This window comes from Ctenopharyngodon idella, chromosome 20, assembly GCF_019924925.1.
Source record: "Ctenopharyngodon idella isolate HZGC_01 chromosome 20, HZGC01, whole genome shotgun sequence".
Classification (NCBI taxonomy): Eukaryota; Metazoa; Chordata; class Actinopteri; order Cypriniformes; family Xenocyprididae; genus Ctenopharyngodon; species Ctenopharyngodon idella.
In genome coordinates, this window is record NC_067239.1 from 30,056,789 (window position 1) to 30,633,504 (window position 576,716).

Here is a 576,716-nt window from a genome sequence, read left to right on the forward strand (position 1 = left end):
GTATAGATTTTATGATTTTACCTTTGTTCTGTACCCAGATTTTCAATCTTAAACTATGAAAGTCTATCATAAAAATAAAAATTATTAAATCTAAACAACAAACTAATTTTGAAAATTATTTATATAAATTAGTGTACTTGGTTACCAGACAATTTTAGTCTTGTTAATGCTAATTTATTTAAAATATTTAAAATGTCATTTTAACCACAGAATGAACAGTGACTTTATACAGGTAAGAAGCAAAATTTGCAGATTTCTCAGGTGATGCATGTGCTGTTGGACGTTGTTAGAGGACAAATTAAATAAACTGGAAAGAGTGTGAAAGGTGTGTTTAAAGAAAGATTAATTTAAACGCACACTCCCACGCACACAGTGCCAAAAGTTGAAGAAACACCCAAGATGATTCTCTCAAGATGATTACTAGAAGAATTAGCCTAAAGAACAAAGAAAATGAAGCATAACAGGGGAAGCAAATCCCCCTTTCTGTGGTGCAACCTAAAAACAACACACATCTAACTCGTAAAAATTGTTTTACGACTGTCCTAAGAGAAACCCCTTCCCACAGTACACCTGCACACAGCTGTGTCTGTGCATCAGGAAATCCAGCCGATTAAAGTCAAATGATGAACATAAATGCTGGATAATGACACATCGGAGAGTCTTGTGTAACATGAATAATCACTGTGGAATGGAGAGAGAATTACTCAGCATTCCCTGCAGCACCAGTGCTTGTTTGAATAGAATTTATCGACAATCACTAGTAAAAATCAAGCCAGTGTTTTGGTGGGCACATGCGTCTAATTACAGCTGAGTGAAATCATCCCCGTGACCCCACTGATTTCTGACAGATGGCCATTCTCATGCCAAACTCAGAATAATTCTTCGGGGACGATCATGGAAAGTCTATTATACCGTAGATCACTTGTTAAGTGCTGTTTGAGTTGGCCAGGATGACAACGGTCAGATCTATGTGATTCCGATGGGCAAACACTCAGTGCTTGATGTCACTTTAAAGTGCTGTATTCGACATCAAAAAGACTGTAATTAGGAAAGCGAGGCAATTAAGGATTAAACTAGATATAACAAATATTTAAGGTGGTTGCTAGAACATTGCTCTGTGGTTCCTAGCTAACAGGGAATGATCTCAGAACTTTTGCTAATGTTCTGGCAAGGTTCTATCAAAGTTATGAACAAACGTTCTTCCAGTAACATTAGTAAAATGTTCATTCAAAGTTATCTGGTCTAATGCTCTCAAAACATTAGCACAAAAATGTACACACCATACATGGAGAGTTTTTATCTGAAACATTTTAGTTGGACATTCTTCTAAAAAAATTTTAATGTTCAGAGAACATTCATAAGTAACTTTCCTGTAATGTTTGCAGAATGATAAAATGGAATGTTTCCTTAGCGTTTGCATAACCAAGAAACAGCATTTTCAGAGAACATTCAGAAAACATTCAGAAATAACGTTTCTATAACGTTAGCAAAGCATTCTTCGACGAACATATTTTTGTTAGTTGGGTTAACGCCTAAGTGCCTAAAAGTCTAAGTGCTTATAAAAAACAATTTTTGGTATCAATCACACTTGGTGCAGTGCCAAAGTTTGATTTAACTCTAAGTATGATTAAAGGTAATAGAAACGCTTACCTTAAGGCTGACCCACACTAAAATCTCTCGCGGTCAAACGTGGCTTTAAAGTAAACAAACATGGCGGACGACGGACAAGAAGCAACGGCGATAATAGCGTCTGGACTGCTATTTACAGAAAATTTGCGGGGGAAAAGAGAAGAAGGTTTGGATGAAGTCGCGGAGACGGTGTGAACATGGACTTTACATGTTATAGCGCGAGCTGGAGGTGAGTCTTCCGTCAGCTCGCTTTCTGATTGGGTATCGTTTTGTTCAACGTGAAAATATACAGAGCGCGTGCATGTTTGTCTTCGGGGTTCCCCCCACACAACAGGATTTCTGAACGGAAATATTCGACATGTTGGTTATTTACAATGTGAGACCGGTGCGGACCCAACGTTCTTAAGAGCAGATTCAATCACTCGTGTCTTAAAGGGTCAGTTCACCCAACCTCTCAGATTTCATAAAAAAATATCTTAATTTGTGTTTCGAGGATGAAGGAAGGTCTTATGGGTTTGGAACGACATAATTAAAGTGTGAGTAATTAAAGACAGAATTTTCATTTTTTGGGTGAACTAACCCTTTAACACACCTCACACCACAGGAAAATCTGATAAGATAATAACCATCTAGATAATCGAGACTTTATCTTGGGTTGTCAGAAGGAGAGAATTGGGCCGAAAATCGTCCCGATTGTCTTGTAGTGTGTGGTTGCCTTTAGTAAGCACGACTTGCACTAATAACACAGACTTGCATAAGACTCCATAAACTTACATAATTTTCATGGCAGCTGAATCAGTCAAACTGCAAGATGTCAAGCATATATCTCCACATAACAAGAGTAAACACATGCATAAAAACATTACGCTGTGACATTTAGGGAAAGTGACATGCAACTGAAAACTTTCTTTCAAGACATTGTTTGCCAGTGTCATATCAAATCCGACAGACACATGGGCTTTATTATGAGTCAGTCGGAGCGAGCCAGTTGTTTATTCACATTTGGGAGACAACATCTCATCCCAATCATATTTCACAGTAAATGGACAGACATATTGTCCAACATCAGTGCAAAAGGATTTTAATGTGTGATTAGGAGTTTTAAAAATCCTTGGTTGTGTTTCAAACAAATGGCAGAATTTATGGGCCCTAACAAGTTAAACATATTTAACACGGTTAAAAAGATGCACTTCAGGCAGATTTTAATGGCTCAAATGAAGTTCAGACCATCATTAGTACATTTTCAGGGAAAGCTTCAGTTTATATTAAACCCCGGCTATTAGAATATATTAAAGCTAAACTCATAATGTCTGCTAATTCAATAAGCGCCTCAGCAAATTATGCTACTAATTACATTGAATAACTAGGTTTAATGTGTTTAAATGTGAGTGGTGTAAAAAGAAGTTGGCCTGACAACTTTCCCAGCATTTGCTAATCTAAATCTGATGAAGTAAAACTAAACCTCCCCTCAATAAAAGTTACACACTGAAATTTAACACCTGGGTTTAAAGAGGACCTATTATGCTTTTTTCATGTTTATCTTTCTTTCGTGTGTAATGTTGCTGTTTGGGCATGAAAAAAATACATAAATAAGAAAAAGAAGAAGAAGAAATCACAAATAGTTATCCTCTATATCAGTGTCACGGTTTCTGAACTCCCTGAAACGCCTCCATTTAAAAAAATAATATGTTTTTTGAACATTCAAGCATTAAACCTATTCTAACAGAGCCCAAAAACAAAATCAAAACTTTGTAAAAGCGTATAATATGGCCTTTTTAAGGTTTGAACAAATTTATGTGCGTGATCACAAATATGTGACCTCAACGAGATGCCGCTGAGGTCAGATGACAACAAAAATAATTTAATTGAAGTTAATTTATCATCTTCCATATGCTTGCATTTTTTGTAAATGGCTTTGAAACGTCCCAGATGTTCTGACACATGGCAGAGAAGGTCTTCCGCAGGTCTACTAAATGAAGAGTCCATAATAGGATAGACAGGAAATGAGCCTCAAGTGATTTTATTTGTACTGGAGGACCCAGACCACCCTGCTCCGCCAACCACCTTCAGCTGCTCCAGTGTTGGTTCTTACAGCACAAAACCACTATTAACTCCATCAAACCACCAGATTCAATATTGAAACTGTCAGTTAGCACAGAGAATAATTTTGACTCAAGTGGACATTGTGATCTTCATACTGAAGACTGGAGTAATGATGCTGAAAATTCAGCTTTGATCACAGGAATAAATTACATTTTACTATGTATTTACATAGAAAACTTATTTTAAATTGTAATAATATTTCACAATATTTACTGTATTTTTGATCAGTATAGCCTTGGTGAGAATAAGTAAGCTTTCAAAAACATTAAAAAATCTTACTGACCCCAAACTTTTCAATAGTATAAATAATGACTTTCAGCTTTAAAATCATCACAAATCAGCATTTGCAACCCATACTTCCGTAATGTGTATTTTTAAATGAAATGAGGATATTTAATGTTAAGTTTAGCCTCCATGAAAACATGAAAAATTACGAAGACAAACATTTTTATCCTTTACAATAACACGCACTGATGAGTCACTCACAATAAGACCAGAATTGTGTATGTAGAAAGCAAATAGGGTCCGTTTTGATTTTAAACATGAATTTAAATAAATTTCATGATTCATCTATAACTAAATCATGAAAATTATGAAACGCACTCCATCTGACAATAATTCAGACTGTATAGTTCCTCCAGCATTTTAGAATCATTTCTCTTATGTGTTTATTTTTGTCTAACAGTATGTTAAATGTGAGCGAACCCTCCTGCTACTGAAGTCAAGATATACATTTTTTTCCTCAACACATTTCAAGGAAAATATTTTGTCAATTTCATAACGTCTACACAATATTTTGATTACCATGCCATGGTGAACACTTTGTAAACACAATTTAACAAAGTCTGTTTAAACAATGTTAGACACATTTGATGAGATCAGCGTTTGTTTTACATTTCAGTGCTATTTTTATGCAGATGTGGCTTTTGTAATGTTATAATTATAACATACAGGGGTTGGACAATGAAACTGAAACACCTGGTTTTAGAACACAGTCATTTATTAGGATGGTGTAAGTCCTCTTTTTGTGGCCAATACAGCATCAATTCATCTTGGGAATGACAGATACAAGTCATTCACAGTGGCCAGAGGGATTTTGAGCCGTTCCTCTTCCAGAACAGTATCCAGGTCACTATGTGATGCTGCTGGAGGAAAACGTTTTCTGACTTGCTCCTCCAAAATACCCCAAAGTGGCTCAAAATGAGTCCATAATGTTCTACAGAACAGATTTTCTAATGTTTGAGAATGCGTTTTACGTAAGCAATAAGGTACGAGAGGCTGTGCTGTATCGTGAATAAGTCATGGCTGAAGGGCGTTGTTAGGCACGACACGAAGCGGAGTGCCTGCAACCCCTTCAGCCGTGACTTATTCACGATACAGCACTAGCCTTGAGTACCTTATTGCTTTTATAAAACGGTTACCACACAATACAAATATTAAAGCCAAAAATATGTATCAATGCAACTTTCATGAAGCAAACTTTCAGTAAAAGCCTTCCTCCTGCCGGAAAAAATGGTCCCTGACCGTGAACAGCAACAGAAGTTACATTATTACGCCATTAGATGGCGGCAAAGACTGTCTTTATGAGTGTGTCAGTCAGTAGCGAAGACTTTTATATTGAAAAGACTGAATTGTTGTGAACACGGAACAAGACGCAACTGAAAAATGCTTTGACTAGCGCTGTCAGTCACGGGAAAACCCCTTAACTGTTAAAAGGACAAGATATTGCAGCGGACATTTAAACAGATTTTTTATTATGAACATAGGACTGACCTGAAGGAAAATGCTAAATCTGAATGCAGGTAATAAACTCACTCACTCAATCTCTTTCTCACAATACTCTTCTACATGATACAGTAAGCTTCAATGAACAATATCAATTGAGAACATAGAGTTTACGTTGCTAAGAGTGGTTGCTAAGGGTGTTGTGTAGTGATACACAGAACCGTTGGGTGAAGCGGTCGTAGCCGTGTTTTTATCGTGAATAAAACACAGCTATTGACCAATCAGAATCAAGGACAGGAACTGACTGTTTTATAAACTGGAATTATAAGTTCACACAGAAACAAAGCAGCTTCAACTACAAGACAGAATCTATGATTATTCACATTGCAAAATGGACTGAGACCCAAACTTTCAGACTTCTTTTATGTATAGCAGTTTAATCGAATATTACATTAATTACTCTACTGTTCACGAGTTTAGGGTTAATGTTTTCCAGTATCTTATGTTCATCAAGGCTGTTTTCAAAAACATATATTGTGCTACTTTTCTTTGAAATGGAGACAAAAGACACTTTAACCTTTTCCAATAAAACTGATAATGTCAACAGCCTTTCAGTGCAGTTCTATAATAGGTCTAATAGATCTCTATAACAGAATAGATCTCCAATCACCCTAAAAAGCCTTTGGTGTTTTTTCCTACTGCTTACATTGAGTATCTGTTGGCTCTGAGAATGATCTCATATGATGTCATGGTTGCGCTATATAACCAAAAGGAAAGTCTCTATGACCGTATTTAAACTACTGTCCACCAGCTCTCATTGAGGCCTGAGTCCAAGCATTTCATTCATCTTTGGTCTTGTTCTCATGTGTCAGTAAAGGATATCAGGATATTAATTTCGTCAGACAAGCACGTACTGAAACTAATTGGAGCGGTTGGACCCCCTTCTGCTGTGCAAGCGGCCCGGGCTGCCAGATTCCTCCTGCTTTCTTTCCATGAAGTCATGTTTGGCCGTCGCATCAATATGAGTTTCTGCTCGGCTAAGAAGTAGAAGAGCATTGGGTTTTTTTCTCGTCGTACCCCTCTGGGCTTTGGAAGCAGCCGTCAGCGAGTGTTGAAAGCTCCCTGCAGGAGACTTAAGCTTTCTCAGAGCTCTTTCTTCAGTTCTGTGATGTTCCAGGGAGTAAGTGAACAATGTGCTCACATTAAACCCTCAAATGAATCGTAAGTCTGCAGGCCGTGATGGGCCTAGTTTTCCGGAGGGAAATGTTTATAATCTAATCATGCCATTGGCGGTTTGTTTACCGTTTGTTGCCACTGTGTTAAAGGAATCGTTCAGCCAAAAATGACAATTCTGTGTTCATTTACTCACTTCGTTCCAAACCTGGTGATCAGTCAAGCTCCATACAGGACATTAACTTTATAAAGCCTACTGTATCATAATAGACACATTTCTAAGGCCTCTAAATTATCAACATAAAAAACCTGTCGCACACAATCTACTACATGCCGTCTGTCATCTGATTGATATCATTCAATCAGATATCTGATTGAGTTCATACAGTTTTTTAGCAAGTAAAAGGCCTTTTAGTATAATTGTACAAACGTCCACCTCCAGGTTGTGCTTTACGTGCTGCGAAATCTTTACTTATTTTTATATAGTAAAGGTAAGAATAGCTTTTTAATTTTTAGTAATATTTAAAGATGGACACTGAAGCAACAGTAGGTTTACTTGATTATCCATACATCATTTTATAGAAAATCACGAGTATCAAATATGATCCATCAGGCTTTGTTCATCTCTCAATCATCATTGCATTGCATTATATGTTTTGCCCCCCACAATAAAAATGACTTTAATAATTTGTTTTCTGCCTATTTCATATGTCTGGCTTTACAGGGTTGAAGCACGATGAAGGCTTTTATAAGTCTTCTGAAGCCATATGATTGGTTCATTTGGTGCATAAACACATGCAAAGTTTGAATAACAAGAAGATTTGAATGAGCTACGGTGGAGGTGCTTCAGAAGACTTTGCATGTAGTGCATATGAAATACTGTTATTGTGACGCTTTTAAACGTTTTGGAGCTTGACAGTCATTGGTCACAGTTTACTTTCATTATATCGAAAAGAAGAGTTCAGAGTCTACTAAACATCTCCTTTTAATTCCACAGATAAAAAAAGAGACAATCATGGGTTTTATTTTCATTTTTGGGTGAACTGCAATAAGCGATTTCTGAGAAATGCTGTTGATATTTGAAATAACCAAAACAAACACGCCCCTACCCAAAAGAATCACACCCCTATCTTGATAGCTCCGCCCCCAAATTCACTAACACTCAATGCAACACAGGCACCTCCCCGCCTAATGAGTTTATATGCCCCTTAGTGCTGATTGGCTACAAGTGTGTTTTGGTGTTTCTCAGAATTTGTTTAATGCACCTTTAATTGCTGCTTAAGAATTTAATAATGACCTCGCAAATTTAGGAAAAGAGAAACATTGACTTTGTTAATTGCAATATACTGTTAGACCTCAATGTTTGAAGCTGACATTGAATGTTTGATCTTCAAAGTTGCTTTATCATTTTAATAAAAAATGTGTGGAACATCTCTTTGTTAAACTCCTTTATTTTTGAGTCAGATTTGTTTCTTCAATTTTAATGTGCTGTTTTTCTTCTCATAAATGTGTACCTTATTATGAAGCACTTTTAAAGGGATAAGGCGTCCAAATATTAAAATCCTGTCATCATTTACTCATCCACATGTTGTTCCAAACTTCTGTGAAACACAAAAGCATTGACAAGGAGTTGTCAGGGGTTCATCAAATCACAAAACACACCATAAAAGCAGTGCTTTCTAAATTGTTGTTTCCTTAGTGGACATTTTGTTATCTAAAGGTGGCAAAAAAGGTCCATTGCCTATTGTCAATTAGCATAGAGATATGAAATAATGCTCATGCAGAACAGAACTCACTTTCAGTTTTGTTGATCAATGCAGTGAATTCGTGCGACCAACTTAAAATACGAGTGAAATCGAACATTCGGACATTTATAGTGTAATTTAAGTGTCTAAATACCTTCAAAGACTATAGATATAGAAAGACGGTACACTCCTATTAGTTATGAATGGGAGACACTGCAACGCACAATATGGCGGAATACGTCCTGGCTAGTAAAAGTCATTGCGTCACTGCTACCGTTAGAAGCTCCGGTTCCCTGAGACTCGCGCATACTGCCGCACATGCGCATTGGCTTGTCTAGCCTGAAAAATAAGCTTTTTTAACGCTATCTGAGCATGTGAAACAACATTTATGGGACGGTTCATGTCAGATTTTGTTGCTGATTTGAAATATGTAATTTAATTGTGAGCTCGTCAAGCAGTTTTTTTTAGAATTCCCCCATTTAAATAGATAGGACTTGGTCTTGGATGCCCGAAATAATAGCTGCCCGGAGGCGTTGCAAATATGGCCGCCGAGTGAACAGACTTTCCTTGAAAGGGACTTTGATACTTTTCAGATCCGCTGAGCATCATGGTATGTGTGTGTAGGTTGAAATCACGTCAGCGCTCTTATAGTTTGAGGTCATTTTACACTGCAAATCTTCACCAACCCCTGACTCTAACTGATAATGTGTTTTATATTTTGACACCATCAGAGGTCACGATGCATTCTTCTCAATGGCATGTCTGGACGGACTTCAAACGCTTTTGAGCGTTACACTGTCGTACTGTCAGATCCGTCATACCTTTCATATTAAATTCCAGACTGGCGCTGCTGGAAACTGCTCAGTTATGAGACTCTCCTCTAAATCAGTGAAGTTATCTGGATCGTGGACACATCTATGTGTCTGAACAACATTAAATGTGGGCTATTATGCAACTATTTTGGCTATAAATCAATAAAGCCCCTAATAGAAGCTTCCAGTCCATCTTGAAGTGGTTCCTTATGGGAGAACGAGCCTTTGTACACATGCTTTTAATATTTGTCATGTGAAATTTAGTTCCCAGATTACAATGACTGCAAAGATCAAATCTGCTCCCAATATGAAGCAGATGAATGTGCGTTTAATTTGATCAAAATACTTGAAAGCAACAAAATGAATCAATGCGCACTATGAGAGGAAACAAGCTGTATTGGTCATAAGAAATAAATGCAATAATTTTCAGTGCTTGCAAGACAGCAACTGTGTTGTCATTTTTTGTTCTTTTTCTCCACCAATTTCTGCAATTAATTCAGTCCAATATGCAGTAGGCTACAACATACCCGTGGATTCAGCTGATTCATTCTTATCAATGGCAGATGGAGGGAGTGTTTGAAAACCATTAAATAAATCTTTTTTTTTTTCAATTCTGTCTTTGTCATTGCTTCTGTTCCTCTTTTGTAAGTTGCTTTGGATAAAAGCATAAATGCACATTTAAATATCATAAGTTAATGTAAAATTACTAACAAGTTGGAACATGTATTTACAAGCTTGATGAATTGAACAATCAAACAACAGCTTCAGAATTCACGTTTGCGCCATGACTGGTCATTTATAGGTAATTTATTTTCTCAAGCAAAATGTTAAAGTCTCAAGTTAACCACAGACCATAAATGTACTCATAAATAGCAAACCACTAGTCTAATTTCTGAGGGAACTCATGGAAAATTTGCCTTCCTGATTGGCCTACAAATTGACGTCATGTGCGATTACCGTGATTGGCCTAAAATAGTAAAATCAGACAATTATGTGAAATGTCTGACTATCAAAACACTATCCTTTTGCTGCCTTGCAAGCACTTACAGTGTATATTCTATGACAAACAATTTTCCTTCACGTTTTGAAGCATTTCCTGTTGAAACAGGAACAAATCAAAGCTAATAACCTTTAGTTTATGTCACTTTTGTAAAATGCATAAAAGCAATGAAGACACTTTAGATTCATTTGTGGAGGATTTCTTGCCAGCACCTTCACAGAAATGTTTCCAACTTTTACTATATGGGTCATTCTACAGAATTGGTTCAAAGTCACAAATTTTTGTATGTATGCAAATTGTATAATATCCAAGGTACACATTTCTAGTAATTGTGCAGTTAATTTTCATATTGTATTTTCAGAAAGTTGTGGAATTTTTTTCCTCTCCCCAAATTGGTCACTACTGAAACACAATAATAAATAATTTAATAAGAAGGGTTACATTGACCTATTAAGTTTTTATTTGCAACTACCTTGTAAATATATTATTTGCTATTTTATTAAAAAGTTTTCACAGGTAAATCAATAACAGTTACAATTTTAACAATTTTTCAAGTATAATTTATGAGATTTTTTCTTTGTAAAAGTCATAAAGTTTATCATACTGATTTCAAAGTTAAGAATTCATTAGTTTGAATATACATTGAACCAAACACTATAATGACATTTTAGTTGATAATTCAATATACTTTATTTTTGTCAAAACATCCCATGTTTCGGTCGTGACTGCACATTTTCGGTAGTGACAGTAATGTTTTGGTAGCGACCACATCATATTACAGAATTTTAACTCGCATACTAAAACACTAATGATTTCCATGATAAAACATACTAAAATTTTAAAGATTTGCATAACTATACTAAAATTTTGTTTATTTCCGGCTAAATAAACAATTATATGTTCCCTTTTGTCACTACCTAAACAATGATGTCACTACCGAAACAGTCACAACCAAAACATGTGGTGAAGTTTCGGTTATGACAATTTTAGATACTTTTCAGCCTAGCTCAAAGATGCTAATCAGCACATGGTTAGCTAGCACAGTTCTGAACAGTTGAACACACACACAAACTACATTTTATCAAATAACCCCCAAAAAACAATGATGTAATTTTGGTTGTGACTGTTTCGGTAGTGACAATTTTAGATACTTTTGAGCCCAAAGATGCTAATCAGCACATGGTTAGCTAGCACTGTTCTGAACAGTTGAACACACACAAAAACTAAATTTTATGGAATAACAGCCAAAAAAGTTTGCTTAATTGCAGAAAAAAGGTGTTTGGGTAGTGACGTTCCTTAAAGTTACACACAGATTTTCAGACTTTTGAACACATTTCACCTCAAAATGCCTTGTCTACTCACCATGTAGCTTTGAGAGAGGGACACCGGAATATTTCCTGATCAAAAATGTAGAAGTGTGGTTAAAATCAGTCTCGGCCAATGGACTAAAACATACACTGTTTCGGTAGTGACATGACATAGACGTGACAGTGACATAGTTTCATGATTTACAAAGAAAATATAAAATAAATATTTTTTTGAACGTATTAAGTTGAAATTTAGGGGTTAGGGTTCGGGACAGCCACCTCCCATTTGAAAGTACCCAATAAATTATGATTTTATGTAGGCCTATATTAAGCTTACTGATATTTCAAATATTAATGTGGGATTCAATAGATAATAGAAGGATCTTAGTTAACATATAAGATTTGAATACTTAAATGCTTTTTAAATGTGTTTTTTTGTTGTAGAATGGCCATATACAAGAATTTAAAAGCTGTCGTTTTGATTTCATAAGCCCTTTAATGGGGGTGCCTTTTGCCCCAGAAAAACCTTTATCAAATGACACTAGCAATAAAAAAGAGGGTACACACCATATTTTCAGTAGTTTTATTGAAAAATGCCTCCTCTGTTTCAGAAATAAATAAGAAAATAAGGCTGTGGAATTCACAATCTGCAGTTGCAAACATGAAGCAGCAATACTATATCTATAGTCTTGCGCGCAAATGCCAAAACTGCATTTGATATTGATAAAACAACAATTACAACAACTATATTCTGGATTAAAAAAGAAAAAAACAAACTACAAATGAAAATTAAAAAAAAACAAAAAAAAAACATAATATACAGCACAGACATGCAATTCCACCTTTGGTAAAATCAGCTGTGAGGTTAAATCAAACATTCATCCAATATGATCAATATCTGATTTATAATATTGTGATGGAGGGCATGTTTTACTGCAGATGTTAACAAAAAAAAAAAAAAAAAGACAATCTCTCAGGTGAATGAAGACAGAAATGGATAACTAATGTGTATTCATATGAGACATAAATGATGATTGGTGAATATGCAGATGGCTGGAAGATGTTAATGTTAATAAATTATCAAACATCTTTCACCTGCACGCTGCGATGTGTGACACTTCAATGATTCCAATCGGACACATTCAATGCAATTTTACAAGCGATGGAGTACAAGTGGAACAGAAAAAAGCTTTGAGGTTACATTAGGAGATTCATGCGTCTGATCTGCTGAATTCACACAGGGTTCGAAAGGTTAAATTATCTGTACAGGCCGTTGGAACGTCAACAAACAAATAACATGAGCCAATGAACTTCCCCTCCTTTTACCACGCTTTCCTTTCAGATCCCGTCTCTGGCAATGACCTCTTGCGTCGTTGGTTTGGTGAAATCTCAAAGTCTTCTTCTGGGATTGGGACTATGCTCTCGGCCTCAGGTGGAAACTGTTCTGCTTGGAGATACGGCAGTGGCCAATTGAGTCACTCAAGCAAAAAACGATTGTTACCTTCCTCAGTGTGGCTAAAGCAAGTGCAAAGGGTTAGAAACTGCTTGTTGGGGAGCTGTATATAAATCAGTGCTTTATATATGTACTTCACACACAGTGGGGTCCAGAAGTCAGAAACCTCAAATGAAAATGCAGCATAATTTCATAATCACTTGATCTTGTTCTCCAGCATGACTGATAAGGTAATAAATGATCAACCTCAATAACTAGTTTGAAATCTTCTTCATTTTACATCACAAAAATTGTTCCTGTAGCTCACATCAAGGTCACGGGTTCGATTCCCAGGCAATACAAATGCTGGCAACATAAATAACTTGAATATAATCTAAGCAGCCTTGGATAAAGGTGTCTGCCAAATACATAAAACTTGAGGAAGAATCAAATAAAACCATGAGCTTCACAATCTTCAAACTTTGTTTTTTTCTAGATTTAAATGGAAAAAAAAAAAAAAAGTTTTCAATGAGGTCTCAGGAGCTGTTTACACGACACTGTTTACAACTAAAAATGGAAAACTTTCTATGTGTTTTGGCCGTTCATTTACACGACAACGGCGCTTTGGGGGCCTGAAAGTGCAAACTTTTGAAAACAGGGTTCAAAGTGCAAGTTTTTTGAAAACGATATCGTTATCGGCCTCGTGTAAACTACAAAAGCGTGAATGTGTGAAAATGACGACGTCATTCGCATGCGTATTACATCTATTGCATGTTCTTTACGAGGTAAGATCGCCAACTACTGGCCTGGCATGCATAATACAACCTTTTTAGTCATTTTTGCTGATCGGTTTGAGTTGTCACCTCTACGTGAAAAACCAAAACTTTTCCATTTTTAGTACATCGTTGTCGTGTAAAAATACCCTCAGACTTTTGGACACCACTGTTTGTCTGTGTGTGTCAGTATGTATATACACACACACTCATATATAGACACTGTAAAATAATCAATACTAATGGTTGCTGATATGGGCAAGTTGGCCTGCTAAGCAAAAATATCAACATGAAAACTTAAATCAAGAATTCAACCCCACGCCCTTTCAGATATTCATCTAAACCCTTACTTACAGCCAATTGAAAGAGAAATGATCTTGCCAAAACAGAAACTAACGTTTAGGAAATGAAACTGGCAAGAAAACTGTGTACATACTAAGAGAGAAAAGAAACCTCAAGGGTCGGATGAACAAAAAGAAACGTGCTTCAAACTGGCCCTGAGCAAAAGTCTGTGAGATCACTTAAGGCACGCAGTAAAATAAGAGGCACTGGTGTCGGCATTCAGCAAGCAGTTGAATTCAAGCTCACTACGAGGGTTAAAACTATTGTGTTTTAGTGGACTGGGATTCAGTTACTAGGCATGATTAGTTTATTTACAGATAAACAAAAAACTCTTGGAGTTAACATGCTAAATGACTGTTGATTTGGCTACAGATCCACCTGGTTAGTATTTGTTGTGGTTGCTGGTGTGTTTTTGCGTGTTTTGGTCATGCGTCTCCAGCCGACTGCAGCTTGTTTTCGGTTGTTTTGGCTGCCATCACTGATGCCCGTGGCTGTGAGTTGTTGTTAGTACCCATCCGCAGATCGTAATCTCTGTTTGTTGCTTTTATTTGTTTGTTTGTCAATAGTGTTCGTTTAATCATCTCCGTGGTGGTTATCCGCACAGAGCCCAATAACATGTGATTTTCTCAGGATTTCAAAGTGTAAGCAGCACAGGTGGTTTAGAAAGTTTATGAACCTGGAACAGGCCAAAGAGGGTGTTAGAATTCTTCGCCAGACAAACCACAAACTGAAAATCAGCTTCTGATACTGTGATACTAAGAGTGGGTGAAGATCCCGAGCACATTTCATCCCAAAATCGAAAGAACGGAGAAAAAGAAATGATATTTTACATAAAGAAAATGAAGCCTATTTTTAGGGCAATTAAAGGAAATTTCTTTTGTGTTGAAAGACTATGCTACTATGCCATACAACGTGAACGCTTTTAAGCTTCAAAAAGGACAAAAAAAGATATGACCTCTGCGCTTTATTCCAAATCTTCTAAAGTCATATGAGAGCTTTGTGGGAAAAAAAAAAAAACTAGTGATTAGTTTAGTTTTCAAGTTCAACTCACAGATTCAATCAGTTTGTAAGAACTGACTTGAGAAGATTCTCAGTGAATAACAACTTAAATTTCGGTCTGTTTCTCACACAAAGGTAGCACAAGGCTTTTGAAGACTTCTTATTTTTTGCTTTACCAAAGTGAGAATAATTTTTTTTTTTGCACTACACTACCATTAAACTGATTAAAAGTAACAGTAAAGACTTTTATATTGTTACAAAAATTTCTGAAGGATCATGTGACACTGAAGACTGGAGTAATGATGCTGAAAATTCAGCTTTGTAATTTAAAATAAATTACATTTTAAAATACATTCAAATAGAAAACAGCTATTTTAAATTGTAAATTTAATTTGTAATATTTCACAATTTTACTGTTTTTACTGTATTTTGTTAACAAATAAATGCAGTCTCGGTGAGCAGAAGAGACTCAACAACTTTAGAATGTGTTTATGTCAAAATGAAGTCACAATGCAAAAAAAACCCCTAAAGGTCCTAAAAAAAAGCTTCGTTTTCTTTATCCAAAATTTTTCCAAAAATTTCTTCTTTTAATTTTGGGGTGAAATAGGACTTTGACATATGCTTTTGACAGGTTTAGTAAGATTCACCCATGATAATCTGCATTATTCTGCTGAGCATCATCTACTGCTCAGTTCATGCACTGCGTTACACTACACATGCCATTAATGTTATTTCTACTGTCATGCAACAGGCACAGCTAAAATGAGAGGGACGTACCTCTGTAACCCTGTCCGTTATATGGCATACCGACACACTGAGAGGAGTCACAGTAGCCAGGTGGGCCGGGAGGACCACGTACACCGGCGACACCGTTGCGACCAGGCGGACCGCGAGCGCCCGGAGAGCCGCTCGGACCAGGAGGGCCGGTTCTGGACTCACCTTGTAGGCCTAAAGAAATAAGAAAAAACATGAGTATAACTTTACTTGAAGTCTTTATGTATAATGCATTATAACGATATTCATAATGTATATAGCAATGCATAAAAGTTAAAATACATTACAATATATGATATACAATATAAGGTGTAACAATGAATAAATAAGTACTATAATGTATTATAACTGTGGTTACAATTATTTATTATATCATAGAATGCACTATAAGGTGCATAACAATACATAATTAATGCATTAAAAATGCATTTTATATAAAGGCATCAAGCAAAGTGTTACCAAACGACCTTTAAATGTGACATAGAGTTTCTGTGATGAAAAAGTCTGGAAGAGTTATGCCTGCTCATTTTTTTGTGTGTTACATAATATAACACACAACACATCCAACTGCTCTGTGCCTAAAAATAAAAGTGGTGGACTTGAGATAAAATATAGCATAATCTCTTTCTAAGAAAAAGGAAAAAGGAAGAAAACAGGCCAGTAAATCACAGTTTTCCCTGATATTTTCATGACTGTGAGCTAAGCTAGGTAAACGTGTTTCAGCGTATAAATGTGCGCATGAAACATACCAGGTGGTCCAGGGGGTCCTCTCTGTCCTCTCTCTCCAACGCCTGGACTTCCTCTGTCTCCTTTCTCTCCAGCTGGTCCTAATGTAAATGCACACAAACACAGAAATATAAGCCCATACGTGTATATCTGCATCGCAACTTACATGCTGCAGACACACAGGCCTGACTTAACACCCAAGTCGTGGATGCTGAAATGCAGAGCATTTTGAATCAGGTACATACACTCTTAAAAATAAAGTTTCCAAAAGGTTTGTTTTTTGCAGCGATGCCATAGAAGGACCATTTTCAGATCCCAAAGAACCTTTCAGTGAACAGTTCTTAAAATAACCCTTTTTTTAAGGGGCTTTCACACCAGGTAGTTAAAGGATCTCAGTTATAGGAATTTTCCACTAGGGCCATTTTCCTGGTTGCATTCGCACCACCAGTAGGAACTCTGAAGTGATGTAAGCCGACTAACAGTGACGTCATTTAAGCGCGGCTTTCAACAACGTTAACAACTGAAGGATGGAGGACTCCATGATCAGAGTGGTGTGTTTGTTGTGTGTTTTGGGTTTCGTGATAATGGAGATGGAATGTAGACGTATAAGTTATCCGATTGAAAGAGCAAAAAAGGAGGTCTAAGAGACTAAGGGCCAGATTTAATAAACAGGGCAAATTAGCATGAGAGCGCAATTCCAAAAAAGCGCAGATGACAGTGGAAAGTTCTGCGCGTGATCTACTGATAACGTGCAAATTAATGAATAGACGTAGCCAGATCATTTCCATAATGACCAATGCAATCTACCAAGAGCAGCGCAAATTAGACATGTTTTTTTGGGTGGTAAATAATGGCGCAAATACCAGTAAATTGACTAGCGCAAACCTTAGTAAATCACCTTGCATGGTTCATTTAAATACTCTCCTCCCATAAATTTTGCATCTAAAAGAGAAACTCCTACAAATGCATATGCAATAAGGTCAGCCGCAAAAACAACCCTGTCCACCCTAACCCCTTTTTTTAGCACTAATTTTTCACTGCATGTCTTTAGTAAAAGTTTTTAACGCCAAAATTGGGTTTGCGGTGGTGCAAGCTGTTAGTAATCTCCTATTACAACTTCCAGTGCTACACAGGCTGAGAAAAGCTACAGCTAAATGCCTTTAAAATTTAAAATTTAAAATCAGCTTTCTGTATGTTTATGTCTTATAGCTGTTTTACGTGTTTGTGGAGTTAGTTTGTGGAGTAAGTACATGTAAACTGTGTGTTAACACAGCTTTTTAAAAATGGATGCCAGTGTTTTGTATGGCATGCGTTCGGCTAATCAACGTACATTTACGTCACTGGTAGATCCTATTGAGCTGAGTTAGACCCCACTCTGAAGTAGAAGCTAATTTAGTTCCTGCAAAAGGTGTTCCTATAACTAAAATCTTTCCCAGTTCCTGCGGTGCGAACACGGCAAAGAGCGGGTACTTCCGCCAATAGTTATAGAAACTATGAAACGTTCCTCCCTTTAGTGTGCAGAACATTTTAATAATCCAAAGAACCATTTTCCACTATTAAGATGGAATGGAAAAGTTCCATGGATTTTTCCTGTAAAGAACCTTTATTTTTAAGAGTGTATAAGGTTTCCTATTTATTTAGACAGTAAACCGCATGGAAGCTCACTAGGCATCAATTATTTGTTTTAGCATTTCTACATATACTGTACAGTGAAGGGCAGAAGTCCAAACTAACCACAGTTCTTGAGGCTAATTAAAATCGCATGGCTGTATTTGGCACAGTTTTTTTGTTTTTGTTTTGATTTTGGTTGTTGTTTTAGGTACCTCGCTCTCCCTGCCGACCAGGCAACCCTGGACTACCAGGAAGGCCATTCCTGCCCATTCGACCGGGCTCTCCACGCGGTCCCTCGGGTCCGGGAGGTCCAGGAGGGCCGGATGGGCCTGGACTGTTGCTGTGATAGTTGTTGGGGATCTGGTTCAGCATTTCGTTGAATCGACCCATTTGTCCTGTAAAATGTGAAACAGTGGATTATAATGCAACCCATGGTATAATCTGCATACGCATATCATGGCTTACAACATCTTTTAGCCATGAGTGCACAACTGTTCAAAAAATTTGGGGTCAGAACAATTTCTGAAGGATCATGTGACACTGAAGATTGGAGTAATGATGCTGAAATTCAGCTCTGCATCACAGGAATAAATTACATTTTAAAATATATTATTTTAAATCGTAATATTATTTTAAATTGTAATTTAAAATCGTTATTTAAAATCGTAATAATATTTCACTATGTTACTGTATTTTTGAAAAAATGCATCCTTGGTGAGATATGCATCGGAATGCATTACCGTTCACGAGCTGTTCGCAGACTTGTCTGGCAATGGAGCGCATCATGCTCTGAGATGCGATATCTCCCTAGGAGGATGAATATGAGATGTTAACGTCTCCTCCACTCAAACTCTTATGAAATGATGAAAGCAGATATTAAAATCATCACTCACTCTCTCTCCTTTGTCTCCTTTAACCCCAGAAGGTCCCTGTATGAATGAAAATCATATTTATCTTTAAATAGACTCTGACGCATCCAAACATGAGCTAAAATTACTCACTGACTCCTCATTTATGCCCCAAACCGCACTGTGCATTTTAGTGAGTAAATATTTATTGAACTGCAAACAATGTGGATCGTGTTAGACTATTTACTTTTTTAACTTGCAATTTTTGAATTTCCTTTGCGAAAGAAAAGCCAATAATAGTCTCAATGTGTTCAGTTAAAACTCATAGAAAGGTGCCACTCATGTTTTGTAAGACTAAACAATTAAACTATTAAAAGAAACGTGTTGGCCAGAGTTTGCTCTTTTATAGATTAGGAGATGTAATAGAGTTCTGAGTATCAAGTATCAACTTTGTCTCAGATGTTTCTCAAAAAATTCCTTAAGAGAAGCAATAATAGACAAAAAATAGACCTAAATGTGTCGAGTTGTCATACAGTAAGAGTATAGAGCTATAAAATTATTGTAAAGCAGCTCAGATTATTTGAAATGTTTGAGTTCATATTGAGATCTCTGATTTTAGATTGCAGACTATCCTGGGAAATATAAACACAGTTTGAGAAATTGTTGAGATTTCTTCCGAAAGTCTAGAAGAAACATGTGTGAAGTTACTGGGGTCTTTTTCTCAGAAGAAAAATCAGCAGGAGACTTTGGCAGAAGTCTCTTTTCACTCTTGAACAATAGCAATATTTAAGAGGTGTGGTTTTTCTTTCCTCCTGCCATGTGCATTTTGACTAATTTAGCAAGTTAGTGGCAGTGACACTGTTGTGCTGTTGTATGTCCATGAAAACCAGAAGGCTTCATACCGGAACACCTGTATCTCCATTCTTTCCAGGCTTTCCAGTAGGTCCTGGCATTCCAGGGGCTCCTGGGGGTCCCTGAACAAAAGAATAACAGCTCTGGTCTTCAGCAAAACAGATGTCTGCAATACAGTCTAACATCTGAGCAAAAGAAAACAAATTTAACAACACTCCCTCCCCTCAAAAAAATCAAGACATACCATTGGTCCTTGTGGGCCTGTGGATCCCGCCGGCCCCTCCTTCCCTGGAGGTCCCTGCATTGATAACATACATGCACAAATCTGCATTAGACTGATAACACACATGCATGTTCAAATCCAAATGAATCATGTTAATGGGTGAAACATCTGTGTTGTATTTCACCCCAAAATGAAAATAAAGAATATGAAGCCCTTTTTAAGGATTATTGAGATCTTTTGCATTGTGACATTGTTTTCATAACAATTAAGCATTATCGTCATTCATTAAGCATCAATTATTACTGTAATGCAGTAATAAAAATGATCCTACACTGCTATTTGTTTTTCAGTAAAACATTACATATATAGCACATTTAAAACAACAAAGTTGACCAAAGTGCTTCACAGTATAATAATAAAATAAAATAATAGCAGCATAAATTAAAGGCAGTAAAGCTATACACATTTAATGTATGCAACTGTACTTTACAACTGTATAAAATGTAAATTAAATATATGTGCTGTACATTGAACAGTCTTTACTCACCCTTATTCCAGCCGGTCCAATAGGCCCGATGGCACCAGCCGGTCCCGGTGGACCCTAAAAGAAAGAATGGAAGAAAAACAAAAGCTAAAACTAACAGACTCAGAGCCAGAGCCTCACACCAGTTTCACATTAGCACAGGTCGCTTACCTCCGACCAAACAAATGAAACTACTTTACACAAACAATTTCCCTCAACACACAAGATGATATCCTTCCATTTCGTTCTTGCTAGCTTTCTTTCTGTCTTTCTTTCTCTTTGTCAATCCTGCTTCTCCTTTGATGTCTTGGCATTAGATTTACAGGGTACTTAATATATTCCAGATCCGTTTTACTGGCCGTTATAAACCCCGGCTGCATTCTCTGCAAGTCATTAAATGCATGCTGTTATAGCAACTCCTTCAACATGGTCACCTGCATGGCTCGGCCTACTCTTCATTAAGAGGGATCAGATATCACAGTGAAGAACATTGAGAAAACCTTCTGCCTTTTTGTGTCCCTCTTAATTTGTTCATTAACTCAAATAAACTTCTCGTCTGCTTTTAAACAGGATCAGCCTAACGCTACCAATTCCTCGTTTTTCAGTCTCAGGAACCAGTTGTGCTGATTTGTCTCATAATCACCTTTGTGCTATTCTAGACTTTCCTTAGATGAATGTCCATAGTGTTCTTTTTCATAATGGGAAAAATTACAAAAATCACTATAAAAGTAGTCCATTAAGTCTTCTGAAGTCATATGAGGAACAGACTGAAGTCGTTATTCACAGAAAATCCACCCTTCCTTTTGCAGCTATCAAGTATCATTTGAATAGTGATTTATTCAGTCAGTTATCATTTGCCTTCAGATTTAAATAAAAGTCATATGGACTATTATGATGCTTTATGGTGTCTTTTTTGACTCAAAAGCATGAAGGAGAGCACTATGAACATTCAGCAAAACATCTTCTTTGGTGTTGCATGGAAGAAATAAAGTCATCCAATTTTGAAATGACATGAGAGTGAGTAAAGGATGCCATGGATGGATGGATGGATAGTTAGATAGTCTACAAAAACATTTTTTTTTGCTTTTCACAGAATGAAAATCAATCACACGATCCCCTTCACTAGCTCCACACATGCTCTAGCTCTAAACAGTTCAACAAAAGAAACAGGAGAGTTTAATGGAGAACCACAAAGTGGCACAGATTAGGACTCGTCTAAATTACAACCCCAACCCACATTTTATTTTGTGGCGTGATCTACAACTATTGTTCAGCGCTGCCTCCCAGCCATCCCCCCTCCTAAGTTATGATCTAACGTTTGCCACATGGAGCCCATCCAGAGAGGTAGCGCAGACTGTAGAGAGCGAATAATCCTCCGATTTCCTCCCTAAAACTCGGGCAGAGCAACACTTACTTTCTGTCCAGGTAAGCCAGCATCGCCTGGATCCCCCTTTGGACCTGGACGACCCTGTGTGGGAAAAAATAAAGGGAAAAAGACCTTTCAAAAAAGCACCCAAAATTTTGGTAAAAAGCTTCAGTGAGTTCCAAACAAAAATTAAACACATAAATCAGATCAGAGAACAAGGCTGAGAGACAAAGAGTGATTTGAGAGATTGTGTCTCTAAAAACAAGATGGAAAACTAGATTTCTAGACTTTGTGGTTGTTAAGTCCAGGTCTCGAGATATGGATTTAGTCTCTTCTTCAATGCAAAGGCAGAATGGGCCAAAAACGATAATGTTAACTAAAATATTTTAATAATTGTTCTAATTATACAAGACTAGGAAAGTCCACACTACAACTAGAACAATAACAACACAGAATAACAATATTGTTGGAAACACTTTCAAAATAATTTTTTTTCTAGCTGATGAACAATAAAAACACTGACAGCCAATCAGAATCCACCCGAGTTTAAAGAGCTCGAGCGTTTAAAGCAACAGATGACAAAACTGCTATAATAAACAGAACATTATCATGCATTGGTGTGGATGCTAATATAGTTATATTTATAGTTATTGTTCTTGGTGTGAATGGGCCTTAAGTCTGTGGGATTTGTACTGTTTTGCTGTAAAGATGCAGTCACATTAGCAAAACTTTGCGGGCAAAGTAGATCCAAAAGTGTAATGATGCATGAAGCACCTTTTACTCAGAGGTCACTTCCAAACCAAGCAACAATCCGTGAAATCCGTGTGGCGATATTTTTTTTTGCCTCACGTGTCCCTCTTGATCGCATAGATTCCCAGTGATATAACTGCATTTTGCCAGCAGAATTTTGTCACACAAATGTTAAAGGGGACCTATTATGCCCCTTTCACAAGAATGTGTCTGCGAAGTTTCAACTCAAAATACCCCACAGATCATTTATTATAGCTTGTCAAATGTGCCCTTATTTGGGTGTGAGCAAAAACACGCCGTTTTTGTGTGTGTCCCTTTAAATGCAAATGAGCTGCTACTCCTGGCCCCCTTTCCAGAAGAGGGCGGAGCTTTAACAGCTCGTGCTTCAACAACAACAAAACTGGAGAATCTCACACAGCCAAAATGTCAGAAATTGTCAGTAACGGTGTTCAGCCTTATATGTTCGAATCGTAGCCTTTGTGATTTGATATCGTGCAGCCCTAAACCACACTCCTCTCCTCCAGCCACATAATTTGAGGAATCATTCACATAGAGCGAGTTACACACTGACATTTTATACTTATGGTTATTGGTTTGTTTCAAATCCTTAACTCAAAGTATGAGCAATAGTAATTGTAATGCTTGCAAACAGCACTAAAACGCAGCAGCTGAAACTGAGAGGGGAGTAAATCCAGTGAGATTTGTGTGCTAGCAGCAGGATCAGGCGGTTTCAAGCGCTCTGATGAGCGTAAAGCCCCCAGACACACAGGAATGCTGAATCCAGAGCTCACTGCCATAATTATGCCTCCGCCACAACTATAATAAATAGCCTGAACAATCCCTGTTTGGTGTGCGGAACGATTTACAGCCTGCTACTGACATCTGACTGTGTGAGGAGACAATCGACAAATGATGAAAATTGAGATGGACTTACAGCCTCGCCCGGCATGGAGAGCCCACTAGGGCCCTGTGGTCCTGGAGGGCCCATCGGACCAGGCAAACCCATGTCTCCACGTGGGCCGATCGGACCCTGCAGGAACAAACAGAATCAGGATTTCAAAGTTCCATCCTGTAGATAAACTTGATGAATAAGCTATAATGTACAGGTTAAGACAGAACAGAGAAGGAAAATCAGACTTACAACTTGACCGGTTTCTCCTCTCTCCCCTCGTGGTCCTTTGCTTCCTGGAGCACCCTGGGAAAAGAGAAATTACAGAGAGAACAGTGCCATCAATCAAATCAATAATAATGTAAACATGTTAACTATGAATTCAAATTTTGATTACCATTTTTAAAAGCAAGTGATGCAAACCAAACCATATTATGCAACAATATTATGAACTAAAAAAGTTGTATTTCAGTTGACTTACCACTGGCCCCTGAGGCCCCTGGGGTCCCGTGCTGTCTGAAGAGCATGTGCAGGCGTTGGGAAGAGCTGGACACTTGGATTCATCTCTCTGAAGAGAACAAAAACCATAAGAAAAAATGGCAACCACCTACAAACTATTTGCTAATTTTGCATGTGGATTGTGTTGATGTCTAACTCATGGACATTTAGATGTTGTGAAAAGCATTGTATAGGTACAATAAATGAACATATGGTTAGTGACATGACCAGACTGATAACCAAAGGGTTATAGGTTCAACCTCTTGAAGGGCAAATGACCTTACTACAACAACTACTCTATCTGTGTCCTTCAAACTAAATGATGTGGGAGTTGCTCGCCACAGTTTTGAAAAAACTTGCTTAATTAAAATAGAGTTTATCATCATGCAAAAAACAAAACAATAAGCATGAGCATTTGTATCAGGTTGTTATGCTGACACACTAAATATTATAGTAGAAGATGAGAAAATAATGAAATTACAAGAGAAAAAATGTCAGAGAGTTCGACAGTCGACGTCGACACAAAGAAAATTCAAATGAATGTACCATAACAACACCGTTTTACCATAATGTTGGGAATTTGGCAAAAAAAGAGGTTTGCATGTCACAGGCAGTTCAGTAAGTTTGACAAAATAGTGGAATACAAAATATTATTGGCTGTTTGAGCTGTTAGTCATTTATCTGTCATAAGGTCAATTGTCATTGTAGCTTTAAACAAGTCACTTACTGTAACCCAACAGCCAGATTGTCTATATTTTACGTAAATAAATTTTACGATAATACCACATACGATTAAAACCTCCTGTGTTTTGACTGTCAGAAATACCATAAGGAAATTCAAAGTATTTAATAATTTGCTTATGGAAGACTAAAAATATAATAAAGAGTTTGGACACAGCTGGTCTCATGGTTTGCATTACAGACACACATTCGCAACCCTGTACCGAAGGCACTTGAGTTCAACCATTTCACAGTTTAAAACTAAAAACCACAAATGAATGGCAGTGAAATATCTCTTTTAAAACCCTTCTGCTGTTGACAAATCAAATAACAAGGAAGAGTGCTCAAAGAGAGATCAAAGAAAGGAAATGCTGTAACAACAGCGAGCGGTTTAGCTGAGCACGTTAAATTTCATGTCATCGGGGACACATCAGAAACATGAAGCTAAAAAAGACGTAGGAGATGTGAGTGACAGTCATTTGCTTTTAATTCAACATGACTTTAAAGCAAGAGCAGTCTGGGGTTAAAAGCCTTGCTTAAGGCCACAATGATCAAAGGCATGGTGTGGGATGTAAACAGTGTGGTTCATGGGTCATCCGTACCTGAAATTTAACCCAGCATTTGGGCTTTTCACCTTTGTGTAACCCTAGGTAAGGTTGCACCAACCGTTTCTTACTTAAATACGCTACAAAAAACACACTACAGGCTTAGTATCAACATTGTAAAAAGGATTTTTCAAAGTTGTAAATAAGACAAAGATTATTGGAGCATGTTTTAAGAAAATACTATTTCAGTCTTTCTACTTCAAAATCTCAAGCTTAATTCAATGTTTTACTATTTTTTTGTAATTATTTGTGAAATTTACTAGCAATTTCTGAGTGAAAATTGTTTCAAAGCCATTTTTCAGTGTACTAGCTAGTTTGTACCTAACTCTGTATGTTATTCGGTTGCACAATTTTTTCTTAAGGCAGAACATACCGTAGGTAGTAAGTCGCAAGCTTTCCATAAAGTAATGCGTAGTCGCATAATACAACATTTCCCCTCAGTGATCCAATAGCAGCCTTCAAATACGTGAGCACAAGTTGTTTTGAAATGCTGTGAATTTTAGTTCATTCTTGATTTTAATTTCTTTTGCCTCACATAACAGTAAAAATACAATTTGTAAATAACATTTAGAAACTCTATTTGAAATTAATAATGATCAATAAATAAATAATGATACAAAAGAAACATAAGAAATAAAAATTATTTATTATGATTGATTTTATCGACATGCACAATATGGACTGATGCACACAGAGACTTGCTGTTTAGGTTGGTTTCGTGTTGAAGAGCTGCTAAAAAAGCAATTGATTCACATAATATTCTCTCTTTTAAAATGTAAACAAGTGTGAATGTAAACATCATAATGTATGTTCAAAGCAGAGGTCTTCGACCCTGCTCCTGGAGACTCACTGCCCTGCAAAGTTTCTATCCAACCTGCTTTATCTTGTGATTTTCAAGCGATCCTGAAGAGTTTGGTTAGCTGGTTTAGGTGTGTTTGATTAAACTCTGCAGGACAGTGGTTCTCCAGGAGCAGGGTCAAAGACCTAAAGTACTAAAGTACTCTAAAGGATTGAAATCTGTCAGGTAAAACAAGAGTTTACTGATGCGATTCAGTGTATCTACTATTTTATTCCAACCATTACTCTTGGTCGAAGGCTTCCATATTTAAATATACATTTTAAATCATTTTAATTGTGCAACGAAAAAATATTTAGTAGTGTGTAAATTAGTGCCCATTTAGGTCAAAACTAGGCCAAGTTGTAACTTACGCACAGCTGGTGCAACTGGCCCCTGATCTCTAGAGGCTTTCTTAAAGTCTTCACTTACCATTGAAGGAAGGTCACAACATCTGTCCCTGCTGGTCCAGCCGAGACTGCACACAATGTCAAACATCTGGAGCTGAAACTGCTCAACCAGAGAGAAAATGGATGTTACACGTGTCTTTGATAAAAGCTTGCATTTTCAAATATGGGGCTCAGGCGCCCTATTAAGAGGATCCAGGCTGGAAAGAGCGAGAGAGTGTTGAGCTCTCGGTCAACGCGTGATAACAAAAGTTGTGTTTTTGTACATAAGGTGCAACTCACCGTTGCTGATTCTCCTCTTGATCCAATAGATTTGGACATTTTGCCGAGCACCTGAAATCCATCCGTCGATGTGTTTCCTGCTGGTTTAATCTCCTTCTCAGCCACTTCCTGGCAGTCCACGTTCAGCTTGACACTCTTGGAAGACACCAGGATGTGGAGCTGGAATAAAAGAAGATTGTTAGATGTTCAAGCTTATAACTGACTCAGGGGTCAGAACTTGTGTTCATCTTCAGCAGTGTGAATCATTAAATAAGTCTCCTTTGGCAGTTTTCTATTGTTGTTTTTAACTTCAAGAGCTCCAGGCCTTAATTAGGGATTTCTGGGAGTCTCTCCGTTCAAAGGGAGTGTTCTGGCCAGAGGCACATATAAAAACCAGCAAGTTCCTTCTCCACCAAATTCATCCTGACACGCTCAAGGCGATGATAACAGAGAGTCCATTGTAAAATACTTTTACAGAGAAACTTGGAAAAGATTAACAGCAGCTAACAAGAGTGTAAACAAATACATCACCACATATTAACGCTTAAATACATCGACAGTGGGACTGTCAAATCATCCAGCAGATTTCCCATCTGATCTGAAGCGGCCTCCTCTTCTCCGGATTGACAAACATTTGAGGGGCAAATTCACTAAATAGTTGCACCTCTTCAATACGATTACATACAGTACATAAACTAGCATATAAAAAGTAACTGCCATACTTTTCAGCCTCCAATCTATGCAAATAAGCCAAGTCAAGTCACCTTTATTTATATAGCGCTTTTTACAATGTAGATTGTGTCAAAGCAGCTTTACATTGATAACTGGTACATTGTTTGGCTGCACAGCAGCTCTTAAAGAATAGTGTCAATGCAGGCAGATCAAAGCACTGTTGAATATCAAATGTCAAGTCAAGAATCATAAATAAGGCTCATTATGAGACTATTCAAAAACATTTAAAAATCTTACCAGCCCAAAACTTTTGAATGGTAGTGTACTTTTACTCCTCTTGATCTTCCCCAAATTTGGGGAACTTCAGAACACAATGGTCACAGTTATTTAAAGCTTTCTGCTATACAAAACAAATCTAACAAATCTGAGAATGAGGGTACCAAATAGGTTGCACAAAATGGTTAAATGTACTCATACACTTTGAATTACTCTGCCTAGAATCATGGTTCTGGAATCATTTGATTAGTCAGTCATGCTAATTGTGTTTCTCAGGCTGCATGTGATGTGTTTGGCTCTGTAATGGCTGCTTGGCACTATATTTCCTAGTGAATTGCCTCCTTAGAGTTTTTCAGATCTCTGATCCACATAATCAACGTACACGGATATTCCCTGTTCACCACAGCGCATGATGAAGTTGTTCCTCCATATGCCATGGACCGTCGGGCTGCCAAGTCTTAAAAAAAAGCTGAACGCTGCAGTGTAATCACATTTCTCTACCGCAAGCTAATGGAAGAGTTCAGAACAGGACTTATGCTATGGATCGGGAATGGATTGGAAATTTGTGGTTAGCAGACTGAGGAGATGCGATTCTGATCCGACCACATAGGATTGGTCAGTATTAGTAAACATGCTGCAGGCCTGAGATACACTGATGTTTACCTCACTATTGGGCTAAACAAAGTGAAAGAGACATGATATTCATTAGAACGATGAAGGGATTGTTATGGAGCCAGACCACCATTTTTCTGTGAGGGCCTAAACCAGTTTTCTTTCGAGTCTCTTCACAAACTGCCTATCAAACCTAGTCAATATCAAAACAAGCATGACATCATTAGTCTTCTTAAATGTGGTACATATTATCTAAAGCTGTTCCTGTGGCACATGATTACTTTCTGTTTAGCCTGGAGGTCTCTTCTTCTGTTCTCAATGATTATATTCCATATGGAATAACATCATACAGCTTACTGCATAATACACTGTATAAACTGTAATAATATAACTACTTTAAAAACGATAGCATGTGAAACAGAACGCATTATGCAATGATTAACATTTCAAACATTTGTGTTTTGCATACTATTTTAGGGTTTATTTTTTGATGGCAAGGACCATCTAAAATATAGCGGTATATATTTATTAAGAAAAATAATATGTAAGAAAAATATTTAATGTTATAAAGACAACAAAATGAAATAACTGATTCTAAAATTAAATAATTTTATTCTATCATTTTATTACATTTGTTAAAATATTATTGTTAAAAATCATCTTAAAAATATTAAAATATTATCTTAAAAATATGTAATTATTTAATTTTTTAACAGATTTTTTATTTTTAAAATTAGTGCTGGCAATAGAATAAAGTATTCACAATTAATCTCACAATAATTGTTTCTGAAATTAAATAATTATCTTTTATGCTACCATTTTATTGATTGTTACATTTTATGCTACCATTTTATTTCACATAATTTGTTAAAATATTATTTTTTAAAGTAATATCTTTACTTACAATTTTTTTTTTTTCACAAATCTATGCAGATTTTTTTCTTATTTTTGAAAACTAGTGCTATCAATCGAATAAAGCAATCACAATTAATCTCACAATTCTGTCCAGTCTGTAGAAAGCAGAATGAAAATTAATAATATTAAACATATTTCATTAATATTATGTTAAATTTGTAAGGATATCCAGATATTCCATATATATAAAAAATTCATATACTGAGCCCAGAATAGACCTTTTGTAGCCCCGCCCCTTTTCAGCGCTGCGCTAGTTGTCTTTTGACTTCCGGTAAGTATTTCAACAGCGATCTTATGTATTTATGAATGAACTGCTCGTTTTAAAATCTTCCCGGTGTACTGACATTTGTTAAGACATCTGCTTTAGACATTACAGTGCTCATGATCACTTTCATTAACCCTACAATAAGTAAATCCACTTCACCAGCTAATTATTTCTCAACAGCAATGCCATAGAAATAAACAGAGCTACCGCAAAAATGGAAGTTCAAAGACAATATTATAAAGATGGCGGCACGCACGTTTCTCTGGCGCATAAGGTCTATACATACTGCAAAACAATAAGAGTGGGACGGCATTCTAAACCTGATACTTTGCGCAATCCCTGCTGTTTATGATCTGCTGCACTGTTATTCCGTTTAAAGTATTGTTGGAACTGATTACAATCATTTGATTTTGCTCATTTTAATTTGATCACTGGCAGCTGTCCTCAAATGTCCTCTTTAATGGCCACCTGTGGCCATGCAGAGGGAAGCAGGGTCTTTTAAACAGATGACTTCTCCATTTCAACTGAATCTGCCACACATTTGGACAGATCTTTCAAAACAGGGCTGTCCTCCATTTTCGGCCAAATCCACAGAGGATATCTGAAGAAACCCTGATGCATCTCTGCTGGCCATACTCACTTTCTCTCGACTGCTTGAGAGCTTTCTGCACGCTCATGGTCATTCAGAGTTTAGTGTTAAAAGATTTTCAGAAATGATTCATTTAGTCACCCTCATGCCGTCCAAATGACTTTCTTCAGTGAAACACAAAAGGGCATTTTGAATAATGTTCACACTGCTGTTGTTCACGCAACAAAAGCATACAGTGACCATAGGTTGTTCAGGTCCAAAAAAGACCACTGAAGAAAGAAAGTCACACAGGTTTGAGTAAATGATGACAGGATTTCATTTTGGGGTGAACTATTATTTTATGAGCAACATAAACTTGCTGTTAAAAAAATCCCATTACTTGCACCACATACGGAGCCAAAAAAGAAAAAAGCTTCATAGAGTCAAATCCTTCGCTGAAGCTAGACAATCTAAATCATGTTTGTTTATCTAGACCAAAAAGCCATCTGCATGAGTAAATGATGTGCCAGAACCATCCAGCTCTTAAAAAACACATTTCATTTCTGAAATTCATGAATTTTTTCCTTACAAACAGGAGAGATCTGAAGCATGAACGATTCGTCAAGCACAAAGGCTTGACGCTTATGCCACTCCATTTGCTTTCATTAGAAACTGTAATATGATGAAGCAGCGCAGGGTTTGCACCCTCTTTGCTTTTTTTAAGACAGGCCTATGCAAAGAAATTTAATGGAAAAATGTTTTACATATCAAATAATCATATGGTGATGACTATTTTGGCCAATCCAGTAAACTAAACACTTTACAAATGAAAAGCACTTCATCTCTTTAGGATTTGGACCATGATGGACTCAAACCAAAAGATCTATTCACAACAAATGAATCAGTCTGGCATCAGTACAAAAACAAATTCACATTGAATAACACTTGAGTTAAAAACCTTACAACAGTAAAACTAAATATTATAAAAACAGTTGATATAAACACCATGTGACCCTCAACTGATTTCTATATTAATACACCAATTTTGAATATTGCTTGGCATACTAGAGTAAACTATAGCTTTGCTACTAAACCCCTAATAAATTCTTTATCTTGACTTATTTGGGACACATCCCGCTCTGTATTTTCACAATGCTTCATGTCACTCTCACATGCAAATATTGTAAAGCGGTCCCACCTACAGCTAGCCACACAAATACACAGTATCTACCATATCCAGCCTTCGGATGAGATGTTTAACCGAGGTCATGACTCTCTGTGGTCATTAAAAATCCCAGAATGTCTTTCGAACAGAGTAGGGGTGTAACCCCGGCATCCTGGCCAAATTTGCCCATTGGCCTCTGCCTCCTAATCATCCCCATATGCTGATTGGCTTCATCACTCTGTCTCCTCTCCACCAATAAGCTGGTGTGTGATGGGCATTCTGGTGTAATATGGCTGCCGTCGCATCATCCAGGTGGATGCTGCACATTGATGGTGGTTGAGGAGATTCCCCCTTCCATATGTAAAGTGCTTTGAGTACCCAGAAAAGCGCTATATAAATGTAAGGAATTATTATTATTATTATTTTATGCCATTATACAGTGTCATACCATCCAGTCTCACTTTAAAATGACCGGTGATGTGTCTCCTGAGGGTATATACTGATGTTCACACAGGCCAAAACCACAATAAACAAGCCACCGCACCTCTCATTCAAATCACAAGAATTTCCCCCCTGGTCAACTTTGACAGGGAACCTGACGGACCGTCAGGATCGAGGCCAGTCAGAGATACTGACTGAAGATAAGGACAAACGTATAAATCAGCTCAAAGCAATTCACCTGCTCCATGCTTGGCATCTGCTGGCTCTCTGATGTAATTGGTTTTTGAGCAGCGATTCAACATTTTCCTGTTTGTCTGCCACAGAAACACTTTTTTCTGGTTTCACCAAATACACTTACACTTCTGAGACACATCTTGGCATCTTAATTAAACCACAGTTGACGTGATAAATGGCCATTTACACAATGTGCGCAGGCGTGCAATTGTGCATGTCTAGTGATGTAACCGAGTTCAAAATATAGGCAAATGAGCTGTAATGTGATGTGGAACACATACAACAGAACTTATGCAAATACATGATGAATAAAAACTATCATAGCAGTCAATTCGCACATGAAAACAATTATATTTCAGATGGATGCAGAAAACAAGTGGCTGAAGTAGCTGTGCATCAAACAGAGAAATGGTGCAACTAAAGGCGCCACAACATGATGCTGCAAACACTGAATGTGTCTTGTATTTCTACACTTCTGTTACGATTAGCTAACCTCTGAACATTGTGAAACTTTTTCAGCTTGCCGCATCAAACTTAAATTTCAACGTAAGCATTTTGTGGTCTTCCTTTTAGCAAAATTCTCGCCAAGAACTTTCATGCACAGTACAAAACTTGTTCATTTCAGATTCTCAGTGAATGAGTTTGCTGACAGTAAGCCCTCTTTGTCCTACATTTCTATTCCACAGTTGTAGACCATTGTCTTCTTGAAAGAAATAGATCCCTTGATCTATCTCTGTGAACATCTGTGCATGTTTTGCTGCATTCAGACATAATGGACATTTGTTTTGAGTCCGTTTTTGCTGAAGACCTCACACAGCTTGGCTCTGTATATGCGGACATTTATGGTGGAGAATGCGGGCACATGTCTCCATCAACTTCTGCCATCAATATGCCTAAAGCACAGTAATAAGCAAGCGATTTACCTTGTGGAAGCTTCCATGGAAGATCCTCTTGATTTGATCATTTTTAAACGTGACTCGTTGGATCTCTCCTGTTGTATCCTTATTATAAAACGACACAGTTTGGGCGGATGCTGAGCAAATAGAAATAGAAAGGCAGAGACAAATATTAATTGAGTTAAATATCCCACAAGTCACCACAAACTAGAACAAACAAACATCCTCTGCAGTAAACGTATGATAGGACTAAAGGAGATGTTGTGGACCAGGCCTAATCAGATTACTGGGACAGGGAGAAAGAAGCCTCGAGGAGCATTTTATTACATTTTCAAAGCTAAATGTAGATCTCAGATATGTTATCAGCTTTGTTTCTCAGATGTTTCTTCTTAAATTCTTCAGCAGAAATAAAAGGAGAAACAAAGTAAAGGTCTAGGAAATGAATGTGGACAGTGTACAGGACTCAAAAATAAGGATGGGGAGATTTTATGCTCTGCATTCTTAAACATGTGGTTTCATGTTTAAGAATCAACTTTGTTAATATGATTTTGGTGATTTAAACTTGCGAGATAGATAGATATGAGAAACAGAAGACTTTATTTGCTCTCCATTTAATCTCAACAAAATACTGATATATTAAAGAGATCTCATTTGTGATTTTTATTTCCCATCTGTTGTCTATAAAGACATTGATTCTGATATGAACAGGTGTGAACATAAAGGAGGGAAACAGCACTTACGGTCGATGGTGACACCAGTTTCTGGTTTGTAATTCTTGTCTGACACCTGCCAGATATCGAAGGCCTCGTTCGGTGAGTCCGGCAACAGTCGGAACATCAGAATGATGGTGTATGTGGAAGGCAGGCCATCAGGATGAATATATCTGTAAATAAATTAAAAAAAAGCTGACAAAATCAGCCAGAGCGAGGAGGAGGATCTCTGTTCTTTCTGCAGACATCAGCGCTGGCAAGTCAGACTAGATTTATTTGATCCCATGTTTTATCAGAACTTTTCTATGGTAAAATAATTAAGGAAGTGTGTGGGAGAACCGTGGCTTTGGATGTTTTTGGATAGTGGGCTCTACCTGGGCAAGCAGCAGCATATTAACAAAAGCCAAAAAAGCTCTCACTTTTGCCTTACAGCCCTCTAATGACTCTCCCTTTTACCAAACTACTTTCACAGTGATGTCTGCACACAAGCACACTGTCAGAGTGTCATCTTATGAACAACTGATTTTAAATTACAATCATTATTGTAATCAATAAGAGCATTCCTCTGCAATAACAAACATGGCATTACATACCATGAAGCATAACTGCAGTTATCTGAAGAAATGGAGCAATATCTCAAAAAAAAAAAAAAATGTTTGGGGTCTGTATGATTTTTTTTTTTTGAGAAAAAAATCACTTATTCTGACCAATGCTGCATTTATTTGAGCAAAAATAAGTGTTTTCTATTTGAATATATTTTAAAATATAATGTTTTCCTGAGATGCAAAGCTGAACTTTCAGCATCATTACTCCAGTCTTCAAGTGTCACATGATCCTTCAAAAATCATTCAAAAAACATTTATGATTATTATCAATGTTGAAAACAGTTGTGGAACAACAATTATGGAACAGCTGAATACAGTTTTTGTGGAAATTATGATTTCCTGGAAAGTTCAAAAGAACAGCATTTATTTGAAATAGAATTTTTTGATGTGTCCTTGCTGAGTAAAAGTGTTAATTTCTTCTTTTGTTTTAGCAGTCAAAAAACTAAAACCTTACAGACCCTAAACTTAATGAACAGTAGTGTACTGAGTAAGACTGTCAAGAAATAGTTTAATTGACTTTCTAAGGAACACAAAAGGAGATGTTTATGCTGCTCTTCAAGCTGCAAAAAGTACTGTAAAATATCAGAAAAGTGGTCCATACGACTTGTATATTACAGTTCATGTCTTCTAAAGCCATTCAGTTGTTATTCACTAAAAATCTTGCTCTTTGGTCTGATTCATGAACATTCAAATATGGCGTGTCAAGACGTGTCACACCAGGTTTGACCTCAACTTCTTGCATGTCTTTTAACAGATCACAACATGTGACAGTGTCTGGTTACTGTCTGCTTTCACTGTATGGAAAGAGCTAAACTTCCCCTTTTGTGTTCCACACAAGAAATAAAGTCTGAAAGAAATTGTACTGTTCCTTTAAATTCACCATGCAGAGTCATGCATGATGAGTAACAGAATTGTAAACAAAATCAGCATTCAAAAGTGTTTGGGCTCACGATGAGGGCTGGTTCAGGAAAGCATTCTTGTGGAGCCTGTAGGCAGTGTAGCTGTTGAAGGAACCGGGCTCCATAGAGACACCCTTCGTGCTAGCATACATCTTCTCAGTCAGATTGAAAGCTTCCAGCATTCTGAATCCTGGGAAATCACATAATTCATGTTAGTGGCCTACAAACATAAACACATGTATATATACACTATCATTCAAACGTTTGGGGTCATGATGGTTTTCTTTTTTTTAAAGAAATGGATACTTTATCCAGCAAGGACACATTAAATTGATCAAAAGTGACAGTAAAGACATTTAGAATGTTACAAAAAAATTATATTTCAAATGCTGCTCTTTTGAACTTTCTATTCATCAAAGAATGCTAAAAAATGTATCACGGTTTCCACAAAAATATAAAGCAGCACAACTGTTTTCAATATTGATAATCAGAAATGTTTCTTGAGCAGCAAATCAGTATATTAGAAAGATTTCTGAATGTGACACTGAAGACTGGAGTAATGATGCTGAAAATTCAGCTTTGATCACAGGAATAAATTACAATTTAAAATTGTAATAATATTTCAAATTATTACAGATTTATTGTATTTTTGATCATATAAATGCAGCCTTAGTAAGCATAAGAACAAACATTACCATGAAAAAAATCCAACCCCAGACTTTTGAACAATGATGTACACTGCATATGACACACGCCTACCTGGTGATGTGAATCCATTTACATAGATCAATGGACAGGCTGTGGAAGCAAGATGTAAGCACATTAATTTAAGTTTTGAACAGATCAACTGTACAATTCTCAAAGATCTCTTAAAAGTATCATTTGTAAAGTACCACAAAACATCAACTCACAGGATGTTGCAGTTTCACAGATGAATGTGACCAGGTTGTCCTGAATGGTGGAGAAGGCATCAAAGTCGTCCACCACAAAGACGTGACGCTCGCTTGGTTTGCTGGCGATGTTCTGAAGCTCAACGAAGTCCACGTCAGCAACTCCAATAACAAACACGCTGTAACCTGATATGGCACAATCTACATTAGCATATTTATCTTAAAGTGACCATATTCTATACTTTAAGTGTATCAAAATAGACATAATTAGGTTGTAGTTTCCTACTACACCTCCAATGATTGTCAAAGCTCTGCATACTGATGTAGTTCACACTGTCATTCATCAGGTTTTTGAATTCTGAATAGGTGCTGATGTTTAAATATGGGTGGTCATATGGTAATGAGCTCATGCTTATGTCATAACCTTTACTGGCAGTGACTCATACCAGCATGCTGTAGCTTGGCAGCATTTTTCTTCACTTCATCCTGAGAACGTCCATCTGTCACGGCCACCACTACCTTCGGTACGTTTCTCCTCATTCCATTGTCAAGAGTGAAGACCTTCTCATATACATGCTTCAGAGCCACACCTGGTGGGTTAAAGGTGAGGAAACAACATCAACAAAACTCATCCCTCATAAGTTTAACATCTAAATCTGTCTATACTGCTAATTCTTCACATTAAGCTTGGCCAAAATTTATTCAACATCAAGAAAAATTAAAAAATCTATCTGTCAAGAAATGTTTGGGTCATATATCACCACAAAATTAGTAATTCTGAATGTATTTATAAATAAATTATCTTCTGTGTCAACAACATTTAAAGTTGTGTATTTAGAGCAGCTGTAAATGTTTAGGTGTGTTGTAGTGATACCTGTCTTTGTGTTTCCTCCCCTGTAACGGATGAGTTTCAGTGCAGAGAGCACGGTGCCTTTATCGTTATACGCGTTGAGCCGGAACTCAGTCTTTGCATCATCACTGTACTGCACAAATGAAACCTTTTGACACAAAAATATTGAGATACAATTAAACACGGTAACAATGATTTAGTGATGCAATATATCTGTCTCAAAGATGATTGGTTAAACTAAATTTTTACATTTCCCAAAGTCACAAAAATGTCGCAACATGTTATAGGTGATTACCAGAGTATTGCAATTTGGTTGCTGGGTTGTTCTAGGTGGTCGCTAGGGTTTTACCTGCATTCCCGATGGGCCGATAACATCAAAGGCGCCAACTACGCTGAAGACAAACTGGATCACTTTGTTGAAACTCTCATCTCCGATACTCCAGGAGCCATCGATGAGGAAAACCACGTCTGCTTTTGCTCCTTTGCATACTGAGAACACAAAAACAACTCTATGAACTGCATGCAAGAACAGCTCATTTCTAATTAAACTTTTACATAAGAGTGCAGAATGGGTAATGAAATCTCGCTAACAAACACAATCACTGAAAAAACAATTTAATGAACCTCCATGTTGTTATTACTGTCATAATTGGCCACATTTTCTTGTGAAAGTATGCAAGAATGACGTACTTATGAAATCCAGAAGGTCTAAAGAGGAACAAATTGATAACACTTTACAATAAGGTTTTGTTTTGTTTCTTAACATTAGTCCAGCAGGACTCTATATCAGTGTCACTGTTTCTGAACTACATTGGAACGAACAATCACAATATTCCTCATTTAAATAATTCCCACCCAAGGCATATGCAAAATAAAGGGATGGGGCCTGGTTGATTTAGTTAGTAGTGTGTTGAAACTGGTGATTATGGTAAGGGGCGGGACATTTCCCAAATACGCTCGAAGCACTTGACTAATCACCACACACTGGTCCAGTCGACCAATCAGAGCACAATGTGCTTTTCAGAAGGAGGGGCTTCACAGAGACAGGAACTAAACAGGGGTGCATTTCCCAAAGCGAACTATGGTCGCAAGTTCTGTCGTTATCAATAGAGTTCAATGGGACTTACAACCGTAGTTGACTAATGATGCTTTCGGGAAACGCACCCCTGAGCGTTACTGACAGACTGGGAGGAGCTGCAACAATGTCAAATATGGGAAAAATAATGTGTTTTTTGAAAAATCAAGCATGAAAACCTATTCTAGTAGAGCCGAAAAACAAAATCAAGACTTAAAATAGACTTAAAAGACTGAAATTAGAATTGTTCATGTTAGTTCACAGTGCATTAACTTAAGTTATTTTAGAAATGTTTAAGCAAATGTCGAAATTAAGATTAACTCAGATTAATAAATGCTGTAGAAGTATTGTTCATTGTTGGTTTGTGTAATTGATGGTGTCATTTTCAATTTAAATGTATAATCCTCAATGAATTACTCCATGCCTCTCCATACTTAAAGCCAGCTGACTCCTCTGGAGTAGAAAACATTGTGAATTTAAGCATTAGGCAACTTGTAGACTTCTTGCGTGACGAATAAAAACGTTTTGAGCACGATCCAGCATGAATTTAGGATCCAAATTTTTTATGAATTGAAGATAAAAAGAAAGAATCCGTATTTTATTAGCAGAAGGATTTTCTCCAAGGTTTTAAAACTGATATTAATTTGATCCAAACTCATTGCAAAGAAGGAGATCTAGAACATGTTTGCAATGCTTGTATCCATAAAAGCTCTGGGCACTCTATTCCACCATTCCAAACCGCAATCTATTTACTAACAAGATTTTGAAGAAAACGTGAGTTGTCAACTGAAAATCTGCTGCCAAGAAAACCATGAAAACTGGCATGATTTGAGGTATTTAACTACAATATGAGTTTCTAAAGCAGTGGCTGAAGGCACTTACCTGCCCAGCCGGGTGGAATAGTGGGTGGTGGTGGAGGAGTGGGTGGTTTTGTTGGCACCGGTGTTGGTTTAACAACTAGATGAATCAAAAGAAGTCAGAAGACATTGTAGGATCATTGTTTACATTCAGCAAGAGGACGAATTCTGCTTTTTTCTGGATAAACTCACGGGTGCGTTCTCTGGTACTGACTCCGGGCCCTTCTAGATTGGGTGTCTGGACAAACACTGTGGCGCTGTACAGGGAGTCCGGGCTCAAACCTTCGAAACAGTACTGACTCTGGCCTGCAGTGATGGTGATCTCCTGCTGACCTTTAGCTGCCGCTGCAAACAGATTAATCAATTAGTATCCAAGCATACTTCCGTATTTATATATATTTTAAGTTCTTTCAAAGAATACCAATAGATTACTATGGTACAGTCCAAAAACATGGTATTTTCTTGGTAGCATGGTAATACCATGGTACTCTGGGTACTTTTTTATTGTTGTTGCAAAATAAAGAGCCAGTTTTTGTAAAATTGTTAAAATTATCTTTCATGAGCTCCTTTAGAGCTGTAATCTGTAAAAGTCAATGGTCGAGATGCACACTAAACATTACAATAAAAGTGAACACAGAAGAGGATAAAAAAACCGATAAAGCTTTTTCCAAATAACTAATCTGGAATTATGAAGTCACAGTTAAAAAGCAGGGTGCTTCGATGTAGTTTCCACAACAGGAATAATAATAATTAAACTAGTTATATATAAGCCTAAAATTAAAAAGTTTGGGGTCGGTAAGATTTTTTAATGTTTTTGAAAGAAGTCTCTTCTGCCCATCAAGGCTGCATTTATTTGACAAAAATAAAACAGTAATATTATGAAATATTATTACAATTTAATATAACTGTTTTCTATTTGAATATATTTTAAAATGTAATTTATTTCTGTGATCAAAACTGAATTTTCAGCATCATTACTCCAGTCTTCAGTGTCACATAATCCTCCAGAAATCATTCTAATATACTGATTTAGTGCTTAAGAAACATTTCTTATTATTATCAATGTAAAAAAAAATCATCTTGCTGATCCCAAACTTTTGAATGGTAGTGTATGTATAATGAAACACAGTGAATGTTGGAAACGTGGCCACATGCCTAAATATGTTGCCTAGATGGGCAGCTCACTATAGGTTTTGGAACAGATCAATGTTGGCAAGGTAGAAGGAAGTGAGAGTTCAACTTAAGCGTGACTCACGGTCCAGAGGATTAAGCTTGATTCTGTAAGATGTGGCGGCACGGTGAGGAGTCCATTTAACGCAGAACCTGTCATAGCCAACGTCGTATGTCTCAAGGTTGGTCACATTGAGGTACACTGAAAGGACAAGATGGAGGTGTTGCACTCAAATTGAGAATCTTGCTGACATTAAAAAACAGTGGCATAAAACTAAACCTGCTAAACAAACTTACATGTTGTCCCTTGTCCCGTGAGAGGTTTGCTAATACCGCCATCATATTGGGCGTACACCTGAACGTCGTACGTTGTGCCAGGAAGCAGGTTATGTAGGGTATAGCTGGTGACATCACCAACAAACACCTCCAAAGACTCGTCTTTATCTAAAGGAAGAATGGTAACAAAACATTTAACAATAAAACTGTTCTGATGAATTTCAAACAGAAAGAAAACAGGGTCAATTAGGATTTTATGAGGACTTTGAGTTAAAAAAAAAAAAATTAAACATGTAGTGAACACACACTACTGCGGTATTTGGTACCTGTTGGTTGATAGACTAGTTTGTAACCCAAGACTGGAGCTGGAGCCGGATCCCAGGACACACGGAAACGCGTGTACCACTCGTCTGAGACACGTAGGTTCTGAGGTTCCAGCAGGCCAACTGAACATAGTAAGATCCATGGTTAAAAACTACTGCTAAATATCACAGAAATAGAGTTTACATGCTCCTAAAACAAGAAATTCACAGGTTTACAGTGATGTTTTAGTTGTGCTGTGTTACTGTTAGCTGAAGGATGTACTGGATTCTAGCCCATGCTAACTGGCAGATTACATGTTAGTTTATGCCAACACAAACAACAGTATTTCAAACTCTCCACCATGCCCTACCAGCAATTGCTCACTCAAATTCTCCTTAAACCCTTAAAAATATCCTCAAATGGCAGATGACGAGGTTGAGATTGTACTACTTGTACTTGCTACTATCCAGGGTTATTATTGTAATAACTAAAACTAACTGTAACTATAACTGTAACTGTAACTATAACTAAAATTATTTAAAACATTTTTTAAATAAAGCTAAAATAAATTATAAATATTAGATGAAAAACTTGACTAAACAAAAAAGAGAAAAAAGTTAAAAATAAAATGAAAAACTGAATTAAATTGAACCTAAATGGTAATTAAAAAACTAAAACAAAAAAAAATACAAAAGCACAAAAAAATGATTAAAAATTAAACTAAACTTAAAATGAAAAAGCTAATTCAACATATAAATACACTGAACAAAATTATAAACGCAACACTTTTGTTTTTGCCCCCATTTTTTATGAGCTGAACTCAAAGATCTAAGACTTTTTCTATGTACACAAAAGGCCTATTTCTCTCAAATATTGTTCACAAATCTGTCTAAATCTGTGTTAGTGAGCACTTCTCCTTTGCCGAGATAATCCATCCACCTCACAGGTGTGGCATATCAAGATGCTGATTAGACAGCATGATTATTGCACAGGTGTGCCTTAGGCTGGCCACAATAAAAGGCAACTCTAAAATGTGCAGTTTTACTGTATTGGGGGGGTCCAAAACAAAACCAGTCTGTATCTGGTGTGACCACCATTTGCCTAACGCAGTGCAACACATCTCCTTTGCTTAGAGTTGATCAGGTTGTTGATTGTGGCCTGTGGAATGTTGGTCCACTCCTCTTCAATGGCTGTGCGAAGTTGCTGGATATTAGCAGGAACTGGAACACGCTGTCGTACACGCCGATCCAGAGCATCCCAAACATGCTCAATGGGTGACATGTCCGTTGAGTATGCTGGCCATGCAAGAACTGGGATGTTTTCAGCTTCCAGGAATTGTGTACAGATCCTTGCAACATGGGGCCGTGCATTATCATGCTGCAACATGAGGTGATGGTCGTGAATGAATGGCACAACAATGGGCCTCAGGATCTCGTCACGGTATCTCTGTGCATTCAAAATGCCATCAATAAAATGCACCTGTGTTTTTATGTCCATAACATACGCCTGAGTTCACTCATAACATACGACTTTGAGTTCAGCTCATGAAAAATGGGGGCAAAAACAAAAGTGTTGCGTTTATAATTTTGTTCAGTGTAATACTACAATTCCACTGCTACTAACTGTAGCTTGCCAAACCACAAGTTACTTTTTCAGCAGTTTTAATTTTTTAATGTCATGCTATTAAAAATGCATTAAAGAAGTAATGTTGCAACTCTTAGTTACTCCTAAACACAAGTTTTCTTTGTATAGTGATCTAAGCAGTGTATGTTTTGCAAGGGCAGTTACTTTGACTCACGTGTTTTTCCATTTCCGTTCAGGGATCCGCCAGGTCCCTCGGGATAAACTGCTGTAACGGTGATGTTGTATGGGGTGTCAGGAAGCAGATTTTGAAGGATAGCATTATTTCTGTTGCCAGGAACAACAGTCTGCAGAGAAAACCATCAGCTATATGATGTTTGGTTGAATAACCACAACCAAGAATAATTTGAGAAATCAAACATTTTGTTTCACTATTGAATCATACACAGTATGATAAAAAGCACTCATCAAGAAAATAAATAGGATTAATTTCAATTTTATGTTCACTTCATGTCATAGAACTCAATGCAAAAGGACTGTAGTGCAGATGGAAAGAGTCCTAAAATCAAAAGTATTGACAGAGTGAATAACTAAATATATAAAGTTGTAGCAATAATCACTGGACTTCAACTCACAAATTCTGTGATTGGATCTCCTGTCAATGGAGCGTACGCAATCTTATATTGTTGCACGGGACCCTCAGCGTGATCCCAGCCGATGCTGATCGTGCTTGTGGTGGTTTCAAAGACCCTCATGTTCCTGGGTCCAGCTCGTGGTACTGCAATAGACGTTTACAAAGCTAAGTTGTTTTGACTTGCCAGGGAGTTGCTATGTGGTGTGCTAGGGTGTTCTGGGTGGTTGCTAGGTGGTTTAATATCACGATAAAACAGAAGTAGCGACAGATCTTTTCTTCTGTTTTGTGACGTACATCCAAGTGGAATGGATGGAATGGAAAAAGAAAGAATGTAGGGCTTAGACATGGTTCTATACATCGGTTGTTGATTGGCTGTTGAAAAGTGGGAGTGGGAATTTATGCAGATGAAAACAAGCTTGCAGGGGAGGGTTTAAGCAGACTAAATTAATCTACTAAAAGATCTGCATACGTCACCAGAGAGAAGTCTGTCATTTTCACTGTCAAGGTCCAGTTATGACATTTTGATTAAACAGTAAGAGGTAAAAACATAAAAAAAGATTTTCAGTTCTTCAGAAAAGAGTTCACAATAAGATCTATAACATGCATTTAGAAAATAGATTAATTTTCATTTCATGATGACTTTAACTGCACCAAAATATATTTCCATCAAATATGTATTTTTATGTCATCGTTAGCATCTCTGTTTTAGTGTATAAAGCAAAGTTTTTAAAACTTAGCTCACATGTTTTTCCTTTTCCGTCAATTCCCGGGCCTTCTCCATCAGCATATACCGCCATCACGTTCACAGAGTATGGAGTATCCGGGATGAGCTGATCCAGGAAAGCATTGTTGACGTTGCCAGGAATGAGAACCTGAGGAGAAGACCATTACTTAGATAACACAGAGACTAGTATATTCACAAAACTGTATGACAATCCAGTGCAGACACTGCGAATCTGGCAAAGTGAATATACATAATGACATCACCGTCAAATCCCTGTTTAGACTAGTGTAGCTAGATAACATTTCCAAACAGATATGTAATGCAAACAGATGTGCTCATGGGGTTAAATGCTACATAAATACTGTCAGATCAGTGTAATTGACCTCAGGGGACAGATGGAGCTGAAGAGAGACTGGATTGGGGAGACAGGGAAACCCCGTCGGCTACCTGTCACCACCCCGCAGGATTATCACCCCATCTGTTCATTTGTTTCTCATTTGTAGGCTTCACATCACTGATGGCAGCTGCATATTTTCCATACGCCAATGCTCATGACAGAATCAGTTCTGTCTCAAACTGATGGGTTTGACAAATATGGGTCAGCATTCAGGATATGAAAATGTTTTTTTGTGTCCCAACTTGTGTTTAGCGATGCGGAAGGGGGTCTTGTGAGACTCCTAAAGAACTTCTTTCAATGAAAAACGACGCCTAAAAGCAAAAGGGTAGGTGCTAAACATCCTGAGTTGGGGAGTAACTTTAATGAACTAATTTAAAATACTGTGACAATAGCAAAAACAAAGACCAATTTCCAGATCTTCAGTAATGAGCTACTATGTACATTAAGTAGTAATGGATCTAGGAATAGAAAAATGCTAAATTGCAGAGCAAGATGACACAATAAACTCCTTACCCTAAAATATTCCTCCATCTCTCTTTTTCTGAAGTAGCATTAGAAAGTCTAAATAATTTCAGTGAATCTGTTCAGACGGTTTGTTGTAGCAATGAACTTGTTCAAATAAATAGATTTGCAGATTCATGAGTCATCCCCAGTAGGGTTCACAAAAGCCATTTTACTTGCTGTAGTTTAACAAATATTTAGTTCAAGACTGCTGTTAATCATTATGTTTTCAATTCATTGTCTTTGTTTTGGGTTTATTAGCTGCATTTTGTGTAAATTTACGTGTTTGAGTTTATTGAGGTCCTCATTGTTTTTTAATTATATAATCTGATAATTATCTGAAATGTCTTTTACACTTTCAATGTAGTTTTTAGTAGCAAACTACTTTAAAAAAAAGAGTAGCTTGACGGCAGATTAACTATCAATTGGTTGCATTCTGATTGGATGAGCTATGTCCAAGACTGTTGTAAAGTGCCGAAAAATGAAAACCCTTAAATATATATTTCACATACATTGCTCCTGTAGCTCAAGTGGCAGAGTATAATACTAGCAACGTCACTGGTTTGGTTTCCATGAAATGCACATATATTTAATGTACAGTACATTAAATGTATAACTTAAGTTTTGCATAAAAGTGTCCCCTAAATGAACATGAGTTAATGCTGTGCATGCGTGTTTGTGCGTCACTCACAGACTCACGAGACCGGACCCCACTCAGCGGGGTGTAGACGACCCTGTACTGCTGCACCTGGCCCGAGGCGGGTTCCCAGCGCACATTCAGAGTGTTGGGAGATGGGTTGTAGACCAGGATATTCCGGGGTGGGACTCTTGGAACTGTGAACCAGGGAGAGAGTGTGTTGAAAGAGAAACCACAAAACAGCAGAGTGAGAACAAGGAATTTACAGAACAGCAGAGGAAGTCGAACAGCTCACAGAGACATTTAAACAGGAGGAAGCTCAGTAAAGTTCAGGAATGAATGCTGAGCGAGGCATTCGACAGTGGCGCAGACGGGTTTTATGGTGAGAAAGTGCCAAAAAGGAAAGGCAGGTGGTGGGGGGCATTTAGGGTTGATGCTAAAACAGCTTAGCACGCTTTTTAAACCAAAGCAGATGTGAAAATTCCTACAGAAATCAGTAAAAAGCTATCCGACATGAGTTCAAAGGATCCAATTTCTTTTAGCGCTACTTGTTGTTATGTATACAAAACCTCAAGTGCCCTAATCCTGTAGTTTTTGCTCAGTGTATAAAATTTAGCATTTAGACCAACATGCATAAATTGTGTTGATGCTTCACAATGAGTGGTGAACTATACAAAATCCAATTGCTCTAGTGTTTTTGGTCACACTTTAGATTAGGGTCCAATTCTCACTATTAACTAACTATTAACTACGACTTTTGCCTCAATAAACTAAAAATTACTGCTTATTAATGGTTAGTAAGGTAGTTGTTAAGTTTAGGTATTGGTTAGGATTAAGGGATGTAGAATATTGTCATGCAGAATAAGGCATTAAGATGTGCTTTATAAGTACCAATAAACAGCCAATATCCTAGTAATATGCATGCTAATAAGCAACTAGTTAATAGTGAGAATTGGACCCTAAACTAAAGTGTTACCATGTTTTTTAGTGGTTGCAAAAAATTGCTAACACGTGTCTACACCAGACGCGAGTGGCGCAACGGGACAAAGGCAAATAGAACCCATTATAATCACTGATGCCGTCTATACTGAATGCAAATCACCAACAGTAAACTGATGCCCAGTTCTATTTCTGATGTACTCCAAGCGCTTGCGCTTCTTCTGAAATGAGGGACAAATGAATTTGCAACTGTTGCTTTGTCGCGTCCAGTGTGTAACATTGGTGATCATTTGGATCAGTTGTGTACCTCATGATTTTTAAGCAATAGTAATAGTAGTAGTACAACTTACGTGTCTTTCCTTTCTCAGACTGCCGGAGACCCTCTCCCTCTGGAAAAACAGGAACCACAGTCACAGTATAGACCGTGTCTGACAGAAGGTTCCTCAGGACGGTGTTGGTGGTGCCTCCAGAAACTTGCTCCTTTTGATGTATGAAATTTAAGAAGAAAGTTACAGAAGATCAGTAGCATGTCCAGAAAGACAATAGAGGTTCTTCCGTAGAGCATCTTTTACCATGTCCTCTGCACCACCAGATGCTGGAACGTAGAAGATTCGATACTGCCGGACGTTACCCTCAGCGGGCTCCCAGCGCACCTTCAACGAGCTGGTTGTGGGATCAGTAACCTGCAGGTTTTTCACTCCACCCAGAGGCTCTGGGAATTGTGAGAATTGAAATTAAGTATGCTGCATGCTAACGGAGTACAATCCAAACTTGACATTGCAGGTACACACTTGTTTTCCCATTCTCAGACTGTTTCTTTCCTTCGGCATCTGGATATACTGGTATTACGGTGACCCTGTACTCCGTGTCTGGCTGCAGGTTTCTCAGAATAGTATTGGTGGATAATCCTGACACTTGGGTCTGTAGAGTACATCAGTACAGGCACACACTAGTTAACAACCAACTAACCAAACTGACAAACATGAGACAAATCCGGATTTAGGTGATTACCATGCTTGAAGCACCGCCGGCAACAGGCACGTAGATGACATTATACTGACGAACATCTCCATCTGCTGGGTCCCATCGCACTCTCAAAGAGTTCACAGTTGGGTCTGTCACCTGGAGGTTCTTCACATTTCCCAAAGGTTCTACGTTAATAAAACAGACATGGTGAACCCTCACGAGACAATAAACAGGGATCATCATAGAGGCAGATGAGTTCTCCATCCCAAAATAGCAAGTTACAAACATCTGGACTTACTTGTCTTTCCATTTTCTGACTGACGCTTTCCTTCCACGTCATTTTCATACATAGGCAACAATGTGACCTTGTACACTGTGTTAGGATTGAGATTACGCAGTACGGTGCTTGTCGTGCCACCGGAAACTAGTTCCTGATCACAAAACACAAGAGATTTGGTCTCATAATGTGGAAAGTTGTTTATATAAACCATTAGAAGTTAGTTAATCACATCGTACCATCTTCTCAGAGTCTCCAGGCTGTGGGACATAGAAAACCTTGTAATTTCGAGGGTTTCCCTCAGCATGCTCCCATCGCACATTTAGGGTGCTGCTGGTGGGATCAGTAACTTGAAGGTTGCGAACTCCACCCAGTGGTTCTGAAAAGCAGGGATACATGAACTTTAATACCTCAGTCATTGTTAAGTAAACAACTGCCAGGCATTTCAATTTGGTCGCCAAGATTATCCAAAGATGCACAACGCTATATCTTCAACATGAACTCACTTGTTCTTCCATTCTCTGAAAGAGGCTTGCCCTCCATCTCATGATATACTGGCACCAGAGTCACTGTGTAGGTTGTGTCAGGCTGCAAGTTCTTCAGAACAGTTGAGGTGGTGGTTCCAGAGACTTGATCCTACCCAAGCAAAATAAAAGGAATTGAAAAATAAAATACTGTCCAAGTTAGCAAGACCTGTTAGCAGATCTTGAATGGATACATCAGCATTGATTGTGGGGCTTAATAATGCTTTAGAGCTGTCATTTGTATAACAAGCAATCATTTAGAGAGATTTACATTTACAGAATACATTGTTTATATAATAAGCTCCATTTACAAGTTTACAAGGAGATTTTTTTTTTTACATTTCAATGTTCATGGTAAGAGTGTATCAGTGTGAAGCTACAGAGTTAAATTATCCTTTGCTATTTCTGGAACATCAATGGAAATCATTCTCACCACTTCTTGATCTTGGCTACCGGCAGGAACGTAAATGACAATGTATTCCCGCACATTGCCTTCTGCCGGCTCCCAGCGTACGTTCAAGGTGCTGATAGTTGGATCTGTTACCTGCAGGTTCCTCACACTGCCCAAAGGTTCTAAGGAGACAACAACGGAGTTAAAATTGACATTGTTTGCATGCATTTTTTTTTTTTACATTATGCGTTAAAAATTCTACAGATATTCATATATGATTTCTTAGCGTGACTGATGTCATTTTGGAGTCACTTACTAGTCTTTTCCTTCGCTAAGAGTTGAGGTCCATCTCCTTCAGCATACACTGGCAAAACAGTCACTGTGTACATTGTGTTTGGCAGGAGTTTACTTAACACTAATGTTGTGGTGCTCTCAGACACTTGTTCCTGAAAGAATATAGAAACTAGAGCTCAGTACACTATATCTTTTTCAAAACCATGCCAACTAAGGAACCTTAGGTTTGTTTTAATGAAAATTGGTTGCACAAGATCTACCCATCTAAACAGATAAAGAAAATTAAACTAAAAACTAAAAGAAAACTCTCTCTTTGTAGCTTGCCAAACAAATCAGTTTCACAGTTTATTCCAGCTTCATCTAAACATTGGTGCTCCCAGTTGTAAACTTTCCCAGCAGGTTTTTGAGCATAATGAGAATTCAATTAGAGTTTCATTCCACTACTCTCTCATCTTTGTTCCTCAAGGGAAGACCATGTCTTTATACGTCTGTCTGCAAGCCATGTCATTAGATTTTAGAGAGATTTCCACTTGTGACATCAACACTGTAAAAATGAACTTGGAAATATTAGGTTATTCCTACCATGAGCTCAGTTCCTCCGTTGGTGGGCACGTATAACACTTTGTAGCCCTGCACATTCCCATCGGCAGCTTCCCATGTGGCAGTGAGTGTTGTGAAGGTGGGATCAATGAGACGGAGATTTTGAACACCTCCAAGAGGTACTAGAGTGACAAAGACAATAATTTGTCAAATATGCTTTGAAACAGCACTGTGTCAAAAGCTCATGAGCTGCCTTACTGTTGGCTGCCTATGTAGGCAGCATCCTAACCTCATAAGTGACTGATTTGAAACTCTCTACATAGGCAGCAACTTCACATGCCAAACAAATAGTGCTCCATACAGGAGATTCTACTGATTCGTAGAGTTTTACATAGTACACACAAATATGAGGTTAAAAATAGACATTGACATTTTAATTGTACTGAACTATTTATATTGATACTTTGAATTTTTTTTATTTACAGAAATTTATCCAAACAGGTCATGTAGTCAGCTCATTAAGTTTTGTAACAGAGATATCATGTTTGTACATAGATAAATAAGCTACAAAGTTGATACACACATGTCCTTCCATTCTCAGACTGGCGTCTGCCCTCTGTGGCGGGATACACTGGAACCACGGATACAGTGTATGGAGTATCAGGCTGCAGGTTTCGTAGAACTATGGTTGTTTGAGCTCCAGGTACTTGTTCCTATTTAAAATAAGGGAAAAATGAACTTCAGTAAACTTCTAAAACACATTTGTAATGAACAATTTTAAGTGGTAGTGTTTGTAGAAGGAAGATTTTTTGAGAGATCCCAACCATCGCCTCAGTTCCTCCAGCTGCAGGAACGAAGAAGATCTTGTACTGGCGCACGGCCCCGTCTGCGGGGTCCCATTTGACGTTCAGAGAGGTCATGGTTGGGTCGGTAACCCTCAGGTTTTTCACACCACCCAAAGCCCCTGCAAAGAAGATTTCCATTTTACTGTTTTGGCATCAGGAATATAAAGCATAATCCAGATTGCAGTTCCAAACTGCATTTTCTGTCATGTTCTCAAAGCACAGAATGGTGCAATATCCATGTTTGCTCCCAAAAATAAAGGCTCTTCAATGGCTATTTGCAGCACATTGAGTTTAACAAAGAACTACTTCTTATCAAGAACCTTTGTTGGCTGTATAGTTGCACACAAGTTCATAATACTCTCTACGGGCAAAAGAATTGGATGGGAATATCCGAGGGAGCCGTTTAGTCACCTATTTTTCATTCTTAATCAGTGAAAGCAAGATACTGATAGTAAGACACATTTGTTTCAAAGAGAAACTCACTTGTTTTTCCATTCTCAGACATTCTTTGGCCATCTCCCTCTGCATAAACCGGAATTAAGGTCACAGTGTAAAGTGTATCCGACTGAAGGCCTCTCAGAACTGTGGTGGTAGTGGTTCCTGATACCTGCTCCTGTTTGCATGGTAGATATAAAGTCTCTTTAAGTCAAAAAAACATTGCAAATCACTTTCACTTGAAATCTGCAAATCAATATTTATGCTTAATCTGAACATCAAATTGTAGTTTATTCTTTAGTCATTTCTAGAAGTCCTACCAGTCCTACCATGCTTTCGGCACCACCAGCTGCAGGTGCGTAGACAACTTTATACTCCTTCACTTTTCCTTCCGCTGGCTCCCAGCGAACGTTCAGCGTGGTCATGGTGGGGTTCAAAACCTGCAGGTTTCTCACTCCTCCTAAGGCTTCTACAGGAACACCACACATAGCGTTACATAATACAATATAATTTTCATTGCATAACATTTCAAATAATCTCTATATCTGACAAAACTCCAGATGTGAGTGAAAACCAAGATGTTTTATGGAATGCATCCTCCCTAAATGAGTTTATCATTGTTTTCGTTTCACGAATGGAGTCATAAAATACTTCAGGACATTGAAAGGACTCTCTTGGAGCCACTTACTTGTTTTTCCTTGGCCGGAAATATCTTTACTTTCTCCAGTGCGATAGACGGCAGCCACAGTGATGGAATAAGGGGTGTCAGGGGACAGCTTCTGAAGAATGACACTGTTCTTTTTTCCACCAACTTGAACCTGATTGAATAAGATGTCAATAGTAAGACTTGATTCGGTGTTCAATGAGAAGGGCTCCTTCTCCAAAAATATTTTGAATATGGTGCAACACAAAAGAAACGGCATTCACAACCCATTTTGCTTTTGTAATGTCAAGTATTTCCTAGTAAAAAGGATATTTAATGAGAAAAATATCCTAAAAAGTACCCTAAATAAATGCCTAAATAGCTAGTTAATTACATTACACACACACACACACACACACACACACACACTCAAAACTCTTTTTCTTCTCTTCATTTCTCCCCTACTCTACCTTGCTTCCTAATGTAGTTATCTAATAAACCTGGCATTATTTGACAAACTGATTTTGTTCCTCTTTTGTAAGTTGCTTTGGATAAAAGCATTTATTAAATGCATAAATGTAATATGTAAGTACATTAACCAGCAGCTCACACAGACAATGTGTCTGTGTGAGCTGCTAAAGATATAACATTTTGATTATTTTAAAGACAAAAATTTTGTTTCACTGTGGAATAAAATGCAAGGAAATATTATGCACTAAACATGAATAAATCACATGGTTTTAAGGTTTTTTCACCAGTTGTTGTTGTGACCAGTAAGCATCATCCTACATTAATAAACAAACTGGTAAAAGCACCATTGCTCAGTTTAAATATTGTTAGCCAAAGAGTCACCAAACAAACAAAAAATGTTCGCTGGATTGTTCATCTCAAGTGCCTTGACATTAACCATATAACAGTAATTGTTTTGTATCTTGATGGTAACTGAGGGCCACATAACAGACATGTTGTGATAGTTTGCATCAGATCAGTCTGTTGGTAATGACTTCCTGTCATGAAGTTCCCGTTTGGCTTTCAGAGGGCAGCTTGCTATAATGATTAATACAAGGGCCTTGAACTTCACAAAACAGATTCGGCCACTCATCATCATAAGTGAAAGATGGCCCATGCCCTGCTTCACAAAATCTCAGTGGAGGGTGAATGGGGACAGCCGAACTTACAGACAGCAGTTTTCCACCCGCAACGGGCTGGTAGGTGATTTTGTAGTTCTGGACGGGGCCTGGTGCGTGGTCCCATCTCACGGTTAGAGTTGTAGTGGTGGCGTTGAAGACCTGGAGGTTTTGTGGTGGTCCAGTGGGCACTGGGAGCAGACAGAAAGGTCAATCAGCAAAATCTGTCTTTTGGAACAGTAGCTAAAACTATTAGGGATGGGAATCATGAGAAATTTGATAATTCTGGTTCTGATTGCACTCATTCTTTTATTGTTTTTGAGTAAGCACCCTCGAAAACTATTCCAAATTGTAAAATTAAAAAAAAAAAAAAAATATGGCAACATATTCTCATGTTTCTTGTACTTTAAAGCACATTATTTATTGCACAAAAAAACTACAAATATTAATTTTTAACTAAGCATATCATAAGAAGAATCAGTCAGCCAACCTAGTCACTCAACAACCTCTCTGACAAATTCAGAGAATCATTAAATTGATTTGTGAGTCTTTTTGACTGTTTCATTAAAACAAATCAATTCATTCATGAATGGAACCAAAGATCATAAAAATCCTACAATTCAATTATTTTTCTTTTGTTAAATAGGGAACATTATTCTGAATTTGTTATTGATTCCCAACCCTACTCGTTATGCTGGTCACATGAGCATCATGAATCAATCCTGAATGATGGATGGAGGTGCATGGGTGTTTGGGACTGAGAAATTATCATTTGCAACAAAAACAATGCAGTCGGGCAAGTTGTGCATGCGCGTTTATGACTGATGACAGATGACGATGATGAAAAAATGATGATGATGAATGATGATGGACAAATGATGGTGGATGAGTTTCTGATGAAACACAAAAATGCACATGCAATTCTTCCTTTTCGAAAAGGTTCATCATCCTCATTAGCATTTACATTCACAATTATATTTCCTCTTATTCGAAACAACATACCGGGTGTAATGACCTTTGACACTAGAAAAAGATAAACAACACATTATTTTATTATAACGTCAACAGCTGTTAATGTGTTGGCTCTGAGTCTTGAGACATGGGACAAATGGGACATGGGTAAAATATGGTTATTTTGTACAACAGTCTAAATTCAAGTGAGGTTTGTTAATGTTTATAATATGTACACTACTGTTCAAATGTTTGGAGTCTATAAGACTTTTAAAATATTTTTAAAAACAAGTCTCTTCTGCTCACCAAGGCTGTTTTTATTTGATCAAAATACAGTAAAAAAGGAATGTTATTATATTATTACAATTTAAAATTATTGGTTTCTATTGTAATTTATTTTAAAATGTAATTTATTCCTGTGATTCAAATATGAATTTTCAGCATCATTACTCTAATTTTCAGTGTCACATGATCCTTCAGAAATCATTCTAATATGCCAGTTTGGTGCTGCTTAATATTTTTGTGAAGACAGTGATACTTTTTTAGGATTATCTGATGAAAAGAAAGTTCAAAAGAACAGCATTTATTTGAAACAGAAATATTTTGTAATGTTATAAATGTCTTTAATATCCTTGCTTTTTAAAAGTATTAATTTCTTTGGAAAAAAAAAAGAAAAAGAATCTTACTGACCCCAAACTTTTGAATGGTAGTGTTTATGCATTATTATTGCATCATATGCATTATTGCATCATATGCATTATTGCATATGCATATGATGGTGTCATAAGGGGGGCGTCTCTTAGGGGGGAAAAGGGGTACAGTGTATAGGGGGTCCAGTGGCATTGTTGGGCCCAGAGCGTGCCCCCTCCCCCCACCCTCAAAACATACATTTAAGACAAATAAAGCAGGAGGTTGTACACAAGTGAACAGACTAATTTAGTCAGTTTTGTTGCCTGTTTTTGTCCCAGTACACAAGAGTCAGTGTTCTACACGTGTGGTTGTGTGATAGTCTCACATGTGCGTTGGCTCCCCATCAAATCCTCACTCTCCGACTCATCGGGGTAGATGGCTGTGACAGTGACGTCATACATTGTGTCTGGGTCTAAGTCTGTCAGAACTTGGCTTGTCTCTTCACGACTCAGGATCTCCTACAAAAGAGCAATTCCAGTGAGCATCACATATTATTTCAGAGAGAGTTCATTAAATTTGTAATAAAGATTACATTTTTATGTTGCCTTAGATTAATGGTACACTCTTTGTGTACAATCCCTTTGGGATTGATGGTTGCATGAAGAACCTTTAACACCCATGGAACCTTTTCATTCCACAAAAGGTTCTTTAGATTATTAAAATGTTCTTCATACTGAGAAAAATGGATATTTTGAATAAATATAAAGCTTGATACAAATAACAAGCTGGTAAACGTACATATTTGAAGTTGTTCTCGCCCTTCTTGGTCCAACCAATGCGGTACAGAGCGACGTCTGGTGCTCCATGCTCCCATGTGGCCCTGAATGAAGTCTGGCCCACCTCAGAAAACCTCAAGTTCTTGGGTGCAGGAACCACATCTGTATGTCAACAGACAAAGCATGTGACATATAGAAACTGGTGTGAACACTGGGACTGTGAACCATCAGATCTGACAAGTCCCATCATGCTGAGTTGGAGCAAGAGAACGTGTTCCTGTGTAAAGGTAAGCGGGTTGTGTGTCAGCAAGAAAACAACAGACTTGCAGATCTGGGACTGATGAAGGATACCACCCTTGGGACTGATAAAATAAAGCCATGAACACATACACGTGGCTTGGGTAAGGGTGGCGTCACACATGGCAGTCATTATCCAGACAGGGAGCTTGAAAGACCTACTGAAATTTCAGGTCTTGTAGCCAGTAAGTCACATAGTTCAACACCAATGTAACAAATGAAAACCGACAGCCGTGAAGTAATTGCTGTTGCCAAACCAACATCATCAGTCAATCGAGTCACCTTGGAGAATCAGTGAGGATTATAAGCTCACCAGTTATTGCACTGCCAATCATCTTATTTCCTGGACCCTCGTCGTAGGTGGGAGTGACAGCAACATCATACTCCGTCTGAGAGCGGAGGCTGGTGAGAACCAGGGTGGTGATGTCACCGTTGACCTCAACCTGTCAAACACCAACGTCAGCGTTAACATTAACACACATCAAGGGAAAAGGAATAACAGATGCTTTTGACAGACTGACTCGCCTCGGCTCCATTCGTTACACATGGACAGAAATCTGCGTTGGTGTAACAGAGTGAAAACTTGGGTGTTTTTTTGATCAGAACAGTAAAAAACTACACCAAACTAGATTTTCTGAGGATAACGCTTGCCTGTGCAAAACACCAACTGCTCAAAATCCTGGTGCGCCACTCAAATTTTTCCCATTAAATTACCTTTTACAGTATTTGTCCAGAATCATTGTTAATGAACTCAGTGACTTCACTCTAGGCTTTTGTTAGGTGCTTAACCATGGCGTGGCAGCTCTCACCTGGTGTGAAACTGGCTTAATAGTACCGGAAAAAAAGAAACAAATCATACCATATTTTTAGTATTTATAATACCTTATTTCGATTCACAAAAAAATAGTGCATTGGTACTTCTTCCTCCTCAGTTAACACAAAATCAATTTAAGATCAGCAGATTTGGTCCCTTAAATTTTTTAGGGTGAAATTACTAAGGGTTACTAAGGATTTTGTTGCAACATATAACAGAAGTTAAGGGAACACTTAAGCAATTAAGGGGATATACTTAAAGATGACCTTAAGGGTAAGTTCACCCAAAAATGAAAATTATCACATAATTTACTCATCCTCAAGCCACAAATATTCTGGCTCTTCCAAGCTATTTTTCTTTTTGTAAGAAAAATATCCATATTTATAACTTTATAGACTATAATCACTAGCTTCCAGTAACGTTCGTCCGTGCGTTCATGAATTCTGGCATATGATGAGGGAATAGCGCAAGCTTAGCTGAGAGTAAACACCTAACTAACATTTAAGTTTTTTCTACCCAAGTTTCACCAAGGTTATCCTTAACCTTCTAATGTATTGTTTTCTTAATCTAAGGGATTTGATGCAAACAGGTTTCGGGATATGGCCCAGATCCGTCCCTCCTTTTGTTGTACACCAGGCAAAAATCATAAGTCATTTTGATAACTAACAACACACCTTTCCTAAACCAGGCACATGATTTGATGAATCATTCTCAAAGTATGACGTAAATAGCAAGTATGATAAATAGCAACAGTGATGTTTGGCCTTGTATGGATCCAAAGATGGATCCAGAGTTCGGCTAAGTGAATCAGGTCATCTTGACCTCATTCCAAAGTACGTCCAAGAAGAGATAAACAAGACAGTCTGCATCCTATCAACAAGTTTGCTTGGACATGACCTTTCGGACCTCCTCAAATAGTTCCACTGGTTCATCTCAGTAGATCTTCAAAGATAAAAGAAACCTTTTGGTAAAAACAGCAGTACTCTGGAAATATCCATAAAAAGCATCAATGCAGAGAGACAGGAGAGCAAGAGGGGAGCCAATTCCCAGAGGTGGTGTCCTCAGCGTAAACCCCTAGATTTTGTCCTACCATCTGATCAGGATCAGAGTGTGAGTACCTCAGTGACATTAATATTTTTACAATACAGGAAGTCCTAGCTAATGAACTCTTCTACAGAAGACCCGCTCTACAATAAACACCAAAAAGTTTCTCCACTGCTCGAGTCTTCATCTATCTCACATTCCCTGCATAGCTCAGGCCTATTTCCCAACTTAAGACTATTCATCATAGAACAAGACAGTTCATTAAACTGCAATTAAAATCTCTTATTTCAAGCTGTAAGCTTCAACTGTTACAAATGATTAAGGATAGGAAATGTAACTACAATTACAATTCCATTAATTAGTTTAGTCCTACCTTCCATTAACTGAAATCAAACATCATTCTTTTTCAGAACTGGCTTCTTTTTATTTTTTTATTGGAACTGGTTCTAAAAATTTTGATTTTGATCACCTCTTTCAGCTCTCCGTCCTCTCGCTTGTAGGTGATGATGTACTTTTTGACGTTTCCAGGAGCTGCATCCCAAGTTAGACGCATGGAGCTGTGAGTCACTTCTGTGATTCTCAACTCACCCGCTGGAGGCAGAGGCACTAGAAGACCGAGAGAGAGAAAGAGAGAGAGAGAGAGAGAGATTTAATTTGATATTTATAAGAACTTAATTTTAAATTTATAAGAACAATACATATTGACAATAAAAGATTGAAACCATCTGAAAAGAGACGTACGAGTGACTCCTCTGTCGATCAGGGGTTCGCTGGTGTCCACTCCATGTAGAGCGAACAGGGAGATAGAGTACGCTGTGTTTGGAACCAGCTGCAATAACTGGACATCATTCACATCTGCACCAACTCGCATCTGCAGGAGGGAGGGATGAAAAGAGGATGGACATTAGCGAAGCAACGGCCCAGTGAGACAAGACTTGTTATGAGGAACACCTGGCATAAACACACTCCCGGTTAAGGTATGTCACCTCCAGACTAAATCAGATCAGCCAGGTCTCCTGGGATGATGGTTGTGACTTTTCCAAAAAAAACACAGTGCATCTGCAGATATTTGGGTGCTATTATGCACATGACTTCAGGGAGGAAATAGATCTAGAACAGACAGCATTATCTACTTTTTTGCCAAAAGCTTGTCTTTTGGACGAGTCTGCATTTTGTAGACCCCCTAGAGAATGATTTTATTACTCAGAGGCCACTCTTTCATTGCTCGGGAGACTAAAACTTTCGGCTAAGCCTAATTTAATGATCAACTTTGTCTCAGATGTCTCCTAAAATTCCTGAGGTAAAATAAATAAAAGTTGACATACAATAAGAGTAAAGAGCTATAAAATGAATGTGGATAGCAGATTAGATCATTTGACCTCAAAGGAATTTAATGAGAAATGTTTAAGTCAAAAATGATATCTGTAATTTTTGATTGCAGACTTCTGTATCTTTGTAACTTTGAGATTATTGGAGTCTTTTTCCGATTGATAAAATCCTAATTGAATAATATCCTGTTTGTTTTTAACTAAAATGAAAACTAAAACTATTGAAACTTGTAAAATAAAATAAAATAAAATAAATAAAATAAAATAAAACTAGAAATGCTGCCTTGGCAACCAACTGAAATAAAACAAGTTTAAGTACTGAAGTTACTAAAACTGAAATAAAAATAAATTCAAGCTAAATAGAAATATTTAAAAAACTAATAAAAATAACAAAAGCACATAACAATATTACTGAAATGTACATTAAAATTAAAATTAAAACTGAAAATCTAAAAATAAAAGCTAATCCAAAATATTAATAAATACTATAATTGTATATAAATAATAGTAAAATAACACTTTGTGTCCGAATATGAAAATGGTTTAGCATTGATCTCATTTGTGATTTATCTTTCCTATAGGCCTGAATAGCAGTGTAAAACAGTTGCTCCCTGCTTTGACCATTTGGCTATACTAAAGGGGCCGCTGGCAAGAGGTGGGTTTACTCTGACTTGAGGTCTAATAAAGCAGAGGTGGAAATTTTGAGAGATCGTCTGGAGGGTGTTCTGGAAGGCGTCAGTGAGACAGGCGCTCACCTCCATCTTTCCAGAGGGCACGCTGGCGTTGATGGTGTTGTAGTTCAGCAAGTACCCACTGGCCCCGTCAACTAGCTCCCATCTGACCCGCATGGATGTCTGGGCCTCGTCATACACGGTCATGCTGGTAACAGCAGGTAGGGGCACTGTGAAAAAAGGTTTAAATGATCTAAAATGTCTTTCAGGCACATTCAAAACAGCTTTATAAGAATGAAAAAACAATAAAAAGTTGTGATTTCTCATCAACGTACATGTTTTGGTCACATTAAATGACCATAAAGCTAAAGCCACAATGACCACGACAGATTATTGCATCCAAGTGGCTCATGACAAAACGATAAGCCTCTCTTTACGATGGGATAAGGTCTTGTAATGTTGATCATAAACATTATAGTGAGAAATGTAAAAAAAGACTTAAGCAAACTATAAAGCAAGAATAGCCAATTAAGATGTTCTGTTTACTTTAAATCTGTAAAAAATGATTCAAGTTTACTTTGTCCGTCCATAAGACCAAAACTAAGCTGTTGACAAGGGGCCACTTCACAGATTTTACAGCTGCTTCTTATTTGCGATGTGGAAACCAGCATTAAAATTGTATGTTATATAGGAGCTGCAGTATTTCTTTGAGGTTTCGTACTGGCTCTGCTCCAAACAATACTGAGCTGCCTACCTAGACACATTTTCAGGCATCATTAGTGCGCTCCCAACACATTGGCTGTTCCTTAACTTAAATGATATTTTGTTTAATCCAGATTCTTGCATATATTTTTGTGAATTAGTTCACTTCAGAGTTAAATTTTTCTGATAATTTCCTCACCCCCATGTCATCCAAGATGTTTATGTCTTTCTTTCTTCAGTCAAAAAGAAATTAAGGTTTTTTCTCCATATAGTGGACAGTTATCAGCGGGTTGAAGGTCCAAATTGCCGTTTCAATGCAGCTTCAAAGGGCTCTACATGATCTCAGACGAGGAGTAAGGGTCTAGCTAGCGAAACGATCAGTCATTTTCTAAAAAAAAAAAAAAATATATATATATATATATATATATATATAGTTTTTAACCACAAATGCTTGTCTTGCACTAGCTCTACGATGCTCCACATGTGACCTTTCCAACGTGATTACGTAATGCGTGGTGCATCATAGAGCAGTGTAAGACAAGCATTTGTGTTTAAAAAGTCCACTATATGGAGAAAAATCCTGGAATGTTTTCCTCAAAAACCTTAATTTCTTTTCAACTGAAGAAAGAAAGACATAAACATCTTGGAAGAAATGGGGGTGAGTAAATTATCAGGAAATTTTAATTCTGAAGTGAACAAATCCTTTAAGGTACTGGGGCAAGCCCAGCCATTCAAATGTTGGTGGAAAATGCGAGAAATATACTTCAGATTTACTTCAGAAAATGTGAGTGGTGTTTGCTCATGCAAAGCATGAGGCTAGGATGTTTCAAGTGTTTGCTAGGGAATTGTTAGGTGGTTTCTAGGATATTCTGGGTGGTTGCTCACATTTTTGGTTAGAAAGTAGCTGCCTTATGTAGACAATGTTGTGAAAATACCACTGGAAACAGCTGCTTCCAGTGGTTGAAGTAAAGATATGGTTTATTTAGTGAGTTTTATCAGACAATGAACAGTAGGAAAACTAGTGTGATAAACATAAACAGCAGGAGAGGTTTTTATCTGCTCAACTTACATGTGGTTTCGGTTCCTTTCAAAGGCTCACTGCTCTCCTCACCAATCACTCCATAGACTCTGACAACATACTCGGTCATGGGGGTCAAGTTGACCAGGACAACTGTGTTTTCTTCACCATCAACGAACATCTGAAAAACATCATCAGGGAGAGGTGATTGTCTGCTGAGAGGGGTATTACACAAGATAGAGGGGTGAAACGGGGAGGCATGTGGACATCTGAAATCATCTCTCTTAAGTTGCAGGTTCTTAGAGGTCGGAATTTAGCACGCGGACACGCAGGACATGTTGTGAGATTTATGGGATCTAGTTCAGCCCATACTGGTACAAGATACTTTTAAGTCATATAGATCATCCCAAATGTACACAGCGTAAGCTATACAGTAAAATAAAATATGACATGATGAATAGCTTTGAATGAATGTTATATGAGAGCTGTTCTATTTTATTGAAGTCATTAAAGTTACACAAGTGGTATGTAGAGATATAGAAATTAAATGTCAAATGTTGCTCTTCATCAAACTTGACTTTTATAGCAACCATGCAAAGGGCACAATAATAAATAAATAAATTCTGTTCCACAAGTTAAAGAGCTGTCTACCTAGACAGAATCATAGATATACTCCCAATGCAAAAGATGTTCAAAAACTTAAGTTGGAAAATTACACTACCTTCTAAGACACACTGTTTTGGCAAATTTTGAAGAGAACATTGTGAAAAGGAAACCATCCCAACAAGATTAGAATAGAACAGATTGAAATGCAGATACCTTAATATTTTTATTCAATACTGAAAACTATAGTTTAAACCTCAATCAAATTTTGAAAATTTATTTAAATATTTGTGTTATAGTATTGCGACATTAACTTAGCAACATGCTAATGTCAAACTCTACCAGAATCAACCGTGAGTGTTGCTGCCTATTTAGAGTGTGTTTTTGAAGTTCATTGATGGTTAGGATGTTGCATTATAAGGCAGCTCCCTACGTAGGCAGCAGGCTCAAAAAGGCAGCTCACTAGGTTTTGGAACAGAGCTACAGTATAAAGTTTTGCAGAAGATGCAAGAGAACGCAGGCTAATAAATGAAAGTTTAAAGTCTGTGAAGTATCTACCATGCATGCATTTGTCCATTTGAACAAAAGCTGTATATATGTGTTTTTAATGCTCACCATTTCAGTGTTTCCTCCAGCGGCAGGGACGTACTCGATACGAAACTTCTCCACTGGCTCGTCAGGTGGGATCCAGGTAGCACGGAAGGAGTAGTGTGTGACCTCAGAAGTCACCAGGTCAGTGGGTGTCCCTGGGCCACTGTCTGGTTCATGGAAAGCAATTGAAAAATGTAAGCGGTGGTGTCAAACAGCTCTCAAATAGGTTTACACTTAGACTGTAAATCTTCCTCAGGCCTATTAGCTTCTTGCAAAAGGTTAAATGGGTTATATATCACAAGTTTCATGGTTCTGTAAATCACTGCTATCCCCCAAGGAGGATCGGAGTGCAACCTACACTTTTCCCTCACAGTCTTTTCAGCAAGATTACTAGTAAAAAAAAAAAACAAAGAGCCGTCTGGGAAAACAAGAGCGCAAATCAAAAATGGATGGCACAAGTTCAAGCAGTTTAGCTGAGCCAAACTTTGGAAGCTTTGGGAGTTCTTGTTTTTTTATTTCTAGTTTGCAGAACAGATTCGTTTAGATTCACCGACTGTTTTCAGTCAAAACATACACTAGTCAATTCCGTGACTGTACCTGGGCCTTTAACACTATTACAGAGGTTGACAGTGAGGTCGTCCACAATGTCCAACAGGAAGGAGAAGTCATTGACATTGTACATGTGAATTTCATCAGGGTCGGAGGCAATGGCCCGCAGCTCATTTTCATCTGCATTCTTCACACCTAGGAGCCAAGAGGAGATTGATTATTATTGAATCATTATTAAAAGATCTCAATTACTTTAGCTGGGTCATAGAGACGTAGATCAAGCTGTAGTCTTGCCAAATAAAAAGTTGTGAGATGTTTGGACACAGGAGAGCTCTGGGTTGAATATCTCTTACTGGCATGCAAACTATTTATTCAATTGTGACTGAATAGGCAGTACATCAACAATGTCAAGAAGAGAACTTACCGACGGCATAGAGCTCAATGCCAGAGTCACGCAGTTTCTGAGAATTCACTATAATCTCGTCCTGAGATTTGCCATCAGTAACAAGGACACCAATCTTGCGAGAATCGGGTCTCATACCCACATTTGGTTTGAAGTTGTTCTGGAGGATGTAGTTCAAGGCCATACCTTTGGAAACACATTAAGTTACAAGTTGGTTTCGTATGTTGGCATCAACAGTCACTATATTTTACTAGTTCTATTGCATTTCTCTATGAGAAATGTCTGTTGTGGATTTATGCATTTCTTATATGTCTATATTCTATGTTGCAAAACACTTCTGAAACTGATTTAAAGGTGAAGTGTGTCATTTTGGCATTAAAATATTTCTATCCCAGTTTAACTATAAGCAAGCCATTTGTAGGTGTACACAGTCAGTAACATTGTTTGTTTGCACATTTCGAAATGTCAACATTCTGCCTCAGCCAAGCAAAAATGTATTTGAAAATCGGACAAAAAAGGCAAAGGTACAAGACTGTGCACTCAACAGCTGGGAGCTTCAATTCCATGAAGCATAGTGAATGACATATTTAAATTAAAAATGACAGACAAATACAAAATTTTGGATTTAAAGATGTTGATGTGCATACAGAAGGAACATATTTTACATTTATTGCAAACTATGCATATGTAACCCTCCTGTTCGAACCGTCCGCTCTAAGCGGGACTCAAACCCGGGTCCATCGGCATGGGAGTCGGGTGCTCTAACTAGGAGGCTAAAGACCGCAGTCTCTAGCGTCAGTAGGTCTGTCTTTAAATGTTTATTATAAGTTATCTTTGAAAATTAATTCCCCTATTGAGAAAATTAATGGGATTTTTACTTGCTGAAATGGGAAGCAGACTTTGCCATCAGTAACAAGGACACCAATCTTGCGAGAATCGAGTCTCATACCCACATTTGCAATTGCCACTAGAGGTGCATAAATGACACACAACACCTTTAAATGTTGTTTTTAGGAATTTAGATGAACAAATAAGAGTTCATCTTCAAGACTGTAAATGACAAAGCACGTATGTAATGGCTCAGTACCCGTCATTGTATTTCCGCCTTTGTAGGGTAAGTTGGCCACAGCCTCCAGCAGTGAATCACGGGTGGCATGGGCATTCAAATGCCACTCAGTTTTGGGATCCCCGCTGTACTGAGCCAAACCTGTGAGAGAAGCACTATGAGCATTATGAATGCAAGTGTAAAGGTTCCTGTTAATAACTCAATAAGAAGCCCAGCATAAAGCCCACATCTGGAGTCCAGATGCATGAATATACCTTCAACATATCTAAAAACATGAAGTAAACAGAGGCAGGGGAGACTTGCCGATTTGAACCCTGTCAGGGCCGATGTCAAAGACGCCCACCATGCGACCAATAAAAGCCCGGATGGTTTTGAAGTTCAAACGGCCAATACTCCAGGATCCATCAACCAGCAGGACGATATCAGCCTTGGCTGTGGTTTTACACTGAGCATCTGTGAGTAAAACACACCAGAGTCATACAGCAAGAAACGCCAAGAGGAGCTTAGATGTGATTGAATAATCGCCGATGGCAGACAGAGTTCAACAGGAGAGTGATGAGAAATGGGGAAGAGACGTGTGTACACATGCTCACAGCAAATAAAAGGGCACATTTACATCGCAATAACTTCAAAACATCACACTTTTAGATAAGACTTTTATTTCTCTGTAATTTCTTGGAGCTACAGACTCTTTCCATTCAATTTCTACTTTTCTCCTTTGAATCTTCAGTCTTGCGTTGTATCCAAATCCCCTTTTGGCTATCGGCCCTGGAGGCCATTTTCCTGGAATTGTCATTGCTTCTGTTCTACAGAGAAAAGAAGTAGCCCTTTGTGATGCATGAAATACGAGCTTCATCTCTTTTGCGCATTCCACCTCTGTAGAACGTGTAGAGATCCAGATATCTATTAAGGGTGAGAAGAGCCTCAAAACTGAGGCTAGAGCACTGGTGATCTCACTGGACACCATCACACATGGTCTGCAAGTGAAAAATATCTTGTGAAATTGATTTATATACACACACATGCTCATAAAATAAAGATATATAAAAATCAGTGAGGTGGAACCGGTTTCTTGCTGGAAAATCAAAATAGCTGGTTTTACATGGTTTCTAGATGGTCCAGGATCGTCACTGGCAATCATTAGATGGTCTATATTGTACTTGGAGTTTTAACCTGTAAACCACCTGGTTAGAGCAGGCAGTCCTAGGTTTATTACCGGATACTACTAGAACTAAAAGTATAGCTATATTAACAAAAGAATAAAATAAAATAAAAAACAGTGGCTAAAAAATAACTGATATAAAATGTAATAAAAATGTAATAAGTGAGCAAAACTAAACTACATAAAATATATTGAAATGAAAAGTAAATTTAAATATATAATTAAAAACTGACTAAAAATGTTAAAAAAAACAGCATGACCACCATAAGCTGGTATGATCTGTATACCACTGTTAGTTTAGTCTGACATAACGCTGACAGACAGCGATGAAGAGCAAAGAAACAACACTTTCCTAAACGTGTTCTATTCTGTGGCTTTCTCTCTCTCCTCAACGAAATAGTGCCTAACTGAAAACAGAGCATTTTTTCCATGAACTCATGTCACAGTGCTAAAAAATGGGAGACAGGCGCACATACGTACAAATCCTCGTACACGTCACAGAGGGCTGGCTTCATGCTGTAATTTGTTTTGCCAAATAAGATGAAAAGTACTGATTATAACATGTTGTTTGTGATGAAGGCTGATTATGTGAAAGGATGAAATTATTCCGTGAATTTTATGAAATCAGTAGCCTAAAACAAAGACTAAACAGATATTAGGCTATTATAACACCACCCAATATTCTGTACGACCTAGATGAGGTCGGCTGAAAAGGAAAGTGATTTCAGAAACATTTTGAAATTTTACATTTTGATGAAATATTCTAAAGATTTTTGCAATGTTTACATTTCTGATTAATCATGTAATAATGTAACAGGTAAAAAAAAACATAAAAAGGGTTAATTTTGATTATACGTCAACTTTTAGAACCTGGAGTCATCCTACTTGACCAGACCACTGGTTTGGGCTAGTTTGCAGTGATACATGTGGAAAACTGTGCCCTCATGTGACCTTCACTGTGGTCGTTTCACAACTAAACTCCAGCAGCAAACTCCCATCATCCTCTCTGCATCTGCTGCTTAACTTCTCACTGCTGCACAACTTAACCTCTGGAAAGTCTTTCACGTTATGACTACACTCAAGTCTTTAAACTGCCTGCCAATAGCTGCCAGAATCAAACTCAAGACTGTTGCTGGCGAAGTGTGCTGCCAAAGGCTTTGAGCCCACAACTTTAAACCATACGCTTGATCTCGCCATGCAAACAGTGTCCATTTGTACACTTTTGTTCATCAGAACAAGCCCATTCATTCCTTTTAAATCTAACATTGAAAGACACTTCTTAAAGTTTCACCTTCTCTAGAAGTTACATGTTAACATTTGGTGGCATGTCATCATAGTTTTTATTTTTTTACCCACTTTTGTATCATTCTGTTAAGAATTATTTACCAATAATTTGTACATTAGAAAGGGAAGGTGAATTGTGAGATACAGTATTCTTATAATATGAAAATAATAATATGAATACATTTATAATAATAATATTATAATATTCCATTATTTATTTTATTATTATTTATTTTATTATTCATATTTTTCATTATTACGTATTGGTTTTATATTATTATTAATATAATATTTTATTAATATATTATTAGCATTATTTTATTATTCTTAATATTACTAAGTTATATTTTTAATTGTTACATATTTGCATTTTATATTTATCATCTTTATATTATTTAGAATATCTGTACTGTACTAATAAATCTAGAGTCATTGCTCTAATGGCTCGTCTTGATTCATATGATGCTGTATTGCAATCATTCTTTCAGGGGTTCTTTGTAGTTCTTGATGCCTCACTTTAGCACTTCAACAGAAAGTGCATGCTAAGAACGTACAATAATCATGACGTCTTAGAATGATGTGCTGAGATTATACCGGATAAGTCAATAGGTGTTTCATTGCTAGGTGCATCAGAAAGAGTGGTCTTCTCCTCCCCGGCCAGCGGCATACTTTCACCTCCATCAAACATGCCAAAAACAGCCACAGAGTATTTAGTTCCAGCTCTGTGAAAGGAGAACAAAACTGAAACCATTTGTGCCATCTTAAAACAAGAAGTATGTTTAGCATCATTACGTAGAGAAAAGCATCTAAAGTTGATGCTAAACATTACCTGAGTTCCTCTAGAACAACTGTGTTGTCGTATGGTCCAACAAGAAGTTCTCCTAGATCAATATCATTTCCGCTGGGATGGAAGGTGACTTTGTACCCTCGTACATTACCGGGAGCATGGTCCCAGGACACACGGAAACTGGTTTTGGTGGGTTCAGAGGTCTGTAGGTTTCTTGGGGCTTTAAATGGTGACACTGCAGGATGAAGAGAAGGTGGTTGATATCAGCAGATGCTAACACAATCCAGCTACAAAATACTGCAAAAACACTATGGGCATAATTTTCTTTGCAAACATTCTGCCTGTATTTCATACAGACAAATTATATGCAACTACATTTTTTTCTAAGTAAATAGTATGTGACTTGAATAGTGTTGTTGTTTTTTTTTAACACATTGCTATGCAGTTGCTAGGGTGATTGCTTACTTGACAAAGCTAAAAGTCTGAATGTTGTGATATTCTGGTCTCTTGATATGGTCCCTCTTTCAATGTAAGTCTTTGTGGGGTTTTTTTGTCTTCTTTATCATTCATGAGGTGAAAATCTTGTTTGATCACAATGTAGAACAATTTGAAGAATTATTAATGATGCAAAAATTATATGGAATGAGTTATGCGTGAAGATTAACACCAATAAGTTTAGGGCTTTGTTCCAATCCATAACCCTACACTGCAAGAAAAAAAGTTCTTCCTCAGTGTTTTTGCCTTGTTTTCTAGTACAAATATGTAAACATTCTTAAATCAACATACATTTACATGAGAAGCAAAATGATATAAAGTCTTGTTTTATAAAAAAACATCTCTCAAATTGAAGTGAACTTTTACTCAAAACAAGAAAAAAAAAATCTACCAATGGGGTCAGAAAAAAAGGTCTTGTTTTCCCTGACCCCATTGGCAGACATTTTTTGTTGTTTTAAACTTAAGCTTCAGTCATTTTGCTTCTCAAGTAAATGTATCTTGATTTAAGAATCTTTAGATACTTGTACTGGAAAACTGTACTGTACTGAGGAAGAACATCATTTTTTCCAGTATAAGTGGTGGTGTGTGCCTCTGTCTGTACAGATCTGTGACTCATGGGCTTTGAATTATTGGCCAACGTACGTGTGGTTCCTACTCCTTGCCTTGCTTTTCCTTCTCCTCGTTTGTAAATGGGATGCACGGTGATGAGGTAGGTGGTCAGGGGCTGCAGTTTTCTCAGCATAGTGGTGGTGACGTTGGCTGGGATCTTCATTGTCATCTCTTTACCGCCGGCCTGAGGGACATACGTGAGCCTGTAGCTGACCACAGGGCCTGGAGCAGCATTCCATGTCACACGCATGGTTCGTTCAGTTTCATCAAACACCACTAAAGCCTTGCCAGATGCAGATGCTACAAAACAGACAAGAACATTTGACTGAAATTCTACTAGACTTTCCTCAATGACCTGAATAAATCAAAAATTGACATATGAAATGAAAACAGACAAGGAGAGATGGTTAGAGGTGAACGTGAAACCACAAGTGAGGCAGAAGGAAGCAAAAGTTTTCCAATATTTTTTCAATCCCCACACTGGTGTTAAGTTTCCACGAGTTTGTACGATTTGAGTTGGGTAGAGAAAACGCATCCACGCTTAAGCCAGCATCCCGGTCGACATACGGCTCGTATTATGAGCTGCTCTGCACACATGCAACCCTTTAAATCTGCTCTTTCCCGCAGTGGCGATGTTCACTGCACCCGTGCTGCGATCAGCTCAGTTTTTCCACCCGGGGGCAAGTGACTACTGCACAGAAATTCAAAACTCACTGTACTCGCCAAGATTTGGTGCCAAACGCAAAACCACAACTTGAAGAAGTCACGCTAACTTTCAATAATTTTTCGACTAGCTAAGATTCAAAGGTTTCTTTCCTTTTCCATTCCATTCCTTCGATCAAACTAAGTACCACAGACTGCAGTAAAAGGCTGTCGATTGATGCACTTTAAATAGCAGAGCCCGAGGCACAGGCGTGCATGTCCTGTCAGGTCAGGTATTGCCTTAAGAACCATCTTTCTTTCCTAGAAGATGTTTCCTAGATTTAAAGATAACCACAACCCTATTCTAACCAAGCCAAACCTAACTTCCAGCTTCCTTCAATGAGTCAGTCATCCCAAATTGTTTAACTGGGTTCAATTAACATCTTCCAAAAACAGTTTTACAGCAATTTGCAAACCTTTTTAAGTAACTATGATACCATTAACAACCTTGAGACAAAGGGGACAATTTATAATTAGAGCTATTATTATTATTATTATTATTATTAACTCTACTTATACAAAAAGACAGAAATACATTAAATAAGCAAAAAAAAAAAAAAAAATTGAGAATAATAATAATAATTTTATTTTACACTACAAGTTACAATACTAATATATCATAAATTCTTCACTTTCAAATAATAAACAACAGAAAACTGCTGGTAAACATTTAAGTTTGTGTTTCATCAACAACAACTCATAAATGTTTTCTTGTTACAAATCTGGTAAAATGCTAAAAACTTGATGCTTGTCGAGCCTCACACTGAAACATGCAGCGCATTCAGCTAAAGTGCAGCATTTTGCAATAATAATCATTTTTATGATTTAATTAATAATGAATAGCTTTCACCAACCCACACACTCCTGCAGTTTCCTCCCAAAACCCTGATTTAGAGAATATGGGATTACTACAATAATTAAAATAACAATTAAAACGTACCATCAGTGGTCTCTTCTCCTACAAGTGGTTCTCCTTCCCCGCTGCCATACGACGCGAACACAGACACCTGGTAGCGTGTTTCAGGGGTGAGGTTCTCCAACAGTGTGCTGGTCACATCCCCAGGCACCAGCTTCTCCCCAGACTCCTCAGAGTACAGAGACCTCCAGCGAACACGATATTGCCTCACCCTTCCTGGAGCGGGCGTCCACGACGCCATGAAGCTGGTGTCGGTCACATCACTGGTTATCAAGTCTCTCGGTGAGCCCAATTCTGCAGGCAAAACAAAAAACTGACTTTAATATACAAAAATTCTGAGAAATGTTAGAAAGTGGGTGCTGTGGTGTAGTGGATAAAGCTCACGACCAAAGTGGAAGTTTGCTGGTTTGAGCAATGCAAGAAATGGTGGATTGTCACTGTAATAATTGTACAGTTGCTTTGGATAGAATGACTACTTGCTCACAGAAAAAAGATTTATATTAAGCAAGAACAAGATTTCATTCCAAGCTGTATTTTAGCAGAATCACCCTGGGCCATAATCTGTGATATATTTCCAGAAGCAGACGGGCCATTTCTCATGATGTCTCTGGTGTCACTGGTGCAGGTGTGTCATGACTGCAATGAGCACTAATTCATTCAGATGAAACTAAACTTAACAGCTAGTAATAAAGTCTAAAGTCAACACACACTCACACAGACACTCACACACACCTTGCAAAACCAACCACAAAAAGCATTTTGTCATCGTAGCTAAACTTCATGGAAACTACACTTAGGACAGTCTCTTCTAAGTGACCTCCTTCAAATATTTTACATCACATGTAATGAAATTCTTTTACTTAAATGATTGAATGACTGTCTCAGGAAGACTGATGTACCATCAGATATACAGTATGATCTCCAGGCATTCTCAGCGACGTAAAGATGGACTGAAGATAAAGCTTGTTTCAGAATAAAGGACTGTTGAATATTTTAAATCTCTTTTTATGCACTGTTATTTTGGTATCATTGAAATAGTATTTCCTACTTTTTTTTATTTTAAAGTTTTAGTAATGTTGTTGTGTTTTGAAATTTGTATTAATTATTGTTTGTTTTATTATTATTTTAGTTTTAGTTATAATATATACATATACATATATCTGATATATATATATATATATATATATACTGTGTGTGTGTGTGTATATATATATATATATATATTTCAGTTAACATTTATTTTATTTAAAGTAACACTTTTATTGTTTTTTGTTTTGGAGCAACACATGAAAAATATACACTGTTTTAAATCACTGCAAGATACTTAGAGACTATGGAGAAGAAGCAGACATGTGAACACTTGCCAACTTATTTTTTTCCAAAACAAGGCAAATCCCCACAAAACCACCATAAAGTGCTCTCCTCAGATGTCTGATACCTTCTTAAATCCCTAGTCATTCTTCATCCCTCTATCCTTGTATTTTCACCCCCTCCTGTTCTGTCTCATCCTTGCCTGACACGATTATAAGTCTCCACAATTTTCACAAATTGGAAACAGTGCATCTTGTTGAACAATGTGACTTCTAACATATTTCCTCAACATGTGACTTTCATATGAGTTTCTCTGCAGCCCAACAGCAGGATTTTATTGGACTCTGCCTTTAAAAGAGCCTTGAAATTCAAATGATCTTTTATATCCATTTAAAGATGCAATTCCATTCAAAAAGCCAATCCAGCATCCCATGCTTCTCCAAAATCCAAAGCTGAGACAGGCCATACACATGCAGTAAATTTTCTGCAGTGTTTTTGAAGTTTAACCTCGTGTCAATCACCGGGAAAGCGCAGGTGCTGAAAGAGCTTTCGGTTGTCCCCTTCATCTGTGCTTTACGTACATCTCCGGGTTCATGGGCCGGACAGCAAGACCAGCTTGAACGCATTACACGCTTCTAACAGATGGCAAACAGGAAGAACAATTCTCCTCTGAGGATACCCATGTGCTGCAGTACAAAGGCACCTTTTGGCCTGCTGATTAAGTCTTTATTTTAAATTAATATCCATGTGTAACAGTATAATATCCTACTATGTAATCAGTCTCACTTCAATTGGCCAGGTGCTACTCTAATGAGAATATAATACAAATAAATCCTTTTGGAAATGATCGAAAGTGCAAGGCAGGTAATGCGTTCCACATGCGTGAACTTTTGCATTTGATAACTTGTGTCTCTTGATTCTCCTTTGTATATATGCATATGGGAACTTTTTTGTTTAATTTTTCAATCTTCTGTGAGATGATGAAACAAAACAGCTGATTTTAGTTTCACGGTTTTCACCAGAAACGTCACAGACTGACACTTTCAGAACAACGGATTTAACAGATCCAAAACCATCACTTTGTGCACAGCTTCAATTATTATGAAGAAAAAAAATCGTTTTAAACATTTACGTTGCGATAATTGAAATGTCACACTGTGGAACTACAATGGGTTACAAATCCCTTTACATGCCGACTTTAAAATATAACAATTCTTTAGTTCAGTGTAGCTCAAAAACTACAACAAAAATAACATCATTTAAGTAAGAAATAAGCGAACTATTATAGCGTCATGTAGCATTTCCCTTTTTTTACAGAAAGTCTCAAGGTCTTCTCAGTGATTTGCTGAAAATTATATTTTTTGTGGTAATTGAACCTGTTGAAGACAAGTCAATGATTAGCTAAGACAGTGTGAATTGCCTCAAAATGTACGTAGCATCTGGAATTGTATATCTTCTCTACTCTACAAATGGACACGCTAGGTCATTAACTGGACCAGAGCCTACGGTCAATACACACCTGCATCAGACTGGGGACAGAACGGAAATCTTTCATGCTCTTCCTTAATGCATATCCTTTTGAGGTCGCAAACGAAGGAACAGAGATGTCTGGGTGACTGCTCTGCTCCTTTGTTCCAAAGAGGGACGGAGCTGCATAGTTCCTGCATTATGTAATTTTCTGCAATTGAGAACTTCATCTAGCCCAGCTCCCGCTGACCAAGTCTCAATGGATGGATGGAGGAACTGAAATCACCATCTCACAATGTTCAATGTCAGTCCACAATCAAGCCATAATGCTACGCTCCTCACAGATCAGATTTTGAGAACAGGGACTTCTGCATGCTAGACAAAGCAATCCATGGTCCACATCTCATGATTTAACCCTGAATTAACCCCATACCACACTGCACCATGATGCACCAGGCCAAATCTCTGGCCTACCAAATGCAAACCCTCAATACACACCCTCAATCTCACTTTAAGAAACATTCACCAAAAAAGTCTGACATCATTTACTTCTTGTTCTTCCAAACCCATATATCTTGTGTAACCACTTGTGTAAAATATTCCATGTCTTCAGAAGCTCATCTTTTTCAGTCACAAGACTTTTTTATTTATGACCTTCAGCTGAGCAAAGTAATGGCGGTATATGACACAATTTTTGATCATTTTATTTGATCTATACCAGGTCCACATGACTGAAACAGATGAAGCTTATAGCATATATAATATAGCTTTAGAATAATATAAAGCATGAGTCATTTGAAACTTTAATCATCTTTTGGTCACAATATGTTTCCAGTGCATGGAAAAAAATACTCTTGACATCAGTACTTCTTTTATGCTCCATGATGACAGAATTTTAATTTTTGGGTGGTTTTCTATCACTCAAAGCTTATTCTTTCTGGGCTCTAATCTTTGGCCTTCAAATCTAACACTGCAGGTTCAGTGACATAAGATTACCGGAATTCTGTGATTTAAGATCTTGGGCAAGCTTTGCTTCTGGTAATTTCATTAGAGGATACTGTAGCTTAAGATTTGGTCTTCTGAAACCCCAGAAGACCTGTGAGCTGTTTATCTGGGCTGAAGGAAAGAAAGAACATTATAATCGCTTGACTCTGTTCAACCTATTTGTTTATCCTTTCTGACAGGAGCTGAGGATGTTAAAAATGCCCCTAGTCCTTCCAAGGCTGTACTTTCTCAACTGATAAAAAAATAAATAAAAATTACCTTAAATTTTGTGCTGCAATCCCCTCACAGGGAGTTCAATGGGGGCCTTTTGCATTTACACAAAACAGTACAATTTCACATTTAAGTGGGGTTTTTTTTTTTCTTGGGGAGAAATGGGATATATCCTTTGGTACTCAGAAGCCTTAGTGCTAATTCCTTTATCCAAAAAAGCACGCAGGAGCAACCTACAGTAGGATTAAAGTAATAGTAGCTGATAATTTGCTGGTTTGATCCCACCAAATCATTTACAAATGATTGACAATGAAATTAACTACTTTTACTTTGCTTTTTTATATTATTTTTGGACCTCAGTAGTCCCAGTTTTCTGTAATATATTTTCTTATGTGTTTCAGTAAAGAAAGAAAAAAAAATATACAGGTTTTTAATGATATATTTAATTTTTTTTGGTGAACTATACCTTTAAAGATCCTGGCTCTCTCCTTTTGTTGGGATTGAACCAGCAACCTTCCAGTTACCAGCCCTGAGCTTTAACCACTACATCACACCACCCCCAACATGGGTTTAAGGCAATGTGTCCTTAAGATAATGTTGCACAGATTCTGTATGTCATAGATGAATGTCATCTAAGTGCATGCCCATACCTTCCAGTGTGGTTCCAGTTCCCTGGAGTGGCTCTTCTAATCCTGAGGAGTAGCGTGCCCTCACAGCAAGCTGGTACTCTGTGCCCGGCTGGAGATTCTTCAGCGTGGTCGCTGTGGCGTCCCCCCTAACAGTCACTTCCTTCATCTCACCACCTTCTGTGGGCTGGTAGAACACGCGGTACTGAATGACTCTTCCTGGTGCCGCGGCCCAGGACAGCTGCATGGATGACACCGTCTCTTGAAAAACACGCAGGTCTCTCGGCAAGCCACGTTCTATCAGATGTAAGAAGAGAAAGCAGTTAGAAACATAGTAGTGTTTTCAATCGTTTTATCATCCACCAGGTGAAAGAAATCACTCGGTAACAGCACACCTCTGCCCAACAAGTTTTGAGGAATCACCTCTTTAGCAAGCAGCAAAAAAACTAATCTGTTGAATGGAACAACGCAGAGATTAAAATATAGTTTAACACAGGAGTTGAAAGTCATGACCTGGGATTTGTCCTCCGCAGATAATAACTGTGGACAGACTGCAGCTGCATCGCTGTAGGCAGCCATTAAGACGCAGCTGGCTCATGCTTGGACACTAAATACTCTCAGCCTTGATAAAGAACCCAGAGGTTTTGCCTAACCAAACAGAAATTTTTCGCCAACTGAACGAAAGAAATTCTGGGAAATGTCTCATAGAGTTTTTGTCAAAATCAACTTTGATTTTCCATTCACTTAAGGTGTTTGGCTGCTCAAGCAATCTCTGTAAAACTTTACACCAGTTTTCTGAAATACCAGAGATTCACACCCTCAAGCGATTTGTTCTATAAATGTATAATTGTGTCTATAAATGCTTGGGAAACAACCAATGAAAATGCTAGAATGAGTGGGCACACGTCTTAAATTAAAGCACAGTTGATTTTGACTAATAATCAATGAACAACTTTCAATGACCCGATGAATGTAAAAACTTTCTGGTGTAGGTCATATACATACAGAAAAAATGTCTAAATTGGCAATTTCTCACTTAATATTCCAGCAAAAATAATTCTGACTCATAATCCATATGGTATCATGCCTTCAAAAGATCAATCTCATTGGCTGAACATAGTAATTAGGAGGGGAAGTCTTTAAATTGTTCCAATCACCTTCTTTGGTTGTTCCATCAATCTGCATCTGAGGTCCAACACCTGATGGGTATTCGGCTGCCACAGAGACACGGTATTTCGTAGCTGATTGAAGTGGCTGCAGAACTATGGTGGTCTCAGGGCCAACTGTTGCAGTTTCTTTTAACGTTATATCCCCTCGAGGTGGACCATAGTATGTGAGTTTATACCGCACTACTGGACCAGGAGCCTCCCCCCATGAGACACGGAAACTATTTGTGGTCTCCTCGGACACCCTCAGGTTGTTCACGGATCCTTGTTCTGCATAAATTGGAACATATACAGTAGGTCACAAAAAGGGTCACTGTTGCGATTCTTAAAGGAACACTTTACCCTAAAATCCATCAGGTACAATGGCCAAGATATTCTTTAAAAAACCTTTGTGTTGCACGAAAGAACAACAATCCTTTAAAAGTTCCAAAAGAAATGTCAATAGTATTTAGCTAACAGTCACTAACCTTCTAGTGTGGTCTCAAAGTCTGATAGAGGAAAGCTTTCTCCCTTCTCGTATTGGGCGTAAACCTTGACCTCATACTTTGTGACTGGAGTAAGGTGATGTAAGACAGCCGTAGTGGTGTCTCCCGGCACAGAAACGGAGATGTAGCCCACTTCTGTGTCAGCATCAGGCTTGTATTGCACCAGATAGGACTGCACATCCACGGCATCTGTTACCCAAGAAGCTCGGAAACTCCTGGAGGTCACCTCTGAGAAGGTCAGAGACCTGGGTGCAATCAGACCTAGAAGGGAGAGCAGAATTGAAGTATAAGATACTTCTTTCTTTGGTTTCCCAATAGAATTTTGTTCACATCCCAGTTTAATGTTTAACAGAAAAATTACAGGCTCAGGCAGTGTTTGTTACCTAATAGATTTTAAGTTGGTCTGTTTCCGACACCCAGCTATTGTATGACTTTAGAAGACTTGAAATACAGCACACAATTACTATTCGTTTGGTGCTTGTTTGTTTGTTTATTCTTGGAGCTTGACAGCTTCTGTTTATTATTTTTATTGTTTGAATTGAGCAGCTTGGACATTCTGCTAAATTAGTTCTTTTGTGATCCACAAAAAAAAGAAAGAAAGACAGAAACAACATAAGTGTGAGTAAATGATGACAGAATTTTCATTTTGTAGTCAACTAACCCTTTAAACTCTTGTACAAATTGGTACAAAACCAGAGTTTTGAGAAACATATGGTTCTATGAACGTCCAGACCCATAGCCCAACCAATTTAACAGCAGTTAGTGGTAAAATCGAACGATACTCACTTCTCTTCTTGATGTTCAGAAGCTCTTGCTCAATTCTCAGACAGATGGACTGGGTTAGCTCGTCAGAAATCCTCTGGAAAGCATCAAAGTCCTCTACGGTGTACACGTGGGTCTCCACTGGAGGATTAGCAATCGCCTCCAGCTCCGAGCGGACAGCATCTTTCACGCCCACTGCGAAAATCTCTACATCCGAGTTCCTAAGCTTAGCTGCCGGGTCTTTGAAAGCATCCGAGGACTTCCCATCGGTGATCAGAATCGTAACACGAGGTACATTTGCACGAGCGCCTCTGGTTGGAACAAAAATCCTCTCTCTCACATACGTCATAGCTTTGCCGGTGTTCGTGGAGCCACCACGGTAGGGGAACGTTCTCACGGCTTTGACCACTGCGCTCAGATCGTGGTGGGTGTTCAGGTAGAATTCAGTGTGTGGGTCTCTGCTGTACTGGACCAAGCTGATTTGAACTTTCTCCGCACCAATGTCAAAGGTGTTGACCAGAACTTCCAAGAAAGCTCGAACTTTAGCGAAGTTCGCAAGACCGATACTGTAGGAACCGTCGACCAGGAGAACAACGTCGGCTTGTACATCCACACCAAGAGAACATTCTAGAAGTAAACAGAGCTTGCGGGTCAAACAACTATTTAATCAATGGATTACAGTGGATATTTAAAGAGTGTGGACCTTTCCTCACCTAAGGATAATTTTAAAGGCTGGGTTTTCTCCATTGCCATAACTGCCTCGCTAGGCGTCAGACCTTTGAGTGCAAACAGGCTGATTTCGTACTCAGTATCAGGGGACAAGTCTCTCACATTCACAGAGGTCTGAGTCGGCCCAACGTACAGCTCCTGACGTTTGCTGCCAGCCAACATGGGAACCATCTGCACCTTGTATCCAGTCACTTCCCCTATAGATGCATCCCACGTCACCCGCATTGACTTGGATGCAACCTCTGTGACTTGCAAGTTTGACGCTGGTTCAACGACTGCAAATAAACAAAAAGAAGAAAAATGGGGTCATGTTTAATGCTTGGGGTTGTGTTTAATAAACCTGCTAAAGCAGATTTACAATTGTTATTGTTTGTTTACCTTCCTCGCCGCTAGCCAGCGAGCTGAGCTGGTCATCCACACTGTTGCACACCTGCGTGATGAGTGATTTCTCCACAGCTTTGATCATGTCGAAGTTTGGCACCGTGTACACGTGTGTTCTGTAGGGCGTTGAAGACATTTGTTTCAACTCTTCCTCATCTGCTTCTTTGATCCCTGAATAAAAATAATAAATAATAGCATTATTTTACAAAATTCCATTCAAGGATTTCTTCTGTGCGGATAGATTTCTTGAAAGCTGTCCAGTTCTGTGCAAATGAAGAAGAAATCCAGACAGCAGTGATGAATGACCACATACCCAAAGTGAAGATTTCAACTCCAGCATTCTTCAACCTCTTGGCGTAACCTTCAACAGGGTCCTGAGATTTCCCATCCGTGATAACTACGGCTACTCTGGGGAATCCCTTACGAGCACCGGCGGTCTCTGTGAACATGTTTTTCAGCAGGTAGTCCAGGGCTTCGCCTGCACAAAAACAATCACTGAGACTTAAAATTCACATTGTAGCTTTGTTGTTCAGCAGTAATATTATCTGTAGGATTCAGTATGAATACACAAGTTCAAATTTGGTACCTGTCATGGTGTTCCCGCCCTTGTATGGCAGATTGTTAATGGCTCTGAGCAGCTCGGCCCGTTTGAAGTACTGGTTAAGGTTAAACTCAGTTCTGGTGTCTGTGCTGTACTGAACCACGCCCACTCTAGTCTTGTCCTCTCCAAGGTCAAACGCGCCTGCCATGGCTGCTATGAAGCTGCGGATGAATTTAAAATTTTCCCGCCCGACACTCCAAGAACCGTCCACCAGGAAGACAAGATCAGCAATGGCACTTACTGAGCATTCTGGGAAAAAGAGTGAGAGGTCAATGAGTCAGAAGCTAACAAACTCTGCCCTAGACATGTTTGACTTTAGAAAAGGGGATGAATTTTTCAAAAGGATGCAAAGCTTCTAAAATATAAACCATTCAAGAGTTTGGGCAGACACATTTGGCACATAACTCAAAATTCTGACCTATTTTTCCATTTCAGAAAAAGACCATATCTTTTTGTATTATAACACCATGTGATTTCATTTGGATGGTCTGTTTCTATCCCACATATTTTTTTAAACATTAGATAGACATTGCTACAATATAAACCCTTTTACATGTATAACTTTCGAGATGTACAAATGTTTATGAATCCTTAGAAGTTCAAAGAATATTGAATTAATAGAATGTATATGTTGATATTTATTTTATTTATAATAAATGAGATTAAGCATGTTTAACACCATTGAATGTATTTATAGGTAACACTCATTCTTACTTGACAGTTTAATTCTCCATTGTGGCATATTTTTCACATTTCTTTCTTGTTTACATACTTTTTGAGCTTTGATGATAATTTCAACATCTTTACTTCATTTCTATATAAAATTGCCATTAAAAAAAAGATAACGATAAATGAGAGTAATGAACCTGGTCACCTGCAACAGCAACTTCACAAAAATGATGACAATTCCAGAGGTTTCGATAGATTTGTACATCTCAAATGTAAAAATGTAAACAGGTTTATGTGTTAATTGATACTGTATGCTTCAGTGTCTATGAAAATATATAAAAATGTACATGTACAAATACGAAGGGGATCCCCTTTATAACAGCACAACATTTACCTATTATGCAATACACACCAGTTACAACTCATTCCTCATTGACACAAGGGTTGAGTATGTCTCTATACAAAACGTTATTAGGCGAGTCATTACTAGTCCTTCTGTCTCTCTCCTCAAAATTCTTCATCTTTCAATCATATTTTCCCTCAATCACAATTTGTGGAATTTGCTGCCCTTGAACAGATTGTGTCGGCTACATCTTTATTGAGATGTTGGCAAACCCTTATGGCAGACGGGACAGGACAGAATGTTGTTGACATTGCTTGCCTTCCTTTATTACCGTAATTAGAATCACTATTTTCCACTTGCGCCTGCAGAAGGGAAGCACTGGAGCACTGAAACTGGGTTTTGTTAGTGAGTCGTCTGCAGAAGGCATGCTAACTAACCGTTGCGGTATTTGGGTGGGGAGGGGGTGTTTGGATTTTCCACTTCAGCTTAATGTAGGAAAGGAAAAGTAAAGCTGTTCACCTTCATCTGGAGGATGAGGCCACAGCGCTCTTGTAAAGAGGGGAGCTGTAATGCTTTCCACTTTCTGCACTGCAAGAGGTTCAAGTTTTTATTTCAAACTAGGCGAAAGGGGCCACTTATGAACTCTCACCCAAAAGCCATGCTGGAAACGTTGGCTCAAATTGATCATGTCTGGAAAAGTTAATGCTGACTAACAAGCTAAATTGTTATCGGGAAACATAAATTCGGAAAGAAAGAGAGGCATTCGCACATTTGCGTACTGGCTAGTATGGAAACTCCCAATAAAATGCTGCGACCACAAAAGCAATGGAAAGAGCCTGGAGGTGTGTACTTACTGACTGCATCTGAGACCTGGGGCTTCCTGGTACCTACTTCAAAACCACTTGATTGGACTAAAACAGAAAACAATAAATCAATAAATATTTAATGTATTCCTTCCATTAAAAGGGTTCCCATACCCTTTGGCCAATGAATTTCCACGCTTTCTCCACAAAAAGCCATCTCTAGTCAATTAAATATCTTATAGCTGAGCATAACTACAAATTTGAAGGTTTTTTTTTTTCAAATGAACTTGGAAATAAACAGAAAGTTTAAGAAATTGTCATGAATTTCCATTTTCACGAACTTTTCCAAATTCCCTGAGACTTCCAGGCCTTCCATGACTATGGGAACCCTGTGTTAATGACATATTTAAGGAATAAGATGCCCTACCACTTACTTGTAATCTGTCCAGAGATTGGTATACTCTCCTCAGATCCAGAATATGAAGTTATCGTAACAACATAATCCACATCGGGGGTCAAATCTCTGATGGAGGTTTTGGTTGAGGATGGAGGAAGTGAGAATTCCTTAACAGGCTCTTCTACAGAGAGAAGGGAACATTTGCATTTACAATGTTTAAACGTCATATCATGATATACATTCTACATGAAGATAACATCTAGCCAACCTTCATTTTTAAGTAGATAAATCTAGTCTAGACACACAAGACCTGGATTAGGGAAACATTAATGACTTCCCAAGACAAGCGATGAATAACAGTCCATGTTTAAATCATTTTTGAAGGGCACGCCAGAACGCATTTCCCGAGAGTTGCCTGTGGCAGTGAGTTTAAAGGTTACTTGTCGTTTACCAGATGCTTTCTTATCTCAAGCAACATAAAGTACACTTACTATGGTTCCCCTCGAGTAACCTTAGGTTAAGTGCTTTGCTCATGGGCTAAATGGCAGTATATCATGAGACAACCCTTGCAGGTCTGAACAACCCTTAGTGTTAGCCAACATGAATTTGCTTTCATACTACACATTTTCTGGTATGGAGTGCCAACTTTTTCAGAACCCAATCAATTGGCAATTGACAAAAATTAGTTTTGTCACTTATTTTTCCTTGTTGAATATCAATTTCCAGTCTGAAACACGTCACTGAATTAAAACCTGTAGCAAATGTTTCATGTTGCTGTTATAATTCCAACACATGTGGTGCTTTCACCATTTCACCAACCTGCACCCGATGTCACTTGTACTCTGAAGCCCTCAATCCTTGACAGCGGTTGCTTCCATATCATTTGCACTGTGTTTTCATTTAAAATCTTAAACTTCAAGTCTGATGGAGGCATTACTGTGGAAAGAGGAGGTGAATCAAGTTATTTCCAAGAAACCATTCCAAAAGCTGTATTTATGAGAAGAGCACACAGGTTTATGGACGAAATCCCAACAGCGAAGTTCATTGTTGGGGAAGGACTCAAGGCAACATGAAACAAACGTGGACGACGGCCATTTTGGGTCAAAATGACATCTGTTTGAGCTGTCTGACCGTAGGGCCATTGACTACTCAAGCATAGACACGTAAAGCGCGTTCCACAGAGACCTCGACAAAACATTACATGGGGCCATAACTTGTGACGTGCATGCAGTCAATGCAGTCAACCCAACACAGCCAGACGCACTGTGTTGAACTGTTTCAATAGTTGACGTCACAGATAGACAAGAAGTGTTGATTGTACAATGGACTTGAAGGAAGTTGACAATAATGGATAACATTTTGTGCAACTGCATTAATGTGGACACTTTCCATTGCAAACCGCTTAAAAGGATGCACAACGACAACCTTTAATGAGAAAATACAGGATAGTGACAAACAAAACAAAACGAGGTTACATAACATTGCACCAGTCTAGATGAACTAGAAGACTCATGCACTTGTACATGAAAAGTTGTCTGCTACAACTTGTGGGACTAAAAGGGCTTCATGTACAAGACGCACATGTAGAGGACTTTGAAATATTTTAAAGTGATATTCTTATGGTATTGTGTGTTGCATTGTGTTTGAAAGGTGGAACACAGAGGTCATGTGTGCATGTCAGAATATCACAATAAAATATTTTGTGAAGCTGCAGCTCTGGTCAAATTTTGACCAGGGCTTAAGCTTGACCGGGAACAGGTTCACCAAAATCAAGATTTACCAACCTGGCTGACCAGATGTCACAATCGGTTCCATGTCTGACTCCAAACGGATCCAACACACATCCAAAATCAACCACACCGATTCATCACCCATTCTAGATTTTCCTTTCTTTTTTGGGTCCATCCAACTCTAACCAGTTTTGGTGCAACCAAACTTCGAAGATCATTTAACAACATTTATTTTGCTGAGCAGCTAATCGTAACAATGTCAAATAAGAAAATGATAATGTTGTTTAAGATATTTGTTTGCCCGTCATATTTTATATCAGTGGAACATGTTTAAACAAAGACTTTTCTTATTTTTTTCATACTATAGCATTGAGGTAACACAATTACTTCTTGCCCTCTCTTTCCTAAGAAAAAAAAAATTAAGCTCATATTTTTTCTTTTTGTTCCCTAAGAGTGTGGAAAGTGGAGAAGGGAAACTTGGCCTCCACGTGAATTTTTTTCTTTTCTTTTTTTTTTTTCTTTGTACAATAAAAGCTGTAAAATGTTCCACTATACTTTCCACTGAATGTTGGCAATGTGCGCTTTAACACCCTGTCGTTTATTTAATGATTTGATAAGGTTAAGTCACAGTTTTACTGCCTCTAAGACTGTTCAAACCTACCAAGAGCTCAGTTACTGAAAGATATACAGTGAATGCTAAAATAAATGAAAAAGTGTTTTACTAGAGGAAAAAGTTGAACATGAATCTGTCTGGCTGAGATGTCTGGTATCCTGCAAATGATCATGGGTCTTAAGTTGAATATGGAAAATATTTAAAACCAAGTCATATTCAATACTAAATGTTTGCTGGATTTGGCTTTACATGTTCTATCCTATAATTTGCAATTGAAAGATATTACAGTGGATACTCCTGAAGAATCAAAAACACTAATGAAATATCCTGTGCTGTCATGCATTTCCATTTCCACTAGCATGAACGCCACAGATTGTTTAAAATAAATCTTAAAGGACAGGTCAGAAGGATAAAAGGATAAAAGTCCACATAATAACACATAGAAATGCACATCTAACACATTAATGAAAACTATTTTCTTCTCTATTTTTGTTAATTTTTATGGAGATATGACAATGAAATGAAAATTGAAAAATAAAGAACGGAGACAAACGTTATAATCCAGTTAATGTTTATACATTTTAGAAATAATAGACTATGATCTAAACTGTTGGAATAAAGTATTTTTAATTTAACAGGGTGAATAGGGACAGATTTGTTGGCTTTTTTACCTTGAGCTCTCACTGATGTCAGTACTGCGAGTGTTAAGAGAGCGGCCGCTGCCAAACGCCTGACCGTCATCTTCACCCCAATATCAGCAGAACATCAATCAATCTGAAAAATCAACCATATTACACACACACACACTGCTCATAAATCAATCCAAAAAAATAAAATTAAAAAAACGCACTCCAACACAGCTCACTGCAAGAGATCTCATTCAAATCTGATTTTAATTATTTTTTCATTCAAAATTCCAGCTGTTTCTCTGGTCAACATAGGAAAAAAGTTCTTTCCATTGTTAATACTCCCAAAAAATTGGGAAAATATTTATAAAACAAAGTCACTAATTAAAATAACCCACTGTGGGTCTTGGAAAAACATTCGCTACGGCAGTTTAACTGTAAAATGATTATAAACTGCATATGCTGTATGTCATTGCAAACTTCACTGTTTCATCTGTTTAACGTCGGAAACTGTGAGTTCATAGACTATATGCAATTGTCTGGAAATTTGCCTGATTTAGGATCCTACACATGAGGGGTGGAAAAACTTTTCTGCGGGGTTCCTGCGCCCCCTGTTGTGCCTGGACAAATTCAGACTTTACGTCCATATATTTATGCTGAGAGCAACTCGCTGCTCTTCCTCTAACTTTGGCAATGTGCTTGATGTCTGTGTTACATATATATTGCATGTTACTCTAAATAATTTCCAAGGCAAGAATAAGCAGCTCACAAAATATCTGCACAGTGAGTACAAGCTGTTCATTAATATCACTCAGCAGTCAGTATTTGCTCTGACATTTCAAGACAAGCAGTGTCCTGCAGTGTGACATGATTACTCAATCTAAAACTATTTTAAACAACATTTTTCCCAGTCGTTTTATACATTAAACACGACCTCATATTAATTAAGACTACATTTGCACGTTTGAAAAGGCATTCATCACATGGCAGGAACATCTGAAATCATCTAAGGCAAAAGAATATTTCAATTAATAAAAAAAAACTCAGGAACATGCAACTTTTAACTTAAAAATTAAGCAATTTTTAATAAATAAATAAGATAATAGGTGAATGGACATGCAAAGTGTGAGTGAAAACGTAGCATACAGGCACTTGATCTTGGGTTTGGTGTTGTAATAGTGTAAGAATTTAAGCAAAGTTGAATGAAAAAGCAAACATAAGGTCTTAAAAACCTCTTGTGAAAACATGTGGGATGCTTTTTGAACATTTGTAGAGCCAAACAGGTTTGAACCTCACACTAAATCTTTTAATTACATTTATTTAAGCTCTCCACCACACTTTACCTGTATTCTTTAAGCACATAACATAAGGTCTTGTGAGTATTACAAGTGATCTAGATTCCTCAACGAAGGAAAGTAAGTACCATCCCATTCAACTTTAAATGAGCACAGTAACAGGGTGGTGGAAAAAATGAAATCACCATACAAACGTCTATGGAAAAAGTGATCAGAGCAGCTGAAAATGGGTCAGTGTGCACACATTCATCATTTCACGTGACATTTATCTAATACGTCTCAAATTCAGTAACACCTATATGTTTAAATATGTTTATCAAGAAAAAGAACTTACCAAACTCCCCAAAGTTTCCAAAATCTATCAATACATCACAAAAACTGGTAAATGAAAATGGAAATTTCGCCCGGATACAAAGGGATTTAAAGCTCTCTTCAGAAAAGCAAGAGATTCTCCGTGATGCTGTAGTGATGGAGATGACAATGAAGAGGAGGGTCTGATCACCCACAGCTCATGAAGGCTGATTTCAAATGCACAGGATCTCAGACTAGAATGTGCTTCTTAACAGGAGGCAGATACCGAACCCGGAGCGCTGACGTCACGCCTGTGTGATGGATGTGTTGGGATGCGCTTTTGGAAAGTCGCGCGCATTTTCGGCATTCCTACAGCATGTCACCCATCAATGTTTTGGGAATGACTATTCAGAATGAGAAAATTAGGACTATTTACAATTCAGGTCTTTGTGAGAGCATAAATTATGAATCAACTTAATCGCAAAGTATTCGGAGCGCAATCTGAGGAGATTCGTCTCGCGCCACGCCAAAAATGATTTTACGGTGCTCCCAGCACATTTTGACCCAACCGTAAAACATCACGAAAAAAATTTTTTTTACATACAATTTCGTTTATATTTATGTAAATATAAAATATCGTGATCAATAATGACAATACCGATACTGTTTTCGATGTATCGTCCAACGGTCCTAACGGAAAGCGCTCGAGCGGTTGCTATGGTAACATCTTCACGTGAACGTCACTACTTTTCGCTAGTTGTACAAGATTCTGACTTGCAATCACACTTTTGTAGTTTCACATTCATAAAAAAAAAAACAGGATTTTTTTTCTCGGTTATATTAACACTGTTGGAAAAATCAAGCTTGTAAGCTAGTAGTTGTGTTTTGGAAAATGTTTTAGCTAGTTTAGACCCGTTAAAAACCAGCCAAAAACACAGATACCAAGATTTAATGTCAAAACTCAGATATCAAGACACAGAAAAACTGTAAAATAGGTTACACAATAACATAAAAGGTCCAGATTGATTTTGCTTGTTGTAACAGCGTGTTTTCTGGACACATACCATATACCTGTACTTATGACAGTTGAATTTGAGCCTATAGATCAGTTTTACAACTACGCATTTCCATTTATTTGAATATGTAGCCCCCTCGTGGTCAAATCGGGTAACACACTGAGGGGATGGAGATGTCCAACACATCTTACGAATCAAAACTACATTGTTGATCTCATTATTAAGCCATAAAAGAACAGTTTTCTGTTACACATCTTATGAATAAACATTTAGACATTTAGAAACACATGGGTGCCAACTGGGAATCAGGGTAAAGTTTGATTTGTGATCATTAAGTCTATTATTAGTTGTTTCAGCTGAGTTCAGGACTGTTTTTAATTTGATCATAATCTCATTATTCTCATTGTTAGAGAGAAATGAATAATAAAACTATTGATCAAGGGAAAGCTTGAACTTCTAATGCTCCTTATAGATCGCTTGCAGAATTAATGATCTGTGCTTTATAGTTTTATAATTAGCATGCAATTATTTGTGCATGACTGTTATGCCTGTTTCAATCTCTGCAATGAGCTGAGAGAATTTGTATGGGACACAAAGAGCATTGTTCGTAATGCATGTGATAAATTTCCATACAAACTCGACTGTATAGACCACCAATGCTGAGGCATGCTATATTGAGCTCAAATGATCAATCGTTCCTGTAAATTTGAACTTCCAGAGGGGAAAACATTTCTTTGATGTATACACACGCATTTGGAAACTATTTTATATGCCTTGAAAACACATTGTTTTGAAGTACAAAAAGGAAGTGCACATTACTGTTTGTTTCCTGGGAACTGATGAAGACATCCAAGAAACAGACATTGTGAGTCACAAACACCCTTCATCAGTTAACTTCAGACATTACGTACACTTTAAGAAGGGAAAACAGTTCAGTTGTTTGTTTTATTCATCACATTCTTTATGAGAAGAATATTATCACATACACCTCAAAAGGAGAAGGTATGAAATCAGAAGACAAACAAATTAAACCTCATCAATTGCTGGAATTAAAGATGAATCACATGAAAACCATCTTAGAAAGATCTAAAGTAGGTAACATTACACCCCAAAATCAAAAGAAATTCAATTACATTTTGCATAAAGAAAATCAATGTGTGCAATGCAAAAGTCTTAAAATAGTACTTTTCTTTATGCAAAATGTTTTATTTTAATTTTGGGGCGTTTATATTGTCATTGAGTGAAGTAAAACAATCAGGATTTGTCTGTTTATGACAGGTACAGTTTGTTTTATTCAAATCACTTTGGTCCCTTTTACCTTCCAAATGAAAGAATAAATATATTGTGTGAAACGCTCATAACGTCACATTTCAACAGAAATGAGGGCAGGATCTGCCATCAGTCCTTCTTCTGAGGCACAGCTGCCTTTACTAGTTCATATATGACGCATGCAGTTCCTGAAAAGAGACACAAGAATGATTAGATTAGTGATTAGAGTTTACTATGATTATTAACTCGTATACAAATTCATGCTTGCTAAGACATGTCAAGCATTATGGCTTGTACGAATTTGAATTTGCCACAGCTATATGTAGACATTGGGAGTGGGAGCTTTCAAATTTGGGCTAGTAAACAACCACCCAGAATCCACACGTCATGTGTTAAGACCTTGCAATTCCCACACACTTAATAACATACCCATCAGTGTGAGACCCATAGTTGCACGGTAAAGAACAGCATCACTGACTCCTCCCTTCAGATGAACTGGCATCCCATTAGCCTCCTAAACAAGAAACAAAATCAACATTTTTATAAGCACATATAAAACATGATAAAACAAACATGTGAACAACCAAAGCCTAAAGTTCTGAGTGCTGTAAAGTGAACACAGCCTATAGGTAAAAAGTATCACAACATATCTTATTTGGTTGAATTCAATTATATATATATATATATATATATATATATATATATATATATATATATAAAATTTTAATGAGAGATCATACAAAATGCATGATATTTTTTATTTAGAACTGTCCTAATTAAGATATTTTACATTGAAAAATGTTTATATATAGTCCACAAGACAAAAAAATAGCTGAATTTATTAAAATAACCCAGTTCATAAGTATGTGAACCCTTAATTCTTAATACTGTGTGTGGTTACCTAATTATCTACCTATGTTGTGTGATGGTTGTTCATGAGTCTCTTGTTTGTCCTGAGCAGTTAAACTGAGCTCTGTTCTTCAGAAAAATCCTCCAGGTTCTCCAGATTCTTCAGTTTTCAAACATTTTTTGCATATTTGAACCCTTTCCAGCAGTGACTGAATGACTTTGAGATCCATCTTTTCACACTGAGGACAACTGAGGGACTCAAACACAACTATTAAAAAAGGTTCAAACATTCACTGATGCTCCAGAAGGAAACACGATGCATTAAGATCTGGGTGGTAAAAACTTTTGAACAGGATGAGGATATCCAAATTTTTCTTATTGTGTTTAAATATAATTTTTTTTCATTTAGTACTGCCCTTCGGAAGCAACAGAAGATACTTAAATGTTTCCCGGAAGACAAATTAAATACAATTTACCTTGATCTTCAAATTCCAAATGTTTCCACCCCCCATCTATTAATGCATTATGTTTCCTTCTGAAGCATCAGTGAATGTTTGAACCTTTTTTAATAGTTGTGTTTGAGTCCCTCAGTTGTCCTCAGTGTGAAAAGATGGATCTCAAAATCATTCAGTCACTGCTGGAAAGGGTTCAAATATGCAAAAAGATGCTGGAAAACTGAATAATCTGGAGAACCTGGAGGATATATATATATATATATATATATATATATTATATATATACACAGTTGTGGTCAGAATTTTTGGCACCCTTGGTAAATATGATCATAGATGACTGTAAAAATAAATCTGCATTGTTTATCCTTTTGATCTTTAATTAATAAAATTAGCAAAAATCTAACCTTTTTTCTAACCTTGTTTTTCTCCAAAACACGTTGGCCACAATTATTGGCACCCTTTTATTCAATACTTTTTGCAACCTCCTTTTGCCAAGATAACAGCTCTGAGTTTTCACCTATGCCTGATGAGTTTGGAGAACACCTGACAAGAGATCAGAGACCATTCCTTCATACAGAATCTCTCCAGATCCTTTAGATTCCCAGCTCCATGTTGGTGTTTCTTCTCTTCAGTTCACTCCACTCATTTTCTTTAAGGTTCAGGTCAGGGGACTGGGATGGTCATGGCAGAAGCTTCATTTTGTGCTCAGTGACACATTTTTGTGTTGGTTTTGATGTGTGTTTTGGATTATTGTCCTGATGGAAGATCCAACCACGACCCATTATTGGATTTCTAGCAGAAGCAGTTAGGTTTTTTCTTTTTTTTTAATCTGTTGGTATTTGATAGAATCCATGAAAGCATGTATCTGAACAAGATGTCCAGGACCTCCAGCAGAAAAATAGGCCCACAACATTAAAGATCCAGCAGTATATTTAACCGTGTGCACCAAACCCATCTGGTGGGTGTGCTGCCAAAAAGCTCTTTTTTTAGTTTCATCTGACCATAGAAGACGGTCCCATTTGAAGTTCCAGTCTTGTCTGACAAATGAATATTCTGGAGATTGTTTCTGGATGAGAGTAGAGGATTTTTCTTGAAACCCTCCTGAACAACTTGTGGGGATGTAGGTGCGGTTTGATAAATTTTTTTTAGGCTTTCTGAGACTCAAGGCTCAACGAATCTCTGCAATTCTCCAGCTGTGATCCTTGGAGAGTCTTTGATCACTCAAACTCTCCTCCTCACCGCGCATTAGAACAATTTAGACACACGTCCTCTTCCAGGCAGATTTGTAAGATCTTTAGTTGATTGGAACTTCTTAATAATTGCCCTGATGGTTGAAATGGGGATTTTCAATGCTTTAGCTATTTTCTTACAGCCACTTTCTATTTTGTGAAGCTCAACAATCTTTTGCTGCACATCAGAACTATATTCTTTAGTTTTACTCATTGTGATGAATGATTAAGGGAATTTGGCCTTTGTGTTTCCTTATGTTTATACTCCTGTGGAACAGGAAGTCATGGCTGGACAATTTCATGTTCATGATCACCCTGGTGTGCTAAAAAAAAATGTAAATATGAATGGGAATATACTTCAGAGATATTTTACTCATAAAAAATTCTAGGGGTGCCAATAATTGTGGCCAACGTGTTTTAGAGAAAAACATTTCATAATGTGATTTTCCCCCACTTTCAATTCTTTTCCTTCAATGAAAGGTTAGATTTATATAGATTGATATATATATATATAAAGAGAGAGAGAGAGAGAAGCTGTCATGGTTAGAAAAAGTGACAAGCATACCTGAAACAGTTTCTGCTTCTCTGGCACCTTATTTGGCAGCTGCCTGCGGACGGTACTGGAGATGTGCCGTCTGGAAACCTGCTGAAGAGTCTCATGGAGATTAAAAAAAATAAAAAATAATAATAATATATTTTATATATATATATATATATATATATATATATATATACACCCACTACCGTTCAAAAGTTTGGAATCGGTAAGATTATTTATGTTTTTAAAAGAAGTCTCTTCTGCTCACCAAGGCTGCATTTACTTAATTAAAAATACAGTAAAAACAGTAATATTGTGAAATATTGTTACAATTTAAAATAACTGTTTTCTATTTGAATATATTTTACAAAGTAATTTATTCCTGTGATGGCAAAGCTGAATTTTCAGCATCATTAATCCAGTCTTCAGTGTCACATGATCCTTCAGAAATCATTCTAATATTCCAATTTGCTGCTCAAGAAACATTTATTACTATTATCAATGTTGAAAATAGTTGTGTACTTTTTTTCAGGATTCCTTGATGAATAGAAAGTTCAAAAGAACAGCATTTATAACATTATACACTACCGTTCAAAAGTTTGGGGTCAGTAAGAATTTTTATTTTTTTTAAAAGAAATTAAAGAAATTAATACTTTTATTCAGCAAGGATGCATTAAATCGATCAAAAGTGACAGTAAAGACAATTATGTTACAAAAGATTATATTTCAAATAAATGCTGTTCTTTTGAACTTTCTATTCATTAAAGAATCCTGAAAAAAATACTGTACACAATAAATGTTTCTTGAGCAGCAAATCAGCATATTAGAATGATTTCTGAAGGATCATGTGACACTGAAGGCTGGAGTAATGATGCTGAAAATTCAGCTTTGATCACAGGAATAAATTACTTTCTAAAATATATTCAAACGCGCGCGCACACACACACACACACAGACAGAGCAGTGGGCAGCCGTTTTTTGCTGCGGTGCCCGGGAAGTGTTTTTCTCTTACGAACACTTTGCATTTTTGGAGCTCTCAGAAATAAATCACAAAAGTATTTGGACACTTAAAAATGCATTCATTAAATCGCCAGTCCTGAGTGACTCAGAACAGTTTTCCTTACTCTTGGCCAATGACTTTTAATCAGCTGGCGTTTTTGCGGATGTATGAAGTCAGCTGTGACAAGTTCATAAATGAATGACATTCAGATAGTTTTTAAGAGTGACCACAAACACTAGTCCAAAGTCCAAATATTGTTTTAATAAACACAGACACCATCTAAACAATTAGTTATAATCTGTTATTTGGCTTATTTGAATTATAAAACATGATCATCAAAAATCATATTTTCACTGAGTGTGTATACGTGCAGAACGTCAAACTGCTCATGACTCCCGCGTTTCACATCTCCTGCCTCAAACTCCTACATAAACAACCGTAACCTTTGACGTAAAAAACAAAGCTAACGCATGATGAATGACTTATAAACTACCATACATTATTAATCTTAAACTGAAACAGAATATTTTTAATAATTACCAGAATGTGGCGAAACATTTTCAGCGTGAATGACTGAAGTCACGAGACTGACTGAGAGAGAGAGAAACTGAAGCGTGGCAAGAGGAAGAGGAAAGTCTCCACCTGCTGTTCAGGAGAGCAACTGCTCCGATTATTTTATCCGCGTCAGATACAAACAAACACAAGTCACACTCCCAGAAATGTTTCCTCATTATGACACACGATGGAAAAATAAAAATCATTAAGGGGAAGGGAAATTAGCAGCTAGTTATTAGCAGCGCGTCATCGTAGCTTCGAGGGACAGTGAACACAACACATCAATTTTGCATAGCCTATCAGACAAACAGAGACAGATAGATATTCTTAAAAGTCAGTAGTTTGTGATGCATATTTATTCAGTGGCTCATAAAGTCATTTGCTTCATACATGTGTTTACTGGGTGAATTTCTCATTTTTTATATATGCAGGTGCCGACAGTGAGCTCACACAGAGGTCATATGCTGTAAATGAAATTAAACACTGCTGATTATAAGGATTTTGTGGGTCACAGATCTGTGCAGCGAGTACCTTTATTCTTAGACTTAAGTAAACCTTTTCCCCAAATTACCATCTCTCAGACATGCTCATTCTTTTAACACATCGATGCCACTATTAATAGCAGACAATTATTGACCAATGATCAATAAACTGCTCCCATTTAACAAGTCATTTTTTAAAGCAAGCAATAGCCTATATTATTTAATATTAGACCGGTGTTTAAAGTCAACATGGACTTGCTTACACAGCCCAATTTACTTCCATAACGCAACGCATTTTCAAGTGAAACTGAAAAAAACAACAAAAAAAACAATTAAATGAAAAGATTATGAAAACATTTTTTTCTTTAGAATAACAAGCACTGATTAATCATTTGAGATAAGACCAGGAACATGGGATCAATTTTGATTTCTCATTGACTTGTTCAGTGCTTTTCCTTGTCTTACTGAAGCAATTAAAGGGTTAGTTCACCCAAAAATGAAAATTCTGTCATTTATTACTCACCCTCATGTCATTCCAAACCCGTAAGACCTTCGTTCATCTTTAGAGCACAAATTACAATATTTTTGATGACTCGTCCATAGACAGGAATATAATCAACACACTCAAAGTCCAGAAAGGTACTAAAGACATCGTTAAAACAGTCGACGTGACTGCAGTGGTTCAACCTTAATGTTATGAAGTGACGAGAATACTTTTTGTGCGCAAAAACAAAACAAAAATAACGACTTTATTCAACAATCTCTTTTTGAATCATTATCCCTACGCAGGTGACGCAGTAAGCACAGTGAAGGCTTCCGTGTTTACGTCCAAATGCTGGCTCGGTATTGGCCAAAGCTGATCAAATTGAGCAGCACGATGCATGCATGTGATGTTGACGCAGGAGCCGGCCAATAATGAGATAGCGTTCTGACGTAGAACCTGGAAGCACTGGACTTAATCAACGTAGGAGACTGACACAGAAGAGAAGAGATTGTTGAATAAAGTTGTTATTTTTGTTTTGTTTTTGCGTACAAAATGTATTCTTGTCACTTCATAAAATTAAGGTTGAACCACTGCAGTCACGTCGACGGTTTTAACAATGTCTTTAGTACCTTTCTGGACCTTGAAAGTGTTGATTGCTGTCTATCGGGGATAAAAAAAAAACCTCGCGAATTTCATCAAAAATATCTTAATTTGTGTTCTGAAGATGAACGAAGGTCTTACAGGAGTGGAACGACATGAAGGTGAGTAATTAATGACAGAATTTTCATTTTTGGGGGAACTAACCCTAAGGCCCATTTACAGCTGCAACTTTTCATGTCCTGTACCACTTAACTTCTCAAAAGCACGACCTTTTTACTCTAACGTTCTTTACTTGCATCCAGGTTTCAGCAGTCTGTCATCTGCCTGTCTTGAACCATTGGTATAGTCTGTGTTTGCAAGCATATATGCTGTCACTCTACAGATTCTTGTGCTGGGTTTGACAGATTTGCCCCTGGTTTTATTGGTGCGTTTGGATGCAGGGCAGGTGTAGAGACCCTTCTGTCAGGCATATTATGGAAAGCATCCGAAACCGCCTCAGCGCGGCTCTCGATTCACATGGAGCACAAGATTCTCTGTGGATGAAAACAGGGAAAGTGAGCTTACTGTGACAACACTGCAATCATCTGAAACCCACGACTTACAGCATGGAAATAATCAGTTTCACGTTCGTGTTAAGCACTTTTGAGCAGCCAAGTTCATGGATGGTGAAAATATCAGAGCAATTTTACGATCGTTTTCTGGGAATCGTAGCGCGCCATTGAATCCAACGAGGTTTATCTCATGAGTGATGTCATCAGCGAGCTGCCAAAGCCTGTTATTACGCATGGATGGATTAGAACATGAACACTGTCAGATTGTCTGCAATAGGCTGTGGTGAAAATGGAATTAATTGATTTAAAAAGCCCTCGATAGTGACACACAAAACAGCAAACACGAAAGCATGTTTGCTTTAAAGGAACAGTTCATCTAAAAATAAAAAGTTTGTCATCATTGAGGCTACTCACCCTCATGTTGTTCCAAACCCATTTGACTTTCATTCTTCTGTTGCTAATATCGTCTAAACGAATTGAAAGCACATTTGAATGAGATTTGAGAGCTTTTTTGGAGCTTGACAGCACCAGGCCTCATATGAAAACGATCATTCTGGGCCTTCTGTAGGAAAGAAAGTCACACAACATGAGGGTGAGTAAATGATGACATCATTTCATTTTCAGGGTTTCTTTAATGCCAAACAGATAAATTAAGAGTCTTAAATTTGTTTTTATGTCTTTATCTGTGTAACTGAGTTTGTATCCGGCAGAAGGACACGATCAGGATGTTAAACGGGACTCCAGACCTCCAGCTGTTGTTTCTTATTTCTCATAACATGTCCTCTGGCTCCCAGATGGCCTGGATAAAACACTAAACTCTGATCGCACTGTAATATCACCAGAAGAAAACCATATAGAGATTTCTTATGATGCTAAAAGAAATGACCATTTTTTTCATTAAAGTGAAAGGCACTAGATTTAGTAACTTTCCCCCCTTGTCAAACCAAGTAACAATTGTGTGTCAAAATTTGATTATAGGAATATTTTGGGTTCAATACAAGTTAAAAACTTGTAAAATAATGTTGTTTAATGAAAAAAAGAAATTTAGACTCCTCCATCCGTTTGTATAAAGAAGCAAAAATTATGTTTACAGTAATGGACATTTGCGAAAGCTTGCACTTATATTCATATTAATTGTTCTTTACGAAAATGTGTGTTATTGATCAAAAATTGATTCAGAATGTGTTACTGAATTGCAAGGAAACAAACGACGTTGATATAATTTTAGGAATAATATCAAATTCCTTCACTTCCTTCAACTGTTCACTGTTGTTCTCCAAAACAGGTCAATCATGAGTATGAATTTATCCACTGAACATGCTTTACTAATATCAATATGGTTTAAAATGTTATTCACACATTATGGAGGTTTCCTGACCTTGATCCAATATCTCTGACAAAAAATATATAAAGTATGATAAAAATAAATAATATTTCCCCCCATCTTCTCCCTAGCATTTCCTATCAAATATCAATATATAAATAAATCAATAAAAATGGCTAAAAAGAGCAAAATATAAAATAAAAAAGAATGTTTCTGAAGACAGAAAAAAATATTTATTTAGTGGAATCACAAAATTCATTCAGTGACATTTATTACATTACAATCCCCTGGAAACCTCCACAAGCCATTTTACAAAATAAAACATTAGTGAAATGGTAAATGGAAAAATAAATATTAAAAGAAAAGAAAAAACAAGGTGAAGTGTTAGTCAAAATGTGCTTTAGCACAAAAAACACATGCAGAGATCTGTCACTTTTCCATTTGTGTGATATCCAACCATAGATGTCTGTACATAAAGGCTGATATGACATACAATATTTACAATATTACAATGTTTCTTAATCCAGAAATGGAGGCCCCAGTGCTAATGATTGCTTTGTTTTACATCGCAACATGTTTGTTCAGATTTCATACAGTTCTGTAGTGCTTAGATTAATTTCCAGTGCCACATTAACATGAGCCACTCTCAGCTCTTTCCCCCTCCGGCTGCTGAGCTGCAAACTGCAGATTTCCTCAGTTCAATTTTCATAGACTGGCATTCAGAGCGTGACGTCGTGGATAGGCCTAAGACCGCTTTCCCTGTTTTCATACCTTTTGACATGGGGATTCGTGTTGCTGTGGAGCGAGATGACTGCACATCCGTTCCATGCTGAAAAAAAAGCAAAGGGAAATATGAGATCACATTTTAGAGACTTTTTTCGTTTTTTATTAACCATGTGTTTGTCATAATTTAAAAAGTGCATTTTTATTTTTATTTATGCATGTTAACTTTCTGTTTCTAAAAATTCAACCTGTTTGTAAAGGGGTCTTAAACTGTCATTTATTTATTTTAAAAAGCTGAAATTAATATTAATTAAATAAAAATAAAATAAGTATATCATTGAAATAAAATAAAATAAAATAAAAACAGGGTGGTCATTCACAATAGTAGAAATATATCCTGGACTATCATTAAGTCTTATTCATTTTTTTTCTTTTTTTTCAATTATTATTATTTTTTTTATCTAATATTTACAAACTATTTAATATTTGTACATTTAAAATGCAATATTTTATTATGCTAACAAGCAGGGGTGTAATGAGATCTTGTGCCACGAGATCTTGCGATATTAAAATGTGACAAGATTTCTCATTGAGTGAAAAGCTGTCTCGTGTTAAGGTGAAATTACCATAGAATATGCCACCGCTACATTTACATTACATTACACCGCCTCCACTGTCGTTTTGCTTTTTTTTTATAGACATAAAAAACATTTAATTTAGTTGGATAACGGTCACTTCAATTGTAAACTAATGTAAACTTCTGCTCTGCTCATCCAGCACGAGCTGCAGAGTCGCACACAGTGCATGATTCACAGTTCATTAATCACGTGACGAGAGTAAGGCGAGATGACTGACAAGACCATGGCGGAGGATTTGTTGCGCAACAGAGCCTAAGCGTCTGATAAATGTCTTATCTTGTAGAATGCGTGCTCAGCAGCGCCGCTCCTTATACACGGTCATGAATTTTGGCATTGAGGATTTCTTAAAAATACTGTGCAAAAATCTTGTCTCGTCTTGTTCTCGTGAACCCAATCCCGTGTCTCGTCTCGTCTCGTCTCATGAGTGTCTCGTCACACCCCTACTAACAACTTTTCATTACAATTGGTGCTTGATTTAGTAGATTTTCCTAGGCAAGGATAGGAAGGTTAGCCTAGTTCTGGTCACACAGTATTCAGTTTTATTACAGGTTAAACATGAGGGGATAGGTCAGTTGGTGTCACTATTTAAAGGATTTTCTTGACAAGCTTTTTTTTTGGTGACAAACATGTCAGTACATTCCAGTGTTGGTTAGCAATAATGGATGAGGAGAACGGTTTTGATTTATCTATACCTTGATAGAGAGCTATCTAGGGAGCAGACACCCCCTGATATCATTTTGAAACATTTCAGAAGCAACTGAAATATAGAAGATTGAATATGATCATTTTGTTTTTAGAGACACAAAATCACAGAGTATTAATTGTTAAATGACTATTCTTGTCATTTGTTGACATATATGCACACTCACTTTTCGTTCCGCATCATCTAAAAATCCAAACAGAGGGACAATGTAATAAATCTGGTACTCACCACAGATTGAGTAGACCTGGTTGGGGCCGAGGTGATAGGGGTTATTGTGATGCTGCTTGTCACCTTGCCTTGGATCATGTTCCCGACATTAGCGGACGTCTGTCTGGGAGAGCGCAGAACCGTCCCTGTTGACATCTCCTTGCTCTCTGAACTCACACCATTAGGCCAAACCATCACTGTGCCGCTTCTGTCATCCTGAGGTTTTTTGAACCCAGGTGACCCGAGGTGGATATGGATCTTGTTGTCCTCCGTGGTTATAATATTGGAGTTGTATTTCCGGATGGGTGTTGGAACTGCCTGCTTTTCAGGGGTCAACTTGAACACGGCTCTGCCCATGGTCATCTCATGGGGTTCTGGGGAGATGGATGCTTGAGAGACTGGAGTTGCGCTAACGGTTATGATGGACAGAGGAGAAATAGGATGCTCCGAGAAGGAGCCTTTACCTTTCTCTGGAGACTTAGCTCTGGAGATGGCTGTTATAGTGACTGGAGACTTTGTTCTTTCAGGTGTCCCTTCGTTGACCTTGGACTTGGGCAACATAGAAGTAGGAACGATTGTTATGCGTGGTTTCTGGAGCCCAAGAGTCGGGATGATTGTGGTACTTGAGAAGAAGTCCTCAGCACGTGGACTGGTGATCTCCAACGTTGCAGTGCTGCTCTGATGGTCAGGAGTCACCTTAATATGGAGGGGCTGACCGGATTTCCGAGGAATGGTTAGCTCTGGTGACGACCGTGATGTAATTCCATTGACCTGCTGGGTTGATGGAATATCCTGAGTGATAGTAACGGCTTCTTTCTTCTTCATCCAAGGGTTCCAAGACTTCCTTATTCCCAACTCTGCAGCTGCTGGTGGGTAACGGTCCAACACAGTCGGTTTCTTGAGACCTTTCTGCCTCAGATTACTCATGATGTGATTTTCCTCTTGAACAGACTTTTGTATGAACACAGCTGGAGTCTCATCTTCAATGTGTTCATTCAAGTCTGCGTCAGTCTGCACTGCAGTAGAAGCAAGAGGAACGTCCACAATCCTCCTTCCGTTCATGCTGGGTCTAAGGGCACGGCTGTAACGCTTAGTTGCTTCCAACTCTTTGGTTAGTTTGAGAACTTCTTGACTCATGTTTTTCTTTTTATCCTCCTCTTCAATGAACCTCTGCTGGAGAACTGTGTAGTCTACCTGAAGCTGAGATAGCTGATCCTCCTTGTTCATGAGCTCATGAATCTTCTCCTTTAGAGCTTGGACATCGGCCTGAAGATCTCTTGTTTTGGCCTCCTCTATTTTGCAGCGTAGTCTTAGCTCAGCTTCTTGGCTTACCAACTCTCCTTTTTCTATGGCTTTGTTCTTGGTGATCTGCGTCTTCATTTCCTCCAGGAGCTGGAAAAGAGCATTGGCTTTGTCTTGTTCGGTTCTGAACTTCTTCTCAAGCATGTCATACTCATCCTCTGTCTTCAACAAATCGCCTTCCACAACCTCAAGCTGTTTAAGACGGTTCCTGAGTCTCTCAATCTCCATCGTGAGCTCCTTAACCTTGTTGTCTTCATCAGGATATCCAACTTTGTCAACAATAGCTCTTTTTCTTGTAGATTCCCACTCAGCTTTCTCTTGCTCATCCATTTTACTTTGCATCTGACACACCCTTACGCTGAGATCCTTTCGCTTCTCTTCTTCACTTGCCAGTTCAGACTTCAGATTGTCTTTTTCCTTGGTAAGAGCGGACACTTTCATCTCCATCTCAGACTTCAGTTTAAGAAGCTTCTTACTTTCCTCTATCAGCTTTTCCGTGACCTCCATGACTTTGCATTGCTCAGCTTTAAACAGTTTGTTCATTTCTTCACTTTTCAGCTCTTCCTGTTTGATTCGTTCTGCCATGTTCTTCCTCTCATCCATTAGGATCACTGTGAATGACTTTAGTTTGGTCAAGTCGTCCTTTAAACCCATCTCAGCCTTTTCCAGCCTGGATTCTGAGCACTCAAGTTCTTTGATATGGTTTTTAACGGTTTCTAGCTCACACGCCAAGCTCTTTGTCAAAGTTCTTTCTTTCTCCAGGTTGGTGTGAAGCTGAGCACATTCAGATTTGCTCACATTGAAAGCCCCCTCCAGTTTCTCCAGGTCCACCATCCTCTTCTGCAGTTTTTCAACCTCTAGTTTCAGCTCACGACTATGATTCTCTTCATCCTGAAGCCTCCTCTTTAGCTCCTTGCACTGTGCTTCCGTTTTTGTGATCTCCTCATCCTTTCCTTCCATTTCCAGAACTCTCTTCCGAAGGTTCTCCAGCTCGGCCATTAGGCTTGAATTCCCACACTCCCCTCTGCTTATTTTGTCCCGCAGGTCCTGAAGGTCCTCCTCGGACTTCTGCAGTGTACGATTGGTCTCCTCCAACTCCTCAATCCTGCGTGACAGGCTGGCCAGCTTCAGACGCAGCTGTCGACTTTCAGACTCCTGTTTGGCCAGCTTGGCGGTCATCTCCTCATGTTCCAGTGAAAATTTGGAGGTCTTATGTTCTAGGTCCAGCTCTAGCCTCTGAATCCTCTGGCTGTCTTCTTTAGCTTTGCTGTTGATGATCTCCAAATGCTGCTCTTTTTCATGTAGCTTCTTGCTGAAATCCTGGACCTTCTGTTTTTGCTGGTCAATCTGTTCAATGTGAAGCTGCCTTTCATCCACCAGCATCAGGGCAAATGATTTCAACTTAACAAGCTCCTCCTGAACTTTCTCAAGACGTTTGCTGTGATCCTTGTCCTTACGAGCCTGGTATGCCTTCTCTTGCTCCAATAGTCTCTTGAGTCTGGTGGAAACAAAAAGAAATAGATTAATTTATTAATTCTCATTTAAAATATAGGTCAAATTTATAGTCACTTTCATATTCCCTCTTATCCCACAAAGAGAGAGTCACACAATTGAAAATTGAAAATACTATAAAATAATTAAATATTTTAAGGTGCATATTTTAAATAACATTACTGAGGAATATTAATATGTATTATAATAAATATACATATACAAAAAGTTTAAATGTATAGAATTTTCATATATAACATTTCTAGTTTAGTATTATGATATATTACGTATATTTAGTTTAGATATTATGACATTACCTTTTCACAGTATAACACTAGCTACGTGATGAATAACTGTGGCATAAGAGCTGTACAGTTGTGAAGGAAAATAACAGGAGTAGAAGACAAGCATGTTGTAAGAACAAGGAACAGTGTCTGAATGCTTCAGTGATTGTCTCTGACAGTAGTTATTGAACACTTCATGCTTCCATGATCACAGGATCCTCACGGGCAGCTTGGCACGTCAACGGGAAAATGTTCCTACCTGGCAAAAAGTCTACTAGGACATCACAACAGTGGAATTTGTGCCAACAAGGGCACTTGATGAAAAGTCTATGATGCTGGTGAATGTTTACACTGATCTAGCTCAGCGGGAGTCTCCCTGTTGAGAGGAGCATGTCCTTTGCGAAATAAGTTTGAAGCATATTTCCTTCATAATTCCATGATCTCATTTCCTCATTGACAAATTTACAGCAGTTAGACACTATAACATATCCGAACAACAGACCCATGAATGAATACTGTCAGCCTATTTGCATACACATCAAACTGTTTTCATACTCACCATCTAGCTGAGGAGTCCAGGTGGGTCCATGCCTAACATGTTTTGAAGTGCACAGCTTTACTCTGCTGAAAGCATCATTAAACGGTTCTCCGAATTAGCCATCACATTCCAACCATGTCATAAGCGCAGTGAAAGGTGAATGTTGTGTGAAACGGCATTGCCCCACTTGCTGGTGATATCATCTCTCTAACATAGAACTGTTCTGCCCTTGTTTGGGCAAAGGAGGCGGAGTCATCTGAGAGCTTTTCATGCACTCTTTTCTCAGCTTTCTTCTATTATTCTTTTTCCCAGAGACTGAAGTCAGGATATTGTTTTAGGAAACAGTCAATTAGAGTCGTGGTCAATGTACTAAACCCCTTGTATCATTTCAAGGGTTCCCTTTCCATTTCATATAAACTATAAAATGACCCAATTACTTCTTTTCTCACATGCAACCAAGTGTTCCCATGGGAACAGACAACAATGCAAGGGAAAAGTTTTGTTTTGTAAGAGAACAATGTCGCACTCTCTTGGTTCAGATGAAGCCCTGTCACTCAGAAATGCCATGATAAATAAATAAATAAATAATACAATACCAGTCAACAGTTTGGAATAATTAAGATTTTTTGCTAAGTTTTTGAAAGAAACTCTTCTCTTCTGCTCACACCAAGGCTTTATGTAATCAAAAATACAGTAAAAATATTGTAAAACATATTATATCAATTTTAACTAACTTTTCTATTTGAATATATTTAAAAATTTTACTGATGATTTCTGAAGGATCATGTGACATTGAAGATTGGAGTAATGATGCTGAAAATTCAGCTTTGATCACTGGAATAAATTACATTTTGTATTCAAATAGAAAACAGTTCTTTTAAAATGTAATAATATTTCACAATATTACTGTTTTTACTGTATTTTTGATCAAATAAATGCAGCCTAGGTCAGACTTTTTTCAAAAATACAAAAAAAAAAAATAATTATTTCAAAAACTTTTGACCACTAGTGTAAATAAATAAAAAGTAAAAATGATAAGATCACTGCTCAGCAAATAATATTTGGGGAAAAAACGGTTGAATCAAGTTCATTATTGCAGGAAGTTTACTGATATAGCTGGCATTTCTCTGATATTGGCAGAGGTTAAAGATGACAGCTGGGAAATTCTTCAGAAACCATCAGATCCACTGTAACATGTGCAGCGAGAGACTTATAAATCATAAATCATGTGAATGGTGATAGAATGACATCATCATCTGGTGTCTAGTATAAATGTGCTTGCGATTTAAATTACAGCCTGAATATCAAGAGCACATGAAACTTCCAGATGTAGTTTTAATTGGTGATGTTTGCTAATGCAGCTAAAGTCTGAAACTTTGATGTGTAACTCCAGACATAAATGATGTGCTATTACTTTTTAAGTGATCAGACTTATAATTTTTGTCTGGCGAATGATAAAACAGGTGAAAAAATTTCCTAAGGACCTAAGGCCATATTTACAGACACGAATATCAGAGTCTTGAGGTGGGCCTATATAAAGAAATATGAAACAGTTCAGTTTTGATTTCATGTTGACTTCATGAAAACAACAAACTTGTTGATGGTAAAATCATTGGTATCGGTCTTGCACTGACCTATATGCCAATCAAAGAACAAAACTAATTGTCCTCTTCAGATTACAGTCTTTTTTTTTTGAATGTGGGACTTCAAGAGGAAAAACAGCAAGTGTAAATGTCATGTGAAAGAGAGAGAGGTAATTTGAGGAGAAAGGGCATTGCGGATGCTTCTAGAAGCTCAACACACAGCAGTTTTATATTCCTGGCGGGATTCCCCGCCATCGCCCTGCGTTCAGTCCCAGGTGGCGTGGTGCTGGAGTGACCTCACCTGCTATGAATCTCTGAAATGAGAGAATTATGGAGGAATGTGCAAACACACGGGCTGGAGATGAGCGTGATAAGTGGAGGGAAGGAGTGAGACTGAACGGTGCCAATGCAATAAACTAGAGCAAAGAAATAATGTTTTTATAGACTTTTGTAGACTTTTTTTTTTTTTTTCCCCAATGGTGCATGACACAAATGAGTTCTATTTTAAAAAGCAGTACAATTAATAAATGAAAAACAAAAGATTAGGAAATTATAGATATGTTTGTCTTTTATACAGTACCTTAGAGTCCAAAACAAATTTTAATTTGGGGACTATGGAGCATATTTTATTTTAATTCAGTTCAAAACATGTGATGAGTTTCATTAAGAAATTTTGATCAAAATCTCACATGCTACTCAAGTTCAGGGTGGTAAACAGGAAGTCAGGGGACCGTGACTGTGGTCGACCACTATAGGGGTCTTATCAGAATATGAACGATCTCATTGTCTCTGTCTGAAATTGTTTGGATTTTGCAGTTATGAGTCACCTGATTTTCCATTGATAAATAAATTGTTTAATACATTTCTATGTGGTGATTTTTTTTTTTTTTTTGCTCACCAAGGCTGCATTTATTTGATCAAATACAGTAAAATGTGAAATATTATTACAATTTAAAATAACTGTTTTCTATGTGAATATAGTGTAAAATGTAATTTATTCCTGTGATCAAAGCTGAATTTTCAGCATCATTACTCCAGTCTTCAGCGTCACATGATCCTTCAGAAATCATTCTAATATGATGATTTGCTGCAAACATTTCTGATTATTATCAATGTTGAAAATAGCTTAATATTTTTGCGATACATTTTTTCAAGATTCTTTGATGAACAGCATTTACTTGCAATAGAAATCTTTTATAAGATTATAAATGTTTTCACTGTCACTTTTGATCAATTTAATGCATCCTTACTGAATAATTTCTTTCAAATAAAAAATATTTGCTGACCCCGTGACCCCAAACTTTTGAACAGAAGTGTAGTTCAACATACCAGAGCTGTTCTTAATATTTACTGGGTGCAATTATATTATTTGGTGAAATAATTTTTTTTGTGTGTGTACCTGTAAGGTCACTGTGATTTTGCCAAGTCCTGGATCAACATATTTTGTTGATCCTGGAACAACATTCCTGTCTGAAAATTTAGTCTTAACCCCATCCATACCCCTAAACCTAACCCTACCCATAACTCATCCACAAAATCAGAGGGAAATAATAGGTGAATAACAATGATGTAGAAGCACCTAACTCTGGTTGTAAGCCCAAACTTGACATAAACTGTAAACTTGTCCCTTAAATCTGACTTGTTGATTGGAATGTTGTTCCAGGATCAACAAAGATGTTGACACCCTTAATCAGTATCTTTGTTCACCATGAAACAGTCATTTTACTTTTGAAAAGTGACATGTTTCAGGATAGAGTGGGATAATCAATGCGAAAAAAAAAATTATGTGGAAAAACACTTGATTGCATCCACCAGAAACTGACTAAGTGGTGAAAAAAAGTTGTTGTCATTCCCCAAATACCACCATGATGCATAAACTTTGAAATTTAAATAATATATCATTATATATATATATATTTTTTATAATATATTATTTTTCCCCACATTACTCATGAGAATTTTGAGAGGATATGTACTTAATTTCTTCATAATATACTAATTTCTTTAGGAAGCTGCTCTAATCCCTTCAATATGTGCTTCCTGCCACTGACCTGTGGAGCTCCCCATGTTGTCATTTATGTTCATTTGAGTCCATATATAGCTCAGATGCTCCTGGTCTAATGACTGGAGCTCTGCAGGGCCACATTTTCAGAAGGACACCACACTAACGACAGGCCTTTTTGATGCCGTCACCCCTTAATTTGCTGCTATAAGGCCATTTGTGTGATTTAGGACAGTGTGGTCAGCAATACAATCGTGTGCAATTCATAGCTTTGATGCCACGTGTTTGTAGTTGCTTTCAAATGAGGCTACGGTGACAAGTTTTTGCCTACATTATGATCTGCAGACTATGAAGTTTTTAATCTTGTTACTATGTCATTTAAGTTATCATTTTTTCCACTTCATGAGCACATTTTACTGTTGACGAATATCTCTGATTCATTCCTACAGGATGTTGTGTAAAGCTCATCTCCTCACCTCTCTCTCTCCTGCTCCAGCAAGTTTGTGAAATCGTCACTTTTGTTCATGAAGTCGATGTGTTTGCGCTTTTCACTGTCCAGTTCTGTGACGGTGCGCCGGTGGCACTTCTCTGCTAACAGCAGCTGCTCTAACATTCGTCTGTATGTATCCCGGTGCTTCTCCTCCAAACGGTCCAGCTATAAAAACAACGATTATTATCATCATGAATTGCTTGCACTTGCACAACAACATGTTATAATCTGCACTGCTTTTCACATTTACATTTTATGCATTTAGCAGACTCTTTTATTCAAAGCGACGTGCATTGCGTTCAAGGTTCTTTTGATAAAATTGCAAAGTCAGGCTTGAATGGTTTTGAGATGAATAAGGCAGTGTTCCTCACCTCTATCATAGGTATCTCATAAACATCGTCTCTGATCATGTTGCTGCTGGTCATCAGACTGTCTCTCTGCAGAGCTTGAAGAGGTTTGACTGGAACCGCAGATCCGTAATGAGCCTCCAGAACCTCGGGCCGTGTTCTCTCAGACTGCAGCATGAGGATAATGTCTTCACGGGCCTAAAAGGATAGAATCATTGCATTACTGTGGTACCATGGTACTTTGATATGTACCGTGGTACTGGATGTTTATCTTGTTCCCATGATACTCCAAACAAAAAATACTTTGATACAAAGAAAAAGGAAAAAAAAAAAAAAAAGTATATTAATTTAGGATCCTAGGACACTTTTTAAAATAGCCTACTTTTTTAGAATAATCCTAGAAAGATGATGCAAAAACTTTAAAAAACTTCCCAAATCATTTCTCATTTGCTGAATCAATTGTTTAAAAACATGATAAAAAAGGAACTGGTTAAAATAAAAATAAAAATTTGATAAATTTAAATTAATTTTTTTTTAAATGATTTTTTAAGAAAACAAAAGTTTTTCATTTGTGAGTGCAAACGGTTACATTCTCACTGTTAACCAGAAGAGGGAGCTGTATGCTTTCACAAAACCAGAACACTAAGACAACCACATGACAATTGCTGTGTGCACTATATACTAGAGTTTGAATACTGTGTGCAGTATGCACATTTTCTGAATATCCAAATTCAAAAGTTTGGTTTTTTTAAAATGTTTTTAAAAGTCTTTTACACTCACCCAGGTTGCATTTATTTGATCAAAAATACAATAAAAACAGTTATTTTGTGAAATATTATTAACATTTAAAATGACTGTTTTCTATTTGAAAATACTAATGTAATTTATTCCTGTGATCAAAGCTGAATTTTCAGCATCATTACTCCAGTCTTCAGTGTCACATGATCCTTCAGAAATCATTCTAATATGCTGATTTGCTGCTCAAGAAACATTTCTGATTATTATCAATGTGAAAACAGTTGTGCTGCTTCATATTTTTGTGAAAACCATGATACCATTTTTTCAGGATTCTTTTTTTATTGTTATTAATGTCTTTACTGTCACTTTTGATCAATTTAATGCATCATTACAGAATAAAAATATTAATTTCTTAAAAAAAAAAAAAAAAAAAATCTGACCCCAAACTTTTGAAAGGTAGTGTACTCCAAAAAAATTGCCAAAAAGAGCAGTACACAACCAGAGCATACTGTATTTACCCTGGTACGCTGACAGAACATTACCATAGTACTTATACAGTAGTTTCTGTCAAAATACTATAGTTTATTTACTGTTAGTGCTTTTAAACCATAATATATTCATATAGAATCTCCTTCAAACTGTGTAAAAAGCTTCAGAATCTATTTAATTCCTTTGTGAATGACAGTGATGCAAGTACACTGTAAAAATGATTTTACAAAATCATAAATTAAAGATTATTGGAGTATGTTTTACAAGAAAATATTTCAGCCTTTCTACTTCAAAATTTCACATTTAACTCAATGTGTTACTTGCTGTTCTTTGTAATTATTTGTGAACTTTACTAGCATTTTTTTTTTTTCAGTGAGGTCACCGCACTTTTACTGTAATAACAAATAACAGTATTTTGGCAGAAACTTACTATGGTAAACATACAACGCATGACATCACGCAGTCACATTTCACCTGAACTTCTCCCTCCATGACCCCCAGCAGATGGACGAGATCTTCTTTGGAGAGGTCCATCAGTCCGGCTCTCCTCAGCTGCATCTCACGAGACTTCTGAGGCTTCTTCAAAGTCCCACAAACAACAGCCTTCTCTTCACTGCTCTCTTTTTCCTCCTGAGCTTTGGTTTTCTTTCTCATCAGCTCCTGTTTGCTTCCCTCTTTCTCAATGTTGTGTATTCTAGCGAGCGGCTTCAGTGGTCTGTTCTCTGGCCCCTCCATATCGCTGGTCCTGGACCTCATCTTCACCTGCATGTGCAAACATAGATGGACATCAGCCACAGACACACCTGAGACAATATCACACTGTTGCAACAATAAAACAGCTAATATCTTTCAGTATCTGATGCTCCAGGTTTTTTGGAACCATTCAAAATGTATATAATGGAATTTACATGGTATACTTACAATGGTATATGTCAAAAAAATGCAATTGCCAAGTTTTAGGGTATTTTTTGGCAAGACACTACAGGCAAAACCATTGTTTTTTTAATGCACTTGACAATTCTGAGATTTTGGTCTATTTGGCTTTTTATAACGTGTTGATTCAGACTACTGGAAAGAAACATCAAAATACACTTTTAAGCGTTTCTTTTATTGCATTTTATCTATTTGCATCTGTAGATTTCAATTATATTACATATCTTTAAAGGCAGTGAGTTTGAGTCAGAAATCTCCACTTTAGCAGCTTTACATACAACTTTACGGTTTTATTCCTGTCTATATTCTTAAAGGTTTTTTACAGACAGGTTTGTTATATATCATTTAGATGACTTCATACAACATTTTATTACTAAAACATGGTGAATTTTTTTCTTTCTGGCTGTTGACATTATTTGCTGGGTTTTGAGCGATTAAAAGACATCCAAAATCCCCTCTATAAAAACCTTTAACTCTAATATATCATATTTTGAACCTGGCTTTATCCAATGTTCAGATTTCTGTTCTGGATGAGTGCATATTTAATTAGATAATGCCTTATGTTATGTAAACATAACATTATAGAAAACTTGTAATACAAAAAATAAATAAATAAATGTTTGCTGCATAACAGGTATTAAGGTTTTATGCAGCAAATGTTTTAAGTGGAATCTTTTCTACACGAGACTCTCATATCAAATGTCTGCAGTCTCAAGCTCTGAGCCAACTCTTAATTTTTTAATATGTAGTTTGCCCTTGTAGCAAATCTGCAACAGCCTCATTTCTCATGTTCCCACGTGAAGATTTAAGAGGGGGATTTCCCTGAGAGAGAGGGAGAGAGAGAGAGAGAGAGAGAGAGAGAGAGAGAGAGAGAGAGAGAGAGAGAGAGAGAGAGAGAGAGAGAGAGAGAGAGAGAGAGAGAGAGAGAGAGAGAGAGAGAGAGAGAGAGAGAGAGATGTAATGATCGCTGAGCTCAACTATGACATCAGGATTTTTGATAAACTGTGTACGCGCTGCCTCCCGTATGATCTCACACCCAACCTATCTGGCCTGGCTCTCGCTCAGATCCAGCACTGCCCTCATAGTGTCTCAAATCACACACATCAGTCAGGATCCATGTTCCCATCAGAACTGCATCTGGATAAAAAGGCTGTGGAACCTCAGAAGATCACAGCATTTAATGAAGCTTATTATTAGAACAAGATGTTCACTTTGTTGAATTCTGCAACAGGTCATAAGGGACACACATATGAGCATTTGAGCAACATTATGAGAACTAATCTAATCGGAATGAAGCTTTTTCAAACTACATGTTCATGTAGCCGTTTCATCCAAAGATACTTATAAACAAGATAATGACATTTTATAACCAAATTCAGAATTATTCGGACTGTATATACATATACATATATATATATATATATATATATATATATATATATATACATACATACACACACACATACATATTTGATATTTTATAGACCGATTATAAACAAGTTATATATATATATACACATACACATATACACACATATATATATATATATATATATATATATATATATACACAAGTTATATATAAAAAAATATATATATAAAAATATATACAATATACTGTCTGAGGATGTGAAAAAAAGAATTGTTGCTCTACATTAAGATGGCGTAGGCTATAAGAAGATTGCCAAGACCCTGAAACTGAGCTGCAGCACGGTGGCCAAGACCATACAGCAGTTTAACAGGACAGGTTCCACTCAGAACAGACCTCGCCATGGTCGACCAAAGAAGTTGAGTGCACGTGCTCAGCGTCATATCCAGAGGTTGTGTTTGGGAAATAGACGTACGAGTGCTGCCAGCATTGCTGCAGAGGTTGAAGGGGTGGGGGGTCAGCCTGTCAGTGCTCAGACCATACGCCGCACACTGCATCAAATTGGTCTGCATGGCTGTCGTCCCAGAAGGAAGCCTCTTCTAAAGATGATGCACAAGAAAGCCCGCAAACAGTTTGCTGAAGACAAGCAGACTAAGGAACCATGTCCTGTGGTCTGATGAGACAAAGATAAAATTATTTGGTTCAGATGGTGTCAAGCGTGTGTGGCGGCAACCAGGTAAGGAGTACAAAGACAAGTGTGTCTTGCCTACAGTCAAGTGTCATGGTCTGGGGCTGCATGAGTGCTGCCGGCACTGGGGAGCTACAGTTCATTGAGGGAACCATGAATGCCAACATGTACTGTGACATACTGAAGCAGAGCATGATCCCCTCCCTTCAGAGACTGGGCCGCAGGGCAGTATTCCAACATGATAACGACCCCAAACACACCTCCAAGACGACCACTGCCTTGCTAAAGAAGCTGAGGGTACCTAAACCCTATTGAGCATCTGTGGGGCATCCTCAAATTGAAGGTGGAGGTCAAGGTCTCTAACATCCACCAGCTCCGTGATGTCGTCATGGAGGAGTGGAAGAGGACTCCAGTGGCAACCTGTGAAGCTCTGGTGAACTCCATGCCCAAGAGGGTTAAGGCAGTGCTGGAAAATAATGGTGACCACACAAAATATTGACACTTTGGGCCCAATTTGGACATTTTCACTTAGGGGTGTACTCACTTTTGTGGCCAGCGGTTTAGACATTAATGGCTGTGCCTTGAGTTATTTTGAGGGGACAGCGAATTTACACCGTTATACAAGCTGTACACTCACTACTTTACATTGTAGCAAAGTGTCATTTCTTCAGTGTTGTCACATGAAAAGATATAATAAAATATTTACAAAAATGTGAGGGGTGTACTCACTTCTGTGAGATACTGTATATATATGAAATGTTACTAGAAATAAATTTGTAATTCTGTATGTATAAAATGCTTTATATATATATATATATATATATATATATATATATACATATTATTATTATTTTTAATTTTATTTATTATATTAATGTATATTAAATTATATTACTATATTATTTATTAATGAAATATTGTTTGATGTTTTATTAATTTTTTATTTTATAATTACTTATAACTCATAAATATTTATTATATGTAGTATTAAAACTATTAATATTATACATAATATTTTGTAGGATGACGGGATGATAGATAGATATATGAAACAAAAAAATTTATGAAAACAGACGGACAGATAGATAGATAGACAGACTGACAGATGGACGGACGGACGGACAGACTGACCGACCTAAAATCTATGAAAACATCAATATTGAATAATAGAAACACTAATAAATGAATATGTTAATCTCAGGTTCTTGTAAGTTTGAAGAGAATATGATGAAACCAGCAAGTAACCAAAGACGGGAAAATCCTGGCAGATGAATTGTTGCAGTAAGTATTTATGTTATTAATAGCAGCGTGTTGCGCAGTCGTGGCCATGGGAGTGTTTTCATTTTGATGGTGACTCGATCACTGTCCAAAATAGCAATAACAACACTTGTATACACACACAAACAATCATCATGTCCTCTGTGAAGAAACAAAAACAGAAGCTGTTGACAGACTGATACTGTCTCAAACTGCAATTTAGATGAGAGTTCAATCTATTGCAGTTCTTCACAAACCTCAAAGTTCCAACTCGAGAGGGACGGGTGTATTTTTAACTTTGATTATGCCTGAGAGTTTTGGGGTGACCTTAGCTCTGTTATTATTGGAGACGGAGGCAGCTGGGAGATATAAAAGAGAGTTTGTCTTATATTTACACTGAGAATATGCACCTCGCTCCTGAAGAGCTCCCCGGGCGCTCCACACAGCTGCTCCTTGCTGAAATTGAGCGGTATTTATAGAGTCACACTTGTGTACAGGAGACACCAGAAAGACAGACTTCATCCACCAATCAGATCAAGGATGTTTAACTTCTCAGCTATCGGTTTTGTTATATGCATGTCCCCTGGGAAATTTAAATGCCCGAATGCCGTGAATGAAGGCAGGTTACTCGCAGCTCCAGTGATAATTAATTCCTCAGATTCTCAGGGTATTTTCAGCAGAGGTGGACAAGCATCGGTGGCACTTCGTTTATATTTAGTAATGGATACTGCTGGAGCTCGATGCACACGGACACACACACTCAAACACTGGCACATTCCTTGTTGGCATAACAGTACGGCTAATCTGGGATCACAAAAACTGATTCATGCCAAACAAGCATATGATATGCATTTTTCATGAATTCAAAAGCAAAAAAATGTATAAAAAATATATACATAACACTATATAAAATATAAAAGTATATACAAGCTTATTCTCTCTCTCTCTCATATATATATATATATATATATATATATATATATATAAAATAAGCTTTTATTTTTAATATTTTAGTCTTTGTTTTAATTTTAGTTAATGATTCAGTATGCACTTTTTATTAGTTTTTTTAATATTTAAAAATAGTTTAATTTATTTTTATTTCAGTTTTAGTTTTATTTTTGTTAGTAGTTTCAATTATTATTAAATTAATGTATATTATAATATTTATTAATGAAATATTGTTCGATATTTTATTACATTTTTATTTTATAATTATATATAATTTATAAACATTTATTATAAGTAACATTAAAATTATTAATATTATATTTTTAATTTTATTAATATAATATTTTGTAGGATGATGGGATGGATAGGTCTATTGAAAAAATTAAAAATCTATGGAAACATCAAAGATTTATATATATATATATATATATATATATATATATATATATATATATATATATAATCTGTCTATATATATATATAATCTGTCTATATATATATATATATATATATATATATATATATATATATATATATAAAATCTGTCTATATATATATATATATATATATATATATAATCTGTCTATATATATATATATATATAATCTGTCTATATATATATATATATATATATAGACACACACACACACACACACACACACCATACTCTTAACTAAAATTAAACTAAAAATATTAAAAATAAAAGCTTATTCAAATCCTTTTTATAAATAAATATATATAATGAATAAGCTTTTATTTTTAATATTTTTAGTTTTCGTTTTAATTTTAGTTATTTTTTTAGTATGTGCTTTTTATTAGTTTTTTTTTTTTTTTTAAATATTTATAAATAGTTTTAATTTATTATAGTTTTATTTTATTTCTGTTAGTTTTAATATTTTAACAAACTAGATGCTAGCAACATTTCTAATTTTCATTTAGTGCAAATTTTTCATCTAATACTTATATTTCATTTTATTTCAGTTATCAAAAATATCTGTAATAGCCTTAGATAACTATAACAACACTGGCATGCACTAGTGTTACTGCCATTGAAATACACAGGAATGCTAATAGATAGTTTTCTCCAGGTATTACAGATCTTCATGGTTTCATCCACTATAACCTCAACTAGATAATAAGGGTAAAACAACATAAAGGCAGGTGGTAACACTTGTCTAAATATTTTCTCACACATCTTCCACCACACAGAGAGACATACCTGAAAACGCACAGACAGTTCATGAGGAAAACGTCAGAGTTTGTTTCAAGGCTGGAGGATTGTGACTAAATAAGGGCAGAGAAACTCTCACATTGACGCATTTGTCTGGCACAAACTGAAGCTCTGCATTTGTGTTGATCATATGATTGCCAAAATTAAGCTCATCATATGGTCATTATTTTAGCACATCAGGCACACAGAACTATTTGTATCTGCTCTCTCTGAGATGATAGAGAAATAGGTATATGTGTACGTTACTAATATGAAGGATTTATTTGCTTTATTTTCAGAAAATGTCAAAGATAATCCCTGGAAAGTTATTAACCCATATGAAAGAACAAAATGTAAGACATCTTATTTTTAATTATCTTTCTGACTCGCTTTGTCCTGAAGAAAAAAGTAAACTCTAGATGTGTCTCCTCTAGAGATTAAAAGAGATCTCCGCAATGTTTCAAAGTGATCTGACCTGCTATTCACATTCATTTTGCAGCCTTAAACTGCTATTGAGTCTTTTTTGACTTGCTTTTCACTTAAAATATACCCAAACAAATCCTTAAAGCAAGATACATGTCCGTTAAGATCTGATTTCAGAGAATGCACCTTAAATACGCCAGATTTTTTAATACTTAAAACAAGTGGAAAAATCTTCTAAGTGCAGTAAAACAAAACAAACTTATATTAAAGATACATTCTCTGAAAACAAGTCTTAATATTGTATGTAACGTAAATATATAATAAGATTTTTAGATATTTTAACTGAAAAATTAGACTAAAATACTAATTAAAGTCAACATGAAACTGAAGTTGCGATAGTATTTTCTTCCCTATTGTGACGTATATCCGAGTAAAATGGCTTCTCAAGCAAGAACAAATGTAGGGCGGGGCTTGATTTTGTCCATGGGGAATTGAATTGGATGGTTGTGGTTTGCTATTGGTGGATCTCATGTGAGTGACAGGTTGTCCCGCCTTCGCACCAGTAAACACATCATCAGAGAAGAGATTTTTAAATAATTTAACGGGAAAATTATACTAAAATACTTGTTAAGAGTAGGATTTTTACTTGCTGTATGTCAAATTTTCATCCATTTTTATTGCTCCTATAGGGCATTTTAGGGGAAATGTCTGAGACACATTTCATACTGAAATGAGCATAGCACTAATGCAGTTTCACCAAAAACAAAGCATTCTCCTCTGTAACATAATGTGAAATCTTGCATACGAATTCAGTCATTCTCTCATCAGAAATACAACACAGCCTACAACATTTTCAGTGCATCGGGCAAAACACTTCCTGTCACGGCACAAGCTCGACCATCTGCCATTTCCTACTGTACCATCCTGTAGCGTGAGCCTCTAAAAATACCTATATCACAAGAGCGCACCAGATATTTGTGCCTGAATGCAAAGTCAAAATCAAATAAAAATGAACCCTATTTATTGCCTTCTGTTGAAGGTCTACAACCTTAATTTAATAAATGTGACCTGATGTCACCCAACATGAAGGACAGAGTGTGCGACAGAAATAAATCGAGAGAGGACACAGGGAGGTTGTAGAGTACATATAAAAATAGGAATCATAAACTAGCCAAGTTTAAAATGGCACATGATGAAAATGTGGAGTCGCGTTATAGGTGAGAGTTCAAGTGGACTCTCATACTGTACTTCACACGATGGTCACGCAGTACTACTGTACTGAAATTTGCCTCTTTCCTCATCTGTATCACCTCTGTGCCTCTCTAATTTACATTTTTCAGTCCTAAATACCATGTAAGATGTAAAATACAGTCAGTCAGTCATCATTGCAAAACAAACACAGATAGGATGAACAAAACTCCTGCAAACTGTAATTCCATATTTATTGTAATGGGGTAGTGGTATTTTGCAAAGCTGTAACTGATTAAGAATTATGATAGATAGAACGAATGAACGATGATAGACAGAACAATGGATGGATGGATGGATCATATATCCATACATACATACATACATACATACATACATACATACATACTGTAGAACGAATGAACGATGGATGGATGGATGGATGGATGGAATGAATGATGGATGGATGGATGAATGGATAGATGGATGGATGGAACGAATGAACGATGAATGGATGGATCATATATACATACATACATAGAAAGAATCAATGATTGATGGATGGATGGATGGATGGATGAATGGGTCATATATCCATACATACATAGAACGAATAAACAATGGATGGATGAATAGAATGAATGAATGATGGATGGATGGATGGATGAATGGATAGATGGATGGAACGAATGAACGATGGATGGATGGATGGATGAATCATATATCCATAAATACATAGAACGAATGAACAACGGATAGATGGATGGATGGATGGATGGATGGATGGATGGATGGAATGAACGATGGATGGATGGACGGATGGATGGATAGGTGATAGAATGAATGAATGATGGATGATGGATGGATGGATGGAACGAATGAACGATGGATGGATCATATATACATACATGGATCATATCCATACATACATAGAACGAATGAACGATGGATAGATGGATGGATGGAACGAATGAATGATGGATGGATGGATGGATGGATGGATGGATGGATGGATGGATAGAATGAACGAACAATGGATGGATGGATGGAATGAATGAATGATGGATGGAAGGATGGATACGAATGAACGATGGATGGATAGATGGATACGAATGAACGATGGATGGATGGATGAATGGATAGATGAATGGAGCGAATGAACGATGGATGGATGGATGGATGGATGGATACGAATGAACGATGGATGGATGGATGGAGCGAATGAACGATGGATGGATGGATGGATAGATGAATGGAGCGAATGAACGATGGATGGATGGATGGATGGATGAATGGATGGAACGAATGAACGATGGATGGAATGAATGAATGGATAGATGGATGGAGCAAATGAACGATGGATGGATGGATGGATGGATGAATGGATGGAACGAATGAACGATGGATGGATGAATGGAATGAATGAATGAATGAATGAATGAATGATGGATGGATGGATGGATGGATAGATGGATGGAACGAATGAACGATGGATGGATGGATGAATCATATATCCATAAATACATAGAACGAATGAACAACGGATAGATGGATGGATGGATGGATGGATGGATGGATGGAATGAACGATGGATGGATGGACGGATGGATGGATAGGTGATAGAATGAATGAATGATGGATGGATGGATGGAACGAATGAACGATGGATGGATCATATATCCATACATGGATCATATCCATACATACATAGAACGAATGAACAATGGATTGATGGATGGATGGAACGAATGAATGATGGATGGATGGATGGATGGATGGATGGATACGAATGAACGATGGATGGATGGATGGATGGATACGAATGAACGATGGATGGATGGAATGAATGAATGATGGATGGAAGGATGGATACGAATGAACGATGGATGGATAGATGAATGGAGCGAATGAACGATGGATGGATGGAGCGAATGAACGATGGATGGATGGAGCGAATGAACGATGGATGGATGGATGGATACGAATGAACGATTAATGGATGGATGAATGGATAGATGAATGGAGCGAATGAACGATGGATGGATGGATGGATGAAACGAATGAACGATGGATGGATGAATGGAATGAATGAATGATGGATGGATGGATGGATGGATGGATGAATGGATAGATGGATGGATGGAACGAATGAACGATGAATGGATGGATCATATATACATACATACATAGAAAGAATCAATGATTGATGGATGGATGGATGGGTCATACATACATAGAACGAATAAACAATGGATGGATGAATAGAATGAATGAATGATGGATGGATGGATGAATGGATAGATGGATGGAACGAATGAACAATGGATGGATGGATGAATCATATATCCATAAATACATAGAACGAATGAACAATGGATAGATGGATGGATGGATGGAGGAATGAATGAACGATGGATGATGGACGGATGGATGGATAGGTGATAGAATGAATGAATGATGGATGATGGATGGATGGATGGAACGAATGAACGATGGATGGATCATATATCCATACATGGATCATATCCATACATACATAGAACGAATGAACAATGGATAGATGGATGGATGGAACGAATGAATGATGGATGGATGGATGGATGGATGGATAGAATGAATGAACAATGGATGGATGGATGGAATGAATGAATGATGGATGGATGGATGGATACGAATGAACGATGGATGGATGGATGAATGGATAGATGAATGGAACAAATAAACAATGAATGGATGGATGGATCATATATCCATACATACATAGAACGAATGAACAATGGATAGATAGATGGATGGATGGATGGAACGAATGAATGATGGATGGATAGAATGAATGAACAATGGATGGATGGATGGATGGATGGAATGAATGAATGATGGATGGATACGAATGAATGATGGATGGATGGATGGATAGATGATAGAATGAATGAACAAATAAACAGTGGATGGATGGATGGATGATAGAACGAATGAATGATGGATGGATACATACACAGAACGAATGAAAAATGGATGAATGGATGGATCATACATAGATAGATAGAAGAATGAACGTTAGATAGAATGATGTAATGATAGATATAGAACGTTAGAATGACAGATAGATAGATACACAGACAGACAAACAGACCTTGTCAAGTCAACATAATAATAATAAAAAAATTTTCAGAAACAAACGGCAGTTAGAATGACCCATGGTATGACCCAAAGGCTGCAGCAGCGATGCACCGACAAGCCTTTTCTCAGAAATAGCTCTGCTATCTGGAACATTCTTTCCATTGAACAAACGGCTCCTTCAAAATCACCTCCTTCAGAAAGACATCTGCTGACCCAGAATGAGAAACACTCGTTGTGTAATGACTTCAGCGTAAGCTTCATACACGCTTTGGGAGTAATTTATATCACAGCGCTCGCTTTTGTCCTGCCTGCCCGTGATCGAAGAGTTTGTGTTACTGATAAGCATGTTTTCTTATGGCCGTATGGTTCTGCTCCGATCATCGGTCACAGTGGACGAATGAACAGATGAACAGATGCCTTTCTGATGGGAGGAAGATGATGTCATTTCCCACGTACAGTAAAACAGAGGACGGAGGAAATTAGCTAAAGCGATTAAACTCTTGTATCGCAGCATGAGTAATTTTAATCACACTAACACCATTTATAACGATTCTATTGCTCTTTTCGCTGGAAAAATAATAAATAATTGTGCACAATAAGACCAGGAACATGTATTAATAAAGTGAAGAAGAGCATCAATTATGATCTCATGTTGATCTACTCAGGGAGATTTATGTGTACTCAAATCACTTTGGATTAAAGGCTGAAGTTGCGCTAGTCTTTTCTTCCCTATTGTGACGTATATATCTAAATGAAATGGCTTCTCAAACAAGAACAAATGTAGGGTGGGGCTTGATTTTGTCCATGGGGAATTGATTGGATGGTTGTGGTTTGTTATTGGATGATCTCATGTGAGTGACAGGTTGCCTCGCCCTCGCGCCAGACCGCCAGTAAACATGTAATCAGAGAAGAGATGCAGATGATATATTTATAATAAATACTTCAATAATCCATAAAAAAACAAGAATGGTCAATTTCATAGTGACTTTAAAGAATAAACTAAACATCAAATAAGTAATTAGTAGTATGTCGCATCTAATCCATCAGGGAAAAAAAGATTTCTAAGGGCTCTGCTTGATCATTTGGAAGAGTTTTCCCAAGCCATGAGCGACCCCAGATCTCTCAGTGTCTGCAGTAATGCTTTTGGCTCGCTGCCGTGTTTTTTCTGACAATAGGTGTGGGCTGCAGCAGAGAGATGACCTCACCACAGAGTCTGCTTTAGCTGTAATGATATAATGTTAATCCTACGTCCCACGGCTGTGTCACTTTTAGAGACACACACCCTTCCAGAAGGAGTGAAGACTGAGGCTATACAGCCTGAGTACTAACAGGTGAAGAGTTTAAATTTTACACATGCCAATTTCAATGCTCATACGCAACTAAAAACTCCTTTAAAAATAAACACACCTCACTTACTGTGTTTATAATGGGCCTTTTGCAGATTTATTCTAGCAGATTCCTATGTGATTGCTAAATTACATCTACTCTAACTGTGCCAGTACTATTGTAAAGTGATGATATCACTTTTATACAATACGTATATACAATGGTACTTTAAAGGGGTCCTTGATTATGATTTCACTTTTTTAACTTTAGTTAGTGTGTAATGTTGCTTTTTGAACATAAACAACATCTGCAAAGTTACGACGCTCAAAGTCAAGGGAGATATTTTCTTTTACAGAAATCGCTTTTTAAGGACTACAACAAACGGCTGCTAGGGACTACACTGAGCTTCTTCCCGGGTTAGTGACATCACAAACCCCAAAATTTACATAAACCCCGCCCCCGAGAACACACAACAAAGGGGGTGAGTCCATGTTGGGCTGCTTTATAGTAGAGGAAGAGTTGTTGTAGTAGAGTGTTGTTGACATGCCGTCATTTTACACCGGACTGCTTCACAAACAAGGGTCAATTCAACGCTGGATTTGCACAAAAGATTAACATGACGGCACATGCTAGTCGATGAGTTGAATCAACTCCACAACAACTACATAAATTTATCCACTAACCATTCAGAAACGTCCAGTTTCATTCTAAAAGTTGTAACTTCTTCCTGAGTCTCTCCATCAGTGTTCGACTCCGGTTTGAACAATGTAAGGTTGAACACTTTCGTCATTTTGGCTGCGTGAGATTCTCCAGCTTTGTTGTTGTTGAGCAACTGAAGCACGAGCTGTTAAAGCTCCGCCCTCTTCTGGAAAGTGGGCCGGGAGCAGCAGCTCATTTGCATTTAAAGGGACACACACAAAAAACGGTGTGTTTTTGCTCACACCCAAATAGGGGCAAATTTGACAAGCTATAATAAATGATCTGTGGGGTATTTTGGTTGAAACTTCAAATGCACATTCTGGGGACACCAGAGACTTATATTACATCTTGTGAAAATCGGCATAATAGGTCTCCTTTAATAGATACCGAAGGATTATAGTATCGTTCAAAAGTTTGAGGATTTTTTTAATGTTTTTGAAAGAAGTCTCTTCTGCTCACCAAGGCTGCATTTATTTGATCAAAAATACAGTAAAATGTGTAATATTATTACAATTTAAAATAACTGTTTTCTATTTGAATATATTTTGAAAATGTAATTTATTCCTGTGAATTTTCAGCATCATTACTCCAGTCTTCAGTGTCACATGATCCTTCAGAAATCATTCTAATATGATGATTTGCTGCTCAAGAAACATTTCTGATTATTATCAAAGTTGAAAACAGTTGTGCTGCTTCATATTTTTGTGGAAACTGTCATTCTTTGATGAATAGATAGTTAAAAAAAAAACATCATTTATTTGAAATAGAAATCTTTTGTAACATTTTAAATGTCTTTACTGTCACTTTTGATCAATTCAATGTGCCCTTGCTGAATAGAAGTATTAATTTCTTTTTTTAAAAATGACTGACCCCAAACTTTTGAATAGTACTGTATCATACACGTATACTATGGTATTTACAGTACATTGTTTTAATAGGAAATGCCCCAACACACGGTAATACCATTGTAGTTTGATATATACTGTGGTACTCATTGATTACCATATTCATATACCATGGCCTTTGGTAATGTCATGGTACCATACAAGTAATTATATTATACTTCAAAGAATACCATGGTACTACCAAGGTACATGTCCAAAACTATAGTATTGCCATAGTACAAAATTATATATTCATATACCATGGTTTTTACCATGTTCTAAGGTCTTGGTAAAGTCATGGTTCTTTGATAAATACTATAGTACTGATAATTCACAGACAGTACATGGTATTTACATGGTTCTCCAAAGTACTTCAACAAATACCTTGTATACCAAGTGTATGTTTTAGTAAACTCAATAAACAGCAATGACGACATTTAGAACCTGCACGCTTTTTGTTAAAAATGAACTAAACACATGTCAATTAACTAAACAAACCATCTAAACAAACAGCCTCTGTTTTGTTGCCATGACGACGACAGGCACCAAAAGTAGCAGTGGAAGCTTGTTGTTGTTTCTCACATGGAAGTGCAGAATTAGAGCGCTGATGTCATGTACCGTGTCTTATCACAGCGCGTCAGGTCATTAGTTCAGACACTAACTGCGGCCGATGATTCAAAGGAAACACTGGGCCAATCATTCCTGCGGCCACGAAAGAAATTACACACTTTTGGTTTCACAAACTGCTGCCACGCCATTCCCAAGTGACCATAATAGTGTAATGATAGTATATGAATACAGAAATCATTCAGTACCATTGTATATGTCAAAGGACCATGGTATTGCATGGTGCCGTCACATTATGACAACTAACATGCTCAGATTACAACATTATTTGCAAAACTGAGTCTAAACACAAGCATTCTGGACTTCATCTCTTCTCCTTCTGCTCACCCACATGTGGACTGAAATGTTTAGACAGATCCTAAAGTCCAGAGAGAATACTGAGTCACACAGACTGATTTAAGACATCATCTCTGTCACTGACGACTTCAAAGTGCTGTAACGTTGCCAGTAGTCTCTCCTGGGCCCGTGTCAGAGGAACTCCTTCAGTAGGAAATGGAATGCTAAGTGCAATCTGATGAAGCGCTTCCTGAAAGCTGCCCTTACTCACAATGAAGTCAGAGTTGAACAAACCTCTCAGTTACATGGTCACCAAGCATGCACATAAACACAAATAAAGATTCTGATACTTCCTCCAAAAGATGTGAGAGGCTATTGACTCGCGTGTGGGCATTGCTATACGGCTGCTAAAGGGTTCTGGGTGGCTTTATCTATTTGTTAGATGGTTTCTTACTAGCACAAGTTAAAAGATCCTTACGCCAAGTCTCTAGATATGGCTCGAGTCCCTTCTTCAACATAAATCTGAAGGATTTTTTTTTATCCAATTCATCATATGCCAGGCAAAAATGATTAATTCGACTGCTTAGAAATGTAGCGGGGCATGTTGTCACACTATGTAGGGTAAGCTAACACTAAAAGAACCTGTTGATTATAAGCTTTTCAGCTAAATTCAAACAGTAAAAAACAAATCTTAACACAAAACTAATGAAAAAGCGAAAACGTAAAAGAAAAAAAAGTATCATTTTGCTATCAAAAATTTTAATAAAATGTGTAAATATACTGATTTTAAATAAAACTTTTTGTTGGCCAAAATTATAACAACAATTGTAATAAACTAATATATACTTAATTAATTAATAATTAATTACATTTTTGTTGCCCAAAATAAATGTGTTTTCCTTTTACATTTTCACTTTTAATTACATTGATTTTTGTTATATATATATATATATATATATATATATATATATATAAAAAAAAACACAAAATAATGTTATATATATATATATATATATATATATATATATATTACAATTTTGTTGGCCAAAATGATAACAATTGTAAAAACTGTATATATAGTAAAAACTATTCCAGTACAAATATTTTGATGATAAAAATTGCACAACATACCTTTTTTATATGGTCCCAAGTTACAGGTATCAGTTCACAGATGACTTTGTCTAAGTCAGTGAAGACTTTAAAAGCGTGTCAAAAGAAACGTCCACTTTAATGTCCATCTGTTCCTGGAATAAACCATCACAAAAATGCTCCTTCTCCTTCTTGCGGTCCTGCCTTTACGTTGTCTTCTGTTCCTACAGAGATTGTCCTAGCACTAGCGGTCTGTGAGAACTGTATTGTCCTCTATCCAAGTCTGAGCGAGCAGAACGACTGAGAAAAGAGAGATAGAGAATGACCAATAAGAATGGATCTTGTTGGTATCACTCCAGCTCACTTCTGTTGCCTTCACAATGTCCTGGATGAGGGAAAGACGGTAGACAGAGACAGTTTAGACTGTCTGGAGAGACCCCAAAGTCCTTTATGTCCTGACCCGTGAAGCCGTGTGTTGACTAAGAGCTAATTTTAACTCATGCGCTCAGTCTCTCGTAGTGTTTAGCAGCTGAGGGGGTTGAAACAGACGTCTGTGAACCCTGCTGACAGCTGGACCACGGTATTCCGCCAAATGAGGAAAAGACTGTCATAACTACCCAAGCAGTTGCTGGGAAAGAAATTAACTTTCTATCTGAGGTAAATCAAACACTGGTGAATGAAGGGGAAACAGTGTAGGGGAGCAAAACTAATATTACAAAACCTTACAAAATCTGCCAAGAACATATCCACATATCACATTTCATCACAAAAATCAATTGTGTTGCTTAATATTTTTTTGGAACCTGTGATACTTTTTCCAGGATTCACTGATGAATAAAAGGTTAAAAAGAACAGCATTTATTCAAAATATAAATCTTTTCTAACAATATAAATCTTTACTATCACTTTTTATCAATTTAACACATCCGTGCTGAATAAAAGTATTAATTTCTTTCAAAAAAAAAGAAAGAAAAAAAATTACTGACCCCAAACTTTTGAACAGTAGTGTATATTGTTACAAAATATTTCTATTTTAAATAAATGCTGATATTTTTTAACTTTTTATTCATCAAAGAATCCTGAAAAGGTATCACAGGTTATAAAATAATATTAAGCAGCACAACTGTTTCCAACATTGATAATACATCAGCATATTAGAACGATTTCTGAAGGATCATGTGACACTGAAGACTGGAGTAATGATGCTGACAATTCAGCTTTGATCACAGGAATAAATTATATTTTAAAGTATATTAAAATAGAAAACCATAATTTTAAATTGTAATAATATTTCACAATATTATTGTTTTTTCTGTATTTATTATGAAATAAATGCAGCCTTAATGAGCATAAGAGACAATCAAAAACATTAAAAATAGTAATGTTTCCAAACTTTTGACTGGTAGTGTGTGTATATATATATATATATTAATTAATTCGTTCAAGATTTTTTTTAATTGTGACAATTAAGCACATTTTACTCTCAAATTCTTATTACTATAATGAAAAAAAAAGTAAAATATTTATGCATCCTGGTGGCATTTTTTGTTCTGCATTTATTTTTTTCTAAATAAAAATGAAAATAAAGAAGTAAAAAAATATTAGACTTTATTATCTTAATGCAAAATGTATATTTTATACATTTTTGCTTATCTTAATTTATGCTCTACTAATTCATACTGATTTAATTAATAAATAAAAAATATAAATAATAAACTTAATTAATAAAAATACATTTGTATTAATTTTATTACAGTATTACAGTAATGAGGATCACTATTGGAAATTCCAAAATGGAAAAGTGAAATATCTTGATGCATTATGGGAACAATAATGAGATTTTTCTGATTTATGATAATGAGAAATTAAAATAGGCATCATTTGGTTTGGAAATTCTTTTATCTTTCTTTTTTTGCTTTTGAGTTTGGGGTAAACTGTGACTGAGACATCTTTTTGTGAGATTCGTTCACTAAGCTGAAAACAAAATAAACGTGCTCAAACATTTTTGACTGTGTACAACAAGCAGAACTATAGGTTGGGAGACAGTTATTCCCTGACTTTTGGCAAAGTCTTGCAAAAGTGCCACAAGTGTGACAGCAGGTCATGACAAACACTGACACAGAAGTGTCAGAAATGTCAGAGTCATTTAAACAGGCTTGTGTTTACAGCTCAGTTCCTACTGTAAAGCTGTTTGTCAACAACACTTGTTGTCTTGTAACAAGTTAGCCATGTTGAGAGCACTTCAAAACATTCATTTATTGTTTGAAATCAATCACCTTAATTCACAGAACTATATATCCATCATTCAAATAAAACTGATTATTTGTTTGTTTGTTTTTGCATGTGGAAATTATCAAATGGTACACACCTTAATCAATCTTTCAGAAACAACAACAAAAAAACATGCTATTACTGTCACAGTACTTCTGTGTTGTGAACATATGAGTGTTTGTTACCTGAACGAACTGGCAGAGAAGTCCAGAACAAGTGCAATATGTTATGACAAAACCTCAGAATATGCACACCATCACCCACAGATGTAAATCTGTCAATCTTGGTCACATAAATGCTGCTTTTCTGTGAATCTACAACACAAGATATCATGAACAACAACACTTGTTAAAAGAATGCTAGTTTACATCATCTTCAGCAGTGACTGTGGGCGGCACTGAAACATTCCTGCATATTATTTCAATTTAGAGTTATACCATGTAGATTAAAATACAGCAATGAACAGAGGAATCATTCATCAGATACGGAGCTAATTTAGACAGAGATTTCATTGTCATTTAGTTGACCATCCAATTAGAGTTAACAGTGCAAAACAGCGCACTCTACTGGCCGCTTTGATATCCAAAATTCAAAAAGGCCGCATTTGCTATTTTAATGTTTATCTTTTTACCTTTTCATAACTCTTTATTTAGTAGTGAAAGGAGTACCTGAAGATATAATGTCCATATCATGTTTATCCTCCTCAGATGCCATCAAGCAACGGTTTGTTTATGCAAATAAGACGAATTTTTAAACAGGGATTTAACTATTTTAAAGGAAACCGTTCGTCTTTCACATTCACTCCCGGTTGCTTACCGGGTCTTATCTTTAGGCTGACTGTAAAAAGAAAACAAGTAGCAAGAGAAACACATCAGTCAACCGCGCAATCACATAAACACAATATGGCGGCGCGTTCGCAATTAACTACATTTCCCGAGTCTGTCCGAGGCGCGCGGTGTGACGTCAGCGCGGCTGCTGTCAGTCAGACAAAGACAGTCAGTCAGTCAGTCAGGGCGAGTCTTCCTCACAACATCACATAAAATATCATCTTCATCACCCGACAGAGCGCATTAAATGATCTGCTGCGCTGAGATATTGTGTATTTTCCTCATTCCAGGTAAGAAATGTGATTTTATCCATGAGGAGAGTCAGTTTTGTGCTGGCTCGTGCTAAGCTAACTAGCCGCCTGGACAATTTAGTTCGTTTTGTTTATCTTGTTAAAAACGCACTTCGTGGTTTCATTTTAATCGACAAATGTATGTAGTTTAAATCTAGATAGGCTTGTTTACCTGTTTAGATAGTTTAAATAGTAATATAGTTGTCAGTTAATGAGTTATTTAGCCAGTTTTCCCAGTGTGAAAGTGCTGAACTCTTGTATTTATTTATGCACATTCTTCATATTTACTATTAAATATACACAAACAATCAGTACCTCGTTGAGATTTATATATGCATGTGTGCTGTTATTTAAAGCCCTTTTGGTGTCTCTTCGCAGAGGTCAGGACACGGATGAGTCATGCAAAACTTATTTTTGTTTATATAGACTGAAATTCCCCATTTGTATTATTTTATAACCGCGCGTTTAATATGTTTATGTTTCTTGTGCACGCTGGTTGTCTTTTTCTAATGCTGGATATGCAGTTGTGTTTCATGCATAAAGAGGATGGGCGTAGATCTGTGCATTTATCACTATCATATGACATGCATTTAGAAAATATTCATATTTTAAATACAGTCTGGGCTTTCACGGGTTGACTGAAGACCTTTGGAATGCAAGGCAGATGGAAGTGAATTTAAATGAACGTTATTTGTCAATAATCCTCATTGATCAGGAGTTTGCTGCATGGAGTTGCTCTGATCTGCATTCATAACTTGAGTTGTATCGAGATGCATGGAAAAAAGATTTATTTCCCTTTTGGGATGCGTCCTTTTGCATGCTACAATTCATAGAAGCTCCTGGTTTTAAACCATGGAGGTCATTTGCAACATCTAAATGAATAAATAAGCAAGTAAGCAGTATATTAACTTGTGATGCTTTAGATATTGCAGGGTTTAAAGGTTAGATTTACATGTTTAAGTCTGTTAATGTCCAGAAAACCTGTGCCAAACCATAACTCTGTACTTGCTGAAATGAAATGAATAATTGTTTACACACAGTTTACTACAACATGCACTACTATTTGTTGTTAGATTTTGGAAATGACAAATGGAGAACATGGCTGATGTTGATCTGTTGTCAAAACAAAAATATTGGTAATAAAAAAGTGCAAAAATCACACAATTTTCAGAATTGTGTTGCATTTCTACACAAGTAGTTCTTATGAAATGAAAAGAAGAAGGGCACATTGATTCTCATGTGGATTATTATTTTAAGCTTTGACTTGTGTGGTTGCAGTCAGATGAGCTGATGCACGTGTGCATGCGGTGCAGGTTTGCACCCTTGACTTGCAGTCTCTGCAGCTGTGCCCTCATAAAGAGCCCTGCAGTGAACGCCTGCAGTATTTAATGCTCCAGTGCCGGGTTTACGCATTTAACAGCGCCACATGAGCACTAATGCAGCAGGGCGTTGTGGGTTGAACCCCCTGTGCATGTTAAAGGATCGCATGCATGACATACTGTAAGGGCTTTTTCATGATGGTGATGGCGTTCTGTATCGCTTTCATTGCACACACAATTTCTGTCTCAGTCAAAGCCTCACAGCGATGTATTTTTAGAAACCCACAGTGGCTGCCACGTTCCTATCACAGACTTTTATAAGGATCATCTGAGATCTAAGTGGAAGCAATTATGCAGCACAAGAGCTCTCAGAGCCTTTTTTTTTTAATGGCAAGTGCTTTGGTTTCAGCTAAGGTTAACGGTTAACCTGTGTAAATATAGTAGGTCTGGAATAATGGAAAGCTCCACACTAGTGAGGAATTTCACAGCAAACCAGCGGCGCAACTGGGATGGTTAAGTTATAGGAGTTACTAAGTTGCCACAAGGGCTCTAGGCCACCAGTCTGTTATTAACTTTTCCATCCATTTTTTTCCGGGAACTGTAGCATAAAGATGAAATAAAGATTATTAGTAGTCAAGCATTGCTATTATTATTGCTCATATTATTTGGCAGATGATAAAATAGCAAAAAAATGTTTTAACGTGCAGCATAAGTGAGAACATGGTTAAAATGTAACCTGTAGCCTGGTTGGTTAGTCATCTATTACCGCCTAGTAATAATACAACTATGCATAACCATTAGCTTAATATAAAACCATGTGCTCTAGATTAGGAGGTTAAACAACACATGCTCCATATTTGCATTCTGCGCCTTAATCTGGAGTTACATAAACGCCATACTCATCAGTCATTGGGTGGTATGGTTTCCCTGACAACAGCGACAGTAATTGCTCGTGCTTGCTGATGAAAGCCGTCTTGAATAAACAGAATTTTAAGTAGGTCATATGAATCCTGCTTTTATCATCATAACTTGACTGCCATGAGATGGCGGAGTGCTTGAAATTATAATTAATTTCTCGTAAGATCTAAGTGAATTGTGGGTTTGTTCAGAATAGCGTACTAATTCCTACTGTTCTTGTAAGAAAATATGCTGTAGAAAGTGTATGGTATGTATACTGTGTGCACAGTAAGCAAATGAAACACTTCATATATGCACTCGACCTTCTGTTTCCAATGTGACAGACTAAAACAAATGACTTTGATACTGTTAACTCAGCTGTTACCTAGTACAATTCAGTAATTGAGTGAGTCATTTGATTGATTCAAACCGTATAAACATTAACTAATGCCGTTGAGAGTAATTTGTGAATCTGTTTTTATTAAAGAGAACCAGTGTCTAAAAGTCATTTGAATGTTCAAAGGTTCAGCAAAGTATAGGTTACCATACTACTCGGCCTTCACATGTCACTTTACTTTCCTTTTTTCCCCAATATGGGTTTTTTCATGGCAATTTAATGTATGAAAAAAGATGTACACAAAGCTGGGATGATAATTGGATGCCACTCACTTAATCATGCAACATTTGCAGGGAATATTACAAGAGTGTTGCAAATTAATGTTTGAAATATTTATTGTTGCATACTGTTATTTTTAATGCACACAGTATTTTTTTGTTTGTTTGTTTTACTAGCGTTTGACCATATGGATTTTAAAGGATTAGTTCACTTCAGAATTAAAATTTCCTGATAATTTACTCACCCCCATGTCATCCAAGATGTTCTTGTCTTTCTTTCTTCACTTGAAAAGAAATGAAGGTTTTTGAGGAAAACATTCCAGGATTTTTCTCCATATAGTGGACTTCACTGGGGTTCAACGGGTTGAAGGTCTAAACGTCAGTTTCAGTGCAGCTTCAAAGAGCTCTACATGATCCCAGACGAAACGATCATTCATTTTCTAAAAAAAAATAAAAAATTATATACTTTTTAACCACAAATGCTCGTCTTGCAATGCTCTGTGATGTGCCACGCATTACGTAATCATGTTGGAAAGGTCACGTGTGACGTAGGCGGAAGTATCAAGCAAGTGTTTACAAAGCGAACGTGCAAAGACTAAGTCAAACATCCTTTACAAAAAAAGGTATAACAATGGTGTCGGATGATTTTGAAGTTGGAGGAGAAAATAAGATGGAGTTTTTCACCCTACCACGGTACTTCCACCAATGTCACGCGTGACCTTTCTAACGTGATTACATAATACGTGGCAAGACGAGCATTATAAAAAGTATAAAAGTAAAAAGTTAAAAAGTATGTATATATTTATAATATAATTATTTTTTTTATTTTTTTAGAAAATGAACGATGGTTTCACTAGATAAGACCCTTATTCCTCGTCTGGGATCATGTAGAGCTCTTTGAAGCTGCACTGAAACTGACATTTGGACCTTCAACCCGTTGAACCCCAGTGAAGTCCACTAGATGGAGAAAAATCCTGGAATGTCCTGGAATCCTCAAAATCCTTAATTTTTTTTCAGCTGAAGAAGAAAGACATAAACATCTTGGATAACATGGAGATGAGTAAATTATCAGGAAATTTTAATTCCAAAGTGAACTAATCCTTTTAAATGCATTCTAAAGATCGGAATAATTCATAATAAATAATTATTAACAATATTTTGAAGTGCCCATGATAACAATATCGTGCGTGTTCATTATCGTGATGTATTGTATCCGGCACATATCTAGTTTTATCTTTATACCTTTTTTTTTTTATAATAGGGAGCATACAGCATGTACTACTACACAGTATGCAGTTCACAGACTCACAACTCTGAATGTAGCTTCTTCTCCTGTAATGGCCATTGATGTACATGTGATTGATGTGTATTGGGCTGCAAAGCAACAATAACGTTTGCTTCTGTGTCCCCTCAGAATGTCTCACTACACAGATGAGCCACGCTTCACCATCGAACAGATCGACCTGCTCCAGAGACTGCGGCGTACAGGTATGACCAAACCTGAGATCGTGCACGCCTTAGACACCCTGGAGCGACTCGACCGCGAGCACGGGGACAAATTCGGCCGGCGCGGCCCGTCAGACTCCAATGCCACCAACAGCACCACCTCCAGCACTACACCCACCTCAAACAACGCTAGCAGTGCCATTATGGCAACTTCCTCCACCACTTCCACAGCGACACAGACGCAGTTCCACGGTAACTTATCGCCGTCACCCAACAACAGTTACGCCACATCCCCGCCCGCAGTCTTACCCTCGCCAGTCTCTCTGGTCGCCATGGTGCAGAATGGGCGGGACGCTTTGGCGGCCACACCCAATGGGAAACTATCACCGAACCGTTGCCCGGTAAACAGCGCGGCGGCAATGAGGTCGTACGGGCTGGAGGGGTCAGAGGAGGACCTGGATATAGACGACAAGGTGGAGGAGCTCATGAGGTCAGTGTGGGTCGTTACGTTAACTGTTAACTGAACTTAAATAAAATATTAAAAAATGTAAACCTATTTTGTCAGCTAATTTTCAAAGCAACATTTTCATTTAGTTTAACTTGATTTACTAAAATAACTAAACTCAATTTAAATTAAACTAACTTATTTTTCATATTTAAAAACAAGTTCATAATATTTATTGTTGCTTTTTTAACAATAGAGAACATACAATATGTACTACACAGTGTTTTCTGTTTTACTAGCGTTTGAGCTATATGGATTTTAAATAATATTACATAAATATTTGTATAAAATTGCAAATTTTTTAATAAAAATAATAACGTATGTATGTATGTATTTTTAAATACATTTGCAACCATTTTAATTGCAGTCTGGAGCCCTAAAATGAATGTACCCCCCAAAAAAAACCCTCAAACTTATTTTATTTCAGCTATTTGTCAAAGCAACATTTCTCAACTATAGACCTTATGTAGCCCCGCTGCGATCGTTGTGTTCTGTCTTCCGGTTTGTATTTCCACAGCATGAAGGTAAGATCTTGCGGATTTACAAATGAACCGCTCATTTTAAAATCTTGCCAGTCTACTGACATTTATGACATCCGACATCACAAATGCCCATGATAACTTTCATTAAAGGGTTAGTTCACCCAAAAATTGTCATCATTCACTCACCCTCAAGTTGTTCTAAACCTGTATAAATTTCGTTGTTCTGTTGAACACAAAAGAAGATATTTAGAAGAATGTTGGTATTCAAACAGTTGCTGGTCCCCATTGACTTCCATAGTAGGAAAAAAAACAAAAACAATATGGAAACGATCAGTCATTCCAAAAAACTATGGAAGTCAATGGGGACCAGCAACTGTTTGGTTACCGACATTACCACAGAACTAAGAAACTCAAACAGGTTTGGAACAACTTGAGGGTGAGTAAATGACAAAATTTTCATTTTTGGGTGAACTATCCCTTTACTTCTACAATAAGTAAATCCACTTCACCAGCTAATTACTTTTCGACAGTGATGCCATAGAAATATACAGACCTACGGCGAAAACAAAAGTTCAAACACAAAATTCTAAAGATATCGGTGCGCTTGCTTGTAAGGTCTATACTATAAACTGAACTATAATAGTATCTCAGTGACACTAAAAGAATTCTGGTGAAGAACTCATTCTGAACCTGACCTGAATTTAGCACCATCAAATTGTGATTGTGTTTACCAGGTGTAAACAGGGTCATTTTGCTCTGAGACAGTGTGCGATGAGTTTGATAACTGAATCTTCACATACGTCATGTTGTTGTGGTGTTTGTGTCCGGTGATGTGTGCAGGCGGGACAGCACCCTGGTGAAGGAGGAAATCAAAGCCTTTCTGGGCAACAGACGTATCTCGCAGGCTGTGGTGGCTCAGGTCACAGGTCAGTCCGTCATCACCCCAATTTGTAAAAACATGCATTAATGCACTTACAATACAAGTCAATGAGGCTATACATTGTACTGGAATAAACATTAAAATACACACAGAACAGCTACAAGACAAAACATTAGGATGGTACTATTACAAGGTTTGACAATAAGGACAGCCCAGTGGCCAAGTTTATCATTTGCATCATACATTTTTAAGTCTTGCCAATTTCAACATTCAAGCAGTTTTAAGCCATGTAAGCACAAGATGTGAAAGAGAATTTTCTTCCAAAGCGTGCGCAGAAAGCCGCCTCTCAGACAGCGTGTTTTTTTTTTTTTGTATTACAAGTTTTCTGATTTTTTTTTTTTTTTTTTAAATATGCAAATGATGCATTATCTAATTAAATATGCACTAATTTGCATAAAGCTCCAGAACAGAAATCTGAACGTTGTAGAAAGCCAGGTTCAGAATTCATTTAATTTTGTTGACATATTAAAGGTTTTTACAGAGGGGATTTTAGATATCTCTTTTCATCAGAAAATATTGTCAACAGCCAGAAAAAAAAAATCTATATTTTTTTTTTTAACAAATAAAATATTTAATATATTAGGCAAATGATATATGCAGAAATCCCTCTGTAAAACCTTCAGAATAGAGATGGGAATAAAGTTTGGTGTATGTAAAGCTGCAGAAGTGGAGATTTCTGACACAGTGCAGAAGAAAAATCTCACGGCCTTTAAGACGCAAATAGATAAAGTGTAATAAAATCAACACTTAAATGACACTCAAAAGACAGTAGCTCAATATCTCAAAATTGACCAGTGCCTAAAAAAAAAACTACCTAATAAACCTGCTGCTATTTGTGTTCATAATAATCAAACAAAATACAAAGAGAAAATCGCTCACTGCTCTTAACTTTTGTAGCTTTTGTAATAAGTATTAATCTATATTTAATTTATACAATAAAGTATTGAATAAAATACCCAGACTAGCAGAACTAGGAAGTTCACCAGACGTTCATCTGCCAAGGATCGTAGTCCCACTGCTAGAGGGTTTAGACTTCACAGCTCAAAATTACACTTCAAAGCTCATTTAACACTTATAAAACGGATAGTTTTGGTCCTTGATTCTGATTAGTTGAGCTGCATTCGAAGCTGTTGTAAATTCCTCTACAAACATACACCCGTGACCTCATTACATCAGTATTACTGCACCAGAGCTTAAATAAAGTAAATAAAAAAAACAAAAAAATAAGCCGTGGTTTACAGTGAATTTAGACAGCTATGGGGCGTTGGTAGGCACGACTTGGAGCAGAGCTTGAGGCTTATTGCTGTTTTGTACTGAAGCATTTGTACAAGCGGAGTTAAACTGATTGTCTGTGGTAATTGGCAGCGTGTCACAGATGATGTTTTGAAACTGGAATATTCCTTAAATCACTGTGTCCTAAACATTTGTGATGCGGCAAGTGATAAATCTTTGTTTTTTGTTTTTTTGTTCCCGAAGATCCACAACCGCAACAAATGTCTAGATCATTTTATTGGTAATTTGGTTTCCAGTTTTGTCACACGCCGCTGTGTGAAGCTCATCTTTTTCCACATAGCTTTATATTAAACATTATGTTCTGATTAACTAAGAGTTTGTCACTTCACAGCATTTTTCTTTTAGCGAGGACAGAACAATCATCTACAATAGATTTAATCATAATTACTAAACAGAAATAGAACTATGAATGTTCTTTGTGAGATGGTCTGTCATTTTGTCATTATTCTGAGCATTCTTTCATCGCTCGTTGCATTAATTTGTTATTGATTTATATTCTCTTTCTCTGTGTCAGGCATCAGTCAGAGCAGAATCTCTCACTGGCTCCTCCAGCAAGGCTCAGATCTCAGCGAACAGAAGAAACGAGCTTTCTACCGCTGGTACCAGCTTGAGAAGACCACGCCAGGTTAACAGACTTCACTTGTTTTGAATTTGCTGTAGGTTGGTAGATCTACAAAGATAAGGTTGAATCCAAGTACTGGCCGAATTGTTTGTGTGCACTACCATTCAGAAGTTTGAGATAATGACGTTTTAATAGAAGAAATGAATACTTTTATTCAGTAAGGATGCATTAAATTGATCAAAAGTGACAGTAAAGACATTTATAATGTTACAAAATATTTCTTTCAAATAAATGCTGTTCTATTCATCAAAGAATCCTGGAAAAAAAAATGTATCATGGTTTCCACAAAAATATGAAGCAGCACAACTGTTCAGAAATGTTTCTTAAGCAGCAAATCAACCTATTAGAATGATTTCTGAAGGATCATGTGACACTGAAGACTGGAGTAATGATGCTGAAAATTCAGCTTTGCCATCAGAGGAATAAATTATATTTTAAAATATATTCAAATAGACAATATTGCTGTTTTTACTGTATTTTTGATCAAATAAATGCAGCCTTGGTGAGACTTCTTTCAAAAACATTAAAAATAAACTTATTAAAATTAAAAAATAAACTTTTGAATGATAGCATATATATTTTCAGGTGCCACACTAAATATGCGACCCACCCCTGTATCTCTGGATGAGATGGAGTGGCGTCAGACTCCGCCCCCCATAAGCTCCACCCCTGGAAGCTTCCGTCTGCGCAGAGGCAGTCGATTCACCTGGAGGAAGGAATGTCTCGCTGTGATGGAGAGGTAAGACAGACAGAGAAATGTCTGAAAAACTGAAACTCTTTGTCAATGTTAGGTCTCAGTAACATTTCAAATTAGAAATAAAATCTGACAACACCACCATAATAAAATGCACTTTTTTCTTTCTTTTAAGCTCAAATCATGCCAACAAACAGGCTGGTCTAGCAAACTGTAGGCTGTTTATAGTTAAAAAACCATAGCTATCCTTTTGAAATGATCCATTTTGTTCTCTCCTCAGTTATTTCAGTGATAATCAGTATCCAGATGAAGCCAAACGAGAGGAGATCGCCAATGCCTGCAATGCTGTTATTCAGAAACCAGGTAGAAACGCTGGTGTCTCTGAACCTGCACAGCTGTGTTTGTGACATTTATCTGTTGCACTACAAATTAACCGTTATATTTTTATTCTCACAATCATCTCTGACCTTTCAATCTTGTTTTTCCTGCCTAGGAAAGAAGTTGTCTGACTTGGAAAGAGTCACGTCCTTAAAAGTGTACAACTGGTTTGCCAATCGACGCAAAGAGATCAAGAGGAGGGCCAATATTGGTAACGTGTTTTAGTTGATTTTAGAGTTGTCAAAAGTACCGACTTCGGTACCTAGTCGGTACTGAAATTTTAAAAATGTGACGAGCGCTTTGAGCGCTGTTGTGTGGATTCGTAAACAACTCTGATTGGCCATTGTGTTCACAGCTCATCGGATATGCCTGTGATTGGCTTCAATGATCAACGCTGTAAAAACATAGTAAAAAGTCATCAATGACGCTCTTCACCCAGCGCTTACACAGATACACACGGGAGCATTTGAAAGCAGGCGTGTATCGCGGACCATTCTGCTTTTAAGCGCTCCCACTCGCGCTTTTAAAACACTTTCAAATTCAAACACTTCTGTGTGCTTTCAAACGCTGCCGTACGTTGATCATTGAAGCCAATCACAGACATATCCGATGAGCGCGTCAACACAATGGCCAATCAGAGGTGTTTACGAATCCGCTCAACAGCGCTCAAAGCGTCACATTTTTAAAATTTCAGTACCGAAACTTGATTTTGTCCTTTTGACAACTTTTGACAAGTTGATTTATATTAGTGTTATTTTATAGTTTTTATAATAAATTAAAAAAATTCATTTTTATTTCAGTTTTAGTTATTTTAGTACATGAAGTTAAACTAAATTAAAATGAGAAATGTTTCATTGGCCGAAATAAAAATACATTTTAAATATTTTATTTTATGGTTTTAGTTAACTATAATAACCCTGATTTATATGTAGTAAAATACATTTGAAATTATTTCATTGTCTTATGGTCAAATCAGTCAGGAGTTTACTGGTTGGTTTGTTGGTAGTGAATCGTTTGCTAATGTTCGCTTGTTGTGGAAGTGGTTTTTAAAGAGTTTCAGATGTTTCATGACAGGGTCTTTTTTCCAAGAAGCCACAATCCTGGAAAGCCACGGAATAGATGTGCAGAGTCCTGGAGGACACTCCAACAGCGACGACGTCGACGCTAACGACTACAACGAGCAGGTGAGCGAATCCAACCACTCAGCAGGGTTGCCAGGTTTTCACAACAAAACCCGCCTAATTGCTACTCAAAACTAGCCCAATCGCGGGCTCCCCGATAAAAAATCGCGTTCCAGAGTCGCTTCAACCCGCAGACATGAAAAACAACCTGCGGCAACCTTGTTAAAGTATCCCAATTCCGCAGGAAAACCGCAGACTTGGCAACACTGTGACTCAGATTCATCATCTTTTTTACTTTTAGATCAGAATCTGTTGAATGTGAGATTTTTATCACAATTGCTAGAGCTGATCTTCATTCTGATTTCATTACAGGGTTGTGATGTTACCTATTTTGAAAAGAGAAGTGTGAACAGACCTTTTGGTTACTACCGTCTGGAACCCACCTCACCAACACAGGTATCACATGAAAACAAAGAACATCACACACACTTTATACATGCAAATAATCAAAACTCACGATAAATTAAATGAAGACACTCTTAAAGAAAAGTCTCAAAGGTACAGAAGCAAAAACCAGCCTGCTGAATGCTAAGGGTCAGAGAGTGAGAGTAAAAAAAATGGCCACAGATTAAATTACGATTAACATTATAAGTACATTTCTGGGGATAAAAATCCATCCATCCGACCAATGCGAGGGATCATTATTATATATACCGATTAATTGTTAAAAATGAAATCAAATCTAGAATTTTGCTATAAACTATAAAAAAATATATATTTTGTATTTTTGTAACCTGGCATTGAAAGTTTCAGTGACGCAGTTGCTAATTCACATACTTGTCTCTTAAGGATGACGCCGGTAATCACGCAGACCACCAGGACCCCATCTCTCTCGCCGTGGAGATGGCAGCTGTCAATCACAGCATCCTCGCCCTGTCCCGCCCAGGAGGCGTGGCCAGTGAAATCAAAACAGAAGCACTGGATGATGACTGAGGAAGACTGCAGGACGATGAGAATCAATGTGTGGATGTTTGCAGACGTGTTCATGGGGCAATGACCAAATCAGCGCTCTGTCTCAAGCTTTTAGATTCTAATATCGCCTGCCATCGACACTCCTGCTGAACCACTACACAAACCCAGAGTACAGGACAAGTGGACGGTTGTTCCACCATGTTGGTCCATCACCTACGGCTCTTATTTAAGCCTCCCGAACCCTTGCAGAGAAGCTGACCCAAACCTCATACCTCATTCCAGTTCCAGTAACTCGTATAATGTTCGTGTGCTTCCTGTCTCTGTGCTCCAGTAACTCTCATCCCCTCGTTCTCACGGATAAGCTCAAGGCAGATCGTTTAGGAGAGAGGTGAGTCTGATAGCAAAACGTGCAGAGACGTTTTCAGACGGCAAAGCTGTACTTTATTTCCACTCTGGTTCAATGATGAACTCTTCCATTCCCACTACAGATGTTCTCAGTTAACTGGTTTAATGTTTCTTTTTGTATGGTATTTCATCAAACAGCAATTGGGTGAATCTCATGAAAACTGTAAACGTATTTCACCAAAAATGAAAGGGAGAGAAAATAAAAAATATATTTATTTTGCAAAGAAAAAATGTTTTGAGGACCACTAAGATAGTTTTTTTTTTTTTTTTTGCAAATTTTCCTCACTGTAATCAGGGCTTGACATTAACATCTGCCAACACACCAAGTGTGGGTGTATTTCAGCAGTGACGTGTAACGCAGTCACTCCTACTAGCCGCTTTGGCGGGATGAATTTTATATATAATATATACATTTTTCAATTGTAGCCTTTTAAAAAGGCATCTGAAATAAACTAAGTGCAATGTAGTGTTGTCAAAAATATCATTTTTTTTTTTTTATACATATCAATACTGAAATATCTGAAACGCTTCCAATACTAATTTTCCACAGAATTGATACACAATACCAGCTGCTCTTTCTCTCTCATCTCTCCGACAGCGAGTTGAAAGAAACCCACCTCGTTTCATTTGCTCTGGATGAATATTGTTGTTGTTACAGGGCTTGAATTTCGCTTATTCCGCATAATTTTACTCATTCCCACAGATTTTGTTCTCACACCCAAAGTGTGGCACACCTCTCAGTACTAAATTTAGTTATTTTTCACTGCTTATTGCGCTTAAACAGTCAAATACACACAAAATAATGCCAAAAAGGTGATCTTGGCGAGTATTCATGTAAACACAGTCAGTTGTTTTAAGTGAACATAAACAGTTGAGAAAGAAAACGCATGTGTAACAGTATAATGGATCTCTGCGTCAGGTCTTAAAGTGACAGCAGCCTAATATACCTGCTGCCAAATTATGAGATAATATTAAAAATATCTATATGGCAGTCTTTCCCATGGTATCAAAGTCAAAATTGTGGCCAGTGAAAATGCTGAGTAACTTTGGGAAACCACTAGCCACAGTGACTGGAGAGCAAAAAAGTTAATGTCAAGCCCTGACTGTAATGCAGGAAAAATAAATTTCAATTGGAAAAAAGAAAAAAAAAAAAAAACAATTTTGTTGGAAAATATGCAGAAGTGCCATAAAAATTCATGCAAAAATGTATGATTTTCATTTTGATTTGCAGGTGATTTTTTTTTTTTTTTTTTTTTGTGAAATTCACCCAACTGCATTACACTGTACTTTCATGGGCAAAGGGGGAAACTGAATTATAATCATAGTAAAACTTGAAAGATGTGGTTACATAACCGCCAAAGCGCAAGTTGTTCTGTGCAAAAGCTAAAGTCTCCTAGACTCTAAATGAACCTGCAAAGAGAGACTTCCTTCAGCTTCCTTTAATGTCCAGCATTACCCACAGTCGATTAAAGCATTATTCTTATGTTTGTATTTATTTAACGTTTATGTTTTTATTTACGTACGTGCAATTCACTCAAAGAGTCGAGACCGAAGCATCTGTTCTCATTGTGTTTGGATATCTAGATCTAAAGACGTCAACGTGAAATACCATTCCTCTAAAATTGTTGGCTCAAGGCGACAGCAGTCAGAACTCCCCAGTGCATAATGATGCTGCGTCCTCAAGGCTTTATTATTATTATTATTGTGAAATGACATCAGAATTTCACAGTGTTCAAGAGAGACTGACTAATAAATGTTTCCTCTGCTGCCACAGAGATTCTGAGAGTCTGAACTCTCATCTAACATAAGCTTGGTTCCAAAATGTAGCTTAATGTATTCAGAAAAGGTTCTAAAAGAACTTTATTCACTCGCAGGGCTTCATTCATTTTATAAAAAGTGAGCAGAACAAATAATTCGTAGAACAATTCTTGCGTAAATTATGTTTTAAAGTCATTCTCACATAAATGATCAAATTCAACTCAAAACGACAATTACGTAAGAATGGTTTTGACAAAAAATCGTTCTGCCCGTGTCATGAATGAAGCCCTGATTATATGTATCCTTCCTCTATCTTCCTGTGTACAATTGTTCAATTGATATTTACGAAATGACAGGATTCTTTTTATTTGATTGTTTTACACAGTTTTTGTTTTATGTTCAGAGCAGTCTCCTGAAGCGTGTCTGATTCAGATGAAGCACCCCCTTCACTTAAGAAACTCACTATTTTATTTGCCACATTTTTTTATTTCAAGTTTGTTGAATATGAACATTGTAGCGATGTACAAAAAATGTCTTTCTACTGCTGTAATGTTCAGATGCCCTTTTACAGTTGTATTTCAATTTATAGAACAAGAAAAAAAAAACTTAAGGAAGGAAACTTCCTTGTTCATGGCTGTGTGTCATTAGAGCCAATGTGCCAAACTGCAGTATGACGTCGAGTATTGACATTTATATTTTCTCACAGTGACATACTACGAATGACTCGTTCTGTTGTCTCAAGTGTTTGATTCCAGAGCAGCAGTTTTATTCTGTGAACCCATAACGTAACCCTGCTGGTTTAAAGGGGGTGCTTTCCATTTAGTTCTTCAGAGTGCATTTTCATATGTCTATACATGAAAAATCTATAGGCTTATAAAAGCAACTGTATAAATACAGTAACTATGAATTTAAAGATTGTTTGAATCAAATAATTCTATGATTTCAAAAGCATTCTGTTCTGAATCATCTGTATCTCCATTTAAGAATTTAGTGCCTTTTTTGGACAGTAGACTGTTCTGTAAGTATACTATAGTATATATATGAACTTTTTGTACAGTTTCTTTGTTTAAAATGACTTTTTTTAAAACTTGTGTTTATTTTAGTACTTTATCTTCTGGAAAATAAAGGTATATTGATGATCAAGCATGTGATTTTATTCTTTCATGTTTTAAGAGTTCAAGTAGGGATGCACCAATTTTCGGGCGATACCGATAACACTTTATAATTGAAAGCCGATAACTGATATATTGGCTAATAAATCTAAATCCAAATTTTTATATAATTTGAGAGCCTGATTACAAAAACAAAAGTTTCACTATTAAAAGCCATGACCCAAGCAATAACGAGTTTACCACTGAACTTTACTGTGGGAACCAGGCACTTCTCACTGTACTCCTCCTCTAGCAACACCAGAACATTTTGGATGCTGTTAGAGCCTAAATTATTGATTTGGTCTCATGAGACTAAAGTATTGATTCCCAGAATCTATATTTTGTAAATATGGGCTTTGGAAATGGCTTACTGACTTTGTGCTTTGGCTACAGTAGGTAGTTCCAGTGAGAACAACAACCATGCATGTCACTTCTGCAGGCTGCATCTTACTCTGGAGATAAACAGTCACTCTTTTCATAGCTTTTGCTGGCTCTGAGACACTCACTTGGTATTTCTCCTGCTCTTTGTCTAGCAAAAAAATCCCTCATCACTAAATGAAAGCTTAAAATGAAGGCCTGATTATTTCAGGGGCCTTGTCACAAGTCCATTGTTTTTGAATTTCTGTTACTTTTGCTATATTTTCACACTTAAAACAATGATTTGGTAATCCTCTTGTACAACCGTCCTCTTTTGTGCTAAGAAATAAGTCTCCTGACAGTTCTCTCCCAAGTGGTTCCATTGTTGTCAGCATTAAGTCTAAGAATGATTCAGTGGGCTATATAACACTTTTAATTGTCAAGAAATTACTTCTCTTTAAATGTTTTGGTTCAACATACTTACCTGTTGATCAAACATTACCTTAAACTTACACCAGAATTTTTTTATTTCATTTTATTTAGTAAATTTTAGGAGGGTGTACTCATTTTTGCTTCACAACATTTTATCACCTTGGTAAGAAAATCTTATTTTCCTGAATAATTTTGACATGCTTCTTTGGTAATTGATTAAGCAGACTTGCTGGAACATTATATCTCTAAAGAACCCTAACATGTCTTTTAAGTGAGTAATTGCTGACTTTCAGAAGTTTCAGAGGGGGTGTACTCATTTATGCTGTGCACTGTATGTATGTATATATATATAATATATATATATATATATATAAAAATCATAATGTATAAAGCAGCAACATAATAAAATAATAAGTTTATTACTCACCATTGCAATATAAAATCGTCAACATTATTATTTTTTGTCATTACTTTGATCTGCAAAATAAATTAAATAATTTGATGATAAATTACTCAATTAAAAAGAAACAAAATACAAAGGTACCAAAACCAAGAGAAAATACAGAACTAATTCACCATAATAACACTAAAAACACAATCATTTATGAATAAAACTGTCTGGCACTTTTAATCTCCACAGGTAAAACCCTCTCACCTCCATATATACTATAAAATCATGAATTGAAACACTCAGTGAATCCATCGGTATCCTTATTTTTCCAGGTAATCCAACACATGCACATACTCATTGACACAGGGTCCAGATAAACAGGGCACTTTGTTATATTAAAAAACATTTTTAAAAAATACTACCAAAAATACTGCTTATTGAGGCTGGAAATGCAGAGCAAAAATTGGGGTTTTCGAACACTAGGCACTAAGTAGTGTACAGTAGATTTGCATTAATAAATCAAATGGCAGTTACATCCGTGCAAGTATCAGTGTAGTGTTTCAGTGACGTACCAATACTGCTGCTGCACCAGTAAGTCCTCAGTACATGGACATTTTTCTCAGCTAACCCAAGACTTCCTGTTCTCCCCCTTGCGTACTCCAGCCTCTCCTTTGGCCATCGCTGTAAGGGCTGCCAGGTTGGGGCTAGATCCCGAGAGGTTCTGCTTGCGTTTCTGCCTCAACCTTTTAGCGGTACCCGTTGCTTTCGTGACCCGATCTGCTTTCACGAGAACGCCGTAACCAGGGTTGCAGTGGAAGTATTGGCGACCGCCGACCGAACCATCGTTTTTACCTAGAAATGAAGAGCATAAATATTTGGTGGTGCATACGAGAGTAGAACATTTGCAAATAAATGGTCCATTGATCATGGGATTAGACGTCATTTCTAATAATTGGAACGGCTGTGAAGTCCATGCTAGTGTAAATTATGTAAAAAGGCACTAGTGAGCCCCATTTTGAATCGTACAAAACCGCAAGTCCAATCCATTGTTTTTACCAACAAATAATAAAGAGCATAATTAATTGGTAGTGCAAATGAGAGGAGAACATTTGCAAATCAAATCAATGGTCTATTGATCGAGGGATTACATGTAATTTCTAATAAATGGAACAACTGGTGGACTACTTTAAAGTCTATGCAAGTGTAAATTGCGTAAAAAGGCACCATTTTGAATCATACGAAACCGCAAGTCCACAAATAAGTGTAAAATTTGGGACCAGAGCTGCATTTCCCAAAAGCATTGTTAAGCCTGAACAGAAGTAATCATAGAAGCCATTGGCACCAAAGGTCTGTATGATCTACTTGAGCCGCTTTTCCACCAAAATTACCCAGAACAAATCTGTCCAGGAACTTTTTTTTGGCAGGAACTTTTTTCCCCCAGACCTGTTGCTGTCTGTTTCCATCGCAATTAAGTCCAGTGACTTAGGATTGCGCGCAACTTTCCAGTTCCCGCTGGATTTCGTCCTCCACATATAAGCTTAATAAAGCCTGAACCTCATTGTCGGTCCATTGGTCGATTTTTTAAACTCTATTGTTTATTCGAATAGCAAACATCTCTTACTGTACACACCGCCACAGACTTTTAAAAATGGTGGTTGAATTAAAATGCTGCGTGAACTCAACCAATCAGCATGTTCAGCACCCAAGTCCCACCCCTGAAAGTTCCTGAACTTAGAAAAAGTACTACCTTGTGAGCAGGGACTTTTTGAGAGGGATTTTTTTTTACCCGGAACTTCATTTAGACCCTAGTTCCTGCAGTCGAAACACATTGAGTACCACCCCAAAGTCCCTAGTTCCTGGAGAAAGTTCCTGCGGTGGAAACGCAGCTTTAGGCTTACAATGCTTTTAGGAAACACAGCCCTGGCCAGTATTTCAAAAATGTGGCATTGTACACAGTATTCTCTAGATCTATTATCTGACTCTCAAGTTATGAATGCAAATGTTCCTTACAAACAATTTTTGCCATCAACTGTCCAGGAAACACTGGTCATGGGATTGCATGTCCTTTCCCATGACTGGAATGTGATATGCATGATGGTAGTATTGCAGACTCTACTGATCTATGGTAGTTCAAGAGAATTACCAACCTGCTGGAACATCAAGTTCCACTCCAACCCAAATGCCCTTTGCAAAGTCAGTTGGTCCAATGTAACGGACTGTTCCAGTTTTATTGGCGCCCACAGTCACATATTCCCCTTCTTTCAGCCAGTCAGGAGTCTCAAGGCTTTCCTCTGAATCCGAAAGGATCTCCAGTCTCTCTTGAGACTCACTCAGTGCAGAGTCAACATGTTTAGTTTTACCCTCATCTTCCTCATGCAGGATCCCTTTGAAAGACTTCAGGCCAGAGGACTTGACTCTGTGGATCTGGAAAGGGTTGGCGATGGGAGCAGGAGTGGACTTGTTGGTTTGCTCAGGTCTTGATTGCTGGGAAGTTGCTGACTGCTTAGCAGTCTTCACTGATACAGATGGGTCAGATGGTTTTGAGGCAGCTGGTGGTTCTAATGGCGTAGATGGTACCGATGGGGCTGTGGTTCCTGAACGAGATGTTTGGCCAGCTGATGTGACAATGTCAATGGGGTCAGTGGTTTTTTGAGGCGAGGGAGCAGAAACAATGAGTTTCTGAGGAGATGCATCTAGAGGAGACACTTGACCATGTTCTCCTGATGTCTGGGATTCGAGAGCTGGAGTGGACTTGATGGTTTGTTCAGGTTTTGATTGCTGGGAAGGTGCTGACTGCTTAGTAGTCTTCACTGGTACAGATGGGTCAGATGGTTTTGAGGCAGCTGGTGGTTCTAATGGCGTAGATGGTACTGATGGGGCTGTGGTTCCTGAACGAGATGTTTGGTCGGCTGATGCGACAATGTCAATGGGATCATTGGTGTCTTGAGGCGAGGGAGCAGAAACAATGAGTTTCTGAGGAGATGCATCTAGAGGAGACACTTGACCATGTTCTCCTGATGTCTGGGATTCGAGAGCTGGAGTGAACTTGATGGTTTGTTCAGGTTTTGATTGATGGGAAGGTGCTGACTGCTTAGTAGCCTTCACTGGTACAGATGGGTCAGATGGTTTTGAGGCAGCTGGTGATGCTAATGACGTAGATGGTACTGATGGGGCTGAATGAGATGTTTGGCCGGCTGAAGCAACAATGTCAATGGGTTCATTGTTTTTTTGGGGCAAGGAAGATACATCTAGAGGAGACACTTGACCATGTTCTTCTGATGTCTGGGATTCTGTAGACATCTGTTCTCCATGTTCTTGGTCAGCTTGGTCATGCTCTGGAGATGTGCTGCTTGTTGGCACAACCACCACATTGTCTGTTTTTGGTTCGATCTTTTTGGAAGCAGACTTGTCTATTTTGGCCTCAGTGCTGTTGGGAAGAGGAGGATCAATATTTGAGACCACACACTCAGAGAGAGTCGCTGTGGAGACACTTGTGGAGATGTATCCACTTGAGACATCGCTGATGGAGCTGTAGGTGGAATCACCAACTAAGCTTTGCTTGGGGTCTACCGGAGAAGCAGGAGGAGGTGAAACCTCCTCGATCTCTGAAGGAACAGTAGGAGGTAGAGCCTCTTCAGATTCTGAAGGAACAGAAAGAGGTGGAACCTCTCTGACCTCTGGAGAAACAGATGGACGTAGAACCTCCTCAACCTCTGGAATAAGATTAGAAGGCAGAACGTTCTCATCCTCTGGAGAAACAGATGGAGGAAGAACTTCCTCAAGTTCAAAAGAACAATTAGTAGGTAAAACGTCCTCAGCTACTGGAGGAACAGAAATAAGTGGCACTTCTTGAGGAAGAAGAGGCAGAATCTCCTTAACGTTTTCTGGTTTCTCTGAAATTGGGGTTTCCATAGCATGGCTCTGAGGAGATCAAAGAGATCAAGCTAAGTAATAATATACACAATACTGAAAAGCAACTTTTAAGTCACCCACTACACCACATCACCAGATGCTGTTCACCATACTAATAAGGAGCTGTTTATAATACATGTAGACTTACTATCTGGATGTCAGACGTGGTTTCTGAGGAAATGCTGGATGCCTTAGCGGTCTCTACTCCATTGGGAATAACCGGAAATATGGGCACAAAGGAAGCAGATTCTGATTGGCTGTCTTGAGCACTGTCTTCTGAAGGAGCCACTGGAGTCTTCAAAATAAAACGCATCTAAATATTTTCAACTGCACAAGGTCAAATAAATTAATTGTGATTAATTGCATCTAACAATTAAAGTTTGTAAATGTGTGTATATATACACTTTTATGTTAGATGTGATTAATCGTTTTGACAGCACTAATATATAAATATAAAATAAACAATTTTATTATTTTTTATTAATATTTAAAATGTACAAATATTATATAATGCACACATATATATATATATATATATATATATATATATATATATATATATATATATACACACATATATATATATATATATATATATATATATATATACACACATATATATATATATATATATATACACATATATATATATATATATATACACACATATATATATATATATATATATATATATACACATATATATATATACACATATATACATATATTATATATATATATATATATATATACACACACACATTTTATATATATTTTACTTTTCAGGTTCCAGCTGAACAGACTAACCATTTCACAGCTGTTGATGTCTTCAAGACTGACAGACTGCACAATAATGCGTGGCACATTCTGGGTGAATTTAAAGGGCAATACAAATATTATTAAGTGTTTTACCAGGAATACCACACATTTTGCAATTATTTTTCTGGCTTAATTTTTTTTTACATTTCAATGTTTTATTATTATTAAAAACAACCTACATCATTTTAATACAGAGGAGACATAACTGCTGGCCCACAATAATGAACAATAAACTACTGAAACCAAATAGCTTTACGAAGACTTATACTGTGCCATGGTAATACTATATTATGCATTTCTAATTCTAGAAATAATATGTGAAATATGTTGAGTCACAGCAGGTGTTTTACCTGCTCAAAGGCAGCAGGAGGAGGTGGCTCTTTCTTCTCATCTTTCTTGGATAACAGAGACTTGAACATCTTGGGTACTGGAGACACTAGAGCTTTTACTGGGGAGAAATAAGATGCAGCAAATCCTGAGAGACCTGCAGGGACACGGGTTTAAGGAGCGGAAGAAGAGAGAAAGATTGAAGGACAGAGGAAAAGCAGAGGAGAAAAGAGCAGGAAACCCATTTGAGCAAAAATAAGTGCAAAGCATAAATAAAGCATTAACAAAAACACAGAAGCAGATCAGCGCCTCCATCGGGAGCACAGCGGCTGAATTAAGCACATTACACTTAATGCTGTTTTTTCTGCTACTGTTTTACTTCATTCCTCTTTGACAGCATGCACCAAACTGCTCCAAACACAAACCTTTTTCTAAGCGCCATGCAGTGCTGAGTTCATGCATAGACCAGCAGATCAAAGACACTTATAATCAGTAAGAAATTTCAACAGCCACAGATCTTGAAACTAGGTTTAAGTTTCCTGAAGAAAAGTGGTGCTTGCTGACATGGTGCTAGAGTTGTAGCTGGTTACTAAGGCATTACTAAGGTGTTCTAACCCTGCGTCCGAAATCTTGTATTGTCTAAGTAGGTACTACATTTGAATTTACTTTGTGGCCATTAAACAAGTGTCATTGTTTATAGTATGAATATGGGTAGTATCAATGAAATTTGGACGTACTACATCCGCCATGTTGTTACTGTCATGTGACCTACCAGTGTCAGTTCACTTCACCTCCATTCATAAATCCTCTCCCGTGACCTCATGGGATAGTAAGGTGTCCATCGTATGCACACTTCAGAATCTCACCGGAAGTAGTAGGTCATCTGGGGACTTTTCGCCTACTATTTTTCGAATACTATGAATTCTGACATATTGCCCTTTTGGCATACAGTTTTTTTGCATAGTATATAGTAGGGAAGCATTCGATTTCGTACGCAGCGTAAATGTGTTTTTAATCATTTTGCTATGCAGTTGCTGTGGCATTATGAGTGGTTTCTAGAGCATTGCTAAGGTGTTTCATTAATGTTTTTAATTTTGTTGCTATAGTTTTTTGATGGTTGCTAGGGTGTTGCTAAAGTGTTTTAAGTTTTTTTTTATCATGTTGCTATAGTGTTTGGGATGGTTGCTAGGGTGTTGCTAAGTTGTTCTGACAGTTTTTTATGTTGCTATGATATTCTCAATGATTGCTAAGGTGTTTTATGTCTTTTGTTTCTATGGAGTTTTTTTTTTTTTGTTGCTATAGTTTTTTTATGGTTGCTAGGGTGTTGCTAAGATTTTTTTAAAAAATTTTATCATGTTGCAAAAGCGTTTGGGATGGTTGCCATAGCATTGCTAAGGTGTTCTGAGTCTTTTTATGTTGCTATGTTCCAGATGGTTGCTAGGGAGTTGCTAAGCAACTCAGCATTTTTATCATGTTGCTATGGTGTTCTGGATGGTTGTTAGGGTGTTGCTAAGTTGTTCTGACAGTTTTTTTTCTTATGTTGCTATGGTATTCTGGATGATTGCTAAGGTGTTCTGGATGGTTGCTAGAGTGTTGCTGTGTGTCTTTATTATGTTGCTATGGTATGGTAACTCCATCAGGTAATGCAACCTCTGTCTCACCCTGTGAAGGTGGCAGACAGCAGAAGAGGAAGAGGACACTTACCTGGCTCTGAGTTTGGACTTTGTATTGATGGTGAGTGAGATGGGGATGATGTTGGCACATTAATTTCCTGCTGACTGTCCCAAACACCCTAAAGAAAGTAAAAGCACGGATACAAGCCACCAGTAAACAAGCTGAACATCTGGATGGACAGTAAACAATAATAAAATGAACCCTAAAAATGAAACAAATGACTATGATGTAAATGTAAATCTGAGTATACTTGATGTGACGAATTGTGTTAAATTATTAGTGCTTTCAGCTACCTAAAATAGTGACATACTGTGTATTTTACCAAACTGTGACACAAAAACTGTTAGACCACTATTTAAGCGTTTTTTTTCCTCACTTTGTAGTCTTGGCTGGTGGACAGATCTTTTCTGCTGCCAGAGAGCTGAAAAATAAACAGATTGTGTTTCATTTCTGGCTTAAGTTTGGGCTGATTTTGATCAAAGACGTTGCTCAGGTCTTACCCGGTGTACATTGGGTGAACTGAGGCAGCGTTTGGGAATCCTTCCTTTATCTGTCAGATGTTCCCTTACTGAAACCTCCTGAATTCACCAAAATACAAATATGACATGTAAATGTACTTTACAGCATATAGCAAAAACCAGAGCTTTTATATTCTTATTTAAACATATATACACAATACTGCATATGTACAGGAGACGCATGTCAGACCTGTCTGAGACGGTCAAGCGTGAGGATGTTCTCCACGGCTAACACACTCCGCAGGTATTTCTCAATGGCGGCTTCACTGTCAGTTCCTAGGTTGTCAGTGCTGGTGGCCAGTCGGGCGAGCATCTCCCTGTCCTCAGAGCCCTGCATGTCCTGTGAACAAATGCACACAGCCATTTCTGTTACCAGCCTCACATAGACTTATGTACAGTATCGTTCAAAAGTTTGGGTCAGAAATGAATACTTTTATTCATCAAGGATGCATTAAACAGATCAAAAGTGACAGTAAAGACATTTATAATTTTATAAAAGATTTCGATTTCAAATAAATGGTTCTTCTGAACTTTCTGTTCATCAAAAAAATCCTGGAAAAGTATCATACCCATGTATCACCTTTAGTGATTTTACCGTATTTTTGATCAAATAAATGCAGCTTTGGTGAGCAGAAGAGACTTCTTTAAAAACGTTCAAAATCTTCCTGACCCCAAACTTGTAAACAATAGCATATAGTCTAAAAAAAAATCCACAATACAGCTCATTCTGGTCAAGAATCGCATGCTTAAACAAGAAGAGACAGTGTTGCTTTTGTGCTCGTCCTCTTCACGTACCCCTGGGATATTTGAGACGATCTCAAACGTGACTCCACAGCCGTGAATTGAGCTGCGGTGAGACATCCTCTTGAACAGACTTTGAGCAAAACCCTGCAAGCCGGAAATCAGATCAATAAAAAAAAAAAAAAAAAAAAGCACAAAAATAACATCATCAATTAAACACATTATCATATTAACTGTCACACCTGTCGTCCGGTGAGGTTCACACAGATGCGTTTGCGTAGGACCAGCTGCATTTGTGCAGGATGACTGAGCAGAACGACGATGCGGATGGTGAGATAAACCCTCTGATCCTGCCCTGTTGCTCGATTTAGCTCAGGACTATTGTGAACGGTGCAGTCCCATGATGCCTCTGCCTTCACCTGTGAGAAGATAGATGACTGACATCACAAATCAAAACTTTAAACAGTTTTTTAATTCACTCTGGATATTGTATCCAGATATGAATCGTTGTTCTCTTTTTTTGATAATATGAGTGGTTGCTAGGGCATTGCTAAGGTGTTCTTAGTGTTTTTAACATGTTGCTGTGGTGTTCTGGATGGTTGCTAGGGAGTTGCTAAGGTGCTCTCAGTGTTATGTTGCTATAGTGTTCTAAATTGTTACTAGGGAGTTTCTAGGGTGCTCTCAGTGTTTTTATCCTGTTGCTGTGGTGTTGTGGATGGTTGCTAGGGTGTTGCTAAGGTGTTCTGACTGTTATTATGATGATATGGTATTTTGGATTATTGCTAAGTTGCTCCAAGTAATTTTCCCCCGGTTTCACAGACGAGGCTTAAGCTAGTCCTAGACTAAAATGCATGTTTGAGCTGTTTTAACTGTAAGCAACTTGTACTGACATATCTTAAAATAAGTCAGTGCCATTGTTTTGTCTCAAGATGCACACCAGTAATGTTTTTTTTCTAGTGTACATTTATAAAAGTTACTTAAATATCCTAATTGAACTAAGACCTAATCCTGGCTTAGGCTAAGCCCTGTCTGTGAAACTGGGCCATAATCATGTTGCTATGGTGTTCTGAATGGTTGCTAGGGAGTTGTTAAGGTGCTCTCAGTGTTTTATGTTGCTGTGGTGTTCTGGATAGTTGCTAGGGAGTTACTAAGGTGCTCTCAGTGTTTTTATGTTGCTATGGTGTTCTAAATGGTTGCTAGGGAGTTGTTAAGGTGCTCTCTGTGTTATGTTGATGTGGTGTTCTGAAAGGTCACTAGGGAGTTGCTAAAGTGCTTTCAGTGTTTTTATGTTACTGTGGCGTTCTGGATGGTTGCTAGGGAGTTGCTAAGGAGCTCTTAGTGTTTTTATGTTGCTTTGGTGTTCTAAATAGTCACTAGGGAGTTGCTAAGTTGCTCTCATTGTTTTTATCATGTTGCTTTGGTGTTCTGGATGGTTGCTAGGGAGTTGCTAAGGTGCTCTCGGTGTTTTTATGTGGCTGTGATGTTCTGAATGGTTGCTAGGGAGTTGTTAAGGTGCTCTCTGTGTTATGTTGATGTGGTGTTCTGAAAGGTGACTAGGGAGTTGCTAAGCTGCTCTCAGTGTTTTTATGTTGCTATAGTGTTCTAAACGGTCACTAGGGAGTTACTAAGGTGCTCTTAGTGTTTTAATCATGTTGCTATGGTGTTCTGGATGGTTGCTAGTGAGTTGCTAAGGTGCTCTCAGTGTTTATCATGTTGCTATGGTGTTCTGGATGGTAACTAGGGAGTCACTAAGGTGCTCTCAGTATTTTTATGTTTATATGGTGTACTGGATGGTTGCTAAGGCATTGCTAAGGTGTTCTGGATGTTTTTTTTCTCTTTTATTGTTAATTTCCTTTTTCATTTGGAAATGCCCCAAATTATGTAAGAAATGGTTTTAAATATCAGATCTATTATGATTGGCTGTAATTTTGTGGCATGTCAGTTTTGGTGAGGACAGAAACATGACTTGACAAAAGAAACTTGTGCAATATGAGATACCATGATGCAGAATATTCCTCACCTCATTCTCATGGTGTTTGACTATCTGTAAATCTATGAAATCATCTTTATCTTCTCTGTTCAGCACAGCATCCAGACCTCCAGCCAGAGGAGCGGACAGATGATCACAGAAGTCATCAGCTGTAGATGACAGGAGAAACCAACTCAGTGAAAAAAATAAAAATAAAAAATAAAAAAATCAAGAAGAAGAATGAGCCAAGAGAAACTCTGATTATTTAATAAACTTTATACAACACAAATTTTGTCAGCTGAACCTGACGTAAAACATTTTACTCAAATTCCCGTGAGATTTTAAGTTAATATTTCAGTAATTTAACAAACATTCACATTCTCACGGCTCTCTGATGTCAGTTAATGCCATTGGTAACATGACATCAGGGCTTTATCGTTAACTAAACTAAAACTAAATTAACTAAAATGTTTTTAATAAAGCTGAAATAAAATAAAATACAAATAAAAAAAAAAAACTTAGACTTAAAAGTTACAAATGTTCCCTGGGAAACTAACTAAAATAAGTTTAAATTGAAGCACTAAAATTACTAACTGGAAAAATAAATAAAAGTGAACTAAAATTAAAACAAAAAATATATTTAAAAAATATATAAAATTATTAAATCAATATAAAAAAATCTAATTAAAGTTACAAAAGCACATAACAAAATTACTCAAACTTAAGCCAAAATTAAAATGAAAACTAAAACTAAAAACAAATTCAAAAATATTAATAAAAATATAATAGTATATAAAAAAACTGCATAACATTAATTTCAAAAAAAATATTTTCATCTACGATTAATAAAGGTTTTACTGTGCTTGTTTTATTTTAAAATAATTTATTTTAAATGTTAAATTTTTTATGATTTAATTATTAGCTATTCAGTTGCCAATAAAGAATTAACATTGACTATACTAAGTGATATCTTATGTTTTTTAGAGAAATTTAGTATCAATGCATCTCTAATTGTGAGTCATACGAGTAGCGTGTGGAGTTGCTCCCCATGTAGGGCATTTCAAATCATGCTCCCTTAGAAGGCAGCTGCCTATGTAGGCAGTAAACATCCAAGCAGCACACTAGGATTTGGAACACATTAAATATTTACCGCTGAGGTCCAGGAAGATGACTGGGATGTGTCTCTCCATTCCAGGCACAGGAACCCTGCAGGAACAGGAACCAGACAGTGAAAATAAGGTTCATCACTAAACTGAATTAACCATCAGCACAAAAACATTCTGATCAACCAATCAAGATTGTTGGATTTTGTTCTAGAACCTGAATTTTAAGCCCGGGACACACCAAGCCGATGTCAAAGAACTAGTGACGACAAAAGCAGACTGTGTTGTCGCCTCTCGTCAGCTGCATCTCTGTCAAAAATCTGCACTTGAACACACTATGTTGACGTTGTCTTGGTGTGTCCCAGGCTTTAGTCCTATGATTGTTTGATAGGAATGACATTCAGTGACCAACAGAGCATAAAATATGAATACAGAAGAGCAGATGTGCGTTTACCACTCCGCAGGGGCTCCTGGGATACCGCTGCCAGCAGAGGGCACCAGTACAGCATTTCTCTCCTCCGTTAGTGTCAGACGGCACTCAAGCAGCTGGGACTCGCTCTCCACGTCCTCTTCTGACTTATCTACATGTGTCAGAAGAAAGGCCAATCACTTTTCTCCTGTTTTCACTGAAGATGTTCCCTGAATCTATTCCACAAGCTGAAACACATTTGATGGTGGATTCTTACCTTGCTTGCCAACAAGTTTCTGGAGACGTTGGTCCAGATACTCCTGTCGTTCAGTTAGAGCCATGAGCCACTGGGCCCTCAGTCTCTCCAGATCAAACTCCTACAGACAGAAACATGCAGAAAACCCTCTGATATATTAATCACATAAAGCTCATATCTACAGTGTTGTACTGTAAATCTCTTCTGCTCACCAAATGACAGTGAAAACTACACATTCACAGAATTTAGCCAATCATCACAGACATAATTTACATATTTAAAAAGGACTAAAAAATCATTACCTGATAACTGTCCACGTCTTTATCTCCCACCTTCAAAAATAACAGAAAAACTTTGAGTCACGATTCTGATGTTGATCTTTCCAGATTCTGTTCTAAACGAGGAGGCGTGTGCCTGCAGTTAGTAATTAGCATAAGTCACGCCCAACCATCTCCATATAAGGGCTTTCAGCACCAAGTTTCCTTTTGCTCTCTAAAAATGACAGCATACATGGTGAACTCAAGTAGAGCCAATTTTCAAAACCAGTTTTTTATAGGTCTCAACTACATGTGACCAGCTAAATAATTATGCAGAACTGATCATTTTGGTTACATATTAAGTATTAATCTATTAAAGTTGTAAACTATTTACTATATTATGTCAGGGATTGGCCACATGGCATCAGGGCTATTATCATTAACTAAACTAAAAACATTTTTGTTAATTAAAATAGTTTTAAAGCTGAAATAAAATAAAATACAAATAAAAGATGAAAAACAAACTAAATGTACTAAATGCACTAAAAATTACTAACTGGAAATAAATAAAAACTAAAAAAATATATATATATATAATATAATATAATATAAATTATTATTATATAATATCAAATACATATTATATTAATAAATATAAATAAATAATAATAAAATAAAAATGACAAAAGAACAAAATTACTAAAACCAAAATGATAAAAAATTAACAAAAAATATAAAAATAAAAGCTAATTCAAAATATTAATTAAAAAATATAATCGTATATAAATAATACTGAAATAAAACTGCATAACAGAACGGATCATTTTTTATTACATATTAAGTATTAAACTATTAAATTAAATTATACAATATGATTTATTGTAGGGTAACTTGTAGGGTCACTCCACGTTAATAAACATTATATTTAAAAATCATTTTAGTTTAATGCATTACATGTTTTTGAGGTTACCCGTGTCTGGTTTGATGTAAGTAGCTTGTTAGTGAATCAAGATTTATGTGTGAAAACATTTTGCACAAAGACAAAAAAAAACAGTAAAGATGAGTTTTTTCACCCTCTGATGGACCTCCACATTGCCGATGGAGATGTTGAGCACAGATTCCGTGATCAGAGGCATGGTGCCGGAGTCCTGGACTGAACGAATCTCCACATGAACACGCCTGGACTGACCCTGTCACACATTCATGAATTGCATTATAGGACACATTGCATCCAGGTCAGATTATCAATGAAATGATGTGTCAAGATGAAGTTTTACACCTTGTACTATCATTAATATCCACACAGACCTGTTTAAGCTGAAAGATTCCTCCTGTGCACACGTCCTTAGCTGGCTGAACCTCCACCGGCACAAACTCTCCAGCATCATTCAGCTCCAGGATCTGCACCCAGAGCTCCAGCCTGCGGGTCACTTCACTCCACCTGCACACAGAACAATGCAGAAGAGACCGCTTCATTTCCAAAGTCAGTCAGAGAGCATGAGAAATGGTCATGAAAAACTACCTGTTTTGGTGCAAGAATTATTGACTGATATGATCAAAATTTGTAACCCCTATTTATCATTTAATGGCATATCAGCATCAAAGTCTATATTCATGGTCTATTCACACTCAAGAGTAATTATTTTAAAATACTCAAAATAAGTCTCAATTAATTGTATACATTCATTTAACAATATTATCTATACAAACAAATAAAACTAAGTACATAAATGTAAAATAAAATAATAATTTTGTCAAACCTCTTTGACCTAAAATATTTCTTTGAAGTACCCCTGTGATTTTAAGTCGATTTAAATAGTTTAACAAAACAATCACGTTCACAGTTCCCTGATGTTGGGTAATGGTCACATGACATGCATTGTCATATCTTAATTGTATTTATTAATATTTTACGAAAATATTTTAGCATTTTATTTTGACTTTTACATAAAATATTTTTTAATTATTTATTCATTTTAATTTTACATTAAATGTCACACGACATGCTGATAAAAACAAAATATTTTATTTATATTTGTTAATATTTTACTGCGTATTTTATTTTGACTTTTAGAATAAATATTTATTTTGAATTAATGTTGGTTTATAGTCATATGACATGCAGGTCAACAAATACAATATTTTATCTATATTTATTAATATTTTTTAAAATTATTTTAGTAAGCGTTTCACTTTGAGTGTTTTATGATATAATAATTATTAGCTTTTCATAAACTCATGAACTTCAGTTTGGGAAACCCTGCCCTGTGAATCACGATCATCTGAATATTGACTAAATCTATTCTGCTGTCACAGAAATAATCTGTGATACATATTGTGTTTCAGAAGTATTATAAAGGCTGGTGTACCTCTCTCTGAGAGAGCGAGTCTTCGCCTGAATCACCCCAAGGTCCCAGAGAGCCAGATTCCTGCGCGGGTTTGCCTGTTTGTGTCCATAGACCTCAACAGCCACAGCTCCCTCCGTCAGAAACTCCAGGAAGTCTTCAGTTACGGTCACTTCCAGATTCTACAGATGCGGAAAGAGATGTATGATGACTAACAGAGTTTGTACATAAAAGAAAAAAAAAAAAAACAAGAGAGAAACAAGGCAGAGAGAGGACAACATGTTTCACTATAATGCTTTAGTCCATGTGACAGAGCTCTGCAGGGATAAAGTATTTTTGTATTGCTCTGTCATGTTTAAAGTTTATGGCACGACCAACTCAGAAACTTGGGTATCAAAATTATCTCCCAGTAGTAAACATGACCTGAGAGGGCATTCATGTCCAATTTCCGACTGGGAAACTAATAATAAATCCGATGTGAAGGCAGCATCATTCCTGCAGCACTTGATGAGACTGAAATGAGTGTCTTAACCTTGCAGTTGTCAAACAACACCAGAGACTGCGGCTCTCTGCTGCTAGGAGCGGTCAGGCCGACCTCCGGAGCAATAAACACGGGTTCCTTCTGCTCCCAGAAATAATACTGACAGAACACGAAGTTTGAGAGGTGCTGAGGTAGTCCTGTCGCCTGCAACACCTTGATCTGGAAATAAACAAACAGAATATGTACTACACTCATTTACAATTTAGACTTTCATAATTAGTTTTTTAATTGCATGTTTGATTGGAGACTTCCTGTTCTAACTGACCATGCAGGTAAGTTTGCGTTCTTGCGTCTCGCCGTCCGGACTGATGTCAGAGTCCCCGCCCCCCGTCTCACGATCCTCCAGTTCTCCACTCAGACGCTCGACTTCTACGTGAAGACGACCTGCCACCTAAAAACACACAAAACCAATGGTAATAAATCACTTCCCTTACAGTTTGTCAGGACTGTGATGACGTATTAACTTAAGACAAGACACTAAAGGGGAAACCATTGTTTTTTCATGCACTGATCAATTTTGAGATTTTGGGCTATTTTGCTTCCATTACATATTTAGACTAGTGGAAAGAAACACATTTAAGTGTTTTTTATTGCACTTTATCTGTTTGCGTCTGTAGATTTCATTTATAATCCATATCTTTAAAGGCAGTTTAGGTCAGAAATCTTTACATACACCAAACTTTACAGTTTTATTCCTCTCTATATTCTGAAGGTTTTTATTGAAGGGTTTGCGAATATAATATTTGCATGATTTATATAGCATTTTATTCCTTAAAACATGGTGAAAACTTCTTTTAACATTGTTGCAGCTCCTCTCTTCCCAGTCTGTCAGTAACGCTCCGTTTAGTTCCTGTCTCTATGAAGTCCCGCCTTCCAAAAAGCGCACTGTGCTCTGATTGGATGGCTGGACCAGTGTGTTGTGATTGGTCAAGCACTTCGAGTGTGTTTGGGAAATGTCCCGCCCCTTACCATAACCTCCAGTTTCAACCCACTACTAACGAACTCAACCAGGCCTCGCCCCTTTATTCTGCGTTTGAATTATTTAAATGAGGAATATTGTGACGTGTTTGTTCCCGGAAGAAAACTAAAACAATTCAGGGAGTTCAGAAACAGTGACACTGATATAGAGAATAACTCCTGCTGGAGGGACTTTTTCATGTTCAAACAGCAACATTACACAGTAAAGGAAGATGAACATGTAGAAAAAAAAAAAAAGCATAATAATAACCCTTTAATTTTTTTATCCTCTTCACCTGAGGTGTCTTGCCTTATAGGTATAAAATATAATATGAAAACAACCCCCTTTTCTAAACAAAATATCAACTAATAACAAATGAGTTTTGTATATACCTCCCCCTTCTGGTTGATGATGGGTACTGCGTACTGCAGCTTGACGTCGTACAGCAGACAGGACAGGAAGACGTTCGCCACACCGATCAGACTGTGATTCTCCTGCTCGTCGAAGAACGGATCGGCACGCTTGAAGTAGGAACGCATGACCTGAACACGTTTAAGTATACTTAATTTATGAAGATTTAATATCTCCATTAAAACACAACATACATTCACCAACATGGATGAAATTATAGTTATTAAGTCACTACAATAAAAGGTAAATTATGATAATGTACAGTAGCTGCATTAAAGTTCTCATGTGATTTGACATACAGGATTGTCCTCGTCATAGTCTTTCCACTCCTGGTAGAGCTCTCTCATGTCCACCAGCCGGTTCTCCATCTTCTCCATGGCCCAGATCTGCTTCCCTTTACCCTTCCTCCTCACCTCCACCGCCGGCTCGCTCAGAACCGTGTCCCGCTGCAGGAAGGAGAACATGAATCTGCATTAAAGCAGCACTTTCACCCTAACCCAGAATTCAACACGGTCCTTTTTTAGTATATAATAGTAATGAAAAGTCCAAATTATTTCCTTTGGGCGGCTGTTTAAATGAACAACTTTCTACGTCTTTTCAGTGAATTTCCATGACTGTTCCCCTCGGTTTGACAGACGAGGCTTAAGCTAGTCCTAGACTGAAATGCATGTTTGAGCTGTTGTAACTGAAAGTATCTTGCACTGACAGATCTTAAAATATGTCAGTGCAATTGTTTTGTCTCAAGATGCATACCAGTAATCTTTTTTTCTAGTAAACATTTATAAAAGCTACTTAAATGCCCTAATTGAACTATGGCCTAATCCTGGCTTAGGCTAAGCCCTGTCGGTGAAACTAGGCCTTCATGTTTATAAAGACTAAACTCAATTTCTAGCTGATAAAATATGTTTCAGAAGTGTCTGTCCTGACCTTGCGGTTGGCGTTGAGGTTGGCAGCAGGTATCTGCAGTGTGACTTTATATTCTGTTTTCTTGTTGAGCTCTTCAGAGATGAATCCAGCCTCCTGCACCAGCAGATTGGCCTTCACGATCTGTTCTCTGAGCTTACGCAGAGTTCGGCTCATCAAAGCCTCCCTGAGACCACATAAAACATGAGATGTGGCACACAAACACATACCAAATACTTCTGTGGTTTAGAATGCAAGTCAAAATGCATTGGGGTGAAGTTTTTGCCAGCGGGGCTCACCTCTCCTCACTCCACTGGTGCAGTCGGCTCTGTGAGGAGACCGAGCTCACGTTGAGATTCTCGCTGCTTCGGTGGTGCTGTGGATGAGATCCCTGCGTCTGCAGCTCTGATGACAGACGTTTGCGCAGCTGCTGCAGCTCCTGCTCGTACATCAGCCGCTGACGCTCCAGAGCCGAACGCTTCTCCTCCTCATGTCTGCGCTCCAGAGAATGAAGCACTGACTGCATCGGGTCTGAGAGACATTTCAGAGATAAAAAGCAGAAAGTATCAAAAGACTAATGGAGAAATACGTCATTATTTTAATATATTTTAACATCAACAAACCATGAAAAACTGTACACTGAAAAAGACTAGAAGAATTATTTTCCCAGTTTGATTTGGTTTATTTTTTGATTGGAATAATTGTAAGAATTATTATTACATATCATTTTAATTTAAACATACTAAATTTTTTTTATGATTTATCAATATTTCATTATTTCAAATGAACATGAAATTGAGTGTTGCCCAAGAGTGTTCGTTAAAAATGTTAATAAGCCTGAAATCTTTGATTCCCATTTTAAGGAATATGAGATTTTATTTATTTTCATTGAAAAATGATACAGTTTGAGAAATATTACTGGATATTTATTTGTGCATGCTCTCTAAGTCTTTCTAAAATAAATTTTGTCCATCTTTCCATCTGTAACACCAAACAACAGTCTTTGGCATGGTGATTAAAAACATAATTAAAATACGAAATTTATGGAAGAATACTGGTACGATGCCATTACATTTAAATGTAGTACCATTACATTTAAAGCAAAGACTATAGAATAACACAAGACATATCACTCGTATTGTTTTGAATGGGAGAAAGTGTAACGCTCAATATGGCGGAATAAGTCCCACCTTCAAAATAAGAGCCAATCGCCGACCTGTAAAGTCATCGCGTCACTGCAGCGGCCGTTAGAAGCACCGGTTTCTATAGAAACAGTCAGACGCGCGCCTCCGAAATGAGGCACAAGAGACGCGCATTTAGGTCTGCGCATGCGCATTAGCTTGATCCAGCCTAAATACTGTTTTTTTGTCATGATTTGAGCGTTTGGAAAAAAAAAAATTATGAGACAGTTGTTGTCAGATTTCATTGGTGATTTCAAATATGAAATTTAATCGAAAGCTTAGCAAACAGCTTTGGAGAATTTGATGTTTCCCCATTCAAAGAGATAGGAGCTGCATGATGCCCAGGATGCCCGAGAGGCGTTTCAAAGATGGCCGCCGAGTGAAATGACTTGTCTTAAAGGGACTTTATTTAAAGTCACCATGAAACCAAAATGGACAATTCTTGTTTTGTTTTTTATGGAATATTGCACTATTTATTATATATGATTTATGCGTGCACATCATTATTTTTTTTTTTTAGTTCATGTGCCTCATAATCTTTAATATCTTCCCCTCCCTCTTGCAGCGAAATCTCTTCTCTGATGATCATGTTTACTGGCGTGAGGGCGGGGCAATCTGTCACTCACATGAGATTGACCAATAGCAAACCACAACCATCCAATCAATTCCCCACGGACAAAATCAACATTTTTCTTGTGCCAGAAGCCGTTTCACTCAGATATACGTCACAATAGGGAAGAAAACGCAACTTCCATTTAACACAGTGTTGCCAAGATTTTACCCCGCGGAATGCGATTTTTACCAGGGGACCCCCCCGAAACTCGAATAGGCATGTTTTGAGTAGCAATTTGGCTAGTTTTGTTGTGAAAACCTGGCAACCCTGATTTAATGCGACTTTAACTTGGGTCTCAAAGGGTTTTTTAATGGTTTGTAATAGTTATAGCAGCACAGAATCTCCCTTTAAAACAGCTTATATTGATTGTGATAGTCTTTTAAGTGATGTGTCCCTCACCGTTGTTTCCCAGAGCTTTCATCATGACTTCTGTCTGTGCAGACTCAAAACTGAAGCTAGTGTCATTGGAGCCGTGACTGAGACGATCTATATCCACATCTAGACACTCGGGGTGAAGACCAGCCTTCATCGTCGACCCTTCCTCATCCTCCACGCCAACACGATACGCGTTAGACACGCTGATCCTGAGAAACGCAAAGAGAAGAACGACACTTTTACACACATAGGTTTTGGTAAATTTAAGAAGAGGACACATAAAATGGAGTCTTTGAGATTATAATCAACCAGAGTTTTCATTCTGAAACACAAGTAAAGCCAGAACCCGTACTTGAACTGAGTGTAAATGTGTCTCACTGACCTGAAGAAGTGGTTGTTTCCCCACAGGATTCGATCCCCATGATGCAGCTGGACAGGAGACGAGATGACAGCTCCATTCACACACGTTCTACACACAGAGACAAATATGAATTATCACATGTACACATATTCTTACTATCACTTGCTAAAGAATAGAGACAGACTGATGCATATGAATATGTAAATGTATATGTAAATATGTAAAATATAATAAATATAAACAAATAATAAATACCATTAAATTACATTTTTTTTTTCAATTATGTTAGGCATTATGTCAATGTATTTTTGTAAATTGAGTAAATTGTGCAAATAAATGATCAATTAATTTCAGCTTTTAGTTAGTTAATTTCGGGTATTAGTTTTTTTTTCTATTTTAATTTTAAAGTTTTAGTCATTTTGTTTTTTTCTTTCATATATATATATATATATATATATATTTTTTTTTTTTTTTAATATATATATTTGTTTTTATACAAATTTTAGTTTTATTTATTTCAGTTTTAGTTATTTTAGTACTAAATACAAGTTAAACTAAATAAAAATATGAAATGTTGCTTTTTTCATCCAGCCGAAATAAAATAATTTATTTAGTTAACATTTATTTTATTTCAAGTAATGAAAATGTTTTTTTCATGGCTTTTGTTTAGTTTTAAACTCATTTTAATGTTAGACATATATACCTAAATCCGTATGTATGTGTGAGTGATTACCGAGCGTTTCTCTTCGGGGTGAGCGTGACTCCCGACTCTACTGTGATGTCTATGACACAATGCTCCGGCTGAATCGCCAAACCACACAACTGAACGTCCTGAGAGTCCGCAGATCCCACACGAGTGTGTTCCTGTACATAAACACACACACATAAATGAAATACAACCCTTCAAACTTCACCAAAACATGTAGAATGAACAATTTGAATCAACAATTTATACATGCATACAGGTGCTGGTCATATAATTAGAATATCGTGAAAAAGTTCATTTTTTTATTGTAAATTATTTTAAAAAATGAAACTTTCATATATTCTAGATTCCCTACATGTAAAGTAAAACATTTCAAAAGTTTTTTTTTTAAATTTGTTGATTAGAGCGTACAGCTCATGAAAGTCCAAAATCCAGTATCTCAAAATATTAGAATATTTACATTTGAGTTTCATTAAATGACCATCCCTACAGTATAAATTCCGGGTATCTTTTGTTCTTTGAAACCACACTAATGGGGAAGACTGCTGACTTGGCAATGGTCCAGGAGACAATCATTGACACCCTCCACAAAGAGAGTAAGTCACAGAAGGTCATTACTGAATGGGGTGGCTGTTTACAGAGTGTATATCAAAGCATATTAAATGCAAAGTTGACTGGAAGGAAGAAATTGGGTAGGCAAAGGTGCACAAGCAACAGGGATGACCGCAAGCTTGAGAATACTGTCAAGTAAAGCCAATTCAAACACTTGGGAGAGCTTCACAATGAGTAGAATGAAGCCGGAGTCAGCGCATCAAGAGTCACCACACTCAGACATCTTCAGGAAAAGGACTACCAAGCCACTTCTGAACCAGAGACAACGTCAGAAGCATCTTACCTGGGCTAAGGAGAAAAAGAACTGGACAGTGAACAGTGGTCAAAAGTCCTCTTTTCAGATAAAAGTAAATTTTGCATTTCATGTTGAAATCATGGTCCCAGAGTCTGAAGGAAGACTGGAGAGGCACAGAATCCAAGCTGCTTGAAGTCTAGTGTGAAGTTTCTGAAGTCAATAATGATTTGGGGGGGCCGTGACGTCTGCTGGTGTTGGTCCATTGTGTTTTATCAAGTGCAAAGTCAATGCAGCCATCTTCCAGGAGATTTTGGAGCACTTTATGTTTCCATCTGCTGACAAGCTTTATGGAGATGCTGATTTCCTTTTCCAGCAGGACTTTAGCACCTGCACACAGTGCAAAAACCACTTCCAAGTGGTTTGCTGAGCATGATATTACTGTGCTTTATTGGCCAGCCAATATGCCTGACCTGAATCTATGGGATATTTTCAAGAGAAAGATGAGAAACAGTCGATCCAACAATATACAGATGATCTGAAGGCTCAATAGTGCCTCAGCAGTGCCACAGGCTGATCACTTCCATGCCACACTTCACTGATGCAGTAATTTGTGCTAGGAGCAAGTCATTTGCTGTAATATGTCCTGCCGATCAAGTATTGAGTGCACAAAAGAACATACTTTAAAGAACTTGAACTTTTCTGTTTTGCAAATCCATTTTTTGATTGATCTTAGGAAATATTCTAATATTTTGAAATACTGGATTTTGGACTTTCATGAGCTGTACGCTCTAATCATCAAAATTAAAAAAAAAAAACTTTTGAATTTTTTTTCTTTACATGTAGGGAATCTAGAATATATGAAAGTTTCATTTTTAAAAATAATTTATAATAAAAAAATGAACTTTTTGATGATATTCTAATTATATGACCAGCACCTGTATATTATACATACATATACATGTAAATTGTTTTATATAAAATATTCAAGCTGAGAAGGTAACACAAATTTTCATTAATTTGTGTCTGTACCTTTAAGTAATACACAAGCAGCTCGTTGAGGGCGGGGTCTGCGTTCAGATTGACCAGGAAGCATTTTTCATCAATGACTCTGATCCCAGACGACTGCAGAGAAATTCCCAAACTTTCCAGCTGCTTCTGTCGCTCCTAAAGAACCAAGCATATTCAATTCAGAAGACGAAGCCATTGTGAACGCGTGTTTTGCTGACTGTCCTGAGTGGGTTTATCACAATGGGAAAGAACCCAACAAAACCTCCATTGCCCACAATTATAACAAAAAGAACAACAATAATAGACTGTAAAAAAGATTTTTTTTAAAGTTGTAAAAAAAAATAAAAAAAGATTAGAATACATTTTACAAGAAAATACTATCTTCTATTTCAAAATTTCATATTTATATCAATGTGATTCTGAGTAAAAATTGTAATTGTGTACAACAACTACACAACTATACTATAAAAACTTGATAATAGAAATAAAACAGTATAAATAAAAATGAATAGCACAGTTAAATGCAAACAATAAGTGCAACCTTAATCAAAGTACTCTTTTAATACTCAATGTGCAAACAGAGACCGAATTTTTCTTCATACATGATACAGAGCTGAGAGACGGTATCATAGCTACACAGCCCAGCCTAAGATAGCTTTCATATTGGAAGATATCTGCATGCATCAGGGAGCCACTTTCAAAATGCGTAGTACTGAAATCGTGTTTGAATGTGCGCTTGCATTTTTACTCTCGTCACGTGATCAGTGAACTCTGATTCCTGCTGCACTACAACCGACTCGAGTTAGATGAGCTGGATGGGATTGAAGCTATATGGTTTTTATTTCTATAAAAAGAAAACGACAGTGGAGGAGTAATGTAAACGTAGCGGTGGCATATTCTATCCTAATTTCACCCTCACGCTCCATCATGGCAATATCGCGAGACAGCTTTTCACCTCGACGAGAAATCTTGTCACATTTTAATCTTGTGGCACGAGATCTCATCACACCGCTACTATCCAGCAAAGTAAACTATCAGATTGAAGGATGATTCTCACAAAACTGTATTTTCTGCAAGCTTTTTTCAAGGTAAACTTAGGTATTTTTCCAAAAAAAAAAAAGGACACTTGGCTCTTCAGAAACAATGACAGAGCTCGTGTTTTAAAGCTAAACAGATCCTGGAATGAATAATTCACTGAAATCTGGCCACGAGTCACTGTTCTCTCTGCCATATCTGATGTAATCATTCTGGTTTTCTTTACATTAGCACTGTTTGGACTGATTGTTTGAATGCATTCGATTGCTGGGTAATGGGACTGAAAACTTTCCGGGAGTTTAGAGGCTTAAAATGATCTTATCTCAAACAGAGAAGCGAAATTGGGCTAAAGAGTTAGAATAGAAATGTCAGTGTGATCTCAGATGCACATTCACCCGCTTGTGGGTTCAATACCTGTGCGATCTCTTCCGTCTTCCTGAGTTTCTCCTCCCAGCTCACCATCATCTCCTGGATCAGCTTCTCGGACTCCTCTAGTCTCTCTTTGAGCTCAGGAGCTTTCATTGACTTACACACACAGAAAAACACACTGTTGAAAGTGCTAGAGGTCAAAGTTCATCTCATATACAGTACACAGCAGACAGGTGTTAGTGTGTAGTACCTCAGCCTCGGTCAGCTGGCTGCGCAGTTTCTCCACCTCTTCTCTCAGCTCTCTGATGATTCTGGCGTTTGGATCTTCGTTAACCACAGCGTGATTAACGATGCTTTTGGCCCGGTCGGCGTACCGTAGTGTGGACAGAGTCTCGTCGTAGTTGTCGGCTGCTGGACTCACCGTGGCAACCATAGCTGTACGACTGTTGCCTCCTAAACTGTCCTGACATGCAAAAAAGAGGAAATTACATCAGAGAGTTGAGATGAAACCAAGCCAAATCTATGGCATATTTTCCATAGATTTTTTTTTTTTTTCAGCAAATAATTGTTATTATTAAAATTGTATGGTGTTTTTTTTTTTTTTTTTTTGTACTTTTTGGATCTTGACAGCCAATATGAACATTGTATTTTAAAAGAGCTGCATGGTTAAGTGTCTTCCTTTTGTGTTTCACAGAAAAAAAATAATGTCTGAATGACATGATGAGAGCGAGAAAATAATGACACTAAAATAATGACACAGAAAATAATAATCTACTCATTGAAGACTAATAATTAGATTCTTACAAGGTGTGTAGTGTTAAAATAAGGCTTATCATCACCTTCAGTAACCATGTGAGCACTGAGTCTCTGTAAGGAACAAATTTACTCTTGTTTTTTCCTGCGCCCTGCTCCGCCAATGCCGAAATCACCAGACCGAGAGTCGTGAGAGACCTGAACACACACATTATCACAAGAATACACTTGAGTATGTGTAAATGATGGTGTGTTTGTGAAAAACCTGAAAATATGAAGAGATAAATTTTAAAATAAATAAATAAAGAAATTAAATTAAATTTAAAATATATGCTTGATTTAACTATTATTTACTAAATTCACACACACACACACACAAAAAAAATCTTACACTGTTAATCTGCCAATGCAGTGTCTAAATAGCCAAATATAAGGCGATTAATCTAATTAATTAATTTAGAAATGGAGAAGTCCCCAACATGATATAAAACAAATGTGTGTGTGTGTGTGGTTCAGGTAAACCCTATGTTATTGGGACAAAATGTCCCCACAAAGATGGCAATATCTGAAATCCTTGTCCTTGTGGGGACATTGTTTTGATCCCCATGAGGAAAACAGCTTATAAAATCACACTAACTGATGTTTTTTGAAAATGTAAAAATGTAGAAAGTTTTCTGTGATGGGTAGGTTTATGGGTAAGGTTAGATTTAGGGGAAAGAATGGAAACCAAATATATATGTGTGTGTGTGTGTGTGTGTGTGTGTGTGTGTGTGTGTGTGTGTGTGTGTGTGTGTGTGTGTGTGTGTGTTTGACCTGTTAATGTTGCTGCCTTCTTTGAGTCTTTCTCCTCCAGCTCCAGTTTTATCTGCTCTTTCACTGCCGGCCAGATCCACCAGACTGAGTTTACTCACCTTCTCTCCACTCGTCTGAAATAAACATTTCAATCTATCACAATAATACAGCCAATAGATCTGTCTTTTCTTTTAAGTTGACATGAAATGGAAGTTGCAACCGAATTTACTACCATATTATGGTGCATTTCCAAATGAAATGACTATTTAAAAAAATACAATAAGACCAGTAACATGCATTAAGAAAATAAATAAGGTCAAATTTTATTTCTTGTTGACTTTAAAGTCTTATTTTAGTATCACTGAGATAATATTATAGTTTTTAATATTAATATTTTTAATCAGTTTTTATTATTATTATTATTATTTTTTTTAAGTTTTAATCATTTTATTGTGGTTTTTTTTTTTTGTCATTTTTACTAGTTTTTTCCCGTTATGTCTATATAATTTTTTTATTAATTTTTATTTGAGATATAGTTTGAGTTATTTTATTAATTCAAGTTAAACTACATGAAAGAAGAAATGTTGCTTTGGCAACTAGCTGAAATAAAATAAGCTTAAGTTTTATATTGTATTTTATTTCAGTTAAGTTTATTTTCTTTCAAGTAACAAAAGTTTTTAAATGGTTTTAGTTAAATATAATCCTGCTTTAAAGCTGCAGTGTGTGATATATGCATTACTCAAACCAAACTGAATAGAAAAAATAAATCAATTTTTAAATTTTCTGAGGAAAATGTGAGTGATGCAAACTTTAGAAAATGTAAATATCTAACTACTTGCTCAATTTCAGTTAATGCTTCTAGTGGTGCTGGAATTACACACTTCACCTTTCATTAAAACACTTTAAAGGTGCTGTAAGCGATTTCTGAGAAACACTGTTGATATTTGAAATCAACCAAAACAAACACCAGCACAGCAGCTCCAGACAAACAACGGCACTCAAAACTGTACTGGATATTAAAGCTAACAGCATATCTTGGTTCTGTAAAACAGCAAAACCAATGTTACTCACGTATGGAGGAGAAACAACTCAACCTCAGCATCTGTTTTTAGGCCTCCCCCCACTTTGGTCTCTCCAGCGCTGGAAAGCTTTTCTAATATTAAAGCGTGTCCTATAGCTCTTGCCTGATCATGCCCCTTCTTTTTCCAGTGATATTCCTCTGAGCTTTTCAATTTGTAATGTTTCTCTTCTCTTTCTTCAAATCTCCCTCTTGCTCACTTACTCCTCCCCCATCATGAGTGGACACGCCCCCTACTGCTGATTGGCTACAGGTGTGTTGTGGTGCTCAGTCCAATCCACTTTCAACAGCATTTCTCAGAAATCGCTTACTGCACCTTTAATAATATGACAAAGATCTGTGTCTCACCCCAGTCTTCAGGTCTCTGAGCGTGTGCGTTAGAACGATGTTGAAGACGGCGTGTGATCGACTGCTCTCCTCGTTCATGTTTGTGGCCGCCACAGTACGGGATTTATTCCCCTCCGACATCAGAGACTCGATGTCCTGAAAAACAAAAGAAAAGGTCATTCACAAACATACTGCTTTAGCACTGAGAGCTTTAGACTGGAAACTCATGAAGGTGTTGGAAGAACCTTGTAACTGGTCACAGCGAGACGGGACAGACCATCTACATACGGCCCCAACACATTATGCTCCCGGACCCTCAACGCCTGCCGGCTCCTAAGAGAAACAAGAGAGGAACATCCCAGCAATGTTTCATAAGAGCCAACAATATTTGCAGTACGCAATGCAAAATTTAGTTTGAGCATATTAACAATTGTAATTTTAAAACTGTCATGATTTTTACAGGATTTTCTTGAATGCTGGAAACCTGATAGCAGGGAAAAAAGGAGGCCTTAAAGGGGTACTTCACTGCTGGCAAAATGGGCTTTCAATAAAACTTGGCTGCCTATGCAGTAGAAAGGCGAAAAAATCTGTGCCACTTGACTAAACAAAACAGAGAAAAAGGGCTATTATCCTCCTTTTAACCAAATAGGAAAACTTCAACACCCATTCAACGCCAGGTCTGCTCCTGTTAGATAGGCTTGACCCAAGTCAAATAGCACCCTGCTTTAGTAGGAAATACTTCTTTGCAAACTTTTAGTCATAATGGTGTCAAATTGTATTGTTCCCGGGTGCAAGAATTCAAACAGTAAAAGTTTAGCGAGAATGAGTTACTTTTGGTTTCCAGTGAAGGATCCAGCGTGTTGTAGGCAGCGGCTAAAGGCTTCAAAGCATTGTAAATATGGAGAGAATGCCGTGATGGGAAATCTGAAAAACCTCCATGTTTTCAATCAACATTTCAAACTGGATGACCACGAACATGAACATGAACAGAGTGTTTTAGGGCAAAAGGAGTGGGGAATACTGCCATTTCAACAGTTAAAGGGTTAGTTCACCCAAAAATGAAAATTCTGATTGAAAATTCACATCCTTAAGACCTTCGTTCATCTTCGGAACACAAATTAAGATCTTTTTGATCAAGTCTGAGAGATTTCTGCCCCTCCATAGAGATCCAACACAAATACAAATTTCAAGCCCCAGAAAGGTAGTAAAGACATCATTAAAGTAATCCATGTGACTCTAGTGGTTTAACCTCAATTTTATGAAGCAACGCGAGTTCTTTGTTTGCTCAAAAAACCATAATTTCCCACTTTATTTACAATATAATATTATCCAAAGCGTGTTCACACAAAATGCATGAGTCGTGATACTCTTGTGAACGTGCGTTGCAGATCAATATTTTCGTAAGTAAATAGGTAAATTATGTTTTTTTTGCACAAACAAAGCACTTGCGCCTCTTCATAATATTGAGGTTAAACCACTGGAGTCACATGGATTACTTTAATGATGTCTTTACTACCTTTCTAGATCCTGAAAGTGGCAGTTCCGAAGATGAATGAAGGTCTTACGGATGTGGAACAACATGAGGGTGAGTAATTAATGACAGAATTTTCAATTTTTGGTAAACTAACCCTTTAATTTGGAAGAGGAACAAGGAGCACCTCGCGCCCAACCCCCTGAAGCAATACGGCGTTGCGTACAGGCAAAGTCCCTTTTGCGGCAAGTCTTTCACTCGGCGGCCATCTTTAAAATGCCTCTCAGGCAACTACTTCAATCATGCAAGTGTAGCTCCTATCTCTTTGAATGGGGAAACAGCTGTTTAGCAAGCTTACGATTAAATTTCATATTTGAAATCACCAATTAAATCTGACAACAACTGTCTCATAAACTGTCTGAACACTCAAATCATGACAAAAAAAATAAAAATTTTCAGGGTGGACCAGCCAGTGTGCACGTGCAGTCAAAAGTCCGCAGGATGACGCGTTTTGCTGACAAAAAAAAGAAAGAAAAAAAGGAATTTCTCTGCCCAGGTAACAGAGAAAGAGTAAACATTGTTCATTTACACATACTACTGACATTGTAACAATACAAAGCAGGTTGAAAATCGGTGAACTGGGGTAATTTAACTGGAAAATTATGTGCATGTATTTGTTCATCCTCACCCTTTGGGATCTAGAAGGTCTCGCACCTTCTCGTTGTAGATCTCCATGTATGAGACCTCCACGGTAAAGCTCTCGCCCTCCCTCTGCTCCTGTACGGTGCGCTCAAACAGAGAGCTGCACAGACGCGGGGTCAGACCCGGCTGCTCGGCCGTTCCCATCATCGTGTATGACTTTCCTGAGCCTGCAGCCAATCAAGGCGAAACAGCGTGAACCAATCAGAAATCATGTTTTTGTTTAATCCTATAAATGTAAATTTCTAAGGCCTCTAAATTATCAACATGATCAAAACTTTGCTGAAAAACCAGTTGTACACAATATACTACATGCCATCTGTCATTTTATTTTAGCAAAGGCCTTTTAGTATGCTTGTAAAAAAAGTACCCCTTCAGGTCATGGTTCACGTCTTTTTGCTGTGAAATCTTTACTGATTTTTATAAAGTAAATGTAAGAATCTCTCTTATATGTTGTTAGGCATATTTCAAGATGAACACTTACTGAACTGAAGCAACTTATGTTTACATGATAATCCATACACTGTTTTTCATTCATGTTAAAATGTGAGTATCAAATATGATCCATCAGGCTTTTGGTGAAGATTTATTTGGTAATCTCTCAATCATTATTGTACTCATTGCATTATATGTTTTCAAACTACAGAGCTTTGATCATAAAACTAAGCATTTATATATCATCTTACTAAGACATTTTATTGGGTGAAAGAGTAGAAACTGATCTTTTTATGGTTTTATGCAAGTATACTGTTTTTGCCCATATAAATATCTGCATCAAACTGCACAACCTTGCTCAGTTTGGGCCTATATATATGTATATTTTTTTCTCCTGACTATTATTTCATATGTCAGGCTTTAAAGGGTGAAATTTGTTTTATTGTTCCGGTTTCATTGTTTTGTTTAATGCACAGCAAGTAAAGCAGATACCAATGAAATGTTAAGTAGGCCTCTTAAACCTTACATGGAGACTGATAATACTTTTTGCATAGATAGCTTTCCTAACTGTACCTGTTTGCCCATATGCAAATATACAGGCGTTGTATCCTAGAAAAGCGCTGTCCAGAAGACTCACTCCAAGACACTGAAACACCACATCCTGACCTACAGGTTAGAAATGACAAAATATAAATAAGCATGTATTGCAAATGAGAGTGGTATCGTGAATCAGTAAATCAATTTAAAATACTGCAGAAACTTTCAATACAAGTTTATCAAACGCCTTAAAGTTTATTGTCCCGTTTACTTCCATTGCAAGTGTGTTTCTGTAACTGCGATTTTTCTTATTAACTGAAAATTTTGTAAATTAACATTTATGGTAATTAACATAAATGCAGCAACTGCTTCTAAAGCTTAGATTGTCTTGAACCCAAAAAAAATTGTTTTAGAGCTGATAAACCACAGATGAACAGCAGATTTGATAAAGCAGTTTTACAGGTTTGTCTTTTCTTCAGAAAAGTTCACAAGGAAACATGCAGGGAATATTGATGTCTGTAAGAGTTTCTATTGTCATCATGAATGATTCAACTGCAGTATAAACAGATTAAAGAGTTTCCACAATGGGGATAGTCATCATCAGTGAAATGAATTATTTTTATTATCAACAGACCTGCAAACTTGGCCGCTTCAGCCTCATCCATAGACCAGAAGCAATAATCATATGCAAAAACCTGAAACGAGACATTGCAAATGTCTGTGTAACAAATGCACGTCAACACAAATGTTCAACACGAGTAATAACTTTACAAACCAACTTTTCTGTCATGCACATTATTCATGATATAGTGACCTAAAGCTTTTGTTCACATTAATGTAATGCAGAAATGACATATGAGAACTCACCTTTGGTTTGTTCCTGTATTCACAAAAGGGCAGAAGCAAAAACAATAATATTAGATATGCATCACATTCACTCAATAGAAAGAGAAAGTAGTCAATAGTACAAAGAAAGTAGTCTACCTGTAATATGAAACTTTACCTGTAAATATGATGATACATTTCTAGCTCTGATTGATTTTAAATTATAATTTTGGCCACCCCTGAAATGAGTCATACCATTAACATGACCTGAGCAGTTGAATTAAATATGCTATAAAACTAGGGACATACATTTATTACAAGGACAAAGAACATCATGTGTTTAAAATGCATATACACAGTTCAGTTGAATGATAACATTTGCCCTCTTTAAAGGATTAGTTCACTTTAAAATGAAAATTACCCCAAGATTTACTCACCCTCAAGCCATCCTAGGTGTATATGACTTTCTTCTTTCTGATGAACACAAGCTGAGATATTTGAATAAATATCCTGACGCATCCGAGCTTTATAACGGCAGTGAACAGGGGTCACGAGTATGAGCTGAAGAAAGTGCCTCCATCCACATCCATCCACCATAAACATACTCCACACGGCTCTGAGGGGTTAATAAAAGCCTTCTGAAGCAAAGCCATGCGTTTGTGTAAAAAAAAAAAAAAAAAAAAAAAAAAATCCATACTTCCGCCAGACTACCTTCTGTATTCAACTTACGAAGAAAGTGTAAAACTCTCGCAGTTCAAAAAGCATATACTACGTCCTACGCCTTCTCTATTCAACTTGCTGAAAAAGCTTAACTGACGTGACAGCAGTTCCATTTCTTTCGTAAGTTGAATACGGAAGGTGGTCTAGCAGAAGCTAGATATTTTACTTCATAACTTGTTAAATATGGAAAAAAAATTTACACAAACGCTTCGCTTCAGAACGCCTTTATTAACCCCCTGGAGCCGTGTGAAGTACGTTTGTGATGGATGGATGTGGATGGATTCACCTTCTTCAGCTCATACTTGTTGATCCTTGTTCACTGCCATTATAAAGCTCGGATGCGTCAGGATATTTATTAATATTTCTCCGATTGTGTTAATCTGAAAGAAGAGAGTCATACACCTAGGATGGCTTGAGGGTGAGTAAATCTTGGGGTAATTTTTATTTGAAAGTGAACTAATCCTTTAGGCACAGCATGTAATTTTCGCCACTAGAGGTCACATATTCAAAACAATAACAAAGGCGCAGCTTGATGACGCTGTGAAGGAGCAGGGAATGATGGGAGTTATCGTCTTCCCCTCCACTGCTAATGGAAATCAAAATTATGTTCATATATGAGGTAATGAAATAATGTTTTATAACCGTTACGTTTGATCACATGATTTTAGTTCATTCTAATGAATTAGCTGCAAGTAACGTAATGTTTAATGCTAGATTACTACTCAAACACGTCACTTTATTTGTCAAATTAAAACGCAGTGCAGTTTTATGTGTTCAAAACAATCACATTAAAAGTACATCTGAACACACCCACTGCATTTGCAAAAAGGCTGACTTACTATTATTAGGTATATGTGTGTATATTATATATATATATATATATATATATATATATATATATAGAGAGAGAGAGAGAGAGAGAGAGAGAGATATAGATATATATATATATATATATATATATATATATATATATATATGTGTGTGTGTGTGTGTGTGAGTGAGTGTGTGCACGCGCATCCCCCCCCCCAACTCTAAGACCTCCCTGAAGGCCATTGTGTAATTCGCACCCTGATTATGTGCAATATGAGGACAAGTTGAACCGTGTGTGTTAATTAAAAAACACCCTGATATAATTTACATGACAAGCAGTATCTGCATAAGTGTGCTGTCTCTACTTGTGCTTCATTATGAAAACACAAATTTTCTGCGAGGGATTATTATGGAGTTTGAGTAAACTTTCTTGCATGAGCCTGTAAAACCTGTTTGCACGCCAACACTGCAAACTACTGCAAGTCACGGCAGAGGTGGTTCAGCAGTCTGAAACATGACTAGATCACCGCTCAGAAACTGAGAAAAGTTGGACATGACTGAGGAGATTCAGGTGACCTGGAAGACAGCCAGATCTCTGGGAAAGGCTCGTGGAGAAAACAGACACGCCCTTTGTAAAGAGACCAGGAGAAGGAGTGGAAGAGGAGACACGGAGTGAATGAAGGAAAGAGAAAATCATCCAGCACAGGTTGTCTGGTCTTTATATAACAGCTTGATGCATGATGACAGATGACCAACACAAAACCGAGAGCTGATTTCAGTTGAAGGACAGACAAACCGCTGCATCAGTGACTGTAATATGAAACACTGATGACTGATGAAGGCTCTGCTCCAAAACCAACAAACTCCTCTTTGTGTTAATGGCAGCAAACACATGCATGGACCAAAACATCAGGCCATCATTCAGTAAATAAAAATCTGGTCTCAATTGACTTGTCTGGTTAAATAAACGTAAAAATAATAATGTATGTACATTAATAACAATATAATTAAAGAGCAAAACTGTTTAAAAACCAATGGAAATGAAGCAACATTAAAGATAATACAGTTTTTAATGTGCGTTTGTTATATTGGCTGGATAACTACTCATCAAGCACCAAGAAAACACCCACCTTAGCAGCACCCTAGCAACCACTGAGAATAAAACTAGGCAAAATTCTATAGCATAATTCCCTAGAAAACACACAGAGCACCTTAGCAACACTCTAGCAACCACCCTGGTCACATTGATATCCACATAATGCCCTAGAAACCACCCGCAACACCTTGACAACCACATAATGCCCTAGCAACCACCCAGAACACCTTGACAACCGTATAATTCCCAAGAAACCACCCAGAATACCTTAGCAACTGCTTAGAAACACCCTAGCAACCACCCAGAACACATTGACAACCTACTTAATGCCCTAGAAACCACCAAGAACACTTTAGAAACTGCCTAGCAACCACCCAGAACATCTTGACAACCACATAATACCCTAGAAACCACCCAGAATACCTTAGCAACTGCTTAGAAACACCCTAACAACCGCCCAGAACACATTGATAACCACATAATGCCCTAGCAACCACCCAGAACACTTTGACAACCACATAATTCCCCCAAAAAAACACCCAGAGTACCTTAGCAACTGCTTAGAAACACCCTAGCAACCACCCAGAACACACTGACAACCACTTAATGCCCTAGAAACCACTGAGAACACCTTAGCAAATGCCTAACAACCAATTAGAACACGCTTATAATCATGTAATGCCCTACAAACCACCCAGAAAAACTTAGCAACTCCCTAGCAACTGCCCAGAACACCTTCACTGCGTCTGACAGTTAAGTGACACAACTCACACCGTAGGTCACATGGCAGTGACAACATAATTCATACTACATACATTTCACACTATACGTAACATACTTTTTTAGCAGTCGCGAAGTAAGTTTCAAAGCAAATGTAGTACCTGCTATACACTAGTATAATTTCTGACCCACCTTAACAACCACATAACACCCTAGAAACCACTCAGAAAATCTTAGCAACTGCCTAGCAACACCATAGCAACCACCCAGAACACCTTGACAACCACCTTATGCCCTAGAATCCACCGAGGACATCTTAACATTCACTATGCACTTAACAACACCTAGCAAATACCCGGAACAGCTTAAAAACACACAGCAACACCGTAGAAACCGTATCAGCAAGCTTCTAGCAAGCACTCTGACAACTTTAGAAACTCCTGAAGGAAGGAGGCACATATAACTTTCAAACATCAAGACTTTTTTGTTGTTGTTGTAAACCTCAAGTTAAGACTCAAGCTAAAATTCAAAGTTTCCTTTTCTAAAATGCCTAGTTGTATATCATTTGTAAAGCTGTGTGTTGCTTGGCAAATGCGACGCACATGAAGAGGACATCACACATTGTGCAACTTTGTTTTTAAGTTGCCTAAAAAGACCCAATGAGACATGAGTAATTTAGCTTCTTGGGGTTCTTCGCGAGTATCCAGGGTTACCTTTGACCTGCCAATGAACCTTCACTTGTTTCTATGGACACTGAAGGTCAGAGGAGAGGAGGAATGTAGAGAAAAAAAGAAAATGTCAACGAGAGACAGACAGAATCAGACCGAAACAGGAAGTCTGATCTGCTATATAGAGATTCTCTGTTTCTGTCCTACTTTACTAAGTGATCAGACTCATGATTTCACCTAATGAGCAATACCACCTAGCAACTAGAAATTACCCAGAACACCCTAGCCCTGTGGTGGCCAGTTTTGCACAGACAAACAGCACTCACATGTTCTTCAGATCTAGTCAATATCACTTCAATGGTTTGAGGCTTGTCTTGACAGATTTACATTTAGAGTCATCTAACAAGAGCAGCAAAAATGACATATAAATTTTACTATACTGAGTGTTCGCCAAACACACACCCACACAAACACACACACACAATCCAGTTTACCTGCTGTCGCCCTTTCCCAGGTTTCCACTGGATGGGTGGAGGACGGTCTGGTTTCCTTCCATGTCCACAACACATTTTGTCTTTAAGTCTCGTTCTGTAAAACGCACATTAAAGGCTTAGTTCACCCAAAAATGAAAGTCATCCCATAATTTACTCATCCTCAAGCCATCCTAGGTGTATATGACTTTCTTCTTTCAGCCAAACATAATCAGAGTTATATTAAATAATATCCTGGCTCTTCCCAGCTTCGTAATGGGATTGAATAGCGCCCAAGTTTTTGAAGCTCCAAAATGTAATCCAGTGGGTTAATAAATGCCTTCTGAAGGGAAGTTATGCATTTTTGTAAGAAAAATATCCATATTTAAAACTTTATAAACTATAAACATCACTGTCTTCTGGTAACGGCCGTACACAAGTCTAGTTCTGGCGGAAGAATGACCTCTGACCCGATGCATGAGGAGGTGGTTTACTTTCATAAATGAGGATCATACACGAAATAAGGGCTGCAGATAACGATCAGAAATATACACACAGTATCTAAACATTAAACACACACACACATGATGTGATGGTCACATGGCTTGAAGTTCATACTCACCTCTCCTGTTCATGGGACGCACCCGGACAGCCACTTTCACATTAGACTCATTCACAGCACTGTCATCCATCATGAAGATCTTCTGCACCTGTCTCAACAGTTCCTGTGTTACTGTTTCATCCAATTATGACACTAACATGCAGCTTTATGCATCAACATACTCAATAGTACAAATTATAAACTACATTTATTTGTCATACAGCTCTGAATATTACAAATGAAACTTTTAAACATTGTAAACATTCTTTTAATTGTTTGATCTGTAATAATGTTTTAGAATTTAAAGTTTCAAATAACACATTTATGAATGCACTCCAAGAAGTTTTCATATATATATATATATATATATATAAATAAAGGTTATAATACAGTAAAACATAGTTTTACCTGTTCATGGAGAGTGCGACTGCTCGTTATGTAGCTGTGTGTGTCATTCCAACAGTGATCATGTGGAATGGTTACGGATTAAATGACCAGAACAAACACACTGACTCATCCAGTCAGGAATACAACACTTCCAGACAGACCTACGGAACAAACATCAATGCTTAGTAAGTTTATTCAAGGGAAAACAGCGATAAACTGTTTCATTTCCTGATCTCTCGCCATCTTACCTCGTTAAACTTCAGCGGATCTTCAGGAGCTTTTGAGCAGGTGAATCACGCACATACGGGACTGACTGACCGTGAACCGAACAAGCAGGTAGAGCGGCGTCGTCAGTCACAAGAGTGCTGAAATGGGCGGGGCCTTTCGTCAAAGAATTGTTTCTGATTGGCCAGATATGGTGGGTCTAAGTTATATTATTTTTCGCTCACAATTGCGAGTTTACTTCTCGCAATTCTGACATTTTTCTCATATATTATATAAATAATAGACTATATTATGTATAATAAAGTCGCAACTGCGAGTTACAAAATCCAATTCTGAGAAAAAAGTCGGCTCTGATATTTTTTCGCAATTTTCTCTGACTTCATAACTCGCAATTGTGAGTTTATATCTCGCAATTCTGACTTTATAACTCGCAATAGGCCTATATCTTGCAATTCTAAAAAAAAAAAAAAAAACACAATTGCAAGATGTAAACTCGCGTCATCACAGTCCGTGAAAAATCGCTGATTTATCGGCGCTGCGCAGACCGATCGGCGTATGACAATCAAAGTACCGCGAGAGCGATTGGAGAGCAGTCGACTCCTTATGCTTTTGAATCGCTCTCGCGGTATTTTGAGGTCATACGCCGATCGGTCTGCGCAGCGCCGATGCATCTCGGACTGTGATGACCCGTTTTAACTGTCATCAGTAGCATCGTAAATCCTGCAAAGTCTTTTATATTTTATTTATTTATTTATTTTTTTAAAAAAAGGTATGTACATTTATAACACTATAGGCCTACTTAGTATTATATTACCATTGTATCAAATTACAAAAAAGTTAACGCTGCTGTGAGGGTGTTTCGGGAGCGACGGTAAAAACATCTTTCTCTCTTCTGACTGCCGTTATCAATCGCTCTTTCTTTTTCTTCCTCTTTTTGAAAGTTATGAAAATACTGTTGTGGAGTTTTTCTTTTGCTATTTGTGCAAATGGAAACACAAAATATATTTATCGAAGTCTCTCATTCACCGCTATCAAAGTTTACCCAACTATGACGACTTCCACTTCTGAGAAATTGTGAAATGTAAAAAAAGGGTCTAAAGTCACTTTTTTAAATGCATTTTAGTTCATTGTCTATAAAAGTTTCTGAGTAGCCTATCACTATGCAGGTGTAAATTATTAAATTATTAATTTTTATTTTTTATTTTTTTTGGTGGCCTTCATCTGTGTATTTGTTTAAATAAACTTAATTAGAAACATAGAACAGATAAAATAATATTATTATAATATAAACAATTATGTTATAGAAATACTTTATATAAATATATAATATTTATATTAAATACATATTATATAAATAACTAAAATGCAAGGGAGTTAAACACAAACACATGAATGAATGAATGAATGAATAAATAAATAAATAAATAAATAAATAGTAGGGTTTTTTTAACGTGGCATTCTTTTGGACATGTAACCTACCGTGATATTCTTTAAAGTATTTTGGAGTTCCGCCTAAATACTATAGTTCATTGTATTGTTTGCAAATTGACAAATTCTATTTATTCTCTAAATAATATTTTTTAGAAACAACTGAATAATCAAAGTCCTAATGCAGTGTCACGCCCGACCGCTAGGGGGCAAATGCGTGTTTGCCATGAGCTGAATGACACGCACAGTCATACAGTAGAAGAAAAAGACATCAACCGTGAATATTACCGACTTGTAGAATCACAAAAAACAACAAAGCTAGAAAATCAATTCAGTTTTTGAAGACCAGACATGAAGTTGGTGCGTATATCAGTGTGATTTGTTAATACAAAAGTATGATATATCAGATCACGGTTATTTGTGTTAAATCAGCTACAGTTGAGTCTCCATATTGAGTCTCTCCTGCTGTAAATGACTCTTTCCATGTTTTGCACATGATCATGTGCGTATTTGTGTGTGTGTTTCAGTACTGTCTGTCAGGTCATCCCACTCTGCCCTGTAATGTGCTCAAGTTTAAATCCACCACCATCATGCTGGACTGTGGGCTGGACACAACAGCAGCCCTGTACTTTCTGCCACTGCCTTTGGTGCACAGGTATCAGTATATTAACACTCATCACAATATGTCAATATTATTATCATTATAACCTGTATATATATAGACACTATGATGTGATGATATGAAATGGCACTTTGAATAACTGAATGTAGTTATTCAAGCACGTATATATATCTGTTTATATTTACGGTTGATCTACACAAGATATTTATTCTGTATGTATTTGGTTATTCTTTGCATTCTGGTGCTACTTTACTGTATTGTATTTACATTTTTTTTATACTTATTGGATGTGTATTTCTGTATCTGTGTTTTATGTTTAATTTAGGGGATCAGTAAAGAATTATTATATTAGTGTATTTAAATAAAAGTGATTAAATATTCAGCAGAAGACAATATTTTTACTAGATTTTTCTTTAATCCACTTTGCTATTAATGCTAGGGTTAGATGCACATATATTTTATTTTTACTCTGTTTTATATAATTATCTATTTAGTAAATTAAAATAGCACAAATATCTTCATATCATTGAAATATTATATGTATTATATTCTTATATCTTATATTATATAAAAAGCTACTAGATATTTTGTGGATTTAAGCATTTAAGAGAATCACATCCAGTGGACTTAAACAACTAGATATCTTATAAGCATGTTATTTAAAGTTGAAGTGTTTATTTTTTTCTATTAAATACTGGTAAAAAATCATTTTGTTCCGATGATTTACAGTCCAAGACTATCCAAGCTCCCAGGATGGGTTTCCAAGGATGGAGCCATAAGCCTGGAAAAAGTGAGTGCTTGCTTGACATGCTCCTTTTATAAATATCAATATATTTCCATGTTAAGAAGTATGTTGTCTGTGTGTTGTAGGAGCTGAAGGAATGCTCAGGGCGCGTGTTTGTGGACTCACAGCCAGAATTTTGCCTCCCTGAAGTAAATATTTGCTCTTCACACAAATGAAACGGTCCCTTCTTCATTGTTTCTTTCTTGTCTGTGGATCAGAAAATATTTTTCTTAAAGAAATGATTGGACTTTTTTCCAGAAAGAGCTGCTCGACCTCTCCACCATAGATGTGATCCTGATATCAAACTATCACTGCATGATGGCGCTGCCGTACATCACAGAACACACGGGCTTCACGGGGACCGTATACGCCACAGAACCCACCCTACAGATCGGCAGGTCTGCTTCTCTAAACACACTACAAGAAATTAATTCTTCTATTCAGCAAGGATGCATTAAATTGTGTCTCGGAGTAGCTGACAAATTAATCCCACATTTGATATGATCTACAGTTCATTTAGCAGTAATCTTGTAGTAAAACCACTCACCAACTGGTTTAATTGGGTGTCTGTGGTTCAGGTTGCTCATGGAGGAGTTGGTGACGTTCATGGAGAGAGTTCCAAAGGCTCATGCTGCCACCTGCTGGAAGAACAAAGAAATACAAAGGCACTGTACTCCACAATGCAGCTTATTCTAGCCAAGAACCACCCATTTAGACAACCATCCGCTTTATTTTTTAATGTGACGTTTGTGTGTATTTCAGGCTGCTCCCAGGGCCTCTGAAGGATGCCGTGGACGTCTGGAGCTGGAGGAAGTGTTACAGCATGCCGGAAGTCAATTCTGCCCTCAGTAAAGTCCAACTTGTGGGATATTCTCAGAAAGTGGTGAGGTCCTCATTTCAACACTCCTATCTAAAACAAAACACTGTATAAACTCCTCTGTTTAAACTCTTATCTCTGTCTCTCAGGAGTTGTTTGGAGCGGTGCAGGTCACCCCGTTGAGTTCGGGATATTCTCTGGGCAGCTCAAACTGGATCATTCAGTCACATTATGAGAAAGTGTCTTATGTGTCTGGCTCCTCTCTGCTCACCACACACCCTCAGGTGACGACACACACGCACAGATCACAGCAGACACACGCCAGCTGCCTACCTGAACAGTGTTTAAGGCAATCTATGTATCCTTGAGAGAGAACGCAATCCCTTAACGCATGAAAAAGTCATCAAAGTCAAGAGAAATGTTGATTAGTAATTTATTATGATATTAAATGTATTTGATAATAAAATATGAAAAAACATTCATTAAATATAAAATAAAATAAACATTTAAAAAAAAATCATTTTATTTTATAGCAGTGTATATTCATAAAAATAGACTTTATGGAATCTTATTTCCACCACCAAATAAAAAAAGGTAATTGCGACTTTTTATCTCACAATTCTGACTTTTTTTCAATTGTGAGTTATAAAGTCAGAATTGCTTGAAATAGTCTAAATTGGGAGATATAAAACTCACAATTGTGAGTTGTAAAGTCAGAACTGCATAATATAAACTCGCAATTCTGACTTTTTTCTCAGAATTGTGTTTACATCTAGCAAATTTGACTTTATAATATGCAATTGTGAGTTTATATCATGCAATTCTGAGAAAAAAAAGTCAGAATTGTGAGATAAAAAGTCACAATTACCTTTTTTATTTTAATTTTCATGGCAGAAACAAGCTTCCATAGTTTTCCCCACTATTTGTGTTATGTATTTTTATGCATTACATAACTTAGAAACACACTAACATCAAACTCTGTTGAAATCAGTTGTCAGTCGAGTCCAATGTTGTTATTGCTAACTAAAAATAAAACCATTAATAATAATTTTTTGTTAACTAGAAATAAAGCTGGGATATATGTATATATGAAAAACTTAAACCTAAATGAAAATTAGAAATGATGCCTTGGCAATAAATTGAAATAAACATAATTTAAAGCTAAATAGAAATATAAAAAACTAAAATCTAATAAATGACAAAACCACATAACATAAATATTAAAACCTTTAAATGAAATCATAAAAATAAAAGTTCATTCAACTTATTAATAAATACCATGATAGTATAGAAATAATAAATAATGTACTTAACACTGCACAAAAAATATTGGTGTAGAAACAATTTTCACTCAGAAATTGCTAGTTCTCTCAGAATATTTTTAAATAATTACAAAGATTATAAACACATTGAATTAAACATGAAATTTTGAAGTACACTTTAAGTTTTGATAGACTGAAATAGTATGTAAAATGTACTCCAGTAGTTTTTTTTTTTTATTTACAACTTTGAAATGTCAAATGTACGAGTCTGTTGTGTTTTGTAACATACTAACATCATATTTCACTGATAACAATTTTGAGTTAAAGGATTAGTTCACTTTCCAATTAAAATTTCTGATAATTTACTCACCTCCATGTCATCCAAGATGTTCATGTATTTCTTTCTTCAGTCGAAAAGAAATGAAGGTTTTTGAGGAAAACATTCCAGGATTTTTCTCCATATACTGGACTTCAATGGTCTCCAAACGGTTGAAGGTCCAAATGTCAGTTTCAGTGCGGCTTCAAAGGGCTCTACATGATCCCAGACGAGGAATAAGGGTCCTATTTATCAATTTATATTTCTGATGGGTGTTCATGAGCGTGCATTTGATGCAGCTGTTTATGCTGGAAAGTGTTGCAAGTGTTAATTGTGACAAGGACAATCATGAGTACAGGCTCTCGTGCGCCGCTCAACATGCTAACGTCAAACTCTGTTGGAATCAATTGTGCGTTGAGTCTCTAGCGCACTTCACTGCAGATCATTTATTTATGAGGTTCCATTTCACTTTAAATGCTGCCTATGTAGACCTGTATACTAAGACTGCTCACTATGGTTTTCACCTTTCACCCTATAAAACCAGACGTTTTTAATGGGTTATTCATCGGTTATTGATTTTGTATTTTGAGTGATTTGAGACGTGTGTTGTGTTGTGCAGCCCATGGAGCAGAGCTCTCTGAAGAACAGCGACGTTCTCATCCTGACAGGCCTGACCCAGATCCCCACCGCCAACCCCGACGGCATGCTGGGAGAATTCTGCAGCAACCTGGGTGAGTTTCAGTTACCTGCCTGATTTAGTGTGTTGTGTAAGAGTGCGTCTGACTGTGCGTCTGTAGTCCAGACTCCACAGCACTCAACTTTTGCTTTTTCTCTCTCTCAGCCATGACGATCCGTGCCGGTGGGAACGTGCTGGTCCCGTGCTATTCCTCGGGGGTCATCTACGACCTGCTGGAGTGTCTATATCAGTTCATGGACTCGGCTAACCTGGGAACCACCCCTTTCTACTTCATCTCCCCCGTGGCCAACAGCTCGCTGGAGTTCTCGCAAATCTTTGCCGAATGGTACAATCACAAACGGCCTCCAGTAACAGGCTTGATTTAAAATATAGATTAAAAAAGCAGATAGAATGTTTTTTTTTTCTTGCCATGGTAATGATAGTTTCTGCTAGAATTTTTTTTTGTTAATTTAATATTCAATTATTGGAAACATCACTAAAATTCATTGGTTTGATCATCCTGACAGTAGGAGCTTTGATATGTTGGCACATACTATGGTTACCATGGTAATGTTTCATTTCTGCTGTGATATTTCCACAGAAGTGCTCAAGAATAGCTCATTCTCTGGCTGTTTTCCTCTCTTGCTTTGTGTGTCTGTGTTGAAGGTTGTGCCAGAACAAACAGTCTAAGGTTTATCTGCCCGAGCCGCCTTTTCCTCATGCAGAGGTAATAAAAACCCTGTCTAAATCATCATCAAAACACATCCCTGTAATGACACATACAGGTTTGTCGTTCACTGACTATCATGTTTTGTTTTGTTTTTCTAGCTGATTCAGACGAATAAACTGAAGCATTACCCCAGTATTCATGGAGACTTCAGCAGTGAGTTCCGGCAGCCGTGTGTGGTGTTCACGGGTCATCCGTCCCTGCGCTTCGGTGATGTGGTGCATTTCATGGAGCTGTGGGGCAAATCCGGCCTCAACACCATCATTTTCACTGGTGAGATCAAGCTGATCACAGTAATACCTCTGACTGAAATATTCACAAGTTTACAAAATTTAAGTATACAAAATTTTGGGGCCAGTAAGATTTTTTTTTTTTTAAAGAAATTATTACTTTTATTCAGCAAGGATGCACTGAATTGATCAAAAGTGACAGTAGCTGTTTCCATCCACCTAGTTTTACACGCATTTTGGGCATAAACTACAATGGAAACACATTTACGAATACGTTCCTTGATGCGCATCAAAAAAGACATGACTTTGCGAATAAATTTGCAACTTTGGATGGAAACATAGCTAGTAAAGACATTTATAATGTTACAAAAGATCTCTATTTTACTATGCCCCGCACATGACATACAAAAAAAAAAAAAATGGTTGTGCACACGATTTACTATTTCATTCCCTTGATTTGCTAAAAGTGCGCATGATTTACTATTTCGTTCCCTTGATTTGCTAAAACATGCGCACGATTTACTATTTTGTTCTCTTGATTTGCTAAAACGTGCGCACGATTTACTATTTCGTTCCCTTGATTTGCTAAAACATGCGCACGATTTACTATTTTGTTCCCACAATTTACTATTTCGTTCCCTCGATTTGCTAAATCGCGCGCATGATTTACTATTTCGTTCCCTTGATTTACTAAATCATGCGCATTATTTATGATTTCACTCCCTCGATTTGCTAAATTGTGTGCACGATTTACTATTTCGTTCCCTCGATTTGCTAAAACGTGCGCATGATTTACGATTTCATTCCCTCGATTTGCTAAAACGTGCGCATGATTTACTATTTCATTCTCTTGATTTGCTAAATCTTGCGCATTATTTACGATTTCGCTCCCTCGATTTGCTAAATTGTGTGCACGATTTACTATTTCATTCCCTTGATTTGCTAAATTGTGCGCACAACTTAATATTTCATTCCTTCGATTTGCTAAATTGTGTGCACGATTTACTATTTCATTCCCTTGATTTGCTAAATTGTGCGCACAACTTAATATTTCATTCCTTCGATTTGCTAAAACATGCGCATGATTTGCTATTTCGTTTCCTTGATTTGCTAAATTGTGTGCACGATTTACTATTTTGTTCCCTCGATTTGCTAAAACGTGTGCATGATTTACTATTTCGTTCCCTCAATCGTGCGCACGATTTAGCAAGTCGAGGGAACAAATTAGTAAATCACGGTTTGAAGAATATGAAAAATATGAAGCAGCACAACTGTTTTCAACATTGATAATATTCAGAAATGTTTCTTGAGCAGCAAATCAGCATATTAGAATGATTTCTAAAGGATCATGTGACACTGAAGACTGGAGTAATGATGCTGAAAATTCAGCTTTGATCACAGGAATATTCACATAGAAAACAGTTTTTTTTTAAACTGTAATAAAATTTCACAATATTACTGTTTTTACTGTATTTTTGATCAAACAAAAAGCAGCCTTGGTGTTTTTTCAAAAACAATAACAAAATCTTACCGAAGCCAAACTTTAATCTCGCGTGGTAAACGCTCTGACCTCTGACTCTGAATGATGTGTCCCTCTCAGAGCCGGACTTCTCCTACCTGGACGCTCTGGCTCCGTATCAGCCGCTGGCAATGAAGTGTGTTTACTGCCCTATAGACACACGACTCAACTTCCACCAGGTGTCCAAACTCCTGAAGGACATCCAGGTACGCTCTGTTCCTCCTGAATGCTATAAGGTCAAATGTTTACAGTGTAGTCATTAAAACAGTAAATTATGAATTCAGTTGATTGAATCAGTGACCTGTTCCCTTCTGTTCTCCCATTAGCCTCTTCATGTGGTGTGTCCGGAGCCATACACGCAGCCTCCTCCAGCTCAGCCTCACCGCTCAGACCTGATGCTGGAGCTGCAGCCTCCGCCCATGGCCTACCGCCGCTGCTCCGTCCTGGGGCTTCCCTTCAGACGCCGCTATGAACGCATTCACCTGCTGCCTGAGGTCAGAGCCACAACAAACTCTCAGTATCATTCAAAGATTCATTTCTAATGACGTGTAGAGATTGACTGATGTCCAGCCTAGGAAAATTGACATCTCCTTCACCCTTTATTCAAATATTATTAAAGATTAAAGATTTTACAAGCATATTGCATAGTTGTGCTTGGAGTCAATTGTTTTATGTGTGATAACGCAATGAAACATGCCAAATTTTGCAGACATCATTTTTGGCCAGTCTGTCACACAAACAAATTTTGAACACATGCAAAAATGAGAGAGAACTAACAAAATATTAATAACTGGTTATGTTGTAGCCAATTTAGTTGGCAAATAATTATGTCATATATATATATATATATGTGTGTGTGTGTATATATAATATATATGTATGTTTTTCATTTTTTTTGTTTAAATTTTTTTCAATTTAATTTTTCTTCATGAAATCTGTATGGTTATGAAATCACAACCATGAGCACATAAATGACATGAGAAAACATTTATATTGCCATATTCTCAAAGTTTTGGTTGATGATGATATCTGTCACGATATGCACATTCCTAAGTGCATATATGAAAGTGAAAACCACTGAAAAAAACAAACATATATATATATACATATATATATATATATATATATATATATATATATATATATATATATATATATATATATATATATATATATACACACATTATATATATATACACACATTATATATGTGTGTATATGTTTTTCATTTTTTTGTTTACATTTTTTTTTTTAAATCGTTTTTTTTTTTTTTTTTTTTTTTTTCAGTTAGTTGCCAAAGCAAAATTTTTGATTTTCATTTAGTTTAAGTTTTTCATGTAATATTTTATATTTAATTTTATTTCAGCTTCATTTCAGTTCACAAAAATATTTGGTAACACTTTACTTAAAGCCTTTATGTATAATGCATTATAAAGGTTTTCATAATGTATGTTTATAATGCATGTAAAGTTGGTTGTTTGTCATGTGTTTTAATGCATTATACTATCTAAACAATGAATAAATAAGTATTATAATGTATTATAACAGTGGTTTCAATTATTCATGAGACCATAAAATGCATTACAAGGCATAATTAATGCATTAAAAATACTTTTACAATGCATTATATATAAAGGCTTTAAGTAAAGTGTTGGCAAATATATATTTTTTAAATTTAGTTTTTGGTAACTATAACAACTCTGGTCAAAAAGCATAAGAATATTTATTGTCTAAATTGTGTAAATAAATAGTGTCAGTAATATAAAACTATATCAGTCGATATCTTAGGTTTGTCAGGCATCTGTTGCGTATGTTCAGTATCTCATTTTTTTTTTTTCTTGGTAAACCTCCAGCTTGCCAAATCTCTGGTTCCTGCTGAGATTAAACCCGGCGTCTCTGTCGCTACAGTGTCTGCGGTTCTGCAGTCCAAGGACAACAAGCACGTACTGCAGGTCAGTGTGTGTGAACTGACCATTTGTTCAGTGCAACATCCTGATAAACACCTCGTGTCATGCATGAATTTGATCAAATTTCTCTGAACATTGTCTGAAGCATTTCTAGCCACTTTATAACCAATTACATGGCTCGTAAACTACAGTTTAGTCATCCATCATGAACACATTCTGACATTTACAATGCAAAACTCCCTTTGCAGTCCACTCAGAACCTTTTTGGAAACTAAAGCACAAAAACAGCTCGTTCTTCATGAAATCTGTATGGTTATGAAATCACAACCATGAGCACATAAATGACATGAGAAAACATTTATATTGCCATATTCTCAAAGTTTTGGTTGATGATGATATCTGTCACGATATGCACTCTATGAAAGTGAAAACCACTGAAAAAAACCAACAAAGGTACATTTGAGTATTGTAAATTACAAATAAATAACACATATCAATAATAAACAGTAATAAAATACCAGTAAAGTAAATAACAGTAAAAAAAAGTTTTCAAATTATTTATAACACGTGAAAAAGTACAAATTCAAATTTAAAACAATTAAAAATGTTAATTATTTGTTATTTGTGTGAGAATATATATATTTTTTTCTTTTTTTTTTTTTTTTTTTCACAACCATGAGAAAAAATAAAGTTTGTTAAAAAAATAGGTTTAAAATTTTTTAAAAACAATAATAATTGGTGATGGTGATGATGAATAAAATTAAAAAATACTAATTTATCCGCATGTTTTTTGTTTTGATTAAAGAACAACTAAGACTTCACTCATTTTCACCCGTCTCGAGGCCTATTCATTATTTAGCAACTCTGCCACTTACACAATAAGGAAGTGAGAGACAAAATAAATGTTGTGTAGAAACTGTCCCTTTAAAGTAAAACACATACTTCACACACGTATGTTCAGACATCTGGGTATCTTGATGTATTTGCATTTACATACCTGTATGTTTCAGGCCTAAGAATTGATATTTTATTAAGCTTTTATTTGCGTGTGTGTGTATGTTTTGTAGCCGGTGCCTAAACCCGCTCCAGTGCCGCCCAGTAAGAAGAGGAAGAGGGTGATAGAGGAACCACCAGAAGTCCTGAACCCTAAACCTCTGCTCAGCGGGGCGGTTCCTCTGGAGCCTTTCCTGGCCACACTGCACAAGGTATGAGAAACACTCAATCTGTACTTTAACTAGTCACCTCCAGCTCTCCTGGTTCTGTACCATCATGTGACGTGAGCTGAACAGAGTTCAAACCGCCTGTAGGTTAAAGTCAAGCCGGGACAAGAGTTTGATGAATGTAACAGACACTCAAATGACTCTGCGAGTGTCTATAGTCACTTTCACCTGTGAAATACATCATCTGTGTGATGTCCCGAGGCGGTAGAGAGAGAACCGCACACCTGACGGTGGTAATTCAACCCGCGCAACCTACTGACACAAAGATCTGCCCCTAAAGATACGCTCTTTGTGTCTCAGGCGGCGCTAGAATGTACCGCCAGCAGCAGTAAACGCAATGTTCATGAATTCAGTTAAAAACAAGGCGAAGTGAGAGAAATCCACCGATCCTGTGAGAACGAGCGGCATTAACATGCAGGGAAACGCTTGGATCCCAAATGGCAGATTCTGGCAGCACTTCTGCAGGCGTCCGGAACATCGATTAGACGCTAATTAATCTGGAAACGAAATGAATTTCTCTAATGATTCTGAAGGAAGGTGACTTCCTGCTCAAGGTGACTTTGTGAGCTGCTAATGAACTCTCTTAGTTTCTTGGAAAAGTGCTTTAGTGTTGATCAAGCAGGTGTGCCGAAGCCTGCTGGCTTTTTATCCACACAGTTGGTATTTTTCTCAGATTCAACTACATGTACGTGTCAGTTTAGCAGCAATCAAGGTGATTTTGAGTGGATTTTTTATTTTTTTTGGTGTATATGTATATACATATTTTTGTATGTGTGTGTGTGTGTGTGTGTATATACACACACGCGCGTGTGTATATATATATATATATATATATATATATATATACACATACAAATACATATATACACACACACACATATATATATATATATATATATATATATATATATATATATATATATATATATATATATTAGTATTGCTACAGTATTGCTCTATACTATTTTTGTATTACTTGTATATTATATTATTAATATTTATAATTATTTTTTATTTTAGTGTAGGTTTTAGTAATGTTTTTATTTGCTTTTGTCGTTAAAAAAAATCTAAATTTTCTTAAAATATTTCTTTTTCGTTTTATTTTTATTAGTGCTGTCAAATTGATTAATTGCGATTAATCGCATCTAACAAACTTTTGTGTGTGTGTATATATATATATATATATATATATAAACTTTTTAGATGCGTTTATTCACGATTAATCGATTTGACAGCACTCATTTTTATTTGTTTTAGTCATTCGATATAAACATGTTTTATTTTCTTAGTGGCTACATTTTTTCATCTAATTTATATTTTAATTCAGTTTTTTTCAATTAATGAAAATAATTTTCAGTAGTTTTAGTTAATGTCAACAATGATCTGTGTTTATTTATTTATACATTTGTTCATTATTGTGCGTTTTGACATTTTGATATGTCTGGTTTTAGCTAGACTTGTGCTGTAGTTTGAACACTTTTTCATTAGTTTACCAAGAGCACCCTAGAAACAGATGGAATGACATAGCAATGCACTAGCAACTGCGTAGCAATGTGCTAAAACCACTCAGAACACTATAGCAATATCCTGTTCACCGTTTTCAACCACAAAACAACATGCAGGCAACTCAAAACACCTTACAGTCACATTTCAACAAAATGTAAAATCAAGTAATGGTTTGACAGTAATATCGTCATGGCATTCTGGTATAAGTGAGAATGGAACGGAGAGCTCATTTGTTTGATTATAATCTCCATTATCTCACACACATTTGAGTTGTCAGGCCGGTGAAGTGAGCCGCGGGCGGATCGGGTTAACCCGAGGACGCTCTCAGGAACCGCAGAATGATGACGCAGCTAGAGATGCTGCTAAATGGGCCGCTGAGAGCCGGTTGGTTTGACCGCAGCTGTTATTACGGCGTAAAGCGTCCCAGATCTCCACCATTAACCATTAACCTGAGACCTGCTGCTCAATGACGGAGCCTGATGCTTTTCAACAGACCTTTGAAGTATCAAACCTCTCAGATAAATGAGAATAAGCCAATTAAAACAAATCAATCCCCAGATGAACTTTGAGATGCATATTGAGTGCTGTGCTGGAGTAATTAACATCGTTTATAGTTCTCTGTAGAAATCAAAGAGTCAAAGAGGAAGGAGTGTCAGAAATATTGTAATGATACCTGAGTTGTCAAGTTCAAAGCAGGGTTATTTTGGTATTATTTATATACTGTTATAGTATGTATTAATATTTTGAATTAGCTTTTATTTTTATATTTTCAGTTTATATTTTAATTTATCTTGTAATGTGCTAGTCATTGTATTAGTTTTTTTAAATATTTTTCTATTTAGGTTTAAATTAATTTTATTTCAGTTTTTGTTTAGTAATTTTAATACTTACACTTCAACTTATTTTATTTCAGTTGCCAAAGTTAAAGTTTGTTTTTCATAGAATATTTATATTTTATTTCAGCTTTTATGTCAGTTACCAAAAAAGATTTTTTATTGGTTTAAGGCCCCGATATACTTAAAGCGAAATCGTTTCGAACAAAATCAGGCTAAAACGAACTTCGTTTGGAGTTAATTTTAATTTTGGCAAAGTTAACTTTTCTTTTTTAAGTTCTCTTTCCGGCTGGTAACCACCTCTAAACTACCATTGGTCTGTGTGGCAATGATGTAATAGGTAGGTGTGGCTCTGAGGCTCCGCCTTCTTTGAGGTGGAGATCTTCTCATTTCTTCTGTTCAGTCCGTCGAGGTCAGATGCGAGTAAAAACATGAACACACTGGAGAGCCACGTTATAGTAGAAAATGAATTTGTAATTCTAATTGACCGTTTGCAAACACCCGCCTCCTATAGCCATGCTGCTCTCACGCCACACATGTTCTCACGCAGTGAAAAATACATTGCGGAGCAAAGAGGACACTGACAGCGCATCAACAGACAAGGCAGAGCAGGTTACTTTTGATATGAAACAGTCTCAAATTTTGTAATTCTTAAAGAAATTTAAACAATAAATACCGTTTTGTGGCTCTTCAATGTGTCGTGACAGATCGCTGTAGCGCCTCAGATCAAGCAGCTCATGAACCGATCATCTCTTCCTACTAGTTAATTCATATCATCAAATAAACATGAATGAACCACATTTCAACCACAGAAAGATGTCAGCACACACCATTTGTCAAGTTCAAGTCCACCAACGTTAATCTGCCAACTCCCCTGACTGCTTTGTCGGACAAAATAGCGGATTTAGCGTTATGATTGGTTAGATCGCCTGTCAATCAAACTCCAGACGAAGGGTCAATTGAACGAGACACTGTTTTTTATGTTTAATGATGTAAAGCTGCTTGCTTTAAAGCAATCTATTGTACTGCTATATAAATCAACGTCACGTGATTTGACTGAAGTGCCGAGTTTCAGAGCTGGTGTAAACATATCCACATCGCTATGATCAGATTAATTCTGAACTGCTGATTTCTCATCGCTGTCATTTTAGTTGTTTTTATTTTGTTATTGAAAGGAAAGCGCGCAGCACATATTTACATATTCGTACTTGAACAGCGTCTGAATGTTTGTTAGCAGTATATCGTTGCTCCTATATTTCAAACTAATTTTTACCCCTAAGCAAAGAACGAAAATGAACTTCACTGTGAGTATATCGGGGCCTTTAGTTTTAGTTGACGATAATAACACTGGTACTTACTGAACACTGCACAGGATGTTCTGCCATATATATATTAAAACAAAAATACATATGTGAAACAGCATATTATGCAACAGTAAATGTTTCAAATTGCTGATATTTACAGCATAAATATATTAAACCACTAACCACTCTCTCCTGGTAGAACGGCATCATGGAGGTGAAGGTGGAGGAGACGGCAGACGGTCACATTCTTCACCTGCAGGCGGAGGATGTGCTGATCCAGCTGGAGGAAGACGGCACACACATCATCTGCGACAACAACGAGCCCCTGCGGACCGCGCTGAGAGACCTGGTGCTGCGATTCCTGCAGAAACTATGACCTCTGACCTCTCTGATCCCGCCGCTGTGGATATTTGGCTCTCAGGGTGTTAATGACTTGACCTGTCAATAAAGTGGCTCATCTGCACATCCAGAGCCAGAAACCAGGATCAAGAACTACTGTATATGGCTGATGAACTTCTTTTTTTATATGAGTGTAGACGGATATAAGAGGTTTCATAAGGTATCATCATTCATTTAATGTTTGGATGGAGATTTTTGTTTGTGTGTTTTATATAATTGTAAAATAACGTTGGAAAGCTTTTGGAATAAAACTTTTTTTCTATATTTGTTTAAGCCTGTTTAAAACTCATCCAGAAAATAAATTCTCTTGTCATTTACTCACCCACATATACAAACTCGACATGTCATGTTCAGTTATGCCAATTGCTGCATTGCACATGCATGTCAAAACTATGATGGTGAATAACAACTTCATAAAGGTGTTTGAGTATGAACATTTAAGTCACATTTGATGAGTAGTTTGTTTCTAGATTGTTTCAGCAGCACCAGAGGTCAGAGTTGAGTTTATAAATGCAGACTTTATAAAAACGCTTTAATTCCTGAAGTTTGTGGGCCTTTTCTGTGAATTAAATCAGATAAACGTACGGCTATGTAATTTGGTTGTGTACATTTCACAAGCTGCAGGATTAAAGATATTGGCCACACAACTCTGTAAACTTCTACACTGTCCTTTAAATATTATCACAGGTTTTTTTTTAGGGATTCAAGAGTGTAGCGCTGAAACTCTATTGTAATTGTTAAAATTTCCAAGGATTAGCATTCTCATCTAAAAGTGATCGGGCAGACCAAACCGCAAGTCGTAGAGACTTGAAATTTTTGAGGGCTGGTAGTACTCACACTGCCTACAGCGTCACCAACGCTCGCCCCAATCGGCCTGACGGGGGCGCTACAGCGGTCAAAAGTACAAAATCGAGCATAACTGTTAAGCATAGGCTGAAGTCTTATATGGTTGGAATCCTTGGTTCAGAACGGACAAAATGCATGGATTTGATTATAATAATTGTTAATAATTATCAAAAAAAGTTGAAATTTGGATTCACAATCTTTAAGGGCCACCAAAACGTTCAAGGTGGGCGGAGCCACTTTTACTAAAATGGCTATAACTCGTGAATGAAATGAGATATTTTCACTAAACTCGGAACACGGATGTATGGGCTCAATCTTTGGTCACTTGAGAAAAATTGCAGTGATTGGCCACTTGTTGGTGCTATAACAGGAAAAAAACCTGAAAATGGCTATAACTACTTCACCATTAGTCCGGTTGACTTGAAAATTGGCATGCAGTGTCTTCGTCCAAGATGCCATGATTGTCTATGAAGACATTGGCGTATCTCAAAAAAACATGCCCGCCATCAACCAATGAAGTTTGAGCAGCTATCAGACAAGGTTAACGGAGGCCAGTCGGAACGAAACTCGCTGGGTTTATTTGACTCATGGCCCTAGAGGCCTGTGAGAAATTCGAAATAAATGTTTTTCACGTGCGTCTAGGATCGTAAATCACAAGATTTTTCACAAGAACATTCATACCACATGGTAGAACACCTCATTCTGAGCAAATTTGCCTCTAGGACCGCCACTGTCCATCAAATCAATTGTTAATTATTGGAGATTATTTCAAAAACCAACCTTGGCAAACTTTTTTTTTTTTTTTTTACAATCGCTAGGACACATTTCTCAATACTAAGGTCACCTTTTCAAAACTCTTCACACAGTTCTCCTAACCAGCTCTAAACTTGGCACAGCAGTTAATTTCACATTCAAATATAGCCATAACACTAGCAAAGATTGTCACTTTGTCACTCATAAAACAATGTCCTAAAAAGATAGCATTATACAATGTTTTCTTTTGTAAACAAGAATGACACTCTCTACTGTTTAGAATTCACTGCAGTTTATTTCATGGTCAACGTTTACATTACAGTACAAAATTATGCCTAGGTTTTCCCTTTTTGTTTAGATGGTAATGACATTGAAACACTTGTGTAGGTGTTCAGCTACATCTAATCGATTTGATAGTATTTCATTTTTTAATTTCAGAATATATTTCAATATAGAAATGTAATTGCTGTCCTGTTCAGTTTTGTATTAAGTTGACCTATATGTTGACCTATATGTTGAGAAATGGGTCCTAGAAATTGTAAAAAAAAAAACCAAAAAACTAATTGTAATATCGTTAGCAATGCCAAGGTCGTGAGTTTGATTCGTAGGCAATGCATGAACTAATAACAAAATGCATACTTTGAATGCAAGGGAGTAACTTTGGATGCATCTGCAAAAAACATTAATGTAAAAAAGGCTCTTTAAGACTAGCCAGAATCATTGGGGAAGATTTAGCTTAATGCGTTCAAGATTTGAAAGTAATTGTTCCATTATGTGTTCGTTTTTAGCCATATGTTGGTGCATCTAAAATTTCTCACTTTTCTGACATCATTTTTAATATACACTAAAAGCTGGTTTCAAATCATGGAATGATAAATGTGAATGCATTAGATAACAATATTGAAAAAAAAAAAACCTAAATGTAAGATTATGTAGTTTATACACCAAGTAGTCGCTTACATCTCACTTCTTGCCCCATATAATGATCTCCTGCATTATAGACTGTTTAACCTTAATAACTCAACGATTATATGGGCAAACTCATTTATTGTAAATTCAAGGTTTGAAATGCTTAACAGATAGAGTGATGAAAATGAAGATCATGAGAGTTAATGTGATGATCTACACCTGTGCTAGAACACCTGTGTATCTGTGTTATTAACTAAAACTATTAAAAATATTTTCAGTAATTGAAATTTTATTAGATGGAGCTGAAATAAGTTTAAGTACTAAAATTACTAATATTATAAAATTAAATTAAAGCTAAATAGAAATATAAAAAAACTATGACAAAGTTACTAAAATTAAAAACTGGAAATATAAAAATAAAACCTAATTCAAATTATTAATCAATACTACAACAGTATGTAAATAGTTTTAAAATATGTGAAAACAAGCTTCATACATCCAATAAAAATCACCAAAACACCAGCTGATTTAAAGACTTTGATACTTTAAACACGACGTGAAGAGAAAAGATCCTGCAGCATTTGAGTGAATCTAATGCAACGACATTCTGACATTTATAAGTGTGTCCAAACACATTTTGGGGTCACGCCGCAACTGTTCAAGACAACGAATATGAGAATATGAACCTCAAACTAGTGTTTTTAATTCATAATTGAATCCAGCCAAGCACTCGCTGGCTTTGAGAGGTGTTTTGGACAGGAGCCCTGAGTAAAAGAGGTGAAACATACTGCAGCAGAGTTTAATATCGGCCCTGTAATGTGATCTCTCTCTCTCTGCGCTGAGATCATGTGTGTCTCTCATGGGTGCTGAACAACATCCAGCTGCATGTTACTATTAAGAGTGCTGGGAAACCCCATGTCTGCACACAAATCCCGCAGTTATCTCAGTATTCCCTTGTCAGTGCTTGTGTGGAATGAATTATTAGTGATTCTTGGTAAGGCAAGTGTCATTATCACTATTGCTCATACTAGATTATTGATTTGAACAAACCCCAAACCCTAAATAGTGTTTCATCTGGTGGACAACAGTGTTATCATGACACAACCAGAGTTATTCAGATGGATGCGTGGATGGATGGATAGAATGAGATAGATAGAAGGATAGATAGATAGAAGGATAGATAGATAGAACGATAGATAGAACGATAGATAGATAGAACAATAGATAGAACGATAGAACAATAGAACGATAGAATGATAGAACGATAGATAGAACAATAGAACGATAGATAGAACGATAGAATGATAGATAGAATGATAGATAGAACGATAGATAGATAGAACGATAGATAGAAGGATAGAACGATAGAACAATAGAATGACAGATAGAATGATAGAACGATAGATAAAATGATAGAACAATAGATAGAACGATAGAATGATAGATAGAATGATAGATAGAAGGATAGAACGATAGATAGATATAGATAGATAGATAGAATAGAACGATAGATAGAACGATAGATAGAACAATAGATAGAACGATAGATAGAACGATAGAATAATAGAATGATAGAACGATAGATAGATAGAACGATAGATAGAACGACAGAACGATAGATAGATAGAACGATAGATAGAACGATAGATAGATAGATGGATGGATGGATGGATGGATGGATGTCTTGCAGTGAGCTGTTTCTCAGGCTCTGGTCTGTACTCTGACACAGTGAAGGTTTATGAGGGTCTAATGTCATGTTGTCTGGCTCACGGCTGCTTTTCAGCCTCTCATCATGTGTTTCAGGGACGTTCAGCTGATGTCAGAGTCAGACGTGTGTCTGGGGATTGATTACAGACTGCGGTGTTTCCGGATGTTCAGCAGCTCCTGGAAACACTGAACTTCAGACCCGCCCGAGCCGCCGCGCTCACAGCACAAACCCTGACGTGATGGACACAACAAACACAAGAAGGTGGAGCGAACACATACTAGTGATGTATGAATCAGGATCAAATCATTCTTTTGAACCATTTATTTGTGCAAGTGAAGCCCCTAAATTATCAAATGGTGTAAGAAAGTAAAAATGATTCATTGTTACTGCTCCGAACTAACGATGAAATCAGCTGGAAATTCAGGTAAATCAGAGTTGCGCAGACGTAATTTGTAACACATTTTTGCATATGCCGTTTCCTTCATGCAAGTTTGATAAACAAGAATATATATAGGAATATAATCACATTCAGACAGGAATGTAAATGATTGCAGATGCGCATTTCCACAACACTAACATTTATTTTGACCTGTTGAATACCGTAACTAAAGTTAGATTCCTCTTTACAGATTTAGACCCTTGCAATTTCTCAATGAATATAGTTCATTAAAAAAATGAAATAAAAGTAGTGCAAAATGAACTTTGAGTGAACCAACTGATTCCCTAAACTGAACACATCCTAATGCTAGTGAACACTGATGTTTGACACATTGAGATCTTCACCATAATGAAGGATGATGACACTGGCTGGTTTATTAGTGTGGTTGAAGAAGTTGTCAGTTATAACGTTTGCTGGCATTCAACACTTTACAACCAATAGTTTATATCGTCCGAACGCTCATACAGTCTTCACAATGATTAAAACTGAATTAAACATTAAAGCCTGTTCAATAGATTTATACACAATACAAAACATGGGCATGTAACAAAACAAAAAAATCATATCCTCTTCTAAGGGGAACAGAGCCACATTTTTGTGTTTTAAAAAATAAAACTCATTAAATTTACAATTGCAGAGCCATTTTCCTAAACGTACCAGCCATCATGAATTAACCAAAAGACAGAAATAGCGTTCTGAAAGGCATCTCAGATTTGTCAGCTGAAGGGTGAAATCAGGTTGGCAGAAGGAGCCCCAGGTAACATCCTGGCACAGAAAAGAGACGCGTACCGTTTACAGAGGAAAGAGGAACTACTGCACGTCCTGTCACCGTTATCTTCCTCACATAAATCATGTTTGTAGTTTCATAGACCCGAAAATCTGGCGTAAGAAATCTCAAAGCGGACACACAAAACACATTCTCACATGAAACGGTCAAGAGCATGTCCAGGTCACATTTCACCACCAAATCAAATGGAAATAAGAAATAAATAAGATATGATATTGTGCATAAAGACAAATTTAGATCAAATTTATTTATAATCACCCTGTGACATTATTTTCACACTTTTCCCTAAAGAACCATATTGCAAAAAGAAAACAATATATTTAAAATGTAAATATTTATGTCATGGTAATATTTGATGTACTGAATTTAACATTATGATGCGATTAGAAAAATGAGATTTTTGCATTATGGTATCGAGAAATGGTAGAAATGTCAAATCATAACAGTCCTAAAACATTTCATTTTGATGAAAAATTATATTTTGCATTAGAAAAGATTTTTTGGGGGGCATTACGTAATAAGAATTTGGTGCTATAATTCATGAAAATAATGTCACAACTGAGAAAAAAAAAAAAACAGGCTTCATTGTCCTTTATGTTAAATACATGATTAAATATGACCTGGATATGTCAGTCATTTCACCTTTGAAATCATTAGACCTTATTAAAAATCACACACAACACATGATTATCCATATCCAGCAAAAGGCATTTAGATCAATCTGTTATTCCATAAGGGTACTGAACAGGTAACACACAGATATTTCGTTTTCTTCTATGATCGTGACTGACATGAGAACATGTAACAGTTTGATTTGGTGCTATTCCTATGCAGTTATGTTGATATCTTGTGCTATTCTTACTGATGATCAACAAACATTTGACGGGGGTTAGTGACGTTTAGTCACCATCAACCTACAGAACAACACACACAGCCATTCACACAAGCTCAAAAGCACACACGAGTAAAAAAACATGACCATCAGTGCGTTTCAAACAACAGAGTATATGCAAAGTAAGTAAAAATAAAAACATGAATCATTTAGAGCCATAATTCTCATCAAAAACAGCCTCCATCAGTCCATAACTTTGTTCTGTCAGTTTAACATGATGCAAATGTCAATTTGACGTCCATTAAAGCGTCCCCGTCTCAAGACGTCCAATGAAAAGTGGTGCAAATAAAGCCTGTAGTGGTTGCTGATGAATCACGCACAACGGTAACCGTTCGTTCTGCAATTGTTCTCCCTTGGCTTCAAGGAAGACGAGTTCAAAGTAAAATTGTCCTATATTTACACGAAAGCTTTAATTCCCTTCACGTTCCCAGAGAGAGACCTTCCCGTGTCAGGATTTCTGTGCTTGTTCCGTTAAATGAATTTAAAACATTTTGTCTTGTCGTGCGGCAATCGCGTCTTGAAGAGTACCGAGTCCACTCTGAACTGAGTGTATAACAGCGGCATGTATCCGTAGACTTTTACGAAGAAGTTGATGCACTTGTGGCGCTCATGGAAGTGCGAATCGTCATGTGACAGAGCCTGTGGACAGCCGGGACAGCGGAAGGTCCAACGTGACGTCACCTGATGGGGGAACGACAGGAAGAATTAAACAAATAATGACTTCAATTTCAGTCAGTTCCTCATACAACCTATCATACATCTTCAGAACACAGAATGGGGGATATTTTTCTTACAAAAACACATCCCTTCGCTTCAAAAGGCCTTTATTAACCCTCGGGAGTCGTATGGATTAATTTTTTTTATGGATGGATGCATTTTTTCTGTCTTCAGAATTTGGCCTACCATTCACAACCGTTATAAACTTTGGAGGACTAAGGATATTTTTAAATATATCTCTGATTGTGTTTGTCTGAAAGAAGATATACACTTAGGATGGCTTGAGGGTGAGTAAATCATGGGATAATTTTTTTTTTTTTGGGTGAACTATCCCTTTAACTAATGGTGAAAAGTGCTGCATTACAGTTAAATCTATGGCATTATATTTAGATCGTGGCATGAAAGGTTGCAGTGATGAACATTGTAGCTGATCACAGACATGTTGTTGAGCCCATGAAAGCAGTGATCTCGTCATTGCAACTCAATTTCTGCACACTAATGAATGCTTTCATCATAATTAACAGCGCAAATGCGATGTAACTAAGATTCGATGAATAAAACGGGAGTTTTGGTGAGAGTCCAGAACTCAGTCACTGATAAACTCGCGCTGTTTGATTGACAGCTCCAGCGATTGTAAAGGGAGTGTTCTTTGATCACTTTCTATATATAATTTAATCACCGTTTTAATAACAGATTATTTTCATCCAACTAAGAGAAACAACGTGAAAATGTCGTTTAGTCACTGGTTTGATTTACTGACACACAGACAAAGAACATCTGACTGTACATGAATCATTACATATCAGATCAGGCATTAGAATGAACACAGTTACTTACATGTTGTTGCATTACTGTTGAGTCCATATCGTAAAAGTCTGTTTGCAAAGCCTGCGCCGAAATGCGATTGATTTACCAAAGAATCCACAGTGAAATGTACCGAATACAAATAAATAAAGCTCAACTGAGACATTCACATTGAAAATTGAAATAACATTGAAAATAAATAACCATATTCCTAGCATTAGGATCCTTTGAAAGGTAATGTTATTTTTAGTCCTGTATTGTCATCTCACTAACACGCCAGTGGGCAAAGCTAACGTTGCAATGATGAATTAGGCGTCGATTTCTTCTGCGGAGGCAGGGTTTCACCTATCTGGACAAGTCGTTCAATAGGCCTGGTGTCAATAAAAGCTCTAATTGGACTAACAAGGAAGTTTTCAGTTCTTAAACTTACAGGATATTCTTATAGTACCATGACCTCTTACATATATATATGATTTCATGACCCCTTTAAAGCTTTGTTTGTATGGAAAAGAGCAGCTCGTGGGAATAATACAGGTTTAAAACAACATGAGGACGAGCCACTGACAAATTTTGAGTGGATTATTACTTAAATTAATCCCTCCATATAAAGATGACAGACTTATTAACTTCATAACACAATATCATCTCTTTCATTCGTGTAGCCTGTTTTCCCATTGCAATCTGGTCAGCTTTTCCGTGACAACAAAACAAATGTAATTGATTTGTCTAATCTGCGGGGACGGCAGCAGCCAGAGAGCGAGAGGTGTGTGTGTGTGTGTGTGTGTGTGTGTGTGTGTGTGTGTGTGTGTGTGTGTGTGTGTGTGTGTGTACCGATGACATCCTCTAACTAATAATGCCAGAGAAAATCCATCAAATTTTATTACACTGTTAATACACAGGCAATCCTGATGCTTCAGTCAATAGACTTCAGAACATCAAAGGCTTTTGGAATAATCTCACTGTAATCAATTCTATCGTAACACACATATGTAAAACTGGAAGAAGTGTGTTCATTTCCTAGATATTTAGCATTATTTACAGTACACAATAACAACAAATATGTCAAAGAATAACAGGAATCTTAAATGTCCAGGTCATATTTCACACCCAAAAAATCTTAATATTGCTGAAAATGTTCTTCATCAATACTCTTTCTTTATTTTATATTTCTTTCTTTTGATTTGGGTGTGAAATATGAGTGAGGTATGATCTGGACAGAAGTGTGTTCTAGATAATAAAGAGATTTATCAATTGGCCAACAAATTAAAATTTGAGCCAGATAATGAAATGTAACTTAGTTTTGTTGTTCTAACTGGAACTTAAAGTGCTGCACAATGGCAAATTAAGAGCCAATAAGGCCATATTCAATGTTCTAAACATAGCTATGTGGAGAAATGATTTGAGCCAATGAGATTTCACTGTGGGCGGGGCTACACAAAGTGTTCACTTTATGTTTCACTTTATCGTGTTGTACACGACAATGGCATGACTGAGCACTAAACTGAAATCCCAAGTGACAAAAGCCACAAAATGACATGTGCTTCAAGTTATAGCCCACTGACCTTGATGGGGGGTTTGCGAGTGATATGCGACACGAGGAAGTTCATGGCGATATCCTCACAGTTGATGTACTCGTCCACCATGTCACGTATAGCTTGAGGCATGACATAGAATAGAGGTATGCGTAATACTGAGGAGAGGAAGAAATGATGGCTTTTAATAAAAAATTAACACAAGAAAGTACCATGGTGTTGTACAGCAATGCTCATAAATGAAACATGTGCTGTTTGCTTATCCATCTGGAAAATGAAGCACTGCGTCATGCATTTGGTTGCACAACAACGCACTTAGCAGCAACATTGGTTTTTGACTAACTAAACCATTTCCTGCTCTGATTATCTGTTTCTTGGGTAAAACTACATAAGCTCTGTGTCTATTTTTGGCATAACCAGGCTCTGGAAGTGTCAAAGCGGTCAAAGCTTCACCTTATGGAAGAAGGCCGCACCCGTCAGCACCATGGAGAGCTCGCAGGAGTAGTTGGAATTGTAGAGCCAAGATTGGTGATTTACATCCCATGCATGAAACCTTCCCGGGAACCCCACAATCCGGTCTCTGGCCTCCCGCCACACCCTGGCAGTAGAGAAAGAGATGGGAATGATCCAAACCAGAGCAAGAGTGGTTATTATAATATTCACTAAATAGCATTTGTTAAGCAATATATGGATGCCTCAAAACAAACAGATATATTACACCAACTCGGCCAAATCTCCCATTATCTGCTCATCTGACCAATGTCTAAACATGCAAACAAACATGGAGATACACAGAAGGAGTTTTCTTCAACTGTCATGGACTTTATCAGATCAGATGCTTTACATTCCTTAAACTAACAACTGAATCTGCAGCTGTGGGCTTAAGCTTTCTGAATGCAGAAACCCTGCAGGAACACACCACAACAGTGTGAAATCTGTTTTGACAAATACCTTCAAAATTGGCATATAGATGTTAACGTGCATTTGAAAACACACTTTTCAAATCTTTGGATCACACTAAAAATGGTATTCTTAAAACGCACAGACTGAGTTGAGAAAACAGATCATCTACACCGTCTCTCCAATAGAAATATTTTTGCTTCATAAAACTGAATTGCAGTTGCAGCCCAAAGTAGTGACATCATGGGGAATTGTTTTTTTTTTATTTTTTTTTTTATACATGTTCCACATTCCACTTTCTAATAATATAAAAGGATAAATAAAATGAATAAAAATGAACTTCACAAAATAAAACAGCAATGGGAACTATCTTATAAAAGCAACAATGCCCCTAAATATTCTAAATATTAAGCATTTTTTTTTAGGTTGTAATGTTTTACCAATCATTACAAAACAGCTAAAAGACTATTAAACATTATGGCAGGGCGATTTAGCACAAAATAAAAAGGGTTCTCAACATTTTCAGCTTTTTGACTATATTCAATATATTCTTTAATACTGGTGTATTTGCTTTGAAATGGCCAAAAGACAGATAAAATTGTGGATAAAAACAGCCAATTCTGAGCATTCTGTATAATCGCCCACTCCTATTAAAGTCCCTGTAAAGTCATTTTAAAGTATGCGTTCTGAGTTTGTCACACCGCAGAAAAATGTGTTATTAACCACCGAGCCAAATTTGATTGATTAAAAAAATCTGCAAGTAAATGAAATAAGTTATCAAAATCTCGGAAAAATGAGCAGTATTCTCTGCTCTCAAATGCTGGGGACATGTCGGATGTCGGCGCTGAAACCACACCCACTCGCGAGAGCTGCCGTCTTAACCGACTTGTCTAATGAGTCAAACATACTGATGCATATAAAAAGAATCACGTTAGAGGGTTGCAAATTTTAGTGGAGTTACTGTGGACTACCTACTAATTATAACATAAGCACACAAGGCAGCTTGCACTCATTGGTGGGCACGTACTGCCGACTGTTGTCGAGTCGACAAATGACGGCGCCGCGAGACGGGAGGATGAAGGTCGGGACGGGAGAGACTCTGTCCGGCCCCATATCATCGGTTGTCGGTGAGACGATAGGAAGGCCGAGGCGGGAGATAGTCTGTTCAGCCCCATTCACCAAAAACAGCGGATTATCAGTGAATCCCAGCTGTCTGATGAAAGTTTGTAAAACTATCCGGTGTAAAATGATCACTTTAGAGACAAAATTAATCCACCCCTTCTTTATATCATCGTTTTAGGAATTTAAATAAGGAGACTGAGCTGTATTGTATATTATAACAACCATGTAATATGCATTTGCGTGACGAAGGCATTACTAGCTAAATGTGCAAAGGGCTGTATAACTAACGGTAATGACACTCAAGATTGAGAGAGTGAGCCGCTGTAGCGTTAGGGGTGTCGCCATGCTCGGTGCGTCATCGACTGTTATATAGTATTAGGGGCGGCGCCATGCTCGGGGGCTCCAGTGCGTCATCGGACCCCCGTTTTAGGTCCGCCCAAAAAAAAACTTGAACAGAGAATTGGTGAAAAACTGTTTAAAGCTCAAACTTCACAATTCAGCACTACATAATTCACAGTCTTTGTAATGTGTTTCAGCAATACATTTGTAATATTTATAACGTGTTTAGAAACAATTCTCAGAATTGACTTTACAGGGATTTTAAACATCCTATGCTATGATCTTACTATCACAAAAATCTCACCTGAACCCAAACATAATTTCATCATGTCGAAGATGGGCATCATCATCAATAGACAAAATAGCCTCAGTCTCGACTGCATCCCAGGGAAGGAAACGATTGTTTAAGCTGTTTTTCTCTGTGCGAACCACCTGCAGAGAAAAAGCCCATCTGTTGATTCAACATGCCATATTGTGAATAACTGCTGAGGTAGAACATGGCATTATTACGAGATTTTACTGGGCCAGCCAGATACATTACCTTATGAAACCAACAAATGCCAATCAAATAACTTAATTCTTCTGGAAACCATTTTTGATGAATAAACCAAAAGCTTTGTGTTTAAAATTAAAATAGTTCCTAGTTTGCAACCTTGTATCCATAATTAAAGCTCAATTTCAAAGTTCCAAACTACTTCTCAAAGACATGAAGACTTGGGGTACTTCGGCATTCTATTTGGGATTTCATTTCAAAGTATAACCTTACTGTGGGGGCTTAATACAGCACTGTTTCCTTTAATATCACCAGAACTAATTTGGCTTGCTGCCCTAGAGACATGAAAGCTATGCTTCAAAGACAGCAGAGAGAGCAGACCAAATCTACAGCAGAATGCAATGCTTGTGAGGTTCTATCACATTTAAGCCTTTGAGAATTCCAACTAATAACAGGCTTAACAAGATTTTTTTTTTCACTGAGTGGTGCCTGCCTGTGCAAAACTCGCCACCATCATGCAAGGGTGCTATGGATTTCTAGGGTGTTCTGAAATCTTACTAGGGTGTTTTAGGTGGTTACTTACTGGCCCAGTAATAGGAAATGACTATAAGAAATAAGTTAAAAAAAATACTGTATGCTTACCACAATAGGTAGACCAATGTCTGGCCAGAGCAGATCATCAGAAGGTGGTTTGGGGGAATTCCACACTACCACCACTTTGTTGAGATAAGGAAGACCATTTAGTCTTTCCAGTGAGTTCATAAGAACCTCCTCCCGTTCATAAGTAAGCATGACCACAGTGAACTGCTCCCGTGGAACGTTACCTCCAAGAGCGGCCTGAAACTCTTTACCAGATCCCCCAGAACCACCACCGATAGGGCGGAAACCAGTCCCCGACCCCAGAAACTTGGCCTCTGAAGGAAGTACAGGGTCCAAGGGAGTATGTGGGAATAGATGGAAAGGGCCAGGTGCACGATTCCAGGTGCGGTAGACATCAGCAACTGTGTACGTGAAGTTACGCAAGAAGCGTGGCGAGGCATAAGGGGGCTCTACTTCAACAGGCCCTAGATCGAGGTCGCCATTGTCAGCCATGTTAGCATCGGTTCCTGCCAACTTTCCAGCTTTGTGGGGAATCTCCTGGGCAGGCTCCTCACGTATGGGTGCTGCTGGTATCTGGATGCTGGTTCGTACACTAGCCAGGATGGTGCTGAAGATGCTCTCTGAGGTGGAGAAGTACGTCTCCCAAAGAAACCGACCCTGTCGTCGCATGGCCAGAAGATCATTGTCTGAGATGCTACGCAACAGAAAGTGCAGCTCAGTAATGCGAGGCTTGGGTACCATAATGACTGCCTCACTCCAGCGTATGAGGTGATGGTAGGGCAACTTTGAGTGGTCGCCAAGCACCACCGGTATTGCCCCAACTTCCAAAGCCTCAAAAAGTCTCATGCTACAGCCAGCAGATGCAACCAACTGGCCATCACCTGGAGATATCACCAGGGCAAATGTAGAAACCTTCAGTACCTCTAAACGATCCTCGCGCTCGCCACACAATGCCCACTCTGTTGGTAAACTTGGCTTGGGCTGATTCTTGCAAGTGAACTCCACAAGAACCTGGTCTAGGTGACTGTCCTGTACAGCTTTAAGTGTGCCGATAATACGATCATCATAGTCAGCTGGTGGATCCCCTTCCATTTCCTCCTCAAAGGACTGTGGTGGGGCTTCAAGCAAGCTGCTCCTCAAAGACTCAACCTTTTCTCCCTGAAAGGTAAAGAGGTACTTCCTCTTGACAGGGACTTGCGGAGGCACCTCTAGGAAGTTGGGCTCAGACAGAGCGTGGACCAGAGGAGACACCACCATGTCGAAACCTTCTCTATATTGACGTTCAAAAAAGGTAGACTGTGCCACTGCTGCTCGTCCTGTGCTCACATTGTACAGGAAGTTCTGAGTCAGAGACTTTCTAGAAAGATGGACAAGGAGGTGGTTGTGGCCGTCCAACCTCCAATACGGCAAAGCCTTGAGCTGCTTTTCAAGGTCTAAAGGTGAAGCAGGGGTAGAGGAAGGTGATTCTTGTATTTCCCCAACAAGCACTATGTACAGACAGGCAATGTTTGGATTATTGGTCACATATACACTGCTTTTGACAGATGATGCGAAGGCTTGTTTGACAAGTGGGTCCAACTTCTCACCCCAAGGATATGATCCTGTGTCATAAACATAGACAGGGAAACCAGATGTAAGTGGACATCTAGCATAATCAAAGCAAGAATGCAAACGACAGCTTTGGGCCGACTTCGGAGGAGGGTATCCAGGATCATCCTTGTCTGGTAAAAGTCTAACTGGCAACGACAGTTTTGGCTGGTTTTGTGCCATAAGTTCCTTGTAAGAGTGCTCTGTCTGGCTGATGACATTTTTGAGTTGAAGCAAGTCTTGTTTGGCACTGTCGATACTACGTTTACAAGCCTCGATGCGTAGGTTAAGTCGGGCTATCTCGCCATTGAGCTCTTGACGCTTTGCCTCAAGCTGAAGTAGCTCCTCGCTGACAGATTCCCGTATTCGACACAGGTCTTGTACGTGCTTTGCTTCACACAGCTCTCCTCCAGGTCTTGGCCCAAAAATGCGCTTATCTGGTCCCCCTGCTTCATCGATTGTGGTGAGGTAGTAATGTGCAATGAGAGGGAAGAAGACCAGGATGAAGAAGAGCATGAAACTGAGCCAGGTGAGCCGTACTCGCCGCAGAACCCATGGCTGGCCATTGTTCCCGATGATGCCTCCACTTCGCTGCATCGTGCAACTATCACTCTCCTCCGAACCAGATACGTGAATGCAGCTGCTGAAGAGATTCAGCTGCCATAATGCAACTTCATCTGTACTGTACACTTTTGAGTTTCCAGAGTTTGTAACTTTTGAGTCCTTGTTTTAATTGGGACTTCTAATAAAGGGAAATTTCATCTTTCTCGTGACAGAATGATATCGTCCATAAACAACACGGTCTTGCGTGTGGTATGATGTATGTTGAAACTGAAACTATCCAAGAGAAGAAGGAGAGTCCCAGACAGCAGTAAAAACTGAGTGTCCTTGATGGAGATCAGCAATGGAGGCATGGCTGATCTTCATTTTTCTTTGTGGCATCATACTCCGGTCACTCTTCCATAGTTGGGACTCATGAATTGGCCACAGTGTGCCATGAACTCTTGGAGACACTGTATGCCATCCAACTGCATTCAATCTGTAAAACAGAGAGCAAGTATCAGATATTTGCACATAGAACATGTATCAGATCATTTTAGAAAACAACAAATCAGTCTTAGTAGAATTTCCTTGGTCATTTTATATGAACAGTGCAAAAGACAGGAAATCTGAATCACTTGCTTTGATCTGAAATGAATGACAGAGTCCATATTTCATTATTCTGAAAACACCTCAAGTCTAAGGTCCGAAACAGACTGTGTGCAAGAACATGAGTGCAGACACTAATTACGCATTTCAGAATGAATTGTCTCTGTATCACCTCTTGTATAGTCTGCCACTGTAATCCAAGTATGCATTTGAAATATCTACTATAGGACAGTACGCTTGCAATGTGCTGGTCAAGCATTTATGCCTACATTTGTTTCTGGCCTAAGAGATTCTCTTTCTAATTAATGATTACAGTAGGCAATTGGCAGGAGATGTTTTTGCACAGGGTGCCACAAAAAAAAGTTCACACCCATTTGTTAGATTCGAAACCAACTGGCAGCACTCAAAATGACCTCACAAGCTTGTCCTATTCACTGAACACATTATCTGGTATGCTGACAGCTAGCTCCAAGCATTAGCAGCTGTTCTAAAACAAACCCACAGAGCAAACACTCCATAAGGCATGTGTACAGGAAAAAAAAAAAACATGTGAATTGCCTCAAGTGACCGTCTCTGCTAGATTTGCCCATGTAACCGTCAGTAAAAACCATGCAATATTTCAGAGAGCTTCATTATCTCTGGATGAGTGGACGTGCGGGATGATTTTCCCTTTAATGGAACAGATTTTGACATGGCCACTGATCCTGCAGCAGGGAAGAGATGCACAATCACACACTTCAGTCAAACCACTGCCTGGCTCATATACTTTATTAATCACCCAAAACTCACACACAGAAAACAAAACACAAATGTATAGGCTAGTGTATATTAAGATAAGCCTATATTAGGACAATACAAGGACATGAAAAACATTACAAACTAAAATGGCATTGAGGAGCTAATGTAACATCAGGAAAGCAGAAAACCAGCAAGGAATTTGTATATACTATCTATACAAAAATGACACAATATTAGTGCCTGTCGAAACATGGTACATTGAAAACGGTGTGGTTCATATTTTCAATTCTACATACAGAAAGAAAAAAACAAAAAAACTAAAAAAAACTATGCACTTCCCATCACCAGCATAGGACATACTTTTCGCATGTACTTTTTACGTTTGTAGTAGCATACAAATTGGGATTCACCACAAGTTTGATCTCAATTGCTACAGATTACCAGACCGTGTGATAAGAAAGAGCACCCTGCTCTCCTCAGATTAATTACTCTAAATCTCCAGAGAAACCTTAAAGTGATGAGAGACAGATGCTGATACTAAGGAACAAATTGGGGCTGATAAAACACTTCCCCTCTGAACACCTGAAGTGGATAATCATTCTTTGTGACCTTTCCCTGATTAAACTCCATTATTTCTCCTCCTTCCACTGCTGTATGGGTTGTTATTTGTGATTGTTCACCAGATTTAGAGAATAATAGCATATTATTGTCACATTGATGTACAAAAAAAAAAAAGAGCATATAAACTCTATAACATAAAGGCTAATCTCTGTGTTTATGTTATGCAATAGGCAAAACAGTGTTTTGTTCCATTACCAATTTAAGCCATTTCACCTCTCTTAAGAGTTCAGAATCAGTCTGCTCGATTACATAGAGGATACTTTCATTAGCATCAAATTAAACATTATCCTAAAGAATTCATAATTAAATCCTTTATTTAGCAAGGAGGCATTAAATGTTTTCTGAAGTCTTTGCCATCACAAGAATATATTATTTTAAAATATATTCAAAATATATTTACTTGTCTTTTTTGTAAATTCAATTCAACGTTTGAAATCATGCTTCCTTGTGCTGTTTGTAAACTATTGCAACAAAATTATACAAATACATTGAGTGAGCAAACATTTAGGTGAAGATAATTGTAATAGTAACCGATCAATGTTTATATATGAAATTGCCTAAATTAAAACCTTTTCATCATATAAAGTAATCATGTCTCTTCAGAAGACTTGAATTAAACCGCTCGATTAATATGGATTACTGTTACGATGTGTCGTACTTTTTGAAGCTTGAAAATATTAATTGACTAGCCTAGATTTTCAATGGATGTAAAAAAAAAATAATCATGGGATACTATTAAAAATATCTATGTGGCAGTTTTTCCTTGAGGTATTGAAAATGGTACTATCAATACTTTTCAAGAAATCGTATCTAAGTTAGAAATTCCAGTATCATCACAACACTAAAATGTAGAATATGGGCTTTTTAAAGCAGAATAGTTTTCCCCATGTGAGCAGGCAAGACCCAGCATGCCTGAGCTCTGACTCTGTGAATCGCCTAGCCATTAACATGAAACTGGAGCTGTTCTGAAGAACTTCTTCACACTGACCTGTGATCAGGTCCAGAAAGTTTCACTGGAATAAAAACTCTCCATCTAATCCTCACACTGCCTCTGGGTTGTGAAGGCAAAGCAAATTTACCACAAGCCAATATTTGACAAGTTTTGCAAATGGAAGGATTTTTTCCAGTCTGGCCACAGCTGAGTAGCAGCGAATACGGATGAAAGCAGGAAATTATGGATCCCTTATTATCAGTGCGAGCATATTTTATGCAGCACTGACATTTCCTGACAACAGGGTAACCAATTTTCTCAGAGCGAAATTTGCTTTGAAGGCAAGAGTCCAAGAAGGACCAGTGCAAATACATATATATATATATATATAAAAAAAGAAACATGTTCTGATTTTAATCAAATATCTGTCCCCACCAGCAAACTACAGGTTAACTTTTCTTTCCTTCTCTCTTCCTCTTTTTCCACTTCCTCTCCAGCAGAAATGAATGTTGCATCAGCAGAAACAGACACCAAAAGTGATTTTCAATAAGACAATCATCAATATTATTATTTCTAATGTTAAAGGGATCCTTGATTATGATTTCACATTTTTTACTTTAGTTAGTGTGTAATGTTACTGTTTGAGCATAAACAACATCTGCAAAGTTACAACGCTCAAAGTTCAATGCAAAGGGAGATATTTTCTTTTACAAAAATCACTTTTTAAGGACTACAACAAACGGCTGGTAGGGACTACAACAAGCTTCTTCCCGGGTTGGTGACATCACAAAGCCCAAAATTTACATAAACCCTACCCCCAAGAACAAGCTACAAAGGGGGTGAGGCCATGTTGGGCTGCTTTAGAGAAGAGGAAGAGTTGTTGTAGAAGAGTGTTGTTGCCATGCCGTCATTTTTCTTTTGACGCCGGATTGCTTCACAAACGAGGGACAATTCAACGATGGATTTGCACAAAAGATCAACATGATGGCACATGCTAGTAGCAACTACATAAATTTATCCACTAACCATTCAGAAACATCCAGTTTCATTCTAAAAGTTGTAACTTCTTCCTGAGTCTCTCCATCAGTGTCCGACTCCGGTTTGAACAATGTAAGGCTGAACACCGTTACTGACAATCCACATTTTGGCTGCGTGAGATTCTCCAGCTTTGTTGTTGTTGAGCAACCGAAGCGCAAGCTGTTAAAGCTCCGCCCTCTTCTGGAAAGGGGGCCAGGAGCAGAAGGTCATTTGCATTTAAAGGCCACACACAAAAATGGCGTGTTTTTGCTCACACCCAAATAGGGGCAAATTTGACAAGCTATAATAAATGATCTGTGGGGTATTTTGAGCTGAAACTTCACAGACACATTCTGGAGACACCAGAGACTTATCTTACATCTTGTGAAAGAGGCATTACAGGTCTCATTTAAGGTTAGTGATTTGAACAAAACCCTATTTACTATTACATATTAAAATACATACAGTGCACAGCATAAATGAGTACACCCCCTCTGAACAAATACAAAAGATGTATTTTCTTTATGATCACTAATGCAATTCATGGAAAGATGGCAAAACTAAAATGTATGAAACATATACATAATAAAAACTGAGAAATATGTCATTAATAGCCATAAAATAAGTAAATTAGCCAATTTTGTTTAAATTAAGGATTGCAGAAATACCACTTTACTACCATTGAACTTTACTGTGGGAACCAGGCACTTCTCACTGTACTCCTCCTCTAGCAACACTATAACATTTTGGATGCTGTTAGATCCAAAATGATTGATTTGGTCTCATGAAACCAGAGTACTGATGCCCAGAAACTATATTTTGTAAATATGAGCCTTGGAAATGGCTAACTGACTTTATTGTGCTTTGGCTACAGTAGGTAGTTCCAGTGAGAACAACCATGCATGTCACTTCTGGCTCTGAGACACTTGCTTGGTATTTCTCTTGCTCCTTGTCTAGCAAAAAAATCCCTCATCACTAAATGAAAGCTTAAAATGAAGACCTGATTATTTCAGGTGCCTTGTCACAAGTCCATTGTTTTTGAATTTCTGTTACTTTTGCTATATTTTCACACTTAAAACAATGATTTGGTAATCCTCTTGTACAACTGTCCTTTTTTGTGCTAAGAAATAAGTCTCCTGACAGTTCTCTCCCAAGTGGTACCATTGTTGTCAGCATTAAGTCTAAGAATGATTCAGTGGGCTATATAACACTTTTAATTGTCAAGAAATTACTTTTAATGTTTTGGTTCAACATACTTGCCTGTTGATCAAACATTGCCTTAAACTTATACCAGAAAATTTTTTATTTCGTTTTATTTAGTAACTTTTAGGAGGGTGTACTCATTTCTGCTACACAACATTTTATCACCTTGATAAGAAAATCTTATTTTCCTGAATAATTTTGACATGCTTAATCAATTACCAAAGAAGCAGACTTGCTGGAACATTATATCTCTAAAGAACCCTAACATGTCTTCTAAGTAATTGAGTAATTGCTGACTTTCAGAAGTTTCAGAGGGGGTGTACTCATTTATGCTGTGCACTGTACATACCAGCAGCTAAAAATCTCTCTAAACACCTTAGAAACTGGATAGTAGTGCAGTGGCAACCTCTTACAACAGCCCAGCACCTTGATGTTGAGTTTTACAATATTGTGTCTATCATAAAATGTAGTACTATCTGTGCACTTTGCATGAATCTGAAATGGCTTTAAAAAAATATCATATTGCAAAGTTAACGTTTCCCTACATCTCAAAGAATCTTTATCAAATTTTTCTGTCAGTGTTGTTGCTCTCCTTGACATCTAAGTAACATATTGCATAACACTGTTACTTCAATTTATCACCTCAGATTTCATACCAAGGCAAAATGAAATTCCAGACTGTACAAAATAACTCAGCTCAGCAAAGAAGCAGTTGGTGCACACAAGTTAACTAGGACAAGCTTTTAGCTGGATCGATGTTCTACATAAAGTAGTTTAAACATCAGACAGATGTTGAGCTGCACTTTGGGACATCTTCTCAAGGCAGGAATGATTTGGCAGTACTTTCTCCCAGATGATCTCCAGAACTCCATCAATGAGTCACTCTGTTTCTAATGCACTGCTGAAACAATATAGACCACTGAGGTAATACAGCCTGCCTTATTGAATTATCTTGGATGCATTCTGCAGCATGATGTCAATGTGATGTCAAGAGAAAGAGAAAAATGCCATAAAATATGCCCCTTTTACAAAATGTAATATAAGTCTCTGGTGTCCCCAAAACGTGTCTGTGAAGTTTCAGCTCAGCTCAATACCCCACAGATCATTTATTATAGCTTGTCAAATTTGCCCCTATTTGGGGGTGAGCAAAAACACGTTTTTGTGTGTGTCCCTTTAAATGCAAACAAGCTGCTGCTCCCGGCCCCCTTTCCAGAAGAGGGCGGAGCTTTAACAGCTCGCTCGTCGGTTGCTCAACAACAACAACAAAGCTGTAGTATCTCACGCAGCCAAAAATGACGATTGTCAGGAATGGTGTTCAGGCTTACATTGTTCAAACCGGAGTCGGACACTGATGGAGAGACTCAGGAAGAAGTTACAAAGTTTAGAATGAAACTGGACGTTTCTGAATGGTTAGTGGATAAATTTATGTAGTTGCTGTGGAGTTGATTCAACTCATCGACTAGCATGTGCCGTCATGTTACTCTTTTGTGCAAATCCAGCGTTGAATTGACCCTCGTTTGTGAAGCAGTCCGGCGTAAAATGATGGCATGGTAACAATACTCTACAACAACTCTTCCTCTTCTCTAAAGCAGCCCAACATGGCCTCACCTCCTTTGTTCCTTGTTCCCAGAGGGCGGGGTTTATGTAAATTTAGTTAAATTTAGTGATGTCACTAACCCTGGAAGAAGCTTGTTGTAGTCCCTACCAGCCGTTTGTTGTAGTCTTAAACAGAGAATTCTTTAAAAGAAAATTTCTCCCTTTGCATTGAACTTTGAGCATCGTAACTTTGCAGATGTTGTTTATGCTCAAACAGCAACATTACATACTAACTAAAGTTAAAAAAGTGAAATCATAATCAACCACCCCTTTAAGTAAAAGAATACTGTGAAGCTTCAAAGTGACTTTTTAAAGCATTCTCTTACTTTTTCAAACTAAAAAGTTGAAAGTAGGCCAAGAAGTTCTAAATGTTCTTTTATTATTGGTAAAAAACTTCAGTTTTATGGTCAATAGATCTGCGTCCCCGGTCATCAATAAAAAGGAAAGCTGTGCTGCTAACATTGTATTGGCAGAGAGGGAAAAATAAACAAGTTGTTTACTCATTATTAAAGTCCTCTGACCTAGAAACACATGGTTCACACATCTTATCTGCTCTTCAACAGAAAAGTAAAGCTCCTAAAATATTTCAGTGGAAATAAAACAGACAGCTGTGTTTAATTAACTTATGCTTGATCTATCAGAACGTTCTGCGCTGAATTCAACATTAGTAAAATATCCTAGACAGGGATAGGCAAAGGTTTTGCCTCAGAAGCCACACATTGGGCTTTAAATAGAACATGGAGAGTGCAAACAGTATAATTCCATTTGAGATATTCACCGTCAATTGGTTCCACTTTAAATCTAGATCTGCTCAGGCTGGATGCCTCAGAAATCTCAGCAGATGACCGTGCATGGATAGTTTTCTTTGTCTAGCAAGCGCTAACAGGTCCCACCATGGGACCTCCTACAGTGGGCTTGAGGCACATTTGCATCCTGTATTCCCTGTCAATTTTAGCAAGAAATTCAACTCTAATTTCTATCCGTTTCACCCTGATTTGGTGCACACGCCCAATGTCTTCCTTCGGGCAACACACAATCCCAAAAGGCCCACCTGGATTTCAGCCTGACGAAATAACATTCCTGATATGAAATCGAGTCATCAAAGTGATCCGTGGAGACGAGACACAGTCTGGCTTCTACCAATTATATATTTTTTTAGTCTAAGAATGATGTTACAGCCCATTACACATTTGCAATCTATTATAAATATATAAAAACGTTAAGGATATCAATTCTTATGTATATCAAAGGACACAAATAGTATAACTAAAAGTTAAAAATATGCCTTAAATTTAATCATCTGGGCACATTATGCTAATGAGAATTTGGAGGACAATGCAGTTATATTGTTATGAAAATACTGTCACAATGTAAAAGGCTTAATGGTCCTAAAAATAGATTCATTATCAAAAGAGGCGACAGCTCCAAAGCTGTTTACCACAAACAAAGCAGCAAACTCCCCATGAGATAGATAACGTCTTCCACGGACAATTATCTACTACGCACAGCAACACAAAACAAGCAAAAGTCACATTGAAATCATTCTCCACCTGAAACATTGCATTGAATGTCAGAGGAATCAGTAATGCTTTTTGTTTTGTTCAGATACCACAGGTCATTCTTTCCTGTGTTTCTTTGTGGACATCCTAACAGTCTTACATGAAGCAAGGTGAGGCATTTTTCTACAATGAAAGACTGCCTGCATGCTTTGCATACTTCTGCAATAAAAGGTATGTACTTTGCAGGGAATGTGAGTTCATAGCAAGACAGTACAATGGTATTGGGACATACTTCCACATCATAAAATTGCATCTTGATACCACTTTGGAATTACATGCATAATAAGACAGGAATGTATATTAAGAACTTAGAATGAATTTTAAAGAGGACCTATTATGCAAAATTCACTTTTATGATGATTGAACATAAATGTGTGTCAGCAGTGTGTTACACAACCATCATAGTGGTAAAAATCCACCCACTCCTTTTTTTATATCCCCCATAAATCATAAACAGTGACTCAAAATGAGTCGTTAGAATTTTCTATACATTGTGATAATGTAACAGGCCCTGTTAGCTTAGATCCTCCCCTGAGTGAGCTGTGCAAAGTCCGCCATGTAGAGCATCTAGTGTACACAAGAGTGTCTCAGCTATGTGATAAACAATCTAAATGTTCTGTTGTTGGCTGTGTCAGTGAACACAGAATGTGTTTTTCCATTCCACTGCGCTACTTTTCCATTGTTTTTCTAGTTAAACCTGCTAGACGGATGTGTTTGACAGCTGCACTTGTGACTCGCATCTTTTACGATGTCTCACACAGGAAAAGGCATTCTAAAAATGCAGCGCTCAAGTTAAAATAAGTTTAACTTTTTAAAAAAAATGTCTGAATGTGTAAATGGCAGTGATTGGGAGAAAAACGTGAAGGAGTGAATGAAAACGAGCGAGCGGAAACTAACATGTAAACAATACAATAATCAATTAAAAGGGAATTTTGTATGATATTACGCTGCACCCATATTGGACAAGCAGTTTGGAAAATGGATGAATGAACGATTCAGCTGCAGTCGCCATCTTCTGGTGAGACATGGGAATTCATTCGGCACAAGCCTCACAGAGCATTTTGGGTATTCTCTTGCCGTTGAGTGTACATCAGTTGTACACTCATTATTGCAGTGCAATATGGGATTGAATGAGTGCACTCGATAACGTCCACTATGGTTTCGGACACCACTACAAATGGCTGTCCCCTCAAATCGTGCCATATTTAAGGGTATGGGGGGGGGGGGCATTTTAGACACAGCCTCAAACTTTTAAAATCCACCAGAAATAGTGTACCGTCCGGACAACCTTCGGCATGCTATTTTCAACATATTATGATTTGAAATACACCAATCCTAAATAATCTGACATACCATACACCTCTGATATTATGCCAACTGGTCTGCAACTAGTCCAACTGCCTAACATAACCTCGGTTCTCTAAAGGAAACCAGGTGTTTATCCCTGTTCCAGCTCATCTTTCAGGGCTCAAACACTGAGGAAAATGGAGCTGTAGTCTAATTTTATTCAGGACGAAGAAGCTCTGAAAGCTGACAGCCAATTCTCATAGCCTACAGGCAGCTTCAAGTGAAGTCACAAGAAGGACTCATCTCAATCCTTTTCTCAGGAGACAGACATTACGTATAAATACTGATTTAGAAATGGAGTATAAGTATGTGCGTACCAACAAGCAGTATTAGATCATCTTGTGCCTGATCATTGCTCAATCATATTCAGGCTGTTTATGCGAACTTGTCATGTGTTATCTTGTCTTGCATAACATCCCACATCTGGGGAGAAAAATGTTGAGGCAACTAGTGCAAGGCACACAGAAAAATGTATTTTTCAAGATGATTTTATTTGTGGTGGCGATGTTGCTGCTATGGAGCAAAATCATCAAGATTGCAAATGTGAACAGCTTTATTAAAACTAGACGTTACAGAATGTGAACTGCATTTGCAAAACTCATCCCCATAATGCATGGTTGCCAAGGCATTGCTAAAGTGTTCGGTTTTTTTATCAAGATACTATGTGGTTGTTAATAGTGATCAGGTGGTTACTTATGGGCAAAAGAGTCCACCCTTAAATCTCTACAATATTCTGTTTTCTCGAGATTGCTCTGACTTTTTGCCTATTTCAATATATACTTGGCCAAAACTGTAAAGTCTGAGCTTTTAGAAAAGTAAAATCACACCTCTTCTCAACAATCCACAATTTTTGAGGTATCAATCATGTTTGTTGTCTATCGTCATGTCATATATACACAGAAACACAAAGCTCTTTATGACAACCCGTCACAATAAGTTTGGTTTAACTTAAAGAAATTGTGACAGAAATCTATTTAATTTAACTATTATTAAAACTTTATTTTCACATAACTTTTCCTCCATGTTTTCAATTTAACAGCAAGCCTGTTGTGCAGCACTTTGTTTGCCAAAAAATTAAAGGAATTGTTTTCATTTGATTACATTTTAAAAGATGAATTAAACTGTTACTGTTTATGCCTTCACTTTGATTACCACCATTTTTGATAATAAATCTGTATAAAATCATTGATCCAGAAAAACTGTTTAAGTTGTTTGATTTCAATTGATTAGACATACTTTTTGATTACTAAAATAAAGTTTAACCATTCAAATGTAATCCAGAAAAATTCAAATCTTCAAAATGGCATAGGGACCAATAATAGTGATACCTGACTTAGCAAACATCACTATTAAATTCACCTTAAAAAAAAAAAAAAAAAAAAAAAAAAAAAAATCTGACTTTCAGCCGTCTCTAATCTGTGAGAATTCAATGTACTTTCATTCTTCTGACACACTTTTAAAGAGAAATAAAGGAAGCCTGATATCACCCAGGGGTGAAAGCACAATGTGTGTATGGCCGGACAGCTTTTTCCGGCTCGTATCCCTCTGACATTTTATGAGGTAGAAAAACAGTGATCACCTGATGTTGTGGTACTGATATCCACCCTGAATCATTCCATTATGGCCGAGCTGGGCTGCTAGTGAGATGTTACGCTTTTCATTTACACATCCATTAGCCTGGAGCCGGACTGCAGCCGCAGATACGGAGCTGCGCGTTCTATAATTAGCACTTTAATTTAACGTGACTGCACGCTCTGTGGTTTCTCTCTTTTCCATTTCCAAGGGAGTTGATATATAGAAGAAAAAGTGAAAAAAAAATAAGCTACATGATTCAGCACCATCTGACACCTTTAATACCCAATTCCATGAAGACCTGCCACTGGAATCAGACCCGCGGTGATCATACTGTTGTGTTTCTCTGCTGTCTGTGAGGGCAACAATGGGAGTAGTGTTGTCACGGTACCAAAATTCCAGCAGTCGGTACCAATACCAGTAAAATTTTACGGTTCTCGGTACCAATTTCGGTACCACAGGAAAATCTGTTGGAACTAGTTTCCTCTTTTATTTAACTAGCCTATTTTTAAAAACATTAAATATGATGGTTATCATACATATAAATATTTGGAGCGTGTGTGTATGTATGTTTGTGTGTGTATATATAGCCTACCTCAATTAAATAAATTTTGAAATATAAACAAATGCTCAAACATCCATTTTGAAACAGACGTGAGTGTTTATTTTAGCTATCCCTTCAGTGAAACAACACACTAGCCTACAGCCTGTAAAACTATGAAATAAATATTGGTAAATAATGGTAACCTAAATAATAAGAAAGTTAAATATTATTCTAAAAAACATTCGTTTTTTATTTCCACACAAAGATGCGTCATATAGCCGCTCTGCCCTTTGAGATTGATGAGGGACACGAGCAGGAAAGAGACCATTTCTCTTTAATAATAACTTCATGTTATCTCCTGATGTTACAAGCAACTGACACTTGTTGTAAAAGGTCTGAAGAGCTAGTTTTATCTTCAGACATTCAGGCTAAGCTTGATTTTGCGCTGCCAGAGAAAGCGAAACTAAAAATCACCGGCGTGTGTGAAACGTGCTATACAAATAAACTAGACGCACCTTATAAAGTATAATAACAAGCACAAACTGTGTTAAATAGAAATTGACGTGCAAGCAAAAAGGTTTCTTTCTTACAGTGTTTTTTCTACTTTACCACAGTAAAGAACGCGAATAGCCTATAATAGGCCTAATTAAAAGCGAACGAAAGGAAGAAATGTTTATAATCCCCTGCGTGAGTGAAGATTTGGGTAAAGAAACAGAGATTCCATGTTCAGTGGAATAACTAATGGAATATTGTTACATTTTCAGCTAATCGGGTGACCAGATCGCGATTCACAAAACAGAATACAAAGCCGACAAAGTTTAAAAGTATGGACTCTCGTACTTAACACGCAATTGTGAGTTTACATCTCGCAATTCTGAGAAAAAAGAATTGAGAGAAAAAAAGTCAGAATTGCAACATATAAACTCACAATTGTGAGATAAAAAAAGTCGCAATTACCTTTTTTTATTTTTTATTCAGTGGCAGAAACAAGCTTTCATAAATAACTGTGGAAACGCATCATTACAGTCTGTAAAAAGGATCCATCAGGCAGTTTGTTGAACAGAGGTGTGCTAATACTTTCAGAATGGAACACTATTTTTTTTTGCCTGGTGGATAAACCTCATAGATTTACACTTTAGAACTCAAGCCAGAATATATTTTACTTAGGGGTGGCTCTTTTGATTTACTGGGCCAATAAGCAAATAGCAAAGTGCTAAAACACTCACTTTTAATTTAGGGCAACCAAATAGCAATGCTCTGGCAACAACCCACAACACTAATGTCAAAAAGTATAAATGATTTATATTATATAAGTCAGGACTGATGTGCCTCCAGGACAGAATGATCCTGAAACCTTAAGAAGCACTTAGAAGTCAGCAGCATAATGTATCAGGTCCACTTTCTGAGCAGTGTAAGGTGTCAGTACGGTCATCTTAATTAGGCCAGAACCTCATAACAACAGCAGCCGAGGAAGACAGCAAGAGAAACAGATGGAAAATCCTGCCCTACCTTCCTGGCATATGGCAAAAAATAACTATTAATGAAAGCATTTCAAACACCCTGGAGCTGACGTGCTTTGGGATGTCAGAAAGAATATGGCTAACAAACTCTTAGCTTCACCCTGTGTGGAAACATCTCACCCAGAAGTCTGTGCTGAGGGAGAGTGGCGTGATTTATTAGCTTCTGTTTCTGTGAGAAGTGTAAGCACTAAAATAGAGAACATCAGACTCAGGCAAAACCAGAGCAGAGCAGATCAGACTGAATTAAGTACATCAGACTGATGTAATTCAAATTAGTCAGGAATAAGAAAATGGACAGACAAGTGTCCGCTTTGTTCACAATCAGAGCAAGTTTCTCAGACAGAATAAGATCCAATTTTCCAGCACAAAAACAGCTCTGTCAACTTCTCTTTGGTGTAGGACTCAGAATAGATCTGTGAAACTAGTCATGAGACTCTAATAAATGCCCATCTATTAGTAATTTTCCCCACATCAGAGGATGTTTATAGTGAGGGAAAAACAGCTCAACTCAAACAGAGGTCCCCGGCTCAAATTTTTGATTTTGTTCATTTTTTTTTTTTTCTGTAGAAAGACAAACATAAATAGTGATGAAAGGCAAAATATTAAATGTCACAGATGTATATTTACAGAGTAATCCACTATTTTGTAGAGGGGGTCAAAATGACAATTTTCACCTGAGATTTGGAGCCAAATTAGAGGGGTGTAAAAATGACTTTAGAAAGATGGCAGCTTCATTATTTCATTTTTACACAAAGATTGGTAGGTCTATTAGTAAAATCTGTTGACTTGAGCAATCTTTGTTTCATTATATGCCAACAGTGACAGTTCAAAAAAGGGAAAGAGCACTTTTTGTGTTTTTTCCCTCAAGTTTGCATGCCTGTAACTCAAGTATTAAAGATATCTGAATATCCTTTTAGATTCTGGTTCTTAACAAACTTTCCTTTTGATATCTTCATTTTAAAGGCCCTCGATGGTTCAGTCCCAGAGATATGGAGATCTTAATGCGGCTCCATGAGTAAACTGGTAAATTGTACACATTTTCACTGGTCAAAACCCAAATGTGGGTCACTTTGCATACAGCTGATACTTTTTTCTTTTAAAGAGGAATCTCTGAAGAACATATAATGTTGAAACTAGAAATGTATCTTGTGTTTTTCTATCAACTCAATTGCATAGAACATACCATAAATATTCCTTTTCCAGAGTTTGCATGCCTGTAGCTCTAAAAGTATTCAAGATATCTTAATATCCTTCTAGACTCTCATTCTTAATAAACTTTTCTTTTGAAATCATCATTTTCAAGACCCTATATAGTTCAGTCCCATAGATATGGGGATCTTAAAGCAGCTCCCATGTTCAAATTGTTGAATTTTACCCATATTCAGTGGTCAAAAACCAAATGTAGATCACTTTGCACACAGCTGATACTTACTGCATTTAAAATGGAAATGTCTGAAAAATAAATAATGTTTAAACTAGAAATCTATCTTGTTTTCCTCTAAAGAATTACAGAAAACAACTCCAAAAATCTCCTAAAAATGGTTGAGGCACATTAACTTGCTCTCAAAAGTGTGTTTATAAGAATCTATATTTGAATCAGTTTTAGGGATATTTGGAAGAAGGGATTTTGTTCATTTTAACAGCTTCTGAAACTACCAAAGAGTTCAGTCTCATAACTACACATTACCTCATTGACATCCCTATATCTATGGGATTGAACCATATAGGGCCTTAAAAATGAAGATTCCAAAAGAAAAGTTTCATAAGAACAAGAATATAAAGGCTTACAGGCATGCAAACTTGAGGCAAAAAACACAAGAAGTGCTTTTTCCCATTTTTGAACTGTCACTGTTGGCATATAATGAAACAAAGATTGCTAAATTCAACAGATTTTACTAATAGACCTACCAATCTCTGTGTAAAAATAAAATAATGAAGCTGCCATCTTTCTAAACCATTTTTACGCCCCTCTAATTTGGCTCCAAATCTCAGGTGAAAATTGTCATTTTGACCCCCTCTACAAAATAGTGGATTACTCAGTAAATATACATCTGTGACATTTAATATTTAGCCTTTCATCACTATTTATGTTTGTCTTTCTACAGAAAAAAATAAGAACAAAATCAAAAATTTGAGCCAGGGAAGTTTATGAAATTTGTTTGATTTGACACAGGGTGCTTCTCATTTCCTCGCTCCTCCGTCCTCTAACCTATGACCCGGAAACCGATCGAACTCAGCCATCTTGAAGGACATCTCAATTCTCTAATTGCACCACGAGGAGGCAAGGAACGAGGAGTGAGGAAGCTTCCTGAGGAGTCATGAGCGAGGATACACTTGCGTATCCTTTGCGGAAGTCTTTCTCGTTGAAAAACCTGACGCACGTATAAATTCTCCTCTCCCTTCATATCTGTCACAATAATTTAAAATGTATGCTTTACTTTTGCAGTTTAAATAAACTTTACATCTCATAAATTTCAACGGGGCATCTTGCTTTATTAATATTTATTATAATTTTTTTTGAATTACTAAACTTTAACAACATATGAGTAGATCCCTCGAGTGCAGTTGATGACGCTTTGAAGTGACGCTAAAGGGAGTGAGGATATATCATTTCACTTCCTCCATCCTCGAGTCTTTTCATTATGTCCTTCCCTTGCATCCTGAAGGGGTGGAGCTAAGACACGAGGAAAGGAAGCGAGGAAAGGAAACGAGGAAGCACAAATAAGAATTGAGAAGCACCAACGGAATGATCCAGCTCTATTCAGTTAACAAACCCGACTTTATTGCCATAAAACAAACCAAGCTATCCTTCAGAAAAAAAATCCCACATATTTATCAAATACGATCAAATCCCAACGGTGTTATCCATCCAGAGCAGCACAAACCCAGCAGGCCCTTTCCCAGCCTTTAGATTTAACACTAGTAAAATCTTAAGACCCTAGTAACAGCTGCCAGACCTCTTCATACCCACACCACTGGACAGTGACGGATAGAGGAAAGAGGAGCCGCGTGATTGGTCCTTTGCCTGGGGGGAATTACTGCATTATGCTCAAAATCACAAAGCAGACTACAGTACCAACAATGACCCAGAACAGCAGAAAAGCCATGCCAATTTCCATTAAGTTTAGACCAGAATCCTACACAGACGTTGAATGCGACTCATCTCCAAAAACCAATATACGTTGGCATGCGACTCTTTATTAGATAAATAAAATGCCTAAATAAATACTCCACACATCTAGAGCTGTTAGACTAATAAAACGGTTTGGTGATTTAGTGTTTCTTTTAGTCATGCCTGAACTGGCACTTCATTGCACAGATGGTCACCATTGCCAGAGCAGAGTAAAATATCTTTATTTCCCTTCACAAATAAAACGTGCAATGAGTTAGATCCTTCACAGATGGGTTAGGAGGAAAACAAATCATTTACACAAACACAGAACATGTCAGCACCCTAAATAATCAATGACCACCTCAACACAACTCTCACTCTGATCATCGACAAACACATCTGTTCCTCCGATTCATCACACGACTGACTGGCTGAACAGACTCAGAATACCAGATGCAGACCTACTGATCCTAACTAATCAATAATATTATCATACATGGTGATGATCTGATATATAATCAAACATTTACCGTCATGTGATGAGAATATGAGACTCTGAATTGTCAGACACAATAGGTACTAATCAATAATATCAGATATGATCTGATGTTATGTGTCAGACTGACTAAAAATATCTCATGCAGATATTCAGTATCTGTTCATAACATGCAAAGCTTGCTATGAAGGTCTGATCTCTAGAGTCAAACTCGAGATTGAGAACAAATCAGATTCAATGTTCTGAGTCTGTCAAGTGAGATCAGATCATAAAAGTGTGTGTGTGACATTCTAACAATCATATTGAGAAATTCTCAATATTAGACATTCTGAATGATTTAAAAAAAATCTGATCTCACATCAGATTATGACATTACATCCTCAGTGTGTGTCTGCTTTTCATCAGATCAGGTTATTATATGTTACGATAGATCAGATCACTGTGTGAGATCATTAGTCAGATCCAACGTTAACTTAATGACATAATTACAGTGTGTCTGATAATGATGATTAGATTAGATGTTACAAATCAATTACTAGATTAGAGAGTGTCTGATATTCCTACTGAATTAATAAATCAGATCAGTGTCTGTCTGACATTATTGATCAGATCAGATGTTGCTGTTCAGATTAGATGTTATTAATAAATCAGCTCAGTGTGTGTGTGTGATATTATTGATCAGACCAGTCTGATTTGTTCAACGCGTCATTTAAATGACCAACTTACACTGATTCCCTGCAGCACTTTAGACACATAGAAATCTAAAAAAGACAAAGTCCCATCAAAGACCAACATTATTCATTATTATTAGAGCACTATCATAACTAATGTGAGTGTTATTTGTGAAAAAAAAAAACAGGAATATTTTTACCCATCTGTTTGTTTGATGTTAGCCGCTGCTAACCGACCCGCTAACGAACGACAAACCGTTATTTTACTTTACCTCAGAATAAATCCATCAGAAAGTACGTCCGTCCTTATAAACTCCTATTCTTCAGGGTGTCCATAGTGTCGGTAACGGACAAAAACGGCCCGGTAAACGTCTGCTGAAAACGCTCCGTCTCTTGAGGTGCAGCAAAACGCGTACGCACTCCAGCAGACGGCAGCAGCTGCGTTAATGCGCGTGCGCGATAGCAGCCTGCGAGCTCTCGCGGTGTAACTGTTCATTGCATGCGCGTGCTGCCATCTAGCGTTTAGCGCGTCGAGACTGTTTACAAGCACTTCTGGTGGGTTTTGGGTAATAATACATCAGCATAAAATAAATTTAGAATAATTAAATCACTGATAATCGTGTATATGTGTGTGTGTTTGATGTATTATACACGGGCGGATGTAGTAAGGGGGAATTGTTTTAAACATGTCGTTGCAGCCCCAGACCGTAGGTGGCAGTGTGAGCGCTGTTTGTTTGTATTGTCTTCTGTAGAAGAAAAGGTCTCATGTGTCTCATGTCTGCTGCTGCTGTTGAGAACTGAGACATGGAGAGAAAACACATGTCTGCATTATCTATTTATCAGTCATTATCAAGAGGAGCAAAACCAGAAGTGCAGGTAAAAAGTCGCGTTTGAGAAATTTGTGTTGTTTTGCATGGCAGAATGTTTTTTACGGGGGAACATAAACCTCATTTCAGTGAAAAGTTGTTAACCTAATCACATCAATATTGAATTCTAATATAATGAAAACAAATCGAATATAGAACATATTACATAAACATTCTTCAAAACCTCTTTCTTCACTCGCTAACAAAAAAGTATTCGTTTGATTGCCATTTAAATTCCACTGTATATAAATATGAAAATTATTAAATGGTATACATTATAACTCAACATTTTTTTTAAAACCGTGGTCCGCAGGGGAGTGAAAATGTGTAAATGTTAAAGTAAAAAATAAGGTTATACTACCTAAATAAATAAATAAAATAATATAAATAGATTAAAATAAGTAAACTGATTAAAAAAACTAAATAAATAAATAATACATGTAACAGTACAGTACTATATTAAGTAGAAAAAAATAATAATGTAGAAGCATATAAACTAAATATTTTCTAAATGTTAAAATAAAAAAAATATTACATTTATTAATGTTAAAATAAAAAATAAGGTTATACTACCTACATAAATAAATAGCTTGAATAAAATAATTAAAAAAGATTAAAATTGATTAAAATCTTTTTAAATAAATAAATAATAAATTTAACAGTTCAGCACTATATTGAGTACAGAAAATAATGTAGAAGCATTTTCTAAATAATATTTTATGCATATTTATAATATTAATTTTTCACCCTGTAAATGTGGTCTTTGTACATGAAAATATATTGCTGCCTTTTAAATTTTAAGATGGGTGTCCCATGCACCAGGATGATCACATTTTGGGGTGCAAATAAAAGACTGAAGACCCTTGAGTTAAAGAAACACCATGGTATTACCGTCATGTTATTACCACCATTTTTTGTCAGGGCTGTAAATTTAATTGCATGACTTCTGCTTTGCAGGCTAAGTCTCCACCAGCAAAGAAAATCAAAAAGAAGGAGAATGGCATCCAATTAAACAAGAAATCAAATAAAAAGAAAAGAATTAGACCCCTGAAATCCCACATGAGGCCCAGCAGCAGTGATAAGGAGAAGTCTAAAGGTGTAAGTGTCTAAATACATCAACAGATACAGGATTATCAGTGGAGATTTGAAGCTCATGCTGTTCTGTTTTTCCAGGAGAAGGACTGTGAGACAGATGACGGAAAAGGATTTGTCAGTCCAGCTCTTGAGACACTTCTGACGGATCTGGCGAAGGTCAACAACAGCAGAGATAGAGCCAACAGACTGTTCCAGTGGCTTATTCACCCAGTCCAAGAAAAAAGCTTCCTCAGGTTTGAGACCACACACACACACACACACACACACACACACACTTACAGCTAAATTGAATTAGTTTCATAATTGATGAACTTTGCAAAATTGGCACTGTTGTTGAACCGAATTGAATCAACACTCAAATGACTTTAGCTGAAAAATGACAGTATCGTCTTCTGTAAAGCAGTTGAAATTGAAACTGTGAATGAATGATTCAATGACGACAACTTTTTTTTTAACAGCCACTTGTCACCACCTACTGGTGTAACAATGTAATTGATACATTTTTTATAAACATCAGTGTTTATATCCAAACTATAAACTGTTATCAACGTAAATTTGAAAGTTCTGCTGTTATCGTACTTGTCAAAACTTAGACAGATGTATATAATATAATAGACAGAGCTGAATCTGTGTCATTTAGAAATAAGATCGCGTGGGTGTTTGAATCGAGATTGCAATCTTTTAACAATTAATTGTGCAGCTCTGCGTTGTGGTCAACTACTTTTTTCATGAAAATGATGTTGAATGTTTCTTTTGATATTGGTATTGAAATATGATCATTATCTCAGGCACTTTACATTAGATTTGCTTAGTAAGTTATACGAAAACGTTACTAGAAGTTGTCTTGGATCAAAGATGTCTTGTTTTGTCCACATTATAGAGATAACTGGGAGAAGAAACCGATGCTGATCCAACGGCAGAAACCCGATTATTACAAAGGACTCTTTTCTACTGCTGAGTTTGACCAGATCTTAAGAAACGTAAGCAATTTTTGTTCTTTGATTGAGAGGGAATCGGTATATCTAAAGTCGCTGTCAGATATAATGTTCAGTGTTTTGTTCAGGAGGATGTGCAGTATGGAGTGAACCTGGATGTGACAAGCTACACAAATGGAAATAGAGAGACACACAATCCTCCAGGAAGAGCGTTACCGTACACAGTGTGGGATTTTTATGAGGTACAGATCATGAACATTTCCCTAATACATGAAACTGATGTGTTTTATGATTACTGGTATTTTTTGGCTTTTTGGCATTTTTGGCCTAGAAAAAAAAAAAAAAAATATATATATATATATATATATATTCTACGGTTTCCACAAATATAAATACAACTGTTTTCAACATTGATGATAATCAGAAATGTTTCTTGAGCATCAAAACAGCATATTAGAATGATTTCTGAAGGATCATGTGACACTGAAGACTGGAGTAATGATGCTGAAAATTCAGCTTTGACAGGGTTCATACAAGGTGCTTAAAGCGATATCTTTGTCATAGTATCCTTTCACTGGTTAAGGGGAGCGTCAGATTCAGCTTCACCCCCTATACACATAACACTTCTATAAAGCCTTTAGTTTTTATTCCACCGTGAAAGTGTGAAGTTTATCGACAGATGTTGTTTGTTGTCTGTTGTCAGAGCGGCTGCTCTCTCAGAATGCTCAATCCTCAAGCGTTTTCCTCCACTGTGTGGCAAGTGCTCTCCATTCTTCAGGAGAAGTTTGGCAGTATGGCGGGCGCAAACGTGTATGTGATGATGCATAAACATTATTCATAAATATCAGATTCTTCACTGTCAATTATCATTTACCTGTGATATGTTTTTCAGATATCTAACACCACCGGGGACGCAGGGTTTTGCTCCTCATTATGATGATATAGAGGCTTTCGTTGTGCAGCTCGAGGGCAAAAAGCACTGGAGAGTATACAACCCTCGGTGAGTGATCAGTTATGCTTTAAAGAGGCTTTTTCAGTCTTGATTTGTTTTTGGGCTCTACTAGATTAGGTTTTCATGCTTGAATGTTCAAAAAACATTCATTTATTTTTCACATATTTGTCATTGTTGCAGCTCCTCTCTTCCCAGTCTGTCAGTAACGCTCTGTTTAGTTCCTGTTTCTATGAAGCTCCTTCTTCCAAAAAGTACAGTGTGCTCTGATTGGTCAGCTGGAGCAGTGTGTTGTGATTGGTCAAGCACTTTGAATGTGTTTGGGAAATGTCCCGCCCCTTACCATAACCACCAGTTTCAACACACAAACTAACTCAACCAGGCCTCGCCCTTTTATTTAGCGTATGCCTTGGGTGGGAATTATTTAAAAGAGGAATATTGTGATATGTTCGTTTCCGGAAGAAAACTCAAGACTACAATGGAGGCATTTCAGGGAGTTCAGAAACAGTGACACTGATATAAAGACTAACTCCCACTGGAGGGACTTTGCAGAGCTTTTTCATGCTCAAACAGCAACATTACACATTAAAGAAAGATGAACATGTAAAAAAGCATAATAGGACCCCTTTAAACATTAGCTGTAACGTCAGACTCAGACACCTCAGAAAAAGTAAACTAAAATCTTTGACTGTACCAAGTGAAGAGATGCAGTATTAACTAGTAGCTCCTCTGTCGTCCCTCAGATCTGAAGATGAAGTGTTGCCGCTGGTGTCCAGTCGTAAGTACAGTCTTTACGTACTAACTAACCTGAAAAGTACAAGTAGTTTATTAATTTTAAAGGGGATAAACTCTGTCTGTTGCATTTCTCCTCAAGCTAATTTCAGCCAGAAAGAGATCGGGCAGCCCATCATGGACGTGGTGCTGGAAGCTGGTGATCTGCTGTATTTTCCCCGTGGCTTCATCCATCAGGGTGACTGTCTGCCTGACGTTCATTCGCTGCACATCACCGTCTCCTCCTACCAGAGGAACAGCTGGGGAGATCTGCTCCTGAAAGTACAAGCCTTTATCGATAAACGAATTTCACAAACTGTCAAAACATCTTTACACCACAAATCAACTGGAAAAAAAAAAACATTTTTCCTAAAGAAAGTGATTTTAGGGCTATTAAAGAGATAGTTCACCCAAAAATGAAAATTCTCTCATCATTTACTCCCCCTCATGTGATGGTTAATAAAAGAGTTGAAAGTATTAGTGTTTTTCTTCATTTTTGGATAAACTGTCCCTTTAAGATTTTTTTTGAATTGTTGAAGTGTTTTTTCCCCCTCCTTTTTCATGAAAATTAAACACATTTAAATCCTCCTTTCCTAATTCTCAGTAGTAGGATAATTTTGTATTTTATTTTTTTTATCTTATTTATATAATTATTTTTACTTGAGGGGAAAATGTGCTGCTTTATTCTTTGATTTTTGGTGTGAAATGTGCTCTAGATATTTTTATGTAAGACTCACCCAGATTTACTCAACAATTTACATTTTGTAAGTTGTCAAATGTAATTCACAATTTAAATTGTGTATTACATTAATAAATAAAGTGTCTTAACAGGATGATTTAATAATTTTGTATTTTATTTATTTATTTATTACAGAAACGAGAGCTTGGAGGAAAATATGCTTGCTTATTTCTTTAGATTTTTGGGGCGAAATGTGATCTGGATATTTCTATGTAAGATTCACTCAATGATATTGTCACTTCAGTGAATATATTTGATTTGCAGTTGATGCCAGCAGCTCTGGAGATTGCGATGGAGGAAGACGTTGAGTTCAGGAAGGGGCTGCCGCTCGATTACCTTCAGTTCATGGGAGTTCAGAACTCAGAGAAGGTACTTGTATTTACACTTTATTAATATCTGTTGATTCCTGATCTATATTGACACTGAAATGACTCGTGCATGTGAACAGGAAGACCCACGAAGAGACAAGTTCACTGCACACATCAGGGCCTGATAAAGAAACTGATACATTTTGCTCCAGTTGATGCTGCTGTAGATCAGAAAGCCAAAGACTTCCTGCACGACTGCCTTCCACCTCTGCTGAACGCTGGTGAGTCTTACAATTCATAGTTTTCATTTGACGTCACACCCTTATAGGAACGCCCACATGGAGGGCAAAACAAGGCTTTCCTCTGCTTCCAATCATTTTTACCAGGTTTGTACTAATATAGTAAGACAGTGATATTAAAAAAACAAATTCAACATACACCTTATTGATGATGCATACTACGTCTTTTGAGAGGTGTTCTAAATATTTGTGGCTTTAAACCAATGGAAAATTGACAGGCCTGAAAATTGACAGGCCTGAAAATTGACGTGACTGACAACTATGAATAACATACCAAAACTGAAAGAGAAATGTGTTTTTGTTTTGTTGTTTTTTTTTTTTTTGGCTTAAAAATATCCCTACTGAATGGTCAGACATATAGGCTATGTTCAGACTGCTGGCAAATCGTATTTTTTCTCGAATCAGATCTTCTCAGGCAGTCTGTCCGCTTTATTACATGCAAGTGATCAGATCAAATAAGATTTGTGTGACCAGACATATCTGCATGGGTTGCTTTGGTAACAGTGTAGGCGTACCCATGTATGTGATGAGGGTTTCAAACTTGATACAGGAAAAATAGAAGTCCATCATCTCGCTCTCCAAATAAGCGGCATGCCGAATTGCGGTACAGAGCTCCTCCGTCACGCAGGAAAATGCTGAAATCTTTGGAGATGCCATTTGAACACCGTATGAATACTTCCGGCCTTTCCGTCACTGGTTTGCATCCTTTAAGAGTCAAAAAACAGTTTGAAATCTGATTTGAGCAGCCAGAGCGTCCAGCCAATCCACATCTTCAAACCTCCATATGTAGTTTGAATCAGATTTTTAAAAAATCCAATTTCATGTTTGTTTTTTTTTACTGTCCAGACTTTTTAAAACCCTATCTGGATAAAATCTGGATATGCAAAAAAAAGTCTGATATTTACTGGCAGTCTGAACACAGGTCAGAGACATCTGTCTCAATCAATTCTGTGTTTCAGAAAATATGTTTGCAATTCTGTTTTTAAAGAAATTACACACTTAATCTCAAAACAAGTATTTGTGTTGTATCAGATATTGCAATAATATAAGCTCTGTGTTTGATACTGTATGTTGAGCTATGTCCATTCATTAAAATGCATTTGTGTGTTTTGTAGAGGAGAAGGCCAGCAGTGTGTACGGGGCTCCTGCTCGATGGGGAGATGGTGAGGCCCTTGATGTGGCTGTTGAACTGAAGAGCCGAACCCAAATCAGACTGATTCGGGCCGGAGCTGCAAGGTACTTCATCCAGAACATAATTTTTTTTTCTGTAACGCTTCTCAGTCTACAGAGCAAAATACATTATATTTACTTTAAGGTGCATAAAGTGATGAGATGAGAGAACTTTGGGTGCCTCGAAATAATATAACTGACCAGATGGATATGATAATGTATAATTAAAGATATACATTCATTATAGTTGTTTTGTTGTGATAAATGCTATTTAAAATTAATCCATGTGTTAGAATTAAAAATAACTTGTCTTCATAGGTTGTGCAGTGATGGAGACACTGTGTATCTTTATTACACTACTGAGAACTCTAGAGTCTATCATAAAGAAGAACCCAAGAACATTGAGATGAAAGCGGAGGTAAACCTGCACTCTTGTCTCAAATGACTGACTGCAGCTTTTACATTTATTAAGCATTTGACTGATGTTTTTAACAGCACATAGATGCCGTGGAGTTTCTGATTCATTCATATCCCAAGTATGTTTCTGTGGCCAGTTTACCATGTGAGACAGCGGAGGCTAAGGTACCGCATGGATTTGTTATAAAATGCAGGACTTTAGTGCTTATGGACATGTTGAAATTGCTTTTATGCATTTGTGCACATGTGTTTGAAATGAATCTCATTTTGCAGATGTCTCTGGCTGAGCTGCTGTTTGAGAAGGGACTGATCTGCACAGCCGAGCCTTTGACAGCTGAATAAAAACATTTTATTGGCTAAAGAAAATGAGGGTTCTACATCATATGCTTGTCATCTGTCCAAACTACATATTTTTGTAAACTAAAGTGATCCCATGTCTATAAAACATCTTAAAGAAAACCGAAGAGTATTTTTGAGGTTTCTTTTTTTTGTTGAACAGCTCTGTCGTAAATGTGTGTGTGTGTGTGTATTATATATTATTTTATTTTATTTTATTATATAGTAGTGGCCAAAAGTGATGTCCAGAGGGGATACTTGTTTTCAATGACTAAAATATGAAGGAGGTACAAAACACTAAACTTGGTTAAGGTTTTTATCTGACTAAATTATTTGGCAAAAAAGTCAAACTACAGCTACATGTATTATTTTTACTATGCAAAACAAAATGCATAGAAAAACAAGAAGAAGAAAAAAGCATACATTAACTACAATATAATCAGTTATTAATATTTCACTGGTTCTTTCTTGTTTTTGCATGTTCATAATTTCTTTGTATGTCAGCCTGGCCAAAAATTTTTGTTTGCACAATTTGTCATGTTTCGTTGAGTTATCACAAATAAAATAACTGACTCCAAGCACAACATGCTTACAAAATCTTTAACACATTTTTAATAATACTTGAATAAAGGGTGACGTCAATTTTCCTAGTCTGGACATCACTTTTGGCCACTATATATATTTACATAATTGTTATACAAACACTTAAAATATTTAATCAGTGTTTGTTGTCCATTGCCAAGGCCATTCATAAACTTTGGGAAAACAAACATTTCTGTAAAGTTGCTATAACAGCATTAAAACAGTTTAGTATTGGTGTCTTGACAAATCATGCTATTGCATTCAAATACAGCATAGAAATATGTAATTGCAGATGATATTTGGTCATATTATCTTAATAGGCCCTGTAAAGCATGATGGGAAATTAAAAAATTATATATTTTTATAATTATATGTTAGTCAACACAGATGATGCAACAAAATCACACCAAATGAATGAGGCAGTTATATCAGATTTTATCTGATTAATTAAATGATGATTGCGATGTGGAGCAAGAGTTTGGACTAATAAAATGTAATTAAATGTGGTCGGAGCCACCCAGTGCAATGTGACAGAGAAACCAACCAAACTAACAAAATGTCCCATCACTCGTCCCGTAAATAAAAACTACAAGGCATTACAGAACTAAATGCAACATTTATTGCACCAACATGCTTGAAATCAGAGACATGGTGGCTGAACAGACAATATACACATTCTGGGCAGAGGGTCCAATAAATATCACTGCAGGAGTCTCACTTCCAGGTGTACTGCTCGCCTGGCTTCAGTTCCCTGAAATCACAGTTACACATTCAGACATGATTCATTTGCAAAGACACACTAAGATTTTAAGACGTCTTTATTAGATGTCATACGACCTGCTGTATAAAACACTCTTGTTCCTGAATGCTGTGAGTTTCTGATCATTCCGTCGGTCCAGATAAACCCCGATGACGAAACCCAGAGGGACCAGAATGTTGACCCAGTGCTCACGAATCGCTGCTGCGAAGTTCACCATGATGCCTGCGATTAAAGAAAAGAGGCAAATTAAGTTTAATGATCTCACTTCACCTCTAATATACACTAGTTTGGGCACACTTAACTAAATGTATGTTTTTCATCATCTTACAAACCTTTTGATACAAAGTCTTCTGCTTTGGTTAGATTAAACATAAATAAATATGGTATTGTAGTCCATAATGTGGACTACATTACATTTGTCCCTATATGTGAGGTGTATGATTATTATGTCAGTCATGTGGAGTGAAAGACACTGAAAAACAGTAATTCTGCAACATTCATTGATCTGTCTGTCTGCAAAACATATTATCACCTCATTAATATACACTGATACAGATTAAACGGATCGAAATAGAAATGTCGAAATGAAAAACATCACATTATCAATGTTTGTTGATGTGAAGGTGACTGCTCTGGGCCCGCGTCCTCACAGAAACACGAGATTTTAATGTCTTAATTCTACTGAAAACTCTTACAAAGGTTTACTTATCTTTAATATTCATAACCAATATAAAAACAAGTTTATTAATTAGATATATGTGAATTTAGAGTAATTTACCTTCTGCTAGTTTCCTCTGTGTATTATTAGCACAGCAGCATTAGCAGGAAGGGTTAGAGGGCTTTGGACTGTACCAACTTTTCCTTTCCTCTAATGTTTCTGTGCATATTTATCAAATATATATTGTGCACATTTACATATGTCAAAAGTGAAGGTGATATAAAATCATAAAAAATAAATGTAAATTATAATAAATTATAAATTCTGCTATTATTTGGATGTTTTTGACAGTTTGAAAGGCTAAAGAATTATTACATCCAGCCAAAATCTTCTTTTTTTCTTCTTTTATTTATTTATTTTAGATTTTTCTTATCAAAAACTACATTGTAGAGACATAATTGACCTAACGTGTTACGTGTATCATAAAAATGGGCTATGTGTCGTTTACGGTACGAGACTTTAGTTAGTTATTTGTAAGCGCCCCTCTAGTACTGTCAATGGTAGAGTCCAGTGACGTCTACAGCGGCAGTAATGGCTGCTGTTCTCATGCCGCCGATCTGATACATTAATATGAATTTAATATGATTTTTCAGCAATTTTCACCAGCTATTAGTGACCGAACCTGCTGAAATCAATAGTGATATTACAAGATACGGGTATGCAAGTGTTTATGTACATAAATTAAGTCAATTTTAGAAGAGAATCCCTTCACTTGTTTGGCTGCTATGTGTTTTCTTTGAGTTTAGATTAAGTTAAAATCTCAGATTTATTCTAATGTTTTGAAATTGTATAGTGTATGAAGGCTCATGAATACTCATATTCATTCATTCTTTTCCTCTCTCTTTCCTCTCCTGAGCTTACAGCTTTGTTCATTACATACTGCTCTGTTATTTTACCTGCATATTTATAAGTATTGTGCTGTTTTTTCTAATGTTTACAAAGCGTACTGTGGTGGTACTACGGTACAGTGCTGGTATCAGATACTTATATCATGGTATTTGGATAAATACCATTGTTATGTTTATGTATTCTTGCCATATTCATGTATCATTATATTCTAATGTATGGAAAAGAATACCATGGTATTACTGTGGTACGTGTACCATTACAATACAGTGGTTTTACGAACACTTAAACATTGTAGTACTATAGTACCGAATGACTTACATGTTTATATACTCAAGACTAAATGTGGTGTTTTTTTACTAATGATCTCTTGTGTCCATCCATCGGTCAGACGGCAGAATGACGTCCATCATCAAGCTGACGGCTCTATCCGGAGTCCAAGAGGAATCGGCTCTGTGTTACCTGTTGCAGGTGGACGAGTTCCGTTTCCTACTGGACTGTGGCTGGGATGAAAGTTTCTCCATGGACATCATAGATTCCCTGAAGCGGTATGATAATTTGACAGGAAGGTGGCATTATTTATATCATTTCCTGGCTGTATGTGATGTGTATTTCCCGTCCTGTCTGTCAGGTATGTCCATCAGGTGGATGCAGTGCTGCTCTCTCACCCTGATCATCTGCATCTGGGCGCTTTACCGTACGCTGTGGGCAAACTGGGGCTCAACTGCACCATCTACGCCACCATCCCGTCTACAAGATGGGCCAGATGTTCATGTACGATCTCTATCAGGTGAGATGGATGGGTTTCAAATGAAGCACTGCTTGTGATTATCTTATGAATCTGAAATACTTTTCTTTTTAATCGTCAAATTAGTTTACAAAGAAAAAGTGTGAACTTTTCTTGAACTTAGAATCCCCATATAAAAATGTTTTGTTGTGTTCAACACAAATTAAATATCAGAATGAGGCAGAAAAACTTTCTGATGGCGAAACATTAATTATATTCCATCTTGTTTGATCTCAGTCTCGACACAACACAGAAGATTTCACTCTGTTCACACTGGATGATGTTGATTCAGCTTTTGACAAAATCCAGCAGCTGAAATACTCTCAGATCGTCAACCTAAAAGGTGAGATGTACCTTCTTTTTTTCGATGACAAGAAAACATGTCTTCATTCACATGTACAAAAATAGGAAACTAAAACAGAAATTATGAAGCTTTATTTCTTCAAAATAGTGCTAATAGTGCTTGAAAATTGATCATAATTTATTAACGAACAGGAAAAGGTCACGGTCTGTCCATCACCCCACTTCCTGCGGGTCACATGATTGGTGGCACTATCTGGAAAATAGTGAAGGATGGTGAGGAAGAGATCATCTATGCTGTGGATTTCAACCACAAGAGGGAGATGTAAGTATGAAAGAAATCACCTGTACATGAAATGAATGTAGCATCAGAAAGTTTTATTTCATTAAAGGGTTAGTTCACCCAAAAATGAAAAATCTGTAATCATTTACTCACCCTCATTTCGTCCCAAACCCGTAAGACTTCGTTCATCTTCAGAACACAAATGAAGATATTTTTAATGAAATCTGAGAGATTTCTGTCTCTCCATTGAATGTCTATTTACTTAAAATGTTCATAAAGAGATTGGAAAATAAATCCCAATGAAACATGCGGTTTGATTAAAGTCTTCTGAAGAGACTAGATCGCTTTATATGATGAACAAATTAATTTAGGCTTTTATTTACATATAAACATTGATAAGTGAACATACATCGAGCTCAAATGTACTTGGTTCTTGCAGAAGCTCAAATGTGCCTGTGACAAATGAAAATAAACCTCATGGTTTTTTGCATATCATTCAAGCATTTTTGAACTTTCGTTTGAATGCTCTATGTATGTTCACTGATCAATGTTTACAATTATAACTGTTAATTAAATATAAGACCAAAGTTCCTTTCAAGGAAAATCTGTTTTTCTCTCATAGTCTTGATGTTGCTCATCACAGTTTAGTACAGGCATCAGATCTTCATTTGTGTGTGTGTGACGGAGGGATTCCTGCTGCTGTTTTGACTCCTTTACACATTTTATAAGCTCTTCACGAGTTCTCATCTGGTCAAAATACCATCATATGTAGGCTATTCACATACAACGAGCGCATTTAGCCCAGCACACAGCATTGTTTTGGATGTTCAGTAAGTTCCGTCTCGAAACATACGTCATAAAAGCCGACTGTGGCAAGCAGAGCGGGGCCGAGAGCCTTGGGAAGGGAGCACTCCATTCCCATGGCTCCGGTCCCTCACGGCTCTTGGCCCCGCTCTGCTTGCCACACTGACCAATCAGGTTGTTAACGTACCCCTATGCCTTTAGGTTCGGTATCTTTAGGTTTGGTGTAAAAAATGCCAATGTAAATGCTTGAAAAGTGGACTAGGACTAAATGAACCTACAAGTGTGAACATACCCTTTTGCTCAAATAGTATTAAAAAAGCTTATATTTCAGGTTGGAACAGCCAATGTACATGTACAGTCATAAGCACGTGACTCAGAACACTGACGGTTTTCTTTTATTTAGAAGGCGGGGCTTATTCTGCCATATTACGACGCGTTGCACTTTCTTCCATTCATAGCAGTATGAGTGCACCATCTTTGTATATGTAAAGTCTTTGATCAAACCAACCTCAAAAGTATCTTTAATGAAGTGAAATTAACTACAGATTTTAAATATCTGAGGCATTTTTGAGCTCTGATCCAGTAGAGTAAACCAGTACATAATGTTTTCTGTTTCCTCTCAGTCATCTTAACGGCTGCTCCCTGGAGACCGTCAGCAGACCGTCTCTCCTCATCACAGACTCCTTCAACGCCTCGTATGTACAGCCTCGCAGGAAACAACGTGACGAGCAACTGCTCAGTAAGTTCAAACAAACCCAATAGTTTGCCTGATGATTTGTCATCTAATTAAGGAGAACTTATCAAAGCTACTGCTCCAGTGAAGCAGAATTCCTAATGTTGTTCTTTTGGACAAAGTGTGACGTTCTACATTCTCTTCCAGCCAATGTCATGGAGACTCTGCGTGGTGACGGGAACGTGCTGATTGCCGTGGATACGGCAGGAAGAGTGCTGGAGCTGGCTCAGCTCCTGGATCAGATCTGGAGGACCAAAGACGCAGGATTGGGCGTCTACTCGCTCGCCCTGCTCAACAACGTCAGCTACAACGTGGTGGAGTTCTCAAAGTCCCAGGTCTCACTGTCACAGTCAAATCCTATGTAGGGGTGTACGATTTGTGTTGTCTAAACATCGAAAATCATGGTTTTAAATGTGTGAGCTGACATTACAGAGTCACTCACTTTGCAAAAACGAAACAAAAACTCCTTGAGAATGCACGCTTTCATTGCATGATGTAGCCTTTAGATATACAGGGCCATTTTTCCCCCTGTGACTTTTGTTTATATCAGATTATATAGTTAAGTAATGTCACACAAGCAAGAGTGCTGTTTTTTTCCAGAATATCAGCATGATTGCAAATTTCATATTTATTTTATAAAATAGTTCAATAAACAGTAAGTTAACATTTTGAGTCTGTTTTTGCTTTTTGTCAATGAAAATTACCTAATGAAACCACAGAACTTTTTTTTTGCATCCCTGAGCAACACATAGCGATGCTTCATTACTGCATGAATCAGCGTTATAAACAACTCCGTTTAATGAATGATTAAATGAAGGAATGAATCCGTTGCTTGAATGAAATGCCTGTTTTTGCTTTATTTTGTCAACGAAAATTTTCCAGTGAAACCACAGCTGAACGATTTTTGTTTTTTTGTGTCCCCAAGCAACACATATAGTGGTGCTTCGTTACTGAATGAACCAGCATTTTGAATGAATCAGTTTAATGAATGAATCCGTTGTTTGAATGAAATGCCGTTTTTTGCTTTTTGTCAACGAAAAATTTCAGATGAAACCACAGCTGAACTGTTTTTTTACATCCCCAAGCAAAAAATAGCGGTACTTTGTTGCTGAATCAATCAGCGTTTTGAACGAATCAGTTTAATGAATGATCCCATGACCGAATGAGTCAGCCATTTGAATGAATCATGTCTTATTAATCGAATTGAATTTGATTAAATGTAAGAATTTGACATGAAAGATGATGCATACATTATAAGATTATAAAAGATTATAGATTAGCAAGATTATAAAAATAGCCACTGTAAAGTTTAAGGGGGCAAATATTGCCTTATGGCGGTAAAGTTAATTTCTGTTACTGCTGTGAACTTACCACTGCACATAGTATGAAGTAAATGAAGGCTTAAAAACCAGTTAAGGTACCAGCTCAAAAGCACAAAACATTATTTAATTATCATTATCATCAAAATCCCAGTCATCCCAATATCGCACACCCCTAATCCTACGTCATGGAAATTTCTCGATGTGTCATATCTCAGATATAACGTTCCCATCACAGCACGAGTTCTCATGTTCTCTCACAGGTCGAGTGGATGAGCGATAAACTGATGCGATGCTTCGAGGACAAGCGGAACAACCCTTTCCAGTTCCGCCACCTCTCGCTCTGTCACAGCCTGGCCGATCTGTCCCGCGTGCCCAGCCCGAAGGTGGTTCTGTGCAGTCAGCCCGATCTGGAGTCGGGTTTCTCACGAGAGCTCTTCATACAGTGGTGTCAGGACGCCAAGAACTCAGTCATCCTCACCTACAGGACCACACCAGGAACACTGGCCCGCTACCTCATAGATAACCCGGGGGAGAAGAGGATGGACCTGGAGGTGAGGCCCCTGGATTTTTAGAAAATCTGTTTTGTTTGTTATAAATAGTTTGCCTATTATGTCTCTGAAAACCAGCAATTAGATCCCACAAATTTTGTCAGATCTTGTGATTAGTTATTCTTCTGTACTGCTTTTGATTTTTCAGATAATTTTTGTGTGCAGTATGCTTCAGATGATCAGTGAATAGCCAGTGAAAATGCGCTCTACCTATGGGACTGTGCAGCATCTGATATGTCTGACTTGTTATTTTGAAGCTTTTTTTTTCTCTCTAACTAAACCAGATAAGAAAACGCTGCCGACTGGAAGGACGAGAACTAGAGGAATACTTGGAGAAAGAGAAAATGAAGAAAGAAGCTGCCAAAAAACTGGAGCAGGCGAAAGAGTGAGTGGAAATGTGTTTGTGACTAAAATACTGTCAGAATGAAAAACTGCTTTGAATTCACCCAGAATGCATTGCTTATCAAACCAAGTCTTTCTTACAGCATTTATCAAGTGTAGTGCGGGTAATTCTCTGCAAATATTCAAAGGACAGATTCTCAGTGAAAAAAAAAATCTATAGCTATAAATATTTTATGAATCATTCACGCTAGAGCTGCATGATTGGGTCAAAAAGTTATAGTGCTTTTTGAACTGTGATGTTAAACATTCAACATCTTCTGCTGCTTAAATATGAATAAACCTGATTTGAAACAGCAGATCTCATGTTGATCAGGGTTTGCAAAACCCTGTGTTAATGCCTTTTTTCTCTAAATTAATTCATATTCTACCCACACTGTCCACATTTATGCTCCTTAAAAGAACCAATTTAGACCCAAAACAAATGAACTGGATGAAAAATAACCCAGTTCTCTTTTACATTGTCCACAACTGTTCATTATTATTATTATTATTATTATTATTATTATTAATATGACTATTACAGTTTTCTATTACTTGTAATACAAAGTTGATATGTCCTAATAATGTCCCGCTTAGGTTTGGGTATCGTTTGAATTTTAGCGATTCAGATTCTTATTGATTCCTAGTTTCGATTCCAATAAGGTAAAAAAATGTTTGATATCATTCACATTTACACTGTCTTTTTGTAAAACATTTCATACCATGAACAAAAATCTTAAATTTTAACAAAAATACCACAGCAAAAACAACTAGCCTAACTAATATAAATTTCAAGCATTATTAAAGACAAGTAAACACTCAGTAATTAAATAAGAACAAATAAACAAATTAGCAATAGCACAAATAAATACAACTGAACAAATATATGATTTGAAACAAACAGTGGTAGCTTTAGTATTCAGGTACAGAAACTGTAATCAAATGTAAAATAACAATGCTCTTTATAAATAAAATGAATATCACAAATATAGTTACAAACGTTATTCAGTCAAGATCAGCGAGTGAATTTTCTCTTTGTCTTCTGTTGTTTGATTAGCGTTATTATAGAGAAGGCAGCAGGTATATTAGGCTGCTGTCACTTTAAGAGTTGCACGGATCCAATATACTGTTACACATGTTTTCTTTCTCAACTGTTTATGTTTACTTAAGACACAACCGGCTGTGTTTGAGGATATTTTGACATAATTTTGTGTGTATTTGTCCGTTCAAGTGCAAGAAGACCGTATTTGTGCACTATATGAGAGGTAGCTTTGTGCGCTCGCTTTGGATGTGTGTGGCACAGAAAACAGTGTTTGAGTCTTCTTGCACTTGAATGGTTTAAAATGCACACAAAGGAATCGACTACTGAATTCAAAAAGGTCATTAAAAATGGTGAAATATACCGTTTACATTATACATTCATATTGATTTTATCCTAACAATGCTGAGAAAAGCACAGTTCATGAACATGTTATATGTCAACTGCCCTTTTCTGTTGTCGTTTCTACACTTTTACGGCTCATTGTAAGGTAATCTTAACCATTTGTGGTTTAATAATCCCATTCAGCCATATCACAAGTTCAATTATCTAATTCACGTCTTTACAAATGAGGTTTAGTAACAGCGTTCTGTGTTGATGGTCAGGGTGGACTTAGACTCGAGCGATGAGAGTGATATGGAGGACGATCTGGAGCAGCCGGTGGTGGTGAAGACCAAACATCACGACCTGATGATGAAGGGCGAGGGCGGGAGGAAGGGCAGCTTCTTCAAACAGGCCAAGAAGTCCTACCCCATGTTCCCTACACACGAGGAGCGAATCAAATGGGATGAGTACGGAGAAATCATCAGGTGAACAAGACAGATTATAAAATGATAAAATGTGTGGCTTGAATGCAGTGAAAATCACATGAAGTACAGTGATGGTATCAGATAGTATTACCATGGTATTTATGCAGTATTACATGGGTTTGTGCTAATATTTACTCTATAAAATAAATAAAAAGTAGTATATTTTATGAATCCCTGAGGATAAGTTTTGTTTTTTGTTCCTTCAAAAAAGTTTCATCTTATGTTTATTGTGTCATATCAGGGTTATTATCGTTAACTAAAACTGAAACTTTAAAACATTTGTTGTTTGAAATAGAGCTGAAATTAAATAAATACAAATATTAGCTGAAAAACTTAAACTAAACGAAAATTAGAAATGGTGCCTTGGCAATAATCTAAAATAAGTTGAAGTTGAAGCAGTAAAATTAACTGGAAATAATTACTATAACTAAAACTAAAACTGAATGGAAATAACTAAAACTGAAAAAAAAAAAAAATTAAACCTAAATGGCAACATTAAAAAATTAGTAAAAATGACAATAGCGCATGACAAAATTACTAAAATTAACATAACTAAAAATATAAAAATTAAAACTAATTTAAAATATTAATAACTAAAATAACACTGCCTTGAATGCAATGTACATTTAAAAAAAAAAAATGTTGTGTAATATTCACGTATCAGTTCTGTATTTTCTGAGGAATGACCTTTGACCTCTGACCTCTAACCCTCAGGCCAGAGGAGTTTCTGGTTCCTGAACTCCAGGCCACTGAAGAGGAGAAGAGCAAACTGGAGTCTGGACTAACCAACGGAGACGAGCCCATGGAGCAAGACCTGTCCGACGTCCCCACCAAATGCACCAGCACTACACAAACACTAGAGATCAGGTGAGGACTTCATCATGAAATCAAGACCCTTGTGAAATGGCTCTCATTGCTAATTATGATAAATCAGAGAGAAGGTTAATAGGCTAAAGCTTTAATGCTTGAATGAATATTAGCAAATTAGTGGCTATGGCAGTGTTCAGGATTTACTCTATGTATTTTATTTATTTGTTTGTTTTTAATGAAAAGGTTTACCATTTAAAACCGAAGACATGGACCTAGATTTAATTTGTTTAAATGTTTTAAGAGGATGGATTGTATTTGTTCAGAATGTGTCATTCTTGATTGTGGACAGCAGGGGTCGCTCACTCTCTAGCATGTTGGATTGTCACAAATCAGTGTTTGGTAAAAATGTCACGCTTTTGCTGAGATGTGAAATCATAGAGGTTAAAAACACCCAGGTTTCTCACAAACACTCATAGTGTCAGTGTTTGCCATTACGCTGCTGTCAGTTTTAACAGAATAATTGGCACTTGCACGCTTAATAACCCTCTATCCATCTCTAATGAATTGCTCTTCTGTGGCTTGTGTGTTTATTTGCTGCTGAACTGGTAGATAATGTGAGTTCAGACTCCATGAGTGTTTTTAATCAGATGAGAAAATGTTTAAAACATTTGAGATTTGAGTTTAATTTAATGGTAGGACACTTACCATCATTTTAAAATTATTATTCCATCAATTGTTTAAAATCATTACCTCACAGACTCAAGCATGCGTGTGTGACACTTATGGTTTTCTCACTAAACGAGGACATGAACACATGAACTTTATCTGAAGAGAGTCACTTTACCAGAATTTCACCATTTCATTTGAGAAAAAAACTCATTATATCTTATACTCAGAAACTCAAAGGTCTTCATGACAACCCATCAAAATAAGAGTTCAGTTTAACTTGAAATTGTGACACAAATTTAGCCTACTACTATTGTACAGTAGAATGTAAAACTTTATTTTTAAAGGCACAGTCACACTATTTTTCTTCCATGTTTTAATTTAACTTGTACAGCACTTTGTTTACCAAAAAATAAAAGCAATTTTTAAATTTTAATTTGACTACATTTATAAAAAAAGATTAAATTGTTCATGTTTTTTTGCCATTGTTTGATTACCACCATTTTTTAATAATTTATAATAAATCATAAATCCAGAACAATTTCTAAAAGAAATATATATGTATGATAAAATAAAACATTTCATATGGCCATATTATTGTAAAAAAAATTATAAAATATTAAGTTTTATGAATTAAATTGATTAGACATGCTTTTGGATTATTACAATTTAATTAAATATATATACTGTGTATATATATAATAAAGAATAATCTGTCACTGGTATTTTGGTGAAAACAAAAAAGTAAAATTTAAATGTGGTTTCATTGCCTGTATATTGTCTGTAAATGAATATCATTTATTTATTTATTTATTTATTCATTCTGTAGATTAATGTTACCGTAATTAGTCAAATTAATCTTTGTATGTGTTGTGATGATACTTTTTTTTTTTTTTTAAATGAATATTGTATTGCTTGGTCACACTTATAGTAGAATGACCCAGATATGCAGCGTTCAGAGTCATTCATTCATCTGTTGTGTCTCAGAGCTCGAGTGTCGTACATCGATTACGAGGGCCGTTCTGACGGGGACTCCATTAAGAAGATCATAAACCAGATGAAACCCAGACAGCTAGTCATCGTTCACGGCCCGCCTGAGGCCAGTCAGGACCTGGCTGAGTCCTGCAAGGCCTTCAGCGGGAAGGACATCAAAGTTTACATGCCAAAACTGCAGGAGACGGTGGATGCCACCAGCGAGACCCACATTTACCAGGTAATACTTCTCTATGGATGTTTTTAAGCTTAAATGTGTATTTTTTTCTTTGTGGTATTTTGTTTTCCCTGAAGTCCACTTAAGGAGCTTATGGGGCTGTTTACACAACACCATTTCAGCTAAAAACGGAAATCTTTTTATGCTTTTTGGCCGTTCGCTTAACATTGACATTACAAAGTGTCTAGTCTTCTGGAATATTTAGACTGATGAAGCTGTAAATGTCCCTGTAGGTCAGGCTGAAGGACTCTCTGGTCAGCTCGCTGCAGTTCTGTAAAGCCAAAGACACAGAGCTGGCCTGGATCGATGGCGTTCTGGACATGCGGGTGGAAAAAGTGGACACGGGTGTCATCGCGGAGATGGGAGAAGCGAAAGAGGACACGGAGGATGGAGAACCGGCCATGGATGTCACACCGGACCTGTCGACTGAGCCCAGTGTCACAGCTAACCAGCGGGCCATGAAGACTCTGTTTGGAGAGGATGACAGGGAGATCTCAGAGGAGAGTGACGTCATACCCACGCTGGAGCCGCTGCCTGCTCAGGAGGTGAGTGAGAGATTAAATAAAACATAGTTATTATGGAAATGATGTGATTTAGGGTTTGTTTGTTAGAGTAAACGAGTCTGCTGCAGAACAGTGAGAGAGAGTAGGGGAAAATAAATGAGGTGAACTGAACGATTTCGGGGGAATAGAGCTCCGGAGGTTGACGTCACGCAATTTAAACTCTGCCATTTTGGCAGGCCATCAGGAGAGCGCTAGAGCGGCTGTACCATTGGTATCGATAGTGGTCGAAAAATAATTTTAAACCAGACTGTTTAGACCTTACTATTTCAACATGATGGACAACTGCTGTGCGCCAGGATGCCAGAACAGGCAGGGGAAAGCAAAGGGGAAATCATTTTATCGTATTCCTAAGGATCCCGATAGACGACTGAAATGGTTCACTGCAATAAAACGTGCTAACCAACGCAACAAAACAACAGATGTTTGTCTTTTATCTCAGTATTCCTTTAAGTGCTGTATAAGGGTTTTTATGTTTGATAGTAACCCTAAAATGATATGAAAGAGTTTAAAATGTGTTTAATAACTGGGCTGATAGACTGTATAAAGAATTTTCAGTATAACGTAATGTTACACATTATCCCACCGGTCACAATTGTGGCCGAACATAAAACACAATTTTTCACACACATTTCCATAAAAATTTCAAAAAAAAAAATTATTGTTTATTTTAAGGGGCAACTAATGACACCTCATTTGGATATTTTCATGTCTGGGAAAATTTTTCATGTCTGGGAAAAATTTGGGATTAAACGGGTTAAGATTTCATGACATTTATGATTTCTACTCACGGTGATATAGCTATGCTGGCTACCTACAAACAAGGACAGCTAGGGCCGATTACGTTACCTAACAACACAGTTGACTTACCCTTCCAATGACGACGAAGCAGGTTTTAGCCGGCAGACTCCAAAGTTGAATATTCATCACAAAATTAGATTGTCCATTTGTACCCCTCCAGGTTTTTATAGGCTTTTAAAGAGTCTCCGGAGTAGGACGAGGGAAAGTTGATGAGGTAGTATCAGTATACTGCAGGTCAGAAAAGCTATCCGTTCCTTTATCGATATACGTTAAAAGCACCCCGGGGGCATTATGTTTTGCTATGTACAGGTCTGTTTTTTTTTAATTAAAATGCACAGTGAACTCCGTTGCTGTGAAACTCAGGCTGGCGCCATTCATTTCATATTCGCTCCCGGCTGTCCCTGCCTGCCAGCATGGTGGTGTAAACAGAATGGGTCACGTGACGTCCAGAGCTCTATAGTTTTTGGGGGAAACTGATAAAAATTGTGATTGCGATTTAAAATGGAGTTTAAGAAAATTCCAGGTTTGCTGTGCTTGTTTGTAGGGCTGCACAGTTTGCCCAATATTTTGTGATTATATATCAATATGTCTATAAAATGACTATATAATTATTATTATTATTATTATTATTATTATTATTATTACCAAACAATAATATAAAAATTACTTAATAAAAAGAAAAAAAAAATTAATTACTATTGTAGTATTTCACTGTAAAAAAAAAAAAAAAAAAGTCATAAATCCTGATAAAAATTGTGATTGCAATTTTAAAATGGAATTTAAATATTTTTGGCAAATATTTTGATTTATATATCAATATGACTATAAAATGATAATAATAATAATAGTAGTAGTAGTAGTAATAATAATAATTATTTTTACCTAAGAAAAATATAAAAATGACTAAATAAAAACAAAAGAAATATTGCTATTGTCATATTTCACTATTAAAATTTAAGAAAAATAGTATGATATTAATTTTATTTTACAGTACAGCTGTACAGTTACAATACTAATATTTATGGCTGTCTTAACTTCATTTTGTTAAAGGGTTAGTTTACCCAAAAATGAAAATAATGTCATTTATTACTCACCCTCATGCCGTTCCACACCCTTAAGACCTTCATTCATCTTCAGAACACAAATTAAGATATTTTTGTTGAAATCCGATGGCTCAGTGAGGCCTCCATAGCCAGCAATGACATTTCCTCTCTCAAGATCCATTAATGTACTAAAAACATATTTAAATCAGTTCATGTGCATACAGTGGTTCAATATTAATATTATAAAACGACGAGAATATTTTTGGTGCGCCAAAAAAACAAAATAACGACTTATATAGTGATGGCCGATTTCAAAACACTGCTTCAGGAAGCTTCGGAGCGTTATGAATCTTTTGTGTGTCAAATCATGATTCGGATCGCATGTCAAACTGCCAAACTGCTGAAATCACGTGACTTTGGCGCTCCAAACCGCTGATTCGACACGCCGATTCATAACGCTCCGAAGCTTCCTGAAGCAGTGTTTTGAAATCGGCCATCACTATATAAGTCGTTATTTTGTTTTTTTGGCGCACCAAAAATATTCTCGTCGTTTTATAATATTAATATTGAACCACTGTATGCACATGAACTGATTTAAATATGTTTTTAGTACATTAATGGATCTTGAGAGAAGAAATGTCATTGCTGGCTATGGAGGCTTTACTGAGCCATCGGATTTCAACAAAAAGTTTGTGTGAAGCAGCATTTACTGTTAACAAATCCGCTCTACAAACAGTACACAGTGGCTCACGTGTAAGAACACAGTGCTGCACTTCGCTCTGAAACACACACCGCATAAATTCAATTAAATTGCAGCCTTTGCGGTTTGATAATCGCACATAGTCATATCAAAATTTCAGTTTTATTTTGTGTAGTCCTGCAGCCCTATGTGGAAAAAAGAGAGTGAGTTACAATATAAACTGAGCTCATGATGAAGGTGAAATAAAGCAGTATATGATACAGTTCATCAGATATCAGAGGAAAGACTTTAAAATAGATCTGCTGACTGAAGAAGCAAGACGAAACCTCTCATCAAACACTCCAAAGACTCTGAGATGAACAGATAAGGTGTTATATTACATGGCTCCCTGAAATGCTTGATTCTGATTGGTCAGGTGTGACATTCCGAGGGCAGATATTGCCCAATAATCAAAGCTGCTTGCTAGTAACTGTTTTTCTTTGCAGAAGCTTTGTGTTTAATGAGCTAAATAAATATTTCAACTCAAATCAATATTTTCTGTCTAATAATTTACTTATGTGGCAAGTAGCCGTGTAATAAGCGGGATAATGTACATCCAGCCCTGATTTATTCCCTGTCAGAGTTTATTTTGCGATAACAGCCGGCTGGATGTACATTATCCCTTGCTTATTGAGTAGTAACGTGAAATAACACGTGTTGTTCACAGGTCCCAGGTCATCAGTCTGTGTTCATCAACGAACCTCGACTGTCGGACTTCAAGCAGGTTCTGCTGCGTGAAGGGATCCAGGCGGAGTTTGTGGGCGGAGTTCTGGTGTGTAATAATCTGGTCGCTGTCAGGAGGGTGAGTGGAATCAGATTACACCTCACAATATGCAAATCATCTGTTATGAATACTTGATTAGTGGACCGCACATTATGAGGCGTACAATTAGGGTGTGTTCTTGCGTTCCATCCAGGGCTTAATTTGTGTTGCAAAAAGCCAAATCTGGATCTGGCAACACTGGGATGCTGCCTTTTGAAATACATTTATGCAATGAATTGTAAACATTTTTTAAATTTTTTTCAAGTATAATAGTAAAAATGGTAAGCACATGTTTTTAAGCACATGTGCATCTTGTTGCGTCCTGTTATGCTACATATATGCACACAAACTAAATCTGTTCACTTTAAGCTGTCAACGCAAGAATTATTAGCGCTGTCGGGTAATCATGGAGCATAAAGTTGGTGATATAAGCAGTCTATACATATATATATATATATCTATCTTCATTTTGGTAAAATTAATTAGTTGTAGAAAAATTAATGTTTTTTTGGATTTAGTTGTTTTTTATTTGTTATTTCTTTTCTTTGTTATTTATTTTTGTGTATTTATTTGTTCTAATTTATGTTTTTGTTTTTTATAGGTTTTTATTTATTTTAGTTTTAATTTGATTTGTTTGTAATTTTTATTAAAATATATTTGTTTATTTTGATTGTGGATTTGTTTTTGTTTTGTTTTTATTTTGTTTTAGGTTTTTATTCATTTTATTTTTAATTTGTTTATAGTTTTTAATAAAAATATATTTGTTTTATTTATTTATTTAGTTTGATTGTTTTTTGTTTTTCTTTTAACTGTCATGTACATAGAAATAAAACCCATTTTCCATACAAAAATCATAATTTAAAAAAGACATTTAACAAAAAAAATTCTAAACCAGAAATGAAGAGTCTCTTTTTTTACCTGTGTACTGTGATCTCTTATGTACAGTGACCGTAATGGTCTTTCTCTATCACACGGCAGTGTTTTGCACAACTGTTGAAAAATTTCTACCAGTATATCATTTAAACTTAAATATTGCCCACCTCTAGTACAGAATATATTATCAGGAAACTATCAATGTGACCAGTTAGTTTCCTTTGTGTACTGCCTGTTTTTGTATTCAAGAACACAACATGCTCACCTGAGCACCTCACTGTGTGCTGTACGACACTGACCTCATTGACCTCTCTCTTTCTTTCTCAGACGGAAGCGGGCCGCATCTGTCTGGAAGGCTGCCATTGTGATGACTACTACAGGATTCGTGAGCTGTTGTATCAGCAGTACGCTGTAGTTTAGCTCTTCAGTGCTGAACAGGTCTCATTCAGCGCCAGCTGTACCCTTAATTTCCTTTTGTAGGTTTTGAGTTGTGTATTTTTTATTATTGTTTCCCTGCACGTTTAAATGGCAGACGTTCTCTTTCGGAGTGACCCCAAATGAGAGCATCTGTCTGGACTGTAGAAGAATCGTTGCTACTGTGCTTTTGTTCAGAACTGCTGGATGCAAAGAAAGGCTTTTTTACCCTTTATTTTGTCCACAGATAAAGTTTTCGTAATGAAATGTTGTCAGTGTGGGTTTGTGCATTTATCATCTGTGCAAGTTCTTTCTAACACGCTACACAAAAAGGACACTGATATACTTTCCATCCTCATATTAACTGTATTGTTGTCCTTCAGCTCATGACTAATCCACATCATGGCCTCTTTCCTTGACCTGAATAACTGATCCAGGGTCAAAGCTCCCTGCGATGTTCATAAATATTTCCAGCATGACTGATTCTGAGTCAGCTGTTTGACCACACAAATCTGCCAGCACAGCAAACATTATGGCCCAGATATATATTACACTGTTGAAACCAGTTTATTTTCATCTCTATACAAAATATTAAGCATTAATATGGGGTTATTCACTTCTTTTGTCCAATTTTTCAGTCGTAGATATTTGCATAAGGCACTTCTAAAGCACTCACTGGATGGAAAGATAAAGATGTTAATGACATTAAGAGTTCAATTCAAGAGTTAATTCAGTTCGTAGTCAGTATCAAGTTAGTTTTAGTAATTTGGCTGTTTTTGTCATTTTATTTTTAAGTTTTTATTCAAATATGTCTATGGCTTAAAGACATTTAGATGTCCGCATCAATTGAAATTTACAAAAGTGATTTTATATACATAGAAAGCACATTAAATGCAAGTAAAACATCTACTTTTAAGGTTTTAAATAAGTTGTGGGAGAATAAAATGTCAAAATGTGGGTGAAATGATGTTCCCTTGTCCTTCAGTGTAACACTTATATTTATGTAAAAATTGAAACAACATATTTATTCTGACTTGTACGTATTAAAATATATATAAGAATAAGTGAGCATACTAAATTTTATTGCATTTTAAATGAGTAAAAAATTCTTGCTGATAGGCAAAACCAAGGATAATGGCAAAGTTTAAAAAGCAAGTAATTAGTCTTAAATATGACATAAATTTATCTTTTTGTTGTAAATATCCCTGACAAGATTGTTACACTGAATAACATTTTAGTGGGTGTCTTCTGTAAATCATGGTAAAAATGTATATTTAATTTTTGCTAATTAAACAGGACCTATTCTGATGTATTGAAAAACAACAACAATTCAAAGCTGTATTACACTCATTGTTTTGATGCTTGAAAACCCTTTGTCGTCTTTGACCCCTATACTATTTTCATAAACTCTTTCCCTGTCAGCGTTTTTTTTTTTTTTAAGTTGCCAGCCACCGTCAGCGTTTTTGATCATTTTCACACAAATTTCATGGTCCCCAGAATATTTTGTCGTATATATTATTTGAACATGCAATATATCAAAAGAAAGAACAGAGCCTCTGCTTTTAAACAACAAAAGTTTCATAAAAAACAACATTTTGAACAAAAAGCTGAGAAAAGACTAAACATGCGTAAGCAATGCTTTTATTGCTTGTTTCTGCTTCTTCGCCTGTGTTTTGATCCATAGATTCTGTACTCTTTCAGAAGATGCATAATAGCACCCCCTACCCTATAACAATGAAAACATGGATTGCTGGAAAATTCCAAAATTGGCAGGAAAAGTGTTCATTTTTATTTTAGTTTTAGTTTATTTTAGTACATCAAGATACATTGATACACTTTTACGGGTTTTTCAAGCAACAAAAATGTTTTTATGGTCTTAGTTTTAGTTTCAATTAAATATAGTAACCTATATTTAGTAAAAATCCACAATATATTCTTAATTTTGATTGATTGATTGATTGCCAGAAAAACTCACAGTGTATCAGACTTTATGCTGTTCAAGTTGGTACATAAGATTATGCATTTATTTCTGTTTGGTCTGCAGTTAGTTTTGTTTTTCTTAGAGCCCTTCACAAAGCACCGAATCCTCTAAAACCAAGATGATTCAAATGTGTATTTAGTGGAGTATCTCTTGCTTGATTCATTATAAAAAAATTAAAAAAAACAGCCTTAGGTTATATTTTCTCTTCCACCAAGTTCCAACTTGTTACAGTTGGCCAGGCATCTGTTGAACCTTCATCTGTCAGACTCCCAGATGGTGTGGTGTGACCCATCAGGCCTGAGAAGATGCTTCCACTGACCCACGGTCCATCCTAGTGATCTGTCCATGAAGGTATGAAAATTAAACTCCTTACAGACTCTTCTTGTACTAAAATCTGAAGGTAATTTGGAACACGGCAATTAATGTTGAAAACAAGAATGATAATTATTAGTTTCAGCTGTGAGTAACCTACTACTCTGCTTATTTACAGCAGAAGTACTTTAACCCTATAAAGCCACACATTTCTAAGGCCTTGCACTGCATTATGTTTAGCCCAATAATAAAAGCTACAGAGCTTTGATCATAAAACTAAGCATTTCATCTCACTAAAACATATTATTGACAGATATAGAGTGGCAACTGATGTTTATATGCGTTTTATGTAAGTAGTCTGTTATACTGTCATAAAGATCTCATTTACATTACAAGCATCAGAGTTTAATCTTACCTTTTGGCAATATAAAAATGAAAAGCAAAAATAGTTTTTCCTCGAGTATGATCTCAATATTGTCGCTATATCATGAGCCATAGAAGCTTGATGTCTCAAACATGACATTTAGAAAAGATGGGTTATGAGTTTCTGGAGTTTCTTGCCTGATATAGGTTTCCAGCTGCTGAAGAGTTTGTGGTCGTCTTTGATGTATTTTTCTCTATAGGTGAAAGATCTGGACTGCAGGCAGACCAATTCAGCACCCGGACTCTTCTACGACGAAGCCATGCTGTTGTAATAGCTGCAGTATGTGGTTTTGCATTGTCCTGCTGAAATACACAAGGCCTTCCCTGAAATAGACGTCATCTGGAGGAGAGCATATGTTGCTCTAAAACCTTTATATACTTTTCAGCATTCATAGTGCCTTCCAAAACATGCAAGCTGCCCATACCGTATGCACTTATGCACCCCCATACCATCAGAGATGCTGGCTTTTGAACTGAATGCTGCTAACACGCTGGAAGGTCTCCCTCCTCTTTAGCCCGGAGGACACGGCGTCCGTGATTTCCAACAAGAATGTCAAATTTGGACTCGTCTGACCATAGAACACTTTTCCACTTTGAAACAGTCCATTTTAAATGAGCCTTGGCCCACAGGACACGACGGCGCTTCTGGACCATGTTCACATATGGCTTCCTTTTTGCGTGATAGAGCTTTAGTTGGCATCTGCAGATGGCACGGCGGATTGTGTTTACCGACAGTGGTTTCTGGAAGTATTCCTGGGCCCAATTAATAATGTCATTGACACAATCATGCCGATGAGTGATGCAGTGTCGTCTGAGGGCCCGAAGACCACGGGCATCCAATTAAAGTCTTCGGCCTTGTCCCTTACGCACAGAGATTTCTCCAGTTTCTCTGAATCTTTTGATGATGTTATGCACTGTAGATGATGAGATTTGCAAAGCCTTTGCAATTTGACGTTGAGGAACATTGTTTTTAAAGTATTCCACAATCTTTTTACGCACTCTTTCACAGCTCTGCTAATCTTTACTTCTGAGAGACTCTGCCTCTCTAAGACATCCCTTTTATAGCTAATCATGTTACAGACCTGATATAAATTAACTTAATTAATTGCTAGCTGTTCTCCCAGCTGAATCTTTTCACGTTTTCTTGCTTTTTCAGCATTTTGTTGCCCCTGTGCCAACTTTTTTGAGACCTGTAGCAGGCATCAAATTTGAAATGAGCTCATTTAGTGGATAAAAGTGTAAAATTTCTCCCTTTAAACATTAGTTATGTTATCTATGTTCTATTGTGAATAAAATATTGGCTCATGTGATTTGGAAGTCTTTTAGTTTTCATTTTATTTAAATTTAAAAAACCTCCCAACATTTCTGGAATTCGGGTTGTATATATATATAGGCCATAGGCCTATATATATATGGGTGACGGACAAATCTACCTCTGCACCTCCTTTACTTTTGTTGTATATTGATTTTGTACTTTAAAGATACTTAAATATATAGACTTTGTGTGTGTATCCCAGAACATTGTCCATCCTCGTGTTTTATGTGAGTAAATAATCCTCTCTGTAAAAGAGTTGAAGAGATTTAGAAAAGGCGAGTGAGATTCCTCGGTAAAGTACAGCATGATTCCAGCTCCACCTCTCTGCTTTTCATTTTGATAAGTGACAGGGACCGGCAGAAATGTCCATCAGCTAATCCTCTTAGCGTCCATAATGCTGACTCTGCTTTAATGGACCTGACAGCTGAGCTGTTGGCCAGAAATGGACCGTTGTTCCCGGAGCGCAGAGTTCACCCGCTCATCCACAGCAGCGACACTCTTGTCGGTTAGTGACCGCAGATGGCGACATAAGCTCTGTTCCTTCCTAAACCTATATAGACAGCACTTTAAGGCATCAACTTCCAATGCAAACGCTGTTTAAAAGCTTTAAACCAAATTCTGAGAAGGTTTTGCATGTATCCTCCACTTGGAAGACAATCCCAGAATGCACCGTATCATGTTGATAGCTTAGCAGCATGCTAATGACAAACACAATAGGATTGAGTTGTAATTGAACCACCTGATTGAATTCTGTTTTGTGCTAATTTTTTGTTTTGTTCTATTGCATTTAGTTCTATAAAAGTCAAATATAAAGCAAATAAAGATTATTTATTTATTTACAGTTTAGAGAATGTCAGATAACAAAAAATAATAATAATACAAGTTAACATAGAAAAAACAGTTAATATTAGGCTAAAGACAGTTTTTGGCACTACATTAAACGTCATCACACCAGACAGTAAAACCACTGACTATATAAATGATTTATATATAATTTATATAGATCCGTGTGTAAAACTCATCTACTCACTAATCAATTTTTTTTATTTGCATGTTTTTTTTTTTCAGTTGCAGTGTGTTGCGCTTTCTCGACCACCGTACTAATTCGTTTTTCCATACTTGCAAACTATTCTAACTCAAACTTTCCAATTAGTAGATTTTAAATAAAGATTAAAAGAGTTGTTGGGAGCCTAGTGGTGGTGACTTTCATTTATAGACTAACTTTAACTTTTTACTTTTGACGATTGTATTTAGGTTTCAAAATTCATTAAAGTTGTGTTCATTTGATTCAAGATTATCTTGATTAACAAAACATGTAAGAATCATACACTTTTGTTGGTCACAGAGCTTATTTTCTGCAATAATCCAAAAGCCAATCCTTTTTATTTTGAGGAACCAGGTTGATGCAGGATGACAGCCTGGCCAAATAATATTGTTTTTGCACAATTTAGCATGTTTCATTGAGTTATCACAAATGAACCCCAAGCACAGCTACACAATATGCTTACAAAATCTTAAGACACATTTTTAATAACATTTGAATAAAGAGTGAAGATGTCAGTTTTCCTAGACCAGACGATTTTTGGCCACTATCCATTGTTACACTATTTTACATTGACAAACATATAATCAGTGAGGCAAAATGAATGCTAATCTACTACTAGAGATGTTTGTGAGGAGCTTATTTACACACAACAGCCTTCGTAATAAATAAAATATGTCAACCTTGGCCTTTGATTGACGGCATTTAAAACCAACCGCTTTTACTTGATAGAATCTAGTAGTTTATAACCAAAATGCACGAAACGCTTCCTCAGTAACTTGTCTTTTCCCATCTGTCAGCAGGTGGGTGAGATTGTTGTGTTCACCCACCCATAATCGAAATTGCAGTTTTGAGCCAGCAGATGACATCACTGCGTGTGGGATCTTTTAATGGTGGACCAGCTCAAAGCTCAATCGATTTACCCACAATCCTCACTAAAATGATGCAGTATACTGTAGAGATGTGAAGTTTTAGGAACAAGGTTTTTCCATTTTCTTGCAAAACTCATTGCTATGCAGTTGCTAAGGTGTTTTGAGTGCATGCTTGCCTTTGCAAACAGTTTTAACATTTGGATGGTTTGTGTTGGTCGGTGAGATTAAAGATAATGATGTGTGAATGTGGGCAGTGTTAGCGGCTGCTAATGACGCTAATCAAACTTGCCGTGTGATTTCAACTCTAGTCAGCAGGATAAAGTCTGATCATGTTTTTCCCTCTCATTTCCTTTTAATCATTTAGCAGGTTTTTTTTTTTTAAGTAACCTACAGATTATGAAAAACAATTTATCTTACATGAGCAATAATCTTTGCTCTGCAGCAATAACAAATTTGCATTGTTGTTACCCCCCCCCCCTTTTTTTTTTTTTTACATGCATTGGAGTAGCATGTAAATGCATGTAAACATCATACTCATTCTGTTCATTATGTCCATTGTATGTACAGTTAGTCATGCATATGCTATGATATTAAACTCTGTTAAATATGGGCTGCACCACTGATAATATTCACCATGTTGTTGAACTGCAGATGATCGACTGAACACTTGTTCCCAAGGTGATGGAGTTTGAAATATGCAGGATAGTACAGAAATAGCTGTCTGTTTCTGCAGGAAGAAGAATGAATTATGCCCTGCTCTATCAGTATTATACAACATGGGGGCAGAGTGCATTATGGGTAAGGTGACACTGTCATTTTTTGCTGCAAGAGAGAGATGTGGCAGTGTAGATATTAGATAATATTCTATATAAAAAAAGAGAGGAGCAACAATATAAAGCGCAAGAGAATGAAAACAGCTCCCATAAATCTTGAATCTTGTTAAAACTAGTAGTTCAATGAATATTTGGACATGCACCATGATAATAATATTCTTTGATGTACTTTAGAGTGTGTGTGTGTGTGTGTGTGTGTGTGTATATATATATAATCTTGGTACTAAATGACTATGCATTCACATAACATTTGCATTGATTGTACTCCAAGGTTTGTCAAAGAATATCATGAGTACGACTTTGAAATTGTTTTCAAGGTCAATTTGTCAGAGTTCTTCTGAACTAAACTGCAGTAGAGACACAAGCAAGCCATTTGTTAGCGTCTTTATCATGACGAGACCGTCACTGCAGATTAAACGAACTCTTTCTGTGAGTAATAACCTTTGTGTCTGTGTTTGTCTGAGAAAAGGTTACCTTCTTCAACTCCTCATTTATTCCACACACATCTGATACTAAATGGCAGCTAACTTCTCTGCATCATCCTAAACAAAACTGAACGTCGTACACTCTAAAAAATGCTGGTTTAAAAACAACCCAAGTTGGGTTAGATATGGACAAACCCAGCGATTGGGTTGTTTTGAACCAGTGGTTGGGTTAAATGTTTGCACAACCTGCTGGGCAGTTTTATTTAACTCAACTATTGTTTAAAAAATGACTATATGAGTGGCTTAAAATGAACACAAAATGTGTTGGAAATTAAGAGCATTAAGAGTCGGGGGGTGAAAACTTTTGAACAGGATGAAGAGGTCCAAATTTTTCTTATTTCGCTTGAATATCATTTTTTTTTCATTTAGTACTGCCCTTCGGAGGCAACAAAAAATACTTGTATGTTTCCCGGAAGACATATTAAATACAATTTACCTTGATCTTCAAATTCCAGATGTTTTCACCCCCCATCTATTAATGCATCATGTTTTCTTCTGAAGCATCAGTGAATGTTTGAACCTTTTTTAATAGTTGTGTTTGAGTCCCTCAGTTGTCCTCAGTGTGAAAAGATGGATCTCAAAATCATTCAGTCACTGCTGTAAGGGGTTCAAATATGCAAAAAATGCTGGAAAACTGAATAATCTGCAGGACCTGGAGATTTTTTCTGAAGAACAGAGCTCAGTTTAACTGCTCAGAATAAACAAGAGACTCATGAACAACCATCACACAACAAAAAAACAGTCGTAGATCATCCAGGTAACCACACACAGTGTTAGGAATCAATGGTTCACAAACTTATGAATGGGGTAATTTTAATAAATTCAGCTATTTTTTTTTTGTCTTGTGGATTATATGTAAACATCTTTTATGTAAAATATCTTACTCAGGACAGTACTAAATAAAAAATAACATGCAATTTGTATTATCTCCCAGATTTTGTTAAAATTATTAATAACATTTTCACAGATTCTGCAAGTGGTTCACATACTTTTTCTTCCCACTGTATGTAAGATTATTGTAAAATGTTACAGGTGCTGACAGGATTTTCATTCAAATATATAGGCAGCTCACTATATTCAGTAAACAGAGTCCAGAAATACAGATTTCGAGTTTCTGCATTGCATAAAAAGTCTAATTTTCCTCAGCTGAATCTGACGGTGAGCAGATGCGAGGAGAGGGCAGCGCTAAAGGTCAGTGTTTACCGGCCTGCAGGTTTGTAATCATTAGCATTGGAGGAGAGATGTTTAGCGTGTAATGAATCTGGCACAGGCCGCCGTCTTCCTCTGACACTGTTTATTCTGTGAGTGTGTGCGTGTGTCGTCCAAACAAACCCCACCACACCGCTCATGATTATGATGAATATTTCATCTTCCTGCCAGTGATGCAAGAGCTTGTGGAAGCATTACATTTGGAGTATACCAGTGGGACAGGAAGCCCTGCGTGTGTTTGCGCTGTCTGCCACATCAAAAAATACACACACGCTCACTTCCTGTGGCGCAGCTGAGAAATATTAGCCACTTCCCAAGCTACAAATGAATCACAAAAGTTAAACACAAAGATTTGAAGCTTAACCCTACACTCTAAAAAATGCTGGGTTAAAAATGACCCAAGTTGGGTTAAATATGGACAAACCCAGTGTTTGGGTTGTTTTGACCCAGCAGTTGGGTTAAATGTTTGCCCAACCTGCTGGGTAGTTTTATTTAACCCAACTATTGATTAAAAATGACAATATGGCTGGCTTAAAATGAACCCAAAATAGGTTGGAAATTAAAAATCAGACACATAATTACTTTGAGGCAACAATAATAACCAAATGAACATTTATTAATAAGCGATTTTAAATATATTAATAAATATTAATTTCCAACCTACTTTAGGCAAGCAATATGGACATTTTAAACAATAGTTGAGTTAAATAAAACTACCCAGCAGGTTGCTCAATCATTTAACCCAACCGCTGGATCAAAACAACCCAATCACTGGGTTTGTTTCAAAATGACAAAAAAAAAAAAAAAAAAAGGAAGAAAACAAAACATTGAAGTCGTCATGAAACAAAAGTTGCGATCGTAATTTCTTCCCTATTGTGACGTATATCCGAGTGAAATGGCTTCTCAAACAAGAACAAATGTAGGGCGGGGCTTGATTTTGTCAGTGGAGAATTGATTGGATAGTTATGGTTTGCTATTGGTTGATCTCATGTGATTGACAGGTTGCCCCGCCCTCATCATCAGAGAAGAGAAGAGATGTCGCTGGGTCCATATTTAACCCAACTTGGGTTATTTTTAACCCTGCATTTTTTAGAGCGTATATCATATTTGATATGCACATTTCTAAGGCCTCTAAATGATCAACATGATCAAAACTTTGCTGAAAAACCTGTTGCACACAATCTACTACAGTCCTTCTGTCATCTGATTGATAATTTATAGTTTTTTTATCAAGTAAAAGGATTTTATTATTTTATTATAATTGTAAAATGCCAACCTTCAACTCATGGTTCACATGACTTTTTTCTGTGAAATCTACAGATTTTCATAAAGTAAACATCAGAAAACTTATATTTGAGTGTCAAAGATGAACATTTACTGGACTGAAGCAACTTAAGTGTACTTGATTATCCATAAATATGTTCAAATGTGAGTAACAAATATGATACATCAAGCTTTTGAGGAAGGCTTTTTTATTTGTTCATCTCTCAATCATCATTATATTGCATTGCAGTATATGTTTTAGTACTTTGATCATAAAACTAAGCATTTAAATATCATCTTGCTAAGACATATTGTTGGCAGATATAGAGCGACGACTGATATTTATATGCATTTTATGTAAGTAGTCTGTTATACTGTTATAAAGATCTTGTTAATTCACATTACAAGCATCAGAATTTTATCTTAATGTATGAAATGACAATATAAATAACATCAACTGCACCAAATTGCGTAGTTTGGGCCTCTGAATAAAATTGAGGTGTTTTTTTCGACCATATTGTCACTATATCATAGTATATGAGCTATAAAAGCCTGATGTTTCAAATATTATACAAAAAAACTACATATGCAAACTTTTTCCTTAGGTCTTTTTTTCAATATTTTGTCCAAATGTTCAATAAACTTCTTCATGCATCTGCATGTAAAAAATGCAACTTTTTATTTCTCATTATCCAGAAGAGCTGGACTCTGAGATGATGAGATGACTCTCTGTGACTGTTACTGCTCTCTGTCAGCCGGTCTCATGCAGGTTTGATCCGCCGCTGGACGCTCATGGCATGAGATCAGAGAAGTGTGGAGTTCCTGTGCCAGCGCTGTGGACGTCTCATGATCTCTCTGAGAGACGACCAAACACAGAGAGTAAGACACAGAGGAGCCGATCAAACCATTCCAATTCAGCATGAAATCAATATTGACTCTGTTTACTCATGCAGGCTAATGGTTAATGTTAAGCAATAGTAAAATATTTATGTTGTCACTGTTTTATGCTAATGTTGTAGGTCACACAGCCTTATGCAGATAGTTAACACAGTAATTTAAGGTTAGTTTAAGGTTAGGTTCAAAGGGTTAGTTCACCCATGGGCGATTTCAAAACTCTGCTTCATGAAGCTTCGAAGCTTTACGAATCTTTAGTTTCGAATCAGTGGTTCAGAGCGTGTATCAAACTGCCAAAGTCATGTGAACCATTGAAATTTCAAAACATTTCGAAACACTTATGAAGTAACGAAGCCTCGTTTACTGAAATCACGTGACTTTGGCAGTTTGATACGTGCTCCGAACCACTGATTTGAAACAAAAGATTTGTAAAGCTTCGAAGCTTCATGAAGCAGTGTTTTGAAATCGCCCATCGCTAGATATTGTTGAATAAACTCGTTATTTTGTTTTTTTGGCACACAAAAAGTATTCTCATCGCTTTATAACATTAAGGTTGAACCACTGGAAACAAAATAAACAAATGCATGAGCTTGTGAATACAGACCACACTGTTCCTCAATATAACATGACTTTTAGTTTTAAAAGTCTTAACAGATGTATTCATATGCCCTGAAAATTATTTGGACAACAGAAAGATAATATACACTACCATTTTAAATTTTGGGGTTGGTACGATTTTTTAAATGTTTCTCAAAAATACAGTAAAATAGTATTGTGAATTATTATTGCAATTTAGAATAATTGTTTTCTGTTTTAAAACAGCATCATTCAAAAGTTTGTTCAAAATACTTTTATTCAGCAAGGATGCTTTAAAGGCACAATATGTAAGATTTTTGGATTAAAATATCTAAAAACCGCTAGAATAGTGTTATATATTTTGACTTGTGTACTTACATTATCCCAAATGTTTCCGAGAATGTTTAAATCCAGAGAAATAAGCAATTTTAACCAGACACGGAACATGTCCATGCGTCGCCTATCAATGACATCATACCCTCGATTTCCGGTTTTATTTTGTAGAAACCATGGAAAAACCAAAGACGCTTTAATATATTGTGTGTTTTCATTAGACAGGTGAGCAACTGTTTGGATACATTCATTGACAGAAAAAAAATCATTGTTATATAGCTCAACTCAGTAAGTCTTATTGTTTAAATCTCGTTTTCTTGATTTACTGCGAGTACCATGTTTTACATGACTAATATCGATCTAGCTTACTACAGTGAGCGACAAGCGTCTCATAGTAGCTGCTAAGCGAACGCAAAGAGTAGCATTATAACAACTTTCAACACACAAATGTATCTACTATGATAAACAGCGCTGCTTTACCCCACATACACTTGACTGAAGAAGTGGAAGCAGTGACTATGGCATAATAAAAGCTCCACTGCTCTCGAGCCGTGTATGTTGCGCTCGTCTCTCATTAGAAATCACTCCAGCGGCCTCGTTCCGCTCCAACAGCTTTCAGCCACACCCTGCTTCATACTACAGTAATGTTAATAAATCTTTAATACATTAGCTCATCCATGAATGTGATTTCTGCCCGAGTCCCGTCGGATTCTTTTCCGCCAGCTGTAGATGTGAAGACAACACCTCCCATGATTCCTCAAAATCAAGGCGTCATCAAGCTACGCCTTTGTTTTGAATAAGCACCCTCTAGCGGCAAAAAAATTACATATTGTGCCTTTAAATTGATAAAAGTGACAGTAAAGACATTTATGTTATAAAAGATTTCTATTTCAGATAAATGCTGCTCTTTTGAACTTTCTATTCAGCAAAGATGTTTTCAACATTGATAATCAGAAGTGTTTCTTGAGCATCAAATCAGCAAATTAGAATAATTTCTGAAGGATCATGTGACACTGAAGACTGGAGTAATGATGCTGAAAATTCAGCTTTAATCACACACTGCAAAAAATGCTGTTCTTTTTTAGAGTTTTTATAAAAATATCTTAAAGTTCTTAAATCAAGAAGCATTTTCTTGACAAGTAAAAATTATTTTCTTGTTTTCAGGAAAAATAAGTCAAAATTAAGTGAGTTTTTCCTTAAAACAAGCAAAATAATCTGCCAATGGGGTAAGCAAAATAATCTTATTTCAAACCAAAAATAAGCTATATAATCTTGTTTTCAGTTTGGATTAAGATTATTTTGCTTACTCCATTGGCAGATTATTTTGCTTGTTTTAAGGAAAAACTTATTTTTCCTAAAAACAAGAAAATAATTTTTACTTGTCAAGAAAATGCTTCTTGATCTAAGAATTTTTAGATATTTGGACTGGAAACAAGACAAAAATTCTAAGTAAGAACAGCATTTTTTGCAGTGCAGGAATAAATTACACTTTACACTATATTCACATAGAAAAGTTATTTTAAATTGTAATAATATTTCACAATTTTTATTTTTGTATTTTTTGATCAAATAAATTCAGCCTCGGTGAGCAGAAGAGACTTCTTTCAAAAGCTAAAAAAATCTTACCAACCCCACATTTTGTATACAGAAATCAAAATTAATTTATTTTAAAGAATGATAGCACAAGCGAACTTTTCAAGCAAAAAGAAAATTATTGGGTGTAATATATATGCTAAAACAACAGATGTAGTGAAAACACTCAGTATTGTGTGACTGTGTGTGTTTGTGCTTCTCTGCTGTGAACAGGAGGAGAACTGACTTCAGGACACTGCTGATGTATCCGTTAAGCAGGAGCGTCCGTCTCTCTAGTATATTAATGACGTGAAACTCAAAGGCTGTGAACCGTCCTCGTTCTCTGGAGGTCACCTCTCACACACCTCTGCATGTGTATATACTTTATAATTGCATTGCAGGAGAATGAAAATGTTCCATTATCACGAACTTGACCAGCATTTAATTGAACACAGCGAGCAATTATAGTTCAACAATGAATTGGGCTAATTAAGGCAAACGCTGGCATTATTAAAGCTGGTTAATAGGAGTGGATTCTGTCCACTGCACAGGACGGTGACAGTAAAGGACAGCAGACCTGGGACAAGGACACCAAGTTATGAGTGTGTGACCACCTTGACAAGTGGTTCATATAAAATAAAAAATGTTATAAGGTTGATTTGAAATACAATTATTTTCTGTTAGGACTTTGTAGCAATTTGGAAATCTGTGCAAACATGTGTTGCACAAATTGTTAATGCTGTTTTATTTATAGGCTTATAAATGCCATATAGAAGAGATAGCAGGTGACGATATGAAACATGACATGGTGCAGATTTCATATGTCTAGACGAAGCATGTCTGAAGCAACCATTTGACCTTCAAGGTAATTATGTAACTAAAATAAAGGTAGATGTTGACAACACACACTACGAATACGTCCATCAGTGAGCGCACACATTTAACCAAAGATCTTTCTTTTAGGTGTATGAGCTTACATAATGTTATAAATTACATAAGTATTTTTAAGCACACAACTGTTCAAAAGTTTGGATGTTTTTGAAAGAAGTCTCTTTTGCGCACTGAGACTGCATTTATTTAATCAGAAATACTGTAAAAACAGTAATATTGTGAAATATTATTATAATTTAAAAGAACTATTTTCTATGTGAATATATTGTAAAATGTAATTTATTTCTGTGATCAAAGCTGAATTTTCAGCATCATTACTCCAGTCTTCAGTGTCACATGATCCTTCAGAAATCATTCTAATATGATGATTTGCTGCTCAATCAACATTGAAAACAGCTGTGCTGCTTCATTTTTTTTTTCCAGGATTATTTAAAGCTGCAGTCCGTAAGTTTTGCCTCTTTGTCGCCATCTCTGTTTGAAACCTGCAATTGCAGTTATTTGCAGAATTATCATCTTTAATGTTTGAGGAGAATGTGTGGCTGTCAATCACCGCACAGGTGGATACTGTACTTTGGAATCACAGATTCTACATCTTGGAAGTATGACCAAAATAAGAATTTTCACCAGAAAATGTCATCTGAACAAGTAAGTAACAAATCTGCCACTTTTGTTCTGACCAACTGAGGAAAAAAAAGCATTACAATAAATCGCGCTACCAATGGTGATTAAATCTAATGATCACTTACCTCATATCACATCAAACCGTGCAAATTATTATTATTGTTATACTTTGTTCTCAAATTGTTAATGCTAACAACATTAGCATTGCGTATTAGTATTGTATTAGCATTACCTGTAGATTTCAATTTCTGTACAGTCTAATCTCTAACGTTAATTTGTCATACCATACAATCCACCATAAAAATGATAAGTTTAATTATTTCAGCTGTGAGAAAAGGCTATAAATGATCAGTCACATGCATATCGCCTGCTAGCTGGGACTGTTTTATGTAAACAGAGGTGACGTAATGACGCAAAGACGAACGGCGGCATGCTCGAATTTCCCGCGGAAACCCACCAGTACCACGCGAATTATAAAACATTATTACAAGCTTACCGTTGTGAATCGGCCCAGCAAACATTGTTCCGACTGCAACGATCGTGTCCCTGGCCAAAAATAGTCGCGGTACGGCATAAATCGGTAAAAATATGTAACACAGAACACTTCCTAAAGATGCATTCAGATACGTTTGTACATGTCTACAGTTCTCTGGGGTTGCATGTATAATTGTTACTTTGACATTTAGCTACGTGTAGTTCATATAATACTTAATTAATTCATTAATTAATAAGATAACATCAAAGACATCCGTTCAAATTTCATTTTGGAACTGTTTTTCAAATTTCAACCATGACAGGATGTGTAGGAGGGACGTCTTTTCAACGGCCATTAAACGACTAAATGTTTGCTGGAGATAAGGTAAGGAGATAGTTTTGAACACTGGCTGGTTGCATTTTTAACCAAAAAAAGTATGGACTGCAGCTTTAATGAATAGAAAGGTCAAAAGAACAGCATTTTAAAAAAATAATAGAAATTTTTATACCATTATAAATGTCTTTACTGTCACTTTTGATCAATTTAATGCATCCTTGCTGAATAAAAGTATTCATTTATTTTATTATATAGTATTTTATTTATGAATGTATAAATGCATTCATATTCAAAGCTATTATGTTTAGGTTTAGTATTCTTTTTGTGAATTATACGTTACTTTTGGAACTATTTATTTAGGAATATTAAACGCATGTTCGAAATGAACAGCTTTTTAGAACTTTATAATTACTACCCTATATTAATACATATAGTAATTACAGCACACACATACACACAAATAATTGCGCTGCATTTTTAGTTAATTTGCACAAGCATTAATGTAAGAATAAGCATGCACACGATATGTCAGTGTTGAATGCCTTCACTCTCTCTGTAGGTGAAGCCGTGACGCGTCGGATCGCCGTGAACGCTCCGGATCGCGGAGCGTCACGTGTCTCGGTGGACACCGGAGGAGCTCAAAGTTCCCGACGTTCCAGATGGGAAGAGCAGGAATGCTTTCAGAATCAGAGGGACTGAAGGACATCACCTGAGACCGATGTTATTTACACACGCGCGCGCTTCACGGCAGACGCACGCGGCGCTGCAGGATGCATGCATGCGGGAATTTAACGTTTCCAGTGTTGTTGCAATGCGGCGGGGAGGAATCTGATGAGAGCAGGGATCTGGGACAGTGAAGGCTGGGATTCTGCGCTGCTGTATCTGGATCCAGACCTCTGATCGCGCTCTCTCCGGTTGCGCATTACGATCCGTCCATCAGTGCTCGCTAAAGCCCCGACATGACCAGCGCGGATCAGGAGCAGCATCAGGACCGCACCATGACGACGGTCTCCAAGAAATCCATCATCGCCAAGATGTTCAAAGTGCGCAAGAGGAGGGAGATGCTGCTGGCGCAGGTGTGTTTGGTCTGCAGTGTTCTGTTCGTGGCGTGGGGCATGTCGACCATCCTGACCAGGACAGGTGAGTCCGAGCAGAACCGGGTTCTGGCTGTCAATCAAACCCCGTAGTGTGGGCTAAATAAGAGAGATCAATATTGGTTCAGTGCGATTCATAAATGGGAATATAAGAAGTGTTCAGTGTCAGAAGAGCTTTTGATTGGACTGATTGACAGTTTAACCAACAATTCTTAAAACATTGCTAATGGGATTTCTATCATAAATTTGAACCAGTGATGGGCTCCCTTTTTAATGTTCATTCTAAATTGAACTATTAATGCAATTCTATATTTATCTTAAGCGTGCACTTAGTGGATTTTCACAGTTTTCATCCTTTACAGCATTACTATATACATAAATTAGTGCCAATAATGAGATCAATAACCTCTGAGAATGTTCACTATAAAAAGCAAGGTTCCTTACAGCTTATTTATTATAATTTAATCTAAAATTATAAATATGAATTCTGAGTTTTAAGAGTGTTAATGGGATTTTTTAAATTGATTTGATCCCATTATTTCCAGATTCAATTTGCATGACATTATACAGAAAAATATGAAATGGACAGCTGTCCTTAAATACAATAATTGTGCATCATTGTGTAGACAAATATGTTTCTCATTTCTGTGAGATTCATTAGTGGCATTATCCTGTCTGTGCATCATAAATATAAATGTATCATATTTGTGATGGACACATTTTGAATGAGTATCTATTATTCTGTGATGTTTGTGCACTATGATGCACCTGTTCTAATCAGGTCGCCACACTAGGGCTGTGTTTAAACCCTAGTGAGCTGCTGCGTTTATACACATAATATGTGTAGGTAGTCAGATCAGTAGGTTTGTGTGTGTGTGTGTGTTGGTGGCGATGCTCTGTTTCATATGCCGCAGTGTGCGGAGACGGTATGTTGGGTCTGTTATGCACACATGGTTAGATTTTTAATGCACTATTCTTCTCCGGTGATCTGTTTTTTTTATGGACAGAGATGTGTGTCAAGTGTGCAGTCTGGTTCTTTTGGGGCAAATGAAAGTCACATTCCTCTGATGTCATAAAACATTGTGCTCCGATCGTGATGTGAACTGAACAGCACATGCATAACACTGAACTGATCAAAACAAATGATGCTTTGTTTATATAACCGTCATGTATCTTACACACATGGAATAGAATAGAATAGAATCTCTCCCCTAGTATGATTTTAAAGAAAGTTTTAAATGATTTAGGTTATAATAGCTTCAAACGTTTTTGTGTCTTTTGAATTACCTTTAAGAGGACCTATTATGCTTTTTCCATCTTTATCTTTCTTTAGTGTGTAATGTTGCTGTTTGAGCATGAAAAAGCTCTACAAAGTCCCTCCAGCAGGAGTTTTTCTCTATATCAGTGTCACTGTTTCTGAACTCCCTGAAATGCCTCCTTTGTAGTCTTGAGTTTTCTTCCGGGAACGAACATGTCACAATATTCCTCATTTAAATAATTCATATGCAGAATAAAGGGGCGGGGCCTGGTCGAGTTAGTTAGTAGTGTGTTGAAACTGGTGGTTATGGTAAGGGGTGGGACATTTCCCAAACACACTTGAAGAGCTTGACCAATCACAACACAGTGTTCCAGCTGACGAATCAGAGCACATTATGCTTTTCAGAAGGAGGGGCTTCATAGAGACAGGAACTAAACAGAGCGTTACTGACAGACTGGGAAAAGAGGAGCTGCAACAATGGAGAATATGAGGAAAATAATGTGTTTTTTTAAAAATATAGCATGAAAACATATTCAAGTAGAGCCCAAAAACAAATTCATGACTTTGTAAAAGGACATTATAGGTCCCGTTTAACCCTGTTTTTCGTTTTAATATTTCTATGTCCAGTTTATAACAAAGAAGTTTGCCATTACAGCAAGCATTTTACAGAACATTTAAAGTTTATATTTGTTTATTAAAGGGGACTTTTTCCAAGATGTAAGATAAGTCTCTGGTGTCCCCAGAATGTGTCTGTGAAGTTTCAGCTCAAAATACCCCACAGATCATTTATCATAGCTTGTCAAATTTGCCCCTATTTGGGTGTGAGCAAAAACACGCCGTTTTTGTGTGTGTCGCTTTAAATGCAAATGAGCTGCTGCTCCCGGCCCCATTTCCAGAAGAGGGCGGAGCTTTAACAGCTCACGCTTCGGTTGCTCAACAACAACAAAGCTGGAGAATCTCACGCAGCCAAAATGATGAAAGTGTTCAGCCTTACATTGTTCAAACCGGAGTCGACACTGATGGAGAGACTCAGGAACAGTTACAACTAAAAGTTACAACTTTTAGAATGAAACTGGATGTTTCTGAATGGTTAGTGGATAAATTTATGTAGTTGCTGTGGAGTTGATTCAACTCATCGACTAGCATGTGTCGTCATGTTAATCTTTTGTGCAAATCCAGCGTTGAATTGACCCTCGTTTGTGAAGCAGTCCGGAGTAAAATGACGGCATGGAAACAACACTCTACTACAACAACTCTTCCTCTTCTCTAAAGCAGCCCAACATGGCCTCGCCGTCATTTGTTGTGTGTTCCCGGGAGCAGGGTTTATGTAAATTTTAGGGTTAGTGATGTCACCAACCTGGAAGAAGCTCGTTGTAGTCCCTACCAGCCGTTTCTTGTAGTCCTTAAAAAGCGAATTCTTTAAAAGAAAATTTCTCCCTTTGCATTGAACTTTGAGCATTGTAACTTTGCAGATGTTGTTTATGCTCAAACAGCAACATTACATACTAACTAAAGTTAAAAAAGTGAGATCATAATCAACCACCCCTTTTAGAAGTTTTTTTTTATGATTTTAACTATGAAAAAATCAGTTCCTGTTTATAAATTCTAAATAATTTGCCTGCTAGCTATCTTGTTTGCCTCTGTAAAGTGAAGTGTGACATGGTGAATGGTGTCATACAGCGTGTACAGGGCTGGTCTTGTGTTATTGGTTCACAGACACACAAGTGTTCAGATTTCATGCAAGATTTATTCATTTCAGTCTGTTATAGCAGCCTTCCAAATCTGGTTAAAAATTCATTAAAATTGTCCAAATGTCCATGCAAAACTCACTGCCATAATGTGGTGTTTGCCAGGGTGTGTCTAGGGCATTCTGGGTTGTTTCTGGTCCAACTCAAAACCCTCAAATCTCTAGATGTGACTCGGATCCCTCCTTCAGTGTGGATTCTGTCTGCATGTCTATCATCTACCAAGTGAAAAGTCTGATCTCTTAGACAAGCACAAACAAGCCGCTCGATCTGAGGTATCATTCATGGCTCAAACCCAAATGTGATGCTCAAATTAAATGTAAGCCTTCTGCATCAAACACAAAGACGTTAATTACAATAAAAACAAGAAGCTTAAAAGATTATTCTGCACTGATACCGTACAGACAATAGTAAATCTCTTTCTCACAGCACGACGTTTACTGTCAGAAACGGCTCCTTTCGCTCATGTCTGTTCATGACTATAACTTAAAAGCGTGTGAGATGAATGCTATGTGAATGTCAGACTCTCAGTGCCTTCATAATGGTTCAGAAAAGAAAGATCAAAGACTTTTGAATCAGGCAAATCCTGTTTTCTTCTTGTAGCTTTGAGGAGAAAAGAAAAGCAACACTGTCACTCTCATCTGCCCCTATTTTTCCACATTTTATGTTATTATTTATATATATTTAATTAATTAGGGACTTAAACTTGACTAAAAAGTCATTTCAGTTTTGTCTCACTGTACAAAATTCCCAAATAGTGTCTTTGATTCGGAAATTATTGGAGACAATAATAATTGTGGGAAGTGAAAATGACTTCCTTTTCTTTTTATGCTTGTTCTGAACTGTTCCAGAGCTCTGAAATTGAGTTCTTTTGAGAAATGGCTTTGGCCTGGAGCTAGTCAGGTGGTTTATGAGTGTCTTATCAGCATTTCGGGACAGTTGTTTGGGCTGAATTTAGGCCGGTTTACTTTAATTGACACCCTGAGATTGAACCAAATACCTGCTGTGGAGCAAACGCTGCCGGCGCTGCTCAGTCATTCAGAAAAGAAAATGATTCATTTACGTTAAAGCAGAGCACATTAAAGAAACAAGTCGCCTGCTTTGTTGCCTTATACTTGGAAACATTCGGTGGGCGGGATCAGGCAGGATTCTGTGCTGTCACTCAAATACATTGATGCCAAAGTGTGGAATTAATCAATATGTTTCTATTCTGATGGTGGTGGGAATAATATTTAATATTTAAATTTATTTATGGTTAGTATTTAAAATAATATGAATCGTATTTGATGTTAATACATGTAAATGTATTCATTTTAAGATATTAATTTAGTAATGTAGTTGGTTAATACACTGTACGTTTTGCAAGAAAATACTATTTCAGTTTCACATTTAATTCAATGTGTTATTTTGTTTCTTTGTGAAATTTTCTTGCAGTTTCTAAGTGAAAATTGTTTCTACACCAATTTTTGTTTCATAATTGATATACTTTACAACATTATTTTTCTGTTTATTAATGTGAAGCCTTTGAAATCTGTATAAAGCGCTATATAATAGTTTGATTTAATATTTTAATTTTTATATTTATTTATTGTTAATATTTAAACGAATATGAATAATATATTTATAATAACATTTAAAATATAATTTACAAAATTTATTACCACATTGAAAAAAAATCAAATAAGTCATTATATTCAGTTCTTAGAATAGTTTTTCATATCATAATCAAACATATTATTGTGGCTTATTGTATGTAAAAAATTTATTATTGTGCGTTTAAATAATTGTAAAGTTTATAACTACTTATTTTTGAGAGTTATAGTCTAAAACGAGCTATTTAAAGGGATAGTTCACCCAAAAATGAAAATCTGCCCATCATTTATCATGTTGTTCTTTCTTCATTCTTCATTATCAGGTGATTTGAACAATGTTTTGTTTTACAGGTCATGGCATGATTGTGGAGGAGTCGCATATGGAATCACATGACCACTGGGGGCGACGGCTGATGTCATCAACACATGATAATGTGACGGAGGAGAAAAACTGCACGGAGCCAGGTGAGATGACATCATCGGATGCCTTCGGAGAGCAGATCACATTCTTTGCATCTCTTGCAAAAACATCCACAGCAGCAGACAAATGATTTGGGCGTGAAGGTTTGGTGATAAAAATACTTCAGCATAATAGAGAGCAACAGTCGGGTTCCGGAAATAAAAACTCCAGTCATTTTCTCCATAGGGAAATAGTTTTCTAATGATAAACCTTTAAAAACAGACCTACTGTGAGTTTTGAGGTTGTTAATCAATGTTATATGCTTTAGTTCAAGGCATGAAGCCGTCCGTTTGCACTATTTCAGCGTATTTTTTTAAAGGATCGTGTTTAACAGTGGAACTCATGATGAAAAACTACATTACCCATGATGCTGAATAGAAAAATCCACCAATTGGAGAGTTGCAGCGAGCAAGGGAACGTTCACTCCCATAAAGCACTGCAAATGATGTATTTGCATATCTCTGTGGTGTCAAAATGTTTAAATATTTGTATATATATTCGTATTTTGCAATAAACTTAAAATACATTGTTTCTGTAGATATAATGAACAACTTTAAATGAATAGTTTTAGAATTCAATTCTCAGTACTTCATGGGATCGTAGTTCTTTCTTTCATTAAAGTTAAGTTCACAGTCTTGTAACTGTTTTCCTTCAAATCAAAGTTTGTAATTTTGTGATTCACCCTGTAGCTGGTTAGTTTGGTTCATGGATTATAATGCTTTTTAAAATCCCTATGGGAAAAATACTTCTGGAACCAATGTCACGGAAAAAGTGGGTGAACACTAATGCATGATAAATTGTCATTTTTTAAATGATTCAGTGATTCTTTTACAATTCGTTTCCAACAATGGTTGTCATTTAACAACAAACTTCTTTTCCCCATTTTTCACCTTTTGTATGGATCATATACAGAGCTTGACATGAACTTTTTTGCTCACCAGCCACTGTGTCTAGTGGTTTTCCAAAGTTACTAGCCACTCAGCATTTTCGCTGGCCTCAATTTTGACATTGCTGTCAAAAAACAAAAACAAAAAAACTGCCTTATTTATTTTTAATATTATCTCATAATTTGGCAGCAGGTTTATTAGGCTTCTGTCACTTTAAGACCTGACGCATGGATCCATTATACTGTTACACATGCGCATGGGTGTGGAATACGCGGGATGTGTCCACTTTTAATAAAGCGTAAATTTATCCCCTGCACTTTTTGTATCACCTGTCGTTTGATTCTTAACTAAAATGAGGCGATCTAAACATTATGGAGCGCTCACTCTCGTGTAATAGATGTTTCATTCATACTGGAAGCCAGAGGGCGCTCTCTCGCAGAAAGTCCAAAACGGTTTTGTAGAAGTAATTCAGCTATTCGCTGTAGCAGCAGCTGAATAAAATACAGAAACGTATTGACTGATGAAACGTGAAGATAACAAACACACGATTGCGACAAGATATGGTTTATGTGTGTTTTTCAAGCCATCTCAAGGTATTTACTGACAATAAAGTATATGGATAATGTAGTGCTAATTGACAAACATTTTTAATGTTTTGAAAGAAGTCTCTTAGTTCGCTAAGGCTGCATTTATTTAATCAAAAAATACTGTAAAAACAGTATTATTGCGAAATATTATTACAAATTAAAATAGCTGTTTTCTATGTGAATATACTTTAAAATGTAATTTATTCCTGTGATCAAAGCTGAATTTTCAGCATTATTACTCCAGTCTTCAGTGTCACATGATCCTTCAGAAATCATTCTAATATGATGATTTGCTTGTGGAAACCATGATACATTTTTTTTTTTTCTGGATTCTTTGATGAATAGAAAGTTCAATGAACAGCATTTATTTGAACTTATTGTCACTGTCACTTTGATAAATTTAATGCATCCTTAATGAATAAAAGTATTAATATCTCTCTCTCTCTTTTTTTTTAATCTTACCACAAATGTTTGAATGGTATCATTGTTTCCACAAAAATATGAAGCAGCACAACTGTTTTCAACATTGATAATAATCAGAAATGTTTATTGAGCAGCAAATCAGCATATTAGAATGATTTCTGAAGGATCATGTGACACTGAAGACTGGAGTAATGATGCTGAAAATTCAGCTTTGATCACAGGAATAAATTACATTTTACAATATATTCACATAGAAAACAGCTGTTTTAAATTGTAATACTTTTTCACATTATTACTGTTTTTACTGCATTTTATGATTAAATAATTAGTATTTGTGTGTATTTGACTGTTTAAGCGCAATAAGCAGCAAAAAAAACCTCAATTTAGTACTGAGAGGTGGCTTCATGTGCCGCACTTTGAGTGTGAGAACAAAATCTGTGGGAATGAGTAAAATTATGCGTAATACGCGCAATCCTACGCTGGAATTCAAGCCCCGTAACACCAACAATATTCATCCGGAGCAAATGAAACGAGTGAGTGAGGGGTGTTAATGATCATATGTGCGTTCAGATGGTTGTATTCAAGCGTGGTGTCATGTACTGATGTGCCAGGGCTGTTGGACTGAGATTTGAGGACTATATTTAGGTTCTTTGCGATGCCACTAATGACCCACCAGGAATTATCATCTGTTTTTGGTTAATCAGCAGATGGAAAACTTCACAGAAGTGTGTACTAAGAGCTTTGACGAGATTTGAACTCAATGTCAGGCTGTTTTTTTGTAACTCCAGTGAGATTTAAGGTTTAATGTGACTTTGCTGTTCACTTGTGGAAGTTTTAATCAGCTTTGGTCCGGAGAGAAAGGCCTGCGTTTAGCTGACACTCGTTTTCTTCGGAGTGCACTCTGTCCCGGACTTACGGCTGTTATTCCGACTGCGGTTGTTCTCATTAAATTCTCTCGAACCCAAATTAAAAATCTAATTTTAGCCGTGGATGTTCTGTTTGTTGAGCTTTATAAATTTTTAAGTCAGGCATAATTCAAAAGAGAATCTGTTTGATGTCGCTCGTCTTTATGATTGTGGAACTTAAACTAATTTTCAAGCATATTCAAAGGATATTTTTACCTGTGTTAGTAGAATGAATGTGACATATTCTTTCTGTTTTAAACATTTAATTTAGCATAAATATAAAACCGTATCAGACAGTGACTGCTGCATCTGAGACAGCAATGTTTTACTCCTCACAACTGATTTTGACAGAGTTTTGGCTTTTAGTATGTTGCTAAGATAACATGATCCTTAATAATCATAGAAATGCAACTAGCATTGTGAAGAACATTTTAATAATCTATAGAACCTTTTCCCACTATAAAGAACCTTTTGTGGAATGGAAAGATTCCATGGATGTTAAAGGCTCTTCTTGCACTCTAAAAAATGCTGTTTTTTTTTAACCCAAAGTACTGGCTTTGGCTTGTTTGGTCATTTTATTGGGTTATTTTTTAATATTTTTACCCAGGTGCAGGGTAGTTTTTCTGTAACTCAGCACTTGGGTTATTTTTACTGTCAATACAAATGATGAACCCCCTCACATACCTAACCAGGGCTGGGTCGGTGTGACCCAATGTTGGGTAGTCTGTCACAAAACGGTTAAAACTGGATACATTTGTCAGCATTTGTCATTTTGTGTTCTGTTCTGATAGAAAACTTCCTGATGGGAAAACTTCCTGAATTAAATTAATGTTTGTATTACATTGTATTCCTATCAAATTTTTACTGTATAAATAAGAAAACGCCTGTTGTCTCATATTTTACCGTTTTTGTCGCTATAGAAGTCAGGGTTGCCAGGTTTGCATAACAAAACCAGCCCAATTGCTTTTCAAAACCCATCCATTCACAGCCAAAACTAGCCCAATCACGTTCTGGGGGGTGGTTCCCAATACAAAATCACGTTCCGTCGGGGTAAAAGTCGAGTTCGAGGGGTAAAAATTGCATTCCGAGGGGTAAAAGTTAAGTTCCGTGGTGGGGCGGACTAAAAAACAACCTGCAGCAACGGTGTAAAAGTAGCCCAATTCCGTGGGAAAACAGCGGACTTGGCATGGCAACACTAATGGAAATTTCACCTCCCACCAAACAAATGCACAACAAGCGCTAAAGATTCTCATTTAATGAACAGAAACAGCCTAATGATACCAGTTTTCTTCCCATGCTGCTCTTGTTGCTCCTGTCAGGTCCTAAAATGTTTACTAGGCCTAAATGTTTTACATATGATTGTAAAAGACTGACTTGCTATTGAATAAAAAGTATAGTATATGAACTGTTCCTGGCCTATATATATATATATATATATATATAATATATATATATATATATAAAACAAAGGTGTAATTCTTACACAAAGGTGTAATTCTAACTCAGAAATGGTTGTTTTTAACCCAGCATTTTTTAGAGTGTGGAACCATCAATGCCAATAAAGAAGGTTTTTGAGGTTTTGTTCATGACTTGCGGTTCATCTTTGTCTGTACGTGAGCTCCAGGTCAGCTAATTATCTCAACTTTTGCATTTTTAATTTTTTGACTGTTTGATCATCCAGCAGAGAAAACAGGTGAAGCTGGCTTCAAATGAATCCCGTACACTCAGGATTTTTCTTTCAGTCAGTATCATTCTGAAATGTAAAAACGCTTATCTGTGAAACTCCAATAACAGCACACCTCTGAATCTGCAGCTCTCAGTTTGTCATTCTCACCTCATCCTTTTTCCACTAAGTTTTCAATCTGAGTTGCAGCATGCCAGTTGACAAGATTACAAGCTGGAAATCTTGTAATCTCTGAAGATTACAGTTTACTCTTTCCTTCTCCTCTTCAGCATGTTGTGCAAACGGCGATGACATCCTGTTTCTCTCTTCTTCACCTTCTTCATGGCCTCATTTTCTTGTTTTATGTTGTCCATGACAATGCAGCTTTAATATCAAATGAGTTTTTTGCCCGTGCGTGTGTTGCTGCTGAGCCTTGTATCATGTTGCTAGGGTGTTATGAGCAGCTTATGACTATTTTCAAATTAATTTTAAATGTCTGCTGAAATATTAAGTGTAAATATAATTTCATTTTCGTGGTGCAATCAGTTTATGTTTGTCTCTTATATTGCAAACTGTAATTCGGTGCTGTGCGTAGTTAGTTAAACGTTAATTTATCTACAAGATATTTGTAAACATTTTTTTTTCTATATTTGTACTACGTAAATCAAATAGATTCAAATGATATTTAAATATCTTATAATACTGTAAATATATAATATGTTAGGCTTGCCTAATATATAAATAATATTTAAAATTGACTATAAAATATGTAAAGTATAATACCAGTTAATATACACATAATATTATTATGTGTATATTAATTGTGTATAAAATTTAATATATATAATTGGTATTATATTTTATATATTTTATAGTCAATTTTAAATAATATTTATATATTAATAATTATATATATGTTTTTTTTCACATATTTAAATAATTAAAAGTTTTTGAAAGAAGTCTCTTCTGCTCACCAAGGCCATTATTTGATCAGAAATACAGTAAAAACAGTAATATTGTTAAATATTATTTCAATTTAAAAGGACTGTTTTCTATTTTACGTATTTTAAAATGTAGTTTATAACCTGTGATGGCAAAAAATATGGCAGAAATCATTTTTAATATGCTGATTTGCAGCTAAAAAAAATCTTATTATTATTATCAATGTTGAGAATTTTTTTGCTGCTTAAATTTTTGTTTAAACCATCATACACTACTATTCAAAAGTTAGTTTTTGCTGTATTGTTGATCAAATAAATGCAGTCTAAACTTTTATGTATATATATACATATAGGTCACCGGCCACTTTATTAGTGCAAAAAGTGCTCGTTAATGCAAATATCTAATCAGCCAATCACATGGCAGCAACTCAATGCATTTAGGCAGACATGATCAAGACGATCTGCTGAAGTTTAAACTGAAGCTCAAATTCACACACAACCATCTCTAGGGTTTACAGAGAATGGTCCGAAAAAGATAAAATATTCAGTGAGAGTCAGTTCTGTGGGTGAAAATGTCTTGTTGAGGTTAGAGGTCAGAGGTCAGAGGAGAATGACCAGACTGGATCAGCTGATAGAAAGGCAGCTGAGGCTACAATATATGGGTTGATTTGACCAAACTATTTCATAATGGTTACAGAGAGTGTGAAGTGATATGACATCCGAGTCATGTAATAAGTCTTTATAAGAGTCAGAGTTATGAAATGATGTAATTTCTCTCTGTGGGGATGTTTGCTCTGTTATGTAAGTCGGGCTGTGCGGATACACTCTGCACATTTAACAAGCTGCTTTTTGCCTAAAAAGTTGGTATCATAGAAAAAGAAAAACCCATTTTGTTTGTCATGAGACTGAGGGCAGTTGTTCTGGTTCAGATCCAGCTCTCCACACTGCTGGAGCAGGACAGAAGCCATGTGTTTTTGTGTTGAGCGAGTGCTCATGTGAGATCGTTTCCTCCGGCAGCCGTGAGTCAGCGCCATAAAGCCTCGAGTCATCAGTCCACCAACTGTGTGTCCTTTAACCCCCACCGATCAGACGTCCGGCCACGGCCATTTCAGTCTGAGCACAGATTATGTGCATTTATTTCTTATTTATACTAGGAATGGCTTTGGACTTGTTCATTAGTGAGTTTATCTGACAAATTTGGGGATTAATTTAGAGATGAAACTTCTTGGAAAGGGTTTTAGTGTGCTGACAGTGTAACGCTGAACATCTCTCTAATTTATACTTTGTTTATATAAATTTTTTAAAGCATGCAGAGACCGTGTTTGAGTGTACTTAATCACTTTTTGTCTCGCTTGCATGTTTAAATGCGCATGACACTGAGTCTAAGGAACACGTGAGCTTCTGTGACTGTACTAAGCTCATGAATATTTAATGAGGCAAATGTTGTTTAATTCATGATTGGTTATATTCTAGCACTGTGTTGTTTCATACTGTAGACCTGGAGCTGAGCTTCATATCTCTTCATAACTGTTTAAAATCACCTTTCAAAATAACAAGTGTGAAACATTGCTTTAACCCAGGCTTAAAGGGTTAGTTCCCCCAAAAATGAAAATTTTGTCATTAATTACTCACCCTCGTGCTGTTTTACACCCGTAAGACCTTCGTTAATCTTCGGAACACAAATTAAGATATTTTTGTTTAAATCCGATGGCTCTGGCCTACATAGGGAGCAATGACATTTCCTCTCTCAAGATCCATAAAGGTACTAAAAACATATTTAAATCAGTTCATGTGAGTACAGTGGTTCAATATTAATATTATAAAGCGACGAGAATATTTTTGGTGCGCCAAAAAAAACCAAAATAACGACTTATATAGTGATGGCCGATTTCAAAACACTGCTTCAGGAAGCTTCAGGAGCGTTATGAATCAGCGTGTCGAATCATGATTCGGATCGCGTGTCAAACCACCAAACTGCTGAAATCATGTGACTTTGGCGCTCCGAACTGTGGATTCGACACGCTGATTCATAACACTCCGAAGCTTCCTGAAGCAGTGTTTTGAAATCGGCCATCATTATATAAGTCGTTATTTTGTTTTTTTTGTACTCACTGTACTCACATGAACTGATTTAAATATGTTTTTAGTACATTAATGGATCTTGAGAGAGGAAATGTCATTGCTCCCTATGTAGGCCTCACTGAGCCATCGGATTTCAACAAAAATATCTCAATTTGGGTTCCTGAAGATGAACGAAGGTCTTACGGGTGTGGAACGACATGAGCGTGAGTAATTAATGACAGAATTTTCATTTTTGGGTGAACTAACCCTTTAAAAAACGGTAAGCCCATGAATAAAAAATCTTTTTTAGTTACAATTATTATGAATTTATGTTATGATTCTGGAATTATTTTTCATTTGTAATATAATGTAGATTTCTGTTGTATTACTTGTATTACTGATATAATTTCTAGATTATTTGTGAATTAAGCTGAGTCATTCTCGTACGATGTTGAGTCTCTCTCTCTCTCTCTGCTCCATTACTTCATTATTTAGTTCATTACACACTTGAGCCGTTTGATTTCTCTGCGCCTCTTCTGCTGATGACACTCAAAGTTCACTGGACTCACACGAGACACACACACACACACACACACACACACACACACACACACACACACTGCTCTGTGGACATTTTTGTATTAAACTTGAGCATTGTTCTTTATGCTTACAGCGTATGGATTGTGAATATTTAAAACCTTGCTTCTTTTTTTATCATAAGGACATCAATTCATTTGCAAAGAGGTCTAATATTATGGATTAAATATTATTATATCATGGAATATAATAATAATAATAATAATAATAATAATAAGAGGATAAAGAAATTATATATTAAAATTATAATTTTATTACCTAATAATAAATAATTACATAATATTTGTTAAATTATAAGTAATTATTAAAATGATGGCAATTATGAGTATTATTATTTCATTTACAATTTATTTTTTCAATGATTATATATATATATATATATATATATATATATATATATATATATATATTTATGTTACAATTTTATAATAAATAATTTTTGTATGAGATTATATATAAATTATACATTTTATAATTTTATTTTACAATTATTTTTCTTTTCTTTTTTAATTTATGATATATACACACACACACACACACACACACACACACACACACACTTTTTATTATATAATAATAATGAAATTATGCCAATTTTTATTATTATTTATTAGTTTTTTTAATTTATAAATTATATATAATATGTAATATAATATGTATATATTAAAACAAAATATTATAATTTCATAATAAATAAATTATTTTATATATATATATAAAATCATTTATTTATGTATTTTTAGTTTATTATTTTAATTTTTTTTTTGTGCTGGAAAATCTTGGCTATTGTCAGGTATGCAATTACGCAACAATTTCTACTTACTCATTTGAAGTTTACTTTACAATACTCTGTTTCAAGTACATTTTAGTACATTTTACTCACATTTGTTGGTAAATGTTGGTAAAAAATGCAGCACTGTATTAAGCCATGCTTTTAAAGTGTACGGTTTACATAAAAACTTTCAAGCAAAGAACACAATTTTACACTTTGTAAGACATATCTACACAATACAAGTTAGGAGGTGCCTACCTCAATACTTGGTACACAATACACAATAATGGTAACAATCAGTGAATAGTTTTTGAATGTCATTTTGAGTAGAAAATGAACTCCAGATGTTACAAAACAGCAAGTTACTAAACCTAACAACAAAAGCAACAATAAAACAGTGAAAATACCACTAGAAAACTGTGAAAAATGCAACCTAATGAATTATTCATGGCCCGGTGCATGATGGGAACACTAGTATCAGAAAGTTAAGTAGGGTTTACTTAATTTTATAACTTTGATACATACTCAGAGAATCTTCCAAGTAAAATATACTTATAAGTTTATCAGTGCGTGTGTGCGAAACGTTTATTCTTATATAGGTGAACGTGTTCTTGTTGAGCTCCAGCTGCATTCATTAAGCACCAGCACTGTGAATCACTCTATTATCTGTGCAGATGTAGTTCTGTTGTCCCCGTAAGCCTTTTGATTTTGTAAAGAGCTTGTGTCTGTCCACACGTGCGTCTGTAACAGATGTCCATCTACTGATCTCTCTTACGCAACACGCAAATACATTGAAAGATTACAGGATTAGAGGTTAATTGCATTATATTGTAACATGACAGCATGCAATATTCATCCAACTGAACTTCAGTGGTTAAACTTCACGAACTTCATTGTCACGAATGATCCTCCTTACTGATAATCTTGATATCTTTGGCTCTCGGTCAGCATATCGTGTGTGGGACACTTATCTTCACATTACTGGAAGCTGAAGCGATCTTCCCAGCATACTCAGACGGTATATTCATGCTTAGCAAATTGCCTGCGACGATCGTAATCCTAAGAAATGCAATGAGCCAGAAGACTGTGGCCAAACATCCGTGAACGAGGGAGGCACGTTAACCGCGACACAATGGACAAACGCGTGTCCACACTGACCTATTGTGCGCGCTTGATTCGCATTAGCGGCGTGATGAGCACAGATGATTCCGAGTCTCAGGAGATACACATGACCGACATCCTCATGAAGAGCTGTGCTGAAACACAAACGTGTTTAAATGAGTGTTTACGATCCAGAAAACACTATTGTACTCAAAGTATGTACTTCACTGATTACATCGACAGTATTTACTGTTCTTGCTGTATAAAACTAAGCTAATTATTTAAAAAATGCTTTATTTAGTGACATACTGTGCAGTGCAGTGTTATGATAACACTATAAGTAATAGTATGATATTGTGAACACAGTGTAATTTCCCATAAGCAAAAGTTTGGGGGCAGTACTTTTGTTTTTCTTTTTTTTAATACGATACCTTGAAAAATATTGATATTTGATACCATGGGGAAAACGGCCATATATACCGCCATACAGATCTCATATTTTTTTGATAATTTGGGTAATTTTGCCGTAATATCTTACACACACAGCACAGGGAGGCTTTATTTGAATCGTTGAACTACATTCTAAAAAATGCTGGGTTAAAAACAACCCAAGTTGGGTTAAATATGGACAAACTCAGCAATTGGGTTGTTTTTGACCCAGTGGTTGGGTTAAATGTTTGCCTAACCTGCTGGACAGTTTTATTTAACCCAACTATTGTTTAAAAATGACTATATGTCTGGCTTAAAATGAACCTAAAAGAAGTTGGAAATTAAAAATCAGACATACACACACTAGAGACAACAATAATAATAAAAAAGGTGAACCTTTATTAATAAGCAGTTTAATAAATGTTTATTATTTAATTATTATTTATTAAACTTATTAATAAATGTTCATTTATTAAACATATTATTAAAAGTTAATTTTCAACCTATTTTGGGTTCATTTTAAGTGAGCGTTACAGTAATTTCTAAACAATAGTTGAGTTATATAAAACTACCCAGCAGGTTGGGCAAACATTTAACCCAACCGCTGGGTTTGTCCATTTTTAATTTCAGAGAGTGATTTTCGCTTTGTCTTTTGTTCTTTGATTAACATTAGAGATCACGATTCTGAATATAAAACTAAAATAACATGTAATTTACTAGAGGTTTTGACAGAATATTAATTGCTGGACTGTAATTGCTGGAAAAATGTTTAATTTAAAATTAATTATGTTTAATTTAATTTAATTTATTGTTTAAAAAATGGTTTTGAATGAACTTAATGACTCATTAATACTTGTTTCATTACTGGATGAATCAGTGTTTTTGAACAAATCTTTTGAATGAATGATTCAATGACAAATACATTTTTAACAGTCACTTGTCGCCACCTAGTGGCTCAAGATGTAATTGATATAAGTGCCAAGTTCATTTCAAAAGGTGGTTTGCTCTATTTTGAACGCTACTGTAGACATCAGTGTTTATATCCTAACTTCAAACTTTTATCTCAGTACAACAGAAATAACTACTGTGTGGTTCAAAACTGCTCTCGCTGTCAATGTTTTAAAAGATGTGGGCGAATCATTGTCATTAATAAAATAAGATCGCAATCTAATCATGCATCTCTAATTAACATGACAGGAAGCAGCAGGAATATTAGGCTGCTGTCACTTTAAAAGCTTATGCACGCATCCAATATACTGTTACACAACATGCGTTTCAACTATTTACATTCCAAAACTGACTGTATTTACCTGAATACTCACCAAGACGGGCATTCTGACATAATTTTGTATGTATTTGACCGTTTAAGTGCAATAAGCTACGAAAAAGAAGCTGATGAACTGTTTGAGCGGTGGCTTGAGAGCGCCATTTACATAGATCAGTGGTGAACGCACTTCTATTGTGCGCACGAAACCTGCTGGAATGACTAAAATTATGCACAATACAAGCATTATTCAACCAGTGCGAATGAGAGGAATAAATTGTATCAACCACTAATTTTTGAATGGTAGTGCCCTTTTATAATCAAAAAATAGTGTTGTAGTATGCCTCTTTTTATTCTGTTTACATGCTACGTGGCATTTTTCGATTATTTGCTATGAAATGTGGTTGTTTCACTATTCTTGCTGTTCACTTGCTATACACTAACCAACAACACAGAGTAAAGCTGCTGCTTTCATTATCTCGCTTTAAATGGTAAATGTTCACTGGTTTTGGGGCACTTTGTTTTGCTGGAAATGCTCCTAAAAACACATGATGGCTTGTCATGTAAAGCTGTTCTGTTTCTGGATTTCACTGTGATTATTGTTACTCTAATTCTGAGCTTAATCACATTACCATAATCACAGTATTCTGTTGACACAAGCTCCAGTTTAACAGCACGGCTTTAATCACATTATAAAGGTGTGTGTAAATGTAGCCATTGCCAGTGTGAAAACAGACAGACATATGATTTATTGATCATTTAAGATGAAGCTCTAATCATTGCATCCCTTCGCTGTCCTTGCTCGTGTTTTCAGACGAGGAATATTGATGTGTTCTCCTCCAAAACTAAGAGCACACATGATGAGCGGCAGGCTAATGAATCCATTGCCTGAAATGGAGCATAAAAGTCACCTTCACCTGTCCAGGAGTTTAATCTATATGCTGCTATTCTTAGAGCCGGCTGAGCAGACAGTGTTGACTCATGGTGAGGGCTGGGCTGCTTTTGCATGTTCTGGCATTTATAATGACGTCCTGCTGCACAGGATTATCCCTGTGGAAGAGGGTTGTGGTTGGAATAGCGTGCTACCATAATACTTTTTTGCAGCATGTATATTGTGCACAGTTTGTGAATGTTCTGTATGCATTGAATGTCTGAATGACCTACTATATTGTGCGGTACACAACCAGAGCACATTGTGAAGAATACTGTATCCCACAATGCAATGGACTCAACTTGACCTTGAAACAATATCAACTCTGATTTATTTGTTTGTTTGTTTGTTTGTTTGTTTATACTGTACATATCAGTTTTGTCATTCCTTTAGCTATTTATTTATTCTGTGCATCTTGGTTTTGTCATTTATTTATTTATTTATTCTGTGCATCTTGGTTTTGTCATTTATTTATTTATTTATTCTGTGCATCTCGGTTTTGTCATTTATTTATTTATTACATCTAAGTGTTGTCATATTACATCCAAGTGCTATAATCGGGTCCCCGGTGCATCTACCAACCCAGAAAACGTGAAAAAGGACAACCCAGTAACTTTGTTTTGGTCAGCCTTTCTCTGCAAGCATGTAAAAAAAATTTACCGCTCAGATTACGTTCCCCTAGTGACGTAGGAAGGGGATCTTATTATAATATTACCGCCCCTTAATCTGCACATTTCCACAAGTTTTCCTGCAGAATTGGGCTACTTTAACACTGTTGCCGGGGATTGTTTGTCATGTCCACGGGTTGAAGCGACCCCAAATAACATGATATTTAGCCCCTGGAATGCTAATTTTACCAGGGGAACCCCACCAAAAATGTGGATTTTACCCCCGGAACGCGATTTTTACTGGGAGACCAGTAAAAATCTGGGCTAGTTTTAAGTAGCAATTGCTAATTAAGTAGCAACCCTAACCTGATTTCCACCCATGGTGCCACCATTTTGTTTTCGCAAGTGAAAACGGTGTACCAGTTCTAACGCCATGGCAAAAGTTTGAGCAAAACATGCTAATTGTTCTGTCGTTGGCTGCACAGACGAGCACAGAACACTATTTAGAGTCTTGTTAGCTTGGATAGCCTGCAAGTTGACCCTGGCAAGCTCGATTGCTAAAAAAGGAGCGTTTCTGTCCAAGCGATATTTTGGAAAAAATATTAGACCATTCACGGCATTTGGTAGCAATCATAAATGTTAGCCTAGTGTGATTGGCTCTGTTTGGCGAACAGGTACGCTATACATCCATACGGGTTTTGCACAACAGATTAACATGACGATACATGCTAGTTGACGAGTTGAATCAACTCCACAGCAACTACATAAATTTATCCACTAACCATTCAGAAACGTCCAGTTTCATTCTAAAAGTTGTAACTTCTTCCTGAGTCTCTCCATCAGTGTCCGACTCCGGCCAGGAGCAGCAGCTCATTTGCATTTAAAGGCACACACACAAAAACGGCGTTATTCTCGTGTAGTTGTGATGTGTTAGTTAACCCTTGCTTTCTCTTTTAGACGATTATGATGGTTATGAAGATTCTATAATCAGAATATAATATTTGACTGTTTAAGAGAAAAGTTAAGTTTCTGTCATATATTCAGATCACATAATGGGTTCAAATTTTTTGTAACTTCACTTCCTAATATGAGCAGATATGAGGAAATCATATTGGCTTTATGTTGAACATTTCTGCTGCGGACGGTGTATGTCTGTGTGTATTTGTTCATTAAGGAGTGTTTTATGTTTCTTAGGACACTGTGGTGGTCAAACTATAGTCATTCAGAAACATGACACCTCTTCTCAGTTTGAATCCACCATAATTTGCTTTGCATAAAATCCACGAATGTAAATGTGTGTTTGTGTTCTTTACAGCCATCCGTGAATTTCCAGATGATGTTTTCACCAATGCCGAACGGAAGAGCGGAGCTGTACTGCTACATATTATAGCGGTAAGAAAGTCTGTTTATCTCTCTTTCCTCAGAACATCAAGTGACTAGTTATTTATTTATTTTTTGAAGTTTCGTAAAGGAATAAAGAGAAATTGGTCACGGTAATGACACACATTCACTCCTGCCACCCTGTCATGATTTAATACCCTGCGGCTCTTTGCTGGTTCTTACGGTGTGGGTTAATCTAATGGTAATATGACTAGATTTAACTCCATCACCCACGAGCAGCACAGTTAAAATCTTCCCGTGGTTATGTAACGCTGATTCTCTAATGCTTTAATGTTTGGCATCATGCACAGCTCAGGTCTGAATTATGCATTCACACAAACCTTCCCGACGTGCCGCGGGTGGGAATTCTGTTAGTCCTCTGGTGCCCCCTGTGGCTGGAATTGATCATGGAAATGCTGAACTATAATTTATGCTTTGCTACTGTGAAGTCATTTCTCATCAAGGGAATTGATGCTTTTTATTATTCAACAGTCAGTAAAACACTTGTGAAAAGTCATCTGATGGATGTTAGTAAGTTTCATTGGCACATTTATTGTTTATATGTTGCTTCTCATGGTTTATTTACTATAGTTCTTAAGGGAAGACACAGGGAAAACAATTGTTTTTTCATGCACTGGTCAGTTTTGAGATTTTGGGCTATCTATCTTCCATAACTTGTCTTGTTTTCAGACCAGTGCAAAGAAAACATCCAAAATTTACATGTATGTGTTATTTTATTACACTTTATCTGTGCCTATAGATTTCAATTAATACATATCTTTAAAAGCAGTGAGTTTGAGTCAGAAATGTCCTCTTCAGCAGGTTTACATATACCAAACTCTATATTCTGAAGGTTTTTACAGCAGGGTTTCTTCATATATCGTTCGCCTGATTTATATAAAATTATATTTCCTAAAAATATAATGAACAGTTATTTTTTTTCTGGCTGTTGACAGTATTTTCTAAAATAATCTAGAGTAATAAAAATAGATATCCAGATTATGTCCGCAGAATTTGGCATGTTTCATTGCGTTATCACAAATAAAACAATTGTCTACAAGCACAACTACACAATATGCTTATAAAATCTTTAACAAATTTGTTTTTTAATAATGTTTGAATAAAGGAACGATGTCAATTTTCCTAGACCGGACATCACTTTTGTCCACTACAGTTAAAAGCAGCATGTTTGATTATAGGGGTGGAAAAACTAGGACGTTCTAGGTGAAATAACCTTTATATCTACAAGTAAACAAACATAAAGAGTATGACCCATGTAATGATGCGAACTGAAGGTCATCATAGCATTTGATTGCATTTTGGTTTCGATTTGTGGATAAATAGAAGCTTTTATTGGGTGGGCGGCTCATTAAGCTAGACGAGGAAAGGGTTTGCAATGAATGCAGATGTGAATCCAGAGGTGTGGAGCAGTCAGACCTGGAGCGCAAGGACACATTGTGCATTCACAGGAGGAAACGGGTTCAGTGGAGGAAAGACAACATTCTGGAGCCGACAGCGATGATAAACAGCAGGTGAATGCTGTCGTGAGCCTCCTCAGAGGAACATTTCATTGCCAAGAGGTGTTGTCTCATATGGTTCTCTAAAACTATGAAAATAGACATATTGGGTCAATAATTGACATACAGTAAGGTCAGAAGCATTGCAAGCGTGACCAGTTGCATATACTGTATAGGTATATTTTTGTGGTGTATAATTGGAAATGGCCAAATTGTCCCCCCCAGTATTTGAAATTGTTGCTCTGCTCTGCTGCACTTCATTATGCAGCGCTCTGTATGTTGTTAGGATGACAAAAAGATTTAAAAGTTACATTTTTAGTCTGGTCTGGCTCAGCGGTCTAACAGCACTCTTCAATGTCAAAATGACTGAGATGGCCAATCAAATCAAAGTAGGCGTGGTTTACTGTTCACAGAGGCAGAGTGTGAATTCCAGCGTGAAGCGTCAGTTTAGCATTGAAAGAGTGAGGTAAGATGTAAATAGCAAAACATTTAATACATGTCAGCTAGATAGAAATGTTAAACGACCGACAATGACCGAAAACTACTCGACTTTTTTCTCAGATATGGCCGTTTTGAATTTACGATATATGTCATTCCTAACTGAGTGTGACGAGACGAAATGTTTTACGGTTTTGACATATTAGACATACAAATAAAAGTACATGTGTGCATATTTTAATGCAAAATAATGCAAAAATTTTTTGCAAATAGTTCAAAATTATTATTTTTCAATTAGATCTAAAAAAAATTGGTCCCCCCAATGTTCAAGACGTGGTTACAGCCTTGATTTATATACAGTGGTACTATTTATTAATATTTTGAATAGTAATAATAATTGAATAATAATTTTAATGTTTCAGTTCAATTTTTAGTAATTTTGTGCTTTTGTCATTTTCTTGTTTTTTGTATAATGTCCATTTAGCTTTAATTATTTTAGTTTTAGTAAATGAAGTACTTCAACTTATTTTATTGCAGTATTTTCATCTAATTTTCATCTAATTTACTGTATATTTAATTTTTTTTCAATTAATGAAAACAGTTTTTAATAGTTAACAATAACAACACTGATAAACCAATTTTTACTAACTTCAAATTGTTGTTCTTCCATGACTTAAAGCACTTAAACCACAAATCAAGGCAAAAATCAAAACAATTATAGCTTAAACTTAGAATTTTGGTACTAATTTGCTTGTGATGTTCCTCATTTTTAACTCGCTTTGGATAAAAGTGTCTGCTAAATGATTAAATGTAGATGTAATGAATTGCATGAAACTTTGACACCTCAGAATGTCACAACGCACAAAATCGAATTTGCATAGTTAATAGCATTAGCATTCACATATTCTCTTGCAAAGAGTCTATTTTGGGTCAAAAAATTACAGAACTGTAAAATGAATGTCTGATCATTTGGTCCAGGAGAATTTGATGAGAAATAACTTTTGAATTGGCAAGTCTGAGCTCAGTTTAAGACCTCTTTGCAATCTCTTCATGGGTTTTTTTTTTTTTTTTTTTTTTTTTTTTACAGCAGACTTTATCTAATTTATTGTTATCTAGGAGAAATAATTGAGATATAAACAAAATCTCTTTTGCGATTAGTTGGAGCTGAGGTGGTGAAGTCTGACCAGAGATCTTCTGATGTCTTCTTACAGGCTCTCTACATGTTCCTGGCCCTGGCGATTGTGTGCGACGACTACTTTGTGATGTCTCTTGAGAAAATCTGTGAGGTAGGATTGTTCAAATCCCACAGAAACGATCCCAATAAATTCCCATTCATCTGAGTAATACCGCGGTACAATGAGAGCAGCAAAATCCGCACTGTTCTTCCTCTGACCCACTTTGAGGCTTTCAGAAGCTCATAAAACATACTGCTCCAGTTTTGGGCGGTGTTTGTGCCAAAGGCTTTGTTGGATGTGAACCGTCTGCTGTTATTGTGTTTTGCAGAAGCTGAATCTGAGCGAGGATGTGGCTGGTGCCACGTTCATGGCGGCGGGGAGCTCAGCGCCCGAACTCTTCGCATCTGTTATAGGTAAAGGCACACAGTCACAATCATCACACATTGTTCACTGCAAAAAATGATGTTCTTCCTCAGTGTTTTAGTTGTGTTTTCCAGTAAAAATATGAAAACATTCTTAATTCAAAGTAAATTTACCTGAGAAGCAAAATGACTTAAGATTAAGTCTGAAAAATGTATCAAAATGAAGTGTTTTTGCTTAAAACAAGAAGAAGAAAAAAGACTATCAGCCATTGGGGAAAATAATCTTGTTTTCCCTTTGAATTAGGTTTATTTTTCTGAGCCCATTGGCAGATATTTTTTCTTGTTTTAAAGAGGACTAATTATGCCCTTTTACAAAGTCTTGATTTTGTTTTTGTGCTGCTTACATGTTCAAAAAACACCTTATTTTTCTCATATCCTCCACTGTTGCAGCTCCTCTCTTCCCAGTCTGTCAGTAACGCTCTGTTTAGTTTCTGTCTCTATGAAGCCCCTCCTTCTGAAAAGCAGTGTGCTCTGATCGGTTGGATCAGATTGTGCTTTCGGTTGTGCACTGGTCGGTTGGACCAGTGTGTTGTGATTGGTCAGTGATTTTGAGCATGTTCGAGAAATGTCCCGCCCCTTACCATAACCACGAGTTTCAACACACTACTAACTAACTAACTCAACCAGGCCCCGCCTCTTTATTTTGCATATGCCTTGGGCGGGAATTATTTAAAAGAGGAATATTGTGACGTGTTCGTTCCCGGAAGAAAACTCAAGACTACAATGGAGGCGTTTCAGGGAGTTTCTTTGTAACTTTGCAGCCTTTTCAATTTTACTTGTCACATAACTGTCTTCATTTAAGATTTTTTAGACATTGGTACTGGAAAACAAGACAAAAATACTGAGGAAGAACATAATTTTTTTGCAGTGTTCTGAGATCATTAGTGTTCAGATTTGAACAAACCCCTAAACTGTGACAGGGAAACTTTCTGTGTTGCACCTTTCAGGTGTCTTCATCACTCACGGTGATGTTGGAGTTGGAACTATCGTCGGTTCTGCCGTCTTCAATATCCTCTGCATCATAGGAGTTTGTGGGATCTTTGCCGGGCAGGTGCGTGTGCATTTTCTCCAACAGTAGCCTTAAAGTCAGCAATACTTCAAAATAAGAAAACCATCTATATAATAGTGCATTAAATACCTCCGCACCAAAACACTAGCTACGTTTCCATCCAAACTTGTGAATTTAACTTATACACAAAATTGGAATATCGCATAAAACATTTGCGAATAAAGGACAGTTTCCATCCAGTGAGATGACGAGAACAAAATCGTCACTTCCTGATAAACTGCCGTTAAATATCACTAAGAAAAATGGAAGTTGCTGCAGTAGGAGAAGCCGCTGTATATAATAATTTCGTATATAATAAATTACCTGTGCCTCAGAGCCTGCAGACGAAACGCAATAAAGTTATCTTGCCTTCAGAGGCGGATGACTGCTATTTGGAAACACAGTCATGTAAGAGAGTTCTGGGATGTAATTATACTGAACCACTTTGACGACAGACTTTGCTCGGGCATTTCAGAATGACTAAAACAGCATTTCAGATGCTGTGCAATGAGATCAGTCTGCTGGTTAAACCAGTTATGCCATTCCATTGCAAAGTCACATGACTTTTTTTGATGCACATCGAGGAATTTATTTAGTAAATGTGTTTCCATTGTTAAATTTATGTTTTCTTATTGGATAAAAAGCTTATCCGACTCAATTGAGCAATTTATGTGCATTTTGGCGTTTCCATGCATCTTTTTTTATGCGATATCCCAAAATGCACATAAAATAGGTGATGAAAACATAGCTACTGATATGAAGAATCTGTAGTGAGACATCAAGAACTCGCTTAAAAACCTCAAAAACCCTAAAATGGTTCTTGATAAGATGATGGTTCTTTTCTGAAAGTGCTTCAAAGAACGGTTGAGGAATCCTATTTTTTTAAAGAGTAAAAATTTAAGAAAAGCCACAAAAGAGTGTATTTTTCTTTGTAGTCAGATTCAATGCTTTTGCCAAAATGTGCTACGCTGAATAATGTCTCTCATAATACAATGCACACTACTGGACCTTCTATTTCCAGAGCTGCAGTTTTTTCTCTCTCTCAAGATCTACTGCAGTTTATTTTTTTACTTGGATTTTTCTTGGCTCATATTTATTCTTCTGATTGGATTGCCAAAAGGTTTTTATACAAAATATGATTAAAAATGCATTTGTTTTTATATCTGAGATGATAACTGTAGGCCTCTGCTTGAATTATGCATGTCATTTGACGTTTATATATTGAACCATTTATTGTTTCACATTGTTGTTTTGTTTTTTTCTTTTTGCAATTCGCAGGTCATATTCAGTGTCCACTGTTCATTATTCTCTAGCTTTGTGTATTGATTTATTTATTTACGGTAGTTTGTGTTGATGTCTGTAGGTGGTCTTACTGACCTGGTGGGCTGTTTTCCGTGATTCTTTCTTCTACATATTGTCTGTAGTTGCTCTAATTGTGGTGAGTCTCAAATGAAACACACTGTAACAACACCATCCTGTAATGCAGGGTTCAGTCATGTGATCAGCTAAAGACAGAAAAGTAATAATTTATTTGTCTACCTGCATGTCAACTGACATTAATTAATTATTGAAATAATTAACGTAAAATCTCAGGGGTTCTTTAAGTAAATATTTACATCAAAAAGTTTGTGAATGTCTGCTCTAAAGCATCTAATAAAATGGGATATATATATTATTTTTATATTGAATATTACATTTTTCAGAACTAAACTGTAACTGCACTGATTTTCTTTTTGTTTGAATTTAATCAGTTCATCTATGATGGAAAGATTGTGTGGTGAGTCTCTTTTCGTTTTCCTCTCTTGTCTGATTTTGTAAACCTCCATCAGATCTGACGTCTGGTTTTGACTGTATAAATCTCGTTGTGTGTTTCAGGTGGGAGAGTCTGGTGCTGGTGCTCATGTACGCTGTATATATCATCATCATGAAGTGAGTGTTCCTCACGGGCATATCATATATACACACGCTTGTGACTTTGATAGTGTATAGAATATAATAAATAAAAAATAATCATAGCTATTTGTAATCAGTGAAGTGGTTAATTATCATGATGTTTTTAATTTTAGTCATACCAGAGTTGAAAATGTTGGCACTCGGGAAGAAAATTCTCATAACCTGAAGGTGTATAAACTTGTGGATGCTCCTAATCTTTTGTTTTGAATCTGCGTCTCTGTTAGATTTAATTCCAGCTTGCAGAAGTTTTTCACAAGACGGAGCGACAAGAATGTTGCCAATGGAAACGCGGCGGCCGGCAGTGAACTGGAGGATGGTAAAGACCGTTTAGACTGTAAATGGGACGATCCGTCTCTACCGCTGCTGGGTCCAGGTAAGGCTAAACAGACAGGCTTTAAAAATTCAGATGTAATACAAGTCATAATTCATAATTCCATACTCCTGTCACCTTCAGTACAGTGTGAGGTCATCTGTCCTCCGTTTGTGAACAAACACAGTAGAAAACAGTAGAACATGTGATTTAGTTTTAAAAATGTCCAACAGTTCTGTAAGTTCTAAATACAGTCAGTCATGTGACAAACATCTGAAAAAAATATAATCTTTATAATATTTATATATATCTATCTATTCTATGTATCTATGACGTGACTTGTTGTAACTATATTTAAAAATATATTTAAAAAATAATAAAAATGTTATTCATAAATACAGTGACTTGATTGTGACTTGAAATTACATTTTAAAATATATTACATTTTATTTTTAAAATTATGTATTATGTTTTAAAAAATGATGTGGTTATATATATATATATATATGTGTATATATATATATGTGTATATATATACACATATATATATATATATATATATATATATATATATATATATATATATATATGCAGTATATAGAAATTGATATAGATATGATCGATAGAACGATAGATAGAACGATAGATGGATAGATAGAACGATAGATTAAAAAATTACGTGGTTATATATATATATATGCAGTATATAGATATTGATATAGATATGATTGATAGATAGAACGATAGATAGAATGATAGATAGAACGATAGATAGAATGATAGATAGATAGAACGATAGAACAATAGATGGATAGATAGATATAATGATAGATAGATAGAACGATAGAACGATAGATGGATAGATAGATAGAATGATAGATTAAAAAATTATGTGGTTATTTTTATATATATATATATGCAGTATATAGATATTGATATAGATATGATTGATAGAACGATAGATAGATAGAACGATAGATAGAACGATAGAATGATAGATAGATAGAATGATAGATAAATAGATAGAACGATAGATAGAACGATAGAACGATAGATAGAATGATAGATAGATAAATAGAACGATAAATAGATAGAACGATAGATAGATAGAACGATAAATAGATAGATAGATAGAACGATAGATAGATAGAACGAACGATAGAACGATAGATAGAATGATAGATAGAACGATAGATAGATAGAACGATATATAGAACGATAGATAGGACAATAGCTAGATAGATAGAACGATAGATAGATAGAACGATAGATAGATAGAACGATAGATAGAACGATAGATAGGACAATAGCTAGATAGATAGATAGATAGATAGAACGATAGATAGATAGAACGATAGAATGATAGATAGATAGATAGATAGATAGATAGATAGATATTTTGATGATATTTGGTGCATTTATTAAAATAGATTTTTTTTTTTAATAGATTTCTTGGACATCTTGATCTTAGACTTTCATTTTTATTGCACATGCTCTGAGAAGCATGACTGAATTTGTCTGTTGTGTTTGTGAGAGAGATGTCCTCCTGATTCAGTATTAAAGCAGACACGAGAGCGGTTTGTTTGAGATCTCAGCACTTTTGCTTCTTTCCGCTTCTGTCCGTCTCTGATTGAGAGGTAACTATCACTTCTGTCTCTTTACTCCCAGCTCTCTGTCCACCAGAGTCCGTCTCTTTCCTCATTCTTCATCCAAGTCTCTGCTTTGTTTCTGGCATCAGTCTCTTCACGTTTAACCCTGCCTGTCTGTTTAGTCTTACTAAACCTTTCTGCATTAACTAGTCTGCACACTGTTCTGATGCTTCTCAGAGAGCACAGCTAATAGACAGCAGAGTAAATGTCTGAAAACATGCTGTTTTAGAATATCAAGAAAGAATATCAGTCATAATTTGCTCTGTGTGTTTTTTATTGGCTTTCTCAAGTCAAGTCCAGTAAGGTGTACAGTCGAGGTTCGGTGGTAATGGTTGATGAAATCATCAACGCCAGCCCTCCGAATTACCGTTTCCCTGAAGCGGGTCTCCGTGTCATGGTCACGAACCACTTTGGACCCAAGACTCGTCTGCGCATGGCCAGTCGCCTCATTATAACCGAGGTACAGCAGATGCCTGAATGTACAGCAGAAATACATAAATATTTACAACATTTATGAAAATATTATACTATATTTGCAGCTGCATTAAAGACATAAAAGGGTGATTCCTACAAAACTTGTCAAGAAACAAGTGTGTGTGTGTGTGTGTGTGATGTGTGTGGTTCAGGTAAACCCTACATTATTGGGACAAAATGTCCCCACAAAGATGGCAATATCTGAAATCCTTGTCCTTGTGGGGACATTTTTTGGAAAACAGTGTATAAATCACACTAAAGTGATGTTGTAATGATGAAATGTAAAAATGCAGAAAGTTTTCTGTGATGGGTAGGGTTAGGGGTAGGGATAGGATTATACAGATTGTACAGATTGTAGTTGTACAGAATAAAAATCATTATGACAATGGAATGTTCTCATGAAACATGGAAAACCCAATGTGTGTGTGTGTGTGTGTGTGTGTGTGTGTGTGTGTGTGTGTGTGTAGCGTCAGAGGTTGGTCCAGTCAGCCAATGGGGTGGAGACGGCTGTGGTGGACGGGAAGCCAGACATCGAGAATGGAAACTTGCCAGAAGACAAAACCAATGAGGAGAAAGAGAGTGAACTCACCTCACCATTCAGAGTACCAGGTGATCTATCTATCTATCTATCTATCTATCTATCTATCTATCTGTCTGTCTGTTTGTATCTATCTATCTATCTATCTATCTATCTATCTATCTATCTATGTCTATCTGTCTGTCTGTCAGTCTGTCTGTCTGTCTGTCTGTCTCTATCTATCTATCTATCTGTCTATCTATCTATCTATCTATCTATCTATCTATCTATCTATCTATCTGTCTGTCGTTCTATCTATCTATCTATCTATCTGTCTGTCTGTCTGTCTGTCTGTCTGTCTGTCTGTTTGTCTGTTTGTCTGTCTGTCTGTCTGTCTGTCTATCAATTCAATTCAATTCAATTCAAAATTGCTTTATTGGCATGACTGTAAATAATACAATATTGCCAAAGCATATATACATAAAACAATAATAAAAACATCTGTATAATAGAAGAAAATATTATCAAATATTATAACACTATCAAATATTATAACATAACTTAAACTTAAATTACTAGTGTAACAAATTAGAACATGTCTGAACATTTGATACCGCAGTGTTTTAACATATATACACATACACATACTGAGGGTCACTGTGGTGGATGGTAGGGAAACACACTGAGGTCAGACACACACATTACACACATTCACCTGCTGTCTCTCAGGCTGTGGCACATCCACACGTATCTCGCAGCCAGTGCTGCTGTCTGTCCCTCTCCTAATATTATCTTTATTTGTTCTACTTCAGTCATGGCTGTAAAGTTCTTTATTAAGTTACTGAATTTGGTGAAGTAGAGATCTCTTATAGGTGTGTATTTGTGGCAGTGAAGGAGGAAGTGTATCTCAGTCTCGATCTCTCCTGTCCTACAGTGAACACACACCCTTTGCTCTCTGGGTAACCAGCTCTTTCTGTGTCTGCCGGTCTTGATGGCTAGACTGTGCTCACTGAGCCTGTACTTGGTCAGGATCCGTCTCTACTTTGGAGATATTTTTCTAATTCATAATTTGATTTTAGAGTTCAATAGAATTGTAATTTACTTTGTGTTTTAGTTTCCTGATCCCAATGTTCCAGATATGTATTTTTAGATTGTTTGATAATTTGGTTTATTTTGATGTTTGGATGAGGAGCAGTGCTGGTCTGAGACTGGTTAGTGTTAGCAGAGTTAGTCAGGTTAGTAAGTCTCAGAACCAGCTGACTGAGGGCTTTTTTCGGGGTTCAGTTCTTGGGTTTGTAATGCTTTAAAATGTAGCGATTCTGTGGGACTTGATTTTAGATCTTTTTTGCATATTAATAATCAATGGGAATTGGCCTAATTCTGCCCTACATGCATTATTGGGTGTCCTTCTTTGTAGTTTTAAAATCATTTTGCAGAATTCTGTGTGTAGGGCTTCTGTCTGTCTATCTATCTGTCTATCTATCTATCTATCGTCTGTCTGTCTCTATCTATCTATCTATCTATCTATCTGTCTGTCTGTCTGTCTCTATCTATCTATCTATCTATCGTCTGTCTGTATCTATCTATCGTCTGTCTGTCTGTCTGTGTCTGTCTGTCTGTCTCTATCTATCTGTCTGTCTGTCTGTCTCTATCTATCTATCTATCTGTCTGTCTGTCTGTCTGTCTGTCTCTATCTATCTATCTATCTATCTGTCTGTCTGTCTGTCTGTCTCTATCTATCTATCTATCTATCTGTCTGTCTGTCTGTCTGTCTGTCTGTAGTTGACAGACTTTTTGTTTACACTTTCATTATTGTTTTATGTTGCTTATTTCCACATACATTCAGTAAAGAAATAAATGTTCCTCAGAATGGTGGATTTTAGGTGCAAATATGAGCATTTTAAAGGAATAGTTTTGGTTAAACACAACCGAAGCTCTGTAAACAGTATCTAGTTTCGTATCTGATTGTAAACAAGAACAGAAAATGAGTTTGTACTTCAATATTCCTTTAAAACAATAAATAATCCTGTTAGATTTGTGTGTGTTTCAGGCGGCTGTGTGAACAGGACTAAATGGCTGATCTCTTGGCCGTTATTGTTGATCCTGTTCTTCACCATCCCAAACTGTGCAAAGTCTCGCTGGGAGAAGTTCTTCATGCTCTCATTCATCCTCTCCACCGTCTGGATTGCCGTCTTTTCCTACTTTATGGTGTGGATGGTATGCGCAATTTGTATCTATCTTTCTCTCTCTCTCTCTCTCTCTCTCTCTCTCTCTCTCTCTTCAATTTGTCTTTCTAGTTTTTTTTTAACCTCCCTCCCCATGCTGTCTCCTAGGTGACGGTCATCGGATACACACTCGGCATTCCTGATGTCATCATGGGCATCACGTTCCTGGCCGCGGGCACGAGCGTCCCGGATTGTATCGCCAGTCTGATCGTGGCTCGTCAAGGTAGATCGATCGCGCCGTTCTGATCTCCACAGCTAGTGGCGGATCAATAAAACTGCGTCAGGATGAATGGAGATTTAACAAGAAACACAGAATGCTTTAGCTTCATGTAGAGCAGTGCAGGATCTGATCAAAGCACTGCAGGACACATAATGTGATTTCCTGTTCCTGTGTCACTATCAATCACATGGACTGCATCTCAGTGCTATCTGTACTATGTAGAAGTGCATCCCAAATCAGACAACTGCTGATGTTACCCACAATCCCTTTCACTGCAAAAGTGGAGGAGTTTGTGTATCCAATCCTCTTTTTACTCTTTTAAAAAATTTTGAAGCTCATATTACATGGAAGTTTATATGTATGTATCTGAAAGTAAAGGTTAAGTGTGTAATTTCGGGCAACAAATGGAAATTTTATAGTCAGTGTTTTTGAGCCAATGTTTTTTTTAGTCAAAATGCTCAAACAAAATGAGCAATGTTGATAGAGATGACATGATGAACAGCAGCATTTGACTAAATACTTTTTATTTAATAAAATAATTAATAATAAATATGTATGTACTATAATTAATAGTAAACATCAATAATAATAAATAATAATACTAATATATTATGTTTTTTCTAGTACGATGTTCAAACAAAAATTATTTAATAAAATGATTATTAATAAATATGTATTAATAATAATATTAATAATGTATTGTTATTATTAGTATTATATTTTGTTTGTTTTTGTGAGTGTTTATGAGCCAATGTTTTTTCTAGCAGGATGTTCAAAGAAAAGGAAAAATATTTTAATAAACAGCAGCATTTGACTAAATAATTTTTATTTAATAAAATAATTAATAATAAATATGTATGTATTATAATAAATAATAAACATGCATAATAAATAATAATAATAATAATCTATTATTATTATTATTATTATTATTATGTTTTTTATTATTATTATGTTTTTGAGCCAATGTTTTTTTCTAGCAGGATGCTCAAACAAAAATTATTTAATAACATTATTAATAATAAATATGTATTACTGTAAATAAAAATGTATTATTATTATTTGATTAAATATTTTATTGTATAAATGATCAATAAAACTAATACTAATACTAAATAATAATACTAATATTATATTTTTATTTTTATTTTTATTATTATTATTATGTTTTTGAGCCAATGTTTTTTCTAGCAGGATGCTCAAAGAAAAGGAAAAATGTTTTAATAATGAACAGCAGCATTTAACTAAATACTTTTTATTTAATAAAATAATTAATAATAAATATGTATGTATTATAATAAATAATAAACATGCATAATAAATAATAATAATAATCTATTGTTGTTATTATTATTATTATTATGTTTTTTATTATTATTATGTTTTTGAGCCAATGTTTTTTCTAGCAGGATGCTCAAAGAAAAGGAAAAATGTTTTAATAATGAACAGCAGCATTTAACTAAATACTTTTTATTTAATAAAATAATTAATAATAAATATGTATGTATTATAATAAATAATAAACATGCATAATAAATAATAATAATAATCTATTGTTATTATTATTATGTTTTTTATTATTATTATGTTTTTGAGCCAATGTTTTTTTCTAGCAGATGCTCAAACAAAAATTATTTAATAACATTATTAATAATAAATATGTATTATTGTAAATAAAAATGTATTATTATTATTATTATTATTATTATTTGATTAAATATTTTATTGTATAAATGATCAATAAAACTAATACTAATACTAATAATAAATAATAATACTAATATTATATTTTTATTTTTATTTTTATTATTATTATGTTTTTGAGCCAATGTTTTTCTAGCAGGATGCTCAAACAGAAATGATTTAATAAAATTATTAATAATAAATATGTATTATTATAAATGTTAATTTATTGTTATTAGTATTATTATTTTATTAAATATTTTATTGCATAAAATATCAATAATAATAATAACAATGATTAAGAATATATGAATTTAATCATATATAATATATATAATAATATATTTTATGTTTGTTTTAATTTTTCTAAAATTTTGGCTACTTTTTCTGCTGTTTTATTTATGGTTTTGCATTACTTTTGAAAAATGTATAGTTGACATACTTTTTGACCTATTTTGGTTGAAATACTTTGACACTTGTTGACATACTTTTTAACACTTTTGTCACCACTTTCTTTATTATTTTATGTTGCTTATTCCTTTTTATTATTATGTTGCTTATTCCTTTTATTTATTTATTTATTTATTTATTTTTTTGATATTTTTACTTTTGCAGTTTTAGTTTGTTACTTTTCGTTGTTCCTTTTTCTGCTGCCTTATTTTTACATTGCTACTCTCTTAAAGTATGCAAATTAATATGCAACAGCACTAAACGTTTGCATTATATACATGATTACACTTCGTCATTTTAAATGAAAATGTGACCTCTGAATGTGACCTTTTCGGAGATGAGTTGGCATTGCTTGTTCAATCTGAATCCGGTTCTTCTTGTCTCTGTAGGTCTGGGAGACATGGCCGTGTCCAACACCATCGGCAGCAACGTGTTTGACATTCTGGTGGGGCTCGGCGTTCCCTGGGCGCTGCAGACCATGGCAGTCAGTTATGGATCAGTTGTAAGCACATCTAGCCGCTTGGCAAAACCTCTTTCTGTTTGAACAGAGATCAAGCTGTGCTCCTCAGAATCCAAGAGCTTCTGTTGAACTCTGAAACACAGCTGCATTGGTTTAATGGCACAGTGGAATTGTGGGAGCTGATGATGTTGTTTCCTCCCTCCATACAGGTGATGATAAACAGTCGGGGGCTCGTGTACTCAGTGGTGCTTCTGCTGGGCTCTGTCGCTCTCACCGTGAGTATGCAATAGAGAATGCAATCCGATTCTGGAGACTTTGCTGAAAAGATTTCAAAATGTTAACTTTTGAGTGACAGGTGTTCTAATTTGGTGGAAATCTGTCAGTATGATTCTCTGTTTATAGTGAAATAAGCATTGCTGTTAATGCTGGTGTCATAGTTATGATCATTAAAATCGATATGTATTGAGAACCATTTGTCATCTTGATAAATAAATCAAATAATAATAATACAAATCACGCAAAAATGGATTTGATGCTGTATCTTCACAATGATTTGGTGTATTGACACCAAACTTGGTATATGTCATTACAGGCATAACTTGTATCGTCACAGCGCCACCTACTGGTGCCGAGATAGAAAAAATTGGCTTTTTTTGCTTATACATTTTGAATGCCTTATCCTAAAATCATGAGGATGGTCTCCTTGAGGCATGCTGAGTGGAACGATATCCAGTTTTGAATTTTGTCATAAAATGCTCTGTTTTATGAATGCATGAACATATTGTTACGAAACTCAGTATGAATAATTGAGGCCATGTTCTGAGAGGACCTGTAAAGTTTTAGGTCAGCGCCCCTAGTGGTCAAGAGATATAATGAAATTTATGAAAATGCTTATAACATGAAAAATTCAACATATTGTCATTTAACTTACATCATTAGATTTGTTGGTATTTTGCCGAGTCCTACGATACCAAATTTGCCATATTCTACCATACTTACTGTCCGCCATATTGAATTTTATTCAAAACCTACTTTTTCGAACTACTCCTACAAAATTTGTCCGATTTGTACGAAATTTGGTATGTAGCATCTACAGAAACTCATGACAAAAAGATTTTAAAAGATTTTTGATAGACCAAACCGTTTATGCTGCATCAACAAATTTGTCCGCGAGCACGCCAAAATGGATATGCGACTGTATCTTTGCAAAAGTTTTGTGTATTGACATGAAACTTGGTACATGTCATCACAGGCATGACTTGTGGGTGCATGTAGAGTTTTGTCATAGCGCCACCTACTGCTCAGAACTTATAAACCATGTTATTATGTTATAAGTGCTTTAACTGATGTAATTTAAACAGCTTCATCCTAACCTCACAGATCACAGATGTCCACAAATATTTCCTTTTCTGCCCTTATTCGGCTTGACCCCGTAATTGCTGCCTGCAGCTATATTTTTATTTATTCTCTTATAGACATCAATTAAGTACTGAATTGCACAAATGGACTTCCATATGTTATTTCTTCATTTTCTTCACCTGCAGATTCTTGGGATCCACCTGAACGGGTGGAAGTTGGACTTTAAGCTGGGTGTTTATGTGCTGGTGCTGTACGCCATCTTCCTCTGTTTCTCCATCATGATCGAATACAACGTCTTCACCTTCGTCAATATTCCCATGTGTCGGGAAGACTAGAACCTCATCAACTGCTCCATATCCCAGAATGCACCATCCTGATGTCATGATCATCCCGAGTTTCTCTGTTCTTGCACTCCAGAACCACCATCACCTCAGATCGGACGAATGTTAGTCTTCATCAGGACTAACGCTTGATTTCACTGTGGCCCGAGAAGATCTTCCAGTCAAGCTCATTTTCCTGACCTCTAACCCCAAATTTCCACCCAGAAAGAGGAACTTCTCCTTGGCAGCTCTTCTCTTCCAGTTGAGATCTTTGATATCACAAAATGCATTGCGTGCCCGCCAAATATGGATTGCACCAGGAGCGTATGGACGTTTTCTACACGCCTGTTTTTCTGTTTCTTTTTCTTTGTTAAAAAATGTCTTTTTGTAAGCGTGTCTCAAATGTCCTCCGAGTCAAATCTCTTCATTGCTCATAGAAATGTAAATTTTTTTGCAACATATTTCTTTTTTTAGCCTAAAAGGAAGCAAAATTTTTAGAAATGCAAGAGAAATGAAAGTATTGCACATAATGTATTATCACTGTATCATACAGGGTTTGTTTTTAGCGTGTCCTAATCAGGTACAATCGTCCAAAGAATGTTTGTGTGAACCAGTCATGACAAATTATCATGCTGGGTGGCTCCGCCCACAGTGAAATCTCATTGGTCCAAAATATCTGCATACTTTCATTGCAGACAGACTAATTATATATAATTGGAAATGTGTCGTGACTCATGCCTGATCAGGACATCATTTTCTTTTCTTATCAGTATTTGTGGTCTTGTTTTCCAGTAGAAATATCTAAACATCCTTAAAACAAGATACATTTTCATTTTGAGTTAAAGGGTTAGTTATATATATATTTATGAACTTTATGTTAGACGCGATTAATCATGATTAATCGATTTGACAGCACTAAATAAGATTAAAAATAGTAAATAGCTTAAATTCAAATACTCAATGATATTAAGACTGAGTCAAGAGTTTTCAAAGTTTTCTTATTTTCTTTCTTTCTTAATTTTCCAATGATAATTCATGATAAGTAAATGTATCCTGTTTTAAGGATATTTAGATTTTTTTTTAGGAAAACCGCACATAAATACTGATAATGAATGATTTTGTTTTGCAGAGTATTTGTGTAAGTTATTTATTTTTTTTTTTTTACAAAATGTTCTTGTTTCATCATCTTAGGAGGTTTTGATGTAGCCTCTTTGAGGGCTCTGTGAATATAAACTTGCCTATGAAGAGATTTAATAATCATATTCATTTATAAGTGAGCATCTACCATGTGGTTTCTGGTGGTTTAGAGCCGGTCTTGACCTCAGCGGGATGCTCATGAGATTCAATCCACTAACGCTGTGTCTACACTGTTGCTTCCAGACGCGGTGTTAGAGGGAGCTCAATCATTGTGAAATGGAGAAATTAGCACTTTAAAGCAAGCGAGCGGTTCGGTCGGTCAGACGTGTGTGTTTATGTGTGTATTTGTGTGTATCAGGGGAAACATCTTCATGACAGTCTTTCACCTGACCAATCTGTGCTCTGCATGATGTTCTTCCTCAGTATTTTTGTCTTGTTTTCAAGTACAAATATCTAAACGTTCTTAAATCAAGATACATTCACTTGAGAAGCAAAATAATTTAAGAAACTGAGTCGTTTTTTGGAATAAAAGGGAAAACAGGATTATTTTTTGACCCCACTGGTTGGTATTTTTTCTTGTTGTAAGCAAAAACTCACTTCATTTTCATACACATTTCACAAAACAAGACTTAAAGTTATTTTGCTTCTCAAGTAAATGTATCTTGAATTTTTCAACATCACTGTCAAGTTGTTTTAAGCATTCTGAGTAAATTTAGTTCGATTTATGCCTAAAAATAGAAGAAAAATACTCAGAAATGCAAGGGAAAATTAAAGTATTGCACATCCTCCATTGTTATTGTAATGAGGAATAAAATATAAAAGATATATATTTCTTGTTTTAGGTGCATTTCTAAATATTTGTCTCCTTTTTTAAGTGTAAATCAAACTAAATTTAGTCAGGTTTATGATTAAAACAATTTGCCAATGATTTATCTTGATTTAGGAATTTTCCTACATCATTGGCAAATTGTTTTAAGCATAAACTCACTTCATTTTGACACATTTTTCCGAAATCAAGACTTGATATCTTAAGCAATTTTGCTTCTCAAGTAAATGTATCTTGATTTAGGAATTTTTCTTCATCACTGGCAAATTGTTTTAAGCATTTTGAGTAAATTTAGTTCAATTTATGCTTAAAAAAGAAGATAAATATTTAGAAATGTAATGAGAAATTAAAGTATTACATATCCTCAATTTTTTATTGTATAATAAGAGTAAAAAAAAGAGAGATTTTTTTCTTGTTTTAAGTAAAAATTGACTTCATTTTGATATAATGCTTAAAACAAGAAAAGAAATCTTAATATGTTGTCATTTTCCTTCTCAAGTAAATGTAGGAAAATTCTTAAATGAAGATACATTTATTTGAGAAGCACAATTATTTAAGATATTAAGTTGTTTTCTATAAATGTGTCAAAATTAAGTGTTTTTGCTTAAAAAAAATGTTTTATATTTTGATGATGATGTGCAATACTTCTCAGTTTCTCTTGCATTTCTAAATATTTTTCTTCTTTTTTAAGTGTAAATTGAACTAAATTTAGTCAGGTTTATGCTTGAAACAATTAGCCAATGATTTATCTTGATTTAAGTATTTACCTACATAAACTGACTTCATTTTGACACATTTTTCAGAACAGAAGACTTAATATCTGAAGTCAATTTGCTTCTCAAGTGAATGTGTCTTGATTTAAGAATATTTAGATAACTGTACTAGAAAACAAGACAAATCTACTGAGGAAGAACATCATTTTTTGCAGCATGGGTACAGCCACCAACAGCACACGTCTGCGTCTGCAATGCATTGTGGGACGTTCCACCGAGGTGATCTCCGGACAGTCGTCTCCATGGCAACCACGGCCCTTGCCCAGTTCCGACCTGGCAGCTACAGAACCAAACCTCCGCGGAGACGTTTTCCCGTCACGTGGGCCGAAACGTGGCACAGCTGCTTTTGTGGGGTTATGCAATATGAGCACTGCTGTTTCTTTGCGGATCATTCCGGATGTCAGAGGGGAACAATAAGCGTTTATTTTATGAATGTTGGGAGTGAAAGAGCAATAGGATTCGTTGTGGACACTATGCAGGGAGGATATGGCTTTAACTTCCTCCTCACAGGGCAGTTCAGGACTCATGAGCCGCCTTGAACTTCTGAGTGGAAGATGACTTTGAATGAGAAAGGATGTAGACCATGAAGGTGTTTTTGAGATGATTTTGATGTCTTGTGCATCCTCCAAACTCACTTCCCTCGCAACTTCACCCAGAGACAATTAGTTCCTCTTGACTTTTCTTACATGTATATGCATTTCTGTCTGACAAAGGAACATATAAAGAACAAAACTGAGCATAGATGAATATTCTCTAGTGCCATTTTGTAATAAAAGGGGTTAAATCTAACAAAAACGTCCATATTTCACCCCAGGACAACGTTATATTTTGCACATGAATTTGTTTTTGTACCATTGTTTTTTTTCATTGTGACACTGATTTCATGAAAATTAAGCACATTTTCCTCTCAAACTCTCAAAGCTTGGATGTTTTTTTTACGGTTTTGTAATTTTCTCTTAAAAAATACATTAAATAAATACTGTAATACAATATTTTATTCTCATTTAAGGCAGTATGACAGTACCATGATGTATACAATCTACATAATATGTCAGAATTTATGTAAAAAATATATTTTTATTTTGTTGCATTGCAATAATAAGCAAAATATTTATTATCATTATTTATTTGTTTACTAGTTGGTTGCATTACATAATGATAATTTGTGGGAAATTTGTGTTTGTAATTGTCATGAAAATAATGTTTCAGTGCAAAAAAACAATTCTTGGTCCTAAATATAGACTTTGTTTTCTTTATGCAAAATATAACATCTTTATTTGTGTCATTTTGGGGTGAATTTTGACCTGGACATTTTCTGGACTTACCCTGGAAACGCACATATTGATAATGCAGAATTTTACAGCTGTTGCAACTAATTTGTTCTTTAGATAAAGATTATTTGTACATATGTTTGACCAATGACTGATTTTCCATCAGTTGAACTGATGGGGTCTTCATTTGAGACTTTGGGTTTTTGTTGTATATACACACACACACACACACTCTCTCTCTCTGTCAGCCAACACAATGAATTATGTATGAAATATCTGTTTATGAAGTCACTTTTTTAACAAGTAGAATTCAGATGGCATAATTGTTGTACCTCTACATATTGTTGATTGTATGGGAACTTACAAAAATAAGTGCACACTCATTCAATACGTGTATGAACTGCGACCCCATGCACTGTGAACTCAACGTGATGTGGGATTCATGCCAATAATAATGATAATAATAATAAATGTATGATGATCAAAATATAAATATATCTATTTCATGTCAAGTTAGTTACTATGAACCATAACTGAATACATCTGTAAAACGTATATGAATGTATTGTCATGCTTTAATGGACATACAGTATCCAAACAATGCATTTTACTGTAAAGCAATAACATGAAAAAAAAATATAGAAATATATATATATATATATATATATATGTGAAAAGAATTATTCCTGTACATTTGTCATATCTTTGAGAAGGAATGTTTAAAATGTCACAAATTAAATGATGCCATTTATACCTGTTTCATAGTGTTTGTGGCCTGTGCTGTTTTAAATGCAATGCCATGTGAACAATTAAGAAGCAACAGAAGTCAAATGGAGTGATGGTTCAGTGTGCAATGTTCATTGCAAACTAGAGCAATTTTTGGTGCATACACTGATAGGTTAGTTAGTGGAGTCAGATGTTTCAGGTCACTAGGGCTGTGTTCCAGTTCGGGTTTTTTTATGCCCTTCCTTCACTAACTTCCCTCAGTCTCGTTGACTCAGTTGTATATCATTGCTTACGTTGCATGAGCGCCCACTACTGGTGAAACCCGTGCAATGGGTTATTATTATTATTATTATTTACATTTTTTCCCTTACAAAAGTGGGTAACTTTACAATACGGGTGCACTAATATGCATTAATTCATGCTTAACTAATGCACAGATAATCATGTTTTAATGTATGACTCATGAAGAACTAAACCATTAATTAATGATTACTGCATTAGCAACTAATAGAGTCTATATGATTAATAGATTAAGTAATATATGAATTGTTATTAATTAAATGTGTCATAATGTATTAATTCCTTAATAACATATTTTATTAAAGGATTAGTTCACTTTCATATAAAATTTTCCTGATAATTTTCATCCAAGATGTCCATGTCTTTCTTTCTTCAGTTGAAAATAAATTAAGGTTTTTGATGAAAACATTCCAGGATTATTCAGGATTAGCTGTATGTCCTACGCCTTCACTATTCTACTTACGGAAAAAATGTAACTGGCGCTGCGTTCGTTTCGTAAGTAGAATAGGGAAGGTGTAGGACATACAGCGTAAGCTTTTTGAAGAATACGAAAGTACGGTTTTGGTGGAAGCACTTGGAAGGTGATCATTTGTTTATATAAAGCATATACATTTACTTTTTTTTTCGAAAATGACCGATGGTTTCGCTAGATAAGACCCTTTTTCCTCGTCTGGTATCGTTTAAAGCCCTTTGAAGCTCCACTGAAACTATAATTTTGACCTTCAACTGTTTGGAGGCCATTGAAATCCACTATAAGAGGAATAATGGTTTTCATCAAAAACCTTAATTTCTTTTCGACTGAAGAAAGAAAGACATGAACATCTTGGATGACATGGGGGTGAGTAAATTATTAGGAAAATTTTATATGAAAGTGAACTAATCCTTTAACTAATATTCTAAATTAATGTGTTAATTTCCACAATGGTTTAAAGCCATGTACTTCAGGTTCCAGTTGTCTGCTTTAATTAATCATTAGCTAATGATTTGCAAATGTATCATTATGTTATGACTTTACATGTTGAGGCACATGACTATTAACTAGTTGTTAAGTAATATATCATTATTGGGTTTTGACATCTACACTAAGCCATGGATTTCAATTTCCAACTATCACAACCGTGATTCCACTGTACCAGATGAACTGCTGCATCCAGAACCTTGTTGTTCATGGCACAGGAATGTGTCAGGCTCAGCTTGAGGTCAAGGATTCAAAGGTGGAACACTGAGAACATGTGGCCGGGCACTGCTATTTCATAACACTGTGTCTAGACCGGACAAAGAGATTAGAACCCATTATAATCAGTGATAGTGATGCTACACTGGATGTGGCACGACGCAACACTACACAACAAAACATCACTTCTGTTATGAAGGACAAATGGACTTGCAATGGTCTGTCATGTCCAGTGTAAACAGCTGTTGCGGCATGACTCGATAATGGTCGCATCCAGTTTAAACACAGTGTAACATCAATCTGTAGTTCAGATTCTGGTGTGCTGATATTTGTGTGCAGCCCAACTTACCCATCCTTCAAACACATTCTCTGACCTTACACTCACTGCATGTGCAACTGTCAAAACCCATTAATTACACATTACTTAACGATTAGTTAATAGTCATGTGCCTCAAGTAATGTCATAACATAATGATACATTTTCAAATCATTAGTTAATGATTAATTAAAGCAGACAACTGGAAGTTGAAGTACATGACTTCAACCCATTGTGGCAATTAACACATTAATTTACACTTTTACTTAATAAAATATGTTATTAAGAAAGTAATACATCATGAGACATTTGATTAATAACAATTCATATATTACTTAATCTATTAATCATATAGACTCTATTAGTTGCTGATGCAGTAATCATTAATTAATGGTTTAGTTCTTCATGAGTCATACATTAAAACATGATTATCTGTGCATTAGTTAAGCATGAATTAATGCATATTAGTGCACCTGTATTGTAAAGTGTTACCCAAAACTGTTTAGTGCAGCGTTCTATATGTCTATAGGTGTCTTTGGGTTGTTTTAGATATTTAAAAATATATATATATCATAGAGTTGTTTGTGGTGGGGTAAATTAAACGCGATATGCGGTGACATCACAATCATGTTGCATTGTGGGAAATGGAGCTGCCTAAAGTGCACATCAGAGCAGACTCGCTCCCTCGGTCAAAATCAAGAGAGTGAGGGTCTGTCCATATAAACTTCCCTCATCCACTTCACGAAGTGGAACGCACTTCAAAATGGCGGCAGGGATTGCCCCGAGGGGAAGCGCTTAGGGAAGTTTGCGAGTGAGTGTCTAAAAGTGGAGTGGAACGCAGCCTAAAGCTGGTTCGATTTGGTCGTCTGAGACAAATTTTGAGAATCCTAAAAGATTCCTATAATCCTAGGCAAAAATGACATAAATGACAGCTGAGATCCCACAGTGTGACATGAGGATCATGTTCGTACAGTCTGACGAGCAACAATCGTAAAGGACTATTATAAATCGCACAATGTGCACCCGGCTTTAAGAGACTTTAAAAACACTCAGATTGTGTGATTAGAAGGACGACTCCTGATCAACTGCTCATTTACACAAATATCTAATCAGCCAAACACATGGCAGCAACTCAATGCATTTAGGCATGTAGACATGTTCAAGATGATCTGCTGAAGTTCAAACTGAGCATCAGAATTGAGAAGAAAGGTGATTTAAGTGATTTTGAACATGTCATGGTTGTTGGTGTCAGACGGGCTGGTCTGAGTATTTCAGAAACTGCTAATCTACTGGGGTTTTCACACACAACCATCTCTAGGGTTTACAAAGAATGGCCCAAAAAAGAGAAAATATCCAGTGAGCGTCAGTTCTGTGGGTGAAAATGCCTTGTTGACGTCAGAGGAGAATGATCAGACTGGTTCAGCTGATAGAAAGACAACAGTAACTCAAATAAGCACTCGTTACAAACGAGAACACACAACACGTCCAACCCTGAAGCAGGTGACACACCGGTGACACTCCTGTCAGCTGAGAACCGCAAACTGAGGTTTCAATTCACACTGGCTCAGCAAAACTGGACAATAGAAGGTTGGAAAAATGTTTCCTGGTCTGATGAGTCTTGATTTCTGCTGGACATTCAGATGGAAGGGTCAGAATTTGGCATAAACAACATGGAAGTGAAGTGACGTGTGGCCAAGTACGGTGTCCCATACTCAGAATTTGTGCTCTGCATTTCACCCATCCAAGTGCACACACATAGCACTAGGAGTATTGAACACACACACATCCGGAGCAGTGGGCAGCCGTTTTTGCTGCGGCGCCAGGGAGCAATTGGGACCTCAGTTGTGAGTAACAAGAGTGGAAGAGAGCGCTGTTCATTCACTCCCTCCACCTACATTTCCTGCTGGTACTGACACTCAAACCTGCAACCTTTGGGTTACAAGTCCAACTCTCTAACCATTAGGCTGCAGGGGTTAAACAGAGGGGTTCCTACTTCCTACTTGATTAGCTTGGTCAGGTGTGTTTGATTAGGGTTGATTAGGGTTGGCAAAACTCTGCAGGAAAGTGGACCTCAAGTGCCAGAGTTGTGAACCCTTGCAATATACATAACTAGAAGAATAACAAAGTTCAGTAAATGGTAGATCAGGGCTGTCTAAACTTGGGTCCTGGAGGGCCACTGCCCTGCAGAGTTTAGCTCCAACTCTCCTCAACACACCTGCCTGGAAGTTATGCCTAGCGTGATTAATTGAGGATGGAGCTAAACTTTGCAGGGCAGTGGCCCTTCAGGAGCCCTTCAGTCCGTCATACTTCACTGACTGACTTACTGAACGACAAGTTCAATTTCATTCCATCATTACACGCAGTGCAAAGCATCAGCACAAAGAAATAAGCAAAGATATATTCTCTCTTCACATGCATTCATCACCTAGTTCTTTGTGTTTATCTTTATGTTAATGCATTTAAATTAAGTAGGCATACCCAATTTAATATTAGGACATGGAAACCCAAAATAAGATGTGAAATAAAAGAAAACAAAAGCTTTTCTCCCCCCTAATAACTTTAAATGTCTTAAATGATTGTATTCGATGACCAGCAGGTGGCAGACTAACACCACTGTTTGATTTCCAGAGATTTCGCAGAAACAAATCATTGGATATTCAGTAGCCACAGAAGACATTTGCACTTTTAATGTCTCAGTGTTTCTACATTAGATACATAACCAAACCAAGTGACATTTGTTTTAAATAATGAAAACACAGAGAAAACCTCCTGCAGCATTTTAGCACTGTTTAGACTTGGTTTGATGATGTATTTATCTAATATGCAACAACATTCAGACATTTAAAAGTGTAACTGTGTTTTGGGGTCACATTACATGTGTGACAAAGAATGAATGCAATGGGATCAAATCTAAGTTTATTAATCAATCTGTTTGTTCCTGTAAAAGCCTTTGGCTATAAACCTTTTTTAAAATCTCCTGTGAGCCACCACATCATCATCTGAGCTTTAAAACTGAATGAGTATTTGTGTGTGAGCGATATAAACCATCTGCAACAGTTAAACTCCCTCATATTTCAGGTAAAACCTCTTATTAAGGGGGCAATTCACCACCTGTCAGTGTTGGAGCATTTGCTCCATAATTACACCAGTTTTACTGGTAAAGCTGCGATTCTGCTCTACCAGTCAAGCGGATATAACAGCCTGCTAGGTTAACTCTATCAGGGCTTTTTCAGCATTGACTTTAGCTAAATGACTGTAATTTTCATAACTGCATATACACTGCATTTTTTAACCTACATGTATTTTATTTTATTTTATTTATTTATTTATTTACAGACATAAAGATCACATTCAAACAGACTTGTTTTCATTCATTCATATGCAGAAGTACGAATGAGAGGTGTTTCAGAGTGGACTGTGATTAAAGATAATAGTTTAAAGATAATAGTGATCAGTCAGATATCTTCACCCATCTGAGCTCAAGACAAACTCTTCCACTTGACTCGGAGTAATGAGACTAGGGGTTTGGTGCTGATAAGAGGATCTCTTGGTCTCTTTCTCCCTAATGAGCCTTTGTACAGACCGTCTAATGAGCAGGACAGTGCATGTGCCTTTCATGTTTGTTTGTGGTTATCAAGTCACCTAACCATATTTCTCAATTAGATTTCCATCCATTAGTCAAGGCTTTGTTGAATTCCATCCATTAGTCAAGGCTTACACACACACACACACACACACATGCATATAGATACATACACAATCAGGCATAACATTATGACCACCTTCCTAATATTGTGTTGGTCCACATTTAAAGCCCTGACCCGTCGAGGCATGGGCTCCACTAGACCCCTGAAGGTGTGCTGTGGTATCTGGCACCAAGATGTTAGCAGCAGATCCTTTAAGTCCTGTAAGTTGTGAGGTGGAGCCTCCATGGATCGGATTTGTTTCTTCAGCACATCCCACAGATGCTCGATTGGATTGAGATCTGGGGAATTTGGAGGCCAAGTCAACACCTCAAACTCGTTGTTGTGCTCCTCAAACCATTCCTGAACCATTTTTGCTTTGTGGCAGGACACATTATCCTGCTGAAAGAGGCCACAGCCACCAGGGAATACCATTTCCATGAAAGTGTGTACATGGTCTGCAGCAATGCTTAGGTAGGTGGTACGTGTCAAAGTAACATCCACATGGATGGCAGGACCCAAGGTTTCCCTGCAGAACATTGCCCAAAGCATCACACTGCCGGCTTGCCTTCTTCCCGTAGTGCATCCTGGTGCCATGTGATCCCCAGGTAAGAGACACACACACACCCGGCCATCCACGTGATGTAAAAGAAAACATGATTCATCAGACCAGGCCACCTTCTTCCATTGCTCCGTGGTCCAGTTCTGATGCTCACGTGTCCACTGTTGGCTCTTTCGGCGGTGGACAGGGGTCAGCATGGGCACCCTGACTGGTCTGCGGCTGTGCAGCCCCATACGCAACAAACTGTGATGCACTGTGTGTTCTGACACCTTTCTATCAGAAACAGCATTAACTTCTTGAGCAATTTGAGCTACAGTAGCTCGTCTGTTGGATCGGACCACACGGGCCAGCCTTTGCTCCCCACGTGCATCAATGAGCCTTGGCCGCCTATGACCCTGTTGCCGGTTCACCACTGTTCCTTCCTTGGACCACTTTTGATAGATACTGACCACTGCAGACCGGGAACACCCCACAAGAGCTGCAGTTTTGGAGATGCTCTGACCCAGTCATTTAGCCATCACAATTTGGCCCTTGTCAAACTCGCTCAAATCCTTACGCTTGCCCATTTTTTCTATTATTATTCTTCTTCTTATTATTTTATCATGAATAAAACACAGCTATTGACCAATCAGAATCAAGGACAGGAACTAACCGTTTTATAAATAAATATATATATATATATATATATATATATATATATATATATAAATGGGTCGGCACTTGATGTGTGCAGTGTGCAATGCAATACTGAAACAAAGCATTTTTCAAAAAAATGACAAAATAGTATTGCATGTTTGCAAGACAATTTGTCTTCATTAGCACAATCTAATTAAACTTTGTCCTTCTAAGAGCAAGCTGCATTCCAAACAAAGCCTGCCAGCACACAAGACGCATCTCAATTCAATTAGAGTTTAAACATACCTGTCATGGTAGACTTCCCAAATGAACCATTTGCAATTCTGGATTAGTTCCATAAGATGCCTTGAAAACTGAAAATGGCAGAATTCCCCATCTCAAAAATGATCACAAAATTGTTTAACCTATGACTGCTGAAGTTAACAAATCATGATGGCAGATTCTGAGCTTTCCTGAGTGCTCTAATGGAAGCTTGTAGATGTTTCCTATGATGGAGTTCATGAGCATTAGTGTTGGAGGACGCCCAAGTCACACATTTATGGGCGAGCGTGTGATTGCAGCAAGCTGCACCTTCATTTTCTGACATTATAAATCTGCCTCGGTGTTATTAATGCAAATTGCTTTTTTGATAATGTGCTGCATCATTGTATTAAAATTCATAACATACAGGAAAATGAGAAATATTGCCAAATATTACCTGGAAGCCTGAATGCTCAAGGTTCCCGCACCTTTTAACAAATGAATTTCTGTGACTCATTCATGATTACTGTGTAGACCCTTTTCACATTTCCGGGTTTCTCAGAAGTGGAAGTCATCATAGTTGGGTAAACTTTTAAAGCGGTGAATGAGAGACTTAATTAAATATATTTTTTGTGTTTCCATTTGTGCAAATAGCAAAAGAAAAACTCCACAATAGAGTTTTCACAACTTCCAAAATGAGGGAAAAAAAATAGTGATTTTTACCGTTTCTCCCACAGCCGCTGTATTAGAAACACCCTCACAGCAACATTAAAGGGTTAGTTCACCCAAAAATTAAATTTCTGTCATTTATTACTCACCCTCATGGCGTTCCACACCCGTAAGACCTTTGTTCATCTTCAGAACACAAATTAAGATATTTTTCATAAAATCCGATGGCTCAGTGAGGCCTGCATTGCCAGCAAGACATTAACACTTTCAGATGCCCAGAAAGATACTAAAGATATATTTAAAACAGTTCATGTGACTACAGTGGTTCAATCTTAATGTTATGAAGCGACGAGAATACTTTTTGTGCGCCAGAAAGAACAAAATAATGACTTTATTCAACAATATCTAGTGATGGGCGATTTTAAAACACTTCTTCATGAAGCTTCGAAGCTTTATGAATCTTTTGTTTCGAATCAGTGGTTCGGAGCATGTATCAAACTGCCAAAGTCACGCCCCCCAGTGGTGAACCATTGAAATTTCGAATCACTTGTAATGAAGCCTTGTTTACTGAAATGACTTGACTTTGGCAGTTTGATACATGCTCCGAAATTTCAATGGTTCACCACTAGGGGGGCGTGACTTTGGCAGTTTGATACGCGCTCCGAACGATTCGTTAAGCTTCGAAGCTTCATGAAGCAGTGTGTTGAAATCGCCCATCACTAGATATTGTTGAATAAAGTCGTTATTTGTTTTTTTGGCGCACAAAAAGTATTCTTGTCGCTTCATAACATTAAGGTCGAACCACCATAGTCACATGAACTGTTTTAAATACTTCTTTAGATTTCTGGGCATTGAAAGTGTTAATTATCATGCTGTCAATGCAGGCCATCGGATTTTATGAAAAATATCTTAATCTTCTTGTGTTCTGAAGATGAACGAAGGTCTTACGGGTGTGGAACGACATGAGGGTGAGTAATTAATGACAGAATTTTCATTTTTGGGTGAACTAACCCTTTAACTAGTTTTTTTGTAATTTGATGCAAAGGTAATATAATACTAAGTATAGTGTTATAAATGTACATACATTTAAAAAAAAATGAAAATGAAAAAATACTTTGCAGGATTTACAATATCGATGTCCGTTAAAACGCCTCATCACAGTCTGTGAAAAGGGTCTATTAGGATTTTAAAGGGGCTGCATGTAGAATTCAGAAATTCTTGTTATTAGCGACATCTGTGGCCGTTAAGTGAACTGCAGCCACATCTTACTGCTCGTGATCCAAGGCCTCTATATACTCACGGCGGAGTTCTTTTTTGTTCATTGCTTGGAAGTAAAAAGAGGTTGAAAATACATGCAGCGATATAGCCTACTGTTAACGAACATCCCGACGTCGTCCATGCTGCTCCGGACGACGGTTAGATTAATATGTAAATTATGTGCTGCGCGCTTTCCACTCAGTATCAAAATAAACACAACAAAAATGTCAGTGGTGAGAAAACGGCAGTTAGGAAAACATCTGATCATAGCGATGTGGATATGTTTGGACCTGCTCTGCAATTCACCAGCATCATGTCAACAGATGAGGTAATTAAAGTTACACTGTTATGATAGTTGATTGTAAAGTATATTTGAGATTATAGACTATTGATCTGGCTGTGTGAGAATAGATTGGATTATTTGGAATCGATGGTTCCATGAAGAAACTTTAACATCCATGGAAACTTTTCAATGCACAAAAAATTACCTTTTTAGGTGGCTTTAAAAAGGCTGTCCGGAGCGCGCGTAAACGTTATCCTTTTGATTTTCCCGGGAAAAACGTCCCGAGTCCTTCACATTAAGTTCTCATCGACAATCTTTTTAAGTTTCGTTACAAGCTGTTCACACATTGGCAATAAAAAAGCGATTAATAGGCCTACATGAAAATTCTTACTTATAGCCCCTTTAAAATAGTTTTGCAATAAATTATAACTTTAAATTTATGAAAATATAAATTGTCTATAAATGTCCTTTTTAGTAATTACTTTCTTGGTTAGTTTACAACTTTATTAATCCCACAGGGTGCAATATGATTTAATTAACTATGGCTTGGCAATCACAAATTTTAAAATTAAGTGGTAGCCAATAAAATAGGCCTGCTTATGTTTTCATATTTATAAAAAGTTTAATCTATTAAAACACACTGTTAACAACCAATTTCATATCTTACATCATGCGTTTTAACCTATTAGACTCTTTAAAAGGGCAACCATGAATAGGCCGTAAGTTTGAATAGCCTTTAACTTTGGCATGTGAAAGTACTTATGATGCATCAAGAGTACTTTTTTATAATGAATTATATATACAGGCCTCAAGTCAAGTGTTGCCATCTTTCTCTCTTTGTCATTTTTTTCGAGCACTAAACACACATTTGAAGGCTTTGGGACCCTTTGACTGGTTTTAGAGTGAACCTGAATCTTTAATGTTGTAAAGCAAATCTAAGAGTGCCTGAGGGGGTGCTGACATCTGAACGTGGTTTATTGATGCATTTCGAATGAAAGATGATGTTCCTCCATCTCTTTGCTATTCATGCAATGTGAATGAACACTAGTGTGTCTCTCAGCATTGTGCACAGGATCAATTCCACTTCATTTGACGTTTTATAATAGAAGATCCTTAATATTTGCACACTCAGATTTACATATTTCTATATCACTCTTTGCATTTACAGTATGTGCAGATATGTGCTTAAATATTTTGGCAAACATCCACTCTGCTGAATTATAGATCACAGTGTAATGCTGCAGGGCTGAAGGTTAAGGCTGAATCTTTAATGCTTATCAAAGAAAATAAGATAAAATGTTTTTGCGCAGTAATATATGTAGCTGTGAGCACTGCATCCATGTTTCACAGACACACAGGATTTTAACATGTTTGGGAGTCAGAGGAGGTTTCTGGAATATAATACTACAGACTATTCATCTTGTTGTCTGATGTTAATTACACTTATTGTGTTCCAACCATGGAATTTTTTCCTATTAGATTTTCTGTCATCCAATAACGTACAAATCAATCAGTAAATAAATATTTTTTAATTTTTAGGTAAACTCCCATATTGAAACTTGAAAATTGGTGAAAAACACTTTCTCCTTAAATTGATTAAAATTCTGCTTATTTCATGAATTATAATATATGCAACACTTCACTGTAAAAAATATTTTTTTGTATTTGTAAATAAAACAGATTATTGGAGTATGTTTTACAAGAAAATACTATTTAAGTGTTTTTACTTAAAAAAAAAAATTCATGCTTATTTCAATGTGCTGTTTGTGAAATTTACTAGCAATTTCTGAATGAAAATTGTTTCAAAGTAAATCCTACTCCAAATTATTTTCAGTGTTGGAACTCTTTCGTGTATCATACTGTAATTATTAGTTATATTAATAGAAACACACTATATTATTAATTGCAATAACTGATGAGCATATCTATTAAATTGAAATTAGGAAATGCATTATTGCATTTCCACTGTGGTACAGAAGAGCCATAAGGAAACATTAATATTTTCTAATTTTTCAGCAAAACAATGCTAGATATTATCTGTGGAATATGTTTTACAGTATTTATACTATTTACGCCCCTTAAGTGTTCTGTGTCGCTCATCCTGACCCCCTTAAATTGAAACTATATTTAATTTGTACTTGTACATTTGTCTAAGTGCTGAATGGCGATTAAATGAGTATAGTGCAATTTCAGTGGCACTTCAGCATGTGTCTTCTAGTGCATGAATATCCCTGGTACGATTCATAAAAACATAAAATAACAATGCAATTCATCTTGTGTTTTATTCTAAACAGTATTAAAGTGAATCAAATGGTATTTTGCCATATGATACATTGTACCGTAAAAGAATATTCAAGCTGTCAGATGGTGGGTGGACGCTAAAGTAGAGAAAATCTCAAAAAGCACAATACGCAGTGGAGTGAGTCAACACCACCCGAGACCGCCCACCATATGCAGGTGGCAATAAATTAATGTTGTTGAAATAGAATACATCAGGTTGCTACATATGCTGAATAAATCAGACGTGGATAGTAAATGGTTTTCGCATTCGCATTGCGTACAGGGTTTCCAGGCCTTAGTGTTTTAGGAATCAGTTTCACGCTGTGTGGCTCTAGAAAGGTGAGTCCCTGCTGATGGTGGCCATGCGTAATTTATTTCATTTTCCCAGATGCCATTTACCCTCCCATCCGCTTCCAAAGACACGGTGTGTTTACTCAAACATTAGAGGAACTGATTTAAACAAGGGCTGAAATAGAAATGCTGTGATCGTCTGTTCGTGTGGACATAAAGAGCACTGCAAAAAATGATTTTCTTACTCAGTATTTTTGTCTTGTTTTCTAGTACAAATATCTAAACATTCTTAAATCAAGATAGATCAAGATTTGCTTGAGAAGCAAAATGACAAGATATTGATCTTGTTTTCTGAAAAAATATATCAAAATGAAGTGAGTTTATGCTTAAAACAAGAAAAAATATGTCAGTGGGGTCAGAAAAATCAACTTAATTCAAAGGGAAAACAAGATGTTTTTTCTGACCCCATTGGCAGATATTTTTTTCTTGTTTTAAGCAAAAATCCTTAATTTTTACATTTTTCAGATAACAAAACTTAATGTTGTCTTTTTGCTTCTTCACCAAATATCTTGAGGTTTTGTTGCCCTTTTAAGCAATAGCAAAAACATTTTTTTTCTTAATTTTTTTTTTATTAAACAGCTGAATCCTCAAACAAAAATGTAAAAAAGCAAGTACACAATTGGTGTGTATATATATATATATATATATATATATATAATGGTAACAATAATAATAATAATCCATATACCAATCAATTGGAAGTGCATTCACTGACTTATTTCCTAAGGAATTCCATATAGTCATCGGATACAAATTTCTTACTTTCTTACTCATTCTCATTTCTTTAATGTCATTAACACATCATAAAACACAAGAGCAAACACATACTGCAGGCATGTAGGACTACTCCCCAACATTTGGTCATAATCATCAACCTCACCTATCTAGTTCCCTCAATCTTACACTCTAGTTCCACCATTCTGTACTTGCAAGAGAGGAAAATATCTGATGCATCTACAACAGGAATTCAGACACATATAAGTGGATGTGGGAGCAAGAGTTTGGTCTCAAACAGGAAAAGTATTTTGTACCACAGTCACTGCACTACTGTACAGAAAGAAAACAACACTTTTTCATTGCTAACTGTGGAGAAGATGGAGGAGAATGAATTATAAAACACTGAATGTTTTCCTTTGAACAGAACAGCTCAAAATTGTCTGATTTACCTCAGTCAAGAACAGGACGGAGCACCTTATAATGTTGTACCGAAGTACCCCAAAACAGTTCATATCTGTTGGTTCGAATGCTCCTTGTTGGCTCCAAGTACAATTACGTCAAACAAAAGACTTTTTGGTTCCTTGGTCATGTATCCATAATCTCACGTGCTGGAGTGGGTTCATGTGGGAGGCTCGTAGCATTTGGAAGAGCTTGTCCGTGTCCCACAGAGTTCTGCTGGACTTCCATGGGAATTCCTGTTGCGTTCTCTCGATTCGGGAATTCTCGCGACTGTTTTCGGTATTCTAGAAAGGTGCATGCCTTGGTCGCGATGGCCACCACGTTCTTGCCGACGAAGATGGTGGAAACCCGGCTGTCCTGGAATAGCACCATGTTGACGCCACGTATGAGGATGGTGACGATGTTGATGGTGACCAGACTGAGAAGAGGATAGAGCATCATCTTCTGGGGAGATACATGGTCGCCCTGTACGCTGATCTCGCTCAGGGACACGCAGGGAAGAATCAGAAGCAAAATGTAGCAGTAGAAGAACATCAAACCTTCAGCCCAAATGGGCAAACCCGTCCGCTGTGGCTCCCAAAGGTTTGCCTGCATATCCAGCAGGTCCAGCAAGTCCAAAGCCACCCAGAAGAGCCGACCCCTCATGTCCTCCTTCCTCCTAAAGGTACGGACGTATTCCATGCTGTCCAGAGCCACCAGAACCAGGTAGAGGCCTGGCACACAAATAGACAGCAATAAAGTCAAAGCTTTCCGGGCGACAGTCTCCAGACTCTTTCGGTCAGCCTTACAATTCTGGAAGACAAAGTAAAGCTTGATCTCCAACACAAAGATGTAGAGGAACCACAGAATCATGGCGTATCCCCGTCGAGCCGTCCGCACTTCTGCTCCAACCCAAACCGCCACATAGCGGAGGACGATAAGAAAGCAGACGTCCCCGACCAGGACAATTATGCAGACCCCGATCTTTCGTGGGCCCTGGTTCTGCTCCACCAGGTAGGCGTCCATGAAGGCCATGCTGGTCATGATCACAAAGGTGGTAAGACACACATGCCGCTTGTCCGGTGGTGGCAACACCATGCTGAGGGCCACCACCACATGCAATCACTCACAGCAATGTCGTCCACTCCGTTGCACTTGGGTTTGAGGGATTCTTGAAGTTACAGGACAAGTTTTGCTGGGTTGGTTGGATCAGCTGCTTTTTCATCCCAGTTTGATGAACTTTGAAGGCGTTTTCATTTCCAATATTTCGTAACCTTGACCCAGGACAAAAAGTGAAAAAAACTTATTCTACTAAAAATCCAATGGCTCCCAAATGACAAGGGTCATACTGTCTGTAAATTTGAAGCAGTGTTAAATGACACCCCAAAAAAAGTTCAATGCAGGATTACTTTGCAATGGAAAAGCAACACTTAAATACTGAAGAGACCTTGTTTCAAGCTTTGCTGTGCTGTTTGGAGTGGCTTCTTTTTATCCCAGTTTGGTGAACTTTGAAGGCATTTGCATGTCTAGTATCATAAACTTGACCCCAAAGAACAAAGTGAAAAGAACTTATTCTACAAAAACCAATTGCTCCAGACTTGACAGTTTGATTCACACTGCTTTGCAAGGGTTGTATTGATTGTAAATCCGGAGAAGCAGTGTTAAATGATACAAAGTTCCAAAAAAGGTCCAGAGCAGGATTACTTTGCAATGGAAATGCAACTCTTAAAGACCGAAGAGACCTGAATTCACAATCTTGGTCTTGGCAGATGATTCTTCTCTGACACACTAAATGGAAGAGAAATCTGCCCATTAATCAGCGGGGTTGTATTGATCCTGCTAGGCCGCATGCCTGCCCGACCTCAGCATTCTCAATGAGACGCCATAACTTTCCTCTTTCACGGTCATGCAATTGGAAGGTGATGTGAGGATACATGGGCTTTCCCGGAAGCTTTGCATGCATTTGCTGGATTGTGAGTTGGCCGTTTTTCTTGTAACATGAAGGGAACTTTGAGGTGCGCTTTGAGAAAATGGGAATGCAGGAACTGATTGTTCAGACTGTAGATGCTCAACAATTACCGAGTCAGAGTTTAACGTCTAAGCACAGTTGTGGTAGGTCGTTTTGTCTTGTAACAGCAAGGTAACTTTGAGAAAATGCAGCCCAGGAACCGAATGTTCAGACTGTAGATACTCAGCAATTACCAAGCAACATTTGTTCGTGTCTGCCAATGGAAGATTGACTCTTGAGGGCTGGTGGTCTCTATCCATAGATCATTCAGACACAGGGTCAGTGGCTCCAGGGGCACCACATCTGTCTATGGCTCCCCCAGGGGGAATCTCTTTTACTGGGCTTCAGTTTCATCCTCGCCTGCTCTTCTGACACAACCTAGAAAGAGAGAGGGAAGAAGAAGAGCTGTCAGCACAAAGTGGATAATAAATCACGGCTCACTGCTAGGAGCCAACAGCATATCCGGTCCTGCCATTGTGTCAGCATCATTTAAAGACATGTGATAACAACATTGTGGAAATACACTGTTACATGGCCACTTATTCATTTGCACTTTTTATTAATACAGGGGATGTTCACAAAACTGTATAATCCAGTGCAAAAATCCCTGACAATATTCCAGCATTCATTTTTAGCTTAAATGTAGGAGGGTGGAGAGAGGACTGTGAGAGGAAAAAAGCTGGAAAGGTCTTCGAGAATCCACTCAAACCTTTTTTTTTTTCTCCATATATATATATATATATATAGTTTTTGAGGATAGAATGATACAGATTTTATAATTTGTTCTTTATTTAATATGTCATAAATGCATGCCATTTTTTTATATGTACATGACATGTCTTTGATCTTTGATACTTATCTAATCGCAGATGAATATTTCATTGCTCAAAACTGCTCTTTCATCTTTTAGCAGACATAACTGGGCTCTCAGTAATGTTTCTTTTAAGTATCAACGTTTCTCTGATGTTTCTCATATAATTCTTTAGAAAAAAAGTAAATAAATAACATACAATAATAGTACAGAGTAGGGGCATTGTGTCACAATATATTGCAATACAAAAGTGCAACATTATGTATTGTGGATAGTGACAATATGTATTGTGTATAACTCACCCACAATGAAAATTACTGTGTGAGGAAAAAAAAAATCAAGTTTACAGAGTTTTAGTGTCAGTACTACAATAAATTACTATATATAATGTTGAATATAATGTATAATAATGCGATGGAGGAATATTTGTGGGTCCTGATAATGCCAAATGTCTTATGTTACCAGTAAAAAGTGTCCTACATTATTTTAAATATATCTAGTCAGTGACAGAGTGCAAAAATATTTGTCAAAAATCTATGTTTCAGTGTCAGAATCATGAATATTTTTATTCTGGTGTCACCATTGTCCTGTGCATTGGGTTACCAGCACCAAGTCCAATAAGTGTATTCATTTCCACTCCCAATGTAATACCAAATTTAGCATTTTAATTGACAGTACATTTTTGCTTTTACCATGTCTTGGAGTATCGCAATAATATCATATTGTGAGTTCAGTATCGTGATATGTATCGAATCGTGACATGAGGGTATCGTCACACCCCTAGTACAGAGCTATAAAATGAATGTGGATAGCAGCTCAGATCATTTGATAATGGAAGAATTTAATGAGAAATGATTGAGTTCATATTGAGCCCTGATATTTGATTGCAAACTTTGGTATCTTGGCAAAACCAGACACCTTTAAAACATTGTTGAAACTGTAGAATACCGGTGTCTTTTTTCTCAGAACCAAAAGACTTCAGTAAAAGTATTAAGGAGATCTCATTTGTGATTTTTCTTTTCTGTTGGATCATTAAGCTTTAAAAGTCACTTCCTTCAACAGTAATTAAATCTCGCTATCTAAGAAACACACTCTTAAAATGATCCACAAGACACCAAGTTAACACAAAAACAAAACAATTGCGATAATGTTCCTTTTCAAGGCTGATGTTAAAACAAATACTGTCGAGCCAAGAATGATGTAATTTCTAATCATGTGTTTGATGGATTTATGCAGGTCAATAAACGTCCATCATTAATAATTCAAGCTGATAGACTGTGCAACTGTGTTTGGAGATCCATTTAGACTGACCTGTTTAATATTCACACACCGAGCCGCTGGCGTTTGTCTGATAGCCAAGGTCGCAGGAGTGCTAATCAACACACCGGGCTGACATTTCACAAAAATTAAGCACAGATAATGAAAACTCGACACAACACACAGCTAGCAAAATCTCATCCGCCTGTCTCATTCTGGATTAATATATCATTCTGAAAAATGGAAGAAAAAACTACAACAAAAAACAGTTGAACTAAAACCAGGTAATTGAAGTGTGTTTTTAATGCAGACCATCAGGAGATGAGTTTAGCTCTCTGTCATGTCCAACACAATCTTATTAGTATTTGGCAGAGTACAGAGATAGCAGACATAGATCTCATTTCTATGCTTGTCAGCTCAGAACGGGGGCAGATTTAAATCAATGTAATAGTTCTCAGAATGATGCATTAGTGATCACCTTGGGCTCCTACTACACCAACTGTAGATACGTCAGTCCGAACCAGCATCAAAACACGATTATGCCACTTGAATAAGAAAACACTGATGCTCTATTTTTTTCCTGTATCTGCTTTGTTATTTTGGAGAAATATTAATCTCTAGTTTTGTTTCAATCAAGTTTACAAATAATTACATGTAAAAACGTGACATTAGTTATGCATTAGGCCTGTCGCGATGATCGATTAGTTGTCTGATCATGGTTATTCGATCATTTGCAATAACTGCAGTTTAAATTTCAATCACATTTTGCCCAAAAATATAAAAAAACACTATTGTAAAGTACATAGATAGTCAACAACATAGTCAAAGGTCTTCCTTCATACGAAATAAAGGTTTGTGGGTTTAATCAGACTGCATTATATATTATATTATATTATATTATATTATATATTATATTATATTATATTATATTATATTATATTTCACAGCATTAAAGTAAATCATGTGGGCCTATTTTATCATTTTCTTATTATATTATATATGATTCCATGTAAAAAAATAACATATTAGGCTTACACTGTAAGTGACGTGAAAAAAAAAACAGAATTAAATTGTTATTTGCAATTATTGCAGTCATGATCGTGGCAGGCCTAGTAAGCATACTGTAATTTTTAATAATTGTTAATTATTTTCAGTAAAGCAAATGCTACTTAGATGTATAAATGTACAATTTTACAGTGAAATATTTTAACTACAAATTCGCATTTAAATGACATTATTTTATAATACAGCAGTGAGAACTTAAATGGTGCTTAAAATAGATTTAATTTTGTTTTATGCAAAATATAGTTTCATAATTTTTATTTTAATTTTGTGGCGAAACATGTCAGACGTGTTCTAGACAGCCTGTGACAAACTCACCCCAACTTACATACAGATAGAAATTAATTCATAAAAATAAACCTTAAAGGCTGACTGTTTGTGAAAGAGCCTTTTGGAAAGAAAACTTACAAATTAGATCTCTTTGACCTCTAGAGTTTCAGTAGAGATCTCAACATTAAAAAATGCTACTATACATTTTCCAAGGCACCAAAGTCTGTAATCAAAAGTCTCGAGATCTCAATATAAACTCAACCCATTTCTCATCAAACATTACATTACCATCCATATTAATTTTATATATTTATACGCTCACTGTCAATCAACAACTGACTCATTTGTGTCTACTTTTATTTCAGCAAAGGAATTTTAAAAGAAACATCTGTGACAAAGTTGATGCCAAAGCCCTTGCTGATGGATGCAACAAACCAACCGACAGCAAAGCAGACAAATGTTCCAAATGTTCAGACTTTGCTGCGTGAATTTTAATGTTCCTTCAATATAACTTCCTTCGATGAGAAGACAAGATTATATTGAGCACATCTGTTCTCAGACACAAACTGTTTCACAGACAAAATCTTTAACGTTGCCTGAATTAAAACAATGAATTATGAAATACATCCTCTTTCAAGGCCCCAATGCATAATGAAAAAGTCTGCAATATTCATTCATTCAAAGAAACGCACTTTGTCACTTGTCATTTTCTATAGCCTATCGAGTGGCGGTTTAATGCTGTTTCATGCATTCTGACTTATTTACACTGTTAAAGAGTTGGATTCTCATGCTAATCATGACCAAAGTTTCAAAACACGAGTTGGACGTATGACGGAGTATTTCTGTGCCAAATACTAGGAGAGTTTTTTTTTCGAGTATGGCCCTTTATCACGTAATAAAGAGCGGAATTCCTTGTATGGGCATTTCTCCCTGATAAGTGTGCACACACATCACCCAGAGAGAGAGCAAGAGCACGCCCATCAATGCGCTTCGTTCGGGTTACGGAAGCCGAGAGATTTTTCAACAGTGGCTGTGTCCCAATTCAGGGGCTGCACCCTTCGAAGGACGTATTTGAAGGCTGCATTCATCATGGAGGCAGTCTCATTTAAGAAAAATAACCGTTAGATTGCAAAGTAAGAAAGAAATTACAGTATTTTACACCTCACAATGAATATCAGTACAATTTTATTACAGTTACTTTTCTTAAATAAGACATCCTTGATGACGTCTGCAGCCTTCAAATGCGACCTCCGGAGGATGCAGCCTCTAAAATGAGACGCAGCTCCTGTCATCAAAGGTTTGTGTTTTTGGTTGTGAGGGAAAGATTACCTTTTTTAGCTTCCCAAAGAACAGTGGATGAAGTTTGTTTTTCCGAGTTGTGCATGTATGTTTGTTTGTTTCCCAGAATTTTGGTGATGAATGTTTTGTAAACAAGTCCCAGTTCAGCGCTGGATTTGCAGATCGCAGGCGGCGAGTAAAACTGCATGAGATGTCTGTGTTTTGTTGGCAATCGGCGCACAAGTGCATAAAATGTAAACAACACAAATGTTTTTGTTACCTTTTTATTTATAATGTTGTCGCAGCTTGCTCTGCGCAAAAGCTACGCACGCTTGTGACTCTTTAGCTCTGCCCACAGCAGGCACGCCTCCAGGAGCTCGGCTTTTTTCGGAAAGACTCGGTACGGCGTATCTATCTTTCATAAATATGATAAAACTAAAGACTTTTCGGAGATAAGTATCCTACCCTTTAAGAAATCTTTGATCAGAGCTGGTTCATTTCATGGTGCACAGGCTTTTATCAGTCCACCAGTAAACAAAATCATGTGTACAAGCTCCTGAGGAAGAGCCAAGGTTTTTGAGGTTCATGGCATCAAACATTTGGAAAATATCCAGGAGTTTCATTGGAGACACTTGGTATCAAGTAAACAAGATATTCATGAGCAGATCTGAATATTAGAGATAACAGGGCCGAAACGCAAAAGTGAATTCATGAAAATACATGGACTTCACCTTTGCATAAAAGTATTCTGGTGTGAAAAAACTGTCGTGGTTTATTAACACACCATAACTTTGTAGTTTACACTACATTTCTTTGCTGCATTATTCTTAAGGAAGTCATGCTAAAGTTTAGACAATAAATAGTGAGCGCATCGAAGACTCAAAAAGCCACAGTAAGCTTTTGACTTGATTTTTATCCCTTCTACCAAGTGAGAATTTAGATTGATTACATCTCTGAATAATAATACGAGAATCCCAGAAATGCACAGAATAAATAGATTAAGCAGATTGCTACTACGGGGCTTTTGAATGCTTGAATCTGATTGTTTGACGAACGTTCTAATGTGTGCAATTATTTTCAGGGAAATGCACGGCTAAAGTAGTTCCAGGCAGGTCTTAAGCGCATTACAGTTCCATATCACTTCGCCAAATGATTTCAAAGATCCTTACAGCCAAAAACAGCAAAAGAACACTGACAACGACACTGACCAAGCAAATAAATATAGTAAACAATAGGATAAAAATGACAAATTATTTCCATTCTTTTGCCCCAAAAAATGTGTTTTATTATGTACCGAAAGCACATTCTCCCGCTCTCTCTTCTGCTCAAATGCACACACATACAGTACGAATAAACACTCAGGCAGAAACGTGTTGTGCTGCTCTGATGATTTTATCAGTAAAATAGTTTAGCAACTTAAAAGCTACATGACATTTCTAACTTGCGAGGAAATAGCGCTGTTTTTGAAGCAGATAAACAGTTTTGCTATTAGTAGAGACGAAAACTGTTGAGAGACGTGTACAAACTATTTCTCACACGCTTAATTTCTTTCTCTCTCTTTCTCTAGTAACTGTATTAGTCTGCTATCAATGGCTCAAGCCTCCATTACTAGCTCCAAAATGACGTTTTGGAATTAGGAATGGAGGTGTGGGATGAGATGCGTAAGAAATTAGTCTTGCACATGAGCGTTTTAAGGACAAAAACCTGACAAATGTCTTGAAATACAACATCTGAACAATGTTTTACGGTGTGGTAACCGTAGTATGAGCAGTCAGTTTATTCAAAAAACACAAAGATAATCCAAACCAGGAACATAAGAAGTGTAAAGACAACGACCGACAAGACAACTGAAACACAGGGGTATGAATACAAGGGCTAACAAGAGACAGGTGAAGGTGATTAATTATAGGGCTGGGTATTGACAAAAATTGCAAAATTCGATTCGATTTTGATTCGATTCAATATCGATTATTTTGGATATATATAGGGAACAGTAAATGGAAAATTTTCTCAAGGGAAAAAAAAATCTCTCAACTAATGCTATAAACTATACATGGGAATCAGTTCTACATTACTATAATACTAAAGGTTAAAATTAACTGATTTGTATACAAACACTTAAATTAGTGGAAGTTAAAGAAGTTTTTATAATAATAAAGGTAAAATATTAACTTTACAACTATGTAATTATATTTCTATTCCAGTTCGTTTTTTGAAATACATTATTTAAATGGTGGCTGTTATAAAAACTTGACGGATTTATTTAAAAATACATTAAATATTGAAGAACATTAAAAATTATAATTAATGTGTAATATGGTGCATATATTTAGCAAAATGCTCAGTTTTATAGCTGACTAACGAGTTATGGTTACTGAATATGTTTTTCTGAGGTAAATGTGACGTTACGTGACATTGCTTACAAGCTGTTTTATTGACGTCTTTCGTGTTTGAAACACTGATTGAGCTATTCCATGAGACAGGATACGGATTTCAGTAAGTTGTACTGTATCTTTCAACATACCTTTGGGTCTTCATTCATGTTTATATCGCGCTGTAACTGGTATTAAAGAGGAGGAGATGATCAGTTCACATGCGCTTGCTGCCTCTCTTAAACTGAGGTGCTACAGCAATCGGTCACGCCACATTAAACAGCGCCAAAACTGTTATTTTTTGAATTTTGTAATAAAATTGACAGAATTTGAAATCTGAGACTTTGTTTCATATCAAAAGTAACAAAGCACAAAGCTTATTGCCATTTATTGGATGGGAGGAGTGCTACATTGTTCTATTCATTCATCACCTGAAAACAGACTAGACTAATCGATTCTTGGGATTTAAGAATTGATATCGGTTTGTAAAAATGAGAATCGATTAAAATCGAGAAATCAATATTTTTTTTTTACCCAGCCCTAATTAATTACTATGGAAACTAACAAGGTAGGCCATGAAACAAAGGAAACAGGAACTAAACACAGGAAGACAGAATACAGGAACAATGGGAACAAAACACTACAAAATAAAAGTCCAACACAACAAAACCAAGAACCACAAAACCAAGGCAATATGTAATACATATACACGTAATTATCTTTTATTATATGTGAGCTATTTTTACATGGACATTGATTTGATCGAAATCTACAATATTTAACAACAATCCTTTAAATAAGGTCACTTTTCATTTCATACATGCATAAGATATGTTGTACAACAAGCTTTATTTTAGCCTATTAATCATGTTTAATGTTAATGTATACAAACACAATAGTTCATTTGTTAGTTCAACAATCTTTTCCCAGAGTAAACTGCATTGTGGAGCACATTTTATGTCCATAATAAAGCATCTGGCTGCTAAAAAAATAAGTCACACCATCAAGAAGTACGCCTAGATTAGTGAATCACCTCGCACTGATGCCATCATTGCAGTATTCAACATTAACAAAGTCTACAGCATGCATCTGGGTCTTTGGTTTGTCAAGGAAGTACACTATGCTGTCTCCATTATGTTAACATGGCTTCCAGATGCTAAACTGGCACTTCTGTTGGCATAGCAGATGTCCCCTGACATCCCTTTATAATTGTGCATATTGTAAACACTTTCTCTGACTTTTTGTGCCGACAGAACACGACGTGCATGGTAGATGTCTGTTTTACAAGCTATTACCAAAAGTAAACACACTAATATGGGCGTTGTGCAGTGTCTCAGCATAATGAAGTAAAACTACATGTTAAATATTCATTGGAAAAGTATTTTCTGTGGCCCGTGAGGATGTCTGAGCTGTGCTAGTTTAGTGCTAGTCTGTATGTTTGCTCTCAGCTAAATGTATACCAAATGTGCCAGCTGTTTACCTGAGGGCCAGATTCATTTTATTTTACAAAAATAATTTAAAATGTATATTCATTCAAAGGAATTAGCAAGGTCATGAAAATGCCGGTACACAAGGTCGCTCTCATTTAGTCCTGTGTAATTATTCATGGCTTATTCTTCAGTCATTTTAAAGAAATTAGATGAGTCGGGCCATGAAATTAAATGACAAAACCCCACCACTGCTGGGCATCCATACTGAGCCGTTGTTAAAATCATGTGAAATCACTTCTCAACACTGACCTGAAGTCATTTCAAAAGTAAAGCAGATCATTTGCCCAGACTAGTTGAGGGTTGTTGTTACATGCCAAAGTAGGGCAAGCATCACTGTTGCTCATACTTTTGCTCATACTTGGTGGTCTGATCAAACCAATAAACCACTTTGGCATGTAACTCACACCAGAGCATTAGATTTTCACTTGGTAGATGGTAATACAGGTGACTTAAAGTCACCATGAAATATGTCAATTCTTAATTTTATGGAAAATTGCAGTATTATAAATGATTTATCCGTGCACATCATTTTATTTAATTCACGTGCCTTGTAATCTTTAATCAAAATAACTTCCCCTCCCTCTTGCAGTGACATCTCTTCTCTGATTACGTGTTTACTGGTGCGAAGGCGGAGCAACCTGTCACTCACATGAGATCCACCAATAGCAAACCACAACCATCCAATCAATTCCCCATTGACAAAATCAATCCTGCCCTACATTTGTTCTTGTTCCAGAAGCCGTTTCACTCAGATATACTGTACATCACAATAGGGAAGAAAAGACTATCGCAACTTCGGATTCATGACGACTTTAAAGTCCCCATGAAATCAAAATTAATGAACATAACAGCTTCAAAATATGCGATTTCGCTATAGGTGCATGTAATTTACATTAGTTATCATGATAAAGAAAACGTGCAAGAATCAAACTTTGGTCACAGAGCTTATTTTCTGCAATAATCCAAGATCCTGCTGGGTTTTTGTCAGAACCTGGGTGATGCGAACTTAGAGGGATGGCCTACAAAAATCTGCCGTCTCTGCAGCGCTCTAAAGACTTTTGCATGGTTAAACACCCCTTGCATTTCTTTTAAAGCAATTAAACATCTCTTTGCTCATTATGGAATAGTTTGGGTTTGGGTTTTAGCATAATTAATAGCATAAATAATCCTTGAAAAACCAACTACTATAAAACTGACTACAGGCAAAAGAAAGATATGAGTGTTTAATCAAATATGTATTAGCATGAAGCCAAATCCAGAATGCTAAATGGAGTAATGTTTACATTTATTAATTTAACAGACGCTTTTTTCCTAAGTGACTTAGAAATGAGGCATTATGCAATGAGTGATTCATCCAGGGCCACAGAAACATGAGGCACCCCACAATAAAAAGTTCCAGAATTGTTTAAATGCACATACATGACACATACAAGAGATTTTGTAAATATATGTTTGAAATGAGGTATTCTGAGCATAGTCTTTTGATTATCGATACTTTTTTCTTTCAATTTGCAGTTTATTCCAATCAAAACCCGCCCATTTAGACAGGAATAGACCGTCTGACTGACATGTAAAGCAGCCAATCACATTTAGATTTTTACGGTTTGGGCCTGGTTATTGTAATGTCAATCAATCGTGTGAAACTTTAATTTTTCGGAGGCACATATCTTGCGTGATGATTTCATTTCAGAGAAATGTCTTTCTCCCTTTGAGCAGGTTGATTTATTCTAAACAACATTTCTGTTAAAATGTCAATCCAAATGTGTTCTTTATGCACAAAGAAGGATAAAGGGGATCAAAGCTTGTGTGTATGAATAATTCATCCTCAAAGTGAAGAGAATAAGAGCGATTCCTCCCTCCTGTCACTCAAACCTACTGAGAAAAACGAATGGAGTGAGAGTTCAGAGAGTAACTGGCAGAAGAACATCAAACACTCACAAACATCATGTCTTAGATGAGCAATTAATTAATGAACATCCAGTTATTCTGCTTCCCTGCTATAAAATTGAATGAACAGTTAAAAAAGCCTTACGGTGAGAATATATACACTGATCAGGTGTAACATTATGACCACCTTCCTAATATTGTGTTGACCCATCGAGGCATGGACTCCACTAGACCCCTGAAGGTGTGCTGTGGTATCTGGCATCAAGATGTTAGCAGCAGATCCTTTAAGTCCTGTAAGTTGTGAGGTGGAGCCTCCATGGATCGGACTTGTTTGTTCAGCACATCCCACAGATGCTCGATTGGATTGAGATCTGGAGAATTTGGAGGCCAAGTCGACACCTCAAACTCATTGTTGTGCTCCTCAAACCATTCCTGAACCATTTTTGCTTTGTGGCAGGATGCATTATCCTGCTGAAAGAGGCCACAGCCACCAGAAAGGGTGTACATGGTCTGCTGCAATGCTTAGGTAGGTGGTACATGTCAAAGTAACATCCACATGGATGGCAGGACCCAAGGTTTCCCAGCAGAACATTGCCCAAAGCATCACACTGCCGGCTTGCCTTCTTCCCGTAGTGCATCCTGGTGCCATGTGTTCCCCAGGTAAGAGACACACACGCACCCGGCCATCCACATGATGTAAAAGAAAACGTAATTCATCAGACCAGGCCACCTTCTTCCATTGCTCCGTGGTCCAGTTCTGATGCTCACGTGCCCACTGTGCCCACTTTCGGCGGTGGACAGGGGTCAGCATGGGCACCCTGACTGGTCTGCGGATCTGACCACACGGGCCAGCCTTCGCTCCCCACGTGCATCAATGAGCCTTAGCCGCCAATGACCCTGTCGCCGGTTCACCACTGTTCCTTCCTCTGACCACTTTTGATAGATACTGATAGATACCTTGTCAAACTCGCTCAAATCCTTACGCTTTCCCATTTTTCCTGCTTCTAACACAACAACTATGAAGACAAAATGATCACTTGCTGCCTAATATATCCCACCCACTAACAGGTGCCGTGATGAAAAGATAATCAGTGTTTTTCACTTTACCTGTCAGTGCTCATAATGCTATGACTAATCGGTGTATATGTATATTTATGTTCGTTTATTTGAAAATGACTCATCTATTTTGGTGGTTATTGCTGATTTTATTGTATTTTTAATAAATACAATTCTACTGAACATTACTTTTATTTTGTTAGTGTTGATGAAAAGGATGTGTAATGAAAAGCAACTTCATACTGATCAATAAAAATGATTGAATATGAATTCTTTTATCAGCAGCACAGTGAGCACATTGATTCGTAGGGCACGTAATGTTGTTCATTTATTTAATGATGAGCTCTGTTCACCCTCAGGACAATAAATATTCTTTTCCAGCACTCATCCACAGTCTTTAATCTTATAATGTCAATATCCACTTTTTATCTCCTTCTGTAATTCATTTTATTTTATTTTTGGGTGTGATTCTATTTTGCTGAGCTGAATAATCGAAACTTTTTTTTAATCTGCATCTCCAATACTATACCTACACGTTGCTCTTAAGCAGTGAGATGTTGTTGTGGAGACCTGGAGTTTGTGGGCAGTGTTGCCATACCAGCAGAGAAAAACAACAGATGTACAGTAAATAATCGTCTGTTCTGTTGCGCTGAGTAAAAGAAAACAGCTCAGCCTGTCAAATCTACACAAAAATAACTACAACTAGAATAGTTTGTCATGAGCTTGTTAACTTTGTCTGACAGTTAAGAAAACTTAGACTTGAAGTTTGAATGTTTTTGGCCTTTACTAGTGTTGGATGAGATTATTATCATAAGGGAGGATCATAAGTTGGATCAGTTAGAAAAATAAAGCATGCAAAGTTAGAACAGCTCAAGTACCGTTTTGAGTTTACTGGATGTAGCTTTAAAACTACGAGATGAATTAAAATTTTCATTGGAGATTTTATGGATATGTTGTCAAGCCAACATCATAAATTTTTCAAAAGTAAAACGAGCAAGTGCATTTGTCAGAAAACTGCCAAAGAGTAAGAGAACTTGAGGAACCTCTCAGAAACACAAAGAGTTTTGCCTGCTGGGAAATCTGAAACTTGCCAGAAATGACATTTTCACAGGACATTTTGTTCTGATGTAATTGGGTTTAAAATGTCTTTCAGATGTGACTTTATTTAAGTTAAAAAGGTTCAAACCGTTTACTGTTCAGTTTTCCTTGAAAGTGTAATTTAGCAACTTTTATATACGCTTTTAGAAGAAATTGTAAGCAGTTCTTCAGTGTGCAAAATGTGTTACCATGATGTAATAGCAGTATTTTTTTTTGCACTAAGTGTAAATAGTTGTTAGATGCTATTTATACTTGATGCAAATAGTGGCAGATTGGACCTACGTTTTGTAATATATTATAAAAAAGTATGCAATTGTAACAACATATTCAGTGTATATGATTATATTTATTAACTTCATAAAGGGTTGCTGCTGCTTTATTGGGACATTACTTGTACTTCACATTACCAGCCCTACATCTACTCCTAACACTACTAGCTAAACACTTTATTCCCACTATTAAATTTAACATGAAAATGCTACTCAGAGCTGATTTGTGATGGGAAAAGGGAGAAGAATGAGTTTGGATAAAGGCGGATTTGAACTTGGGTCGGTCAAATCAAAAGCTGACGCCACTTGCTTATACTCTCCACACTGATCCAGTTATCAGCGGGATTTCCTTTGCAATTTTGTCTGGCTTAATCAGACAATGGTGGGTTAGTGTAAATAACCTCTGCCAATACACCGCTATTTGCACTTGGTGTTTTCTATATTTAGGTCCATTTATATGTTCTGTGTGGATCTTAATTTGTTGCTTGAGTGGGTTTGTTTGAATCACTAACTCTAAGTGTGAGCTATAGAGCCTTAGTAAACACCACTAATGAATAAATATTGTTTTAAGTAGCTCATTAATAATAATCAGCAACTATAACAATTGTAATTGTGCTTACTTTGCATTTTAGTTAATGCTTCTCATCCAGACTATTATGCACTAATTTGCTCCATTGTACAGTAATTTCATCTGGAGTGGGCTTGAGTTGTGTGATTTTATTTAAGAGCATAAAGCTTAAGAACTGAAAACACGTCGCTTTTTGTGTGCAATTAAAAATGAAATTTTTATGTTAGCGTCACACTCACATCAGAATACCAAAGCCACAAGTCTGCTAAACCTCTCTTTGGATTTCAAATTTGTTCATTTGTTTCAAGTCACATGATATTCTAGTCACTATATGGCTCAGATGCTTCAATGTTGTTCCTCAGGTAACAGATTTGAGGAATCATTTTGTGGTTGGAGTTTAGATCAATAACCCTATTATGAGCAGCAGTGACTTAGTAAACAAAAATAACTGATTAAAATGAATGTAAAAGCAATTCAGATCAGAGCAGAGAAGACTAACCCCTCAGAGCAAAGACTTGTTCTTTCTATCAGTCGTGTTAATCACTGTGGTGGATAAAGTGATGAAAGTATCTACTCTGTATTCACCAAACACATCCAGCTTAGATAATCACTCTCTCTCATGCTCTCCAGAGCCTCAATTAATGATACCAGCCATGCCACCTTCAGCACTCACGGATTAACTCAACCAAGGTGAAGACAATGTCAAACCGTTCGGCTCAGGATCAGTCCATTCCTGATAAAACCATCCGATTTGACCTGATGCTGCCAATGCCCAATGCATACGCAATCCAAGTTAGAATCCAAGTCTGGAGGTTTAATCAGGAATGGATCGATCCTGAATGGAGTGACGCTTTTGCAATCGCAGAATTTGTGAATGTTAATTTAACTCTTATTTGGAACAAAAAACACTTGCTACTGCTAACTGGCGTCAAATCTGACATACATATGGTTTTGTAACTCAAACGTTCATGTGACATCTATTCAGCATTTTATGCATGAGGCCTCTGGAAATAATGGCAAACGTCAACGTGTTTTGGGATAACGCAGGAGCAGCTTTTCTCCAGACGTCATAACTGCTCCAGCTAATCGAATCAGATCAAAGTTTAATGTTTAATTCGGATTGAGGCTCACGCTGTGCCAATGACAGCGATGAGTCTCACACCGCAGCATTACAAATCACAGATTTACACATTTATTAACATCAAATGAACAAATGTGTCATTACTCTGACTAGAAGCATAATGCAAAGCCCTCTGCATGTTTTCAAGGTTATAGCTGATCTCAACAAATAAAGACTAATGCAGAATCATATCTTCAGGCTGAAAAAAGGCTCCTCGACCATAATAGACATTAATAAGTTTGACACTTGACCATCTGTGGCTGTGTAACGGAGGCAAGCTAGTAAGAGCTGTGCTTGTAAACCTCAGTCCCCTGGCCTCAAGAGGCATGTTAGCAACTGACGCTATGGGCTGCGGTCTCCCATGCTGGAGACGGTGGTTCGAATCACCCTCGGAGCGGGTTGAGTAGGACTGGTTACATTTGGTGCCATGACCCAGATTCAAGTGAGGTTTTGGGGGAGAGTCTAACATAGGCCAGTAAGACCTGTGCGAGTAAACCTCACTCCCCTGGCCTCAAGAGGTGTACTAGAGGCTGCGTCCTTGTTAGCGCCTCCTGCCTCCCCTGCCAGAGACGCCAGTTCGAATCCTGCTCGGAGCGGGTCGAGTAGGATTACATTTGGTGCTATGACCCGGATGGGAGTGAGGTTTAGGGGGGTGAGTGTAACAGAGGCAAGCTGGTAAGAGCTGTGCGTGTAAACCTCCCCTGGCCTCAAGAGGCATGCTAGCAAGAGGCTGAGGTCTTGAGCTTCCTTGTTAGTGTTCCCGCCTCCCATGCCAGGGACTCAGGTTCGAATCCTGCTCAGAGTGGGTCGAGTAGGACATGTTACAGCTGCTAACGAACGCTAGTGAAAATCTACTGTTGAATCATGCAGATTCAATGCTGCAAAGCCACATCTGCATAAAAACATTTTAAGTGAATAAATTGCATATCTATATTTTCTGGTAAAGCACTCAAAAATAATTAAGACATTTAAATATATGAACATGTTTTGTGTCACGTCTTGCTGTTTTTCCACCCCCGTAATTTCTTGCCAGCAACATTTTATTGAAAAAGTTGCACCAGACACATTTCTGGCTGAGGATCTGGAACGACTTTCCTTCTGTCAATCAGAATAATTCTGTCTGCACATCAGGATTTAGACACAACCAACAGGGTCAATTGATTATGGACAATTACTGTATATGTGCATCCGTGTCTTTTACTACTCTTTGACAACAGGGGTCAAACGGAGGGCAGTGTAACGTGCCTTGTGCCAATTTTAAAAGAAATTGTGAGTGTGGACAGTTTGCCAGAAATGTCTTTGGATGGGTGAAAAGATCTGCCAACAGCTTAAGAGGCAGTGTGCAATTAAGACTGAGAAGTTCATTAGGCAATGGAGAGGAAACTCTTCTGAGGGACGTGAATTTTGATGCTACAGTAATATTAAAGGGGTCTTATATTGTGTTTGAGCATGAAAATGTTCCAAAGCACAAATTCCCTCCAGCAGGAGTTCTTCTCTATATCAGTGCGCACTGTTTCTGAACTCCATGAAACGCCTCCATTGTAGTCTTGAGTTTTCTTCCAGGAACGAACATGTCACAATATTCCTCATTTAAATAATTCCCACCCAAGGCATACACAAAATAAAGGGACGGCGCCTGGTTAAGTTATTTAGTAGTGTGTTGAAACTCGTGGTTATGGTAACGGGCGGGGCAGTTCCCATTCAATATTTCCACTCTTGAAGCAGTTGACAAATCACAACACACTGGTCTATCTGACCGATCAGACCACAATGTGCTTTTCAGAAGGAGGGGCTTTATAGAGAAAGGAACTAAACAGAGCGTTACTGACAGACTGGGAAGAGAGGAGCTGCAACAATGGAGAATATGGGAAAAATAAAGAATTTGAAAAAGGGCAAAATAGCTCCCCTTTAAAGCTCAAAAGATAACTCTACTAACAAATCATCCTGTTTCCCCCACACAGGGACAGTGGAGTCCTCTGACATCCAACTGCTTCGGGCGAGTACGGCTGCCAGCCGTCCCATCACAACAGAAGCGCAGAGCCTGGAGGAGGAGACCAGAAATGCAGCCCAGACACTGACAATCGGAGACGCAGCTGTCTCTCTTCAGCTGGAATTACTGTGGCTTTAAAAGGAACTGAAGGATGAATTGGGGTGAGAGATCTAATGTGCATTTATTTGCATTTGACAGGTGACTGAAGATGGATCAGAATGACCTGAAACTACCTCCGAAGATTTGTACCTTTTTTTTTGTAGTAGTTTATTATTTAAATCTTTTTTTTTTTTTTTTTTTTTTTTTTTGGGGTTGACCCAGACACATTCTTGACAGGTTTTGTGAGAATCACCCTTATAGAGAAAAAATCAATTAGGCATATTTTTCATTTAACGTTCGAGTTCGTCTCTTCTGTCTTTTTCACTCAGGGCCTTTTCACCCTTCTGCTGCTTCATTAAATGGCTCACACGGCGTCTTTGTTTTTGATAATTATCCAAGGCGTCAGTCATTAATTACCCACTCATTTGCATTTGTGCACGCAAACTCCCTTTCCCGATCTCTGCCTGTCAAATGACACAAGCGTTCACGTGCCGGATGAGTCAATGCTGCTGAATCTGTGACAGCTGACATGACATTCAGTGAATGCAGATTCTCCTTTTCTTTGAAAATCAAAGGCATAATAAAGGGAATGTGTGCTATTGGGAGCCTTTAGATGAGAGAGAAAAAACAGCATGGAATTGAAAGATGATTGTATAGACAGACACCTTCAACATGTCAACATGAAACAGAGTTATTGTAATGTGGTGTATTTACTAGTAAAACAGAATATTCTGGGAGAAAATCACCATAAAGGCAGTATAACAAGTACCATCATGATTTAAACATACATTTATAGGGCTTTGATATCACAAAACTACGTGCACTGATGGATCGTAGCTAATTTCAACAGGAATGTATTATTTTTATTTTTGGAAGTTGTATTAAATCCACATATGAATTTGTGGATGTGTGCTTTTGGAGCTGATTGTAATGTTTGTGATGGTGATTTGAGTGTTTGTACAATCTGCACAACATCACAGATGGACTGTCTTCCTGATACACAATCTGCTTCATCCTCTGAGACAAAACGCAGTCAGGTCTTTCTGTACCAATCCATCAGAGACATAAAGAAACAGAGAGAGAGAAGTTTTTGTTCCTTCCAGAACATTCACATGAGACACATAGTGATCACTATGCTGGCTTTAACTTAAAACATAAGAGTGAAATATACAAACAAAAACAAGAACATTAAAAATAGACCCAGAGCTGTGTGCTCACAACAAGTCCTCAGAGATCAAGAAGAATAACTATATTTGAAGAAAAGTTGTCTTTGCCTGTGCAGAGATGCTACACAAGATGTTGCTGTGCAGTACACTACATGGGTTTTGCTCAGATTTTTGCCCCGATTTGCAGTCTGGATGAGTCAACAATAGTTGCTGAAAGTCTGCACCAGTCACAGTTGACAGATTTCACTGTAAATCATGTAGTATATAATGGGCACAGACAATTTTTTTTAGCTTCAGACTATGATTCCATCCCGTCGGAGGATATCAAAACAAGTTTGATATTTTGAGCTGATTTTCAAACACAATAAAGCAAATTAAGCATTTATGATCATTTTTAAAATCTGCCCAGACCCCAGACAGTAAATGTGATTTTGTAACATAATAATGTATTTTTTTATTTTTTTTTTTAAATGTAATATCACTCATTTTATTAATGTTTTTACTCTACATTTGTGCAGTTTTGGGGGGATTTATGGTATCTTGTTAAAGTTATATAAATAAATAAAATATTTTTTTAATTGGTTTTTGTAAAATAACTTTTTATGTAAAATTCACTTTGAAAAAAGATCCACATTTCTAACTTTCATTCATGGAGATAACATGGACAGTGGCTGCGTACAAAATCATATACTCTCTTTAGTAGACACTTGTTTTGAGTAAGTAATTACTTCACGGCCGCTAACAAAGTGCGTTCTATATAGTATGAGTGTGTGTAGTGTGAATGTAATCTGGATGTACAACGTTCACCATGTTGTCATTATCATGTAACCTACCAGTGTCAGTTTCACTGCCATTCACAAATCTTCTCCCATGGCCTCATGGGATAGTAAAGTGTCCATCGTATGCACACTTCAGAATCTTGCCAGAAGTAGTAGGTCATGAATTCGGACATACTACTTTTGTCACATACTGTTTTTCACCTACTATATAGTAGGGGAGTATGTGATTTCGGATGCAGCCAATGTTTAGTGGAAGATTACTGGCACCTACTGGAAAACAAACACTTTTAAAATTAAAATAACATTGAAATTTCAACTACATCCACTAGATGGCTACAGAGCACTATTTAGTCGCTCATTTGCCATTTCCACATAGGTATACATCTTTTCACAAGTTTTTTACTTAGGTTTATGTTTAGACAGTATAAAATCATTCAACATAAAATGATTCTTTGTCAAAATTTAGCATTTTTGTACTGAAGTATCTTTTTTTTTTTTGCAACTGTGACACATTATTAGTCAAAACAGAACATTCTGTGTGTGTTCTGCATTGTAGCTGTTTTTTTTTTTTTGACAAATTGCGTAAAAGAGTGGGTCGAGTATGAGTGACATCTTTTATGAGTGATTTTGTGGGTGAGTCGGGGAGTGGGGTGGGGATGTGTGTGTGTGTGTTTACTCCATTGTGGATTTGTTGTGGGGTTACCCCTTCATTTTTGTGTGCTTTCTGCATAGTAACTGATATTTTTTTAACAAATTATGTAACAAAACATTTTTAATAGATTGATTTCTATGAGTGTGTGAGAGCACAAGTGTTCCACATTGTGGCTGTGTTATAGTGTTGCCACTTCATTTCTGTGTATTTGTGTTCTGAGTTGTGGCTGATATAGTGATTTTATTTGACAAATTAAAAAGAAAAAAGTTGATTTTATCATTTCCCCATTCATTTCCAATGTGGGGTCTGGGGAGAACCCAAACATCCTGAGTGCGACTTTTTTTTTTCCACACTAATATACAACATATACAGTACAGTTTAATTATTTATTTTGTAGAGCTAGCAAGTGTCAACAAAGCCATAAAGTCTCATGCCATTTAGGCCACATTTATATGACATTGTTCAAGTGAGCCAATTCCAATTTTTTTCCTCCCATGTGGCACAGATTGGATATGACCCATGAACATGTAAGCAGGATAAAAGCATATGAATTCTGATATTCTCAGAGAAATTTCAGGCCTCATTCATAGGTGGAAATAAATCTGCATTTGCGTCTGCCATGTAAGCGGACAGATCGGATATTCCCATCAATGCGAGTCGTACGTCATTGAAAAAGCGGCAGTGGCAAATGACGTCAACTTGTGTGGACACCAACCGCGATCACATGACTTTTTTCAATGCTCAAACTACAACATGGGCTCTCCTCATTTTTTCTCCTCCTCAAAAGACCAATGTTTTGCTGACTTTTAAAGAAGGTGCGGAAAGCAAAAGCTTGTACTATCATTTCGTCTGCATCCATTGCAAATTGTGCCATCTTTACTTCCTTTTCTGGGTCAGTACGTCTACCTTGGGTTGTTTTGCCAAGTTTATAGTGTAAATGCAGATATTGGATATGGGTCACTCTTAAAACAAGATGTAAGCTGGTCATCAAAAAAAAAAGGAAGAAGAAAAAAAAAGGATATATTCAACAAATCGGAATTGAGCATCGAGTCCTGCAGTGTAAATGCGGCCTTAGATGAAGGGAAAGTTCAGTAAAGTTCATTTCGGGTCACCACAGACCTTCACAGTGCATAAGGGTTAAGAAATGATTTTTGGCAATACAATACAAAGGGATTCTGCTAGAGAAAGATTGTGGGAGACTTGAACAGATAGTAAGTGTGTCTTAGAAAAGTTCAGAGGACTCACAGGAAATATCAGTGCTCTCTCAGTGTGTCTGTCACGGTCCAATTATGAGCTTTTAATTGTTAGTTTGAGTGACACATACACCATGTCCTCTGCTGTTCTCACATATGGCAAAACATGAAGATCTGCCAACAGCAGCCAGACGTTAAGCTGTGTCACAAACACACACATATTGTGTGTTTTTCCTAGATAGCAGTAAGATCTCAGAGTTTTTTCCTGAGAAAAAGACCCTAGAAATCTCACATGTCTCTTCTAGTGTTTCTGAAATTGGGCTTTGCAAAGATTCAAAAGTCAGAGATCTCAGTATGAACATTTCTTCCGTTTACTATTTTTAGGAGAAACATCTGAAACTAAATTAATAATTAAATGAACCTTCAGAGCTATGAATGAGCAATTTTCCAGAGCAATTTTCTTTTGCACCCCAATAGATTAAGACAAGTCTGACCACATTTGTTTTTTACGAAGTATACTGTAACATTATTTATATACTTACAGTATATACATATTTATATATGTCACTTTGAGTTGAAAATTTTATGTCATGCTCCTCTGATACTTTTCATCTATTTTTCATTATCAGTAAAATATTGTAATGCTTGGTGTTTATTCATTTTTAATGTGACTATTTTAGAGCTGATGTTTTAGTTTTATCAAGCTCTGTGTTGCAGGTTTTTGGTCTTTTCTTTTTCTTTTGCCTTCACAATGTGAAAAACAACAGAAACTGCAGTCCTGAAATCTGGTCACATGTTTTAATGAACAATATTCCACAAAATATTTCACTGACCTACACTTGTTTGTTTGTCTCCTCAAATTCTCACGCATGCTTTTCTCACATTCTGTCTTTGTGTGCTTTAAAACTCTACCAGCACATTTTTTATAATAATGTGCATGAAATATTAGAGCCGTGTTGTACTTGTTCAGTCTTTCATGCAGCTTAAATACTCCACATCCGATGTGAACATTTTGATGAGTGTATTATTTCAGCTCATTTTAAGAAAGTAAATCGTTCATAAAATGAAGACGTTAGCCAGTAAAGATCTACAGGAAGAAGACAGCATGTCTCTCTGGCTTTGATCTCTGAATCTACAGACGGATCTGGAGATTAAAAATGTCTTTCCGCGAACCATAAATTATGTACATTACTCCAGGAACTGACTAACTGAGCCATTAGATCATTATGGTTGTTAATACTTTTTCCCTGTGTATTTATAATAATAATCAGCCGCAGATGAAACATGGGCCTGTTATTATGGCACATGCTGATGACATTTAATATCATACCGCAACACGTTCAATAAGCATTATTCAGCAAAAGACACCTCACACTGTAAACAGATACACACACACATACTGTGACCATGATTCATATCAAAGTAAATGTGCATTAACCCTCTGGTGCTCTTCGCGTGGCGGCCAAAAATGACAGAATTTTTTTCCCCAATGAAATTAATGTACTTTGTTTTAGTTAAATAATGTTTTTTATTTAATATTTTGTATTTTTAGGGGATTTTATGGCACTAAATTATATTTATGCAATAGTTATAATCCATTTATTCACTTTTTTGAGCATATACTTGAAAATAAAATTGCAACTTAATCTGTCATAAATCTTGAAATTTTGGTCTTTTTTCAAAGACGAAACTTGGCAGATTATTGCTGAAGTGAAAAAGATTAAAAAAGTGAACTTAAAAAAAGTTATAGAATTTTACATTTATTATTATGAAAAATATTCAAAAATACTATTTTCAATTTTTATATGAAATATAAGTTTCCCAAAACAAGTTTTACTCTAGAACTGCAAGAAAATCAAAGTTGTGTTCCAAATTTGAGGTTGATATCTCAAAAAATTGGCTTTCAGTAAGATTTTGTTTGGGTGCAGTACCAAACACTTCCACTAGATGAAATTAATTTCCAGTGCGCTCATTTTTGACCGTGAGCAGTACAAGTGCGACTATTTTTTTCAGGACCATTTCACCTTTTCAAATAATGTCCATGATTTTTTTCCAAAACCTTTACCAAGGTAGAAGTAAAACATCTTTAAAAATAAAATGTGAATTTTTTTTTCAGTCAAAAATGAACGAAGAGCACCAAAAGGTTAAACATGATGTTATTTAGCATTCCTTGATCAACATCCATAACTAAGAGAAAAATTATAGGTTGATAAAAATATGCTGCATTAGGGCTGGGCGATATGGCTGAAAACTGTATCACGATATCAGTGTTTCATATCCGTCGATATCGATAATTATTGATATTTTTTATGACCCATTTAAAATAAGGACCAGGAGAAAAATATATTACATTTAAACATTTTTATTTTAAACTTAACCTTCCTCTGATCATAATCCCTTCAGTTATTAAGACAGAAATGTTAACAACCATGGAAAACTCAAATAATTAAAATGTTGTAGCTGCAACACCGCACAGATGTTGTTGGTTGAATACGGCTGTGCTCCAAAGGGTGAGCGCGGCTAAGGTGGTACATCAAGTTCGTGGTATTACCAGTCTTGGCGGGGACGACGGTCTTGCATAATTTGCAGACGACATTGGTCTGACTACGGTCAGACTTATAATATCCAAAAAAACTGCCATACTGGCGAGCTGACTTTTCCTCTTTTATTTACAATTTCCTCGCTCGCTGCGGCACTCATTTTCTGCTTATCAGTCGCCGGTTACTGAAGAGGAATCCAGCAGACCAGCACGAGACAACGATATGGCGCAACCAAACTTGATACTGTTACATGATTGGCTGTTAGCGTGTCACTCCCTACGTTGCTAGGTTACCAGAGAGCGAGTGCCTTTGTTAATGCAACCAAACTTGCTTCGCAACCTCTGTTTTCTTCCGACGAAGAATAAAAAAATATCGAACGTTTTATCGAACACATTTTTTATTGATATCGATTACGTGTCTATCGCGATACATATCGTTATCGTTTTATCGCCCAGCCCTATGCTGCATTATTATGTTAGCATGAGTATGATAGTACAGCATGCTGCATGCACCTCGGAAATGAATAGCTATTTTACATTTTGGCTAATTATTTCTTCTATTTCTTTCATATCGCGATGTGGGATACAGCATTCACAGTGTGTTTTGATTGTTTTAGTAGGTTTTTGGGTATTTCATACCTGCAAAAACCATATAATGGTCAAATTTAAGGACTAGTTTGTCATATTTAACTCTAGAGATGATGGTTATTCTGGTTAGAGTTGAGAAAAACGCATGCTCCAACAATCAGCTGAAAAGCTTGTTGGTAAATTCGTCACAGACTCGGCCAATTACACACAATCCAACTGACGCCAACAAATCGTTCATCATCACGGCCGCCGTCTCACTTGAGCATTTCAGAGACAAATGCTCGCACACATACACGCATGCTAACTCGCTGCCTAGATTAAATCAGGCCATTTCAGTCAGAAATCCATAATAAATTACGCAGCAGACTTCAACGTAATGTCATTGATTCCAGTCGTACCGTGATAAACTACCAGCCACCAGGCTCAGAGTGATATCATTTCACCGTATCTAACCAGAAATACATCCATCTGCACTCATAGCTAGCAAGATGATAAATTGATATTAAAAATTAATTGCATTAATTGCATCCCCTTACAATAATTTACCCTGGATCTTGCTCACGAACTACCTGCAGTCCAACTTATTGAGTCATGATGCAATAATGATACCGTGATTCATTGCAATAAATTATCATCAGGTAGTTAGGTTGGCAATACCCAGCTCTAGTATAGCACTGTCCCATGCATATTTAAATTTTATGCAAATGAGGCTCATTATAGAATGTACTGTATTAGCAAATGTCAGTTGTGCAAGATTCAGAGTTGAGTGTGAATTTGAATCAAATTCAAAACACAGGAAGTTGAATTGGAGGGACAGGAATATACTGAGTTGTAATTCGAAGAAATTCAACACCGGTAATGCATTTGGGGAAATTAAGTGTTCTTTCTGAAAGCCTTCAAACTTTAAAACAAAACTTTCAGAGTTAAATTCAAATCGGAATTATATTCCTAGGTTGCTATTTAAAATTAATTAACATTCAGGAATTTTAGCATTTAAAGGGGACCTATAATGCCCCTTTTCACAAGATGTAATATAAGTCTCTGGTGTCTCCAGAATGTGTCTGTGAAGTTTCAGCTCAAAATACCCCACAGATCATTTATTATAGCTTGTCAAATTTGCCCCTATTTGTGTCCCTTTAAATGCAAATGAGCTGCTGCTACTGGCCCACTTTCCAGAAGAGGGTGGAGCTTTAACAGCTCGTGCTTCGGTTGCTCAACAACAACAAAGCTGGAGAATCTCACGCAGCAAAAATGCAGATTGTCAGTAACAGTGTTCAGGCTTACATTGTTCAAACCGGAGTCGACGCTGATGGAGAGACTCAGGAAGAAGTTACAAATTTTAGAATGAAACTGAACGTTTCTGAATGGTTAGTGAATAAATTTATGTAGTTGCTGTGAAGTTGATTCAACTCATCGACTAGCATGTGCCGTCATGTTAATCTTTTGTGCAAATCCTATGTTGAATTGACCCTCGTTTGTGAAGCAGTCCGGCGTAAAATGCCAGCATGTCAACAACACTCTACTACAACAACTCTTCCTCTTCTCTAAAGCAGCCCAACATGGCCTCACCCCCTTTGTTGCGTGTTCCTGGGGGTGGGGTTTATGTAAATTTTAGGGTTTGTGATGTCACCAACCTGGGAAGAAGCTTGTTGTAGTCCCTACCAGCCATTTGTTGTAGTCCTTAAACAGAGAATTCTTTAAAAGAAAATATCTCCCTTTGCATTGAACTTTGAGCGTCGTAACTTTGCAGATGTTGTTTATGCTCATTTAAGCAACATTACACACTAACTAAAGTAAAAAAAAGTGAAATCATAATCAAGGACCCCTTTAAAAAATCATTTTTGTGTAGAAGGTGCTTTTTTAAGATCAAATAAATGATGGTGTTGGAAATCACAGCTCATATTGCTTCTCTTTTATTTTAATTGTATTGTTGGATACAGTATTCATAACAAAGTGTTTTGTTTGTATACCTCACATTTTAGCAAATGTAGATTTCATCTGGATATTGCATGCATACAGAAAATGTGCAAAGAGTAGCATGGTAGTTTGCTATTTCAAGCACATAAATGACACTTTATTGAGTTGAATTGGAATTTTAAAAGCATTCCTAATCCTGTAATATTATACCATTAATATATACCTGTATCACACAGTGAAAGATGGCTACACACATCATTCCCACTCTCTCCAGGTATTATAGACCACCGTGATGAACACTAATTTTGTAGGCGTGTTTGTCATTAGCTGATTTACATTAGTTCCTCGAGTGAATCGAGTGTTAAAACGACACAGACTGTGCATGCACTAGAAGGAGTGCAATTAATTCCCTCCAGTGTGTTGTGACATTACCCCAGTGCGTTACAAACGCTTCTGTTTACTGCACATGCTCTTCTTGCTGTGTTGATGAAATTACAAAGCTAAGGTTTGACGTCTTTGAGACACGATCCTCAAACAACATCTCAACTCGACGGCCTGTTATTATTTCTGCCACAATTATCTTGTACATTCATGCGTGCTGCTTTCAAGTTTAGACATGCTAAAAACAATGATGCCAACAACAATGCTTGTGGTAAAACGCAGTGCATTTTGGGTGTTTATTTTCCTTCAAAGTCAAATTAATTTTTTTTTCCAGATATGGTTGTAGTGCATGCAACAATTACACAGTCCTCAAACTGATTTATACTGAGGAAACCTCAGTTTGAGACTCAATCTGATTATTGATCTGAGATGCTATATTTTTTGTGTTGATGTTTTCTAATTATTCAGAGAACATGAAATGAGAAAATTTAGTGTAGGATGTTTACCAAGTGGGAAACGGTGCACGTACGCACTATATATATCTATATACAGCACATATTGGGCCCTATTTGAACAAACTAAGCGCATGGTCTGAAGCACATGGCGCACTTGGCGCACATGGTGCACTTAGGGCATGTCCGAATCCACTTTTGCTAGTTTAACGATGGAAAAAATGGTCGGCGCACCAGGTGCATGGTCCAAAAGGGTTGTACCTAGTCTCTTAATGAGTAATGGGTGTGTTTTGGGCATAACGTGCAATAAACCAATCAGAATCTCAGCACCAGAGATTGCACCTTGGCGGATTCACTATTTACATGGTGGAATATAGACATCCTCAACCTGACGAGTCAGTTTAAATACATGTGTGTATTGCCACGATTGGTCAAATAATTAGCTAATTTCATTTGTCATTACTGTAAATAGATAACTCTGATACATGCAATGACTTTCCATTACAACATGTAGGCATTTTGTACACAATAAAAATCTTTTACATTGTAATCTTTGATATTTGGCATGTTTGTGTGCTGCTGCGCATCCCTGTGTGTGTAACAAGCGCGTTGTGCACCCGCATATAGGCGCTTATTAGTAACGCGCCCTTTAAATAACAAAAAAAATTCTGCGCCATTGACTTTAGACCAGGTTTTTGTTGGTCAACGGCGCAGTCGTTTTCAGTCGCCTCAAAATAGCAACACGCCAACAATGCACCTGAACACACCTCGCACCTGACCAGCATGCCCATGGGCGAACAGATGGGCGCAAGTGCATTTGCTATTTAAACAAAGTGGGCGCTGAACGTGAAAATGATAACTGTGTCGGGCTGAAACTAGCAAAAAACACTTGCGTTGCGCCTGGCGTCGCATTGCGCCGGGTGTATGATAGGGCCCATTGTGTTGAACTGTATGGAGTTGAAACACATGCAGTTCCCAGAGGAACACACAGCTGCTGAGCTTCAGATGGGCAGATGACAAACAAAACTGTGTTTTCAGGCACAAATGGATGTGCATTTGTGTGTGAATCTTGTGTATGTTCTCCATCTGTTGTCAATTGTTGTTTCTTTGTATGTGTACAACAAAATAGCACACAGAAATTTGTACGGATACATTAACTGCTTACCTTTTATACATTCAAAACTACAGCTCTAGAGTCAGACTTTAATTTATTCATGATTTAAAATTCATCCAGATTTACAAACAAATATTCAGGAAGAAAAACATGAAAATGATCATGCATGAGACTTTAAGACTTATCAGATACATACATACATATAAATATATATATCAGCAAATCCTCTTTCATAGCACTATGTAGCCATGCTGTTCTGCTTAAATATACGATAATAAATCATTTCCTGATCTATTTTCCAATTAACATTCCCCCATCAAGCCAATGACAGGAGAGAATGTGTTCTGACCAATCACAATGACCCTGAGGCCACGGCTGACAGGATGTTCATTTTAGATCATGTCACAAATGGCGAAAGACTCGATAAAGCGCCAGTGAAAGTGTTTCTTACAGGAAATCCGTTAATGCAAAGTAGCTGACCTGAGCACGAACAAATGTTCTTATGAGAGACTCGCGTAATGCTTTCATAAATCCCTGTGAACATAGTTGACCTTTTCACAGGAAGTGAATTATAAGAGGGACAGATCCATATGTGTCGCTATGGATTATAAAAGACTCTTATCTATTTAAAGAAGAGTTCAGGATGTTGTAGACTGCAGCATATTCCCAGAGGGATATCCGATCTCTTCCTCGTCTGCTGGATTTGCAAACGCATGCATGTCAAGATTATCGGTATTGTTAAAGTTGGAAAGCACAGCAGACAGCATAACCCCAATTTCACCCCACAGACAAGCTACTGGAGCAAAAATTAAATCTCACACACACCAGCAGCGTCATGCACACACACTAACAATTGTTTTGTATTTTAGTGCAATAACTCCTTATTTGCATACCACCCGCAGTCCAGCCTAACAAGATGCTGATGTAGCGCTATACCAGGCATATTTAAGTAATTTGGCATCTGAAATGATTTACTGTCAGAATATGTACTGCATTTGATGAAGAACTTGTATAACTTCTTTTTTTTTTCATTTTATAAGTGCACTACTGTTCAGATATTTGGGGTTGGAGTCTTTTCTGCTCACCAAGGCTGCATTTATTTTATTGAAAATACAGTAAAATTGTGAAATATTATTACAATTTAAAAGAACTGTTTTCTATGTAAATATCTTGTGAAATGTAATTTATTCCTGTGATCAAAGCTGAATTTTCAGCATCATTACTCCAGTCTTCAGTGTCACATGATCCTTCAGAAATCATTTTAATATGATGATTTGCTGCTCAAGAAACATTTCTGATTATTATCAATGTTGAAAACAGTTGTGCTTCTTCATATTTTTGTGTTTTCAGGATCATTTTTAAAAATGGAAAAGAACAATTTATTTGTTATATAATTATTTTGTGACATTATAAATTGTTTTTACTGTCACTTTTGATCAATTTAATTCATCCTTGCTGTAAAGTATTAATTAATTTCAGTAAAAAAATTTTTACTGACCCCAAACCTTTGAACAGTAGTGAATGCATGTTTATTATTAATAGAATCTGGACATATTACATCCAGCATGTTAGCATTGCTCTTAAAGTGTCTATCTGATGTACATCTGGGTATTTTTCGTCTTAAGTTTATTGAATACTGTATATGCCGACGTGCTACTTATTACACCTATACAGTACTACATATTAATGAAATACGAGAAATGTCATTATTTCATGGGCAAATTTAAATTAGGTGCTTAAACAACAAACAAAAAACACTCAAATAAAAATGCTTTCAGCAGGTGCAGTTTATTCTTAGTGAATCCTCTCCTGACTGCTGAACTCATGATGTTTCTATGTGCATGTGTTCGTTCAGCACAGAAAAGCTCATGCTCTTCACCTCTTGCCACTGTTTTCCTGTTTCTCGTTCAGCCGGAGGACTCAGTAATTGGAAAGATAAAATCAATAACAATTGAGGATAAGATATGTGCACACACACACACACACACACACTCAATACAGGCAGAAACAAGCAGCAGCAGAACCAGACAGATGCTTTCTCACACAGCACACGAGTCTCTATGACATTCTGCTCTCTAGAAATGGCTCGGCCCTTCCTTCAATGTAAGTCCAAGGGATTTTAAATGTTTGATGCTTGAGGTTAGAGGTTTGTTTAAATCACTAACCCTAAGTATGAGCAGTAGTATGGCTACGTTCACACTGTCAATTTTTGGGACTGACAGCTGCATTTACTCACAGGTGTTTCTCGAAGTCTTCTGTTCACACAGCAGCTTACAGTAGCATGTCAAATACTTTCTGTCTGAACATGCAATGGGAGTCAAGCCCATATCTTCTTACTAGTAACCTAGTTCTGTCATAACAAGTGTTTGGCATGGTATATGACAATGTTGATATGTTTGGTCTTGGCAGAATAGATCTGCTACACTGCTGCTGCTTTTATTGCTGCTGTTGATTATTGTTGCTGCTGCAGAGCAAGTACGGGACTTGCTACTGCCGATACATACACGACACGCTGCTGTGAGCAAGACATGCTGCTGCTGTACAATATAGCGTACATGAATTACCCTTAGCAGATCTATACAGGTGGAGCTGGTGAAGGTGGCGGGTTTCTGAAAGCGCACTGCAACTGCTACAGCAAATGCTGACGAAGTATTTGAAGGTTGAGCAGCGAGCTCATTGGCTACTGATACAGCAGGAACCAATCAGCTGTGCCCTATAGAATGATGTGATTACAAGCAGATTGAGTTAAGGACCTGTCAGCTTTGTATCAAGAGTGACCAAAGTAATATCAAAGATGATGACATCCTTAAAACTGAAAAGAGGACAAGATTGGCTGTACAAGTCATTTCAACTTAAATTATATATATATACTGTATGGGTCATTGACGAATAAGGTTTTTAAAAGTGTAAAAAAAAACATAATGGAGATATAATTAATTTTGAAGTTTTATTCAATGTTAACAATGAGATTATGTGTTTTTTATAATCAATTAACACTGCTTTTGTCATTTTTTACAAGATCAAAAAAGTCATTTGGTTTAACCAAAATTTCGGTTTTACCGAATGACAGTTTTGGTTATACCGGGTGACGATATTTTCAAACAATGCTAACAGACTGATATCTAGCTAGCTAGTTAGCAAAAGGACAATCAATCATTTTATATTTGGTACAAGTTTTTAAAATATTACAACATTTTTCATGCTTTATAGCGGTTGTACCGAATGACCTGATGTTTCGGGACATGCGTATGAGCAAGTGAAAACATTAATTTTTCAAATAGTTAAGAGAGAGTTAGTTACTTTGCTTCACAACCATGTCATCCTTTGCAGGTGTCTGAATGATGTCACATCCTGTCACATGATATTGATCGCATGACTTGATCCAAAATGGTCCCTTTATATTGGTTACTCCGAATGACATCAATGAAATAAATTTTTCCGGACATTCTTTCTCATAACAAAGCAACGACTTCTACACATAATTTTAATACCATTTTGCACTATGTTGATATATGATGTTATAAAATCATGCCAGAATAAAAAATATATACATTTATTAAATTTTAAGATATTTTAATCACAAATGAAATGGCTATATTGGTCTTTGGACGGTTAAACCGAATGACCTTTTGACACTTCAAAATCTTTACATTTATATGTAGCAAAATATGATTAAAACCTTTTGGAATCAATAAAAGAGATCTAGTTGTACTTCCTTACATACTTTGGATGCCATATCTTTGTTTTTATTATTATTATTTTGGACAAAAAATGACCTGTCACATCATTGACCCATATATATATATATATATATATATATATATATATATATATATATGCTCTATAATAGCATCTCAATGATTCTAAAATAACATGTAAACAGTCATGTAGAGCCTTTATTGAGTGCTCCAAATCAGTCGTTTATGAGCTTTCATTTCAGTTCGGATGCTCCCTTAGAAGGCAACTGTCTATGTAGGCAGTAGTAAGCGAGGCATTAGTGTGTAGGAGGTGTATCTCTGCTGGGCTCACCACTTGAGCTGATTGATTTCACATCACACGACTAATTACCGTGTGCCTTAAGGTCTCCAATACATCAGCTCTACCACTTCCTGCGTATGTGTTTAACTTGATGTGTAAAGCAGGAGCAGAAGCTGCCGTGTGTAGTATTTTGATGGTAAAAATCTTTTTTTTTTTTTTTTTCAGAGTCAACTATCGTAGTAGTCTGATTTCCTGAAAGTGTAAACAACCGACTCTGTGGCGCTTTCAGAAAATCTGTTGATTTGAGTCATCTGACATGCCAAGCTCTAGCTTACCATCGGAAATTGGCATTTTGTATTGCAAATATTGGTAACTGCATGCAGTGTTTCTGACTCATAGGTTGCTCTGGATAAAAGCGTCTGCTAAATGAAATGTAAATGTAACTTCTGATGGCACGATTTACCTAATTTAAATTACAGAATGTAAAATGTGCAAATAATGCAGTGATATTATTTCAAACAGTAGTATGCTACACTGTCACATGACCACACTGAATCACTTGTATAATTCAGCGAGTGGCATTAAATTACAGTATATTATTGAAAATAAATAGGCTTTTAATAATTTTTTTTTTTATACATGTATAATGTTGAAGGACTTGCTTTATATATATAAAAAAAAAAAACTATATTTAACCCTCTCGTGTACATGATTCAAAAAGGTTATGGTCCTAAAAAATAGCACTTAAAACACTAAAAAAACACTAGTAAAACACTTTTACTCCTCGCGGTCAAAAATGACTAAAAAAAAGAAATAAATAAACACTAAAATACAGCACATTTTTTTGGGTGTACAATTCAGCCACAATGCAGGAAAAAAAGCACATAGCAATGAAAAGGTTAAAAAAAGAAAGAAAACTGGGATTAATTGTATTGTATTGTAAAAATTTTGGGAAAAAAAATGGATCATAATTATTGCATAAATATTACTTAGTACCATACAAATACAAAATTTGACATAAAAATATTATTAAACAAAAATATATTACATTGAGTTGTATATACAAAATTTAGTTTTTTTCTAAGTTGAATTTTATTAAAATATTTACATTTATTATATATATTTTTTGTTGATTGTTAAATCTGCATCTGCCTTGTAACAGCATGTGAAGCTGATTTGGCAATACATTTAAAATACAATATAGTGTACTGGCAGTCTAATCAGAAAAAGCACATTGCATTGTAGGGTAGTGTAAGCAGTGCACTCTGCTGTTTTGTCAAACGTAGCAGGACAGTATACTGCGTACAGAAATAGTATAAGTAATATGCTAGTATGCTATTCCAAACAGCCCCGTCAGTTTTATGGTACTGCTTTAATGTACATTTGCTGCTTCTTATCTGAGTGTCTTACTATTTGTATATGTAAACCTTGCAGAAATGTAATACGGCTGGACTCACTTCATTGGCTGCTCATCAGAGACTCTCTGGTGGACGTTTGACCTCCCATTGATCACAGATGCCAGTTTGATTGAAATAGAAGCCATTATGTCGGTATGGGATTGTGGTGCATTTGAGAGAGAAAAATGGGCAGAACTCCAGAATGAAAGGGAGAAGTAGACTTTTACACTGTCTAAAGAAAAAATACTTTAAATATTAATATGTTGCTATAGGGAAGTTGCAGATGATATCACTGTAAAAAAAAAATCCACTTATTTTAGCTTAAAAAGTTCATCTGCTGCCTTGAAGTATAATGAAGAAATGAAGTATAATCAAATTGGCTGTACAAGTCATTTCAACTTAAATTATATAAAATCTGACTTAAAAACTTGAGTTGAATCTCATATAACTTATAGAAATGTTGAAGTTGCTTAAATTATTTTGATGAGATAAAGTATTGTAAAAATATATGTTGCATTGACTTATGGATCGTATCATTTTTTATTAATTTTAGTTGTATTTATATGCTTTCTCAGTATTTTATATTGTATTAAGAAATACTATTAATATTTTAAATTAGATTTATTTTCATATTTTCAGTTTTCATTTTAATTTTAGTTTTTTGTAGATTAATTTAAAGGTGCAGTAAGCAATTTCTGAGAAATGCTGTTGATATTTGAAATCACCAAAACAAACACGCCCCTACCCAAAAGGATCACACCCCTATCTTTATAGCTCCGCCCCCAAATTCATTAACACTCTATGTAACAGACACCTCCCCCCCAGTGAGTGGACACGCCCCTTACTGCTGATTGGCTAAGTGTGTTTTGGCGCTCGGTCCGATCCACTTTCAACAGCGTTTCTCAGAAATCGCTTACTGCACCTTTAATTTAAGTTTTAGTAATTATATTATTTGTATAATTTTTTTGTATTTCTGTTTAGCTTTCATTTATTTTTATTTCATTTTTAGTTTTAGTGATTATTGTTTTCAACTTATTTGTTTCATTTAGTTTCCGAGGCAACATTTTTAGTTTTCTTTTAAGTTGAAGTTTTTCATCAAATATTTATATTTTATTTATTTCAGCTTTATTTCAATTACCAAAAACATTTTAATTGTTTTAGACTAACAATAACAACACTGGCAGTATTAGATATTTTTATCAGTATTGTGCATGCTCATTTTTCCTTATATTTCGGCTTTAAGTGAACTTTAGATGACTGCACTTAAAAACACTCATGTATTAGCAAATTTCAAAATGAATATCTATTGTTATACTGTACAATATACTAAATTCACTACTGTTTCATTTTTAATTTATTTAGACAAAGTAGTATAAGTGGTATCTGCCATGTCATTGAGGAATCATTTGTAGCACAAATGCCTTGTGGAGATGTTACACTCTCAATCTTAGTATAAGTGGTTTGTTCGAATCATTAACCCTAAATATAATCAGTAGTAGTAGTGATGCTCGACTTAACAAACGCCTCCAAATATAGAAAACTGGATGCAAGCGTCTGTGATTAAGAAAAATGTATTTAAAGAGAGAAGGTACAGCACAAACCAACCTTCACACAGCCGGTACAGGCCACAGAACACACACACACACACACACATAATTAAGCACAATCATTATACAACACACACACATAGAAAGAGAAAACAGCCTTATTGGTGTGGCTCATTGCAGTGGGATATTTTCCCTGCCGGGCCTGACCATCCATCTCCCTGAGCACTCTTCTCTTCATGCACCGGGTCAATACAGTGGGGGAGAGTCGTAGCCGGTCTGTCCTATAAAGCAGCGTCTGACCGCTGCCAATGAGCAGCATTATCTCAGTGCCAGCAGCAGGACTGATGCCATTTCATTCGGCACTATTATCTTGCGCAGCTTTGGCTTCTTGAATTAATGTGACCTGTTTACTTATTCTTGTTTTCTGCCTTGTAGTTTCCTGGCTGATTATTGCGTTTCTTTGCAAGTGTTCTCAAATTAAATGCTAAGTATTCTGTACATAACCAGATTATTACTTTTTTTTTTTTTTTTTTTTTTTTTTAAGTGTGAGTGGTGTTTACCTGAGCAGAACTTACTGCTGTGATTCTAGGGTGTTGTGGTGATTTGCATTGATCACGTTTATGGCAGAAGTTACTTATGATTCGATCTTTAGTTGTAATTGTAAAGGTTGAAAGTACATCCATCCATTCATCCATCCATCCGTCCATCCATCCATCCGTCTGTCTTTCTATCTGCCTGCCATTCTGTCTGTCGTTCCATCCATCCATCCATCCGTCCATCCGTCTGTCTTTCTATCTGTCTGTTGTTCTATCTATCTATCTATCTATCTATCTATCTATCTATCTGTCTGTCTCTGTCTGTCGTTCTATCTGTCATTCCATCCATCCATCCATCCATCCATCTGTCATTCTATCTATCTATCTATCTATCTATCTATCTGTCTGTCTATTTGTTTGTCTGTCTGTCTGTCGTTCTTTCTCTGTCATTCCATTCATCCATCCATCCATCCATCCATCCATCTGTCTGTCATTCTATCTGTCTGTCCGTCCGTCCATCCATCCATCCATCCATCTGTCATTCTATCTGTCTGTCATTCTATCTATCTATCTTTCTATCTATCTATCTATCTATCTATCTATCTATCTATTTGTCTGTCTGTCTGTCTGTCGTTCTTTCTCTGTCATTCCATCTATCCATCCATCCATCTGTCTGTCATCCTATCTGTCCGTCTGTCCGTCCATCCATCCATCCATCCATCCATCCATCCATCCATCCATCCATCCATCCATCCATCCATCTGTCATTCTATCTGTCTGTTGTTCCATCCATCCATCCATCTGTCGTCCTTTCTATCTGTCTGTCTGTTATTCTATCTATCTATCCCCTGTCTGTTGGTCTGTCTCTTCTCTGTAAGGCCAACATTCAAAGTTTGAATTGACTTTTCTAGTTAAAGTACAGTTAATAATTATTTTATCTTGTTTTTTTATACATTTTATTTCTGCTTCCTTAAAGTCAAATTCAATGTTGCTGGCTTAATTTCTGAATGGTGCACAACCCTCTTATTGGTATAAAATACTTAGATCTACATGTAAATTTATACTTTTTTTATACTTAAAGATTTTTTATTTATACTTTAAGATGCAGTGTAAATAGTCACTTAGTAAATGCTTGTTTATAAAGTTACTTTCAGTGCAGTTCCTCTGGAGTAACCTGAGGTTAAATGCAATGCAAAAGGACATGCAAAGCATTGTTTTTGTGGAAGTCCAGTAGGCGCTAACAAAACCAGTGTGTACTAGAGTTGTTTACTAGTGTATTGAGAGGAAGATGATGAATCTAATTGAGCGGCTCAGTTAGTTGTTATTTACAGTAGGAGTTCAGTTGTCTTGACCTCAAAATGGCTCAAGCGTGTAACTGGGGACCCGGGTTTAGTGCAGGTGCGGGATTGGCCGAGGCTGTGACGGATGCAGCGAGCAGCAGTTATCTTGCTCCGCCAGCAGGGCTGCTTCTAATCTTTTAATGCACGTAAGCAGATTTGGGTCGCTGTAGAACCTTCTCACAGACCGGAACCCTGTTTTGACTCTCTCTGAAAGCAGGTGCCATCATCTCTGTGGGGTTCTGCAGTATCTGTTTTCCTCTATTTGTGCCTGCAGAAGAGCCACCAGCCCTGGAGGACGTCCTGCTACGCTGGCAGAGATGCAGCGCTCCGGATCAGATGTGATGACATGCTGATCTGCACGCTCCACTAACTTTGTTCTCACCTGAATAAGAGCATCTTGCTGTTTTAGCTTGAGAGAAAGTCACAGATACTTACATTTTACTGATGGGCATCAGTTATGACTCTCTGGAATACTTGATTCTGATTGGTCAAGTCAAATTTATTTATATAGTGCTTTAACAATACACATTGTTGCATCCGAAATCGCATTCTTCACTACTATATAGTAGATCTAAAACCGTATGTGACAAAAGAAGTATGTCCAAATTCACAGTACTCATAAAAGAGTAGGCAAAAAATACCCAGATGACCTACTACTTCTGGCGAGATTCTGAAGTGTGGTTGTGATGGACACTTTACTATCCCATGAGGCCACGGGAGAGGATTTGTTAATGGCAGTGACACAAATGACGCTGGTAGGTCACATGATAATGACAGCATAGCGAGTGTAGTGTGCACGATTTAACAAATCGGGGGAATGAAATAGTAAATCGTCTGCACGATTTAGCAAATCAAGGGAACGAAATAGTAATTCGCACTACCTACATTACAGCAATAGTTTCATGTCTGTCATATCACTCCACACTCTCTTTCTTCTCACATAATAAAATAAAAATATTAATTGGAGTTGAAAGTATGTCCCTTTATTAATTTATTTGTTAAGTAGACTTACTATAATGGCATATTCGCTTTGTATCGTGGTTCCAGCTCTCCCTGTTATGATTTATTTTGATTTTTTCCTGCTGTATGTTTTCCTTTTCATACAAATCTCATCTAATTCTTAAATTATTTTGCGAAATACTCAATATGACCACACATTCATTTACTGCATTGCGTGGCAACCATAAACAGTCTAGAGTAAAACTAATGAACTATATTACTTGGCAGAACATGTTTATTGGGATCATTAATCATTTTAATTTATTGAACATTGGCATCATTTATCATATTGTTGTTGCATTGTCTCTCATGTAATGTCTCTCATGGCTTGATTTGACAGAGTAACTTGCAGTATTTTTCAGTGTAGCATTGATATATTGTGATAATTATTCTCTGAATATCATGATATGCCTTCTACGTTGTGGCATACAATCTGACTTATTTTTTTAATGCCCACAAAATGATAAACATCATTGGCAGTGCTTGTAAAGGTCATGAAATGGAGTCAAAATTTAATTTTTAAATTAAGTTTGGTGTGATGCTGTAGCTTGGCACTACTCTACATAGTTTAGTTCACTGATCGAACAAACGCCGCTACATTGTTTCAGAAAGCAAATGCAAGACTCTCTGAGGAATCACTGTACTGTATAGATCTGTTCTATCAATACAGACTCATGGTCAGCCTGGTTTCCACATTGATGGTCTACGGGAAGAGCATTTCCAGCTTGTTTGAGCAGGCTAATCAAAAGAGCCCGTTCCATTAGCGGCCTCACGCTGGACTCACCCCAGGCAGTGACAGGCACGAGGATGTTGCCAGATTGGAATCCATTATGAAGCCTTCTGCACATTAGCCAGCTGATTCCACTGCAGCTTCTGTAAGTCACTGGTTTTGCTTCAGGATTTTACATTACACGCCAAGTGGGAACCCAGCACAGTACGAAAACAAAATATCGAAATCAAACATCACCTTAAAATCAAACATTTATTTTCATTAATATTACACTGAATGGCATTGACCCAACGATATTCAAAATGATTAAACAGCTGCATACACACTGCATGAAAGGTTATATTCGAAAAAGCATAATAAGGGCACTTCAAACTTGTATTTAATGTAGACCAGGGTCTTTTTTTACCTTTTACCTTTGACAATATGTTCATACAGGACATCTATGAAATTTGACTAGAGTTTGATTGAACGCATGGCATATCAACTGATATGTGAAGTGTTTTTCTTCCTTTCAAAAGTTGATACATTTGTTTATTTATTTTACTATTTTAACTATGGTTCTGTTTTCATTTAATACTGTTTTTTCCCCCTGCTGTCCGCCACTGAAATGGGTCAAAACCCTCCTGTGACTGGTATGTTGTGACCCATTTTGGTCCACTGCTGTAAAACAGCACTATAGGGATCATTTCTGTCTGGTACCATCAGATAAAATGAGTGTCTCTGTGGCTCCATGTATCTTTTGGCTTTTGCTCAAGTAAAAAACAAAAACAATGTGCAGGATTTTTTCATCAATTTTTGAGCTAGATGCATTAGCAGCATGATGTACATATGTTGCATTAAAGGATTAGTTCACTTCAGAATGTAAATTTCCTGATAATTCACTCACCCCCCATGTCATCCAAGATGTTTATGTCTTTCTTTCTTCAGTTGAAAAGAAATTAAGGATTTTGAGGAAAGCATTCCAGGATTTTTCTCCATATAGTGGACTTCACTGGGGTTCAACGGGTTGAAGGTCCAAATGTCAGTTTCAGTGCAGCTTCAAAGAGCTCTACACGATCCCAGACGAGGAATAAGGGTCTTATTTAGAGAAACAATCGGTCATTTTTTACTTTTTTAACCACAAATGCTCGTCTTGCACTGCTCTGCGATGTGCCACACATTACTTAATCACGTTGGAAAGGTCACACGTGATGTAGGCAGAAGTACCGCAGTAGGGCGAAAAAACTCCATCTCATTTTCGCCTCCAACTTCAAAATCGTCCTACATCGTTGTTTTTCCTTTTTTTTGTAAAGGCCATTTGACGTAGTCTTTGTATGTTCGCTTTGTAGACACTGGATCGGTACCTTCGCCTACTTCACACGTGACCTTTCCAACGTGATTATGTAATGCGTGGCGCATCACAGAGCAGTGCAAGACGAGCATTTGTGGTTAAAAAGTATATAAATGTAAATTTTCTTAGAAAATGACAGATGGTTTCTCTAGATAAGACTCTTATTCCTCGTCTGGGATCATGTAGAGCTCTTTGAAGCTGCACTGAAACTGACATTTGGACCTTCAACCTGTTGGTAGCCGTTGAAGTCCACTATATGGAGAAAAATCCTGGAATGTTTTCCTCAAAAACCTTCATTTCATTTCGACTGAAGAAAGAAAGACATAAACATCCTGGATGACATGGAGGTGAGTAAATTATCAGGAAATTTGAATTCTGAAGTGAACTAATCCTTTAACAGCATGTAATGTAGTTTCTAACTGGACTGTGTTGAGTATTTTGTCAGTATTTGTGGTCACAACCTGTGTGTTTCGAATCATTGTGTAACATCAATCATTTTTGATTTCTCAGCCTTTTATATTAGAGATGAATTCATTACCATTCAAGCAGTATTATCACAGGGTGTCATATCTGAACATACAAAAGCCTTTTCCTCTGAGAGCGTCCCATAAACAAACACATAATAGAGCGATTCAATTATTGGGCTCTAGATAAACCACCAGTGGGACTCGCCAATGTCAATAATGCTGATAAAAGAGATTCAGAATGTATCTGTCACACACATCAGACTCTATAAATAGAGGAAGCACTTACATAGAAAGCAGTCCGAAACCTATTTAAACTAAGCTGCAAGAAAATCATCTATTCAGGCTTGGAACCAATTTGTACAGTTTATTTCCTTTCAATTTGGGAAAGTCGGAAAAGTCATCCTCGGGGGGAAAAATTGCTTTTGTTTTTATGTGCAAAACAGTCGTCTCATTATCTCAGATAAATATAAAATAATGATTTTTAATATTTCCAAAACAATGCAACGATCTTGCAAAGATCTTTCAGTTTATTCCACTTCCATTTGATTTTAATTTCAGTGCCAGTCAGAGATGAGGAAAGGGTCTGTCTGTTCTTCCTGCAGCTGATTTTAGTAATTTTTTTGTTTTTATTACGGCAGTAGGGGAAGTCATTCTGGTGAGTGAGACATGACGAGATGATCGACCAACTAAACTAACTTGCATTCAAGTCATGTTTTTCATAATGGCACCTGTGTGATGGAGCTCCATATGCTTGTGAGCCACGATTGAATATGTGGACGCCCCCTTCTAAATAATAGGTTTGATTATTCTAGTAATTTCTGTGAGGGAAAAATCTTAATACTTCACCATACAATGTCATGCTAGAGAATTGTGTGCTTGCTTCCAGCTTTGTAGCAACTGTTTTTCGAGGGTCTCTTTCTATTCTGGTGTGGTGAGAAATCGAGTCCCCCCAGGAATCGGGTCTCCTTTAGGACCCTGAGTGATCCCATAGGTTCAGCGGACTTTTACAGAACATACTACGTTTCAACAATCCTTATCCTTATAAAAAAAAATATATATTGTTAGGCATGGTTGTGTTTCCAGTTTGTGTTATTATGCAATACGTATGCATTCATTTTATTTTTCAAGCATGTTGTTTGTGCACTTAATGTAATAAACATCATACAGTAGTGAAATAGGTTATAGCTAGTCAATAATTAATCGCGATAACTTTCGTTTAATCCTGGAGGGATTCGATTTCTCATGACACCGGCAAGACAGTGTCCCAAAGTGAAGTCTATATGAAAGTGATTTACTGACTCTGGTGTCAGAGAAAAACTTTGGGATGATTTGGAGCCATCTAAATATCACAGAAAATATTTCCGAATAAAGCAGCATTTCCATCTCATGTGTCTGAGAGAACAAAATCCTCACTTCTATTATGCAAAATAAGAATGGAAATGAAAGCTGTATCCACTGGGGGAGTCATTGTGACTCTCTTACTAAATATAATAAATGACTTGAAATTAGTTTATGAATATGAAATATTTAGAGGAAAACAAAACAGCCATTCCTTCTGGGTTATTGTAATACTTGCGTTCTTGTTTGCACTGAACATCTCAGATTTCTTTAATCTTACTATACATTTTATATTTTAATACTTTCATTCAATAAGACATGCATAAACTACGATGAAAACACCTAATTTTTACATTTTCATGAAAATATGTGGATTGAAACCTAGCTATTGATGCTGTTTCATTATCTGTTTCATTATCTAGTGGAAAACCTTCCCAGAAGAGTTGAAGATGTTATACCAGCACAGGGAAGGGTTAATGTGTTTGAAATTAAATGTTCAACAAGACACAAGAGCATCAGTGAGGCCAGACTGTTGTTGAGTGATCTATAGGGTCTTGCTCACTGTTCCAGTTCATCCCGAAAGGGTTCAATTCAGGTCTGGGTTTGTGCAAGCTGGTCAAGATCATCCATTAAATTTTTTTGCTCACCAGCCACTGTGGCTAGTGGTTTTCCAACGTTACTAGCCACTCAGCATTTTCACTGGCCACAATTTTGACATCAATACTATGGGGAAAAACTGCCATATAGATATTTTTAATATTATCTCATAATTTGGCAGCAGGTATATTAGGCTGCTGTCACTTTAAGACCTGATGCATGGATCTATTATACTGTTACACATGCGTTTTCTTTCTCAACTGCTTACATTTACTTAAAACATAACTGACTGTTTACACGTGAATACTCGCAAGACCTGCATTTTGACATTAGTTTGTGTGTATTTGACTGTTTAAGTGTAATAAGCAGTGAAAAATAACTCAATTTAGTACTGGGAGGCGGCTTTATGTGCGTGCAGTTTGGGTGTGAGCACAAAATCTGTGGGAATGAGTAAAATTATGCGCAATCCTACGCCGAAATTCAACAATATTCATCCGGAGCAAATGAAACAAGGCGGGTTTGTGTGTCAACTCGCTGTTGGAGAGATGAGAGAGAGAGAAAGAGCAGCTGGTATTGTGTATCTATTCTGTGAAAATGAGTATTGGAAGCGTTTCAGATATTTCAGTATCGAAATGTATCGAAAAATCAATATTTTTGATGCTACATTGTACTTGGGTTATTATTTCAGATTCCTTTTTAAAAGACTAAAATTGAAAAATGTATATATTATATATAAAATTCAACGGTTGGCGGGTGTTAATGTCAAGCCTTGATCCCCACTATAGTCAGAAAACTTAATTGTAAAGAATCCTCCCAAAACTATTGCAATGAAATTGGAAGAAAAGTCTAGAATGTCACTGCATGGTGTAGCATTAAGATTTGATTTCATTGGAATTACTAAAATAGCCAAACCCATTCGTTAAAGACGAGAGTCCAAATACTGGCCATATAGTGTGTGTTTTTGGACACTGTAGATGAGGTCATGCCAAGAGAAAACACCTCTCCTCCAGTCAACCTGCTCATTATAAATGCCTATTGAAATAAACCAGCAAAGGTCTCTGTATCTCGTACTCCTTGAGAGAATCAAGCCCCATCACAGATTGTATTCAAAGGCAACTTTATACCACTTACAAGGCGGGTTGGGGAACAGGGTCATTCCCAAGAGAACCACCGGCTCAGTGGTTTCCACAGCACTGAGGATTCATAAATCAAACTCTGGGCTGCGTAATATCATAAAGTACCCAGAGAGCCTTCCAGGGCCGCTGCGTATGTGTGTGTAATAAACTTAAGAAGCCGAAAGCAACAAACTACTGCAGCGTCTACAGACAGAAATGACCACACACCACAAAACACGAGTAAAACCAGCCCTCTCTCATACCGGTGAACCTCAACTGGTTGGATGCAGGTCTGATCTGATGGGTCACGGACAGCAGGAAAAATGGTTAGTGCAAATAATAAAATATAATCAATTGTGCACAATTAGAACAGTTAAAAGGAAATAAATGCATTATCTTTTGTGATTGGCCAATTGAACTCTGATATTTTGGTGCAAATTCATCTGTCACTTGTCACTTAATGCAATTTTTGGCTCAGTGTGCGTTCATGTGTTTTGGGTATTTTTCGCATATATTTTCATGGTTAAAATTTATTTCAGTATGAAGTAACAAAACACTTTTGCTCGTCATCTGATGTTCAATGCAAAATCTGAGTCCTGAAACAAAACCAGTTGAGAGCCACTGTCGTATACTCTTACTTTTAGTTAGTTCAGTGATATGCCAATCACAAACTGTACTAGTTAAACTGCTGTTTTTTGTCCTGTGGAATGATTTGATGAAGGCTGAGAGGTTGTAGACACAGATGAGTGCTGTCATTGGTCATCTCACCTCAGAGCTCAGTTGCTGTGCGCTGTGTTGAACTGACTGAATGATGCTTTTAATCCAGCAGGAGACCAAACCCGTCCGGCATCTGATTCCATGAGGCTTCACAGTATTAAAATCCAACTCATGTAGTGAGACAGAAAACACTCAAGCATTGCACGAGGATGATGTTGAGAGGAAAAGCCTCGGAAACAAACGTTTGCAAATTAAAAAAAAAAAAAAAGCCTGTTTGGATTCCAGTGTGTCTCGCAGCTGCGCTCGGATGAAATCACGATGCAATTCACCTCATTCCCGAATGCTTGCGCGCTCTCGCTCTCTCTCTCTCTCTCTCTCTCTCTCTCTCTCTCTCTCTCTCTCTCTCTCTCTCTCTCACACACACACACACATTTTTTTTTCTGTCCCTCCCCACTTCTTTCTCTCTCTCCCTTCCTTTCTGTCTCTCTCTCTCTATTTCAATTCAATTTAGTGTTTTATTGACATGATGAAACCGATGAATCCAGAACATTTGTATTTCAAAAAAAAAGGGAAAAAAAAGGAAGTTCAAATTATTATATATAAAATACAAATAAAATGGTACAAACAAGGTGATTAAACAAGGTGTATTCTCAAAATAAAATATTAAATATTTCATAGTATATGCTTATATACATTGTTAATATAAGTGATGATTAAAATGAATACATATAAATAAAATAAATAAAGAAAAATAATATAAATAATAATAATAATGAATTACTAATATTAATAATATAATAAATACATTTAATCATTTTATAAAAAGCATTTTTCTACACTTGTTACCCATAAAATTACTGTGATGCATGTGAGTGGCTTATATTATATTATATTTTATATTATATTATATTATATTATATTATATTACATTATTATATTATATTATAATATATGATATCATATTATGTTATGTTATATTATTATATTAATTATATTATATATGAAAATTATAAAAAAAAAATTAAATGAAGAGCATATCTTCTGTTGTCTGTAATTGATCTGAATAGCAAATGCACAGCGGCGCTTCATGAAAAATAAATAGTTTAATAGGTTGATTCAGATTGTGGAGATTGAGCTGGTTATGAACATGAAATATTTAGAGGAAAGCAAAACAGTCAACCCAGCGCTGATATTGACTTCATGCATATATCTGGCTGGTCTCTCCAGGACTGCTATTTAGACAAACAGTGTCATTTTGATTTTCTTTCTGGGTTATAGTTTATACAGAGGTGTTAGCTGGGCAGTCATTTCTTAATTATGTTAATGTGCATAATTAAGTTTACACTAAACATCTCAGATTTCTTTGTTTAGAAATAGCATGCTATCATATACTCTTACTATTTGTGCAATAAGTATACAGTGAATAGTATGCACATTTTCTGTATGCATGATGATCTAGAGTGTGTGCCAGAATGTGCCGCTTCAAGCCAAAGATCCCTGCGTGAGAGACAGTAGTTTGCTGATGTGGCGTGAGTTCATGCTGTTCTCCGTGTGTCTTCAGTTTCAGGACGAACCCAGAACAGAATGCAGAACGAAGAAACATTTCGAAAGAAACTATTATTAGAAGAGGAGGCACTGCAAATGTTTTAATGATTTATTCATATTTTAGTATTATGACAGCAAGACAGATGTGCAGTCTGAAATGTGTTTTCAGCTGTCACATTCTCTTTCTCACACACTTGTTTATCTCCTCTGGTCAGAGAGACTGTCATTGTCACGATCTGTACAAACACAGACAGTTTGTGGTGTTATTATCTGTACTTTCTGGCCATTTGACTGTATTTCTTCATCCATCTTTCCTGTCATCTCTCTTCTTTTTCACTGTCTACTCTCGTTCCTCTTTTCGCTTGTCTTTCCTCTTGCTCAGATATTGCTATTTTGTGGCTCAGGAGATTAAATGGTGGTTTATATTGAAGTTTCTACTTTCAGTGTTTCTCCTAAAATTTAGGAGAAATAAAAATTTGAGATAGGAATCATAAGGAATTTAATGATTTTGTTTCTAAAGAATTTTGGTTCCTAAACGATTCTTTTTGATTCTTGACTCTTGATTCTTTTTTGACGATTCTTGCCACTTGCAGATTTAATCAAGCATAAGTCAAAAACATGAACACTGTAAACACGAATAAGTTGGCAAAACGCAAAAAATTTGAGACGATCAGTTACATCAAAAAGTTTAAGTAAAGAAATTCAAAGTTTAAGTACGCAGAACTGGCAGATTTTTATTTTGTACTCATACATTTTAATTGTTCTTAAATTGAAATATTTGAGTTAACTAATTCATACATTTAACTTAAAATTACCATGTAATCTCAATTTAAATAAAATGAAAAGAAATGAGTTCATAAAACTCAAAACAGTTGCAATTTACTTAAAATGTATCAGTTCTGTGAGCTTTAAAGAAAAAGAAAGTTCTAAATGCTCATAAAAGTTAATTTGACCAAACTAATTTGTTTAATTTAAGTTTGTCTTACTCAAACCAATTGATTATTTTGAGTGTTAAGGTTTACAGTGAACTTGTGAGTTTAAGATTGATTTGTGAATCTTTTCGACTGATTCATTGAAGAGTCATTTGTGAATCGGACTAGACTGATTGTGCTGAATGTTTGTTGTTGCTCGTAACCAGCAAAAACATTGCAAAAGAAAGATTTTTGTTGTCTTTGTGTTGCTTTGTGGCACTTAGTTTTGAATAAGAACCGGTTCTCAGTTCCCGACTCCAATAAAAACACATATAAATGAGTCAATAGCCAACATAAGAGTGAGAGTTTACAGTTATAAAATGAATGCGGATGCAGTTCAAATCTTGGGAGAATTTGGTGACAAATGTGTGAGTTCATATTGAGATTATAGACTTAATCAGAGCACAGTTTGAGACCTCATTTTAAAGGAGACAATGTGAGATTACTGAGGAATTCAGCCAAACTTCTCATTGCTTTCTAGGAGAAAGATTTTAAAGAGATATTATTTGTGCCTATTCTGTGTTCTCCCCTCATCCATGTTCTGTTTCTCTCTTTCTCTTCCCACTCTGTTCCTGTGCGTTCCCTCTTTTCTCCTGCCAGCGTCTTTCAGACGTGTTGATCTATAAACAGCCTCTTTACCATTTCAAAGATGCACCTGAATATTTGGATCTGATGAATGTCGCCCAAAGCCCTAAACCTCCTCCATGTGTCACCCTGCTGAACGGCTTTAGTGCTGCTGATGAGATGAGCTGGTTTATACAGGTTATTGCTGGTTTGACTAGTGCATACTTGTGTGTAGCTCTTATATTCTATATTCTATTGTTCTATATATATATATATATATATATATATATATATTATTCAATATCAAAACCTGAAGGTCTAGTGAAGCATATAATTTATGTGCCTTTAATGGCACCACAATGAATTGCAGAAATGCAGAAAGTGAAATGTGAGCAGTATTTACCTGTGCAAAATATGCTGCCGTGATGTTAGGGCTGCTGATATGATTGTTAAGGTGCTTCTTTTAACAAATTATGTGGTTGCTATGATGTTCTGGGTGATTTCTAGATGATTTCTTTCTTACTGGGCCATTTCACTGAAGTTGCATGAACACAGAAGAAGATATTTATGGAAGTCAGTGGGGTCCATCAACTGTCTAGTTACCATATTCTTAAAAAATATCTTCTTTTGTGATCAGCAGAAGAAAGAAATTCATACAGGTTTGGAACAACATGAGGGTGAGTAAATGATGACAGCATTTTCATTTTTGGGTGAACTGTCTCTTTAAGAGAATTTTATTTCAAGACCGGTCAAGACCAAACTGTAAAAAAAATTCTGTAAACACATTTACAAAAACTGTAAACACATTTACAGAACAAAATGTACATTTTACAGTATAAAACTGTATTTTAAGAAAATTTGAATGTAAACCAATAAATTCAACAATGCACACTACTACTAAAATCTGTTTTTTTACCTTTAACATACAGGTGCTGGTCATATAATTAGAATATCATCAAAAAGTTGATTTATTTCACTAATTCCATTCAAAAAGTGAAACTTGTATATTATATTCATTCATTACACACAGACTGATATATTTCAAATGTTTATTTCTTTTAATTTTGATGATTATAACTGACAACTAAGGAAAATCCCAAATTCAGTATCTCAGAAAATTAGAATATTGTGAAAAGGTTCAATATTGAAGACACCTGGTGCCACACTCTAATCAGCTAATTAACTCAAAACACCTGCAAAGGCCTTTAAATGATCTCTCAGTCTAGTTCTGTAGGCTACACAATCATGGGGAAGACTGCTGACTTGACAGTTGTCCAAAAGACGACCATTGACACCTTGCACAAGGAGGGCAAGACACAAAAGGTCATTGCAAAGAGGCTGGCTGTTCACAGAGCTCTGTGTCCAAGAACATTAATAGAGAGGCGAAGGGAAAGAAAAGATGTAGTAGAAAAAAGTGTACAAGCAATAGGGATAACCGCACCCTGGAGAGGATTGTGAAACAAAACCCATTCAAAAATGTGGGGGAGCTTCACAAAGAGTGGACTGCAGCTGGAGTCAGTGCTTCAAGAACCACTACGCACAGACGTATGCAAGACATGGGTTTCAGCTGTCGCATTCCTTGTGTCAAGCCACTCTTGAACAACAGACAGCGTCAGAAGCGTCTCGCCTGGGCTAAAGACAAAAAGGACTGGACTGCTGCTGAGTGGTCCAAAGTTATGTTCTCTGATGAAAGTAAATTTAGCATTTCCTTTGGAAATCAGGGTCCCAGAGTCTAGAGGAAGAGAGGAGAGGCACACAATCCACGTTGCTTGAGGTCCAGTGTAAAGTTTCCACAGTCAGTGATGGTTTGGGGTGCCATGTCATCTGCTGGTGTTGGTCCACTGTGTTTTCTGAGGTCCAAGGTCAACGCAGCCGTATACCAGGAAGTTTTAGAGCACTTCATGCTTCCTGCTGCTGACCAACTTTATGGAGATGCAGATTTCATTTTCCAACAGGACTTGGCACCTGCACACAGTGCCAAAGCTACCAGTACCAGGTTTAAGGACCATGGTATCCCAGTTCTTAATTGGCCAGCAAACTCGCCTGACCTTAACCTCATAGAAAATCTATGGGGTATTGTGAAGAGGAAGATGCGATATGCCAGACCCAACAATGCAGAAGAGCTGAAGGCCACTATTAGAGCAACCTGGGCTCTTATAACACCTGAGCAGTGCCACAGACTGATCGAATCCATGCCACGCCGCATTGCTGCAGTAATTCAGGCAAAAGGAGCCCCAACTAAGTATTGAGTGCTGTACATGCTCATACTTTTCATGTTTATACTTTTCAGTTGGCCAAGATTTCTAAAAATCCTTTCTTTGTATTGGTCTTAAGTAATATTCTAATTTTCTGAGATACTGAATTTGGGATTTTCCTTAGTTGTCAGTTATAATCATCAAAATTAAAAGAAATAAACATTTGAAATATATCAGTCTGTGTGTAATGAATGAATATAATATACAAGTTTCACTTTTTGAATGGAATTAGTGAAATAAATCAACTTTTTGATGATATTCTAATTATATGACCAGCACCTGTATACTGACAACCACCATAATAATGCAGGTGGTAAAAGAGAAAGCCACATGAAGAATCAGAGTTCATCACAAGTAGCTTTTCCACGAGCTGAAATATAGACTAATATAAGAAGGTACACAGAGTCATTCATGCAAACGCAAAACACCATCATGGTAACCCACAATACTTAAATAATGCAATAAACATTCATTAAACAACAGAAGATGTAACATAAAACCCTAATGTACATAACTGATAACAAAAACTATTAAGAAACATGATTATTTAAACAAAATACTTTCAAATGTGGAGTGTCACACAGGGAATTGTGGGAACATCAGTTTACAGATTTTGACTGTAAATTATACATTGATTTTGTTTTTTTTACGTATGTAAATTGTAAAATTTACAGCATTTTACTGTGAAAATTGCATAAATGTCTGGTTAGAGCTTTTACAGTTTTTTTCCTGTATATAATACGGGAACTTACTGTTAACCTATTTACATTTAGCGTTTTTACAATATTTTACCGTTAAAATCACATTCATTTTTTACAGTGCACAACTGCAGGAATATCACTAAATTGCAGATGCATTGTCTGATTTATTTGTTAACATCATTAATGTAACTGAATGTAAAATGTCCTGCTTCAAAGGCAATCAATAACTTATTTCTAATTTGATTTCTTTTGTCACTGTTGTGGCGGCTCAGAAATCAAAGAAGCATTGTGTCACAAATGTCACCAAAATGAATACAAATGTCCACAAAATTCAAGATATGATTGCAAAAAAGTACTTGTATGAAATCTTGATTTTTATTATTATAACATATATAAAATAAATAATTAAGCAATATCACTTAAGAGAAAGAGAGCTGTTTTCACAAATGAGCATGATAGCAACTGTGACATTGATTTTACATAAACGTTCAAAAAACTGAATTTTATTTTTTAAACATTAAAGGGGACCTATAATGCTTCTTTCACAAGATGTAATATAAGCCTCTGGTGTCTCCAGAATGTGTCTGTGAAGTTTCAGCTCAAAATACCCCACAGATCATTTATTATAGCTTGTCAAATTTGCCCTTATTTGGGTGTGAGCAAAAACACACCTTTTTTGTGTGTGTCCCTTTAAATGCAAATGAGCTGCTGCTCCCGGCCCCCTTTCCAGAAGAGGGCGGAGCTTTAACAGCTCACGCTTCGTTTGCTCAACAACAACAAAGCTGGAGAATCTCACGCAGCCAAAATAACGAAAGTGTTCAGCCTTACATTGTTCAAACCGGAGTCGGACACTGATGGAGAGACTCAGGAAGAAGTTACAACTTTTAGAATGAAACTAGATGTTTCTGAATGGTTAGTAGATAAATTTATGTAGTTTCTGTGGAGTTGATTCAACTCATCGACTAGCATGTGCCGTCATGTTAATCTTTTGTGCAAATCCAGCGTTGAATTGACCCTCGTTTGTGAAGCAGTCCGGCGTAAAATGCCAGCATGTCAACAACACTCTACTACAACAACTCTTCCTCTTCTCTAAAGCAGCCCAACATGGCCTCACCCCCTTTGTTGTGTGTTCTCAGGAGTGGGGTTTATGTAAATTTTGGATGTCCTTAGTGATGTCACTAACCCAGGAAGAAGCTCATTGTAGTCCCTACCAGCCGTTTGTTGTAGTCCGTAAACAGAGAATTCTTTAAAAGAAAATATCTCTCTTTGCATTGAACTTTGAGCATCGTAACTCTGCAGATGTTGTTTATGCTCAAACAGCAACATTACACACTAACTAAAGTTAAAAAAATTGAAATCATTATCAAGGACCCCACTTAATCTCAACATTATTTATGTAGTTGTAATTTTACCAATTTAGATGGAGATTCTGTGCCACCTCTGCAGTGCAATGTATTTATTGAATATAAAACATTTCTAAGGCAGTAAATGCTGATGTTTTAGATGAATTTAAGGGGGTTGCTGGTATGGCCTTGGTCTTGATCTTGGTCTCGGTCATGTCTTGGTCTCAACACACACTGGACTTGGTCTCGGTTTAGGTGGTTTTGACTGCAACACTAGTCTTGTGATGGTGCAAATCAGAACAGACAGAGGCACCAACTCTTTTCTCCAGGCAAAATCACAACACTCCATTCACGCTCCACCCACATAATCCAAAGGGCCGTGTGTGTGTATGTGGACAGGTAGGTGTCTGTGTGTCTATCTTTCACCTGTCTTCCTTCCTTCCCTCCCCCTCCATCATAATATTTCCCCCTCTCAGCGTTAATGGAGTAACGGATGGAACGAGCGAGATCATGAGTGATGGTGATCTGCTCTGGTGTCCCCATGTGTGTGTGTGTTTGTGTGTGTGTGTGTGTTAATGTGTGAGAGTGTTTGTCACAGTGTGTTAAAAGCATCTCTGGCACTCTCAGGTGTGCACAGACCGTTCCAGCCTTGACTTTTGCCTTGAATCAGCAAAGCCGCCATATTTTGGCAGACATTTTGCTGTAATAAAAGAAATAAATAGAACATACTGGCACTTCAGATATTTTAAATGACAGCGAATGGTGCTTGTAAATTAAAACATCCTGGCGATTAAACAAATAGTTCGTCAGACAAACGAAATTGTCAATTCAAACCCATATTCTGTTTTTAATGAGTAAATAATGACCTAGTTTTCCTTTTGGGGTGAACTATTCCCACTGACCTCTTTCCAGACGAAGCCCTGATCCGGCGGTGTAAAATCCATTCAATTTCACCTCATTTAGTTGATTCGCTTCCCCCCTTTGTGGCGCTTTAGTGTCGTACACTAATTTAATGGCTTGCCACGTGCCGGCTTCTTCATATCTAGCGTCTGCGGTTTTATGGGATCAATTTATTTGTTATGTACATGTGCTGGCAAGATAAACGCCTCTGTGCTCCGCCAATTTTGGGGGATAAATTGCAGGCAGGAACGGGAGGGGCGAATCTATCGGCTCACAGAAAAATAAAGGATGGCTCCCATTTGTTCTGTTCGCGGTGGTCCGAGATCAGCTGTTTGTTTCCATATCCTCCCAAGCGCTGACTCAGGATCAGTCGGAGTGATTTAGTGGCCGCGGTCTGAGGAATGACTGAGCGCTCGGATCAGTTTTGTTTGCTTGGCAGAATGCAGTGAGGGATGGAAAAGCAGGCCCGGGATCAGATGTTGGGCTGATTTAGAGCTGAGAGGGCACCGTTATACCTGGAGAGAGCTGTCCGTTTGTATTCCCATTCATCTCGTAGCAGTTGCTCGACTGGTGCATGCAGCCTTGAAGGTACACAGCCTGCTTGATGTTGACTTTGCTTATAGAACCTATAAAGCTGCACTTTATGTTCATATACAAACAACAAAAAACACTTATATATGCTACCTTTCAAAAGTTTGATGTCGGTAAAATATTTAAATGTTTTTGAAAGAAGCCTCTTCTGCTCACCAATGCTGCATTTATTTGATTAAAAATACAGTAAAATTGTGAAATATTTTTACAATTTAAAAGAATATGTGAATATATTGTAAAATGTAATTTATTCCTGTGATCAAAGCTGAATTTTCAGCATCATTACTCCAGTCTTCAGTGTCACATGATCCTTCAGAAATCATTCTAATATGATGATTTGCTGCTCAAGAAACATTTCTGATTATTATCAATGTTGAAAACAGTTGTGCTGCTTCATATTTTTGTGGAAACTGTGATAACTTTTTTGCAGGATTTTTTTTGATCAATAGAAAGTTCAAAAGAACAGCATTTGTTTGAAATAGAAAGATTTTGTAGCATTATAAATGTCACTTTTGATCAATTTAACAGGTCACACTTTAGTTTAGGGTCAAATTCGTACTATTAACTATGACTTTTCCCTCAATAAACCCCTAATTACTGCTTATTAATAGTAAGGTAGTTTAAGTTTAGGTATTGGGTAGGATTATGTGATGTAGAATATTGTCATGCAGAATAAGGCTAATATGTGCTTTATAAGTATTAATAAACAGCTAATAGTAATATGCATGCTAATAAGCAACTAGTTCATAGTAAGAATTGGACCCTAAACTAAAGTTTTACCTTTTAATGCATCCTTGCTGAATAAAAACTAAATAAGAACCCAGACCTTTCTAGTTAGATATGCCTAAAACCAAGAAAAAATATCAATAATGTAAGCATTATGTAAGTGACTTGGCAGGAACGCTTGAGACTGGCATAAATATCTAGCTGTTTAAATATTAATGCATCTTAAAACTAGACAGCAAGTTTTTTATGTTTTATTTTAGCCATTTTAATGAATGAGTAATGAAACGACCTTGGAATGTAAATTCTTAAAAACAAGGTACAGTATAAACAAAAGCATCTCACTTTTAATTGTTTTGCATGCTTTTTTCATGTTTTTATACTTCTAAGAGCAAGTAATTTGCATTTATTAATCAAGAAATAAAGGTAAATTGATTTAAATTGTATTGTAATGAAGTAAGAAAAGGGCAACACTTTACAATAAGGTCTGATTTTTTTAACATTATTTAATGCATTAACTAACATGAACTAACAACGAGCAATGTATTTTTACAGCATTTATTAACTTTGTTAATGTTGGTTAATAAAAATCTTCATGTTCATGTTAGTTCACAGTGCATTAACTAATGATTAGATATGACTTGATCTTAAAAATGTATGTGAATGTTAAAAAAAAAAAAAACTAAGATTAATACATGCTGTAGAAGTATTGTTCTTTGTTAGTTCATGTTAACTGATGTGTTTAACTAATGTTATCTAAAGAAAACTTATTATAAAGTGCTACCAATAAAAAAATAGAATTCAGAAATAAAATGTACAGTATTTAATGGGAATCAAACCCTTGACCTCAGCATTGTTTCCTTCCTTAAAAATACAAAAAAGTGTAATTAAGTTGAATTAGAGTCAAGCTATATTCATCATTAAATTCTTTGAGCTATAGAAACGTTTGCATCCACATGTAAAATTAATGTAAGGTTTAAGATAAAAGTCTGTTTGAAATAAGTTTGCAAAGCTGCACTAGTTACTGTCTAGTTTTAAAATCCATTAATATTTTAGCAGCAAGATATACATGCTAGAGTTCTTCTTACCGAATCATTTTTGCATATGGAGGTGGCAGAATTTTTTGCTTGATTTTGAAAAATTGCTACATTTAAATGTTTTGCTGGTTTCAACATATTTTTCAGAACGTTGAGTCTTGTGCGAGAGAGGCGAAAGTGACTTCTTAACATCCTCCCTTGTGTCTGTTATCTGTTATCCTCCTTTTCCTTCTATCGTTTCATCCATAGAGGACGACGCAATCGCTTCTGCTGCTTTGTTGAGGAATGCCTCTAAAAGCAAAACAGAGTTGTGTCAGGAAAAATCCTGCTCGGCGTGAGAGAATGCCAAGTCTCGCAGGTAACAGCCGTGTGTGTTTGCTTTCAGCACAATCTCAGGCCCAGATGTCTTCCCTAAGGTGTTTTTGAGCTCTTATATGAGCATGTGCTTTATTGCTGTGTCATTTCCATCCGGGACTGGAAATCTGCATTTGGAATCCAGTAAGGCTGAAAAATTTTAACGCAGTCATAAAAACAAGCTCATTTTGATGAGGAAAAGTCACCTCATGCACTAATTCATGAGGAATATGATGTATAAACGTGTTTCAGCTGTAAATTGAGAAGGTTAACTGTATACTTTCAGTTTATGGAAGTCATTTTTGCAGGACTGCTGCTTGAATTCATAATGTGAGAAATGCATGTGAGATGGTTGCTAGGGCGTTATGAGTGGTTGCTAGGTTTTTCACCTGTTTTATCATGCTGAAGTTTAATTCTTAGTGAAACAGGTTTGATTGGTAACACTTTATTTTAAGGTCCCATTAGTTAATATATTAACTAAAATTAGCAATGAGCAATACATTCTGAACTTTATTAATTTTTGTTAGCGTTACTCTTCATTGTTGGTTCATGTTCAGCTCAGGTCCATTAAATTATATTAACAGATACTTTAACTTTTGATTTCAATGTACACTGGAAAAAAAATTGTGTACAAACAATTTTCACTAAGTACAAAGAAACGAGTAACTATGGAAGCTTGTTTCTGCCATTGAATTAAAATGAAAAAGGTAATTGCGACTTTTTATCTCACAATTCAGACTTTTTTTTCTCAGAATTGCGAGTTTATATCTCGTTACAAAGTCAGAATTGCGAGATATAAAGTCAGAATTGCATGATATAAAGTCAGAAAATTGTGAGATATAAAGTCATAATTGCGAGATATAAAGTCAGAATTGAGGTATAAAGTCAGAATTGCGAGATATAAAGTCAGAATTGCGAGATATAAGGTCAGAAAATTGCGAGAAATAAAGTCAGAATTGCGAGATATAAAGTCAGAATTGCGAGTTATAAAGTCAGAATTGCGAGATATAGTCAGAAAATTGCGAGATATAAAGTCATAATTGCGAGATATAAAGTCAGAATTGAGGTATAAAGTCATAATTGCGAGATATAGTCAGAAAATTGCGAGATATAAAGTCATAATTGCGAGTTATAAAGTCAGAATTGCGAGTTATAAAGTCAGAATTGCGAGATATAAAGTCAGAATTGCATGACATAGTCACAATTCTGACTTCATAAATCACAATTGCGAGTTTATATCCCGTAATTCTGACTTTTTTCTTGCAATTCTGATATTTTTCCTGACAATTGCGAGTTTATATCTCGAGTTATAAACTCAGAATTGCGTGATATAAAGTTTTTTCTTTCTTGCCTTTTTTTCTCGCAATTGGGTCAGGTCTTTGCGAAGGGTCAATCGCAAGCTTATACAGTATCTCACAATTCTGACTTTATAACTCGCTGTTGCGAGTTTATATCACACAATTCTGAGAAAAAAAGTCAGAATTGTGAGATAAAAAGTCACAATTACCTTTTTTATTTTTTATTCAGCAGCAGAAACTATTTTGAAGTAGAAAGACTGATATTTTCTTGTTAAAAGTACTCCAACAATCTTTGTTTTGTTTACAGCTTTGAAAAATCATTTTTTACGGTCTGTTAGTAAATGTTGAAATTTTATATTTAAGTAAGGAATAATTGACTCCAGGCCTTTGAATTATTATAAAAATAATGCAGGTGGTAATGTGCTCATGACACAATGCAGAGAAATAGTTTGTCATTTTAGTTGGTTCTTTTGCTGATGTAGCTGTAAGGACCTTTGAAATAACTGAAATCATTTGTTGGAATGATATGAAACTGTAATGCGGTCAAAACCTGCCTGGAACTACTTTAGCCGTGGGTTTACTGGAAAATAATTCTACACCTTAGAACGTTCATCAACCAATCAGAATCAAGCATTCAGCAGCCCTGTAGTACAACTAATGCTGCATCCCTTCATTATTATTGTGTTAGTTACGGTCATCCTGTCACTGTTTAAACTGCCTGTCAATCATAATGTTAGTTAAAATCCTCCACGTTCAATTTCATTTAAATTCTTACTGTATCAGAGAGAAATGTATTGATCTGGTAATTGATCTGGCAGTCGTGGGTCTTTCATGCAGAGAACTCTCCTCGTGTGTTTGCATAATAATGCATTAAAAAGTTAATGACCAAATGTATCTTTATAAAAGTTCACAATGTTGCTGCAGATGAAATATAATGTGGATAATATTGATGCTAATTATTAATCATGAGTCAAACCCCTCTCTACTTAACTGCCAGTCTCGCATGTCCGCCATGTTTGTAGTTTTTAACAGTTTTTATTTGTGTTTGTAGTTCTAGTTGTGCAAGGATCTGCACTTCTGATTCTGACCATAAATAGTTGACAATCTGGGTATCTTTGGAATACTCATTTCAAAATACTATGATTTGGGACACTCATTTTAATTTTGAATACTATTTATGCAAAATAGGAAGATTAATAAATGCTTTAGAAGTATCATTGTTAGTTCATCTTAATGTAAATAACTAATGCTAACAATGGAACCTTATTGTAAAGTGTGATTTGATTAATAGTAATAGATGCTTGACTTGGCAAACGTCACTAATTTCATTAAAGGTAATGTCTGTAAATGTGAAATCAGCACATGGATATGCATATGAGCTTGTGTAAGTGTGAAGACATACGCTGTAAAGTCTTTGTTTCATTGATTTCTGGTCTAATTCTCCCTCCGGCTGCAGGAACGAGCTGAACTCGACAGGAGGAGGAACAAACTCTGATGATAGATTTACACCCCCTCCAAACGCTGACCTTTTAATCTCACTGTTGTTCTGTTGCCAAGGCGACGTTCTTGCGACCCTCTCTGGTCCGAACGGAGCCTTCGAGAAAATCCCAGAGCATCCCGCCCACCCTTTAGCCGCCTTTGTGATGATTATGTGGCCGTTTGATCGTGTTTACCTGCCGAGACCTCACTGGAGGAGGAAAATGGAAGCTTAAAATGGATTTCATACAACATCGGCCTGCAGCCACAGGCGTTGATTGACAGCTGTGTTCTTAAAATAAAGGTCCTTTAGTGGCATTGATGGTTCCATGAAGAACCTTTAACATCCAGGGAACCTTTCCATTCCACGAAAGTTTCTTTATAGTGGAAAAACATTCTTTAAATTATTAAAATGTTCTTCACACTAAGAAAAATGAAAAGTTCTTTGGGGAGCCAAAAATTTTTTTTTCTATGGTATCGTTGCAAAAACCAGGTAGGTCTGACCCCCTACACTCTTAAAAGGATTCAAAAGGTTAAAACCTATACCTGATGTAGAGTTAAATGGCTTTTCTTTCATTTTTGCTGTGATAATTAGGGCGTACCAGCTTTTAGTAGCACATACATTTTCAATTCTTTCCCCGCCATTGATGGAATTTTCCGTCATTTATGACACAATGCTTCGCCACCATTGGCGGAATTTTCCAGCAATCCATGTTTTCACTGTTATACGGTAGGGGGCGCTTTTACGCATCTTCTGAAAGAGTACAGAATCGTATCAAAACACAGGTGAAGAAGAAGCTTAAAAAAAGCGATAGAAGCATTGCTTATGCACATGTAAAATAAAATGGTCATTAAACATATAAATCAGCATATAAATCAAAACTGCCCAACATTACTCAATAAAATGTCGACCCAGGACGAGGTATAAGACTGTGAAGCTTTGCTTTGTAGTCCTTCATTTGGTAAAAAGAATTAGAAATTTTTACTAAAATGTGTGGAGTACCGCAAGGCTCAGTACTAGGACCGTTGCTTTTCACCCTATACATGCTACCCTTGGTAGAAATCATTAGGAAGCATGGCGTTAGTTTTCACTGTTACTCTGATGATACTCAGCTCTATATTTCTTCGTGCCCTGACAAAACTTACTAATTCACAAAATTAACAGAATGTACAGCTGATATAAAAAATTGGATGCGCAGCGCAGAACGCAAGGGTCTCGAGACGCGCTTTTGAGATGTGATGCAATAATGACAATAACGGAAATAATAGAAATAGGCAAACAACAGAATAGATAGAAACTATTTTTGACATGGAACAAGAAAATAATTGCACTGGCTATGTTGCCGTCAAATAAAACAGTTGCCAACTTGCTACTGTAAACAGAAGCCTGCAACACTTGCCCCACCTCCAAGTTCTTCTGATTGGTCCACTGTTTTGGAGCTGACATTGATGAGCGGCACTGCGTGTAAAAGTTGAAATTCTTTTAACTTGACATGGTGTCTTAAAAACACGGCGCTCATGTGCGAGGCACTGCAAAAGACGCAAAAGGTGTTTACCTAGAAAAACAATGGAAAAGAAGCGCATTGGAATAGAAAAACGCGTTCTGTGTGAATGGCCCCTAACACTTGATGGCTGCTTTGTTAAAAAAGAACAAAAATCCATTTTTGCTTTCCCAAAGAACATTTTCAGTAGTCTACAAGCTTAGAAATAATATATTTTTAAAGGAATTAAAGGGGGTTTTCACAGCAGTGCCATAGAAGAACCACTTCAGTTTCCTCAAAGAACTTTTCAGCTATCAGTTCTCAAAAGAACCATTTTTTCTTAATGTCAAAAACTTTTAAATAATCTAAAGGATTTTTCCCACTATAAAAAACCTTTTGTGGAATGGAAAGGTTCTGTGGAAGTTAAAGGTTCTTAATGGAACAATCAATGCCAAATTAAAGAACCTTTATTTTTAAGAATGAGGATATTAGAGGTTCCTTTTGGAGCCATAATGCAATGCCAATTAAAAAATTGCATTCACTTTAAAGAGTGGAAATGTCATTGGTGTTGTTCTGAAATCAGTTCCTTGTTTCATGTTTAAATTCTGCATTCGGCTTCACCATATTCCCTCAGATGAACCGTATAATCCTGGAGGTTTCGTGTTTTCAAAAGGATCGTCGCTCTTGCACTTCTGCTATTTCTGTCTCTGTGTTATATTTCTGTGCTGTTGTGCTTGTGAAGTTGAGAAAGCCCAGCACAGACACCGACAGTGACCCAATTACCCTGAATTGTTCAACCTCGCTGAAGGCCTTATTACTACACCCTGAGACTAAACCTCTCAAGGAAACACATTCATCATGACTGGCACTCTGTTAATGTGATGCACGGTTTAGCCCACAGTAAAACACACAAGCTCTGTTCCAAACCCTAGTGAGATGACTACCTAGTGTAGACCGCCTTGTAAGGCATCATAGGTGTGCTTCTAATGTGAGGGAGTTTCCTAAATGTAGTCTGCCTTCGAAGAGACATCAAATTACCAGAATGCATTGTGTCGAATTCCATGAAAAATAATCAATGCAAGATGGCAGGGTCAGTTTTAAAATAAAAAAATATTTCACAATATTACTGTATTTACTGTATTTTTGATCAAATAAACACAATCTTGGTGAGCAGAAGAGACTTGTTTCAAAAACATTAAAAATATCTTACCAACCCCAACTTTTTACACACACACACACACAAACACACACACAGACACACACACACATTTAATCAAATAAATAATGTACTATATTGTAAAAATACACCCATTATTTTTCAGCTTATTGCATTAGATAAATTATTTAGCTGATGCACATTGTTATCGATTTCATTTAGTTGCATTATATTTGACTTGCATTTCATATTTTAGAATTCTGCTCACCTTCGAATCACTTATGAGAGTCTATTTCATTTCTGTGTAGGCAGTGTGCATCAAGGCAGCTCTAGAGTTTGGAACAGAGTTGCTGTTTTACTAAAACAAACTTTTGTGTGGTAGTTTTCTGAGGAGGTGTTTTACCTGAGTGTTGATATGCAGAGTAAACAATGGAGAGGAGGAAAATAAAAGTGGGTGAAGTTGCCCAGAGCTCAGTGAACACAAGTGTGTTGTTTGTTTGTGTGTGTGTTGTTTATGTGTGCTGTGTGTGTATGGAGCTGTCGGCAGTTCTTCCTCCACCTATGAACCCACAATCAGACTCCATCGGATCAGCCTGAGGTCTGAAAAGAGAAGGAACAATATGAAGAGAAGCAAGAGGAGAGATACAACTAGTATTTCTGTGTGTGTGTGTGTTTCTATAGACATTATATATATATATATATATATATATATATATATATATATATATATATATATATATATATATATATATATATTTGGAGAGCCTAAATCAATGACTGAAACAGTGAGGTTTAATTCTCTGATGGTTTATTTCATACACACAACGTATATCAACTACAGGTAAACATGTCAGTTGACAATACTGATTTCTCATTTTTAATCAATCTTCATTTTTATGAACCGAGATCTTTTAGTTGATTCTGATTTCAGTTGATGCCACTAAACTTTGTTTGTAGCACGACAGCCATCTAATAATCACACTAAACTGTGTGCTTTGTTACTTTTGATATAAAACAAAGTCTCAGCTTTAATATTCTGTCTTGAATTGTAATTGTAAATAATGTCATATAACATCACATTTACCTCAGAAAAAAGCCAAACAATGTCCATAGTTTGTTAGTTATCTAGAAAAATAACTCTAGAGAGGATTTTGATAAATAACTTCACTAATACATATTCACTACATTTTTGCTTAATCAGTTGTTTTCAGTATTTAAAGGAGTAGTAAGTGATTTCTGAGTCTCGCTGTTGATATTTGAATTCGACACCCAAACAAACACACCCCTCCATTCATTGCTCCGCCCCCTAAATAACGAACACACAGGCAACCAATAACAGCTGGCGAATCAGACAGCTCGCGAAAGTATGAATCAATCAGCTGTGATTCAAAAACAGTATAGCACCGTATCTTGTTTTTGTGAGACAGCAAAAACGTTGGGTTCTGTGTTTTGGTAAAACTTTAATTTCGGTGCATCGCCACTTTTACACTTTTCACGATGAAGAAAAAGTAAGTGAGGATGTAAAACTTACGAACAAACTCTGTTCTGATAAATATTTGTTCTTGGGCAGCTAATATAGTCAGTTACATCACTGTTAGTGGAGTTATAAACTTTAATTCAGTGCATGCAACATCTGCAAACCCTTCTCAGGAACGTCTGTCAGAACACATGAAGACTTCAGCGTCAAACTGCTGTTTCTGATCAGTTGCATCATGAATCTGAAGAAACAACTGAACGGATAATAAAGCTTCTGTCCTGTCCGTCTGTTGTTGTTCTCCAGACTGCTGCATCATCACACACCGTGATGTCATTCATCATGGCGACTCTCCAGTTACACTCGCCACCTTTGAAATCACTTCCACTTTCTTGAAGTGATGAGGATTTCAGTGTCATAAAACAGAAACGTTCTTCTCTTTCCTTTGAACGGCATGTCAGGTGACAAACAAGATTTCACTCAAGCTTTTAGTTACATCAGTTCCCTTAACAGTTTCCCACAATGCACCTTGACAATGTGAATGCATCCTAGAAGTAATAATACCCTAGAAAGCGAGTACACAGAACGTCCGTCATTCACAAAGTTATTTGTTTATATTTTGGCTTATTTGATGGTGTTTTCAGCAGTCAGTGACTGTGAAGTCCCTTGTTTAACTCCACGTTTTACCATGTTTTTACCATGTTACCATTCATTCTGCAGATTTGCCTCCACAATACATGCTGCAGGTGGTGTTTTTTCTAGGGTGTTCGGTGTTGTTTCTGGGTTCAATGCAAAAGACTCCACTATTGATATTCTGGCCTCCTGTCTCGAAGTCTGGGAGTATTTTATTTTATTATTTTAATATTTTTTATATTTTATTTTATTTTAATTAACCTATTTTATTTTATGAACAATTAGTAAATCAGTGGCATATCTCTCCACAACTACCTTCATAATTTGAGTTATCGTTCATGTAGCTCAAGAAGTATATGATGACTCTGAAGATCGGACGAACACCCAATACTTCGGGTTCTGGTACTGATCAAATCCCTTACCACGAGTATGAGTAGTGATATTGACGCTGCCTTAACAAACAACACTAATTCAATTTGTTTGCAGGCGGTTTCATCAGTCTGACCGGGATGAAGTCATGCCATCCGATGTCTGACTGATTTCAGTGATGAATCATATTAGAGCTCTTCTATGACTGACTGAATGTGTGAGACAGGAGCTGCTGTAATGTTCATTTACTTTAGATTGAAGATGGATGGTGTCATCAGGCGGATCTTCCTCCTCTGCATCTCTAATGTTCCTCTTATCAATCTGCATCTCATTCTTTCTTCCTGTTTTTCATTCTAGCACACACATGCACAAACACACACTCCATCAGTATTGTGCTGAATGAGGGAATCTTGGAAATGGGATATATATATATTTACATACTTTTATGTTAGATGCGATTAATCACGATTAATCAATTTGAAAGCACTAATTTTTATTCATTTTATTGAAAGAAACCGTTTCAAATGAAGGGATTGGTTAAAGCGAATGTGCCTCTCCAGCTCTATCTCACAGCAGTCCTGGTGTTTGTTTGAATATATTCCGAGCCGGTAGCAGCTGATTTTACACGAGCTGATTCCTGAAGTGTGTCTCCAGATTTCCTGCTTGAGTCGCTGCGCTCTGTCTCTGGGGATTAAATGCAAAAACTGATTATGAATCAGCACCTCTCATCTAAAGAACATCATGAAAACATTCTAGTCGTATTGATTTAAGCTTCAGCACCTCCAGGCTTCACCTTGAAACAGGTGTCTTGCATCTGACAAAAAATGCGTCAATAACTTCACTGATGCCATCCGTTTCTCATGCCAGGATGTGTTTATTAGTACTGAGGAAAGCATCACTGTTACTATTCAAGAGTTATTGATTGGAACAAACCCATGACCTTGAGAATGATTCCTCATATCATGTGTCTTGTTAAAGAGAGAGGTCTGCTATTACTTATGTAAGCATATCATTTTCACATGCTGGATCTCTTTTACTTGGGTAACCAGCTAGTAACCACCTTTGCATCCACATAGCATCATGTAAAAAACAACTTTGCATCTTTTTTAAGGCAAGATAGTATAAAGGCAAAGCCCATGTTTTTTCATGCACTGATCAATTTTGAGATTTGGGGCTATTTTGCTTCCATAACATGAATTCTTTTAGACTAGTCAAAAGAAATACACAATTAAGTGTTTATTTTATTACACTTTATCTATTTGCATCTGTAGATTTAAATTATAATGCATGTCTTAAAAGGCTGTGAGTTTGAGTCAGAAAGCTTTACATACACCAGTTTTATTATCCATATTCTGAAGGTTTTTACAGACAAGTTTGTTCATATATCATTCACCTGATTTAAATAACATTTTATTCCTAAAAACGTGGTGAAAATTGTTTTTTTCTGGCTGGTAACTATATATGTAACTATATAACTATATGTCATATTGATGTTTTTCTGTCTGACCATTGATGTGTTTGTGGTTTATGATTGCAGCGCCCTATTAAAATGCATTGGGTCCAGACGGCTGGATATCAAACCTCAGACGTCTGTCAGTCAATCAGGTTTTCTCCTGCTGCGGTCAGAGGTGAGACGCTTCAGTGTTCGTGTCTCTCAGCAGCATGTCATGTGTGATATTAAAGTGACGCTGAACCACAGTAATGAAAGACAGATCCTCTGTACTTCTCAAACGCGTCGGCATACAGGCGTATTTGGAGTAAACAGCATGTTTGTGGTCTTTGCCAATGGGCTTGTAAACAACATTTGCTCTCTCTCATCAGTGCCATTGTTTATGCAGTTAACGTCACCTTGTTGATATTTGTTTAGATTTACCATCAGAGCATTATCTCAGTTTAAAGTTGTTGAATCCTCTGATTCCATTCATTCTCCAATATTCCAACTGCAGCCACAACTAGTTTGTTAATGTTCCCAGATTAATATACTTATAAAAGATGTTACAAGTGTGGTTATGCAATTAGCTTAAAGGGGACCTATAATGCCCCTTTTACAAGATGTAATATAAGTCTCTGGTGTCCCCAGAATGTGTCTGTGAAGTTTCAGCTCAAAATACTCTTATTGTAGCTTGTCAAATTTGCCCCTATTTGGGTGTGATCAAAAACACGCCGTTTTTGTGTGTGTCCCTTTAAATGCAAATGAGCTGCTGCTCCCGGCCCCCTTTCCAGAAGAGGGCGGAGCTTTAACAGCTCACGCTTCGGTTGCTCAACAACAACAAAGCTGGAGAATCTCACGCAGCCAAAATGAGGATTGTCAGTAACAGTGTTCAGCCTTACATTGTTCAAACCGGAGTCGACACTGATGGAGAGACTCAGGAAGAAGTTACAACTTTTAGAATGAAACTGGACGTTTCTGAATGGTTAGTGGATACATTTATGTAGTTGCTGTGGAGTTGATTCAACTCATCGACTAGCATGTGCCGTCATGTTAATCTTTTGTGCAAATCCAGCGTTGAATTGACCCTCGTTTGTGAAGCAGTCCGGAGTAAAATGACAGCATGTCAACAACACTCTACTACAACATTTCGGACATGCAGATGCTTGATCTAATGAGTCACATATGAGTGTCCAAATACTTTTAGGACCACTGTATGCCACTATACTATATACTTCTAATTTTTGTATCTCTTTTGCTCAAGTATGCACAAATGAGATTCATACTAGTCTTCTCTGTGTCATACTGGGATCTGCTATTAAAATATAAATCAGGAGGAATGAGGAATATGTCAGTATCAGTTGGACGCATGGCTTAACAGAGGAGATGATAATATTAACATGGATATTATGGCAAATTTACACTGCAAAGAGGTGCAAAAGTGTTTCTGAAGTGGCATAATGCTACTCAGAGATGTCTTAAATTTATTTACACCACAATTACAACTCTATACCAGTCCCTCCAGTTTTCCACGATTCCACAATTGCAGAACACAATGCAAAATCAACAAAAAGAAAAAAAATTTCTAGCGATCCTGCATAATCCGCCATTTAACAGCAAAATAATCGTGAAAAGTGCAGTGCTACTTAAAGTTATTGACACGTTAGTGAAAGAAAAAGAGTTAAGCACAATAAGCCACAAAAAACTCACGCATCCAAAGCGCACACGCAGAATGCCGACTGTCGCGTGTTTGAATGGTCAAATGAACACAGAGTTGTGTCAAAATGCTGGTTTTGGTGACTATTCACGCAAACACAGTCGGTTATGACATAAGTGAATGTAAACAGCTGGGAGAAAATCAATACATTGAATCAGTGCATTCGGTCTTAAAGTGACAGCAGCCTAATTTACCTTATCTTGCTTAAAAGCTGTGTGTCAGAATTTGGTAAGATACAAAAACAAACAAGTTTTTTTTTTTTTTTTGCATTTTTTTATTCTGTCATGTATGACTACAATCTAGTGTCATACATAATATGGTAAAAAAAAAAAAAAAAAATCCACAAAGTTCTGGAAATTACCGCCACAAAATCACTCATTTTGACTACAATTATATCATAAAATATATTATAAAATAGAATAAATTTATCATAGAATATCTGGCTATAAAATGGAGAAATTATGATTTAAAGATGCCTGTTAGATTGTTAGGAGCTTGCCTTTATTAATATTCAGCAGCAGACAAAGAGCTTAATGCCTCAGAGAAAGAGTTAGATAGTCTCAATGTTTGTGTGAGTCAGACAGAGAGGGAGCATGAATGAGAGAGAGCAAGTGTGTGTGTTTGTGCTGAGACACAAAGAGCGAATTCATCCTTTCAGACCTTCAAGTGTGTGACTCATCCATTACATCCAATACTGTGTTCCAAAACCTAGTGAGCTGCCTATATAGACAGCATTTTAAGGCATCAGAGACTCCCAATAAGAAGGCTAAAAGTTTCAAAATGTAGGAAGCAAGAGTAAAGCAAAAGTAAAGCAATCCCAGAATGCACTCAGCAGTGATGTAAACTGTTGACCAAAATCAATCATCAAAGCATTTCATCCAATATTTGTGTGAATTGGACTTGTATTTTTATGCTGTTTATAATATCACATTGTTAGCTTGTTACCCTTTTGAATTGATTGTGAATATGTAGAGTCTGCCAGATCGACCTCTTGTGAGGTTTCATATCAGTTAGACACTAGGTGCCTATGTTATGGTGCCCCTAAAGGGATATGGTGATAGTAAATAAATTATATGGGAGGAAAAATTACATTTCAATGCTTTTGTTCGCTCGCAAAACTATTGCGTTCCACTGAGAAAATGTGCATTCGCTCACAAAACGCAAATGTTTTGCAAGAAAATGCAAAGTTTCTCTACATGGGAGCACAATAGTTTCGTGAGAGAATGCAAAGTTTTCTTCCCATCTCATATTTTTTCCCCCTTAGGCACTCCGTACTATGTAGACAGCGAGGCAGCTAACTGTGTTTGGGAACAGAGCAACATCTAGGACATCATGCAGAGGTGAATTATTGAAATGTACTGGACGAGTCTGAGGACAGGTGCTGTACGCCTAGAGGAACCACATCCACAGACATTATTCAAAGAGTTAATATCATAGAAGATCTCCAATTCACATAATAATACTGATGACAGAGATGACATTTGAGAGGTTAAAAATGCAGCCTGTTTAACTGTAAGAATCAGAAGATGGAAAATTGGTCCTAAAAACTAAATTATGACTCTTTTTGGTACAAGGAACTTTGACTAACATTATAAGAGAACATAAGATGAGTTTCTTTTATTTGTTCAGCTTGCTTGCATCACCCTGGTTTAATCTGCAGGTTTGTTTTCCACGCAGGAGATCCTCCGGTCTGTCTGACAGTGAGGTACACGCGCTTCAGAAAAGCACAGAGGGGAACATCTCAGCATGAGGAAGATGCCAGAATACAACTGTGTCATCTCAACACAGATGTTTTGTGAGTGTATGCCAAAAATAAAATATCCTCTCTTTTGCCATTCCAGGAATAAATCAAGCTGAGCTGACAAAGACTAGCCTCACAGGGTGTTTGACTGCTGCGTTTGAGTCTTTAAAAGAAAGTTTGATACCACTAGTACACACTTTTTAGGCTGCATTACTTACAACAGTAGCTGGAAACAATGACTGTACAGATATTGTTCAAAAGTTTGGGGTCAGTAAGAGGTTTTTGAAAGAAATTAATATTTTTATTTAAGCAAGGATTCATTAAAATGGTCATAAGTGACAGTACAGACATTACAAATGATTTCTATTTCAAAAATGTTGAACTTTAAACTTTAAGAATCTTGAAAAAATGTATCAGTTTCCAAAAAAATATGAACTGTTTTCAACTTTGATAATAATCAGAAATGTTTCTTGAGCAGCAAATCAGCATATTAGAATGATTTCTGAAGGATCATGTGACACTGAAGACTGGAGTAATGATGCTGAAAATTCAGCTTTGATCACAGGAATAAAATAAAATTTAATATATATTAAAATAGAAAACAGTTACTTTAAATTGTAAAAAATATTTCAAATTATTTCTGTTTTTACTGTATTTTTGATCAAATAAATGAAGTCTTGGTGAGCAGAAGAGACTTACCGACCCCGATAGCTCAGTCAGGGTTATTATCCTTAACTAAAACAAAACAAAAAATGAAATAAACGTTAACTGAAAGAGAATAAAGTATAAAAATAACTTGCATTTGTGTTTAATTCAGTTAGTTGCAACATCTTTTTTTGTCTAGTTTAAGTTGTAGTACTAAAAATATATATTTTTTTACTAAAAAAGAAAATGAAAAAAGAAAATTTATCATATAAAAATTAAAAATATAAATAAAAACCATAATAGTATCAATAATACTAAAATATCATTGGGCGGAATAAGTTATTAAAACAATTTTTGTCCATAGAATAACATGCACAATAAGACCAGAAACATGAATAGGGTCATTTTCTGCTTTTTTCTCCATAGTATGTCTGAATAAGTTACGAATGAAAGCAGAAGTTCAGATGTCAGCGTGATTCAGAGATGCCTTGTTTGCCCTGCGGTGTCTGATGAATGATCTACAGATGATGCTGCTTTGACTCTAATCAGTCTTCTCTTGTGACACTAACGAGTTTAATTTTGACATATTCATAATGAGCACAATTCATCAGGATATATATTCTTGAGAAATGTAGCATGGCAACCATAGCTTCAGCCAAACTACCACGGTTTACTACAGATTTTGTTGGCATTACATTTAAACCCCCAAACCCCAGAGCTTCTGTGATTGTTTTGTGTGATTGTTTATATTGTCACAAAAATGTACAGTATATATATGCATATGTTTATACTTGTTTATGGGTCATTGACAAATAAGGTTTTTAAAAGTGTAAAAAAAAAAAACATAATGGAGACGTAATTAATTTTGAACTTATTAAGTGTTAACAATGAGATTATGTGGTTTTTATAATCAATTAACACTGCTTTTGTCATTTTTTTACAAGATGGACAAAATTTGTCACAAAAAAAGTCATCTGGTTTAACCAAAATTTCGGTTTTTCCGAATGACACTTTTGGTTATACCAAATGACAATATTTTCAAACAATGCTTACAGGCTGATATCTAGCTAGCTAGCAAAAGGACAATCAAACATTTTATATTTAGTACAAGTTTTTAAAATATTACAACATTTTCCATGTTTTATAGCGGTTGTACCGAATGACCTGATGTTTCGGGACATGTGTATGATCAAGTGAAAACATTAATTTTTTAAATAGTTAAGAGAGAGTTAGTTACTTTGCTTCATGACCATGTGGTCCTTTGCAGGTGTCTGAATGATGTCACATCCTGTCACATGATATTGACCGCATGACTTGATCTAAAATGGCCCCTTTAAATTGGTTACTCTGAATGACATCAATGAAATTTATTTTTCCAGACATTCTTTCTCATAACAAAGCAACGACTTTGAAAACAACGACCATTTTGATGTTGATATATGATGTTATAAAATCATGCCAGAATAAAAAATATATACATTTATTACATTTTAAGATATTTTAATCACAAATGAAATGTCTGTATTGGCCTTTGGACGGTTAAACCGAATGACCTTTTGAAAATTTTTAAAATACCTTTATATGTAGCAAAATATAATTAAATCCTTTTGGATTTAAGAAACGTGTTGGCATATCTTTGTTTTTTATTATTATTAAGGCCTTTGGACAAAAAAATGACCCGTCACATCATTGACCCATATATTGTTTTTCACATTTTTCACTGGATCTGGTGGTAATGTCGAAAACGATCACACCACATGCAGACAGACACAGGGCAGGAGCACAATTGAAAACAAATGAACGACTGTTGCCATAGTAACAGGGGTTGACGGGTAGCTGCCAACTATTATACCTGCTGCCAATGGGGAAGCTTCTGTGTGTTTGCAGTTGAAAAGCTCTTAATTAATTAGCACAGGTTTACAAAGTGACCATATTTTGGTAAACATTTAAATCTGGACATGTCTCACACTTTGCAAAAGGTCGTTATCACATTACATCTCACACATCACTTACTGTCAGGTTATGATTAATTACTTCATACCTGACTAAATAAACAGGGTCCATTAGTATATAAATGTCAAAATATTCTGGCAACACTTTAAAATAACGTCTCATTTGTTAAGTGAGGGATAATGTACATCCAGCCGGTTGTTACCGCAGAATAAACCCTTTGCATCAAAATATTGATTTGACTGAGTTTTAATAATTTATTAGCTCACTAAACACAAAACTACCACGAGGAAAAACTGTTCATTGCAAGCATATCCACCTTATTCCTGACGAGCCTACTCCGTTTTGAATTATGGGTGACTCTTCCGGTTTGGGGAACTTTCATTCAAAAAAATTTTCAAATATAAACTTGCACCACAAATAATCATTATCCATCAGTTTGACTGAATGAGCTGTAAATATTCCTTCATGTTCTATTTTCAGATGTCAGAAGAATAAAGTAACACTTGGTATTGACTTTAATGTGGTATCACAAGAATATATATGGCAAGAGCTCTTTTCAGTCGCTGCATTATTCTTTTCCTCTGGATTATTTTATTTTTTCCTTTGTATTCCGCTGTAACGGTATTAAACATATACTCTGCATTTGTGGTCTGTTCTCCCAATTTAATTTATGATATATCCCATGAATTTAATGCACTAAAAATCTCTTGTCGTCTTTTTCCCCAGATCCTCACGTCTCTTTCCAGGTTTGTTTTCACACGGATGCTTTAAAATTTTCACTTCTAATCCCTATTAACAGCATTTATAGGAATGTTTCTGAAGCAGGTAAATACAATTTAAAGGATTAGTTCGCTTTAAAATGAAAATTACCCCAAGATTTACTCACCCTCAAGCCATCCTAGGTGTATATGACTTTCTTCTTTCTGAAGAACACAATCGAAGTTATATTAATAAATATCCTGATGCATCCAAGCTTTATGATAGCAGTGAATGGGACCAACGAGTATAAAGCTCAAGAAGGTGCATCCATCCATCATAAACGTACTCCACATGGCTCCGGGGGGTTAATAAACAAATAAATTTGTGTAAGAAAAATATCCATATTTAACATGTTATAAACTTAAATATCTAGCTTCATCCAGACTGCTTTCTGCATTCAACTTACGAAGAAAGTGTAAACTGGCGTCACGTCAGTCAAGCTTTTTCCGTAAGTTGAATAGGGAAGGCGTAGGACTTAGCGTAAGCTTTTTGAACTGCGAGAGGCGTTACACTTTCTTCGTAACCTAAATAAAGAAGGCGGTCTGGTGAAAGCTAGATATTTTACTTTATAACTTGTTAAGTATGGATATTTTTATTACACAAATGCATCATTTCGCTTCAGAAGGCCTTTAAACACCTGGAGCTGTGTGCAGTACGTTTATACAGTAATGGATGGATGCACTTTCTTTAGATTCATACTTGCAGGTCCCGTTCACTGCCATTATAAAGCTGGGACACGTCAGAATATATATTAATATAACGCTGACTGGGTTCATCAGAAAGAAGAAAATCAAATACACCTAGGATGGCTTGAGGGTGAGTAAAGCTTGGGGTTTTTCATTTTCATTTTAAAGTGAACTAATCCTTTATCTGTCAAAATTATGTAAATCACTTTGAAATATTATCATTAAACAACATTTTTGATTAAGGCAACGTATGTTACAAATTTATAAAATGGTTATTTCCTGATAGCTGTGTTTTATTCATGATAAAACACAGCTATGACCGCTTCACCCAACGGTTCTGTGTATCACTACACAACACCCTTAGCAACCACTCTTAGCAACGTAAACTCTATGTTCTCAATTGATTTTGTTCATTGAAGCTTACTGTATTATGTAGAACAGTATTGTGAGAAAGAGATCAAGTGAGCGAGTTTATTACCTGCATTCAGATTTAGTCAGTCCTATGTTCATAATAAAAAATCAGTTTAAATGTCCGATGTATTATCTTGTCCTTTTAACAGTTAAGGGGTTTTCCCGTGACTGACAGCGCTAGTCAAAACATTTGTCAGTTGTGTCTTGTTCCGTGTTCACAACAATTCAGTCTTTTCAATATAAAAGTCTTCTCTACTGACTGACACACTCATAAAGACAGTCTTTGCCGCCATCTAATGGCGTAATAATGTAACTTCTGTTGCTGTTCATGTTCAGGGACTATTTTTTCCGGCGGAAGGAAGGCTTTTAGAAAAAGTTTCCTTCATAAAAATTGCATTGATACATATTTCTGGCTTTAATATTTGTATTGTGTGGTAACCGTTTTATAAAAGCAATAAGGTACTCGAGGCTAGTGCTGTATCGTGAATAAGTCACAGCTGAAGGGCTAGTTAGGCACGACGCGAAGCAACACAGCCTCTCATACCTTATTGCTTACATATATTACCACAGTGATATTTACATCTGTATATTGTTGCGGAAAAAATCGCACTTTTGGGGTTATGGTCTGTTATTCATGATATACAGACCATAACCTGGTCTGTTATATATGGTAGAAATGTCCTTTTAATGTTCGATAGTTGAACGGTGAGTAGAATAATGTCATCTCATTGTGCCCAGTTTTTTTTTTTTTTTTTTTTTTTTTTTTTTTAAAGCGTATTGTGGTCATAGAGCGAACATTTCACTAATTGTTTACAGTTTAAAGGTGCAGTATGTAAGTTTTATCGGCATCTAGCGGTGAGGTTGCAAATTGAAATATAAAGAAGCTACGGTAGCCAACACAGGACAAAAATGTCGTCATCTGTGACAGCAGAGAGTAGCCAGCCAAGCAAACGCGTTCTGTAGAGCAGTTCGTCCATTTAGGGCTGCTGTAGAAACATGGCGGCACAAAATGGCGACTTAACATGTAAGAGGACCCGCGGTGTATGTAGATAGAAATGGCTCATTCTAAAGTAATAAAAACATAATGGTTCATTATGTATGGTCTTTATACACCACTGAAAACATAGTTGTGTATATTATACTACATTTCTGTGAATAGATCCTCTTAAAATGTACACATTGCACCTTAACGGAAGTTACACCCATAATTCGCGCAACGCATCATATTATAAGGTGGATAGCGCTGCAGACTTCAGTTACCCAGATGAGCCTGTGTGTTTTTAGTGGTTGTTATCGGGGAATAACCTACTGCTGGATGGTGCGATTGACCAATCAGAATCAAGTATTCCACAGAGCCGTGTAATAACATTAATTAACAAATGAAACCTTATTGTAAAGTGTTTTCTTATCAGAGAATGCACATTAAAAGAGAATGAAAGAGAATGGGAAAATGGGAAAGAGAATGAGATTGTGTAAAGCTTCATTAAACATGAACATAAAAATTTAAAAATCCCAGGACACAAACTCAGATGATGCTTTAATTTGAATTTGTCTCATATTTGATGAAGTTTGCATAATTGATTCTGTTAAAAATCTGTATTTTGTAAAAAGCACTATGACAATATACCACAGGAGACGGGCAGGACTGAATGCGTCTCAAGATTTCTTCAGGTACCCACCCGATGGGCGGCTCAATTGAATCAGTAGTGGAGGAGTGAATAAATCACTCTGTGATGCGTCTCCTCCCACGCCTCTATATTCACACAGAGATGTAGTTACAGGTGATGGTTGTGCCATTCTGGAGGAAAAAGAACAATCTTCATCTTTCCTTAGCACTCATTAATCTATGAAAACACAACGTTTTTTGTTTGTCTTTCCATCCTCAGATTTGATCACAATTCTCTTTCTGGAGCAGCTCAACAGCCTCGTGTGAAGTGCAACCATAAGTGTCTCTTTCTGTTTGGATTTTGATGTAGATTGCATACGTACTCGAGGCAACATATAATTTCTGTCACATTTTGTGAACACAGTGGCTGAAAGATATATCTAGTGTCTACTTGCGTAGTTAGAAGATTGCATTGGATATTGTGTGGAGCATGTTTTGGGCCTTAAATAAAACAAAAACAAAAACGATTTTCAGCTGGAACTAAGGGGCCAAAAGTGTGCCAAGAAAATTACATTACAGCACCAGCTTGATCCGTTGATACAAGGCAGGATGGATCCATGTTTTCATGTTGTTTACTCCAAATTCTGACCCTTCCATCTGAAAGTCGCAGCAGAAATCAGACTCATCAGACCAGGAAACATTTTTTCAATCATCTATTGTCGAGTTTTTTTTTTTTTGTCGCCTCAGTTTGCTGTTCTTATCTGACAGGAGTGTCACCGGTGTGTCTTCTGCTGCTGTAGCTCATCTGCTTCAAGGTTGGACGTGTGGTGTGTTTAGAGATGCTCTTCTGCAGATCTCGTTTGTAACGAGTGCTTATTTGAGTTACTCTTGCCTTTCTATCAGCTGAACCAGTCTGGTTATGACCTCTGATGTCAACAAGGCATTTAAACCCACAGAACTGACGCTCACTGGATATTACCAAAGTCACTTTAAGACAAGTCATTCTGTCAGGACCACTATCGTCAAATATGATTGATAATCCATAGAGTTTGTATTGGCGGTATGGTTCTGTTCTGGGCAAGAACTCCCTGTACTTCTATGCAGCCTAGCATGGATAAGAGCAGGGAGAGCAGCAATAACCCCCCTAGGGTAAACAGAACAGAAACAACATATGCAGATATCATTAATGTCAATAATTTAATGTACACATATTTCAAGAATTAGTCTGATTCAGGGGAATCATAAGACCAAATCCTGACTGACGAGAGGAGGAGCTGGGGATGGAGGAGGGTAATTAGCTCCTGAGAAATGCAATAGCTTCTGATAATACTGAGGTGCTTATATATGGATGGTGTGATAGACGTCGTATTCCTAAAGGTTGACGCGAGTCACCTGGAAGTCAGCATGCAAGTGCAGCTCCTATCTCTTTAAATGGGGAAACATCAAATTCTCCAAAGCTGTTTGCCAAGCTTTCGATTAAATTTCATATTTGAAATCACAGATGCATTCTGACAACAACTATCTCACAAATTTTGTTTCTAAACGCTCGAATCATGACAAAAAAAAAAATTATATAACTAACTATTTAGAAGGCGGGACTTATTCCGCCATATTGCGCGTTGCACTTTCTCCCATTCAAAACAATAGGAGTGACGCGTCTTGTGTTATTCTGCAGTCTTTGATATTACTCTTTTTTGGGCCATTCTCTGTAAACCCTAGAGATGGTTGTGTGTGAAAATCCCAGTAGATCAGCAGTTTCTGAAATACTCAGACCAGCCTGTGTGACACCAATAACCATGCCACGTTTAGAGTCACTTAAATCAATTTCTTCCTCATTCTGAAGCTCAGTTTGAACTTCAGCAGATCGTCTTGATCATGGCTGCGTCCGAAAGCTTAAAAACGCTGTCTTCGGAAGGCATGTCCGAATCCAATGTTAGCTTTACTTTCTGTCTCCTGAGATACTTTCATCTGATCGATTATTGAAGGCAGCATAGATGTATCCTTCGCTGCCTTTGATATCCCACAATTCTGTGACAGTTGAGCTAAAAAATAAAGATGCCATCTGAATGTTGCGGTTAGTGGTCAGTTTGTGTGTAAATGTGTGTAAACGTTTTTGACCAACGTTTTCCATTTCTGATGTCATTTCTAGGGAGAAATTACTATTGTAGTAATTAAATATTCACTTAGTTCTCACCAAAACTCATTCTATTTTGCTGTAAAAACTTTTTGACTGAATTCAGAATTTTGTCTGAAATCAGTTTCGTGAGGTGCCTTCGTGTGCAAATGTCATTGCCTGATAAGGCAGCAAGGTAACAAGTCAGCTACCTAAGTATCGGACGCAGCCCATGTCTACATGTGATTGGTTGATTAGATATTGCGTTAACGAGCAGTTGAACAGGTGTAAAATGGGCGATGAGTGTATATACACTACTGTTTAAAAGTTTAAAAGATTAATGTTTATGTTCAGCAAGGACTGAAATTGATCAAAAGTGACAGTAAATAATGTTATAAGCTGTTCTTTTGAACTTTCTATTGTGACACTGAAGACTGGAGTAATGACGCTGAAAATTCAGCTTTGATCACTGGAATAAATTACATTTTAAAAATATATTTACATAGAAAACAGTTATTTTAAGTTGTAATAATATTTCACTATTGTACTGTATTTTTGATTAAATAAATGCAGCCTTGGTGAGCATATGAGACTTTTAAAAACATGAAAAAAATCTTACCGACCCCAAATCAAATAGTTCACTGCAGGCGTCGTATGCAGTCAGTGAACCAGATTTATAAATGGATGGGTAATGTCAATAGACAATTAGAAGTTCACTGGCTCTCCCCCCCGAAAGCTCATCAGAGAGCTGATAATTAGAACAAACTGAGCTTAAGTGCTCACAAATGAAAGAGCCGATCGCTGCAAACAGCAGGTCAAGGGCTTTAGTCAGCGACACGCAGCCTAAATGAAGCTTCACGCTCCGAGAGACTCAGCAGTGAACGAGAGAATAAGAGATGAGGGCATGTCTAAGGGTGACGGACATTTTGTATGTTTAGACACCTTTTCCTGTGAAATTATAACATTGTATAATTTCAAATCATGAATTGATTAAAACATGAAAACATCAGTTTTACAAAAGTATAAAAATATAGTTATTCTATTTCGTTGATTTTTAAAATTAATTTTAACTCTACTTCCTTACTTTTAAGTTTGTATTTCAATTCTCCATCCTGTTTGCTATCTTACAGCCCTTGATGTTGCATGTGTGGCGTGATAGCGGGCACTTCAAGTGTACAGGGTGTGTGTTTAAGTGTGTGTGTGTGTGTGTTTGGCATTGCAACTTGTTTTTCCAGTAGAGGGTTTTGTCAGATTGATGCTCATTGAGACGGGCAGAAATAGAGGGATAGAAAAACACAGGAACAAGAAGAATTGAGCTGTCAGTGTCATTTAGAGACCTATTCCCTCTGTGTGTGTGTGTGTGTGTGTGTGTGTGTGTGTGTGTGTGTGTGTGTACAGATGTCAGCAGGAAGCTCATGTGTGTTTGTGCATTTACAAGTATCATTCTGTCTCTCTCTCTAACACAGACAGATGATAGTGGAGAGGAGGCCCGCTGTGAATGTCGTCTCTGCTGTTGTTTGTCCTGTAGGAAGGAGCTCAGGTCACACACTGACATCGTCCGTCTCTCCAGAAACTTCATTCTCACATTCAGCTCTCAAAACAAAATTATACACATACAGTCAGATTAATGGAGGCTGACATGTGGAACTGACCAAAACATTGTTAAAAAGATTTCCAAGACACATTTTAGCTGTGTAAATTTGTTAGCTCGCTTTTTTTTTTTACAATCAAATAAATTATTCATTAAATAAATTGTACATTGTGGTGAGTGAAGCCTTTAAAGGGTTTCATTATAGAAATATTTTATGTAATAACATGTTATTTTAATTGATTGTAATGTAATATAATATAATGTATATGATATATTTCTTATTTTTAGCAAAAAAAAAAAAAAAAAAAAATTGGTGTTGCCTTTAATTGAAGGATTTAATTATAGAAACACTGAAATAATTTAATTAATAATTTAAATGAAATACATCAAAATAAATTATATATAAATTATATATTATATTTAGGCCCTATTTAAACAACATCAAAAAATTTCTATATAACCAATAATACACACAATCAGTGTGTGTGTGTGTGTGTGTATATATATATATACAGTTGCAAGTATGTGAACCACTTGCAGAATCTGTGAAAATGTGCAAAATTAACAAAATCAGAGAGATCATACAAATTGCATGTTATTTTTTTATTTAGTACTGTCCTGAGTAAGATATTTTACATAAAAGATGTTTACATATAATCCATAAGACAAAAAAAAATAGCTGAATTTATTAAAATGACCCAGTTCAAAAGTATGTGAACCATTGATTCTTAATACTGTGTGTGGTTACCTGGATGATCGATGACTGTTTTTTTGTTTTGTGATGGTTGTTCATGAGTCTCTTGTTTATTCTGAGCAGTTAAACTGAGCTCTGTTCTTCAGAAAAAATCTCCAGGTCCTGCAGATTATTCAGTTTTCCAGCATTTTTTGCATATTTGAACCCTTTCCAGCAGTGACTGAATGATTTTGAGATCCATCTTTTCACACTGAGGACAACTGAGGGACTCAAACACAACTTTTAAAAAAGGTTCAAACATTCACTGATGCTCCAGAAGGAAACACGATGCATTAAGAGTCGGGGGGTGAAAACTTTTGAACAGGATGAAGAGGTCCAAATTTTTCTTATTTCGCTTGAATATCATTTTAAGAATAAGAATCAATGGTTCACAAACTTATGAATGGGGTTATTGTAATAAATTCACCAATTTTTTTTTTGTCTTATGGATTATATGTAAACATCTTTTATGTAAAATATCTTAGGACAGTACTAAATAAAAAATAACGCATTTTGTATTATCTCCCTTATTTTGTTAAAATTATTAACATTTTCACAGATTCTGCAAGTGGTTCACATACTTTTTCTTGCAACTGTATATATAATATCAGAAATAATATATATATATATCAGAAATAATTTTATACACACCTATCAATATAATATGTGTATATACAGTCAAACCAAAATTTATTCAGACACCTTGAACATTTCATTCATTTATTCAGTTTATTCACTATAGTTTAAAAAAATGGTAATAAAATATGACGAGATCTCAGAGTTAAACTGTGTCAGAAAAAATTCAATTTTACTGGTAGTCCACTGTATGAAGAATTTTTGGGTATAATATTTCACAGTTTATTTTTATTTTTTTTTTGTACTATTTCACAGTATATTTCACTTTATTTTGCTATCCTCAAAAAAATAACGGGCGAAAAATATGAAACCCTTATGAAAACTTTATCAAAATCCCCTTATCAATAATGAAAAATATATCTAGTGTCTGAATAATTTTTGACTGTATATATATATAATGTATGTGTGTGTATTATATAAAACAAATTCTGAATTTGTAATGATTATAAGAAAAATGTGAAAAACATCACACAATACATAATGTTAAAGAATGATATGGTGATATAGAAATGTTGTGCTGATGTAGTGATGTGTTGTAGTAATGTATATTATATACATTATATGCATGTATATTAATGTATATAAGTAGTATTAGAGTTGTGTTCACATATATGATGTGGGTTAATGCATCATTTATTCTGTAGACTGAAGCAGAAGCAGCCGTGTCCATCTCTACAGGAGGTCAGGTGCTCACCTGATCAGTGCTTTCCACACAAACTCAAACAAACTAACAATACTAAAGTAAAAGATGTACTGATGTTGACTGAAGCATTCGGTCGATTGATTTCATCATAGTTTTATTCAGAAAGCAGAAAACAACAACAGCCTTGCTTATTTCACGGTCTGAGGAGACTGTCTCCTCTTTCACTGATCCAGTTTGTAATGTCAGGACAGAAGAAGACAGATTTACCCAAATAAAAACTATTCTATGTCAAAGTGTTAAGTGTAAATTGCTCTGATGTACAGTATACATGGTGTATATATATTGTCAGTTACACTTTATTTCAATAGTCCTCTTTAGACATTCTACTAACTACTAACTTTGCAATGAGAGTTAGTGAGAGTTAGTTGACGTCATTCTCATTACTCATTGGAGTATTAGTAGCATTAGTAGTATTAGTAGACTGTTAGGTTAGGGTTAGTAGAATAAGTTGACATGTACTTGCAAAGTTACTTGTTGAGGAACATCAAAATAAAGTGTCATCAGATATTAAGCAGACAGTCTACTAATACTCTAATAACTGCTAGTTGACATGTAGTCATTGACATCAAGTCAAGTCACCTTTATTTATATAGTGCTTTTAACAATGCAGATTGTGTCAAAGCAGCTTTACAGTGATAACTGGTATATAATTTTGGCTGCACAGCAGCTCTTAAAGAAAATGGTGTCAAATGTCAAGTGTCCCCAACTAAGCAAGCCAAAGGCGACAGCGGCAAGGAACCCAAACTCCAACAGGTGACATCAGGTGGCAAACAAATTAAAATGTTAAAATGGAGAAAAAAAAGACACCTTGGTAGAAACCAGGCTCAGTCGGGGGGCCAGTTCTCCTCTGGTGAACAGTAAACAGTGCTTTATTATGATTCAGGCAGCTATCATAAGTCCGATGGGATCACAACAGTCGAAGTATTTATTCCAGTTCCATCCAGTTGAGGATCGTATTGATCACGCCGGTATGGACGGTTTGTTGAGGAACTGTGTCGTGGCTGTCGTGTCGATGAGGCCTTCACAGTGGATGATCTAGTTGACTCAATCTCTGCTGACACTTCAGGGGTGCGTTGTGGTCGTGTCAAGGTGCAGGTCCTCGATCTCACCTGGATACGGCCCGGATCCGGCTGACTACGGTAAACCTCGGGATAAACAGAGAGACTAATATTAGCGTAGATGCCATTCTTCTTCTGATGTAACGAGTACATCTGGTGTTATAGGAAGTGTTCCTGGTTCCGGCTGACCTAATTTATGCAGTTTATAAGTTGTACTTATACAATAGTTAGTAGAACATCTAAAGTGTTACCATTTTGTCTGACGATAATCATCACAGGCTGCACTAGCTCTGCTTTATCATGTCAAGTCTTGAGTTTGTGTGTATTTACAGTCTGTTTCTCCTAAAGCAGCTGTGCTGATGTTCTGCTCCATTAAAAAACAAATCGACCATATTTTTAATTATATTACTCACAGAACTTTTATGTGATTATTTATGCATATATTTATTATCATTATTTTTGCATGATCAGGGACATGTTCATTATTTTTATTGAATGACTGCTCAGAGAAATTCAATGCAGCTAATGCATTCTGGGAAATTACGTGTTGTTCCTCCCATTTTTTTTAAAGCAGTTGACAGCTTTAATTGCAGTTAATTTCCTTGAAATCATTTAAATTTAAATTGCAGTTGCTAACAGCTCTCACAAAAACATTCAATCGTCAAATTAAGCTGGCATTTTTTTAATTTTTAAAACACTTTACAATAAGTTTTCATTTGTTAACATTAGTTAACATGAACTAACAATGAACAATACTCAATAACCTCTACATTTACTAAAAAATTATTAACATCAAGTGTTATCTGTTAACATTAGTTAATGCACTGTGAACTAACCTGAACATTAACAGAGATTAATAAATTCTCTAAAATATATATATATTGCTCATTGTTAGTTAATGCATTAACTAATGTTTATAAATGAGACCTTATAGTAAAATGCTACCATAAATCTTTACTGACATTTCTATTTGTTCATGACAACTAGATACAATCATTTGGTAACACTTTATTTTAGGATCTTTTAACTAGTTGCTTATTAGCATGCATATTACTAGAATATTGGCTGTTTATTAGTACTTAATAAGCACATATTAATGCTTTATTCTACATTCTTAATCCTACCTATACCTAAACTTAACAACTATTAATAAGCAGTAAATTAGGAGTTTGTTGAGGGAAAAGTCGTAGTTAATAGTTTATATGTGTTCCCTATACTAAAGTGTTACCGAAAAAAGTATATATTTAGTTTATTTTCATGTCTTTTTCAGGCCTGGAAATAACACATTTCCAAATCCCTGATATTACCAGGTTTTCAATGACTGTGGAGACGCAGCAAACTGCAGCTAATCAACAAATGACTCTGACTGATGCAGGGAAACAGTTCTTGAGTAAATTGAAAAATATTCATCAAGCTCAAACATTTAACCTGGTTAATACCAAAGTTATTTTACGTTAACCCTGTCATCAAAGTTAATTGAAAAGATTTAGGGAAATCCAGCTTTTTTGGCACAAATTACAGATGTTTTGTTGAAAAGTATATAGCGCTATTTGGTTCCTTGTTTGTTGTGAAGTGTGAGAGACTGAAAAGCCTCTCAGATGAACATCTCAGATCCGTGATGAGGAGCACCGGAGAGCTCTGTAATTTAGTACTTTTAGCATGAAGCACTTGGTCAACAAGAAACCATCTGCCAAGAACAGAAATGCAAATGTGGATGGTGCAGAATGTGTTTTGTGATTTTTATCTCATCAGGAGACGAGTTTGACCAATTACATGGCAGAAATACAAACCATTAGCAATGACTCCTGATTCCACATGTGGCCTCAGGAAATCCTGGATGAATAAGACTTTGTTTTTAATAATCTGTACTCTCAGACAGTAATGATGTATGCATGAAGACAACTCCTGTGATTCTTCCGGTGGCCTAATAAATAAGGCAGCAGCTCGTGGAGCAGAGGATTGTATGTTCCAGCCATAACTGTCCTTGTTCCGAACACCAGGGAGACTCAGTCTCTTAATGTGTGCTGTAGTAACATCATGTGAAAATTATGGATATAAATTCCAGCACATGATTGGAAATGGTTTTGGTCAACTTTTCTTTAATGCATTTGTGTTTTTCTAATTGTTAGTTGTCATATTATTATTATTTTTAAAGGGGACATATTATGCCCCTTTTCACACAAAGTCTCTGGTGTCCCCAGAGTGTGTATATAAAGTTTCAGCTCAATATACCCGATCATTTATTATAGCATAATAAATTTGCCACTTTTTGGATGTGAGCAAAAATGCACTTGTTGCATCCCAAATGATGCACTTTACACTATGCACTTATACACAATGAACTTATGCACTATGTACTCATCCGTGTAGTGTGTGAATTTCATAAGGTTATTTTGTCATTCAACAACAGAGTCTGATCCTCCCTCCCCCTCTGTAACGTAATTAAAGCTGCGACAGTTGAGTGCATGAAGTGTCCAACGTTCCACGCTTCGTTTTTTCCGTTAATTTAGTGCATCATCCGAGTATTTAAAGTACACTTTTTCTTTTTGGAATTTTCAGTGTGAACACACTACTTGCACTATTTATACTCAAAACGCCATAGAATAGTTCATAAGTATGCAAATTGGGACGCATCTACTGTTTTTGAGTGAGTCCCTTTAAATGCAAATGCGCTGTTGCTTCCGGCCCCCTTTCAAGAAGAGGGCGGAGCTTCAAGAGCTCATGCTCCAGCATACCGGCAACAACAAAACAGGACAATCTCATGCACCAAAAATGTCAGAAAGTTTTAGTTCGTTTAGTTTTAATTAATTTTATGAATTAAACAGCTTGTAAACATACTTAATTACTAGAAAAAATGAAATAAAAAACCCATGAAAGTATTATGCAGGGCACCTATTATGCAAAATCCACTTTTACATGGTGTTTGGACATAAATGTGTGTTGGCAGTGTAAACACAATCACCCTACAATGATAAAAATCCACCCACTCCTTTTTTATCCTCATTAATCCAAAGCAGTCTCATTAGACATGACGTTTTGATTCAGTGTGATGTCACACTGCTCAGGCCCCGCCCATGGCTGCTGAGTGACAGTCCTGCATTACCATAGTTTCTGCCCTCAGCAGTTTGCCATTTTCTTCGTGCTTGGCTTATGTCTGCGCAAATGTAAGGCTGAATACAATGTAAGGCTGAATACCTTTACTGACAACCGTCATTTTGACTGCGTGAGATTCTCCAGCTCTGTTGTTGTTGAGCAACCGAAGTGCAAGCTGTTAAAGCTCCGCCCTCTTCTGCAGCTCATTTGCATTTAAAGGGACACACACAAAAACGGCATGCAAATTTGACAAGCTATAATAAATGATCTGTGGGGTATTTTGAGCTGAAACTTCACAAACACATTCTAGGGACACCAGAGACTTATATTACATCTTGTGAAAGGGGCATAATAGGTCCTCTTTAAGACATTTCTCCTTTTGGCAAAAAGGGTTCTTTAAAATTGAATCAAGAACCCTAGAGTTCTATATTGAACCTTTTTTCTATGACTGACTTTCTTATGGAACAGATGCATTTTTGGAGAATATCTTGGTTCCCAAGCCTCATATAGCGCTCAAGATGTATGTGATTACACAAAAACATTTATATGCGTCTGTGATGTTTGTGAAGCTAATGCATTGAAACGCTTAACATCTCTTCTATGCTGATTTCCTTCAGACTGATATTTTGCTCTTTTGTATTTGAATATACAGTGATTAAATGTGACAAAACGACAAACTAAATTAAACTAGTCTTTGGGAGAGCTGAAGGGGAAGATAGAGAATCATTTATTCATCTTTTTTTACTACAGCAGCATCACGAATCATTGATGCACACTCATTTTCCGAAAAGCAAATGAAAATGTTCATGTGGCTTTGTTGAACTTTTAGAAATTATTACAAGAGGTCACACAAATCACGCTTTCATTGATCTTTTGAGATAAAAGAGTCAATTTCTCTGAAAACCATCTGTTACTCTGGACATCTGGTTTAGAGCAGCATGAAGGCTAGTAAGCAATGACAGAAGTTAAATTTTTCATTGAACTATATCCTTTAATGCTCTTTGAATCTTTTGATGTGTTTTTGTGTGTTTGTTCAAGAGAGAGAGAGACAGATGGAGAGACAGACCGAACACACAAACACTTATTGATCTCATCAGAGGGGCTTCTGGGAAAATCAGTGCGTTCAAGTGTCCTCAATAATGTGACTTTTCTCTTTGTCTCTCTCTCATTCTCTGGATGGCAGATTTGTCATTTTCCGAGCTGCAGAAGTGCTAGACAGGTGACAGAAGGATAAAATTAGAAAACAGAGGCACTTATCATGTCAGACTAAGCACGTCATTCTCCCACAGGATGAAGCCGGAGCCGGGATATAGCATACACCAGTGAGCTTTCATCAGATGAGTAGTGTTTGATTGATTGACCGTCTTTTATTGATGATCAGTCATATATAATGGGGAATCTTATGAAACCTGTCAAGAACATGTGCAAGTCATATTTCACCCACAAAATAACGAAAAATATTTTTCCTAAAGAAAACAGAGACTATTTTCAGGAGCATTATGATTTTTTTTTTTTTTTTTTTGTATTGTGACATTATTTTCATGACAATTATTATGTATTTATTGAATTTATAAAAGTATTTATACATAATGTTAGTATTTGTTCTAATATATATATATATATATATATATATATATAATATATATATATTCTTGTCCCTGTTACACAATGTTTTTTACACATTTTTCTGGTTAAATACACATTACATCAAAAAAAGAGAAAACAAATACAATTCTATTTTGTATTTTTACATTAATTATGTAATTAATGTTCTATTTATAAAAATCAAGTATTAATGTCAAAGTTTTTTAAGCATTTTTGCATCTATTACCAAATAATAACAAAAGCCATAACAATTTAAGTGTCATTGACGAATAAGGTTTTTAAAAGTGTAAAAAAACCTAATGCAGATGTAATTATTTTGAAGTTTTATTAAGTGTTAACAATGAGATTATGTGGTTTTTATAATCAATTAACACTGCCTTTGTCATTTTTTACAAGATGGACAAAATTTGTCACCAAAAAAGTCATTCGGTTTAACCAAAATTTTAGTTTTACCGAATGACACTTTTGGTTATACCGAATGACGATATTTTCAAACAATGCTAACAGGCTGATATCTAGCTAGCTAACAAAAGGACAATCAAACATTTTATATTTAGCACAAGTTTATAAAATATTACAACATTTTCCATGTTTTATAGCGGTTGTACCGAATGACCTGATGTTTCGGGACATGCGAATGAACAAGTGAAAACATGAATTTTTCAAATAGTTAAGAGGGAGTTAGTTCCTTTGCTTCACGACCATGTCGTCCTTTGCAGATGTCTGAATGATGTCACATCCTGTCACATGATACTGACCGCATGACTTGATCCAAAATGGTCCCTTTATATTGGTTACTCAAATGACATCAATGAAATTCATTTTTCCGGACATTCTTTCTCATAACAAAGCAACGACTTTTACACATAATTTTAATACTATTTTGCACTATGTTGATATATGATATTATAAAATCATGCCAGAATAAAAAATATATACATTTATTACATTTTAGGATATTTTAATGACAAATAAAATGGCTGTATTGACCTTTGGACGGTTAAACCAAATGACCTTTTGACACTTCAAAATCTTTAAAATACCTTTATATGTAGCAAAATATAATTAAAAACAAATTTAAAATTAAAACCTTTTGGATTCAATAAAAGAGATCTAATTGTACTACCTTACATACTTTGGATGTCATATCTTTGTTTTTTATTATCGTTAAGGCCTTTGGACAAAAAAAATGACCCGTCACGTCATTGATCCTTAAACAGTATATTTTATTTGTGAACTGATGTTCAGCTGTTAAGCTTTTTAATAGTAAACTTATTTTTCAGATCATCAGTCATCAAGTTCAGTAAACACTGGCCACAAGAAGATGTGCTCACTAAAACCCCCCCAAAGTCATTCACGTTTGAGTTCGACAAGACTTAAAGCGGTGATATCTAAGTGGCTGAGCTGTTTATTTGCTTTTTAATTAGTCTTCCCATTAACACCATTATGTTGTTCGTTCAGACTAATTTGCGAACGCACACGTAAAGAGGCGGGATTTATCGCACAAACCATGTGTATACATACATGTAAATATAAATATACATTTTTTTATAAAAATGTAAATATACATTTGTTTAAGTTTTGTTTTGTACCGTATTCACGGACAAGGTCTAATGAGAATCACCAATGAGAATGAGAATAATGAGAACACTGGTAATGAGAATGACACTTTTTTTCATTACAATAATGAGAATTTGGGAGGAAATTTGCCTTGTTTTTGTGGAAAATAATGTTACAGTGTAAAAATCCTGATGGCATTAAAATAGTCTCTATTTTTTTTCTCTTTTGCTTGATTTTGAGGTCAAATGTAACCTGGATGTGACACACACACACACACACACACACACACACACACACACACACACACACAGAGGTTGATGTTGCTGCACAGTAATTTATATCCAGGATGAGAGCGGCTGAAATGGTCTCTGTGACTCATTGATAAATTGGCACACAGTGATGGCTGCTGATCGCCAGTGCAGGAAACAAACACATTTCTCTTTCCCATTGCAAACAGACTCACAGATTCAGGTATGAAATGATTCAGGTGGAACAGTAATGTGATAAATACTGCCTCCATTTGAGAGAATTAAGAATCGCCCAAAGGCTTTAGTATCGAGCTGATGTACAGAAGGAGATGTTTCTGCTATGTTACTCTTCTCATATCACCTCTGAAAGCCACATATATCTTTTTGAGTACTTATTTTCTCTCATACTGGCTGTTACAGATTTTTACTTCAACAAGATCTCACAGATCTAATGAAGAATAATAATATATTGAGGGTGAGCCATTAATATCACCAAAAGGAATAGCAAAAATAAACATAGCTGCAAGCAGCAATTAAGGGGCCAAGCACAACAGAAGTAAACAAGCTAGCAGCAGACCAACAATGTCATAATGGACTATGATAGCAACTGAGACAAAGACACTGCATGTCAGTTTTGAAGTCAATTAGACCAACAGTACTGTAGTTAAAGCCAATTTTTTATATTTTGTTCAATTATAGTCCCACCGCTTTTTTTTGTGTGTCCTCGGAGTACCTCCATACATAAGTGTGTCAAATTTGGTGAAAATATCTCATTTCTTTTAGGAGTTATAGACATTTATATGCATGAACACGTAAAAACTTAGCGACACCTGACTTTGATTGCATTTTTTTGCCACTTACTTACTATCAAAATTTTGACATTTGGCTATTAGCATATAGTAAACCACCTATGTTTTCAATTTTCCTAAGGTGGTTTCATCTCGATCGGACTAACGGTTTCGAAGATACTTGCGAATGTTGTTTAAACGCTAAATCACAATGTTGCACTACTATAAGGCAAAACCTAGCATGTTTGGTATCATTGGACTCGGCAAGGATTCAGAAATCCAAGGAGATTTTCACTCCTGTGAAAATAAGTCAATCACATCCAAAGTTATAAGCATGTAAATAATTTTTTTTGGTCCAAAACTTCTCAGACTCCTTCAGGGCATTGTGCCAATGGCCCATACTGAGTTTCGTAATGATACGTTCATGCATTCGTGAAATACAGCATTTTAATACACAATTCAAAATGGCCGACGCCTAAAATGGCCGATATGGGAAAATTGGATATCATTTAACATGATGCCCGAATCTAACGACATTCCGTTCAGAAGTTATAACCAAAAATAGCCATTTTTCATATCTCCGGACCAGTAGGTGGCGATGCGCTGAGACGCAGCATGTAACCTCAGGTCATGCTTGTGATGACATGGACCAAGTTTGAATATGATAGAGGAGATAGAGCCTTATGTCTATTTTCACAAGCGCTAAGTACAATTTGGTTACACGTTTTTTACAGTTTTGACAAATCAACTTGAATTCCACAACTTTTTGTCGGCATGGTCTGAAGATGATCTGGTTCAATTTTAGTGAAAATCAGAGCAACGGCCTAGGAGGAGTTAGAAAAAGTTTTCGGAAAATTCAAAATGGCGGGAAAATTTTCATGACAGAAAATGATGTCATAGGGTGCAATCGAATCGTCTTGAGCCAAGGAATCAGAGGGAAAATGAAAAAGAATTTTGTTTCTAGCTTTACTAAGGTGAGAGTGACTGTTATGTGGATGTGGGCATTACAGAAGGGCATGTGGTCCGTGCATTTAAATTATTTTACATTATTTTATCTTAAATAATTTAAACCAAGGCAGCTCACTTAAGTGAGAAACTTTGCAAGTTTTTCTGTTTCTCAAAGGACATTGTCTCTGGTCTTCTTTTAAAGAAGGTAAAAACAACAAGACTGAAAAGTTTGTTTGGTGTCCTCAATGAAGTTCATAACTAAATACAGGAAAAGTAACGCTTCTTTCCTTTGTGCCGTAAAAAAAAAAAAAAAAAAAAAGCCAGCATATTCCATTCTTATATCCCAAAAATTTTCTTTCTGCAAACTTTAGATGACAGGCCTTGGAGAGCCGGTGGGTTTAGTTGAAACACGGAGCTGTTTCCATATCCGGCAGAATTCCTCCTTGTATCAAGGTACAATTTAAAGAGCTGAAATCCCCAAGGTCCATTGTCAGGACAGCAGCAGGGGGACATTTCCCAGCATGCACTGCACAATAACACTCCCTACCTGCCAGTCTGAATGTTGAGTGACAGTATCTCATCAGGGGGTGAGAAGTGTGTTTTTAACAGGTGCATTAATTCATCCTGCGGTGCGGAGAGGAAAGAAGATCCTGAAAACAAAACAGCTCAGAAAAGATCAGCGGGTGGGCGGATGAGAGGAGAGATACAACTGTGCCCTCTTTCCACAGAGCAGCAGCAACTTATCATAAGTTATAATGTGAAGAAGAGTTGAGCTGTATAATGTCAGTGTCTGCTGTGACTTCTGATAATGTCCTTGTGTTTTAGGTTTACTCGCTGCGAAACCAGTCCATTTGATGCTTGAGTTCCGGCTTGTTTCTTGATGTTTTTGTTTCTGATGGATACTTCCAGCAGGATAACACTTCATGTCAAATCATCTCAAACTGGTGAACATGACAGTGAGTTCACTAAACTCAAATGACCTCCACAGTCACCAGATCTCAGTCCAATAGAGCAGCTTTGGGATGTGCTGGAACGGGAAATTCGCATCATGGATGTTCAGCCGACAAATCTGCAGCACCTGTGTGATGATATCATGACAAGATGGAGCAAAATCTCTGAGGAATGTTTCCAGCACCTTGTTGAATCTGTTACATGAAGAATTAAGACAGTTCTGAAGGCAAAAAGGGGTCCAACCCGGTACTAGCAAGTGAACCTAAGTGGCCGGTGAGTGTATATATATATATAGAGAGAGAGAGAGAGAGAGAGAGGCCTGTATGTAGTTGTGCTTGCAGATAGCATCATTTGTTTGCATGCACTCTCTGAAAATCGGGTAGTGGTACATACACAAACAAAACAAATTGCACACAATGCAATTTGCACAGCACCGTGATAGGAAAGTTAAATGCACCAGGCAAATGACTTTTGTCAATTCATTGCATGCTATAATAAGACTCATTTGCAAAGACAGAAGGTATGTTTGCACTAAAAATAATCACAATTCTTTTAAATACTCACGATGCAGCTCTGTTGCATTTAGCTCTTGCTTTAAGGTATAGTTCACCCAAAAATTAAAGTTATCCCATGATTTACTCACCATCAAGCCATCCTCTTCTTTCAGATGAACACAATCTGAGATATATTAAAATATATCCTGGTTCTTCCAAGCTTTATAATGGTAGTGCAAGAGATTTTGAAGCCAAAAAAGTGCATCCATCCATCCATCATAAAAGTAATCCATACAGCTCCAGGGCCTTCTGAAGTGAAGCGATGGGTTTTTATAAGAATTTTAAAAAAAACAACAACTTTTAACTATAATAACTAGCTTCCGGCAGACGGCCATACACATCGATTTACGGTGAAAGAGTATCCTCTGACGTGACGTAGGATGTAGGAGTAGCATAAGCTTTGACGTCTCTCGTGGTTTAAACAAATAGGGCTGTGCAACAAACTCAGGCTCTTCTTCTCTTATATCAAAATCCTCTGACATTTCTCTTTAAAAATTCTTGGTTTAGACTTCTAGTTCATGACCGGTGTTTTGTTTTGCTCTATCCTCTGCACTTCCACGTTCGTCATTGCGTCGTGCGTCGTGTCAGAGGTCACTCTTCCACCGCAAATCAATGCATACGGCTGTCTGCCGGAAGCTAGTTATTATAGTTAATAAAGTTTTAAATATGGATATTTTTCTTACAAAAACCCATCGCTTTGCTTCAGAAGGCCTTTATTAACTCCCTGGAGCCGTGTGGAGTACATTTATGATAGATGAATGCTCTTTTTTGGGTGCATCCACCATTACAAAGCTGGGAAGAGCAAGAAAATTATTTAATATAACTCTGATTGTGTTTGTCTGAAAAGATAGTCAAGTAAATCATAGGATAATTTTCATTTTTGGGTGAACTATCACTTTACGATGACTGTTAAGACACTAAGTGCAGCAATGGGTTTTGACTTCTGCTTTGACCTCACTGCATCTGAACTAGTGTGTTTCCTCACTGTGTTGAAGGTCACTGCCTGACGCAGCACAGGCCACGTCCACGGATCCGCTCAGACAGCTCTAGACTTCCTGCAGTGATTAACGGCTGCTAAAGCGCCAGGCCGGACACAGTTAATGTCACCGGGATTATCGCTCCCGTCCCGCCGAACGAAGCTCGCAGATGCCGTAAATCTCCTGTCACGACGTCCGTTTCCATTAGCCGTATTTCATCACTCACTTAAGGTGAGAACTTTCACTTTTTTACTCTCGTGCAGCAGCTGTAAATCTGGAGAAAGGGAAGAAGAGAGACTCTGGCTTATTGGTTCTCTAATGGTCCATTATCATAGCGTTGTAATGTCATTGTGCTCCTAATAGGAGCTTTAATTACTGGGTAAGATAACATGATCTGGAAGTGCAGCCAAAATTATGTCTCACTAGAGTTACGTTTATTTATTGTACTTTTTTTTTTTTTTTTTGCATATTTCAATATTTCAAAATTTGTTTGTTATGTGCTATGTAGGACCTAAAACTAAGGTCTGTAAAATATTTTTTTGCATTTTCTAACATTGTCATATTCTTCAGCACCTCTATTTCCAGGCCAAAAAGCATCTTCAAAGCCATGTTTAGAGCATGATATCTTGAGAATTATGATTGCTGGCCTCATAAGAATTGGCAGAAACATAGATAAACATGTTCACTTCAAGTCCAAATGACTTAGATTCCCCTCAGGTTACCAATATTTTCAGAACTGGCCTCTAAAGTTGGAAAAAAGTGAAAAAAATCTAGAGGTCGGTATTGGGACTTTAACCACACCCATTAAAAGACTAAGGATGCTAAAATATGTGATTTGATTTTAAATCATGTGGCTTTAATTGACTTTATGTCAGTCTGTCAGTTTTCTGTCATGATCAGAATATGAAATGTTAACATATTAGTCAGATATGATACAATATTTTACACATTTTCTGGCACTAATTTGACAGTGTTGACTATAGACTCTTGAAAAGTAGCATGGGAGTAAGTTTATATGTGCATTATATGTGTAACATTAACAACAAATACAGTGAACAATCAGATGATTATCAATGTCGAACACTGTTGTGCTGCTTCATATTTTTGTGGAAACTGAAATACGAGTTCAAAAGAACAGCATTTATGTGAAACAGAAATTTTTTGTAACATTTTAAAAGTCTTTACTGTCACTTTTGATCAATTTAATGCCTCTCACTGAATAAAAGTCATACAGTAGCTTCCACAGTAAACCATCCCTGTACCGTTAATAATTATAGCTCGCGTTCATCTTTGAATGTTCTCGGTGAAGGTGTATGATAGCTCCATAATGTGGGTCCCTCTTCAAATAGCAATTAAATCAAGCTATTTATCATAACTAGACATGGAGTCCATTAGTGCATACTTTGAACTGAAAGAATCATGTCTCATACGCATATTAATGTAATGTAAAAACCGTGTTGACATGCATCCATTAATCATATGTCATGTCTGCAATACAGGGCCACGACTGACACGTTTAATATGTGCTGTAATCTATATTACTCATTAAATGTGATTCAAATGAAGGTATCAGTGCTGTGGACTGAAATATTAATAACAGTACGACACATATTGTGCAAGAATATTGTGTCCATGTGTGAATAAATGATGCCCTACCTTTCCACTGGCACCGACTGAAGTGAATTTAAACCATCTGTGACTGCTGCAAATGTCACATGCACACTCGACTAGCTGCGAGCGCACCGAGGAGCAGAGGAGACGAATATGTTTATGATGTTTGTGACTCTGTAACCCGTGACACAATTTACACCAACTAAACCAGTGAAATGTGAAATGAGCTTGTTTGTGTGTCAGCTGAGGGAACAGAGGAAGAAAAGTCACCAATGAGATCTTTAAAATTCCACTTTCGTCAAGACAGCAGTGAGATTAAATGGAGAACAAACTTAGACTTTGACACTTCTTTATCACAGCTATCATTATTTGATATTATTGCTGTAACCTTTGTTATACTGATGTTAAAGACCCCTGTAGTCAATAATTTTATCCCTTAAAACTCATGTTTGATCACCAAAATGACATATTTAAATGTTTTTTTCCTTGGAAAAAAAAAAAATTCTTCATGCCTTAAAATAGCTTGAAATGTAACTCTACACCCTTGCCTCATTTAGTATACTCGGTTCTATGAATATGCAAATTAGCCCCGCCTCCACTCACTCACATCAGTTCAGAGATCCACTTGTTGAGGATCACATGTTGGTTGTTTGTGATGTCACAGACACCAGCGATTTAAAACCTCATTTTTGAGACTGTCTATGGTTTACTGCAGTTTTAAAGAGAAAATACTCAGCAATGGTGTTGATTTATGAATTTGAACATGGTTTGTCTTAAAGCATATTAAAAACACCGCATAGACATATAAACAACATTAAAAACTTGATTTTCACCACAGGGGGACTTAAAATTACTGTTAACTTTAGCAAGTATTTGGAAAGGCTGCACTACATACAGTAAGTAGCCTAAACGAATGACTAAATAGCTATTTGACTATTGAATAATGTTATCTAAGAGGTGCAGTAACTTGTATATTTTGATAAAAGATTATGAAGATGAATATTCTTTCTTTAAAATTATGTGCACTGATGAATTATTCACAATTAGACCAGGAATTTGTTTTAAGGACAGAAATGTGATCCATTTTGATTTCATGTTGCATCATAATAAAATAATTTTGGAAAAAAATAAAAAATTCAATGCAGCTTGATGCATTCAGATTTTTGAGTTCTCTCAACTATTGTCCTAAAAGTTGTCCTAACTAACACTACATTGTTTTCTCGATATGCATTTGTTTACCAAATGCAAAATGCCTCATTCAGCCAATAAATTAATACAGCAAACTACAGATTTCTTGCAATTTCAATTTCTAAAACAATAAATTGATCTATAATTTTGGTAGCTATACATACACTCACCGGCCACTTTATTAGGAACACCTCGCTAGTACCAGGTTGGACCCCTTTTTGCGTCCACCATGTGAGCGGACAGATCGGATATTCCCCTGTCAATGCGAGTCATATACCATTGAAAAAGCAATGGTGGTGATTGACGTCAACACTGATTGCGATCACATGACTCTTTTCAGTGGCACAATGGGGGATGAAGGCTCAAACCAACGCTTTGCTGACCTTTAAAGATGGTGCGGAAAGCAAAAGCTTGTATTATCCTTTCATCTGCGTCTATTGCAAATCGTGCTGTTTTTACTTACTTTTCAGCCTAAGTTTTCCGGCTCAGTACGTCTACCTTGGGTTGTTTTGCCAAGTGCATAGTGTAAATGTAGGTATCGGATATCGGTCACTTTTTAAAGAAGTCAGCTAATCGGAATTGGGCATCAAGACCTGCAGTGTAAATGCAGGTTTATTTTCCATTTAATTATTAGCTTTTCATCGACTCACAAATCCCCACTTGGGAAACCCTGAGTTTGAAGAATATCACATTATGGTGGTGAATGCAGTTGTGTGTTGTGCCTTTTTACAGTGTTAAGCAGCATGGCTCTGATTCAATCCCGTCTGTGCTCTTCTGCCTTACAGCTCCACACCCTGAGATCCATCGATTTCCACCCTGCCGTTCTGACCGACTCTTTCACTTATAAATCCTCAGGGTCAGTTTTGGTCCTTCTGAAGAGTGTCGGTCCTTTGAGGGCTATTACTCCACTTCACTTCACTACTGTGTTCTTTACAAAAGCCCCATGAAGTCAGAACTGGAGTTTTGTGACTTTTAGTGCATGTGTGTTATCTTTGAGATCAAATTTGGACAAATTTATATTATGCATTTAAATGATTATTTTTTAATGATTACATTTACATGAGCATCAATAATGTGATTATTTCCAATAATCAGAGTAAGGACTTCATCGCAGTAAATTGTTTACATGACACAAGCAAACCTTTTCACTCCCATTTACATGTGATTTTCAATATTCTGATTATTCTCTAAGAATTATAGTTATGTTTGCTGCCATTATTCACATAATACCCAATCACTGACAGTGTCGTGACAAATCTGATCCTCCCTCGATATTGGGTCTCTATCAACTATCAGTTAATGATTATACTAAGCACATTCAAACTATATTAATTTAAAATATGTATAACTTACTATATAGTGCATAATAAAACAAACTGAACATAATTTATTTCACTTGATAAACTGTTAATACTAATAGCCTATTTAATAATTAAACATCATTACATTCTATTTATAACTGAAATATTTGGACATTTAACACTTAATTTAACACATAATTACATTAAAGATGATTGTGAAGACATGTAGGGTAAGTGCAAATGCATATATAAACTAAGCTATCAGGCTAATCGGGTATCTGTATGCTATGCTAGAACATAAGCTAACTAATACAGACATTATTATGTAGTTCAAACAGCATTTATAATAACATGATTTTGTAGGAATTGTAATCAGGCACTAAAGAGAGTACCTATTAAAAGTAATTTGAGCCAATGGGGTCCTAACAGGACATTTTTAAAAGATTCTCCTTTTGTGGTCTATAAAAGAAAGAAGGGTATATGGCATTAGAACAACACCAGGGTGAGTAAATGACTTTATTTTCATTTCAGGGTGAACTATCCCTTTAAAGAGACTTTGATTTATATCCACATGGACATTAATCTACATAAAAACAGAACACAAAGCTGAAAGTGAAGCTGTAAACTGCTTCAATGATCTGGATTCAGTCAGAATTACTAAATAGAAAGTGTTTGTGTTTAACTTTCTTTCAGTCTGACAGACATATTTTGTTATAATGGTTGAGTAGATCTCTCCCGTATTTTATGCTGCCTCATAAAAGCCTTTTTTGCAAAAGATTATGTTGCTAATTAGTTTATTTTTGTTTATCTTTTTGCAGTAAATGCTGGAGCGGATAATATTGAGCAGAAGAGACTTCTTTCAAAAAAAAAAAAAAAAAAAAAGATTAATAAATAAAAAAAAAAAAACGGACACAATCGGAATATACTGTATACTTTACTGGTAATATATATATATATTGCATTTTTTCTCTTTATTTGGTTGTACACCTGACTTTTTTTAGTTTTTGGACGTGCATGCTTTCTATGATTGATTAAAATTCACATTAATAATGATAAATCTTAATTATCTTTCAGATTTTAGAACTACAAAGTGAACACCTTTAGTAACTGTCATTTTATGGACCGTGGATGAAGAACACTTCATTTCCCAGGATGCTTGGAAACCTTCAACAAACAGCTAAAATGTTTCTCTTCTTGCTTGTTTTGTTGTTGTGTCAGACTTATGAAATTCTTCTGTTGTGTTTAAATTCAGTAAATTGAAACTGACTTCCTATAGGGGGTGTGTCAAATTCAATTCAAATTCACACTCGTGTATTTCAGAGGAGCCAAGTCTTAAATATTTAGTTTTGACCCATCTGATGTTCTTTCTTTTCTCTTCATTTTGTTGTACTAGTGCTAAAAGCCTGTCTTTGAAGTGAAAAAAGAGAAAAGAATATGAAATGAAAGGAATATGAAATTACCCAGTGATGTCCAAACTCATAAGTAGCCTATGACCTTCCCAGGAGGAGCGTGACGGCAGCGTTTGATTTTCTCTGCTGAGGTCTTCATGAGATGCTTCATGGTGAGACCTTTCAACTCTTTGAATAAGCCCACACTCTCCACACGGCTGCGGAAGTTATTCGGACTTCAAAAGGTCAAACTTAACATTTGAAAACTTAAGTGGTGCCTCATGTATAGAGAACAATACCAAACTAATCCATATAAAACACTGCAGACTGAGGAATGCAAACAGACAGAGCTTTAGCATTTTAGCTAGCCTCAAAAGCTCATTATGATCAGATTTTAACATTTTACTGCATGTTGAAAATGTATTTGCTAAAGCATTCTGACTGGTTGTCTGTGGTAGATAACACCGTGGCTCTGGTCCCTCCTGGGATCTTTTATAGGTCACTTCGAAAAGTAGTCCAAAATATTGCACTTATAGAAAATTACCATGGCATAGGGGGAGAGTGGGGTAAGATGAGCCATTTTTTACTTATGTGGTCCTCAAGATAAGGGTAAATGAGGCAGAATATATCGGTGACAAAGGGTTCTAAAAATATGGCTTCTTATAAAAAAAAAGTGTTTCTGTAGCTCAGTTTATCACTGGTTGGGGTAAGTTGATCCGAGTCAGTGGGTAAGTTGCACCATCTGGGTGTAAACTGACTATCTAGCTGAATCTGATTCAAACCCATGTGAAATTTTAAAGATACGTGATTTTTAAAGATACATCCTGATTGACATGGAGGTGAGTAAATTATCAGGGAATTTTAATTCTGAAGTGAACTAATCCTTTAATTAATATGTGTTTAACAGGGGAAGATTCCTCAGGCCATAATGCTTGTCAGAATATTGATGAAAAACATACAACGCTGAAGCAAAGTTGCTGTAAATGAATGAAGGCCAAAACCCAAGACTTGTGAACTTCTTCAGAGCAGGTTTAGCAGCAGATCTCATTCACACAGACGCTGCTCTTTGTTGTTTGCTGCCGATGTGTTTGAAACAGAAGGTGTCGTGGGATTCCCTGAGAAAGGATTAAGACTTACACGTGGCTTCCTTCGCTAACCTGAAGTGTTGGGAAAGATGGGAATACTTCAAACCGAAGCAAACATCACAGTCTGTCATTTTAAAGCACTCACAGAGTCACCAGCCTGCGGTGGATGAAAACCGAGAGCGTCTGGGGCAGAAGTTGTTGACGTTGAGATGAGGAAAATAGGGCATCGGAAAGGGGTTTCACTTTGGCATTGCTGAAGCTGTATATCAGTGTTTAAAATTTAATCTCCAGCAATCCCAAAATCACAGGCACGTTTTACAGCACATCGGGGTGCAACTTTGTTAACAAAACCTTCAAAATGTATCGAAGGTATTGAGCCGCAAGCAACGCAGCTACACTACACACATCCCTAGACTGTCCTGACTCTTATTGATGGCTCACTAACTGCTAGCTCAACTATTGAGCTGGACAAGCTTCATAAATCAAGCCAATCCCGTTACATGTGTGTTGACGTCTCAAGGGAAGCTGAAATTTGCATTATGGGGCTTTGCAGACGGCTACTAGTGAAAGCTTGCGTGTATATATAAATTGTTATAATATAAACTGTAATATAAACAAGAACAATTAGCATTTTGATTGCAAATACAAAATATTTCATCAATATATTTATATGAAAGTATATGTATTAAAACATTTCAAATAATATACACAGATAAATCATTCACAATAAGACCAGGAAAACACTTCACAATAGGGTTTCATTTGTTAACATTAATTTACTAACAATGGAAAGTACCTCTAATATGCATTTATTAATCTTAGTTAATGTTAATTTCAACATTTACTAATACATTGTTAAAGTTGTATCTTTTAATATTATTTTAATGGATCTGAGCTGACATGAACTAACAATGAACAGTTGTATTTTTATCAACTATTGTTAACAAAGATTAATAAATACAAATGCATTGCTCAATGTTATTCATTTTAGTTAAAATGCAAAAAAAAGATGCTTTTAACTCATCACTTTAACTTTTCAAAATGATTTCAACTTCATTTTTTTTAATTTTTTTTAAGTTATACAAGACTCAACTAGATTAAAAAAAATAAATAGTTGAAATGACTTGTACAGCCAATTTGGTTATACTTTTTAATTATAATTATAAATTATAATTTTAAGGCAGCAACTGATCTTTAGTTTTTAAGCTGAGTTACAGTAGGGGCAATATTTTACAGTGCAAATAGGACCTTATTGTAAATTAAAAATGGTAAAATTCATGTTGAGTTTATCAGTTCCTTCAAATCACTAACCTTACATATTAACTATAATAATAGTGATGCTTGTTTTAGCATAAATAATGAATCAAAAATCGATACATCTCTAGAGGTTTCTGTATCTCTAATCCACACTTTTCTTAAATGAATTTTACCTCACATCACATCTGTCATCTCCAGTCTCTTTTCATTTATTTTCGACTAAAGTACGGAAAGAGAAATGTCAAGCTGGAATTATATAAATCCACTGACAGAAACGCACACGAGAAGAGAGACATCTGATCCTGTCATGTTTGACCACATGAGAAGGTACTGTAGACTGCAAATGCTTTAGTTATGGGTCAATCCCTCAAAGTAAAAGTGACATAAAAAAAAAATCATAATTTTGTGCTGGTAAACCCTATGTTATTGGGACAAAATGTCCCCAAAAAGATGTCCTTGTCCTTGTGGGGACATTTTTTGGTCCCCATGAGGAAATAAAGCACTGAAACTCATGGAAACTCTGTGTGTGTGTGTGTGTGTGTGTGTGTTGTTGCTTTACTAAGTGATCAGACTGACACTTTTTTGCAGACAGATGATAAAATTGGTGGAAAAAATCCTGCGGCAATGTGCTAAAAACTAGCAGAACATCTTATCAACAACATAGCAACATTTTAGCATTATGACACTGTTTTGGCACCACTCATATTTTCTTTTTTGAAATCAAGAGTTGGCATGTTTTTATATTTCCATTTTATGGCAGTTTTCTAAAAATGTTTGATTATTTTTGAGCTACACTATGTGCACCACATTTCTAAACAAAAAGTTATGAAGAGTGTGAAGAGAAGTTAAGAAAACTGCACAGATGGCTTCGGTTGGAGATCAACCGAGAGTCAAGAGGAAAGTCGATATATCTTTCACATTTGCGGGTTTGTCTCAAAGTCACCGTGGCACGGAATGAAAACAAAGCCCTCGATGTACTCTGTGCTTACTATTAATACAAGTCAATTAAGTGCACTAATGAAAGTGTGGGCGTCAGGCGTGGGCTCGCTGGCAGCGGGAGTGCAGACTGCTGATAATGGCCAGGATAATTTGTTTAATTGGTGTCATTACTGAAGCACAGAGATTCTCAGCATGGAACAGCTCAGAGTTTTGCTGTTAGCTGCACCTCTGCAGTGGTGCTCTTCATTTCAACAACACCTGACACCGGTTCAGTAGTGGCACTACAAGCCAGGGCTTCTCCAGCTCTTCCCCCACTTATGAGGGAACCCTGTCCTAAAATATAAAAGAAATGTGTATTTTATAAATGTGGTGTAAGATATACATTTTTACATTGTAATTGTATTAAAGTAAAAACAAATTATTACAATGTGGAAAATGTTAAAATATATTCCAAAATGCAATGCATCCTTATCCTATCTTTTATTTTAAGCACCATGATTTACCAGTTAATAGTATATTATTATAGCATTGGAATATTTGTGGTTTCATGTTGTGTGTTGTATTGCATACTTGCACATTTGGTTGGTTGGTTGATGGGTTGGGGTTGGTTGGTTGGCTGGTTGGTTGGTTGGTTGGTTGGTTGTGGTTGATGGGTTGGGGTTGGTTGGTTGGTTGGTATTGGTTGGCTGGTATTGGTTGGTGGGTTGGTTGCGGTTGGTTGGTTGGTTGGTTGGTTGGTTGTGGTTGATGGGTTGGGGTTGATTGGTTGGTTGGTTGGTGGGTTTGTTGGTAATGGTTGGTTGGTTGGTGGGTTGGTTGTGGTTGGTTGGTTGGTGGGTTTGTTGGTTGGTTGGTGGGTTGGTTGGTTGTGGTTGATGGGTTGGGGTTGGTTGGTTGGTTAGTATTGGTTGGTTGGTGGGTTGGGGTTGGGGTTGGTATTGGTTGGTTGGTTGGTTGTGGTTGGTTGGTGGGTTTGTTGTTAGTGGTTGGTTGGTGGGTTGGTTGTGGTTGGTTGGTTGGTGGGTTTGTTGGTAATGGTTGGTTGGTTGGTTGGTGGGTTTGTTGGTAATGCTTGGTTGGTTGGTGGGTTGGTTGTGGTTGGTTGGTTGGTGGGTTTGTTGGTAATGGTTGGTTGGTGGGTTGGTTGTGGTTGGTTGGTTGGTGGGTTTGTTGGTTGGTTGGTGGGTTGGTTGGTTGTGGTTGATGGGTTGGGGTTGGTTGGTTGGTTGGTATTGGTTGGTTGGTGGGTTGGGGTTGGGGTTGGTGTTGGTTGGTTGTGGTTGGTTGGTGGGTTTGTTGGTAATGCTTGGTTGGTTGGTGGGTTGGTTGTGGTTGGTTGGTTGGTGGGTTTGTTGGTAATGGTTGGTTGGTTGGTGGGTTGGTTGTGGTTGGTTGGTTGGTGGGTTTGTTGGTTGGTTGGTGGGTTGGTTGGTTGTGGTTGATGGGTTGGGGTTGGTTGGTTGGTTGGTATTGGTTGGTTGGTGGGTTGGGGTTGGGGTTGGTATTGGTTGGTTGGTTGGTTGGTTGTGGTTGGTTGGTGGGTTTGTTGTTAGTGGTTGGTTGGTGGGTTGGTTGTGGTTGGTTGGTTGGTGGGTTTGTTGGTAATGGTTGGTTGGTTGGTGGGTTGGTTGTGGTTGGTTGGTGGGTTTGTTGGTTGTGGTTGGTTGTGGTTGGTTGGTATTGGTTGGTTGGTTGGTTGGTTGTGGTTGGTGGGTTGGGGTTGGGGTTGGTATTGGTTGGTTGGTTGGTTGGTTGTGGTTGGTTGGTGGGTTTGTTGTTAGTGGTTGGTTGGTGGGTTGGTTGTGGTTGGTTGGTTGGTGGGTTTGTTGGTAATGGTTGGTTGGTTGGTGGGTTGGTTGTGGTTGGTTGGTGGGTTTGTTGGTTGTGGTTGGTTGTGGTTGGTTGGTATTGGTTGGTTGGTTGGTTGGTTGTGGTTGGTGGGTTGGGGTTGGTTGGTTGGTATTGGTTGGTTGGTGGGTTGGTTGTGGTTGGTTGGTTGGTATTGGTTGGTTGGTGGGTTGGTTGTGGTTGGTTGGTTGGTATTGGTTGGTTGGTTGGTATTGGTTGGTGGGTTGGTTGTGGTTGGTTGGTTGTGGTTGGTTGGTGGGTTGGTTGTGGTTGGTTGGTTGGTATTGGTTGGTTGGTTGGTATTGGTTGGTTGGTTGGTTGGTTGTGGTTGGTTGGTTGGTTCGTTGGTATTGATTGGTTGGTGGGTTGGTTGTGGTTGGTTGGTTGTGGTTGGTTTGGTTGGTTGGTTGTGGTTGATGGGTTGGGGTTGGTTGGTTGGTTAGTTGTGGTTGATGGGTTTGTTGGTAGTGGTTGGTTGGTTGGTTGGTTGGTTGGTGGGTTTGTTGGTTGGTTGGTTGTGGTTGGTTGGTGTTAGTTGTGGTTGGTGGGTTGGGGTTGGTTGGTTGGTTGGTGGGTTTGGTTGTGGTTGATGGGTTGGGGTTGGTTGGTTGGTTGGTGGGTTGGTTGTGGTTGGTTGGTTGGTTGTGGTTGGTTGGTTGGTATTGGTTGGTTGGTGGGTTGGTTGTGATTGGTTGGTTGGTTGGTTGTGGTTGATGGGTTGGGGTTGGTTGGTTGGTTTATTTATTTATTGTTTGTGTATAGATACATGGCTTGCCTATAAAAAAATAAGGTAAAAAATAAACAAGTAAATATAAATACTAATTTTATTTATAAACATTTATACTTAAAAATAGTTATAATTATTTATGTTTATAAATATAGTTTATTGAACACACATTGATCTTCTGGGGCATGTTGTTACACTAGGGAAACCAATTGATAAAACAGCAAAAATATAAATGAATGTATAAGTTAACATCAAACATGAAAAAGTGTGACAACTTTCCCCAGTCTGACATTTATTAGTTTTTAGGAAGTCCTAAAAATACCATTTTGAATAAAGTGTTGAGGTTTAATTGTTTACCCAGCCGATATTGAAAAAATATAATGGTTCTGAGTCTGACATTAAAGTTAGATGGCATAATTCACAAAAATTACAATATTTTGAACTGTCTGAATCCAACACAAAACTACTGCTAGATAAAATAAAGAGAAAATTCTACAAAAACTATTAATTATATTATTTTCTACCAGTGTTGTTTTACATGAAAACATCAACAAGACAAGGAGAAAAGGTTGTAGTCTGATGGAGGCTCTTGAAAAGGTGGATGTGTCTGTCTAATGATTGTTTTACTTCAGCGACGTGACACCACATGGTACCTGCTATTTCAGGTTTGTTGTTTAGCGAGTTGTTTAGTTGTACAGGTCGTGGGTCACGGGTGAGGTGTAAACACACTAGTGGGCGGATGGTGAGATGAAATCAGTGCTGTTATTTCTGCATGGTTGTGCCAGGAAACATGGTATGAAGGGGAAGGAAATCAGAGTAAATCAGTAAATGCATGTGAACTGAAGGTCAGCAGGGGTTCAATGGTCACGGCTCAAAGCTGTAAGCCAGCAGGATTTATACCTGAATCCCGTACAAACTGCCCTGCCACAGGAGAGATGAAGGTTATAAAATCCCTGCCGTTTGTCTGATATCTGATACTCTATCCTTGAAAAAGACTTTCAATATCCCATTCGCAGGAATAATGCCACTTGTGCCTGAAAATTCATGATTTACAGTCATTAATTCTGTACTTTATGCCAAGAATAAATTAGTAATATTTCTAAAGTGGACTATCCAGTAGTGGCCAAAAGTGATGTCCGGAGGGAATATATGTTTTTTTAATGACCCTATAGGTTTGATCAAACAAACAAAATATGAGTAAAATATTTTATATATTTTTTAAAAATATATTTAAAACATGAAGGAAAAACTAAACACTAAACTTAGTTAAGGTATTTATCTGACAAAATTATTTGGCAAAAAACGGCAAATTACAGCTACAGGTTTTATTTTACTATACAACTTAATCACTTATTAATATTTCATTGGTTCTCTCGTTTTTGCATGTTCATTGCCAAAAATTATGTCTGTACAATTTGGCATGTTTCATTGCGTTATTACATATAACAGTTGACTCCAAGCACAACTACACGATATGCGCACAAAATCTTTAATACATTTTTAATAATATTTAACTAAAAGTTGATGAATTCAATTTTCTTAGGCTGGACATCACTTTTGGCCACTATATGGATCTCACATATGGATGCTTCTTTCCTCCTGGTATGTCTTTGCTCACAGTATGCGTGCAAACCTGGTCCACGCACTGAAGCGTTTTCACAGTCCTAACATGTACAACACAGCTTCTTGTGCAGACAGGGCACTTCCTGAAGAGCTCAATAAGGTTTTCTTCAAAAAAAAAAAAAAAAAAAAAAAAAAACTTCCTCATTTTATAATGTTGTGTTTCAATCACTGTGCTAAAATACAGCAATCACAAAAACATGAAAACGAATTAATGTCTGTGCCAAATGTTTATTGCTAATAATATTACCTAACAGCAGCAAGCAAATCAAAATGTACTCAATTACTCACCTCTCATCGTAGATTCTGTGGTTAGTCACTTCTGGATGAAAAGTGATGTCATCTGTAGCCTCTCTTCTAGGCCTTTTTACAGGTGTTGAAACAGCTAAAGGGTCTTCCTCAAAAGATATGAGAATGAGCTCATTCTCATTCTCATATCTTTTGAGGAAGGCCCTTTAGCTGTTTCAACACCTGTAAAAAGGCCTAGAAGATATGTTCGACATGATAGTACTGCAGCTAACATGGTGCTTCTTTTGTGTGCCTAATTATAAATCAATTCAATTAAATTCAATTGTATGAAAAAATTCAATTGAAAAATCAATTCTTATTCTTGCTTCTTCGCTCTGGTTTCCAAGTGTACTGTGTGGATGCTTGATGGGCGAATCAACATCTGTTTGGCATGTCGCATCTTTTGTGAATACCTCTATCTGGCACACCACCTCACAACACAAGTTGGGCCCAGAGGACAACGGCAACTGTTTTACAACCGTTTAAAAAAGTATAAAAGGCACGCATTTCATTTACAATATTCTAACAATAGCCCAGAGCACTGAAAACTACTTAGTAAGTTGTTAAGATTGAATATGTCTGCTCTGATAAAATCTAACTTAAAGGGTTAGTTCACCCAAAAATTAAATTTCTGTCATTAATTACTCACTCTCATGTCGTTCCACACCCGTAAAACCTTCGTTCATCTTCAGAACACAAATTTAGATATTTTTGATAAAATCCGATGGCTCATTGACAGCAAGATAATTAACACTTTCAATGCCCAGAAAGCTACTAAAGACATATTTAAAACAGTTCATGTGACTACAGTGGTTCAACCTTAATGTTATGAAGCGACGAGAATATTTTTTGTGCGAAAAAACCCCAAAATAACGACTTTATTCAACAATATCTAGTGATGGGCGATTTCAAAACACTGTTTCATGAAGCTTTGAAGCTTTACGAATCTTTTGTTTCGAATCAGGTTCGGAGCGTGTATCAAACTGCCGAAGTCACATGATTTCAGTAAACGAGGCTTCGTTACGTCATAAGTGTTTCAAAACGTTTCGAAATTTCAATGGTTCACTACTGGGGGGCGTGACTTTGGCAGTTTGATACACAATTCGAACGAACCACTGATTCGAAACAAAAGATTCGTAAAGCTTCGAAGCTTCATGAAGAAGTGTTTTGAAATCGCCCATCACTAGATATTGTTGAATAAAGTCATTATTTTTTTGTTGGTTTTTTTTTTTGTCGCACAAAAAGTATTCTCGTCACTTCATAACATTAAGGTTGAACCACTGTAGTCACATGAACTGTTTTAAATATTTCTTTAGTAGCTTTCTGGACATCCGAAAGTGTTAATTATCTTGCTGTCAATGGAGGCCTCACTGAGCCATCGGATTTTATCAAAAATATCTTAATTTGTGTTCTGAAGATGAACAAAGGTCTTATGGGTGTGGAACGACATGAGGATGATGATAAATATGATTACATTAGTGTGTTTTAGCAGTGAATTACACATCCAGTTTATGTGCGAATTATGCATGTAAAGAGCATTACAACTGCATGAATATGAATGTGAGATTCACTTTAATATGATCACATAATACACTGACAGACAGAGAATATACACTGTAAAAAAAAAAACAAAAAAAAACATAAAAGTGAGAAATAAAGGTAAAATATAAAACAATCATGTTGAATTTTTATGTAAATCATCACTAGCTTCTTGAAGCGAGAGAGAGAGAGAGAGAGAGACCGGCCAAATGAGGATGAGCATTGTATCTTCATCTGCTCCTTTCAGTAATTAAGACACAGATGTAAGTGCAGAAATAAGTATGAATATGAGATACTTATTTTGTATTTAGAGGACTATACAAAAAACACTAATGCTGTAATTAGTAATTGATTATTTATGCTATTCATCATGAAATGAATAAAAAATAATAACCATTAAAGTGCAGACAAAACGAACTAACAGCTCTAATTTAAACAGCGAAAGCTGATAGAGTATTGACAGAGACATCAGAAACACATTAAATAAAAGTTTACAATAAAATACAATAAAAGGGCACCCATTATGCAAAATCCACTTTTACAAGGTGTTTGGATATAAATGTGTGTTGGCAGTATGAACACAATCACCCTACAATGATAAAAATCCACCCACTCCTTTTTTTAATCCCCATTAATCCAAAGCAGTCTAAGTAGACAAGCCGTTTTGATTCTCTGAGTAATGTGACGTCACATTCCTCATGCCCCTCCCACAGCCACTGACTGACAGTCCTGCATTACCATAGTTTCCGCCCTCAACGAGCTGTACGCTGTCCGCCATTTTCTCCGCGCTCGAGCGACAACAATGTCTGGTAAGTAATTGAGATGTTTTGTTGTTGGGTGTAAGAGTGAACATACAGTCTTCATTTACTGACATCTGAGCCGCTAAGCGCATTGGATTAGTTTTATTTTCGAAGGGAATGCGCCACAGATCTAATATACACATACGATTTCTGTAACGTTGCCTGCTATTTACGTTCACAGACATAACTGACTGTGTTTATGTGAATTGTGTGTGTTTTTGACAAAACCTTGTGTGTGCTTCAGATAAGTGCGCTCAGAAAATGATCCATTAGAAGTTTAATCTGATATAGCTTTAAAATGAGTGGAAATAATAAACTTTAATGAAGAAAGAAGAACTATGCTATATCTGTGAGAGTGATCGCGATATAGATGATAATCAAAACCAAGCAGATGTCTTTTTAATATATGGCAGAGAATCCGATTAAGACGGGAACTGTGATGGTAGAGAGGGGGCGGGGCACAACAGCTCATTTGCATCTAAAGACACATGCATGAAAACAGCCTGTTCTTGACTGTAGTCAGAAATGGGTATTTACAACATGGATTTATAAATGATCTGTGAGGTATTTTAAGCTGAAACTTCACAGACACATTCTGGGGACACCAGAGACTTATATTACATCTTGTAAAAATGGGCATAATAGGTGCTCTTTAAATTAAAAGTTGCTGTAATATTTTGAATGTTCTGTAATCGTTAATAAAAGATAAACATTAAAATCTGTCAATTTTAGGCCTATGAAATGTAAAAAACAAAAAAAATAAAAACATTTCTGTAATGCTGAATGGCTATAATTACAAATTTCATCCCCAGAAATTAAAAAAAAAAGGTATCAGTGTCGATCATACTGGCCTTTATTCATAGTATCTGTGTACAACAAACGTAAAAGATACTGTCTTAATGTCTTTAGCTGCATTAATTTGGAGATTCAAATGAAATTTTGAAATTTAATGTTGGGTGTGATTCATCCCAGTTAATTACAGAAAAATGTGCTGTTAATTTGTTTACTTGGTTGACAGCACTATAGTTTCTGCATATTTTATGCAGTCAAAATATTATGTCATCACAACCAGTCCATCTTCCCAGACCAGCTCAGACTAAACTAGTCCCTTCAGGTTTTTGTGATGTCTGAATACTGAGATTCTGCCGGCAGACCAGTACACACAGGAGAGGGTCTGAAATCAGTCTCACACTCAACAAGAAACAAGGAGTAAACCAAACAGGAAGAGACTGAAGAAAACGTGAAGTAAACAATAAGAAGAAACTTAGTGAAATAAAGGGCAGATAAAGCACCAGCAGAGTGAATATGAAAACAACCCAAATATGATGATCTGGTTTTCTGGATGCGGGAGAGTGACAATTGGCACAACATGAAATGCAAGAAGATATTATCCATGTGATCACTGACACAATGAACACAAATTGAACAACCAATAAGTAATAATTATACAAAAAAATCTCACCAATAATGATACAGAGAAACACAAGTATGTAGAAAATGATGAAACAAGGTGAAAAGAGAACAGAAGCAGTGCACAGTGGTTTTTTCACTGAGAGAATTCCCTCTAGCGCCACCAGCTGGTTCAGGAGCAGACCACAGGCTCTTAATGGCCATGAATAATAAAAAAAACAATCTAACCAATCATACCAGGAGAGCTGAACTACAAGAAGTTTAACCAGTATGTAGGGACTCAAGAAAAGCTCGAAAAAGTCAGTGAGGAGGAGGAGGATGATGAAGGCTGAAATACGGTGTCCATTCTTTCTGTGATGAATTAGATCGCTGACAGACCAAACAAGAGCTGGTAGACCTGCGCACGCACCAATGATGATGAAGATGGACAATCTGACCCTTATCTGTAGCAGGACAGGCACCAGCTTAAAGCCAACTGGATAATATTCCATATTCTAGTCTGTCTTTGATCTCTTTGCGATATCCAGCAGTTACAAAGCTCATAAAACCAGCTAAACATACAACTCCGAATCATCAGGCTGAAAAAATTCATGTATTCTAGTCTTTATTATATGCAGTGTTGGGTGTAAACGCGTTACTGTAATTAAATTACTTATCCACTGAAAAAGTAAAGTAAGGGATTACTGTTTATTTTTAGGTCATTTAATTACAGTTACTTATAATGTACTTGCGTTACATACTGTAAATTAGTTCAAGAGTTCTGTTTAAATCAATATTGAATTTAAAATCTAAATTTGTCGTCTAAAGGTAAAAGTGAACACTGCCTCTTTAAAATCGTTAGCTGTAGTGCAGTTGAGCGCACCAGTTGGCTGCGTAGTCGCTGTCTGAAGATGTCGGCAGAAGCGAGTGGCTGTTTTGCAGAATGGAAATAATCCAATTACTTCACTTTTTGACACAGGTAGGCAAGAACATTACGGTAAAATGCGCTCTCTGAGAGACAGGTCTTCAGTCAGCGCGCTCTCAACCAAAGCGCGCACACACAGCCGCCTCTCGTGAGTGTCAGATTTTCGTGGTTTATTACACATAAACGTTCAAATACACACACAGTTATGTCAAAATGCCCGCCTTGGCGTATATTCGCGTTGGTTATGTGAATGTGAACAGCATGTGTAACAGCATATTGTCTCCGTCCATTAGGTCTTAGTGACAGCAGCCTTTAAAACATGCTACTGTCTACTATTGGCTGTCTGCATTATAATTTATAAATGATAATCAAACAACAAAAGAAAAGCTTTAATAAGGATTAATCTATATTTAATTTATACAGTTATGACTATGCAGTTATTTTATATTTGATTATTAAATTTCTGTGGTATTTTTACTTACTAGCTACTATTAGACCTACCTGGAAAGAAAAAAAAAATATATATAGCATTGTTTTATTTGTATTTTTATATATTTTTACCGTGGTATCATCTTTGGTATCGAGTATTGTGCACTTTTGGTGGTATCGGTACCGACTACTAGATATAGTGACATCCCTATTTGTTACTAAAAAAATTAAGTATTATAAAGTAAATAAAAGTATTATAGTATATGTTTTAATACAGTTAAAATGTTTTAAAAAGCTATAAAAGGCTAAACTATTCCATGTTTGACTAAATTATTAAAAGAGTTTCCTTTCTATTGTCTATCCGGTCAAGGTTTATAGGGATTTTAAGAAGTAATTAGTAAGTTACTTATTGAGTAATTAAATTACTTTTCAGACAGAGTAATTATAAAAGTATTTTAAATACAACATTGATGATGTAATTAGTAATTAATTACTTTTTTTGAAGTAACTTACTCAACACTGATTATATGTCAGTTCATCTTTAATGACTTCAAGGGGAAAAATAAAAAATCAATAAACAACCATGTCTTACCTAGAAATATTCAGGAAATTTTTACAGCGCTGTGCTCATGGCATAAGAAAGTTTTCAGTCTTGCTTGATTTCCTCTCTCGTTCTGTCTGTGTTTTTGCTCTTTCTTCTTTTTTTCTACTGCTGGTTTCTGGTTGTTGGTTTATCTGCTGGTTTGATCTCATCTCTCACATCTGAGCTCTAACTGTGGTTTCAATAAAGAAGCACGAATAATCTTTACTTAAACCATCTTTACTTAAATGTTTAAAAGCATTCAATCAAATTTTATAGCACCTCTGTAAATGTAGTGTAGATAAATTAACTCTTTCCCCACCATTGCGGAGATTTTCCATCATTTACGGCTCAATGCTTCCCCAAAGATGGAATTTACTGGCTATCCATGTTTTCACTATACATAGAAGGTGCTATTATGCATCTTCTGAATCAGTTCAGGACCTCCAGATCAAAACACAGGTAAAGAAGAAGCAGAAACAAGCGATAGAAACAGACATTAGTGGCCTGTTACACGAAGCTGGTTTCAGTTGCTTCCCATCACTCAAAAAAATGATATGTTGGATTTACTTAATTTTTTTATGTCAACAGGTTCCACGTAATTTGGTTATGTTGCATTTAATTAACATTATTTATTTCAGTGAACTTAAATTTATTACATAAGGTTAACTCAATGCCATTTAGTTGAATCAGGTTAACATTCGTAATTTTGTCCAAAACCATTAAGTTTAATTATCCTAAAATTAATATCAAACAGAAATTAAAACAAGTAGTTCAGTTTAATTGATTAGTTTATTTAGTGAATGCATTCAGGAATAATTTTCACAACTTTTACAAAATCTCTGTAAAGACTTTTATTGTTAGGTGTTAGCCAGAAGATGGTTTTATTCCATCTATGGCATACCCAAAATAGTTGTTTTTTATTATTAAAACAACTTTAATAGTTGTTAGCAGGTCCTCAACCCAAGCACATGTTCTGCACTTCACCACAATGGTAACCCCAAAACTATTAACATAACAGAAACTTTTAAATACCAACATAATTGAACAGTAAACATTACAAAGTCTCTGCATTTTCTCATGTTGCTAAAAACTGCTTAAAATAACACTTTATTTCAACATTTACTTTACTTGATTGAAACATGTTATTTTAATATGAAAACATCAAGTTAGGTCAAAAAGTAATCATTTCAAGTCAATTTACCATGAAGCAATTAAATTTGAACCAGAAACCTAATACAATGGTGTTGAATCAAAATAAGTTGTTTAAATAAAGTGAACAGCATCAAAAAAGCATTAGTTTGAGCAAATTCTGTTTTTTCAGGCTCAAGAACATGGATTGGTTTTTAGTGGGTTTCATTACCATGGTATCTTATGCTACACAACTAACCTGCTCCAGAGAAGGTTTTATTCTGGATTAGAGATCGCAGACCAAAACTGGACCAATCATCTTTTAGTAAGGTGACATGTATCTTATGCAACAAAGCCACTTCCCCTGTATCTCTCGCTCCATATTAAAGCAGTTTAGACTGAAAATTGCCCATCTTTTGCTGCAAATTATGTATTATATTTATATTATTATATTATTAATATATTTATATTATTATTTATATTATTTTAGAGATTTCATCTGGTCTTGATGAAATATATGACTGAGTATCACTGGCATAACAGTGGAAACTAATTCCATGTTTTCTTATAACATTACCAAGTGGCAGCATATATATTGAAAATAACAGAGGGCCTAACACAGATCGTTGCGACACTCCATAATTTACTGATGTTATCTTCGATTTTTCCCAGTTTACATAAACAAAATGATAACGTTCTGATAGGTACGATCTAAAACACCTTAATGCCTGTCCCTGAATACCAATGTAATTTTGTATTTGATCTAAGAGTATTTTACGATCTATAGTGTCAAATGCAGCACTACGAGCATAGTTTCTGTGCTATGATGAGGCCTGATTTCTGACTGAAATTTTTCAGAGATGATTTTTTTTTTTTTGCAAAAAGTAGCACAATTGAGCCAACACAACTTTTTCTAGTATTTTAGATATAAATAGAAGATTTGAAATGGGTTTGTAATTTGTTAATTCATTTGGATCTAATTGAGGTTTCTTCATGAGAGGCTTAATAACAGCTTGAACGTATTGGGACATGAGAAGAGACTTTTCTGCTGCAGCTAATAACTCTTTCAGTAGTTTAGTGGGTTTTGGATCTAATAAACATGTTGTTGGTTTAGATGTAATGATAATGATAATGATAGTTGTAAAGCACTGCAACTGTTCTTGAGGGGCAATAATTGACACTGTCAAAGGTTGTACATTTACAACTGTATTTCTGATGCTTTCGATTTTCTCAGTGAAGAAATTCATGAAGTCTTTACTACTAATAATGTAATGGAATATTTTGTTCTGGTGATGTCTGTTTATTTGTTCATCTAGCCACTGTACTAAACAAGAACCTTGGATTGTTTTGGTTGTTTTCTATGAGTTTGCGGAGATGCTCGACCCTGGCTGCTTTTAGAGCCTTTTATAGCGGGAAGTGCTGTCTTTCCACACAATTCTTAAGACCTCTAAACAAGTTTGTCTCCATTTTTGCTCTAGATTACGAGTTTCTCTCTTGATAGCATGGGTAATACTGTTGTACCATGGTGCAGTACTTTTCTCTCTAACCTTTTTTAATCTGATCGGTGCAACAGTTTCTAATGTACTAGAGAAAATGGTGCCCATACTGCTAGTCACTGAATGAAAATAATGAAATTTAACATGAAATTTAGCATCTGTTTATATGGTTTTTTTTTTTTTTTTTTTTTTAAATGAAAAAGTAAGACAGAATAAAGCAGAAACTCACACAGGAACACTCTGACTTGTGCCAACACACTCCACTGCTCTCACACACGTGCACACGTAGAGAAAGAGAGAGATAGAAAGAATACAGCTCACTGAATCTCAAGAAAGATACTGTGTCCGTGTCATTCAGGTAAGAACTTGTAATGTAATGTTTTCGGACACTTCACTGCATGTTATTTAGATAAAAGTTCACTATAGTTTCAATTTATTTTGAATGTAGTTAGTTGAAATTTGGAATGTTTTATTAACACACTTATGTAAGACTTGTTGTTGGAATATGATTATGTTAAAATATGGTTAAAGTGTACTGCTGTATGTGCTGACAAGCATTTATGGAAAACTAAAATATACTTTAAAACCTGTATGTCCAAAGTGATCTCATGAGAATACGTGTGTATTTTTACGTAAATTGTGGTTCTACCACACGTACATTTACTTACGTTTTCATACACACAAAAACGTACAACATTGACGTATTTAGAGGACTAAAACGTAAAAATACTTACGTATTAACAGCAATAAAAACGTAAATCATGTAACGTAAAGTGTGAATGTATATGAATTCCCATGTATTAATATTAAAATCGTGGCTTTAATGATTTAATGTTGTTTTTAGTCGAATTTATTGAAAGCAGTTTACTCATCTACTTAATATGAAATAACATTTCTGTTCGTGACTTGTGCTGCTCGTTTCGGAGGATTGCATAATGTTAAACAAGACTACATTTTAAAACCTTATGAATAAATTTTCTGTAATTGTTTAACCATTTTGTAATATTTAGTTTGTTTGCTGTGAGACACAGAAGGCGTTTTCTCCTATGCAGTGACTGACAATACAACCATAAGATACACCGAAGCACAACATAAATTCACAAATCACATCCATTTTATTTGTTCGCGGTACTCCAAATTTTTAGAATCCATATGTTTGTAAGGAACAGATCCAAATTCAGCCCTTTATCCATCGATCTTCATCTTCATTCTCAGCAACAGCGACCGTCACAGTCAAAGCTCGCGCTCGTTATGATTCAAATTTGAAAGTAGCGCCACCATCGAGAAGCGTTACGACATGGTTTACGGCACTGATATCGAACGCTCATTGGTTCTCACCTGCTTCGTCACAGATTGCGACATGCCGTGTTTTAGTGGATTGACATTTGAAATGAGTGCGCGCCTTCACGGAGAGAAACTGAATTTATCATATTTTCATGGATTAATAACTTACATTCTGCTCTGTACCCTATAAGAAACTATTATCGCCAGAGAGGACTGTGAGTGGAACTCATCATCATTTGAACTACTTTTGGTACCACTTTTGACATTTTCGCAAAAAAATAAATTATTCTGATTACGCTTGTTTGTCTGTCATTCTTTTATAACAGTAGGTAGTTTAAAGAAATGGTTATGGGTAGGTTTAGGGGTAGGTGTAGGATTAGTGGCTCAAAATATCGTTTTAATGTTATATTTTTACTAAAATTGTAATTTTCCTACACATTTCTGCCCATTATGTTTTATTCTTTTAACATTCTGTATAAAATGGGTAGGTTTAGGTTCGGGATGGGGTTTAGGGATCTTACATTTATCTACTAAACGATAAAAGGGAAATTATACATATATCTTTAAGACATGATAAGATTCGTAAATATTTTACGTTTTTTCGCTGTAAAAATGTAAGTATTTTTACGTTTTAGTGCCATAATTACGTCAATATTGTACGTTTTAGCACCTTTCTAAACGTACAAAAATGTACGTTTTGTGTCTTTGAAAGTTACGTATTAATACCTACGTATTAACAATGAGACCAGGCTGGTATGTCATGTATTGCCATGTCATATATTTGTGATTACACTAGTATGTTTAAAATAGATTAACTTATTAACTGTAATATTGAATAAACTACAGATAGACACTAAAAATAACACTAAAATTATAATTTCTATAATTTTAAGTTCTTTACATGTTATTTAGTATGTTAGTTAACACATCAAAATAAGCATACTTCTTTAAAGCACGACAAAAGTTTTTAAAACATGAAGAATTTAGAAAGTAAAATGTTTAATTTGACATTACAAAGTGCACTTTTTAAAAGTGTACTTAAGCGTGTTAAGAAATATAACATTTTATAACGTTTTAAAAATATACATTTAATAACGTTTAATATTTGAAGCACTACAAGTGCACATTCATACAGTTAAAGGCAAGACTTTCATTCATCTTCAGGACATAAATGAAGATATTTTAATGAAATATGAGATATGAGTTTTCTGTCCCTCCTTTGAAAGTCTGTTCTCCCAAAACTCTGACGCATTAAAAGGTTCATAAAGAGATGGTAAAATAAATCCATAGGAATGAAGCAGTTTAATACAAGGCTTCTAAAGAGACATGATAGCTTTTAGATTTAATTTTATTCTTTTATTCACATATAAAAATTAATCAGTGAACATTGTTTACAGACTCAAATACGGTAACAGAAGCTCACGCATGAGAACCAATGAAGTGTTGTGTTGATGATTATTCAGATGGATGATATTGGAAATACATTTTATATAGATGCGGCAAAGTAAATCACTTGCTCACATATTTTGTCTTTCAGCAATTCAGAGTGATCATAGAGGACAACAACAACTACAATTGTGACATCTTTAACACAGCTGCTGTACTACAAAGATCTGTATATAAATAAAATGGATCCTCATGATGATCCATTTTCTTTGCGCACTGAAATCAGACTGACTATCTCTCTCATCACTAGTGTTTGTGTGGGTCTGCCAGCTCTGGTTTGGGCTTTTCGTCTTCTGCACCTTCAAAGAAAGATCAGAGGTCGAATCTCAGCCTTCGTCCTCCTCCTCCTCATCAGTGGCCTGATACAACTGCTCCTAAACCTATATTCAGTGAAACAACTCAGGAAATTATACCTGAACCCTAAGCTTCTCCAGTTTTGGTCACTGTTAAGTTTGTGTGGTTTTCACCTGCATCAGCTGGTGGCTCTAGAGGCGGTTCTGTCACATATTTTCTCACGCTCCTGCTGCATCAAAACCTCCATCCTTGTGCTCATCTTTTCCTTACCATTCATCTTCATGGACCTATTTGGAAATGTGTTCATTTATATATTTTTAAGTGTTTCCACATTATTTGCATCGCTGGGCTTATTTGTTGTAGTGTCTGTAGTCACATGTGACATCTGTTCTACTCCTGTCAGCAAAAAAACATGTTTAGTGTTTGATGTCATTGTTAACTATATGCTGTTTTTAGCAATGTTGATCCTTGTACTTTTCTTCGGGAATATAGCTAGACAACATAGGAATTTTCTCCCCTTTATGGGTTTGAGAGCGATATTAGACCCTCTCCTGTGTGTTCTGGTCTGCAGAGGAAATCTCAACGATGCTTAGACACCAGAAACACACACAGAACCCAACGCTGATCAGACGTCAGTCTGAACTTTACTTTCATCAGTCCTTGGGTCTGAATGTGCTATTTCAATCATTGTACTTTATTTTGAGGTACATTCAAAACAAAACAAAGATGTGTACTGATCTGTACAGTATATTAGTAACAAAACTTGCCTGTGTGTTGAATTAATTAAAGACTTTTGGAATCCTCATCATCATGCATTTATATACAGTGTATTGTGACAGAAGACCAGCCATAGAAAGTGATATATACTGTAATGTGTTAATAATTTTTTTGTATCTCACACCTTTTATATGGTTGTATTTGAGGGGCTCTGTAAGCGCACCCCTTTTCACCTACAGTAACCAAACTTCATACAGTTATAGATCTTATCGGGCCGTAAAATTTTCACACTCTAAGTCATACACCAGCCCAACAGGAAGTTGGCTATTTAGGGTTGTTTGAAAAATGCATTCTCTGGAATTTGATATACTCCTTCAAGGGGATTCATCCGATCACAAGCAATTTCAGTCAGCGAAAAGTCAAGACATTAAGGATGCTAAATTGTGAGCAGATTTTTGATATCTCAAACAGTTTGGCCATGGTGAGGCAACATTAAAGAGAAACAGGAAGTGTGTTATAACTTCTGCGTACATTGACTGATTTTCATGAAACTTCAACTTTCTTCTTTATTTCTCTACTGCTGGTTTCAATTGAGCTGCCATTGAGCTGACACAACTTTTTCTAGTATTTTAGACATGGGTTTGTAATTTGCTAATTCATTTGGATCTAACTGAGGTTTCTTCATGAGAGGCTTAATAACAGCTTGAACATATTGGGACATGAGAAAAGGCTCTTCTGCTACAGCTAACAACTCTTTCAGTAGTTTAGTGGGTTTTGGATCTAATAAACATGTTGTTGGTTTATATGTAATGATAAGTTTAACTCTTCCTGTGCTATAGTTGTAAAGCACTGCAACTGTTTTTGAGGGGCAATAACTGACGCTGTCAAAGGTTGTACATTTACAACTGTATTTCTGATGCTGTCGATTTTCTCAGTGAAGAAATTCATAAAGTCTTTACTACTAATAATGTAATGGAATATTTTGTTCTGGTGATGTCTGTTTATTTGTTCATCTAGCCACTGTACTAAACAAGAACCTTGGATTGTTTTGGTTATTTTCTATGAGTTTGCGGAGATGCTCGACCCTGGCTGCTTTTAGAGCCTTTTATAGCAGGAAGTGCTGTCTTTCCACACAATTCTTAAGACCTCTAAACAAGTTTGTCTCCATTTGCGCTCTAGATTACGAGTTTCTCTCTTGATAGCGTGGGTAATACTGTTGTACCATGGTGCAGTACTTTTCTCTCTAACCTTTTTTAATCTGATCTGTGCAACAGTTTCTAATGTACTTGAGAAAATGGTGCCCATACTGCTAGTCATTGAATGAAAATAATGAAATTTACCATGAAATTTAGCATCTGTTTATATGTATTTTTTAATAATGAAAAAGTAAGACAGAATAAAGCAGAAACTCACACAGGAACACTCTGACTTGTGCCAACACACTTCACTGCTCTCACACATGTACACACGCAGAGAGAGAGAAAGAGAGAGACAGAGAGAGAGAGAGAGAGATTAAAAAGAAAGAATACAGCTCACTGAATCTCAAGACAGATACTGTGTCTGCGTCATTCCGGTAAGAACTTATGAAAAATTTTAGTTTGATTGTTTGCTTTCAACTGACCAATAGAGATGTTTTACCCATTTGAATTACACATTGCATTGTGTTTTAAATTTCACTTATAATATCCTGGCAGAAAATGACCAGTACCTTTCTACAGATGTTTCTCTTACGGTGTGGACAATATTGTTCGGATTAGTCATAAATTTAATGCTTTTTAATCACAGTAAAACTCTTAGCCTTTCTTTTTAGTCACTCTATACATACTTGTATGACTTGCCAACTATCAAAAAATATGAACATTTCACATGCTTTTTATTTATTACGGGAACAATATACTTCAAAAGAATACACTCATGCTCTGAAACATTTCCCTACATGAGTGTGAACTGAATGTACTGTTTTCGGACACTTCACTGCATGTTAATTGCAATTAGATAAACATTGACTATAGTTTCAATTTATTTTGAATACAGTTTGGAATGCTTTATTAACACACTTATGTAGGACTTGTTGTTGGAATATGATTATGTTAAAATATTTTTAAAGTATACTGCTGTATGTGCTGACAAGCATTTATGGAAAACTAAAATATACTTTAAAACCTGTATGTCATGTATTGCCATGTCATATAATTGTAATTACACTAGTACATTTAAAATAGATTAACTTTTTAACTGTAATATTGAATAAACTACAGATAGACACTAAAAATAACACTAAAATTATAATTAAATTCTTTAAATGTTATTTAGTATGTTAGTCAACACATCAAAATAAGTATACTTCTTTAAAGTACAACAAAATTTTATTAAAACATGAAGATTTAGAATGAAGTGAAATGTTTAATTTGACATTACAAAGTGCACTTTTTAAAAGTGTACTTAAGCGTGTTAAGAAACATGCAAGCATAACGTTTTAAAAATATACATTTAATAATATTTAATATTTAAAGAACACTACAACTGCACATTCATACAGTTAAAGGCAAGACTTTTGTTCATCTTCAGGACATAAATGAAGAAATGTTTAATGAAATATGAGAGTTTTCTGTTCCTCCATAGAAAGTCTGTTCTCCCAAAACTCTGACGCATTAAAAGGTTCATAAAGAGATGGTAAAATAAATCCATAGGAATGAAGCAGTTTAGTCCAAGGCTTCTAAAGAGAAATGGTAGCTTTTAGATTTAATTTTATTCTTTTATTCACATATAAAAATTAATCAGTGAACATTGTTTACAGACTCAAATACGGTAACAGAAGCTCACGCATGAGAACCAATGAAGTGTTGTGTTGATGATTATTCAGATGGATGATATTGGAAATACATTTTATATAAATGCAGCAAAGTAAATCACTTGCTCACATATTTTGTCTTTCAGCAATTCAGAGTGATCATAGAGGACAACAACAACTACAATTGTGACATCTTTAACACAGCTGCTGTACTACGAAGATCTGTATATAAATCAAATGGATCTTCATGATGATACATTTTTTTTGCGCACTGAAATCAGACTGACTATCTTTCTCATCACTAGTGTTTGTGTGGGTCTGCCAGCTCTGGTTTGGGCTTTTCGTCTTCTGCACCTCCAAAGAAAGATCAGAGGTCAAATCTCAGCCTTCGTCCTCCTCCTCCTCCTCATCAGTGGCCTGATACAACTGCTCCTAAACCTATATTCAGTGATACAACTCAGGAAATTATACCTGAACCCTAAGCTTCTCCGGTTCTGGTCACTGTTAAGTTTTTGTGGTTTTCACCTGCATCAGCTGGTGGCTCTAGAGGCGGTTCTGTCACGTATTTTCTCACGCTTCTGCTACATCATAATCTCCATCCTTGTGCTCATCTTTTCCTTACCATTCATCTTCATGGACCTATTTGGAAATTCGATCAGTTTTATAATTTTTTGTTTTTGCACATTTTTTGTATTGCTGAGCTTATTTGCTGCAGTAGTGTGTGTAGTCACATGTCACATCTGTTGTACTCCTTTCAGCAAAAAAACATGTTTAGTGTTCATCGTTGCCTTTGTTAACTTTATGCTGTTTTTAGCAATGTTGATCCCTGTAACTTTCTTCGAGAATATAGCTAGACCACATTGGACTTTTATGTCTCCCCCCTTCATGGGTTTAAGAGCGATTTTAGACCCTCTCCTGTGTGTTCTGGTCTGCAGAGGAAATCTCAACGATGCTCAGACACCACAAACACACACAGAACCCAACGCTGATCAGACGTCAGTCTGAACTTTACTTTCATCAGTCCTTGGGTCTGAATTTGCTATTTCAATCATTGTACTTTATTTTGAGGCACATTCAAAACAAAACAAAGATGTGTACTGATCTGTAAAACTTGCATGCATACATGTGCTTCTCTTGACTCTTCAGAGCAGCAGAAGTACAAATGTCTTGGTGGCAGATTTGCTTGTTTTGAAGGGCTGTGTTGTCCTGTAGACTCACACTTGTTGTCTCTGTTGTATTGATGCAGCAGCATGTTTGAAATACAGCAGAATGCATGTGTATGGGCTGGTATTGTACCATGCTCGTCTCTTGCCTTTTTGTGGGGATTTTATGATGCCTTTTACTTTATTTTTTTTATTTTTTCATGTCAAAAATGATCAGCGCAGCGTGTCTGTATTTATCGGCAGTAGCAAGTCTTCATTAGCAGCATATAGTCAAAATAGTAAAAATAAAATACCTCAAAAGGGGTAGACAAAGAATAAAACATAAGTCTATGAACTGTCACAAATAAATACCTTGGCAGCTTTATTTGTGTCACAGTTTCAGTTCAGTTTGGACTTTGTTTGTGTTTGCACCATTTCCCTGCCTGTGTTAGTCATTATAATTACTAGTTTGATTTGCCATCACATTCAGCTGTGTCCTCATTAATCACCTCGTCTGAATATGAATTTAAGTTCCTGTGTTCTCAGTTCAAGTTGTCCGGTCTCATCTATGTTTCACTCAAGCTACCCTGTGTTTGAATTGCCTGAATTGACTTTTGGAATCTTCATCCTCATCTTCGTGCATTTATATACAGTGTATTGTGACAGAAGACCAGACCTAGAAAGTGAGATATACTGCAGTGTGTTAATTATTTTTTTTTTTTTATTTTTTTTTTTTTAGGGCCCTATTTTTTTCCTTAGGTAGCCAAATTTTTTCCGACCTTTCAGGCACTTTTGGGTCCCTTAACATGCTCAAAAACTCTTAAAACTTTGCACACACATAGGAATCATCGGCCATCAGGGCCAGGCACAAGCTGTAACGGGGAACGTGGGGGTGCTCTCACACCCTTCAATATGGTTGTATTTGAGGGGCTCTGTAGCGCACCCCTTTTCGCCTACAGTAACCAAAATTTATACAGTTATAGATCTTATCGGGCCATATAATTTTCGCACTCTAAGTCATACGCCAGTCCAACAGGAAGTAGGCCATTTAGGGTTGTTTGAAAAATGCATTCTCTGGAATTTGATATACTCCTCCAAGAGGATTCATCCGATCACAAGCAATCTCAGTCAGTGAAAAGTCAAGACATTAAGGATGCTAAATTGTGAGCGGATTTTTGATATCTCAAGCGGTTTGGCCATGGTGAGGCAACATACTTATGGCGAAAAATTAAAAACAGGAAGTGTGTTACAACTTCTGCATACATTGACTGATTTTGATGAAACTTCATCTTTCTTTTTTTTTACTGCTGGTTTCAATTGAGCTGCAATTTTAGACATGGGTTTGTAATATGCTAATTCATTTGGCTCTAACTGAGGTTTCTTCATGAGAGGCTTAATAACAGCTTGAAAGTCTTGGGACATGAGAAAAAGCCTTTTCTGCTACAGCTAATAACTCTTTCAGTAGTTTAGTGGGTTTTGGATCCAATAAACATGTTGTTGGTTTAGATGTAATGATAAGTTTAACTCTTCCTGTCCTATAGTTGTAAAGCACTGCAACTGTTCTTGAGGGGCAATAATTGACGCTGTCAAAGGTTGTACATTTACAACTGTATTACTGATGCTTTCGATTTTCTCAGTGAAGAAATTTATGAAGTCATTACTACTAAACTGTAATGGAATATTTTGTTCTGGTGATGTCTGTTTATTTGTTCATCTAGCCATTGTAATAAAGAAGAACCTTGGATTGTTTTGGTTATTTTCTATGAGTTTGCGGAGATGCTCGGCCCTGGCTGCTTTTAGAGCCTTTTTATAGCGGGAAGTGCTGTCTTTCCACACAATTATAAAGACCTCTGAACGAGTTTGTCTCCATTTGTGCTCTAGATAACGAGTTTCTCTCTTGATAGCGTGGGTAATACTGTTGTACCATCTCTAACCTTTTTTAATCTGATCAGTGCAACAGTTTCTAATGTACTAGAGAAAATGGTACCCATACTGCTAGTCATTGAATGAAAATAATGAAATTTAGCATGAAATTTAGCATCTGTTTATATGTATTTTTTAATAATGAAAAAGTAAGACAGAATAAAGCAGAAACTCACACAGGAACACTCTGACTTGCGCCAACACACTCCACTGCTCTCACACATGTGCGCATGCAGAAAAAGAGAGAGGGAGAGAGAGAGAGATAGAGAGAGATAAAAAGAAAGAATACAAGACAGATCGAAAAGACAGATCAGAATCTCAAGACAGATACTGTGTCCGTGTCATTCAGGTAAGACCTTATGAAAAATTTTAGTTTGATTGTTTGCTTTCAACTGACCAATAGAGAGAGACGTTTTACCCATTTGAATTACACATTGCATTGTGATTTAAATTTCACTTATAATATTCTGGCAGAAAATGACCAGTACCTTTCTACAGATGTTTCTTTTAAGGTGTGGACAATATTGTTCAGATTAGTCGTGAATGTAATGCTTTTAAATCATAGTAAAACTCTTAGCCTTTCTTTTTAGTTATTTTTTACATATTTGTACAACTTGCCAACTATCAAAAAGTATGACCATTTTACGTGCTTTTTATTTATTGTGAGAACAATATACTTCAAAAGAACTAGAACTAATTTAACTATTTAAAAAGTAAAATATTTAATTTGACGTTACAAAGTGCACTTTTTAAAAGTGTACTTAAGCATGTTAAGAAACATAATGTTTTATAACTTTTTAAAAATATACATTTAATAACTTAATATTTGAAGAACACTACAAGTGCACATACATAACGTTAAAGGCAAGACTTTCGTTCATCTTCAGGACATAAATGAAGAAATTTTTAATGAAATATGAGAGTTTTCTGTTTCCATTTAAAGTCTGTTCTCCCAAAACTCTGACGCATTAAAAGGTTCATAAAGAGATGGTAAAATAAATCCATAGAAATTAATCAGTTTAATCCAAGGCTTCTAAAGAGACATGATAGCTTTTAGATTTAATTTTATTCTTTTATTCACATATAAAAATTAATCAGTGAACATTGTTTACAGACTCAAATACGGTAACAGAAGCTCACGCATGAGAACCAATGAAGTGTTGTGTTGATGATTATTCAAATGGATGATATTGGAAATACATTTTACACTATTATTAATAACATTATTAATAATTAAAATAACTAAGTCTAGAATATAAAAAGGGAAGAGTTGAGAGTATAAAAAGAGCTTAGTTCCAGTTCAGTGGCTGCATCCTTAAAAGGCTGTATTCATAAACTGACGCAGCTTTTGCCACTCGATTGGCCGGACAAGCAAGCACGCTTTTTATTATTGTAAATATGGACTGCAATATGGATTGGTACATCTCACTGTAAATAAACATCCTATTTGCACCAGAGTGCATTTGTCGTGCTGGGCCATCCTTTGTTTTTTACATCACAGCCACTAAATTTAAAGCAATCTGGTTAAGCAACCACGTTCACACAGCAAGAGTCCATTCAGCAAAGCGGAGCCAGACTCACACAGCATGCATACATTTGCATGCACTGAAAGGTGACAACTATTTCAGTAGTTTAGTGGATTTTGGATCTAATAAACATGTTGTTGGTTTATATGTAATGATAAGTTTAACTCTTCCTGTCCTATAGTTGTAAAGCACTGCAACTGTTTTTGAGGGGCAATAACTGACGCTGTCAAAGGTTGTACATTTACAGTTATATTTCTGATGTTTTCGATTTTCTCAGTGAAGAAATTCATAAAGTCATTACTGTAATGGAATATTTTGTTCTGGTGATGTCTGTTTATTTGTTCATCTAGCCACTGTACTAAACAAGAACCTTTGATTGTTTTGGTTGTTTTCTATGAGTTTGCGGAGATGCTCGACCCTGGCTGCTTTTAGAGCTTGTACGACTTGCCAACTATCAAAAAATATGAACATTTTATGTTCTTTTTCTTTATTACGGGAACAATATACTTTAAAAGAATACACTCATGCTCTGAAATATTTCCCTACATGAGTGTGAACTGAATGTACTGTTTGCATACACTTCACTGCATGTTAATTGCAATTAGATAAAAATTGACTATAGTTTCAATTTATTTTGAATACAGTTTGGAGTGCTTTATTAACACAATATGGTTAAAGTATACTGCTGAATGTGCTGACAAGCATTTATGGAAAACTAAAATATACTTTAAAACCTCTATGTCATGTGTTGCCATGTCATATATTTGTGATTACACTAGTATGCTTAAAATAGATTAACTTATGAACTGTAATATTGAATAAACTACAGATAGACACTAAAAATAACACTAAAATTATAATTAAGTTTTTTACATGTTATTTAGTATGTTAGTCAACACATCAAAATAAGCATACTTCTTTAAAGCACGACAAAAGTTTATTAAAACATGAAGATTTAGAATGAAGTAAAATGTTTAATTTGACATTACAAAGTGCACTTTTTAAAAGTGTACTTAAGCGTGTCAAGAAACATACAAGTACAACGTTTTAAAAATATACATTTAATAACATTTAATATTTGAAGAACACTACAACTGCACATTCATACAGTTAAAGGCAAGATTTTCGTTCATCTTCAGGACATAAATGAAGATATTTTTAATGAAATATGAGAGTTTTCTGTTCCTCCATTGAAAGTCTGTTCTCCCAAAACTCTGACGCATTAAAAGGTTCATAAAGAGATGGTAAAATAAATCCATAGGAATGAAGCAGTTTAGTCCAAGGCTTCTAAAGAGAAATGGTAGCTTTTAGATTTAATTTTATTCTTTTATTCACATATAAAAATTAATCAGTGAACATTGTTTACAGACTCAAATATGATAACAGAAGCTCACGCATGAGAACCAATGAAGTGTTGTGTTGATGATTATTCAAATGGATGATATTGGAAATACATTTTATATAAATGCGGCAAAGTAAATCACTTGCTCACATATTTTGTCTTTCAGCAATTCAGAGTGATCATAGAGGACAACAACAACTACAATTGTGACATCTTTAACACAGCTGCTGTACTACGAAGATCTGCATATAAATCAAATGGATCTTCATGATGATCCATTTTCTTTGCGCACTGAAATCAGACTGACTATCTTTCTCATCACTAGTGTTTGTGTGGGTCTGCCAGCTCTGGTTTGGGCTTTTCATCTTCTGCACCTTCAAAGAAAGATCAGAGGTCGAATCTCAGTCTTCGTCCTCCTCCTCCTCCTCATCAGTGGCCTGATACAACTGCTCCTAAACCTATATTCAGTGATACAACTCCAGAAATCATACCTGAACCCTAAGCTTCTCCGGTTCTGGTCACTGTTAAGTTTTTGTGGATTTCACCTACATCAGCTGGTGGCTCTAGAGGTGGCTCTGTCACGTATTTTCTCACGCTCCTGCTACATCATAATCTCCATCGTTGTGCTCATCTTTTGCTTACCATTCATTTTCATGGATCTATTTGAAAATACAATCATTATATCTTTAAGTGGTTTCACAATTATTGCATCGCTGGGCGTATTTGCTGCAGTAGTGTGTGTAGTCACGTGACATCTGTTCTACTCCTGTCAGCAAAAAAACATGTTTAGTGTTCATCGTTGCCTTTGTTAACTTTATGCTGTTTTTAGCAATGTTGATCCCTATAACTTTCTTCGAGAATATAGCTAGACCACATTGGACTTTTATGTCTCCCCCCTTTATGGGTTTGAGAGCGATTTTAGACCCTCTCCTGTGTGTTCTGGTCTGCAGAGGAAATCTCAACGATGCTCAGACACCACAAACACACACAGAACCCAACGCTGATCAGACGTCAGTCTGAACTTTACTTTCATCAGTCCTTGGGTCTGAATTTGCTATTTCAATCATTGTACTTTATTTTGAGGCACATTCAAAACAAAACAAAGATGTGTACTGATCTGTACAGTATATTAGTAACAAAACTTGCATGCATACATGTGCTTCTCTTGACTCTTCAGAGCAGCAGAAGTACAAATGTCTTGGTGGCAGATTTGCTTGTTTTGAAGGGCTGTGTTGTCCTGTAGACTCACACTTGTTGTCTCTGTTGTATTGATGCAGCAGCATGTTTGAAATACAGCAGAATGCATGTGTATGGGCTGGTATTGTACCATTCTCGTCTCTTGCCTTTTTGTGGGGATTTTATGATGCCTTTTACTTTTTTTTTTTCTTTTTTCATGTCATAATTGATCAGAGCACCATGTCTGTGTATTTATCAGCAGTAGCAAGTCTTCATTAGCAGCATATAGTTAAAATAGTAAAAATAAAATACCTCAAAAGGGGTAGACAAAGAATAAAACATAAGTCTATGAACTGTCACAAATAAATATCTTGGCAGCTTTGTTTGTGTCACAGTTTCAGTTTAGTTTGGACTTTGTTTGTGTTTGCACCATTTCCCTGCCTGTGTTAGTCATTATAATTACTAGTTTGATTTGCCATCACATTCAGCTGTGTCCTCATTAATCACCTCGTCTGAATGTGAATTTAAGTTCCTGTGTTCTCAGTTCAAGTTGTCCGGTCTCATCTATGTTTCACTCAAGCTACCCTGTGTTTGAATTGCCTGTGTGTTGAATTAATTAAAGACTTTTGGAATCTTCATCCTCATCTTCGTGCATTTATATACAGTGTATTGTGACAGAAGACCGGCCCTAGAAAATGATATATACTGCAGTAGGGCTGGGTATTGACACAATTTTCACGATTCGATTCCGATTTCGATTCGATATCGATTATTTTGGATGTAGTATATCAGATACAGTACATAGCAAATTTTCTGGAGGAAAAAAATCTCTCAACTAATGCTGTGAACTACATATGGGAGTCAGTTGGTACTGCATTACTATAACACTGAAGGTTAAAATTAACGTATTTACATAAAAACACTTAAATTACACTCAATGTTTTTTATAATAAATAAAGTTTAGAATTACATAATCATATTTCTACTCCAATTCGTTTTTTGAAATATAAACATTTAAATCATGGCTAAAACTGATTTATTCAAACATGCATTTAATATTGAACAACATTAAAAATAATAATGAATTTGTAACGGTGCATATATTTATCAGAATTCTGCTCTCTAGAGTTAATTTTTCTAGCTGACTAATGAGTTTATGGTCACTGAATATGTTTTTCTGAGGTAAATGTGACGTTACATGACATTGTTTACAAGCTGTTTTATTGACGTCTTTCCGCGGTTGAAACACTGATTGAGGTATTACACAAGACATGATACGGATTTCGGTAAGTCGTACTGTATCTTTTAACATACCTTCAGATGTTTATTCATGTTTATTTCACACTGTAACTGGTATTAAAGCGGAGGAGAGGATGTTCACATGCGCTCGTGCTGCCGCTTCTCTTTAACTGAGGCGCTACAGCGATCTGTCACGCCACATTAAACAGCGCCAAAATGGTATTTATTTTTTGAATCTCATAATAAGATGGACGTCATTTGAAATCTGAGACTTTGCTTCATATCAAAAGTAACAAAGCACAAAGATTATTGCGATTTATTGGATGGGAGGCGCACTACATGTTCTGTTCATTCATCAACTGAAAACAGACTAGACTAATCGATTCTTGGGATTTAAGAATCAATATCGGTTTGTAAAAATGAGAATCGATTAAAATCGAGAAATCAATATTTTTTACCCAGCCCTATACTGCAATGTGTTAATTATTTTTTTGTATGAATGTTTTGTAGGGCCAAAGCCCTGAAAGGGCAAAGGCCCTATTGTTTTCCTTAGGTAGGGTGAATTCAGTGTGATTGGGACACTTTTTGCAATTGAGATGACTTGAAGTGTCCTAATCAACCTGAATTCACCCTACATTTTTTTTTCAACCTTTCGGGCACTTTTGGGTCCCTTAGCATGCTCAAAAACTCTTAAAACTTTGCACACACATTGGAATCATCAGCCATCATGGCCGGGCACAAGCTGTAACGGGGGCATCGTGGGGGTGCTCTCACACCCTTTAATATGGTTGTATTCGAGGGGCTCTGTAGCGCACCACTTTTCACCTACAGTAACCAAAATTCATACAGTTATAGATCTTATCGGGCCGTATAATTTTCACACTCTAAGTCATATGCCATCCCAACAGGAAGTAGGCTATTTAGGGTTGTTTGAAAAATGCATTCTCTGGAATTTGATATACTCCTCCAAGGGGATTCATCCGATCACAAGCAATCTCAGTCAGCGAAAAGTCAAGACATTAAGGATACTAAATTGCGAGCGGATTTTTGATATCTCAAGCGGTTTGGCCATGGTGAGGCAAATGACGAAAAAATTGAAACAGGAAGTGTGTTATAATTTCTACATACATTGACTGATTTTGATGAAACTTCAACTTTCTTCTTTATTTCTACTGCTGGTTTCAGCTGAGCTGCAATTGAGCTGACACAACTTGTTCTAGTATTTTAGACATGGGTTTGTAATTTGCTAATTAATTTGGATCTAATTGAGGTTTCTTCATGAGAGGCTTAATAACAGCTTAAACATATTGGGACATGAGAAGAGGCTATTCTGCTGCAGCTAATAACTCTTTCAGTAGTTTAGTGGGTTTTGGATCTAATAAACATGTTGTTGGTTTATATGTAATGATAAGTTTAACTCTTCCTGTCCTATAGTTGTAAAGCACTGCAACTGTTTTTGAGGGGCAATAACTGACGCTGTCAAAGGTTGTACATTTACAACTGTATTTCTGATGCTGTCAATTTTCTCAGTGAAGAAATTCATAAAGTCTTTACTACTAATAATGTAATGGAATATTTTGTTCTGGTGATGTCTGTTTATTTGTTCATCTAGCCACTGTACTAAACAAGAACCTTGGATTGTTTTGGTTGTTTTCTGTGAGTTTGCAGAGATGCTCGACCCTGGCTGCTTTTAGAGCCTTTTTATAGCGGGAAGTGCTGTCTTTCCACACAATTCTTAAGACCTCTAAACAAGTTTGCCTCCATTTGCGCTCTAGATTACGAGTTTCTCTCTTGATAGCGTGGGTAATACTGTTGTACCATGGTGCAGTACTTTTCTCTCTAACCTTTTTTAATCTGATCGGTGCAACAGTTTCTAATGTACTTGAGAAAATGGTGCCCATACTGCTAGTCATTGAATGAAAATAATGAAATTTAGCATGAAATTTAGCATCTGTTTATATATATTTTTTAATAATGAAAAAAAAGTAAGACAGAATAAAGCAGAAACTCACACAGGAACACTCTGACTTGCGCCAACACACTCCACTGCTCTCACACATGTGCACACGCAGAGAGAGAGAGATAGAGAAAGAAAGAATACAGCTCACTGAATCTCAAGACAGATACTGTGTCCGTGTCATTCAGGTAAGACCTTATGAAAAATTTTAGTTTGATTGTTTGCTTTCAACTGACCAATAGAGATGTTTTACCCATTTGAATTACACATTGCATTGTGTTTTAAATTTCACTTATAATATCCTGGCAGAAAATGACCAGTACCTTTCTACAGATGTTTCTCTTACGGTGTGGACAATATTGTTCGGATTAGTCATGAATTTAATGCTTTTTAATCACAGTAAAACTCTAAGCCTTTCTTTTTGGTCATTTTATACATACTTGTACAACTTGCCAACTATCAAAAAATATGAACATTTTACGTGCTTTTTATTTATTGCGGGAACAATATACTTCAAAAGAATACACTCATGCTCTGAAACATTTCCCTACATAAGTGTGAACTGAATGTACTGTTTTCGGACACTTCACTGCATGTTAATTGCAATTAGATAAAAGTTCACTATAGTTTCAATTTATTTTGAATACAGTTTGGAGTGCTTTATTAACACACTTATGTAGGACTTGTTGTTGGAATATGATTATGTTAAAATATGGTTAAAGTATACTGCTGTATGTGCTGACAAGCATTTATGGAAAACTAAAATATACTTTAAAACCTGTATGTCATGTGTTGCCATGTCATTTATTTGTGATTACACTAGTACGTTTAAAATAGATTAACTTACTATTAAATATTAATAACTGTAATATTGAATAAACTACAGATAGACACTAAAACTAACACTATAATTATAATTAAGTTCTTTACATGTTATTTAGTGTTAGTCAACACATCAAAATAAGTACACTTCTTTAAAGCACACTAAAAGTTTATTAAAAGATGAAGATTTAGAATGAAGTGAAATGTTTAATTTGACATTACAACGTGCACTTTTTAAAAGTGTACTTAAGCGTGTTAAGAAACATGCAAGTATAATGTTTTAAAAATATACATTTAATAACATTTAATATTTCAAGAACACTACAAGTGCACATTCATACAGTTAAAGGCAAAACTTTCGTTCATCTTCAGGACATAAATGAAGATATGTTTAATGAAATATGAGAGTTTTCTGTTCCTCCATTGAAAGTCTGTTCTCCCAAAACTCTGACGCATTAAAAGGTTCATAAAGAGATGGGAAAATAAATCCATAGGAATGAAGCAGTTTAGTCCAAGGCTTCTAAAGAGACATGATAGCTTTTAGATGTAATTTTATTCTTTTATTAACATATTTATTCTTTTATTCACATATAAAAATTAATCAGTGAACATTGTTTACAGACTCAAATACAGTAACAGAAGCTCACGCATGAGTACCAATGAAGTGTTGTGTTGATGATTATTCAGATGGATGATATTGGAAATACATTTTATATAGATGCGGCAAAGTAAATCACTTGCTCACATATTTTGTCTTTCAGCAATTCAGAGTGATCATAGAGGACAAAAACAACTACAATCGTGACATCTTTAACACAGCTGCTGTACTACGAAGATCTGCATATAAATCAAATGGATCCTCATGATGATCCATTTTCTTTGCGTGCTGAAATCAGACTGACTATCTCTCTCATCACTAGTGTTTGTGTGGGTCTGCCAGCTCTGGTTTGGGCTTTTCATCTTCTGCACCTTCAAAGAAAGATCAGAGGCCGAATCTCAGCCTTCGTCCTCCTCCTCCTCATCAGTGGCCTGATACAACTGCTCCTAAACCTATATTCAGTGATACAACTCAGGAAATTATACCTGAACCCTAAGCTTCTCCAGTTCTGGTCACTGTTAAGTTTTTGTGGTTTTCACCTACATCAGCTGGTGGCTCTAGAGGCGGTTCTGTCACGTATTTTCTCATTCTCTTGCTGCATCAAAACCTCCATCCTTGTGCTCATCTTTTCCTTACCATTCATTTTCATGGATCTATTTGAAAATGGATCCATTATATTTTTTATTGTTTTCACAATTGTTGCATCACTGGGCTTATTTGCTGCAGTAGTGTGTGTAGTCACATGTGACATCTGTTCTATTCCTGTCAGCAAAAAAACATGTTTAGTGTTTGATGTCATTGTTAACTTTATGCTGTTTTTAGCAATGTTGATCCATATACCTTTCTTCAGGACTATATCTAGACGACAATGGACTTTTCTCCCCTTTATGGGTTTGAGAGCGATTTTAGATCCTCTCCTGTGTGTTCTGGTCTGCAGAGGAAATCTCAACGATGCTCAGACACCAGAAACACACACAGAACCCAACGCTGATCAGACGTCAGTCTGAACTTTACTTTCATCAGTCCTTGGGTCTGAATTTGCTATTTCAATCATTGTACTTTATTTTGAGGTACATTCAAAACAAAACAAAGATGTGTACTGATCTGTACAGTATATTAGTAACAAAACTTATGATCTAAAAATTGTTGATTAAATTAAACATTATTAATAATTAAAATAACAAGTCTAGAATACAAACCTGTTTCCAAAAAAGTTGGGACACTATACAAATTGTGAATAAAAAAGGAATGCAATAATTTACAAATCTCATAAACTTATATTTTATTCACAATAGAATATAGATAACATATCTATATATCTATCCATATCTATACATTTATGTTGAAAGTGAGACATTTTGAAATGTCATGCCAAATACTGGCTCATTTTGGATTTCATGAGAGCTACACATTCCAAAAAAGTTGGGACAGGTAGCAATAAGAGGCCGGAAAAGTTAAATGTACATATAAGGAACAGCTGGAGGACCAATTTGCAACTTATTAGGTCAATAATCATCTACAGTGCATAATATCATCCAAAGATTCAGAGAATCTGGAACAATCTCTGTGCGTAAGGGTCAAGGCCGGAAAACCATACTGGATGCCCGTGATCTTCGGGCCCTTAGACGGCACTGCATCACATACAGGAATGCTACTGTAATGAAAATCACAACATGGGCTCAGGAATACTTCCAGAAAACATTGTCGGTGAACACAATCCACCGTGCCATTCGCCGTTGCCGGCTAAAACTCTATAGGTCAAAAAAGAAGCCATATCTAAACATGATCCAGAAGCGCAGGCATTTTCTCTGGGCCAAGGCTCATTTAAAATGGACTGTGGCAAAGTGGAAAACTGTTCTGTGGTCAGACGAATCAAAATTTGAAGTTCTTTTTGGAAAACTGGGACGCCATGTCATCCGGACTAAAGAGGACAAGGACAACCCAAGTTGTTATCAGCGCTCAGTTCAGAAGCCTGCATCTCTGATGGTATGGGGTTGCATGAGTGCATGTGGCATAGGCAGCTTACACATCTGGAAAGGCACCATCAATGCTGAAAGGTATATCCAAGTTCCAGAACAACATATGCTCCCATCCAGACGTCGTCTCTTTCAGGGAAGACCTTGCATTTTCCAACATGACAATGCCAGACCACATACTGCATCAATTACAACATCATGGCTGCGTAGAAGAAGGATCCGGGTACTGAAATGGCCAGCCTGCAGTCCAGATCTTTCACCCATAGAAAACATTTGGCGCATCATAAAGAGCTACATCATAACCTCCATCCTTGTGCTCATCTTTTCCTTACCATTCATCTTTGGGGATCTATTTGGAAATATGTTCATTATATTTTTTAGTCTTTGCGCATTTCTTGCATCACTGGGCTTATTTTTAGCAGTGTGCCTAGTCACATGTGACATCTGTTCTCCTCCTGTCAGCAAAAAAACATATTTAGTGTTTGTTGTCATTGTTAACTTTATGCTGTTTTTAGCAATGTTGATCCCTGTACATTTCTTCAGGAATATAGCTAGACGACATTGGACTTTTCTCCCCTTCATGGGTTTAAGAGCGATTTTAGACCCTCTCCTGTGTGTTCTGGTCTGCAGAGGAAATCTCAACGATGCTCAGACACCACAAACACACACAGAACCCAACGCTGATCAGACGTCAGTCTGAACTTTACTTTCATCAGTCCTTGGGTCTGAATTTGCTATTTCAATCATTGTACTTTATTTTGAGGCACATTCAAAACAAAACAAAGATGTGTACTGATCTGTAAAACTTGCATGCATACATGTGCTTCTCTTGACTCTTCAGAGCAGCAGAAGTACAAATGTCGTGGTGGCAGATTTGCTTGTTTTGAAGGGCTGTGTTGTCCTGTAGACTCACACTTGTTGTCTCTGTTGTATTGATGCAGCAGCATGTTTGAAATACAGCAGAATGCATGTGTATGGGCTGGTATTGTACCATTCTCATCTCTTGCCTTTTTGTGGGGATTTTATGATGCCTTTTACTTTTTTTCATTTTTTCATGTCAAAAATGATCAGAGCAGCGGGTCTGTATTTATCGGCAGTAGCAAGTCTTCATTAGCAGCATATAGTTAAAATAGTAAAAAAAAAAAAAAAAAACTCAAAAGGGGTAGACAAAGAATAAAACATAAGTCTATGAACTGTCACAAATAAATACCTTGGCAGCTTTATTTGTGTCACAGTTTCAGTTCAGTTTGGACTTTGTTTGTGTTTGCACCATTTCCCTGCCTGTGATTGATTTGCCATCACATTCAGCTGTGTCGTCATTAATCGCCTCGTCTGAATATGAATTTAAGTTCCTGTGTTCTCAGTTCAAGTTGTCCGGTCTCATCTATGTTTCACTGAAGCTACCCTGTGTTTGAATTGCCTGTGTGTTGAATTAATTAAAGACTTTTGGAATCTTCATCCTCATCTTTGTGCATTTATATACAGTATCATTTTCACACAAGACATACGCCAGCCCAAAATGAAGTCAGCTATTATGGGTTGTTTGAAAAACGCATTCTCTGGAATTTGATATACTCCTCATCTGATCACAAGCAATCTCAGTTAGCGTGATTTTTGATATTTCGAGCAGTGGCGGTGGTGAGGCAACAAACTTATCGCGAAAAAAGAGAAACAGGAAGTGTGTTATAACTTCTGCATACATTGACTGATTTTGATGAAACTTCAACTGCATGTTTGTTGTAGGAGGCTGATCACATGGATGTGACTATAATGAGTCAAAGTCATAGTGCCACCAACTGGCAGCAGGAAGAGTGTCACTTTCAAAATGCTTTGAAATCACCCTCATATTTACCCGATTGACTTCAATCTTCGTCATAATAATGTCAAGACATGGCAGATGTAGATCTGCGAAATGATTCTTGGTTATCTTAAATACTGTTGCCATGGCAATGCATCAAACTTTAATATTCTTTTTGGGTGTTTTTGAGGCTCTTAGCAAGCTTCGAATTATATGAAACTCAACACACACATCTGGCAAAGCCTTAGAAACGGGTGTGGAGGAGGGGCTCTATAGTGCCACCTTTTGACAAAAGTTTTAACCACAGTCACTAAACTCGGTACATATATTGTTCTCATCGAGCTGAACAACTTTCTAATTTACAGTCATTAGCTCTGACCAACAGGGCGTCGGCTATTTTGGTTTGAATGTGGATTTTTTGAAAAATCAGGCTCTGAATTTTTTACTACTTCTCATAGGGGATTCTTACGATTCTCACCGAACTTTCTGAACATGATGCCAAGACATTGACAATGCTACATTGCGAACGGATATTGGATATCTCGAACAGTGTTGCCATGGCTTGGGCCCATCACCACTGCTTGAAGCTATATTTTTGTTTTGATTTTCTGTCACCATGGGCAGTCCATATTTTCACCTCTTGTGCCTCAAACAGGGAGACCGCTCCCTCGAGGAACATTTCCACCTCGCTTACCAGTCGACTGCCTTTGCTCATTCCTCCTCACGGGAATCAATAACTCTACAAAGGCCCAGTTGTCCGGGGAGGGACCTCGAGGGAGCTTCGCCGTATTTGTGGAGTGGGTGCTGGTATCATGTGTATTGCCAGGAAATTATTATCAGTGTATAAATAGGAAAAATAGAACTTGAAAATAGAAAATGCTGAGCAACTTCCAGAAGTTACAAAGCTCATAAAACCAGCTAAACATACAATTCAGAATCATCAGGCTGAAAAGATTCATGTATTCTAGCCTGTATTATATGTCAGTTCATCTTTAATGACTTCAAGAGAAAAAAAAAATCAATAAACAACCATGTCTTACCTAGATATATTCAGAAATTTCTTACAGCGCTGTGCTCATGGCATAAGAACGTTTTCAGTCTTGCTTGATTTCCTCTCTCGTTCCGTTTCTGTTTTTGCTCTTCTTTTTTTTCTACTGCTGGTTTCTGGTTGTTGGTTTATCTGTTGGTTTGATCTCCGCTCTCATATCTGAGCTCTGACTGTGGTTTCAGTAAAGATTAATGACCAGCTAACATCATTTCACTAATCATATCATCAGCACATGGGAAAGTGTGAACAAGTGTTAGTCAGGTGAAATCACTATCTTTCTGATTAGATTATAAGAACAGACTGATTGCTATGAAACAGGGGTGTCCAATCCTGCTCCTGGAGGACCACTGTCCTGCTGAATTTAGCTCCAGCTGCAATTAAACACACCTGAAACAGCTAATCAAGATCTAACTAGGCATACTAGACACTTCTAGGCAAGTTGGAGCTAAACTCTGCAGGACAGTGGCCCTCCAAGACCCCTGCTATGAAAGTAGGGAAGATGTACTTCCAGACGTACTACTTGTGTTTTTGTGTTATCAATGGTTACATCCAAAGAAAGACATGCATCATCGCTTTGCATCAAAATGGCTTCAAGAATGGTTTCTCACAATGATCCAGGTGTCATCCCAGAGGAAAGAAAAATCAAAAATGAGATCTCTTTCACATATCAAATGTTTCTCCTAGACATAAATGAGGTTACTTTAACATCAAATGGAGATTTTAGCTTGAGTCTCCTGTTTTTCACACTTGTCTCCTGAGACAAAATCTCTAAAGGCCATTGGAGACCACTGTGAGACTGTTAGTTGTAGAAGAAATCTCTACAACATCACACACTGTGCTCATATTTTTCTCCTTAGCTGAGACTCCGGTGGTGTCACATTTGTCTCCTTTAAAGATTCATAGGAGATCTCAACAACATCACACACCGTGTTCATATTTTCCTCAGCTAGAGAAACTGGATCGCCCACCTTTGTCTCTTTTAAAGTTTAGAAGAGACCTCAACAATTGTGCACCAAGTCAAGTACTTGAAAGGCACTAAAGTAGAAAACAATCCATAAATTCAAAGTTTAAGCCTATATTAAGAGTGAAGTTATGCAGAAATAAGGTTAACGTTAAACTTAATTGCTGACACACAATAAGAGAATAGAGCTGTACATTTTATGCGCATAGGGCACATAATTTGTTCTTGGAAATAGTAATGTACCTGATAGTCTCGCACAGCCAGACCTTTGGACTATCGCAGCTTTCATTGTCCAAGGACCGCCCAAGAGGATGTTTGACTGATATGTAACGCAACCAATCACAGTTCGTTTTGTTCCATGTCATGTTTAGGGGTGTGAAAATGTGAAGTCGATGTCCCTACAATAATGTCACATACGTTTGAAAATACAGCGCTTAGTTGATCCTGGTAAGTTGTAAACACGACGATTTGTTTCCAGGTGGACTGTTAATGAACCTGACACACACGTTTCCCGGACATCCTGTATAATTCAACCAACCAGATGACGACTTCGAAAATCCTCAAGTGTTTCCAGTTAAGTGTGCCATATGCATCAGACGTTCAGCCAGCGGTCTGTAGGCATGATGTCTGAGGCTGAGACTATGTACCAGATGCCTTTATCAAAACTGACTTACAGAAGTCTTACTAGGAACAGTAACCCTGGAGCTTTCTTTGCTGAAAGGCACATTAAATGGCTTACGACTCAATTCTTAACCAATTTGATTATTAATATATATGGTAGACATGTTTGAGTTCACAATGAGACATTTGATTTGTAAAGTTGTTGAGATCTCTTCTAAACTTTAGAGACAAATATGAGAGCTCCAGACCCAGATAGCAAGTGTTCAACAGAAGAAAGAAACTGGGGCTGTGTCCGAAATCACCCCCTATACCCTTAAATAGGGCACTATTTGAGGGGACAGCCATTTGTAGTGGTGTCCGAAACCATAGTGGACGATGTTGAGTGCACTCATTCAATCCCACAATGCACCGCAATAACGAGTGTACAACCGATGCACGCTCAACAGCTAGAGAATACCCATAATGCACTATGTGAGTGAATTCCCGTGTCTCGCCCGCAGCTGAATCAATCATCTATTAATTTTCCAAACCGCGCTGGTCCAGCATTATCATACAGGTAAAAATTTCTCTTTTAATCAATCATTAAATCGTTTAAAAGGTTTGAACATGCTAGTTCAACATAAATATTCATTACAACTGGAGCTGCCAGTTTGCTACATTTCAAAAGATTATTAAACAGCAGCACAAACTATGTGAAATCGGCAGCCCTTCCGGTGCACTCAGTGTCCGAATTCACTCCTTCAAGTGGACTATATTAGTGGAGTAATGTAGGGAATAGTGAATGAGTGTATAGGGGGCGATTTCGAACACAGAATGGAAGTTTTCATTGATCCCCATGACCTTGATTAGCTGCTTCAGGTGTGATTAATTAGGGCTGGAGATAAACTTGGGACCTGTCCCAAATGGCACCCTAAACACTCACGGCCTTCCTACGAGTCCGCACTTTTGTGACGTAACATCGCTTTGACCGTCGGGAAGAATTCTGCCACGGAGCTCGCACCAGTGTGGGCTCAGCAAAAGTGCGCATCAAGGGCACATATCGGCCGCAAAGGGGGCGCTCGCGAGCACCCTTCTGAAGCCTAAAATTGACAAATGGGACACCCTACGGTCTCATGGACTTAACGGACACATGCACGCAGCAGCCATTGTAAGTCCACAAGACCGAAAGTGCATAGAAGTGTGCCATTTGGGACAGGGCCTTGGGTGGAAAAATTAAACACCCCTACTATGCTTTCTGGAAAGGTGTCATTTATATTTTAATGGGAATTTGTTGATGCACCATTGAAGTGTGGATGAAATATTAATGTTGTTTCAACATTAACTTGGAACATCAGATGGCAACATTGTTTTTGTCACGATCCCAGCCTGTGTTCCCTGTGTCTGTCTTGGACTCTTATTTTGAAATTCTGTGTGTCTTCTTTTGCTCTGTTCACTTCATGTTTCCCCCTGCTGCTTTTCCCTTGTTAGCTACCATAGCTACCCTCGTGTGTTCCTATGACAATTAACCACACCCTCTCCTTACCTTAGGCTTGTTTGAGATGCGCATAGCCTCGCCTGAAATGTAGGCGAGAGTAAGCGGCTGCAGTGAGGGGAGGAGTGAAAAAAGTGCAGGCAAGACGGACAGTTCTCCGTTCTCGTAGTGGATCAGACACCTACGAGATCAAAGGCGGATATCGCGGGATTCACACTCACGCTTTGTTGCTGATAAACTGGATGTAATTTAAGTTCTGTTGTTTTTATATGAAAATAAACATAATGAACAATACACCCAAAGTACTTGTTATTTATTTCCATTTAAAGGATGTGTGTATCAATCATTTTTATTTTAATTAGACATGTTTTTATATATTCTTATAAATGTATAATCACATAACCCACAGAGAGATCGCACTGTCAGAGACTTTAGGAATATTCACACATAATTTATACACATAAAATCATGATATTCATTTTAAAACATTTAAACATTTTAAAAATAGATCAATACATCACGGTTGTTTAAACCAATAAGCATTAAACTGTGTCGTCAGCAAGTCGTTTCCCATCGTGCTTTTGGTCAGCGCAGTCAGTGGAGAGCAACTGCACTTGACTGCAGAATCCGATGAAGCCGGCGGCCCACCCTCGGACACATTTCTAACCGGCATGCATCGCGGTGATCACCGGTGATCGGTTCTACGCAGAATTTGCTCATCTCAAACGAGCCTCTTGTGTAGTCTTGTCCTGTGTATAATTAGCCCAGGGCTGCGTTCAACCCCGACAAAACGTTGTAAAACATTTTTTTAACGGAAACGGTGGTGCGTTGAACACCCTGTTCTGATGACGCATGAGTTGCAACTATGGCAGCTGAGAAGGCCATTCTTTGTGTTCTTTTTGAAGAATTTTCGGAGCCTGATGAAATCGGTATGAACATGTTTAATACTGCAAAATACGCTCGATGTTACAGTCACTGCCCTTGCCGTCCAGAATAAAAGAGAACATCCCAATCGAGTGAAGGGATTTGTAGAAACTTCTAATTATTGTGATCCAGCATTTGCCTCGCATTTCAGGATGAAAAGACAAACATTTTAGGTGAAGGATAAAACACTTCTTTCCTCCGAGACTGTGTTATGATCTATATGACATTATTATTTTTATTATGAGTATCATTATTGCTGATCACTGTTGTTGTGCTATGATATTGTAATATTTACCATTATGTAATCAGAGGAGTATAGAAAAGTTTATGAAAGCGTCACTTCACAATACAATAGCAAAATATATAAATATGTATAGTATTTTTATGTTACATTAATACCCATTGTGCGAGCTGTCTCTTTAATACCGCGTGGTTTACATACATGTTGCCGCTGATTGGGCTGACATTTCTGACACACCCACCAAACAAGAGAAAACGTATCTCAAACCCGTTTGAATGACATGTTTCCTGGAAACGGTGTGCAACGGGTTTGAGATACGTTTTCTCTTGTTTGGTGGGTGTGTCAGAAATGCCAGCCCAATCAGCAGCAGCATGTATATAAACCACGCTGGATTAAAGAGACAGCTCGCACAATGGGTCCAAGTAAAGTCGTTTAAAAATGTGTTCTCTTTTATTCTGAACGGCAAGGGCAGTGACTGTAACATAGAGCGTATTTTGCAGTATTAAACAAGTATTTATACCGATTTCGTCAGGCTCCGAAAATTCTTCAAAAAGAACACAAAGAATGGCCTTCTCAGCTGCCATAGTTGCAACTCTTGCGTCATCAGAACAGGGTGTTCAACGCACCACCGTTTCCGTTTAAAAAACGTTTTGTGAACTGAACGCAGCCCTGGTGTTTCACTTGTGCTCCGTCAGTCGTTAAATGCAGATTCTCTGGTTTATCATGTTTCCTCCTGCTCCGTGTCCGTTCCTTTGTGTTTTTGACTTTTGACTTGGATTATTTTAATCTGCTTCTCAGCCTGCTCCTTTGCCTGCCTGAATGCCCAATCATTACAGTTTTATGTTGTAATTACATTTCAGTGGAATTTTCAGTGTTTCAACAAAAGTGATTTAAAATCAACACCACATTGTAACATTGATTGAACCAAAGATTATTTTTGTTAATTTCAGTGTTGATTCAACATCGGTGATGTAGAATCAATCGTAGTGTAACGTTGATTCAATAGCATTACCATTGATTTTTTTTTTTGTTGAAATCTCACCATTGTTTCTCAACAGAAATTCAAAAAAGTTAATTATATCGTAAATGTATAAAATAGCATGGTTCTAATAGCGGGGCACATTGTAACGAAGTGTTACAACGAACCCTATCTGTGACACTGGAATTTAATCTTGAAAAATTTACTTAAATTCTACCTTTGCTATTGTTAAATAAATGTTCAGTGATATCTCCCAAAGATTTCTGAATTTTTGCTTATTTTTCCTCTATATATTATCAATATGGCAACTAGTAAATACACGAAGATTCATCATGCTAGCATATGTGGAAGTATTTAAACCATGTGTGTTACAGTTAACCCCATGTTAGGTTGTGCCCCCCATACCTGTCCCAGCTCACTCATCAGCACTCCTACAGAAGGCACACACACACACACACACACACACACACACACACACACGCAGAGAGAGAGAGAGAGAGTATTGATCATGAAGATGCTTTATAGCCAAGTCACTCAAAATACAACATTTGTTCCCTGTCTGTCTGTCTGATATTGAAGTACTACTTTAATTGGTTAGAGTTCTATGATTTCCCTAGTGAGTTCCCTTGTTGTCTACTCCCTATATAGGCAGCTGTCTTCTAAGGCAGCATCTTAACTGAAAGGAAACCTGAAAAGTGACTGATTTAAAGTAATCTTCCTAGGCAGACACCACACAAATAGCATTTCTCACATGAATCAGACGAGACACTCAATTCACAATTGACTGTTTGACACCAACACACTATAAAAAATGATTTTCTGAAGTAGTAAATAAAACAGATTATATGTTTTACAAGAAAATATTTCAGTCTTTCTACTTAAAAATGTCACGTTTATTTCAATGTAGTAATTGACATTTCTTTGTAATTATTTGTAAAAATTTACTAACAATTTCTGAGTGAAAACTGCTTCAAAGTAAATCCTATACCATTATAATATATATATATATATATATATATATATATATAATGCATTTCATTTGGATAATAGTGTAATAAATAAGGTGTCTATATAAGTTTAGGAACAGAATTCATCTTGAGAGCATGTATATGATGCCTTACAATGCTTTTCTATGCAGCTCACGCTCGGTTTCTCTTTTGTTTGGCTTTATATCATGTGCACAAGCTTTTAGACCTCGTCTCAGTGGATCTTGATGTTATTTTGAGTTTTGTATTTGGAGCATTAGACTTTGTGGCACCTCAAATCCTACATGTTTTGTACTTCTTCCAGCATGAAATGTCACGTCTCTTTATTAGATTTAGCTTTTTTAGAGATTGCATAACAATCTTGCACTGCAAACAAAACTTTTGTCTCTATTTCTCATTTTTTCTTAACTCAATTTAACAGGCAAACTCCAGAGGTAATTACTCAAGAGATCCCAAAGACAAAAATATCTGCTGCTGTATCCTATCTGGTACCAAACGCTGGTTAATGAGTGTTGAGCTGGGCCTCGTTTCCACCGCTGACATTGGAAGGTGAAGCTGTACAATTATTTGGTTTCTTCCCCGAGCGATTTGCTGTATGTTTTCTGAACCGTTGGAGGTAATTACACTGTTAGACGTGAACTCTGCTACAGGAGGGACTTGACTGCTCGAGACCTTTGAGTCTGAACTTCAAGTCCAGCTAACAAAGCCTGTTTTTTTTTTTTTCTTCTTTTTTTTGCAGAACAGGAGAGAGAGTGAGAGGAAATTGATTAAACATGTTTTTCCCCATCCTTTGATGTTAATGACACTAGTGACTCTGGGCGTGAGAACATGGCGTCTCCTCTGAGGAGCAGATGTGATCAAAGATCCTCTCTGCAGATTCAAGCCGTCACAGTCAGACTCTCTGGGCTGTTCGATATTTGAAACATGTCCCGTTCTAAATAAGAGAGGATGAGCAAGCCAATATATACTGCTTAGCCAAAAAAAAGTTGCTGTTTGTGTGTATATACAGTTGCAAGAAAAAGTATGTGAACCACTTGCAGAATCTGTGAAAATGTTAATAATTTTAACAAAATAAGGGAGATAATACAAAATGCATGTTATTTTTTATTTAGTACTGTCCTGAGTAAGATATTTTACATAAAAGATGTTTACATATAATCCACAAGACAAAAAAATAGTTGAATTTATTAAAATAACCCCATTCATGAGTATGTGAACCATTGATTGTTAATACTGTGTGTGGTTACCTGGATGATCTACGACTGTTTTTTTGTTGTGTGATGGTTGTTCACGAGTCTCTTGTTTATTCTGAGCAGTTAAACTGAGCTCTGTTCTTCAGAAAAAATCTCCAGGTCCTGCAGATTCTTCAGTTTTCCAGCATTTTTTGCATATTTGAACCCTTTCCAGCAGTGACTGAATGATTTTGAGATCCATCTTTTCACACTGAGGACAACTGAGGGACTCAAACACAACTATTAAAAAAGGTTCAAACATTCACTGATGCTCCAGAAAAAAACATGATGCATTAATAGATGGGGGGTGAAAACATTTGGAATTTGAAGATCAGGGTAAATTGTATTTAATTTGTCTTCCGGGAAACATGCAAGTATTTTCTGTTGCTTCCGAAGGGCAGTACTAAATTAAAAAAATGATATTCAAGCGAAATAAGAAAAATTTGGACCTCTTCATCCTGTTCAAAAGTTTTCACCCCCCGGCTCTTAATGCATCGTGTTTTCTTCTGGAGCATCAGTGAATGTTTGAACCTTCACTGATTTCACACTGAGTCCCTCAGTTGTCCTCAGTGTGAAAAGATGGATCTCAAAATCATTCAGTCACTGCTGGAAAGGGTTCAAATATGCAAAAGATGGTGGAAAACTGAAGAATTTTTGGGACCTGGAGATTTTTTCTGAAGAACAGAGCTCAGTTTAACTGCTCAGAATAAACAAGAGACTCATGAACAACCATCACAAAACAAAAAAACAGTTGTCGATCATCCAGGTAACCACACACAGTGTTAAGAATCAATGGTTCACAAATTTTTGGACTGGGTCATTTTAATAAATTCAGCTATTTTTTTGTCTTATGGATTATATGTAAACATCTTTTATGTAAAATATCTTACCCAGGACTGTACTAAATAAAAAATAACATGCATTTTGTATGATCTCTTATTTTGTTAAAATTTTGCACATTTTCTGCGAGTGGTTCTCATACTTTTTCTTGCAACTGTATATATATATATATATATATATATATATATATATATATACATATACATACATACACATTTTTTTGTCAACTGAAATTTTTTGAAAAGATATTTTTGCAGTGTTTTGTCAGCACAACAATCCAGAAACACATGAAAAAACAGTAGCAACACAAGTAGAGTGTCTTAGCAACCACTCTTAGCAATGTAAACATATGTTTGTTCTAAACTGATTTTGTTCATTGAAGCTTACTGCATTAAGTAGAAGAGTATTGTGAGAGAGATATCGAGTGACCGAGTGTATTACCTGCATTCAGATTTAACATTTTCTTTCAGGTCAGTCCTATGTTCATAATAAAAAATCTGTTTGAATGTCCGCTGCGATCTTGTCCTTTTAACATTTAATGGGTTTTCCCGTACCCTGCTGACACTGACAGCGCTAGTCAAAGCATTTGTCATTTGCGTCTTGTTCCGTGTTCACAACAAGTTTCAATATAAAAGTCTTTGCAACTGAGTGACTCCATGCTGCCATCTAATGGCGTAATAACTGTAACTTCTGTTGCTGTTCACGATCATGGACTATTTTTTCCAGCGGAAGGAAGGCTTTTAAATGATTTTACTTAATGAAAGTTGCATTGATAGATATTTTTTAGCTTTAATATTTGTATTGTGTGGCAACCGTTTTATAAAAGCAATAAGCCCCGTAAAGCCGTGGTTTACAGTGAATTTATAAGAGCTAAGGGGTGTTGTTAGGCACGACGTGGAACGGAGCTTGGGGCTTATTGCTTTATTCAGTGTCTTGTGTTTGCAAATGAGAGATATCATTGAATACTGTGACAAGGCTGATTTTGTTTATTGGTTAATTCAAGCATGAACTGTTCTGTTAATATTCCATAAGCCTCGAGTAGCAAAACATCCTGCAAAAGCATGATTACCAGATGAAGTGAATTATATTTTCTACCTATTATTGCTACATTCATCAGATGCAGACAGACATGAATGAGACATTGTTGAGATCTCATCTGAATCTCTAGAGGAGACACTTTTTTTCCCCTCGCATCTGATAAGCAGGACATCACATTAGCAATTTCAGTTCTGTCTTGAGATATTAAAGAGATCTCATTTGTGATTTTTCTTGCCAGCAGGTTCTTCTATATACAGTGATCAGTATTTTCTTCAACGTTTGGATCTTGTTTTCTTTTTCTCCTCCTTGCCATTGTATTTGTCCTCTGTCAGTTGCATTACATCCACCATATGATTAATATTTATTTTGTTTTGTCTTTCTAAGTTGTTTCCTCCTGACAGACTCAGTTCTCCTGCAGTAACTTTTGTCTTTTATCATAAATTCTATTCCACATTGTTTCCCCCCTAAGAACCGCCCACTTAGACAAGAAGAGTCTGATTGACATGTAATGCAGCCAATCACAGTTTGTTTCTGATGAGAAGCTGTTGAGGGTGAGTAAACCTGAAAACTGTGTGAATAAAACAGAAAATAAGAAAATTTTGTTTATTTGCAATAGGTTATGGTAACACTTAACTAATGTTAACAATGAAACCTTATTGTAAACTACAATATTTAAAGGGTTAGTTCACCCAAAAATGAAAATTCTGTCGCATCCTCATGTCGTTCCACACCTTTGTTCATCTTTGGAACACAAATTAAGATATTTTTGATAAAATCTGATGGCTCAGTGAGGCCTCCACAAGATAATTAACACTTTCAATGTCCAGAAATCTACTAAAGACATATTTAAAACAGTTCATGTGACTACAGTGGTTCGACCTTAATGTTATGAAGTGACGAGAATACTTTTTGTGCAACAAAAAAAAACAAAATTACTTTTTAATATCTAGTGATGGGCGATTTCAAAACACTACTTCATGAAGCTTCGAAGCTTTACGAATCTTTTGTTTTGAATCAGTGGTTCGGAGCGCGTATCAAACTGCCAAAGTCACGTGATTTCAGTAAACGAGGCTTCGTTACGTCATAAATGTTTCAAAATTTCAATGGTTCACCACTGGGGGGCGTGACTTTGGCAGTTTGATACACGCTCTGAACCACTGATTCGAAACAAAAGATTTGTAAAGCTTCAAAGCTTCATGAAGCAGTGTTTTGAAATCGCCCATCACTAGAATTGTTGAATAAAGTTGTTATTTTGTTTTTTGTTTTTTGGTGCACAAAAAGTATTCTCGTCACTTCATAACATTAAGGTTAAACTACTGTAGTCACATGAACTGATTTGTCTTTAGTATCTTTCTGGGCATTGAAAGTGTTAATTATCTTGCTGTCAATGGAGGCCTCACTGAGCCATCAGATTTTATCAAAAATATCTTAATTTGTGTTCCGAAGAAGAATGAAGGTCTTACGGGTGTGGAATGACATGAGGGTGAGTAATTAATGACAGAATTTTCATTTTTGGGTGAACTAACCCTTTAACAACGTAAAATAATTCTAAAGCATTTACGAATCTTGAATGTCAACATTCACTAATGCATTATTAAAATCAAAAGTTGTATCTGTTCATTATTATTTTAACGGACCTGAGCTGTGTTTAACATAATTGTGTCGACACCCGGTGCATCTCAGTTTTGCTATTGCACAAGCCTCACCTCAGTACTGAGAGGTTGCCATAGTTACATCACACCTGTTTCTGCTAATGAGTTAACCTACTTCCAGATGCCTAATGTTTCTAGGGTCTTGCATTTAAATCAAGTACGTTTCCTGATTCAGAATCTGTTTAGGTGTGTCTCCTTGTTAACATTTAAACACTTGCTTACTGCACATTCAGCCTAAATATATTGCTTACACCATTAAAAAATAGTATGTATGCAATATATTGAGCCTGTGTAATAGAAACCATATGCAAGGTTTTAAACATATGCCATTGTTGTTTATTTCAATTTCATGTATTTTTAACAGTCTGATCAAATACTAGCATGAAGCAAATTTTGTGTAAAAATGTATTTGTTAGAATAAACCTTTGTGTTGCAAAATATTGCACTGGATATTAATTCTGGTTCACCCATCATCACACTATATAGAAAAACTGTAACAGCCAGATTTACTAAACAGGGCAAATCAGCGTAAGAGCACAATTCCAAAAAAGCGCAGATGGGAGTGGAAAGTTCTGCACATGATCTACTGACGACTCGCAAATTAATGAACACAGACATGCCGGATCATTTCCATAATGACCAAAATAATCTACCAAGAGTAGCGCGAATTAGCGTCTGGTTTAAGATGTGCTTTTTTTGAGCGGTTAATAATGGTGCAAATACCAGTAAATTGACTAGCGCAAACCTTAGTAAATCACCTCATTTAAATACTCTCCTCCCATAAATTTTGCATCTGAAAGGGAAACTCCTACAAATTCATATGCAATAAGACCAGCTGCAAAAATAACCCTGTCCACGCGCTAATTTTTCACTGCGTGTCTTTAGTAAATCCTGACAGTAGTTTTTTTAACGCCAAAAGAGGGTTTGCGCCTAAATATTCTAGGCCTATATCATTTTTGTACAGTATACAATGATTTTTTATTTAGAATATTTGTCTTGTTTTCCAGTACAAATATATGAACATTCTTAAAGCAAGATACATTAACTTGAGAAGCAAAATTGCTTAAAATGCTTCTCAAGTAAATTTATTTTTATTTTAAGAATGTTTAGATATTTGTACTGGGGGAAAAAAAAATACAAAAATACTTAGGAGGAAAATATTTTTTGCAGTGTAGAAATAGTGGTAGCACTTTATTTTACAGTCCTGTCCCCCATGTGTACGTATTATAGTAGGCTAATTACAATAATAACTAGGTACTAACCTGAACCTACCCCTAAACCTAACCTTAACACATGTAGTTAACTTATATTAACCAGTACTTTCTTAGGCAAGCAAGTAGGCTACATGTAAGTGCACGTACTGTAAAATAAAGTGCAACCAAAATAGTTGGGTGCATTGCATTGTGGGATACACTATCCTAGGGCATGCACTGTTTTATAGTGCATAATCTGGCCAATGTAGTCGGTGATTCACTGTAGGTAGACAATATGCATACAGAAAATAAGCATATTTTGCACAGTATGCATTCGATTATTATGATGTTGAATTTTTACAAACCCGATTCCAAAAAAGTTGGGACACTGTACAAATAGTGAATAAAAAAGGAATGCAATAATTTACAAATCTTATAAACTTATGTTATCTATATTCTATTGTGAATAAAATATATCAAATGTTGAAAGTGAGACATTTTGAAATGTCATGCCAAATATTGGGTCATTTTGGATTTCATGAGAGCTACACATTCCAAAAAAGTTGGGACAGGTAGCAATAAGAGGCCGGAAAAGTTAAATGTACATATGAGGAACAGCTGGAGGACCAATCTGAAACTTATTAGGTCAATTGGCAACATGATTGGGTATAAAAAGAGCCTCTCAAAGTGGCAGTGTCTCTCAGAAGTCAAGATGGGCAGAGGATCACCAATTCCCCCAATGCTGCGGCGAAATATAGTGGAGCAATGTCAGAAAGGAGTTTCTCAGAGAAAAATTGCAAAGAGTTTGAAGTTATCATCATCTACAGTGCATAATATCATCCAAAGATTCAGAGAATCTGGAACAATATCTGTGCGTAAGGGTCAAGGCCGGAAAACCATACTGGATGCCCGTGATCTTTGGGCCCTTAGACGGCACTGCATCACATACAGGAATGCTACTGTAATAGAAATCACAACATGGGCTCAGGAATACTTCCAGAAAACATTGTCGGTGAACACAATCCACCGTGCCATTCGCCGTTGCCAGCTAAAACTCTATAGGTCAAAAAAGAAGCCATATCTAAACATGATCCAGAAGCGCAGGCGTTTTCTCTGGGCCAAGGCTCATTTAAAATGGACTGTGGCAAAGTGGAAAACTGTTCTGTGGTCAGACGAATCAAAATTTGAAGTTCTTTTTGGAAAACTGGGACGCCATGTCATCCGGACTAAAGAGGACAAGGACAACCCAAGTTGTTATCAGCGCTCAGTTCAGAAGCCTGCATCTCTGATGGTATGGGGTTGCATGAGTGCATGTGGCATAGGCAGCTTACACATCTGGAAAGGCACCATCAATGCTGAAAGGTATATCCAAGTTCCAGAACAACATATGCTCCCATCCAGACGTCGTCTCTTTCAGGGAAGACCTTGCATTTTCCAACATGACAATGCCAGACCACATACTGCATCAATTACAACATCATGGCTGCGTAGAAGAAGGATCCGGGTACTGAAATGGCCAGCCTGCAGTCCAGATCTTTCACCCATAGAAAACATTTGGCGCATCATAAAGAGGAAGATGAGACAAAGAAGACCTAAGACAGTTGAGCAACTAGAAGCCTGTATTAGACAAGAATGGGACAACATTCCTATTCCTAAACGTGAGAAACTTGTCTCCTCAGTCCCCAGACGTTTGTAGACTGTTATAAAAAGAAGAGGGGATGCCACACAGTGGTAAACATGGCCTTGTCCCAACTTTTTTGAGATGTGTTGATGCCATGAAATTTAAAATCAACTTATTTTTTCCCTTAAAATGATACATTTTCTCAGTTTAAACATTTGATATGTCATCTATGTTGTATTCTGAATAAAATATTGAAATTTGAAACTTCCACATCATTGCATTAATTTTTTATTCACAATTTGTACAGTGTCCCAACTTTTTTGGAATCGGGTTTGTACATTTTGCTACGTTTTTTTTTAAAGAAAGAAAAACAGAAAAAGGCTTTTTTCAACACTCCATCCAATGTTAAAAGAAAAATTTTGAAAGGATCTTAATCAAACTTTTGGTCTTTTTTTCCCCCTGGAAAACTTTGCCACACAAGAATACAGCGAATCCAAAGACTTTGAATCTCTCGTTTTGTCACAGGATAACATGAAATCCTTCTAGATAAACTCAGTCTGTGATGGATCTCACTGGATACCAGACCACACACAGCAACAGAAAACTGTAATTCTGTGAGTCCTTGTTCTCGCCTGGCTGTAGCTGAAATCCACGAGAGATTCCCCAACCATTCTGGAGGAGGATTTCTGTGATATTGCTCTAACACTGAGAACACTACTCAAGGGAGTGAACCTGGACTTTAGTGATAAGAGCCGTGGAAACTAACCTTAGCTTTATCAGCCAGGCCGGATTACACAGGTGCAGACCAGACGAGACACAGTGAGTTCAGTAAGATATCTAGAGGTTTATAAACCCTGGGTTAAATCTGACAGGTGAAAAACTCAAGACAAGAAAAATAAAACTAGTGGGAATTACATACTGAGTCAACACGGGTTTATAAAATTATACAATGTGAAATGGAGAGTAAAATAAGGCTCAACAGCTCTCTCTAGTGGCTAGAGGAGCAAACAATTTTTTTTTCTTATAGAAATAACTTCAATTTTTATGTTTTTTGGTTCACTGTAAATAGGCTTCAGTTTATGTCAAACCTGTCAAAATTGGTAGCCGTGGATGATTTATGGTCTCCTGTCATGTCGCAGTTGTGATTGTGTGACAGGCAGTTATTGTCATATTTAAGTCATCATTTAGAATTAATGCAGCAGTTGTTTCATACCTTTTCAGTACACGTTTTAATGTCATAGTAAATTTGTTTTGGCAGGGTTTCTTCTGAATATAACATTAGTGTACACAAAGGCTTGATAATTCTTCACTGCAGTGAACGCTGCTGGCTGCTCATGCAGTTTAAACAGGCGGAAGCAGCAACTGATTGCATTTATTTCAGTTCTGGTCCAATATGGCAAGCTGTTTTTGCTTAAAATGTTCCCAGCATTACTCATCGTAATTGCATTTGTACTAGTAAGAATTAAATTAGAGTGCTCTACAGTTCAATTCTTACAATTCCAATTAGAAAGCTCTCTAATTCAATTATTACTAGTAAGAATTAAAGGATTAGTTCACTTTGAAATGAAAATTAGCCCAAGCTTTACTCACCCTCAAGCCATCCTAGGTGTATATGACTTTCTACTTTCTGATGAACATAATCGCAGAAATATAAATAAATATCCTGACGCATCCAAGCTTTATAATGGCAGTGAGCGGGATCAATGAGTATGAGCTGAAGAAAGTGCCTCCATCCACATCCATCCATCCAGTTGAATAGGGAAGGCGTAAGTCGTAGCGTAAGCTTTGTGACCTGCAAGAGTTTTACACTTTCTGCGTAAGTTGAATAAGGAAGGCCGTCTGGCGGAAGCCAGATATTTTACTTCAGAACGTGTTAAATATGGATATTTTTTTTTACACAAATGCATCGCTTTGCTTCAGAAGGCCTTTATTAACCCCTGGAGCTGTGTGGAGCACGTATTTATGATGGATGGATGTGGATGGAGGCACTTTCTTCAGCTCATACTCATTGATCCCGCTCACTGCCATTATAAAGCTCGGATGCGACAGGATATTTATTAATATTTCTGCGATTATGTTCATTAGAAAGAAGAAAGTGTTATACACCTAGGATGGCTTGAGGGTGAGTAAAGCTTGAGCTAATTTTCATTTCAAAGTGAACTAATCCTTTACCTTCAACTACAGATCTCTCTAAATCAGAGATTTACTAGTAACAGTTCCCATTACAGAGCTCTTCAAATGAATTCTTACTAGTAAGAATGGAAGAGAGCTCTGTAACTGTTACTAGTAAGAAATGAATTTTAGAGCTCTCTAAATTAATTCTTACTAGTAAAAACATTTTTTTTACGATGAATAACACTGGGAACATTTTAAGCTAAAATGGCTTGCCATAGTCCAAAACTAGTGAGCTGTTTACCTAGAAAGTATTTTAAGCTGTGACCCTGTTCTGAAGTGCCTTCAAAGATGCCTTCAACTGGCTAGCATTGCATTTATCCTTCTTGGAGAAGACAGTCCTGTAATGCATTGTTAGAAACTCATTCCAAGTATTCATATTTCATATTCAACATATTCATCATTCTTGTAAAAATAAGATTGTAAAAAGAAGTTATAGGTCTAATTATAGCCTAATAGCCTAGTACATTTAGACTCTTTGCAAATAATATTTATTTAAAAATATGCATACATTCACTCTTGTTTGTATGTCTGTCAAAAATGTAAAAAAACTAAAAAAATAAATAAATAAAATAAATAAATAAAAGCTCTTGTCTTGTCACATTTAGTTATGAATGACATCATTTAAATGATAGCATATTTTCAGTTCAAAATGGAGAAATTCCATAAAAAAGTTCAGTACTTTGCATCACTATTACTGTGGGTCATTAAACATATCCATCGTAAAACAGTTGTCAAATATTAAATGTTTAGCTACTTTTATCTTATCACACACACACTTTTTCACTGTAAAAACTATAAGCGTCGTGTTGGAATTCACACTCGTCTTCAGTGAATAGTAAGTCCCGCCTTCTTTGATCTGATTGGCCATCATTTTGACATTGAGGGGGACTATTTTACCCTATATTTGTGTGTTGGTCCCTATAAGTAGAGAGATCTGAATCAGTTCAGTTGGTTAGAACCCTGCTAACAGAGAACGTTCTCAGAACTTTGGCTAACGTTCTGGCAAGGTTCTCTCAAAGTTATAAACAAAATATAATTTTCATTGATCTTTATTGATGTTCTCAAAACGTTAGCACAAAAACGTTATTTATGCATTCTTCATGGGAGCATTTTTTCTTAAATATTTTATTCGGATGTTTTTAAATGTTACTACTTGTTTCAGAATGTTTAGAGAATATTCAAATGTAACGTTCCCACAATGTTTGAGGAATGATAAAATGGAATGTTCCCTTAAAGAGACAGTTCACCCAAAAATGAAAATTCTATCATCATTTACTCACCCTCAAGTTGTTCCAAACCTGCATGAATTTCTTTCTTCTGCTGAACATAAAAGAAGAATGTCAGTAACCAAACAGTTGATGGTCCCCATTGATTTTTTGATGGAAGTCAATGGGGTCCATCAACTGTTTGGTTACAAACATTCTTCAAAATATCTTATTTTGTGTTCAGCAGAAGAAAGAAACTTACAGGTTTGGAACAACATAAGGGTGAGTAAATGGTGACAGAATTGTCATTTTTGTGTGAACTATCACTTTAACGCTCTCATAACCAAGAAAATGAGTTCATATTTGATCTGACCAAATTCTAAACTTGAAACCGTGAAAAGTGAGGAGATCAATCTCAAAACTTTTTCATAAATAATACTAGAGCTTTTGAAAAAAGATGAAAACAAAGTCATTCTTTGCAATAGATCATATTCATGTGGTGTATTCGTTTTTTTGTGAACGTACACACACAGACACAAAGCTACAACTTTCTTTCTGCTTTTAGCCCTGATCTTTGTACTTCTGGAGTCTTTATATATTTTCAAATTGTGAGTTAAACATGTTTTTGGGTTATGGTGCAGTTCAAGAAAGGGCAACATCAGAATCTCTTTTTAATGTTTCATTTATATAGTATTGCATCGTTTATCAAAATCTCAAACCAAGAAAAAAACTTTTTTTTTTTCACTCAAAACTTTTGAGTTAACATGACTTGGCCACATATGTTGTACATATTTTTGTATATCTTAGTATTTTCAGTAAATGCATATATATATATATATATATATATATATATATATATATATATATATATATATATATATATATATATATATATATATACCTTCTTGTACACATTCTTGGTTGGTATTTCACATACTTTGTCCACATGTACGTGACACACATAAAGCACAATGCGCTGCTGCCATCTGCTGGAGGAGCAGAGCAGAGCACATCAGCAGAGCACATCACCATAGCAACCTGTAAGAAGCCAATTGTGTGCAATCAATGACCCTGTGATCATAGTGCTATATATAAAATCAGCTGCATTATTCATAACTGTATGCTTTCACCACTGTACCAATATTGTTCCTCTTCACAGACTTCTGCTTAATCTGCAGTATTCAATACCGACACCTCTTTATATGAACTAATGCATGCAAATTGGTTTGACCCCTAGCATTTTCTTTCTCTTTTGAAATAAACGTAAGAAAAACCCCAAGCAAATGTCTACATGTGAGTGTATGCATGGTGTAAAAGGCGTGTTTTGCATCACACTTAACATGTTTACTCATTCTTGTGTGTCAGTTAGTTCAGTTTTAGACAGTACATAACACAGCCCGTTTTTAGCTTCTCTTTTTTTTTCTATTATCAAGATTAAAGTATTATTTACCCTCCTCTGGTGTAAATGATTATTTCAATTCATCTTCCTGACAACATCAGGTTTATAACTGCTAATTCAGCCGACGTCTCTCAGTGGAACATGTTTTCTATTAGATTGTTTCTGCTTCATCCTGCGCACTATTTGCATTTGCACTGATTTTCATTATTTATGAGGCTCTGATCCCGCAGAGAGCAAATGAGGGTGTTAATTTATCAAAAAGAAACTCTGACAGCGTGTTAACAATAACTGTTAAAATGAGTCTATTCATTATTCAGCTGAATGAAGACATCACATTTGCTGGATAGAAAACAACTTATAAAAGTCTAAGAGGAGACCAGAGGATTCATGTTTTTATTTTATTATTATTTTAATTATGCGTTGGCTTAGACGCTGTGAGCATGTGATTCAGTGCTGTACATGTGAATACCATCAATTGTATTATTTGTTAACATGTTGCATGTGTAAAAACGTGTACATCTATGAGTTACTGTGGTAATTGCGATGAGACTGTGTGAACAGTAGATGGCAGTGTGTAAATACAGAGTTCACAATTGTGCTGCAGACCTTCTGACTGAATTGATGCAAAAACCTTTCCATCCTCACACTATTTTATTCACAATTTATTTATCAAGTTTCCGTGCACTAATAAAGATGCACTGATGTTTCGGCTTGATTTGGTTTGTCAGATTTATGGAATGCCAAAGCTGCTGAAATAATTATTATTCAAAATAAATAAATGTGTATTTATACTTTTATTTCCTTATTTATGTATGATTGTATTTTTCCACATTTATTTATTTTTTCATTTATTTATTTATACATTTATATATTTCCACTTTCATTTATTTCCACATTTATTTATTTATATGTAAATTTATGTCTACATTTATTTATTTCCATATTTATTTATTTCTACTTTTATTTATTTCCACATTTATTTATAAGTAAATTTATGTCTATATTTATTTATTTCCACACTTATTTATTTCTACATTTATTTATTTCCACATGTATTTATTTAATGTGTATTTATTTCTACATTTATTTATTTCCACTTTTATTAATTTCCACTTTTATTTATTTCTACAATTATTTATTTCTACTTTTATTTGTTTCCACATTTATTTATTTATTCATACATTTATTTATTTATGTGTATTTATGTCTATATTTATTTATTTATATGTACATTTATGTCTTCATTTATTTATTTCCACATTCATTTATTTATGTGTATTTATTTCTACATTTATTTATTTCCACATTTATTTGTTTATTTGTTTATAAATTTATTTATTTCCACATTTATTTATTTCCACTTTTATTTATTTATACAATTATTTATTTCTACTTTTATTTGTTTCCACATTTATTTATTTATTTATACATTTATTTATTTATTTATATGTGTATTTATGTCTACATTTATTTATTTATACATTTATTTCCACATTAATTTATTTATTTTTGTGTATTTATGTCTACATTTATTTAATTCCATATTTATTTATTTCTACATGTATTTATTTTCACATTTATTTATTTCTACATTTCTTTGTCCATATGATATGTTAAATGTTTCTCAGACTTCAAGGAAAAGTGCAATTCCAGGCTGTTTTTCTGTGGAATAGTGCTGTGAATCTGAGCTCAGAGGGAAGCGTCCCCAGTGTGCTACAAAACCCATGCCGACGAATAATGTTCTTTCAGTTGAATTCAGCTTCTGTTGTGCTCTTTAATTAATGATGATCTGCGTGTATGAAGCGAGCTGCATAGTTCTGGCAGGTTTTCAGTTTCAAGCAATCAGCACATTCTCATAAAATATAAACACATTTGCCTTGTTAAAGGTCTGAACTGCACAGGCCCATCTCACTCCCACTCAAACTGAATCTGAGCGTGTTTGTGATGATTTACTTCAAACTAAATGGTCGTGCTCATAATGATCTGCTTTTAGATACTTAACATTTCCAGCATCATTCTATTTATTCATTGTATTTATTGTTTACTGAGGGATGAGATTGGCCAAGCTGGTTTAGAGATGTAGACCACCTTGGACCAGTAACAAACCAGCTTCCGCAATCTGTTTAAATGTTGTTTTCCAGAAGGGATTGCTAAAAAGTTTTAGTTTCAGAACTTGAGATTGTTCAAAATACCCTGATATTTGGCTTGATGACTCTTTATCTTTTTCTGTGCATTTAGCACATTTGCAGGTGAACATAAAATCCAGATTTTTTTGTACCATATCCAACTCTCTTTTATTTTGTCTTCCAAAATACACCTGGTTTGAACGACCATCCTCCTCATATTTATTTATGGAGATGTTGTGTACAGATGTGTTTGTAAAGGTGCCCTTGAACGCTTTAATGTTGAAAATGCTAAAATCAGACAGTTATATCTCTATACCAGTTTTATTTATTTACTTATTTATCGTGCAAACTATTGTAAATGGTTTAGATATAACATTTTTGTGTCTGTAAGATATTTCTTCAATGTTTTAACTTAGCTCATAATAAATTTATATAGTTAATTTATTATCAATTATTTATTTACCTTCTGATGTAATATTTTGTATTTATGTTTAATTTTTATTCCAATTGTTATCCTTCCCTCCTTTAAAGGGGACATATCATGAACATCAGACTTTTTCCGTGTTTAAGTGCTATAATCGGGTCACTGGTGCATCTATCAACCCAGAAAACATGAAAAAGGACAACCCAGTAACTTTGTTTTGGTCAGCCTTTCTCTGCAAGCATGTGAAAAAACGAGCCGCTCAGATTTTGTTCCCCTTGTGACGTAGGAAGAGGATCTTATTATTACCGCCCCTTAATCTGCACGTTTCCACCCACGGCGCCACCATTTTGTTTTCGCAAGCAACAACGGTGTACCAGTTCTAACGCCATATTGGGCTGCTTTAGAGAAGAGGAAGAGTCGTTGTAGTAGAGTGTTGTTGCCATGTGGTCATTTTACGCCGGACTGCTTCACAAATGAGGGTCAATTCAATACTGGATTTGCACAAAAGATTAACAGACGGCACATGCTAGTCGATGAGTTGAATCAACTCCACAGAAACTACATAAATTTATCCACTAACCATTCAGAAACGTCCAGTTTCATTCTATAAGTTGTAACTTGTTCCTGAGTCTCTCCATCAGTGTCCGACTCCGGTTTGAACAATGTAAGGATGAACACTTTCGTCATTTTGGCTGCGTGAGATTCTCCAGCTTTGTTGTTTTTGAAGCGTGAGCTGTTAAAGCTCCGCCCTCTTCTGGAAAGGGGGCCGGGAGCAGCAGCTCATTTGCATTTAAAGGGACACACACAAAAACGACGTGTTTTTGCTCACACCCAAATAGGGGCAAATTTGACAAGCTATAATAAATGATCTGTGGCGTATTTTGAGCTGAAACTTCACAGACACATTCTGGGGACACCAGAGACTTATATTACATCTTGTGAAAAGGGGCATTATAGGTCCCCTTTAAGAGAACAAGAAGATATTTATAATTTAAATAAGAATGTCCCTTTTAAATAACTACCTGGTAAACAAAAAATAAATAAAATAAAAATAAAATTATTGTTTCTATAGTAATATTTATAGACATACGTAATATTTAATAGTACATAACAGGTTTTAACCTTTTATACACTCATGAACTTCCAATATAAAAAGCTAGATTTCCTCAGTAACATTTTAACATTAGACTATTAGGTAATGCTTTGCAGATTAGTAGCTAGAAAGTTAGACATTAGTAACCAGTAAGACATGTCATGAAAATGTAAATAAAAGTTCCGTGTTTTATATTCTCCACAGACCCCAGTGACAGCGAGCAGGTCTCGTGAAAGATGATCTGCCGGTAGATGGTCGGTGCGGCGCTGACATGCGCAGTGAGCGCAGCACATGACGCTGTTCTGTGTATGTGTGTGTGTGTTCGTCCGCTGATTCCATCTCACACACGCGCTCTTCTCCTCCATCCTCCTGGATCTTCTTCCTGAGCACATCTTCCACCGGAGCGCCAGCGCGGTTTTACGGTACGTGAGTCCGTTTGTGTATGTAAATAAACGCGTTTATAGCAGCGCGCGCTGGACGCGTCTCAAACCTACTGATGCGCTCTAGACGCGCGTGCAGCATGTCTGGAGATAAACACACGCGTTCCGAGTCAGCAGCCTTTCTGGGCAGCATGCATAGCGGTTTTTGGTCATCATTTTAGGGAGTTTCTAGCAAGCAACGGTCTTGGGCTTCATCATGGACATGTTCAATATCAGCAGCGGTTTTAGGCATAAAAATAATAGAGTTGGACATCAGAAGTGTGAAGCATTTTTGAGCATAATCACAGACGTTTTCCAAGTCAGCAGCAGCAGCTGTAGGCATCATATGTGTGTGTATGGCATTGTTGGTCAACATCATAGACACTTCCAAGTCAGCGACATTTTTGGCCGTCATATAGAGTTATGACTTTGCGTCTATGATGCAGTTCACTGGGTTTTGAGACACAGCCAATGTGTCAGACCGCCTGTTGCAGTGATTCTCATGTGACTTACATGATGTATAAAACATGTTGTTTACAGCCAGATGACTTCATGATGAACTGCTGATGATGTAGAGAGTAGAAATATGGAGTATCTATCTATTAGATCTATCTATCTAATCTATCTATTAGTGCTATCAAATCAATTATATATTATTATCGAGATTATTATCGAGATGTGTATATATATATATATATATATATATATATATATACAGTGGGTACGGAAAGTATTCAGACCCCCTTAAATGTTTCACTCTTTGTTATATTGCAGCCATTTGCTAAAATCATTTAAGTTCATTTTTTTTTCCTCATTAATGTACACACAGCACCCCATATTGACAGAAAAACACAGAATTGTTGACATTTTTGCAGATTTATTAAAAAAGAAAAACTGAAATATCACATGGTCCTAAGTATTCAGACCCTTTGCTGTGAGACTCATATATTTAACTCAGGTGCTGTCCATTTCTTCTGATCATCCTTGAGATGGTTCTACACCTTCATTTGAGTCCAGCTGTGTTTGATTATACTGATTGGACTTGATTAGGAAAGCCACACACCTGTCTATATAAGACCTTACAGCTCGCAATGCATGTCAGAGCAAATGAGCATCATGAGGTCAAAGGAGCTGCCTGAAGAGCTCAGAGACAGAATTGTGGCAAGGCACAGATCTGGCCAAGGTTACAAAAAAATTTCTGCTGCACTTAAGGTTCCTAAGAGCACAGTGGCCTCCATAATCCTTAAATGGAAGACGTTTGGGACGATCAGAACCCTTCCTAGAGCTGGCCGTCCGACCAAATTGATCCATCGGGGGAGAAGAGCCTTGGTGAGAGAGGTAAAGAAGAACCCAAAGATCACTGTGGCTGAGCTCCAGAGATGCAGTCGGGAGATGGGAGAAAGTTGTAGAAAGTCAACCATCACTGCAGCCCTCCACCAGTCGGGGCTTTATGGCAGAGTGGCCCGACGGAAGCCTCTCCTCAGTGCAAGACACATGAAAGCCCGCATGGAGTTTGCTAAAGATGATGAGAAATAAGATTCTCTGGTCTGATGAGACCAAGATAGAACTTTTTGGCCTTAATTCTAAGCGGTATGTGTGGAGAAAACCAGGCACTGCTCATCACCTGTCCAATACAGTCCCAACAGTGAAGCATGGTGGTGGCAGCATCATGCTGTGGGGGTGTTTTTCAGGTGCAGGGACAGGACGACTGGTTGCAATCGAGGGAAAGATGAATGCGGCCAAGTACAGGGATATCCTGGACGAAAACCTTCTCCAGAGTGCTCAGGACCTCAGACTGGGCCGAAGGTTTACCTTCCAACAAGACAATGACCCTAAGCACACAGCTAAAATAAGGAAGGAGTGGCTTCACAACAACTCCGTGACTGTTCTTGAATGGCCAAGCCAGAGCCCTGACTTAAACCCAATTGAGCATCTCTGGAGAGACCTAAAAATGGCTGTCCACCAATGTTTACCATCCAACCTGACAGAACTAGAGAGGATCTGCAAGGAGGAATGGCAGAGGATCCCCAAATCCAGGTGTGAAAAACTTGTTGCATCTTTCCCAAAAAGACTCATGGCTGTATTAGATCAAAAGGGTGCTTCTACTAAATACTGAGCAAAGGGTCTGAATACTTAGGACCATGTGATATTTCAGTTTTTCTTTTTTAATAAATCTGCAAAAATGTCAACAATTCTGTGTTTTTCTGTCAATATGGGGTGCTGTGTGTACATTAATGAGGAAAAAAAATGAACTTAAATGATTTTAGCAAATGGCTGCAATATAACAAAGAGTGAAAAATTTAAGGGGGTCTGAATACTTTCCGTACCCACTGTATATATATATATATATATATATACACTATATTGCCAAAAGTATTGGGACACCCCTCCAAATCATTGAATTCACGTGTTCCAATTACTTCCATGGCCACAGGTGTATAAAATCAAGCACCTAGGCATGCAGACTGCTTCTACAAACATTTGTGAAAGAATGGGTCGCTCTCAGGAGCTCAGTGAATTCAAGCGTGGTACCGTGATAGCACCTGTGCAGTAAGTCCATTCGTGAAATTTCCTCACTACTAAATATTCCACGTTCAACTGTTAGTGGTGTCATAACAAAGTGGAAGCAATTGGGAACAACAGCAACTCAGCCACGAAGTGGTAGGCCACGTAAAATCACAGAGCGGGGTCAGCGCATGCTGAGGCACACAGTGCGCAAAAGTCGCCAACTTTCTGCAGTCAATAGCTACAGACTTCCAAACTTCACGTGGCCTTCAGATTAGCTCAGGAACAGTACGTAGAGAGCTTCATGGAATGGGTTTCCATGGCCGAGCAGCTGCATCCAAGCCTTACATCACCAAGTACAATGCAAAGCGTCGGGTGCAGTGGTGTAAAGCACAGCGCCACTGGACTCTAGAGCAGTGGAGACGTGTTCTTTGGAGTGACCAATCACGCTTCTCTGTCTGGCAATCCGATGGACGAGTCTGGGTTTGGCGGTTGCCAGGAGAACGGTACTTGCCTGACTGCATTGTGCCAAGTGTAAAGTTTGGTGGAGGAGGGATTATGGTGTGGGGTTGTTTTTCAGGGGTTGGGCTTGGACCCTTAGTTCCAGTGAAAGGAACTCTTCATGCTTCAGCATACCAAGACATTTTGGATAATTTTATGCTCCCAACTTCCTATTCGAACATGACTGCACACCAGTGCACAAAGCAAGGTCCATAAAGACATGGATGAGCGAGTTTGGTGTGGAGGAACTTGACTGGCCTACACAGAGTCCTGACCTCAACCCGATAGAACACCTTTGGGATGAATTAGAGCGGAGACTGCGAGCCAGGCCTTCTCACCAACATCGCTGCCTGACCTCACAAATGTGCTTCTAGAAGAATGGTCAAAAATTCCCATAAACACACTCCTAAACCTTGTGGAAAGCCTTCCCAGAAGAGTTGAGGCTGTTATAGCTGCAAAGGGTGGGCCAACTCCATATTAATCCCTACGGAAGAATGGGATGTCATTAAAGTTAATGTGCACGTAAAGGCAGGCGTCCCAAAACTTTTGACAATATAGTGTATGTGTGTGTGTATATATATATATATATATATATATATATATATATATATATATATATATATATATAAATATAATCAGAGCTGTCAAATCGATTAATCGTGATTAATCACATCTAACATAAAAGTTTGTATATATTATGTGTGTGTATGTGTATACACACGGTCACCATGATTTTGCCAAGTAAGACATGTTCCTGGATCAGCAAATTTTGTTGATCCTGGAACAACATTGTCATCTAAAAATTTAGTCCTAACCCTATTCCTACCCCTAAACCTAACCCTACCCATAATTTATCCCTAAAATCAGAGGGAAATGATAGGTGAATAACACTGACGTAGAAGCACCTAACTCTGGTTGTAAGCCTAAACTTGACATAAACTGTAAACTTTTCCCTCAGATCTGATTGGTTGATTGGAATGTTGTTCCAGGATCAACAAAGATGTTGATCCAGGAACATGTTGTACTTGGTAAAATCACGTTCACCGTATACACACACACCACCATATGCCTATATATATTTACAAACTTTTATGGTAGATGTGATTAATTGCGATTAATTGATTTGACAGCACTGTCTATCTATCTATGGGACAATAAATCAATTCATCTCGATTCATGGATAGATTCTGAGATTTTCCGAATGCATCGCGATTCTTACTTGAATCGATTCTGAGCTTAGTTTTTAACAGCAGATGGCGCTCTAGACTAGTTTTTTTTAACCGCACACTCAAATGCACATGAAGAAGAGCGCTCGTGCGTTCAGCTATGTACTTGCACCTCAGAATGCTTTTATGACGTGATATTAATGTAAACAGCCCACTGCAAACACCCTTGTAATTCGCTTCAACCTTTTCAAACTTTATGAATGATTATTTTATAGAAGGTTTAAATTGTGTGTATCAAGTTCAAGTATGGGTACGAGTTTCCTAAGCACGCAGTGCCTTCTGCTGTTAAAAACTAAGCTCAGAATCGATTCGAGAGAGAATCGCGATGCATTCAGAAAATCAGTACATGTGATGTCATACAAAAAGGAAGGTATTTTCCGATTCAAAATAAGAACAGTAAATAAGGTTAAAATACACCTGGTTTGAACCTGCAAATAGCTCTTCTAAAGGTTTTTATATAAAACAGATGCTATGTTTTATAACATGTGAAGTTAAATGAGCTGTGTACTAGTTTAAGACAATAGCTGAAGACTATGATGACTGACTGACACCTGCTGGTTACACCTGTCTGTTGGATGAACTGTTATTATTGACTATATTGATTGCTGTCTTCAGTATGAGACCCTCACACGTCCGTCTCAAGATGGTGGTTTAATTTCATTTTAACATGTCCAATGTGAATTGCTAATTAGTTATTTTGTTTAATGTTGTAAGTCAGTAAGAGAATGGAAAGGAACTTTGAGTGTTCAGACAGCTAATGAATAAATTGATGATCTCTCATGAAATAAACTCCACAGAAGTGTATTTAGGATGCAACATAAATCTGTTTTCCAAAGGAGCCACACTGAATACTGAACACATACAGTTTATTTGGGAGTTGAGAAGTTCTCAAGCGCATAATGAATGAGTCTGTAATGCATCTGAATCTGTATGGAGATGTAGTTTGCTGCAGAATGTGAGCTGTTTACTCTTAGTAATCTTGTTTGGAATCATAAAAGTCTTCATTAGTTTCCTAATGTCTCCCATAGGTTCAGTAAAATAAGTATGGACTTCTAAAATAATTTGCAGTGAGATGTGAGTGTTTGTTTTAAGCTGCGCAGCTTTAGAGTTTTAGGAAATAAACAAAAATACATCTACTCTATCTCAATGTTTAATAACCTTTTCAGACTTCATGTGATGACGCAAAACAAACCAGAGTTTTAAATCAATAATTGAAATAGACAGTTCGAACTGATTCACTGAAGTTAAGCTTATTTCACTGAGCTTATTTCATCTATTATGCTGTTTTTTGCACTGGTTAATTTTAAATCAGAGATGCTAGTTAAACTAGGTAAAAACTAAATAAAATAATTGCTATATTCATTAGTGATGGGACTAGGAGAAATTAAGGTTTTCGAAACTTTGAATCAACTGAACCAGTTGCTTCGCAAAATGATTCACTGTTTCGAAGCACTCGAAACTCCACATGCTGGTGATGCCTGCTGATCAATACCGTGTAAATGCAACAAAAACTCGGCCCAAACTTTCATAAAAACTAGGGTTTTACCGATCAAGTTTTTTGTGTCCCCGATTCATTCTGAGTCATTGAATATTGAGTGTGTACCGATACCGAGTCCCGATCCCATACTTGTATTTTACTAGTGCTTGGAGCACACTTCAAGTGCACTAAAGTTATTCAAATGAATCCAGTGTATACAGGGATGTGCAAAGAGTTTCTCAGGGGCTGAAATGTAAAAAAAAAAAGGGCTTCTATCACTATGGAGTAATTGCAATATAACAAATAAGATATAATAAGATTAATGCCAGTCTTTCAGTCAATTCCGAAGCAAGAAGCAACCCATAGCAATGTGTCGTGGCAATGTCGTCTCCGAGTCTGACAGCAGATAAAAATAAACAGTAAATAAATTACTTTCAAGTTAATTGTTACAAAAGTGTGCATCAAATATGCTAAACATAGAAGCTCAAATCGGTCTGAGGATAGCCGATTCAGAGCAGTTAAAATCAGTTAAAACCTAATCGGCCCCAATACCGATCCTTGAGTTTGGCTTTGGACATCCCTGATAAAAACACCTTTTACAAATCATTTGCAAGTGTTTTATTGAAAGTATAATCTATTTAATGCAATACACAAATAATCTAATACCATTAAATATGAAGTATCTGTATTATTGTCTGTTATTTTATTAAAATGTTTTATGGAGAGCTTGGTTAATCCGGCCAATAAGAGACTGTTAACTAAAACCCATCCTTTTTATTATACAAATGTGTCATTAAAAATGTCTACAAATTTATTAATCTTTTAAAAAAAACTTTGGCAGTTTGATATGCGCTCTGAATCACTGGTTCGAAACAAATGATTCGCATAGGTTTCATAGAGTGTTTCGAAAGCAGCCATTACTAATAGTCATTATTTTGCTTAATTCTAAATCATCGCGAGCATCAAACAGTCCTACTTCAAACATGATTGCCATTATTAAACAGGTCAATGATGTGACAGGTCATTTTTTTGTCCAAAGGCCTTAATAATAAGAATAAAAAACAAAGATATGACATCCAAAGTATGTAAGGTAGTACAACTAGATCTCTTTTATTGAATCCAAAAGGTTTTAATTATATTTTGCTACATATAAACGTATTTTAAAGATTTTGAAGTGTCAAAAGGTCATTCGGTGCAACCGTCCAAAGGCCAATACAGCCATTTCATTTGTGATTAAAATACCTTAAAATGTAATAAACGTATATATTTTTATTCTGGCATGATTTTATAACATCATATATCAGCATAGTGCAAAATGGGATTAAAATTATGTGTAGAAGTTGTTGCTTTGTTATGAGATAAAATGTCGGAAAAATTAATTTCATTGATGTCATTCGGAGTAACCAATATAAAGGGACCATTTTGGATCAAGTCATGCGGTCAACATCATGTGACACAATGTGACATCATTCAGACGCCTGCAAAGGACCACATGGTCATGAAGCAAAGTTACTAACTCTCTCTTAACTATTTGAAAAATTCATGTTTTCACTTGCTCATACACATGTCCCGAAACATCAGGTCATTTGGTACAACTGCTATAAAACATGGATATTTTGAAAACTTGTACTTAATATAAAATATTTGATTGTCCTTTTGTTAGCTAGCTAGATATTAGCCTGTTAGCATTGTTTGAAAATATCGTCATTCGGTATAACCAAAAGTGTCATTCGGTAAAACCGAAATTTTGGTTAAACCAAATGATTTTTTTTGGTGACAAATTTTGTTCATCTTGTAAAAAAATGACAAAAGCAGTGTTAATTGATTATAAAAACCACATAATCTCATTGTTAGCACTTAATACAACATAATTAAATTTCATTATATCTCCATTAAGTTTTTTTTTACACTTTTAAAAACCTTATTCGTCAATGACCCAAACACATAAACAAGTATTTACTGACGTGTGTACAGTATTTATTGAGATTCACTAATTTCCACAGATGTTGTTTGTTCAGAGCCACATGCATATGATGCATTTACACTTCTCTTAACTGTGTGTTTGTGGCCGTTTTGTCCTCAGCCATTCTAACACACCTGTCTGTCATCATTTGAGCGTAATGACTCCATTAAACAGCAGTGGCGATGGTTAACAGTAATGGAGCATTCTGGATGGAGCTCTAGATGTGGGCTTTGTGCTGTAAGTTGTAGTCACAGATTGATTGTCTTTTATTTAGACCATTTTGTGCACAATACTCTGCTCTGGGTAACCTGTTATTTGTTTTATTTGCTGTCAGTTCTGGCTTATATTTTATAGATTTTCATGACGAGTTCACATATGCACGTTACATTGTGCTGCTGGCTCAGGTCATGTGAATATTTGTCTCCAAAGATGTCTGTAATGATTCTGTTTGGAGCAGGCCTTGGGAAAATTAAATTAAGAATATAAACGGCAGGGAAACCCCTCCAGGTCACACGACAGAGGACAGGAGCGAGCAGCCTGCGTGTGTTTTCTGCTGCGGAGACATCAGGAGAGAGATATGAGGAGTTTGATTCGTGCTGTTAGAGCTGCTGATGTGAGTCGGAGCAGAAACGACAGATACTGTGCCAGTGCATTGTAAGTTTTGTAGATATCTTGACGAATTTGGTCTCTCTTTTTCCATGCAACTGACTGAGGCTTTCAAAATTTTTAAAGGTGTGAAAACGCCATTAAACTTTCATAAAAGTAGTCCATACAACTTGTGCACAATATTTCAAGTCTCCTGAAGTCATGCGATCAAACAAAGTCATAAAAGCTAAGAAAAATTCATGAGCGACTGCGCAATTTGTAAATGAATCATTTTTTAAAATTAAATCTTTTTTCACAACCACTCTGATAAAACACATTTTACTGCACCGTTTTTAATGTAAAAAAAGAAAAAGAAAAACATTTTCACTCAAAGTACCACCTGAATATATTATAATTTTTGTTTTGTATTATTTGTACATTTCTTTATATATATATTTTTTTAGTTAATTGTACATAATTGCACATATTTTATTCTTTGTTATTTATTTGGTTCTTACCATGATGCTGCAGCTGAGAATAAAATAATAAAATAAAATAAAATAAAATAAAATGAAAATAAATAAAAATAAAATAAATAAATAAAAAAATGATAAATAAATAAAAATTAAAATAATATAAAAGTACAAATCACATTCAGTGTTATTTTAGTATCATTAATATAGTATTAAAGTATTTATTCATAATTTGAATGTTTTTATATTTTCCGTTTTTATTTTAAATTTAGTTGTAGTAATTTTGTTGTATCTGTTGTTCTTTTTCCATTTAGTGTTTATTATTTTTATTTGAGTTTTTGTTTAGTTATTTTCAGTTTTACTAAAAATTAGAAATGTTGCCTTGACAAATAACTGAAATAAAATAATTTATTTTATTTCAGTTAAAGTTTAATTTTATTTCAATTAATAGAAATGTTTTTCAATAGTTTTAGATTTAGTTAACAATAATAACACTTGTCTGACTCTGAATGATAGCGAGTAACGACTTACATTTCATCTTGTTCCTCACAAACCTACTGTATATCTTCAGAATTTAGCGCACAAGTCAAATGGACCATTTTTTTGTGATTACTTTTTGATTTTTATGGTGCTTTTAGGTCCTTTTTGAAGCTTGAAAGCTTCACTCCCCATTCATTGTAATTGCACGGAAAACAGCGGCGAGGACAACACTTCGAAATGCCTCCTTTTGTGTTCCACAGAAGAAAATCACATGGTTTTTGAGCAGCATGATGACAGACCTTTTATTTCTGAATGGACTATTCCTTTTAAAATTCAAGCCCTAATGCAAAAAGCCACAGCAGTCAAAGACATGTAAAAAAAATCACTTTACAGCATCCTCCAAAAAAAAAAAAAAAAAAAAAGGCGGGGGGGTTGAAAAAAGGTTTAAAATAAGGGGTCATGAATTGAGAAATCAAATTTTCCTTGATATTTTATAAAAGGCCTTTGTATTATAAAAAAATAGTTTCAGAACTCAAAACTTCCTCTTTGGCGTTTCTACAGCTTTTATTGAAACGGTCAAGCTCAGAAAATGACTTGTTTCGGATTTTATCACATTATTACGTCAGTGTGATGAAAGACCACCTCTGCAGAAGAAGATCAACGCCTACTTCTACATCACTGCCTCTTTAGCCCCGCCCACCGATGCACACATGTCATGTAGTAGTAAATACTAGAGACTCAAACACAGGATTATTCCAGCAACAAAACAATAGAGACCCCTCTGAGGATTACAAGACTGTTTTGAAGTTGTGATAATTATTTGTTCTTTCCTTTGCGTCAGCATTTATGGGTTTAATGCATTGGATTATCATAAATGGAAGCGACATCTTCTGTTTTGTCATCAGTAAGACATTACAACACCTTTCATTTGATTTAAAACACGACACTGCAAATGACAATGTATACGTTTTTCACTTTATCATAACGGATTAACTATTAATAGCGTATAAGAACGACAGTGCGACAAACAATGGTACATTCATTCATAATTCTGTTTACACGAAACACTGTAAGTCATTCTTTGTCAACTAGAACTGATAACTCCAAGTACTTAAACTTTATGTGCCATAACCAAGACTTATAAAGCATATGATATGTATACATTTTTCACATTGTTAGCAAATGTTTCAGCTGTGTAAGACATATTTTACAACATCGGAAGTTTTCAAAACAATTCCTCACATGTAATGGCGGATATGTTACCCAACTGTTACCCAATCATAGCAGTGGGCGTGTCTTGAATGTGTGTCTTTAAAATAGCTTATTACTTCTAAATTAGGATGTTTTTTGATGTACAAATCTTGATAACATTAGAAGTGGACCTCAGAGAACATTATAAAAAAATAAAATGCAGTTCATGACCACTTTAAACAGCAACTGAGAGATTTGTTGACATCACTAGAGTGACATTTCTTTGTGAGAGCATGCAGGTGTGCGCATCTCTGCATAAGTTGATGTACGTGTGTTTGTGTCTGTGTGTGATGTTAAAGCGGTGTGCACATATTAGTGTAGAGTGAAGGTCAAGGAAAAGACCTTCTATGAGCTCCGCTGACATTTGCCTGGCATTTTTGATTCACTGACGTCTTGTGATAGATCTTCCATGCCTTATTCTGGACGCTCAGAGCGAAAGCAGGTGATTATAGATGACCTGTTCGCTCTTTTGATGTTTGTGGAGGAATTCTGAAGGTGTTTCCTCTGCAGATTGGATATTAGAGGCCCAGGGTGATGCTTGGGGTTTGTCGTATGCTAATGTTGCATATATTAATAATGCAATTTCACATGTCATCATGTGATGGGCTGTCTGTGGCATCAAATGCATTGCTCTGTAACCTGCTGATTCTGCTAATTAAAATGCCGAGCTTTGGTTCACGTACAGTCGCTGTTCCAGGATCAGTGGGTAAGAGAAACTGCCATCTGTCTGTCACGTGAACAGACCGATCATACCGAGTGTCATCAGGCAGACCTGAACTCTTAAACAGCCGTCAGAATAAAGACCTGTTAGATAGGGGTGTGACGAATGTGACGAGATCTCGTTGAGGTGAAAAGCTGTCTCGCTAAATTTACATGACGGAGAGTGAGGGTGAAATTAGGATAGAATATGCCACCGCCACATTTACGTTACGCCTCAACTGTCGTTTTGCTTTTTATAGAAATAAAAACCATTTAATTCAGTTGGATAACAGTCGCTTCAATCCCATCCAGCTCATCCAACATGAGCTTCAGAGTCGTACGTAGTGCAGCAGGAATCAGAGTTCACCAATCACGTGACGAGATGACTGACAAGACCATGGCGGAGGATTCGTTGCACAACAGAGCCTAAGTGTCTGACAAATTTCGGATCTTGTAGAATGCGCGCTCTGTATCAAATCCCTATAGTATTTGTCTGTATTAACGGAATACGCGCAATCACGAAATCGAAAGTGAAAGTAAAACGCGAGCGCACATTTAAACGTGATTTCAATACCCTGCATTTTGAAAGCGACTCCCTGATGCATGCAAATATTTCCCAATATGAAATCTATCTTAGGCTGGGCTGTGTAGTTGTGACCATCTCTCAGCTCTGTATCATGCTTTTCATGTATTTCGTCATTGAGGATTTCTTAAAAATATTGTGTAAAAAATCTCGTCTCATCTCATTCTCATCTTGTCTCGTCTCGTGAGCTACCTGTCTCATCACAGCCCTACTGTTAGATATTTTGATGTATTGAGGGCCCAAAATTAAACTTTTTCCACACCTACTAATGGCCTGATAAAAATTTATCAACCACAAATTTTGATTTTGTTCCCAATATATTAGTTTTGGTGGCTTAATATGAAGAATAGAGGTCTGAATAAACCTGACGAATTTAAAAAAAAAATGCTATTTTTGTTCACTGAGGTAGAAGACCCTTGAATCATCTTTGATAGGTCTGTGTCTTTGATTTGAATCTCTTGCATTAGTCACACACTATTGTTCTTACAATTCGATTTGATCCATATATTATGTTGCAAATTCTTAGAGTTACTGACATTAGTGAGTAACTGAACAGATGCAGTTCGGGACTTAGCAAATATTAATTTTGTTCTGAACTTAAATCAGTTTGATTATTGAAAAAGCAAAATACCATGATTTTTCATTTACACAGAACGAAAGCTGCAGAGAATCGTATTGGAGAATCGTTTAGAATTGAATCATATTTCCCTGAATCAAATTGAATCACAAAGTGCACTGTAAAAATTATTTGAGTGATTAGTGATTATTGGAGTACGTTTTACAAGAAAATACTATTTCAATCTTTCTACTTCAAAATTTCACATTTAGTTCGATATATTTCTTGCCATTTCTGAGTGAAAATAGTTTCAAAGTAAATCCCACACCAACATTTTTTTTAATTGTTCCTAAAGATTCACCTCAAAGTCACATTGTGACGCATAAAGATGCATTGCACACACACACAGTGTCATGCTTGATCTATAAAAGACTTGATCATTAATAACAATTATGAAGGCTGTGAATATGCGGTACACGATGATTAACATGATTAACCTACTCAAACTCTCATAATTTAGACATAAAAGCCCTGAGTGAGATCTTCATGTTTTCATGTGGGATTAGAGGACCTTTGCTTAACATTTACACTTTTAATTACAGGGTTTTTGTTTTAATTCTGCAATCTGCACACAGCGATGTTGCCAGCATTGAGTGTCATTAAATGACCTGTTTAAGTAACCAGCTTTGAGTCAGACAAATTTCATATCATTTATTTTAATAAAGATCATTACATTACATAAATAAAATGAACATTACACAAAATTTTTTTTTCCATATAGAACAATTTAGGTAACTTTCTTGTGACTATTTCCTCTTGAGGCTTGATTTGTGAACATCATACCATAAGAAAAGCTCTGTCTTTTCTTCTCTATAGGCCCTTTTCCTTCTGTCCAATAATCAGCCATTTTTCCCACTAACCACAGCAACTGGTGTAGGTAGCTAACATTTGGTAATATTTCTCCTGTTCCACCACGCAGGTTGCTCCCCCGCACACTTTGGTTTCTATGGAGTTAGAACAGGTGCTTACCTCATTGCCACAGCAACAGTTTTTGATTAAGTCAAGATGATTTGTTGTAAAATCCAAGCGGAATGTTCGAATATTCCATGACCTCACAAATGCTACATTTAAATGCTCAGTTTATTGGCGTTTGTCTGGGCAGCGTGAACTACTCTTGAATCTCATGTCACGGGCAGCAGATTAGCAGTTTCCCTCATAATGATGTTCATGTGAATCTGAGCTTAATGAATGTGATGCTGTCAAATGTTACACGCTCCATTTCTAGACACTTTTCTCTCTTTAACTTGCAGAGAAATGTCACTTGACCCCTGTTTAGAAACGGTGAAAAGAAAGGACAGCACTACAGCAAGGCTGCATTACAGGATCTTGCATCTTTTTTGTCCCAGTTTATTTTCAGCGAGTGATGGTGTGATGTGTATTTATGAGAACATTAGGCTATGTAACTTAAAAAAATATTTAAAAATGTTCATGTATATTTTTGATATAATAAACTTTTTTTATTATTATATATACTCTCATATTGGTGCATATGAATGAAAATGATTAGAAATCCTACTGTACTTCCTTGTGTTCATTTGATTAAAAAGTTTTTTTTTTTTTTTTTTTTTTTTTTTTTTTTTTTAGTTTTTAAATGCAAAAATTTTGAATCTTTATACCAAAAAGTAAAGTTCAGCAACAGTATTTATTATATTAAAAATATTTTTGCACTAACAATGAACAGCAATTTTTATACACTCTAAAAAAAATGCTGGGTTAAAAACAACCCAAGTTGGGTTAGATATGGACAAACCCAGTGATTGGGTTGTTTTGACCCAGTGATTGGGTTAAATGTTTGCCCAACCTGCTGGGTAGTTTTATTTAACTCAACTATTGTTTAAAAATTACTATATGTCTGGCTTAAAATGAACCCAAAGTATGGTTGGAAACTAAAAATCAGACAATAGAGGCAGCAATAATAATCAAAAGGTGAACATTTATTAATAAGCAATTTAATAAATGTTTATTATTTAATTATTATTTATTAAACTTAGTAATAAATGTTCATTTATTAAACATATTAAGAAATGTTAATTTCCAACATACTTTGGGTTCATTTTAAGTGAGCAATATAGTAATTTTTAAACAATAGTTGAGTTAAATAAAACTACCCAGCAGATTGGGTCAAACATTTAACCCAGCTGCTGGGTTTGTTCATTTTTAACCCAATTTAGGTTATTTTCAACCCAGCATTTTTTTTTTTTTTTTAGAGTGTAGCATTAAATGTTCATTTATAATTATTCAGTTGTTAATTTATGTTGGTTCATATTTAATCTTAATTCATACAGTTTAATGTATTAGAATGTATGCAGAAATTAACATTAATCTAAATTATTAAATATGGTCACACTTTAGTTTAGGGTCCAATTCTCACTATCAACTATGACTTTTGCCTCAGTAAACCCCTAATTACTGCTTATTAATAGATAGTAAGATCGTTGTTAAGTTTTGGTATTGAGTATTATGAATACGGTTATACAGAATAAGGCATTAATATGTGCTTTATACTAGTTCATAGTGAGAATTGAACCCTAAACTAAAGTGTTACTAAATACTATAAAAGTATTGTTCAACGTTAACTCATTATTGTGAAGTGTATATGAATCTACTTTGCTACGGTGGCTGTTTGGTTGAAAAGATGAAGAATGTGAAGAAGAATCACTCTTTAGAGACATTTTAGAGCAAATGCATAAATATTGGAGACCAGGTTCTCTGAAAACACAGAAACGCATGCGATTTTACACACATATTGATTCTCTGCATAATTTGGCGGTCTCAGATCAGCGCTGGTGTTTGTCATTTCGTTGTCATCGCACATGAGTGACATTTGGACGAGGCTGCGTTACGTGTGTGCGTGATTGCTGAGAGTGACTGACGCTGATGTAATTACTGTGGAGTGGTGACACCTGTTATTGAGCACTTCGCTGTGTGTTTGCTAATCTATGCACCCAGCATGCATCAGGAAGAAGATTCATTTTACAGACCCAAAAAAAACTTGCAGTACAACTTCAGGGTTGTTCAGCATTCAGCATTGAATTGAAATTCAAATGAACAGCATTTATTACATAGACGGATGGATGGATGGATGGATGGATGATAGACAGACAGACAGTGGGAGAGCTGAGTGTGTATATGCGTTTGTGTTTCTCTGTCGTAGGGTGTCTAGTGTATCAGCGGGTGTCTGTCCTTTGTATATCTGGGTAACTCGTGCACTTTGAGGGCTGTTATTGGATATCAGACTTGGGGTTATTGAATCATTCCTGACAGACCAGTGGAGAGACAGAACAATATGTGAAAGATCAGCCCGCCAGCTCCAAAAGACGTGATCCAATCACTTGTGATAGAGTCCTTCTGACTGCAGTGTTTGATATAGTCTTATAATACAAGACAAATGAACTTCACCTTTACTGCTGGTCTTCTGTTCCAGCACAGTGTTTTAACCCATATATGAGTGAAACTGATGAAATAAGACAGTGGAGGTCATTAGGACGAAATATTACTGAGACTAAAGACAGTATCCATCATTATGTCCATTACTTTAGCCTGATTGAGTGTGTACTTGTGTGTGTGTGTGAAGAATGGAAAAATCTTGTTGTATAGCTTAAAGGGGACCTATAATGCCCCTTTCATAAGATGTAATATAAGTCTCTGGTGTCTCCAGAATGTGTCTGTGAAGTTTCAGCTCAAAATACCCCACAGATCATTTATTATAGCTTGTCAAATTTGCCCCTATTTGGGTGTGAGCAAAAACACACCGTTTTTGTGTGTGTCCCTTTAAATGCAAATGAGCTGCTGCTCCCGGCCCCCTTTCCAGAAGAGGGCGGAGCTTTAACAGCTCACGCTTCAACAACAACAAAGCTGGAGAATCTCACACAGCCAAAATGAGGATTGTCAGTAACGGTGTTCAGCCTTACATTGTTCGACACTGATGGAGAGACTCAGGAAGAAGTTACAACTTTTAGAATGAAACTGGACGTTTCTGAATGGTTAGTGGATAAATTTATGTAGTTGCTATTATAATAAGATCCTTTTCCTACGTCACTAGGGGAACGAAATCTGAGCGGCTCGTTTTTTTTTTTTTTTTTTTCATGCTTGCAGAGAAACAAAGTTACTGGGTTGTCCTTTTTCATGTTTTCTGGGTTTGTAGATGCACCAGGGACCCGATTATAGCACTTAAACAGGGAAAAAGTCCGATTTTCATGATATGTCCCCTTTAATTTAGTTTCAGACTGGTATTTTGTTGCAGTATCAGTCATATTACATTTTAGATTGTACAGATTTTTACAAGAGTAGATGATTTACTTATACATGTATGCATTTGGCTGACGTTTAACTCAAATAACCCATGACATTATCATTATCATTTCATAAATACCGATCTAAGCCAGAATACAGTGAAAGAATTTCGTCAGCACCTCCCACAGCGTTTAAACAGTCCAGTTTTCAGTCTTTGCAAATGCGGCGTGTGGCTTCAGCAGCACGAGTGGAATCTCGTTACTCCAAGCAGACAGATGACTTTTGGAAACGCCTTGTTAAAGCTTGTGGAGAGGCGCTGATAGAAGCATCTCTCTCTCTCTCTCTCTCAGTGGAGCTCGTTTTCTTCCTACACGAGCTGTACAAACATGACATTCAGCACTAACAGCCCCTAATAAGGCTCATTCAGGCGCCCTGACAGTGCCGGGGCCACTGGAGTCGTCTGGCGTGTCAGTGCAGCGTGGCAGGTTTCCAGTAGGAGGCCTTACAGCAAGATCGACCTTCCTGAAAAGAGATACATAATATTAAAGGGGATTTATTATGCCCTTTTTCAAAGTCTTGATGTTGTTTTTGGGCTCTAGAGAGCAGGTTTTCCTGCTTGAATGTTCATTATTTTCCTCATATTCTCCATTTGTTGCAGCTCCTCTCTTCCCAGTCTGTCAGTAACGCTCTGTTTAGTTTCTGTCTCTATGAAGCCCCGCCTTCTGAAAAGCACAATGTGCTCTGATTGGTCGGCTGGACCAGTGAGTTGTGATTGGTCAAAGCGTGTTTGGGAAATGTCCCGTCCCTTACCATAACCGCCAGTTTCAACACACTACTAACTAACTCGACCAGGCCCCGCCCCTTTATTCTGCGTATGAATTATTTAAATGAGGAATATTGTGACGTGTTCGTTCCCGGAAGAAAACTCAAGACTAAAATGGAGGCGTTTCAGGGAGTTCAGAAACAGTGACACTGATATAGAGAGTAACTCCCGCCGGAGGGACTTTGCAGCCCTTTTTCATGCTCAAACAGCAACCCTAAAGAAAGATGAACATGGAAAAAAGCATAATAGGTCCTCTTTAAGTGTCGTGTTGTGATGGGAAACATGCGGGAGAACAATGTAGATTCCTACTTGAGTGACGCTTTTAACTGTGATGCATTAGAGAACGGCAGTATCGGCTCATTATACGTGGGCACTAATGAACTAATGTCAAGAGTATGGACAGCATTATCTCTACAGATTTGATAAGACCTCATTATGAAGATATTTGCTTAGAGCTTTAGAGTACACTAGATATGACAGCGTAACATGAAAGCAATTCAGTCAGGATCTATGTTTGGGTTTGTGTGCATATTAGTAGCACATGATGACTCGAGTACAGCATTCATCACTGCTTTCAAACCCAGTGAGCTGGCAATGCGGCTAGCGCACATGATTACTGTATGTTATGTTAATATGCAATTTAATGCAGGTGGTGATATGGCCAAAAAAGTAAGATGAAATTCTGCTTGTAATGGAAATCAGTGAGATCTAAGCAGACTACTTGCATAAAATCATATAAATATCTATTGTCATTTTATATCTTCTAATAATATGTCTAGTTTTGTAGTTTTGTAGTTTGTAGTTGTGGGGGCCAAAACATAATGCAATAATGCAATACAATACAATGATTATTGAGAGATGAACAAATAAACGTTCCTCAAAAATATTTAGTACTCATATTTTGAGTGATTTCCCCAATCAAATCTAAGTTGCTTCAGTCTAGATTTCACAACAAAAAGACACGTTAAAGTTTTTACAATAATATTAAAAGGTGTTTTTACATGCTAAAAAAGTATGAACTATTAATCAGATGACAGAAAGCGTGTATTAGATTGTGTGCGACGGTTTTTTGTGATGCCTAAATTTTATTTCAGCATTTAAACAATTGATTTTAAGTTTTTAGTGCTTTATTTTTTCATTTATTTAAACAAAATAGTAACTAAGTTTTAAACTGGCATTAATCAATTATGGGCTTTAACATGAAAATGCATATGTGACCTTGGACCACAAAACCAGTCATAAGTTGCACAGATTGTTGTAGCAAAAGCCAACAATACATTGTATGGGTCAAAATTATCGATTTTTCTTTTATGCCAAAAATCATTAGGATATTAAGTAAAGATCATGATCCATGAAGACATTTTGTAAATTTCCTACTGTAATTATATCAAAATATTATTTTTGTGAGTGGATATGTATTGCTAAGGACTTCATTTTGACAACTTTAAAGGCGATTTTCTCAATATATTTGATTTTTTTGCACCCTCAGATTCCAGATTTTCAAATAATTGTATCTCGGCCAAATATTGTCCTATCCTAACAAACCACACATCAATATTTTTTCAGCTTTCAGATGAATAAATGATGTATAAATGTATAAGTCTCAATTTAAAAAAAAAATTACTCTTATGATGGTTTTGTTGTCCAGGGTCACATATTGTTTTTATGTTGGAATTTTAATATCTGTGCAAGATACCTTAATTTTGCCAAATCAAAATAGAATTGAATGTTTTCGAAATGGATAAAGCAATTCCAGAAGGCATTATGGAGATCTCTGTGAAAATATTTATGGATTTGAGATTGATTCGAGAGGAATGTCAACAATTTCTGAAGAAAATGGTGTTTGACCGTGCAAACCTTGCCGGCATGATACTACTGTTTTCTTAATGGTTGTTTATTGGCTAAAGTCAAAAGAGCCCACCCACAAGTCTCTATGATATTCTGGCCCTATAAAGATGTCTTGATTTGAAGTGTCATTCACGTCCAGATCACTAAGTATGAGTAGCACTTGCTTTAGCAAACACCACTAAATACATTATAAAGCCACAGGCCAAATTTTAATGCAAGCATTAAGCTGGTATAAGGCAGAATGTTGCTTTAAAATGTCTTTGATAAGCCTTCTCTGTGTTCCTGAGCCTAATTATGCAGATTGTCTTGATCCATAAATTTGACATTTCCAGGAGAATCTCATCTTCTTACATGTGTTTAAATAAACAGTGGAAATCGCTGCACGGCACTGTTATTCATCTACTTAATTCACCCTCTTCTTCAAAGTGCTGCGTTTGAAAGGCCGTTTTAAGTAACTGCGGTTATCCCAGAATCCTTCTTTCATCTGCAGATGAAAAGAGAAAAAGGGGTGGCCACTTGCTTTTTACACTTTTACCTCCATTTTAGGGAGCTGACGCTCTGCTTTAAGGTTATTTGCAAAGTTTTAGACACAGAGGATCTTTTGCGGACCTCGATTCTCGTGAATCAGAGACTTGAAGTTGATCTCTTTAGACTTTGTTCTGTTAGCACATACCTAGTAATGTCTTGGTAATGACTCTACATTGAAAAAAAAAATTGTTATAGAAACAATTTCACTTCATTGCTAGTAAATGTTGCAAACAATTAAGAAATGGCAAGTAACACATGTGACATTCTGAAGTAGAAAAACTGAAATATTTTCTGGTAAAATACACTCCAATAATCTTTATTTGCAACTTTATTTAATGTATTATCATGGCATCAAGCAAAATACACGGGCAAGCATGCATTTTCTTCAGAGAATGTACATTTTTTTTTAAATATTGTGCTTCAAGCCACCACAAATTTGTCTTATTTCAGTTGGTTAGATACATTGATTTAGTTTTTTAAGGCTTTTAAGGATTTATTTTTTAACTGCATCTCAGCGGCTGCACGTTCCTGTTCTCCTCTATTTCACCTTTGTTCACGGTTGTTTAATTAGGCCCTTAGTTTGGATATTTATCAGCATGGAAACCTACTTCGTGGATAAGGATCATCTTTGGGATTAGTTGAAGGATGTAGGATGAGTTTTGTAATAATGTCTGTATCAGATTGCTGTGCTCGACTTAACTGGGATTAATTGAGCAACCAGGATCACACACTCAGCGTCTCCATACAGTAGAAACTTCTTGAGTCATCTATATGGAACATTTTCCCACAGAAAAGCTGACGCTCTCTTTAAAGCAGAAGAAAAAATGTTTCTCTTTTAAATTCCTTCCCATAAACTCTAGCTGTGAGAGAATCCTGTTTTTAAAGCCTCTTGTAACCTATAATATGTTTGACAAACCTTCATGAAATCAAAATTGACCCTGTTTACTAAATGTGCTTGGTCTTATTGTCCATAATTCATCAGTGTACATTATTCTGAAGAAAAAACACATAAACCCATTCAAAGGTTTGGGGTCAGTAAGATTTTTTTTTTTTTTTTTTATTCTCTCCTGCTCACCAAGGCTGCATTTATTTGATTAAAATGCATTAAAAACAATAATATTGTGAAATATTATTACAATTAAAAGTAATTGTTTTCTATTTTAATATATTGTAAAATGTGTGATCAAAGCTGAATTTTCAGCATCATTACTCCAGTCTTCAGTGTCACATGATCCTTCATAAATCATTCTGATTTGCTGCTCAAGAAACATTTCTGATTATTATCAAAAACAGTTAAAAAGTTGTTCTGCTTCATATTTTTGTGGGAACCATGATACTTTTTTTTTCAGAATTCTTTGATGAATAAAAAGTTTAAAAGAACAGCATTTATTTGAAATAGAAATCTTTTGTAACATAAAAAAAATGCATTTACTGTCACTTTTGGTTGGTTTAATGCATCCTTTCTGAATAAAAATATTCATTTCTTCAAAAATATATATTAGAGCACTCTGCCACTCATCTCTACCTGCTGAAAAAGTCTGGTCCTACGTTTTTCTTTTCTTTTTGCGTGAATCCTGAATCTTTCAGAAATGCATCATATTATTAAGTAAAATTGTAGAAAAATGGTAGAACTCTCTTAAAAATAATGATTCCAAAATGGGGTTTTCACACTGATTCCATTTTTGGTTCCTTAAAGAACCTTTCAGTAATCAGTTCTAAAACTGAACCCTTTTTTCTTAGTGTGAGGAACATTTTATAATCTAAAGAAACGTTTTTCCACTATAAAGAACCTTCTGTGCATTTGAAAGGTTCCATGGATGTTAAAGGTTCTTCATGTAATCATCAATGCCAACAAAAAATCTTTAGGAGTGAATAGTAGAAAAACACAACGCAAAGAGATGTACTTATTTACTAATTAAATCAAGTCTTTGGCGATTTGATAAGACCACAAAGCCATATCGGGCTTTCAATTTTAGTTCATTTGACAGATACTTTGCCAAAGCAATGGCGCAAAATGACTTTAGAGACCTTTTACGCTATATGAGAAGTGTCTTGTTAGGTAAGCAGCTCTGTTATCTCAGTAACTCTCCAGGTCTTTAGGTCATCACGTTCCTCAAAACGAACCTCCTTCTATCTGTCCATCTATTTATTTATCTGTCTGCCTGTTCTGTTTCTATATGTCACTCTGTGAAGATTCAGTTGTGTACAGCTCTACAGCATTGCTAGGTGGTTTCTTACTAGCCTCGAGGCAGAAGAGCCCACCAGCTGATCTCTCTGATATTCTGTTCTCTAGATATTTATTTTACAATTCACAGGCCAGATAGATGTAAAAAGTATACCGCCTTCCCTCTTCCTGCCCAAAACTACCCTGTTATCCAGCAGCGAACGATGTGACTGGTGAAATAACATCACGAGAAACTGACCTTGTGTTTGGCCTCCTGTTATATTAAGCACTATCATCAGATCTGTGTGTTCTACTTTCTGCTCAAGGAGATTTCTGGATGGTTATTGCCAACTACACCAAGAGAATCTGTCTGGTGGAGTGTTTGATAAGACTGTAGTGTTCAAAAGTGCAATAGAGATCAACAGTCAGGTTTGGAAAGTAAAAGTCCCATTCAAAAGACATTGATTCTTAATGATAAAGTGTAAAAGATAGAGAGTGTTAAGTGATGATAAATGCTTCTGTTGAAACCATAATTCAATTTATCAACTATTATATATATATATATATATATATTTTTTTTTTTATTAAAGGGTTTTATTGCCAAATTCCTAATGGAGAACTACATTACCCATGATCCTGAAGTGAGAGCTGTCAGGATGGGAATAAAAATTGCAAGGAAAGAGATCATGGTTATTTCCTCTCTTCTGTCCTTCATTTCCTCTGGCTTTGCATCAGTCCATCTATTTCTGTCTCACTGTATTTTTATCTGGTTTAAACACATCCACCACTGATGCTACTTTCTCTCTCTCATTCTTCTTTTCTCTATTTCCACATCTTCTACATCTTTCTTGTCTAGTCACGTTATTGGCCCTTTTGCCTTTATTGATCTCTCCAGTTGAAATGGATTGGTCTGTTACTCTTCTCTTGTGTTCTCATGTCAGCCAATCAGATTTCAGACAAGGTAAACAGTGGCCAGCATGAAACTTGGTGGGCATTTTTGACTCTTAGTCCCAGTGGCTTCGGAAAAATTGTGAAAAATGCACAACCAAGAGGTGCTGTTATGTTTCTATTGTCTATATATTGTATGTTTAACTCAAAGTCATTCATATTAACTGGCTTCGCATACTGAACATCCTTGGATTCTTGTCAGATCCCAGTGAAAACCAATGCAGGAAGATTCTCTTGGTTAATATTTATCAAAACCGTTCAATATAAACAAAATGGCTGCTCCAAGCTAATGAATAGTTCTGGCCGTAGCCTATTTTACTTAAAGGGCAATAACTCTTGAATGCAATAAACAATTTAAACAAAATTTGGTGTAAATATGTATTGCAAGGGTATGAGGAAGCATGTTAAATTTGATGATGTTCAGACAAAAGGTGGCGCTAAAACAGAGAAAAACATAATGATGCCTCTGACTTCATAGAGTAAACTGTATTTATTGTACTTAATATGCATAAAAGTGGCCAGAAATACTGATAAAAAGAGAACAGTTGTTGTTTTATACTATCATTGATATACTTAAGAGCATATAGACTAAATTGATCATTTATTCTTGGAAGCAGATTTTTGTGTTTTGTTTTGTTCAGGTTTTTGTCCCCTTTGAGAGCCAGTTTACCCCTATCTGTGTTCTTGTATGTAAATGAGTGTGCTAAACACAAGTATCCATAGTGAACAGTCTTTGGCTTCAGTGCTGATGTAGTGGAACTGAGCGCAGACGTTCAACAGACTCTTATCGGCCACTTTAGATGTGAAGTGAGCTGCTCACCGCTGCTCTGTGCTGTAGTGGATATCAAATGAATGATCGGAGGATAGGAGCATGTTCATTTTCATACGGCTCAGCAGATTTTACATTCATATTCTCTGTGCTCAATAGAACACATTATCTCTCCAAACTCTCTCTTGAGTTTCAATGGCTTTTCACATTCATTTTTGACCTCTAGTATGTAAATGGTAGAGATAATGCTGATAAAAAATGTCGCTACGGCGTTGTGAGAGATTTTGGATGTTTCAGAGTATGAGGTTGATATTAAAGGGATAGTTCACCCAAAAATGAAAATTATTCCATGATTTACTCACCCTCAAGCCATTCTAGGTGTATTTGACTATCTTCTTTCAGACGAACACAATCAGAGATATATTTAAAAATATTCTTGCTCTCCAAAGATTTAAAATGGTAGCGAACGGGAAGCCTGTTTTGAAGCCAAAAATAAATGCATCCATCCATCATAAATATAATCCATACGGCTCCAGGGGGTTATTAAAGGCCTTCTGAAGTGAGGCGATGGGTTTTTTTAAAGAAAAATATCCATATTTAAAACTTTATAATCTAAAATAACTAGCTTCCTTATAATTTCAGTAAAGTTGCACCAAAACCAGTTTATTTTTAAATGTCAATTTTCCATCCTTTTTGACCTTTTAGAATTACATTTTTTTTTATTTTTGCTACTGTCCCTTTAAACAATTTATTGTCTTTTTTTTTTTATTTTGGTCATTTTTGCAGTTTATATGATGGCAACAAAATGTAAAGATGGCTCTCAATATGGTTAACATCATTACATTAATTGAATTTCAGTATTTTTTTAATCCAGTGTTATTTTAGTAATATACTATTATAGTTTTTATTAATATTTTGAATTCGATTTTATTTTAAAATTTTCCATTTTAATTTTGTTTTTGTCATTTTTAGTTGTTTTTTTTTTTTTTTTTTTTTTTTTGTCTATATAGTTTTTAGATTTAGCACTTAGATTTAGTAAAAATTAGAAATGTTGCTTTGGCAGCCAACTGAAATAAAATAAGTTTAGGATATTTTATTTATTGCAGTTAACATTGATTTTGTTTCTAATAATGAAATGTTTTTTTTATGGTTTTACTGTACTTTTAGTTAATAATAACCTTGAAGTGAACCAATTATAAATAAAAACCGGTTCTCAAAAAAAAAAAAAAAAAAATAATAATAATAAGAAACAGTATTTTTTCTTAACAGCCAAATTCTAAATATTAAGATCTGTCTTGAAATGCCACCCTTTTCATGAATTGTTATTTATTATCCTGTTGATTTGAGCAGGACGCAGAAAGATGAGGAAAAAAGCAACAGTCTGAGATGGCGAGAGAAAGCAAAACACTAAGATGTATGACACCTGGTGTTTCTTAGAGTAGAAAACAATGCTAAATAGAGTCCAATTACAGGTGACAGGCACATCCATAAGGGCTGATGGGTAGCGACGCTCTCCGCAGCTGCACACACGCTGGATACATACTGAGTGGGATGATCTGATTGGCTCTCGTCTACATTAAACACTGATCACATACGGAGAGAGGCCGGTCTCACAGACCTCTTGACTAATGTTGTGTGTCTAGGCGTAAATTGAAGTAAATGCGCTGAGATATGGTGAAAGACTCCATCTTTTCTGGGGGGGGATGGTTTGTTTTTGATTAGCTTGCTTCAGCGTGTAGGTAGGGAGTTGGTGTAGCGTTCTTATGGTTAATTCAGAATAAACACTGCATCCCAATTCAGAGGCTGCATTCAAAGGCCGATTGTGTCAGGGCGGCTTGATAAAGGCTGTCCCAATTCGAAGCCTCCTTCAAACGTGGCCTTGAAATGCGTCCTTCATTTTCCCAGATGAATCCATCAGCCTAGCCCAGAATTCATTGCGCACTGGTGATGGCAGGATTTTTTTTTTGAGAGAGAAATTGGCAGATTACACTTTTAAATGTGAGTGTTGGGTTTCAACTTACTCAAATATCTAATGATACATGTGTAATAATAATAAAAAAAAAACTGTAAAGCGGTTCAAATGTTGACTTACCGTTGACTTGCTTACTGTTACTACATATGGAAGCTTGTTTCCGCCATGAAATAAAAAATAAAAAAGGTATTTGCGACTTTTTATCTCACAATTCTTTTTTTTCTCAGAATTGTGAGATATAAACTCAGAATTGCAATATAAAGTCAGAATTGTGTGATATAAAGTCAGATTTGCAAGTTATAAAGTCTAGGGCTACAACAACTATTCGATAAAATCGATAATAATCGATGATGAAAATCATCGACAACGATTCTCATTATCGATTAGTCGGGTCTGCCCACCGTGCACAAAAAACTTCTGCCAGTCGTGTCAAATTATAGCACTGAATAACGCATTTCTATGGACAAAAATGCATCTAAAAATAGTGGAGGAAACAGAGTGAGCTGCTGCAGGAAAGGTACGTGATCAAAGCTGCCCAAAACATGACATTCTACGGCTATATCCTTATCTGTAAATGTTACAGATTCACGCGAACATTTCCATTTTGCATAAATGTTCGTCCTGACAGTCTGCGTTAAACTTCAAACTTTACTTAATGAGTCATATGGAACGCGGTAGAGAGGGATATTCAGCGCAAAAATATTCATTTTGCTGAAATATCTGTTGTTTAAAGTAAAATTTTGATTTAAAAGTCAACATGTCATTTAAGTATTTTATGAGAGTAGTAACTGTAAAGGGATAACAACATGTAATTGAATATAAATGTAAGATGTTTCTTATAGCCTATTTACAGGATAAAGAATTGACAGTAAGAGGTGATTGTGACAGTAAGAGTGAATGTGTGTGTTCCTGCAGAATCTTGCCTGTTGGTTAACACTGAGTTTGCGTTTCTTTATTATCTTTATTACTGTCTTAATTTTTAATGTAGAGATTTAAACTATATTCACTATACAGTGCATAACAAATTTATTAGACCTCTGCCACCCAATGTAAGGTTTGTGCCACAGCTGCCCTAAACTAGCCTATTATATTGGTGATTACCAAAATCATTTTTCATGTTTCTGTAATGGTTAATCCTATGTGTAAGCTCTTTAGTTACAGCGGTATTTCTAATGCTACAATATAATTATTGTTGTTATTCATGAATTTTCTATTCTACTGTTTTACAAGAAAGGCAGAAAAGAAGTAAAGCACTTTATAGTTTTTTTCCCCCCTCAGATGCCCAATTACAGTCAATAACAACGGAGACTGTTATTAAGTTTTTTGGATATTATGTGTGAATAATGACTGTTTAGTTGTTTCAGTTTGTTATTTGCCTAATAAATGGCAATAACATTTTTAGTTTTAAACAAGATTTTGATTGAGTCCTGAAATATTTGTGTTCTCTCTTTATTATGACCGGTAGTACAGTCTAATAAATTAAGCACTGTGTGTGTTTTCATAGCATTCATTTGGCACATTTGTTTGAAGTACATTGGGCAGGATGTGCAATAGTGTTTTGTTTTTTTTTTGTTTTTTTGTCAAAAAAAAAAGAGGATTTTTATCTGATTAATCGAAAAAATAATCGATCAACTAATCGAGTATCAAAGTAATCATTAGTTGCAGCCCTAATAAAGAATTGTAATATAAAGTCAGAATTGACCCTTTGCCGGGAGTTTGATTGACAAGCGATCTAACCTATCATAACGCCGAATCCGCCATTTTGTCTGACAAAGCAGTCAGGAGTTAGAAGATTAACCTCGGTGGACTTGAACTTGAAAAATGATGTGTACTGACATCTTTCCGCGTTTGAAACAACATACCTTCTTATGTTCATTCATGTTTATTTGATGCTATAAATTCACTAGTAGGAAGAGATGATCGGTTCAGGAGCCGCTTGAGCTCAGGCGCTACAGCGATCTGTCACGACACATTAAAGAGCCACAGTAAGTTTTTTATTGTTCGAATTTCTTAAAAAATTACACAATTTGAAAGCTGGGACTTTGTTTAATATCATAAGTAACCTGCTCTGTCTTGTCTATCTGTTTAGTGGAAATACAGTGGAAATAGTTCATATAATTACACTTCCACTTGCTAATCTTCCCTAAAAAGACACATATGTTTGACTGTGTGGTGTGTGTGTGTCTTATGTGGATGTGTAATCTGCCTGTAAATAAATGTTTTTTAAACATTTATTTCAGGGTTGATCTTGTTGCCCTGAGGTGCATCTTTAGCTGTCAGAGCTGTCGTTCTCTCCTGTCTCACTCTCTCGATGTTGAGCGATGGGAGAAACGCTTCTAATTCCAGTTGTTAGTGACTCAGACATCAGTGTGTGGGCCGAGTATGAGCGAGAGATACACAGACGGACAGAGAGAGAGATTCTGATACAGGTCGTCCAGATGCTTAATAAGAAATTTCTGGGATTTCCGAGCTGCCTCCTCCAGTGCTTACAGACACCAGAACAACTTCCAGTTTAACAATGAGGCAAATTACTGCTTAGACTGGAAGGAGCATTTTTTCGATTGTAGGTGGAAGGAAACAAAGAGAATACAAAGCATACTTGCATTGCATTATGAATTGTGTTCCGAAGCATTTCTGAATGCATGAAATCGAGCTTGAATCTTATGAGCTCATGTACTATTGTAGTGTAGATGATATTTCTATGGCTTGAATGTTACAGTACATGTTTAGTTTTGCTTTTCCAGTCCATCAGCAGGTCAGACACTAGAGAGTGTCTTGATGTCAGACGTGCATCTGGGTTTGGTGGATGCTGCAGTGGACTCGTTGACATTCTGCTGCGCTGCGTCTCACCCCCGCTGAATCCTGAGCAAAAACACGTCGACTTGTGCTGTGCCGCCGTCCGCTCAGATAAGAGTCGCATCGGTATGCGCGCTGTGTGCCGCGTAACCTTAGATACGGCATCACCTTCACTGGAGAGTGAGTGTGAGAGAGTTACAGCAGAAAAATGGACATTTAATGCAAAGCAGAACAGAGTATGCTTGAAAGTCTATGTGTTTATTTGAAAAAATGTAGAGTTTCTTTTTTTTGTTTTTCGGCCTAACTTTGTGTTTGTTTATAGTGGACTTACTAAAGTTAAGAGTGATTTTCTTCTCTCTTTTTTTCTTCACAGAGCACACACATGCATGTGAGTGAATGAAAACAGCCGTCTGTCAATCAGCACTCGGCTGGTGTTAGATTTTCATATATTGATAATTGCTGAAGCACTTTCACTGTATTGTAATGCATTACAAATCAGGTTGAGAGGTAAACAAACTTTGTTTTTAATAACATGTTTTAGTTCATTTTTAAGCACAAAATTGCCCTTTTAAATTAAAAGATCACAGAGAAAATGGTAACACTTTAATATGAGGAACAATTCTCACTTTTAACTACTTGCTTATTAGCTTGTATATTGGCTGTTTATTAGTACTTATAAAGCACATATTAATGCATTATTCTGCATGACCATATTCTACATCCCTAAATCCTACTTCATACCTAAACTTAAACGCTACACATATGAAGCCACATATTGTATACACATTTATTTGTTTATTTATTTAATTTATCAAGGGTTGCGTTCACAAGTGTTGTGAATCTTTGACTCATTGATTAGAAATGAATCTTCAGAGCATTCAGAACAAGTATTGGTTAATAGGTTATGTTGAATATGTTCACAGTACTTTGAAGTTAAAGGATTAGTTCACTTATGAATGAAAATTTCCTGATAATTTATTCACCCCCATGTCATCCAAGATGTTCACGTCTTTCTTTCTTCAGTCGAAAATAAATTAAGGTTTTTGAGGAAAACATTCCAGGATTTTTCTCCATATAGTGGACTTCACTGGGGTTCAACGGGTTGAAAGCGGAATGACCGATCCAGTGTCTATAAAGCGAATATGCAAAGACTAAGTCAAATGGCCTTTACAAAAAGAGGTAAAACAACGATGTCGGACGATTTTGAAGTTGGAGGCGAAAATGAGATGGAGATTGCGGTACTTCCATCTACGTCACGTCACGTGTGACCTTTCCAGCGTGATTACGTAATGCGTGGCGCATCACAGAGCAGTGCAAGATGAGCATTTGTGGTTAAAAAGTATATACAATTTTATTTTTTTTTTAGAAAATGAACGATTGTTTCTCTAGATAAGACCCTTATTCCTCGTCTGGGATCGTGTAGAACCCTTTGAAGCTGCACTGAAACTGACATTTAGACCTTCAACCCGTTGAACCCCAGTGAAGTCCACTATATGGAGAAAAATCCTGGAATGTTTTCCTCAAAAACCTTCATTTCTTTTCAACTGAAGAAAGAAAGACATAAGCATCTTGGATGACATGGGGGTGAGTAAATTATCAGGAAATTTTAATTCTGAAGTGAACTAATCCTTTAAGGTCAACACAATAGTGCATATATTAAGAGGTATACCGCATTACCGAATATCAGCTTGTTTCTATTCTTAGTATTACAGACACTGTATTTTTTTAGTATTGACTTGGTACCAAAATACTTTCAGTTGGTCTGTGGATGTGCCTGTATGAGTTTCAGACTGCCAGCACAACACAAGTTGAGTGGAGAGGCTTTAGAGGAAGATCATTGTTTAAACTGACAGCCTCTTCACCTTCACTTGCGTCAGCCGCTCTTTGCATGGCAGTCTCTCCTAATGACTCCATTACTCTGAGCAGAGGAGTCGTGGAGGATGTTCTCCAGCGGCATGTGAGGACGGTGGGCGGCTTGTTATCCGTGTGTTAGAGACCCAGACCACGCAAGTCCAGACCACACTGGAGAACTGAAGAGATTGTCATCCGAGATGACTCTGTATGACTTTAGTTTTACTGGGCAACAAGAGTTTTACAGAATTTCTCATTATGGGAACTGGGGCCATCAAGCTCCTAAAAGATGTAAAAGCACCTTTAAAAGCACCATGAAATCAAAATCGACAATACCTATTATTTTATGGAATATTGCAGTATTTATTATAAATGATTTATCGGTGCACATCATTTTTTAAAATTCATGTGCCTCGTAATCTTTATTCAAAATATCTTCCCCTCCCTCTCTCAGTGACATCTCTTTTCTTCTCTGATGATGAGGGCGGGGCATCCTGTCACTCACTTGAGATCCACCAATAGCAAACCACAACAATCCAATCAATTCCCCATGAACAAAATCAAGCCCCACCCTGCATTTCTTCTTGTTGGAGAAGCTGTTTCACTCAAATATACGTCACAATTGTAAAGAAAAGACAACCTACATTTCATGTCGATTTTAAAAGTGGTTCATTTTTGGTTCAGTTTATTGTTCAAATAACACTAGAGCTGCATGATTTGAGGAATTATTTCCATTGTAGTACCGCTGCTTTTAGTTAGTTACTCCGAATGCTGAAAACAAACCAAGACGCATGGAGGCAAGAGAGGAAGAATCTTTTTGTCCTCTTCCCCTCCACACACACCCTTACATACCCTTGTTTACATGCTCTCGTCTAACCCTGCAGATTGTGTGAGACGGTTCAGTGAATGTTAGTTGGGCTCCTGGTCTTCCCTCTTTGTCAGTTTCTGCAGAATCCATCCACAAATACTCATATACTGTACACACATGTGCGCACAAGCATATCTGATCAAGACAGAAACCTCCAGGCTTCCACTCGAGTGGGCGGGAGGACCAAAAGCTTGTGTCATGGAAACAGAATAAATCACAATAGTTATTTTTGTTGGAAAGGCAATGAAAAAATGTATTTGTGATTATGCCTATTTTTGAATGATCCAGTGAATTAAATAAATAAATAAACAGTATTTTTTTTTTTTTTTTCTTTTTTTTTTTGGAAGCACTTTTATTTTATTTTCTCTTTTATTTTGCATATGAACAATAACATAATGAATTAAATTATTCAAATACATAAACACTGTAGGGGATTTATTCATATTGGTAATAAAGTCATATAGATTAAACATTTAAGTAATTTTTAGTAATTTCCTGGCTTTATATGTTCTCATAATTTTTAAGGCATCAGTATATAGGTGTTAGCTCTTTTGTAAATATATTAAACTGGAGGGCAGTTTTCAAAACTTTACATTTGTGATTAAAAAATGTAATTATGAAATGTAACTATAATAAAATAGACAATTTATAACAAAGTCTGTATTTTTATCCTACAAATGTACAACAAATTTTAAAATATCCCAATGCATCTTTATTTTAACAGATGCATAATAATAATAGTAATAGTAATAATAATTATTATTATTATTATTAGTATTATTACAATAATTATAGGAAATTGAATGAAAAACATATATTTTTAAATATTCATATTTACGTGCTTATGCTTAATTTTAAATAATCCTGTAAATTTAATAAAATAATAAATAAAATAAATAACAGTACTAAATCTCTTTTGACTATTTTTTTTTAACTTTTATTTATATATATAAAATATATATATATATATATATATATATATATATATATAAGTAATAAGTAAAATGTATTTATTTAATAAAATAAAATAAAAGTTCCAAATAAAAAAATTAAAAAAAGATTTAGTACTATTTATTTTATTAAATTCACCTGATTATTAAAAATTAAGCATAAGCATGTAAAAATGTATATTTTTTAAAAAATATTTTTCATTCAATTTCCTATAATAATTATATTTAATAAATAATACTAAAATAATAATAATAATAACAATTATTAATGTTGTTGTTGTTGTTATATAAAAATGTATTCATTAACAATTCATTTATTTACTATTATTATGATTATTATTGTGTAAAATTAGTTCGTATTATATATTGTTTGCAAAAAACAATGATTTGGTCACTGTCATACCACCCGGCCACTTTACCGGTAAAATGTGAATTTCATGTAAAATCCCAGAGCTCTTTTAAGAAAATAATCAAATCAAGGTCGTCACCACTTCGGTTCAGATTCATCTCCACACACTTTCACCTGTCATTTAACATATTGTCGGTCAACACCACTTGCGTGTCCATGTTGCATCAGGCCTCAGTGTTTCTTCAGTTAGTGTGTTGGGATCTGTGTGAATACTAACTACATGTGTGGGTGAACAGGCTGTCAGTGAGTGGACGGCTGGATTCGAGTGTTCAGTCAGTGCTGTGTTTAGTTGATATTTCTTAATTATCCGAGCGAGCGTGTAGGCGAGGACACACTCTACTGTAGCCTGGAGTTTGTCTTCAGAACACCTACTGATTTAAAAAGCCATTTTCTCCACTTGTGTAGCTTTTTATCTCACTGAAGTCCGCTTATTATGTTACACAGGGTTTTTTTGCAGCAAAAATAGTCATAGTTTACTTGCACTTACTTTGTGACCTTTTTTTTTTTTTCTTTTTTTACCAGTTCTTTGTAACACAGGCTGTTTTTTACTACTGTATCTTTACTTGTAACTAATGTAAATGTAGTTGTGAGAATTACAGATAACACAGCTGTGTTATAAAAAAGGTTGTGAGACCATTTTTATCCTACCAAATCAGCATATTAGAATGATTTCTGAAGGATCATGTGACACTGAAGACTGGCGTAATGATGCTGAAAATTCAGCTTAGATCACAGGAATAAATTACATCATACAATATATTCACATAGAAAAGAGTTATTTTAAATTGTAAAAATATTTCAAAATTTTTACTGTATTTTTGATCAAATAAATGCAGCCTTGGAGACCAGAAGAGACTTCTTTTAAATAAATTAAAAATCTTTTGACAGTAGTAATGCAGTAGAAGTCTTTTTTTTTTTTTTTTAAATTAAGCAACATTTTTCAACATTTATTCTCACAACATTGCAGAAATATTGTTAGCACATCCTTTTGTGACATTTATACAATTATAAAAAATTGTCACCAAAAAAGTCATTCGGTTTAACCAAAATTTCAGTTTTACTGAATGACACTTTTGGTTATACCATATGATGATATTTTCAAACAATGCTAACAGGCTGATATCTAGCTAGCTAGTTAGCAAAAGGAAAATCAAACATTTTATATTTAGTACAAGTTTTTAAAATATTACAACATTTTCCATGTTTTATAGCGGTTGTACCGAATGACCTGATGTTTCGGGACATGCGTATGAGCAAGTGAAAACATGAAATTTTCAAATAGTTAAGAGAGAGTTAGTTACTTTGCTTCACGACCATGTGGTCCTTTGCAGATGTCTGAATGATCCTGTCACATGATATTGACCTGAATGACTTGATCCAAAATGGTCCCTTTATATTGGTTACTCCGAATGACATCAATGAAATTCATTTTTCCGGACATTCTTTCTCATAACAAAGCAATGACTTCTACACATAATTTTAATACCATTTTGCACTATGTTGATATATGATGTTATAAAATCATGCCAGAATAAAAAATATATACATTTATAATATTATAAGACATTTTAATCACAAATGAAATGGCTGTATTGGCCTTTGGATGGTTAAACCGAATGACCTTTTGACACTTCAAAATCTTTAAAATACCTTTATATGTAGCAAAATATAATTAAAACCTTTTGGATTCAATAAAAGAGATCTAGTTGTACTACCTTACATACTTTGGATGTCATATCTTTGTTGTTTATTATTTTATTAAGGCCTTTGGACAAAAAAAATGTCCCGTCACATCATTGACCCATATATAAATATATATATAATATACTTTTTTTTTTTTTTTCAGCCATTTTGCTTTTCAGTTTCAATAAATCTTCTGGGTGGACTGGGAAGGACGTTTGAGCGTGTTTACGTTGAATATTAAACCCTTATTTCAAAAGAGCCTCAAAATTCCTGCTTTCCATTACATGACCTCTTTAAATTCTCCTCTATCAGATTTTTTTCCAGATGAACAAATGAAAATCACCAGCCTTGCATCAATCACTGTGGCTGAGGGACGGCGTGTGGTCGTGTCAAACTGTAGAGGTTTTGATATAAATAGACATCATCAATCACGAGGGTGTGCGGGATGCACGTCTGGCGGAGAACTGCGTCACTGTCAGTCAAACCTGTCACGCAGACGCCTGACGGATGCACAGCAGCGTATCATTAGTGACATCGCACATGGCACACATTCATTCCCTTTAAAGAAACCCTGAATTGAGTTTCTGCTCCGCATTCATGCCCACGGGAATCATTCAAGTTCTAAAAATCGAACCTGCGTCAAGTAGCTTTAAATAGTTCACAAACTCATATGCTGTACAGGAATTTGGCCTCACTGGAGGGTTTATAAAGAGTTTAACTCCTAGAAGTGAAATCGCAAAACCAGCACTTTTTGCTTGAACACCCTCATTGTTCTTCATTCGCGTGATTTTTCAATCTGCCTTCGTTTTATGTGTGACCCATCCAGTCGCTCTCACAGGACAGCCTTCCAGAAAACTCCAATAACGTTTGGGGATTGCTAAAGGGTCTCTTTTTTTATTAGATGTTTCTCTGGGGAGGAAATGGCGTTCATGGGTAATTCTGTTGAAGGTGGCTCATTGTACGTTGAGTTGGCTTATTTCAGGGATGGAGTAAATCGTATTTTGGCGACGGATGAGTTTCATTACGAGGTTCTGCGGGTTTTGTTGCTGTTTGTTTTTAACAGCCTCTGACAAAACAGGATCTGTCTTTCTCTTGTATTCTGTAATAGCATTTGATTTGTGCACTGTTAGAGGCCAAGAACAGGAGGTACAGTATATGGGAATCTGTTCTATCTGTTAGTGTTTTTACTGTCCTGCATTTTCAGTTATTAAAGGGGTCCTTGATTATGATTTCACTTTAGTTAGTGTGTAATGTTGCTGTTTGAGCATAAACAACATCTGCAAAGTTACAACACTCAAAGTTTAATGCAAAGGGAGATATTTTCTTTTACAGGAATAGCTTAAACGGCTGGTAGGGACTACAACGAGCTTCTTCCTGGGTTAGTGACATCACTAACCCTAAAATGTACATAAACCCCGCCCCCGAGAACACACAACAAAGGGGGTGAGGTCATGTTGTGCTGCTTTAGAGAAGAGGAAGAGTTGTTGTAGTAGAGTGTTGTTGACATGCCGTCATTTTACGCTGGACTGCTTCACAAACGAGGATTTGGATTTGTACAAAAGATTAACATGACGGCACTTGCTAGTCGATGAGTTGAATCAACTCCACAGCAACTACATAAATGTATCCACTAACCATTCAGAAACGTACAGTTTCATTCTAAAAGTTGTAAAAGTTGAGTCTCTCCATCAGTGTCCGACTCCGGTTTGAACAATGTAAGGCTGAACACTTTCGTCATTTTGTCTGCGTGAGATTCTCCAGCTTTGTTGTTGTTGAGCAACTGAAGCGTGAGCTGTTAAAGCTCCGCCCTCTTCTGGAAAGGGGGCCGGGAGCAGCAGCTCATTTGCATTTAAAGGGACACACACAAATAGGGGCAAATTTGACAAGCTATAATAAATGATCTGTGGGGTATTCTGAGGGGATGTATGTAGAATTCAGAAACCCTTATTAGCGACACCAGTGGTTTTCGCTCTTTGCTTAGAAGTAAAAAAAGAAGTTGGAAATACCTTTGCAGTGATATAGTCTACTGTTAACGAACATCCCAACACCGTCTGCACTGCTGAGAGCGACGGTTGGATAAATATGTAAATATGAGCTGCACACTTTCCTCTCAATAACAAAATAAACACACAACCGCATGCTGATCTTATTCTATGCAGCAATGCATCTTTATGCACAAATTGATGAGAACTATGACATGTTTACCAGTAGGTGGCGCTGACAAGAAGTCACATTTCATCCTAAAAGTGTGGTACAAATTCTGCATAAATATGCAATGCACCAAAGCACCAGCAGTGAGAAAAACAGCAGTATGTGAAAGTATCCAGTGTTTATGAGGAAAGTGTAACCTAGTTTTTACATCATTATTTACAAAATGTAAATATGATTATAAATATAAATATAAAAAGAACTTGATTGTGTATTCAACAATGTTTCTAAAATGTTTAAAATGGATATCATAACCGAACGTTTGTTTTGAACCTATTCTGAGCCCTGAGCACAAACAAATGAATAATTCAAACACAAGGTTTCATGCAGTATATTGAACAGAAGAGCAAAGTTTTATTCTCTAGCATGTAGTCCAGCGATTTGTATGTGTGTCTCTCTCAGGTCTGGATCCTGGTGTTCTTCTCATGGCTGTTGAATGGAAATCCTCCATCTAATGCCATCAGCTCGGGTCCTGTGACCCCTGACCGCCTCAGCTGCCACCTGTCAGGAGATCTAGTGTGTCTTCTCATGTTCTCAGAGGCAGGATGAGGAAGCTTTCTGTATGACACTGAGAGATGCATCGCTCAGAGACGGGTCAGAGCTCATAGATGGGTAAAACCCACCGCGGATGGAAGGGAATAGTAATGCACACCACTACCAGTACAGAAAGTACAGTCACTTCAGCAGCTCAACATAAAATGTGGCATAGGAATGAAAAATGTTCTCAAATGTGTCTCCTAGACATATTTATGGTTAATGATTGGAACAAACCTTTAACCCTAAGCATTAAACTTTCTTCAGAAATGATTAAATATTTTAAAGGGGATTTATTATGCCCTTTTATTGCTTTATATGATGAACAGATTCAGCTGTCATATCACCCTGTAGCCCAAGACTGGTTGCCCACTGAAGCTAAGCAGGGCTGAGCCTAGTCAGTACCTGGATAGGAGAGCTTCTGGGAAAACTAGGTTGCTGCAGAAAGAGGTGTTAGTGAGGCCAGCAGGGGGTGCTCACCCTGTGGTCTGTGTGGGTTCTAACACCCCAGTATAGTGACCAGGACACTGTACTGTCAAAAAAAAAAAAAAAAAAAGCACCGTCCATCAGATGAGACGTTAAACCAAGGTCCTGACTCTCTGTGGTCATTAAAAATCCCAGGATATCTTTCGAACAGTGTAGGGGTGTAACCCTGGCATCCTGGCTCTTGGCCTCTGTCCAGGCCTCTGTCCATCATATCCTCCTAATCATCCCTATATACTGATTGGCTTCATCACTGTCTCTTCTCCATCAATAAGCTGGTGTGTGGTGGGCGTTCTGGTGTAATATGGCTGCCGTCGCATCATCCGGGATGCTGCACATGGTGGTGGTTGAATAGATTCTGCTTTCCATATGTAAAGCACTTTAAGTACCCAGAAAAGCGCTATATAAATGTAACAAATTATTATTATTATTATTATTATTATTATTTAGGCTTTTATTCACATATAAACATTGACAACAACTGCGTAACACACGAGAATGAACCTCATTGGTTCTTGCGGAAGCTCAAACGTGCTGCGTAACATGAGAACGAACCTCATTGGTTCTTGCAGAAGCTCAAACGTGTTGCGTAACACGAGAATGAACCTCATTTGTTCTTGCAGAAGCTCAAACGTGCTGCGTAACACGAGAATGAACCTCATTGGTTCTTGCAGAAGCTCAAACGTGTTGCGTAACACGAGAATGAACCTCATTGGTTCTTGCAGAAGCTCAAACGTGTTGCGTAACACAAGAATGAACCTCATTGGTTCTTGCTGAAGCTCAAACGTGTTGCGTAACACGAGAATGAACCTCATTGGTTCTTGCAGAAGCTCAAACGTGTTGCGTAACACGAGAATGAACCTCATTGGTTCTTGCAGAAGCTCAAACGTGTTGCGTAACACAAGAATGAACCTCATTGGTTCTTGCTGAAGCTCAAACGTGCTGCGTAACACGAGACGTAGCTGTCAATGGAGGGACAGAAATCACTCAGATTTAATTAAAAATATTTTCATTTGTGTTCCGAAAATGAACAAAAGTCAAAAGACTTACAGGTTTGGAAGGACATGAGGGTGAGTAAATGATGACAGAATTTTCATTTTTGGGTGAACTATCCCTTTAAGCAAAGACAATGAGCCCGTTAAAGCGATGATTTCATATTGTGATCATAGTGATTACAATACATGGGAAATTTGGTAGTTTTGTATGTATCCAAAAATCTTTTTGTTTCATGATAGTTTAGATTTTAGATTTTTTTTAGCATAATTGCATGGAAACAGTCAGATGTAATTGAAGTAATTAAAGCCTATTTGAGTACCATTAAGATTTGTTTTTGCATTGTGACATTATTTCCATGATATATCCCCCCAAATGTCATTATGGTAATATAGAACAAATCTCATTTTCATTACTGTAATGTGACACTAAGTGTGTTACTTAAATTGTGAAGTGCTTATATGGCAGTGTTGAATTCCAGTAATGAGAATCTAATGACAATCACCACTTAAAATTAAAAAATAAAAATACAGAAAAATTGTAAAGCATCCAAATGCATTACCATGAGAATCTGGAAAGAAATTTTTATGGGGAAAAAAATGCAAAAATGAAATCTCAATGAATAAAAAAGTAAAATAAAATAAAAATAGGCTTCTTTATTGGATGCATATGTGAAGTTATATTCCCTAAAAATCAGGGGGGAAAAATATTTATTTATTTATAGGATGAAATGTGACTTGTTTCTTGAGATTCAGCCTTTTTGGTGTGAGTTTAGCTGTATTTAGAGGACAGGAAGTCAGTGTGAGGATTTACATTGAACTGCTGTATTCACTAAGGTCAGTCTGCTGAGGATATTACAGTGAAAGTCAGAGGACTGTTTAAGAGGATTATGAGGGGAAATAAGGGTCTCTGTCTGTCTCTGTCTTAATAACACGCCAGAGAATAAGATTACGTCTTCATACTTACCGTCTGTTACTTTGACATAGTCTTTGCTCAATATGAGCATCTTCACTCAAAACAGCTTTTATACATTCATCCCATCATTACAGACCCTGAGGAAGAGAGCGTGTGCTTGGGGAAGCTTTTAATAGATGAGAATTTATGTGTTGGATTATATTTCTTTCTTGTCCCTTTAAGGCAAATCAGTAAATGTGGCTTTTATTCATCAAAGAATCCTGAAAAAAAAAAATGTATCACGGTTTCCAGAAAAATTTGAAGCAGCACAACTGTTTTCAACATTGATAATAATCAGAAATGTTTCTTTAGCAGCAAATCATCATATTAGAATGATTTCTGAAGGATCATGTGACACTGAAGACTGGAGTAATAATGCTGAAAATTCAGCTTTGATCACAGGAATAAATTACATTTTAAAACATTTTTACACAAACTATGGAAGCTTGTTTCCGGCACGAAATAAAACGCACAGTTGTGAGTTATAAAGTCAGAATTTTATGATATAAAGTCAGAATTGCGAGTTATAAAGTCAGAATTGTGAGATATAGTCAGAATTGCGATATATAATTTTACTCTCCTGCCAGGCTGTTATTGAAAATAAGAACTTGTTCTTAATGACTTGCCTGTTTAAATAAAGGTTAAATAAAATAAAGTCAGAATTGCCTGATAAATGCTCGTAATTGTGAGGAAAAAAAGTCACAATTACCTTTTTTATTTTTTTTTTATTTAGTGGCGGAAACAAACTTCCAAAGAAAACAGTTCTTTTAAATTGTAATAATATTTAAATATTTTTTAAAAAATCATACCAACCCCAAACTTTTGAATGGTAGTGTATATTTTTAATTATATTAAATGTATTTAAATGTATAATATTTAAATAAAATAAATGTATAGTATTTGAATTTTAGATTTTTTTTTTTTTTAGATTTGCACATTAAAATTATATATTAATTAATTAAATTTTTATTTATTTATTTTAATTAAATAATTTATATATATATATATATATATATATATATATAATTTTATTTTTATTTAATTTTTTTACAAATATTGAATTTTAGTATACTAAAGTGTACTTTTTATATAATTTTCTCTAGACTATCCATTCCCTTATCCACCGTTTAGGAGGAGATTTTCACAATGCATTTTTTGGGATTGTCCATGATGAAATTGCCTGCCTACATTTAGGAACAGTCTTTGATGGGAATGCTGTCTTTAAATGATGCTCACTACGTTTTGTGTTAAAGTTATGGACAGTATCAGCAATTTCTAAAGCTAGTGTTTGACCATGATGCTGTACGACAGAGAAGTACAGTACAAATACTTTGCCGTTTTGTCATGTATTTTCCCAGCTGCATAAATCTCCTCCAGCGTGTAACTCCTCTGTTTGCTCTGTGTTGTTTTAAGTAAATGACTGATGGGAGTTTTGGTCTGCCCCGCTGTGACATCAGCCTGTGGAGCGCTAAAGGTCAGCTGTCACCGCGGCTCATTAATGGAGAGACACGCAGAATGACGCGTGCGCGGCAGAACGCAGCGCTGCAGTTGTGCTTTATGTTCCACAGGTAGTAAAGGTCAAGTTTGTCCCCTGCAGTCCATTTCTGGTAATTAAAAAAAGACAGCATGTCAAATTACTGCTCTCCACGGGTGACCTTTCACTGCAGATGTGTGTGTGTGCGTTTGATATCAGACACTTGAGTTCAGTAGAGATCAAGCGGCTTGATCGTTTAACAGTTACTCTCACTACAGTCAACCAGATGAGCTTTTGAACAAGGACATGATGAATTATTCTTGTTTTTTGAATGTATATGGTGTTATAAGTCCGCGATTGGTCAAATAGCAAACGATCAACCCCAGTAGAACATTTTATTTCTCAGATTTTGTCCTTTCATTGCTCAGGAGACTGATAAAACAATAAAGGCTTGTTTCCGTCGTTCCGTCCGTCGCTCCATCTGTCGTTCCATCCATCCATCGATCCATCCATCCATCCAGGAGTATTAATAGAGTTCTAAGCTGTGTTTCTTTGAAGGATCAGCTGATAAAACTATGAAAAGCTCGTTTCTGCCATGGAATAAAAAATAAAAAAAGGTAATTGCGCCTTTTTATCTCACAATGCTGACTTTTTTTTCTGGCAATTGCGAGTCAACATCATACAATTGTGAGGAAAAAGTTCAAATTGCGAGGAAAAGTCACAGTTATCTTTTAAATGTTTTTATTCCATGGCGGAAACAAGCTTCCATATAAAAGTGTTGTCAGTGATACTCTTGTAAGCCAAAAATGTATATTTTTAAAATATTTAAATTTATTTTATAGATTTTATATATAAAATTTTATATATTTACATTTTAGGAGACTTAATGGAGATGTCAGTTATGTTTCATTGTGTATATATATATATATATATATATATATATATAGTTTTTAATAGTTTTAGTTAATAATATCCTTGTTGCAGTTTGCGACATTGTTGAGATCTCTTCTGAAACAGAGTTGTAGGAGAAAGTCTCATTTGGTCTCCATTTCATCTCATTTCTGTCTTGGAGAAATAACTGAGATAGTGAAGTGATTTTGTTTGTGACTTTTCTTTCCTATTGGATTCCACCCCCCAACCCCATTAAAAAAAAAAAAAAAAAAATTGTTCCTTTTTTTTATTTTTTTTATTTTAATCCAAACCCTGAAACTTTAAATCCCTTCTGCTGAGAGTGCACATGAAAGCACATCATCTCCCATCTCAATTTCAGCCGCGTGACCTGTCTGAACCCGTCCTTGAGCCGCGACGGATCTCCAGAGCGCCGCTTCCACCTTCAGCGGTTTGAGCCCCTGAACTGCTGTAGCGGGAGGGATCGATATATCCTGTGCTTTCTGCACTCGGAGCTCTTTGACCTTGACTGGATTGTGCTGTACGGCCCATATGGCCACAGCAGGTGGAGCCGCACCGCTCGTTCTTTATGTTTGGACAATGCTAATGAGTCTGAGACAGACGAGAGACAGTGATTCATGGAGAGAAGAAGCTGACTGCTCATTATTTGCCCTGGTGTCCGAATTAAAAGCCTTGTTTGAAAAACACTTTGAACAAACAACAGATTCCCAACACAATGTAAGAACAGAGGGTGTGTGTGTGTGAGTGTGTGTGTGTGTGTGTGTGTGTGTGAGTGTGTGTGTGTGTGTGTGTGTGTGTGTGTGTGTGTGTGTGTGTGTATGTGTGTGTGGGAGTGTGGGAGTGAGTGTGAGTGACTGTGTGTGTGTGTGTGTGTGTGTGTGTGTGTGTGTGTGTGTGTGTGTGTGTGTGTGTTCAATCCAAATTTATTTTTTAAATAAATATCTATCTATTTATCTGTTTTTCCATCCATCCATCCATCCATCCATCTGTTGTTCCATCCATCCATCCATCCATCTGTTGTTCCATCCATCCATCCATCCATCCATCCATCCATCTGTTGTTCCATCCATCCATCCATCCATCCATCCATCCATCCATCTGTTGTTCCATCCATCCATCCATCCATCCATCCATCCATCCATCCATCTGTTGTTCCATCCATCATCCATCCATCCATCTGTTGTTCCATCCATCCATCCATCCATCCATCCATCCATCTGTTGTTCCATCCATCATCCATCCATCCATCCATCCATCCATCCATCCATCTGTTGTTCTATCCATCCATCCATCCATCCATCCATCATCCATCTGTTGTTCCATCCATCCATCCATCCATCCATCCATCCATCCATTGTTCCATCCATCATCCATCCATCTGTTGTTCCATCCATCATCCATCCCTCCATCCATCTGTTGTTCTATCATCCATCCATCCATCCATCCATTCATCTGTTGTTCTATCCATCCATCCATCCATCCGTCTGTTGTTCTATCCATCCATCCATCATCCATCCATCTGTTTGTTGTTCCATCCATCCATCCGTTTGTTGTTCTATCATCCATCCATCTGTTTGGTTTTCCATCCATCCATTCATCCATCCATCCATCCATCCATCCATCCATCCATCCACCATTCGTCTGTTGTTCTATCCATCCATCATCCATCCATCTGTTCCATCCATCCATTCATCTGTTGTTCTATCCATCATCCATCCATTCATCTGTTGTTCTATCCATCATCCATCCATTCATCTGTTGTTCCATCCATCCATCCATCCATCCATTTGTCTGTTGTTCCATCCGTCCGTCCATCCATCCATCCGTTTTTGTTCTATCATTCTACCTACCGTTTAATCTATAAATAAAGCTAAACCTTCAAACTTCAAGAATTTAATACCTTTTTGCTCTTGAAATTCAGTTCATTTTAATTCTACTTCACTGCATTCAAATTTGAATTGAAGTTCAGGAATTTAATTGGAATTTAAAAGTCATTCTGAGTTCAGTTCTAAATGATGCACAACCCTGGTGTTTTGTGTCCATGTCACATTACCAGAATATTTCTACTCAGCAAAATATCCTCGGCAGTAACTTCATAGATTTATGTCATTCCACACGAGTTATTTGACGTTTAGCTGATGGTGTCTTTTCTAACATGACTGACAGTCTCTTACTACAGGGACATTTCCCCTGGAGCAAATGTTAAGTGTCTCGCTCAAGGACATGATGGTGATTCAGGGCTCAAGTTACTCTCCAGAACAATCAACCCTTCCGCCACTTTAAGGTTACGAACCTGAAGTTTAATTCACTAATGTGTGATCATACGATACAACAGCTCACTGCAGAATGTAGATCTCATCCGATGCCTGTTCCTCAGATATCACTTATGAATGATTTCAGAAGAAGACCTTGTGCCTTGTCAACAGCAGTTTCTCAAGAAATGGAAAAACAGTCCGTGTGAGCATGAACTAAATAAAACAGTAAAGATTTTACTCACAGAATACATACAAATTTAAAGGCCAGGGCACCTTCAGCCTTTAACATTATAAAAGGAAATGAAAAGCATGTTGAATGTGAGGATTTCTACATTTTTCTTTTTCATCGTGGCTTTTGAAAGCTGAATGCTGTGTGTCAGAACTGGTTTTTATCTTAAATGTGCCGTACCTTTAAAATTCCTTGATATTTTGCTGTAAATTCACTTTAATTTGTTGTAGCTTTCAAATCTCACTTCAAGATGTCACATTTTGGTCAGTATTTTTACTGATATTCTAGATTAGGAAGCTATCAGTTTATATAACAATAACTATGATTATTATTTAACAGTTCAATATAGTTCAAAATTATTATTATCATTATAATTGTTGTTATTGGTACTATTAGTCAATATACATATTTATGTAAGTTTAAAAGTGTGAATTTTTATTTTACTAAATTGTTGTTTTTTTGTAGTAGTAGTAATAAATGTATTTATATAAGTCGAAAATGGTGTAGTATTATTATCATTATTAAAGGTAAAAATGAGTATTGTTTGTCAATAAATACATATTTATATAAGTTTAAAAGTGTAAATTATTATTCTTAATTGTTTTTATTATTTCTATTGTAAAAAAATATATAAGTCAAAAAGTGTGTATTATCATCATCATCATCATCATCATCTTTATCATTAATAATTCACACTATTCAAATGACATAATTTAATAATTATATTTAATAAATATAATTATTAAATATCATTAGTTTACAAAGCAGTCAATTAATCTAATTATATATATGTATATAAAATTATTAAAGTTTAAAAATTTGAATTATTATTATTATTATTATTATTATTATTATTTGTCAATAAATATATATTGATTACGTTGAAAGTGGGATTTGTTATTATACTTAATTGTTGTTGTTACATACTGCCAAAATATATGTCAAAAAGTGTGTATTATTATTATTATTATTATTATTACTGATAATTCACACTTTACAAACTTTACACACTTTACATAATAATTTAATTATATATAATGTATTTATTAATGTATTAATGTATTTATAATGTATTTATTAAACATTATCATTATAATTACAAAGAATGAGACAAAAGTGAATTTTGCTGCATTTATCCAGATTTAGCTGCTAAGAGTTGCTTTTTCCACCCTATTCTCTATAGTTTATTATAACAGGTTAATATCTGTTTCTAGTCTCCCAATACAAAAGCTTCTGTGTTACAGACTATCCCAGTAATTTTTTTAAAATTTTTCTCTTTTTTTTATTTTTTGTATTTTTTTTAGGAAAACTCACATTTAGAAATAGATCATTGCATATTTTGTGTGCTTGTTTTGATGTTGCTCGGCAGATCCCTGTTCCCATGTCCTGGTTTGATTAACTGTGTCCAGCCTTTCCCAGAAGTGTCCTGTCCTAGATTGTCATTCCCGTTTTGCTGGACTGTTGTAGCCACACACACACACACACACACACACACACACACACACACACACCGTTACGTGGTACGTCAAGAATCTGTTTTGCAAGGTTCCTGTTGTAATCCGTCAAATCTTTGACCTTAAGTATAATGATGCACGCAAATCTTTGACCTTAAGTATAATTCATCGCGAGGCCACGCGTGCATCATTCAGCGCTTATAGGGAAGTTTATTGCGGGGCAGGAACCACTGCGTGATGTACGACCCTCTGTCGGTTCCTCGCTCGCTCGGTTTGAGCGGGTCATTTGCGTTGACCTTTCCTATGATTGATTGACAGGTAAATGACAGTTGCACGGAGCCATAAAGATGATGAAGCTTTGAGTCTGAAAGGTCAGAGGAGGCGTTACTGAGAAAGCAAAGCATGATGGGAACAGAGGGTCCACAGAACAGCTCTTTTCTAACATCTCATGACCTGCAGGTGTCTGAATTATGAGTGCATTACACTTTACTTTGCAAATCTGTTATTTTCATGTTAAAGAATAACACAACTTTCAATCATTATATGAATTGCCTTAGCAAAGAGCACTAATACACCACTTATACAATTATAATCATTTATTATTGAAAGAAATTCATACTTGTATTGAGCAAGGATGCATTGAATTGATCATAACTGACATTAAAGACATTTATAATGTTACAAATTATTTCTTTTTCAAATAAATGCTTTTCTTTTGAACTTTCTGTTCATCATATAATCCTGAAAAATAAAATGTATGACAGTTTCCACAAAAATATTAAGCAGCACAACTGTTTTCAACACTGATAATAATCAGAAATGTTTCTTGAGCAGCAAATCATCATATTATAATGATTTCTGAAGGATCATGTGACACTGAAGACTGGAGTAATGATGCTGAAAATTCAGCTTTGATCACAGGAATAAATTACATTTTTAAATTTTAAATTTAAGTTTTAAATTGTAATAATATTTCACAATATTACTGTATTTATGATCAAATAAATGCAGCCTTGTGAGCAGAAGAGACGTCTTTCAAACATTAAAAAATCTTACTGACCCTAAACTTTTGAATGGTAGTGTTTTGTTTATTATAGTTTTGCATAGAGGGGTCTTTATTTTTACAAATTATTCACAAGATACAACATTTGTTCATAAAGCTTAAAGGGAAATTTGAGGCATATTTTGTGTTTATGCAGAACTGTAGCGACTCTCAGATTCAGTGTTACTTTTTAAAGTAATACCTACATAGAAAGTAACAAATTACTTTATTTTTGTGCTATTTTTCCTCGCCATCAGTTGCCTGATGCTTTTTCTCTCTTGTTATAAAACATAAATTCTCTCATAAATGCAACAGAAATGGTTTCATTAATTTTTTATCATGCAATTTGATTATGTTGACAGAAATGGCAAAGTTGGAGGGAAAAGGGTTTGTGGTCTCATTAGTTGCTCTCACCGCTCTTTATTCCACATTTTACTGATGAAACAATAAAAGAACCGGCAGCCCTGATACTGAATATCTAGAAGACAGATTCGTTCTGAAACACAAACACAGCTCAGCACTTGTGAGTATTGAGCCCCATTTCCTCCTGTCAAAACCCTGGAACAGTGGATCCTGAGTGGAGGATGAAGTGTGAGGAGCTGTTTTAGCAGAGTTAGCACTTCTGTTTGGTGGGATTTAAGTGTAAATGCCACAAAATTCTGTTTGCATCATATTTGCATCATAGTTGCATCAAGATTCTAAAGCGCTTTGGGTGTACAGTAGTACATAGTAAAGCGCTATATAAATGCCTACAATTCATTCATTCATTCAACTTCCATTATGTAATGCATTTCAGAGTGATATTTAGTGTTATCAGGACAAGAATTGATTTTGTGCAGCAGGATTTGATTGGTTTGTGAAAATTGGCTGTGATATTATAGGTTAAATTTTCATTATGTCAGCAAAGTAGCCGTCTCAGAGGTGGAGACTGCTATTAAAATGTTTTTTTTGAAACATCATGATTTCTTTTCTTTTTGAGAGTAGCATTGACTGATGAATAATGAACAACAATACCAGAGACATTACGTTTTTTTTTTATTTCTTTTTTACATGTCATGTCTGTGTGACAGTCTGTCAGCTTGGCTTGTATTATTTGTAGGGGTGTGACGAGATCTCGTGATATTAAAACTTGACGATATTTCTTGTTGAGGTGAAAATAAGGGGTGAATTCCAAACTGTGTTTTTGCACCCTTTGCATTATTTCCTCATTGTTATTATACGTGAGCCTGGACCACAAAACCAGTCATAAGTCGTGCGACTTACATTTGTAGCAATAGCCAACAATACATTGCATGGGTCAAAATTATCGATTTTTCTTTTATGCCAAAAATCATTAGGATATTAAGTAAAGATCATGTTCCATGAAGATATTTGGTAAATTTCCCACCGTAAATATATCAAAAATGTATTTTTGTGAGTGGATATGCATTGATAAGGACTTCATTTGGACAACTTTAAAGGCGATTTTCTCAATATTTTGATTTTTTTCTTTTTTTTGCACGCTCAGATTCCAGATTTTCAAATAATGTTATCTCGGCCAAATATTGCCCTATTCTAACAAACCATACATCAATGGAAAGCTAATTTATTCAGCTTTCAGATGATGTATAAATCTCTATTTAAAAAAAATGTGACTGGTTTTGTGGTCCATGGTTACAGATATGCATTTTCAGTCATTTTAAAGACTATTGTTCACTTAGGTCTAGTTTTATTACCGCAGAAAATATCAGAGTACTCGATTAATCATCCAAATAATCAACCGATTATTCGATTACCAAAATAATCATTAGCGACAGCCCTAGATCAGTTAAAACATTTCAAAATGCACCTGGATTGTTTTCCATTTTGTGACTTTCAGTCAAATAAAACACTATTTTTCCAGTCAAATATTTCGTCATTGAAGATTTCTTAAAAATACTGTTAAAATATCATCTCGTCTCATTCTCATGAACCCAATATCATGTATCGTCTCGTTTCATATATTGTCACACCCCTAATTATTTGTACTATCAGAAGGTGAAATTCTTTCTTAATGAATCCCACCTAAGAAATAACAGTAAAATTTGAAATGACTTAACTTTTAGATCACTGTACAACAGTGTGGATGAAAGCTCATTAACTCAACTGTAATGTTCTGCAGGGGAATTTGTAGATAAAAATGAAATCACAAGCTCCTTTAACTTTACTGTTTGCAGACGTATCATCCCTCAGTGCCCAGACACTGTCTTCTCTTGCTCCAGCTCTCTCTTTTTCTCACTCTTAATGGAAACTGATGTCCTGTTAATGTTCAACGAAGATTCATTAAAAGCTGTTATAGTTCTCTATAATGCTCTGAGATGCAACAAAATCATGAATGATCATTTTACGATCAACAAAACTATCTGCACTGCCGTTTTCAGTGTAGACAGCTTCGCTCATTACAAAATGAGTAGTTTTTTACATTACTCTTGTGCAGTGTTGCAGATGATAACAGTAAGATTCTAGTTTTCACCTGCAGTATTGCAGAGTTGCATACTTTTGTGTTGATTTATAACAGGAGGGTTGTAGTTCGTTGCTTTGCTCGCTTGCAGTATTGCATGGGCATGCAATTAAAGTGTAGACAACTTTACTGATTATAAAAAGAGCATTGTCACATTGCTTGCAGTGTTGCAATAACATGCAGTGAGTGTTATTGAATGAAACAGGAACATTCTAGATGTGTTTTCTTGAGAGTTGCATGCGTGCAGTGTAGAAACATCATTGATTAAAGGGTTAGGGTTAGTTCACCCACTTCGGTGTTTACGTCCGAACGGCGACTAATATTGGCCGGCTCCTGCGTCAGCATCACACGCATGCATCGTGGTGCTCATGTGTACAGCTTCGGCCAATACGGAGTCGGCGTTTGGACATAAACACAGAAGCATTTACTACGTCAACTGCATATGACAACCGTTGTTAAATAAAGACGTTAAGTTTGAACCACTGAAGTCACATTGTTTTTACTACTTTTCTGGACCCCAAAATGTGCAATGACGTTGCTGCCTATGTGTGGTTCAGATACACTCGGATTTTATCAAAAATATCTTAATTTGTGTTCTGAAGATGAACGAAGCTCTTACAGGTTTTTGGGTGAACTAACCCTTTAAAACATGATTGTTCTGGTTTTGATGCACTGCACACGTGCAGTGTTGTATGGTTACGCAATTGGAGTGCAGACGACTTAATTCTAATTGTTTTGTGTTCACTTGGGGTGTTGCAGATTTGCATGCTTGTAGTGTAGTCAGCTTTGTTGATTAAAGGTGTCATGACATTCATTTTTTATTATTTAAATATGTTCATTGAGGTTCACTTAAAAGGTCAATACATTTTTTGCACAAAAAAAACGATTATTTTCAACCTTCATTCTGACCCTGTCTGAAATGATCCATCAGTAAACAGCCACTGTTACGATTGGCTAATGTCATTTAATAGGAAACAGTATCAACGCCCACTCACTATTGCACAAGTGTTTTGAAAACATTATCCATATAAAACCGTAATTTACTTATGGTTTGTGAGGCAGCTGCTGTCAGATCCAATACAGCTGACCGCTTCATCTTTCAGCAGTTTCTTTGCACACTCCTTATTACACTGTGTCTTGTTTACAAAACAAAATGCTGAACAAACACATAATCCTCCGACGTGATCCGGGACGGCATTAAAATAAACCATCCACTTGTTTGTGATGCTTGGGATCTTTCTGAAGTCTGTACAGAGACACAATTGAGCAGTTTACGTTCTTTCACTCTTCCATTCATCCTGTTTTCATGAGGGTGGAGAATGTCAGAAACTGAACACACATCTGTATACTGTATCAGTGTAGACAGCGTCAGTCATTATAATGGCTTTTATTTGCTTTTGACACTCATCCAGTGTAGGCAAATGTCAGCTGTTAAAGGAGGGGTATCACACACAATTTCTGCCAATCTCATGTTAATCTTAAGTACCTATAGAGTAGTATAGCATCCTTCATATCGCCGAAAAGTCTTTAGTTTTATCATATTTATAAAAGATACATACGCTGTACTGAGTCTTTCCGAAAACAGCCGAGTGCCTGGAGGCGTGTCGTGTGAGCGGAGATAGAGTGACGAGCTGTCACGAGCACGCGCAGCTTTTAGAGATCGGCTGCAAGCTATCAATGGTCAGCTAAATTTAAACACACACAATACACCATCGTGTTATCCATGGATAACTTTTGAATCACTATAATGAATATAGCGTATAGTGAATGATGAATAATGAATTTATAAATTCACTACGTTCATATTGTTTACATTATATGCACTTACGCGCCGATTGCCAACAAAACAGACATTTGATGCAGTTTTACTCACCACCTGCGGTTCCAACTCATGACCGGGATCATTATCGCTGTGACTGCTCCATCTTTCAGTTTCAAATGATCTGTAAATCCAGCGTAGAACTGGGCCTTGTTTATGAAACCATAAACGCCGATCCTGAGGACCCGAGCAGCCACGGAAAAACACGAGATATTCTCCATTCATTTTAACCAATAAAAAAGTGATTGCAACTATCAGTTTTTATGGTTATTTTAATAACAAATATCAAGAGTGCATCAATATAATGTGTGAGAACAAAACTCTCAGCTCCACTTAACGCTGGGTTCTTTGGGAAGCAAGGTTATCTTTCCTTCACAACCAAAAACACACTTCTTTGGTGACATTGTTGATTTCGGGAAGTCCTGTGACCTGTGCAGCGCTGCCGACGACTTCCATAAAGCCGAACGCGCGTTGATGGGCCCTTCCGGGAGAAGTGGCTGTACAAGGAATTCCGACCCCGTTTATGTAACACAGGCCCATACTCAAAAGAAAGACCCCGAAGTTCGTGAGGATTTGGAAGAGTATTTTTGGCACAGAAATACCCCGTCATACATCCAACTCATGTTTTGAAACTTTGGCCATGTTTAGCATGAGAATCCAACTCTTTACCAGTGTAAATAAGTCAGAATACATGAAATAGCATTAAACCCCCCTTTAAGTGACTGATTGCTAGTGGGCGGGGCCTATGGTGCGATGATGTATAACTATTCACTGATGTCTTGTTCTGGAGGCAGTCATATGCAAATGTACATCACAGATCCTGCAATATCAAAATGAGCCATTTTTGGAGCTTTGTTTATAAGGAGGAGGATGTTTTAAGTTGTGAAACTTTGTTTTAATGGTACAAAAGGCCTCCTATATGGCAAAAGATCAAAGAAAATTGTATTTCTCATATCATGACCCCTTTAAAACAGATAGTTTCAAGTTTTGTTGCATTGCACACTTGAAGTGTAGACAGCTTTATTGATGATAAAAGGAGCGTTCTAGTTCTGTCACATCACTTGCAATGTCATGCACTTGCAGTGCACAAACATTCTAGTTGTGTTTGCTTGCAGTGTTGCAGCGTAGACACAACGTCTTTCTCACTCGTTCCTGGAGGGAAACTGATGACACAGGGTTTTCTAGGGTCATTCCAGTCACATATAACGTCAGTTTGGCAGCATGGCAGTTGGTCACAAAACATGTGTCAACATCTGCGGGACATGTCTAGGGGAATGAGGAGGGATTTAGCTGTCAGAGTCTGAATCTGTGAGAAGGAAAGTGTTGAGACGTGAGATTGAGTGCAGTACAGATGTACGTGGTGAGGAGCGACAGTGTTTCCCAAACGAACAGCGGGTCCAGACGTTTTAAGAGTCTCCTCACATCTGTCATGAGATTGCACCATCGTGAGATTGTCATTTTGATCAATTCCCGCGGGTGTTGAGGCAGGGCTGCGTCAGGAGTGTGAGGAACAGCATTTTTATTTTTGTGTTTTAGTTGTATTCAATTCATCTTCATTGGCTGTGTTCTATAGCAGTGTTCTCAGCTGGCTTTGTTTCAGGGCTCAGATGTTTGTACCAACACAGCAACATTGTTTAGCATACAAAAGTATGTGTATATATATATATATATATATATATATATATATATATATATATATTCTATATTTTATAAACTAAAATAAATTTCTGTTGGTCTTGGAAACATAACGTGTTAAGCCAAAATGTTTATATAATAATTCAGATTCATCAACATTAAAACAAGGGTACACTCTAAAAATGCTAGGTTAAAAAATAACCCAAGTTATTTGACAAACCCAGCAGTTGTGTTAAATGTCTGACCAGCCTGCTGGGTAGTTTTACTATAAATTACTATATTGCTTGCTTAAAATTAACCTAAAATAGGTTGGAAATGAACTTTTATTAATAAGTTTAATAAATAACAATTAAATAATATACATTTATTAAATTGCTTATTTATAAATGTTCACCTTTTGATTATTTTCTGTTGCCTCTAGTAATTATGTATCTTTCCAACCTATTTTGGGTTCATTTTAACCCAGATATATAGTAATTTTTAAAGGGGTACTTGATTATGATTTCACTTTTTTAACTTTAGTTAGTGTGTAATGTTGCTGTTTGAGCATAAACAACATCTGCAAAGTTACAACGCTCAAAGTTCAATGCAAAGAGAGATATTTACTTTTAAAGAATTCGCTTTTTAAGGACTACAAGAAACGGCTGGTAGGGACTACAACGAGCTTCTTCCCAGGTTGGTGACATCACTAACCCTGAAATTTACATAAACCCCGCCCCCAAAAACACACAACAAATGGGGTGAGGCCATGTTGGGCTGCTTTAAAGAAGAGGAAGAGTTGTTGTAGAAGAGTGTTGTTGCCATGCCGTCATTTTACGCCGGATTGCTTCACAAACGAGGGTCAATTCAACGCTGGATTTGCACAAAAGATTAACATGACGCCACATGCTAGTCGATGAGTTGAATCAACTCCACAGCAACTACATAAATTTATCTACTAACCGTTCAGAAATGTCCAGTTTCATTCTAAAAGTTGTAACTTCTTCCTGAGTCTCTCCATCAGTGTCGACTCCGGTTTGAACAATGTAAGGCTGAACAGCGTTACTGACAATCCTCAGTTTGGCTGCGTGAGATTCTCCAGCTTTGTTGTTGTTGAGCAACCGAAGCTCAAGCTGTTAAAGCTCCTCCCTCTTCTGGAAAGGGGGCGGGAGCAGAAGCTCACTTGCATTTAAAGGGACACAAACAAAATCTGTGTGTTTTTGCTCACACCCAAATAGTGGCAAATTTGACAAGCTATAATAAATGATCTGTGGGGTATTTTGAGCTGAAACTTCACAGACACATTCTGGGGACATCAGAGACTTACATCACATCTTGTGAAAGAGGCATTATAGGTGCCCTTTAAACAATAGTTGAGTTAAATAAAACTGCCCAGCAGGTTGGTCAAACATGTAACACAACTGCTGGGTTTGTCCATATTTAACCCAGCATTTTTTAGAGTGTGAGAACAAATTTATGTACAAATATGCACCTGTTGTAAATCATGCAGAATTCAATACCTTTTCAGTGCACTTAAGTAAGAACTTTTACATGGTTATCAGTAAATTGGACGCATTTTGGTTGACCCAAACCACATTTTTCCTTATTACGAGTGAACCTGTATTTATACCCTGGGCTGTATTTTATTTTACCTGCACCATTTTGTTTTTGGAGACAGACGAGTTTGATTGGACACACAACCTTTGATGTCGACAGCAGAGGATATGGGAAGCATTTTCTATTAAGTCTATTAAGTCTATAAGTCTGTTTATTTTTTCTTGTTTAGTTATCTATGATTTTTATGCTGGCATTTGCATTCAGCATTGTTTTTCTCTGCTGTGCACTAACTGACTAACCAGTTAAGAACCACTCTTCTGTAACATCGTTCTCTCTTTCTTTCTGCAGGACAATAATGGATTCAGAGAACCCAACAAAGCCAATGACACACCAGTGAAACCTACAAAGCCAAAAACACCACAATCATCAACAATAGGAGCAGAATGGAAGATCTGCCTTCTTGACAAGCCACAATGCATGAATATCCACTGTGTGTTGACGTACTTACCTAGACGCATCAGTTCTTTTTTCACCTTCCACATTTGGACGCCTTGCTTTTAACCTCTACTTTAATCGGCAGACCCATCATGCCCGTGTGTCATTTGTGACTGGAGTTTAGCGGCAGCATGCGTCCATGGACGGGCTCCTGGCGCTGGATAGCGCTAGTCCTGCTTGCATGGGGGACGTTGCTCTTTTATATCGGGGGTCATCTGGTGAGAGACAACGAACATGCGCCGCGCTCCAGCCGTGAGCTGGCGAAGATCCTCACCAAGTTGGAGAGACTGAAACAGCAAAATGAAGACCTGCGGCGCATGGCCCAGTCTCTACGGTAAATGCCTGCTTTAATGTATTCAAAATGTAGTCAAATATATCATAGTTCAGCTAAAAATCACTGTTTCTTCAACTGTCGAAATTTTGTCAAAGAAAAAAGCAGCATATGGAATTGGAACAACATGAAGATGAGGAAAATAATGTTACAATTAGGAAATATTAGGAAGTATTCTGTTATTAGTGTGTCAATATGGCAGTAATATACAGCAATAATATAATACATGTTATGTGTTTAGTTAACATTGTGTATTCATGTATAACTTGTGCTCATATGATTACAATATAAGGATAATATTTGACAGTGTTGTATTTTGATCCTAAATTGAGGTCTTAAGTTATTCAGTGCTTTTGTCTGCCGTAAACCATGCAAAAATTGACATATGCAAGTGTGCAAACTTTTTTTTTTTTCCAGTCCTTGCATGAAGATCCTTTGTGCTTTTATAGTTAAAATTGACTGTTATATCTATGGTTTGTGATATCAAGGCTGTGTGCTCTGCCACTAAAGACCCTTTCTAACATTTGCAGTATTTGACCCGATTCTGTCTGATGTGAGTTTAGTACCCTGGATACAATGTCAACACTTGTGCTCTTAACAGAACAAGGGAAATAGAAACGTATGAGCTTCTATAGAAACAAAATCCCATGTTCTTCTGAGCAAAACTGAGCTAAAACAGTCTAAGACAGTGGTTCTCAACCAGGCTGCAGAATGACTTAAAGTTAAAATTATATTTATTATTATTAATATAATAATTTAATATATAATGTAATTATTATAACAGAAATTATATAATATAATTAAAATTAATTTTCAATTATTAATATATTTAATTATATTATATTATATATTTAATATTTTAATATAAAATACTAATATTTTGCTTTGGATAAAAGCATCTGCTAAATGCATAACTGTAATATTAATATTAAAATGTGACTTTTTTTAATTAATTGATATTTATTATTAACTTTAATTACTAAACTTAATTAAAATGCTAAAAAGCAAGATGTATACTGAAACCATATTTATTTTTCCCTCAATAACTATTGTTTCTATTGAAGCACATGCAGTTCTTGCAGTGCAGACAGTGAACAGATTTGTGACACGTGACTCCGAGCTCGACTGTAGCATGAAGAGTTTTGCAGGATGTTCAGGAGAGACACGAGGGAGGTTTTGATGGAGAAAGTCAAGATTAATAAAGAGCTTATACTGAGGAGAGAAGAAAATTTGGTACTCTCACAGGATGGTAGAGAAAAAGTGATATGTAGAGATTTGCAGAGGACCTGGTTGGCCTGGAGAAAGTGTTGTCCTTAAAGAGGACCTACAGTACAATGCTTTTTCTTCTGGGAACGAACACGTCACAGTATGCCTCATTTAAATAATTCCCGCCCCAAGGCATATGCAAAATAAAAGGGCGGGGCCTGGTTGAGTAAGTTAGTAGTGTGTTGAAACTCGCAGTTATGGTAAGGGGCGGGACATTTCCCAAACATGCTCGAAGCGCTTGACCAATCACAACACACTGCTCCAGCTCAGCAATCAGAGCACATTGTGCTTTTCAGAAGGAGGGGCTTTCATAATTTTCAAGCATGAAAAGTAGATCCTGAAAATAAATTCTAGTAGTCCCCAAAAATAAAATCAAGACTTTGTAAAAGTGCATAATACGCCTCTTTAAAAAGATCATCAGTGAAGTAGAGCTGCACAAATCAATTCAAGAATAATTACAGATCTGTGACAGCACAGATCTTGTGAGTGAGTGAGTGAGTGAGTATTTGTGAGTAAGTGAGTATTTGTGAGAGTGAGTGTTTGTGAGTGAGTGTGAGTAAGTGTGAGTGAGTGTTTGTGAATGAGTGAGTGTTTGTGAGTGAGTGAGTATTTGTGAGTGTGTGTGAGTGAGTGAGTTTGTGAGTGTGAGTATTTGTGATTGTCTGTGAGTGAGTGAGTGTTTGTGAGTGTGAGTGAGTGTGGGTGAGTGTGTGTAAGTGTGAGTGAGTGTTTGTGAATGAGTGAGTGTTTGTGAGTGAGTATTTGTGAGTGTGAGTGAGTTTGTGAGTGTGAGTATTTGTGATTGTGAGTGAGTGAGTGTGAGTGAGTGTTTGTGAGTGAGTGCGTTTGTGAGTGAGTGTAAGTATTTGTGAGTGAGTGTTTGTGAGTGTAAGTATTTGTGAGTGCGTATTTGTGAGTGTGAGTGAGTGCGTATTTGTGAGTGAGTGTTTGAGTATTTGTGAGTGTGAGTGTTTGTGAGTGAGTGTTTGTGAGTGAGTGAGTGTGACTAAGTGTGAGTGAGTGTTTGTGAGTGAGTGTGAGTGAGTGTTTGTGAGTGAGTGTGTGTGTGTGAGTGAGTTTGTGAGTGTGAGTATTTGTGAGTGTGTGTGAGTTTGTGAGTGTTTGTGAGTGAGTAAGTATTTGTGAGTGTGAGTGAGTGAGTGCGTATTTGTGAGTGAGTGTTTGTGAGTGAGTATTTGTGAGTGAGTGCGTATTTGTGAGTGCGTATTTGTGAGTGCGTATTTGTGAGTGAGTGTTTGTGAGTGAGTGAGTGTGAGTGAGTGAGTGAGTATTTGTGAGTGTGAGTGAGAGTATTTGTGAGTGAGTGAGTAAGTAAGTGTTTGTGAGTGAGTGTTTGTGAGTGAGTGAGTGAGTGAGTGTTTGTGAGTGTGTATATTTTAATTTTATATATAAATAAAACAATAACATTATACTTAATTCAATATAATGTCTATATATATATATATATATATATATATATATATATATATATATATATATATAAATATAATGTTATTTCTCTATATTTTTGTATATTTATTTAAAATAATAATAGTAACAATAATAATTACAATATACTATGAAATGTAATGTCCAAGTACTGCTCACCGATGTGAAACAAGTGTTGAGGACATCCATTTCTCCTAAAAAAAAAAAAAAAAAAAAACATTTTCTTAAATGAATATCTTCCACAAAACACTGTTCATTTATGTATTTTTAATTTGTATTTTTAAAAATACAATAAAATATTATAAGGTACAGGAGGGAACTTTATAATTAAATATAATAATTAACTTATAATTAAATATAATATGATCATCATTTATATTTTTACATTTATATTTAGTATAAAAATGTTATGTCCAAGTACTGCTGCTCTGGTGTGAAACAAGTATTGAGGAATTTCTCTTTTTCTTAAACAAATATCTTCAACAAAGCACTGTTCAAATGCCACAAGGCACTTTTATGTTTTATGTAATTTATATGTGCACATACTACTATCATAAAGTGATGATAAAAAAACCTTCTGGATAGATACATTAACATGGGAATTGATGCTCAAAGCAATAAAATGTTTCCAGAAATGGAATGGTTTCTGACAATGGCCCGCGTGTGCTGCCGTGCATTATTATGAAGGTTTCTCCACACATCATAATGTTCATTTGTTTCATCGAGACGCAGCGGTCCACACCCTCAGGCTGGGTGAAGATATGTGTGCTTTCTGTCAATATCATTATATGAGCAATTAAAATTGCCACCGAGCCCTGGAAAACATTCTGCCACAAACATTCTTCATAGTGGCATTTGCCAAGAACACACACAATAAACTCGGAAAAGAAAACAGCTTCCCTGCACTAAAAGCACTCTTATGATTAAGAATATTGTCTGTTTCCTCTTAGTATGCGTAGCCAGACTTTTGACTATCAGCATAAAGGTCAGCCCACATTGCAGCTTATTTTGGTCACTTAGATAGGAAGATCATCACAAGTGACCAATCACAGTTTTGTGTTGACATGATATTTAGGATGATTGGCGGGGTGTTGTCATACAGTGGCTAGGGTGTTTTGAGTGCTTGTTTTACCACATTGTTATGCGTTTGCTAGGGTGCTCTTTAGCATGTTGTTATGCACTTGCTAAGTGGTTACTGTAGACATCTGGGTGATTTTAACACATTTATGTGCAGTTACCAGTGTATTGGTCTTAACATGTTGATATGCAGTTGCTAGAGTGTTATGGATGGTTGTAACATATTAATATGCAGTTGCTAGGGCGTTCTGGGTGATTTTAACATATTGCCATGCAGTTGCAATGGTATTCTTTCTTGCTTGTTCAATTGAACAGAGTCCCGTGTATTCTGGTCTCTAGATACGGCTCTGGTCCCTTCTTCAATGTAGGTCTGTGGGATTTTTTCCACCTATTTCATCACCCACCAGGTGAAAAAAGTAACAGCACACTTACTGTAGGGTTAGGGGGTTTGTTAATATTCACTAATCATTTTGCAGTATTCAGTATCTTCCTTGCCTCTTTTTCATCGCCAAATCTGTGTGATCTTCAGGCTTCAGTCTCCTGACTAATCTTGCGATTCTTGTAATTTCCTCTCGGAGTGCCGCAGCAGTGACTGACAGTAATTCACTCGCTGTAATGTCATTTGGCCGCCGTTCCCTCCTGTATCAGACTCTCTTTTGCTCTCCATCAGCAGTTCTGAAGTTCTGCCCCGTCTGGTGCTCGTGTCACACACTCTTTAGATGGAATTGAACTAGAGCTGCACGATTCTAAATTACTTGAGAATCTAACATTTTTTTGTGTAAAATAGAGATCACGATTCTCCCACGATTCTGAACAGACCACTAAACGAAATAACATGGAATTCACTAGAGGTTCTGACAAAATGTTAATTGCTGCAGTAAAAATCAGTTTTCAATTCAATGGCTCACTCATAAATACTTCACTTGTTTCATTCCTGGATGAATCAGTGTTTTTGAACGAATCTCTCGAATTAATGATTTAATGACAAATACATTTTTTAACAGTCACGTGTCACTGGTGTAATGATTTAATTGATACAATCTTTATTTTAAGTGCCAAGATTTTTTCAAAAGGTGAATTACTCTATTACATCAGTGTTTATATCCGAACTATAAACTTTTATCTCAGTACTTTTGTGATCATTTGAATGTTTGTAACACAGAAATAATGATATTGTGAAAAGACTTTGTGAAGCTGTTTCATATCTATACATGACAACGGCTCTCTCTATATCAGCGGCGGCGCAAACATAGATTTAAATGTTCACTGTGATCGTACTTGTCAAAGGTTTAATAGACAGAGCCAAATCGTTGTCATTTAGGAGATCACATGGATGTTTGAATCGAGATCACGTCTTTTAACAATTAATCTTGCAGCTCTACATTGAACTGAGCATTTCTGCACTCTAATAACATGTTTCATTTATACTTAAATTCAATAGTCCTCAGTCAGGCATTTACATTTGCATATATTTATATATATAGTCCACATTTGCATAAATATATTATACATCTACACTCTTTGAAGTGTGTTTTGAGTATCTAGCAGACAGTACCAGAAGGAGCTGACAGGGTCCTTGTATAATCTCTAAAGAATGTTCAGGGGCCGAAGGGAAAAGCTTCACCTGAGGGCCACAAGATTACTGATTTCTCTCTTTTTCCGTTCTTGCTGTGCTGTAAATTCCTCTCTGCTGGTTTCCTAGATACTTAACGGAGTCTATGCTAAGCTTACAGTCATTATAAATGTGGTTGAGTGGTTTAAACGTGTTGATTTCTAGAGTGTTCTGGGTGTTTTTAACACATTTATATGCAGTAGCTATAGTGTTCTGGGTGGTCTTGACATGTTGCTAGGGTGGTATTATTATTAACTGGATTCTAAATAGAACTTTATCATGATACACAGCTGCTTATAAGGGCCGACCTAATTCTTTTCCAGATTGCAGTAAGAGAGACGTTTTTCAGATGTCTATTTGTTCATTTCAGGACTTAAAAGGCCAAGTTAATCCTCAGGGGTCTTCATTTTTTACTTTTTATTTATGGTTATGTGCTTCCTTTAAAGAACCTTGGGAAACCAAAATGGCTTCATGAAGTCTGGAATACAAAATTTATGATAAAATACATGAATGTTCATGCAACTCCAATACATTAAATCTGTCTACTCCTCTCGGCTGCCATCTTGTTATTCCTAACTAGAATAGGGGCCGTTGTATAAAGAAACTCAGAGTCAAAACTCAAAGTTTGTCCAATTTCTAAGAAAGATATTATTAAGTCCTAGACTTAAGAATAAGTGTTATTCATAAAGAAAAAAGCTTTGCTGACCCCAAACAGTTGAACAGTAGTGTGTTGTTTTTGTGTATCAAGGCATGTTGGTTTTCTCAGCACTCTTGGTTGTTTTTGTTATTTGCTTTAAAATTAAAGCCCTTTTTGCATCTTTTGAATCAATTAGTATTCCCTCCTCCACTCTTGCAAATTGTACTAACATGCTCTATTGATTTCTCCACGCTAATCTTTGTTCCTTTGCATATATACCCTCATGCATATGCATGCAGCAGAAGTATTAATATTAATGTATGATTACCATATTAATACATAATATAAGCGATCTACTCAGTGGTTTCAACATTTGGACGCATATTGACCCATTTACCGCCCATAAAAACAAATGGAAATATTCAGTAAACATTGAGTTATAAAATAAAAGATCAATATGATAATATGTGATATTAAATGAGCAGTTGTTTGTGTCATGCAGAGTTTCCCAAATGCGCATTAGTCAAGAGGTGATTTCATCTAAATCAGCTGAATAGAAACGAACACTGTCGAACTGTAATTAGCAATTATGCCTTAGACGAATGTAGGAAGAAAATTTATGCAGCGCACTAAACGCTATTGAACATCACAGCAGACGTTTATGATTATTTTATTCATGGCCAATTCATAATCAGGCTCCAGTGAATCAGTGTTTGGAGCCTGTCGTTTTCCGTGTCGCTCTCGGTTTGTTTACGCAGCGTTGGCGGTCTGATTGCTTTCTTCATAGGCGGCGTGAGAACGCAGACAGATCCGCTGTTTGCAAACTCTTTAAACTGCGGAAGGGGTTCGCTAACAAACCGTGTGTGTTTTGCAGGATTCCAGAAGGACAGTCGGATGGGCCAATATCGTCAGGAAGACTCCGGTCTCTTGAGGAGCAGCTAAGCCGAGCCAAACAGAAGATCCACAGTTTTCAGAGATTATCTGGAGAAGGCAAGAGAAGAGATAAACAGAAACCCTAACCGAACCCTTGTCCATACATAACCAAATACTCAAGGTCTTACATTGGTCAGATAAACAGGTCTGACCCAAACACGCACCCCTATTTGAGCCAGAGTTGTTGTTTCGGGCTGATTTTGATAAGGTCACTGAGTGTTTGTACTATTCAGGGGGGAATCAGCCTATGAATGTCATACTTATAGTTGCATGCGAAAATTTAATACAAGAACGTATTTTAAACTTATACTTTTTTGGATATTACCTTTCATGTAGTGTGTAATGTGGCTGTAAAAGGTCTGCAAAGTTTCAAAGATCAAAGTGCAGATTAGTGGATTTATTGTCTTCCAAAAGAAAGAAGTGATTCTGAACTGCCTGAAATGCTCACTTCTTGCATGAACCTACGTAGGTTTGTAACAAATTTGCATAATGCCAGCCTGTGGTCTTCATTGGCTGCCTATGAACAGCGTCTGCTTTGCCCCGCCCTCAAACACTGTAGTTGTAGCTGAGACTGGAAGAGTTTGGTTTGTGTTGTCGATATGTCGAGAAGACGCTGTTTTCAGCACTGCAAAATAGAGTTGTCACGGTACCAAAATTCCAGTAGTCGATACCAATACCAGTAAAAATGAACAGTTCTCGGTACCAATTTCGGTACCATAGCAAAAACTGTTGGAACTATTCGTAATAAAATGTGCAACAAAGAAACGCATACACATTACATAGAACAATTGACAGGTCTATTAGTTTGCATTTACACTCTTAGACTTAATGCACATCTATTTTGACATACAGTATCATTTTGTCCCATCTCTTGCTATGGTTATATCACTGTCAAATGCCAAAAAGCTGCGTTTAACAAAACAAAAAGGATGAAAGGCGACTGCGCCTGCATGTAAGTAAATATCTGTCTAAAGCGGGTATCAATAGTCTATATTCATCATTCAAAAAGGGAAACCGAAACTAGAACAGCAGATATACAAACCGTAAACAAAGCAGCGCTTGCTTACCATTTTCAGTATCAATCACGCCGATCACTTTCTTAATTCCAGTTGGCCTCATGTTATTATGAAAATATTTGTGCATTGGAATGCTCAGGTAAGATGACGTAAAATTATAACAGTCTGTACCATCTTGACTTCTTTTCTCGCTTTCGTCACTTTCGCTTTTAACTCGTTCGCTAAACTGAACAGCCAATCAGAGTTCCCTCTCTCTCACCAACAGCCCAATGCTGATTCAGCATGCTGAGTTGGCCTAAAAACCCTCGACTAGAGCCAACAGTGCGGAACACACCGAAAAAACTAAGCTGACCGATGCTCAAAAACGGCCTGACATTGTCCGACGTCCGACCGTCAGCTTGGTGTGTTCTGGCCTTCAGGCTATGTTCAGCACCTGCTCACTCGATCTACACTCCTGCGAAAAACTCCAGCTATCAAAAAAAAAAAAAAAAAAAAGCCATCTACACTGCATAATGAATCTCTTATTCACATCGTGTTTACACTTTGTTGGTAATAATGAAAGGATTTGCGAGTGTGCAGAACTTTAAACTGCATGGTGAATGAAAGCTCATGTGTTTTGAGTGGTGTTGAGCGAATTCTGACTAATTAAACGCCTCTGATTGGCCATTGTGTTCACATGCTCAACAGATATGTCTGTGATTGGCTACAATGATCAGCGCTTCAAAAACATGCTGTAAAAAGAAACCTTTGACGCTCTTCACCGAGCGCTTACACAGATACACACGGAAGTGTTTAAAAGCAGGCGTCTATCAGCGGACTATATCAAATATACTCGATACTACCGGAACTGCAGAAATGCTGGAATTGTCACATTTCTAAAATTTCAGTACCGAAGTACTTTTGACAACCCTACTGTGAAAGAAAATCCACTTTGCATCCATTTTAAAAGTATAAGTACACACGCTGGAATTGATACGGTAAAGCCGACGCCATCGTTATGACTGTGTGTTTAAGCGCTGAGGAAGATCCAGAGCTAAAATTGAGATATAGTAATGGGCATTTGGTTTCCAACAGACTGGACTGTCTGACCGATCTGAGCAGAGTAGGCTTTCAAAAAGGAGGAGCGTAGAGAGATCAGATTCTTGATCAAAACCGTTCCAGACACTGTGAAAAGAGTTGATGCTGCAATGTATATTATGGGAAATTTAAGTGTTTTTTTTTTTTACCTTAGATGCATGTAAACCTATTGTAGGAGACCTCCAAAACAAAATGAGGAACCTTTAAAATAGCATAATAGGGGCACTTTAACATTGAAAAAATAAGCTCTGTTTATATTCTGGCCTAGACTTGCAGATTGACATCCATGTAGGTTTAACAGAATCACAACAGAATGAGTCATTGTGTAGGTAGAGTTTGAATGTTTGTGTGTGTATTCAAGTCTTCGCGTGCATAATCATGGGTAGGGAACGGGTCAGGGTCAGTGAAATTTCCTTGCTGCAGGATCTGCCAAAAATAACTACCAACATCATTATCATCACCCTGGGCCAGAGTTCACAGATATATAAGAATCATCCTTAAAGAGTCTCTCTCTCCCTGTGCTGCTTCACATGGTGTTCTGACCCCTATAAAAAGACCAATAGATGCTGTGTGTCTCGCTCAGGTCACCTCTGCAGTAATGAGAGGACGGATTAGAGGATAAACCAGCTCTGTTAGAAAACCCTAGTGAGCTTCCCACCTACACAGCACCTGAAGTCAAGTCGAAGAGATTTATAGCCATAGTGATAGTACTTATTGAAATAATTCTTGCCTAGACTAGAACAGCATTTGTTGATATAGTTGTATGTATATGTTTAAATCTAAGGAATAAGAATGTGTATATACATCTCTGTTCATAAGTTTACATACCCCTTGCAGAAAATGCATTAAGAGCCGGGGGGTGTAAACTTTTGCAATTGGATGATCGGGGTAGATTGGGCTTATTTTGTCTTCTGGGTAAACATCTTAGGTAGCTTCAGAAGGGCAGTGCTAAATGAAAAAAATATGGTCTTCAAACAAAATAAGAAAAATGTACACACCCCATCCCCCCGCTCCTGCATCCATTGTGTTGCCGTCTTAAGCATTAGTGAATGTTTTCACCTTTTTTAAAAGTTGTGTATGAATCCCTCAATTGTTCTCAGTGTGAATCATACACATAGGGTTTAAAATGTGCAGAAGATGCTAGAAAACCTAGAGTATTTTTTCTGTGTAGAGTATGTAAACTTTTTAACTGGTTAATTTGTGTAAACTCAGTTATTATAGAACACATTAGCATTCAATTTAATACAGATACATACTGATGAAAAAATAAAAACAAATAAAAATAATTTAACCTGATATTTGAGATTGCTATTTTTTTATGCTTATTAGAGTATCATGTTCTTAGTTTGGCAACATGCTAACTGTGAGGAGAACTATTGAGTAGTTAATTCCATCAGGATGCTGCCTACTGTATGTAGGCAGTATACAGCTGGGTAGCTCACTAGGGTTTGGAACAGATCCTCCATTCAGGGTCACCCATCCCGCAGAGATTATACCCAGGAGGGATTTCTTGAAAAGCACTGAACTGAATTTATTACATAAGAGCCAAAGATGGAGACAGAATAGAGTGAGACACGAATGAGAACAGAAAAAAAAAAAAGGACAGACTAATCTGTAGGGGAGATCGACAGCAATTGTAACCTTTTTTTGCAATTTCCTTTAAAACTCACACACTATTACAAATCTACCTGCCATCTTTTTATATAAAACACATATGTCAACAGTAATAGCTGCTAAGTCAACTGCATACTAGATACTTTTCTGTACTAAGGCCCTTTAGCTGTGATTATCTTCACATTATATCACATCCTCTCAGACCTTATCCCTTAATTAGAGCACTTCTGAATCTCTTTCTTTTTCTCAGTTGGTCCGGGTCGAGAACAGGAAGAATTGCGGAGGAAGGTGGAGAACGGGGTGAAAGAGCTGTGGTATTTTATTCATAGTGAGATCCAGAAGCTGAGTCACATCAATCCGACTGACAGACAGAAACACACTGACGCACTCCTGCAGGACCTGGGTCATCAGCAGAGGTCAGACACTGTTGCTTAACGTTGCTCTTTTATTGCTCAGGCGACTCTGGCTGGATGTTTCAATCATTTCAACTTTGTCTTTAAGAGGGGACCTATTGTGCAAAAAAACATAATTATGTGTCCGCAGTGTGTGTACACAAATCCATCCACTGTTATTTTCCCCATAAATCTGAGACAGTCTCTCCTATTCAAAAATGCTATACATTGTGATGCCACATTGTAACAGTCTCCTCCCCTGAGTGAGCCGTACACCATCTGCCATGTTTATCTCCTCGCTAGAGCATTTAACAGCAGCATTCAAGTAAGAAATGTATTCATATTAAAGCTACTAAAGTTATTCAGTCAAGAGCAGTGAGTGATTTTGTTTTTCTTTTATACACATGCGATTTCTTTCACAGCTGTTTACGTTCACAGACTAAACCGACTGTGTTTATGTTAGCTTTGTGTGTATTTGACTGCTTTCTGTGCGCTCAGAAAACGATATATCAAAAATTTATACTGGTATGGCTTTAAAATGCATGCAAACTTTCTAAACTTTCATGATAGCGAAAAGCTGCAGTCTCACGTGAGCGTAACCGCAATACAGATGATAATCAAATAACAAACATATGGTTTGTTTATTGTTGTCAGAGTCTCTGAGGCACGAGCTGTAAAGGCTCCACCTTCTTCTGGAAAGGGGGTGGGGAGCAACAGCTCATTTGCATTTAAAGAAAACACACGAAAACTGCATGTTTTTGCTTTCAACCAAAAAGGGACATTTTGAGCATGGTATAATAAATGATCTGTGGGGTATTTTGAGCTGAAACTTCTCAGACACATTCTGGAGACACCAGAGACTTCTATTACAATATAAAGAGATCACCTTTAGATCTTTAGGACAAATAAAAATGACATGCATTTCACATCTGAAATTCATTTGCTCTCATTTAACCTTATCATCATCTTGGATAAACAATTAAAATAATATTTTATCTTATTTATGAATCTTTCAAACCATGTTTTGCCCCGTAGTCAAAAGTATATTAGATTTTGCATAAAGAACATGAAGCCTATTTTTTAATGCAAAAAAAAAAAAAAAAAAAAAAAGAGAAAAATGTGTTATTGAAGTCATAAAGGACATGTTTTCTGTATTGTCTTTAATTAAAAAACACATTGTAATATTATTTTTACTGTAATAGACTCAAACATGACCGGCTTGCACTCATTTAATTAGAATAAGCATTATGAAAAATAATAATTACAAAAAAAGTTGACCGGTCAGAATTTTGGAATCAGTAAGATTTTTAAATGTTTTTGAAAGAAGTCTCTTCTGCTCACCAAGACTGCATTTATTTGATCAAAAATACAGTAAAATCAGTAATATTGTGAAATATTAGTACAATTTAATATATTTTAAAATGTAATTTAATCTTGTGATCAAAGCTGAATTTTCAGCATTATTACTCCAGTCTTCAGTGTCACATGATCCTTCAGAAATCATTCTAATATGCTGATTTGCTGCTTAATTAAAAATTATTGTTGGTGCTCACTTATTAATTATGATTGTTATTATTATCTATGTTGAAAACAGTCTTCAGGAGCTGCTTCTTTAATGAATAGAAAGTTCAAATGAACAGCGTTTATTTGTAATATAAATCTTTTATATCATTATGAATGTCTTTACTGTCACTTTTGATCAATAGATTGCATCCTCACTGAATAAAAGTATTCATTTCTTTTTGTTTTATTTATTTATTTATTTTTTCTTACCCCAGACTTTTGAATCAGTTTCCACAAAAAAATATTAAGCAGCAAAAACTATACTATTTATATAATTAATTGTCAAAATGCAAAAAAAATCTTTCTAAAATAGGTTTTCAGCAAAACATTGTTTTCTTCTGATTTTGAGGTGAAATATGAGTCGAGCGTGTTCTCAACTGGTTTCATAACATTCAGAATTGTTTTTTGATGAGATGGATGATGAAGAATTGATGTGCATCTCTAGTTTCTCCATTATGAAACAGCTCCAGACACTAATAGTGGCATAATAGAAATATAGCAGCACTTAATTTTGAGTTATCACCCGCTAGACTAATTACGGATAGAGACGCTGTCAATATCTCATTATCTCGGCGTCTCTCAGGCGGTCAATCAGCACATTCACACCTGTTTTTCTGTTTTGACAAAGAGAAACGCTCGATACACATTTAACGCTGTGCTGTGTTGAAGAAAACGGCTCCCTGAGGAGTCTCTCATTCATGAAGTAATAATTAAACTCCTCATAAACTCAGCATAAGCTCATCTGTTTGAATTAGCAAATGATCAGAATTCATGCATTACTAGTGTCTAAAACTAAACTGTAATTCCGACTTTTTGATGTATTATTTGATTTAAAGTAATGAATCATCCAAAAATTTAAATTATCATCATTTACTCATTCCAAACCTGTACTTTATTTCCTCTGTAGAACACAATAGGAGATGTTGTGCTGAATGTTCATGCTGTTCTTTTCCTCGGTTCACATTAAAATGCTGCAAAATACATCAAGACGAAGGCTAAAGGAAAGGACGAGGCACTTTGACTGCCTTTTTCTCTCTCTGGCAGTGAATGTATTGTGTAACTGTAAAAAGGCTGGTAATTGCAGCCCTAATAGAGCAATAATCAGATTTCAGAGCCGCTCGTCCTGTTTTCTAGTACAAATATCTAAACATTCTTAAATCAAGATACATTTACTTGAGAAGCAAAATGACTTAAGATATTAATCTTTGAAAATGGGATCAGAAAAATCATCTTGTTTCCCCTTGAGTTAAGTTGATTTTTCTGACCCTGTTGGCAGATAGGCTATTTTGGCAAACTTGAAGCCTTTATGTATAATGCATTATAAAGAGATTCATAATGTACATTGTAGTGCATTATATCAGTTGTAATCCAGTTAAATGTGCATTGTAATATGTGCAGATTCCTTCTTACATCTGAAATTGGTTGTTTGTCATGCATTGTACTTTCTGAAGGTGTAACATTAAGTATTATAATGTATTATAACTGTGTTTACAATTATTCATGAGCTCATAAAATGCATTATTCAGTGCATTACAAGGCACAACCCTAATAAGTTGACTGAACTCAATTGATTGAGTAAACTCGTTCCCTCAATTCAAATGACTAATGGAGTCTCCCAAAATTTGCATATTTAAGTTCACTTAACTTGGTTCTCACATTGAGTGTACTTAAATTGTTAAGTTTGTCAAACTTGGTGTTTATATAATGTACTTAAACAATTAAGTTCACTTAACTTGGTGTTAATTTTAAGTGTACTAACCCTGGACATATTATCAAATACATATTAACCCTGTACATATCAAGTTAACTTAACACAGAAATTAAACAAATTAGGAATCATTTACAATTATTTTTGAATGTAAGCTTTGTGCAAACATACCAAACTGGAAAAAAAAAAAAAATACATACTGAACATCATATTAAATGTCTTTGATGACCAAAACTTCATGATATTAATGAAACTACAGTACACACTAAATTAATGCATTAAAAATACTTTTAAAATACATAAAGGCGTGAACTAAAGTGAAACTGTTTAAACTCGCATATGTTTTTGACAACAGGTTGGGCTTACAAAAAGTTTGAGAATAACATAAATACAAAATGGCATGAATTTGTGCATTTTATTGTGTTTGAAAGACAAAAGCCTATACCAAAGAGATAGTAATACAATGGTTAGATTAGGGAGAATCAATGAAATATGAATAATTCACTGCCATTTTGTCAATAATATGTAATCATGTAATCAATAAAAAATCATCTGTAGTCCAAATATTTTAAAATGTCATTTTTGGAATCTGATTACTTAATCCGGATTACATATAAGCAGTTACTACCCAGCTCTGGTCATCAATGCATTGTCAGATATAGAGGAGGAGGTTTAACACGTCTCTCTTGTGTGTTTCTGTGCTGTCAGGACGATCATGACAGACCTGCACCAGCTCAGTCAGGCGGACGGAGCGGGTGATTGGAGAGAGAAGGAGGCCAGAGATCTCTCCAGCCTGGTGCAGAACAGGATCTCCTACCTGCAGGTACAGAACGAACCTTCCTCCCGATGTTACTCTTCCTATAATACTGTAATGTTGTGAAATATTATTACATTTTAAAAGAACTGTTTTTTATTTTTATTTTTTATTTTAAATGTCATTTATTCCTGTGATGGCAAAGCATTACTACACTGCAAAAAAAAAAAAAAGATGTTCTTCCTCAGTATTTTTGACTTGTTTTCCAGTATAAATATCTAAACATTCTTAAATAAACATACATTTACTTGAGAAACAAAATGAATAAATATGAAAAGTGAGTTTAAGGATAAAATAAGACAAAATATCTGCCAATAAAGTCAGAAAAATCAACTTAAAGTGAAAACAAGATTTTTCTGACACCATTGGCAGATATTTGTTCTTGTTTTAAGCAAAAACTCACTTCATTTTGATAGATTTTTCAGAGAACGAGACTTAATATCTTAAGTCACTTTGCTTCTCAAGTAAATGCATCTTGATTTAAGAATGTTTAGATGTTTGTACTGGAAAACAAGACAAAAATACTGAGGAAGAACATCGTTTTATGCAGTGCAGTCTTCAGAGTTGCATGATCCTTCAGAAATCATTCTAATATGCTGATTTGGTGCTCAGTTATTATACATTTGGATTGGTGCTCAATTATTAATGATGGTTCTTATTACTATCAATGTCAAAAAACAGTTTTTAATGCATAATATTTTGGTGCTCCAAATATGATGGATCCATCAAATTATGCGGTTTGTTGAGGAGAGGTGTGTTTGTTAGCTTTTCTGCCATTACATTATCTGTTAAGTTTACGGACATTTACATTACTTTTCTTAGAGTGTAATAATTAAATCATTAATATGTAAAACTTAAATAAATGTAATAAAATAGTTTTAATAATCAAAATAAAACACTTACTAAAAAAGATGAAACATTGCATTTGTTTACCTGTATGTCATGTGAACATTAACCAATATTTGGGAATATAAACAAGCAAATGTGTTTGAAACATTATAATAAAAATGTAAAAAAAAAAAAAAAAAAAATTGAAAGAAAATATTGAAATATTAATTTATAACCTCAGGGCGTATTTAAAAAAATATTTTAGGTCAAAGGGGTTTGTCTGACAGAAATATTATGAATTTAAAAGTATTTTTCTCTGCATTTGTTCGATAAGGATTTGAAATAATTAAAGAGTAGTTTCAGTCCATGATCATTTTATATCTTCTGATTTGAGGAATCATTCATGTCTGGAGCACAAACAAATCAAGATGAATACTTAAAGTTTGTCCAAATCACTAACCCTGTGTACGAGCAATAATAATAATGATGTTTGTTTCAGCGAACAACAATAATTAAATATCTTTTTCTGACCTTCTCCTGGGTCTGTTCCTTTTTCTCCCCTTCTTTCTCTTTTTACTGAAATCTGTGACTTCATGTCAGTCTGATCTCACTAAAAGGCTGGTAAAAGGAAATACTGATGCCGTTCGAGATTTAGATTTTCTTTACAAACTGCCGCTAATGAAAGTCAAAGTGTAAGATCAAGTGAAGTCAGTCTTTTATTGATTTATTTAACTATTTTCATCCTGTCTTAAAGACTTGCAGGATCTTTTGAATCTCCACTCTGATGCCTCCATCTTGCATTATTCGTTTTCTGCAAAGAAGCACAAGTTTGTCAAATCAGGAGTCATTAAAGATCCCACTTTATTTAACATGATAATAATTATAGCTGCTAATTAGTAATGTTTTAGGTTGGTTTAGATGGTTTTCAGTTGGTTTAGATGGTTTTCAATTGGTTTAGATGATTTTCAATTGGTTTAGATGATTTTCAGTTGGTTTAGATGGTTGGTTTAGATGGTTTTCAATTGGTTTAGATGTTTTTCAGTTGGTTTAGATGGTTTTCAATTGGTTTAGATGATTTTCAATTGGTTTAGATGATTTTCAGTTGGTTTAGATGGTTGGTTTAGATGGTTTTCAATTGGTTTAGATGTTTTTCAGTTGGTTTAGATGGTTTTCAATTGGTTTAGATGTTTTTCAGTTGGTTTAGATGGTTTTCAATTAGTTTAGATAATTTTCAGTTGGTTTAGATGGTTTTCAATTGGTTTAGATGGTTTTCAATTGGTTTAGATGGTGTTCAGTTGGTTTAGATGGTTTTCAATTGGTCTAGATGATTTTCAATTGGTTTAGATTTTTTTTTTAGTTGGTTTAGATGGTTTTTTAGTTGGTTTAGATGATTTTCAGTTGGTTTAGATGGTAAGCCACTATTCTAGCAAACTAGACCAGCTCAAACCAGCTTGGTGTCTGTTTTTCCCAGCAGGAATGATCTGGTTATCATTCAGTATCATGTTATATACCAAATACTATCTGATCACTGATTTCCATACCATCACTGTATCATAGAACCATCACAGTACATTTTTGTAAGTGTTTTCTCCCCCTGTTTTCTGCTAAGGCAGCACTTTGAGAGCTTTTTGAAATGATTGCTTCATCTGCTGCCATAGCAAGCTCTGTGCCAACAGTATTGAATTTGAATTAAGAGTGAAATCTATATAGCGCTCACTCAAAAAAAAAAAAAAAAAACACAGACATACACCAATGTGAAAGGGCCGCCAGACAATTTGATTATCGTAACTCATTTCCTCTAATGGCACAATAAAAACGAAAAAGCATTTCTGAGGGGAAATAATGGGAGCTAAGAAATTCCCCTGTTGGACACACAGAATCAGTTAATCTTTTACAAATGTGTATCAGGATAACCATAATTCCTGCCCAATACTTTAACTGCAGGTTTTGTTAGTACTGTACAATAATAATTAACCCTCTGGGGTCTGAGGTGTTTTGACATGCCCTGACATTTGTGCTTATTTCTGTTACTTTTAACATTTTCATGGCTGAAGTCTGATTACACTGTATTCAGCACAAACTCTGCTACAATAATATGTGAGCAACATGTGTGAAACAGTTTGTAGTTTTGAGAAAATTGTTTATGCGTGGTTTGTGAAAAAAAAAAATTGTCACTGACATAAGGCCATAAAACCCATACTGAATATTTGTTCACAAGACTTTTGAAATATGTATGTTGTAGCCTAGAATTTTTGCTTCAAAACGTTCTGAAAATCATCCTGCACACTCATTCACATAAACAATATATTGATTTAAAAATCTCCTTCAAGCAGGGCAAGAAGCTTCAGCACCTTTTCATTTGATTTATTCATTTTCTTATTTGTTCATGGATTTTACTTATTTATTTACACTATACCATTCAAAAGTTTCGGGTTTTGAGTGTTTTTATTATTATTATTATTATTTCATGTTTTTGAAAGAAGTTTCTTCTACTCACCAAGGCTGGATTTATTTATTTATAAAATATATATTACTGTATTTATAAAATTATAAATTATAAGTAAAATACAGTAATATTGTGAAATATTATTACAATTTAAAATAACTGTGTTCAATGTGAATATATATTAAAATGTAATTTATTTCTGTGATCAAAGCTGAATTTTCAGTATTTAGTATTTCATATTTTTGAAACAGTGATACATTTTATTTCTCAGGATTCTTTAATGAACCAAAGTTCAAAAGAACAGTATTTATTTATTACAGTATTACAGTATTTACAGTATTTTTTTATTTGAAAAAGAACTTTATAACAACTTTTGTAACATTATATAATTTTTTTATTTTATTTTATTTTATTTTATTTTATTTTTATTTATTTATTTATTTATTTTTGTGACCCAGCTGAGATGGCTGGAGCACTTTATTTAACCTGAGTCTTTGCCAGCTGATAAAATACTGAATGAAATAAATAGATCCAGTGAGCATGTCATAAAACCCTTTCTTACCTTTCTTATAATCTCACCATGTAAATTTCCAAAGAGCCGTCTGACTCACAGAACCTGTGGCTCTCTCTGTCTCTGTCTTTGTCCTTCAGTCTGTCTCTATTTCTCTGTCTGTATTTCTCTTTCTTGTCTCTTTCTTTGAGATCCTACTTACATGCAGTGAATTTGATATCATAATGAAGTCAGACAGCTCTCACTAGAGACTATAAACTCGTCACAGATCGTTGCGTAAAACCTGAAAGCTTGCGCTGAAAACATGCTTTGCCTGGTGATGGACTGTGGAAAAACAGTCTTCTGAAGTTTAGCAGAGTGTTGCATTTGATTTCAATGTATACATACTACACTCATAAAAATAACAGTTCTTTATTGACATTGATGGTTCCATGAAGAACCTTTAACATCCATGGAACTTTCCATTCCACAAAAGGTTCTTTATAGCAGAAAAAAGGTTCTTAAGATTTTAAACTGTTCTTCACACTAAGAAAAAATGTTTCTTTTTAAGAACTGTTCGCTGAAAGTTTCTATGGCATCACTGCAAAAAAAAAAAAACCTTTTGGAACTTTTATTTTTAAGAGTGTATATTGGTACAAAGTCATTTATCCTAAAATGCAGTCATAATTGTAATAGTGTATGTCATTTCTTCATCTCGATCAGAACCCGCAGGATTGCAGTAAGGCTCGTAAGCTGGTCTGTAACATCAATAAGGGCTGTGGATACGGCTGTCAGCTCCATCACGTGGTTTACTGCTTTATGATCGCTTACGGCACGCAGAGAGTTCTGATCCTCGAGTCCCACAACTGGCGCTACGCTCCCAAAGGATGGGAGACGGTCTTCCGACCCGTCAGCGACACCTGTACGGATCGATCCGGAGCCACAACCGGACACTGGTCAGGTGAGTGCTGTAAATGATCAGATTTCGGAATATTTCTTTCTTTCTTAAAGTCGTCATGAAACAGAAATTGCGCCAGTCTTTTCTTCCATATTGTGACATGTATCTGAGTGAAACGTCTTATGGAACAAGAACAAATGTAGATTTGTGTCCATGGGGAATTGATTGGATGGTTGTGGTTTGCAATTTTTGGATCTCATGTGAGTGACAGGTTGCCCCGCCCTCATCATCAGAGAAGAGATGTCGCTGCAAGAGGGAGGGAAAGATATTTTGATTAATGATTATGAGGCACATGAATTTAACAAAAATAATGATGTGCATGGATAAATCATTTATAATAATTACTGCAATATTCCATAAAAAAATTTCATTTTTGATTTCATGGTGACATGAAGTCAGTAAGTCAACATTAAAATGGGCCTTCCTATTGAAGACCAGCTTGTCATATTGTGAATGATTCATCAGTGCATGTTATTCCAGAGAAAATAAAAACATAAAGTCTGTCTGGTAACAGTGACTATTTACCACGGCTTCAAATGTGGCGCATCCACTGTTTTAGAATGTTAGTTTGACTGTTTTGAATCAAATAAAAAGAAACCGATCGAATGAGTTTGGGGGTTCGTAAGGTTTCGTTTTTAAAAAGCCTTTTCTGCTTACAAAAGCTGCATTTATTTAATTAAAAATACTGTAAAAACAGTAATATTGTGAAATATATTACAATTTAAAATAACTGTTTTCTATCTGAATATATGTTAAAAAGTAATATATTCCTGTGATCAAAGCTGAATTTTCAGCATCATTACTCCAGTCTTCAGTGTCACATGATCCTTCAGAAATCATTCTAATATGCTGATTTGCTGCTCAAGAAACATTTATGATTATTATCAATGTTGAAAACAGTTTCATATTTTCATATTATGCTTCATATTTTTGTGGAAACTACATTATCCAAATAATGTGTATTATCACATACTTGCTGAATATATAAAACACATTTCTTGAATTAACAGCAAAACCAGTGTGATATCAGATTTTGCAAGTTTATTTTTTGCAGTAACATCTTGTCTCATAGACTATACCATTCAAAGGTTTGGGGTCAGTATGTTTTGTTTTGTTTTTTGTTTTTTTATTTGTTTTGTTTTTTCATTCATTTTTATTGATCAAGGATGCATTAAATAGATCAAAAGTGACAGTAAAGACATATGATAATAATCATAAATGTTTCTTGATCATCAAATCAGCATATTAGAATGATTTCTGAAGGATCATGTGACACTGAAGACTGGAGTAATGATGCTGAAAATTCAGATTTGATCACAGAAATAAATTACATTTTAATATATATTCACATAGAAAACAGTTATTTTAAACTGTAATAATATTTCAAAATTTTTGATTCAATAAATGCAGCCTTAGTAAGCAGAAGAGATAACATTTTCAATAACATTTAACAATCTTTCTGAAACAAACTTTTGACCGGTCTCTAAATGTATTGATGTATGCAGGCGTCTCTAATTAAAACATTACTCCATTCTCTGATTAAACACTGTGCTGCATTGATTTAATTGTTTTTTTTTTTTCCCCCTTTCCTTATAATTTGTTTAATACATTTTTAAATTAACATTTGTCATTGCTTATATATTCCAATCCTCAGATCAGATTATAATTTTATTCTTTATTATGCCAATTAAGCACTTTTAATTACCACTATGTTTGAAATGTGCTATATATAAATGAAGTCTTCCTGTGCTGAATCCATCAGGTCATATTTAACAAGAATTTGTGCAGCAGCATTTTCTACTGTAAAACTCGTTCACCATGTGTGTCGTGTGAACTACAGTCCACTTCTCTAATGCTCCTAATGCTAAATAGACAAAGTGTGAAGCTCTAGTACAAGACAGATATTTAAGTGTAATGAGGACATGTGAAAATTTCCTCTCTTCTTTGTGTCCTAATTATTACAGCCGAGGATCTGTTGGGGGAATAGATTATCTGAGGATTCTTGTCAAAACCCATTCCAGCCACGAGAAAAAAAGCAGAAAAAGAGCTGCGAGTGCTCTTACGTAAGCCTGGGAATGGCTTGGGAGTTTTTTTTTCTTAAATATTTCATGCTTTACCTAATTAAAATTTCAAGCACACTCTGATCACATGTGCACTTGCTCATAGAAAGGCTGTAAAACAGCCGGCGGGCCACTGTTGTTGTTTTCTAATTGTTAGGGAGAGTTTTAATGAGCTAGTTGTCAGTTGGTTTGTGGTTGGGAATGTCAAAGCCGTGTTCAGCTGGTTTAACGCTCATAATTAGCAGACCCGCTGTAACTTGTTTTTTGACAAATTATTAAAACAAAGCCGCTTCTATCCAACACCTTCTGCTTCGGTTAATTTGCGGTTTGTGTTTCTAAACTCAGTTCAAGTTCTTGTAGGCTAATCATAACCATTTCATTCCTCTAATAACGGCGTGACAGTAAAGCATGTGAGAGAATGAAACAGGAAAGTTCACCCAAAAATGAACACAGTGTCATCATTTACTCACCCTCGTGTCTTTTTAAACTTCTTGAACACATCACCGTAACTCTAAAGTAAGTACATTATAATATCTTATTATTCATAGCTGTATCAATATTACCATTATTAATACTATTATTATTATTATTATCACTGCCATTGCAACTACTACTATTATCATTACTATTAATGGCTGTATCAATATTACCATTATTAATATTATTATTATTATTGCTATTACTATTATCTTTATTTTTCCTGTTCCTGATCCTTTAACCTCCCCCTCATTCCGGATGAAATGAGTATATTTGTTAATGTTTATCATTACTACTACTGCTAATACTATTATTACTATTTGTCATTTCTTATTAATTGGATTTATCATTATTATTATTATTGTTGTTATTATTATTATTATTATTATTATTAATACTGCTATTACTGTTGCTATTGTCACCTTCCTCATTTTTTGCGTGTGATACTATTATTATCTTCATCATTATTATTGTCAATTTTCTTTTTTTTTCTTTTTTTTCCCCTCTTTGATATATATTTTTTTCTTAACTCTGGTTATGTCTGTTGTACTTTCGTACATGCTCCTTTATTCATATATTTCCACTCCCACACCCAGTTACACTTAGTTATACACACACACACACACACACACACACACAAATCATACTGGCTGTTATGCATGTTTTGTTGGTCTTTGTATTTGTATTTTGCATTTAATTTCTTTTCTGTAAATATTGTAATTGTCTGTTTGCATAATAAAAAATAAATAAATAAATAAAGTAAGTACATGTAGTTAATTAATATTACTCAGTACTTATTTGAGTAAGTGCAATGTAACTACATCACCTTAAAGAGGAAATATCATGAAAATCTGAACAGACAACAAAGGGGCTGAGGTAGTAGTTGTAGTAGAGTGTTGTTACACATTTTACACCGGACTGCTTCATAAGCGAGGGTCAATTCAACACTGGATTTGCATAAAAGTTTAACATGACGGCACATGCTAGTCAATGAGTTGAATCAACTCCACAGAAACTATATAAATTTATCCACTAACCGTTCAGAAACATCCAGTTTCATTCTAAAAGTTGTAACTTCTTCCTGAGTCTCTCCATCAGTGTCCGACTCCGGTTTGAACAATGTAAGGCTGAACACTTTCGTCATTTTGGCTGCGTGAGATTCTCCAGCTTTGTTGTTGTTGAGCAACCGAAGCGTGAGCTGTTAAAGCTCCGCCCTCTTCTGGAAAGGGGGCCGGGAGCAGCAGCTCATTTGCATTTAAAGGGACACACACAAAAACGGCGTGTTTTTGCTCACACCCAAACGGGCAAATTTGACAAGTTATAATAAATTATCTGTGGAGTATTTTGAGCTGAAACTTCAGACACATCCTGGGGACACCAGAGACTTATATTACACCTTGTAAAAGGGGCATTATTGGTCCCCTTTAAAATATTTTTATGTATTTATAATATTTTTATATTTTTTGGAGCTTGACCATATCCATCCCTTTACTTTCATTGAATGGAAAAGAGCAGCATGTTCCAGGCTAGGGTGAGCTGTCCCTTTAAAAACTGTTTATCTACCGAATAAATATCTGCCGCTTCTGCCTCTCTGGCTCTTTCTTTTGGCCTGTGTCTCTTTGTCTCTCTGTGTTTCTCTGGAGGATGTTTGTGAAAGGACTCCGGGTAAGTGACCTGCTTAATCTGACGTGTCCAGACTTCTGCCCCGAGACCAGCGCCAGTCATTCCAGCACCAGGGAGAGCGAGTTTGTTTGTGCGCAGGAGCGCTGAAACGGGTCACCTTGGCATGCGAAACCCGGCGACTTTTGAAGAAACTTGCCTCCGGAACACTTTGGGAATATTTCTGCAGATCAAAGTCTCTGGTTTCCTCCTGCTGCCGTCGTCCTCTCGCGCTCTTGTCCTTCCTTTGCCCCATGTAACGCAAACCGCACCATTAAATCTAATCAGTCTTTATTTCTCAGGGGTGACTTTGCATCTGCACGGCACCACATAAACCATGCAACGCTTTAATGCAGTTAAACGCTACAGGAGACATCTGCATCAAACATTTATGAAAACCTGTGACAGGTCGAGCGTTTATTCTTTACGGTTAGCTGATGAAAATCCACTGACATGCTCTGAACTCCAGCTGAGGTTATGCTAGAGTATAAAACAGAAAATTCTCATTTGAACTGTTTTAAAATGCCAATAAAATGCTCTAAGTTACTACATTTGTCTACCATAAACAGCCTACAGTTACTGGCTAATGAACTGTATCACATGGCAGAAGAATTCAGCTCAAAAGCATGTTTGCAGCTCTATTTTTCATCATTTAGTAACAGCGTTGGTGTTGTTTTGAGCACACAGGTGCACGCAGACAGATGCTGATAGGAGTGAGCGATTGTCTTCAGGTGTGGCTGCTGCGTTCTTGTTAAAAAACATGAGTTTTCTCATGCAAATTGGACATTTTCTTTGTTTCTACCTCAGCTAGATGCATTGTGAATTGGTTGTGCTTTAAAATATGGTTTGTGTTTTATATCAAGCATTTGCATACATCTTGAAATGGTGATAAATGGGTTGAGTGAGCAGTGCCAGGTTCAGCTACTTGATGCTAATGCCGCGGCTCTCTTCCAAATTCTATTGAGCTTCCTACCTTGAAAGCATCATTGGCAATGCAGTAGGGAGCTAAATGCTTTGTTTTGGCCATTTTGGCAGCGTTGCATGTATCTGCAATCCCGGAATGCATTGTGATTAGCTCAGTATTTTATTCAACAAAGGTTTGATAGAAAAAATGTTCCATCCAATTAAAAATGAACCGTTTCACCCAGTATCTATTGTTTCACACAGCTAGCAAAGTGAACATGTCATCATTTACTCACCCTCATGTCGTTTCAAAAATGATTTTATTTCTGCTATTTTGTGTAAAATGAAAGTAGATGCAGACAGACTATGTTGAGTTCCAAAAACGAACATAAAGGACCATAAAGGTTGGGTAAAAGTGGTGATTTGTGTGCTGTTTTCCAAGAGTTCTCAGGTCAGATTTATTTGAACATACCATAATTTTGTAAAGTTTATTATTTTTTAAGTAAAACATCTAGCAACGCCCCTCGGTCGGTCTGGGGCCCCTTACACCATGACGCGATGTGATAAGATTCCAGCGACAAACAATTTGTCTGTCCACACCAGACAGGACGTGACTAGGAGACGCAATAAAGTCAATCCAAAATCACAGCCAATCAGAAGAGCGTGTGGGCGGGCTCTCTTTGCAAACTCCCTGCACTCGCAACGAAATGGAATACATAATCAAATTCATGAAAAAAATCCTGTTCCGGTGGGTAAAATCAGCTTAATTTTGGCAGGGCTCCCTTGGTAAAATTCGCATTCCAGGGTCGCACCCACGGACATGAAAAACAACCCGCAGCTGCTGTGTTAAAGTAGCCCAATTCCGCAGGAAAGCCGTAGACTTGGCAACACTGGACACGGTGTAAAGCATGGGGCTTGGTGTGGTCGCACCAGTTGCACCGCCCTAAGGACGGCCCTGGTCATTGGTTCCAGTCCCAGGGAAAGCATGAACTGAGAAAATGTAAGTCGCTTTGGATAAAATCGTCTGCCAGCGTGTGTTTGTGTGTGGGTTAGGATGCCTGAAGCTCACTGACAGTAGAGAAGGTTTGGAATGAAGCCAGAGTGTTGCATAATTGAATGGACTCTATTCTCACCAACTGCCGACGTATTTCCTGTAAAATCTCAGTGCAGCGTGAGCTTCTAGTAGCAAACTATTTTCTGTCATATTTCTAATAACTGACAATCACAAATAATTACAATGTATTATAATATCATATATTATATATATTAACAACTATAGTAAGTACAACATTTTTTAATAATGAATTCCAGAGTCCACCATTTCTGTATCCTCGCTGTAGCAGCTGGAGTTGTACAATGTCTGCACCAAAGAGGCATTACGAGTGTTGTGCTTTGGGATGTCCCAGTGAACATAAGAGTCTCCATAGACTCCCACCATCTGAGTCACTGAGGACATCGTGGTTAAATTTCATTTTCGAAGAAAATGTCATAAGTCTTATATGTTTGCGGCAACCATTTTGTACCTGACTGCTTCACAAACAAGGGTCTTTTCAATACTGGATTTTCACAAAGGTTGATTCTGAAACATATAAGGCTAAACACCGCTACTGACAGTTTCGGACATTTTCAATGTGTGAGATTGCCCTGTTTTGTTGTTGCCGGTATGGCCAAGCATGAGGTCTTGAAGCTCCGCCCTCTTGTTGAAAGGTGGCTTGGAGTAGCAGCTCATTTGCATTTAAAGGGACACACACAAAAACAGTGCGTTTTTGCGTTTTTGTTTTTAACATGCTATAAAAATGATCTGTGGGGAATTTTGAGCTAAAACTTCACATACACACGCTGGGGACATCAGAGACTTATTTTACATATTGTAAAAAGGGGCATAATAGGTCCCCTTTAATTTTGTGCTTAATTTTTTATTTTATTGGATTAGTATTTTTGTAATGTGCTTTAATATATATTGTTTCAAAGCAGCTTTACTGAAAATAATTTATGTTACTGTGTATAATATCTTAATTTCCTAATACCTAATAGTCACATTTAGCAGATTAGAGCTGGGCGATAATATACTTACATTTTGCGAAAATATAAACAATCAAGCTGTCGAGATTTGCTATATAGTATATATCGCTTTACGTGAGTGTGTATGTATGCAGATAAAGATGGACATACAAATGTATATAAAGAGCTGGGTGATAATATAGTTACATTTTGCAACAAAAAAAAAAAAACAGACAGTTGAGATTTGCTATATAATATATATATTGCTTTATGTGAGTGTACTGTATGCATGAGGATAAAGTTGAGTATAATATATATCCAACTTCATATATAGAGCTCTTTGATAATACAGTTTACATTTATCACATTTTACAGATACAGACTGCATACAATTTCCATACACTGCACTGCACCTGAAGTTGCATTGACCACTGAGGCTAAATGCAGAAGTGATTGTGCATATAATCCATTAAAGTCACCATGAAATCAAAATTTGCATTTCCTGTTTTTTTTTTTACGGTATGTTACAGTATATATTATAAGTGATTTATCTGTGCACAATTTTTTTTTAAATTCATGTGCCTCGTAAGCTTTATTCAAAATATCTTCCCCTCCCTCTTGCAGCATCTCTTCTCTTCTCTGATGATGAGGGCGGGGCAACCTGTCACTCACATGAGATCCACCAATAGCAAACCACAACCATCCAATCAATTCCCCACGGACAAAATCAAGCCCCGCCCAACATTTGTTCTCATTCCAGATGCTGTTTCACATGAATATATATCACAATAGGGAAGAAAAGACCATCATAACTTCTGTTTCATGCCGAATTTAAACTTTAAAATGATGATATAACATGTTTCTCTACAGGTGAGGATCATGACCGAGACGTTCAGGTGGTGGAGCTGCCCATTGTCGACAGTCTTCACCCCAGACCTCCATACCTTCCGCTTGCTATCCCAGAAGACCTTGCGCCTCGACTGCAGCGTCTGCATGGCGACCCGTCCGTCTGGTGGGTGTCTCAGTTCGTCAAGTACCTAGTCCGTCCTCAGGCCTGGCTGGAAAAGGAGATCCAAGAAACGTGTGTCAAACTGGGCTTTAAACACCCTATTATTGGGTTGGTATATCTCTCATCCTTCTCAGTCTATCAGATAATCATTTTATTTGTCTTCTCACATTTCTTTCCATCTGTCTGTGTGTGTGTTGGTTTTTATCTGTGCCCGTGGCAGATGCGTCTGGGTGGGTGTTACGCTGATAAAACACTGTAAGATAAAGATGACACACGATAATGAGAATGAACATGACTCACAATCATGATGAAATTAATGAGAATAAATGAGAACTGAATTGCGGCCTCATAGGAAGCACCATTCTCTCATGACGGCGCTGTGAAATATAATAACCCAAATAATATAATAAAGTAAATCTACAGTGAAGCATAGAGATCAGCTGAAAAGAAAGAGATAGACAAACACTAATGTGTTTAAGTACTTGATTTCTGCTCCTGTTTCTGAAAACATTCCTGTCAGTCTAATTTTAATGCATTTTTCTGACAAATATGTCAAGCATCAGTACTACTAGTGCTCATAGTAAAGTATTGAAGTTCAGCGTGTGTCGTCCTGCAGCGCTTGTGATTCAGACATGAATGATTTTTCAAATCATGTTTGTTGATGCTGTGCTAGTACTTATTTTCACTAATAAATGATCAGACTTTCAGACTTACCTGACAAATTATTTAAAAAAAAAAAAAAAAGAAGAAGAATTCCCATAGACTTGCAGTGAATTGATATGCTCATATGAAGTAACTTGCACTGGCTATGTTAGGAATGAATTAGCATGCAAAAATATCTGCAAATAAAGTAAGAAAAATAAACTTAATTCAAAGGGAAAAGAACTGACTCCACTAACAGATATTTTTGTCTTGATTTAAGCAAAAAAATCACTTGATTTTGATCAATTTTTCAGAAAAAAAAAAAAATTAAGTCACTTTGCTTCGCAAGTAAATGTATCTTGATTTTAGAATGTTTAGATATATATGTACTAGAAAACAAGACAAAAATACTCAGAAAGAACTTTTTTGCAGTGTTGCTTTGGTTGCATTGTGTGATGTGATATAGATCATTCAAAATTTTCATGGTTAAGAGCTCAAACAGTAGAGTATGACACCAGCAACATCTAGATCATGAGTTTGCTTCCTAGAAAATGCATCTTGAATTCAAATGTATTTTTTAGGTTTGATGAAAGCATAAATGCATAATGCATTTTGCAAATCTAAACATACATGCATAAATGTACATACATAATTTTAAACATGATTCATCAAAGGTTTTGACTCATGCATTTGGCAGATGCTTTTATTCAAAGTGACTTACATTGCATTCATGGTATACATTTTATTAGGGTTGTAATGAGATCTCGCGAGATGAAAATGTGACGAGATTTCTCGTCAAGGTGAAAAGCAGTCTCATGATAGCCTATTGCCATGATGGAGCGTGATGGAGAAATTAGGATAGAAGGATATAATAGGCCACTGCTACGTTCACATTACTCCTCCACTGTCGTTTTGCTTTTTCTAAAAATAAAAATCATTTAATTCAGTTGGATAAAGATTGCTTCACTTCCATCCAGCTCATCCAACACGAGCTGCAGAGTCGTACATAATGCAGCAAGAATCAGACTTTACTGATCACACGACGAGAGTAAGTGACGAGATGACTGACAAGACCATGGCGGAGGATTTGTTGCACAACAGAGCCTAAAAGCATCTGACAAGTGTTTTGACTTGTAGAATTTTCGCTCAGCACTGCTGCTCCCTAATAACAGAGTATGCACATCCTGTGAAATAGAAAGTGAAAGTAAAACGCGAGCGCTTGGCTGTGTAGTTGTAACCATCGCTCTCAGCTCTGTATCATGTTTGAAGAAAAATGTGGTCTCTATTTGCACTTTGAATATTGACAGAGTACTTTAATTATGGTTGCACTTACTGTTTGCCCTTAAGACTAAGAGAAAACTGTTATTCATTTTTTATTTCCATGATCAATTTGTGGAAAGGAGTTCAGTTAGAAGGTCAAAAGTTGTAGAAGCTCATAAATCATGTACAGTAAGGTCTGAAGAGGCTCATGTGAAATCATACAGGAGAGAAGCAGTTGAGTTTGTGGCAAAAACCTTTTACAGTGCTTGAATATTGTTGTCTTTTACTGCATATGATAATTCATACTCAGAAAGTAGAAATTACATTCATTACAAGATGATTAGGTTAAAACATTTCAAATGCACCTGCAGACTATTTTTCCAGTCATGTATTTCGTCATTGAGGATTCCTTAAAAATACCGTGTAAAAATCTCATCTCGTCTCGTGAGCTAACTGTCTCGACACATTTTATCAGTTCTTCTAGGTCAAACCCATGACCTAGTGCCGTTCTCTACTATTTAAGCTACAGCTTAAAATAGTATTTCCAATCAGGTGCCAATTAGAATATGCAAAGCAGATTACATCATCCACACTGTTGTTCACACTTTATTAAAACTCAGATTAGCAAAATCGACATGGCCACTACAAACTACAAACCTCTCAGACAACAAATGCAGGGATGGTCCCAATTGTTTCTATAGACAGAAGCAGATAAATCCAGTTTGAATGGTACAAATTCAAGCGTGTCTCTGTCTTACAGTGTCCACGTCAGACGGACAGATAAAGTCGGGACAGAGGCCGCGTTTCACCCCATAGAGGAGTACATGGTGCATGTGGAGGAACAGTTCCAGTACATGGCTCAACGGGGCCATGTGGATAAAAAACGAGTGTATTTAGCCACTGACGACCCCTCGCTGTTACAGGAAGCAAAAACCAAGTGAGTTATGAGTCCTTAAAGGGTCACGAAACCCCTTATTTCAGTTCTCACAACAGTTTTGACAAATGCTACAAAAGTGCAGAGAAAGAGGGCAGACAAAAACAGCTTCTGATCCAGTCAGTTTTATTTTGCTCTCATTGAGTTAAAAGCATCAAAGGTTTCTACAAATGCACGCTGCAGTTCACCACTGCACGCAGCAAAATGAAGAAATATATTATACATGGTTTTATAAGCTCACATTATATTATACAAATACACACATTTTCTGTGGGAGCTAAAATTTACTTTATATTTCACTTTATAAATTGCTTTAAATTTAAATGCATTGTTTGGAATTTATTTATTTTATTTATGACCATATATAAATGAAAATTTATAATTACAATTTTTACCTTTTTATATAAAATTATATAATTAAAAAAAAGTATATATTTGATGAGTCATCGATTTTCTGAATGTGTTTTGTGCTATTTTCATCTTCCATTTTTAAAATGTTCATTTTAAACCTGGAAAACAAAAATAGTGGAAAAAAATCTCTAAATGTACCATTTTTCTCCTACATTTAAAATTACAGATGCTAACATTGTCTTCAGTGATGTGCAATACAAGTTGTTAAAATCTCAGAAAATATAGCTTAGTGTTTCTAGACCCTTTAAATTGGCCTCATCTAATATTGAAATGTATTTTTAATATTTTAAATGTGTTCTTCAGGTATGCCGACTATGAGTTCATCAGTGATAACTCCATCTCTTGGTCAGCGAGTTTACACAACCGATACACAGAGAATTCCCTTAGAGGCGTCATCCTGGACATCCACTTCCTGTCACAAACTGACTTCCTGGTTTGCACCTTCTCCTCACAGGTACATAGACCATGTCGCACAAAAACTCTTGTTTATCCTTAAAGCACCTGTTGTTTATCTCACTGGAAACACTTCACAATAAGGTTTCATTTGTTAACAATATAGGGGTTGTGACATATACGGCTGGTAGGGACTACAATGAGCTTCTTCCCTGGTTAGTGACATCACAAACCCTAAAATTTACATAAACCCCGCCCCCGAGAACACACAACAAAGGGGGCGAGGCCATGTTGGGCTGCTTTAGAGAAGAGGAAGAGTTTGTTGTAGTAGAGTGTTGTTTCCATGCCGTCATTTTACACCGGACTGCTTCACAAACGAGGGTCAATTCAACGAAAAAAGATTAACATGACGGCACATGCTAGTCGTTGAATGCTAGAGTTGAATCAACTCCACTCTTCCTGAGTCTCTCCATCAGTGTCGACTCCGGTTTGAACAATGTAAGGCTGAACACCGTTACTGACAATCCTCATTTTGGCTGCGTGAGATTCTCCAGCTTTGTTGTTGTTGAGCAACTGAAGCATGAGCTGTTAAAGCTCCGCCCTCTTCTGGAAAGGTGGCCGGGAGCAGCAGCTCATTTGCATTTAAAGGGACACACACAAAAATGGTGTGTTTTTGCTCACACCCAAACCGACAAATTTGACAAGCTATAATAAATGATCTGTGGGGTATTTTGAGCTGAAACTTCACAGACACATTCTGGGGACACCAGAGACATATAATGTTAAATTCAACATTAGTTAACATGAAGTAACAATGTTATAAAGCATTTATTAATCTTAGTTAATGTTAATTTCATTATTAAAGTCAAAAGTTTTATCTGTTAGTAATATTTAATGGACCTGAGCTGAGCAGTTGTACTTTTTAACTAACATTAACAAAGGTTAATAAACAACATTTTACCATTCTTGTTTCTCCCGCCCAACATTTTTCTGACATTGTTCTTCTGGATCTGTCAGGTGTGTCGTGTGGCTTATGAGATCATGCAGACTCTTCACCCGGACGCCTCTGCTTTCTTCCGCTCTTTGGACGACATCTACTACTTCGGTGGACAGAATGCGCACAACCAAATCGCCATCTACCCGCACCAGGCGCGCACCGCTGAGGACATCCCGCTGGAGCCCGGAGACATCATCGGAGTGGCCGGAAACCACTGGGACGGGTACTCAAAAGGGGTCAACCGCAAACTGGGACGCACCGGCCTCTATCCGTCCTATAAAGTGAAGGAGAAGATCGAGACGGTGAAGTATCCCACTTACCCTGAGGCAGACAAGCTGCTGAGCTTATAGAACAACAGAGATTAATCATGAACGCAAGGACGGATAAACTTGCCTTGCGGAGGATCGCCGAATGGATGTTCCTTTTAGTCTAATCTGACTGAGGTTTGTATAAATCGCATAAGGATCTCTTAGACTGCTGTGGACATTAAGCCTTTGAAACGGCTCTCACATCAGCAGAAGCAAACGATTAAAACTTTTTTTTTTAAATTGTTTTCATGTTTTTTAAATAATCTTTCTCTGTCCTCAAACTGAAGTGAATCTCACAGAGGATGACAGGAATATGTTCAGGTCACATTTCATCCACAAAATCAACAGAAAAAGTAAGAAATTATATTTTGCATTATTAAAATAATACCTATAGGAACTTTGTATTATTTTAATGTTTTTCTTTTTTTTTTTTTCATTTTTCTGTCATTTATAATGTATATGTTTATTTATAATGTTTATTAAATTTATTCACACTTACAATTATGAATTTTTTTTATTTTTTTATTTTCACATTAAGGTAGTATTTGTTGTACTGCCATTTATTTAAGCTGATTTAAATGAGAATGAATTACAAGCTCAAAAAAAAAAATCTGATGCAAATTGGTGTTAAAATGTATTTATAATTCATTTGAAATGTATTTATTTATTTAGTATTTATTTATAATTATAATTATGTTACATTTATATATAATAATGATATAATGAAAATGTATTATTTCAATTATTTTCACAGTATGGTAGTATTTGATATACTGCGTTTTATTTATTTTTGTTTTTTAATTAAATGTTCAGTCTCAGACGGTATGTTATTCAAATTGCAGAGAAAATGTGCTTAATTATTATTAAAATAACGTCAAATTTGCAAAACTTGTAATATTCCTAAAACAGACCTCATGTTCTTTATGCAAAATGTAATTTCTTATTTCTTTCTTTTGATTTAGTGGTGAAATATGATCTGGACATTTTTGTGAAATTCACCCAACTATTTTCTTCACATTGCTCATTTCTCATTTTTCTATCATCACTCAGTTCTTTATCAGTCTTAAGTGTGTATGTGTGTGTTCACACAAACTATTTGTGCTTTATTTATTGTGCATCCAAAGCGGTGCCTGAAATGAAAGGAAAAAGCTTTGCAGAACTTTAATATATAAAAAAGGAATTATTAAATAGTTAGAACTTGACAATTTACCCATTGTTGTCAAAATTACTCATTGTTACTGATCCCTGAATCATTTGCCAATTTTACAAATGAACACAGCCATATATTTAAAAAAAGTTAGCATTAGTTTTGTAGTCAAATATTAGATGTTATGATTTATAAACGTGATCTCATTAGAGATTCATAAGTATTGTTATGTAAAGTGTGGTTCTAGCACATTTTTTTTTACAAATGCACAGATACATACATTACAACATTAATGTATTGGCATGTACAGCTTCAGAGAAGACATGTTTAAAATTCATTTGTTTACAGAATATTGAATTCAAAGGTTCCTTCTGTTCCCACCAGCCTTTCATCGACAGAATTTTTAAATAAATAAATAATTCTCTAAAGTTGTACATAAAACATTTTGACAGCTTATTTTGTATTTACGGTAGCTCAAACATTCACACAGGTCATGGTTTGATTCCCAGGGAATGCATGAACTGATATAATGTGCACCTTGAATGCAATGCAAGATGCTTTGGATAAAAATCAATGCATTAAAGAGGACCTATTATGCTTTTTTTTTTTTTATATATAAATATTCATCTTTCTTTAGTGTGTAATGTTGCTGTTTGAGCATGAAAAAGGGCTGCAAATTCCCTCCAGCAGGAGTTCTTCTCTATATCAGTGTCACTGTTTCTGAACTCCCTGAAACTCCTCCATTATAGTCTTGAGTTTTCTTCCGGCAAAAAACACGTCACAATTTTCCTCATTTAAATAATTCATAAGCAGAATAAAGGGGCGGGGCCTGGTTGAGTTAGTTAGTAGTGTGTTGAAACTCGCAGTTATGGTAAGGGGCAGGACATTTCCCAAACACGCTTGAAGCAATTGACCAATCACAACACATTGTTCCAGCCGACCAATCAGAGCACAGTGTGCTTTTCAGAAGGAGGGGCTTCATAGAGACAGAAACTAAACAGAGCGTTACTGACAGACTGAGAAGAGAGGAGCTGCAACAATGGAGAATATGAGGAAAATAATGCAAGCATGAAAGCATATTCTAGCAGAGCCAAAAAACACAATCAAGACTTTGAAAAAGGGCATAATATGGTCTCTTTAATGTAACATAAATGTAAGTAATGTAATGTACAGTAAGTCCAAAGGTAAAAAAATACTTTACATATGAATTTATGTGAAGTAAAGTACTTTAAAATGTACTTTACATATGAATACCTATGAAAACTAATGAGATCAGCCTGGATTTAAATGTGACATGAACTGAATCATTTTGGGTTTAATGTTCAGTTAGGTTGAGCATCTTTTCTTTAAATAACGAGACGTTAACCCCTAGGAATTGATTAGGTGTTTTTGAATCATATGGAGAGAAATGGGTTTCATGGAAATGTCACTGTAGATTTAAGGTGTTTGCTGTTGTGTTAGTAACCATTGCTGCGATTACAAACTGATGATTTAAAAATGACAAAATGTTCTTTATGAATGGTGTCAGAACAGAGCTGAAGGCAAACCCAACAGAACATTCTTCCAGCTTTTATCATTTCTTTATGTTTATTGACATGATTTGTCGGTTTATTTGCTGCTTTCAACTCTGAAATGAACTTGGAGTTTAACTTTCTTTTGTATAACGAAGACAAATAATGTCCATTATTATGAGACTTTGTCTGCGAGATGTTTTTCACATGTTTTGTTCTAGGGTTTTGTCTTATATAAACCCACTGATCAATTAAAGTGGAGAAATCTGATTGGCTGCTGTGTTACTTCAGAGCTGTGGGTCTGCAGGCTTTTACACCGCATTGATCAATGGTTTCTTTCATCAAAGTTCAGGTTAAATGCGCCTGCACGACATTCATCTTTCAGACCGGTGCTCTGTGTGTGTGTGTGTGTGTGTGTGTGTGTGTGTGTGTGTGTGTGTTTGTGTGTGTGTGTTTGTGTGATTTAATTGTGCAACTTCTATGCATTTTGGATTGAATTTGTGTCCATATTAATACATTTTTCATTTCCAGGCCTCATGTTATGTTTTAGAATATCCCATTGACTTCCATGCATGTATTTTAATGCAAACATGTTTTAATTTGATTTTACAAACTGTCCGCAGAGCTGGAACTATTGAACCTGGAATAATTCAGTCATTAAAAACAGACAGGGAGTGATGAGCGATAAAACCTCACGTTTTTCTCTATTACTTGGAGGGCACTTTGATTATAAGCCACTTAATGTGTTTGCGCTGCCCTGTGACCTTTTTTTTCTGAAGAGACAGTAGTTTGCTTAATTATTCTGTTAACTGGCCATCAGTCCCTAGTGTTCAGATTGTTTTTATATGCATGTCGCACCTTTCGTTTATTACAAGTCTGAGCTGTTTCAGCATTATAAGAGACAGTCAAGAGAATCAGAGCTGATCAATTCAGATGCTCTTCAGTTGATCTATACAGTTTTTTAGTAACTGTTATGTTAAAGGAAAAGACAATTCTGACATCATATCCTAACTTTTATATTCCAAGTCCATATGATTTTCTTTCTTACATTGAACACAAAAGGTGATATAGGGCAGAATATTCATGCAGCTATAAAATTGAACATGGACAGACTCAGTCAGATAGAATTGGATATACACCGATCAGGCATAACATTATGACCACCTTCCTAATATTGTGTTGGTCCACATTTAAAGCCCTGACCCGTCGAGGCATGGGCTCCACTAGACCCCTGAAGGTGTGCTGTGGTATCTGGCACCAAGATGTTAGCAGCAGATCCTTTAAGTCCTGTAAGTTGCGAGGTGGAGCCTCCATGGATCGGACTTGTTTGTTCAGCACATCCCACAGATGCTCGATTGGATTGAGATCTGGGGAATTTGGAGGCCAAGTCAACACCTCAAACTCATTGTTGTGCTCCTCAAACCATTCCTGAACCATTTTTGCTTTGTGGCAGGAGCATTATCCTGCTGAAAGAGGCCACAGCCACCAGGGAATACCGTTTCCATGAAAGGGTGTACATGGTCTGCAACAATGCTTAGGTAGGTGGTACGTGTCAAAGTAACATCCACATGGATGGCAGGACCCAAGGTTTCCCAGCAGAACATTGCCCAAAGCCTCACACTCCCTCCGCCGGCTTGCCTTCTTCCCATAGTGCATCCTGGTGCCATGTGTTCCCCAGGTAAGCGACACACACACCCGGCCATCCACGTGATGTAAAAGAAAACTTGATTCATCAGACCAGGCCACTTTCTTCCATTGCTCCGTGGTCCAGTTCTGATGCTCACGTGTCCACTGTTGGCGCTTTCGGCGGTGGACAGGGGTCAGCATGGGCACCCTGACTGGTCTGCGGCTGTGCAGCCCCATATGCAACAAACTGTGATGAACTGTGTATTCTGACACCTTTCTATCAGAAACAGCATTAACTTCTTGAGCAATTTGAGCTACAGTAGCTCGTCTGTTGGATCGGACCACACAGGCCAGCCTTCGTTCCCCACTGGCATCAGTGAGTCTTGATCAATGACCCTGTCGCTTCCTCGGACCACTTTTGATAGATACTGACCACTGCAGACCGGGAACACCCCACAAGAGCTGCAGTTTTGGAGATGTTCTGACCCAGTCATCTAGCCATCACAGTTTGGCCCTTGTCAAACTCGCTCAAATCCTTATGCTTACTCATTTTCCCTGCTTCTAACATATCAACTTTGAGGACAAAATGTTCACTTGCTGCCACCCACTAACAGGTGCCGTGATGAAGAGATCATCAGTGTTATTCACTTCACCTATCAGTGGTCATAATGTTATGCCTGATCTGTGTGTATATATACAGTAGCTGGTGTACATCTTTGACTAATTCAATTCTACATTTGAAATGATGCTATTGCTGTTTGAAAGGCCTCATTCAGGTTATAGTCAGATCTTTAATTCATGCAAACTAACCACCCTTTGATTTCCCAGTAATTGCGTTATTACATAAGCATATAAACTGTTCATAGATTTCTGAAATTATTAGACTCTGCTTCTCTGGCCGTTTCTTCTCCCTAGAGTGTGTTTTAACGCATCTAAAGGTTTGCTGTCGGCTTGCTGCGAGCCCACTGTGATGACCATTAGCACGCAGCTGCGGTCCGCGGGAGATAACCGGTGATTTAGAGCTCTCGTCTTATCTGCGCGCTGCCGTCGCACGCGCACACGCACGCGTCCCGCTCAAAGCCATCTGTCAACGTCCACAGCCTTTGATAAAACTGCAGCCGTGAGCATGTTCCCGCCGCATGTTTATATGCTTTCCAGATGTCTGTGTTTACTAAAAACGTTTGGAATCCCATTTGAATGTTTCATGGCACTTTTCACAGATGAAAATCAGGTGTTCAGTGAGTTTAACGGTCTAGATCCTTTATTCCTGACTGTCGCTAACGCTGTAAATATGATTTTTTCGAAGCTGTTAATTAAACAATGATTACTGGAGTAGGCCTACACTGTAAAAAGTAGGCCTAATACACTATATCTACTCCATAAAATTAATTAATTAATTATTTAATATATTTAATATATTAATTATTAATTAAATTCAACAAATAGAATTGAGTTAGAATTAATCAAATTAATTCCTTAAAGGTCAACCATTTAAAACAAGTAAAATTTAAACAAAAATATCTGAATAACAGACAGACGTCAAAGATGAATTAAGAACTCTTTATTTTTTAATTGCCAACATTGAAGACACCTGATGACAACAAGCAGAATCACTGAAGGAACGAGAAACACAAGAATTAACCGAGGTTTAGATGTTGATGTTGATTTTATTGTGTTTATTGTGTATTGATTTTATTTTAATGTTTCGTCACCATTATGGTGATCAGTGTTTCATTTAGTTGGGCAGTTTGACTCTTTTATGTCAGTTTGTGGCTTTTGTAATGTTGTTTGCTAATTTTACACATTTTAAATAGTTGACTTTTAAGGAATTAATTTGATTAATTCTAACTCAATTCTTATATGTTGAATTTGATAATAATATTGTGTGTAATCTGTTGCCACAATTATATTGAGTAGATAGAGTGTACTACTTTTTACAGTGTACGTTTTACAAGAAAATACAATTTCAGTTTTTTTACTTAAAAATATCAAGTTAAATTCAATGTGTTACCTTTGGTGTTACTCACCCTGGTGATGTTCTAATGCCGGCTGCCATTCTTTCTTTTATGGACCACAAAAGGAGGATTTTTTAAATGTCCCGCTCACGCTCATCCATGGCCGTGAATAACTTCCGGCATCAAGCTTTTTAAAAAAGATGCAAAAGTATTAGAATGATCCTATGCGACACGTGCCGTATATTCCAAGTATTCTGGTGTATACCGTATGGTTTGGTGAAAAACAAACCGAAATTTAATGTATTACAGTGAAAATTCTGACCTTGGCGGTTGGTCTTCTGTGCTCGACGTGCGCGTTCACGAGACTCTATTAGCGC

At 36.5% G+C, this 576,716-nt stretch overlaps 13 protein-coding genes and 2 long non-coding RNA genes across 32 annotated transcripts; 8 read left to right on the forward strand and 7 right to left on the reverse strand.

The window, feature by feature from the left end:
* Positions 1-12,063: 12,063 nt before the first annotated feature.
* col12a1b (collagen, type XII, alpha 1b) lies at positions 12,064-85,257 on the reverse strand. 4 transcript variants are annotated; one of them, XM_051875144.1, is made up of 78 exons: positions 85,014-85,257; positions 83,430-83,532; positions 81,235-81,351; positions 80,453-80,596; positions 80,070-80,126; positions 78,189-78,452; positions 77,916-78,080; positions 77,600-77,773; positions 77,206-77,496; positions 76,517-77,119; positions 75,713-75,991; positions 75,237-75,515; positions 74,104-74,376; positions 69,485-69,754; positions 67,876-68,142; positions 66,781-66,973; positions 66,546-66,673; positions 63,809-63,958; positions 63,527-63,646; positions 62,461-62,625; positions 62,085-62,231; positions 61,512-61,654; positions 60,345-60,474; positions 58,658-58,803; positions 57,316-57,445; positions 57,044-57,180; positions 55,030-55,159; positions 54,442-54,581; positions 54,029-54,161; positions 53,065-53,085; positions 52,114-52,253; positions 50,981-51,110; positions 50,622-50,761; positions 50,341-50,470; positions 49,837-49,976; positions 49,596-49,725; positions 49,055-49,194; positions 48,495-48,624; positions 48,221-48,360; positions 47,770-47,899; positions 47,503-47,642; positions 47,285-47,417; positions 47,032-47,171; positions 46,812-46,941; positions 46,593-46,732; positions 46,371-46,500; positions 45,136-45,278; positions 43,565-43,694; positions 42,824-42,966; positions 42,406-42,535; positions 40,631-40,750; positions 40,326-40,472; positions 40,114-40,230; positions 39,051-39,203; positions 38,884-38,958; positions 37,276-37,415; positions 36,951-37,074; positions 36,523-36,666; positions 36,098-36,262; positions 35,946-35,984; positions 35,238-35,376; positions 33,713-33,855; positions 33,000-33,109; positions 26,950-27,108; positions 26,693-26,770; positions 24,084-24,170; positions 23,855-23,908; positions 23,648-23,743; positions 22,012-22,065; positions 20,622-20,675; positions 20,096-20,149; positions 19,902-19,973; positions 19,045-19,080; positions 18,892-18,958; positions 18,364-18,546; positions 16,564-16,641; positions 15,818-15,988; positions 12,064-12,938 (listed from the first exon to the last, which is right to left on the reverse strand). In XM_051875144.1, the coding sequence occupies exons 2-78, from the start codon at positions 83,497-83,499 to the stop codon at positions 12,817-12,819; spliced, it is 10,956 nt and encodes a 3,651-aa protein (XP_051731104.1). In that variant the 5' UTR covers positions 83,500-83,532; positions 85,014-85,257; the 3' UTR covers positions 12,064-12,816. The 4 variants fall into 4 exon arrangements, with proteins under 4 accessions (XP_051731104.1, XP_051731106.1, XP_051731105.1 ...); XM_051875146.1 differs by having other exon boundaries at positions 12,064-14,717; XM_051875145.1 differs by lacking the exon at positions 53,065-53,085 and having other exon boundaries at positions 85,014-85,256.
* Positions 85,258-86,912: 1,655 nt separating this feature from the next.
* On the reverse strand, positions 86,913-91,980 carry LOC127502582 (cytochrome c oxidase subunit 7A2, mitochondrial). Of its 3 annotated transcripts, none has more exons than XM_051875591.1 (4): positions 91,867-91,980; positions 90,354-90,434; positions 87,685-87,769; positions 86,913-87,443 (listed from the first exon to the last, which is right to left on the reverse strand). In XM_051875591.1, the coding sequence occupies exons 1-4, from the start codon at positions 91,882-91,884 to the stop codon at positions 87,385-87,387; spliced, it is 243 nt and encodes an 80-aa protein (XP_051731551.1). In that variant the 5' UTR covers positions 91,885-91,980; the 3' UTR covers positions 86,913-87,384. The 3 variants fall into 3 exon arrangements, with proteins under 3 accessions (XP_051731551.1, XP_051731550.1, XP_051731552.1); XM_051875590.1 differs by having other exon boundaries at positions 90,354-90,443; XM_051875592.1 differs by having other exon boundaries at positions 90,354-90,431; positions 91,867-91,967.
* Positions 91,981-93,601: 1,621 nt separating this feature from the next.
* On the reverse strand, positions 93,602-126,065 carry LOC127502504 (filamin-A-interacting protein 1). 5 transcript variants are annotated; one of them, XM_051875469.1, is made up of 8 exons: positions 122,937-123,488; positions 107,332-107,619; positions 105,655-105,828; positions 105,270-105,448; positions 97,615-100,393; positions 97,376-97,440; positions 96,094-96,151; positions 93,602-93,980 (listed from the first exon to the last, which is right to left on the reverse strand). In XM_051875469.1, the coding sequence occupies exons 2-8, from the start codon at positions 107,611-107,613 to the stop codon at positions 93,960-93,962; spliced, it is 3,558 nt and encodes a 1,185-aa protein (XP_051731429.1). In that variant the 5' UTR covers positions 107,614-107,619; positions 122,937-123,488; the 3' UTR covers positions 93,602-93,959. The 5 variants fall into 5 exon arrangements, with proteins under 5 accessions (XP_051731429.1, XP_051731430.1, XP_051731427.1 ...); XM_051875467.1 differs by lacking the exons at positions 93,602-93,980; positions 97,376-97,440 and adding exons at positions 125,351-125,479; positions 125,834-126,065 and having other exon boundaries at positions 95,533-96,151; positions 122,937-123,194; XM_051875470.1 differs by lacking the exon at positions 97,376-97,440 and having other exon boundaries at positions 122,937-123,487.
* Positions 126,066-126,115: 50 nt separating this feature from the next.
* Positions 126,116-140,872, forward strand: hmbox1b (homeobox containing 1 b). Of its 3 annotated transcripts, none has more exons than XM_051874584.1 (10): positions 126,116-126,282; positions 130,528-131,049; positions 132,387-132,472; positions 134,294-134,404; positions 134,987-135,140; positions 135,376-135,458; positions 135,589-135,684; positions 136,548-136,657; positions 136,967-137,050; positions 137,444-140,872. In XM_051874584.1, exons 2-10 carry the CDS (start codon positions 130,529-130,531, stop codon positions 137,585-137,587), a joined length of 1,389 nt encoding a protein of 462 aa, XP_051730544.1. In that variant the 5' UTR covers positions 126,116-126,282; position 130,528; the 3' UTR covers positions 137,588-140,872. The 3 variants fall into 3 exon arrangements, with proteins under 3 accessions (XP_051730544.1, XP_051730545.1, XP_051730546.1); XM_051874585.1 differs by having other exon boundaries at positions 136,563-136,657; XM_051874586.1 differs by having other exon boundaries at positions 136,566-136,657.
* A 1,197-nt stretch (positions 140,873-142,069) lies between these two features.
* kif13bb (kinesin family member 13Bb) lies at positions 142,070-178,489 on the reverse strand. 4 transcript variants are annotated; one of them, XM_051874583.1, is made up of 43 exons: positions 178,336-178,488; positions 178,109-178,248; positions 177,722-177,809; positions 177,124-177,217; positions 172,658-172,670; positions 172,425-172,485; positions 171,827-171,919; positions 170,808-170,988; positions 168,894-168,981; positions 168,670-168,804; positions 167,265-167,377; positions 166,538-166,649; positions 165,949-166,161; positions 165,744-165,854; positions 164,316-164,450; positions 162,467-162,597; positions 161,755-161,841; positions 161,397-161,581; positions 159,503-159,734; positions 159,228-159,390; positions 158,600-158,746; positions 158,282-158,431; positions 157,197-157,322; positions 156,923-157,090; positions 156,415-156,572; positions 155,354-155,486; positions 155,119-155,235; positions 154,091-154,120; positions 153,810-153,909; positions 153,578-153,704; positions 153,171-153,226; positions 152,072-152,190; positions 150,294-150,470; positions 150,106-150,198; positions 149,501-149,650; positions 149,293-149,370; positions 149,169-149,213; positions 148,823-148,910; positions 147,142-147,239; positions 146,780-146,839; positions 146,121-146,267; positions 144,208-145,981; positions 142,070-142,912 (listed from the first exon to the last, which is right to left on the reverse strand). In XM_051874583.1, the coding sequence occupies exons 3-43, from the start codon at positions 177,792-177,794 to the stop codon at positions 142,680-142,682; spliced, it is 6,594 nt and encodes a 2,197-aa protein (XP_051730543.1). In that variant the 5' UTR covers positions 177,795-177,809; positions 178,109-178,248; positions 178,336-178,488; the 3' UTR covers positions 142,070-142,679. The 4 variants fall into 4 exon arrangements, 3 of the variants coding, with proteins under 3 accessions (XP_051730543.1, XP_051730541.1, XP_051730542.1); XM_051874581.1 differs by having other exon boundaries at positions 147,142-147,275; XM_051874582.1 differs by having other exon boundaries at positions 147,142-147,275; positions 177,722-177,832.
* A 1,443-nt stretch (positions 178,490-179,932) lies between these two features.
* ints9 (integrator complex subunit 9) lies at positions 179,933-194,126 on the forward strand. Its single transcript, XM_051875644.1, has 17 exons — positions 179,933-180,100; positions 180,268-180,395; positions 181,092-181,152; positions 181,233-181,295; positions 181,405-181,544; positions 181,725-181,811; positions 181,909-182,029; positions 182,113-182,247; positions 184,161-184,272; positions 184,383-184,563; positions 184,884-184,944; positions 185,046-185,217; positions 186,775-186,899; positions 187,020-187,187; positions 188,547-188,645; positions 189,668-189,805; positions 193,663-194,126. The coding sequence occupies exons 1-17, from the start codon at positions 180,092-180,094 to the stop codon at positions 193,837-193,839; spliced, it is 1,977 nt and encodes a 658-aa protein (XP_051731604.1). The 5' UTR covers positions 179,933-180,091; the 3' UTR covers positions 193,840-194,126.
* A 4,740-nt stretch (positions 194,127-198,866) lies between these two features.
* On the reverse strand, positions 198,867-226,827 carry extl3 (exostosin-like glycosyltransferase 3). Its single transcript, XM_051874846.1, is given in 7 exon segments — positions 198,867-200,877; positions 203,280-203,389; positions 203,392-203,407; positions 203,703-203,847; positions 205,915-206,042; positions 206,746-209,329; positions 226,639-226,827. Coding segments are annotated over 6 exon segments (2,751 nt in total). The 5' UTR covers positions 208,888-209,329; positions 226,639-226,827; the 3' UTR covers positions 198,867-200,667.
* A 264-nt stretch (positions 226,828-227,091) lies between these two features.
* On the forward strand, positions 227,092-234,374 carry riox1 (ribosomal oxygenase 1). The gene is given in 16 exon segments (XM_051875269.1): positions 227,092-227,242; positions 228,190-228,330; positions 228,406-228,560; positions 229,208-229,307; positions 229,391-229,504; positions 229,966-230,072; positions 230,155-230,262; positions 230,955-230,989; positions 231,086-231,264; positions 231,986-232,090; positions 232,170-232,200; positions 232,203-232,310; positions 233,444-233,564; positions 233,817-233,916; positions 233,994-234,080; positions 234,189-234,374. Coding segments are annotated over 16 exon segments (1,632 nt in total). The 5' UTR covers positions 227,092-227,170; the 3' UTR covers positions 234,258-234,374.
* Positions 234,375-235,429: 1,055 nt separating this feature from the next.
* LOC127502363 (NADH dehydrogenase [ubiquinone] 1 beta subcomplex subunit 1-like) lies at positions 235,430-236,512 on the reverse strand. The gene is made up of 3 exons (XM_051875270.1): positions 236,372-236,512; positions 235,671-235,815; positions 235,430-235,584 (listed from the first exon to the last, which is right to left on the reverse strand). Exons 2-3 carry the CDS (start codon positions 235,808-235,810, stop codon positions 235,548-235,550), a joined length of 177 nt encoding a protein of 58 aa, XP_051731230.1. The 5' UTR covers positions 235,811-235,815; positions 236,372-236,512; the 3' UTR covers positions 235,430-235,547.
* Positions 236,513-236,789: 277 nt separating this feature from the next.
* Positions 236,790-252,309, forward strand: cpsf2 (cleavage and polyadenylation specific factor 2). The gene is given in 16 exon segments (XM_051875268.1): positions 236,790-236,967; positions 237,549-237,705; positions 237,789-237,898; positions 237,901-237,947; positions 238,182-238,287; positions 238,440-238,569; positions 239,955-240,070; positions 240,212-240,399; positions 241,647-241,937; positions 242,219-242,319; positions 243,960-244,163; positions 244,878-245,030; positions 246,627-246,852; positions 247,083-247,394; positions 250,660-250,794; positions 251,956-252,309. Coding segments are annotated over 15 exon segments (2,361 nt in total). The 5' UTR covers positions 236,790-236,967; positions 237,549-237,556; the 3' UTR covers positions 252,049-252,309.
* A 15,714-nt stretch (positions 252,310-268,023) lies between these two features.
* slc24a4b (solute carrier family 24 member 4b) lies at positions 268,024-309,151 on the forward strand. 2 transcript variants are annotated; one of them, XM_051876322.1, is made up of 17 exons: positions 268,024-268,615; positions 273,516-273,629; positions 288,109-288,185; positions 291,340-291,414; positions 291,632-291,716; positions 292,673-292,776; positions 294,137-294,211; positions 294,525-294,550; positions 294,649-294,702; positions 294,951-295,099; positions 296,976-297,145; positions 297,627-297,768; positions 299,727-299,893; positions 300,010-300,124; positions 302,644-302,756; positions 302,924-302,989; positions 304,259-309,151. In XM_051876322.1, exons 1-17 carry the CDS (start codon positions 268,435-268,437, stop codon positions 304,406-304,408), a joined length of 1,863 nt encoding a protein of 620 aa, XP_051732282.1. In that variant the 5' UTR covers positions 268,024-268,434; the 3' UTR covers positions 304,409-309,151. The 2 variants fall into 2 exon arrangements, with proteins under 2 accessions (XP_051732282.1, XP_051732283.1); XM_051876323.1 differs by having other exon boundaries at positions 268,026-268,615; positions 294,951-295,042.
* Positions 309,152-317,995: 8,844 nt separating this feature from the next.
* Positions 317,996-391,486, forward strand: LOC127502893 (uncharacterized). Its single transcript, XR_007926952.1, has 5 exons — positions 317,996-318,291; positions 340,540-340,729; positions 387,948-388,038; positions 390,821-390,896; positions 391,234-391,486. It is a non-coding gene; the product is annotated as an uncharacterized LOC127502893 (long non-coding RNA).
* tmem121ab (transmembrane protein 121Ab) lies at positions 321,322-367,901 on the reverse strand. The gene is made up of 2 exons (XM_051876332.1): positions 367,591-367,901; positions 321,322-324,418 (listed from the first exon to the last, which is right to left on the reverse strand). Exon 2 carries the CDS (start codon positions 323,128-323,130, stop codon positions 322,180-322,182), a length of 951 nt encoding a protein of 316 aa, XP_051732292.1. The 5' UTR covers positions 323,131-324,418; positions 367,591-367,901; the 3' UTR covers positions 321,322-322,179.
* Positions 391,487-411,964: 20,478 nt separating the features above from the next.
* On the forward strand, positions 411,965-423,252 carry LOC127502359 (uncharacterized). 2 transcript variants are annotated; one of them, XR_007926842.1, is made up of 7 exons: positions 411,965-413,657; positions 414,934-415,146; positions 418,500-418,570; positions 419,834-419,955; positions 420,090-420,199; positions 420,409-420,576; positions 421,311-423,252. It is a non-coding gene; the product is annotated as an uncharacterized LOC127502359 (long non-coding RNA). The 2 variants fall into 2 exon arrangements; XR_007926841.1 differs by having other exon boundaries at positions 420,090-420,576.
* A 58,643-nt stretch (positions 423,253-481,895) lies between these two features.
* Positions 481,896-573,028, forward strand: fut8b (fucosyltransferase 8b (alpha (1,6) fucosyltransferase)). 2 transcript variants are annotated; one of them, XM_051874672.1, is made up of 11 exons: positions 481,896-482,138; positions 536,689-536,830; positions 536,921-537,169; positions 544,082-544,197; positions 548,098-548,263; positions 552,219-552,333; positions 556,812-557,049; positions 565,017-565,263; positions 567,818-567,994; positions 568,706-568,856; positions 569,813-573,028. In XM_051874672.1, exons 3-11 carry the CDS (start codon positions 536,967-536,969, stop codon positions 570,140-570,142), a joined length of 1,743 nt encoding a protein of 580 aa, XP_051730632.1. In that variant the 5' UTR covers positions 481,896-482,138; positions 536,689-536,830; positions 536,921-536,966; the 3' UTR covers positions 570,143-573,028. The 2 variants fall into 2 exon arrangements, with proteins under 2 accessions (XP_051730632.1, XP_051730631.1); XM_051874671.1 differs by having other exon boundaries at positions 481,897-482,138; positions 536,689-537,169.
* Positions 573,029-576,716: the final 3,688 nt, after the last annotated feature.

What these genes read in the sequence shown, in the direction of transcription:
- LOC127502504 (XM_051875468.1), bottom strand. Translation starts at nt 107,613, where the DNA reads ATGAGGTCCAGGACCAGCGATATGGAGGGGCCAGAGAACAGACCACTG. An exon ending in TCATGGAGGGAGAAGTTCAG is followed by an intron (nt 105,829 to 107,331) that starts GTGAAATGTGAC and finishes CTATCCTTTTAG; the next exon opens with GCCCGTGAAGACATTATCCT. An exon ending in ATGAGATACCTATGATAGAG is followed by an intron (nt 105,449 to 105,654) that starts GTGAGGAACACT and finishes TTGTTTTTATAG; the next exon opens with CTGGACCGTTTGGAGGAGAA.
- col12a1b (XM_051875144.1), bottom strand. Translation starts at nt 83,499, where the DNA reads ATGACGGTCAGGCGTTTGGCAGCGGCCGCTCTCTTAACACTCGCAGTA. An exon ending in GATTGGCAGTGCAATAACTG is followed by an intron (nt 54,582 to 55,029) that starts GTGAGCTTATAA and finishes GTTGACATACAG; the next exon opens with ATGTGGTTCCTGCACCCAAG. An exon ending in TAACGGACAGGGTTACAGAG is followed by an intron (nt 12,939 to 15,817) that starts GTACGTCCCTCT and finishes ATCTCCAAGCAG; the next exon opens with AACAGTTTCCACCTGAGGCC.
- kif13bb (XM_051874581.1), bottom strand. Translation starts at nt 177,794, where the DNA reads ATGATGGATGACAGTGCTGTGAATGAGTCTAATGTGAAAGTGGCTGTC. An exon ending in GAAGGCAGCAACATTAACAG is followed by an intron (nt 166,650 to 167,264) that starts GTCAAACACACA and finishes GTGTGTGTTCAG; the next exon opens with GTCTCTCACGACTCTCGGTC. An exon ending in CCAGGAGCCCCTGCGGAGTG is followed by an intron (nt 153,227 to 153,577) that starts GTAAACGCACAT and finishes CTGTTCCTGCAG; the next exon opens with GGTTCCTGTGCCTGGAATGG.
- slc24a4b (XM_051876322.1), top strand. Translation starts at nt 268,435, where the DNA reads ATGACCAGCGCGGATCAGGAGCAGCATCAGGACCGCACCATGACGACG. An exon ending in GACCATCCTGACCAGGACAG is followed by an intron (nt 268,616 to 273,515) that starts GTGAGTCCGAGC and finishes TTTGTTTTACAG; the next exon opens with GTCATGGCATGATTGTGGAG. An exon ending in TGGGCTCTGTCGCTCTCACC is followed by an intron (nt 302,990 to 304,258) that starts GTGAGTATGCAA and finishes CTTCACCTGCAG; the next exon opens with ATTCTTGGGATCCACCTGAA.
- tmem121ab (XM_051876332.1), bottom strand. Translation starts at nt 323,130, where the DNA reads ATGGTGTTGCCACCACCGGACAAGCGGCATGTGTGTCTTACCACCTTT.
- LOC127502582 (XM_051875590.1), bottom strand. An exon ending in AGAAGCAGAAACTGTTTCAG is followed by an intron (nt 87,770 to 90,353) that starts GTATGCTTGTCA and finishes TTTCTTGTTTAG; the next exon opens with GAGGCTAATGGGATGCCAGT. An exon ending in TATGGGTCTCACACTGATGG is followed by an intron (nt 87,444 to 87,684) that starts GTATGTTATTAA and finishes GTCTCTTTTCAG; the next exon opens with GAACTGCATGCGTCATATAT.
- hmbox1b (XM_051874584.1), top strand. Translation starts at nt 130,529, where the DNA reads ATGTCTCACTACACAGATGAGCCACGCTTCACCATCGAACAGATCGAC. An exon ending in GCTTGAGAAGACCACGCCAG is followed by an intron (nt 134,405 to 134,986) that starts GTTAACAGACTT and finishes ATATATTTTCAG; the next exon opens with GTGCCACACTAAATATGCGA. An exon ending in TGTCTCGCTGTGATGGAGAG is followed by an intron (nt 135,141 to 135,375) that starts GTAAGACAGACA and finishes TTCTCTCCTCAG; the next exon opens with TTATTTCAGTGATAATCAGT.
- ints9 (XM_051875644.1), top strand. An exon ending in CGCCTTTTCCTCATGCAGAG is followed by an intron (nt 184,945 to 185,045) that starts GTAATAAAAACC and finishes TTGTTTTTCTAG; the next exon opens with CTGATTCAGACGAATAAACT. An exon ending in TCCTGGCCACACTGCACAAG is followed by an intron (nt 189,806 to 193,662) that starts GTATGAGAAACA and finishes CTCTCCTGGTAG; the next exon opens with AACGGCATCATGGAGGTGAA.
- fut8b (XM_051874672.1), top strand. Translation starts at nt 536,967, where the DNA reads ATGCGTCCATGGACGGGCTCCTGGCGCTGGATAGCGCTAGTCCTGCTT. An exon ending in ACAGGATCTCCTACCTGCAG is followed by an intron (nt 552,334 to 556,811) that starts GTACAGAACGAA and finishes CATCTCGATCAG; the next exon opens with AACCCGCAGGATTGCAGTAA. An exon ending in TTTGCACCTTCTCCTCACAG is followed by an intron (nt 568,857 to 569,812) that starts GTACATAGACCA and finishes TGGATCTGTCAG; the next exon opens with GTGTGTCGTGTGGCTTATGA.
- LOC127502363 (XM_051875270.1), bottom strand. Translation starts at nt 235,810, where the DNA reads ATGGTGAACTTCGCAGCAGCGATTCGTGAGCACTGGGTCAACATTCTG. An exon ending in AAGAGTGTTTTATACAGCAG is followed by an intron (nt 235,585 to 235,670) that starts GTCGTATGACAT and finishes CTGTGATTTCAG; the next exon opens with GGAACTGAAGCCAGGCGAGC.